Source organism: Prinia subflava, chromosome 17 (genome assembly GCF_021018805.1).
Source record: "Prinia subflava isolate CZ2003 ecotype Zambia chromosome 17, Cam_Psub_1.2, whole genome shotgun sequence".
Lineage (NCBI taxonomy): Eukaryota > Metazoa > Chordata > Aves > Passeriformes > Cisticolidae > Prinia > Prinia subflava.
The window spans coordinates 4,834,663-5,403,346 of record NC_086263.1 but is presented as its reverse complement, the minus strand read 5'-3'; the positions used below and the strand labels follow the sequence as shown (position 1 = coordinate 5,403,346).

General features: G+C 42.8%; 7 protein-coding genes and 1 long non-coding RNA gene across 17 annotated transcripts; 3 read left to right on the top strand and 5 right to left on the bottom strand.

Moving 5' to 3' along the window:
- Positions 1–4,056: 4,056 nt before the first annotated feature.
- On the bottom strand, positions 4,057–15,249 carry LITAFD (LITAF domain containing). The gene is made up of 5 exons (XM_063414022.1): positions 15,037–15,249; positions 8,340–8,457; positions 6,253–6,318; positions 5,006–5,165; positions 4,057–4,537 (listed from the first exon to the last, which is right to left on the bottom strand). Exons 2-5 carry the CDS (start codon positions 8,437–8,439, stop codon positions 4,429–4,431), a joined length of 435 nt encoding a protein of 144 aa, XP_063270092.1. The 5' UTR covers positions 8,440–8,457; positions 15,037–15,249; the 3' UTR covers positions 4,057–4,428.
- A 20,070-nt stretch (positions 15,250–35,319) lies between these two features.
- Positions 35,320–71,954, top strand: CARHSP1 (calcium regulated heat stable protein 1). 3 transcript variants are annotated; one of them, XM_063414017.1, is made up of 4 exons: positions 35,320–35,701; positions 53,111–53,303; positions 57,219–57,341; positions 70,315–71,954. In XM_063414017.1, the coding sequence occupies exons 1-4, from the start codon at positions 35,335–35,337 to the stop codon at positions 70,475–70,477; spliced, it is 846 nt and encodes a 281-aa protein (XP_063270087.1). In that variant the 5' UTR covers positions 35,320–35,334; the 3' UTR covers positions 70,478–71,954. The 3 variants fall into 3 exon arrangements, with proteins under 3 accessions (XP_063270087.1, XP_063270089.1, XP_063270088.1); XM_063414019.1 differs by lacking the exon at positions 35,320–35,701 and adding an exon at positions 36,192–36,216; XM_063414018.1 differs by lacking the exon at positions 35,320–35,701 and adding an exon at positions 40,624–40,702.
- PMM2 (phosphomannomutase 2) lies at positions 70,555–79,465 on the bottom strand. Its single transcript, XM_063414020.1, has 8 exons — positions 79,339–79,465; positions 78,904–79,015; positions 77,911–77,987; positions 77,252–77,343; positions 76,475–76,574; positions 75,952–76,027; positions 74,714–74,829; positions 70,555–73,726 (listed from the first exon to the last, which is right to left on the bottom strand). Exons 1-8 carry the CDS (start codon positions 79,402–79,404, stop codon positions 73,622–73,624), a joined length of 744 nt encoding a protein of 247 aa, XP_063270090.1. The 5' UTR covers positions 79,405–79,465; the 3' UTR covers positions 70,555–73,621.
- TMEM186 (transmembrane protein 186) lies at positions 79,351–81,894 on the top strand. The gene is made up of 2 exons (XM_063414021.1): positions 79,351–79,488; positions 80,084–81,894. The coding sequence occupies exons 1-2, from the start codon at positions 79,480–79,482 to the stop codon at positions 80,816–80,818; spliced, it is 744 nt and encodes a 247-aa protein (XP_063270091.1). The 5' UTR covers positions 79,351–79,479; the 3' UTR covers positions 80,819–81,894.
- A 154-nt stretch (positions 81,895–82,048) lies between these two features.
- ABAT (4-aminobutyrate aminotransferase) lies at positions 82,049–132,221 on the bottom strand. 5 transcript variants are annotated; one of them, XM_063414012.1, is made up of 16 exons: positions 132,086–132,221; positions 109,290–109,418; positions 100,305–100,402; positions 99,475–99,504; positions 98,774–98,891; positions 94,829–94,878; positions 92,099–92,179; positions 91,893–91,985; positions 91,469–91,531; positions 90,893–90,956; positions 90,123–90,271; positions 88,767–88,904; positions 87,445–87,612; positions 86,583–86,729; positions 85,487–85,598; positions 82,049–84,218 (listed from the first exon to the last, which is right to left on the bottom strand). In XM_063414012.1, exons 2-16 carry the CDS (start codon positions 109,357–109,359, stop codon positions 84,097–84,099), a joined length of 1,503 nt encoding a protein of 500 aa, XP_063270082.1. In that variant the 5' UTR covers positions 109,360–109,418; positions 132,086–132,221; the 3' UTR covers positions 82,049–84,096. The 5 variants fall into 5 exon arrangements, with proteins under 5 accessions (XP_063270082.1, XP_063270086.1, XP_063270085.1 ...); XM_063414016.1 differs by lacking the exon at positions 132,086–132,221 and adding an exon at positions 132,021–132,043; XM_063414015.1 differs by lacking the exon at positions 132,086–132,221 and adding an exon at positions 131,553–131,686.
- A 2,014-nt stretch (positions 132,222–134,235) lies between these two features.
- Positions 134,236–145,678, bottom strand: METTL22 (methyltransferase 22, Kin17 lysine). Of its 3 annotated transcripts, none has more exons than XM_063414311.1 (11): positions 145,585–145,678; positions 143,929–144,260; positions 141,240–141,590; positions 140,838–140,878; positions 140,607–140,751; positions 140,071–140,142; positions 139,922–139,975; positions 139,307–139,387; positions 138,241–138,343; positions 137,292–137,460; positions 134,238–136,777 (listed from the first exon to the last, which is right to left on the bottom strand). In XM_063414311.1, the coding sequence occupies exons 2-11, from the start codon at positions 144,137–144,139 to the stop codon at positions 136,742–136,744; spliced, it is 1,263 nt and encodes a 420-aa protein (XP_063270381.1). In that variant the 5' UTR covers positions 144,140–144,260; positions 145,585–145,678; the 3' UTR covers positions 134,238–136,741. The 3 variants fall into 3 exon arrangements, with proteins under 3 accessions (XP_063270383.1, XP_063270381.1, XP_063270382.1); XM_063414312.1 differs by lacking the exon at positions 145,585–145,678 and adding an exon at positions 145,528–145,562; XM_063414313.1 differs by lacking the exon at positions 145,585–145,678 and having other exon boundaries at positions 134,236–136,777; positions 143,929–144,097.
- A 5,116-nt stretch (positions 145,679–150,794) lies between these two features.
- On the top strand, positions 150,795–164,561 carry TMEM114 (transmembrane protein 114). Of its 2 annotated transcripts, XM_063414307.1 has the most exons (4): positions 150,795–151,003; positions 152,305–152,385; positions 160,973–161,110; positions 163,575–164,561. In XM_063414307.1, exons 1-4 carry the CDS (start codon positions 150,820–150,822, stop codon positions 163,805–163,807), a joined length of 636 nt encoding a protein of 211 aa, XP_063270377.1. In that variant the 5' UTR covers positions 150,795–150,819; the 3' UTR covers positions 163,808–164,561. The 2 variants fall into 2 exon arrangements, with proteins under 2 accessions (XP_063270377.1, XP_063270378.1); XM_063414308.1 differs by lacking the exon at positions 160,973–161,110.
- A 52,108-nt stretch (positions 164,562–216,669) lies between these two features.
- Positions 216,670–468,525, bottom strand: LOC134559625 (uncharacterized). The gene is made up of 6 exons (XR_010082559.1): positions 468,375–468,525; positions 465,638–465,756; positions 348,131–348,296; positions 262,744–262,937; positions 261,799–261,908; positions 216,670–224,417 (listed from the first exon to the last, which is right to left on the bottom strand). It is a non-coding gene; the product is annotated as an uncharacterized LOC134559625 (long non-coding RNA).
- Between the last annotated feature and the right edge of the window lie 100,159 nt (positions 468,526–568,684).

Here is a 568,684-nt window from a genome sequence, read left to right as displayed (position 1 = left end):
TTTTCCAGGAAAGGAGCCATGTACAGAAAAAGACAAATGGAAAAATTATTTTCCTAGTTTGTTTGTAAAGCTTGTAGTAGAGTCTTTGTGGTAGACTGGACTCTTCCTGCCTGTACAAAGTTTTGTGGTCCAGATCCTCAAGTTTAATATTATAAATGGTGTAAAGTGAAATCTGGAGTCTCTAAAGGTAAGGTCTCTTCATAGAGTAATAGATTCCCTCTGTAATGTGTTTCCTGTATTCATAACCAAAACAGAAGGTGCAAGTTCTAGATACGTTTGATTCTCTCTTTAGTTTGTATCTTGCAGTGCTTTTAATTCTTATTTCCAGTCAAGGCCAACTAGTTGTTTACTTTTGTTTTTTTGTCTGAGTGTGTAGGTTAGACATAGAGGGAAGTGCTTAACTGGCATGCCTTAAGTGGAGAAAGCTTTCTTTGCTTTGCATTTCCATCAAGCTGGTGAGAATTGTACCATCGCTGGGGTGTTTTTACTTGGATTGTCTCGACAGGTTTTCAGTGTCAGGATTTGTTTCCAAGCTGTTCCTGTGAATCAGAGGCTCTGGTCAGCAGTAGTAAGCCCTAATTATATTTAGCATTGTTTAGATTGATATAAAATTGAGTTTGTATCTGAATGTCACTGAGTTTTCACATTAATTTATGGGATGGTGGCAGCTTTTAGGGACTATCTTAACACAATCTTTCCTATTTCAGAAGAAAAAGCCGCTAACAGTAGGTTTTGGGTGCCTTTTGGGTTTTAGATAACTGGATTTTATGTGCTTCAGTACTTGTGCTATTCACACACTAGTTGGGTGAAGTCCATACCTTGAGGTATTCCATACGCAGTTTTCAATTACTGAAGGATTTTCTGAAAAAAAAGTTTTGGAGCACAAGTAACTTGTTACTCAAATGTGGAAACACCTTTGAAGAGAAGAGGAGGACAGGAGGGTTTCTCAGGTGCAGTATGTTTCTTTAGTTCATTTTAAAAAATTTACAAGAATACAATCTTCAAAACTGCCATGCTTTCCATTTCTTTATTCAGCTTTTGGAATTACCTGGATAATAGGCAGTGAATGCATTAAATTAAGGTGTGATGGTAATGTCAGTGTTAAGCAATAAGGAAGCAATGTCACGGTACACAGCATCGGAGCAACACGTTAATGCCCACCCGAATTCTCCCCATAAGAACAGAGCGATGTTCCTGTAGATTTACATAGTGCCTTTTATCCTAAAGGAGTCCAAAGCATTCTGTGAAATCTGAGCAGATCACACCAGTGATAGCTGCTGACTAGAGAGTGTCAGCCAGCCCCAGCCCCCTTCACCCCGCCGAGGCCGCGCTGCCGCAGGACGCGCCGGGGCCGCAGGACGAGCAGAGCGAGTGCCTCCCGCATCAGGATCTACCTCAGCTGCTGCCCTCCGGAACTCCTGCAGCCTCCCCGAGCCAGCATCCCCAGCCAGCCTCCCCAGCCAGAGCCAGCATCCCCAGGCAGAGCCAGCCTCCCCGACCGGCCTCCGGAGCTGGGACCGCCCGGCCGCGGGCGCTGCGCTGGCCGAGGCGGCAGCGCCCACATCGGAGCCACGCTGGGGGGTTGCTGGTTGATATCCTCTGTGAGAAATCGTTTTCTGTAGGAACTGTACATACTGTAAATAAAATAGCCCAGGGTAAACACTGCAGCGGTGTCTTGGCTCTTCATTTTGGAGAGGAGTGGGAGTGTTACAGCTCTTGGGTCACTCAGAGAGGTTTTGTCTAGATCAAGTAGGTGAAGTTTAGAAGATTCAGCCAAATTGTGTGTAAGGAATGGCATTAATAATGTAAGGTGTGCTGGCCAGAAGGTAAATTCTGCCTTGTACATCAGCTTCCATGATTTGAGCCCTTGTTTTTTCCTGAATTTTGGTATTGAGGTGGAGAGTGTTGCTGTTTGATGTGAGAATAGCAAGTGTCATTTATTGTTGGCAGTTAAACCTGCCTGGTCTTTGGGGTCAGAAAAAGAGGGAAATGTTCACGTGTGATATGCCCTAATCTGGCTCCAAATCTGTATTCTATTTAATTTCTGCCCCAGGTGATGTTGAAGTTAGCTGTATACCAAACACCAGGCTGGAAACCTTTATGTTTTTATTAAATAGTTGTGTAAAACTACCGTACCTACAAACAGTGGTGTAAAAATATGCTAACTACTTCTTTTAAATACCTGTTGCACATCTCAAGTCATATATAATTTCTTTGCTGTGTCTATATTTGTGTGGATTTGGGTTCTGCATCTTTCCTGATTAATGTCACTGACTTGGTGCGTTATTTACCACTAATTAAGAGCAACGCTTGTGGGTTATTTACCACTAATTAAGAGCAACACTTGTGGGTTTACAGATTTTAAAATGGAGAAAAATCTTAACATCCTAAAAAAAATATGTGAATTGGTCAAACCTGCTGTGGTGCCATCTGCCTGGCTGCCTTTAATCCTTGTGGGTTGGTATTCCTTAGGTCACAGTAGGCTGGGTGACCGGGGACAGTCCTGGCCTTGGACAGAGCAGTGAAAGCTGGGGCAGTTCAGGAGGCTGGGGGTGTTGGCTCTGGGTTTCATGTAGGGCTGGGAAAATGCTTAACAGTTTTTACATGGATTGATAGCGTTTTTTCACGTGTCTCAGTCTGAAGACCGGGGTTTCTGTGGTCTAAAGGCTGCAGTGGTGTAGGTGTAGAAGTAAAAATCAGTGCATGTGCCCAGCCTAGCCTAACTAAACTGGCATCAGCTCCGGAGGCGCAGTAGGTGCTGCAGACTGTGACAGCTGGCGTGGGGTGACAGCCAGGCGGGCAGTGCCGCTCCTGGAGCTCAGTGCTACGGCCACCTCCAACCCAGTGTCCAACAGCCGCGACTGCCCTCGCTGTGTCACAGTGCCAGGAGCTGCTGGGGGCTCTGACCTGGGCTCTGCCCGTGTCCCGGCCCCTCCCCGCTGTCCCCGGCCCTGCCCCGCTGTCCCCGGGCGCAGCTCTCAGTGCGCCCCGTGCCCGCCAGGGGGCGCTGCCCCGGGACGGCGGCTGCGGCCACGGTCCGTGAGTGACCGGAGAGCCGGACAGGGACACTGGTCACTGCGGGGATAGGGACACTGGCACTGGTCTCACTGCGGGGACAGGGGCACTGGTCACTGCGGGGATGGGGACACTGGTCACTGCGGGGACACTGGTCACTGCAGGGACAGGGGCACTGGTCACACTGCGGGGACGGGGACACTGGTCACCGCGGGGACAGGGGCATTGGTCACTGCAGGTACAGGGACACTGGTCACACCACAGGGACAGGGACACTGGTCACCGCAGGGACAGGGTTTGGGTTCGGAGCTCTCCGAGTTCTCTCAGTGCCCGCTGGTGCAGCCCCAGTGCTCAGAGCAGGCCTGGGGAGCAGCCCAGTGCTGCTGCCGTGCATCCCCCTGCCCTCAGCAATCCATGTGCCAATATGAAACCATTCATGATGTTATAACACAGAAATACACGAGTTCCTTCTCTTCCTCTGCTCATTTTTCCAGTCAGCAATAACCGGCAGCAGCTGCTGCTACTGTCAGTGGTGAGAAGGGTCTGGGCACCTCCTGGGCACTGTAATTGCAGATATTTGATTTCACAAGATAGGTGACTGTAAAGTTCTGTGTAAAGGTAAAGTCCAGTAAGTCCTGCTTTGGGAGATGATGCACTGCAGGGAGAAGGTCAAGAGGTAAAATAAAGTGGTGACTTTTTCCAAGCTGTGTTTGCTGATTTTTCTTCTTTGTGTGTTTGCCTTTTGGATTGTAGCTTGTTAATATAAAGGGGGTGTCCCAGTGACCTGCATGTCTGCCCCGGGTGCAGTGGGGCATGGCAGCAATGCAGACAGCAGATGTTTTGCCAGTATTGTGAACAATAACAGGTTTATTTTCTTACCTCATACATTACAGAGTAAGACAGTCTCATAACTTAGTGTTTTGTTAATAAATAATCATCTACACTGTACCACCCACAGCCCTGCAGGGGTAGATCCTGCAGGGAGAAGAGCAGAGAGCAATGAAATCCCAGGCAGTCAGTTCCAGTGCAGAGAAGGTAAGAGCTTCTCTGAAACATCCACGTCCAAACCTCGGTTAGTGCTGGGCTGGGAGGTCCAGAGGAGACTGTGTCCCAGCTGGGTGGGAGATCTGAGAGGAGCTGAAGTACTCAGCAGCTGGAAACTTCACAGCACAGGGCAGCGAATCAAATAGAGCATAAATTAAGTGCCACTGCAAATTAGTCTTGAAGGGTTTTTTGTTTTAAAGCCAGTCCAACCATGTGGTGGTAAACTGGAATTACCAGGTGTGTTCACCAGCAAGGGAGTTGCAGAACCTAAGCACAGTCCTGTGGGTTTGCTAGCAGTAGTTTTATGTCAGAATCTTATGCCATTAGGAAACGGAGGCTTTACATCATCTGGTTGCATAAACTTTGTTTCTATAGTCTTTTGTATCTATAAATGTGAAAATGGCAGTATGGGCAGTAATGATCTGCATCCTTGAAGACCTTCACAAAGAGAGGGACGAAGCAGCATCCGAAGCAGCACCTAGAGCCAAAGGGAGATGGACATGCACAGAATCATCCCTGCCTTTCCTGGGCTGCTGCCCACAGCTGGGATTCCCCCTACCCTGTTCCCTCTGCCTTTCCACTGCGTGAATCCACTCCTTTCCCAAGTCTGTTAATGTTTAAAGTATCTTCCAAAAAATTAATCTTCTTTTCTGACATCTTATGCATGAGTCTGTTTCTGAGCCTGATTCTAACTTACAGTTAGGAAGTAGACAACATTGTACTAATTTCTGCTTGTCTTATGAAAAGTGAAACATTCTGGGTTAAATTTAGCAAGTCTGCATCCCCTGTAGCCACGATGACTGTCTCTAGAAAGGACAGGGTGTCTTCTCATCAAGTGGAGAAGGGCAAACTGTCTGTATAAGCACCAGCTAGAACTTTGATTTTTAATTACCCATTTTTAACCTTTCTGCTATGCTGAACCTGCACGGTGCCCATGCAAACTCACCCGACCATGCAGAGGCTGGTGCACAGGAGGTAGGACAGCTTGCCCAGCCTGTAGGTGACCTGGGTGGTGATGTGCTGGCGGCAGGAGGGACAGATTGTGGATGTTGGCTTGCTGGAGAAGATCCCTGCCACGATGATCGGAGGCTGGGGCACCAGATAAACTGAGCTCAGGGGGAGAGGAGAAGCAGCCAGGTTAGAAGCATGGGAAATAGTTTGCCAGTTGTAAAGCTTTAATTGTGAGAATGTGGATTCTTAAGGTGTTCTCAGTGTTGATCTCAGGTGTATTCCTAAGAAGCACTGTGCTGGCTGTTCTGTGTATCCCAATACATTTCACCTAAAACCAGCCAGTGTTACTGGGATAGGGGCACACCCAGGGAATTGTCTATGGGATAATCCCCAGTCAGGCAGTCCCACCACCCTCTGGAGGATGTACTCTGACATTGAGGATTTGTTTAAATATTTTCTGATATTCAAAATATTATGAAAATGCCTGTTCTCCCTGAAGAAGAGATTTGAAGGACGCTGGGGAACTTTCTGGATCGACTTTTCAGTAGTTATGAGAAATTCATCAAAGCAGTTCCTCTTCCACCTAAATGCCATCAAACAGCTGCTGGTGCTGTCCCCAGTTAGTCTCTAGCTCATGTTTTTGCTGTCTAGACTTGACTATCATATTCCCTGAGGGGTACACCCCTTGTAGGTACACGAAGGATATTTTTTTCTGAAATGTTTTCAGTTAAAAAAGCCATTTTAAGCATCCTAAAACATGTTTAGGGTACAACTTCACACTGTAGCCTGAGGCAAAACTTGAGGAGTGGGAAGGTATCTGTTAGACAGATTGGATAGGGCATGTCTGAGTTCAAGTGCCCTGGGGTGTTAGGCATATTTAAACTGTATGTCTCCTTTCCTCCTGTATGAGGTGTTATTGACTGTTCTTCAAAGTTTTCCTCAGCATCTCCTTTGAGCTTCTCCACTTCCATAAATGTGACTAGAACAGGAACACTTGAAATGATTTGCTCTGAAAGCCCTGGCTCCTGGCCTTTTTTAAAATGGGAGCTTTTGTAGAATGGCTAATGCTGGAAAATCAAGCCTGAGTCCTTTGTCTTAGTTTATCTGACATTTCTGTGGAAATTTCCCATCTTACAAGACTGTGGTTGGGTCAGCAAACTCCCCCCTCTGTGCTGGTGTTCAGACTGAACCCTTTCCCTCCTGCAGCAGCAGAAAGTTCCAGGAGCACAGCCCTGGGCTCACCCGGCTCCTCCACGACGGTGGTTTCCCGGTAGGAGTAGGGTGGGGGAGAAGGGTACTCGTAGCCCCCTGTGCAAAGAAAAACAGGAAAAAGTGTGAAAGTGCAGACAGCTGCTGGCTCCCAAAGGGCCCGTGGGGAGAGAGGAGAGGGAGTGCCAAAGCCAGCCCAGGCAGAAACAGCCACTGAGCTGATTCACAGGTTTGCAGAGCCTAAAGAGCCTGCAGTGACTGCCTGGTCTCACTTTTATAACAAAAGCTGAGAAACCAAAGCAATTTTTAGGAAAGGCAGCAACTCCATCATTACAGCATAACACTGACATGATACTCAATTTAAGGACTCCACTGATGAAGAACTACAGTACTTCTACCTTCAGTGGGAACTTTGCTTACCTCTCTTCAGAGCCTTTTTAGTAGATTAAACTTTATCAGCTCTCAACAAAGTAATTTCATCATACTCTTTGTTCTAGAAAAAAAAGGTTAAAATATCTTTTTCCTTTTGTTTTGGGAGAAGGGAGGCTGGTGACTAAGACACCTCAAGCTTTTTCAGTTCTTTTGCTAATCTTCCAAATTAAGAATGCAATCAGCCTACCTGAGGTGAAATAAATGACTGTATTAAAAAAACACATTCATGAATACATTCAAAATAAATCCATGTGAAAAGCTTTACAGCCAGCTAGTGTGGATGTAGTACTCAACAACAGGACTGGTCTGGGACAGGAGGACAGAAATCTTGGTTGGTCAGGTCTGGAAGCACTGGAGAAACCCTCACCCCCAGGCAGAGCAGGGCTGGGAGCCCAGGCTGTGCTCAGGCTTTTCACAAATGATGTGAGTGCAAGCAGGGAATGAGCCCACAGGGAATTCCACCAGTGGAATATAAACCCAGAATTTTCCAGAGTGAGATGAAATACAGAGGCAAAGGTGAAAAACATGTTAGCAATGTTTTCTTTAGTGCCTTGCCAGAAGTGGTAGAGATTTGCAATGGCATTTGGGTTTTGTGGTGGTGGGGTGGTGTTTAGTTTCTGGTTTTGAGGAGTTTTCTGTTTGATTTTTTTATTTGGTATTTAAGGGGTATTATTTCTAGGGGAAAAAATGGTAAAAAAACCAAAATCATTTCCTTCTGACCTAGAACAGGAATGTGCTCAGTACAGGTGAGTTCCCACTCGATGTGTGTTAGTGAAGGATGTGTTTCCTGCACAAGGACACGACCCTGCAGCTCAGTGCTGGGTGTGTGCAGTCCTGGGCCTTGGCTGAGTGGCTCACAAGTGAGACTCCTTCTCCCCAGTCTCCTGCAAGCTCTGCTGAGCTCAGAAAGAGGCCAGAGAGATCTTTGAAGACAAAAATATTTACAGGGATAGCTGATCAGAGTGAAATGCTCTGAAAATGAGTCAGGTTTGGAGGCCCAGGACTGACACATCGAGCCTTATTAGTCACTATTGCATCTCCCATTTGGATTTTTCCTCCAGTCCTGTCCAGCAAATGGCAATTTCCTCAGAGGGAGGAAGGTGGGGAAGGTGCAATCACTGAAGATGGGGATGTTGTGAGGTGCCCGTGTAGCTGTGAGAGCAATGCCTGCTTTCAGAAGGAAAAGCCAGCCCAGGAGAGCAGCAGAGCAGCTCGTGGCACCTCTGGCAGCCCTGGAGCTGAACTGGCAGTGCTTCCTCCGGGCAGGGATTGCCCATCCCTGCAGGAGCCTGCCTGGCTGCAGAGCTCACCTGGGGATGGCAGGGAAAAGGCCAGACCTCTGTAAAACTGGGTGACAGTTTAAGCAGCACATGGCCCATCCATGTACAGAGTGCCGGCTGAACAATTGCACTTTGGGAATATGGAATTATTCCAGTGATACAGCTGCTATAAAGCACGTGTTTTTTGAAGACAAAAATATTAGCTAAACCAACAAAAACAATTTTTGCCATTTTAATGTTTCTATCAGGAGATCCCATCCCAACCCTAGGTTCTATGTGCTGGCACAGATGCTTTCTAAACCCATCACATCCCGGCAGGGCTGGGCCCCAAAGGTGCTGGGTGCTGGGCTGGAAACCAGCCCCAGTGAGGCCCAAACCCTCCCTGGGCTCTTTCCCAGCCCTGCTCACCGTCCTGGCTGAAGCCCGGCGCGAAGGGCTCGGGTCTGTAGCGCTCGTGGGGCTCGTACAGCACGGCCGGCACCTCCCGGCGCTGCTTCTCCGCAGACATCGCTGCCAGGAGGCACAGCTGGGGACAGATGGAACAGGACAGCCTCATTAACATCATCAATAATATAAATATGAGTGCTTGGCAAAAGATTTTGAGGATATGAAACGTATAAGTGAGGTAGAAATGAAAGCGAGTTTGGAGATGTAGGATACCGAACAACAGGAAAATGGTTTGGCCAGCTGAAGGGGAATCCCTCTTGAGTGAACAATTCCCTTGGCAAATAAAGGGATGCCAAGGGTCCAAAGGCCGGGGGGACCCTGCCAATGTGGCAGGGAAGAGAAAAAAATCTAGAAAGTAGCTCTTAAGGTTTAAAATATAAGACAGTATGGTAGTGTAGGACTTCTAATGGTCTGTATGTAGATTCTATAGGATTTGTGTCTTTCACTGGTTGGATGTTGTAAATGAGCATATCCAGAACAGAAAAAGATAGAATGTAACCAGAACTTAGGTGTCTCCCAAACTCAGGCCTTCAGTTGTGACTGGCAGCTTTAAGCTGGCTCTTCTCACCCACGGCCCAAGATTGCTGTAATTTCATCTCTGCAATAAACAGCAGCTTTATTAAGAGCTGCCTGGGAGTCCTGCATCTCTTGTCTAGGCTCTTACACAAAATAAAACTCCTGTACCTGACTCTCCGTGCCCTGCATTTGCTTCTGTAGTTCCCAGTTCTCAAACTGAGGTGCTGCTTAGAGGGAAATCAGCAGTTCTCACACTTCGGGTTTTTTGTAGGATGAAGAGCAGTCACTTCTTGTCACACTTCATAGTGAGGAAGGTGGAGACCAGAAAATACCATCTTAAAATATTTCTTTGTGCTGGGAAGCTAAAAATGTTCCCCCAGAATGCACAATTCAAAGTGTGCTAACTCATGATTTGAAGAGTACCTTTGCACAAGAGTTAACCTATTTTTTTTTCCTGTGGATTATCTAAGCACAAGGAAGGGAAGAGCCCACTTGGGGCACTTGTGAAAAGCCTTCACGTGTGAATAAGTCAGTGCAATCAGCAGCAATTCGCATCTTTCTTCGGGTTATTGTGCAACCTTATCACCACTGTTATCGCGGCCAGTTCTGTCCTGTGAAACCATTGTCTCATGGGTAGGTGACAGGCTTTTGTTGGGAAACATCCTCATTACGGATGACTGCGCTGCCTGGGGCTCTCAGCAAGATGAGGCCACCAAATGTGGGTTCTGCAGGTGTTGGCAGGAGCAGATCCCCAGTGAAGGCGGGAGGAAGAGGATGGAGATGTGTTTGTGTCACTGTCCGCGGAAAGGCGTCGATTATTCCTGGCTGTCCCTTGAACCGGTGTGAACTGCGGGATTTCCAACTCACATTTATTGTAAGAAGCCTCGCAGAAGAGAGGCACAGCCTTTTTGCACAGGCCAGCGAGGACTGAGGGGGAAAGTTTTGGGGGGAAAAGGAGCACAGATGTTCAAACTGCCCCAATGTGTGAGGTCAAAGAAAAGCAGCAGAGGAATTGCTGGGCGAGGCAGGATGGTCTCAACAGGTCTGTTCGAAAGGAGTGTTGGATGGGGAGGACAAAAGAGGGAGGATCAGTAGTGCTGAGATAAAACATCAGCCCCTCAGCGAGAAAAATAAAAGGAATTTGAAGATATCACCAGGGAAGATGTTCTGTAATTTTCACGAATCTGGGTGAACGGCAGATGATACAAAAAATGGTAGCAGAATGAATCACAAAGGGAAGAGGTAGGATGGTGTGGAGAAAAAAATCAGAAATACAGCACTGGCCATGTTAAGGCCAAAGATGCCAAAAGAAATTGCAGATACATGGATGGGAGAGGATGGCTGCAGAGAGGTGCATCTCAGTATAATTGTTATAAGGAGCTAAAACAGGGGATTGGGAATGGCAGAGGTATTTACAGGACATTGTTGAAGAATCATGAGGATCCCACTGAGAAGGAAAAAGGTGAGTCAAGAGAATTTGGGTAGGATGAAGCTGTGAGGATGAAGGGAGAAGGAACAGAGTTTGTCAGCGGTGACTGTGGGCTCAGGAGTGTGGTGATGGATAACGCCTCATTAGCCCGTGTCGGCCAAGAGCTGCTCCCCTGGGACGGGGATTAGTGGGGGAAATTACAGGGAGTCTCCAAGTTTTTGTCTTCTTCCTATCTCGGTACATTAAATACTGGGTGGTGTCCATCGGGGTGACACTTCTGCAGAACCCACCTCGCTGGGAAACAGGAAAAAGAGGAAAGGGATTTTGAATTCCGTGCAGGCCTGTAAGCCCAGGCAGGCCTGCAGGAGGCACAGGGTAGGAGGGAATGATGATGGCTGAGAATTTGTCAGGTTAAAGTGCTGAGTGCAAGCACACACTGACTAATCCTGCCTCCACCCAGGATAACAGCGCCAGGTGGAGGACACGGGGTGCGAGAGAGGATCAGCAGCACAGCAGGGAACAGTGTGGGATGCCAGGTTTGTGTCGGATCTGTTGGAGCTGCCAAGCACAGCCCCGCGGGCTGAGGCTGGAGATAAAGCCCTGAATTCTCTCACTGTTGGGTCCTGTCCGAGCTGTGGGTGCTGGCAGGGCTGCAGGGGCTGGGCTCAGCCCCGGCAGGACCCCCTCAGCCTGTGTGGGACAAACAGGGCTTGGGTCCCCTCTGGCCTGACTGCTGCTCCTCCAGAGGCCAGGAAAGGATTTCCCAGGGCTGCTTGTGCAGCTCTGCAGACCCTTCAATTGGACATAGATGCGCTTGCTCAGCTCTTGGTTCCAGTCAAGGTGTTCAAGGTGCCCCAGAGCCCTGCAGGGCCAGGACTCCAAACCCGGAGGTGTTGTTGCCATAAATCAGAGCAAGTGATTTCCCTCTTTTTCAGATGCTGGAGAGGAAGATTCGGGAGAGAACAGCCCTGAGTGAGCAGCTGCTGTGTGAGCAGCCCCGGAGGAAAAGACTGTAAGGAGAATTGTCAGGGAGCAGTTCCTGGAGAGCAGGGCAATGCCCTATAAACTTGCCTGCAGTGACACCCAGGAGGGGCACAATTAATAGCTTAGGAGTGATGTGAGGTGCCCTCTGTGCCCCCTGAGCACACAGAGCTCTGTGCAAGGGCACAGCAGCCCCTGGGGCTCTCTTGGCTCTGTCCGGAGCTGAGTGACCCAAACCACTGCAAACTGCTCCATTTGCAGGCAGCACTGCAGGGCCACCGACACAATTCCCTGTCCTCTCTCAAGGTTTAGTGTCGTCTACACGTGGATATCAACGGGTTTGCACTGGAAAATAAAGCTGACTTTAAGTCCTGTGGAAATCAATATTTAAAAAATCAGTAAATCACACCCTGAGGCACATGCACAATATCAAGGTTCAAATGACAAAGGCTTTCTGTTCCAGGGAGGAGGGATTCCAGGGGAGCATGGGCATGCAGTTTCCATCATCTTCCTCTGATTTGCTCCAGGTTCTGGTGTTTGGGTGTGAAGAGCAGCCTGGTGCAGGTTAGCAAAGCTGATGGGCTGGGAAATTCCAGGGCTGCAGCTCCCACCGCAGCTCTGCACTCCCTCCTGGATGTCCCTGTTGGCTACAGAACCCCAAGGGTGGGATTGATTCCAAGTGTGCACTGTCATCAGTGCTTGGAAAGGGGTTTCATTTGAAAATCCAAGTTCCCTGCAGTACTAACACTTCTTTCAGGTTCATGCCTGGCTCTCAATGATGGCATCTCAGCAAGCAGTGGCTTTATTAGAAATGTTTAATCTCCACTCCAGTTCATCTGATGTCAGTGTGGGATCTGCCATTCAGTGAGGGTGTGTTCAGAGAAAGAAAAAAGGGAACATGGAATCTGGGAGGAAACTTTAAGATTTGGGTGTTTGAAGAATTAAAAATATCCCTTCAAAAGTTTTGTAGTTTGGAAGATTAACATTAAAACCTAGTAAATGATGTCTACATTTCACAGACACATGGAGGAACAGCACTTTTCTGCTGTTGGCTTGTAGGATACTGGCCCAAAGGCTTTCAGATTGCTGCAATGTGTTCTGGTGCTCCTGTCATCACTAGTTCAACATTTTCCTGGGCATTTAGCCCTTCCAGCTGTGTTTATGAAGCAATTTAAATTTCCGATATTTTAAAGAGTGGTCATAAAATGCCATGGCTGCAATGCAATTACATCTGGGGCTTGAACAATATCAAGAGCCTGTTTCACTTGATTGAAACACTTAATTCCAGTTTTTGGCTAGCAATGAAACACTGAATTCCTCAGTGCAGAGATCTTTTCCCTTTAGTCCTGAGTTGGTCATTTGGGGTAACATTCACCATGTGCTGAGGGTTTTCAGTTGTTCAAGAAGGAATAGTTCCAGCTCTAACACAGACAAACACAACTGGGGAGCAGCACTCAGGTATTTGCCAATTCTCATTCTTAAATAGAAGCTAAAAGAGAGGACTGCTGGCAGCAGAAGTTGGACTTTAGAAAGTATTCATTATATCTGAAGTAGACAACATTTTCAAGGAGATAAAGAACACTCTGCCCATTCTTTACTCATGAAATTAATTTTTTAACATCACAGTTTTTCTGGCTTTTAAGCCTGAATCAGATTATCAGCCTCTTCAAATGGAGAGGATGTAGCTGAGGGGGATTGGCTGAATATGCCCCACATTTCTTGCTGCAAACTCTTCACCTGGTTCCCTTTACTTGCCTGTTGACTGCCTTGACTCCCTCCCAACACGTGCACTCACAAGACTGCTGGAAAGGCAGGCACTGCCTGGATTTTCCAGTCCTGTCCCACATCAGATGTTTATGTTGGGTTAATCCTTCATGAAGGGAGCCCCGGCCTATAATTCAGTGTAATTCAGAACATTTACTGCTCCTGTTGCTCTCACCTTAAAGCAATTCCAAACACTTATAAACTTTCACAAACCTTCCAGCCTGGAATTATTAATAGTAGTTCCTTGCTGTGTGCTATTGTGCCAGAATCATGCTTTTACAAAAAGCCTTCTCCCCTCGAGCCAGCCCAGAGAACATTCCTGTCTTTCCTTCACAGGACTAAGCAAGGTTTGAGTCCTTTTCATTTCTGTGCAGAGGATTCATCCTTCTTGTCCATGACTGTGATCTCTGTCCTCAGCCTATGGAATGGTATGAATGTCATCTTGTATTTAATGGAAAAGTTGTCTGCAGAATAATCCAGCAGCACTTATTTCCTTTTCTCAGCCACCTCATGCTGATGGTTTGTATTTAAGTTGTCATTAACCAGCAGCAGGTCTTTCTCCTCCAATGTCATTCTGTACTAATGAACTCCCAGCTTGCAGCTGGAATTTTTGGTAGTTTTCTAAGTGCACTGCTTTGTGGCACTGTAATGCACACAAACACTGCCACAGCAGGTCTCTAACTTTTCTTATTCTGGGTAATAGATTTTCTGCTTCCATAATTTGTTTCTTAAGTCATACATTTTATTAGCCACTCCTATATTTCTGCCAAGGTTATTAATTAAATACTGAATAAGATCCATCACTGCCTCCTGTGCTAACCTTTGATGCAAACCAGGTTTATCTCTTAAACCTTGTTCCTTTACTGTTTGAAGTATAATCCCCTGTTTCCTTGAGCTGACCAACTTTATTCACATTTAAAGGGCGCTTGCTCTGAAGGGTGAGCAAAGCTGAGCCCTGGGATTGCATTAGAACTTGTCCCTCCCTAATTACCATTCCAAAAATAGAGTAATAAACACTAAAGGGACGTATTGGCCAGTGGTTTGTGCATTAACCTGGGCTGGGGTATACAAAAACAGGCTCAGTTCCTGTTCTGCCACAGTGACATTTAACAATTAATTAATCTTGGTTTTCCTTAGCTCTGTTGTGGACAGAAATACTGTTTTGGGGAGATACTGCATCAATTCTGCTGTGACATGGTCACATTTAGCTATGCCTTAAAACTTGAACAAACAGAAGATAGGAAATGCTGAGTTTAGATTCAGCCTTTGTCCTCTATGAACACAATTTTGTCTTTCACATTCCCCTTTAGCTTTCAAAATTGAGGGCAGCCTTACACAGTTGTTTCCAGCACTTCATAATAGCTTTAAAAATTGATGTTTGCCAACTTTTAATTTAATTCCTTTATAGATGAACATTCCCTCACCAACAGCATTGAATCATGGATTGCCAGCATTTCATTTACACCCTTTTAAAAGTAATGTCCATAACTTGTCCTTCAAATGAAAGCTGATAGAGCAGCTTAAGTAATGTGTCCCACAGCATCTGGAGCTGGTTTAGCAACCCTTACAAAGTTATTATGAATAAATTCACTTGAAGCAAGCAGGTGTGTGCCCTGCTTTTATGTGTGAGCTTTCCTAGGGTGCATTTTTAAATTTCTATTCTTAGTACTGCTCCCATTTCCACCTTCACAGAAAGCTCCTTTTCCTCTCTTCCACCTCTGATCTGTTCTAGGAGAAGGAGAAAAATATCCTGAGAAAAATCTTGGCCTATAGATTTTAGGAACATGAGAGAGGCTTGCAGATTTTCAGAGCTTGACAATTTAATCATGAAAAGTGACCATTGACAAGAGAGAGCCACAGCTGCCACACTCCCCAGCCCCCTGTCTGCTTCAGCCCTGTCACCTCCCTGTCACCTCCCTCCTGAGCAGCAAACACAGAGCTGAGGCCAGGCCTTTGGAAAACTCTTACCTTTCTGGAGTTCTGGCAAATGTGGGGAGGAAAAAAACCCCTTCAGAAGGTGGTCACTTCATCCATGTCTGTGCTGGGGAAGGAGCCCAGGGCTGAGCAGTGACATGGCCCTGCTGCCCCTGACATCGCTGCACGGTGCGACTCAGCCTGCACAGGGTATAATTACCCCACTTTGCCACAGCCCAGCCTGCTGCTCACACCTGCTCTGTCACACAGGAATGTGGTGGGACTGGCTTGCACCAGGGCTTGTTTTTGTTGGTTTGTTTTATTCCCAATATCCCAGGAATTTTCCTCTGTGCTACGCTGAAAGCTAATGGAGAGGAGGAGAGCCAGCCCAGGAATCACTTGAGGGCAGTGGAGAGAAAAGTGTGTGTATCCTCACCCACTGTGCTTCTCCACGAGAAAAGAGTGACAAAAAGCCACAGGCACAGGTGTATCTGGGGCTCTGATATTTCACTGTTGAGATCAGTGCTCACTTTAAATTTCTGCCCAGTTACGTGTGCTTAGATCAGCAAAGATCTCTGTGCAGGCTGATAACCATTGATATTTTAGCTGGGATCTTCTTGGTAAGCAGGTCTGTAGCTGAGCTGGACTCTTATTAAATAAATGCTTTGTCAGATGCTCTTATTCTCCTCTTCAACAGTGAAAATAAGATGGAAATGTTCTTCAAGAGAGTTGAAGTCAGGGAGATCACATACCAGTCACCATCCCAGCTAAACGAGACTTGACTTCAGCTAACTGAATTTATTGCCAATTAAAATATATTTGAAAGGTGAGAAACAGAGACAAAACCACCTCCCTCAGAAGCCACACATTTGGCACCTCCAAGTAAAACAGTGGCTGTGTGACTCTCTCAGTAAGAATTGTTTTTATTCATCTGAGCCAAACTGTTCTGCACAAAGATCTCCACAGCAGGAGCCCGTGCCCAGTGCTTCCCACAAGGATGGAGCACGATGCCCTGGGTTTGCCTGGCAGACCCACAGCACCAGCACAGAGCAGGCTGTTGGCTCAGCTCCTGGGCAAAATCTTATTTAAGGAGGGGCTACAGCAGTGCAAGAAGCCCCTGAGCTTAGAAAGTCAAGACTGCACAATAATTAGCAAAATATTATTTTATATTTCTCAGTACAGCTGGGAAACAGCCATGGCAAAAGGAAGAAGAAAGGGAACTGTGTGCACCCCAAGTTTTCACGCCCCTTTTGTCACCACAACTTGGAAACTGTGAAAACAGAGATTTTTGTTGTTGTTGTTATGTTTTGTTGGATGTTTTGGTGGGTTTGGTGCTGTTGATGGTAACACATCACCTGCCTCTCCCCCAGACGTGAAGGAGCAGGTACAGAGCACTCACTCAGATTTGCTTCATTGCCACAGTGAAGGCTCAGCACTTTGAGCACTGCACACCCCACCAGAGTTCTGCAGACTCACCTCACACGAGTCACATCTCCAGGTTAAACTAAAAATATGACACCATAGCTGGCAGTAACTGGGGCTGATCCCCTTTCTGCCTTTCAAATCTTGGCTCTTTCACAGGTTTCTTATGTGATATTTGGCAAGTTATTCACTCCTTGTGTTGTCTCCATGTAAAGAAAAATAAAAGACTGATCATAATAAATCAATTTTAATAGAAATGTTAAGATGCTGCTTTATTGAAACTCAAATGCTTTGTGGAGAGACTTTATTTTGACAATATTTTCTTATGAAAGTCACTGCATGTTCACACTGCAATGTACTATTCCATAAAGAGGTGCTTTAAGGTCTAGGGAAAACACTCTGGAAAAAAAAAAAGGAGAAGTGTCAAAACAGTAATATCTACAGAAAAATGGATTGATAGAAAAATATAAAATAGTATATGTTTATAAAGAAGAAGAAATATAAATATAAATATAAATATAAATATAAATATAAATATAAATATAAATATAAATATAAATATAAATATAAATATAAATATAAATATAAATATAAATATATAGCTTCAGCCTTTGCTGCAGCTGAGCTGGGGGAGTGCAAACATCCTCCTGTCTCCTGCCAAACTGCTTTTGTCCCTGCCGTGCTCCCCTGCCAGTGATTCCCCAGCCTGTGGGGGAAGTCAGTGGTTTAAATGTTGGTTTACATGCGTATCACTGGCTTTGTTTCCCAATCTTAATTACCCTGCTTGCTCTAGGAGAAACAGTGTGCTACTTGGCAGGAGAGAGATTGTATCAGCCCCTGAGTATCATGTTTGCTATCAGAGACAAGGGTGCAATAATTATGAATTAGCCCATCAAGTGATGATTGCTTTTCCTGTCCTGGTGAAAAATAACCACTTGCTGCATGTAGGAGCTGTTCATCATTACTGCTGCCTTCTTTCCCATCTTTGCTTACAGCAAATGGATTTAAGGTTTTTATGTTTTTGTGGGGTTTTTTTGGTTTTTTGGTTTTTTTTCTCTGTGTGAAGCTGGTGGCCCTGTTTCTGACTATGATGCTGTAACTGTGGAGCTCAGATCAGAGGGATCTGTGTGAGATAAAGACTGTCCATCCTCCCCTGGGCATTTCTGCACTGCTGCACGTGCAGCCCTGTGTGACCCTGGGGGAGGTTTGGAGCCCCCAGAGCAGGGCAGAGCACCCAGCAGTGAGGACAGGTCCTGCTCACCCTCCTGGGCAGCTGCCATGGGGCACACAGGAGATTTTTGTGTCCATTTACTTTAGGGGAGGCCTCAAGTGGCTCATGCTGTGCTCCTGATCTGTAGGTGGGTGAAACTGAGCTTTAATTCTCTCTTTGATCCCATTTAAATAGTTCATATGTTCTTTGAAGTGAGGTTGTCTCTTTCTTGCTCTTTCATATTCAGGTCTAGCCCAGCTGACTGCAACCTGTGTTAAAGCACGACAAAAATAAAGTTGAATTGAGGTCTTATTACAGATAACTCATATTTTGATATAGCTTCTCTGCTACTGGAAAACTAACGATGGGTAAAGCTCCTTTGCTAATAAAGCTTGGAGGAAAATCTGAACTGTTTTTCCAGTTATAGAAAGTAGAAACCTTGTGCAATTCTTTCCATTTACAGCAGCAGGTATTTGTGTGCAGTCAGTGGTACCTGGAGCTGTGTTTTGTAATTCAAGAAATTCAGTGTCTGTGAACATCCCTGCTATTGTCTGCCATAAACACAGTGCAGGGAGAAAGAATTCCTCTCCCAGTTAAAATGCCAGTTTAGTACAGGTGAACACAGCTCCTCTTGGCTGGGAACTCGCCTGTCCTGTTTGGGATCTGAATGCAGCATTTTCTTGGAACACTGATTACACAAGAAGGATAAGAGTGACTCAGGTATGAAACGCCATTCTTCTCAGATAAGATCTAGGGACGAGTTGCTTTGTAAATATTTGGGTGACACGTGGCACACAGCTCAAAGCAGAAACCACTTCTGCTCAATGCTTTCCACATGAAAAATTATCTCCAATATGACAAGCTGGACATTGGCTTTTTCTGGTAATTTGCTTACTGAAATAAGACATAGAAAAAGCACCAATATCATGCAGGAATCTCAAAAATCATTCTACCCTCTGCAACTCCTCTGATCTGAGACCTCAGCCATTAACTAGTTTTGTTAATAGCATAAAAGTCATGGGTTTTCCCTTGTTGGTTTTTGTTTTGGGGTTTTTTTTTTTGTGTTTGTTTGTTTGGGGTTTTGTTTGTTTGTTTCCTTTAAAAATAGCAATTTAAGAACCTCTGAACTTGGTGTCAGAAAGATGGTTATGACATCCATGTAGTCTTACTCATCAATTATGTGAGGCAGAACACACTCAACAGTTTAATTCCAAATTGAATCAAAGCAAAATGAGTGAATGTCCCTCTTGGTTTGCAAGGAATACCTTTATGAAAAGTATTTTGTTATTTTCTTATTCTTTTGGATTTGAAAAAAATCCACAACCCATACCTGGTATTTGAAAATTCTTGAAACAATACATGGGAAAGTCAGTGAGAACACTTCAAAATTTATTCATTTTTTAAAAATTTTTGCTGGTTTTGACCACTGTGGCTGTTAATGGTTTTCAAGAGGAGACTCTTCAGTTAGGTGAGAAGCTTCTGTACTCACAACAAATTCTGCTTTCCTGCAACACCTCCCTGCCAGCAGCAGAAATTCCTGTGCTTTCAGCCTGGAGCACACAGTCTGCCCTGGGCAGGGCTGCAGGGAACCCCTGGGGGCTGCGAGGTCACTGCTGAGCCCTTGGTGCCTTGGAGGGATGGACACAGCCTGGAACCACGGCACAAACCCCCTGCTACAGGAATGGAATTCATCTCCTGCCTGTTATCACACCTGAACAACTGCCAGAGCCAGAACCATGAAGGATTAGACTCACGGGCTGGAAAAAAAAATAGGGAATTGTGAAATTTCACGCAGGGGGAACAAAGCCTGCTGTGCTGACGTGGCTGTGGTGCTGCCAGTGGTGATTACACAGTTGGGCTGTGCTTGGCGTGTCCGAGAGGTGTCACATTTTCTGCCTGAATTTAAGGGCTTTCTGATTTTTCTAACAATGGGGATCAACAGGATTGCCACCTACATGACAAAAACACCTTATAGATCATCATGAAGGTCTGGGAAGGAAGAGAAAGGGACCCTGAACCCTCAGGGTCATTTGGGAAGTTCATTATCCGGATCCAGGTAATTAACTTCAGTGGTGAGGACTGGGATGCTGGAAAGCGCTGATCAGCAGAGCTGGCTTGAGAGTTTGGGATGTTTCTGATGTAAGAAACAGTCTGTGCTCACATGCCTGAATTATTGTCTAATTGCACACTTTGGTGCAGCCAGAAGAGTAAAGGTAGTCCTGTGAGGAGCAGGGAGTTGGATTTGATGATCCTCATAGGTCACTTCCAACCTGCAATATTCTGTTTCAGCTTCTGGACGCAAATAAAATTATCTGAAAATTATGTTGGTGTTTTTTTTCTTTTCTTTTTCTTTCCAAGAGAATTCAATTCAAATCTTGAACACCTGGACCTTCCCTCAATTTCCTCACTTGAAAGAGGCAGCATGTCAGAGCACTGTTTCCACAAGGGAAAGGATGGAAAGAGCTCAGCTGTTAGTTGTGGCAGGTTAATGGCTGAATTACTGACATAATCAAAGATACAGATCCCTAACAATAAATTCCTGGAAATGCAAAGAGTTCTTGGAATTTCTGTGCTGAGATTTTCTTGGAAGAGTGCTTCACCTGCCTGGTAGGTAGAGAATGACATTTTATAAGAGAATATATATTCCTCTTTTATAGTTCATAATCATGTCTTTTTTTACCTCTTTCTCTTGACTGAACTTCTAGAGCACTTAACAATCTTTCAGAAAAGAGGTTCCACTTAGGGAGAGCAGCATTCCCTGTACTATGACTTGCACAAAGGACAAAGCAGCTTTTCTATGTGCTTCATGTCTTGATAAAGATGTTGTTGGCCCAAAAATAATTTATACAAGTTACATGCAAAGCATAACTATATACAACTTCAGTTGTTGAGATTATGACTATGATATGTAGAAAGAAATGTCATAAAGAAAAAAAATAAAATGCACGTTAGTGTTCTGTCAGGAAGTAGAGCCAATATTGTATTAAAATGGAAATCTCTCACTGGAATGGTACAGATAGCCCAGCACTGGGTGTGTGGGGGTGGATCCCAAGCCAGGAGCACACACAGCTCCTGTCCCGGGTGCATTCACCCTGCCGGGCTGGGCTGGAGGCTGCTGCCCTCTGCAGCCTGCACAGCTCCGGGGCTGTGACAGAACCGAGAGACTCTGCCCTGTCTGCTTCTCGCTTCTAGAAACCTCAGGCTAAAATGTATCTGCATTTGATATCCCCAAATATCTGCTTCCAAGGAGTGTTACAGAATAGTTAACAAAATTAGGGAATTACAAAACCAAACAGAAGCAATGAAAAACCTAGAGCCATCTACTTGGATCTTTTATCACATATTCCACCAAAAAATATAACAAGAAATAGTATTGCCTGCTAATGGTCACTCACAAGGTCTGTAATCCAGTATCTCATCTCTTATCTGAAGATTACAGCTTAAAAGCAATGAATCCTTTCCATCACTGAGCTCAAAGTAGGGCACTCAAAGATCTGTGTGGGGACAGGATAATGGGATTTTCTTCTGTAGCTGAAGTTGGGGCCTGAACCTGCAGTCCTCCATAATCCTGTTCCTCACAATCTAGGTACCTTTAAAGTTATTTTTGGACTTGCTCCTGGAGCCCTCTCATATCTGAATGACCCTGCTGCTGAGCCTTGAGGTATCAAGACCTTACTAATTAAAATGATCCCTTCTATTTTATAGGCTGTGCTTTTTTCTTGATGGAAACAAAAGACACAGCAGGAAGTCAGTCTTGTGGCTGGAACAACTCTCTGAAACTTGTCCAGCAATGTCCAAATGTTTATCAGTCTGTGTCTGAAACTATGTCAAGAGGGACTTGCAGAGAGTTAAAGGTGTGCAAAAGTAGTACAGGAGATCAGGGAGGGAATTATCCTGAAATCAGCTGTAAGCAGGATGCTTGTTAAGGTACTTACTGTACTGTGGAACTTGCCTAATGCTCTCCTGTCAGGCTGTGAAACCACATCCTTATGTTGGGGTATGTCCCTTCTAATTTACAAGTCACTTTTGCTCAGTTTAAAACCATTTTCTGCTGTTTCAGGTTTCAGTCCCAAATTACTGCTGGAATTCCACCCTTTTTAATGCAGCCCTTATTCTGCAAGCCCTGTGAGAAAGCAGCCCCATACCCTGCAGATGGTGGTAGTTGTGATCACCGTGGTCAAGGGAAAAGCCTGATCCAGCTTTATTTTTTCTGTCTTGAAGAGACAAAACTCCCTGGCCCTGCACAGTTTACTCTTGGGGACACCCAGAGCTGGGGGTGCCACAGCTGCCTGGGCTGTCGTGTCCTTCACTTGGATGGCAACAGCTCCAGCATGCTGAGAGAGCCATGAGACATCCCTGTACTTGGTGATAAAACAATTCAAAGCCACCCCCAAGGACCAGAGTTAGACACACAGAACTGACCAGGCTGGGTAATCCAACAAGTGCAGGAACTGGGAATTGTCCTGGCTCTGTGTGTGAGCCTGTACAGAAAGAAAAAAGAATAAGACAAAAGAATATGTCAGAGAAAGAGGTTTTGTGCTCTAAACTCCTTGGGTTGTTTTTGTGGAAGGTCCTTAAAATCCTGGCCCAGGAAGATGGAGATAACACCAGCAGAGCACATCCAAAGCTAATTTGTGTGAGTGCTGTCAGGAGGTGCTGTGGAGAGGTGATGATGACTTTGTGCCAGCACAGGGGATCTTGAGCACAAGCCGAGTGTTTCAGTTGTGAGCTCAGCTTAGTTCTGAAGTGTCTGAAGCTCTGTAAGGCCATTTTAAATTTTTAAGTGCCTTTGAGTATGTTAGTCTGAAAAAGAGGATACAGAGAACTCCTTCAGCACAAAACTCTGGCCTGAGTGAGCTGTGTTCTACTGGGCAATGCTTTCAGGAGGATTTCAGAGCTGTACATGAGGTGCTCTGTTTGCTTCTCAGACATTTTGCCAGGCAAAATGCTCAGTCCTTATGTACTGAAAGATCAAGAGACACACTGGTGCTCCCAACCAAACGATTTCACTTTCAGAGCATCAGAAACTCCTGCAAGTGTCAGGTCAGAGAGCAGATTAATTTGAACACAGCGTGCTTCTCTCAAGCCCTCCTTGGAGGGGAAGGGTTTCTTCTCAAAAAGTAATAATTAAACAAGAGTGAGTTAGATTTTGTACCTTTGGATATGCTTTGCACTGCTCTGTCTCTCATTAACTCTTGCAAAATTACTGGTCAGAGAAATATATTATAACTCATCTGTTTCATGGTGCCTCTATCAATTAGCACAATGGCATTATGCATGAAATTAAAAGATGATAAAACCTTTCATGGCTGAGCATAGTCCTTTTCCTTGACCCGTTTTCTCCTGGCATCCATTTCATTTTATTTCTAGGAAAATGGTCAAATCACTGATTAATTGATCAGCCAGTGGCATTGCTGTGAAATACAGGAATTTTTCCGCAGAGCAAATTAAAGTATTTCCCTTGCTGTGCTGCTGGTTGAATGCTGCTCTCAGTGGCTCACAGTAAAAGGGCTCACTGTTTCCTGGAGCAGCCAGACACACCAGTGCATTAAGAAGCTCAGAAATACTGTTTTTCCCCCTTTTTGTCTGTCAGCTGTGACATTTTCCCATCTGCCTTCTCAACCTGTCTCTGGATTGTTGTAACAACATTAATCAGCAGAGTTGGCAAAACCCAAATGACATCAGAGTGACAGCAGAGAAAGACCCAGAGCTGCCTCATCAATGCTTTTGTAGGGGCTGATCAGTCACATTCTGCTCTGCTCTGAAACACTTCTGGGTGTTCCCTGGGCAGCACAGTCACAGAGTTCAGGTCTGGGTTCTCAGAGTCTCATGGGGAGGGGCTGGAACAGGATCTGCTGGCAGGAGTGTCCATGGCCTGTGCTGGCTGCGATGTGCTTTTTGCAGAGGAAAACTGAAAACAAAACTGAAACTAAAGCAGCAAGCACTCAAACACACGAAATTGTGAAAGATTCTATCCCTCCAGCTGATCTGGAAGGATTGGTTATCAGTACCCTGCCCAGCTGGCATCCTCTGGGAGTGAAGTCGCTCCCAGGACAGAGCCAGGAAATGTTGACTGAAGCCTCCTACAGGCACTCCTGACAAAGCCACTCATCAGCACTCACCATGAAACCAGAGCTGAGCAGAAGGAGAATGCAAAGATGGGTTTCCAATTCCTGGGAACCCTGTACCACCACACTGTCCCCCTTCTTAGCCAGCTTGGTGTTCCAGCCTTTCCAGCTTAAATTTATAACCAGATTTAAAATCTTTTGCAGCATTTTTTGAGTAAAATCATAACCCTGTGACTTAAAGTCTGCAGCATCTAATGCTGCCCACCCCTTAAAACCAAGAAGGGTTTTAAGACGTGGAGCTGCAGCATCCTAACCACTGAGGGATGGCTTGTGTCTAGAGCAGACTACACCCAAAGCAAAGCTAAAAGCAACAGGCAGTTTCTAATGATGATTTATGAGAGATAATGTCTTTAGCCCTAATTGTGTTTACTGTAAGTGAGGCCCTTGAGGGAAAACCAATAAAAGCAGTTTCTCAGTCAAGAATGGAGCCACAAGACAGGCACATTGTTTAAAATAAAATCCACTCCCTGCTAGTGAGTTTTAAATCTTTTGGAAGGTGGAACAATAGTTGCAGAGTAAATATTTGCCTGTTAGGGTGACAGAAAGACCTGAAAATTGTGTCAGGATTGGCAGAAGTGGAGACATCCTGGCTTGGCAGCTTCCTGGTTCTTGTGACTGGGAAATAGCTGAGTTTTTGGCCCTGGGACAATGGATTTGGAATAACTGCCAATAGTGTACTTTTCTGTGTTACCATAATACTGCATAGTACCTCAAACAGTCCCACTCCAACACCCCAAATTAAGACATAGTCCGTATTATCCTAGACTGTAAAAGACTGGTGTGGATAGACACACATGGCAAGATGAGAAGCCCCAAAATAATACCAAGATTGCTCCAATCCAAGAGCATTTTTTTGATTCTGTGCAGAGAGTAGTCATGGAGTTAATTAGGGAAAAGGAGAGAGAGGAAACATCAAAGCTGTGAAGCTGCTTTGTCAAAGGGCCATTGCTTCTCTGCTGTCTTTTTCCTCTGACACTTTTACTCTCTGTGCCAAACAAGTGGCTGCCCCCAGATTTCATGCTTGAGAGACAGAGGAGTGTTTAAAGAGCTGAGAATTGTGTGGAGCTCGAGAAGATGGAGAAACTGCACCAGGCTGTGGCTGGGATGGGAGGGGAGGGAGTCTTGTGTGTTCAGCAGGCTGCTGCTCACATCTTCCTCCTGCCCTCTCCCTCAGGATGCTCTGAAAAGCTGGGATGCAGACTGCTTACCTTTGCCAAATTAAGGAAAATTAGGACAGTGAGTGCTGCAGCCCAGAGCATGGAAGGCTTCTGCTGACTCCCAGTTTGAAAAACCAGGGGTGGCTGGGGTATTTGAATGTCAACAAGATGAAATCTCTTTATTTTCGAGTCTGTTCTGTCAGCACATTTTCCTTTGTTATGAAAGCACCTGAGTACATCATTAGGAACTTGAAAATGTAAATAATATCTGGGGGTTTTTTTGGTGTATTTTTTTTAGTTGTTTTTTTGTTTTCTTTTCACATGCATAGATTGTGAATGTCTCAGTCAAAAGGGAGATCTGAGACTGACCAATTTCTTCAAAAGAAAAGCGAGTCTGCAAGTCATCCCTGAACAATTGGGTACCTGGTGGCAGCACAGCGGTGAGGCTGCAGGGCTGCTTCTTCCATTGCATGGCTGAAGTGAAAAATTGAAAGTAATTTCACTCTGAATCAGCTCAAAACAAAACATGGACTGAACTGGAAAATACAGGTTGCATTAAATGGAATATTGTATTTGGCATAAAGTATCCCTGCCATGATGCAGCATTTTAGACATTTACAAAATAATAATAATAATAATAATAATAATAATAATAATAATAATAATAACAGCAACTGTGTAAACCTGTTACTGAGGTGGTATTGCCAGAGGCTGTGGAGTGATGGCACTGGTGGAGCTGCAGCAGATTTAACCTCAGAATGGGGAATCACCTCATTGATCACAGAATTCATTTAGTGAGCACTTGTTTCCAAGTCAGCCTGCAGATTTTATTCCTCTCTTGTCCACTGAAACATTTATGTGTCTAGGTTAACCACTGCACCACGTACAAAAATTCATATGATTAATAAAATCATCCTTTATACAGCAATTTCTAGTCCATCAGTCTGGAATTTGAGACTGCAGGTGGAGGATTAATGGAAAAGTACAAAGTTAGAGGAGAAAATTGTAAAAAGAAACAAAGGGCAGTGCTGCAATACAGCTTATACCTGGAGAAACCCTAAAGAACAAGACCCCTCTTCTTTCTTTAGTGTTTATGATCTGGGATGTTGATTCCTATTTATTCCTACTCACTCCTCTTTATTTCAGCAGAAACTGGAGGCAGTCATGGGATCATCTTAATGTTTAATTGAACCAAACACTGACTTCAATGTCTTTCTGAAAAAATCAGAGCTGTTAAGTGCTTCTGTGCCCAGTGTGCACTCTGTTTTCCCCAGGCTTAAGGATGTGAGACACATCCCAAAGCTGCCACTGACACACACAGAACTGAGCATGCATTGGGGTTGTTGCTCTTGAACATCACTGCACAGGATTGACTTTCCACAGGCTGGCCGTGAAATCTTTTCCAGGGTCAAAAGATAATTAGAGATCAGCAGAAAGGAATTAAACACACACACAGCCATGTGGCTGCAAGTCTGGAGAGAAGGATGAGGTGCAGACTGACCTGATGAACTAGTAGGAAGTGTTATATTGATTTCTTTTTAAAAATATAATTTAATTCAAACAATGTCTCTGGGAATTTTAATATTTTCCAATGATTTGTTTCATCTTGAGGGAACATGGCTGTTGGAAGGAGAGTAGGTACAGAAAATTCCCTGATCAGAGCATTATTCCTTTGGCTTTGTCCTTGTCAGCTGCCATGGTGTTGGCATAAAATAATTTTCAGTATTCCTTAAAAAACCAATGAAGATGTGACATTTCTGCACCCCTGAAGCTCATCATAAGCAGCAAGGACAACCACTTTAAGCTGTCATCTTTGTGTAAACACCTCTTTTATATTTCCAATCTTCCCCTGTTTCCTCCACTAGTGTGATACAAACATAAAATCCTTCTATCCTTGCATTTACCACACAAAGAAGAATTCATTTGTTTAGTGTTGCATTAATGCCTCAATGTTTTCTGAAAAGAGCAAGAAATTGTTGGACTGCAGTAAATTATTTGGTTGTTTTTCTTTTGTTTTGTTCTGTGGTTGTTTTTTGGTTTGGTTTTTTTTTTTTCAAAAATATACAGCCAGTGGTTGACTCTGCTCAAATAACTAATGAAATCAAACACCTGGAACTTTAAAGAGTTTAAAAGAAAATTCTGTGATGCCTGCCCCTGCATGGCCAGTCCCCACTGCCAAAGGATCCCAGGCTGTCACTACAGACAGAACATCCATGAACAGTTTCTCCATGCCATGAGGAACAGCCCTCAGCTGAAAGGAAGGAAAGGTTAGAACTCCAAGAGGCAGATGCTGTGAACCCTCCTGGTTTCATCCTCCTTGTGCTCCTGCCTTTCCCCACCCTGAGGGCAGGAGGAGGGAGAACCCAGGGAGACACTGAAGCTGCCCTGCCAGCGTAACCTGAACTATGACAGAAGCAATTCTCTCAAACACTTCTTTCCCAAAACAGGCAGAGGCAGGAAGCAGTGAAATGGATGGCAAAGGCCTGGGAGCAAGGTAGCTGAGACTTTCCTGTTTGCTTTATGTGAGACAAAGGGGCTGGGAAGCATTTCCTCTTGGTGATGGAGCAGGGTCAGTGCTGGGAAATGTGATGTGTAACATCTCCACAGCAGCCAGAGCTGAGGATACCTCAGCAGCCCTCCCTGCTGCAGTGTTCTGAGGCTCAGTGCTGCTGCACACACAAGGACATGGTGGGATTCAGTCAGCACTGACCTTTGCAGGCAGCAGTGCAAGGTTCTGAGGGTTTCCTGCAGCAGCTGCAGCACCCTCACCCTTGTTCAGCTCCTTCCCCACAATGACTGCAGGGAGCCTCAATACACATCCATCTAATGGGCATGGCACTGCCTGGACATTTTAAATCTTATTTACTTGTTACTTAATACATTTACTCCATTACTCCATCAAATTTGTACACAGGATTTGACCTGTCCTTGACTCCCTCCACACACACACACACACACACACACACTTTTGAGCAATTTTTTTCCAAGATTTGAGCTCCTGATGAAGATTCAAAATTAGATGAACAATTTCTCTCCAGTTTTTTAATTGTCAGGTTCTTTGTCAGTGTTTGGTCTTATGCTGCATTCAGACTTGCAGAGAGTACATTGAATTCCTTGCATCAAGGATTGTTTATGTTTGCCTGTACCACATGTGAATGTTTCTGTCAAGATAAAATACAGAGTGAGCAACATCTCTACACACTCCATGCAGTTCCTGTGCATTCAACTAAATATTGACACACAGGATTAAATGTGGGGTTTTTTTGTATTGGGACCCCCTTTATATGTTTGGAAGGATTTCCTCTGAGGTGGGATGCAGCAGCAGTTTAAATGGAGAAGTGTGCAGTCCTGCAAGAGAATGAGTGAAAATATTCCCATGCATTTTCCATCTCAACATACAAATGACTCTTTTCTTACCACTCATCTGATGTAGAAAAGTACTCTCTGAGAATGTTACAATCATATTTAAACATGTTTACCTTTATCAGCTCATCCTATTGATCTGTTTGCAAGATGCCATCAGTTGTGGCTGTCCTGGACTTAACCCAAAGGACTGTACAATTGTCATTATTGTACAGCCCTTTGAAATAAAGCACAGCTACATTTTTTCCTAATCTCTATTCAGCTGTGCAGTAGAGAAATATGAAGTGCCATTAAAAGAACCCGTGAACATTGTGGAAAGCATAAACAAGCTTCTTTCATAAGAACAAGCTGCAGTTAAAAACCAACAGCACCACTGTTTATTGGGTGGGTTTAACAAGTCAGATCAATCCTGCTGCTCTGTAAGGAGAGGTTTCTATCCTTGCAGACATCATTCCTCTCTTCCTGCAAACCAGAATTCTCACTAAATCTCTTTCAAACCCATTGTTATTTCATTATTTAGACCTGATATTTATGGTGCATCACCATCTAAGCATCAAATGCAGGGTGTGAAACCCTGGGCCCAAAGGAAGGCTGTGCTAAGGGACTCTCACAGTTCAGCTTCTGTCCATGGGGCTGGAAGGGAAATGCCAGGGCAGGGAGCACTATTCACTTTGCTTCATTTGCTTCAGTTTGAGCAAAATAATTTCCTAGGAACTATTGTCTGCAATGCAAGATGTCATAACCTCAGCACTTCGCCAAAGTTGTGGAGGGAGTGGGGTTTAGTCTGTTCTTCTGTGTGAATTGATTGGAGCCTGCATCTGGAATGTGTACTCTTGGGGATCCATGTGGTCTTCAGTCCTGAAGCTCTGTCAGTGCAGTTCTTTTTGCTAAGAACAGTCCAAATTCAATAGTGAAGGAATTACAAGATCATCTACTGGTGAGAGGAATCTTCTGGATGACGAGAATCCAGCACTCAAGCCCCCTCAGATGACTTGTACACTTGGGCCAAGAGACCAGCTGAGACTGGAAAAGTCTTCTCTTCCCTAGGAACTGCCCTTGCTGGAAGTTCCCACATTCACTGGGATGGGTCAGGACACCAAAAAAGGGGGGAAGCACCAATCCCCCTCTGCCTATTGCTCTGCAGGAAGGAATGGGGTAAATATTTGTCTCCTGAAGGGAGAGAGAGTTGGAAAGCCAAATCAGAGAAGGAGGAGCATTTGGCTGAAAGTACCTCAGTTAATCAAAAGATGACTTCAGACACTCTTTCCTGACTATTTGTCAGTTTTATTTCTTATATTCCATCAGCCCCACATGTGCTCCATGGGGTTCTAAAACAAACATTGTGCCCCACTGCCTGGCTGAACCTGACCCACGTCTGTGTTCACATGAACCCACTGCACAGTTCCTCTGCATGTCAGGGGCTCACATCTGTCCACTGCCTTCCAAAAAAGAATTTGCTTTACTTCCACATTGTAAAAGTTTCCATTTCATTTAATTCTAAGTAAAAAATGCCACCAACATGAAGGATGTAAAGAACAGGCTTTGTAAAAGCCAATTTATCTCAAGGCATTCTGCCCCTTTTACAGCTTCGGTGTGCCTCTAATGGAACAGAGAACTCTCCCTACTCTTTTCTCCCCTACTCTTTTCCTACCAAGTGTAGCCATTGACTGTTTGGTGTGAGAAGCCTCTACAGGTCTCCAGCACAGCCTGATTGCACTTTCTGAGACTCTACAGACTCGTATCTAAAAAAAGAATTGATTAGGACAATGAATGCTATGTCTGATCATTAAATATTTAAACCTGGTAGGCTTTCAAGAGTGGCAGGCTTGCCAGTCTCTGAGAACACCCTTGTTTTGCCAGATCTAACTTGCTGTTGTCAGTTTTCAGAAGGCTTGAGGTAATGTGTACATGAGATTTAATATCCAGAGGTTTTTAGGGGAAAAAGAGGACAGAGACTGTGCCTTTAATTGTGTCTTGTAAATTGATGCAATAACCAGACATTAAGAAATGTAGCTGGGAGAATGCATTTCTCCCTCCCTGGTGTGGGAGTGAAAATGCTGATGGGATCGTTGCCCAAAATTAAACAAACACAAATATTCTAACCCATATATCATATTGATCACTCACACAGGAAATAGCATCTTGTTACACGGACTGTGACTGTGGTTTCTGCTCCAAACTTCTGGAAACAGGAGAGCACAGAACCTTCTGGGTGCTGGGACACTGGAGCCTGGTACTGATCTCTCTCCATCGTATTATTTTCCATCTCTGTTTCCTTTCACTTAATAGTTCTAGCACCATGGGAATTTTTAGCTAAGCCTTTTTTCAAGGAAAAAACCCCAGTTGTTGATGATTTTTTTCTTGCTGTGCAGTGTGCTGCATTTACAAGTGTTTTGGAAGAATCTATGTGTCCAGTGAATTCCTATTGCTAATAAGAGCCAGTCTTTCACCAAAAAGAATGAAAAGATATTTCTATCAGTTTAATCACAGTTATGACAAGGTATCAACTGATAATGAACAGAATGTAAAGTTTAAGTGCAGACGTGGCCTCTGCGTGCAGTTGGGGATCTAAAGAGAATACAGTCTGGGAAAAGAGGAGAACAGTGTGTAATCTGAGGCAGTGAGGGAAGAAGAAATGTGGAAATCTCCAGCCTCTGTATGGAGCTCCTGGCAGCTGCAGCTGTCACAGCTCCAAGGGGTGCTGCTGGTTACGTGCTCAGTGTTGGTGGTTTCCCCCAGGCAGTTCCCTTCTCTCAAGGCAGGTCACAGCAACAACCCAACCCACACGTGAGAGAGGATTGTTTTGTAGGATCTTTTCCACCACAAGGATTTTCCTGTGTGTTCATTTGGACAGAGCATAGCTGCTATTTTCTATTTTTTTCCTATAATTAGCTATCAGCATGTCATCATTACAAATTAAGTGATTATCATCATTCTTCATCATTGTGAATTATGAATATTATCATCCAGTGAAACAAAAATATTTAAATGACTGCAGATAACACAACATGATGGGTGCACTTTGGTCAAAAGGTGGCTCAGTCTGACTTACTGGCATCTCTGGATCATGACATCTGTCAGAATTAGTAAAATATCAGTCAGTTTGATCTTTGCTCCTGTTCAAAGCTGGAAACTTATGTGAAGGCCATAGCAAAATGTTTGTTGAGCAGCTGTTTTTATATTTTGTATTCAAAAAAGTTGCTGCCTGATTCAGTGATGAACCCTTGGTAACACTCTGCACGTGGAAAGGAAACCAGCTGTGATGCTGAGTCTTGTCTTCAAATGTTAATGCCCTTTTTATCAGCTCCTGGCCTGGCCCATGCATAATGCAAACCCTGTGGATCTCAGGACAGAATGGAAAGCAAGCTGCTTGGCTCCTGATGTTGGGTTCAAACAGGTCTGATGGTGGGTGCCACGCTGGGCTTGCCAGGGATGGCTGGAAGCACAGGAGAAGCTTTCAGGAAAGGCAGGGATGTCAGTCTGCACAGGACTGAGGAGGGAGGCAGCTGGTGATAAGGACTGAGAGTAAATGCAAACAGGGGGAAGGGGTAGAAGATGGCAGCTGAAGAGGAAAGAGCAGGGGACAGCATTATATTTCTGACAGGCAGTCAATATTAACAAAATAAAAAGCAAATGATGGAGAACAGTTCTTCTTTAGGGCCATGTTTTCCTACTAGAATGGGTTTGGGTTATTTTAAGGAAGCCTATTGCATGTGAAGTAAAAACATCAGAAAGACAAGACATAATGTCTTTAAAGACCCCAATTTCCCTGGAGCTTCCCTTGCTGAGAAGCTCAGCTTTCTGTGTTTCTACTTCAGCACAATCCATAGGTGTTATTTTCCCTGAAGTAAAAAATTTATCCTTTTGACTGTGAAGACAAGCAATCTGAAAAATCAGGTTTCAGAGCTGAAAATTTGGTGACTGTATCAGGACCAACAGAGAGACAGCCTGACTGACCTTAAAATCTTTGGTAGCTGTGTAGCTTCTGACTGATTTCATGCATCAAAGGATTCCTCTGCTCGTGATAGACATAGTTCTTCTTTAGAAGGAGTGGAACCTGAAAAAAAGCTAGCAAAGAGAAAAAATAATCTGCAGCAACAGGATGGATAGTGCCTCCTGCCAAGCTGCTCATTAATGACTTCTGTACTGGTATGGAGTCCCTTGTTTCCTACTAAAGAACCTGGAACTGTTTTAGTTTAAGAAAAGGAAAAAGGAACACAAGAAGATACCCCTGCTCAAGGCAAGCTCGTGCCAGCTCCCACTGTTTCCCTAGCCAAATGAAATAGCCAGCTGGCCAGGGTAGGAGTTAAGCAATACCTGTTTGGTAGGGTTTTGCTACACCTTCCAGGATGACAAAATGGGAGGTGACCTACTTTTTGTCCATGACATTGTGTCCCAGTCTTGGCTGTGGGGCTCAGGAACTAATTTCTCACCCTGCTATTAAGAGTGCTCTGGATTTGATAACTGAGTTTGGGCTCTAAATCATCCCCTGAGGGAAATGTGGAAAGATGTTTGTTAAATTCTTGTTGAGAAGGTTGTGTTAGTGCTACTTTTAGTACACTGTGTTATTGATGACTATATGGCAATTTGGGGCTTAGTTTTTATTGCTTCAAATCTCTGTAAACAATTTGCAAGGTTATTTGTACCTTTAGTTAACATGAATTGAATTTTAATCCTAACCACAGAGGAAGATTTGTTTCTTTGGGAGCATTTTTTCCCTGGGTCCTGCTGCTATGATTTATCTGAGAACAGAAAGACATCCTGAGTTCCTACGCTTTGCAAACTGAACAGAGCTCCTCTGAAGCATGATTCAAAATTACAGATGATTAAGATAGTGAGAGCACACAACAACTTGTCAAATGCCTGATAGGAAAAAAATGATCTGGTAAAATAGAATGAGTGTATCCCATTACATAGTAAACAGCCTTGAGTGAAAGGCAGATCCCACTCTTTGGGGCTGGCACAGTGGTGGGTTCCAGCCAGCCCTGGACTGCATATGAGAATATGCAGTATAGCACTCTGGACTGAAGCATACTTAATATGCCACATATTCAAGGAGTTAAGGGTACTTTTCCTCCCATTATTCTCTATTACAATCTTATTGCTCTAATCTTTAAGAGCCTGTTCCTAATTTCCAGGCACAGTTCATTCACGTCCAGCCTACACTCTGTGCTTGTGCCAACCACAGCTTTTAGACTGAATTGTTCTGAAGTCCAGTCTGGAACAGGAAATCAGGATTGCCTTTGTGATGTGTGGAGCAATCCTGGACCACTTCATGCCTTTTTAATAGAGGTGGGCAGTATTTGCCCTATGTTGACAAGCAGCACCCATCTAATTATTTAAACGTTGTTCAAGCCACCTCATCCTCGCTGCTGCACAGGGACACGTATCACCCACCATTACTAATGAATCACATTACCTGATACATTTTCCCCCTACACACTCATTTCCTTGACTCAAATTGTGTAAGTAATTGCACTTTGAATACTTCAAATGAATGAAAAGGGGTATAATGATGCTATGCTATCAAGAAATCCTTCTGGGTTTTTGTTTTTTTTTTTCCCTGTCAGGACTGTTGAGGGAAGTGCTCACCCGGAGCTTTGTCTGAGTAAGCAGGGGATCATCCAGCAGGAAAGGAGAGAGGCAGAGAGTCCTGAAGCTCCGGGCTGTGAGGTGCCCCTTGCTGGCCCAGCCCAGCACTGGCTGCAGGGAACATCCCCAGCCCTGCCTGCCCCTGCGAAGGAGCTGCCCTGCTGCCGCCACCCCACACCAGGCACAGAAGGAGCAAGGTAGGCACGTGGGCTGGAAATGATGAACTGAAGGTCAGAAATTGTGCTGAGAGAGAGGAGAAGGGGAGGGAGACAAGTCGGAGTTTGGGGGAAGCTGGAACCTCTCCTGTCTCCAGCAGTTGTTGATAAAAAGAGGCAGAAAAAATCTCATTTCCTAGCTGTGGTGGCTGGGGGTACACACACACACACTCACAGGAGGGTCCCTCAAACCCCCCATCTGTTCTGGAATGCCATGGATCTCCCATGGGCTGTACATCTCTGCCTGGGAAGCAGAGGGAGAGAGGGAAGCAAAAGGGATGACTCAGGAGTGCCAAACCTTCGAGGAAAGCACAGCTGTAATCCCAGACTGTATGGCTGGGGGGACTGCTCTGAACAGTGCCTGCTTATGTAGTGCCTTCATCCTCCTCCACCCTGGAAAAAGCAGTTTTGGCACACAAAACAAAGGAGAAAAGATTTCCAGGAATAAATATTTAATTGTAGCTTTAATTAATATTTTAAGCAAAAGAAGTCATCAGTCCTGCAACTGTATCTTAGAAAGAGGTGAGATCTTGTGTGGAACAGAATGGGATGGAGAGGTAAAGTACTTTGGAGGACAGCCATGTAGTTGATATAGGAAGCTGGGTTCTGCATGTTGTGAGACTGTGATCAAACACACTCTGTTGTGGGCTCCTGTCTGCTTTTCCTCATGAAAAAAAAAATTAAATGCCCAGCTAAGATCTGTGTGTGGCAGTTTTATCACAAATGGTTCAGTGCTTTTTCTTGTGTGATTATGGCTGGCTAAAAGAGTGTGTATGTCTGTACCCTGAATCTCACCTTTGTAATGATATGAGGGCATGCTTTGTCTGGTATCTCCACGTGGAAAAGGACTAGAATGGATTCACTTTCTAAGATCTCTTTGTAAAACCATCTTGTAAAATACTGTGTTATTATCAGCTGGGAAAATTACGCACAAATGAAAGCATTGCTAAGCCTGGATGCTGGCTGAAGACAGCGCAATTTGTCCCACGGTCTCGCAGCGTTTTTGTGTTCCCAGTAAGGTCTGTGACCATGAGCCTGCTGTCAGTGCTGCCCTGGACTGTGCCATCGCTTGTCCTGCAGCTGCCAGCCCAGGCCTGTGTGACGGGAGATGCCAGGCACATCCAAATGGTGACGGTACAGAGCACACGCGTGTGCTCTCTGCACGCACAGCACAGCCCCACTCCCCGTCCTCATCGCAGCACTCGGGAGGCTTCACCAGGGTTATTCTCCTGTAACTTCGCCTGTTTCTACCGGGCTCTCCGGCCATGCCATCCTCTCCTGAACACCGTTTCCACTCGACTGCTGTGGTTTCATTTTCGGGCCGGCGTTCTCGGGCCCGCAGACCCCGGACAAGCCGCGGCGCTGTTGGCGAGCCGGGAACCCCCGGCGGGGCGGAGCGGGGCCGGGCGGGGCGGAGAGGAACGGGGCGGAACGGGGCTCCCCGGACCTGCCCTCCCCTCCTCTCCCCGGCCCTCCCCAGCCCGAAGCGGGGCGGAGCGGGGCTCTCCAGCCTTCCCCTCCCCTCCCCGTCCCTCCCCTCCCCGGCACAGCGCCGGGGCCAGCCCGACAGCAGCCCGGGAGCGGGGCCGCCAGCCCGTCCTGCCCAGCCCTGCCCTGCCCAGCCCTGCCCAGGTGAGCGGGGTCTCTCCCGTGGGGCGAGCAGGGAGCATCCCTTGGGAGGTTGGGTGGCCGGGCCGGGGGGAGCGGGCTTGGAGAACCCCCGGGACGTGTGCGGTGCTGCCTTCTCCTCCTTTATCTCCCTTTATTCATTTCGCTTTCTTCATTTCGCTTCAGAGATTAGGGCGAGTTTCCTTTGTTTTGTTTGTTTCGTTTTTTAACTCTTTCGCCTGTTTGTTGCGCTTTGGAACCGGGGATGTGACATTGTTACTGTGAGAACGGCTGGGTTTAGCAATGACGAGCGAGACAAAGAGTGCTCAGAGCTCTCTCGACCATTGGGAAGATAAAGGGCTCGGCACTGGTTGCTCAGAGGGGCACTGCAGAACTCGGAGCCTCGCTGAAGGCTCTGTTGCTGTAGCGTGAACTGCCCTCTCTCACAGTCAGCACTTCTGTTCAGGAAAACAGGCAAAGCAAAAGAAGAATGGGGGAAGTAACCCTTTTTCCGTGTTCCCTTGGCATGATGGATCTGTGTGCGTGTCACTTCTTGCTCTTGTGAAGAAGCCTCTAAGGCTGATTTTTGGATCTGTGCCTCTGAATTTGGCTTCCAAGGAGGGGATTTGTAGCTCTTTTCTGATGCTGTTTTTGCTGGCACTGTGGAGCTACTTCTGAGAAATGTTTGCAAAACCTTTTGTGGTGCTAGATTTGATTTCTTAGAGAGTCTCAGAAAACTTTCAGGCTGCTTTGTCGTGACTCTCTTGGTCGTAATTTTTGTGAGGTTGAAAGTGTTTTTTTGACTGCTGTTCTTAACTTTTACTTTCTGACTATTATCTTATGTTTCGCAAACATAATTTCTTTCCCTCTGTTGATTATTAATAATGGAAGATAGCAAGGCCTGGGAAAGTAGCTGCTGAGGGCTTGGGCTTTCATAAATACATCTTGGTATCTCATTAAATATAAAGAGGCTTCACTAACATATAGCAAAAATGTTAAAAAAAGCCCCAACTCATATGAAGGCTTTGGATGTTTACAGGAAAAAAGTTGTGTGTGCCAAAGAAACTGTAGGAAAGATGAGCCTATTCTCTGACAATGGGTTTATTCTCACATTCCTCGTGGGGGTGTAAAGGAGAGAAAACACGTTTCTTCCAAGTGGCCCTTTGCAGGGGCAGAGCTGAGGCAGGAGCTCATCCCACGGCGCCGTGGGTGCTGTGACACCCACGGGTGACGTATTCCAGTGGGTGGCTGTGCTGCTGCTCTGGGCACCTGCTGCTGGCTCCTGCCCTGCCCTGAGCTCCTGCCACTGTGCTTTGCCCAGGGTTGTAAATATTTTGACCAACACCATCCTCTCCTTTTACTTACATGCATGTAAGCACAGAAATGTTTATCTGCAAGTAATTTGAAATTAGCCAGACAAGGCCAGGTAATTCTGTCTTCTGTGGCTTTTTGGGTAGTGCTGTCCTTTGGGTGAATCCAGGTTTTATACTCAGTGAAAGAATGAAACTCACCATGAACATGAAGGTATCTGCTGCCAGTAGAGCTCCCTTACAACAAACTGCCAGACCCTGTTTGTGCACCAAACCACACCAAATGTGGTTCCTGGGAGGAAATGTGGTGTGTGGGGGTTCTTTCCAGGTGATAGGACAGCAGGATGTGCCAAGGTTGTTCTTGGTGTCAAGCCTGACAGTGACAGAAGTTAATAATTATTTCCCCTGCTTCCATTTCACCCTGAGTGGGCTGTGGGGTGCAGAAGAAGTTGGGATCTCTTTTATTGTGGCTGGGGTCTCTTCAGGGTGAAAGCTGAAGTTACTTATTGCAGCTTTTTGTCTATTTTTTGTCTCAAGTTTATATAAGAAGCCATTTTTGAATCACTGGGCATGGAGTAGACTTGGCAGGGATTGATAGTAACTGCTTGAAACTTGGGAAAAGACTGACGGGGATCAGCATTAGCAAAATTTATTGATGTAACTGTTCAAGTCCAGGCTGATAAATATTCTGGATGTTGATGGTGAGAGCTGTTGGTTAATCTGCCCCTCATCTGGAAGGTTTCTAGCAGAGACTGAGGAGGGGAATTCAGCTTCCCCATCAACATCAAGGGGAAGGATGAGTGGGGATCACATCCCTTCCCTGGGGCTGGCAGCTGCCATCTCCCGGGGGCCGGTAGGCTGGGAACAGCATTGTTCACAGCCGAAGAGTGGCAGTCTTTGAAGAGGAAAAAATAATTTAAAAAAAGGAATTAAATGTTTGCTTTTCTTTCTGCACATCAGTTTTAAAAACTCAAATCCTGCGTTTTTGCAACAGGTTGATGTTGGAAAACCAAACCAAAAAACCGCAGCTGAAACACTGTAAAGAAAGGAGAGATGCAGAGAGCTGATTTGGGTTTGCATGATGTGTTACTCCTCAGCACAGTGCAGATAAAATGAAAAATAGAAAGTGTTCATCTGACTAACTGCTTTGCCTTTCCTCTCAGCAGGAGAGAGGCAATTGTCCTGCTTCCTTGTCTCACTGTGTCTTTTCCTCGTTTTTGAGGCAACTCCCTGGACAGAGCAGTGATCTTTATTTCCTCCCCTCCCGCACTGATTGCTGCTGGTTTCCGCTCCGGATGCTGCGGGGGCTGCGGGGGCTCAGCCCGGCTGCAGCAGCCTCGCCTCGCTCGCTGCTCTCAGGGCTGCGATTGTGCTCCTCTGAGCCAAGCTGAGCTCAGGCAGCGCTTTCAGGGTTTGTCCGTGTGCCTGCTCTCCTTTCGTGCCGTGTGTGGCCGTGGCTGGCGCGGTGGAGCCCGGGGGGGCGCGGGGAGGACGCGGGGCTGGCCCCGAAACCAGCGCTGCCCGCTGCCTCCCCCTCCTGAGGACAAACACATCCCTCGGCTTTGCGAACGAGCCGAAACGAGATCACTCTCTGCCGAGATCCTGCCTTTCCCCCCCTCAGCTAGTGGCTGAGGTGCAGAAGATGCAGAGATGGGATCTCCTGTGACAGGAGGTGACACCTCGGAGCGCCGTCCCCGCCTCGGTGGCAGCCGGGAGAGGAACCAAGCTGACGCTTGCTTTGTCTCTGCCCTGTGCAGGAACACGCTCACTTAGCTTTCGTTTCTGTCATTTTCGGGGCATGTGGAGCACACTAAAGTGGTGTTTCTGTTGTTGGCCCCCCCCGAGGGGAGCTGTAAAATACCATGTGAGTCAAATCTGCCCAGGCTTGGCTGTAGTGCCTGGGGGTAGGTGGGGCGTGGGTGCTGCCCGGGAGCCTGACCTCACCCTAATGGACATCAACAGCCTGGAAACCCCTCCTGCTGCACTGAAATCAGCTTCATCATGTGCTTCCTCCGATGCTACAGTCCTGCTGATTGATTTCAGAGCTTTGCTGGTTCTTTATTTGACGTTGGTTTGCACAGCAGCTTTTTTTTTTTTTTTCATTGGATTGATTTAAAATATAGATAGATATATATATAACAAAGTAACCTATCAAATCTTTAAAAAATAATGATTGTCTTCGGCGTAATGACACTCGCATTGAGGTTCTTGCATTATTAATGCAATTTGGAAACTGAATAGAAGTCTAAGGAAAATAAGCATTAAATTTTTGACCCGTGATATGATTGTTAGGCTCTGCTCACCTTGAATTGTGTATTTCTGCAGGGATGAGCTGGTGATAGGGTCAAGGCCTCAACAGATGTTTAAATACTAGTGTGTTTCAAGGATAGCAATTATGAATTTGGCCTTTGGGTGCTTGCCCAGCTGTTTGGGCAATAATTGGTGGCCTGTGACCACACTTCTTGCCCAGCACTGGGGTCTGGGAAGGTAAACCTGGGCTTGAGCTGCAGCCACCCTGTGATCAGATAGCAGAGGAGTGAAGGCACAGAGAGAACAAAACAGCCTGCAATTAAATCCCTGGGGTGTTGGGAACTGCAAGGAAGGGCTCTCTTACCTTCTCTGGAAAAAGCAAGTAGGCCTGTGTGCACCACGTGTTCCTTACTTACCCCGATGGCTCCGTGCCTGATCTGATCACAGAGCGCTTTGTGCAGGACCCAGGAAAACGGAGAACCTTGACCTGGTAGTTTCTCTGGAATATTAAACCTTGCTGGTCCTCTGCCATGCCTCATGAGCAGCGCATGACTGGGGAAATGGCAGTGTTGAGAGCTAAGGCTGGTCCCGAGGACAGAAGCAAAGTGAGTGCTGGTGTCACTCCGGGTGGGAGCCTGTGGGCCAAGGGGCTGGGGACAGCCTGGGAGCTGGGGGAGAAGCCAGGCTGCATGGGGCACTGCTGGGGCTGCAGCCATGAGGCCACAGAGGGGAGAGGGCAGAGCTCCAACACCACACCACACACTCCCACCTTTGCTGGCAGAGCCTCCAGCAAAGTCTCCATCCTGCTCAGCCACTTGTCACATCAGCCATGGTGTGCTTGTCCCATGGTGGAGGACAGGCTGCCTGCTGCAACTGCAGATCTTGGTGACTGACAGCAAAACCAAAACGTGCATTGCTGAGAACTGGAGTGGGAACCTCTGCTTCCAAAAGACTGTTCATCAGTGGATTGTTTGGATAAGGATGTTTGCTGCCCATTCAGCACCTGGTGTTCACCTTGTCTTCCCAGTGCTGGTTTTGGGCAGGGAGGGAGGGATGGTGAATTCTCTGCCGTGAATCCCACTGAGTTCTTCCAGGCACAACTCTGCATCTTAAAAGTTTTCCAGGAGCACTGCTTCTCCCAAAGTTTCAAATCCTTTGCCACTTGCTATTTAAAAGAATGCCCAGACAAAGAGTAGACTCTGTCCAGGTAATAAACATTTAATCTTGTCTGTCCAGTGGGGGAGGAATTTTTTTATGTCAGTCCTGGTTTAATGTTTGGTTTGTTTACACCGCACAGCCAGTCATGCTGACGGAGGCCCTCTGGCGAAATGGGCTATATTGTTTTCTGAGCTCCTGCCTTCTTTCTCAGTGCTTACTGTCTGCTGGCTTCCTCTTCATGATATGACTTCAGAGGGCTGGTCAAAGGCATTTGCTTGTTTTCAGTTACATCAGTTACTTGATAAAAGTAAGTCATGGTTGTGATTGCAATTTGTTGACAATTACTTGAAAGTGTAAATGAAACTGCCAGAAAGCAACGTCAAAGAATTTCCTGTTTACAAAATTTATACCTTTTACTGGAGTTTAAATACACATTAAATACAAGATTTGGATCTTCTCACCCAGCTCATCAAGGCAGTGCCTGTCTGTGCAGCAGCAGGTCCAGAACAGGAGCTCTGCTGACTGCAGCCAGGAAAGGCAAAATTTACTCAGCTGTGAAGACTGTGACTTTATTTTCTCCAATATTTGAAGAAAATCTAGCAATGAGAATTATGAAATGGGGTGATAGCCTTTTCATGGATCCTCTTTGTGATGGAGACTGATAGGAGGAGTTATTAAAGTTATTTCAAACTATTTAAAGTAGTGTGTTTTTCATTTTACTGGTAGGGGAAACAGTAAATAGAGTGAATATTGATTTTCTGCTATATGATGTTCCAGAAAGTGTGTTTGAATCTTACACAGGTCTCAGTTTCTGAGTAAACATGTTCCTGTTTTTCTATGCAGAAGGGTGGTTTTTCCCTATCCTAGGAACTGTGTCAGCTCTAAAAATTATTTTCACCAATGTTTAGGACACGAGGAGTAGGAAGAGTATTTTAATATATTTTTTGAGTATATTTGAGTATCTTAATATACTTAAATATTTGTGTGGTCCCAACCGTTTTCTGATACATTATTTTTTTACATTGATTTTTTTTCTTTTCTCCCTGTACCAGACTTAGACAATAATGATCTCTGTCCCTGTGGGTGTGTGATACTCTCTGGTGTCTTTTACCCAAGGCAGCAGAGACTTCAGGACAGAAACTCACTGCTGGAACCCAGTCCTGGCTGAATGTGGCAGAGCTGCTGCCCAGGCACTGCCAGCAGCATCCCAGCATCACAATGTCACCATGCTGCTGTCTGCACCATCCCTTTTTCACATGCTCACCTTCCCTTCCATCCCTCAGGCTTCTCAGGTAGACAAACCTCACCTGAAAAACATCCCAGAGGAATAAAATAAGAGACAAAGTTAGTGCAGAGCTGTCTCAGCCCTTCTCACAGCCCCATGGGGACAAAAGTGGTTTTGCTGCACACTCACTAGACTGGTACAGTTAGGGATTCTAAACAAATCTGTTCTTAAACATTTTAGTGTGGCTGCATTGCCTCTTCCCTGGCAGGGATCCTGGGGAGGAACTCTCTGGTGCCTGTGTTGGGGAGCTGTGTAGTCTGGGATCTCCTGGCCACCAGGACCAGGCTGAACCCACAAGATGTGCATGCACACTACCATGACATGGCTTGTTCTGGCCTTGGGGCTTGTTCCTGAGGATGGCAGACCAGAGGATTCTTAGCTGAGCTACACATAAAACATTGCTCTAGATAAAAATAACAAGGGTACTGTTAAATATATTCCTGTCTTTGTGTTTTTTACTGATCTCACCTCTCTCTTGATAGTGGGTCTGACCCAGCTTGGTAAGGTCGTGGAGCTATTAGAATGTGGCTAAACAAGTAAATTGAATCAAAACAATCTTTCACAAAGGGCTTCACTGCTGTTCCTGCGTGCAATGTTTGCTCTGCCTGTGTGTCCCATTCCCTCTGTGATTGCAGTTGAAGTAGATGCAGCTTTTGGGGTAGTGATTGCTCTAACACAACACTTAGTACAGTTTTCTGTTAAACACGTACTTGTATATGGAGGTTTCATTTTATACCTGAGGAATGTAGGTGCCTCAAGGTTAGCGTGCTTGTTTTCAATTCCAACACTTGATTTTTACCTTGCCTGAAAAGCTTGAGCTTTCCCTTGCTGTGGTCTGTGTTGGCTTTTGAGCTCTAACACAGCAGCCACAAATAACAGCAGCAGCGCCTGTGGTTCTGGACAGCTCTGTCCTGTTCAGCACAGCCCCGGGGCCGTGGCTCTGGAAATCACAGCGCAGTAAATAGTTTTGTTGATGTGTAAGTAGGCACGGAATGAGCCCCGCACACGTGCCCATGCTGGCGCTGCGGTTTTCAGGCACCACAGCACAGCGTGACCCCGTGGGCCTGGCTGTGAGCACAGGGTGGATGTGCTGAGCCAGACAGACTGGTTTGTGCACACATGATAATCAGGGAGGGCACTCATGCTCCCCACAGCTCCCTTTGCTCATTAGTGGGCTCTGAACATGTGCTGCCTGCAGTAGGCTGGCTGGACTAGGGGTACTAACACTTAAAAAGAACTTTTTCCCTAGAAGTCTAAAGTGCATCATCAGTGGTGTTTTCCAAGCTGCCGTGTGAGAGGATGTGATGGAGGGTTTGTACCACGTGGAGTTGCCAGATTTGGGGTGGCATTGGGGTGGCAGGTGTCCCTGGAGCAGCTCTGCAGGCTGTGGGGTGTGCTCTGGATGCATCACAGGTCTGATTGCACGTGTAGGGACTGCCTGGCAGTGCAGCAGATCACACAGAGCTCTGGAAAGCAGCAGCTGCCAGTGGGGATAGTTGTGCTGCCAGGATTGAGCAGGTCTGTCAGGTAAAATGCAACATTTTCTGTTCAGCCAAGGAGTTTGGTTATCTAAGTTTGCTTCCATACTCTCTGTTCCATGAGTTGTTTGGTTATGTAAGAAAAACCAGACTTGTGGGACATGTATATTTATGTAGTTCTTATCCTTTAGACTTCAGTTAAATTAAGGCAATTTCAGCCTGAGGGTTAGGAGGTAACCATTAGTTTTACAGTGTTGATGGAGCACTTGCCTCCTGCTGGAGCATGAGGACACTGAGAGGGGTCTAGGGGTCACAAGCACAAACTTGTGCACAGCAGGGTGGGATATACTGGAAATTGTGCTGAGAGAAGAAAAAAACAGAAATGCAATTGTTAATTGGGCTCGTAATCTGTAAAAAAAATTATATATATATATGTATATATCTAGAAGTTTCTCCATTAAAGTGTAGGCCTGTCATCCCATCAGATGCAGAGCATTTTCTTTCTTAATTATTTCAGTCAATTTTGTATCTTTTGGTCATTAATTGATATTGATGTAGGTTCATAATTCTGTCTCAATCACAAACCTTCTGTTTCATTTATTTCTGAGTGATCCATTTGGAATAGACTCCAGATATTAGCCTGAGGTGCTTAAAAACATGCATAGAAAGTGTCAGGCAGTGAGACTGGGACGTGGCCTGTGCATTGGGATAACCAGAAAGTGGAGCCTTGCCTGTCCAAAAGGGCATCTGGGGTCTCTGGGTGCCTCACAGAACTGGTGTGGGGATCAAGTTATTTTTGAGTGGTTTCTGACTCTGTACCCTGCCAACTGCATCTTGCTGGAATGCTGGCAGATGAAATACCCTCAGAGGATTTATTATTTTCTTTGCCAGTACACGTATGCCTCATAAATTTCCATGGTTATAGAACTCTGTAATGTGAACTGTTTTCCCCTATTGAAAATGTTGATTAGGGAGGAAACACAGGGAATAATTGTTCTGAGTAACACTTGAGCCACATAAATATTTCAGGGGATTTCAGTAGCCTTAAAAGGCTCAAAGTTGCACATGAACAAACTTAACCACAATTGTGCCTGGAGTTTTGTGATGTGAGAGGAAGGCTGAAAAGGGGAGAACTTTTCAAAAGTGCCTGGGGATTTACATATGTATAACTTCTTTATAATAGTATGACGCTGTATAACCCATTTGCCTTGTAGATGAGCCTTAAGATACTTAGACACAAGACACATGAGAGATTTTCATGTTTTGGTATAAACATTTTCTGCCAATATGAAACAAATTCTGGAATAAATTCACTGGGGATGCTCCAGCATGGACGCAATGGCAGAGGCAAAGCTTCAGACTTGCAAAAGCACTGAAGCAGGAGCTGGGTTCCAAAGCAGAGAGAGCAAGCACTGGAAGGGACAGAAAGTTCCCTTTTCAGCCATACATTGTATTTTATGCATCAGCTCACTGTGACTGAGCATGTTAACAAGTTTAGGATGAGATCTATGAAACAGAGTTCCCAGCCCTGGCTAATGGAGGAGTGATGAAGGCAGCAGGAACTTGCAGTGACCAGCACAATGGTTCTATGCTGGGGACCATAAAACATTGAATAGATAATATCTGCTTTCTGGCCCAAGCCAGCTAACTTGTTGTCAAAGCTAAATCTGCAGAAATATTTGATACTAGTAGGGTTTATTGTCTAAGAAAGAGTCATGGGAGCCATTCAAGTGACAAATTGAGGAGTGCTTTGTTTTTGAAAGGCATAAGGTTTTTCATTTGTATTTGGAGATTTAAAGGGGGGGCAAGAACACCAGAAACAGCTTTTAACTCTTCTTGCTCTCTACCCTATTACTGTCACTTCTGTTAGAAAATTTAAGGTTTGATTTATGAATGTCTGTACACCCTTTCTTGTGAGCTCCTCCAAGCTAATGTTTTTTCCCATGTGTTTCTTTATATATTCCTTTTCCCTTTCCTTTCCTTTTCTAATTTGCTGTTGCCTTTTGGTCTCACTGTCCTTTCTAATTTCCCTGTAAAAAGGGCGTCTCCTCACTGTCCACTAAAAGGAGTGGTGGCTCTTTTTCATAGACAGTTAACCTGTGGGACTCCTTGCCACAGGATACTGCAGAGGATAAAATATTATATGAGCTCAAGAAGGGCCTGAAAAAATCTCATAGGAGGTTATTAAATACCACAAAGCAACCTTTAGTTTGCCATTTCTTTAAATGAGGATGAGGGAAATGTGTTGAGAGTAAGCACCACTGTGCACTCACCTTATATTTAACTCTGACCTAGGCAGCCACACCTGGCTACCAGTGTTGGACCAAGTAAAGTCATCCTGATGTCCCCTAGTTTTACTGCAAGGGTCCTTTGTGATGTCCCTTTACACTTTCCTGTACCCTTATCACAGCTGTGTGAAGACTGGGGACACCAACACTTGCTCCTGGAGGTGACCTGTTGTGTCCTTGGCTTCAAGGAAGGAGCTGGGCTTTGGGAGTTGGTGTCTGTGTGTCTGCTCTGGGTTCTGGCACTGTGGGGACAGCTGGCAGTGGCTTTGGGAGCAGCTGGGCAGTGCTGTGACACAGTGTCCCTGCTGCCACAGAAACAGCCAGGGCTGGAGCCTGGCACTCACACAGAAAGCAGCCAGCAGACCAAAAGCAAGGCGAGATGCTGGGCGTCTCCTCGCAGGCTGGTGCTGGCTCAGTGCTCTGGATGTGCTGCGGGATCAGCTGCACAGGGCTGGGTGTAACAGTGTCCCACAGGACACTGCCACCTGTCTGTTTGGTGACAGGCTGAGGTGTCCTGCCCAGGTGAGAACCCCCCCCTTTCCTGCTGTCATTTAAAATACCTGCTTACATTAGCCAGTACTAGAGTGCACAGCAACTTAAGTTACTGGGCAACACTTGCACTGAATTACCACCATCATCTTCAACCATCGTCTTCATCCTTAGCTGGGAAGAGCTCCCAGAGCAGGATGCTTGTCTGGGACCTGTCACTGCTTGTCCATACTCACCATGAGCTGGGGAGAGTCTTCCACCTCTTGCAATCTGTTCTTTAAACAAAAGGAGTTGGATAAGTGAGATTTTATAAGCAAACTGAAGGCTTGGACTTTCCCTGTTAGAGAGTGTGAGGGAGGGTGTGCTGGTCTTGGGACAGCTCCGTGCCATTCCCAGCACTGCCCTGAGGAAGTCACCTTGCCACTGCCTGCTGGTGTGTCCTGCTCCCACTGAAGTACTTTTGTCCAAGAGGCAGGATGGAACCTGGTCCTTCCCATGTGGTTGTGCACTCTGAGCAAGCCCAGGTGAACGCTGTCCCCATGGCAGCTGACTACATCTGGTTACTCCTGTACATCTCCTGTGCTCACATACCAGCAGAGGACCCTGGCTAGCTCTGTTCCTGGCAGTTTGGAGCAAAAGGTTTGTGCATCATCAATCATGGCAAATACTGGGTATCCAGCAAGAGAAGATCCTGATTGCTCTGTATTTTTGATAAAATGAGCCACAGGGCATCACCATATATCGTTCAGTATAAGCCTAAACCAGTTGAAACATGTACTTGTTCTGACTAACCACTCCGTTCCTTCACCTAAACTTTTCTTTTTCTTTTTTAAGTGTACCCAGCAGCTTTCATAAACAGTGGAAGATATGGGACTGCAGGAAATCCTGATCTCTATCAATGTGCTGTATAGGCTGCTGATGACCAAATTCCTCCCCATCCCTCTCTGTGGTCTCTGCTGTGCAGGGTGGGTTCGTGCTGCCCAGGCAGCATTTCCTTCAGACACAGACACAGCTCACTGCAGGAGCAGAAGGGCACCCACGGCATTTGGGGACAAATTGTTCAGTGCTGAGATTGCTTGGAAATAGCTGCTGCTGTTTGTAAATGAAACCCTGTTTTAATCCAAATTAATTTGTACACCCAAGGAAGCTATAGGAATTTTCCTTGTTGAGTTTTGCTTACCTTACAACCAGGCTTTTACTGGACCTGACTGGGCAATGTCCTGGTCTCCATGAAGTGACAAACCCCTCCAGTGTGTGGGCACTCCAAGAGCGTCACGTTTACACCGTAATCCTCTGTGACATGTCTCACGCGTGTTGCAACTCCTCTGAGTTTCAGTGCTAATTGAAATACCAGTATTAATTGTGGAAATTTAGTCATGCAAACTAAGCTGGAAGGGGAAGCTCTGGGAAGCCGCTGTTTCGTAACTGTTTGTGTTTTGTAAGTGCTTCACCCTGTGGTGCTGGGACACTCACAGTGTTGGGATCCTTGTGTGCACTTGGGTACCAGGGCCAGAGAGGGCTTTGGGAAGAGCTCCAGGTGGGAGCAGTGCTCTGGCTGGTGCTCAGGCACCTCAGAGAGGGAGCTGGGAGCTGCTGTAGGACTGGGGATACCCTCAGTCCCTCACCTTTATCAGGGCAGGGAGCAGGGAGTTCTGGTGCCTTCACTCTCTCAGTAAATGGGAGCAAGGGGCTGTGGATCTTCTGGCTGAGAAAAGGTTTTCTAAGTGTCAGCAGAAGAGCAGGAGGGGTTTATCTGCACAGCTTCCTTAGAGAAGGAAAGAAATGCAGCTGTGCAAAATAAATTTGGAAACCAGGTTTGAAAGTGAAAATTAAAAAAAGGTAGAAGAATTTCTGGTGTTGTTTCTAAATCCAGGAAAACCCCAGAAAACAATCAAATTTTCAGATGTCTTTTAGACATATTTTTTCAGATTCTTTTTAGAGATTGAAATGGAAGAGAACTTGTAGAACCTGCATCTGAAAACAGCTGCTCTTGGGGAGCTTTGTTCTGTCTTTGAGAAAACCCCTCATTTTCTAGGCAAACATAGCCAGAGCTGTCCTGTTCATGGAGCGTTGTGGTAGTATCTGAAAGCAGCTCCTCCAGACAGGGTCATTTTCAGACTAAGGAGGCTTGAAAAATGCATTTTCTCCATGCTGGAGCACCAAAGGATGCAGAGCAGCATTCCCTGGGGATGAACTCTGTGCCCGTTCACTGGAGATGTTGCAGTCTGTGATGTGACAAAGAAACCATTCCTAGGTGGAGAGATTTCATGGAGTCTGTCACCCTGCCACAGCTGTTTGGACTATTTCCAGGCATTTACATTAATTAAAAGTGAGACAAGATTTCTGTGATAGTGTTGTGCTGGTCAGAATGGATAACTTCCCCAAATGTGTTATTTTTAGGGTATCCCTAGAGATATGGGGCAGACTTTAAGAGAAATAGGATATGTAGCTATGTAGAGAAATTATGATGACATTTATATACTCCCAATCTTACCACTTCAATAGCTGTTAAAGGTGTTTTTTATGGAGAATTTCAGAAATTTCTCCTGCATGTATTGTGCTCTTTGTAGTTCACTTGTTACAGGTGCTTTGTAGGTCACTTGTTACAGATGACATTTTGGGGTCTCTCTGCACACATTGGCCAATTTTTCTAAAAAAGGTTTGGTAAAAAAATCAGATATTTTTGCTTTGAAGTGTTAAATTAGTCTATTGTTGCCATGATGCTACTGTAATTTATTTTATTTATATTCCAGTTCGGTGCATTCCTAAACGCATAACATAAATACAAAAAAACCAAAAAAACAAAACAAAAAAAAATCACATTGGAGAAAGATAAATGATGCATGTTGAAATATGGGGAGATTTCAGGGTAATGTGGCACGTGGCTGGAGTTTCCTAAAGAGCCTGAAAACATCACCACCTTACGTCATGTTACATTCATTCTGTAAATCCCCACAGGCACATGTTTTACTGGCTCAAGCAGCAGAGAGCTCCTGTGTGTGCTGTCCCTGCTCCCTGGGATCTCACTCTGCTGGGCTTTCTGCAGTGCTCTTTGCTGCTGGGGAGTGCTGGCTGCCTTCAGGAGGCTCAGGGGGATGGATGCTCCTGGCAGCTCGGGGTGGGGCACTGGTGCTGCTGTCTGGGCTTTGTGGGATGCTGTCCTTGCCATGGCCAAGTGGAGAGTGGTGGCTGGGCTGGAGGGACAGGGGAAAACCTAATGGAAGTGGGTTGGGAGATGTAGGGTGCTTCTGAGAGTTGTAGGAAAGTGGGTTTGTTCAGCTAGTCACAGAGCCAAAAAGAGAGGAAGAATCTGTGGGTGCTGAGGAAGGGCTGGTAGGCAGCCATCCGTGGGGTGATTCTTGATTTGCAGGGAGTCAGTTCAGCACCGGGGGTAACATCTGGAAAACATCTCTGAAGACTGCTGGTAACTGCCTTAGGAAGGCAAAGCATTTGTGAGGAGGTGGCTGGGAGGGCTGGGGCGTGGGTTTTGTTTTGTTTTGAGTTTTTGCTGTACGCTTCCTATGTCAACACTGTCCGGCCTCTGAGTGCCTCCGGCTGCGCCTGCAAGAGGGGAGGGTGTCTCTGCTCCTGCAGGAGGGCTGCCAAGGGAAATGAGCTAATCCCTGCATGAACAACGTCAAGAAGTGGCCACACCAGCACAGACTGAAATAGCCAAGCTGCACCTTTGTCTTTGTAAACGTCCAGATGAACTGCTCTTCTGCTGAGGGTCGTGGGAGCAGGAGCTGCTGACATCCTGCTGTACGCACACACTAAAACTTGGTTCAGGCTCCGATGCTTCTCACTGCACCTGATTTTTACAATTATCAGAGAGGCCCAAGAGGCAGAGCGATGAGTCAGTGCACTCTGCTATGCAGAGATGCAACATGCTGCCCATACAGACTGAGCTGCAGCACAGGCTTCCCCTGGCTGCTGGCCTGCATCTCCCGTGCCACGGCGTGCCTGTGCTGGGGGTGAGTCAAGTGTAGGTGCTGCTGGCTGCCTCCAGCTGTGTTTGGGTCAGCTCTCCCCCAGCTCTGTTTGGGTCAGCTCTGTGTGTGTTTGGGTCAGCTCTCCCCCAGCTCTGTGTGTGTTTGGGTCAGCTCTCACCCAGCTCTGTGTGTGTTTGGGGCAGCTCTCACCCAGTTCTGTGTGTTTGGGCCAGCTCTCACCCAGCTCTGTGTGTGTTTGGGGCAGCTATCACTGAGCTCTGTGTGTTTGGGTCAGCTCTCACCCAGCTCTGTTTGGGTCAGCTCTGTGTGTGTTTGGGTCAGCTCTGTGTGTGTTTGGGCCAGCTCTCCCCCAGCTCTGTGTGTGTTTGGGCCAGCTCTCCCCCAGCTCTGTGTGTGTTTGGGTCAGCTCTCCCCCAGCTCTGTGTGTTTGGGTCAGCTCTCCCCCAGCTCTGTGTGTTTGGGCCAGCTCTCCCCCAGCTCTGTGTGTTTGGGTCAGCTCTCACCCAGCTCTGTGTGTGTTTGGGTCAGCTCTCACCCAGTTCTGTGTGTTTGGGCCAGCTCTCACCCAGCTCTGTGTGTGTTTGGGTCAGCTCTCACCCAGTTCTGTGTGTTTGGGCCAGCTCTCACCCAGCTCTGTGTGTGTTTGGGTCAGCTCTCACCCAGCTCTGTGTGTGTTTGGGGCAGCTATCACTGAGCTCTGTGTGTTTGGGTCAGCTCTCACCCAGCTCTGTGTGTGTTTGGGGCAGCTATCACTGAGCTCTGTGTGTTTGGGTCAGCTCTCACCCAGCTCTGTGTGTGTTTGGGGCAGCTATCACTGAGCTCTGTGTGTTTGGGTCAGCTCTCACCCAGCTCTGTGTGTGTTTGGGTCAGCTCTCCCCCAGCTCTGTGTGTGTTTGGGGCAGCTATCACTGAGCTCTGTGTGTTTGGGTCAGCTCTCACCCAGCTCTGAGCACAGCACAGAGCTCGTGTAATAGAAGTGATGAGAGTCGAGGCTATTCACCTACCTTTGCCGTGGGCAGAGAACAAAAAGGGTATTTGTACAGCCAAACGGTACTGAATGTTCTACATCACTGTTTTATTTCATGTTTAAGGAGCAGAGGGCACCAAAATAATATAGATGGGAACAATAACACACAGTAGCACACTTCTAAGTCCATTTAGTCTTTTTTATTTGTAAATATTTTTGTGGTTTGTCTGTGTTTTAAAGAAAGGAGGGAAAATTCTCCTGCCTCTCGAGCCTTGTTTGAGGAAGGGAATGGGCAGCACTCTGTGATTGTAATGCAGTAGATGGGTGAATACTCTGCATTTTGCTTGTCACCTGACAAGCTAGTTTGTATTTAGATGAGGAGAGAACGTGTGTGATTCTGAAAGCTGTGTTTTCACTTTTGCAGAGGCCAGCTTGTGTGTGCTGAGTTATCAGAATTAGGTTTTAATTGTTTGCTCATTTTTCCTGTGGCTTAGTCCTGCCGTGTCAGATGCATTCCTTGAAAGCTAGGTGTCCAAAGGAGAGGTCTTTAGAAAACTGAGACTTCCTCTGTACCAGCCAGCACAGCAGGTCTGTTTTGAGGAGGAAGAAGTTTGGCAAATCCCAAGCCTTTGGTGTTATCATCTTGGTCTGAGCTGAGCACTGTGCTGTGACACTGGGCAGGGCATTAGCTCATGGGTGACAGATACCATCCATATTTGAAATGCCATCCCTAAAGCTGGGGTTTTGTTCTCAGCTGAGTTGTTCTTGAGAGCAGTGAGGAAAGCTCAAGCTGGTAGAGGAGGGAGTATGACTGAATATTCACTTCTATCTTCTGAGCACCCTGAGCAATTAAAGACAAAAGCCTTTGTTCCCTGGTGACTTCATTCTTAAGAAGCCTTTTTAATTTTAGTCTTTATTTTCAGGAAGAAATAATATGGGTTTGTCATTGACAAGAAGGCTGCATCTCTCAAATGTCATGTCAGGGATCCACTCCATAATTCATGGGCTGGGGAGTGTGGGTGTCAAGAGGAGGGTGCATAATGGATATAAGAGATTTCAGTTCAGTTAAACTATTGGTCTTAAAGGCAGCTTTTCTTGCCTTCATGATATTTTCTTGATTCAGGTCGCCACATTTTTTGCTAACTCATCCAGATAACCAGATATTTTTAGTCTTTTGAAGTAAGACTGTAGTGGGTTATTGGTTATTTTTGCACATCATCTTCTTTCAGTGTGGATGGCGACTTGTATAGTAATATCAGAGCAGTGCTGATTATTTCCTCTTCCTTTTGCCACTGCTGCTGTAAGCCATGCATTTGTGTGTATGGAAGTGCTGCTGATTCTGATCCTGCTCTTTGCATGGATTCCGGGAGCTCTGCCTGTTGTGTGGTAAGACATGTATTGCTGTTGGTGTGCTGAGAAAGGATCTCCTCTCTCCTCTGCTGTAGGGCCTCAACAAAGCAAACCTGAGGCTGCTGGGGGTCTGAATGAAGGTGTCCTAGTTGCTGGGAGATTGTGGCAGCCTCAGACCTCTCAAAGTGGATTCCTGGGTCTGCCAGATGTCCCCAGGCAGGAGGGGTCACCTCCTCAGGGCTGGCCACTGCCTCCCAGCTTTGTCTGAGCTCCTGTCCCAGGCAGAGTAAATCAGCTGTCTGGCTGGCTCAGACTGAAGGGAATTAAAAAGCACACCTCCGATTCTCTTCTCACAGTCAAGCTGAAGGTGTTATGAGCTGACAGAGCTGTGTTAATAAGTGAGCAGCAGCAGCAATGAAGTTATCATGGTGATCACACAGCAAAACCAACCTGCAGCACTGGAGGTGCAGCTTTATCTCAGCATTTCTTCTTCTTCAAGGACTTCTTTCTTGTAATGTGTGTTTGTGTGCGGATGCAGGAGCTCCTCTGTGCTGCCTGTGGTCAAAGCCCATCAGTCTGGGAGGTGTGTGGGGCACACTGAGAGCTGGGGCTCAGCTGTGCCTCAGAGCCTGCGAGTGAGGCAGCAGTGAGCAAACACATTAGTTATGGAGTCATCTGTTCGCAGCGGAGCTTCCTAGTACGGCTGACAAAAGCTGTGACATTCAAAAATAAATAAACTTTACAAAACATGAACTCACTGATACAGAGCAGGAGCTTATGGTGGAACTGTGTCCGTGTGTACGTCTGCAGGAAGTGAGTCATGTTCTTACAAAATCAGCATTGCAAGTATTTGTGACTTTCATGACAATTCCCACTCTGGGCTAAATCAGATCTCTTCCTCTCTGCAGGCTCTCCTCAGGCCTCAGGAATGTCTTCTGAGCCCGCTTCGTCCTCCTCGCAGCCGTGCCCTGCCTCCCCGCCGTCGCCCAGCTCGCTGCACCTGCCGGAGGGCCGGCGGCCGCGGGAGCGCTCCCCGTCGCCCATGAGGGGGTACCTGATCCCCAGCCCGCTGCCCACCCGCCGCACCCGGACCTTCTCCGCGTGAGTACCGGCAGCCCTGCTGCCTCACAGTGCCGGCCCCTCAGCGCCTGCCCTCAGTTCCTGCCCCTCAGCGCCTGCCCTCAGTGCCTGCCCTCAGTGCCTGCCCCTCAGTGCCTGCCCCTCACCGCTGACCCTCAGTGCCTGCCCTCAGTGCCGGCCCCTCACCGCTGCCCCTCAGTGCCTGCCCTCAGTGCCTGCCCCTCAGTGCCTGCCCCTCAGTGCCTGCCCCTCAGCACCTGCCCCTCAGTGCCTGCCCCTCAGCACCTGCCCCTCAGTGCCTGCCCCTCAGTGCCTGCCCCTCAGTGCCTGCCCCTCACTGCCTGCCCCTCACTGCCTGCCCCTCACCGCTGCCCCTCAGTGCCTGCCCTCAGTGCCTGCCCCTCAGTGCCTGCCCTCAGTGCCTGCCCTCAGTGCCTGCCCCTCAGTGCCTGCCCCTCAGTGCCTGCCCCTCAGCGCCTGCCCTCAGTGCCTGCCCCTCACCATGTGCCCCTCACCGCCTGCCCCTCACCATGTGCCCCTCACCATGTGCCCCTCACCATGTGCCCCTCACCGCTGCCCCTCACCATGTGCCCCTCACCATGTGCCCCTCACCGCTGCCCCTCACCATGTGCCCCTCACCGCCTGCCCCTCACCATGTGCCCCTCACCATGTGCCCCTCACCATGTGCCCCTCACCGCTGCCCCTCACCATGTGCCCCTCAGTGCCTGCCCTCAGTGCCTGCCCTCAGTGCCTGCCCCTCAGTGCCTGCCCCTCAGCGCCTGTCCCTCAGTGCCTGCCCCTCACCATGTGCCCCTCACCATGTGCCCCTCACCGCTGCCCCTCACCGCCGGGGCTGCCCCAGGGAGCCGGGCCCTCAGGGCTGCTCCTAGCCGGAGAGCCTGTGTTACTCTTCTCCTTCAAGTTCTGATGCCTTTAGGCTCTTAGCCCAAAAAGTCCTGTAGTTTTCCGAGGCTCTGTTTTAGCAAAGGGTGTAGGATCGTGGCAGGAAGGAGAAATGCTGCTGCCTTCTGGAAGCATCTCCTTCAGAAGGCACTCTCATCATGCCACAGCCATTCCCAGTCCATGCACACAACACACGCCTCAGCGGAGGAAAGAAAGGAAGGGCCTCCTCTATGATATTTTCCAGCAAGGTTTATTTCAGCATGCCGAAGGGAGCAGGTACAGAAGATGAAGAAACGTGCCCTCCACTGGGGTTAAGTATGGGGTCAGGAACCACTGGTCTGAGGGCACAGGGGTGGTGCAAAGGCAGGGCAAGGGGCAGCGAACCTAAGGGGGATGAGGGAAGGACAACTGGGGAGGGCAGGGTCAAGTGGCCAACGGGGGAAGCAATCCAGGACAGATTTGCAGTATTTCTGCAGGGTACCATGGAGGAAGTCCTCGTTCAGCCTGGACATTCTTCCAGGGCAAGGCCTGGAAGTTTCCCTGAGGGGATTTTTAGGGTTCCCACAAAGGTCTCTTGACACTTTAAGACAAGAGTTTTACAGGGAGGGGAAAATCCACCAAGATTTTTCAGAACAGTGTTCCTTGTCTGAAGCTTTGCTTCACTTCAGACATTGGGTTGTGGCTTTCAGGTCCAGTTCCTGTTGGTTTTTCCTTCTCAGATCCAGAATTTTTTTTAGCATGGTCTCTCACTGCCCCTGAAGCACTGGACCAAACCCACTGGAAGTTTTAGGTTTTTTACTCCTGACACCTGTGCTAATGTCATCAAGGTTACATTTTAGGAATACTCCATCCCTTTTCAGAGAAAAGTGATTCCTTGTTTCCTTTTCTTATTCAGCTTTCATATCTTCATCTTAAGATTGCTCAAATCGACCTGTTAAGGAATATGCTGGTTATCAGGGTGTGACCCCTGATCTCTTTCTCTAAGGTTTTTTGTATGAGGTTTTCCATGAAAGGAGGTAATATTTGTTGTTTTCTGTAGTTATTTGAGGCAGTGATCTTCCAGCAGAGCTGGCTTTCCCTGAGCTTTCCTGTGGCCCCGTGGTGCTGTGCAGGCTCCTGTGAGCCCTGTCCAAAGGGAACTGCTCCCCAGTGCATGAGCAGAGGATGGTGTGGCCAGGTTTGGTCATTGCAGAGAATTCCCAGTGCCTATGAGTGACCTCCCGGTGAGGGGCTGAGCTGAAGAAGGCAGTGTGGGCTGCTTTGTTCATCTCAGAGCCTTTGAATCAGGGTATAGTGTGAGGCTTCTGCCACAGCCTTTTATTTCTGTATGAGGCAGGTCAGGCAGTGCTGAATGAGTGCTGTAGGCAGTAGGATCTCAGCCCCACAGCCAGCCTGTTTTGGGCCACTTGCTCTGGTTGGTGTGCTTTTCCCCTTTTTCTTCTTGCAGTGTTATCCAGCTCTTTTCTTCCAGAGTTATCCATGAGGATTTAAATAATAACAGTCTCACTGATGCCTCATATTATTACTTCTGAATTCAAAATGAGGCAAAAAAGAAGAGGAGCAGAAGAAAAGTTTATATGTTGTCAGTTCCAAAAGCCTTCAAATACCCTGAACTTCCTGATGGAAGTAGATTGCTAAAAGGAACATAATTGACTTAATAATTGGGGTTGCCCTTGAAAAGCATGTCCAAGCTAGCTTGCTTCAGTGCTGTGTTAATAATGAACTCTTTGTAAATCTTCTCAGCTGTTAATCTTAGTTTGGTTCTTGCAAAAAGAAAGAATTTTTTATTTGGCTTCCACAGTTCTTTAATCATTAATTAGTGTAGGAATCTTGCTGTATTTGCTTGCCCTGAAAACCAAAATAGCTCTGAATTTTTTTTGTGTATGTGTCCTCTTTATACAAGAGGAGCTCTAGGTGAGCAGTTGTATAAAGAGATGAATGTGACAGGCAGTGGCTTATTATTCAGTGGAATTATTTAATTTTGATTCACTGGAAGTGGGGAGCCTCATCCCCCACAGTGCCTTATCTCTTTGAAAGATGCAATAGAACTTTAATAGCTTGTTTAGGACAGTGAGTGCTTTTCTGTGTAACAGGCTCTTATGAGGTCAGGTATGTTGACAGCTTTATAGAGCTGGAAATTAAGTGATTTAATGGAGATTTCTTTCTTTAGCACTTCCAACTGCATTTCTTTATGTTAGTTTGATTTAAGGAACAAAGCTGTTACCATTTTTTTTAAACTATTTTATTTAGACTTCAGTAAAATTTAAACATTTGGGACAGTGATGTCCAAGTTGCCATGATGCATATAACCAAATGGCTGCACAGGCATTGTGTTTGAGGAATTGCACCAAAATCCTCTTCCAACATGGACCCTACTGGATACTCCTGGCATGAGGAAGGTTCTGATCTAGCAATGCTCAGAGTAAACCCCATGAGATGTCTAAACCAGTTGGTTTTCATGAGTGGAAGTGTTTCAGTGAGTTTGGATCCCTGGAAGTTGCAGTCAGTGTATTTGATGGAGAAAAGGATTTAAGCACACAGTTTTCAGGACAAGTCATTTCTTTTGATGGCAGTAAGTCACCCTAAAGGTGATTCTGCAAATGTGACTCATTTTCAAATACAGGTGCCATGGCAATGCAGGAGGAGTTCAGACATGAGTCTTGCTGTTAGGCACTACATTTCACACTTCCTGTGAAGTCTCTGAAAGCACAACACTTAGGTGCACACTGGCACTCCCAAACTCATCAAAGGTAGGAGATTCTCACATTTAGGGTGGTGTCTGGAGGAAAACTTGGTGCAGTGGTAGAGCAGTTGAATTCAAGATGGCAACTGATGCATTCTAGTGCTAGCAAGCATCTTCTTCACCTCTGTGTCCCTTCCAAAGGCCTCAGGCAAAACATGTGCAGCGTGTGAAAGGGAGTGCAGAGCAGAGTGCTCCCCGGCAGGGAGTGCTTGGCCCTTCTGCTCTGTGTGCTCTGGTGACAAAGGGGACTGTGCTCAGTGCTGACCTGCTCTTTGTGCTCCCTCCTGCAGCACGGTGAGAGCGTCCGAGGGGCCCATCTACAAAGGGGTCTGCAAGTGCTTCTGCCGCTCTAAGGGCCACGGCTTCATCACCCCCGCCGACGGAGGGCCCGACATCTTCGTGCACATCTCAGAGTGAGTCCTGTGGAGCCCGGGAGGGCTGCGGCTCTGCTTCGCCTTCGTTACCCTGCGCTTTCACAGAGCATTCACAGAATCACTGGGTTGGAAGAGACCTCCAAGACTGAGTCCAACCCATGCCCTAACACCTCAGCTGAACGTGGCACTGAGTGCCACATCCAGTCTTTGTTTAAACACATCCAGGGATGGTGACTCCACCACCTCCCCAGGCAGGCCATTCCAGTACTTTATCACCCTTTCCATAAAAAACTTTTTTCTAATATCCAACCTGTACTTCCCTTGGTGCAGCTTAAGGCTGTGTCCTCTTGTTCTGTCAGTGCTGCCTGGAGACAGAGACCAACCCCACCTGAGCACAGGCACCTTTCAAGGAGTTGTAGAGTGATAAGGTCACCTCTGAGTCTCCTTTTCTCCAGGCTGAACACCCCCAGCTCCCTCAGCCCCTCCTCACAGGGTTTGTGCTCCAAGCCCCTCTCCAGCCTCGCTGCCTCCTCTGGACGTGCTCAAGCTTCTGATGTTTCCAACTCAAGGCTGGTTTTTAATCTGTCACCCCTACCCCTGCAAAGAAGGGTTATGCAGTTGTTACTGGCAGCAATAGATTATGCAGGTCTTTTCCTGTGTTATTATAAATCTGCTAAAGTTCAAAACTAGAAAATTATCCCTAAATCTCTTAGAATAAGCTATGAGTTTTGCCCAGAAACTTGCATTCACCTGAAGCAAATATTCCATGCAGTGTCTAGTTTTAATTTAAAGATTTATAATGCTAAAAAGTCATTACTTTTACTTTGCACTGCTTGTACCATTATTAAACGAAAGGTTAATTGCCTTTACTGTTGGGAAAAGTCACACTTTATTACTTCCTTGAATTTATCTAGCTTAGGTTGTGAGCAGTTTATAGTTAAAGCTTTCTCTGTTGAAGGGTTCATTAGTACCGCAGCCCTTTTTGTCCTGAACACACTGAGAACCACCCCCTCTGAATTTACCTTTTGATAAACTAAGCAGATAAAGCTTTTTAAGTCCCTTGTTGAGAGTTTTTCTCCAGTCTAAGCCAGTCTTTGCAGCATACTTAGAAAAGAGACTGAAGAATTTAAGTGTAATTTTAAGACCATATGCTGTACACACACTTTCAGAGTAAGAAGATAAAATCTCTTCCAGTTCTGCTCTGTTTCTCTCTGTGTACATCCCATAATCACATTAGCCCTTTATCCCCAGTCTTTGCAGAGTTACTTACCTGCTTACCTAAGCATCCTCTGCAGTGTCCAAGTTTGGTGCAGTCCCAGATCCAGCCTGGCATTCCCAGCTGTGTGTGCATTCCTGATTCCTGGATGTGCAGCTCCTGCTTTGGTTGCAGAGCAGCACATCCCACTGGGACAGGCCCTGCAGGAATCCCAGCACACCCCATGCCTGCACTGCCCTTGGTGTTTATGGCTTGGCTAATCTGCAAGGTTTAATGGGCAATTTTAATATTTGTTCCTGGGTTGAGATGTTGACCAGTGTTGGGGCTGTTGGTCTCAGAGGGGGTGTGTGTTAAGACTGCTCGATGTTTATTCTCCTGTAACCTTTCTAGATCTATCACCAGTTTTATTTTACCTATTGTTCCCAGTATTGAGGCTGTATAACCCTTATTTGTTGTTCAGAATGGTTATCCAGTGACAAGTCAACAAAAGCCTTACCAAGCCTGCTTGCATTGCCCCAGCTGTCTTTCCTGGTTGTGTGTGCAGAACGTGTCCTTGGAGAAGGAGCACTTGGCTTTCCTCCAGGTTTCTGGAATGTTACTGCACCACTGGCACTGAGAACCCAAAGCTTTGTTGGGCTCTTGGGTGTAAATATGCTCAGTGGTCTGACTTGTGTTGAACCCAAGGAAGTGTCATTTAATGTCTCTGCTCTCTTTTGTCTAATGCAAATGCATTGTTTTTCCTCATTTCCTCAATAACTTAAAAATAGCATTTCCTATGTCACAATTAAAAAAATTTAACTGTGAACATCTAGTCTGACCTATACAGTTACTGATCAGCAGGGGTTTAGTTACAACAGCCTTCTCACAGAAACATGAATTTTCAGCCTTCTAATGAATTCCTTTTAAAGAACTGTCTATTTTCGGTCCTCTTTTTTTTCCCCTGTACGTTTTCTCTTCCAATTAGTTCAGTAAAATTTTCTTCAGTTATGTGAAATTAATCCTTTTAAAACCTAGAGATTACTTTTTGATTGGGGTTGCTGTCTTGTTTGTCTGTACAAAATGTGAACTGCTCTTTCAGGTTCCTATCCTACAGCCCAACACATCTTTCTGTCTTGGCCCACACCCAGAACTTGATTCACAAGGTGCTCCTGCCCTCATTTCCCCTCCAGCCAGTAGAAACTCCAGGGATGGTTTTTCTGTTTCCCTGTTTAAGACTCCCATATGCCTCCTATGCTGAAGCCCCAAATGACATTACAAAAATAACTTTGTGTGCTGTGATTTTGGGTGCTCTGTGCGAGGCCCTTTGACAGGAGTCTCCCCTCCCGTGGGCTGTGCTCTGGGCTATTGATCCCATCTGCTCTCACACTGCTTTGACTGGGAGCCATCAATAGGCTGTATTTGAGTATTTGAATAACAGTGCTCTCCCCTTCCCTCCACCCGCTCCCTCCACCCTAAAGCACCACTGAAGAGTCACCAAGGCTGTAAAGGTTTATGGCCAGCCACACTTTGGGAGGTGTTTTCAGTGTGTTTGTTTTGCTGATGCAGGAGGCTCTCTGCTCTCTGCCCTCGCACCACCTTTGTGTGGGAAGCTGGAGCACACGAGGGCTGAGAGGGGCAAAGCTGCTCTGTGGGCAGAGGGTGAGAGGCTCTGGCCCCTCAGACTGAGCTCCCAGCCCCCAGTGCCCACCCACGGGACCAGTCTGGCTCTTTGCTCTCGGCCAGTTTCAATCCAGTGCTCACAGCAGGAGCTGGAGGAGGAGGCTCCACGTGCTGTCCTGCAGAGTGCTGTGGTGTCCCTGCAGTGCAGCAGGAGAAGGTTGGAGGAGACCTCCTGTGCCCCATCCACTGCTGGGAGGCACCTGTGCCTTTCAAAGAGGCTTTGCCCAACCCACGCTTGGCAATTCCTGTGCTGAGGATCCACTGCCTCCCTGGGCCATCTCTTCCTGCCACAAACAGACCTGGTTCTGAGCCCTTTCTGGTGTTTAACTGGCTTGGCTTTCAATAAGGACCTTCCCCTCTCCTTCCACCTCCACAGCAGGCCAACCATGCCCTTCTTGTAGAAATTGTGTGTTCAAAGACTCTCTTCCGTGCTCCTTCAGAAACATCTTAGCACGGTTAGTTCATATGGATTTTGTAGGACTGAAGTGTTCTGTGTTTTTACCACTTCCCTAGGTCAATTCTGCTCTCTTGAAGTCAACAGCAGCTTTTCTATTGTACCAGGAGTGGGCCACTGCTTTAAATGTTTCACATGTAGGTACTGTCTCAGAGCTTCAGTTCAAAAATAGCTGATGTTTCTGCCTCAACCTGTTAGTGAGAAGTGCTATTATTGAAGTACTGAAGGTTTCAGCACATTGTGTTCTTTAATTACTTGGAGTATATTTGAGTTGTTGGAAGCAGCTTTTAGTGCTGGAGGGTGATGGTATCACAGTCTTAATTCTGATGCAAGGTAACACTGGAAGGACAAATTAGTAATGCCTTTCATTTCAGTTTATTTCACAGTGAATTTGATAGATTGCTCTTTATTAACTGGAATTGCTTTTTGTGGCAGCATTCTGTAACCAGGCCTGTGGCTCAGGGGACTCCAGTGACTGGTTTGCACAGTGTGAGTTTTGACATCCTCCTCATGTTTATCAAGTTATTCTTTTCTACCTGTTTATTCAGTTAAATCTGAGTGTGAGAGAGATGTTAGTCTGTTCACTCAGTGTGGTATAGGCATCTACTCACGAAATGAAAGCGGATTGTTTCTCCCAAATTCTTCCCAAAAGCTGGGATTTCAGGAACTTGGATAAAATGGTTATGCCAGTTTGGATTTGCCAAGATAGACGGTTCCTCTGTGTTCATCACGAAGCTGTGATGATTAGAGAAGGTTTTAAGCATTGGGACCAGCTGCCTATCTTGTGGATTATTATAATTTCCAACATAAACATTTAATTTGAGGAATTAAATTGTCTTCTTCCCTAAGCTTTGAGGAGCTGTGAGGCTACACTTTAGTGAAAATGTCTTCCATAGGATGGCTTGTCTGTTTCCTGTAAGTTTCTTTATTTTTTGTAAGATAATAACAACACTTAGGTTGGCATTTTCTTTCTATAAGCGAGCATTGGCACAAAAATGAAGTCAAATATATGTGGCATTCAAAAGCTTCACTTGGTGTCAGCAAAATTTTCTGTGTATCTGTGCATGAATGTGGACATCTTTTGAGTGGAACTTGCACCAAAGATGCTTTATTGTGTTGGACTTGTGAGATGTGGGTAGAAATATGGGATCACAGAATTGTTAGGGCTGGAAGGAACCTCTGGAGATCATCTAGTCCAACACCCCTGCCAAGTGAGGGTCACCTAGACCAGGTTACACAGGAACACATCCAGGTGGGTTTGGAATGTCTCCAGACAGGGAGAGTTCATCCCCTCCCTGGGCAGTTCCAGTCACCTGCAACGTAGAAAATTCCTTCCTCATGGTGAAGTGGAGCTTCTTGTGATTTAGTGTCTGGCCATTGCTCCTTGTCCTGTTGCTGGGCACCACTGGAAAGAGTCTGGCACCATCCTCTTGGCATCTACCTTTGAGATAATTAAATCTAATTAAATCTCCTCTCAGTCTTCTCCAAACTAAACGGGCCCAGCTCCTGCAGTTTCTCCTCATAAGAGATGCTGCAGACCCCTCACCACCCTTGTGGCCTCTGCTGGGCCCTCTCTGGTAGCTCCTTGTCATTCTTGTCCTGCAGAGCCCAGACCTCGGCACAGCACTGCAGATGTGCCTCAGCAGGACTGAGCAGAGGGCAGGGTCACCTCCCTGACCTGCTGGCCACACTCTTCCCCATGGATCCCAGGGTCCCATTGGCCCTCCTGGCCCCCAGGACACACTGCTGGCTCATGGTCACCTTGTCACCCCCCAGCACCCCGAGGTCCTTCTCTGCAGAGCTGCTCTGCAGTGGGTCAGCCCCAGCCTGTCCTGGTGCTTGGGGTTATCCCTCCCCAGCTGCAGGACCCTGCACTGGCCTTTGCTGAACCTCTGCTCTCAGCCCAGTTCTCCAGCCTGTCAGGGTCTGACTGAATGGCAGCACAGCTTTTGAAAGGTGCTTTTTCTCTGCCTGGCTTGTTTTAATGAGTAGCTCTGAAGGCTGCAGAGATGATTTGTTTTGGTGTTTGATAACACTTGTGTGGAGCCACTTCTCCTTTTTACCTGATTGGGTGCAAGTGAGTCCTTCTTCCTTTGCTTACTGGAGACAGTTCTCAACTTGGTATAAATAGTTGTGCTAGGGAAATGTCATGGCTCTTTGGTGTGATGAGGTTTTGTTTTTCTCAGATTTCTACTTCACTCCTCTCTAGAACAAACACAAAGTGTGCTTGCTGTAGTGAATATAAACCCCTATCTGGCAAGCATGGAGGCAGAGGAGTTACTGAGGTAGTAATTCCAGATAACATCTCTGGAAAGCAGGAAGCAAAGGCAAATTCATTTGCCTGGAGTGAAACTTTTAAAAAGCCCATAATTACATTTTTAATAGTGATGTACTGTTAATGCTTTCATTTCCACCAGCCTGTAAGATGGTCCATTGTCACCAAATTGATGGTGGTGTTACAGCATCAGGGTGAGAGCTTTATCCTCTTGTATGACACCTCTTTGGCTTGTATTCTATCCTAGGAGTAAGTCAGCTCTCGTAGACACTCCCTGGTGTGGTTGTTGCTGGCACAGTGGCTCTGGTGGCCTCCCTCTCACTCTCTTGCTGTTCCACCTGTAGCTGTGGGATGTTCCCAGAGAGCAGACAGGGGCTCCCTGCAGTGCTGGCTGTTGATGTCCCCTGCCAGGTGCTGCCTATACAGACAGCTCCACATCAGCTTCCCTTCCCAGCTGGGGTGCAGAGGGCTGGGGGAGGTGAGGAACCTGGAGCAGCAGATCAAGTGTTGTGCACTAGAGCACTGCACCCACTCTTCTGCTTCCCTGGTGCATTTGGGAGTGGGCACACGATGGAGCCTGGTTTGTGCTCCAGCCTTTTGCATTTATCTGGGATTTGGCCTGAAGCCTGTGTACCTGCAAGGGCAAGGCAAGGAGGTGGCTCACCAGAGAGCAGTGATGGATGAATGACCACACTCTTGGCTTTTTTATTTTATTTTGCAAAAGCAGCATATATAATGAAAGAGAAAAAAAAAACGTGCAGTGCTTGTGGGTTTTCTGCAGTTTGCCAGCACTTGGCTCTGAAAGGGAGAATGCTGCATTGCAGAGAGGCCTTCAGGCTGTCCTTCAGGCTGGATTCCTGACCCTGTGGGTAGTGATGGCTCTGGAGAATTGATGCTGTGCTTCCCCCAGGGACACTGACACACAGCACCCCTGGGTCCCCAGGGAGATCCTGTGCTTGCTGTGCTTTACTTGCACTTTGTGGTGTGATCTCAGGTTATGCCTCCAGTGTCTGTAATCAGCAGTGCTGAACACTTGAGGGCTCTGGCTGGGCTCCCAGGTGGGGATGGTCCCATTCTGCTGTTGCATTCCAGCTGCTGGCTGTGCTGGAGATGTTCTGTCAGCTGCATTTTCCTGCAGGGAGAACCCAGCTGTGTCCCTGCTGCACCGGGGAGCTGGCTCTGAGCTATTTGTGTCCATGGAGAGATCATCTTTTCACGCTCCTTCCTTTTTTCTGTTTTTCTGCCAGATCACTGTTTGGTGCAAAGCATTAATGTCCATCTCCTGGCTTCTCTGTGGTGCAGTTCCTCTGGTGGAGTGGAACAATATGGGTTGGAAATTACCTGATAATTCTAAATGATCTGAGAGCAGAATCTGAGCTGAGAGAACAAATTTCTCTGGCCTCTCTGGCTTTTCTGTGAACTTCCAGCAAAAAAGTTTCTGCTGAGCTGGTCTGGGGGTGCTGGGAAGCCAAATCTCAGCTTTCTGCTTGCCTTTAAAATACTGGATGACTTACGTGCTTTGTACAGCACACATCCTTCCTGATGCACTCCCTTTCTGATGCTTTGTCACAGGGTGAGGTGTCTGAAATAAGTAGATTATCTGGGGCAGGAAGGAGAGGCAGCAGAATTCCAGTCTTTCTTGAGAGGGGTTTGGAAATGAAGAGAGCATGGATAATCTTTTTCCTAAGGGTTCTCCACCTTCCCAGTTGGCTCAGAAAATTCACTTTGCAGTGGTGCATGCAGGAGAGTCAGGTTGCTGTGGTCATTGTTGCAGCTAAGTCTTCCCAGAATCTTCCCCTAAATTATATGACTGTAATAGGTCAGAGCCAAGGCTGGCACGTTCTCAGCCAGCCCTGTGATACTGGGGTGGGCTGGCAGGATGGCCTGGAGACTCTAGAAGTAAATAAAGGTCAGGCAGATCAGCCTGTGGGTTGGAAAGGTGCCAGGCAGTGGGCACTGCACACAGTGGCTACTCGAGGATGGGGGTTCTTGGTGCCCAGTGAGCACAGCGTGTAGCTGCCCTGGGCTGTGGTTTCCAGGTGCACACAGTAGGTGGGATTGCACACAGTAGGTGGGATTGCACACAGGCCGGGTGTTTGCTGGAACAGGTGCCTTCTTTGTCTTTGAGCCCACACAGGCATCCTTGGAGAGCTCTCTCCTGTTCCTTCCTCAGAGTGTGCTGTGCTGGCTGGGCCTGAGTTAACTGCTGGCAGTAGATATGGAGCCATAACTGCCCCTGAATGGGGACTCAAACACCATGACCCAGAACTGGGCAAGAGGATGGTGCAGCCACTGAACTGGGAGAGAAGGGCAGCTCCTGGGAAGTTTTCTCTGCAACAGCACAGGGACCAGGGCAATCCTGGAGCAGAGATCTTGGACATTAACTGTTGGGATTCTTTGGCATCTGAGCCTCTTTACTCTTGTTTGTCCCAGCCACGAGTGTGACTGGTGGGGAGAGGCAGCCAGGTCCATAAGGTCACTGCTGGCTTTGCTGGGGGGTGCTGGGGCCGTTGGCTTGCACAGGGATTGCATGGGAGGGCATTTGGGATTAGTAACTCACAATGGTTCATTATTCTGTTGTATCTTGCTGTTAAAAACCTCAGGCTTCTTGAGACAAATGTTGAGGTGTTAAATGAACTTTAAGAAGCCCACGAGGCAATAGAGCCCACTGACCCATGGAAATGCTCCATGGTGTCATCCAAGGCAGGGAATTCACTGAAAACTCCTGATCCAAAATGTTTCCATGCGACTTCAGCTTCATCCCAAGAGTTTTAACTAGAGCCCTGGAATATGAATAGCAGCTGTGAGAAGGAAGAACTAGAACATTCCTTATTTAGGTAATTTCCTAATAACCTCCCAGTTCCCTAAAAATAGTGCAGGATAAAATGCTCCACCATACCAGACTGGCGCTGAGCTGGGAAATGGGAGTTGCTGGGTAATCTAAAACTCACTCTATTGTGTCTCTCTCTGACTCTAACATCAGGGAAGCATTTCCTATTTTTAGCTTGAATTTGAAGTTGAAGAGTCTTAAGATTCCTGGATGTGTAGATATTCCTTATTTTGAATTGAAAGTGCACTCAAATATCTCAAATAGCAGTGGAAAGCTCCACATTCTTTTAGATCAACATTTAATATATATGTAGGGTGAAAGTAAAAAATACAGATCTAAAATTATTTAATCAATATGTAACATCAAAAAAGTCCATGTTTAACTTCCTTTACCAAGTTTTCCAGGTAACTTACATTGTTTACAGAATGTCTGTTGTAGGCTGAATCTGTTCCAAGAACTCTGTTTACTCTCTCTGATCTTTTCCCGTTCATTTCCTGCCCAGTACTTAAGGCAGTTGCTCCCTGCTGGAGCATCTTCCCCCAGCCCTGTGCAGGGCTCTGCCTCCAGTGCCACCATCTCATCACCTCTCGAGTGCCATCACATTGTTCTTTCTGGATGCCACCAGAAGCACTGCACCATCTGGATGCTGTTTGTTTCTGCTTCCAAGCATCACATGTAGTGATGGCAGGGCTGGAGTGAGTCTGTCTGTCCCAGAAGCAGCTTTTGGTGGCAAACACTGCCCAGAGGACACTGTTCACTCACAGGCTGCAGACCAGGACCTTTATCCTCTTGCTTTTCGTGTGCACTGGGGGCAATGAGCTAATGATCCCATATTTGTTAGGCACCAGGAATAACTAGTGATCACAAATCCGCAGGAGATAAAAGAGTATCTGATCTGTGGGAGGAAAGTCTAAAGGCCAAAAGCAGAAAATGAAATTGGAGATGTTTGTGTGGCCACAACCTTTATAGACAGCTGTGCTTGGTGGGGCAGGGTCACCTCAACAAGTGAGGAAAAACAAAGTAGGGATCAGATGAAGCTGTGCTGGGGTTGAATGAGGTTTTATCACAAGCTCCAGTCACTTGTAGTGTCAGCTTAGATAAGTAATGAAACCAAGAAGGGATCTGAGGCTGTCAGCATAATGCTCAGCCCTGCAAGAAATGCTCTCTAGCAGAGAAAAGTGCACCTTCCTGCTTAGGGCTCTGCAGACTGGGGATAATCTGATCTGTTCAGTAGAAGGAATATGAGTATTTAACCTCATGATTCAGCATAAGAAATGTGGGTCAACAAATATTTTGAGTTTTTTCTTTTTCCTTGGCAGAGCAGGGGCTACACAGGCAGTTCCCCAAACAGTCACCTGCCAAGGGCTGAGAGATGTGGTGGCTTTCAGTGACAGCTGAGTGTGTCCTGCAGTCTGGGCCTTTGCTTCTCCTCTCCCTGCCTGCAGTGTGTTGTACATTAGGCATGTTCTGTGTGTGTGTGTACTGATCTACTTGGTCTTATTTCTTGGAAAACCAGAATCACTTTGTGTACCTGCAACACACATCTTACCAGAACCTGTCCATATTTCAATTTTAAACATACCCTAGCAAAACACCCATCTTTTTAATGCTCAAGCTGTACTTCTTCCTCACTTGTTTTTGAATATTCAAGTGATACCTAATTTATCTCCATTTTTCAGGAGCTTAAAGCTTTTTTCTATTGGTGCTTCAGGTGACTGCAAATACACTTGCCTTTTGCATTAATCATATTTACCTACTTTTGCAGATTTCAAACGTTTATTTTACTTACTGTGGCTTATCCTGTTTTACATGAGGTTTTAAAAAACAAGTAAGGTTCCTGTTTGTTTTTAAAAAAAGGATGTTTCAGCCAAACCTGAGATCCCTTCCTGGGCGGGACATCCGTTTGGTTTGGTGGCTGTGCAGTGGTGACATGTCCCTGCTCCCTGCAGGGGCCTGGGGCTCTGCAGTGGGTGCCTGGAGCACCAAGGGGTGATGCTGCTTTAGTTTTAGTGGTTTTAGCTCTATAGCAACTTTTTTTTTTTTTTTTTTTGCAATGAAGGATCAAGGTTTCTCAAGACTCAAGAGGTTTAAGTAGGAAAGGTGACGTCATTTTTTTTAAAAATACCATTCCTATTTTCACTTGTGGTTTGACCCTTTCAACCCTTTCCTGTGTCTCTTCTTGGGGCTTTATGTCTCCTCATCAGATTCCAGTACATCCTTGCTGCAAATCTGCTGTTTCAAAGTCAGGGTAAACTTCTGGGTCTCTGATGGCAAATTCCTTTGGCACTAGGAAAGGTAAAGTAGTGTCTGCTCCTGGGTGTGCAATTGCTTCACACCTGAAAGGATCTTAAAGCTGTTGGAACTGGGGGAAGTGGGGCATAAATGGAGGCAGTGACTAGAGAGGAGAGCCACAACAAAGGTCAGATGTGGGAGCTTGAACAGAGCCTGTCCAGTGTGATACAGGGCTGGGCTGACAGGATGGCCTGGAGACTTTGGAATTAAATAAAGGTCAGTCAGATCAGCCTGCGTGGGTTGGAAAGGGCTGTCAGGTCTGATGAAGGAGGCTTTATCTTGATTTTTCTGTAAATATTTCTTCTGCCTTCAATTTACTCCCATTTTCCCAGGCACTGCTCTGAAGGGTTCAGCTTAGGACGTGCTCTCCTGGGTCTGATTGCCACAGTCACAGGCAGCTCTGGAGTGGAGGTATTTCTAGGGAAATAAAGTTTGAAGGACATGCATTTCAAGCCACAGGCCTTGGGAAAGCCTTTAACTCCTCATAGCAGGTTTCAGATTCATATTTAGATACAGGAGCATTTTCAGTATCATGTTGATACAATCAGTTAGCAAACAATTACTTTTCTTTTGAATTTCCTGTGGGAGAAATCTTGATTTATGGTCATTTTCAGCTTTCCTTGCACATGCCTGGTTGCCCTGTCCTGTCCCTGGGTATGGGCTGCTCCTGCTTCACCACAGTCTGGCACCAGCTCCCTGAGCAGCACTTGCAGAGCAGGAGTCAGACAGGAGCCCTCAAAGGGGAAGGGCTGGGGAGAGGCAGTGCTGGAGGTGAAGCTGGAGAAGTTTTGCAGAACTGTCAGAAGAAGCAAACTCTGATGTGAGGTTAGAACTGGCAGTGGGAGCCACTGTATTTACCTCCTATCAGCCTTGCCAGCCTTTCCTGCAATAGAAAAGCCCTAAGAATAACGGGTCACAAATGAGAGTGGATAGAAAGGGCACTGCTAAAATCTGAGATCCCTGCTATTAACAGAAACATGGGGTACAGTTCCTGGGTGGGGTGAGCATACTCCCAGTGTGCTCTCAGGGAAGGCAGATACCAAATTCAATGGTGCACTACAAACTTCTGACCTAGACCACTTTTTTTTTCTCTTCTGGACCCAAATCTTACCTCCAGTGTAACAGGAGTTTACAAGCAAGTCACACCAATTTGGCATCCAGTAGAATTGTTGGTCTGTTCCCAAATACAGATCTACTGCTGAGAAACGCTGAAAACCTTCAATGAGAAATCAGAGCCTTGGCTGTCAGGGCAGGGGAAGCTGAGCATGGGCTCGTGTAGGTATATTTAAAGAAAGGTGAAGTGGCATCTTCTGTACTGTCAGAGCCTCCTGGCAATGCAGGAGGGAGGAATCTCTGCTGCATTCACCAGCACATGCTGGGATTTTTATTGCAAAGCTCTGATTTCAAACACAGCAGAGGAGGGCTCTTACACTTTGCAGTTGTGTTTCATCAGCACCTTGTTCTGAACAGAAGGTGAAGCCCTTTTGGCAGCTCCCACTGACTCCAAGCACAGACTCACGTGCAGTAACAAATGCACAGTGCAGGTCTTCCAGCATCCCCTGGCATCACTCTGGGGGACACCAGCTAGGAGTCTCCTGAAATCTCCCTGAGTGCTGGTGAGTGTTTCTGCAGGCTAACACATCAGGATAGCAGAACTCTCTTTCCTCACAGCGAGTAATTTGAAATATTTGATACTGTATTTCACTTGCGCCGCTTTTCAATTTCATACCACAAACTGTGTTGTGGTGGAATAAACTAAGGGTAAAATCTTGCCATTATGTGGTACAATTCTTTTTAAGAAAAAAAGGAAAAAAACCAACAAAATGAAACTTCAAAAGCTTAAGTGAGAAGAGGGAAAAAAAGACAACCTAAAAGAGATCAATTTTTCTTTAGTTTAAAAACCTTATCCCCAAAGAAAGTGGCAGCCAGTGGCAACCCTGCCCTCTAGTGCTGTTGCAAGTGAGGTGCTGGTGCATTGTCGGTGCAAGCCCGGGTTCACCTGAGTATTCTTTAAGGCAGATTAGAGTGGGGATTTTTGTGGGTTTTATTGGGTTTTATTTTGTACTTCTTGTAATTGCTTGACTTTTTAGGGTGATGGTGGTGTTCATAGTATTTTCATAGTATTTCACTGCAAGACAACCAAAATCAGCCTCAGACTTCGATGAATGACAAGCTCTATAAAATCCCTGAAGTACTTTGAGCACCTAAGATAACAATTACAATAAAAATTGCAGTAAGAGAAGAGTGTTTATGCGATTCATGACTAACTGGGGCTTCCCTCCACAGCATCGAAGGCGAGTACGTTCCCGTGGCCGGCGACGAGGTCACCTACAAGATGTGCACCATCCCCCCCAAGAACGAGAAGCTGCAGGCAGTGGAGGTGGTGATCACTCACCTGGCCCCTGGCACCAAGCACGAGACGTGGTCGGGCCATGTCATCAGCTCCTGAGGTGTCCCCTGAGGGCGGCTGCTGCCAGCATGGTGACAGCTGGCTGCAGGACCTGGCTGAAGAGTATTGTGTGTGAGGAAATACTGCATTGTCAATAAAGAAGAAGCAGGCCAAAATTACCATTTTTTACAGCTGGCCTGATTTAAAAAAAAAAAAAAAAGGCAATTCAAATGCTAATGAAAAAAAATCTAGCCTAATGTGTTTACAAGAAATGTGTTTAAAGAGACCTAGTTTGTGTGCTTGGTGGAGGAGGGGAGGTTTGGGTTTTCTTTTGTCTTGTGAACTGATTCCAGGAAATGCCCAGGGGAAGGGGGAGAGGTTTCCAGGAGAGCTCTTCTGGTGCAGATGGTCAAGCACAACTCAGCCCTGGGTGTTGTGTGAGCCCTGTGCTCCCTTGGGCTGCTCTTCTGGGGCCGCAGTACCTTTATTGCTGATAACAGTGCCTGAATGCCTAGGCTTGACAGACAGAGGTGTTCTTTGCTGATCTGTTTTCCTCATGGAAGGAAGTTCACAAACAGAGCAGCTGCCACAGGGTGGAAAATCTCCACCAGGTGGTTGTGCTCCAGTGCCCATCGGGTGCACCACTGCAAACGGTGTGGCTGCACTGGTGTGGAAACTGTGATGGACTGGTAAAGCTGAGGTTGATTGTGAATTTACTTAGGTGCCTTGATGGTTGATTTTATAGGCCAATATTAAAAAAAAAAAAATCCACCCCAAATTTAAATTTGCTTCAAGGTAAGTGGTAGACAACTGTAGAGTAGTGGATACTTCATAGCCTCTGATTGTGTCTGAATTTTGACAAGGCTGAAGAGTTGCCTTTAGGCTGCGTGCCACTGGGCAGGCAGCACACCTGCACTGCTGCACAGCAGGCTGTGCTGCCCAGCTGCCCGTGTGTAGAATTCTGAGTTACTCAGCAGGCTCAGCTGTCTTGGTGAAGTAGATTCTGTGTCTGTTTCCCTGGCAAACTCGCTTGGTAGGATGTGATAGGGCCACCCTTCCCCAGACTCTTCATGTAGTTGTAGTGCTACTAAGTTGGTTTTGTTCCTATTTGCCTTCCTTTATTTTCAAATGAAGCATTTTTCTCTGTTACGTTCCTAACAGTGGATTTTTATTGACTTTGCAAATAAAAGATAAAAAAAAGGCACAGCTCTTGTTGTACAAAACGGTGCAGCTTCAGTTGTGTATTTGGAGCTTCACCAAGAGGTGCTCGCTGTCAGGACCTGTCCTGAGCCTTTCACAGCAGCTGCTCTGTTCCAGGCGTGATGTGGTGACAGCACAGGGCTGTGGGCTCAGGAACTGCTGTGCTGCCTTGTTGTCCCTTAGCTGTACCTGTGTTACACCATGCTGTAGTGGGGTTTGGGTTTGGTTTTGTTTTTTATGACCCACAAGTCTTGGTCGTGGTGGGTTTATCACTGTGCAGCTTGTTGGAGTATCACCCCTGCTTTCTTTACAATAAATGTAACCATTTCAGTGCGTTCGTGTGTTTCCAGTCTGCTCCCTGGGTGCCTGGTGCTGAAGAGGATCAGCTGTAAAGGAGAATGCAGGAGCCTGCACAGGGACCTGTGTGGTGACAAGTTTGATTTAAGGAAATGTTTTCACATCCAGTGATTGCAGTTACCAGAACAATGAGGAAATAGTAAGGCCAGGACATGTCAGAGGAGGCTCCCAGGACAGAGCAGCAGAAATGTTGTGTTTGGGGCTGAAAACAACCTGGCTTTGGTCCTGCACTGGGTAATTTGCACTGGTAACCTTCTGCCCATACAGCAACCAGCCCTGCAGTAAAATAACCTCAGGTACAGGAGTACACACAGCACAGCAGCTCTTCAAATGTCCCTCCTTGAGCAGCATTCCTACACCAGGGATGGTTCTGGGCCTAAGTCAGCTCCCATTAAAACAGGAATTAGCTAGGGAAGAAGGCTGCTAGAAGACAAAACAGTTTTGGTGCATGAGGTGCATTGCAGCACCCCTTCCTTTTTTTTGTCAGCTCTTTTGGGGATTTCAGGTGCTACACAAAGATTCTATTCTCTGCTTTTTTTACTGTGCAAGTATCTCATACACCTGGAACTGGCACAACTCAAATTACTCATTTCTTTTACAGACAGGCAGCATGCAACAGCTCTGTTTAAGTATTTTATTTACCAAAATGACAAATTGAAACAGTATTTTTTCATGATAAAATCAGATTTTATTCTCCTTTACTAAATCAAACCGTTCATACTTGATTACTTTCCTAATGCCAGATGAGAAAAGTAACATTAACAGTTACACAGAGTGTCAGGCATTGACTTGAATTTTAATAGAAACATAATTTAGGTCATTTTTGTAGTACAATAAATCTCACCTACCCTGAATGCCTTAACCAGCACCTCAGAAAATGATTAGAAAGTGACAGAAATATATTTTGCTAATGTGCTGAAATTATTTTAATTGATTTTTACAAATGATTTTTTAGATTTGGTCTGCAAGGAGTGTAGGTACCATCACCTGACTTGTGCCTTGGCACCACTTCCATCCCAAGGAGGGAACTTTGGCACCAGCTGGTCCAGCATTCCCAGGGGTGGCAGTCAGGGACTTCTGGTTCAGTGCCATCCTCCCAGCCCCAGGAAGAAATAAAACCTTTCCCTTCTGCTCATCTTCCAGTTCTAGACAAGGAAATCCCAACTGTCTTATAATTCATGTTAATTCATGTAGCACAAGGTAAGCATTTTAAAAAAACCAACTGCATCTTTTAAAAAACAGCCTCAAAAACTCCCTAAGGATTAAGCCTTGCAGGCCAATTTTGAGACCATGAATCAACAAGAGGCAGATTATGCCTCTCCTTCCCTCCCTAAAATGTAATTAATTAGTGAAGGAAGTTTACAGGTATCTTAAAAACCCAAAATATAACCCAACCCAAACCCCACAACCAAGCAAAAAGAAAATAATTTATGTGCTTAGAAACTGAAAGGACGGTGCTAAATGAGCACTGCTGTGATCCCCCAGTCAGCAAGGGATCTTCAATTAAAACATTTCCCTTCAGTAATGACTGACCTGCAAAGCACCTGCTATTCATGACCAATTACAAAAAAAACCAATACAGAATGGAGATGTTTCAAGTTCTTTTGCTGTTCTAACCGTCTTGGAAGTGTGAATTCTGCAAGTCTTTTATTTAAAAAACAGCTCTTCACAGATTCTTCTTGTATCCTGTGGGGATGTGACACTGTGGCCCTCTGTTCTGGAGTCTGTGAAAATTTCATAGTCATTCCCTCCCTGAAAGCAGAAGGGTATTTAATTTTATTTAACATAAAGCAGGGACACATGAAGGCAAACAAGGAAAGAGTGCATTTTTCCCAAGGGTCTGCAGTGATTAGGCTCAGTGAGCAACAGCACTGCCCCTGTATGAGCACAGGAACCCAAAATCCACAGCTTCATTTCCAAATTCCTGTTTGCCACACTGCTTTTACCAGGTCAGCATCAGCTCTCAGTACTTCACCTCTCTGGAAACGCTGCACTGCCACTTAGAGGGTTTAAAATGAACTGCCAGAGGGACAGGTGATTACTTTTGCAGATGATGTTGAGGGGAAAAAAACTTTAATTTCAAGCTTGTCTTTTTCTTATAAAACTTCACCTTTTAAAATTTATAAAGTCCTGTGTAACTTATGAGTTTTATAACTGTGAGTTCTTATAAAACTAAGCCTTTTCTTATAAAACTTAGCCTGACACTGTCCCTTGGCCATATTCAGACACCTTTAATTTCAAGCAAGTCCTTGTGCTTGCCTGTGCCCTCACGAGATCTTGTCAGGTCTCTGTTCAGGATTTTTAAAAGCCTCTGACTTGCTGTGCCCCATGATGAGAGACAAAGGACTGTGTTCAGTTCCTCAGGGTGGAGACAGACAGAATAGTGAGCAAAGGCACAGTGTTCAATAGGACAGGAAATAAATATGGTTAATAAACACCAGCCAACAAGAATCAATCTACACTGACCAAGCAGGACAATCAGTTTCACAGTCGTGTCACCTAGGTGTTTAACACAATTACTGAAGTTCAGTTTTAAAACAAGCTCTGCTAAGGCAAGAACCCTGTGTCCACTTCAGGAAACAGAAGGAAAACTTCCCAGCTGCAGCCAGGTGCACATGGACACGTTTATACCCTGACTTCAGCTCTTGTCAGGACTAAGGTTATAAGGTTAGAACCTACAGTCCTTGAGGTTTAATTAACAGCAGCTCTCAAATTAATATATCAAACTAATGTACTCACTGGCATGGTCTTGTCTCCAAAGAAATAAATAGTCTTGTATCCATCCTTGGCAACAATTCCTAAGCAGTACCTCTTATCCCAGCCATCTGGGAACACATCAATGCTTATTTGCCCTCCTAGGAGAGAGAGGAACCAAGACTTGTTTCATTTTCAGAACGTATTTCTGATAGGAGAGGAAGTAAAAACAAACCTAAACTGGCTAAGATTTTAGGCAGAGGGAGCTTTGCAGAAGACACAGAAATGTGAGACCCTGAAGTTAAGTCCTGCAAGTGCAGAAAGTGTTTTATAGGATATCAGTTATTACAGCTGTGATTCAGAGATTATTTATCCATTCCACAAAGTCTGAGCATGTTCCCAAATACTCACTGCTATCCAAATGAACCTTTTAAAAAGAATCACATTTAACCTCTTTACTTTTAGAAAGACAGGACCCATGAACACAGCCACTGATAAATGTACAGCCATAAAATCACAGGCAAAGACGTTCTAAGGCTTTCAGAGCAGGAAAGGAAGAAATCAGCCCCTTCAGCACACCCTGACAGGACAGCAGCTGCTCCAGTTCTGAGCCCTTGGCCTTCAGCAACACCTAAGGGCAGAATTCCCAGCTGAAGAGGTGTCCAAAAGGTATTTAGAAAATAAAGGAGAGAGGGGAACTACACTGCAGTGTACTGAAGCACTTTTGCCTTAGTGCTTCAGTACTAATGCCAACCATACTTTGCAATTCTGAAAAAACAATAGAAGTGTGGTAATATATTAGGAGAGAGGATAAAAAAGAAAAAAATGCATCAAAATTAATTCCCCCTTATTATATTTTTTTCCTTAAGCCTGCACTTGCTTTTGGATTCTTTCCTTCCTCCCACACAAAGCAGGTATAGCTGAAGAACCAAGGGCAGCTGGAACAGCACTGAGGGAGTAGTTCTGATCCAAACTGATTCACAGAAACAACTCTGACTAATCTGAAGCATGCAATATGCTCCAAAATGAGCAGCATCAGTCACACAACTGACATTAAAGGACAATGAACTGATGACAAGAAATGAAGCTCTCTTTGTTGATGGATTTCAATTCAAATGTCCCAATGAAAGCCTGGGAAGATGAAGAGGCTCAGTCTTGCCTGCAACCACCCCCAGAGAGAGCTGTCACACAAATGAGATGGGATGTCACAGACATAAGGAAGTATGACTTAAATGAAATTTAAATTAACTGATGTTTTAAATTACATTATTTTAAAGCATTACCTATAGAAAATGTGAGGCCTTTGCCTGCAAATTCTTTTTGTAGATCAGCTACAAATTTCTCTCTTATATGTTGCTTCTGTTAAGAAAAAAAACCAAAACAAACCCAAACATCAGTTACATGCTGTTGATTTACCAATGAAAAGATAACCCCAAAACACCTGTAAAATAGAATGGTTTTACTGACTAGAATGGACCCAGGCTGGTTACACTATAGAGGACAACAAGAAAGATGGTTTTACCTAGGACAGGGCTTTTTAGAAACCCCATGTGTAGAAGCAGGATGTTCAGTAGATATTGGACTAAAACATGAGCCAAACCCACCCTTCTGCAAGTAATCTTTGCTATTCTAACAGAAAAAAAAATTGCCTATTGCCTGAGGTCTGAATAGTAAATTAGTTAAACCACATGGAAAGGATTAAATTAAAAAAAAATGCACAACTTATAAAAGCTTTTAAAAAATCATAACCTGGCCATAACTGCCTCCTCCAGGAGAGCTGGGTATTTTTCAAGAGCTGTAACTCACTTTATCAAGTTCATAGAACTCAAGTCGTTCTTCCTGGCTGCAGCTTCTCCCAATGGGGGACACATTTAACATCCCATTTCGGAACTCAATGAAAGTGCCTCTGCGAGGGAATTGATTAACAAGGCAGAAAACAGATGAGAAAATCGCTCAAAACACTAAGCACAATAAATTTCCATTTGATTCTAAAGGCAGTGATATCAGCTATCTCATGGTATGCATAAACCCCAAACACACAAATACCTCTGGCACCAATAAGTCTTTTGGACTTTGAATCTGGCAACCTCAGTATCATCCTTACTGACTTTTAAAAGTATGATTTGATTTAACAAGTGTGACTGGAACATCCCATCAACCTCAGAGCCTGACAGGCCAGGCAGTCAGTTTTGGGGTGAAGCTGCAAAATTCCCAGCAATGTGGGCAGTGTTCTGCCCTGCCTCACACATTTCAGTGTCTGGAGCAGCTGCACCTCACACATCCCACAGAGCTGGTCCGGCTGCACTTCTCATCTCTGGAAAACACTACACTGCTGAACTCCAAACATGGCAAGGGAACATTCCTACTTCAAAACTGAATCTCCTTCCCTCTGACATAAAGTGCTGACTCACTATTTCAAAACCTGTGCTCCAGCTGGGATCTTGTATTTTGTATGCATGGATGGAGGGAGCTCGGTTTCACACAGACAGGGCTGTTCCCTAAGCAGAAATGACTCATTTTTCTGCTGGGCTTTATCTCCACCACGGAGAACATAGCCACACTGAGATGTCTGTGTGCACATACCTCTTCTTTGGAAGTTTAATCTTTGCAATGTAACTCAGGCAGTAGTTGATGACATCTTGAAGGATGTCCTCACCCAGGTGGCCCTGAATGCTCTAACAAAACAAACACCATTCAACCAAGCGTCCAGAATCTGAGATTCTAAAAGCAAGTCACACGGAAAACACAAGACATTGGGTAATCAGGCACGGTTAATACCACAGAGACACAAACACGCCTTCTCTTCTATCAGTAACATCAGCTGATGCTCACATGGTGCTAACTACAGGCTCTCATTTGTCTTTTTGTTCACTTTATAACACCAAACTGTCCTTTAATATCATTCCTACTTGTACCTGCTTCAAAAGGAAACTGTGCCACAGCCTTAAACAAAAGCTGCACCTAATGTCTGCTATAGGCAGGCATGAAGAGATGGAGCTTGTTCCTGCAGTAAACTGGAACCACTGGTCAAGGCAGCAAATTCAGCCAGGATCTCTTAAATGTTTACTCTCCATTACTTATGTTAAACATTACATGCCAAATGAATGATCCATTAACAGGACTAACATGAAAGCAGCAGTAATTTTGGTCTTTGGAAGGGTGAATACAGAGGACTACACTGTACAAATAAATCAAAATCTTGATCAGAAAATTCCTTTTACTATTGGAAATTTCACACCTACCTGCTTGCTCAAGAATTTCCCATCTTTGTATGCCACCAGCCCATTTTCTGGGAACACGTAGTCATATTTTTCAATCACTGCAAACAAACAAAAAGACAGTAACTCATCATTTCCCCTATATGCTTAATGCAGAATTGTCTTATATGTTAAATAGGTTAAAATACAGCAAACAATAGCTCCTAAAGCATGAAAGATTCAGCAGCATAGTGTCAAGCACAAGACCAATGCTAGTCCCATTTCTCACTATGATTAACACACAATGAACTCACATGAACTCATTTGTTTGACTTACCTGTGATTTTACTTAAAAGCATATGGCTCTTTGTATTAAATACAAAGAAATGACCAAACACCTCAAATACTGCAAACACCTGCACACGGCCTGGCTAGAGAGCAAGTCAGACAGGGCCCTTTTAGGTTTGTTTCCTCAGTGTCACCAATCTTCAGCAGATGTCTGCGAGTTGTGAGTCTCAGCACAACACGATATGGTTTACTGGAGACCACTTGGAAGGCAAACAAACTCTGAGCTGTCTGGGCACTACAGGAGGCTATCAGTGGCATCAATTAAGTAAAGACCATTAAGAAAAAAGGAATAAGGCAGGAGTCCACCGCTGCATCATAACCCCACAGTGAACAAATCAGGTCCTCGAGGGATGTGCTCACAGCTGAGCAGCCCACACGTGTATGTCACATACCCGGCTCCACTGTGCACAGCAGCGTGAAAAAGCCCTCCCAAGGTTCTGTCAGCAAGGCAGGATTTCACCATTAGTAACAATCTCTTAATCTGATATCGAGACACCTGTACAGTGCAAACAGGCTGCGATTTCCAAATGCCGGTTAGTGGCTCCCCACAGCCTGAGTGCAACACAACATCACCAGGAAGAGAATTCACAGCAAGGGAAGGGAGCGATGAACGGGGTTCAACCTCCACTTAACCTTCGCGGCTTCCCCGCGGGTACTGAGCGGGATTGCATCAGCCCGGCCCTCCCTTACCGTCCTCGCCCAGCTGCTCGCGGATCTTGGCGAAGTCCGAGCCGCCCACCACTCCCACCTTCACCTTCTGCCGCAGCCGCTGCACGAACGCCGCCATCTCCGCCGAGATTTTCTGCGGTCCAAAACAGAGCCGTCAGAATGGCCAGAGCCTCCATCCCGCAACAACCAGCACAAACCCGCGGCACCGCGCGGGTCTTCCAGCAGCGTTAAATGTGCTAAGTGTGCCCGCGGAGCCCGCGGCGTGCGGCACACCCGGGCGGGACGCGGTGTGCCATCCGTGCCATCCGCGCCACCCGCCCCGCAGGACGCGGTGTGCCATCCGCGCCACCGCCCCGCGGGACGCGGTGTGCCATCCGTGCCACCCGCCCCGCAGGACGCGGTGTGCCATCCGTGCCACCCGCCCCGTCCCGCGGCTCGCAGCCCGCCCGCACTCGCCTGCCGCGGCGCCGTCAGGGTGCCATCCACGTCGAACAGGCAGAGCGCTGAGGGCGGCGCCGCCATGGCTGTGGCGGGGGGGCCGCCGCTCCCGGCGGGCCGCGCGCGGGCCGGGCGCAGGCGCGGTGAGGCGGCGCGGCCATGGCGGCGGTGAGCGCCGGGGCAGCCGGGGCTGGCTGTTCCCTATTTCCCTCCTTCTCGCTTTCCCCGTTCCTTTCCCTTTCCCTTTTTCCATCCCTGTCTCCATCCCTGTCCCGTCGCGGGCCGCCCGGCGTCCTTGCACGGACAGGTGCCCGCGCGTGTTGCGGCGTGGCGGGGGCAGCGCGGAACTTCCCTTCCTGCCTTTCCTCCTCAGTTCTGCGCGTTCCCAGCGGCTGCTCCCTCCTTCGGCCTACCCTCTCCTCCCCGTTACCGTGCTTAGTCCGCTTTTCTGTTCCCTAAAGCTGCTGTTTAAGTGGTTATTTAGCGAGTCGCCGATTTCAGCAGCTGGAAGCAGCTCTCACTGGGCTGTGCAGGGTCGGTCACTGAGCTCGCTCACATCGGCTGTGTTAGCAGAGTTTTCCCTCTCCCTGCAGCGAGGGATGCGAGCACAAACAGCAGTTCCCTCTCAGAACACTGGTTTAAAGTTACAGTGAGCTGGGGCTTGTGCTTTGCTGTCTGTAGGCGCCCCAGGGACCAACTCTGAGCCCACTGATTGGGTTTTAAAGGGACTCAAATGATGACCGGTGGGAATCTTACCTTACAGGCTTGGCTCTGCACAGTCAGGACTAAAGTCTGCACAGCACCAGCTTTTGGGAGATGTCTGCAGAAGGAGCTCTGGACGAGGCCATGGAGAAAGGAAGATGCTCGCCTGCCTTGGATTTTTGGTTCGTGGGAGCATTTGCAGTCACAAACCCAGCGAGTTCATGGTGTCAGTGATTGCCTCAGGAGACTGCAGGAGCCGTCTGTGCGTCTGTCCCACTCGGCCCCGGCTGCTGTGGTCCAGCAGAAGGCTGTGGATGGGAGGACTGAAGAGTTCAAACTGGTCTACAGGTTCCCAGGGATAAAATACTGCAGGGTGCTGTCGAGACTGAAGCTGTTGCAGACTGCCACCTCCATGGTCATGCTGCCTCCCATCTGCTACCTCTACCTGCAGGGCCAGGTGTCTCAGAATATCCTCTTCTACACCACTGGCATCGCCGTCTTTGCTGGGGCCATGTTGTATGGCATGAGCTACTTTTTCAGAAGAATTATTGGATTAATCTACCTAAGTGAAAGTGGACAAACTGTCAGAGTGGCCCACTTGACATTTTGGGGACGACGTAATGATATTTACTGTCCCATAGAGACAGTGGTGACTTTGGATGAAATTGGAGATAGCAAGGACGAGCTACTTCACCAGTTCAAACGGTCTAACAGCACAGATACTTTGTATTTTACAATTAAGTATGGCCAGATTGTAGACAGACAGAAATTTAGTCAAATATTTGGAGAACTTTGACACAGCGGCTCATTTCCAGTGAATTTCCATGTTGCATGTCCATTGTTCCATGAGGTTTAAGTAGTCAACCAAACTACACATCTGTCCTTTTCCTGTGCAAAGCCTGCTGTACTGTACCAGTGTAGAAAGTCCCAGTGGTAAAGCACAGCCCTCTGGATTAAAGGCCTTGCAGCTTGTGTATGGTGTGAGGAGTGTCTGTTCCATGTTGGATCCAGTAATGTCACAGCATTCCAAGCCTGAACTGTCCTTGGAATGTGCTGGAGGAGGCCAAATCACTGGGGCTGACCCTGGCTGTTTGTTTCAGTTGGCCTCTATGGTTGTTATGAAAAATCTCTTGAAATGAAATGCAGGAGCTGCTAGAGTATCCTCACTTCAAACTCAGTGCTTCTTTTAGCTAATTTCTGGTTGGCTGGAAAGCCTCTGGAAATTCCAGCTGGTCTGGTACATCCATGGGATGGGTACTGCTGAACGTCAGAGAGGGACGTGCTCATGTATCACTGCAATTGAGGGAACTGGGAAGGTGTCCTGGCCTCAGGAGGCTCCTGGGGCGAACACAAGGGTGTGTGCTGCAAGAGACACTGGCAGCTCAGCTGTAAGTTAAAGGCTGGGACAGTATTTCAGGAGCCCCTTTCAGAAATTGCCATTCTCCATTGGAACAGGAAAAGCAGCACCTGTCTCCATGAAGGATTGTGGTTGTGTTCCATGGTACTGGTATGATTCTCCCTTCCAAAACCTCAGTAGAAATGAGGAATTTAAACCCAAGAAAGAACCAAACCTGTCACCTAGAACATGTAACACATTTTTGAATTTTCAGAAGCAAGGCAACTCCTTACACCCCTCTTCTAACTTCATTTGAAACAGGTGAATAAACTGACTCTCACCAATAATCTGGAGTGTTCTTTCCTTTTTTATTCCTCTTGTGAAGTGAAATTTCTGCTAAGGCAGTTAAGTAAAATTGCCATTCAAGTGCACAGGGTAACTTTGAATTCCTATTTCTCCTGTTGAACTTTTCCTAATGGGGTTCTGTGAGTTTAAATTTTGGCTGACACTGTGTAGCACACCAATATCAAAACACATCCAAATGTTCTTGGCATAAACACCATGGCAGCAAAATACAGTGGTTTGTACAGGTACAGTGTTTTTTGGAGGTTTGTCTTCATCAGAATATATTTAATATGCACTCATGGTTCAGTTTAGGCATGTACTGGGTGTCAAATGAAAAGTCCTGGAGAAGTTCAATTATAAATATTTTATTTAAGAATATTGATTACACATGATTGATGTCATTTGTTATGAATCTGTGTACAGTTACTAGTTACACCATGAAGTGTACTTAAGTATTTGTTTAAACATTTATTTGGCACTGTCCACAGTATGCTGTAAACAATATTAACTTTATATGCTTCAGCTGCAGTGCTTTCTATGTATTCTCTAAGGATTTCATCAACGTTGTACACAATTATACAGTTACTGAGTGTCAGTAAAAATTATAAAAACACCTAGAGTAGTCATAATAAAAGTGAAGATGTGGTAAGACTTCAAATTACTGGACCTTTGCTTCTGTAAAAGTACAAGACTTGCTAGAGACATTCACTAAAACTACTGCACTGATATGTTGAACAAACTAATTCCCAAAATGCTGTCAAATCCAGTTCTTGGTTTGACTTTCCTTTGCTGATAAACGCTTACGAGGACAGCGATGACAATGAAGTTTTGTTGAACACCAATTTTTACCGGTCCTTCCCCCTGATTCCTCTGTTCAAAAACCTGCTCAGGTTCTGCCCAGCTGGCACCAGGATTCTGCTTTCTGCAGAGATTTACAGAAATCCCACTGGGTTTAAGCTGGCAGAAGTGACTGTGCTTGAGTTTCCCAATACCAGTACTTTAAAATGGGAAAACCATGATTAACACTTCTCAAAGCAGGTAAGGAACCTTTTCACATTTTGGTAGCTGTATTAAACATGTAAATCTTTTAACTTCTCTGTCTCTTATTATGTACTTAAAAATTGTGGTCAGGTCCTGAAAGGGCAACTGTAAAAGTCCATTGTGGTCCCTATTTTTTGGTGCACAACAAAAAGTTAAACTTAGTAAACGAAATCCAGATGCTCACCAAGGAAAAGAAAGGCACCAGATCTAGTTCAAGTCAGCCTTCAGCAAACAGTAAAGAGACACCCAAAACAATTCTCTGAAGAGAAACAAATTAATGAACTGTTGACACATTTTTTGATCCTGTGGCTACCTAGAAGATCTCTGAAATATCGATGACTTAGAATATACTATTAGAACAAAAATAGAATTACTTTGCATTATAAATGTGCAGTCAGGACTAGGCCTTCACTGTAGTGGCTCTGATACCAGATAATGGCATTTCTGCTTTCGTTTTACAAAATACCTCAAGTATTTGTGTAGAAGTTATAATAGATAAATTAATGGCTATTGTGTGCTCTGGGGCAAGTGGCAAAATAATCTGGAATCATTCTAGACTGCTGGCAGAAGTGGAAGAATGTGCTTTGCACGGTTCTCTAAGCTTTGTCAGATTACATACTTCAGGGTTGAGTTTTCTCTGTACAAGTCTGCTTGCAAGAGAAGTCAAAAGTTTTAAAACCCATCCATGATGAGACAAAAGGACAGGGCCTGCAGTGCCACTTGCAGCGCTGGAGGTGTGGCTGGGGCACCAGTGCCCCGTGCAGCACTGAGTGCAGCTGGGCAGAGCTGCAGTGCCCTGATGCAGGTGGCGTGGCAGATGCCTGTACTCGAGGGAATAAAGCTGGAAATTACTCTGTGAAATGCTGTGCTTGGCAGTGGTGGAAAGCAGAGCTTTCCTTGAACCACTGATTTCATCCCAGCTGCCATTAGAGGACGGCACTCTGTGTGGCTCTGAGCGTTTGGCCACACTTGCTGCTGCTTCTGGACGCAAATCTACCAGGGTCACCTGTGGAAACAGACTGAACCAGGTCCTGCTCAAGCAGTGGGGACTCAGGGACGTGTCTGTAGGGAGGACTCTGCAGTTAACGTGGCCCAGGCCAGAAGAGGGAGGTTCTAGGGAATGCACCAGGCCACATTTTCTAGGGAATGCACAGTGAGGGACAGCTGCATGTACCTGCTGGTGACCAGTGCCAATGCTCTGCCTGGGGCACGTGTGCAACTTGCCTTGGGCAGGATCACAGACAGAACACAAACCTCAGTTTATGACTTTACACTTATCTTGTAAGTAGAGAAGACATGAATTAATGCAAACTAATTTCATAATCAGCTGCTCAGTGCGAGGGAACTGCTTTTTACTTGAAGTTTGCTAAGATGTCACTGAAAATGTTCAGAAAGAGGTGCGCGTGGTGATCCTTGAAGATCAGGGTCGGACGAAAACGGATGGATCTGTCTCCACAGCCTCCCAGAACAACACCTGAAATGAGAACAGAATAGGCCCTCTAGTCATCTCCATCTTTGCCAAATATCCAGAAAAATTCAGGTCTCTGAATGGGGACACCCCCACTGTGGAGGGCCAGCAGAAGCTCCCCAAATCCTGCTAGCCACACCGTGATACAGCACATTGTGGCGTGAATGAAGAACACTATGGGTGCCTGGAGCTGTTCTATACAACACTTGGAATACTGGGACTAATCCTGACAGCAATGGAAAGAATCCATCCAGCACAGAGCTCAAACAGCACCTGAGATTTCAGAGCTGCAGTACTCCCCTGGTCAAGTATCTTGGTGCCACAACAAGACACAGGAGGTTTCTTTGCCTTGGTTTTTAAACTAATTCGTTTTTAATGACAAGAAGTTAAGATGTCTCAGTGCCTGCAAACCTCTCCCTGCAGTGCTTTAAATGCACTTTTTAGCCCAAAATCAATTCTTAGAAATGTTTGAGCAACAAGAACCCATATTACTAAGGCTTACCCCGCCTCAAAGCAGAGCCTTGGTTTACCATGAAACAAACGCAACACTTGCCTTCTCTTCCTGCTGGCTTAGTTTCCAAGAACAAAAAATTGTGTCTTTTACACTCTAAAATTTTGGTTTCACCACAGCTTAGATGCACCCTGCCTGCTTCTTTCAAGAGATAAGAGTAACAGCAAAAACAGACAGCAGCAAACACAGGGCCCACACAGTTAAATTCAAAGGGAATGTTAGGTGTGGATCCCAAGGTTCCCCCCCTCTTGATACCTGGGCCTGTCTGCAGCTGTGGGAAAAGAGGGATGTCACTGTAGATCTGTGCCCATTTCAGGCACTTGTATTTCACCATTAGGTATTCCTAGGTATAGGAATTAGGTATCTATAAAAGTCATCGTTCTTCTCCCTGTGTTTTCCTGAGTGACACTAACTTTCTTCTAACTTTCCTGTTTCTAGAAGTGAGCCATGTCCATAAGGCACCTAAATTTACTGCAGAGGACTCTGAGGCTGATGTCACAAAAAATCCTGTCCTACACAGATCTCTTCCAGTAACCTCAGACCTGCAGAGTGTGTAAATGTACACACCATGTAACAGACTGCTCTGAGGTCTCTGACAACAAGTATCTCCAGGAAAGTCTAAATCCAACTTTGTCATCTCACTACTTCCCTCTGATACTGAAATATTCACACACAATATGAAAAGGAAAACGTGAAGCATTACCTTCACATGTGAATGCCACTGTTTGTCACGTGAAGCTCATCCACACACAAAGCTTCTTACCTTTGTTTCTGGCTATTGTAATTAACTTGTTTCTAGTTGCATCATTTGGAGTGTCAAACGAACAGAATGTTCCTCTTCCTCTCACTCTGCTGATGAGATGGGGGTAACGAGCCTGCAGAGACAGGAGAGACAAGCACATGGCAGCTGCTGCAACAGAGGGCACCTGGTGCAAAGCAGGCTCTGCCAGGTGGAAACCCTGCTGCCTCCCTGCTCCACTGGAGTGGAGCCTGGCTCACACGGCCTCGTGTCCTGCTCAGCCTGCAGAGCCCAGCACAAAGCAGAGAGGGAGGATGAATCTCACCCATGAGCTGGGTCAAGTGAAATATTCTTTGGAACGAGCACAGCACACCTTATTTACATCTACAGTGGACTGCAGGAAAACCTGAGCATAACTCTAGCACTGGGGCTAGAAACCAGCTCAGTCTTACCCAGCACTGAGACACAGTAGCATCTGCATCACATGCTCTCAGTCACAATCCTCATCTTTTGGATAGGGCTAGTTGTATTCTGGCCCTCCAAAGTATGAGATTACAGTATTTTCTGTTCTCCTGCCTGCTTTGTCTTAGAGGTGTGCAGAGAGCAGGGACTGTGTTTGGGATTATTCTATGCAAAAGGTCTTTGGGAGATGAGCACTCCTGTGCCTGTCTGTAGAGCTCCACAGTAGAAGCTGTTAGGAATTTCCCTTAAACAAGGGAGGGAAAGATACAATTTTCTTATTTCAACAGCTCAGCAGAATTGGAACAAAATATGAAAGCACCTTCCTTTAAAAAGAACTTTAGGACAAGGAAATACCAGCTGCTTACAGTAACAAAACCTTCTAGCAAAGTAATTTAATTAGCTGCAGTACACACCTTCAGATATTTTGGGGATCACTTTCTACATTGGATTAAGCTCTATAAACTCAGCATTTTTAAGTCAGCACAAGAAAGCTTTCTTCAATTCCAAATGGGACACAGTTATTCAGGCCTGTGTTGAAGTTATAATGGTCTAGACCCCAGCTGGAGTTCCTCAGTCCAAGTGTTTGAACTGGATGAGGTCAGATCCTACCTCAGCAGCAAATTTCCCCTTCTTATCTACAGTCCTTCCAGATGTTTACCTGCAAATCCAGCAGCCCAGTCAGCAGTGCTTTCCCAGCGTGGGCTGCATTGTTTAGAAGGTCTTCTGTTTTAATAACCTTAATGACTTCAGCAAGCATAAGGTTCTTGGATGGATCTCCAAGCCAGGTGTTAAAAATCCGGTAGGGCTTGGGAAAGAGTGGAAAAGAGTTGTGGAACATGTTAACAGGCAAATCACTATAAATTAAGAAAAACAAGGCATCACACTGGTAGTGCAAACATGTGGTGTATGAAAAGGCATGCACTAATCTCACCAACCCCCCTTTTTTATGTTGTAAAGCAAAATCACATTGCTGAGCTGAAACACAGGGTGATTACTTCTGTACACTCCACCTTGTTACTCTGACATCTCATTGAAACACAGCTATAGATGACAGCAAATCAGCGTAATCTATAAGGCTTTTACATCAAGCTTTATGTTCTTCCCCTTAATTTGACTTTGTTTTTTCATTTATTACATCTAAAATGTCATCAGTACAAAGAAGAAATCTTGCTGACAGAATCTGTAATGCTGAGATACAAGCTCTGAAACTCCCGAGTTGCCCTACAGGAGAAGGTGTCAGTTTGTGGTTGGATTTTGTACTGAAGGTTTATTCCATTAGGCTTAACCCAGTTCTCCTCTCTCCCCACCAGCTTTATGACCTTGGTGACTGACAACAACTGGAAGAAAAGTGAAGAGGTGATGATAACTATTGTGTGAGCACACAGCAAGGTTCTGTAAAACAGCAGCCCCATCCAGCTGAACCTGCACTGCTGGAGGAAACCTTGTCCCTTCCATGGATCCAGTCACTCCTCAGGGCATTACCAACTAGCACAGAGTTCAAGTTTCATCAAAAATCTTACAGCATTTGGCCTGAACTCTTCTTTGTGGAAAAATCCTCCTGTCATCATCTTCTTGCTGAAGGTTACCACATCAGCTGGGTCATCCAGGCCCCAGTGCTCGTGTGCCCAGAATTTCCCTGTGCAGCCACCTCCTGTCTGCACCTCATCCACCAGGAAAGCACAGCCATGCTGCAGAGACAGAGTGAGGAGAGGGAATGTGAGCCCTCCTTCCCAAAGCACAAACACCTCCCTTAGTGAGCACACCAACACAGCCAGCCACAACCACCCCTCCTTCCTCCCCCTTCACTGCCCCAAGCTCCCCTCCTCAACCCCTCCACCAGGGCCACTCCTGTCAGATTGCACAGTTAAAATTCAGCTGTTTTTCCAGGAAGGCACTAGAAACTTGTTTTCTACCCATACTCATCAAGTACATGTTTTTATACAGTCTTGAGCATTTCTAGAGGATACCTGAAAACATCTGTGAGGAGCAGAGGTGGCATTTTCAAAGCCCCTGAGGGAAGCAGAGTGTCATTTCTAGGGGCTTTGTTTGTTTGAAATATGAAGTCTCTGTCCCCAACTGGAGTTGGGCATTGTGTGGCACAGGGGCAGTGCCAGCAGCATGAGCTGGTCAGTTCAGGGGGCATGAAAAGTCTCTGCCTTTTCAGACAACTCTGCTGAAAGAGCTCTTCATGGGAGCTGGCAGTGTGGGGTCTTTATGGGAAGGACTATTTTGTCTGAACTTTGTGACACGGACAGCAAGCTGTATCATAATACTGTATTTAAAACAATGGGTAAGTACTTCTGGCAGCATCTCTTCAGCACACAGATGTCTTGAGGGTGAAAAAAAGCCAGGAGTAAGTATTACTGAGGGTCATATGGTCTAAATAGGTAACTTTACATTCTAAGGACCAAGACATCTGTCCTTGTCATTGTTTTGTTGGAACATCAGCACTATGACTGGACTCAGCTTGGGTCTCAACTTTTATTTTTGCAATTAAAAATATGTCATTAAAAATTTATACTTTTCACAACCTGCTTCTTGAGAAACAGAACCTTCTCAACCAACTAGCATGATCATAAGAACACACCTGCAAAATTCATAGCTAATGAATCAGAGTAATTTCTCTCTCCCTTTGAAATCAGAAGATAATTTATTGGATTGAGGAAACAATTAGGTGTGAATCAAAAGGAAGGGAGCAGGGGTTGTTTGTGGTATATAACCATCCTGACTGCTGCCAGGGAGGCCTCCCAGAGCCTGGGGCAGGGCAAAGCCTCTGAGGACACCCACAATGTGTAGGTGCATGTTTAACTACCTCTGAGTGCCCAGAGAAATGTTTTATCACCTTTCTGGCAATATCTCGTAGCTTTCTGAAGAAGTCATCTGAAGCATGATTGTCCCCACCCTCGGACTGTATCGGTTCCACAATGATTCCAGCCACAATCTTCTTCTTTTTCCTGTACTTCACAATCAGATCTTCCACCTGGAAATCAAACACTTATGGTACATCCTCCTTGCAGAACATCTGTACATTTCCTCCCAGCTAGATTAAATCTCATCAGAACTTCAACTTTGCATGGACATTCCTGGCTATAAATGGAGCCACGGGAGGCACAAAGGATTAACAAGTGGTTCCTCCATCATTTAACTCTGCCTTCTTGTTCCAGAATGGGTTTAAATCATGTCCTAATCACACTGTAACTAGTTGCACATTTATCTACAGAGTTGTGAAAGCTCTAGCCAGGTTTAGCTTGCAGTGTGCTGAGCACCAGTGCAGCTCACTGTGCCCCTGCTGTCATTGCACCTAAGTGATATGGAAGGGATTTTGTGTCAGAAACTAAAACCCTGCTAATGTATTAGAAAAGGTAATCTGGAAAATTCACTTTTTCCAGTCACCCACTGCAGATATATTAAAATTAGTCAGATGAAATAGTGCAGAAATCCTGCTGTTGTAACAGATTGACAGATAATCAAGTAAGGGGCTGACAGATAATTCTCATTAGTCTCCTAGTGCCAGTTGCTGCAATTAGTGGTGTGTTTGTGCTTGAAATCCCCCTCAAAGCCCTCAGGCCACAGCCCCTGCAGGCTGTGCAAAGCAATGGTTTCCAAAGAGAACCAGTAAACCAAGCACAGACTTGCTAAGAAAACATTTGGCTTTTTGGTTTGTTTGTTTGTTTTTAAAATAATGGCTTCCAGCACTGCATTCTCCCCCCAAGCTCCCCTGGAGCAGCCCCAGGGAAGGCATTTGCTGTGCTCTCTGTGTTCTCTGGAGTGAGGCAGGTCTGGCCAAGGGCACTCACAGGTCCACCCCTGCACAATCACAGCTTTATGCCAGAAGCTGCCATGGAAAAGCTGGAAAGGCTGAAATACTCAGAGAGAGTTAGAGGTTCTCTCTGCAGAGAGGGTTGTCCACACTGTGCTCTCTCAGCCCATGGCCCTTTGGCAAGAGCAGGCAGACGAGTTCACTGGGATACAACAAAGTTGTGAGGGTGAAATTTCACTCTGGGATCACTCATGCAGCTCTGTATTCCCAGTAAGCTGGCAGGGAGAAAGGTCTGACTGCAAACAACAGTGAATGCTGGTCCCATCACAGGCTGTTCCAATCCCTGAAAACATTCTTTTAGTGAAAAGCATTAATCCTACCAACACTATTCATTATTTCAAATCAAAAACAACAGAAAGCTGCCAGGGAATTTTTTACCTCCTCTAAACAACGGGCTTCTTCCTGTTGATTCTCTTTCACAAAGTCTTCCAGGGGATACTTTAGTCTTGGAAATGGAGCAATAGGCCAGTCCAGTGAGGGAATGTCCAGTTTGTGAATTGCTTTAGAGTGGGTTGTAGCTAAGCAACCTAAACCCAGAGAGGGAAAAATTAAAATAATACCCATCTAGGAACAATACAAGAAAAAAGCTACCAAGAGGTGAAAAATGGCCTGCTGTAGAATTCTCTTAACTGCTCTGTGTTTTTACTGTCTTCTGAAATACTGTGTAATTGGATTTAGTGAGGCTTAAATGGATTGCTCTAGATTTTAAGCATCAGTTTCCACATGCACTGTTCCAGAAGAGCAGGAGAACCTCTGTCAGTCTGAACAGGTTGCTCAGACAAGGTGGGTTTCATCCCTCCAAAGACAACTGCTCACAAAGCTCACAGTTACAACACTCTCAGGTAAAACATGCTTAGATCAGAGACTGAGCTGATATAAACCAGTGAAAGCAAGTGACAGCATGTTTGTGGTGATTTTACCCCAGGAGTTAGATTTTCATGAGTACAGACAGGAAACTGCAGATTCAGAACAAAAATAAAAGCCTGCCTGAAAAGAATTTTTCCAAAACTGTAAAATCAATTTCTACTGTCACTCAAACATTCCAGAGCTGGTGGGGCTCCCAAGGCAAACCTGAATGACCCTACAGCTTCCCCACTATGTGCCCAAGCACAGTGAGCTGAGGGTGAGGGGGACAAGGGACAGCTTACCCAGGGTCCTGCCGTGGAAGCCGCCCATGAAGGAGAGCATGGCGTAGTCAGGGCAGCCAGGGGGCTGCAAGCAGAGCACACACCGGGGTCAGCCAGGGCCCACAGCCCCTCACTGCCCCCCGAGCTCCCCTTCCATCAGGCACCACAGACTGTTACAGCCTCCCCCACTTCAGCAAGGGCACTGCCCACCCCTGACCCCGGCCCAGCTCCCAAAGCTGGCACTGACAGTGATGATCCCTGGTGGTTTGTGCTGTGGCCTGACACCACTGCTGAGCTGGGCTCAGGCACGGCTGAGCTGCAGCACAGCCACCCCTCTTTACACAAACACACCACGTGTTTGTGGGCTGGCACTGTGGGGGCTCCGTGAGCAGAGCTGGGGCTCCCCTGTGCTGCACCCCCAGGCATTCCTGGTGACCCCCTGATATTTGCTGGGACCAGTCTGTATTTCACCATTTCCTAAATGGACAAAGCCCAGATTCCACTTCACACACAGCAAACCAAACATTTCCTCCCCATCTTCCCTTCCAAGCCCAAACCAGTGGTACAGCTGTAGGTGTGGTAAAGAACAAATGTTACCTGGTTGATCATGCAAGATTCCAGTTCTTCTTTTGTGACATTATTGTGGCCTCTCTCCTTGTTCTGCAAAAAACCCAAACAACCCAACATGAGTGTTCCTGTAGCTGTAACCAATGCATTTATGGCTGAAGCACAAAGCAGTAATGCTGGTATTCAAGACTGGAGTCAAGAAAGACCCTGACTATGGCTTTCACATGATGACTACAATCTGCATTTTCTTTATTTCCTTTCCTTTATAACTTCTAAAGTTGTGTCAATATAAAGTAAAAGCTTAGACAAAGACATTTTAATAAAGATTTTATACTAGATTGAATATAAAGAACGTCATGAGCAAGACAACCTCCAAGCTTTTTGAAGTAACAATTCTGAGTAAGTACTCATTCCTCCATCTAAAACTACAAAAATATCTTAATGTTTTACTTACTCTGTACCACATGAATATTGCTTTAAAGGCATTTTCATTGGAGCAGGATCCACAAGACATGGTTATCACCTGTGACAAACCCTTAGGAGCCACCTGTCAGCAAAGACAGAAAATTACTCCTGAAATATTGAACACAAGTATAGTGCAAAGTGATCGTAAGAGTGATGACAATAAGAGTGATCAATCCACAGGTATATCAAACTTACTGACAGCAAAGACTCCTTCAGTTTTTCTGTAAAGTTCTCTGGAGGTAAAATCCCTAGGGCAGGTCTGTTGATAAAAGTGCTCTAAAAAGACAAAGGAAGAGGAATTGTTAGGTCTTACTATCACATGGAAAATATGTTGATATCAAAGCAGTTCCATTTTATTCAAATTATAAATATAAGGCAGAACTCTGTATCGTGGCACAAGTAGTTTTAAGCCTGGGATTACTATTCCTGCCTTAGCCTATGTTTTTCTGTCTAATCCTTACTACTTTATTCTTGCAGGACACCTTAGGAAAGGTGCATGCTAACTCACACTGACATTTCCTCTTCAATTTTGCCATTTTAGCTGCTCAATCTCCATTTTCCTTACACACAGGAAATATGCTTTAAAATCTTTCTTACTTGCTTTCAGTTTGAGTAGCTAAATTAAGTTAGGATAGCAGCATTTTCATCCTTGCTGGGCTTCAAGACAGACCATTTTGGAACACTGGGAAGGTGGAGCCAGGCTCCAGGCTCTTCAGGGGAGGATGAGAAGCCATGGGCATGAATCAAAGCATGACAAGTACTGATTTGGGTATAGGGAAAAGGTTTTAGTGAAGAAGTGAAACAGGCTGCTCTTCTGGAGGTCTTCAAGGTCCCAGATAAAGCCCTGAGCACCCTGATCTCACCTCACAGCCACTCATCTTGGAGCAGGAGGTGGCCAGAGACCACCTGAGTTCCCTCCAGCATCAGTGGTGCTGTGAACTGGCCACATCAGCATTCACACCTTTGGGAAAGGGAATTCTGGTGCCAGGGAACAGCAGCCTGCAGCCCACACAGGGCTGTCTAAGGAGCAGCTCTGGAAAAAGCCCCTCAGCTTCCCCAGTCCACTAATGGAGATGAATGTCACATTTATGCAATTAATTTAAATTGTGTCATGGATTAAAATTGATTCATTGTTGCTCTTAGTCTTTGTGGGTAATCTTATTTGATTCATACCGTGCTACTCTTTATTTTAAATTAAATTTTCTCAGAGAAGGACAAGCTCAATAAATTTGCCAACTGCCAAGCAGCTTTATTTGCGCTTTTCTTTCGTTTGTTGTCTTTCTTGTAGAACAAATAATGGCTGAAATTAAAGGCTGAGCTTTGACAAGTTAAGTCTCAATGGGTCTCCAGAGGGGACACACAGCCTCTCCCAAAACACTCATATTTTCAGTGCAGCTCAAGCATGCACATTTATCAGCATCCTTCAGTCCTCCTCTTCAACACAAATATTCATTTCAAGACGTGTGAGGCACAGCAAGAGGTGCAAGTGGTCACACTGCACCTGTAAGGACATTTCATCAGGATTCTCAGGGAAAACCAAGTATCACACAAGCCAGAACACTGGATGAGCTAGGACTCTCTAAATTAGGTATCTTATTTCCAAAACACTGTTTCAACAGACTCAAGCTTGAAAGAAAACCTAAGTAAGGATGTTAATGACAGGTTAACACAACATTTTTGTTTAGTGGCTATGAGAAATATTACTTGACTTTTTATCTCAGTTCAGAAGTAAATTTTCATATCAAGTTGAAAAGATAAGACCACAAATTTGTTGTGAGTTTGATTATGGGTTGTCACAGTCAACTGACAACATTTGCCATATACGCAGAAAAGTGTATTTTTCTTTTGTAGTAAATGAGATACCCAGAAGTGAGACAAATAGAACATTTTTAGACATCAAGCTGCCATGGACTCAAATAAACAGATGCACATTCTGTGCTTATAGCTGGCCATAGAGAGGGCATGTGGAGCATTACACACAAACCAAATAAAAGCTCCCTCCAGCAATCCCTTTGCTAACACTAATCAAAGCTGTGCCACTCGTGTGGGACTTGGGAGGAGTTTGTTCACTGAAGGCTGCCAGGAGTGTCACCCAGTGGGCAAATCAACAACTGCCACCAGCAACAGGGCTTTTTGAATTGCTGATTGGTTTGAGGATTTTTGTTTGCTTGGTTTTTTGTTTGTTTCTTTTTTAAATCTGACTTTGCCTACTGCTGCATTATAGGGAAGATATTGTTCTCAGAAATCATCATTATGAGCTAATATAAGTATTCATAAATATTAGACCTTCCAAAATGTCCAGATCTGCCTTTGATACCTTTGATAACTCCAGCATTTCTAGTACTGTTAATTTTTTTTCCTTGAAGTATTTTAGCTCTGGGAAAAGCAGAATTTCTCACCTGAAGACATGAGTACTCCATAAAGGAAATCAGCTCAGGAAACTCAAATGTCTGCATTTCTTTGCCCTGCTGGAGTGCACTTAGGAGATGGGAATCAGTCACTATCCTCAGCTTCAAAAAAACTAAAAAACCCCCTAAACTTCCCACAGCATTCCAGATGTAGGGTACCATGTCCAAGATACTGTATTCTCTCTCAAGGTTTTGGGCTTGCTTTCAGGCTCAAAAATCTTCAGAAAACATTATTAAAATGGTTAATTTGAGACAGCATGTTTGAACAATGATTTAAATGTGGCTGCAAATATATCAAGTGCTTGCACCACCCAAATGTTTACTTTTCCTAAAACTTCCCAGAGGTTCTGGTGTCTTCTTGAACACTCTTTTCATCTAGTGAGAAGTAAAGCATGCAGATCCTATCATGCATTAAATTGAATCATTAGCATTCACTATCAGTCTAAGAAGAAAAGAGAAAGCCCACAACAAGGAGAGAGAAAACTCCTCCACGTACTTCATGTTCTAATTCACTTACCAGGTTCTGTGGCTGCTGTAAAAGCTTTATCAGAGAGGGATGGCTGTAACCTAATTAAAAAGAACAAAGAAAGAAAGCAGTTTTTATCTGGTTTCAATGAAGTAATGCAAAGCATAATCTAGAGAATAACCATAACTTGCTTGACTGTTTATGTGTAACTTGTATTTTTCAGCTACTAATAATGGGACTTCTTTTGAAGTAGGACAAACCTCTGGGCTTTTTGTCCCTCAGGAGCCTGTCTGTGTGCAGGGCACAGCACAGCACTGCTGCTGGGGGCTGTGGCACAGCCATTTCCTTACTTTGACAAAGTTTTGGTTGGAAAAAGATGCAACCATTTATCCTTCTTACTAAGAAACTAAGCTTCGGTTTTAACAAATGAAGGTGCTTAATTTATACCCATTTTTAAGTCTACAGGATAACTTGCTTGCTTACTGGCAAAACCAATTTATCTGCTGTTAAAAAAACATCTTCGAAGGAGGCCAGAAATTTCATTTCAAGCCTGAAATCTCTAATGTATGAAATGACAACACCAGAGATTAACATCATCTTTTACATTTCCTTGTAGAAACAGTTGGAAACTTCATCTTCCCCAAGGCTCAAGAAGTCAGACCACAGTAATTTTGTTACAAAAGCTTAATGTGCCTCTGAATCCCCATTCCAGAGGAATGACAACAGCCCTGATTATCCTGTTTGAGCAATGGAGCATTAGGTGACTGTGTTAACAAATCCATTATAAATTCAGTTTTGAATAATTTAGCTGAAAACAAGAGAATATCCATATTGTTTTAGCGGCATGTCATGCTGATAAATCTGTTAAAATTATTATGAAGATAATAATAGTGGCTATTTGGGACACAGATGAACTGAATCTGCATGGCATCTGCTGTCATGGGAAGAGCTGCTGTTCAGCCAGAGGGAATGACACATTGAGAGCTGTGTGCTTGAGACCTGCACCTGTGGCTGCCACTGAGAACCCCTTGGAGAGTAAATCAAGCGTTTTAGAAATCTCCAAAGTGCACAGAAATTTGTTATAAACAGCTACCATTGTTTTGAAGGCTCAAGGATTAACTCTGGTGTTGCTTGTGAGGACTTGTAGTGCTGTTGCTAGTGTTACCACACGTGAAAATCTTTGTATCTATACCAGAAACTTCTATTACCCCTGATTTACCCTTTTGCACACCCACACAATCTGTCTCCCATTCTCTTCACTTCAGGCCAAGTGTTCTGGTCCTCCTCCCAACACTCCCTCATCCTGTGCCTCCTCAGAGGGCAGTGAAGGAAGGGAGGCTCCTCAAAGCTCTGCTGTGAAAGAGTCAGGCAGTGTGACAGAAGCTGAGCTGGCATGTGGGTTCACAGTCAGGAACTAACACCAGGAAGAGCTAAATGCTTGGATAATCATTATATAACTGTGGTAGACAAGTCAAACAGCTCCAGGCTGGCATGGCAAACCAACTCATTTCAGTGCCATGGCCAGCACAAGGGTTTGCAGAGTTACAAATCTGCCCTCAGAGGTGACTGAGCTGGCTCTGAGGAAGGGCACCACTCTTGCTGTGTGTCTGGAGCAGTGTGACAGGAACGTACATGTCCTCCAGGCTCATGAATGTGCCTGTCTGCAAAAGGGAAAACAACTAGAGCCTGCTGAAATAATGAGATGGAGAAAGCCCAAAGAATCATTTGAACTGAGCAGCAGGCTGCTGTCAATATCAAACTACACCTCCCTGCATCTCCCCAAACAAAACAGACCTTCCCAGCACTGCCAAACACATTGTCTCATTTGTTATTCCAGGATGTTTGCTGGCAAACATGTCAATAACATCCCTCTTGCATTTGGCTCCATGGGGTTTCTAACTCTATTAGCCAGAATAGATGCAGGTTGAAAGGACTATGCTGTGCTACAACTGCCCATAAAAGTGTGGTAAAAAACTATTTTAATTTCTGTTTTTCAGCAAGAGACAGCCCAAAGCATCTTTGCCTAGAGGTTTTTTATACTTTATTTCTTATCTCTCCACACAGGCACTTATTACCTCTCAACCTCTGCTGATAAATATATTCTAGTGAAACAGATCATTATTAAATCTTGGGGAGTCCTGACAGATTCATGCACGGTTTTATTGGATTTACTTGCAGAGAGATAAGCACAGATGACTAACAAGAACCTTGTGATCTTGTTTTGCTCTCCCAGTCCAGGCCCTACCTCTGCCACCAAGAGGGACATTATTAGTGACCTGGGCAGCTTCAGATAGTCTTGTCATTCAGCACAACTGAAACATGAATTAATGCTGTGTGTTAGACTTAGGTCAGTCTGTAAGTATTAAATTTCCATTTGCTCTTTGTTGCTGCACATCCCGAGCCACCATTACCTGAGAAGGTGCAAGAAGCACTGTGCTGTAGCTCCTTTGGGACTGAGGGATGTGTTCCCTGGGATGAAAACCCAGCTTGTCCTCAGGAAGGCACTGCCTCGTGTGAAGGAGGAACTACATGGCTTAGGGGGGTCAGACAGCACTGCAGTCTTGTCCTATGTCACCAGTTTCAATCAACCAGAGAAAGCAAACTGCAGAGCCCCTGCCCATTAAGAAGATCTTTCCTCCATAATACTTCAATATTTTATACACAAAACTACATTAAAGGAGGTATGCTTGTACCATCCAGCACAAGGTCAGAAAGCCTCAGTCTGTACAATTCCATTCTTTTGGAGTGTGCACTGGCTTTCACACTTTGGAGTGTGCGTTTGACTTCATGACTGAGACTTGTTTCTCCAAATCAATTTCTTGTGTGAAGAATGGGAAGCCATGAACTCTAAATGCATCTCCTTTCCTAGAAACCTGAAATCCAAGCTCATTGACATACAAGCACTGTGCTCCTGTGTCTCACCCCTATTTCCACATGAGCAGTGGCCAAGTTATCTCATTGCAGCCTGAGAGATACAAAGTACTGAGAACTTGTGGTGGGGGAAAATAGCTACAGACATTGGAGGGTTCTGGAATGATTGCACTCATGGAGTGCTATAGGACAGCAAAAACATTGGCTGCAAAGAAGACTGGGAGAAGTGAACACCCAGCACAGTCACAAGGTCTTAGATGCCAAAGGTTTGGTAAAAACCTGAATATCATCAAATTCTGTTTCCTGGGAAAGAAGGGCTGTAGGGATGATTTTGAGTCATCACAGTTTCTATACATAGCACAAAATCTACCTTTGAAATTACCCCAGCACTTCTGCTCTTTTGGCTTCTGCAGAAGTGCATTTTTCAGCAGCTGAGAGGAACCATGAGGAGCAAACAAACTGGACTGAACTCCTACTGCAACCTGCATGCCTTGCAGCTGGGGCTCACATTTCTGCCTTGCCTGTGCTTGAAAGGCTTCACAAGGCAATCAGCTTTGTGACTCTCTTGCCAGGCCCTGTGTCTGTCCCTCAGGCAAAAAGAGCTGCCACCTTTCAATCAGCACCACAGCTCAGTGCTGGGCTCGTTTCATCCTGCTGCAGTCCACATGGCCCACTCCTTTTTTCTTTTTTTTTTTTCCCCACTTATTTTGAGATAGAAATGTTCACTAAAGCATGTAATTTCACGTTAAAATGTCTACATTATGGTTGTTAATGTTTAAAACAGTAACATACTGTTACAGAATCACCAAGTGCTCGAATCCAAGCCAACAAAGGCAACCTGAATTGTGGAATTTGCACATTCAAACTGAGATTAATATTAGAGCTTCTTCCTGGCACCTCTATGCAGTTTAAGTGAGCTTTAGGTACTGAATTTGTAGTTTCTTCAGGTATCCAAACCCACCACTACACAATACAGAGCAGTGGGCTGTCCCTGATCACAACAAAGTGTTCATTATGTCACCTCTGTTTTTTTAAATTAATCACCAATCTTCCCTAGTAGTGCCTGAGACAAGAAAATGACAGGTTGAGGACAAAACAAAACATTTTGGTACAACTGTCTCCTACCTATTGGGATGGAAGAAATCTGGGAGTAGAGATCCAACATACGATTGCCATCTACATCTACGAGGTAGTTCCCTCGGCTCTCCTCATAATTGCAAAAGAAGTGCACAGCTTCTGCATTCTTCAAGGAAAACAAAACAATTAGTGCTTTAAAAAGTGGCAGCATGTAGGAAGGTGAAACAAATGGTTATACAGCAAAATCTGATAAAAATATCTAATGCTAGGATAAAAAGACATTATATTCATTGCATGGGCATAACTGTACAGCTATTTTTATCATGACTGTTAAAAGGGCAAGTCTTTTTCTACAGAAATGAAGCACAGACTTGGAGAAATTGCTCATCTTAGGAAGGCACTCTGTACTCAGGCTGGCATACTTTTAAACTCAAGCCCTAATAAAACTCGTTTTCACTGCCACTCTGTAACAACCCCAAGGTTTTTCTTTAAACACACACAGTTTAACCATTTATGTTGAAAGAAAAACCCCCGATGCTAGCAAAATGATCCTGCAGTATTCAAAATATACTACAAAGTATTTTGTTCAAATGCATATATAAACCACACATAATCAGTTTTCAGTGTGGAAACCTGGAGTCAGAGTTTCACCTTTCTTGGTGGCACAAACATACAAGCCAGGATTTTAAAACAAGTCCTCAAATCAAAGTATTAACACCCCCCAAACCACAGAAAACTTGACAAATTACCTGAATGCCATTCAGCTTCTTCATTAATTCCTGCAGAAAAGCAAATGTCAGAGTCTCAGGTGTGCAATTAGCAAATACTGATGGAGAATGTATGTTTCTTTTTTATGATCCCCTAAATCATATGCAAACTTTGTAGTCCTGTGTGCTCACCAGGCAACTCTATCTGCCACACAAATTTTCATGGTGCATCTTGCAATTACAGTCAAAATGATGACCTGTGGCTTTTAGAGGGGCTGCAAACACAGTTTAACTGTAAATCTCTGAAAAGGGAAAGCTGCCTCTTCTATAGTGACCAACTGAACTGAGAGAACAAGAGAGGAATCAGAAAATTGGAGAAGCCAGAGTCACACAGAAGGGATACTGGTACATTGGTTCTAGAAAGACTGCTCCTTTTTATTAAAAACAACAAAAAACCTCACAAAACCCACCACATGCACAAATGCTGACTCTGCCTGAGCAAAAGAACATCCAGAAAAATTAAAACTCTTGCTTCATTTCAGAACCAAAGCATTATTTCACATCATAAAAAGTTTCTATTTCAGCAGGAGCACAAGTGACCAAGCCTGGTGAGATGTTTTATGAAAATGATGGTTTTTTGCTCTGAATTATTCCATATGGGAACTTGGAAGTTGAGATTCAGATCTGCCTCTCAGCGAGGGGCATTTCATTCATGAGCTTTTCATTCTCAACCTCCTGATAAAAGTGGACATAGTCTTATGGAATCATGTTTGTTCACATCAGATTTAAGGTTTGAAACAAAATCTGTTCTCTAGCAAGACAGACACAGTTAAAGATGCAAAACACCAAGTTATTATACTTTGGAAACTTACTCTTGATCGTGGTCCAGGAACTTCTGTCTTCATCAGAGGTCCATCATAATCAAAATCCACATCAATTTTAGCTGCAGCTTGACTGATACACCTGTGTCCTGTAAGAAATAATGAAAACCTGAGTACAGACGATATTTTCTGTGCTCTCCTCTCAGAAAATACATCCATACCTTGCCTGACTGAGAACACTTGACAGATGAGACCAATTACATTGAACTGTCTGAAATGAACTACATATCTCATCTTTGACCAGTCTTAAAATAAAACCAATATGAGTGAGATGGCTTAAAAAAAAAAAGCAAAAAATTCCAAGGGAAATGACAAAGCAACCCTAGAGAAACAGAGGCAACTCCTGTAAAGCACAGGAGGATTGAGAGCATATCTCTTTCCATCTCTTTTGCTGAGTCTGTCCATTATGCCCTGTGCAAGCCTTTGCCATAAATTCCCCACTCCTACACAGAGGTGGTTGAATTAACCACCAGTAATAACCAAAAAGCCTGATGGAGTCCATAGGAAAAATCCAGTATGATGTTTTTCAATAGCTCAAGGAACAATCTTTGGGGAAGATTTGTCTCAGAAAGGTAAATGGCCTTGTCTCACATGAAACCAGCATTCTCCAGTGCAGCTCTGAAATCTGAGTCCCAATCAGTGCCAAATTCTCTTCTGATCTTGCTGTTTTTATCCACATGTGTAGGGAATCATAATAAACTTGACACCTTAATGAAAACAAAAAGGCAAAAATCTCCTGTGCTTCACTAATAACAAGCTCTGCTTCCCTTTCTGAAATAACTGGTTTAAAACAGAGGCTTTAGGCAAACTTACTACGACAGAGGCAATTCTGGTAAGCATGTATTCCAAATATGTAGTTCCAATATGTATATTCCATTAAGGGGGTCATGGGATAATATGGGGATTGTACATTTGCAAAAACAGGAAATACAGACACCAAAGCTCTACCAAGGTGACCAACCAGAGACTATGAGCTTGCTCTGCATGCTGTGGTTGAACGAAACCAACATTCTTGGCAATTACATTTTTGTCATGGAGCATCTGCAAGCCTTTACCCAGCATGGTATCAACAACAAACTCATCTTAATAACCTTAACTTGGGGGTATCACACTTGGACCTGAAAGAAGAGAGTGTAACTTCTTTTAATATCTGATTAAAGGCATTTTTAAGCTGGAACAATTTGGATGGCCCAAATGAAGGTCCTTAGCTCTCCTTGTCACCAGCTGCAGCTCAGATCCAGGCTCAGCATGGGAACTCAGGCAACACCAGCTCTTGTCCGGGGCACGTGGAGCAGCAGGGTCTGAAGGTACCACTCAGCACATCCTGTGCCAGGGCCATGGTGCCAGGTGCTAAACCAATGAACTGCACCCCAGTTTGGCAGAGGTGCAGGGAGGGAGATGCCTGGGCAGGCAGGCAGAAATAATCCCCCTCTAGCCCCTCCAATGTTCCAATGCTAGCTCAGTCCCTAGAGGGCTTTGGAGGAATATTTCATGGACAGGACAAAGGATTCCAAAAGAGGCTCTGACCCCCAGCTGCAGTTCAAGATGTTTATTCCAGGTGGTGACCGGAGGGTAAAGAGGATGAGTGCAGAAGGAGAGGGTCTTTTCTGAGCTTCTCCCGGGGAGGGGTAATTGGACACAGCCAATAGGGTCAGAAAGGGGAGGAAGGGTTAAACTGCATGGTTACAAGCTCTAGGGCACTCTGAGGGGGGAGAAACCATTCCCCAGGGGAATGTAACAGCAGGCCAGCAGTCAAACACATGGAAATCCCTGGGGTGCAGCACTGCCACCAGAAACCCTGGCACCAGCCTCTCTGCACTTCCATCCATACCCTCCTCTCACTGCCAGAGCTCTGTTCCAGCAATGTACTGAAAATGGTGTGTGTTTGGAAGTAACAGTTGTTCAATAAACCAAATATTTATCAAGGAAAACAGAAGGGATCCTGTGATAGTGCTCGGCAGTGCTCCGAGCACAGCCATTCAGCTCAAATTTCCAACAGTGACTCAAGACATTTGCCTCAGCTTGTGGCAGCCCAAGCTGGGATGTCTCAAGCAAGCCTGATTTCAAGAAACTATCTGGAAAATCACTGCCCTTTGAAAGCATCTCTGAGCACTTAAAATCACTGCTCATCCTGGGAAAACTTTGCCTGCGAAGATGATTATTCTCCCCGGCTTTAATTCAGATGCGTCAGTGCCTCTCTGCAAAGCTATTAATAGGTTTTGTTACTGCTACACCATTTTTGTGTCATTCTGTTTAGCATTCATGGAAATTGGAGACTGCATGGCAACTGCTCCATTTTGGGGGGGGGAAGCTACTGCATATAAAAAATCCAAATCTCGACAATTCATAGGCAATAAGGCTGCAGGTTTAGTAGACACACTCTCAAGTCTAAAAGGAGAAAAGACCAAAATTACCCTTTTGTGCACCCACTCCTTCCCCAGTGGAGATCCCACGAAACAAGCTGCAAACATTTCTGCTTCTCCTCTGTCCCCTTCTCTCCCTCCCCCCAGGCTCTCCTGGCTAAGGACACCTGAACAGCACAGACACAAACTCTCTTACTGCCACACAGCCTAAGACCTTTGCAGCCCGTGGTGCTCAGGGACCTGTCCAAGCCTTGTGGTGACAAAGGCAAAGAAGCCCAGCAGTCTGGAGCAGCTGAGAGCTCCAGCTCAGCTGAAGGCAGCAGTTTTCTGAGCACAGGTATGGCCCCAGCACTGCTGCCCTTCACAGAGCCCAATTCCTGCCAGCCTCACCACTGCCCTTGCTCTGCAGGCCAGCCCAGGCCACTCTCCAAGGACACAGGGGATGTCAGAGCCCTGCCAAAGACAACCTGGGCACCCCTGCCTGGGCACTCCTGGCTTTCTGGCACCCCTCTCTCCACACCCCCTGCAATGCTTTGTTCTCCAGGCCCCAAAGAACAGCAGGACACGGGTGCTGCCTCCTGCTTCCAGTGCCTGTGGCCCTGCTCACAGCACAGCTCCAGGACGTGGCTGGTCTCCTGCAAAGGCTTTTCCAGGCACTTGGACATGGTGATGGATGGCTGCATCAATACCTGCTTTGTTTAGCCTGGAGGAGGATTTCAGGCCATGCTCTGTCTCCCTGGCTTCCCCTCAGCCCCAGCACCAGTACCACAGTCTCCTAATGGTGCAAGGAAATGCAAATAAATCAGGTCACTGGAGTGCTTCATCCCCTGGGGAACTGCAGCAGGCTCTGCCCAGCTGGCATTTCTGTCTTGAAGGTACTCAATCAATGAGCTTAGCAACTCAGCCCAATTTTTTCCTGTTTGACTGTTTCAATATCAACTTACCCTGCAACAGAAACCCTGGAGATACAAGATACAATGTTACTCTGGCTACTCCAACTTGATATTTAGGAGTTTTAGACATTTGCAGGCCAGGTGTGGGCTTTTGCCTCCCAAAAGACAACAGAAATGGGACAGGTAAAAACTGAGATTCTCACTATGACCAAGCAAGGTATTCTCAAGAATTGAGAATCCCAGGTGACTGGTCCTTTGGTGAACTAACAGCATTAACTTTGTAACAAAAGGTAATCCTTTGATTTTCTGTTGACATCTGAACAAACTGCTTTAGAGAAAGGGGAATTAATTTATCTTAAGAACAGGAGCAAATGACATAACCTCAGCTCTCATCTTAAATGTGTGTAGAGCTAATGGGCTCCCATCAAATGCTTCTAAAGAAGCACTACCAAAGCTCTTAAATTACATTTAGCTAACATGACCAAGAACAGCACCCTTTTTTCCCTGGTAAACAAAGCTGTCTCTTTTTATCACGGCCAAAGTCAAAACACAAGCATAGGTACTGTTAATGAACATCATTTCAGAGAGCACATAGGCTGAACAATTTGCACAGAATTTTCTACCCATCCCACTTAAAGTGGGTGGCCACAATAGGTTAAATTCTATTTTTCTTGCAGACTTCTCAAAGCTCTCATCACATATCATCTTTCTGAACACTTGAACAACATCAGAAAATTATCACATCCTTCCTTTCCATCCAACAGGATGTCATCACCTGCTAGCAGGCAGAAAAGCTCATTTCCCAACTTTGCTTCCCTGTGCTGCCCCCACTGCTCACCAGGAGTCCCAGTCAGCAATTTTAACAAAATATCACATTGCTATAGCAACATAATTAATATAAGTGCACCCTGCTAATTTGGTGATGCTGGTAGTCACAAAAAGCTCCACTGTTGGCAGGTCTGTGCTGGGTGCTGATCTCTGATAACAGAGCTACAATTAAGGCAGGGCTAGAAAGAGCTTGAACCTCTCCTGTGTTTGAGCAGAAATAACACTCACATTACCAGAGTTCCTGAGTGCACAGCTGGATATTACCTGGGAGAAATTCCAGTGGAGGCACTGAAAGGACAGTGGTGTAATGAACAGGAGGAACAATTCCAGGGAAAAGGGAAAAGGGAAAAAGGGAAAAAGGGGAAAAGGGGAAAAGGGAAAAAGGGAAAAAGGGAAAAAGGGAAAAAGGGAAAAAGGGAAAAAGGGAAAAAGGGAAAAAGGGAAAAAGGGAAAAAGGGAAAAAGGGAAAAAGGGAAAAAGGGAAAAAGGGAAAAGATGAAAGTCCATGCTGGCACAAGCAGAGCTCTCAAACACAAGTGTCTTGCTGTAAGGGGTGCAGAGGGAAAGCTCTGCAGACCCCAGGGAGGCACATGTGCCTTGTGCCACATCACTGCTGCCCTGTGCAAGTGCAGACAGGCAACCTCCCTTGCTTGCCTCTAACTTCCCTTCCCCAGTGTCGATCAAACCACCTTCCAGACAGAATTTTTAGAGCATGGGGGCCCTGACAGCCAAAAGTAGGAGGACTGTGATTTCCTCCGAGTCCTCTTTTATGTGTTACAAGTAGAATCTGTTACTAACAGATCTTGAAAGGGAATGGCAAAAGGCCAGGCTAGCTAGAGATGTTTGGGAAATGAACATCACTATTGCATAACATTGTGAAAACTGAGATTGCTATTTACAGAGTGCTTATGCTGCAAGATCAGCAGCTCTTCCACATGAGATTGTCTGTGTTTCAGCACTCCCACATACACACTTTGGATTCTCCAAAGATGAAGAAAAAATCTAATACCACACAGGCCATAAAGAAGTGGAAACTCCCATAAGAAAGAACAAGAGAAGTTTCCCTTTGCCATCCCAGCACAATCCCAAATTAGCTTCTCAGGGGAGTTACAGGAGCATCCAACTCCTGTAGTTCTTGTGATCTGAACCAGTCATAACATCCTCCCTCTTCCAACAGCTCAACAGCTACAGAGCTCTGGAGGTGAACAACCAACCACGAGGAACACTCAGGTGGGAAAACAGCCAGCATTGCCACAGCCACCCTTTGTGGCACAGAAGGAACAAGAAAACAAGGAACATCACATTCATTCACTCAAGGAACTGAGAACAGCAGTCCCAGCTTGGACTCAGCCTTGTAACAGAGACTGCTTACAACAACAGGGTTTATGTGGTTATTTTTATATAGCTCAGCTTTTTGTGAAAGTGTTTGATCAGACAGAAAAGTAAAGGTTCCTCAGTCCAGCAGGAGAGGCTGCACTCCAGTTTCCAAGGCTTCAGTTGAAGCTGACCTCAAGCTGATCTCTACAGTCTCAAGAAGGGGATTGTTCTCTGCTTCTGCCACACATCCCTTACACAAATCCAGGCTGTTCGCTCTGATTTCCTTAGGGAGGCTCTTAATGTACAAACCAAATAAAAAAAATAAAAAGTCTTAGCAAGAATCAATACTGGAGACAAAAGTGTGACTGAGAATAAATCATTCTCATGGCTTTCCAGCCTCTTTGTGGTAGCTGTGATGGGGACAAGTCAATAACTAGTATGAACATCTCTCAGACCTTACTGCAGTGCACCTGGGTGCTAAACATTATTATCCTCTCCAGAGAGACAGCAAACAGGCTGAGTTAGGTGAGGTACAGCCTCAACAAGTGCTACTATACTTAGTGCACTGCAGTGGAAGGGCACAGACTCTGGAGGAGAAAAATTGGACCTGCAAGAAGAGATTCAAACAGTATTTGCAGAGAGAAAAGTATGAGGTCTTGGCGGAGACAATAATTATGAAGTTTCTATCACACGTAAAAGGCTAATGTAAAGAAAAAAATAAATATTCCAGCCTCCAGGTCCTTTGAGGCCAGGACAAACAGTAAGGATTGATTATTTTTCCTGTTTTGAAACTTAGGCTAAATATTAGGGAAAAAAGAGTTTTAAAGGTAAAGTCAGTTCAGCAATAAGCAAATTGCCTGGGGAGGCTGCAGAAGCTGCAGAACAGATCAGCATCCTAGAAGGGCATGGGCGTGCACTAATGCAAACTGATGCTACCTTCAGGCAGCAGCCTGACCTCCTGCCATGCTTTCAGTGCAGGATTCAAAGCCAAATTCAACCCATTTGGGTAATCAGCAGGAAACTGAACTACATCTGGGGAGTGCCAGCCTGTCCTCAGAGTATGGTGCTGCCCTGCCAGCCAACAATTAAGTGCCTCCAAAGCATGGAGCCAGGACAGCTTTTCTGCTGCAATGCCCAGCTGCTAAAACCAGAGCTGGCACAAAGGGGAGAAACATTTCCATGAACACTACCAGTGGTGATCAACCTGCAGCACACCAGGCTGACAGGAGCAACAGAACTCAGGTGAGAGGTAACACCAAGATAATCCTCATTTCTCCACCACCAGCTGCCCCTCCTGGCCCTGCCTGGCTGACACCCAGGGACAGCACAATGCAGGAGGCTTTGTAAAAGGATGATTAGGTTAGTTACTCACTCTATTGTCATTCTGCCACCCTTCAAATTCTAGTGAATTTTATCTGTGAGGGCAAACTATCAAGCAGATCAAACAGAGAAGGAAACAAAAGCATACCTGATAAAGGGCTTATTTTCAAGAAGGGCATGATACTAACAGGCTTCACATTTTTGGGTAAGATTGAAGTTGTCTATTGCTTTCATGTGCTTTGCTTAGCTTTTGCATTTTGATTAACTTAAATGATTTCCATTTCTAGTTTGCTTGCCAGGGTTTAGCACTGTGTGAGTAAGAAGAACAGTATACAATGGTTAAGTAATAAAGATTTTCCAACTAGAGAAATAGTCAAGGATGAAAAAATCTCTTTGTGTAAATAAATTCATCACAGATTCAAGATGAACGGGGTGATTTGCCTAATGTACACATACAACTGAAACATGACAGCCTACAGACACAAAGACCTACCAAGAGGCAATCTAATCCCTCCTCCCCACCTCCATCCCCCCCTGGCAACCCTGTCATTTCATTATCCACAAAAAAATAAAAAGCATCAGCCCAAATGGCGCTGCAGGATTTCTGTGGGAGTAATGTACAAGTCTCTTTTTTAGCCTGTAAAGCTCTGAACTTGAGTGCTCAAAAATACCTTGGAGGCATCCAGGGAGCTCCTGGACGTCACCCTCAGCACTCCCCTAAAAGCCACAGAGCCCAGCAGCACTGCAACCTGAGCTGGGCTCAGCAAAGAGGCCTGGAGCTCCAGCTTTGGCTAAGCCATCAGAGCCTCCCTGCCTGTTCTGTGAGGCAGCAGTGTCACAGGACACAGCTCCTCCTGTGACTCTTGTTCCATCTTTGCTGATCTCTGCTCACTCAAAGCGTTCAGACCCAAAGGCCACGGTCTCTTATACAACCTGCAGCCAAGGCTCTCTATTATTTGCTTCAGTATTTTAGCAGGCTTAGAAGTTTCCTGGAAGCAAGGATGGATTCATGGAGTCCAGGGCTGTTTTCCTTTTGAGGATCTACACTCCCTCAGTGATTGTGAGAAAGGAAGAGTTTGTGCACCTGCCCTCCACTGCCCACCTGCAGTGCTGGGGGAGCAGCATGGGATTGTGCAAGACTCTGGGGGGGACAGGGAGCATCAAGTGATGCTGAGGTGACAGATTAGCTCAAAGGACTGACAGCTAACGAGCCCTGCTTGCTGCAAGCACTTTCCACTGGCCACGATCGAGCCAACGATCCCTGCTCCTGCCCAGGGTGGAGCGTCAGTGCGTCACTCCCATAAATAGAAGCGCATCCTGCGCTGAAACACTGACCTCATATTTTCTAATAGTTATAAGACCAGACTTGGTGCTCTTTAGCCAAAGGTCAGTTGCTCCCCAAAGTGTATTATTTCAAAGGAAATCAATGATGTTCAAGTTTCTGAGCAAATGGAAGGGAGTGCTTGGTTTATCCTGGCAGTGGCAGAAGGAGCACAGTGGCACTGCAGAAGGAGGGTGGAAGGACAGGAGAAACACTAAGATTTACTCAGTCACAAAAAAAGCCATTCAGCCATACAGTACTCAGTGTAACAGTACATGGAGCAGTTGATCTTAAGACCCCACACCACTTTGTCCAACACAGCTAACGGGAATTTAGGTTTTATATCTATTTCACAGAGACTGCTGGTTTAATATACATATACACATGCTAAATTTCAAACCAGAGACAAGCCAAAACTTCCATTCACTTAGGAGAAAGTAGTTTGGTGCCATTGGCAGGTTTTATTTCACACTAGAGCTCACTTGAGACAGAAACACAACAACCCCAGTGAAGGTCACATCTTCATGCCAGTCACACAAAACCTCTTCACAAGGGAAGATGGGCAAGGTTTCTTCAAAAGAGAAAACCCAGCTCATTTTGATGGATGACTGTCTCATCTCTGCACCATGTAGTGACAGAGAGTAAAAGCAGAGTTCTAAGGGCTAAACAGCTTTACTTCAGTTAGCATGTCTACAGGGCAAATTATTAACTTCATACATTCTTGTTTGAAGAATGAAAAAAAACCAGATATACTTTGGACTACAATTGTGGTCCACTTTGGACTCCAACTGCATCATTATCTAAGACGCAGAACACCATATTCCTCAGGTTTTGAAAGACTCAACCTCAGCAATGCTCAAATTGGAATTCTGCCCACCAGTGTGAAGTTAACACATACCAAATACAAAGCAGGAGAATGCAAGGAAACACTTACCTAATACCAGCAGTCTGGAGTTTTGCTGCAGGCAACAGGTCAGCTGTCGACTAAGCAACATTGCTGCCATTTTATCCTTTCTTTACTGAAAAAGACTCAATCTTGAGAGATTTCTTTCTGGTTGATGTTCTGGGAAAAAAAAAAGAAAAGCAAACACTTATTCGTGTCCCTGTAGATGCAGCCACTATTACTGTGCTGTTCATTTCAACTCCCCCTTTGATTAATTTCCATCCAAAGACACCGAGAGCGTGGTTTGACAGATTAATGCTGATATTCAGAGCAGTCTCAGGACTGAGCCCCACATCTGATTCTTGGCTTGGTCTTGCTAAGGCAAATGACTTCCAGGCTAAAGCTGTATGTCCCAGCTTCAGCAGGGCCAGAGGTAAAGGTCAGTATCTATTTTCCCTTGCTCTTCCTCTCCACTTTCTATGTATATGTAGACTATGTCAAAATTTTAAAAAACTGTTTCCAATCAGTCTCAAGCCAAAGCTGTTGGTTTTGATCTGACCTAAGTTTAGGAGAAAAATCTAATCTAATACAAAAGACAGCAGGACAACCATTAGGAAATAAAGGAAAATCAATCCCTTGAGAAACCAGTTTTTACCCATTAATCACAACTCTGTGAAGAGAGAATGTGAGAGCTGAGATTGCCCAGCCTGAAGAAGGCTCAGGTTGCATGCCATCAATGTGGAATAAATACCTGATGGGAGGGAGTAAAGAAGGAGGCAGGGGCTTCTCAGAAGTGTCCAGTGATGGGGTAAGTGGCAATGGGCACAAACTGAAATACTCTGAGCTCCACCTAAACACAGGAAAACCCCAGGCAGGCTGCCCAGAGAAGGCATGGAATCACCATGCCTGGAGATATCCACAACCCAACTGGTCCAGAGCAGACTGCTTTAGGTGTCACTGCTTGAGCAGAGGGCTGGACCAGACTCCCTCAGCTCCTTCCCAGCCTCAGCCATTTCATGGTTCTACCTCAGCTGGTTATGTATAAATGACCTTAGAAAGTCAAGCAGCATGAAAGATAACGTCCTCCCTTTTCACTCTGGATCCCTTGTGCAGAAAGCCTGGCTGGAAGTCAGGAATAGATAAAACACATTGAATTATTATCCAGGGCACAGGTTAAACTCAAACTTCACACTTATCAGCACAGCCCCCTGTGTTCTGTGCAGGACACTGGAGCCCTTTCCTGGCATTTGCACCTTGCTGGATGCAGACCATGGAGCAGCAGTGGACCGAGGCTTGCAGTCCAAGTCACAAAGTGTCACTATTATCCATAAACCTGGAAAAAGTTCTATTTAACAAAGACACTCAGAGTAGAGCTGATCTTCCAGCAGAAAGAGATCACAGTTTACAGCTTCCATCAGTCCTATGCCATCAATAAAACATGCCAGCAGATGTTCATGACCAGATGCAGGGAAAAGCAGCTGAACTATTGCTACCATGATAGCAAGTATCTCTTACCCAGAAATTTAGTTTTTGTATTGTCTTTATGCAAAATACTATCTGTTCTTCTTCACGCTTGAGCTTTTTCAAAATATATAAAAGAATACAAAAAACTTCTTGCCTACAGAGATTTATAAATCCATAGAGCTATTAAGACTCAGGAACAAAATCAATTCGCTGTGCCTCCCCAGAGAATTGACATAGCACTTGGTTTCACTTAGTTCAAGTTAAAATTCAAGGTAATTTGCAATGTGCCAAGATGAGCAAACACTTGCATAACACTTGTGCACACACTGGAAAAGCAAGATCAGCTTCCTAAGGCTTTGGGTCACAAGTGCAGAGGGAATTAGTTAACTTTGTTTTCAGAAAAGAGTAACTTCACTTATAAGACAAGATTAATTTAATTCATTCATTATGTTTTCTCTCTCAACTTCTTTCTTTTCTTGTGTTAACTTTTGCATAACCAATGTGTGAAGAAATATCCCAACATCATGGATTTGTTATCTCATGACCATCCTCTAACAAAACCCAAATGCCATTCTAAGTCAGCAGGAAAATACCCAGCACCTCGAGTGATGTCCTCTGCTCTGAGCTGTTTATCTGGTCTATACTTCTCCAATCCCCAATTCCCCCCATAAGTTTGCTCTGCAAAGTATTACTTTTTCAGAGTCTTTAAGAAGTTGTTAAAAGGTGAACTCAGCTTTGCAGGGACTCACAAAAGGAGCAGTACAAACATACTTAACAACCCACCGAGGTTCACTCCTTGTTCTCATGCCGTTCAGCCATCCCTCATGGGGGTTTTGCTGCCAGCTGCCCAACTTTCCTTCTCCACAAGGATGAGATGCCTCTTCAAATCAAATACAAACCAAACACACCTTCCAGTCACACTCCATGGCTGTACCAGTGTCCAGGTTTCTCTTATTCTTCCTTCCCTAGGTGAACCACACCTGCTTCCAGAATGTTATTTATTTCTAATTATATTTACTGTTTATCTCAAGCCCTTTAATAGCTAAACTACAGTATTCATTAGAGGCTGAAAAATATAATTGGAAATGATCCTGGCTTTCTAAACTACTCATAGAAAAAAAATTACAGCATGAGGCTTGAAAGTAAAGTAGCTTAGCCCTAATTTTCCTTGACAGTTCTTATATAAAAAGTTTTACCATTTTCTAGTCCAGAGTCAGAATAAATCATGTAATATCACATGTGAGTATAACTAAACCCAGCGTCTTTCCATCTCCATTATGCACACAGGCTCTCACAGGAGATCACTGATGTGATTGGTATCTTAGTCTAAGCACGCATTATTTGGTTATCACAATAACCAATTGAATTTTGCCTCCATAACCCATCTCCTGATCGATTCCCACGGGCCCAGCCTGATCCAGCACTGCAAGCAGCAGCAGCCGAGTTTGCAATCCTGCAGAAATCAGCTCTCCTGCACATGTCAGAGCCGCAGCAATGCCACGCTCCATCACCGCTGCTGCTCCAGCGCCACTGCAGACACACAGATTCCCAAAATCCAGGCAAAACACAGCCACTAATTTCAGATATCTGACAGGAAAGGGGATGGGAAGGACCATCAGACCACGAAGATGTGACACCCTTCCAGAAAAGTCATAAATCTTCCCCAAAATTTTTTCCTGCATGGGCAGCTGTCGGAGCTGGAGCAGGCCATCGGTGCAGATGACTCCACAGAACTGCTATTCTGAAGTGAATCTCAGTACCTTAATTTTCCAAAGGCATCTGCATAATTTTCTCTGTAATTCTGTATTACATAAACTCTGTTTGCCACTGCATATATTTAAGTCACAGCCACATTCTTCTAGTAAGAAAAATTATCTTCATTTTCAAAGAGGAAGCTCAGTCCAGTTTATCACACATGAAACATAAGGATATGTGGATTTTAAAATGCATGCTGTGAAATTGGATGTATTTTTTTAAACAGCAGCTGCTATATTTCTGTACCAAGAGATTATTTTTGACAGATAATACTAGTTACTAGGGACAACAAAAGTCATCCAGCAGCAGCAGCCTACTGGGAACACAGAAAGAAGCATTGTTTCTATGAGTGAACAAAATTGTGTTTCTTTGGGGGGAAACCCTGGAAAAATTTTTAGAAAGAGGGGTCTTGATCTAGATACATGAGTGAAAATAGACAAACTGCGAGTTGGTGCAGCAATCTCACTCCCTAGCAGAGAAGCTAATGCAGCATGACATCGTGTGCCAGGCTGCAGCTTCCAGGACTGCCCTGGAAAACATCCTCAGGGGAGAGGTGCAAAGGTAAAGGCAAAACCGAGACCCAGCAGCATGGCAGGAGAAGTCAGCTCTGCAAATGTGGGAGAAGTCAGCACTGCAGATTTGTATCTCTTTCTTGCTATTCTGCCAAAGACACAGAAACCTGTTTGAAATTCATGGGGGCACATTCATCTGTCCCTCGGCCGCTCCAAACTCATTTAACCAGGAACAATAAAGTGGTTTAGAAACAGCAGCACAAGCTGCATTGGGCAATTACTTCACAAGGCTTCCAAAAAGTGGATTTGGGGAGCTGGGGAGCAAGCAGGTTCATTCCTTTTTTCACTGTTTTCCTTTGCTTGACTTTTCTAGGCTGCACAGCAAGGGTGTAGTCATGCTAAGTGCTACTTGTGAAATTTGAAGCATCTCTAACTCTTTCTCAGTCCTGTTTGCTTGGCTGCACCTGGATGTGAAGCCAGCACCAGGCTCACACACTGTGAGCTGCCCAGGGGCTGCTGCAGAGGCTGCAGAGCCCTGGCCCTCTCTCTGAGCTCACAGCATCAGCACAGTGCCCGAATGCCAACCCTCCCTCCCCACAGCCAGCCTGCCCTGGCACCCCCAGGTGAGCTGGCACAGACAGGCTGCAAGGAGAGAGTCCCTCCAGGCTCTATTTCACAGCTCGGTGTGCCCTGACACTGCTCTTTCTGCACCTGCCTTTTAACAGCTGAAGGAACTGCAAAGTGAGGAACCAAGTCAGCTGTGGGTCCTGAGACTAAAAAGGACAATGCTGAAAAGTCAGGCAGGAGCCAGGTCCATCTTGGACTTGTTAAAGGGTGCAAATCTCCTGGTCTGTTGTGTTCATGAACAAGCATCTTTAATGACATAGGTGATTTAGCTCAGGTATTTTACTCTATGAACAGCTCAAGGAGATCCCAGAGTCTGGAACAGCCCCATAATTTCACGAAGAAATATAAGTATGGGCAAGGTAGAAGACAGTCAAGGCTGTCATCTGTCAAACATAATCATGTCCTTCCTTAGTCTGCATTTGAGGAAGAATCAGGTAATGTAATATCACCATGGTATCTGCATAAGAAGATCCAAAGAACACATCACTTACTGTTTAAAAATGCACAGCCCCACTCTCCTCTGGGGGTCAACATCCAGCAGACCAAAGCAGAAAACATCTGAATGAGTTCACCAGTTAGTGACAGAGCACAGGGTGATGGCAGAAATCCTGACTTGCTGCTTTAGCCACTTAAATGTAGTAAACAACAATGCAAATAAAGAGGCCTGGCAGAATGTTGATGTATTTAACTGCAGTTCACTTGGTCCCAGGAGCAGATTTAAGAGTTCAGGACAGATTCTGCATTTATGACAGCCTGATACACACAATGAAACACAACTGGTCCTTTTACTTCAGATGGGGTTTTATCCCAGACTATAGTTCTGAAACAAATTTGAATTAGCTTACAACAGCATTTGCAGAAATCTGTAAGAGTAACACCAAGAATTTAGGAATTCAGTCAGAGCTAGGCTAAAGTTATCTCAAATTAAAGAAAATAGAATTGCAAAGTCCTGTTAAGAGAAAGTTGCAAGGAAATTTACATCTACTGTTCACAGAAGGCTGGCATTATTTTTTTTCATTAAGTGTCTATACAAACTCAGCACAAAACAGAGCTGGAACCCTCAGCTTCAAGGAGGGCAGCATCCTCATGACAGGGCACAGTAAAGAAAAGGAAGCTGCTCATCCCCTACCTTGGTCAACCAAAGGCCACAGCCTCGTACTCCAAAAATGAAGGTGGCTACAAGCACCCCACAAGAGGGAGCCCACACAGCAGGGTCAGGACAGAGATGGACACTCCGAAAGAGGTGTGCTGGGTCTGCAGGACCCAGCCAAGAGAGAGCCCTGAGCCAACATTTTGTGGCCCAATTTCATGGGCAGCAGCTGAGAAAGAGCAAAGTGTGGCTGTCCCCAAGGCCTGGAGAGCCTGTGCCTGCAGAGCTCACCAAGGCCATTCCCACCAGGAACAGACCTGCACATGGAAACATGTATCCACCACCTACATGGGTTTTGCCAAAAACCACAGGAGCTGGCAGGCTGTTTATGCCTCTAATAACCTTAATGGCTTTGTGCAGAACAGGATGTAATTGAAAACTCCATGATTGTACTTAAGTTGTCAAGGACACAGTTGTCATAGTTACAAGTAAAGCTCAAGTGTTGGTTATTCAGGGTTGCCTGTTTATTTATTGACACCAACAGCATTGGACAGTCCCGTGAGTCTTCAGAAGAACAGAAATTGAGAGATCAATTTTGTCCTTCAAGTCTTGACATAACAGTAAACACTGCACACAAAAGCATAATAAACTGCTTTTTTTGCACAGCTCTCTTCTCTCCCTCCACATGCAGCTGGTATTCAAGTCAGTCTGCTGTGAGCACTGCAGCGAAAGCACAAACCAAGCTGCACTGCACAAGATGAAACCTCACACTACAGCTTGGCAGTACTGTCCAGTATCCATCAGGACACAGCAATCCCCACCTGCCTCATGGCACCTGCACTCAGGCCAGGGCTGAACCAGCAGCAAAGCCAGAACAGGTTCAGTCCCTCCATCAAGTTTTAAAACTCATTCACAGGCTAAAGTCTCACTACACTCATGCGTCCAGGTTCTCCTCCTCAGGTGCCCTCTAAGCAGGGGTTTAGTGGCTGGATATGTATATATAATTTACTTTTTTCTTAAAATAAAATCCTTCTGCCCTTGTCTCTGTTTACACTCTCTCCAAAAAATATTGGGCCAAGGAAAGGCTCCTGGTCCCTAAACCAATGAATAAGAACAGGTAGGAATGTTGTGATTATGGCACACTAGGATCCAGGTGACCCACTAAACTTCTGAGCAGCTCATTTTTGATCCAAGAACTACTGGCACAGCTAAGGTGGGATGAGATGTGCCTATACCTTCCCTGTGACAGGAGTACATTGTCTCAGGAAAAGAAAAAATGGAATTGAAAGAGCTTCTGACAGAAATCAGGCAAGTTCCAGATGCAAAGCCAATACCTATATAAATGGCATAATGGTACATAAATGCTGATAAAAAAACAAGTACAACTAAACTTACATTAGCTAAAAAATTCTATATTTTTTTAGGACTTTCTTAGTAGTTCTCCCTGAAAAAACCTGCACACTGATATTTCAGTGAACTTTACCAGTGAGGTACATATAAAAACATCTCTTCAAGCATATTTTAAATCCATTATTTTAAATGCAGATGGCAATAACATATCCAAACCATGCCTGTTCATTTCCACACATTTCATTACCACTGTTCTCTTGAAACAGCCCAGCTCACAATGGATTAAACAAATTATGGCACAGCCGTGCTTTTCAGATTAGTTGCTCTACAAGCATTTTGTAGTTTTGAAGAAAATTAAAGTATTGCAAAATACCCTCAAGAGGTATTTCCAAGTAAATTCAGTTATATTCCTTGTAAGATTTTATTCCTTGCATCTTACTGCTGCCTCCTCAGAGATTAGGAAAATAGATGATAAATAGCGTCAAATAAAAGCATAATTTATTTTCCTGTGTTATAAGACATAAAATAGCTCATTTGGAGACAGCTTGCACCAAACCAAGGGAAAGATCTTAAGCCAGGGCGAGAGCTCTGGTTTCTCAAGGTGACCCCCACTCCAGCTGAGGACATGGAAAAGCAGAGCCACGCAGATTTCTTGTACAAGGGCTCCAGAAAACAAACCAGGAGCAGCTATCCCTGCATATCCACGGTATGTAACAACACACAGAGCCCTGCTCAAACAAAATCCCCACGTTCCCCTCTGGGCACAGAGTGTGGCCAGACTCTGTGCCCACCCCACACCACGGGCACTCGGCAAAGGCACTTACAGGACAGATGCAAACTCCAGCTCTCCCGTTGGAAGTGCTGCTCCCGAGATCCCCACAGGCAGCTCCCGGGTTGGAAGTGCTGCTCCCTGCTTCACTGCCTGCTCCCCTTCAGCGCAGGCTGCTGCTGGTTGCGCTGGTGAGGAATGCCATTGCTGCCAGCTCCTTCCAGCAGCCGCGCAGCGGGGACAGGCATCACCCAGAGGAAGCCCTGAGCTGCAGCCCTGCAGCTCGGCTGCGGGGGATGCCCCAGTTAATGAAGGTTAATGGAAGCAGCTCCTGGCAGCTACAGCCTGTGCTCAGCCAAGGCCAGCAGAGAGGAACACCCGACTCGCCTCAGACCCGAGAGCATCTGGAATGCGGGTGTCCGAGTCCATCCGAAAGCCTCCTCGGCAGCTCTCTGAAAACAAATTCTGAGACGCAGAGCCAGACTGCATTAAGGTTTGAAATGGCTCCTTAGTTTCCAACAATTGTGGAAGTTGAAGAACAGGTTTTGTGCCTAAACCCCTTATTTTTACCCCTGTTCGCAAATATCCTGAGGGTGACACCCAGGCACACGAGTGTCACAGAACAACCTTGGTTTGGCTCATTCCCCTCAGGTGGTGAAGGGAACGAGCGGCAGCCAGCACGCATCCCAGCGGCACCTCCCGCTGCACACTGCTCCTGCCGGGAACGGGGGATGTGGACACCCACACAACACCGGCAGCACCCTCCGGGCACGGGGATGCAGGGGGCAGCAGCACGGGGTGCCACGGCCGAGGCTGGGCTGCCAGGTTGCCATGGTGCCAGGGGGCAAGAGGGAAGATGCGCCAGAACGCCGAGAGGCCGCTTCACATTTAAATCCCTGTGACAGCATTTCGGCAGAGCCACTGCACGGTTGCTGTGGCAACCGACGAGCGAAAAATCACAGCGGAAATCTGCGATTATTACAGGAGAGGTGGTGACTTACCCACTTCAGTAATCAGGGCATTAAAATGGCCCGAGCAGAGGAGGGGGAGCCCGTGCCCCCCAACAGGCAGGGCTGCAGTGCAGCAGGGAGCCAGGCACAGATCAGAGCTGGGGCTCCTGCTTAGGCTCTGCAGGCTCCAGCTGTGGGATGCAACCCTTGGGCAGGATGCTTCCTCAGCATTGGGTTCAGACTGACATGTTGCACCCTGTCTGCAAGGGGGGAGATGAGGGAGCAGCCAGAGAGAGCCCCAGACTTGTGCTGCTGCTTCAGCACGAGCAGAGTGGGGCACAAGGAAGGGGCAGAGGCAGGCAGAGGCAAGGACAGATAGCAGCAGCAAGGGACAAAGATGGAAGCTGCAATGCTTACAGGAAGGAGATAATGTCCCTGGCAGGTGAGTGACTCCAGTAGTGTTCTGCTCCTGCAGCATCTCTCTCCCTTCTGCCCCTCACTCGGAGCAGCCACAGCAGCAGCACTGGTTTGGTTGGGGTGGGTGGTGGGATGGTCACAGTGCTAACACAGGAAGAGTGAGGGACAAAGTCCTCCAGGCAGAGCAGACACTCTGCAGTGTCTGCGTTGTACCACCACCTGGCCCAGGTCATTTACACACTGACAGATGCCATGCCTGCATCCACACAAACCATCTGCACCCATTGCAGGAGTACAAGTTTTGAAGTCACCATGTTGTTTTCCAGAGCTTTTCTACACAAAATGGACAATTGATCGGCATCCAGACAAACTGCCAACCAAAATGCCACTAACACCAACAAGGAAGAGAATCCAACGTGGTTAATCCTGTTCTGGTTCCCTTCTCCCTTTTTGGAGACTGTAGCCTGGGATCTCATGTGAGTACTGCGAGCAAGTGCCAAGAAAGGAGCCCAGACTGCAGTTATTTGTAAAACAGATCCCACACCAAGGAGTTGATTTGATCCAAAATAAGAACTGAACCTCATCCCTCACCTTCTTCACATTCAAAATCTGCTCTTAATTACATACACAGACTGTAAATAACAGATTTAAACTGGCCTGTACTGGTTACCAGTCATAAGAACAAACTGATGGCTCTAAACTGAACCTGTTAGCCAGATAATCTACCACAGAAAGTAGATGGTTAATGCAGGTACACATCACAAAGCAGAGGGGAAAGGACTGAGAAAAGCTATAGGTGCTTAGACACACCATATATAAAACAATGAAACCAAGAGCAGTTCATTGTGTCAGTGATTTATTACTACACTTATTCAGTGTAGTAATAATCAAGATTACAGCTCCTAAGGAAGACTGAGGCTCTTGTGCCTCTGCTGAGCGTTGTCTTGGATGATGTGAGGCTAAACTCATTAAACAAGAGATGCTGGATGAAAAGTACTTTGTGCTACAAAGTGCTAACAAGTTATACAGCAACATCACCTAGAGAGTCCAGTCAGCACTGTGCCCCATCGTGCTGAGTCATGTCATGTCCAACTGCTTGGAAACCCATCCTGCAGAGAGACAATTCTGTTGGTACACTTTTATTCGTAGTGGATTTCTTTGGCTTTAACCCTTGCATCAAATGGCTTAAGACCAAACTGCCACTTCCTGCTTAGAGCCTAAATCCTTGCTGTTCTGTACAGCTGCTTTCATCCCTCCATACCCACAAATTACCCTGCCTGGCAGGCTGGAGGCACAAAGAGGATGACAATGACTATTTAAGTCCTGGGAAGAAAACTTAGAAGTCCCATGTCAGTGAATTGAAGCAACTATAACTACTAAAAATTTATTTAAGATGTATTAAAAATGTGCAGTTCACAAAAGTGGGAGCTGTAACAAAACCCCCATGGACTTGCATTTGATTTAATCAGGAGAACAGTGGTAACGAAATCTATTTGAACAGTTTGTCATTGGAAAGGTTGTGGCCAACCACCTGCACTAAGTTCATGTTCTGCTCTGATTTGCAGCTGTCAAGGGAAGACTCACCCATTTTACAATCCTCCACCTCAGTAGAAACAACTGTTAGTGCATTTCTCTGTATCAGTGCTACAAACATCCTTCTGAAATACACGATGATGATACAAGGCAAAATGGGGATCAGATTCTGGCCAGGCTGGTCCACACCACCAAGTAAAAGCACATGGTTAGTATCAAAGATATTTTGTTTTTATGGAAAACATTGGAAGGTTTACTGTGTTACCAGTGCATTTCACTGCAAATGATGGCAGATTCCAGCAGCAACTCCTTATCCCCTGCCTAGAAAGCATGTGCTACACTTTGTTAAGAAAAACAAAACATTAAAAAAATGCAGCTACAACACTTGAGGAGAAATCAGTATTCAGAAAAAGCAGCTCCAGGGTAGAGACAAGATGTCAAAGTCCTAAATGTCATACATGTCTGCAAGAAATGGGAACACAACACATCAGTATCACAAAGCAAAGAGCAATGCATGCAGGATACTCAGCACCAAGTCGTAGTCTTCTTTCAAAAAAGAGAGCTTCAAAAAAGACTCAAAAGCAGGGTCTCAGGCCCCCAAACACGCATGAAGAGGGAAATCAATGCCTCCCTTAAGGATTCCTATTTGGAGAAGGAAGACAGCACAAGCTGGAATGTCATATCAACTTTTAGGTACTGTGAGCAATAATCACTAGGTTCACCTTAAAATATAGGAAGGAAACAAAGACAGACTACATAAATGTTGACCCTAAATTAATGACAAAAATCTGAGCAAACGATTTGCAGACAGTAGGACAAGGATCTTATTTGACCAAAGAGGATTACCATGAAGGGCAAAACAAAATAAAAAGGACAACTGAGATTGCTTATCTTTGTGGGAAAGGCAGCACACTGCAGCCTTCCAGCCTGTGGCTGGCCAGAAGGCTGCTTCCTACCCTAGCACATCCAATAACTTTACACTCCGTGTACAGAGGCAGTTTTTCTTTTATGAAAGAAGTTAAAAGGCTCATGAACAGAGTGGAATTCAGAACAATCAATACCACTAACTGCAGGGATTTCATTTGGTGGGCAGACACTGAGCTTGGAAAAGTCAGAGGTTGCACATGTGCAGGGCACACCTGAACTGCACCAGCACTACTCACTAATCACTAACTGTGTAACTCACACTGACCCAGGGACAGGGGGATCACCCTCCTCTGTTCTTCAAATGCTTTAATTCCCATTAAACATGAGAACTTCACATTCCGAAGGAAAGGGTTATAGGAATTAAGCACAATTACTATGAAATTCTACTATTCAAAAGTCCTATTATTTCCTGTTTATTGAGGCAATAGGTAATAAGGAGTCTTCCTTTTCCTTTAATAGCAGTTGGGGAGTTTTCAAAACAGTTCAGGAAACACAGATATGTACACAGTGTTAAAAAGACTCTGTTACTAAATTCCCTAGTATGTTTAGAACATTATTTTTGGGCTCCAGATGGAGAAAGAAGCTAGTGCCAATCTGATTCAGCAAGATACATGTTTCTCGAGTGGTCCCTTTTACTTCACTGGGCCCATTCACAAAAACTAGAGTTGGCAATGAGCCAAAGAACTCTGCTGAATTAAAGGCAAGGTAGAAAAACTGGGAACTGGAAGATTCTTTTGTGATCAAAACCTGAAAGTTGCCCACTAGGGAAAAATCCACAAGGCTGCTGCACGAACTGTGCTTATTTACTCCTTATATATTGCCTGTTTAACCAAACTAATGAATCTGCTGCATTATCCCACAGGTACTAAATACCTGGATACAAATTTGAGGACATAAATTGGACCTTACTAAGTGTGCCAATGGCTAAACTCACTGGTGAGGGCTCATCGAGGTGCATCTCTACTGCACCCTAAACTCTCATGGTAACACTGACACCCACAAGAAATAGGGCTCTGCTTCTCAGTCTGGCACATTGAAGTGGAGATTTTATGCATCACATTTAGGTAGTTAAAAAGTGTTGACAAGTTTTGGGAAAACTTCCATGAAGGTTTGGACAAATCTTTATAAAGTTCTAATACAAGTCCAGCTCACTCGCTGGGGTAAGAGAAGAGGGACCTGGAATCAAGAAACTGATGAAGGAGGCCTTGTATAACTGTGATGTTAAGAGAGGCTGCTTAAACAGTGGGAAAACAATCCAGGATAACCACTCCAGGATGAGTACAATCAGTATGGAATAACGAGCTAGCAGCTAGGTTAAACAGTTTGTTTATTTATTTAACAAAAACCTTTTGTGAGCGATGTTTATTGTCCTAAGGGTAGCTCATAAAAGTAAGCAGTATTAGCACAATGGGATAGGGACTAATTCCCTTCAGAGTGCTGCCCTTACTGGTATTTAACCTCTCTCAAGAGGGCATTGTCACAGGAGTTCAGGAAACGAACAACAGCAAATTTCCCTTCTCCTTCATAAAATCAGGATTTCATCAAATGGATGCAATTGCATGATTTATCAATAATCAGGTAATTCTTCACAGAAAATACATCACGTGCTTTGTTAGTGTCGGTATCATCTTAAGCTGCTCCTTTTCCCTCTTTGCTGTTAACTAGTGACAATAAATAAAAGATATTCAGAGGCTGGAGTTTTGCAAGAGATGAATGTGGCTGCAAGCCTGCTAATCTTGCTCACCAGCCAGAGCAGAGGATCAGTTATGCAAGGCTGCATGTGGATTTTGACCAGATATAACAAACAGTTCCTTTCTCTTTTCCATTTGGAACAACAAAAGTGAAGCTGTGAGCCATTTCCTATCATTTATCAGATCACTCTGGAAACTCATTTTCTCTGCAGATTTTGTGGGGTAAAAAAAAGATACTTCATGCAAGTGTTGCATCCCAAAATGATGCAACTAGCCTTGGTTGTAATAGCACCTTCTGAGCTTCTTTTCTAAAGTACCCCACTTTGAGCTAGCTTTCCTGCTCCCATCACTCAGTCTCCAATCCACACCAGAGTGATTCCTAATTTGGGGAAGAAAAATCACCAGACCTCTCTTGGTGTCCAGTGGAGTCACAAGTTCAGCCCAGAGCAAACCAGTGGAAGGAAACAACCAGGCAGTGTGAGGAACAAGAAGTCCACCCTGAGGAGCCACCACAGTTGACTCCCTGTTGAAACAACACCCATGGAACCCACGGCCATAGTCAGTCCTACCACACCAAAATCTACAGAGAAGCAAAACAATAAACTCTAAACTGATACACAATCAGGTAATGGTCCACTTTTTATGAATAAATGAACAGCAGGAATCCTACACCCTGCATCAGAAACAAGAGGTGTTCTCCAATCACCTTCTTGGCCAAAGGAAAAAATAAATTACTGATGAGAAATTAGTCAAGCAGTCTCCTGTTACTGCTAAAAGGAAATGACATTTGAATTTCATTATTGAAAGAAGAAAAGCACAAGATTTGTCAGTGACAGTTACTGCCATGCACAGATTGTTGCTACAGCCAGTAAATTCCTTCCCAGTTAAAGGCCCTATAACATGAAAGCAGCCCCAGCACTGTTTGTCATTGTCTCCCCTTGCCTCTACTCCCTCCCTTTGTAACACTAACCAGCTCTTTCCACGTTGTGCTTCAGCTGCTTTTCACAACAGCCAAGGCAGAAGCATCACGTTCCAGCAGCCCCTTCCAACACCCAGTGCCCAAACCACAGAACAAAGAAAGATCTGCTCCCCTGGAGATCCATTACCTGGTAAAACCACCCTGCAAACACGGAATGTGGCGTTCATCCGAGCCCAGCTCATCCTCTGCTTTCCTACCTCCACCAGCACTCTCTGATTGTGTAATCCTATTTCCCTCTCCAGGAAGCTGCATTGCAGCAATAGCTGTGGAGCAAAAAACAAGGCTTGCTTTATACTGGAGCTGAGAGGGGAGAACACGACAGTGAATGGCAGCTCAGTCCACGCAGGTAAATCCATCCCTCACCCCTGCAGCTCAGTCCATACAGGTAAATCCATCCCTCACCCCTGCAGGATGGTCCATACAGGTAAATCCATCCCTCACCCCTGCAGCTCAGTCCATACAGGTAAATCCATCCCTCACCCCTGCAGGATGGTCCATACAGGTAAATCCATCCCTCACACCTGCAGCATGGTCCATACAGGTAAATCCATCCCTCACACCTGCAGCTCAGTCCATACAGGTAAATCCCACCACTCACACCTGCAGTATGGACCATACAGGTAAATCCATCCCTCACCCCTGCAGCTCAGTCCATACAGGTAAATCCCACCCCTCACACCTGCAGCTCAGTCCATACAGGTAAATCCATCCCTCACACCTGCAGCTCAGTCCATGCAGGTAAATCCACCCCTCACCCCTGCAGTATGGTCCATACAGGTAAATCCATCCCTCACACCTGCAGCTCAGTCCATACAGGTCAATCCCACTGCTCACACCTGCAGTATGGTCCATACAGGTAAATCCACCCCTCACACCTACAGCTCAGTCCATGCAGGTAAATCCACCCCTCACACCTGCAGGATGGTCCATACAGGTAAATCCACTGCTCACACCTGCAGTATGGACCATACAGGTAAATCCATCCCTCACACCTGCAGGATGGTCCATACAGGTGAATCCCACCCCTCACACCTGCCCCAGGGGCCCATCAGTGTGTGTGTGCTCAGCTTTGCCTGAGGTGATGGAGCTGCTAAGGATGGAGAAGCCATGGCTCACAGCCTGGCCGCAGCACCCTGTGGCAGGATTACCCTCTGGCCTGTTGCCATAAAGCATCTTACACCTGAAATCTGTCCACAGTAGTTTGGTTTGGTTTCTAACAGCTTTTTTACCTGTCATGCTCTCTAATTCCCACTGAGGCAATCATTTATACAATCAGATATATACAATGAGAGCTGTTAAAAATGCTTCAATACAAACTTACTGCCTGCATTCTGTTCCCAGTGTCCTAAATTTTTTTGTGAACATCACACATCAATATGAAGCAAGAACCTTGCAAAAAAAATGTGTATTCATGATAGATATGGAAGAGAGTTAACAAAGAAGAGCAAGATGGCTGGTTCTCATTATTTGAGAAGGAACCTGACAGACAAACTGGGAGGAAACATAATACAAACAGAAAATATTAGTGCTATTAGGTTACATCAAGTTTATTTAAAATCCTTAATTTTCATATTTATGTTACTTATACACATTTCTGTAGTATTGCCAGACCAATTAAAACATATGAGTTGATTTCAGTTGTGTTTGTTGTCAAGAGTTGCTGCCAAGAACCTCCACACACTTCATCTTTCACTAAAAGAGGAAGCCAAAATTGGCGTGCTGTGGTGATGTTCCAAGTCTTTAATCAAAATTGAGCTTGATGAGTTAAAAATACAAATGAGGGCTATTATTCTTCCTTTTCTCTGCAAAGTAATTTTCTTTTCCTGTTTTCCTCAGTGGTTTCTGAAGCCTGTATTCCTGCACTACCTCATTCAGAAAGGAAAAGGCCTGGAAGGGCAAGAGGTGGTATCTCTCATAAAAATAAAAAAATCTGTAGGGTTGTTCATTTGCTGGGATGAAAGAGGAAGAGGTGGTTTTATATCGAGTACAGGCAACAAAGCCAGCATGAAATCAGCCAGCACTAGGGAAGAAGTTTCCCTGAGGAACTTGCTGCTCTGTGCTTTGCCCAGTGCAACACTCACTGATGGAACCTGGATGCTTTAAAATTGAGCCAAACATCAAAAATAGGACACCACAAAAACATCATCACTAATTTATGTGTTTTCCCAACACCCACCGTTCTGTTCTGTGAGAAACCAGTGATGAAACCAAGGTTACAAGGGGAGGAAAAAAAAAGCCCTGAATAAAATCTAATACCCCAACAAACAACTAGAAAGAAAACCTCGTGCTGACAATCCACACTCTTGGGTAACACTTTTCCACAATTCCTGCAAACATTCCACCCACAAGTAGGCTGTGTACTCCAGGCTGAGCTGTCCACTCACACCACGGGCAGGGCAGCACCTCTCCCACTGCTGCTTCCCTCAGTTCACCCCTGCTGTGGGTTATGTAACAAAAAAAAAAGTGTCTTCTATTTCATCTGTTGAAACCAGTTGGGGAGATTTTTTTCTTTCTCTTTATCTCCTGTAACTCCAGGGGGAGGAGGGCGGATGCCGTCTGATAACAGCCCAGCTGTTAAACCAGGTGGGGCAGTGTTTGTGATCTCTGTCACCACTGCCCACCCTCGGGGATATCTTCTGTTCATGGGCCATTGAGGCTCACAGTGACTGACACATTCCATCATCCATTGGGAGATGGAACACCCAGGGGGGAGGAGCCAACCACTCCTACCAAGATAAAAACTGAGATGTAGGAACACCAGGCAGCCTGTTTGCACTGGATTCCCAGAGGAAGATCAGACCCATCTCGCCACCACTGCACCCTTTTTCTACAGAATCATCTCTACTCCACAGAACAACATCTGTTACTCCAGGAGGACTTACTTGGACTGCTTTCTACACCCTGACAACAACAGGGTGTCAGGTCATATCTCTGACTCTGTCAGGGTTTTCTAGGACTTTTGTTTGCTTGCTTGTTTGTTTGTTGTTGTTGTTGTTTTTTGTGTGTGTGTGTTGGTTTTGTTTTTGTTTTTGTACTTCTGCATTTGTATTTTTAATACTCCTAGTACAGAACTGTTATTCCTATTCCCATATATTTTCCTGAAAGCTCCTAATTGCCAAATTGTAATAATTTGGAGGGAGAGGGCTTTACGTTCTCCATTCCAAGGGAAACTCCAGATTTCCCTGATGGCTACCTGTCTTTCCAAACCAAGACAACCCCGTCCCCCTGCCAGCTTCCCTTTCCACATGAGCAGCTCCTGCACCCAGCAGAACAGTGCATGTGCCTCCTGCAGAGCTATAATGGTCTTCTAGGCAGAAGCATCTGTTTTTAGAGCTGCCCAGGTAGGACTAAGAGCTCTTAAAACAGATCTGACACCATAAACACAAGGGCTGGAAGGCTGTGTGGGAAGAGCAGTGGAAGAGGAGAGCACATCACACTGACACTGCGGGCAGGCTGAAAGGCTCCTGGAGAGGAAACCTGATGCTTGTGACATGCAGATGGCAGAAGAGATAAAAGGAAATGCATGAGAGAAGTTCTGATCCCGATTCCAGGATCATCCATGCTCCCAAACACAGCCCATACAGCTGGGAGAGTGACACAGTCTGTAGGGAACAGAGACTCTGACATGGGAGCCTGAACCCAAACCCCTCCAATGACCCAGCCAAAGCCACCCTAAGGCAGTCAGCACCAAATGCAAATGCACTGTAAACCAGAGGAAGCACCTACAGGTTTCTCCCTCAACAGCAGGCAAAGGAACAGCTTTCTGCTTGGGAGGACATCTCAGGGAGGCACTCCCAGAACAGGCAGCCTCTTATGGGTTCCACCGGCTGCCCACACCTTGGAAAAGGCACAACCCACGCAGGCCAGGGTTAAATTGGGTTAGTTATTCCAGCAGGTGCCAGGTAAGGATTGCCCAATTTCTTTGCTATCCAGCCAATTTTCAAGGTACTTGAACTTGCCAGGCTTCAAACTTCGGGCATTCTGAGGCCATTGCTAAAAAACTTCTAAGTAAACCAGAATTATATATGGGCATAACAGCTGCAAAGCAATGTATTTTCATTTGTAAAATTAAAACTGAACTTTGTTTGGAGACAGCAACGGAAACTCCTGCTGGAATAAGGAATATTTTAAAGTGTTTGAGATAAGGGAAAGCTGGAGATAGAAGTTTTTTTCTACTCTCAGAATTACAGCTACATAGCTAAACAAGTAAATTTGGCACTTCATCCTGTCACCTGGAGTGTATTTGAGACATACTGACTTTTTACATTAATTCTTTAGCAAGCTGCAGAACATCCCCCAGAAACACCAGCAGAACTAGTGGTTAGTGTTTAAACTGCCAGGTTTCCCAGGAGTCACAAGAAGGTAAACACTCCCTGCCAGTGCCAAGTTGCATTTCAGAAAAATCACAAAATCCGAATAGGAAAGTCACCAAGTCTGAAGCTTTCCTGCCTTCAAAGTGCCTTGCACCTTGCCTCAGAAGTTCTAGAGTACACTGCCTTCCAGCCAGAGCCCCAAGGAGTTGATACAATACAAGCACTCACTACACAAATAGTTTATCTCCTGCATAAAAGCTGAGAGAGGTTCACTGAAACAATGGCACAAGACAGGGAATTAAGTGTGAAAAACTTAGTTCACATTTCTTCAAGCTTACAGCATTCACTTAACAAAAGCAGTACTTTTATTTGAGTGACTTTGGTGCTTTCTCACATCAAACAGGACAGCACAGCTTTATCATTTTATAAAAGTTGAGTTCATCACTAGGGCAGACCTGTGTCCTGGACACCTCAGGTGCCCAACCCTAACCCTTCACAAAGGAACTTAATGAGATTGGTTCCTTGCTGGTGCTATAAAATAATCCCATGACTGTCCAGCCTTGCTGGGACATGCATCCATTTCCACAACAGAATTTATGGCCGTAGAAGCTGTCACACACAAAATTCAAAATACTCCAAGTGCAAAACCTAGGAAAAGAGAACCTAAACTTCATGCTGCAAAAAGTGGGATTCATTTTCCCACCCTTCAGAAACATTCTCCCTGCTGCAAGTAAATGTATCTCTACTGGACAGCAAGAGAAACAAGCCTCTTCCACGCAGCCAAGAGTTGCAACACATAAGCAAGGCTCCTCTTCATTCTTCTGCTGAATTACTAGTACTGGCTAAATATGGAAAATGAAGAGTAAAATATTTTGTGAAAGGAAAGATAAACAATCTAATACAAGGATACAATACAGAATCTTACTCCCACAGATCCAAAGAGAGTCTGAAAGCCACAGAAATAGTTTACAACAATATTCTCTGTTTTAGACACTTTGCATGCTTTGGAAAACCCCCAGAATGCTGTTATTTTTGCACAAACACCATATGGCTAAGAAAATATCACTTTCTCTGTTTTCCTGGACCATAGCTGTCATTTCAGGCAACAGGACCATGATCTGATAAAACAGATCAAAACATTCAGAAAACCAAGAGGGGACAGAAGTGGTTTTCAACCACTGTTCTTCCAGCCAGAACAGTGGCTGGAAGAATTATCTACTTTTAGTTGGTAGCAACTCTGACCCCTAAGGCAACCTCTTCTGTACATAAAGAAGAGAAATTTGAAAGCAGATCCATCTGTAAAAAGAATAGAGTGTTTTCACCCTCTGGAAAGATAAAGCTGTTACATAACTTTTAAAGCATATCCATCCTTCCACAGGCGATGGGCCCACAGTGATAATTATCTGTGTGGTGGATTCTCGGTCTTTAAGCATCACTGCTTCTGATGTGTCATTTTTGTGTTACTTACCTGTACTTTCACAGCTCCCTACATGTCAGCACCAGCTGCTTTCCCCCTGATGGAACCCAGCTCTTTCATGTTACTTATTCTTTCAAATACTCACTATTTGATTCAGACTTATCACTATGCCTGAAAAACTTTTAAGAGCTTAAAAAGAACTGCAAAAGAAGCAGGCTACTGGAAAAGCCTGCTTGAACAAAAGTCGTGCACACAGACGAGGTGCAACATACAAGGAGGAATATAAACATACTTGAAAACAATAATGATGAGAAAGGGTCTTAAATGAAATCTGAGAATTACTCAAGATCTATTCCTTTCTCCTTCCTGCTTCTTCTGACAAAGGCAAAGCCAAGAGCAAAGGGGATTCACCCAAGTGCAAAGAGTCCCCAATTGATTTAAAGTTTCTGGTATACAGCCAATCCAGCAGGATTTAAAGACACAACTGGGTTGGATCTTTACAGCAGAGGTGCAACAGTGAGTGCTACCCTGTTCATATAGCACATACACATATTGCCACTCAGCAGCCTTCTTTTCTGAGACACTTCCACAAGCAGTTTTCATTTGGGTAAGAAAGGAAGGGAATTTCATTTGAAACTGAAACAGATAAAACATTTTAACAGTGTTTCTGGAATGGACTCTCAATCCTAGAATTCATGAAACAAAGCTCAGAAGCCAAGAAACAGATCCAATTGGCCACAGAGGAACTGTGAACTCTAATAATCCCTGAATTTATGAGGCTAAGCAGTAGCAGAGGTACATCATGACACCACCTGAGCTGTTTTAATTCAGGCCCAACACTCAGAGCACAAACCCAAAGGAAGACTCTGCACTCCCAGGGCAGGAGTGTTGCCTGTGCACCTGCACACACAGGCAGCTACAGCTGGGCTGCTGCCCAGTGGGCCTGTGGGGACATTGGATAAATTGCTCTCAAACTTGGCTGTTAAGCACCACACCACACAGACAGGGCAAGGGGAACCACCTGGAGACCCCCAAGCTGCTGGCAGGGGCAGCAAGAGCTGGTTGGAATGAACACAGCAGGCAAGAATCTGAATTCCTCCCTGCTTGTGAAAAAATCCAGATCAGGATGTTCTCCTTGCCCAATGACAGCACAGCTGCCAGCAGGACACCTACAGATTTGCTTGGTGTTTATTTGCATGCTGTGCTTGCTTACTGCCTCTGGGCATAAATATCCAATTTTACCCACTTATTTGAGCTGACTTTGTGTCTGGATGCACAAGATACCTCACTGTACAGTACGCCTCTGAGGCTGTCATCCCTCAGAAGATTAAAGGCCTAATGAAAGACTAATAAAACAGTTTTATTGCTTTTTCCCCCAGGTAGTTTACAAGAGGTCAGCTCATTAATAACACCACACACATACTGACTCAGGTCTCCATTTATCTGCAGATCTCTGAATCACTGTCCTCAGCACTCGAGATTGTCCAGGAGGAGCCACACACAGACTACAGACACAGAAGACCTGAACACTGATTCCCAGTCCACAGGGCTACCCAGGATGTAACTTGCAATAACAGCTTTCTTTCCCTGTATCTCTGTCAGCTCCCCTATCTGGACAGTCAGACTGGTGATGTTTGAGGAGTGCTTTAAACACTGAGGATGAGAAACACTACAAAATCCAGGTATTATCCTTCTTTGCATATACTGTGCTTCAGTATGGAGAGCTGTGATCCAGCATTTGAATCACTGACCTCCAAGTCTCCATTTGTAACTCCAGTCAGAGAAGACAAACTGTGCCCCAGACAGAATTTGCCCAATACCCACACTAAAGAAAAGACAATTACAACAAGAAACCAAGGTAACAAGCACTGCAAAACTGCCAATTCAATTTATAACACAATAACCAGATTATAACAGGATTCAATAGGTAATTTCCTTACTGTAGAGCTTCCAGAAGGTAACCTTATATTACCCTCCTTTTACACCAGTTTGCTTTCAACCTTTACCAAATTCTTTGCTTCAAACTGTAAAAGCAAAGACCCTTCAAAGAGCCTATACCCATCACCTGTGCCTTTGAACTGTAGGGCAAAATCCAGTATTTGTAAGTCTGAACATTCATTACTGATTACAAAATTACTTGGAAATCTCCCACAGCAGTTCATTTTCTTTGCAAACCATTTCCTTCTCTGTTTATGTCATAAACAGAGATGGACAATCACACGGGCAAAAAGAGGCTAGGCAGAGGCAAAGCTCTGGCTGAAGAGCCCCGTGCTGCTTTAAGCACTGAAAGGGAAGTGATGCTAAGGATGTATCAAACCAAAGCAAGAAGTATTGGCTTGGGTTTTGCATCACCAGCACCAGCCGGAGATAGGAACCTGAACAGCCCAGCTGAACCTCAGCCGAAGTGCAGCACCAGGCCTCCACTAACACCATTACTCAGCTGCCTGCAACACCTCAGCCAGGGCGCCCTCCACGCCAAGCCAGTGCCGCTCTCCCCACGGTGCGCAGCTGTTTTCTCACGGGTTTTGTGCCCTCGCGTTCCCTTTTCCCCCCGTTCCTCGCCGCAGCTCCGTGCCGGGCCCCAGGCGCCTGTCGGCGGTGCCGCCGCCGGGGCACGGAGCATCCCAAAGCGCCTCCCGGGGCGGCGGAACGCGCGGGGAGCGGCGAACCCTCCTGCGCCCCGCGGTCCCCGGGACGGCGCCGGGCCCCGCCGCGGTCCGGCCCCACGCTGGGATCCGGCAGGGCAGGGCAGGGCCCCCCGAGCGGGCAGGACGGCTCCGGCCCCGTCACCCCCGCCCGCCAGCGGAAGCCCGGCGGTCGCGGATGGCGCCGCCCCGCTCCCCGCAGGGTGCGCCGGGCCGGGGACATCAGCGAGCGGCGGGGGACGCGGGGCTGGCCCGGGGACGCGGGGCTGACCCGGCAAGGCGGCACCGGCGCCTGCGGGGATGGAGGCGGCGGGAGACGGGGGCCCGCGGGGAGTCTCGCTACCGGGAGGGAGCGGCGGGCGGCGAAGGCAGCGGCCCGTCCGCGGCCCCGCGCGGTCGGGCGCTCACCGGGAGGTGCGGGCTGCGCGTCCTGCGGGGCTGCGCGTCCTGCGGCGGCCGCGCCGGGCTGCGCGGGGCTGCGCTGGGCTGGGCCGGCCGCGCTCCCGCCGGCCCCGCCGCCCCCCGGCCCCGCCCTGCAGCGCGGCCAATCAGCGCCGCCGCCCGCGGCCCCGCGCCCGTCGCGACCAATGGGAGAGCGCGGCCGCGGCTCGCCCCCGCCGGGAGGGGCGGGGCGGGGCGCGAGGGGCGGGGCTGGCGGGGACCCTCAGGGGCGGCGGGGCCCCTCAGCGACAGAGAGGCTCAGGGGGACCCTCAGGGATAGAGAGGACGGCGAGGACCCTCAGGGATAGAGAGGCTGGGAGGGACCCTCAGGGATAGAGAGGCCGGCGAGGACCCTCAGGGCCGGCGGGCTCGGAGCGCTGGTGGCCGCTCGGCAAGGGGCTGCCCGCCCTCCTCTCCGCCTGCCCCGATTCCCCCTGCTCCGTGGGCCACCGCGCATCCGCGACAAAGGCAGCGGAGCGGAGCCTATTTCCTAAACGCGATGGGAATCCGTGCCTGCATTGTTAAAGCTCCACAAAGACCCACTGTCCTTATTGCCTCGTATTTACCTGCTGCCACTTGGGACATAATTTAGCAAAGGCGGCTACTGAGAAAGTCTCTTGATCTTCTAACTCTGATTAGAAATTCAAATTAAACCTAGTGTGAGGTTTAACTCCAAATTTAGAACCCAAAGCTTCACCAGCATTTAAGCCTGGCCTAGACAAACCACGTTTTTGTTGTGGGCAGTAGTTGACTGAAGCAGCTCAAATCCCATAATGAGCCCTTCTGCTCAGCCGCTGCTTGGTTCTGCTACAGCAATGTGCTATTTGCATGCCCTGGAAGCTCCAACCCAGTAATAAATATTATTATGTATCTCGTCCACAACAGAACCCATGGCAAGCATGTCGAACCCTACCTGGACTCTCACCTTACAGAATTCCATGTCTCATTCACAGTCTTGGTTTTCTTCAAAACCTAAGACCTGGCTATGAAAGAGCTTCTGAAATGTACACCTCGGTCCCCTCTCCTGTGAGCAGCACACGGGCACCCTCTCCCTGTCCAGGGAACCTCCCAGAACTGGGATTCATAGTGGATGCACACTCGGTCAAAGAGAGGGGAGCTGGCAGACCTTGCTCAGCCCTCAAGCACCTCCACAGAAGGCTCGAGGGAGAATCCCACAGCAGCTATTGTGGCAGAGCAGATGAAGGCCACTAGACAGGAGAGCTGTAGAGGACACAATGCGGGAATAGGCTCTGAGAGGCCAGAGCTGTTCTTTTGTGCTGCAATATCATCAATTTGCAGATGGTGTTACAGGACCTTTCTGTCTCTGCACACACCACTCGAGGCTAGGCCATCTACGCCTCCTCATTTTCACTTACCCTGCCCAGAACCCTTGTGTCTGTCAGTTCATTCCAGTAAGAAAGATTTAATGGTCCAAAATCGCAAGAGAGGCGGCAGTTTAGCCGTTCAGATGGCAGTAAGCCATTTGTATCATAAAGGATAAGGAAGCACTAGAACAGATTACTGAGAGAAGTACAGGATCTCCACGATGAGAGCCTTTGATAACACACTTATCAAGATTCTCAGATGAATATGATTCTGCTTTGAGAGGAATAGAACAGATAATTTCTTGGTGCCCATTCTCATCATCGTAAAATGTAAACCTGCTACTGACATCCCACAGAACAAGAACAGAGCAGTAAACTTTACTTTTCTCATGCTGTCTTCTGTCCAACTCCCTGTCAACTCTCTTGCCTAATTTATTACATTTACTTAACTTTGAGGCAGGAATTATGTAACATCTAATTATTATTAACATCTTACCTATCTTTTTCACTATCTGAGGAGTATCTCTTTTGAATATTTGCTCAAGAAGCTTACAGAATACACTTGCTCGCAAGCCAGGGATGTTCCTTTGCATCTCTTCCCACTCACACCAGTGGGGCTGGTCTGGGCAATGTGTAAATAAACACACACACACATATAGATGTGTGGATATTTTGTAAGTGCCTTTAGGTGCTGGTATTGTTAAAGAAATTCCATGTGCCATCTGCTGGGGGAAACTTTCTCTGAGGCAATGTGCTGTACTGACACAGCTGACTGCACTGCTGGCAGCACAAAGAGGCAGTTATTTCTCAAGAGGAAGCTTTATTCTCTTAATGCACCAACTTCCAGCACAGATGCAAAGGACACACAAAAAGTCAGGGTCAAGATGAGTCTGTAAAAGAACACAAACCTCTGGACCAATATCACAGCATGACAGTCTGGCAGCAAGAAGTAGCAGCTCATTTTCAAATCCTACTTCACTTCACTTGAACCTCCAAAGTGTTCAGGTTACAAATACCATGATCACACTCAGGAGGTGAACTGCATTTTAAAGACAAGCTGCTAAGCATTAAATGAAGAATTCTCAATGTACTTGTAGACTGAAAAATCTCTGCAAGCTTGAGACAGGCTGCTCTGCTTGCCATGCCATAACAAGCAGACAGGAATTCAGCACACACTTTTCAGAAACAGTCTTCACTTCTCTGTACCCAACACTCAGCACCAAAAACTGTCTTTAAAATCAGCAGCAGCATTTGGCTGTCACACTCGTGGCAGTCTGACTCCAGGCAATGTGGTTTCAGGCACAGGACCAAGGAAAATCAGCTTTGCTAATACACCCTGCACTGCCACACTGGGAGCACAGTTACACATAACTCCAAAGTGGACCCAGATATTCACTGCCATCAAAATAGCTGGTCTGCTCTCTCTTTATACTCCCAGCAACAGATCCCCCTGATGGCCCTGAGTGGATCACAGGAGTTGGATTAGGTCTCATTGATCCAGTCCAGAAGTACACTTGCAATTAGGTTTCCTGGGAATCAAAACCATCAGAATTCAGATTGCAAAACCGGTATAACCAACACTATGGAAGGGGAAAATATACAACTGGAACACAAAATATGCTCAGCAAGTAGAAATCTCAGACACACAAAATTATTTCTCTAAGTTTTAAGATGTTGCCTACCAGAATGAAAAAAAAAACCAAGCAAACAAAATAAAACGCAGAAATGCAATTGCCAGGGACAAAGCTCTTATTCCTCTGGTGCAAACAGAAAAGGACTGGAACTAGTGGTGGATGTAGAAGTCCACAAACAGTCGAGTTAATGAACAGACAATCTCATGATAACTATCTTCTATAAAACTTTGAGATCCAGTTTAAGTCCTCATCTTCTAAGGAAAGAGAAGTCCCCACCACACACAAGCACAAAGTATATCCACTTTTTCCTGGAATGTTTCCTGAAAACCTCAAACTACTGGAGACAAAACTAAAGTCAAAAAGAAGGCAATTAAACACCATCTTTTTCAGGATTATTTCCACTGTAACTTCATCTGCAGGTCTAGGTGAGAAGTGCAGAACCACGCACGCCACCTAAACTGTTACTCCAAAATACAATATTGTCAAACTAGAAAGGAACAGGGTGTTGAAGAAACTGTAAAATGTTTTGACTCAAAGTGTTGTACAGCAGATGGAGCTACAAGGATGGCCTGCAAATAGCCACCTACACTTGAGAACACCCAGCAATGACAAATACACAGAATCTATCCCACCAAGGGATGTCTTCAACTCCAGCTCCATCACTGACACTCTCCTGGTGCTGAGGAATGCAGTGGGCACAAGGATTTCCATGGCAGTGTACATATGGCAAAGTGATATAAACACAACAGTCACATAACATTTATAAAAGTATGAGTAGATTTTTGGTTTCATTAATAAACAGGAAAAATTTAATAAATATGTTTTATTTTAATCCAAAAGTAAGATATGGGAGGCCCCCTTTTGTGTGGGTAAGACATCCTTGGCCATTTCCCTACCCCCAGCATCACATGTATATGCTGAGGGTAGAATTGCAAATATTTCAAGAGCTGTAACATCTCCCTTTATGTGGGACCTTCTCACCCTCAACCTGCCTAGGACAGAATAGTTTAAAACTCCTGCAGGACAATATAGGGTTGACCTCCTGTACTCCAAAACCTCTGTGGAGTATTTTTAGAGGCTCAAACAAAATGCATCTTGTCTCCTTTCAATTCAGACAGTGGCCCTAAACTAGAGTGGTTTACATAGGACAAACTGAGAATTAGGGGCCAAGTTTCATAAACAAATTTCTTACATAAAATTTCATTCATGACAAACAAGTCTTGTCCAGAACATTATTTCACAAGTGTCCATAACTACAAATAATGTGTGGAACTGGGATAAGACTGAGAACTGTGTCCATGTTGAGTAAACTAAAAAGGGAAATGCACAACATCTGCAAATCAGCCACATGGAAAAGGTTAAATGCTTTTTTGCCAGACTCTAAAAGTGAAGTCATCAATCCCAAAGAGCAAGTCACCGTGTCACTGCCACTGTCTGGCATCCAGCAGGTGCTCAGAAACATCAAAGAAATCATGTTCAAGCACACAAGTCCAAAAAACAAAGTGCCAAAACCAAAAAAGTAAAGCAAAACTCTATTGCAATACTTTCCAAGAACATAATTCCTCCAGGAAGAGGCTTTTCTTGGGATGAAAATCCTTATCTTAACAAAACATCAAAATAGCCCTTCTCCTTAGGTAAAGATTTTCTCTTTTCTCATCAGCCTGTCACGTTAGGTGTTCAGCCATGATCTTCCACAATTCCTTAGGAGCAGAAAAAATACAGAGATAATTAGATAATCAGAAATATTCTATCTGGCATGTTTCTCAATAACAGAAGTTTACAGCTAATTGACTTTTCATAGATATTACAATATTATTTCCTGAACTCTGAACTGGGAAAGGAATTACTAAAAGTGTGAAATGAAAGCTCTCCTACAAGAAAATAAATGGGAAGAGATATTGGTCCCATTTTGCAGTTCAATCACAAAAATGGCATTTTACAAAGTAGAAGGCTCTTATCCTTTGAGGAACTGAGTGCAATCTCAGCAACTCTACTGCTGCTGATAGAAAATCAACTCTGTCCAGCCCAAACCAGGACATGTCAATCTAGTACAGCTAATGTAAGCACAAACAAGGATCATTTTAAATCAAAAAAGCTAAATGGAAATAAAAGATGTTTATTCTCCTGTTCTTAATCATGTTACATAAACAGCGGATAACTAATTTGAGATGATTAGCCTGACACGTTACATTTATTTTCATGAATGCCACTTACCAACTGCTCAATTCGCTCATAAACAAGGAACTGACAGAAATCAAGCTTAATGGGCTCCACTGTATATTTCATTTTTCCATCTTGAAGGTTCTCCAAATCATTTAGAGTATTTCTAAAGTGGCTGTAGGCTTCACATGTAACATCCATATGTCTTAAAGTGAAGTTCAGCCTGGCAAAAGAGTACTTCATTTAGAACATCTCTCCTATACTGGCATCTTAGGTGGGTGTGTAACTTCCCTCAGCTAATGAAAAAATGGGTCTTGTCAGCATATTAACTCCCTTTGGCAGCCAGAAAAAGGCACAACCCCCCATTCCTGAAAAGCAGAAAATATATTATGTCAGCATCAATACACAGTAACTCCTGGATTAATCTTTCCATTGATTTTAGGGCACTTTGCCACAACAGAATCATTAGCTCGGCTTCCTGAACAAACACCTGGCAACAAAGCACAGGAAGAGTTATTGCTTACATATCTCTGGAGATTTAAGCAAAGCCTCCTTGTGTATCAGCTTTTGAATGGACTCCAAGGCATAGCTACTTAAAAACATTCATTGATTCCTTTAAAGCAAACAAGAGAAACTGTTCTGGAGTTGCTCCAGCTAGGAAATAAATACCCAAGTTCTAAGCCACTTCATTCCACCCTGTGACCTCAAAAATATACAGCAAATGTTGTCAGGCATTATAGAATACATCAATGTAGCCACCTATTAATCCTTATTTGCACAGATGTTATCTCAGGTGAGGCAAAGGTAGGACAACAAAAGGCAAACTATTGTTAAACTCAAATTCTGAACTGATAAAAATTAGGCATGTAGAAAAAAAAGTTTGTCCTGAGCATATACTGCAGACTGTGATCATCTGATACAATGAACCTCAGAAAGTCAACCTTTATTTAAAACACACAAAGTATTTAGTGCTTTTTATATTAAGTTCTTGGTAAATACTCACCTCTTTTCCAGTGCTAAGTAAACTGTGCCAGAATTTCTCAAGTTGTGTGTGATTCTATACAGAGTTCTGAACAAGGCATCTGTCAGGTCATCATCATAGAACACTACAAAAAACAAGATTCAGAGCATATGTATAATTATGGATAGAATTTACTTAAGGGTCCATTATGAAACAACAGGCCTTAGTTTGATTACTCCATTCAAACAAGTCACTCTTTTATCTAAGTACAAAGTACATTTTTAATGGCAACAACTGACCCAGTAAGAGCATTCACTGCTGCTATTTATGCCAGGCTTTAAGTTTTCTCTCATCAGAAGGGGAATCATTTTTCAGACAATTTACAAGCTTTGACAAGAATTCTCTCAGCCTGGAAATAATCTTACTACAAAGCTAAAAACCCAGGATATTAGAGAGTAGAGAGCCTCTTTTCTTACAAAAACCCCCATCAGGCCATAATTAATTTACCATTATAACCAAATCTCCTTTGAAAGCAGTCTTGCAACTCCTTTCAATATCATAACTAAACCCAATTCTCCTTTATCTATAGATCAAAAACAATGGTTTTCCTATATAGATAAACTAGCCTGTAATTTTAAAGTCCTTCACATAAGCAAGAAAAAAAGCAGAAAAGTTATATCCAAGGGCATAGACTCCATGGGGAAGTGCAGCATCTGGAACTGTTATTCACATTATAGAAAATCTTAGTCTAATGACTTATTTATCATTATTTGCACAGAAGTTATGTAATACAAGACAAGGATAGGACAACACAACTCTTCTGATTCCTTGGTTACTTGTGATTATGTTGAGCAATTTATTTAGTCACAAAAACAAAGAAAAGGAAGAGCTAATAGCTGGCAACATCTGTTCTCATAATTGCTAATTCAGAATGTAAATATAAGCCATTAGAAAAGAAAATACAGGCAGGAACACTTGAGGTAGAGCTTTGGCAAATTAGGTAAGGCTATGACCTATTACATTTTTAAAAGCAAACTAGGTATGTTTAAATTATTATTCACAATGGTCAGGTGTTTGATTTAAAAGCTTACTGTTTGTATTTCCCTACCATCAGCTGCCATTATCACAGAACAGTGATCAAGCAGATCAGCAATCTCCTCGTCAGACCAGCTATAAGGAGCTTCAGGATCTGTAAAAAAGAATATGGCTTTGGTGTACATGATTAAATGTCTCCAATGACTGGAGAAAAGGAACTTCTTGGCTCCTGTGGGGAGCTGCTACTCCATAAACAGACCCAACCACTCAGCAGAAATCAAAACCTTCCCTGTTGATTTTCTGAAGTTCCCCCAGTCCTCTACTTTCTCTGTGTTATGTCCAACCATCCCAAGGCTGACTGGCAAGCAAAAGTTCTCTTTCACTTCATAATTCACAATTCCATAGCAAGATCACAGCTTTAAATACATTAAAGCAACGATACCTTTAAACAAAACCCCAGATGTCCTTATACAACTTCTGATTAATCTTCCTATTTTATCATGCTTTAAAAAATTTATCTTCATTAAAAGAATCTTTATTTGAAAGTCTAATAAACATAAAACCTTTTCATCTGGCAGTATCAAATATTATAATTAACCAGAATTGTCTTTGAGGCCAAGGAGAGGATTTTGAATATATAACACCAAAAACCAAGCCCAATGTAAAACAATCCATTATAAGCACCTACCAGTGCAGAATTCATCTTTCATCCAGTCCAGTTCTTTCACTTTAATTTCCCCTCCTGGGGGTGAAGAAAGATGACATCAGTCACAAATGGCCTTTCAGAGAGCACCTGGGCTAAAGTAAAGAGTCAAAATCTGCCCATACAGCACCTACCTCCTGACTCCATCAGGTGTTTGTTTAATGCAACATTTTGCTCACACATGGCCAGAAGATCTTCACCAACATCTGAAAAATAAGTGGTAATGGTATTAAAAACAAGAATATTTTGTATGGGCCATGTATGCCTCTCAGACTAATACTCAAAGTTTCTCTCAAGCCCACAAGATTAAGGAAAATTCAGAGCAACTCCACCCACTGATGGATGAGTGCTTCCTTAGTATCCTTCTTCCTTTTGTCTTTCAGTCCCAAGCTCTGAGCAACCCTTGAAGAAAGAAGCTGGATCCCTACACTACCTATTTTAATCTGAACCCACTATCTTGAGTTCACTGCAACAGATCTTGGTTTTAAACTCTTGAGCTTTCTCAGCCCCTCGAGAAAGTTCCTGCTATTTTTCAGTAAATAACACAAATTGATACATGTTAATAAAAAATGATTAACTATAACTGAACAGATGAGTCTGAAAACACCAGGATGAAAGCACTGCTTTGGGAAGTTTCATGAAAATATTTAAGTGAAAAGAACTACCTTACCTGTGCAATAAACTCTCTTGGCAACTGTTCCCATGATAATGCTGGCAATTCCAGTGCCACCTCCGAGCTCCAGCACAGAGCAACCCCTGAACGTGTCCCTTTTAAAGAGAATGTAATCAGCCAGAAGGAAGGCAGCACGCCAGACCTGGGGGACAAGGGAAGCACTTAAAACTGAGTCAGTGCTGAAGCACAGCCCATGAAAATCAAGATGCTTCAAGGCACAACACGTACTTGTTTACCAACGTCTTCTAAGGGGGTTGCCATGGTGTGTTCTGTGGAAATGAGAGTAGAGCAGAAAATAATCATCTCAAAACTGTTCACATCAAGTTCCACAGTGGCAAGTTTGAAACTAAGGCTATGCTTCAAATATAGAACTAAACACTTCATTCTATAGAATGCTAGGTAATGCCAAACACCCACTCTAAGGAGCACTGAGTTTCCCATGGTATACAACTGCCCAAATCACTTCCAGAGAAGAAAGGTAAATTTTTATTTGCAGTATCACAGTATTGTGTTCATTATTTTCTTTCACTCAACAAACTGCTGTTCCATGTCTAAAGAAAACCTTTTATTCTTTTGTTTTACAGAAACATATTCACCGCATTTCTCCCTGACTGAAAACTTATTATTTACCTATTTTAACAACATCACTGCAAGTGCGCTCCCACTCTTCATCTTCAAAAGCATCTTCTTTCCCTTTCATCAGAATTACAGGGCACACTATATCCCTCAAAAGATCCTCTGCTTGCAAATCAGAGGCTCTGCGAGGTCTTCTGACCACTTCCAAGTCTCCATCATCATCTAGCAGAGCTTCTACTCCTTCACTATTTAATTCTCCTTCTTTTTTTATGTTACTCCTGTCCTTGTCACACAGTTCATCTCCACTTCTGCACTGGTGTTCTCCTCCCGTGGTGATTTCTCTCACGTGTTTCCCAGATGCTAAATCTTCTGTGCTCCAAAGGAGTTTGAAATACGACAGGAATACTGCAAGAACAGTGTGGAGGGTAAAGGTTAAACACCAGATGTGGCAGAATCTGTGCACAACTTCCACATGCATGAGATTTTGGCATGCATTATATGTATTAAAAATCTATAGAGTAAAAGATGATACAGGTAACTTGAAATAGAGTTTTATTTGATATGAAGAAATACTTCTATGATTAAATTCTGTCAGCAGAAATTAATGAAGCACTTTCACAGTCCACCAGCTGACCCAACATCTGCACAGCCACAATGGGCACATTCATCTGATTTATTAATATTTATTTTAATATTGGCAGAGGGGATGTTTTCTTATATCCTCCAAAAGTTCTGTTCACAGAAGTTCAAACTAAGTTGAAAGCAGAATTACTATATGATAAAATTTGTTTCTTTTGGTTAAGATTCCTATCTTGTGATAAAGAAGCATGTTCTAGGAAAATGCAAGTTGAATTTTGGTTTACTGCTTTGAAAGTCTTTAGGAATTCAAGCAACTTGAAGCCTTGAAATTGGCTCAGTATGTAAGAGCAGAAATAAGTGCACGGGAGGCAAAGCTGACACTTCTGTGATTTCTTTTGAAGTGTTCAAACTGATGATTCAAAGAGATTAAATGACTAAAGCTATTCTCAATGACCAGTTAATTAAAAACCTTTTACAACAATCACTCAGTGACATCAGCATCTATTAAAATTTTAAGTTATTGAAACATGGACCTGGCAATTTTAATTACAGGAATCTGTACTGCCTGAATGTCATACATAAGGAAGAACAAACATTTCACAGTCCCTGTATCTATGTTCATTTCCCACAAAAAGAAAGACATAAAGTGCTTGTCACAACTGCTTTCAACAATTTCACAATTTATGGAGTTCTATTCCAGTTTCTTTAGTAGGCAAGATGTTTCCAAGGTGGAAACTGACTGAAACTGAAACTACTGAAATCTGACTGAGGTTCCTCTCTAGTGAGAGCATTTTTAGGTAGATCTAATGAGATCTTCAATACCTGTCCTAGCATGAGAATTTTTTAAAGTCTCCACTGTTTGCATGACAGTCAGATAAAACTAATTGGAGTAGAGGATGCCGTCAGTGAATGAAATGCTTTGTTCTCCAAGTCCATTCTGATCCTCTGCATTTCTACTGCATTCAAAAGGTGGAAAGTCAAACTGACTCCAAGGGGAAGAGACTAAATCCCCACAAACTTCCCCAAAACACAGCAAAGTGGCACTGGTAGATTGTTATGGCATTAAAGGCTGTCATGCTACAATCCAACTCTTGTCTCAGTAAGCAGAGGAATTTCCCAGACAGAGCTCATTCAGAGTAGGTGGAACACACTGTCACTTCCTTCTCTTGAAAGGTTCTTAGCACCAAGCACAATCACATCAAACACATGTCAAACAGCATGAAGACCCGTGCATTAATTACCTGGGTTTTGACCTGAACAGGGTCAAAATTATTATTCACTTCTTTGTCAGGCTTACTTTGATCATTTTTCACATTGCCATACGCCAGTACAGCTGCAGAAGTTACTCTTTTTATGTCACAACTGGGTTTGAAAAAACAATTAACACTTCTGTCACAGCAGGACTTTGGTACAGAACATTTTGCCAGCAGCTTCAAGGTCAGTTCTTTTGACAGCTTTATAGTGACCTACAAGCTGGCAATCAGCCAGTGGCATTTGCCAACTCATTTCTTCTACAGCCTTGACTCCTCAAATTCTATGTCCATTATAGCCATTGCCATTTTGAGTCTTCATGTTGACTTTTTTTTGAAGCAAACATCCCCCCCCCAAAAACCAACCCCACCAAAAAAAACCAAAATGAAAAAAACCCACCACAAAGCCCAAAGAAAGCTGTTATGCTACCCTGCAATAGATCGTAAATCATCATATAAACATTTAATTAAACTTGATAAATTAATTACTGATAGTTTATATTTTAAATTTAAGTTACACTATTTAAAACCCCTGGGTTCTTACCTTTTGTTTGTGTATAAGAAACACCACAACCCTATTTTTCATCAGGATTCCCAAAGTGCTATATTAACCCTATTGCTCAATGAACAAACACATTAAATTAAATCTTCAAGTGAGTAAATATGGTTACTTTTTCTCAGAAATTTAAAGTTTTATTTTTAAGACAGGCTGTCTACAAGTTTTCATTCTGGAGTTAATTTCATGAGGAAAACACAGCTAGTCCTCTTTCTACAGCCTGAGTAGGAGGTGATTCTGCTTATCACTGGAATAAAGTATGTAACTATTAATATCAAGCACTTAGAGGAGGACTCAGCCTTACAAAGATGTGAGTACAGTGGAAATACAGCTCCATCAGTCATCAGACATCCATTACCTGGCTGTCCAACTGCGTTCAGTCGCACCATGAGGTGTCTTTTGCTTGGGCAGTGCAGGTGAACATCAGACAGCACCGTGTCACTTTTAAACGTGGGGTTATCCATCTCCTTCCCTGCTAGATCTACCATGGGGTGCTGGTGAGAGGGAGATCTGCAGTGCTCACAGTCCCTCACGCAGTGCTGCCCCAAAGGGATTCCATTCTCTTCCATTTACAGGTGTCCAGTAAGTTTTGCTCACCAAGGGAACCTCAGGACATCATTTCTGAGAAGGTGTGATCGTGTGAGCTCCACCATGCTCCAAGACAACAAGTTACTCATCAGGATATTCAACCTAAACCCAAACACAGGCAGTGTTTAGTGGTAGCCTGACACTGTCTGAACATTGCTCCAGCAGTATTTCAGAAGATAAAAATCAGATGACACTGCTCAATAAAGTAGCAATGCTCCAATGCTCTCTTTTACAGAATCCTCAAATATTTAACTGTTAGCAGTTCACTGGCAGCCACTGTGTATTTTAGGAAGAGCTACTAATTTGCTTGTGTTGCAAACAACCTCCCCTGAAAAAAAACAGGAGTGCAAGAAGTACAATGCTAAATCAAGGTCTTCAAAGGGACAAGGCCATTTCCTGTGTTGACATTAACATCTTGAATGATTCTGCTAAATTTGCCATTATCCAGTTGTGCTTGAACAAGATCACGGAGTGGTTCAGGCTGGAAGGGACCACAGTGGCTCATCTGGTCCCCCCTCCCTGCTCAGGCAGGGTCATTCTGGAGCACAGGATCGTCCCCAGATGGTTCTGGAGTATCTCCAGTGAGGGAGACTCCATGCTCTCTGGGGACAATCTGTCCCAGTGCTTGGTCCCTGCACAGGGAAGCTCTTCCTCATGTTCAGGTGGAGCTTCCTGGGCATCAGTTCCTGCCCATTGCTCCTGCCCCATTGCTGGGCCCCCGGGAGCAGAGCCTAGTCCGTGCTCTGAGCCCTCCCTTTGATATTAATACACATTAACAAGGTCACCCTCACTCATCTCTTCTCAATTTCAGCCTCTCCCCGTAAGAGAGATGCTCCAGACCCGCGATAAACTTCGTAGCTCCCTGCTGGATCATCAATACTCAAAACACTGCGGGCTTTAGAAGCAATCTCTGTATCTGTAGCTGCGCGGTTCTGTTAAACTTCTGCCAGCCCCAAACCTGCCCTTTCCCTGCGCAGCAGCCAGCGCGGCCCTGCCGGGCAGTGCCCCGGGGGCTCCCGTTCCTGCTGCGGGACAGCCGCAGCCTCCGCGGGCCCGGGGCGGCGTGTCCCGTGTCCCCACGGCAGGACCCGACTGTCCCCCGTCCCCACCATGGGACCCGCCTATCCCGCGAACCCCCGGCAGGACCCGCGACCCCCGGCAGGATCCGCGTCCCCATGGTGGGACCCGCCCGTCCCGCTTTTCCCCTGCTCAGGTCCCGCATCCCCCGGCAGGTCTCGGCTGTCTGGCTTTCCCCCCGTCCCCGTTCCCGTTCAGATCCCACTTCTCCGCTTTCTGCCCGCTCAGGTCTCACCTCTCCCCTTTCCCCCGCTCAGATCCCATCTCTCCCCTTTCCCCGTTCAGATCCCACCTCTTCCCGTTCCCCGTTCAGGTCCCACCTCTCCCCTTTCCCCTGCTCAGATCCCACCTCTCCCGCCTCTCCCGCCGCCCCGGCCGCTGTCGCTGCGGAGGTGGCGGCTCCTTCCGGCTCCTTCCGCTGACGCCGCTGCCCGGCGGCCCCCGCGGGCGCTGCAGGGCGAGCGCCGTGCCCGGGATCGCCGTGCCCGGGGATCGCCGTGCCCGGGATCGCCCGCGTTCGGGAATGACCCAGCACTGACCCCGGTCACAGCCTGCCAGGGGAGACGGGGAGGGCAGCGCCGGCAGCGCAGTTCAGGCTTGCGCGGAAACATCCGCAGGACTTGCTCGGAGTTCCAACACGCGTTTCCTACTCGCGTTCTTTTATTAATTGTTTTTAGCATCACTTGCCCTGTCTCGGTTCATCTGTAATTCCATGCAGAATCTACAAACGGCTTGAAAACGAAGTGGGAATACCTCTGCGGAGGCAGACAGGCGTTTCTTCCTTAGTCCAGATAATATCAGAATTCTAGTACCACTGTAAGATTAGCTGAAGCAACAGCTGTTCACTTGTTTTTGGGATTGGGGACTTAGTTGCTTAATTCTGAAGAGTTTTTAATTACGGATAAACCAGGTGAAATTACCAAGACTGAGTTAAGCATTGAGTGGAAATATCATAACCAGAGTCTTTGGGAGGCTTTAACAACAGAAATTTGTCTAACAGAGTTAGAGCACCAGATTTTAGTATCTGCATTTTGGACCACAGTGTCTTAGGCAGTCGTTTCCCAGCTGAGCTCATCTGCAGCGAGAGCTGCTGTGTGGTCAGTCCAGAGCATGCCGATGGTGTGTGGGCACAGGACACGCTGAGCAGCCCTCTGTGCAAAATCACTGACAGAGGTGCCCTCCAAACTCCCATCTGTGTTCTAGTTCACCTCCTTGGCAGGTCTGCCGGCGCTGTTAAAGTTGTTTTATCTTTTAGCAGGAGGATCTTGGTCAAAAGTGGGCATTTACATATTAATTACTTGTCATATGATGCTACTGTCAATTGCTATAGATGATTGTATTTTTCTTAAGTAGTAGGAAGAATTAGTCAATGCTTAAAAAAAACTTTGAGTATAATTTATAGTCTGTATCTATTTCTAGATGTCTCCTTCTCATCATCTGCCTCCCTCAACAAAGGCTAATAATTATTAAAAGAATTATCAAAAGAATTAAATAATCTTTCCCTATTTTTACAGTCAGAAGTTTTGCATGACAATGAAATGGAAAACACATAAGCCATTCAGATATCTCATTGCAGTTTCTGTGGGGAATTCTATTGGATGAGTATCTGATAAAAATTCTTTGGAGATTTGTCCTCCTTTTATCTGGCTCTTGTGAAAGAGCAGAACGTCATTTTCCTTCCCGTGGTGATGCACTGTCACATAAATTATTACTGCTGTCTCTCTCTGCTGGCATGTTCCTCACTGCTATGGAGTACTAAGCACGAAAAGCAGATTACATTTGTCACAAAATCTCACCAGTCTGCAGCAAGAGGCACTTACTGGTACACAGGCTTAGTAGAATTAGAGGAGTAGCTGAAAAGCTGCACTACATGGGAACTTTTAAACACAAAAGTACATTACGTGAGAAATGGAGCTGCTGCAATTGCTTTTCTAAGAAATAATGATACCTCGTTTCATATATGCATAATATTTGGGCAAAGCAGGAACATCTTGTGGCTGCAGAAGGTCTGTGCCTACAGATGTTATAAACATGGGTGATCATGAGAATTGTTTAGGGAGCTGCAGTTTCTGTACTACACACAGGAGGGCTTGGCAGCAAATTTCTGAGATGTACCTCTTTTTTAAGGGTGCACCTCAGTTACATTTCCTGTCTTCCTCACAGCCATGTGACCTAGGAATTTGTTGAAATTTACCTCACATGCCAGACAACTTTACTGGGGTTTAGCTGCTTGTTTGAAATGATGGATTGAGCCAGTTTCATCCATTGATCAAGTCCCAAGGAGTTGGCTGTGCTGGTTGCTTCAGGTATGTCCCTCCTGTAATCCCCCTTTGAATTCAGTGTCATGTGTTGACACTCCATGGGGGTTTTTTTGACAGATCAGGTAATACTGAGTACGAGTCAGGACACTGTACTGTAGTTTCTCGCCTATGATAGGTTTGACTGGTCAAAATTCATTAAAATTCATTGTAGGTTGTGACTCTTCAAAACTGGATGTGTACTAGTGCATGATGAAAAAATTAAATCTGAGAAGGAATAGCCAAATCTCAGATCAACCAGCCAATAGCTAGTAATTTCCATGGGCAGTGAATCCGAAAATTGTAATTGTGTATATTGTCTAACAGCTTTTCTCCTTTGAACCACAGGGGAAGTAATTGTGGTAAGTTTAAAAGAACAATAAACTGCAGAATCCAATTAGCTTTACTGGAAGGCTGAATGGTAAAACTGCATTTGAATTTAATTCTTCATTCCACTAAAAGAACAACAACAACAAAATAACAGGAGAAAAGATGTGATATTTCCTGGAAAAGGATTGTGAAAGAAATTAGGTGTGTTAATTGTGCTTGTTGCCATGGCAGCGATTAATTACAGTCATTGGTGCACACTTGCACTGATTGGCTTTCCTACGGTCAGGTGGGTAAACATTGTGGGAATCCCTCCCTTCTTCAGTTTACAAATAATCTACTTCTAGTAATGCAGCCACCTCTTCACAAATACAGACAGGGCAGAGGAAATGGAATAAAGAAACACCGGGGAAAACTGAGGAATTCCGTGGGATTCTGCTGCACAGAACAGCACAGGTGCAGAACAGTTGAGAAGGAACTGCCCTAGAGATGCATTTTACCTGGGAAAGGTCCTGGGAAGCAAAGCCAGTGATTCCCAGAGCACAGTGCCCTCTGAATCCTCCAGCAATAACCCTGCAAGCAGAACAGAGAGAGTAAAAGTTACTTACACAAGCTCTGCCATGCTCAGACTGGAAGAAACTAATGATTTTGCTGCATCACCCTCTGGGGGCTAATAATTGAAACTTTGAGAACATGTTCTGAATTATCTTTGTTATTCTGAGCAGCAGATTGATGTTGACAGATGCAACCAACACCTAGTCTATGCAAAACAAAGTTTTCCTTCTCCATAAAGCTGAGCCTAGATTAAAATTTTGAGTCTTTTATGCTAAAGATCCTAGTTCAACATTCAAAGACCTCAGGAAATTGAAACTGAGTCTCTAGAGAAACTAATTTCCACTACTGGCTTTTTCCTTTCATTATAAACATTTCCTCATGAATACATGAAACTATTTTGTTAACTATGTTTTTAGTTTTCTGACTTTGCAGGAATTATTTGTTCCCTAGCATGGGAATGAATGCCTAAAAAAATTATGGTGATGTGGAAATGAAACCTTTATATAGAGTTGATTTACTCTTGATATAAATGTTGGTCATCAGTCTGGTCAAAAGAGGATCTGGTGTTAGCAGGCTCTAACTCAGGTTTACTGTAAAGTTAGCCTAGACAGGGTCTGCAAGGATCTCTGCACATCTTGATGTCTAAAATAGATTATTCAATAATGTTTCTAAACATAAGCACATATACAAACTTTGTGGGGCCCAAGACTAGAACAAAAACTCTCCAAGACAGAGTATAACTGATACGCATCTTGCACAACAGCTGATGAACAGCTTGTGCTCAACTGGGTTAAATGTTCCTTCAGTTTTATACCCTTTGCTTTCCCTTGGATTTAACTGGCAGATGGCAGTGGCAGATCATTGCAGGGGAGTGATGAATCAGAGCTATGAGTGCTTCTGGTTCAGATTTATAAGAGAACTGATAAAACCTCTGTCTAACACATGGTGTTTGTAGAGCTAATAGAAACTTTCAAATAATTCTGCAAATGTAGTTGGAAAAAAGAGACAATCTTGGGATCCCAGTTAAGACTGGTGCCCCAAGGCTTGTTCATTTTGTCTCACTGCATTAGTTAGTCTAACAAAATAATTCACTTTGCTTCATGAACTTTGTATCACCCAAACATTGCAATTACAAGGAGATAGCAGCTGCCTCGTTTGTTGAACTACAGAGGCATTTTCACAGATTACAAATACAACTTGGAGATGTGAGAAATAGATGGCAAGAGCTCAGAATAATGCTATAGCTGCTTAACAATGTATTCCTGAATATAAAGACTGTTATATTCCCAGCCATACACATATTTCAGAAGTTTTGCAGAGCAAAATGTGGTCTGTAGTGTTGATGATTACTGTGATTATTTAAATAATTTAAATTATTACTGTGTTTATTCTCTCTCAAGGAAAATGTTCCTTTCAACTGATCCTACTGCTGAAACCCTACTGGTTCACGAGAGCTTGTTGCCATGGATGGGTAATGATGTCACACATTCTGCCCAGTGTCCATGCCAGAAAAAAAAATGAGAATGACTTTTTTAATTACTCAGAGTTACTTAGCAATTCCCTGGAAGGCCTGAAGTGAATTACAAGGAAGAAAACAAGATGCCCTGTTGACCCTACCTGCACAATATCTTTATGCCAGTGGAGAGACACAGTAAAGCACCAGAGTAAATTCTCTGCAGGTTTGGAAACAAGGTTCTATTGCTGAAATTCACTTTGTTACTCAACAAATTTCAGCGGGCTAAAGATGAACAGGAGGCTGGGTGAAGTGCACCTTTAGGGCTCAAACGTGAATATCTTTGTAACTATAATTTCTGGAAGAGGGAGCTTGTGACTTACTCTCCATCGTGACACTGACAGGAGAGTGATCCTGAGCAGGGTACACATCACTGCACCAGGTAGTAAATGCCACACTACTGCCTTCTCTCACACTCCCTTTCAAATTAGGTTAGACCTGGCCTTTTGGGGTCGGCATCTGGAAGGCACAGAACAAGAGGGAATCTCTTGTAAATATACCAGAAAGGCTGCAGGAACACCAACCCTGCCTCTGCTCCCCAAACCTTGGCTCTGCTCCCTCCTCGCCTCAAGGACAGCGGTGTTTGGGATGCGGGAGCTTTCTCCGGCCCGCGGTGAGCCCATCCCGGCGCTGCCGGAGCCATGGGCATCCCCGTGGCCGTGCTGGTGACGGGCTGTCCCTTTTGAGGCAGCGCTGGCACGCCCGGTCGCTCGGGGCTCCGCGCTCTCTCCGCGCACCGCGCGGGGGCCGCGGGGTCTCTGTGGGGCCGGGCCGGGCCCGGGGGACCGCGGGGTCCCCGGTCCGCCCGCGGGGCGCGGAGCGGCCGGGGCGGGGCTCGGGGCGCGCTACCTGCGCGGCCGCGGGGCCGGGCGGGGCCGGCGGCGGCGGCACCATGAGGGTTAACTTGGGCGCGCTCTCCCTCTTCGTGGCCCTGGTGGGACTTTCGAGCTTCGTCCTCCTCGTGGTGGCCATCGCGACCGACTTCTGGTACATCATCGATGCCTCCAAGCTGGAGGCGTCCCGGAACGGCACGGACGCGCTCAGCTCGCACTCGGGGCTCTGGCGGACCTGCCGCGGTGAGTGCGGGGCGGGCCCGGGGCAGGAGCGCTCCGGCGGCGGCTCCGGCTGCGGGCTCGGGGTGTGGGGATGCGGGCTCCGTCCGCCTACGGGGATGGGGATGCGGGGCTCCGTCCGGCTGCGGGGATGTGGGGATGGGGATGCGGGCTCCGGCTGCGGGCTCGGGGTGCAGGGATGCGGAGCTCCGTCCGGCTGCGGGGATGCGGGGCTCCGTCCGGCTGCGGGGATGCGGGGCTCCGTCCGGCTGCGGGGATGCGGGGCTCCGTCCGGCTGCGGGGATGCGGGGCTCCGTCCGGCTGCGGGGATGCGGAGCTCCGTCCGTCTGCGGGTCAGGCTGCGGGGATGCAGCTGCAGGAGTCTGGGTTCGGGATCCGTCTGCGAGGGTCCGGAGATGCGGGGATGGGGATGCGGGGATGGGGATGAGGAGACAGGGATGCGAGGCTCCTCCCGGCTGCGGGGTTCCGGCTGCGGGGTCCGGCTCGGGGCAGTGCCCGCTGCCCGCGGAGCTCCGGCTCTACGCGGTTCAAGGGACGGGCGCTCCCGGCCGTGCCCTGGAGCCGTGGGCAATGCCTCGTCGATGCCTCCCGTGTCACTTGCCGAAGGAGACATGGGGAGAGAGAATTTTCTGCTACTGTAACCTAATTTTGCATTAACTTTTAATTCAAGATAATCTAATAATCGTTAACCATTTAGAAGGAAGGAGATGTCTTTTCATTTGGTTCAGGAAATTAAGGGGCGAAAGTTCTGGGTTAAAACCATTGAAATGATAAATAATATAACAAATAGAAATAGAAACATTATATAGTGTATTTACATAAAATACAAATAATTTAATTATAAGTATTATTATATATTATAATGTAGGATTATTATAATCATATATATCAATATATAGGATTTTCCCCATGCAGTTTATTGATATTCTAGGCATTTAACTTTTGGCTTTGATTCCACTCTTAAAAGCCAGGAGTAAGTAATGTTTGCCATAGGCAAGAAAGGACTTTGCTTCCAGAGGAGCAGGAGAGGGAGCAGGTTACAGGAATTCTCTCTCTGCTGTGCACTGAACCCCACTGCAATGAGCAGATGTTTCCCTGTTGATTCCAGCGGTCAGGCCCCATGGGAGCAGCTGGTGCTGCATGCTAAAAATCCTCTCATTTACTTCCCTACCTAGGAATGGCTGTTTTAGAAACAGCTAGTATTATATAAATTATATGTACATGCAAGAAACCAAATACATATATAGCAAACAAATATAATAGTGTGATTTTTTTCCTCATTGTTTTTCCCCTTTCTCTAATAGTGAGGAGTGAATGTTACCCTTTGATAAACCCCTTCTGGCATGAGAATGCGAACATCACCGATTCACACAGACAGCTTTTGTGTGAGTAGCGTTTATATTATTTTATATTTCCATCCACCCTTCCCTCCCTGGCCACTTCCAAGGACTCATTTCTGATTCAGAGAGGGAATTCACTGAGGAAGTGTTTTGATTCTGCTTCTGTACAATGTCTGTCACTGCCTGTGGTCTTGAAGTGTGTTTACTGTTGAAACAACCATTTATTTGATGACAAGTTCAGCTAATTTCTTCCACAGGAGCAAGACTTCTCTGACTGGAATGGCACAGGAAGGAACACAATTGTTAAAAATGAAAGGCAAAAGTGTTCACAATCACCTCAAAAGAGTCTGATCACTGAAAATGCTTAAGAACACATTTAGACTAATCTTTAACACAGCTACTTTTCTAACGTTTCAGTGGGATTCCTGGCACTGATAAAAGACTTAAGTATGTGAGTATTTAAGAAAATAAATCAATGACCAAAAGCAGTGTTCAAAATCTTTGAAGAACATCTTGTTCAAAAACATTAAGCTCCTAATATATTTACTTCTTTTTCTTTGGATTCATTTGTCAATGCCAGAATGTTTTCAAAAAGTCCAAACAGAACATTTTAAATACTTACAGGCATCTCCTAGAAGATGATTTACTGTCTTTGCATTGTATATTTGGCACAAGCCTTTCCTCACACACCCTCGTGTGTGGGCTGGCTTTTTACAATTTATTAATTTACTCACCTCTTCTCCCTGACTCTGCAGAATACATGCATTTGTCCTGTTTCTTAACATGGAACTCTTTCCCTCAAAACCAGCCATTCCCTGGGCTCCAGAGAGGCTTAAAGTGTGTTTAATTCCTTGGAGCAGCATCTCGTGGTGCAGCTGCATCTGCAGCACACGAAGGAAGCCTGGGAGGTGCTGGTGCTGCTGGGGCTGTCTCAGGGAGGCACAGGAGCAGTCAGATCCCAGTGAGCTGCTGGAGCAGCCATATAAACACATCAGCAGGTTCAGGACTTACAGCCCGGGGTGTCTCTCTGTGCTTTCAAATAGCGAGTGCCATTTCTTTAATGTGCCATGCTCAGAAGAGAGGGCTGTACTGCTCCGTGGTACTGAAATCAGTGAAGTGATTGTCTGCTGGATCACTCGAGCCTGTCAGGGGTCAGCATTACTGAACCTGCCTGATCATGTTTTAGGTGTCAGCACCTCCTCTCTTATCTTGGTGATAGTCCAACATTTTAGTATGAAACCATTTGCTTTTCAAAAGTTGTCTGCATATTTGCAAAAGGTACGTCTGTTATTTTTCTCAGGTGAGAGATTGCAGCTCTTCAGTTAAATAACAAAATAAAACCAAAAAGCAGTGCTGTTTTGGTTATAAAAATGATGTTGGCTTGGAAACAAAGGATGGCTCTTTGTGAGTCATGAAGTGTGAGAAAATAATGGATATGAATAAAAATTGGATTAATAATTATGTTTACAGACTCTTCAGGGCCTTGGAGTTTTTTTTTCCTCTCACTTTCACATCAAGTACTATTTTTAAGTTCCTGGAAAAAGACTTCAGGTCTGCAAAGACACTTGAATATTTTATTATAAACACGTGTAGTCTGCCAAAAAATGATGAGAGAAGAAATCAAAGATACTTCAATTGAAAGAACCTGCTAGGTTTGATTAAAATGCCCTACTGAGTTAACTTTTTGGGTTTTTTTTTTTGCTCAGCTTCAATGCAGTTTTGGTGTGGTAAGGCTACAGATCCTCAGCAGTAGCAGCTGAACATAGAAAGTACCATGTCAGTACTTCTTCCTTCTAGGAAATACAGATATTTATAAGTGAGATCTAGATTCAACAGGTCCTGAGATAGTACCTCCTACATCAGCCTTACTCTTATCTCTTAAATGTTTCTGACTGTGGCCACTGCATCATATTTAGGCAGATCATGGCAAACCATCTTCATCTACAACACATTTTAGCAAGAATTTGAGAGGGAAATTCTGTGATCATGGATTGCAGTGTAGTTACAGCAGTTTCTTCACCTGCTGCTATATGTGTCAACTAAGCTAATTGCACAGCCTGAATTGGTTACTTCAAAAAAAAAAAAAACCAACATTTTTCTCTGTGTGCCTGTGAGGCACAGTCACATGGGATTAATCTCATTCCATCTAGCTGAACACATGTATTTCTCAATGTTTGATTGGCACTGAATTTCATGAGCTCTGGCAACATCAAACACGTTTCTTTCTGATTATTCCTAAAAAGACTCAAGAGGACTGTCTCCTAAAGTAGGCACTGAAGTAACACACTGGTCACATCCCTCATTTTTTAGAATTTGAATGCACTTTCTGGCATGTCTTAACTAGATACAAGTGCCAAAGAGATTGGAGAAAGTCTGTATGTAAATGCAAAGAGCTGGGCCTAAGTGGGAATAAAAATGCTGGCCACTGCCAGAAAACAAACCCTTCATTAGAGAATTAAAAGCCTTCACGATCCCTTCCCCCACATTTCCAGTATCTCTCCTATTCATCCCAGCAGATTCCTTTTAGGCTTATTATGTGCTTCAAATCGAGCTCCTGGCAAATTAAAATAATTGGGTGCACGAGTTAAAATCCTGTGCTAGCAGCAATATTACCCAGGCAATCAATCTAGGCCTTGTTAAGCCTGGGACTATGACATATTTTCATATACAGGAGCACTCCTGAGCTATCCTCTAATGGATTAGACACGAGCACACTCTCTCCTCTACATCAGCCTTCCATTTCTTCTCCTGACCACTCCCCCCAGCTGAACATGCAGTGTGTACCCTCTCTCCCCCTCAAACCCATGATGGATGACATATTTCCCTCTTACAGATTACATTATGGCCTGGTTATTTATTTGTTTAAAACATCAGCCACTGTCTAAAGAAAAATACCACTTGACTGCCTACCACTACCTTTTCTGAAAGTTCTGCATTAATAATTTTTTTTCCACTGGAGGTGCACACTTTCCTCTGGCCCAAACAGAAATAAAATGAAAGTATCACTTTCTGTAGTTTAGACAGTTATTAGAGTCTCTTGGTGATTGATAGGATTAAAGATAGCCCTCTGAAAATTCCCCTTAGAATTTAAATTTGTCAGCAAAGACACCTCTGGTATTTTGTCTTGCCATGTGTTCTCCTGTGCCAGCTATGGCAGACTAGCTGCAAGAGCAACATTTTTCACAGTGAGCTGAATCTATCTCTCTCTAAATGACAAAATAAGGATATGACTGACTTCAAAGGCAGCTGCATTGATTTCTGAGCAGCTTTGCCATTTTCCAGTAGCAGAAATGTAATGTCCAAAATCACATCTAGATGTTGAGGATCACATACAGAGAGAGGGAAGATGCTGAGTAGAAGGAATGGCAATACTTAATCAGCTGAAACCTTTTCCCCAAGAATTTGAGCTTTTAAAAATAATTTCTTAAAAGAAAAACCCAAACAAGAAACCTCAACCTGTTACACTGGTGAAAAGTTGCTTAGACATTTTTGTCATATAAATATTTTCCATTTACCAAAGCCTATGTTGTTAATAATGAGTAAATACCAGTACTGATTTAGCTGAAGGCAGCGCCAGTGTAATCCCTGCAAAATGAAAAATATCGTAAATATTTCTAATCAAAACCAGACATTTTCTCTTGAATCTCAGCTTTGCACTTGAGCTGCTGCAGAGCTGGGGCTGGAGTTATGAAAAATAATGTGAGAGGAGCTGCTGTTTTTCCTTGCTGTCTGTGTGACACACAAACAGTGGCCATCTGCATTAGGTACCTACAAGGTAAGATTAAGTCTCTGGCAATCCTGATTTTTCATCAGAGACCTGAACAACATGGCTGGGGATTGGTTTCCTTTTACAGGTCCATTTTTAGTGCTCTCCTCTCTTCCTGACCCATCCAGAAATGAGTACTTAATGGATCTGTTTTCCATTCATATTGTTTTTCCTGTTATAAAATCAAGTTGTGCCCATGCACAACTGCTTCAAGTATTGTCCCCAGAGTATTTTTATTTTTTCTTTTTTAGACTTGAATGTAACTGGAACCGTGACACTGCAGACAAGTTTGTGAAACAATCTTTGCAGCACAGGCAGCTCTGATGCCTCAGTTGTTTTAATGTGACAGCTGCCTCGATTTCTTCAACAAAATGAGTTTCATAGCACAGATAAACTTGTCTGGATTTCCTTACAACATGTGGACCCTGTAACAGTCATGCACCAGCTGCTTTCACACTTCACACTGCTCCTTGTGATCCTGATTCATTTTTACTGAGTTGCAGTTTATAATGTTATGAGGAATGCTCTATGTTTTAGCCACCATGACATTTTTTCCTGAGGGATTTACAGTTCTTGGCAAATTTTCTTTTGGTTTTAAGCTACCAGAAGGAAACAGCTGGGGCTGGAGCAAGAGCCATTTCAGAGGCCAAGTGAAATAAACCCCAGATGATGCACACAGAAATTCTGGTTTAATTGGTCTGGTAGGTGTGGACCTGTTTCTGAGCAACAGTGCACTGTTCCTTCTGAGAGGTGCCAGTGAACATCTGCTTCAGTACTTACTGTAGATATTACAGTAAATATGTACAGAAATCTGAGATAACTGCAGCACCACTGCAGCTGAGGCCTAACAAGTGACAAGTTCTGATGAATGTTCTCGTTTTCAGATTCATTGGTGCCACAGCCACAGAATGTGAGCCACGGGGCATGGCTCACATTCATCATTCCTGCTACTGGAGTTTTTTGTCAGTGCCACCTGCTCCAGGTCTAGCATAATTTTATTTCTGCTATCTGCAATTGGTCTTCCCGTTTAGAGATTTCTTGAGAGAAGCATGAAGCCAAAACATGTCACACACAGAGCAGAGCCTGGCTAATCATCCTGGAGACCTCTACCTCTGTGAGCAATCCTCCTCCATCACCTTTTCTCTGTTCTCTGATCCTGGCCTTCCTGTCCCTGTGGCATAAGCCCACAGGACTCACATTTATCCACAGACAAGTTCTTTTCAGTTGTTCCTTGATTTTTCAAGTTGTTTCCTTGCTTTTTTCCTAGCAAGCAGGTTAGTTTTTCCTCTGAGCACTGTTTCTCCCTGGCTTTGCCAAGTCCTTCTGGAGCAGCCCCATTGGTTTTAACAACTGCCAGGAGTCTGTTTCAGCTGGAGGCTTTTGTCTTTCTCACTGCCTGTGCAGTCACTGCTAGGTAAGATAAACAGGACTTAATTAAGCTCTTCTGAGCTGCTGCCATTTGGAGTATTTCTGATGAGGTGATATTACAGATTTCTAGGCACTGTTTGCTGTTATAAGCTGTGCAAACAAATCCAAAGTTAGTTTGAAGCAATTAAGCTCCAGGATGTTAACAGGAGATGATTAACAAAACTGCTGGGCTTGCACTTGGTTACTTCTGACACCGCTCAGCGTTTCTATTTCATGCCAGAGATTTCTCCCACAAACAGCTCCTCAACAACTGTGTTGGGTGGTAATTTAGAAATGCCTGCCAAATTCTGAGATCTGGACACACTCTGCAGATGTCACTCCCACAGATACTTGGCCAGACTTCTAGTAAAAGAACTTTAGTTAACTAATGTGCAACTTCTGTAACTATGACTAAGCAATTTGATTCTTTTTTGCTTCAACAAAAGGGAATGTTTTTTAAAAGTTTATGAGTTTTTTTCAGTATTTCCAGGATTAAACCATTGGATCTTTCATGTTGGACTATCAAGGAACTCAGGTGTTGAGAAATAGATGTGGGAAATTGAATTCTAAGAAAAGGAAGTTTTACAAAGAAAGTGCACGTGCCTCTTCTTGTGTAAAATGCTTAGTGTGGTTTTTTTCCAATACTAGATTAATTTAATCAATATGAAGACAGTTATATGTTTAATACATAATGCATAAATGGGTATTTCAACAGAAACTAAGAATCCACTAAAATGACTGCAAAATTAATGTTTTAACTTCTTTCATAGATGATTATTGAAGACAGAAACACAGTAAAGATATTTTAAGTCATGTTCTTCTATAAACTAATTCTGTTCCTCTAATCAAGGAATATAATGGCATAATATCATATGCCAGATGGCATGAATTCAGATTCCTGAGTGGTTTCCATGGCAGCATTTTAGAATAAGTTTTCCAGGCAGTTGCAGATTTCGTAGTACAAATGAGTATTAGATATTGAACTAGAACATTAGAGATTATAAAAGTACTATTTAACCAAATAGGATTCACTAAATATTTGATTTTAAAAAAGCTGCAGGTGATTAATGAGAAGTGTGATCCCAGCTCTGTGTAGGAAAAGTGGGGCTCTGTCACAGTAGGGTTTGTGGGTTTCAGCTGAGCTATCCCTAAGCCCTATATTTTACTGAAGAGAACACAAAAATCAGAGTTATTCTGGTATTGCAACAGCCACAGATCATTAATGTAATCTAGGACACTCCCAAGGATGCTCTGGGATGGTTTTCCTTTCTCTTTCTTTCACAAAGTTCCATTCAGAGTTATGTTTTTCTCACCCACACATGTCCTGGCTCAGGCTGCAGTAGCTGAAATCACACCATGACAAGAAAAGTCAAAGAAATGGCAAATTAGTGCTGCTGTCCTGAGGTGGAGTTTGTTAGCAGTGACTTGGACGGGTGAGGGACACCTGAAAAATCACAAGGCAGAGAGCCAGCCATGAACTTGTTTATGTTTGTTCTCCCTCAGCAAGGCCAGGTTTGAGGACAGAGTTGCACCATTCTTACATTCATACTTTTCAAATGTTAATTTGAAATGTAAAGCATCCTCCCAAGATTTTATTCTCCCAAGGCTTTTTCACCTTTTACATGCAAGACCAAATCTAAGAGGACAAATGGAAATCAGAATGGTGGGGAATGATCAAAATGAGTCCAAATAACCCTCAGCAAGCTCAAATGTGGCTGAAGACCACGCTGCCTCTCTGGAATATGAGAACTGAATTGGGTGCCCCATCTCTATCCTGTCACATTGAGTTTCATCACATCCTCAGCAACCACTTCTAACCACATAAAACTCCTGACCTAAGTTCCATGGCTATTTCTCATCTTGGAATTCAGCTAAGATTTGCAGGCAGTTTTGACATGCTGGTTTGTTCCAGTGAGCTGAAGATTGATCTGGCTGTTAGCATGGAGAATTGCTTTAGGTCTGTGTTTCTTAGCCAGGAGCAGCAGCCGTGGCCAGTTTTGCTGAAGGAAGGCCCAGGGAGTGTCCTCAGCTTTAGAATCAAAGAGGGAAAGTGCCCCCTTCAATGCAGAATGTTGAATTCATGATTTCTGAGCATCAGCTGGTCCTGAGGTGAGCAACATGTGGGATTGAAGATGAAAATAGAATACCAGTGTAAATAAGCAGGGGAAAAAAATAAAAAGGTCACCTCCCAAAACTTTGTTATTTGCTACATTTTTTTTTCTTTTTTTTTCTGTGAGCATGTTCTGTGCTATACAAAACAAATAATTTTGTCTGGAAACCACATTCTACTCAAGTACAGACATCAACAGTGTCTGCCTTGATGCCATGCAGACCCTTCCTAACCTCCCAGGCTTCTGGAGCTGAGCAGAGACATGAACAATTGTGTCTGACCTTTATAATGCTGCTGTAGAGGATGAGCTGGATCCTTGGCCAGTGGCAGATGCAGTACCTCCAACTCCATGGGCAGTTACAGGGACTTGAAAAGAATTTGATCACACTCCAACTGTGAACTCTTAAGTGATTCCTTTTCCTAAGGTAATGGTATATTTTTCCTCTGTGAAATTAAATGAGATGATGAAGCCTAGACCTCTTCAGAATATGAATTTTACATTTTCTTTTCTCAGTTACTCTGCACTTTACTCTGGTATGAAAGAAATTGATACTGGAATTACTTTTTGTGGTTATTGTTCTGAAAAATGGTTGGGTTGAATGCTGTGGATAGATTGCATCAAAGGGAACAATGACACAATAATGGTTTATGATGGAAATAACTGGGTGATATAAAAAATACATAGCAACCCTCTGTTTATACAGCTATTAAAATGTTATAGAGATCAAGAAAGACTAATGTAAAACATTTAGCATGGGAGGAAGCAAGCAGGATAGGTTAATGCACTTAGTGAAGCTGCTGTAGAATCAGAGCTGGATGGGAAAATTTACCTCTAGTTGATGGTCAGCTGCAACCAAGGAAAAGGTCAACAATTTGCTACATCAGTGCAGCAGAGGACACGTGACAGAACAGAAACCTTAAAGCATGGCTGGATCTCACCTACCAAACAGAACAATGTGATTCACATAACAGGGCTACTTTTTTTTTAAGGTTGCCAGTGCCTACCTAGTGTGCAGTGCATCACCTGATATGCAGCTGACTCAAGAGCTGAGAACAGTTTAACTGCTCCTATATATCTGTGTAACCATGTCCTTTATCTCTGTGCTCTCTGCTTGAAACACGGGCTGTGATCCTGTGAGGGTTTGTTCTGCTTGTTACCTTTTCCTCCATACCCTATGTTTGTCCTGCTGATTTACTCTGAAAACCCAAGGAGTTGTCCAAGTTCTTGTTTGTGCAGCACAGAACAAGGCTTTGACCCTGATCAGAGGATCTGCACTTAATAATTATTGGTACATCCACTGACAACATAATAAAACATTACAGTATTAACACTCTTCATTTTTCCTCAGACATGCATGGGACATTTGTTATCCTGATGCCCCTCAGCCTGATACTGATGGTTTTTGGAGGAATGACTGGATTCATCAGTATTCTTGCCAGGGCCTACCTACTGCTCCTAATGACGGGACTGCTTTTCCTTTTTGGAGGTACTCAATCAATTCCTGGCCTAACTGTTTTAGATAACAAGAGGTTGTATCTGGGAAACATCACTTTGTTTCCCAGGGAATAAAAGGCAAGCAGGAATTTTATCTCAGAGTAATGCTGGTGTTCATTCACCTGGTGTCTGCTGGGGCCCTGATTCTGGAACAGAGCTACTTAGGAAAGGCAAATATCCCTCCTTGGGGAGCGAGTCACCCTTTGAACAATCTGTGTTTTCTGTACCCATTAACACAAAAGACTTAATAACTTCTCAGCATTCTGCACAAATTCTTTACAGACAGGGTAATGGGGTGATGGAAAAGTGACTGTGGAATTACAGCATCGTAAGCTTGCACAGACTTTGCAATGATTAAGAAAATGGATTTTTTTAAAAGGCATTTGCACTGAGTTCCTGAAAAGGGTCTTGTTAGGCATTCCTGGCCTCACTGCTAGTTTTGATCTAGAGTGGTGTCCCCAAACTGTGGGTCATGAAAGGAAACCCCCAGAAGTTATTTTAGTTGGAGTGTAACATTTCAGTTTGAAGCTAGCAAATTGCTTTTACACTTTTCTTTTTTCTTTTTTGCTATATCCAAACCCACCGTGTTTTAGAAAGTAATTTATGAATTAAAAAAACCTAAAAATATTCTGTAAAAGTAGGAAAACTGTATTTCAATCCTCATTTTCTGTTCCAAACGGATTTTCAGTGCTTTTTCACAATGTAACTTAAAACAGAAATTTTTCCCAGAACAGAAAAGGGAATCCTCAGAATTGGCTGTCATCAACTGCTCATATAGTCCTATTTTTAAGAAGAAAATGCTAAGAGATTGCTGGAAGCAAATGCTGCTGTCTCAAAGGCTTGACTGAGCTTTTTTAGTCTGAAATGCTGTGACACAGACCAACCATCCCCCATTATGATTGCCTCCTAAAAAGAAGAGCAAGTTCTCATTCCTCAGAACAGCAGAAAGCCATATTCACTGAAAAGCCTGGTGGAAAACTGCTCCAAATAGTCAGTGAAAAATGAAAAGCTGTGAAGTGCCAAGCATGATTATCCCAGGGGCCTTTCTGAGCCATTTGGGGCTGCAAAGAGGGAAAGGAAACATAGATTCAGTGTCAGGAGAGGGGTGCTTGAGGAGGTTCTGGGCATGCAGCTGGTGCAGTTTCCCAGGAGAGCATGAACAGACTGTGGGGTGGCCTTTGGTTGAGAGCTGCCCCCCGTCCTGCTCTGGCTGGATGCACAGAACAGTTCTGTAGGACACTCAGATTCACAAAGTTGAGTATTAGTTAGCTCTGTCTCAGCAGAAAGAGATATCTGGAGATGCCATTCCAGATATGTGGGGGTTTTAAGCCCCCAGAATTGATATGTTCCACATGTCAGGACATCCTATGTGTTTCCTCATTTTTTAGAAAGTGGAATCACAGAATTCAATACACCTTGTCAACAAATCAGTAATTTCTATTTCTGCTGACAAAAGGTATGAAGTGATTTTTTCCCCTCCTTGCAGAGGGCTAGAATTAGGTACAAGCATCATAGGATGGTTAAAATCAGGAATATGAGTATGAATTTGGTTAACCCAATATTCTTTTGTGTTGGTTTGCCTCTAATCAAACATATATTTCTGGCAAAAAGGCAGACTCATCAAGACTTACTGTAATTTAACTGAAAGCTATACTAAAATTTTCTCCCTCAGTAGCAGATAAGACACTATCTTGTCCTGAAAGCGTTTCAGTATTTGCTTTCCCTGGGCTGCAGTCCTTTTATCCAGGGCCTTGTTACTGGATCTTTTTTACTCCTGATCCAGTAAAGCCATTCTCTACATTTGCCACTTTTTGAACAGTCCTTTCATTCTGAGAACATCTGGCTCCTTGATGGAGAGCCCTTATTAATTTATCTTTAGTCTGCCCCAAAGATGTCTTTGACTCAGGTATCTGGAATTGATGGATAGTTGTGACAGCACAACCCGTGGCAGGAGGTGATAGTGAAGACCAGCAAATTTACATTAAACACTCAAAACTGACAATACTCAGGAAACAGCCTCAATTCAGTGACCTGAAATACAAGAGTCTGGGTTTCTCTGGGCTTTCTTGCATACAGAGAGACAAATGTACCTGGTGCTCAGCAGTGAGGAATCAGGATACATTATAATACAGTACTGGAAACAGAGATGTACATGCATTAAATGTCTGTGAAATATAGGACTCATTTTTATTGTGGGAGGCTTGCTGCCAGACACTGTGATCCAGTCTTTAACAGTGGGAACACGTTATTCTCAGTGGACACAGATAACCCTGCCTTTACTTCCCTCTCAACCTCATTCCCCAAGAAGCCAACCTCAGCTAGATTTCAAAGATAATCTGTCAATCTGGCCTGGCTAGAATAGGAAGGAGTGGCAAAGAGGCCCTAAGACATATCCAGTTGATTGTTTTTAATTTCTTCAGTGGCTGCTAAGTAGCTGAACTTCTTTCTCTTTTCAGCTCTTGTTACCCTTACGGGGATCAGTGTCTATATTGCATATTCAGCTGCTGCCTTCCAAGAAGCTGTTTGCCTGCTGAGGAGCAAGGATCTCCTGGTGGAAATCGATATCAGGTTTGGCTGGTCCCTGGCACTGGTCTGGATCTCCTTTGTGGCAGAAGTGCTCACGGGGGCCGTGTTCCTCCTGGCAGCAAGAGTCGTGGGGCTGAAACGAGAGCGTGAACAGGCTTTATGAACAACAGGTGCTTTGCAACCACGGAGCCCTGCAGAGCCCGATAATTCGGATTACTTGGTCCATCTGGCCACTAGGGGTGATAGGAGTGGCAGGGCTGAGCATCTTGTCAGCTGTTGTAAGCCTTTTTCCTCACAGGTGGCTATAAAACACAAAGATTCTGGTAAATCAGTAAAGCATTCTGGATGTTATCAACTAGATGTGTCCTTAGAAGAAAGTGCATTGCAATGTTTGCATTTCCAGAATAATTTTAGCTGGCAGCTCATCAGATATCTCCATTCACTGCTTAGAACAAGGCAGATCTCTTGCTTTCTTATCTCTTTTTTGCTGTCTCAGCAAAGTGCCTCAGAGTACCTTGCAGGCCAGATTTTGGTTTCTCCTGAGAGTTCTAGGAAGGACGTGGACCTGCTGGAGTGAGTCCAGAGGAGGACATGAAGATTCTCAGAGGACTCAGCACCTCTGCTCTGGAGATGGACTGAGAGAGCTGGGGGGGTTCAGCTTGAGGAAGAGAAGGGAAGACCTTAAAGCCCCTCCCAACACCTAAAGGGGCTCCAGGAGAGCTGGAGAGGGACTTTGGAAAGGGACTTGGTGGCTGGAACTAGATGATATATCACATCCTTTCCCACCCAAACCATCCACCAAATGGTAACGGCTGTGATGATGAAGTTCTTGAGTGCAGTGCAGTGGTGAGTGCACTGCAAGAGAAAGATACAGCTGTTTTCCAGATGTTTTAACTAACTGCTGGAGACAGCCCCAATCTCTCAATGATCAGGCCATATACTTCTCTCCTTCAGCTTATTACTAGCTGCTTTTTCGACTCTGCAATGCAGAAAATGTATCTGATGTATTTCCCAGTTTTTACTTTGCAGTTTTGATGATTTATGCTTCTTTTTCATGAAGTTTGTGCACATGCTTTGCACTAGAATATTTACCTTGTGCTGAAACTGCTGAGTAAACTGAACGTGCAGGACACATGAATTTCATTTTGGGTGCCAAGCATTCTAGTTTTTCCTCTGGGTAGTAGCATCTAAGAGAACGTTTACTTCAGTGCCCACTGAAGTTACTGAAGAAATTTCCCCCTGACTGCTGTGCTGAATAGAGCCTGGAATGTGATAAGAGCTTCACTACATTTCTGTTAGATCACATTTTTCTGGAGGCCCTCAGCACTCTGCAGTGCAGGACTGTGATTCAGGAGCTGTCAGGCACTCTCTGTCATTGGGCAAGTCCCTTGTACATTCTCCAGCAGCACAAAGGGCATCATTCACTACCTCTGTTAAACACCAGAACCATTTTATCAGCGTGTCTTGTGTTTAAGATTGCACATTTACTGAGCTCAGCTCTAATCTTAGTCCCAAAGTACCAATTCTTTTATGAAAAAATAGTGGCAGGGAGCTCCTGAGAGCTGACAATCTTTGGAGATAGAAGAGAGCATTTTAATGCCGTGTTGTGAATGGAGAACTGAGCCAGAGAACTTGCCCAAGGTCACATGAAACCAGAGTTTCTGAATCCTGGGCTAAGACCTTACCTGTCATATCCTGCTTGTTATCAGAATTAAATAAGGCTCAAAATCCTGAATGGACTGAGCAGTAGAAATTCTGTGACTAGCCAGTGTAATTTTGTAATTCTTAGTTGCTCCCACAATGGTTTTCAGGTATTTTCCATGTTGCTGTGTAATTGAATCATTTTACAAGTTAAAGCATACCAAATCAGCTCTATAAGATGTATAGGAAAAAATCCTTTGTAGTCAAAATTCCATGTGCTTAAGTGAATTATGTCAAATGTAATTATCTGTTTTGGTGCTGGTGAAACTATTTATAATGGAATTTGTATGATGTTACTCAGACATTACTGTAATATATAATAGTAAAATTTCAGCTGAGTTATTTTTTGAATATTTGTTACAGATGTAATTTTAAAGTGATTTTGAGTGTTATAAAATTAAATAAAATGACATCTCAGAGTGGAAATTATTTACCAAGACATGAAAGAAATAAGATATTTATTTTTCTTTAACTTTTTCTGCGGATTTATTCTACTGGTTTTTATGATGCTTTTGAAGTTCCCGTGTTAGATGTGGTAGGTATTTAAAAGATATTTACACAGCTACAGTATAAAATACTCAAGTGATCAAATCTAATTAGAAAGCCAATGAATCTGTTATTGAATTAGAGCAATTCTCATTTCCATGGCTCTCCTAAATTTCTCATTCTGGCTTCCTGCAATATCTGGCACAATGGTAATAAAGAGTATCTTCTGCTCCTGAATGTTTGCATAACCCCTGAATTTCTCTGAAATTCCTTCTGAATACAAAGAACAAAAGATGGTTTGGAATAGTCAAATTAGCATTGAGCATTTTGAAAAATTATACTGGGAAGAGGAAACATCCTAGAAAGGGCTTTATGTAATTTGAAACAAATGACCTTATCAGCTTCTTCCTCTGACCGAAATGAATGTTTATTTAATACCATGTTCTTTGCTGTGTTATCCCCAAAATACTTTGCTGAGATGAGGACAGGGACTGCTGCCATTACTTTCTGGTGAATTGCAAACTCATTGGTAATTTGCCACATCCAAAGTGAAGAAAAACAGATGTACAGAGCAGAGCAGCAGTGTCTGAGGGGGCACACAGCTCCTGCCCAACCCCAGGCACTCCTTTAAGGACTTCCTTGAGGGGTGGCAGAGAAAGATAGGGGAGGTCAGAAGAATCCTTGAGGGTGAAATATGTGGAGATACACAAGATATTTAGAGGCCATGCGGGGGAATGTAATGCAGACATGAAAGCACAAGGATTCAGTGTGTGTCTATGCTGTCCCTGAGCTGGCTGTGCAGAGCAGTCTCTGTGTCCCCACCTCTGATGGCCAGGGGGACAGCACTGGTTTGGACACAGCTTCAGCTAAAAGAGCCCCACGCATTTGCTATCAGTGATCCACAGCCAATAGTTCCTGTGGGAATGCCTGGTGCCTGTCAGAGTCACTCTATCACACCCTTCTCAACTGGACAGGGCACAGAAAATCTGCAAAGTTTGGGGCAAGATAAGGGCAGGGAGAGGTCACTCACCAATTACTGTTGTCACGAGCAAAACAGACTCAACTTGAGGAAATTAGTTTAATTTATTAGCAATCAGGGTAGGAAAATGAGAAATAGACCCAAATCTTAGAAGCACCTTCTCCCCACCCCTCTCTTCTTTCCAGGCTGAACTTTATGCAATTCTCTACCTCCTGCCTGCTGAATGGCACAGTGGGACAAAGAATGGGGGTTCAGTCTGGTCCTCACATGTTGCTTGTGAAGCATCTTCCTCCTCAGGGAGTGACCCCTCACACTCTCCCCTGCTTCAGCATGGGGTCCCTCCCAAAGGACACAGTCTTGAATGAACTTCTCCAGTGTGAGTCCTTCCCACGGGCTGCATTTCTTCACAAACTGCTCCAGTGTGGGGCCATTCCAGAGGCTGCAGTGCTTCAGGGACAGGCTGCTGCAGCCTGGCCTCCCTGCTGGGTCACAAACCCTGCCAGTAACCCTGCTCCAGCCTGGCCTCCTCTCTCTGTGCTTCCTGTAATTAAATTTGGCACAAAAGGTCATTTTCACACAACCAAGGATTTCTAATTCTTGGGGTTCAAAAGATGGTTTGGGAAGGTGAGGAACCCCCCAATCCCATGTATCCGCTAGGGTCCAAGGTCCCACCTAGTCGTTCTGGCACATATACCTCGCACAGCTTCATCAATTTCTTTTGGAATTGGCCAAATATTCAGTGGCACATTTAATTCAACAGGTGGAAAGTGTATTTTCTGGGGTTGTACTGGATAAACATATAGTATATTTATAGTATAGCAGCCTGCTTCAGCAGGGGTTTCCCAGGAGATCACAGCCTCCTTGGGCCTGCACTGCTCCAGGGGGGCTCCTCCACAGCCCCAGGGGGATCTCTGCTCCCCAGAGCCCCTCCATGGGCTGCAGTGAGGGAACCTCGGCTCCCCAGAGCCCCTCCATGGGCTGCAGTGAGGGAACCTCGGCTCCCCTGGAGCCCTCCATGGGCTGCAGTGAGGGAACCTCGGCTCCCCAGAGCCCCTCCATGGGCTGCAGTGAGGGAACCTCGGCTCCCCAGAGCCCCTCCATGGGCTGCAGTGAGGGAACCTCGGCTCCCCAGAGCCCCTCCATGGGCTGCAGTGAGGGAACCTCGGCTCCCCAGAGCCCCTCCATGGGCTGCAGTGAGGGAACCTCGGCTCCCCAGTGCCCCTCCATGGGCTGCAGTGAGGGAACCTCGGCTCCCCTGGAGCCCTCCATGGGCTGCAGTGAGGGAACCTCGGCTCCCCTGGAGCCCTCCATGGGCTGCAGTGAGGGAACCTCGGCTCCCCAGAGCCCCTCCATGGGCTGCAGTGAGGGAACCTCGGCTCCTCAGAGCCCCTCCATGGGCTGCAGTGAGGGACCCTCAGCTCCCCTGGAGCCCCTCCTGCCCCGGGCTCTGCAGAGCTGCTCCCCTCACTGCTCCCCTCGCTGCTCCCCTCGCCACTCCCCTCACTGCTCCCCTCACTGCTCCCCTCACTGCTCCCCTCACTGCTCCCCTCGCTGCTCCCCTCACTGCTCCCCTCACTGCTCCCCTCGCTGCTCCCACTCCTCTCCCGGGCTGCAATTTGTCCCCAGTCCCAGCTCTGCCATCCCCGAGGCGCTGCCCTGGCCCTGCTGGGCTCGGCCTTGGCCACGGGCCCGTCCTGGAGCCGCTGGCCTGGGCTCTGCTGGACATGGGGGAGCTTCTGGCAGCTTCTCACAGAAACCACCCCTGCCACCAAAACCTTGCCATGTAATGCAATACACCTTGATTGACCCTCTGCAGACACGAGGGGTTGGGTCATGATTTCCTCCTTCCAAATGGAGAAGCAATCCCTGTTGGAGACCAAACAATTTTATTGCTTGTTTGCATTGTTTGCAAATGAAGTTCAGCAGTCTCAACTATTTAAAGTGGAAAAACAAAACCTGAAGAAATCTGAGCCTGTTTCATAAATAAAGATGTCATTTTCTCTGGTTCCTTTTGTAAATTCCTTGCAGTGAAGCAGTGCCTAGCTAGCCAAGCTATATCAACAAAGAAAACATGTCCCTTGGCCTCCTAACTGTCATTTCCATATTAACAGACTTAATTGCTCAATCTCAGGATGAAAATGGTTAGAATAAATGCTCTGGCTTTGTGTTAGAGAGTCAAACTATCCTGAGAGTTGATACAACCATGCTCAAGAGACCTTCCCTGGTGCTTCTAAGTGGGCACAGCTACTGGCACATAAATGATGGGCTCACTGGAATTTGGTCAGGCATTCTTAAAGTCCAGGTGAAACTAATTTGAAGGCCAGGTTCTGTCCAGAGTTTTAGCTACCCTGGTTTAGATTACAGGTCTTTATTTACTAAATTACACTCTAGTTAAGTTGCAAAAATATGTCTTTTTTTTCCTGTTAGTAAAGCATTATAGTGCTGTTTGCCTGCAGTAGCTTTCTCTGCTTTACACATCAGCTCTCACCCTAATGAGGCCCTCAAACCTCCCCGTCCCTTTTTGGCAGTGTTTGCAGCAGCCATGTCCCTGTACCTCCCAATTTTGGGTGCTGTTTCTCCTGCGGGCTCACATCCCACTTTGGCGTTTGTGCTGGCACTGCTCGGTGTGAATGCCTTCAGCTGAGAGAGCTTTTCTCTTTGGAAGGGTTTGCACAGAACAGTGGTCTGTGCTGACATCTCATGGCTGCACTGAGAGCTTGGCTCTCTCTCAGAGGAACCTGTGCATTTCTGTGCCTGCAGCGCTTGCAGGGCAGCCAGGCAGTGGGGCTTCTTAAAGCTCTGCTCCAACCTAAGCTGTTCTGGGATGCTGTACTAATTTTTGTATGGTTTGAAGAGCAGGGGAGGCTGTCATGCTCACTACAGCCTTTCTCCTGTGTTTTAAATACAGGATGAGAGATTCTCATTTAGGAACTGCCGAATCTCAGTCAGCAACACCTCTGAGCTGCTGGCCATCTGGAGTGAAAATGCCAGGTGTTGGAAAATGTGCTGTTAGCCATCATCTTTTAAAAACAAAATAAACACAAAATGTTTTTAAAGGTTTTTATGCTGCTGTTCTTAGGAAGTATAGCCGTTCCAATGATGGTTATGTTTTGATTTAGATCAACCAGCACAGTTTTTTAATACATTGTGGCATAAATGTTGAAATTATTAGCTGGAGCTAGTCAAGAGGATGCAAACAATAACCGCACTTCCAAAAAACCCTAGCTTTATATCATGGTTTATTTCCATGCTATGACAGACTGTCTAAGAATTGAGCAATTGAACTTGACTTCAGGATTGGTCCAGACAATCTAACAGAAGTTCTGGAGGAAACAACGTGCTACATTTTATTGTGGCTCTTAATTTTTACCCTCTCTCCATAATTTTTTTTTCTAAGAAAGTCAGGAAGCTGTGTTCCCAGTGTGAGCTGAGCAGCACCCCAGCATTACTGAATTTTGAAACTACGCAACAACTGTCAAAGCAAGAGAGACCGAATCTAATCTCTCACATTTATGACATTCAGTCTTCCTTTCCTAGTAACTGTGGCAGCATTATCCACTCCAGAGCTATGAATATATCTTTGCACAGACTCCTCACACACAGCTGTAATTCTCCCAAGCCCAATGACTAGGGTGGAACACCTCCTGAAAAAACATTCTTAGCTGTGGTGCAGCAGTGACTCGCCAGAGCTACATGTTGGACGAGCAGTATTTGGGGATAATTCCTTCACCCCTGGACTGTGGTCCCCAGGTAGATGAACAGCAGTTGGTTTAGAATCTGCAGGTATTAGAGGGAAAGCAAGGGGGAGGCAGTGCCTTACCCCACTGTAACTGAAGTGACATTGACAGATTGAAATCTCCTGTCCTGTGTGACCAAGTTTCTCAGCCTACTGGTGAAGGAAACCCATCCTTGTGACCTTACAGGAACCTTTCAGGTTCCATCAACTCTAAGGACAAGGCACTAAAGTTAGTCCTTGTAAAACTGCCAGAAAGAAAGGGAGATGGGACTTCAGGAAGGCAAGTTTTCATCAGTTAATGAGTTACTGCTTATCAGCCAAGCTGTCACAATTGCATATATTTATGCTCCCAAGTCACGTCCCATCACTCTTGGATGTTAAAATGCATTCATTCAGCACATCATCTCCAGCCTGGTCCTGTTCACACAATGGTTTAAGCCATTTGGTTTAATATTTTATTTGGAGCAGACCAGAGCTGATGAGCAGTGAAGTATTAAAAAGTAGCACTTCAGTGCTGATGGTAATCTGCTTGTTTGCCTCATTTCAAAGGCAGCTCAAAGACACCTTGGTTGGGGATGAAGGGATGAGAGGCAGATCCCTGAAGAGCTTTTGGCTCATAATTTTACCATTTTCATTTTTGCCAAGGACAAAGCAAACACTTGTTGTGGAAGGCTGGGATCCTCTCAGTGTAATGCTCCCTAGGTGTTGAGAGGAATCTCTGTGCCAATAGCTGAAGAGCATTTGCTAATGGCTTGTGCTTCTGGACAACACATCTGGCTGCTAATGGGGCCAACATATTTCTCCATCCAACCTGGCCTTCTCAAATATTTATAAGCTAATGTTCTATGTAATGCCTGTAGCATACAGAGAGGCTGAACTAAATTGCACTGTGGAGGAGTGTCTGTTTTCACAGCCTTTTGGAACTGGCTGCATCAGTGCTGTGAAAATCCTTTGGCATCATAAACCATTTATTGCCACAGCTCCCACTTGACTAGTATTATACAGTGAAACATTTAATTATGCAAAAAAAACCCAACCAAAAAGCCAAACAAAAACACCCACCATAAAAAAGAATTTTATAACTGTTAAGCAATAGCCATAGATGAAACAAACTTTTTAGGACTTGCAATAACAAGTCCTTTGAGTTGTCTGTCTTTCTGTTTTTATGAATGGTATCTTCAGGCATGGCAACAGCTGTAGCCAGCAGACTTGGCAGCTGCATCTCCTTCTTATGTGTGGCAAAATTCATGGTTGACAAGACCTTTATTAGTTCTAAGGCACTTCTGGCAAAATGGAGAAGTTCTACATAAGTCCCTGAGATGCCCAGGTCTGTCTCCTTCAGTGATCAGACAGATAAGGCACCTATTTAATACAGTGTGCAGTGAAAAAGTGTAAATATTTATTTTTCAGAACTCAAGACTAATGTAATATTTAACGAAAACAAAAGAAGAAATGTGTGCTTTCTCAGCCAGTGGAAATCATGTCATTCCCAGCCTTGTCTTTTTGATTCAAACACAGTTATTCATTGTTGAAGCACCTACTAGAATGTGTGCAAATAGCCAAGTGACAGCCCTTCCTGCTGGCAGTTCCATTTTGCTGAAGGTGGCAGGTCCTTCCTTCACTCATCCAGCCCCCTGCCCCACTGGGGTCACCTGGAGGCACCAGCACCTGTAGCAGGCAGGGTTTGGTGCAGCTCCCTGGCTGTCCTGAGGCATCACTGCAAGGACAGCTGCCAGCAGCTGTGGAGGGAGCGCCACCACTGGGGATCACATCCTGGGAGAACTGTCCTGCCTCACTGCTGTGCCTTGCCACGGATGAACCTGGCAGTGGAAGGTGCTGTTACTAACCTAGGTGTTCCACACCTCTGCTGGATGGGCTGACTAGCCAAAAGGGGACAGTGCAGTGTCTTCATGGTCCTGCTTTGGTGACCATTTGCTTGTCACATTAGTGTGCAGAGACACAGGACTGTAAGTTTGTGTGGGGAGCTCTGCTGGGCTGACTTCCCCGAAAACAGGATTTGTTATTCCCCCTCAGAGGTCTCTGTGTGGGTAGGCAGAAACATCAGCAATATAAATGAGAAAAAAGTCCAATTCCCATACAGCTACCCAGTAGGAAAACCACTCTCCTTCTTCCAAGCCTCTGCTGGACACAGATCTGTCCTTCAGAAATTCACTTTCCTGCTCTCCTGTTCACCAGAAAGTCCTTCCACTCCTCCTTGGCGATGACAGCAGTGCATGGGGACCCTCTGTCACCATAACAACTGGGCTATTTGTCTTATAATTCAAACTGCCCTCTCTAACTTCAAGGGCCTCTTCCTACACACCATCCAGAGCTCATCAATCCTTCCCTGAGCAATTCTACATTCTTTATTGGAGTAGTAACTCCCACACCCACTCCTCTAAAGCTGTCTCTGCCATTTTATCTCCAAAAGCCTGATGAACCGTTTACTCACCCATTTGGAAAGAGAACTGAATTGGATACAGAGAAGCCTTAGTTTTTTCAAAGACCAGCTCAGCCTGTGATTAACCCTGCAGTCATGGGTTTGCCTGGGGGAGCAGTGCCCCAAGGAGTCCAGAAAATAACCCCACAGAGAGCAAACCTCTCACATAGTAAATCCCCTCGTAACTGCAGATTCCTCTGGAATCTGAGTGACATGATAAGCATCAAAACACTAAAGACTCTTAGAAAGCAGCATTTCTCTCCAAAGTGACAAGTCCAACCCCAAAATCTTATTCAGCTACTGTTTTTTTGACACAGCACTAATAGAATCCGTTTCTGTGCTTCACCACCTCTAATGGCAGTGTTCCTACTCAACTGCCTCAAGCTGAATATCTGACTTTACTATTGTCCCCAGGTCATTTAAAGATCGAATAATTTCAATCAGATTGTCTTTCATTTATATGGAGACTTCAGCCTGCACTGTCAGCTGCAACCCATACATACACTGCAAGTCAATACAAATATTTTCTACTAATTTGGAAATTAAGTTAAAGCATTATTACCCTCTAAATAGCACTGTTACACGAGAGAGAAGCCTACAGTATAAATTAGTGCTTGAAATGGGGTTTGCAACACACACAACCCTAACTTGGCATTTCACCAGACTCATTTGCGCGCTGTTACCGCGGGGAGGGGAGCGCAGCTCGGCGGAGCGGGTGTGTGTGGATGGCATTTTCCGCGGAGAAATGCCGGTGATGGAGCCAGCTCCGGTGATGGAGCCAGCCCCGGCGATGGAGCCAGCCCCGGTGATGGAGCCAGCCCCGGCGATGGACCCAGCCCCGGTGATGCTGCACTTCGCCCCAGCAGCCGCTGCTCGTCACTGTTGTTCCACACAAGAGCGCCCCGGAGCCTCGGACAGTGCTTGCCTTGCCAGTCAAGGGAGGAAAATGTGCTGCACACCAAGGGATGAAGCCAAGGGGGAGTTTTTTCTCCCCAGACCGGAGGCCATCCATACATGTTGCTCTTCTCTTTTTCTTTTGCCTGTGCAAAAAATCCCCATCCACCTTTTTTTTTTTTCTTTTTTTCTTTCTTTTTTCTTTTTTCTTTTTCTTTTTTCTTTTTTCTTTTTTCTTTTTTCTTTTTTCTTTTTTCTTTTTTCTTTTTTCTTTTTTCTTTTTTCTTTTTTCTTTTTTCTTTTTTCTTTTTTCTTTTTTCTTTTTTTTTCTTTTTTCTTTTTTTCTTTTTTTCTTTTTTCTTTTTTTTCTTTTTTCTTTTTTTTTTCTTTTTTTTTTCTTTTTTTTTGTTTTTTCTTTCTTTTTTTTTCTTTTTTTCCTTAAAGGTATATAAAAAAGAGTGGTCACCAGCTAGGGGTCACAGACCCTGTGGGAATTGCCAGCTCTCCATGGGAAATGTGACAGGGCACTGAAGCTCTTGATGGCCAAGTCCTGCAGCAATGACCCCGTGCCATGCTCATGGTGTTACCGTGGGGCTGAGACCAGAGGCACGACATGCTCAGATATAACTGCAAGAGCTGCATCGTGTTCTTCTTAGATTTGGAGTGTTTATTCCTTTCAGGAAAAAGAGAGATTTTGGAGCGTTATGTTGTGATTTTAGAGTTTGCAAGTGTGGCATAGCTGTAGAACCAGAAGGTTGAAAGGTGTTTTTATAGAAACATGATGTTCCAAGAAAGCTTTGTCACCAGCTATGTCAGGTCACATAAGCTGCATAACACTGAGCACCCCCTGCCAGTACCTGCCACTAAAAGTACAGACATATTTCCAGTTCTTCTAGACTTTTCCCCAGGTTTTCAGCAATTCCCACATTGTCTGAAAATTATTTATCAAGTACAGACCTTCTGTGGCACTCAGCACTCTAAAAACAATTGTTTCCCACCAGTGGGTGTTCATAGTGTGCTTCCAGCCCAGCAGGGACTGCTGCACTGACCAGATCCTCCTGCTGCAGCCTGACTGGACTCTGCTGGCAGGACAATTCCACACGTGGCTGGCAGTCCATGGGCCTGGGATCAGAAGGAGGAAGCCACACTTCATCTGCAGGTGACACCGAGGTGCTGTGTGTGCATTCTCAAGGCAGGTTTACTCATCTAACTCCAGTTCCAGCCCCCCAGCTGAGGGACACATTCAGTGGAGTGGCTGTGCTCCTGCCAGGTTTGTGTGGTGCATGATGACTCCCGTGCCACTGCGCTTTTCCTGGTATTGCTGCCCTGATTTGTGATGATTGCAGTTCTTCCACAGATGCTTTCCCACATCTCCGGTCTGCAGAAGAGATAAAATCTGAGAAAAGCGTTCTGCTCCCCTTCCCTAGGGCCCCACTAAAGGTAGCAGGACTCAGATGCCAACTTTGTAATGTTGAGCCCTGGCAATTCCTATCCTGGGAATGCCTGCACTGACACAGAAATACCTGCACCTCTCGGGCTGTATGAAGAAGCTGAGCCTCCGCGTGCTCAACCTGGAGATCCTGTGCCACAGAAACGAATAAAATTCCAAAAAGAAAATACCCTGCAACCTCAGCCATAATCTTAATCCTTTGAGAGGCCTCAAATCAGGCCAGAATTCCTCATGCAGCACTAGAACGAGGAGTTTTGTTTCTGAGGTTACGAAAACAATGTTTATTTCATAAGCCCAGCTCCACAAACATGAGAGGAGATCATACTGCCAGAGGGAAGGAAACCCTTTCCTGAAGCAAATGGCTGGGCTGCAATGCTGCATCCTGCTGAGACAGGGATGCTCTCTAAAGGAGAAGACACACAGGCTGGGCAATCAAAACCGTTGCCTCAAGATTGCTGAGCTGAGTGAAGGACTGAAAAGGCACAGAAGCATATCAAAGTCCAGAACTGAAGGCAGAGGATTGAAAATGTCCATCCTTCTTCAGGCCTTGGGAGAAAACAGCTTTGCCTTTGCCTGCAGTTTTTGTTGTGCTGTGGTGTGCCCCTCCTGTGCTGCCCAGGGAGGTGTCCTGGCAGAGCTCCTGCTCTCCCTGCTGCTGCACTGCCCCGAGTACTCTTGGCCTGCAGCTGTTTTCTTTCCCACAAATAACAGATGAAAGAAATCTGACAAAAACTACGGGCCAGATTCTCCTCTCAGGCCTTGGCAGAGAAAGCGGGGCCTAGGGGAGCCACAGATGCTGCATAGTAAAGTCCTGATGCCCTCTGGCTCCTGAGCCTGACTGCAGGTCCATCCTGGGCAAGGGAAGAGCTGTGCTTTGCCTTATCCATTGGCTGAGCTGAAAATTAGCATTCAAACCAGTAATACCTGGTTTTACAGGACAAGGATATTTGCAGAGACTTCACTGGTGAAGCTTCTAGCAAGGCAGCTCTGAACAGCTTCAAGTTCTTTGTGTGATTAACAATCTCCTGGGTGGCTGGAGCCGGAGAAGCCAAATCTGGTCTTTACCTGACACCATAAATTGTTGTTGTCTATATAATTGCAAAGTTTAATTTTGTTTTGTTTGCTATAAAAGCCCAAATGGAAGCTTGAGGGTCTCTTTGCAGACCCAGTTACCTAAAGCTCTTCAGCATGCATGCTTGTAGGTCCAGCTTTGTGTTATTTAGAGCTTTTTCTTGTTGTTTTATGTTTAATGTGTTTGCTGTCTTGATGGCTCTGTCAATATATATTCTGTGCTGAAAAAGTTAAGTGTCAATATATGTTTAAAAAGAAAAGGGGGGTGGGGAGGGGAGCCAAAAATACCCATCCAGAGTTTGGAAATGGCAGGCAAATTGCAGGTTTGTCAATAGCGTGTTTGGGAGCCTTTTAAATAGTGAATCACTTGATGCTAGCTATTGTAAATATTGGTTTAAAGGTGCTATGAAATTGATGGTGCACAGTTAAACCTTCCTCCAAATACTGATCTATTTATGCTGCCTCACTTAGCATCAGATCCAATGACCACTGAAGGTAACAGGAGTCTTTACCAAGTCATTCACAAGCACGGTGTAGTTTCAGCAAATTCATAATCCTGGGGTGGAAGCATTTTCTTACAGTTTTTGTTAAATTAGGCAAACTATTCTGCAGAACGTGCCATTTTTAAAAAATTATTTTTTATTTTTTTTAATGTAACAGCAGGAAAAATGGTATAGAGTGACCTTCAGAGAAGGGTATCATTCTCTACCTTAGCTTTTCCTGCTGTAAGGTTAGACCCTGAAAACAGTATTCAATTCCCAGCACAAATCATTGCGAGGGGCTGAGGTCTGAATCCTGAGCAGACCTGGGCTGAACATTATTTTAAGTAGCAACTGGGTGAAGTTGGCTGTGTCTGCAAGTCCTTCATTGAATGCTGGGTCTGATCAAAGTAAAACATTTGAGTTGTGATGCCAAAACTGTGAACCTGAAAAATGATTAATGTAACTTCTAGCCAGGCCAAGTGCCACTCTGCAAAATTTGAGGGAATTCTTCATCTCGCTGACCCTTGTCTCTACAAAATCTAATTTTATCTTCTCAGAGACATGTAACTGTCCCAAAATCTGTACATTAGATTGAATCCTAATTTAGAAATAATGGGTTATTATTGATGCCTAGATTCCACAAAAAGGTTTAACATCATCAGCACAGCCACATTTGCCAAATATTTAATGGATGTGTATGGAAGAGTCTGGCCAGTACTGTCCTAACACTGGCTTCTGGACTTTGTTTTTTGTTTCCATGGAGATACCTAAGTGAAAGAAATGTTTTAATATAAGGTGAGCACCTGAAAACCTGATGAATAAATGGGAATCCAGGGTATACAAAGGTAAATCAGAGTTTTGCTGTTGTTGGCCTGAATGGAACTGGCATATGTAGGTTTGGAGGTCCTTGAATGAAAATCCATTTCTCAGCTTAGCAAAGTCAAGCCTTTAGCTCAGCCCAATCCTTATGACACCACAATGCTTGCCTGGAGTGTGAGTATACCTGAACTCCACATGGAGAAAGGAATTAATGGGGAAGAAAATCCAACAGGAGAGTTACTCATGCTCACTTACTTTTGGTGTAGCTGTCTGTTGTAGCACATCTGCATTTCCACCCTTGTGTCCCCACTTTCCCTCCATCCTTTTCCCAGGGAATAAAGTGAAAGAGTTCTGCTGTAGGCAAGTGTGGAACCTGTCTGGTCCTTCACCTGTGGTTTCCATCAGAGAGCAAGCCGTGATGAAGGTGACAGGGCCCTGGGGAGCCTGGGGCAGGTGAGGTGGCAGCTGGAGAAGGACAGGACAGGTCTCTGGAATTTCCTGCTCTTCTGGAATAGGTGTCAGCACTCGCAGGTCAGGAAATGCCTGAAAGCTCCAGTGCTGCAGGCAGGGCTGGGAGGGGAAGATGCCTTTGCAAAAGGGCATCTTCCCTCAGTTGTGAGTGAATGTGTTGTGCTAAACATCCTTAAATCCCCGTGGTAATGCAGCCTCTGTAACAATAAACAGCAAATGACTGTTGTCTCCCCTGGGACTGCAGCGATCAGGCTTCCAAATAGGAGCCCTCCTGCTCTGTGGTGAGGTGGGAGAGACCACACACCTACCATAAGTTCAGGGGGAAAACACTGGAACACGTATAATTTAACCTGAAATCTTTGATTGAGTCCATTTACACAGTTGTGCATAAAAGCAGTAATGACACTTTCAAAATCCCCAGCAGCCTGCTCCTCCCAGCTATTCCATGTTTAAAAACTCCTGATAGGTAACAATTGCCCGTGTGTTAGGACTGAAAAAACTTACTATTTGTCTGTCTTTCAACTCTACTTCTTGTCCCCTTGTTTCCAGAGACATTCTCATTTAAAATTTCCCCCCAAGTAAAGATACAATTGAAAATCCCTCAGTGTGCTGTTTTTGGGTTTGGTAGGAGTGTAAGAAAGTGGATAGATCAGCTGAGGAGTGAGGAATCTAGCAGATTATGTACATACATTATGTTTTAAAAATGAGTAGCAGCTCGCCCTCTTTGTTTTAAAACGTTCATTTATATTTCTGGAAAAAAGGATAGCAGAACATCTAATAATAGGAAAGGGTTTTGTAAGCCAAGACACTCAGTGTCTGTAAAGAATTTTACAAACATGAGCATAACTATTCCTGATGACTCATCTGTAAGTAGCTATCATTATTTCTTTTCTTCAGATGGGGGAAGTGGTATCCAGAGAGACCAAGAAACTCAAATAAGCAGCATGTGTTAAGACAAAAAAAAGACTAGTAAATGATCTTGTTACCTCAGTTCACTGCCTGAAATTATTGGAATAATAACGCGGCCAAAAATTCCAGGATCATGTTTCACTCTGAAATACACAGAGCAAGAACACCCCAAGGAAAATTAAAATAATTTAATTCAGAGGCTGTAAAGAACAATGAAGTTTTTTGAGATGATCACAAATCTCAGACCAGGCTTAGTTGGAACAAAACCTTTAGCAACCCTCCAAAAGCTGACATGCTTCCCCACTGCAGTGTCCATGCCCAGTTACACGATAGTTTCTTTCATATGTAAACCAGTATTTCTCTCCTAGACCTGGGAACAGAATTCATCAATGTAGATGCTTCCTTGCTGTTTTCCAAATAGATCCTTAAGGCCACAAAGGAGAACATACTGAGTTCCATGGGTTTGAAGCAGACTTTGAGAAAGGCAAAATCTGCTGGATTAATTCCTACATTACTGACCACTGAACTATTGCATACTTTGGAAGGTCCATGAGAAGGCTGCCACCCAGTTGAAAGCTGAATTTTGCAGTGAGTTTGGTGAAGGACAAAACTGGTCTTACAAGAAGATGGTAAAACCTTCTAAGGCCTGAAGAGACCTCACATTAAGCTATTTATCTGCATCTTTCTTCTCAATAAAAATGATTTTGCTCTTGGAGTTTTCAGCTAGAATCTCATCCTACATAGCAGTCCTAGGTAACAGTCACAAACTGTATTGATATAATACAACAATATCAATATCATTGATATAACATATGCAGTAATTACAAATGTATAATCAGGATTTAGCAGCTCCTCAAGGGAAAGACCAAGGCCTACTTTGTATATTTTCCTCTTCCTCAATTACAGAAGTGAAAAATTGTTTTCCTCTGACTAGAGGTCTAGCATGCCCACTGTCATACTCCTCTCAGACAGCCACATAAACCATAGTGGAAGCTTAACAAGGATGTCCTTTCCAATAACTAACTTCACCATTTATGACAGCACTTTTGTCTGTTGTTGTATGGAATCACTGAGCTTTTGCTTCCTCCTCATACTTGCTGTACTGCCATGGTTTCATCTGGGGTCTGTTTCTGATTTCAGTTTGTGGTTAACTCTCTTCATGTTCTTTCAAGTGATTTTGCTCTGCTGTTAGAAAACAAGCAGATGATGCTTGGCCCTGCAGAAATGTTGATGCTGCTCTAACCCCAGCTCAGCCTGCTGGTCCCTGTTATTCCCTGGAGAATGATGCTTCTGTTAGTCAGGTCCTTCCAAGTGCCAGCATTAATCTCCTCCTTTTCAGAGCTGCTGACTAGCAGCCTTTGTTCACTCTCTGGGCTCAGCGCTGCTCTGTAACTTTCCAACATCTGGTTCCATTTCTCCAGCCTGATACTGCTGTTTAACCCAGCTGCTTGGATTTCACTGAGCTGGAACTGAGCTGGTCACTGGCTTATTAACACAGCTGAAAATATGGCAGTGGAAAGGCTGAGAGGCTTCTCCAGCAGTGCACGTGTGCTAGGGATCCCCAGACTTGTTCCCAGCTCCCTATAGCTCAGGAAAGGCTTTTGAGCAGGACTGTGCTTTCCTGTAAGATTTGGGGAGCAGCAGGCAGCAGAGAGGGGCCACAGACTGCACCCAGGGCCTTTTTCTGACCACAGAGGCTGTCAGCTCTGCCTGAATCATCTCAGCCTTCTGAAAACATCTCATTTACAAGGGGCGTGCTGAGAGGCTTCACAGGGGTATTAGCACAGTCAGTTCCATTACAAGAACATGACATCTGTCTTTCCCTCCCATGTCCTCCTTGTCTTTCTGCTGATCACTCAGACTCTGCAGAATCACTTTCTATTTTCAGCTTTTCCCATTATTTTTGCACACATCTTCCACCTCCTGTCCTGTTCTCATCCCGGTTGCTTTCACTTTCTGTGGCATCTTTCCAAACTCCCTTTCACTGCTATGCCTGTGTTTAATTGTTCTTATTATTTCCTTATGAAATCCTAATTCTCCCTTTGCTTCACATTTGCTCTTCTCACTTCTGTTATCATTTATCAGGTTTTGAACTACACAGGTCTTAAAATGATCACAAAAGGGATTAAATTATATCCATATTATGATTAAACTCAGATGAAAACCGAATATGGGAATGTTTGCATGCAAATGGCTCAACAATTGCATTACAAGAGACCAGTTTTATCTCAAAGCACTTTAATCAGTGCTACAGTTTGGAAAGGGTGACCATGCCAAAAGATCATGGGGGTGTTAGTACACATGCACGTGTGCAGATACACACCCAGAAATAAACCCCATGCAGCTGACTGTTAAACTGATGAGTTTAAGACATTTTTCAAAGGTTTCTGGCACACTGAAATATCCACACAGGCAGCTATTCCCATCTGTGTGCTGGCTGGAAGCTGCACTGCTGCTATGTGGGCCTTTGAAAGCAGGAGGTCTGTTATGTGCAAGAGAGGTGATTTTTTATTTTTGTAGTTCTGCTGTGCTTGTCAGAGTTAATTAATTTTAAAATAGGCCAATTTACAATGTTTCAGAATACCACAGCCCATTTTAGAATCGAAACAGGCTTGATTTTCCAGTTAGCTGCAATTACTGGTAAAGGCAAGGCAGAATGCCTCAGAGAATGACCTCCTGTAATTCTTCCCAGGTGCCAAAACACATGGTCAGATGCTAAAACCATTGCAAGAGGAACAACCACGAGTGTTATCCAATGTCTTATTTTAATGGCTAAGAACTGTCCTTTAAAACACGGTGACAACTACTCATTTTCCTTTTATTGTTCACTGAGCATTTGGTTTATTTCAGCCTGCAAAGTGGAGGGTACATTACTGCCAACACAGGGCTGGGCAGATGTGTGCAGCAGTGATCTTCTGAAGGGGTCAAGCCATTGTTTAGCTTCTTGTTTACTGCTGCTTCTCTCTCTTTTGCATATCTCTCAAAATCCCCAGGTTTTGATCCTCCAAAACCAAAGAGAAGCATCCAATCTAATTCCATAAACCTTCACAACTTTCATAAACCCAAAAGCACTTGGATGAAGGGTGGCCAGAAAGGACTTCATTAATTATGTACATGAGGCAAAATAAACTCCACCACTCCTTGTTTACTTTGGCCAGATTCTGACTTCCATAATCATTGGCAGGGACATAATAAGTCTAGATTCTCACCTATTTTCTCCCAAAGAACCTTTCTAGATCTTTCATGTTGATTTCCCCTTATGCATAAGCAGTCATACAGTTGACTTGACTCTAATGTCTATATTAATTTTGGCACATTTTTAATTAGCAGATAGCTAATTAATGTGGTATAAGGTTATCTTGTTAAATGTTAATTGAATATGTAAACATTCTTTACAAGTTAATATTCAGAGGAAAAATATGTAATATGCATTTGTTTCCTGTGTCATTCTGAATTAATTACATGACAACCAGATTTATCCCTTCCCAACTTGAGAACCCTCAATAAGTACTCTTTTAAGAATCAATTGATACTTAATTAATATGTACTGGCTGTCCTATTTAATTTAAATTAGTTTTTTCAACCAGTTACGGCTCTGCTGAAAGACACGGCAGTCCCCGGTGACAGAGCGCACTTTCTGCAGAGAGCACACGAGGGTGCTGTGAGAAAAGGCTTGGAGCTGCAGCCCGATTTCCTGAGGCGCACACAGCCTCCTCCTTCCCTCCCATCAGAAATAAACCTGCCTAACAGAGATGCTGATGGAAGTTTCATGTGTGTGCTCCCGTTCGTGGGGCTGCCCCTGCTCCCACCCGTGCTCAGCACACGAGGAGATGAGGTCAGGACCTCTTCCCCTGCCAGGGTGGGCAGCCAGGACCGCGTTCCTTCACCCCTTTTGTGCTCTTCACGGCCTGCCCTGGTGAGATACACGGACTGAGCTCCTTGTTTCAGGGCATTGATATTCCCAGCCACGGGAGAGCAGCGGGATTGAGCCCCCAGGGGCCGGGTTCAGGATGGATGCATGGCAACAGTGTAATTTATTATGTGCGTGAAATCCTTAACATCAGCAAAATGGTGGCAGAGTTTGCCTTTCCCTTCATCACACAGAGGGGCTGTTCATGGATAGGGAATGTCTCTGCTGCTGCTGTTTAACACGTCCTGTGCCCAGGCAGTGGCCACAGGAACCTGAGTGAACAGCTTTGTATTGCCCTGGCACACATCCCTTCCTCTGCACCTTCACTGCCAATGACTGTGGCTGTCATTTTGGGGTGCTTAAATCTCCAGCCATCCCTGGGCGTTTTATAAATAACCATGAAGTATCAGCACACCCGGGGGATGGAAGTGTTGCAGGTGGGTTGGATGAAAGACAGAGCTAAAGCCTCTTGCCCAAAGCCATAATGTGATATAACAGCAGCTCCCAAGAGCTCTGACTGTCAGCCTCTCCCTGTAAACAGAAGATCACACTTCCCATCTCAGGTAACTGCAATTCCTGACCTCTTTCTGGACAGGTGATCTGTCATAATAAGAAAAATAAACCCCCTGGAATTCAGACTGGACCCTGCAAGTGGGGGCCTGGTCCGGCTCTCTGAGGGCAAAGCAAAAGATTCCTTTTATCCTCCTGTGGTATCAGAATGACAAATGGTGAGGATTAAAGGCTCTGCTTTTCATAGGTGCTTAGACCCAGGGCCTGCTAGTAACTTCAGGAGGGGTTTTAAATCCTTAACCTTTCCAAAGCCACATGTGAAGGCTTGCCCAAGGTCACACAGGCAGCCTTTTGCAGTGCTATGGCAGCAGTAAATTTGGCCAATTGTCTTGTCTCTCAGCTCGCTGCTGTTACTAAATTTTTCTTTAAGGAGGTTTGCCCCATTTGTTGCAGCTGAAAAAGCTGTTCTTACAGCTTGAAGCAGCTGAAAGAATCTGAATACATTGTATTGTAATCATTAAATACCAGTTTTCTACTGGATATAAGCAGAACACCTATTTTTAGTTAAAAAGCTGCTGTTAGGTTACACAATATCTTTTATGGCTGAAGTAATGCAGCAAGCTGGCACAAACCAAATGGTACTTGACTGTTTGCAAATTGAGCATCAACAGGAACAGCAGGTGGTCACTCAGCTCCAGACTTCCATGCTATGACAAGAGCTGCAGTAATAATGCTAAATAAATAGTACCCAGCAACCCACGTGCTTTATCACAGGGGGTTGAATGCTGAAGGCCCACTCTTACAAGTCAGCTCAGACAATTATTGCTGCAGCTTTATTTTTGTCATCACTTTCTCCATTTTTCTATTGTTGAAGGTTAGGATTTGTATCCCTGTAGCCAAGACCTTCAGATCAGATGGATGCTTTCCTGCAGCTCCAGGGTGCCTTCTTATTGTACCTGACTGCTGCACCTGGTTTTGTCTAGAGTATTGTAAACCCTAAAAGTAGGAATACAAGACCCAATTTTAAAGCATCTAGGAATTATAGCAAAAATTTCTAAAATAGGCATGTCTGACAGCAGTATTCTTAGAGCATTTCTCCCAGCTTCACTAAACATTAGCTATCTACTTGGCTTCCCTGTGTCCACCACTCCTGGCAGAAGAACTGAATAGTCACTCAGTGTGGAGCACTTTATGACACTGTGCCTGTGTGGGTACATGTGAGGAATTCAGATTGCCATGTAACAGACAGGAATTTTGAACTGGAAGGCAGAAGTTAGCCTAAGAAAATCTCCAGGTGTCCAGAAATGCTGAAAATTTGCAGATACCCATCACTATTGGCCTACCTTCTTCTTCTTCTATTTCTTATTCCCATCATCACCAACATAATTGTAACAATTATTATCATATACAGCCAAATTTCTATTTTTTGTCCCAATAAAGAGCATTATTGACCATGAGGACTGCAGCGGAAGAAGATTCTTGTCCATACAGAGATAGCCCAACCTGTCCCCAAGTGACTTTTCACAGCTCTCCCTGTTTGGCACTTTGAGTGCTGCTGTATTTACTGTGAGGGGAGTTTGCTTCTCATTCTGTGGTGAGGATGACACTGGTGCAGAATGAAAGATAAATAGCACCTAGGATGTAGAAGGAATAAGAAACAGCTGATAAAGGAAAATTCTGAGAGAGCCTTGTGGGTCTGAAAGAAGAAGTTGAAAGCGAGCATTATAAAAATGAAACCAACAGAGGCTTTATCTCAACAAAGTTTAGTTTCATGTATACAGTATTTAGTATTTAGTATTTATCTTGTGCATAAAAGCCCTCCCAGGGGTGCTACAAGACATACCCAAGAGTAATGCAACACCTAATTATCGCTATTAGAAGACAATGAAAGACAACATTAATGCTGAGCACACAGAGCAGATACAAAGTTTAATTTTTAATAATTTTCAGTGCATTCCCATGAAATTTCAGATCCCCAGAAGCAAGCAATATACAAATGCAGCTTGCAAGTATAACAGAGCAGTTCAGTTCTCCTAGGAGCAGTCCAGCCTTCATCCAAATGTTCCAGTTGCCCCAAATTCTAATTTGAGGGGACTATCTGAGAATTAATGAAAAAAAATTATGACAGGACAAAACCCACTGTATTGAAACCTTCCAATTCTGACTGGACTGTTTGAAACTAGATTTCCGCAATCAACTGAAAATAAGAAGCAACACAGACCAGGCTAATTGATTTCCAGTGACAGAAATCATGTCCTGAGGCACGAGCAATCAGAGCTGAGGTTCCAGAGGCTGGGGACAGGCACATCCTCTGTGACACCCCTGCATTTTCACATACCTGGTTGGTGCCACGGGCACTCAGGGGGCATGGACACTTAAAAACTAGCTGCTCTAAAGCAGGGGAGGCATGGGAAAGATTCAGCAGCACTCGTGCACGTAGGTGCCACTGGATTTCAGATCAGCAGCAGCCCAGAGAAGGAGGCAGGCATTGTGCTCTAACAGGTGTAACACACAGGGAGATTGCTGCACCAGCTCTCAAAGCTCTGCAATTCCCAGAGCTGACAGCCCCAAAGATCATACAAATACTTAAAGTGAAGCATTAAACAGGGCCTTGTCGGCTGAGTGGCATGTCTGTTAAACCTTCTAAAGCAACACAATCAGCTGCTGTCAGAAAATTCAGATTCATATTTGTGTCAACATTTGTGCTCTCCGGTGTCAGCTGAGATATCCTCTTCTCTGCTTGTCTCCTGAAATGATTACTAGACCTTGGGAGAGAGAAAGATATTTTTGTGAGCAGCTGGTTCTGATACTGTAAAATGAATCCACTCTGCATTCCTCTGAAATCTGGTGACAGTGGGAGGCTGATCACAAATGGCTGGCACTTCATGGAGAGGGGGAAAATGTAGGGGCTCTACACGAGTGGCTGCATTTTCCAACGTGTGCTGACTTTGGCTGGGCAGAGTCAGTTTTTTCACAGTAGCTCTGGTGGGCTGTGTTTTGGGTCTGCTCTGAAAGCAGAATTGATGCTGCAGAGATGTTTTTGTCACTGCTGAGCAGGGCTTACACAGCATTGAGGTATTTTCTGTGTCTCACCCCAGCCCAGTGAGGAGGCTGAGGGTGCACAGGAACTTGGGGGGCACACAGGATGGCAGGGATAATTCCAGACTGTGACATCCTGCTCAGTGTACAAAGCTGGGGAAGAAGAGAGGGAAGCAGGGACATTCAGGGGGATGCAGTTTGTCCTCCCAAACCTGTGGCAGAGCCCTGCTTTCCTGGGATGGCTGAACATCTGCCTGCCCATGTGAAATGGGGAACAAATTCCTTGTTTTGCTCTGCTTGCACACGTGGCTTTTGATTTACCTTCTTTTTCTCAACCCATGACCTTTTTCACTTTTACTGCTCCCTTTCTCTACCCAGTCCTGCTGCTGGGGCAGACAGGGAGGGGCTTTGCTGCTGGCTGGGGTGAAATCACAACACAAATGCACCGAAAACTGTGGCAGAGGGGATCCCCAGTGCCCACACACCCCTCACTGATCTGGGGGCTGCTGCAGGAGGTGCCAGATGTGCTTGGATCCCCAGTGCCCACACCCCCCTCACTCTGGTCTGGGGGCTGCTGCAGGGGGTGCCAGATGTGCTGTTTGCCCACCCAGTGCCCACACACCCCTCACTCTGGTCTGGGGGCTGCTGCAGGAGGTGCCAGATGTGCTGTTTGCCCACCCTGGTGCTCACTGCTGTGTTTGGTCCTTGGGCTGGGATGTCCCCTGTGGGTGCAGCCCACGCCTGGGCTCCCCTGCTGCTGCTAATGAGGGAAGAGCCCTGCTCCCTGTGCCTGCTTTACTGCCTGTGACAACACAGAAGCTCTTTAAGTGGAATTAAAAGCCCTCCCTGCCCTTAATATGCGTGAGAACAAAATGACTTTCTTCAGCAAGATACTCTCATTTTGTGAAACTTCAAAGAAAGCTCGAACTCCCTGTTTCTTCAAGAATAACCCAGTTTGAGGAGTATAATACTAATAAATGCATTAGAACTATTTTTAAGTAAGCAAAGAGTGGATGATAGTCATCCAAATTAATGAAGGCTATGAACCTAAAATTGATTATGTAAACTGCATTAAATCCCCGCGCAGATTTAATGATTTAAATTCAAATTTAATTTAGATTTAACTCAAACACTAACTTGAATTAAAACCACTTTAATTCTGAATGAGAGTGCCCAGAATGGGCTTTAGTATAGGTTAAAAAATCTGCTCTGTGCAAAGATTTTCTTAAACTGCGTTATTTTTTCTTAATGCCATTAAGTCAGTAGTCAGTAGATTGAATACAGTGGGCTCTGAAGGAGAGCCTGTGCTTGGAAGTAGAGCATGACTCACCAAAATGCATAAGCAGCCCCCAGCTATAAGTATAGGAGCAAACTCACATTTTTCAGGCTAATTAAATCCCTAAAGAGAGCTGAGTCTTGCACTTTTCAAAAGAAGAGGAATTCCTTTCTCTGATGTCCAGGACAGTGCGCTGGGACCTTGGATCTTCCCCTGTTATCCATGCCCTGTCCCCTAGGAACAGAGCTGGAAGGGAAAGGAAGCCCCACATTACTGACTGCTGTTATTGGAGTCCATAAACCCCCCAAAATCTAAAGGAAAATTTGACTGTTGGAAAGGAGATGGAAGCTCCACACTTGTCCCATGCTGACCTGTGGGTCTCACACGTGTCCATCCCACCCTGGGCCAGGGCAGGTGCCCGAGGAGCCCTTGCTGGGCACAGCAGAATGGGCAGCAGAGCCAGGCTGGGCAGGGCACAGGAGGCAAACAAATTAAATAAACCAACGAGAAGAGAAATGTGGGCCTGATTTTCTGAGGCCTGAGAATTACTAGGTTTCCCAAGGGACTTTTTGGGCAGTTTTCTTCTTTCCCAGGCAGCTTTGTGTAAATAACTTTTCTTCCCATAACATTTCTGGGTATTCAATATTCCTTTCCCATAACAACCCCTCTCCCAGGTGTTGTTTGTGTTACTGAACCAATGGAGAGAGGTGTCCATCCCATGGACCAATACTATCCCTTTTTAGTGCAGCATGTTATAAAAAGGTTGGAATAAATTCTAATAAAGCCTCCTGATGTTCTTCTGCCTGCTGAACTGGAGTCAAGCATCTTTATTTAGTGTCCAACAGTGAGAAGAGAAAGGTTTAGATTTCCCTTCAGCACAGCTCCATCTCCAGTGTCATTTCCTCCTTCCTAAAAGACTGGACACAAGCAGTCAGGGAAGACAAGCTTGTCAGGCCCTAGTACCAAACCAGCCCCCTCATCTGATGCAGGTTTCTGTGGTTTTTTAGATTTGTTACCTGTGCATGGCCAGGTGGCTCTGAAAGTCTGCAGTGAGATCCTAAAGTGAAGGCAGGGAGCTCAGAGGGAATGCACACAGATTTCAGAAAGAGGAGTCATTGCCCTTTTGCCTGGACTGAGGAGTGAAGCTGAGCTCAGTGAGGAAGGGGGCTATGGGGCTGTGTGTGCTTGTTTTTCTTTATTTCTCACAATCCTGCTCTATTTTTACTTGGCAATAAATCAGATTAATCTTTTCCAAGTGAAGACTTTTTTGCCTGTGATGGCAGCTGGGAAGGGACCTCTCTTCTTCATCTTGAGCCATGAACTTTTCTATTTTATTCCCTGTTGAGGAGGGGGGTGTGACAGTGGCTGGCCCTGGCCACTGCTGAGCCTCACCTTGGTCAGGTCAGGGCAGGTCTGAGAAATGCTGTGAAAACTGGTGATGGTTAAACACCCCCACCCCTCACAGAGGCATCGGGCAGGACTCTGGGGGCCATCTGGAACACCCTGGTGAGGCAGCTGGAGGGTTGGGTATCCACACCTCTGTGCCCTGCCCTCCTGCCAGGGGTCACTGGTGCCACCCAGCCCCGATCCAGCACTCATCCCCCTCAGCTGAGTGCAGTCAAAATGGCATTGGCATGAAAGGATGGGGAGGGTCTCTCTGAGTTACAAGTCCTCTTGGGTGGCTGTGGATGGGACAGCTTCCCCTCTTCTGTAGCAGTGAATTTCCACACCCAAGCAGGTGTCTCTGTATAAGGGAGTTTCAGCTTCCCTTGGAACATGTAAGGAAGTCACACTAGAATTTTCTATAGCCTGCTCATTGTACCTGGCTCAGTGCCAGCACAGAGACAGCACTGGGGTTTGGAAGTGCACCTCAAAGCCTGGTGCCAGTCTCATTGGGCAAGGTGCCAAATGGCCCCCCTAAACAATCAAGTACTAAAGGAACAGCACAGAGGTGCTCAGGGCTTTTTTGGACTGCCTTAGCCACTGTAAGAGTGTTTCCTACACTGTGTTTGGCTTATATTTCTTTGTTCTGTAATGTTTATTATTTTTGTTGTTATTAAAACCTTTTATTTTACAAAGCATGCCCAGAGAACTTGTCTCGCTGTTATTAAGCCATTTCTCTGCAAGGCTGGACCCTCAGAGGTATTGGGAACCCCAATACTCTTCCATGCAAAGGATTTTGCTGGAAATAGGGCTTGAATTTCTGAGGCCAGAAGCGAGGCTGGCTGGGGTGCCTTTGCAAGCTGCCTGCCCTGAGCAGGCTGGGTTTCTCTTTAAGAAGGCACACGGTGTGCTCCAGCTTAATGGTACGTGTTAAGCAAGAACATCTGCTTATGAAGAGATAGATATGCTGAAACATTTACTGATGTTTTGCTTCCTCCCCTTGTGTCACCTGAAATCTATCATCTCGCTATGGCATCCCAGCACAGTCCTGCTTGCAAATCTAGGGAAGCAGGGCAGCAGTGCACAGCCTTTAGAAAATGATTAGTGGTCTGTCAGGCTTACGTCTAAACATGGGCACCGACTCAGATGTGTTACCTATAAATCTGTTCATCAGCAGCTGAGGAACATATGTGCCTCCTCTTCCTTAAACATAAAAACATTAATTACATTATATTGTACCACGGTAATGGGCAACATAGTGACAGAAGCTTGCCAGAGCTTTAATTTTAACCATAAATCTGGTGGGTCTGGAATGGTGATTCAAGCTGTGTTAAGAGATGAAGATAAAGCTGAAGTCAGGTGTGTAGGAACAAGTCTTGGTGGGGGTGGAGAGGAAAATTAGCATAGGCTGGCGGAAATACTTGAAAATGAGGTAGTAAAACTGCAGTCCTCCCTGGACAAGGGTCAGGAGAGAACAAATTGCAATTCACTAACAGATCCTCTTCTGGCTTTCTGCAATAGTTGGGGGATAAAAAGTTTCTTCCCTCCTACTGCTGGATCCTGGCTTCCTACTGTTTGGTTTTGCTGTCCCTCTTTTTTTCTTCCCTGGTGTAATCATCTAAGCACAGAGGGAATACTGAACAAGCAGCCCTTGGTGTCCTTTTGCTGGCTGGATTTTCATTTTAAATAGAGCCGATCAGGAGAAAAGATGAGGCACAGCAGGTAGCTTGCACTGTCCTTTGTGTCTGGATAAAAGCAACGAGAAGGAACATCCAGATTATTTATCAACAGAAGCAGGAGGAATATGGAAATCTGTGTGTGCCATTAAACATGAAAGGCACCAGGAATAGGTTCTCCTATTGCTTTAGGTGCTTTACCATCGATTGTTCAAAGGGTTTATCAGCTGGAGCAGTCCTGCTCTTTTGGGAAAGAGCTGAAGGCAGAGCTCCCTGCCCCTGCCTGCCCCACGCCTGCTCCTCCCAGCTCTGCCCCAGTCCTGCCTGCCTGCCCCGGGCAGCTGATGCCCCCAAAATCAAGGCAAAGATGTGCAGGCAGAGAGTTCTGCTGCAGTTGCCCCAGTCTGCCTTGTTACACCCCAAAAGGGCAATGACTCCTCTTTCTGAAATCTGTGTGCATTCCCTCTGAACTCCCTGCCTTCACTTTAGGATCTCACTGCAGGGTTTCAGAGCCACCTGGCCATGCACAGGTAACAAATCTAAAACAACACAGAAACCTGCATCAGGTGAGGGGGCTGGTTTGGTACTAGGGCCTGACAAGCTTGTCTTCCCTGACTGCTTGTGTCCAGTCTTTTAGGAAGGAGGAAATGACACTGGAGATGGGGCTGTGCTGAAGGGAAATCTAAACCTTTCTCTTCTCACTTGTTTATTTAATTTTTTTTCATTTATACCAAATTCACCTCCACAAGAGTTGTAAATAATCTTTTCCATACAGCTTCTTCCTTCTGATGTGAAAAGCTATCAGAAACTCAGTATTTGAGCTGCAGATGTATTTGCCCTGACTGAGCAGTGCTTTAATTCATCTCGGTCCAGCTTCAACAGGCCATGTTATCACTATGATTAAAGAACAAAAAGCTGGACTACCATCTACAAATAATCAGGCCAGAATTTCAGTGGTCCCAGATAATATGTAGTTGTTTAGAAATTCTGAAAGGTCCATGACTTTTTTTGTTGTTTCCCTAGGGAGGAATCCGACGTGGAAAATGCTATTTACCCCTTGGCTAAAGGAGCTTAACTGGCTGCCAGATGTATGAGAAGAGAGAGTAGCAGCAGAATGGCAACAGCTCTGCCACAAAATGCAGGCTGGGGTGCAGGGCAGAGCTGCAGCTGCTGTGGGGGGCGTTTCTGCCCTGTCACAGCAGCACAGGATGTATCTATCACAGAGCAGAACTCTGAATATTCACTGTGCACTGGACAGCAATATTTCATTTCATGCATCATTAAGAACCTGCATTGATTCCAAGTAGTCATATAACCTCGTCCTGCACTTGCTTGAAAGCAAAAGGGGGAGAAAAAAAATTTCCCCTTCCCAAGTCACTGGGTAACTTTAAAACTTGGGTACTTGAAGAAATATTATTTCTTAGTGTTATCTCTGCTGGGGACCAGGATGCTTGTACAGTACCCCATGACCTGGAAACCAGCAAGGACTCCACTGAGGGTTTTGGTTTTCACAGATTTGCTTAGCACACATCCAGTGTGCCTCATCTCCCTGTCAGTGGTTTGATTTGGAGTAACTTTCAGTTCAAATATAATAAAAAGAGAGGAAATAGAAGAGAATAAACTGGCACAGTAGCTGGTGTTGGTCTCTGCAGACAGCTGAGCTGGCTGGGAAGCACATGCTCCTGGGCAGAGCTTTTGGTGCTGTCTGGTACGATCCTGTAAAGCAAAATATCAGCTTAAAATAAAACAACACCTTTGTACATGTTTCAGTTTGAAGCTATTTGGTGGATTTTGCTCAATTTGCTGTTGGTGCCTGGAGCTATGGCTGAATTTGGGTCTGGATTTAGGCTAAGAACTGTGAAAGCACTCAGGGATACTAAGACTGAGTTGTCCAACACTAACCCTTCCCTGCTGGAGAAGGCAGAGTGAAGAGCAGAGAGGTGTTGGACAGTGGAATCTCCCTCGCCAGGCTGGAGCACATCAGCTGGACCATGGCTTTTCCAAGGGTTCTCTCTGGACTGTGATGGGGTTGTTGGCCCCGTTGTGAACTCAGTTTAAGGTGAATCCCAAGCAGGATTATCCAGGAAGACTCAGTCAGATCTGACTGGATCCTTCCAGTGGTCATTGTTAATTTCTAGCCACAGTCCTTGTCAGGTTATTAACATTTTAAACTGATTTTTCCACCAATCACACACACTTCTCATTCTCAAAGGGAGGCTGAAAATGTTTATCAGTCACAGGAAAGAGTCCCTAAGACTGAAGGAGGGCATTCAAGAGGAAAGTTGCTGCTTGCTCATACTAACAGTCCCTCCTCCTCGAGCAAAGGGAAAAAAGATGAAAGTTTACCTGGTGTTAGCACCAGCTGCTCTTCCTGACATCCATCCTCTCAGTAAAAAACTCTTTGAGGGTTTATTGCCTGCCTTCAACAGGAGGAACTGCCTCCTAGCCACTCATCTGTGCATCAGCATGTCCCAGCATGTGGGGTAACACACTACAGAAAATAGTATCAATTTCATATATTATTTGCTTTTTGAATGAGACACAATACCCTCCATAAGGTATATGGACTGTCAGGGACCCTTACCCTCCATGAAAAGGCAATGTTTGTTGTACATGACATAGTCCAGGCTAGAATAATAGCTTTGCAGTCATTTCTGACTGTAATTTAACAAAACCCCTCTTTTTATTGTATTTCAGTCTCTCACTGCCATTGTTTGACATATTTTTATTCTCTCTGTATCTTCAGATCCCACAGCATCTGGTGGCAAATCAAACACGGTAAAATGTTGGTTTTGAGCTTAATAATATTTTCCAAGTCATTTATTTACCAAATGCTCTTGGTGGAAGTGCTTTGTTCTCTATGTTAACAGGTGGAACGTACTCAGTGTGAATGTAGGGGTAATCAAAGCAGAGCAAGTCTCAGGGTGCTGTGCTCACGTTGGACAAGTTCTCAGTGACTTCATGCTTTGATTGTTTGAGTTTCCTGGCCACTCCTCCCAGTGATGGATTTTGCTATCACATTTCTTTAACTGTTATTTGTTTTTCTGTACCTGTTTTATTTACATTGCAGGGCAGTGCTGGCCCTTATCAGGGAGAGCAGTGAATGGGCTTATCCAGTACAAACCTTCAGCTGAAAGGTCAAGATTTGGATAGAAAGTGTCCTCCTCATCTTCAGACCCAAGCCAGACCTTGGCACTCTGAGCTCTCTCCTTGGCAGGCTGAGCTTGTCTTTAGAGCTTGCCAGACGTATCCTGTTCTCCAGGTGTTTACTCACATTCCCCAAAACAGAACAGAAGCAGCAGTAAAACATCCAATTGCTGTTCTGTATGTTGTCATTGGATCAGGTCACAGCCCAGTCTAACATCAGTTACCTAAATTCCATAGGATAAAGTAAATTAATAAAGAAACATTATAAGTAAATAGCCTTTTTTTTTTCCATTTTTTTTTTAGAATTGAAAAACCATATCTTTCTTTCAAAGATTTTTTATCAGATTTATTTTTGTTAGAATTTCTACAGAATTATGCTGTTACCCTTTATCACCTCTGTGGCACCAAAACATAAGGTTGCAACATGATACTATTTATTTAAAAAAGCACTAGAAATATATCTCTGTTAATCAACAAAAGAAAAACCCATTACAACGGTATCACACTGTCTAAAATCATAACCCTTCTAAGGTAAGAGCATTGGGTAAATTCAAACTGCAAACTTAGACATGGAAGCTGTTTGGTTTTTTTTCAATCCACCAAACAACAGGAGCAGATGTAGATTATTTTTTGGATAAGACATCCCTCTTTTGGAATGATTTCACATGCTAACTTTGCTTGGGAACTGCTCCTGTTGGTGACCATGTGTTCAGCACATCTGCTTTGGCTTGTTGTTTTCTCTGAGACTGACAATATTGTGGCAAGGCGTCAGAGTGAATTGAGGTGAAGGAAAAGGAAAAGGAAAATTAACATGAAAGAGCTGCATTGCAAGTTCCAATGAACCCTGAGAGACTTTCCATCCCTTGATCCTCCATGTGTGTAGCAGGGTAGGTGTAGAGGGATTTGGAGAGGTGGGAGGAACTGACAGACTTGAAGTAATACCTGGGCTTGTCTTGTCACAGTCAAAAACTGAGCTCAGTCAGACACACTGGGAGGACATTTCTGATTTTTAGCCCACGGGAGAGGATGCCTTCAAAAAGTTGGGAAAATCCTGCCAATGACTCACCCAGGCTGGTTTCACTGTTCACTGCATAATGCACTCATTCATCAAACCAAAAAGGATTTCAATCAATATTGTCAAACTAAAAAGTTATGTATTATATACACATGCACCCACAAGTGCACTTAGTTATGCATAACCTGTGTGATGGCCATCATCCAATAAATCATAGAGCTGGCTTCCAAACTGAATTTACCAAAAATCCTTCTCTCTGCCTGTCTCTTATTTGCACTGAGATTCACACATAAAATCCAGTGGTTTCTATCTTCTTCGAGCATCTTCCCTTTCCCTTTCCCTTTCCCTTTCCCTTTCCCTTTCCCTTTCCCTTTCCCTTTCCCTTTCCCTTTCCCTTTCCCTTTCCCTTTCCCTTTCCCTTTCCCTTTCCCTTTCCCTTTCCCTTTCCCTTTCCCTTTCCCTTTCCCTTTCCCTTTCCCTTTCCCTTTCCCTTTCCCTTTCCCTTTCCCTTTCCCTTTCCCTTTCCCTTTCCCTTTCCCTTTCCCTTTCCCTTCCTTGCTGACTTCTCCCAGTGTCACTTGGTGGCTCCTGCAGTCTGTGCAGTCATGTCCATGTGGCGTCACTCTCTAGAGGTACACGACAAAAGAGCAGGCTAAGAATGGCTTTTAAAGCACACCAGTGATGCAGATGGGGATTGAGTAAAGAATTTGCCTGTCAGGTTGAAATCTCACTCATATGAAGCATTTTATATGGGAATCACAAAGAATCTATAAAAACATAAAAAGATCTAAGAGTTGAAGGGATTTTTTTTGAATATGCACAAAATGGAGCAGTAAATCATGTAGTAAAAGTTTAATTTGACATGGGATGTGCACTGTAGTGCTCAGTCTAGAAAAGTACTTATATAGAGATTTTAAATATAAGGATGTGAATAGGCTCAGTGGAGTCAATGTCAGAATTCTGTTGCTGTGGGGATGGATGCATCGAGCATTCTTCAGGAAAAATATTCTCCTTTTCCTTATGGATTGAGCTGCATGAGGCAGGCTCAGCTCAGCTTCCCTGCACTCTGTGTGTGCACACTGACTGCTCTGACATCCACGTCTCAGTTTCCTGAATTGCCAACCCAGGCATCTCAACCAGCAGCAACAATTCCTGCCATTAGAGCTGGGCAGGGTTACCAAGTTACTCTGTTGTGGCCACCACAGAATGAGCAAAGTTTTAACTGGGTAATGATTTTAATTGCTCTTACTAAACAGGAGGAAAAAGCCCTGCTCTTTCCTGCAGCTCTGGTCTAAGCCTTGGTTTTTTGCCCATTAATGTAGGTCTGTAGGGACAGTTTCTCTCACATTTCCTCCTACAGCATGTCTTCCTTTTCAGAGCTTGTTCCCATCTCCACTCAGCAATCAAATACCAAATATTGAGACAGCATTTTTCAGATTACAGCCTGGACACTTTGGTAGCCTTTTGGCAAAACCAGAGTGCATTAACACCCACAGGCTTTGGAGCTCTATTTTCTGGAGTATTTAGTGACTAAAAAACCTAATCCTTGCCTGCTTGTTCTACTTTTGAGAGACACAGTCAACATTTCTCTATTAAATGGGTTGAGTACTTTGTAACATCAAAGAATTTGTGTCGGGGTTGACTTTACTGTGACTGGAGTTCCCTCCTTGGTGAAGGTTGAAAGCTGCATGGGCAGGCACAGATGGGAGAGGTTTATTGCAGGTATGGGAACCCAGCTGATGAAGTGCAGTGCTAGGTGAGGTATTTTATTCAGCATTTAGCTTTGCCTTGCATGTCTGCAGCCTATTAATCCATTCCCAGGAGACCTATTGTAATTTTCCAGACACTTGAAAAATTTTCAAGCAGATGTCACTTTAAACAAACCCAAAAAACTTGGAGAGGTATCTGCTGATCCTTTCTGGTGTCTGCAAGCAGTAATTTCTACACTAAAGTTGTTCATTCTTAAAGTAAGAGAGGGACAGGCTGCAATACCTGACTGGCAGCAATATTCTTTTAATTTGAAAATGGAAATGTGGAAAAGATGCCTGTTATGTTGGAGAATGAAAATAATGAGTGAGAACTTGGTTTTAATTCTGGAAAGGTCTGGAATAGTCAGCTTCAAACTGGGATGTGTCTTGATAGGAGAAACCTTTACATAAGCCTTTCTTTGAGCCTCAGTCAGGCAGAAAATGAAATTATCTGGAAGATGAATAGGGAAATACACTTAGGAAAACACCAGTGCCAAAAGCTTTGCTAAGTGACATTTAAGTGGGGAGCCTGTCAGCAGGTGGCTCACACCTGAGGAATTTGAAAGCTTTATTGTCATAGTATGGTCATAGCCTCCCCTTTGCCCAACTCCATACAATGATGTTTGAAACTGGATAATCAATGTATCCCCTTCTTTGCAAGCGAATAGATTTCCAGCACACACCCAGTTTTCTGCACCGATTGAGGGCAGCCACAGAGGTAACAGCATCAAGGTGAGTTCCCAAGGTTTTTGTACCTACACTTAGAGGTGACAGTTGAATACAGTCATTTTTCCAGTTCCCTCACTTGCAGTTGTTTCTGTGGGAGGATGGTGATTGCTCAGTGTGGGGAGAGCTGTTGGGAAGATGAGGTGATGCTGTCCAGCAGCTCTCCTTGTCCTCCTGAGCAACATCAGGGCAGATATGGCAGGGCTGAACAAGAGCACAGCAAACCTGGCAGCTCCAGCTCAGCCACCTTCAGGCTGTGCCATCAAAGCTGCTCAGGAGGGTGTTCCTCCATCCCTTGTGTCAGAAGAAGAGAGGAGCACGAGCAGAACTCATTTTGTGTCTCTCCCCCTCAACAGTTAATAAAACAAGAACACGTGTGAGAGCTGGATGCCCGAGCTGCTCCCTGAGTGCCGAGGTGGTGAAGTATTAAGAACTTTGCTGGCTCAGTCAGGTCACTTCACGAGCATCAGAAAATCAGGCAGTGGACTGTGTTACCCATCTGTCAGGAAAGCTACCAAACAGCTTTCAATTAATTATTTTTAGGAGGAATGTAGACTGTCTTCGCCTGGGACAGGGCAGCTGCAGGCCAGAGTCTGTGCTCCATAAAGCAGCGCTGTTCCAGCACAGCCACTGCAACTTTGGCAGCCTGTGGCAGCTGAGGATACAGCCTGTGCTAATTCTTGTTTAAGCCTTGCACAACAAAATGCTTTAACACATGGTGAGTGTTAGGTTTCTTGGTAGTTCCAGGTAATAATGAGATTCTGCTTGAACTGGGTAACTCTTGCTGTTTGAGTCTTCATCAGCAAACTTGCAACTGTTCCAGCTGAGCAAGTTGTGTATTTAATGCCTTTTTCCTCTGAGCCAGAGGAAACGGTTTGTAATAGTTATAGAAATAAAAGAAAATGGACATAATAGGTTTAATGTGTAAAATCAAACCATGTATCTATGAATATGTGAGAAGACTGAGAGGAAATACTCACTGCACGTGCAAGGCAAGCTTGTGCAATGCCACCTGATTTATGGCAGGAGCTTCCCAAGACAAGAACTCTTCCCCTGCACTGTCATCCTCAACCCCTCCCTTGCACACAGACAGGCCAATTACTGGGAGAGCTCAGAAGTTTCTGTCACAACTCCAGCAGTTTCTCAAAACAAGTATCAGCTTAAAAAAGCATAGGAGGTTGAAACTGAAGAAAGCTACAGGGATATAGCTGGAGGGGGAAGAGGGAGGGAACATCAGTTGTCGACTTCCAAAGCAATTGTGGCTATGGATTGCATGGAAGGCTTCTCATCAGCAGGGAGTCTGACAGGTCTATCAGGGGAGAGTTCATCTACTTCTGTAATAGTAGTTATTTGAACAACTAGAGATCGATATAGTTTCTAGGGGAGATGCTGCTATTTATTGGGAAATAAGAGAGAAAGTTTCCTCTCTGTTTCTACAGTAACCACCATCAGGAGGACTGCGCTTGTGTTTCCTGGCTGGGGTTCAAGCCTGGATGGCTCCAGAGCCGTGGCAGGCTGTGTGTGCCACCCACAGACCCCGTGGCTTTGCCTTGAACTCCTCAGAGCTCAGGGGGGCACACAGTGGGCAGTGGAGGGATGGGCTAGAACCGGAGGAGGACACTTGTGAAATGAAATTCAGCTCTGATTTGCAATAATCTCTGATGGGGTGTTTGGGCAGCCACCCACCCACGGCTGCCTGGGAGTGATTCTTGCAGGCTCTGCTGCTGCCAGGCTGTGTGGGAACAGCCCTGTGTGCAGGGGCAGCGTGCTCAGAGCCCAGGAGGCGCCCTGTGCTCCAGGCCAGCAGCTCATTCCTTTGCAGCAAGCAGAAATATCCTGGCAGGGGGAGGGTGAATCTCCTCCAGCAGGGGAGTCCATCTCATTCACTGCACTGTGTGACACTCCTGGACCTGTCACCCCACAGGAAGGGGGTGTGCAGGCACTGCTGCCCTCCACCACCTCACCCCACAAGCATCCATCACTTTAAAACAACACCCCTAGGATGTGGGCACTTCAGGATCTGATTAAGTCATGATTAGGGAAACAGCAAATGCTTCTGCAAGATGCATCATCAAAGCCAGGCAGGAACACTTCTACTCTGCTAGCAAACATACCTGCAATATCTTTACCTTAAATGAGCTATAAAGTTGTCTGCCTCCCCTTCACTGTTTACTTTGTGTGCCCGTTTTCTGCACATGCTGCAATATTTTGCTCCTTAAGAGGTGTGTGTGATAAGCTCATGAATAACAAATGACGATTTATGTTTGTGGATTGTGAAATGATATTAACGTGACTATTACTTTTAATCTTTGCTTTTGAATGATGTATTGAGCTGCAGGTAATCCCAGAGGGATATTATTAGGGTCTGAGTGCTGAAAATGTCTCCTTCTTTTGTCTTCCCTCCTATTAAGCGTGGAATTGAATGCAGAAAAGTGAAGGAAGTAGGACAAACACAAGCTCTCTGATTTAATGCCTTATTTTATAGTCTTAGACCCCTAGCAGCTGTATCTTCTAAGGGTGGGGGGAGGAGGGAGAAAAAAGATGAGAAATTCTGAAATTCTAAACAAGCAATCTTTTTTGAAAGAACTTACAACAGCCTCTCCATGCTAAATCTTGATCTCCAGTAATGAACACTGAAATTTGCTGTTTCCAAGAAACTTTCATTCACTTAAAACCCCAAATCTTCCTTACTGTTTGGGAAGAAACAAATGAATTTTCTTTGCAGCTTCTGATTTCCAGAACTGGGAAGCGGACTGAATTTTGCAGTCCAGCATTTGCAATAAGAGTAGACAAAAGCAAAGTGCTTGCAATTCTATTGGAAGAAAATTGAAAAGACTGTCTCTTCGAATTTACCTTTTTCAGCTGACTGTGATAGGATGCTATTTCTTTAAGAGGATAGTTGTCTGAAAATGTTCTGCAGGACTGTAAATATGACAGTAAAAATATGATGTCTGGGATGGTTTCATGCAAATACCCCCCCTCCCTGCATACACACTTGTAAGGAAACAGAAGATCCTGCTAGCTCTTCAAGTCTACTGTTCATTTCACAACATCACCAAATGTTGGTTATTATATTTGCATACCAGTAATACTGCTGGTAACTTACATTCCTACATTATTTTTGTACCTTTGATGGTAGAACTGGCTAGACAATAAGGGAAATTTGGGGAGAGAAATACTTGATACTGATTAAATCCTCATTTTTCATTGAGACACACTTCTAATAAACGTATTTCCATGACACCCAGAGCAACCAACTCTGTCCAACCTGCAAGGATGTTTCAAACTTCTTAGGAACTGTACCTGGAGTTTGCACTGCACCTTCTGTAGCAGCAGCAGCAGATGTGCCCCAGGAAGCAGGGCTGCCCCAGAGAAGGACAGGAGAGGGTGGCTGCTCCTGGAGAAGGACAGGAGAGGGTGGCTGCTCCTGGAGAAGGACAGGAGAGGGTGGCTGCTCCTGGAGAAGGACAGGATGGTGGCTGCTCCTGGAGAAGGACAGGAGAGGGTGGCTGTTCCTGGAGAAGGACAGGAGAGGGTGGCTGTTCCTGGAGAAGGACAGGAGGGTGGCTGCTCCCAGAAAAGGACAGGAGAGGGTGGCTGCTCCCAGAGGAGGAAAGGAGAGGGTGGTTGCTCCTGGAGAAGGACAGGATGGTGGCTGCTCCCAGAGAAGGACAGGAGGAGGGTGGCTGCTCCCAGAGAAGGACAGGAGGAGGGTGGCTGCTCTGCTCTGCCCTGCTGGGACTGACACAGGGCTGGGGAGAGCCATCTGCAGAGGAGAACAGAGTGGCCAGTGTGGGTTGAGCCCCATCTCTTCCAGAGGCTGCTGCTGTCCAGTCTGTGTCACAAGGGCAGCCTGTGGGCCTTAGGAGGGGACTTGTCAGGACAACCCCCCTGAGTGCCTGGAAAGTTCATCTCTGGAGATGCTGGGTGCAGGAAAGCCTCCTGCAGGACTGGCCTGACTGGGGTCACCCAGCCACAGCGTGCTGTGTCACCTGCTCTTATCCCCACCGAGGACAGGAATGCAGAGATGTCCCCAGGTACTGCTGGTATCAGCTCCTTGCCTTGCACAGGGTCACAGTGCAAAAGCCACCAAGCACTGCTGGAGGGCTGGGCATGACTCCTACCTCCCCTCCTGAGGGGTCTTCTAGCACAAACACTGTAGGGAGCTCAGCTGAAGGTAATGCAGGGTTACAAAAAATGGGGTGAAAAGCCTACAATGCTTGGGAGGCTTGCAGTGGGTGGGATTTAAATGTGGTCCCTGCTATGGGGCTGAGCAGAAATGAAAAATCTGTGGCCCAAGGCTGCCTGGGGAGGAGCAGGGTGTCCTTCCAGGAGCAGAGTGACTGCAGGTCTGCAGCCCTTGTGCACTCACAGCTCAGGCCAGTCAGGGTGGATAAGGGGTGAAGGTTAGGGCCCTTTTGTCCTTTCTAACCTTTACTCTGTGAGACATTTTAAGTTTCAATGGGAATTCTTATTCTTAAAGCTCAGACAGTGCTGTCCTTGAAAGCTGGTAGACCTAATTATGAGAGGCTTAGAGGGATGGTGAATAGATCATCTTCGCTTCTTGAGTTAATCTTGATATATAATGCATGGCAAATATTGTCTTGTTTCTTTTAAAAAGCGTCAGTGAGAGGAAATTCCAGAGACGGGAAATGCAATCTTTCAAAGGATTAAGAGAGAACTAACTAACATGAACCAGATCATTAGCTTTGTATTTTCTGTTCCACCTTCTGATGCCCATATTTCACTCATGAGGATGAGTTGGAACGGCTCCAAAAACTAAGTGGAAATTAATTTCTCAAAGGCTGATCTGAAAGTTAAAACGCATTTCAGAATCACTTGCTTTACAGATCCCATCCATTTGCCCTGAAGAAAGAAAGAAAGAAAAAAATAAAGCTTTATGTAGCAACACAAAGTACAAGTTGAAATGAGTGTGGGTGAGGCACTGCAGGAGGCTCTGGGGGAGGCAGCCAGCGAGCCAGGGCTGCAGTGAAATGGCACATCAGCCACTGGGAAGGTGTTTAACAGGTTTGAAAGAGATGCTTTAACCAGAAAACTTTTAAAGGAAGCTGGGAAGATGGTGCAAAGAGGATTGTACACACTGTAATTTCCCCTGAAATTTTAATTAGGTTTTTGAGGACACCCCCTATATTATGAAACCTACATTACAGCAAAATCAGAAAAAAAAAATCAAAGGTTTGATTTTGTTTTCAACATTATATTCTCTAATACACAGCATTTAAGAAGCTATTTTCAAATTGAGACTAAAACTGATAAAATGTTAAAATTCTTTTCTTCCTCTAAAGCATGTTTTTTATGATACATAAATTGTAATCTTTCTGAAATAGTAAACCTATGGAAGGTTTAATTACTGCAAGATTTTTTTTTTGTGACAAAAAACTGCTTTGCAGAAGGTTCCAAAGAGCTCTTTTGCAACTGGCTTTTTAACATGAGCAATTTCCATTGCTAACAAAAAAAGAGAGAGGTAATTAATTGGGTGTTCTACTCTGTTAGAAAGATTCTCTTCTGAACATATCTGAGCTCCAAATAAACACAGCACAGCTGGGACTAAAGGAGGGCTGTTGTGAGGTCTGATTCCAGGCTCAGCCTCAAATAATGTCCCTCATTTTAAGGCTAAGAAACAAAGGGTAAAACATGGGTGCTTTGAGTTATGAATGCACTTCAGATCTTTGCTGAACTATGACATGAGACTAACGATGATAAATATTGTGAGAGTGATTAAAGCACGGTTGCACAGAAATGCATTTATATTATTAATATTGGGTAATTACAGCCCTTGCTTTCTTCCCAGCTATTATTACAGATAGGTAAGAGGAATCACAGTGACATTGATCCCTTCATTTCCAGAAGTGCTGCAAACCCTCTTCTGCCACTCTGTTCTGTGTGCCATGATTACATTTAGCATCTCCAGACAGTCACAGGGCAGCAGAACAGTGGCATAAGTCAGCTGGCTTCATATCTATCCTGCAGATCAGTTTGGAAGGGATTTCTCTTGGCATAGCACAGGGAAGAAAGGATCAAGTACTGCAAATAAGGTATGAATCATTTAATCCTGACACTTGGTACTGTGATTCACATTGCAAGTGAAAGTGTGCCTTGGGGTAAATAAAATGCTGACTCTGCAGGAGGAAGTGTCAAAATCAGTGTGGATTTTAATAGCACTGGATGTTAGCACTGACATTTCAGCATGACTGACTTGGGAGATGAGTTACCACGTGCCAATCTAACTGAGAAAAATGCCCACTAAATCAGAGCTAAAGACTGAGTGGGAGTGACTGGTTCCTTCCTGCCCTGGGGAAGCACCAGAGAGCAAGAAGGCAAGCTGGCCAAACTCTCTGGAGAAATTCTTTGCACCAGTGTAGAACTGAGGTTTCCAGAGCTGCTGTGTAAACTTCTTTCTTAACATTTAACCTAATTTGAAAAAATAAAATGCAGCATTCACGAAAAGCTCCCCTTTTTTTTTCCAGTCCTCAAATGGGTATTTTCATCCTGTTCAACCTACTTGCACTGAGTTAAAGCAATAATTGCTAATGCTGCTCTTGGTTCAGTGTTATGCTGGACAAATTATGGCAATTATTTAGATCACAAACATATGTAAAACTCTTTGGTACTCTCTGTAATTGCCCTTGAAGTTCAAATGTCTGGTGTTTAATATGGCCTATCCCATTAAGGATTGTTCCAAGTAAAGTCAATGGCAAAAGTCCCAGTGACCTCAGTGATGAAGGTTCACACCCTTAGATTTGGTTCATCTTAGCTCAGAGGGAGATTTTGTTTTCTTTTAATTCACTAGGTGGTAGCAGTGTACAAATTGTGTTGTGTGGGTTTAGGGATTTTTTTTTTCCTAGTTCTAATCAGACTTGCTTCAGGACCTTCCTTCAATTCCCAACCCATCATTTCCTAGTCTTGCACTGAGTTCTTGAGGGGAAAGGAGACAAAAGGTTTTAAACACCCTTCTGAAGGAATGCCAAAACTTGTGCCATCCTGCAGATGTTTTCTTGTGATGGCAGAAGTCACACTGTGCTGGAAGAGAACAGCTACTGCTGGTCAGAGAATGACATCAACATCTGAGGCTGAGCTTGAACACTTTTATCCAGCCAACACATGCAAAAAGAAAAGCAAGACATTAAATCTCTGCTAGTTCTGTATCTCTTCCACCAGTTTTTACTGAATTCCCTGCAATGTGTCAGGCAACGTGATTAAATGAATGTCCATTATTATTGCAGTCAGTCCTGGGAAAGTCAATGTGTTCAGCAAGGGGCAGTCTAGCTGAAAATAGGCAAGAGGACTTAGGCTTCCAAACTGCTAATCTAGGTAGGGTTCTTGCTGAGTGTAATCCATATTTTTCAGCAGTGGCTGTGCAGATTAATGAGAAGCTGTCATTTGAAACAGATGTCGCTGTTTTGTTCACTTTTATCGTGCCTAATGCACTGCACATTCTGGGATTAACCTCCTGATCTACATGCTGCTACAGGAGCATTAACCATTTCTTGGGACAGAGGAAGGAAGGATTAAACCCCCCATGTGTAGGAACAAGAAATTGTTTTCAGACAGCCAGGTATAACCTGTGACATTTCACTTCCACCACTGCCATGCCCTGTTTTTTCAGTGACAGGGACAGCCCTGGGTGGTGCCCTGAGGGAGTTGGTGACACAAATGTGCCACTGAAAGGGCTCCTTCCTGCCAAGGTGCTCCTCAGCATCTCTCCAGAGAGTCTGTGTCCCCCTGGCTCCTCATCTGCCACCACTCACCCCTTCTTTCAGTTTGTTCTACTGCTCAGGATCGATCTTCTGGGGGCTGGGGTTTGTTACAGCACCAGAGAAGGTGCTGTGTTGTTGTGGATTATCTCTAGTTTGGCACCACAGTTTATCAAGCACACAGGGGGCTCCTCTCCAGGGCTGTCTGGTTCTGCTTCTCTGTGTCTCAGCAACCTTGGTCAAGCAAGGTGAGTGCCTCACCCAGGGCAGCAACTTGAAACTAGACCAGCATTTGAAAAATATATGCAGCTCTACATTTCATCCCTAGTGTTCTACTACAATAGGTCAGGGATGGATGAATGATGGAAATTTGAAGGGGTTATCAGAGAGACATTTTTAGCCTACAAACATGTGATGCTAAGGAAGATGAAGATATTTGTGTACTGATAGATAATGGCCAGAAGTAGCAGAGATATGATGAATACAATCCTCCAGTGAGTAGCAAGAACTAACTGGAGTTATCCAATATCTCTGTCTGATCCTAGTGGGATGCAGATAGGAGCCTTATCAGTAACTAAAACAGAGTCCTGACTGAATCAGACAGGCTGACACTGGCATCACTTTGCAGAAGTTGCTCTATATAAAGCTCGCAGCAAATGTTATTTTCTGGTAGTACAATGAAATAAATCCAGGGGACATTTGCAGGAGAGCTCTCAGAATTCCTCCAGGCAATGACTGTGGGAGAGACACTGTAATATAAGTAGACTCTTGCTTTGTGCAAAGCATGGTGAGACAGGCAGAATTAACGTTGATGGGAGAAGGAACACTCAGGTTTCATCAAGATGGTTAAATATCTGATGCCATTTTGCCAGTTTGAGGTGCTGAGTGGCAGGAATATAATGTGTTTTAACTGTATGTTATTTTTGGCAGCAAATGAGATACTGAATTTTAAAATGCTCATGCAAATGCAGAAAAAAATTAATTGTAAATAGATGCCATACCTTAATGAACTGTCCATTTTCTAAGTCTTTGTATAAATACCTTGAGTAATATGAAACTTTAATAGTCAGGGCCACAAAATAATCCTAAAATGTATGACAGAGATGATGATAAAACAAGACAGACAAGATCAGATTTCCATTTTCTTTTGGTCCTCATTATTTCATAATTGCTAAGAAAACTTTCAGACTAAAGGTTTCAATCTAAAACTTCAGCAAGGAAATGATTCACATCTGCAAAGGAGCAAACAAAACATTCCAGTTCATGTTGCAAATGTGAAGGAGAGGAAAGCAGGGTAAATGCTGATTCTGTCACCCTAATCCTGCAGCTATCACTTAGGAATTAATAAAACATACAAGGCTCTCTTGCAGCTCCATCCCTGCTGGCTGCTGCTCTGGTGATACATTGCAATAATATGCCAGTGATAATATTCCAGTAATAAATGATGGCAATATCCCATCAGATCCTCATCACTCCAGCCATGCACTGTGGCCATACATCAGCAGGCAATGGAGTTCAGGCATTAGTGGGAGAGGCAAATTTCGTTGTACATCCTCTGAACACAGGGTTTGACATAATGCAGCACGTGCATCTGGAATGGGGCAGGGACTGCACAGGGAATGTGTACTGCAGAAAGTCGAATACTTAAAATAAAGGGAATGTGAGTGTGCAAATCATCACAGAATAGAACCACAGGATCATTTAGGCTGGACTCCTGAGACCATGGAGTGATGGAACTGCTTGGGAATCAGCTCTCCAGGTTTTCACCATCCTGCACTGCCATGTGAGGGTGTTGGGTGGTTTCCTCTTTGGAGTACTAATACAGCAAAATGATGTGTAGGGCCCTGTGATAGGTCAGGGTCAGGAGGCTTTCAATTTAATTTGTGACTGCTTTGCAGCCTGTTCCTAAGACAGTGATTACTGCCAGAAGGCTTGTAAACTATTTTGGGAGTGCCAACCAACTCTTCTGCAATAATGTTATGATATTACACCTGATATGCATGCAGATGGACAAGTAATTGAAGGGGAAAATTAGAGATATTTCTCATCCCTAATTATTCTTTATTTCTTTTATTTGGCAGCTGTCTTCTCAGGAAGCTTATACAGATGCAAGTCATCACTACAGTGGCATTTTCTCTGGAGCCTTCTCAGATGACATAATTCATAGATAACTCTCCAGTGAGATTCCCTGAAGAACTGATGCATCCCAGCTACCAAACAGTGATGTGAGTTTGGGAAGTCATGCTGATTCTCCTGCCTACAAGCAGGTTTAAGCAGAAGGGAAGATTTTACTTTGGAATACCAAGCAATACCAAGAGGGTAAGGGAAGAGACTCCATTTTGGTTAGCAAAGTGCAGTTTCAGATGTTCAGTTTTGATGACAACAGACCTGAGAATTAAGCTATGCACTTTAAAGATTTTTCTTAGCCTTTCTGATACTGAATTTCTCCAGAGGAACTCAGTACCAGCCAGCTCTGTGATCAATAAGTATGCTATTGATGGAAAGTGAGGGAAGGACTTACGGAATCATTAAAGGTCAGCTGATTTGTCCCTAAAGCTCATATGCTCAGCATCTGTTTACCTCTTAAGAGTCACAGACTGAGGCTGTGAAGTGCACCCAGGAAAGAGGCTGAATTTTGTATGGCTGGCTGAAATTTGTATCTCCTAGGACTGAAGAATATTAATTTCTTGGGGCTGGTCATGAGGAATCAAATTAGTAATTTCTGTTCCCACTGTTCTTTGATGCAAAACAAGTAAGAGTTCTGTTCTATTTGAGTTCAAATAAAAAACCCCAGCCAAGTAAAGCATCACTCACAAAACTTGGAGAACTACAGTTTCATCACCCAAACTGCTTCTACTGTAAATTTGGTTCAGCTACAAAGATTGCATCTTTTAGTACATTATAAATAAACTTTTCAGGATACTGTTGCAAGAGTCAATGCCACATGCTGTAAAAAAAGCAATTAGAGGAAAAGAAAGTGAGGAGAGGTGAGAATCTCCAAATGGAATATACATGTTGTAACCCTCAGAGCTTCTAGAGCCACAGGGGCAAACTGCAGGTCCTGCTGGGCTTGGAACATTTTGTCTGCTTTATTACCTTCCAGGAGTGACAGGGGAACTATAGCCTGAGATAGAAAAAAATATCCACCACTAATATAAAGATTGCTAGTGATGAAAACTATCCCAACCTTCATCGAATTGTTCCTCTACTTAGGAAGCATCACTGTTAGCAGCCTGAAATACATGTCTGGGACATACAAAATTTAGGTTGCCTGCAGTTGAAGCAATTTTGGTTCTACCACAGATTTCCTTGTTCAGCAGAGGTTTCTGCTTTCTGGTGACTTTTACCTTTCCAGTTATTTACTCTACAGCCAAGTTATTGTGTGCCTTTCTATTCTGTTTGACCTTTAGTACACCTATTGATTTATTTTCTTTTAAACTTCCCAAGCCCATGGTTTTATTTTGTCAGCTGTATAGCAATGTTTTTCTTGGTGTATTTATTAAACGCTCTTCCTAAGTGAACTAGGCTAATAATCTCTCTAAGATTACCTTGAGCAGACATATTTTCCATCCTTGATCAGCATTAACAGTAACATGCACCTTCCAGTCTCTGTTAATTGAATTAAATATGAGCTTTTCCTTTGTTGTCCCATACTGAACTCAGCCTGTCAGGCTCTGTTGTCTCAGCCACCTTGCCCATATTTTTTAATGAACTAACAAGGAACTAGCATTTTTAGAGTTTTCTGGAATTCTTTCCTGTCCATGGGTTACTGAAAAATGAACATTACCTGCCAAAAAAACCTTCTCAGCCAGCTGTGTTAAAATTTCTCAATGCAAATTACCCAGAACTTCTGATTTAAGCATGTCTAACTACAGTAGCTGTTGATTAATATCCTCTTTAGTTACAGTAGGAATAGAAAGTATATTACCATCATCATCTAACAAATACTTCATCTTTTCCTCCAAATACAGAACAGACATCTTTATTGATTTTTTTTGCATTGTAGCTAAATAAAAAAGAAGTATCTCCTGTTTCTGTTTGTTCTGTTTGGGAACAGACCTATCTTTCAAGTGGGTTTTTTTCCATTCCAGAAATGTTTTGCAAAAACTGTTCCCTTATTAATGTTCTCAATGACACATTTTTGTTTTTGTTGTCAATTATCTATCCTCTTTTACTATCGCATTTTTCTTTTTTGTCCTTATTGGTAAGACTTACTTTTATGGCTGCATTCACTTCCTACTGCAGAGGTTTATGATTTATTATGCTGAGTTTATTCAGTTGTGTTTTTACACAGATACAGCCTTCTTTCTCCTGTTAAAATAAGGTACCCTAAAGTTGTTCTTACAAAGCTCTCATACTTTCTGCCTTATTTCCTTCTTCCAGTTGATCTTGTTAATAATTTTTTTGGCTTTATAAGCCAACTTTCTTAAGGCACCACTGTGTTCTGTATTGGTTCAAACTTCATTTTCCTTGCATATAGCAATATTAGTTGAATTATTACCACTCAAATGTCAAGAATGAAGCCAAGATTAGTACTTGGTGTAGGTATTTCCCCTTTACTCAAGACCACATCAAAGCTAGGCCAAAATTACACATAAAACTGATTCATTCACTCCTAACACTGAACTATTCCTTTCTGGGAAAGTTCCTCATCTTTCCTACGGGAAAGACCTGGCTGCAGAGCTGAACCAGGAGAAATGCCAGCCTCACCAGAGGAGTTTTATAGCTCCCTGTGGGATATGGCAAATCACTCCAGCTGGGCCCAGGCACAAATTCCTCCTCCCTCCTCCTTCCCCCATGGCAGGGTTCCCTGGCAGCCCCTGAAATGAGGACAGGCAGCTGTGAGGTGTCCTCTGCCAAGGCAAAGAACATTAACTCTCTTCTGATCACCCGTCTGATGGGGAAGGAATCATTCTCAACCCATGGGTTCTACCCCAAGGTTCCTGGTGTCAAGGGAAAGCTCTCCTCAGTGAATTCTGCACTGGGCTGGCTTCCAGTCTGTGCTAATGGTGGAGGTAAAGGATCAGAGCTTGGCTTTTTAGAAGGCTGCCTTTTGCATGTTTCTTTGCAGTTATTCCCTCAGCTGCTGGCCAAGAGCTTTAAGGATTTGTATCTGTGTAGGGCAGGTTTGGGCTCTCACTCTTTTGAGGGAGGGAAAGGGCTGATGCTTGCGGTTTCCCCCCTCCTATGGCCCAAGATTATGGTCTCAAAACAAAACCCCTGTTCAGTCTGAAGCCCTGGACTGATATATCTCCACACTGTTTTCCTCCCTCACACTTTACCCCTATCTGCTGTAATTGAAGCTGGTTAATGTGCAGTGGCTCTGTTAGGCAGTTAACAGATCCAATTAGGGCCCAGGTCAATATCTGTTCTGTTGCTTTGCAAGGACAAAACTGGCTTACATCTTAACTGATTAGAGAGAGACAAAAAAAATTCTTTCAGCAGCTCTTTCCCAGTGCATCATCTGTCCCTGGAAGTTCATGGATTTAAGTGAGTGTCTTCAGCAGGTGTCTTGGTTTGGACAGACAGGTATCTGTCAGGGAGAGTTGGAGCTCTCCTTGGAATGGAGAGTGTAAACCTTCTCCCTCCAAATTATTATAGTTTTGAAATTAGGGGCTTTCAAGCTAAAATATGGGAATAGGAATAACAGTTCTTTAATAGGAATATTAAAATACAAATGCAGTAGTACAAAAAAACCAAACAAGCAAACAAACAAAAGTCCTAGAAAATCCTGTTGGAGTCAGGAATACAACCTGACACGCTGCTGTCAGGGCGTTGGAAGCAGCCCAAATAAATCCTTCTGGAGTGAGAGGTGTGGTTCTGGGTAGAGATGATCCTTTAGAAAAAAGGTCCAGTGGTGGCAAGATGGGTCTGGTCTTCCTCCAGGAATCCAGTGCAAACAGGCTGCCTGGTGTTCCTACATCTCAGTTTTTATCTGGGTAGGAATGGTTGGCTGCTCCCCACTGGGTGCAGCATCTCCCAATGGATGATGGAATGTGTCAGTCACTGTGAGCCTCAATGGCCCATGAACAGAAGATATCCCCGAGGGTGGGCAGTGGTGACAGAGATCACAAACCCCGCCCCACCTGGTTTAACAGCTGGGCTGTGATCAGAGGGCATCCACCCTCCTCCCCCCTGGAGTTACAAGAGATAAAGAGAGAAAAACAACTCTTCCCCAACTGGTTTCAACAGATGAAATAGAATACACTCCTTTTTGGTTACATAACCCAGGTGAACAGCAAGGCAGACACCCAGAGGGGCTGCTCAGTCCCTTCACTGCGGGACAGTGAGCTCTGCCACTCCCAGGGTCACACCACCAACCCCTTCCAGCCCCTGCTGGGTGAGGGAACACAGGGTTCCTGGCCCTGTGCAGGGGCTCAGTGCTCCCTGGAGCTGCCCCCGAGTCACAGCGTGCCCAGCTCTGCCTTCCCCTCTGTGATGTGGGGTCCTTGTCTGCTCACTCTGCACAGCTGGAACATCCCATCCCACTGAAAGTGTGGAGTCGGGCTGAGCATCCAAATATGTCAAAAATATTACCAAAGCTTCTTCTCTTTCTCCTCTTCAGCCAAAAGAAAAAAATTCTTTCTATTTTGGAGCTTAAGCTCTAGGTTTAAATACTACATATACATGAACTTTCACCATGTGATTCTGTGTTTTATAAAACCACGGCAAAGAAAATATTCTGATTGCTGCCAGGTCCCTTCCCTTCAGTCCTGCTCCTGACACTAGGAGTTTGTTGTAGAGCCAGGAATATTCCATCCCTACAGCTAGGCTTTGACAGTAGCTTCCTTTTGTGATTGCAAGTGAGCCATAAAAGGAAAAAAAAAACCACAGCAAAAACCCAGGAAGAGTTACAGCAAATTAATAAGTCTGTTTTGCTGAATATGTTACTTCTATTAAAATTTTAAAAGAGTTTTAAGTGACAGTAAATGTGGTCTTATTTTAGAATGGTTTCCATAACACTACACAACAGTTGCCAATGGCGCTTATGCCTTGTCGAGCATACACACAGTTATTTAGCTGACAACAGTGCTTAAACTATTAAACAAGATAATATTGCAACTGTTATGCAATGGTAAAGCTCTCACTTGAAAGAAGTATTTGGGGTTTTTAGCTGAAAGTTGACTTTTTTTTTTCATATTCATTTATGTTTGCTTTATTAGAAATGTATAATTTAATGTAATATTCAAGGCCCTTAGGGTATACACTCAGTTACCTATAAAACATTCATGCACATTGAACACTTTTTTGGTGCCAGTTCTTGGCTTTGTACATCTGCTGTACAATACTGAGTATTCTAACTAACAACATGCCACTGCCTTAATTGAGTTTAGGTGTTTGAGTCATTTATTTAAATTTAGTAGTGTGAATAATTTATTTCAATTTACATTTTAATTATTTTACCCACTTTTTTGGGAGTAACCTCATTTTCTAGCTTCTAAAAAAATAATCGGCATATGTTTACTGCAGCAACATTCACACTTACTAAATTCTCTGAGAAATTTGGTTCCAAACTGAGAAATGCCAATGAATTATTCATACCCCAGGCACTAGCTGGTGTTGAATTAGGATGTCCAGATCTAAAGGAGACCTGGCCTTCTAGAACTCAACATTCCCTAAAGCTCCCTAAAATTTCTTTGTCTGCTATGGCAAGCTGGATTTAAGTATGGTAAAATGTGAATATTTCTGCTGTCAATATGGATTTATATATCTATTTTATTATTATTATTATTATTATTATTATTATATGTTATTATTTGTTATCTCTAATTGACCAGTTTATTGGGGCATCATGCATGGCATGGAGTTCCTTGTGCTCTCTCTCCCAACTAACTAACACATAGTAAGGTCTGAGACAGGCATCCCATTCCCAGCTGGTGCTCCCTGTATTTAGGGGGCTCACAGGTGAGGAAAGGGAACACCAGCATCTCATCTGTGTCCCCCTCACACCTTCCCAGCGTGCCCAAGCCCCAGTGGGATTGCTTGTGGGTCTGCTGGGAGAACTGCTAGGAAGCCCAAGCTCCAAGGACTTATGTCATCAGAAAGAAACAGGGAATTTACTGGAGAACCAGCAACAGTTTAGAAAGCATTATTTATTTATTTAGCTAACTGCTCATTCTCTGAAAAATCTGCTTGCTTTAAAGGTGGGCCTGATTTTAGACGAGCTTAGGATCTGCAAACATACCCAGGATCTGAATCCAACTCTTGCAGAACATCTCTCTCACTGGCACCTGCCTCTGCAGGTTTCAAAGTGTTAACAGGACAAACACTGTCCTAATTTTGTAGTTTTATAACCAGAAAAAGATGCCTTCAACAAAGGGCAATGATCACACTTGGCATTAAACAAGTGAGGAGTTTTTCCTTGGTGGCTGAGTCAATTTGCCAGCACTGCTGTGTGCAGACATGCATCTACACGTGCACCTGTGTCTCTCGGGTTGTCTCGTGTTTTAGAATGATCCTTTCCAAATACAATATAAACACAAGCAAAAATGTATGCATTGTTTCCAGCCTGGATGTCTTTACTCCTTGGATTTCTGCATACAGCTATATTTGTGTTATTCAGCACTGTCTCTTTAGACTCATGCATAGATTTTCACACACACAAGTGTGCCCTGAGATGCTACAGTCTCTTTTGCCTGTAGATCTATAGCTATATAAATGTTTCTCTAGGTAATAAATTTCACCACATTTTACTTTAAAATGTAATTTTTTCCAAATTCACTTTTACTGTTAAATACAGTCCATAACAGCCTGTCCATAAATGAACACCTTGAGAATGGAAAAATGTAAGCTGAAAATATTTTTAATAATAAAAATCTTTAGCTACAACAAACCACATGCATATCTTTGTTTTGAATATCAATGGAGATGCTACTCAAAGTAAGTATTTTTTTTTCAGCTGTAAAAGCCCCTTCAGCTGAGCAGAAGTTGGGCAGGGAAGAAGTGACCCAGGTGTGGCTATAGAACATGAAATAAACTACACTGATGCTGTGATTTCTCAGAAGGCAAGAAAGAGAGATTTATTCAAAATGCAATTTCTTTATGTACTATTTACAGAGACCAATATGATTGGATGGCAAAGTTAACACTTCTTTAAATACATTGGTTAATCCAGAAGGCCATGAAGAAGTCCCTCCTCTGAAAGGAATGAATATCAAAGATATAGTTAACAAAACATCTCTTTTTGTTTACAGCAAATCGCCTGGGAAAGAATTTTCACCAACCAAAACATCTCAGCCATGAAATCAGGGCTACACCCAGGGAGTTCTGATTCAGATGTGGTGACAATCATTTCAGCCAAGGCCATGAACTGGAGCTTTCCAGAGTTAAACCCATGATCTGCAACACCAACCAAGGTGGCGCCAGTGCTGCTGAGAGCTGTGCCACAGGGGACTTCCCTGCTGGCCAGGCAGCTGCTCCAGAGAGGACACAAAATCCCAGCTGAACTTGGCAAGTTCTCCGCTGGGAAAGGCCTGATGAGAGCTGCTGTGGGGTGCAGTTTCCCCTGTATCACAGCCTGCACATTGCAGCTGAAGGAACTGATTAGTTCAGCAGATGGTTAAATACCTTGTTGGAGCAGAGCCATCCCCGGCTCTGCACTTGGGGAAGTAACTGGGGGAGTGATGATGGCAGGCACAGGGCTCTGGGCTCCCTGCAAGGGCCACCTGCAGAGCTGTGGGGAGCCCCTGGCTGGGGCTGGGGTGCTGCTGCACCCAGGGGGACACAGGGCTGGGCTGGAACCAACAGGCAGCAGAGCAGGAGCATCCCACCAGAAATGAGCTCCAGGGACCACAAGCTGCTGCAAACCCACGGCATTACAAAATCTAACCCTCAGCCACCTTTAGCTATTCCCTCCTCAGTCTGCAGTCTCACTAACACAAGCAGTTTTCTCATTCAGACCCTTACAAACCCTGTCCTAAAACACAACAGATTTTGTAGTAATGCTGGTGTGCCAGGAAAAGCTACTGGCGAGCTGTGCAATATACAATATGCAATATGCACATTTCACTGTGTTACAAACCTGCACGTGGCCTGGAAGTAATAAAATTAAAATAATTTTTGGACAGCATGACTTCTATTTTGAAGGTGAAGGACCTTCCCAAAAGCTAGATAGAATATTGGCAAAAAGTGGAAAACTAGAATCAGTTATTGAAAAAAAAAAAACAAGTGCATTTATTCCACACAATATATTTATAATTTGTTTTAAAAATGGTTGAAATTTTTAGGTATTTTGTGAGCAACTCTGAGACTATTAGTTCTTTGTCCCGTTGCATTCACTATCCAGTATTGCACATATGCAATAAATTTGCAAAAGGGAAGATTGAGAGTGATGGACATAACTGAAAACAGTTTTGGCCTTGTTTGACTGTGAAAGGCTTTTCAGGGGCAGATTTATTTGAGAAAGGGACTTATTTGATGGCTCTGAACCTACCCCCTCTCCTCACCTTTGTGCTAGAGGCACAGTGGATATGCTGGCAGAAGTCTCATGCCATACTTTCCCCCTAAGCCTCCACTGCTGGAAACAGGATATTAAATGCTTGGCAATAAAGCAGCTTCTGCTTGTTGTTCAGTAACCTTGTAGCCTTCAGCTCTGCTCGAAAATCTTGCAGGAGACGAGTACCCAAGCAGGAATCAATGATTTGTATCAGGGAGGTAGGAGGATATTAAAAATACACCGGAGGAAACAAAAAAGGAGGCCAACCTTGGAGCAGCCAAATGGGTAGAGACCCGTTGGTTCAACTCCTAACCCTCATTACTTGTCCCTTCCCGTTGCTGAATTTAATCTTACATGATTCTTGCCAGCCCCTCCTCTGGCACTGCAGCCTGGCTTTTAACTTGATGAGTGGCTTTTGTGCTCAGGCTCTGCTGGGCAGGGAGTTCTGGCTGGGGAGGGAGACGAGGCAGGTGGGGAAATAGTGCTGATTCTCCATCTGGGCTCCGGTGGGCCCTCTGGCAGGACACCCCTCAGTCACGGGAGAGGGTTGTAAGCACTGACAGAGCTGAGCAAAGCAGAGGTTTCTTGCCACCCCTTTGTTCTTAGTCACCCCCTCATTGAGGGATGCCACCTGCTTGTGAAGTCCAGGAGGAGATGGGCTGCTGATCCTGATGGGAGAGAGGGGGCAGCAGGTGAGGGGTGAGGAGGGAGGCCAGGTGAGCACTGAGCTGCAGGTGAAGGTGTCTGCAGGTCTCTGGGGTGCTGCTGGAGGTGCCAGACAGGGGCAGGGCTTGGCAGGGCTTGCTACTCCTCCCCTCTTGCTCAGCCACTTTTAATGGTCCTCCCCAGCCTTTTCTCTTCGTTCCTTCTGTGAGAGGACGTGCCCAGGTTGTGAGTACAGGAGTCAAAATATGTTTCAAAGTCCCCAGTGAAGGAGACAGTCAGGTTTGGGAGTGCCAGGTGTGCCTGGTGCAGCTGCTTGGGCAGAGGGAGAGCAGCATCTTTTAATAAAAAAAGTTCAGACTTTCGTTAAACCTGTAATACCCAGAGAGCTCTGCAGAATGAGCTCTGCCCCTTGGCCTCTGCTTTTCATTGAGTGGCCAAAGCTGCAGTACAGGCCTGGATGCTGGCCAGGCAGCTCTCATTGTAGATAACATCCCAGTGGGCTGGGGGATCAATCCTCACACAGACAGAACGATTCTCCTTTTCAGGGGTACAGTTTTCTGTAGCTCTTCCTGAGCTGGCTGAGCCTGCTCACACAGGGACTGTCCTTTGAGCAGCCAGGTGAGGTCAGGACTTGGATGCCTGGAGGGTCTGTCAGGTACATTTGGTAAGTGAGGGGGCCCAGGTTGTGAGTACAGGAGTTAAAATACGTTTCAAAGTCCCCAGTGAAGGAGGCAGTCAGGTTTGGGAGTGCCAGGCATGCCTGGTGCAGCTGCTTGGGCAGAGGGAGAGCAGCAGGGCTCAGGCCATGGACACTGCTCTGGTGGCAGGGCTGCACAGAAATTAAATGTTTGTGTGTTTTGCTTTTCCTCTGGAGCACATAACTCATTGAAAATACATCAGGGAGTCTCACTGTTTCCAGATTCTGAGTCAGGGAAGAATTACCTTGGGTTTTTTTATTTTTTTCTGAGTGCAGTAGATCAAGTGAGTCAGATCAGTCTGGTCAGGAGGATATAACACCCATGATGTCTTTCTGGAAGGAAAGAGGAGAACAAGCTGAGAGACTCTAATTCCAAACTAGAAGGAAGAGAAGGTCCAGGACCTCATTCTGGTCTCTGAGAGCTCACAGCAGAGAGCTGTGAGGACACAGAGCCGTGGTGATTTGGGGACCACCATGGTGCAGAACTCTGAAGGGCTGAACCTGGTCCCAGTTACAGCAGTGCAAACCCAGATCAGCCTGTTAATTCTGAGATGAGGTGGAGAACCAGTGGAGCACATCCAGCCTCCACGTGCAGTCACCCTTCCATCTCTCCCTGAATCCACTGGGTGAGGTCTTTCCACACTCCTGCACACACAGAGCTTCCTGCTCTGCACAGATCCCTGCACATGCACATTCCCACCCTTCTGCAGCTGAAGGGAGTCCCTGGAGTGATGGTGGCTCATTCTGCTGTCTGAACAGAGCATCTCTCACCTGGCCTCTCCAAACTGATCTGAAATGACCACTCATTCCTGTGTATCACCATCAAATCCATCTGGAATGCTAGGCTCTTCCCAATTAAATGCCAAGCTTCCAGATTAGTCCAAGAGTAATATAAGGATCATTAACTAATTCTGAGCATCCTCATTCTCCTGGCCGTAGAAGAAGGCTGGGACAGAGGATCAGTGCTGTTAAATCCCTCTGCTGAGCTCTCCTGAGAAATGCAATAGTCCTCAGTCCCATCTTGCATTATTGCCATTGTTGTCCTTTAGGGGTTGATGTTAATGACCACTGAAAGAGCTTAATGAGCATGTGCCTTGAATAAGCTCTTTACACACCTTACAAAATAATTACATTTTATTGAAAATTGCACAGGGCCAAGCTCACAGAAGCAGTCAGGGGTGCCAATTTAATAGGATATGGTACAGTGCTTTACTCAAATAAGGCTGGATCCTTCAGAAGCTCACCTTCATGGCCACAAAGGACAGCAGGGCCTCGCTGAGCACAGGGCTGGGGGATTCCTGCTGTTATCCACCCTGAGACACCCTGGGGAAAGGCCCTTCAGCTTGAGGATCACAAACACCTCTGAAATGGAGCGGTGTTGTAAGGCAAGAGGAACAGGATTTGTGTTCTAACAGCCCGAAGACACCTGGTGATCCCTGATGAAAGGTGGCTTGTCAATAGCCTGTTAAACATCCTTTAAATAGGGATGGTGAGCTCCTTCTCCTGCTCTTGTTCCCATCCAGCACAGATCAAAATTGTTGACCTATTAAGGAAAGAAAGATATTCCCAAAGGAATGCCTTGTGGTGTCTTTTGGGATGCAATGAGGCTTCTGCCTTTAACAACACACAGCAGTGCAAGCTCTTAATGGGGCCATAGAAAGTTCTTAAATAGGAAGGAATGACAAAGATCCTATTGAATCTGGCTAGGGTAAGTTTCTCATCATGTAAGCATTTTATCAGAGGAAGTGGCTGAATGACTCGAAGATAAATTGCTTGTAATACATTTCATTGGAAAATTAGAATTTGTAAATTTATTTTTCATCTGTAGGCAAAATGCTTCCACATCTATCATTGAGGAAATATTCTTTGAGTCTGCACTGAATAAAAGAAAGTAAAAATGGAATACTCCCATAATGTGCTTTGAATGTCATAAAATACATTTTTCTGGAGGAAATTTAAACCCTTGTGAAAACTTTTTCAACCAGTGCCAGTTTTTAAATATTATATTATCTATACTGCAAACATACTTAAGGATCTCATAATTCAAGACCAGGACCTTCAACAGAATGTGTTTTTTTTTTTTTTTTACTAATGGGGACATGAAAACTCTTGAAAATATTCACTAGATGTGGCAAGAGCTGTGTATCAGAAGCTGCAAGGACCAGGGTGTCCGTGAGCATCCTTGCTGCCCGTGGCTCCCAAGGCAGGGAGTCTGCAGCTTCTGATGAGATCTGAGCTGCAGCCTGGACTGAAAAAGCAAGGAAAGCCTTCACCATCCAGACCCCTAACTCCTTTGGTGGCAAAATTCTGAATTTTGTGTTAATACAAAGCCAATGCAGAAAATCAGAGGATGCTTTAGAAATGTGAAAGTCTGGTGTATTTTTTCTCTGTCTTATGGTTTGTGAGTCCTTACAGGAGACTGCTGCCATGTTTTCCAGTTTGTCCTTTGTAACTGTGGAGGTTAACAGTGTATTTTAAAATGTCAGATACCTGAATAATGATCAAATTCCTACTATTCCTGTGACATTTCCAGGCTCCTGTCCATGGCTGCTCCTTCCTACCCAGCCAACCAGAGCTTCTGAACCTGCAGCAGAGGAACACTCCCTCTATAATTGCTTAAGCTCTTCGCACAAGCACAGGGTGGGATGAAAAGCAGGGAATTTTCCACACTGGGTCAACTTCAAGGAGAACAGAGTGGTTTTCAGCCTGTGGAGATGCACTTCTGGAGGTTTCCTCCATCCCTTTTCTGCAGCACGTTATGGGACCATCACAGTTCCCTGCAAGCCTCTCCCCAAACCACAGTGCCGTGGTTGCCAGGAGGAATCCACCCCTGGTGCAGAGAAATGTCCAGCACAGTCACACATTCTGCCCAGAGCAACTGCTAGTTGTGCCTACAAGGTAAAGAAACAGCAGAGAAGGTGCCAAGGAGGTAAAAAGGTGAAAAGAAAGAAGATTAAAAAAAAAAAGAAGCTGTTTGAGCAAAGCAAGGCCCAAGCACTTCCCGTGTTTCACCCCTGACAGAGAGCCAAAATAAAACAGGGGAGGACAGTGAGGATGTCACTTGGTACACAGGGACATCTGCCATGGGCAGCCACTTGTGGAGCACCGAGGTGGAGCTGTGCTCAGGCTCAGTCAGGCTGAGCCAGCCCCTCCAAATGTGTGTGCTCAGTGCCAGGGGTTGCACTCTGCTGTCTGTCTGCAGTTTATAATCCCGAGCTCGATGGAATAATTTCATTAGGCAGGTGTGAGGTGTGAGGTAAATGTACAGCGTAATCCTGTATAACACAATCATCATCACATTTTGATTCCCCTGCCCATCACCTTCCACATTCATCTTCAGAGACCTCTTAATGAAACAGCTGCTTAGATTTAATTAAACAACGGCATTATATAAACAAGTTCTTTTGTTTTCTGTGCTGCACAGGGCATTCATCTTCAAAAGCTTTTCTGCCAGAGCTGGCCTGGCTGACCCTTGACTTGTCTCTACTCCAATTACCACTCCAGTTTAGCTGATTAATTTGTAGCCACTGGCAAACATGCACAGTTGGCAGGACATCATTCCGTTTCAGTGACAAGCACTATAAAAAGATCATTATTTTCATTAGCATAAATAACTGCATGTTGATAGAACTCTGGTTTCTGAAAATAGGTTAAAGTCTTAACTGTCTTTATTCATTACCCAGATATAATTGGAAGTAAAATTATCACATAAGTGAACAATAAGCTATCAGTGTATAATGCTTAATGACTGCACTCAGCCCAGTAATAGTCTGGAATGATTTTTTTTTTCTTAAAATGAGGTATTTTTTGTAAATGCCTGTATAGACACACACTAATTTTTTACAAAACCATACATATTTCATGGTATATAAGAAAAGTCAGTGAAAGAAACAATCATGCACAAATAAACATGTTTTCTCTTGCATTTTCTAGGGCATACAGATATTATTTTTCCAGTCACTGGCCCAGATTGGATGCTTTGAAAGCTTTTCTGGCTGCAATCTACTAGTCAATCATGTTCCTAAAAGTTTTTTCCTTACTGGGCCTTTAAGAGTTGATATTTTATAACATTGTCCTTTGAGAAGAAAGGTTTAGTTTTTTGCCATTCTCTTTTCTCCACCATGATGACACCTGGTACACACCAAGACACCCCCAATAATAAAAGAAAGAAGCAATAATAAGAAGCAGTGTTGGAAACGTAGCACTTTCAATAGGTTTAGTCCCTTAGCCCAGCTCAGCAGCTCTTCAAATGAAAAAGTGTATTAATACACAGGATGTGACCATCTGGGTGGTTTTAACTCACTGTCCTAAAGGGAAGGTTTGAAATGAGGTTTCTGCTTTAAGCTCTTAGGGAGTATTTGGTTTTATTTCACCCAGAAAACTCCACAAATCTAATATATATATATGTGTGTGTATATATATATATATATACACATACATATAAACACACCTGTCTCTTTAGCAATAGTCAAGGATAAACACCAGCAAATGTTGGCCAGACATGAATTTTAGTCACTGTACTGCCCATATGTGTTCCTAATTCTGTCAAGAACAGCCCTTCAAAGGTACCATTGTTCTTTTTTCACTTAATGCACTGCTGATAGCATTAGTGGTAAAATATTTTTTTCTTTGTACTATACAGCAAAACAAAAATTGGGCACTGCATGGAAGAACAAGAGAGGCTTTTTTAAAACTTTTTTTTACCATCAAGAAGCTTTGCCACTGCTTTGAAATGTTGCCCAGAGCATTTTTGTGCCCAGCTTGTCTATGCCTTTGTGTCAGAAGATGACTTTGAAAATTAGCTGGTTTATATAACAGAGAAGAGCCAAGGGTAATAAAAAAAGAGAGCAAATGATTGCCTCAGTATTGAATATTTTCCAGGAAAAAATTGTAGAGGAGTGAAAGTTGAAAACAAGATTTGGACTCCTGACATGCACTGCAACCCCAGAGTTTGTCACAGGTGTCCCCAACCTCCCAGGCAGAGCCTTGCCCTCCTCCTGGGGCTGCATGGGCTGGATGGAGAGAGCTGAAGAACCTCTTATGTTGTCAAAGGATGCTAAAACTGAAAATATCTTGCAAGATGCTGTGTAATATTTGCTGAAATTTCACATCCAGAGTGGGATGCAGGAGAGGAGGGTGGCAGGTCTGACAGCACTGGTGAGCACCCAGGTTGGGAATATATTTGGATGCTAAAATGGATTGTTTGAAGCAGAATTTGAAATCGCTCTTGTGAAATGCTTATTGTGCAACAAATAGCTCATTAACCAACAATAAAGGCACATTGAAATATATTTTGCTTTGTCAAAAACAAGGAAAAAAAAGAAAAAAAGAAAGAAACAAGCAGAAGAACCCTCTGACTTTATCCTATGGAGCATGAAGAAGTCTGGGAAATGCCTCTGAGGAGCAGTGATTTAGGAAGCCACGGTGTTTACTGATGGCAGCAGGAGCCAGAACTGCAGCAACCTGTGGTTACATGTTGGGGAAGGAAGAAGAGGTTAAGGGTTGTTTGCAGTAGACAACGACTTGCAGAGAGGAGCAAACACTTTTGTTTGGTCATTTGAAGTTACTGCAAATCACCCTTGAAGGGTAAATAAATTGTGTGTTGGACCAGAGTATTTGGGGTGCTGCTGAACAGGATGCATTGTATGGCAACAGGAGTCAGACATTAAGGAAGAGTAAGAGCTTGCCTATTACATCTCTAGAGAAAACTGGATATTTAAGATGCAGTGCAAGTGTTGGTAAATTGTGGCCTTTTAGGATAATCCCACTGTATTTCTGAAAAGCTGCCCAGTTCACCTGGGTTGTGTGGGCCCAGGAGAGGAGCTTTGTGCAGAGCATGGTACAGCAGTCAGGGTGCCTGCCTGCCACATCAGCTCTGAATGTGGCCCACCATCCTTTAGGGAAGTGCTGCTTTCCCAGTGGCAGCAAACTGGCAAACAACAGCTTGCCTGAACTTTCTTAATGAAATAAAAAGGCACTCTTTATTTCAGACTGATAGGCACTTCTGAGTTTTGGTAAGCATGAAAATTATTTTACCTGAACTAGCAGTGACAATTGGTTTTAAAATACCAATTACCAGCTAAGAAAAAAAAAAGGAAGAAAGAGACCAGAATATCTTTTCACAAAAAAGAAAAATCATCATCTTGCATTTAATTGACTTCAAGACCATTTACCTGGAATAGGGGCTGCAATGTCTAATTAAACTCCCAGACTGGCCAGTGTGCCCTCAGAGGCACCTGCTCCTTCCACAGGCACAGCTAGAAGCTGGTTTGCAAGCCTCTAGCAAGTGACAGTGGGACTTTGTCCCCTCAAACCCAGGCAAACACAGGTGCTGCTTCAGCCCATGCTTGAGATGTGTTTTTTCCCTTGAATGACTATTTCTGTAACACCATCATTATCGCAGGAATTGTCCCAGAAAACACAACAAAAGCAGGTGCTTTTCCTTGCAAGAATCAGTGTGAGGGCTCATTCTGATGTCCTGGTCCTTTGCTAAGCAGAAAATGTTTGTGCTTGCATTTTCTTCAGCTGTTCCTGTCCTGGCTGCCAACATGGCTAAACTCAGGATGGATCAGACTCAAGATGCTTGCTTGGAGCACACGATCCAAACGCTTTAAGATGCATCCATGCTGTTCTCCAGGTATTGCTGTTGGCTGCCCTCCAGTACCCTTATCTGGCTAATCTAATACTGCAGAAACAAAACTGCAGAGATTAAAGTAAGAAAGCAATGTGTGCTGGCATGTTTGTCTGAAAACACTGACAGGGGAGAACACATTTTTACGTGATGCAGGTGATCTGGAATGTTTTCCATTCCTGTGTCCGTTTCCCTACATGACATGCAGCACATTTAAAAACTTTTTAGCTTTTTGAGCGTGGATTTTTGGGCTGAAGGATCACAATGAAGCTTTATAGCCCTATCTTATGAAGTGTGGCATTTCTGACATTATTTGATGCGCAAGAGCAGCTGCATTAGTCAAAGGCTACGCTTGAATAGTTATCACTTTAAGCCCATGCCCTGGGAGTATTGTATTCGGTTCCCTCATTATTTCCAGCCCTGCAGGTTATACCAAGAGTTGCTATTAGTACATTACAATCATAAAATGAAGGTAGTCACTTTTTATAAGGGTCAAGTTTCCCTCCTAGGTGCAGGCAAAGTTCATTCTGCAGCTCAGGTGGACAGGCAGTGCCCCATTCCGAGTTTTTTTGCTTCCCAGATGCTCTGTGTGTACAGCTTTGGTACAGCTCCACCTTTTGGGTCCAGGACCCACTTGGACAGCTCTAAAACGTTTAACAAAGTCTACAGCATCCACGTGATGCAGCCATCAGCCTGCTCCTCTTACACTGGCCAGAGGAACTGTGGAGTGTTCGGGTCAAAGCCACGGGTATTGCACATTCCTGTAAGAGAAGAGCATTCTGAGCATGAAATGAAATAGAAAACAACAGGGAGCACTCTCCTCATTTAAGCCATGTCTGGGGGAGCTTGGTGGCTGTGCTGCAGCACGTGGCCACATTGCCACACCATGCCTTTCATTTGTTAATCATTTTTTTGCAAAAGCAGTGAGATCACTTGTGCTAAAGGAGCCTTTTATGGGGGTGCCTCACATCTGATCACCATAATCAGTGCAAGGGAAGCCATCAGTTTAGTGAAGATAGGATAAAATCTTAATGCATCTCATTGATGGTGCTTTGCTAAGAGGCACAGAAAAGAAGTTTATTTGGTTGTGTGTGTTGTCTACATTCAATAATGCTTTCAAACCTGGTCTTTAAATGTGGCATCTTCCCTATAAATAATTCCTATTCTTACCTTAATTATAGTCCTAACCAGCACTAGTAAAAGAGTAACATGACAACTGCATCCTGAATAATTTCTTGTCATCTTAAATTGTAACAGAGTTTTGCCAATACATAAAAAAGATTTTAATCAGGTATTTTCTTGGAAGCTTTCTGAGGAAACACCAGGTTCCCAGAAGCCTCAGGTCTATGGCATGAAATCTTAAAACTACAACAGCCTTTCTTTGACCCTGCCTTTTAACCGTAGTCTGTCAAGAAGAAATAAATTTTTCAAATTACAAAATATTCCCCTGCATAAATTTTTTTCTGAAATAAAGTTAAAAAAATAGGATGTGATAATGGGTGTTAACCATGCCATTTGAAGAATTTAAATGCTGTACTGTTAGGCAGCGTATCAGACAATAAATGGAATATCAGGATGATATATTTAACATATTTATTTAGAGATAACTTTCTAAAAGCATATATAGACTACAGATATGTCTAGCACACACAGAGATAGTCAGTGGAGATACCTGAGGCGTTTTCTTTCTAATGTTTAGTGTTTGGTAAAGCTTCTTATTCAAAGCACTGTCAGTTTTTGAGCAGTTAAGGCAAGGCTGCTAACTCTGAGCATTTGCCAAGCTGCTGTTGCAGTGGCCAGCTGGGTCACCAGGCTGTTTTCCCCTGGGCCCATGGTGTGCCTGCTGCTGAGGTGCCTGTCCTGTGTGAAAGGCACATTGTTTATGCTGAGGACATTTCAGCCCCGCTCTGCCCGTGTTGCAGTGCAATCCCTTCCCTGCAGGCTGTAAAGCCCAGGCCTCACAAAGCTGCTCTTCAAAGGGCAGGAATCCCCAAACTGGGGCCTGCATTGATTGGTGCCAACAGCGAGGACGAACGGAGCATCCACAATTTCAATTCTCCTCTGGTGCCGCTGAGGAAATTTTGGGGAGAGGAGCTAAAGCAGCACAGGGCTCTGGCCGTGATCATGGGAGAGGAGAAACCAGAGCAGCCCCGCTGCACAAGGAGCCAGCAGCAGGAACATGATGTATGAGCACTCTGCTCGTTTGCACCAGGCAGCCCTGCAACACTAACTCGTTTCCATGGCAACCCCCAAAAGAATTACGGCTTTAAAACTGACTGAATGGTAGGCCCATGAAAAAGTAAAGGGCAGGCCATATCTTTCTGAAATATAATTTAGTACTAAGTCACCTGAACAGTATTAGCTAAAAGGATTTCAGCACTAGGCTTGGGAAGTGACCCATTTGGGATACGGAGTGTTAGGTTTTTCTAATGGTGTGCCTGAGATCTGAAGGGCCTGGTGGACACACCATGGCATACAGCATAAAAGAAGAGGAAAATATCTTTATGCCTGAAATCTTTTACTAGAAAAACAAGAATTTATAGAGGTGAAGGGGAGTGGAATAATCTGATAGAAAATGTGCACTTTTGTAAAGACATGGGGACAGGTGTGTTGAGCGTCTGGTACAAAAATACATGGGGATGGAAGGAGAAATGTGGTGAAAATTAAATAATCCCTTGGGTGACTTGGGGGAAGCTTCTATATTTAGACTGGACACATGTCCAGTTAGACTATGAGGTCAGAATCTGCCTCTGGCACGATGCATTATCCTGCCCTCTGAACACTACTCAAATCTAATCCTGAAGTCCCCAAACATTTCAGAAAGTTTTTTAACAGAAAAAACTCCCATTAACTGCAGCCAGAGTTGAGAAAAATGCTCAGGATTTGATCATTTCTGTGAAGTCAGGGCTGGGGAAATGGGAAGGGGGCAGTAATTTGTACATGCACAATGACATTTTTTACACAACAACAATTAAAAGAAATAATCAAATTTATTATGGTTGAAAAATTATGGAAAGTAGGAATCTAAATTTATTGTCAGACAGTTTTTTTACAAACAAATAAAAATTAGATCCCAGCAAAATCCCACATACATCAGTCACAGGGAGCACTAACCAACATTTGGAAAATGTGGTTGGAACAGTGCAGAAAGGCAAATCTGGAGCTCTCACAGACTGATGACAACTGCCCTGTTCAGGGTTTGGCCTGTAAAAGTTTATTGCAAATTACAGAAATCAGTATTTTACCAAGAAGTATGGCTAATACAGTATTGAGAAGAGTGTCATGTCATGAAAATAGACTTTCTCTCAGGAGTGGGGGCATTCAGCTCCTCCCAAACGCGACTGTGTGAGTTGTGCTGAAATGTGGATGCCCCTGCTCTCTCTCAGTGGTTTACAAAAAGCATCTGTCTGTAAAAACTCATTAAAAAGTCTTGTTCAAAAAATAAGTACAAGAATTGACCTCAGTTTCTAGAAATGGCCACAAGAAGGAATTATTTCTGTGTTTGGGAAAATGAGACCTTCGATCCACAGCCCTTTTTTCCCTTTTCCCAGCAGAAACCTGCAAAAACCCATTGCTTTGAGTCTTAACAACACCAGTGTCCTGATTCTCAAGAATGATCAACACTGTTAATCCCTTAGGCTCGGATTTTCAAAAGGATCTCAACAGAAAAACCTCAGTGAAAGAAATAAACACTCTTGGCATCCCTGTCTGTGGGCCCCAGCAGGGGAGAAGCCCAAGGCTGGAGCTGAGTCCCCAGTGTGCAGGATACCTTTGCCCTCTTCTGGGAACACTCTCTTAAAACATCCCATTAAGGTATAGGTTGAAACAAATCACGAGTGTGTTTAATAACGTATAAAACAGCTTAGTAAAATTGTCATGAAAATTTAAAAGCTTGGGCAAAAACCCTACACCTCTGCCATTTATACTGATGACAATGATAATGAAAAAAATAATGATGTTTTAACTCACCCATCAAAAAAATTTATTCACCCTGAGAGAGCAGAAATGTGCAAAGCTGGTGGAAAGATATACTTACCTTGAATTTATAAACTGCTCCTCAGATAAAGAAATACAGGATGAGGAGTTGCCTCATTTACATTCATTCATTCACCCTTGGCCATTTTTTCAGCCAAGTGGATGCAAATTCTTTGAAGTCATTAGAGCTGATAAGAGAGAAGCCCTAAACCTGAGCCCACCTCCGGGGCACTGGGGATTCCCTGTGCCCCCCTCCTGCCAGGGACACCCACAGCAGCCTCCAGGCACCCCCTGCAGCCCATGCAGTGCTTGAAGTGTAAGGGAAGGGGTCAGGATCAGAGGTAACAAATATTTCCTTCTGGGAGTGGGATAGCCTGCCTTACCTAAGCCTGCTGAACAAACTTTCTGCTTAATATAAGATGAACAATCTTTCCTTACTTCAGTAGCTAGGTGGAAGATGAAATAGTAGAAATTAGATGATGATTACTAATCTGAGAAGACAATTCCAATGCACATGATTGGTGCTGGTTGATGTCCAGAGAAGTTCTGTATCCTGAACTAGAGCTTTGCCATCAGTTGGGTATAAAACATATAAAAAACCCAACCAAACAAAAAAAGAGATTATTTACTCTTGAATTCACACACTGAAAGACCCTGAAGGAACAAAAGGCAGCAGGGGAATCGAACAATAAGGGTTGTGGTGAGGAGATCAATTTCACAAGGAAGATGTTTCTATTTTGGAATTGTTTCATATCACAGGAGAGGCCCAAACTGGTCAAGCTGCTGGACACAGCAGAGCAGAAGTGATACTTGAGCAGCCCATAAAGAAGAAAGCTTGGCTGGATAGGGCACTTCTCTTTTATAGGGCAAAGCACAGGCATTTGCAATCAAAGCACACACATGGGCATTCAGCCGGAGGTTTACTGAAGACAGTGGTGTAATGAAAAAAGGAGAGAGCACACGCTGAGCTGTGTGTGGCTTTGTTTTGTGGACAGCCACAGCTGAAGGAAATGGAGGTATGAGTGAGGACTTTTGGGAAGGTTGCTGTGCTACAAGACTTATTCCTCCAAGTGTTATGTCTGCCCCTTCCTAGCTGCAGATAGAGGAAAATGAAACTGTTCCTTTAGGACCTTGTCTGGCATTAGCCCCTGACCTCACCTGGGTACCAGAGGTATGCTTCAGTGTAAACAGATGCACATATTTAGCATTTAGCCACTTCAGGTCTAAATTCCAGCTTTTTATCCCTGTGGTATGGTGAACTTAGGCAATTTGCCACTGCAAAGAATGAGAATCCCACCAGCAAATTGCTCCTCGCAGCGCCCAGCAGCAGACCTTGTAAATGGCTATGATTGAATTTGTTCTAAATTAATTCGGAAGCGTGTGGGATTTCAAGACAGAAGAACTGATCACCGTGCAGTTAATTGGGCCTGCCCTCTCAGCCCCATGCCCTGTCAGCCCAGCTAAGCAGCTGTCCCAGCAAAGGGAGCAGGGATGCCAAGGAGGCCAGCAAAAGGCCCTGACAAGAATTTAAATTAAATCAAATTGTCAAATTCTTTGCTCTATTGCCTTTGTTAGGGTTAGGTCTGCAGAGAGCTTGAACGAAATGCCAAACACAAACAGAAGATCAAGCCCAATCTGTGTGGCATTTTCACCTTGCCATCTTGGGATGCTCCTGCTCTGGGGTCTCTGGGCAGCAGCCTGCAGGTGCTCAGCTCTGAGCTGTGGAGTCACTGGCAGGATGTGTCTGCTCTTACCTCTGCTGTGGTCCTCACAACAGCAGGGCTTTGGGGTCTGTTTGTCCTGCTAGGAATGGGGACTGAGCAGAGCAAACCATCCTCAGCATCCTCCTCCTCGCCTGTGCTCTGTGCCTGCTCACCCTCTGCAAGCTGGGGCTGCTGGGTGTTGGGAAAGAGATCCCTAATCACAAATAACTCCTGCAAATCCCACAGGAGTGCTGGGCTGTGACAGGCGGAGCAGCAGCGAGGTGTGCACAGTGGGAAGGCATCAGGCATTTGGGAATGTTGGCTGTCAGACAGGAGTGCAGGGAGGGGAGCCCGGGCATCCCCCAGGGCCCGCAGTGCTTTATGTGCTCTGCGCTCCTGGAGGAGGCTCCCGCTAACGACCTGCCCAGCGGAGCCTTTAAAACAAATTATGGATGATAAAGCAAGAATCCAAGGTAAATTTTCAGAGCTGATGAGTGAAAAACAGCTCACATCTTTATGTGCAGGCTGAGCACATTCAGGGGAGAGCCACAGGGGTGCAATAAGCATGATTCCACACTATGCCACTTTTAAGAGGAAAACTTCATAATCCTTGGCAACTCCTGCATCCTAAAGAGCAGAGTTTGAAAAGTTATCACACACTGAAACACTTCCACCTTCCAGGAGGCCATTTCTGCTCAGGTAACTCCTCCCTTGAGGGGTTTTGGGTGAGGCACACTCACCTGCTGTGACAGTGGAGCTGGGGCTGGGTGGGGAGCAGGAGGAGGGTGAGGTGGGGCTGATGGAATTGGGTCCTGGACCAGCAGGTGCCTGGCAGGGCTTCCACCCCGACTCTGGGCTCCCTGGCACGGGAGGCACCAGAAATGCAGCCCTGTATGAGCCATGCTCACGTGGCTCTCTGCTTCTGATTCCTCAGGCGTGGCATTCACAGGGACTAGGATCAATTAAATATTCTAGAATTCTTAATTTTTAGGCAGCAGCTCATCCTACACTAATTAGTGCAAATGGCGGGGTGGGGAGAGGGTGGAGAAAGCAGAGTTTAAACACTACAGTGACAGATGCATTTTATAGGTTCTAATGATTCATTCTGAGGTGCAATCATCTTTTCAAATACTATTACCAGCTACTGTTCAGGGGCTGCCTGTTTTCAGGGCTGTGCCCATCACAGGGCAGATCCAAACACAATTGGAGATATTGCAAAGACTTAAATGCCTTTGATGTGGGACATAGCTGACATGTAAAGAAATAAATCTAATTATATACTCTGTTACATGGATTATATGTGAATACAGGTGCATAAAATGTTTTGTGAGGTGACTGTGATGTTTGTTCAAACCCAGCTGCCATCTGTGGTTGTTGGTGAGCTACTGGTGAAGTTTCTGCTTAAAAAAACCCGGCAAGATTTACAAATAACCCTTCATGCTTTTGGCTGCCCTGTCCATCCTGGGAGATGTTCCAGCAGCCAGTGTAACAAAGTGTGCTGAAACCCATCTCTTGCACATCAGGACACCATTATAGAGATATTTCAGACATGAACTCAGCTAAAATCATTGAATTATTTTTGAATACTTTAAACACGTTAGAGAAATCTATTATTTTCTTACCCATGTGCCTAGGCTGGGTACGGGTATAAAGTCTCTAAAGATCTTACCACATCTTGATTTCTAAATAGAGTAATTTATTTATACAAAAGCACATATCTGAAGGCAGAGAGTTCTAAGAGCGGCCTTATTCTACAACCAGTTACAAACCTAGGCAAAGAAAGTCTGAACAAGACAATAACTAAAGCATAGAAATCTTAACACATACAACTCAAATGAGACAGCGAACAAAGCATAAGATTCCTAACAAACAGAGCTCTAATAGAACTATAGACAGAGTATATAATTCACAGCCTCAGGGTAAAGCAACCTCTTATTACTGTCTGCATTTTCAATCGCTGGGATCACATTAACAGAGAGGAATCGATCACAAATTTCAGACAGGAATCTCAGCCACAGGGATCGTAGTAACAAAAGGGACCCCGAAATTCCAAACCCACACAGAGCCCTCGGCCACAGGGACGCGGACGCAACGGGAAATCCCGAACCGCACAGAGCTCCCGTCCGGGGGATCGCGAGGGCAGTGGGGGCCCGAGCCACGCAGGGTTCCCGAGGGCAATGGGGGCCCGAGCCAAACAGGGTTCCCGTCCGGGGGACCGCGAGGGCAGATGGAGGGTCCGAGCCGCGCAGGGTTCCCGTCCGCGAGATTGCGAGGGCAGTGGGGCCCCGGGGTCCCTCCCCACACAGAGTCCCCGACTGTCCCAACCGGCGCACCGGTAGCAAGTGCTGCAGGGGAAAAGGGGGGACCCCGGGGCCCAGGTCCCTTAGAGCGGGGACCGCGATGTATAATACCTTAAAGTCCCGTCTCGGCTCTCTGTCAAGGATCGTTCCTCAGGTTGCAGAGAGTGGAGGTTAGATCGATAGATCGAATTGATCAATCAATCGATGCCTCCACCTCTAACCCTGAGGCTTTTTATCCCAAATTGCAAAATGCATATTCATATTTTTTATCTACACACTAACCAATCTAGGTACAATTCTAAAGTTCGTAAAACTACAAAAAACAGTATCAGAACCTACGCACATAACATATCTATTAACGCAAAACACTATCTTGCTAGCCTGAAGTTCTATCTTGTTATTGTAAAAACCTCTATCCTATCATATATGAAAAACTCTGTCTTCCCTACTCTATTTTTGTTATGTCTGTACTCTATCACTAGGCCTGAAGCTGTGTCCTTCTACACTGAACTAGGACTTAGGGCATGTAAAGCTTAAAGCTAAGGGTTAGATTTCTACTTTATGCATTTAAAGCTTTTATATATTCTAATTTTTCTAAAGGCTTTAATTCTATCTCTGTACTTTTCACTCTCTGTGGAGGATCCATGGAAACATGGACTCCGACACCCATGTTTCACATGTGGTTTTTGTAGACTCCAGCAAAGCACTCTTTAGGGAACAAAATCCAGAATCCTCAGAATAGAGCTCTCTTGATCAAACAGAGATTTCAGCTCAGTAACCCAGATCTTCTTCAGTCCAGCTATCATTTTACTTTCTCTGCCTTGCCAGTATTCTTATAACATACTTGCGGGTGTTTAGTGTGCAATAAGAAACAGGCCACAATCAAGTGTGTTTCCCCAAATTACTGCACAGGTGATGTCTCACCCTCTGGGTATCTCAAGCACCACTAGGGCTGTATATCAGAGTCCCTAAAATCCAGAAAGATCATTTAGCCAGCACTTCAATTTAAGTGACAGAAAGTTCATCTCTTTCATTCCATCCTTTATTAACAGGCATTCTTAGGTGGCATCAGACCCCAAATCTACTTAGTCCTTGTTGTCTGCAGGAATAGCGAGCAAGAGGTGAGCAGAAGGGAAAGTAGGAGCCAGAGGCCATGGGTTTAATGTGTCATCACATAACTCTCCTCATAATCTCCAATAAAAAGACAAAGACTTGCTGTGGCCTAGTGGGCCTAGCGGGCCTAGTGGGCCTTCATGTGCCGCGGCAGTCCCTGGCAGAAACGCCTTTATCAAGGCACCCTGTGTGTCAGGAACATGGGCACTCTCGTGTGGGGGAGAGTGATTTCAGCTCCTTGTGAGCATCTGCCAAGGCAGCCGTACTCCAGGGGGAGCCAAGGACACAGGAAGAAACAGCGCACGAGGCAGGTTCTTCTTCTCCTCAGGGTTTTCTTTATTCGAAGGCTCCCAGGGTCCGAGGAACCCCGAATGCCCAGGGAGAGCTAAATTTATACAGGACTCAGAGGGCGGGTATAGAACTGGGACCAATGCGATAGGAGATTAGGTTAACAGACTGGGGAAAGAACCAACCAGGGAACAAGAATTTGCATGGACTCGCAAAGCCTCATGGAGGTGCTCACATTTCTCAGCCTAAATCGCAAGGAGACTCCCTAGGGGTTCTCACTTGACACTTGAAAGCAGTTCCCAAGCTTCAGACTCCCCACAGGAGAGCCGGGTCATCTCTGGTAGCCTTTAGCTGCCACAAACACTCAGGTCAGCTCTGAGGAAAGCTGCTAATCCATGGCTGCAAGCCATTCCACCACAAAAACAAGCATCCTCCCAAGGTGGAAATTCCACATCCAGAGCCTGCCTTGTTTGCCGGGTGGTGCCTGGGCCCAAAACAACCTTTGGCAAACACAACGTAATGCACTTGAGCTGTTCCTCCAATTTCCTCTGCAGTGATAATTAGTGGATGTGACAAGCAGCAGACGCTCCCTCTTTGTGTTTTCTCTGAGTGATTTGCCACACAGAGGGCACAAGACTGCCCAAGCACCTCGCCTACCACTGTGGTGAATATTTATACAGATTTGTCACCATGAGCTAGCATGATGTTGCAGTAATCATTAATCTGCTATCTAGTGTTTAATTGCTCTTATCTGCTGCTGCAGAGAAAAGGAGCAGCTCATTAGGCAGCAGCAGCTCACCGGCAGCATCCCTGCTCTCGCTCTGGCCTGGAGCTGCAGGGTGTCGAACCACACTCTGTCCCTTATGTGGCTCTAGGGATCCACGGTCTGGAGATCACTTGTGCTGGAAATCTGCTGGGTTTTGGGGTGTCTGTGGCATCCCCCAAGCTGAGGTGGGGCTGGACAGGCTGTGGCTCTGGAGGCAGCAGGTTCAGGCAAGTGCAACACTGACCATACACCTCCCGTGCACTCTGGCCAAGCCTTGCCTTTGCCCCAGCCTGCTCAGCCTCATCCCCAGTGTCCCCCAGCCCTGGTTTCCTCCTCAGCCTCATCATGCATCACCCTGACCCCTGAGGACCTGGCTCATGGCAAAACCCAAGCCATGAGGGGCTACGGAACGAGATTGGCTGCCAGCTCCCGCTCTTCACGCTAAGAATGGGATGTGCCTGCCAAAAATAACACAGATACAACCTGGCCATCAGGCAGGAAAAACCCAGCAGCCTCCCAGGGAGAGGTGTGGATCCAGCTCTTCTGGAACAGAAGGAGCAGAGAAATGTGATATCTACATAACTCAGTTTTCTCTGCTGCGTGCTCCAAATGACACCTTTTGCTCAGAGGCCCTCAGGCACAAAGAATCAGGGCTCGGATGCATAAAATAATATGTTTAGTTTTGGAGTAATAATAGGTCTTTCAAATGAGAATGGTCTGTTGCTGCAAGCTTCAGAGAAGCAGCCGGTGCACTTTTTAAAGCCCAAATAGGCATTTTATGATGCAAAGGATAAATCTGTCAGTAAAGATACTCGTAAGTCAAGTAAATGCAGCTGTTCTCTTATGTGAGGAACTAGATATTACTTTTGTGGGGAAAATTCTGCCATTTCTTAATAGTGAGTGAAGAAAGAGGGAAAAACAGGGAGGTAAAAATATGGGGAGTTTTTTTTACTGGAGCAGTGAGCTGTAGCCAGAGGTAGAGTGGCCAGGGATGGACTCTGGCAGCAGGACTTCAGCACCAGCATTTGGGGTGTGTGGTGGGGGAAGAGCATGTGCAAGCTGCCACCCCCCCAAAACACAGGATGCTTGCTCCATATGAAGATCAGCTGGCCTTTCAGCTCCTTTGCAAGTTGCTAATTCCTTAGGTCTGTGGCAAATGGGAAAACACAGGTGTGGTATGAGATTCACCTGTAAGGGACAATGTAACACTGGATTAGCTAAATAATATTCCAACACCAGCCGTGGAGACACAGCTGCATGGTCCCAACCATGATAATTTCCAAAGCTGAGAAGAAAAGAGAGGAAAGGGACTAACATTCAGGCTCTGGAGCTGGGAATAAGCATCCTGAGGGGGTTCATGCTGACAGCAGCACAGAGGAGCCTGTGCTGGAGCAGGTGTGTGGTGGAGGAACAGGCACTCCCATGGTGCAGCACTTTGAACATGGGCATCAGCTGCCCACAGACACAGATCTGTGTGATCCATCACAGAGTGGGAGCTGGCAGGAGCTGGGCAAAGCTGGCATGCACACGCCTGTGGGACTCTGGATGTCTCATGTGCTTTGTAGTTCTGACAAAAAGAAATCAATACTGATATTTTTATGAAGATATTATTTTGTAATTCCAGGTCCCAAATGGGACTCTTGCAATATGATGGATGAGAAATAGAAAACTCCCCAAAATCCCCATACAGGGGCTGAACCCTGTTGTTCCAAGTGGAGAGATGCACAAAAAGCCATACAAAAACCTTCCTGTTCAATACCAGCCTGCAAGATCAGCTATAACACTACAGGATCAAAGGTCTGTCTAGCTCAGCATCCTGCTGCTGCTGTGTGATGCTGAAGGCATCCTGCAAGGGCGGGATGGTCCTGAGCAGTCCCCCTCACGTGCTGTCCCCATTCTAGCAGTGCTCTTCTTCCTCTGTTGGTGTTTCAGCATTTCCTGAGGCAGCAGTTGTCTCCAGCCCACAGTATGCAGCCATACCTGTGCCTTTTATGCCTGTTTAAATTCCATCTGGACCCACAAACAAATGGCAGCCTCAGGGAAGGGGTCCCACACTTTGGTTGTGTGTTATGAGCTAATGAGAGGTGTGGAAGAAACCTGAGGTGCAGTTTCTCCTCTAACCTGTACCAAGGGCCTTCTACATTCCCAATGATTAGTGCTTCAGCTGGGCTTGGAGTCCAGCTGGACCCTTCCAAGAGACCCTGGGAGAACAGGGGAGTGTGCTGGGCTGAGCACTGCTGGCTGCCCCTGCCTACCCAACACCTCCTCCATGAGACAGGAGAGAAACCAAGATGGAAAACTTATGGGTTGGGATAAAGAAAAGAGATCTCTTACCAATTCCATGGGCAAAACAGATTTAACTCGGGGAAAATGAATGTAATTTATTGCCAGTCAAAATAGGGTTGGACAGTGAGAACCAAAGGCATCAACCCCTCTTCCCAGTCTCATCCTCACTCATCCAGGACTGCCTGGGAGCTGTGGCTGGTGAAACCCAGGCCACTGGCTAATGTCCTGAGACAGGGAGCTGAAGGAGCAGGGTTTGGGGTTTCCTGTGCTGGGCATATTCTGCTAATCTCTGAAGGTGTCTAGTGTTTAATGACCTCCTGCCCTTCTCTCTCTGCCCTCTCCCCCAGAGCTGACTTTGGTGAACACCCAGGGTAAACACCAGTCCTTGGGCTGCCACCAGGAGGTTTTGTCAGGAAAAGCCACTTCCTCTGGCACAGCATATAGGGATTTATGTTGGATTGCAAAGGAATGATAAATTGTATCATTGTAATTACAGAAACAGGCTTATTCTGTGGATTTTCCCCTGCTGCCACCATCCCCTCCCAACCAGCTCCAGCTGTCCCTCGTTCTCCCTGGGCAGGCTGGAGCAGACAACCAGGAATGAGGCTTTAGCACAAGTTTATTCAGGATTAGTCCACCTGTAATTGAATGTGCTCCAGTGCTGAAGGGTTTGTTCCTCCAGAACAACTCTGGAATAATTAAATAATACAAGAGAGGAGGAAAAAAAACCTGTGGAGTTAAATGAGCTTTGGATGTGTGCTGGTGTTACAGCTTTTTGCAGCCCCAGTGCTCCCTAAACTGAGGCTGCAGGCAGGACACACTCAGTCCCCACTGCTCCCAGATCTTGTGATGTACTGATGCTTCAAAAGGAAAAGAGGAGACAATGACAAGTCACTTCCATCAGGAAGCAATTCAGTTTGTGTGGTTCTGAATTGTGTCTGCAACAAAGAAATCTCATCACAAAGCATCTTTAAGCACAATGAGCAATGGAGGAGGTAGAGAAATAATGAAAATCAAACCGATCTACTGCAACTCTTTCAAGCGTGCTCTGTTAGGGAGAAGCCCAGGTAATAAATTATAATAATTTTGAAATCTGAAATTGAGCTCTCTTACATATATTTCCTGGTTACAGTTATTGTCAGCAAACAAATAGTAGTTAAAATCTCCAATTCCATTCCCTTCATTTGCTCAGTGGTCTTTCAATTGAACAAATTTGAGCTGAGTTGTACCTCCTGTCTGAAGCTTCCACCCAAATATGATAATTTCTGAAGAGCTTCAGAAAAAATCAGGATAACAGCTTTTGAGTTATGTGAGGGAACAGAAAAAATATGCTTTTCCCATATGTTGTGATTGAAATGTTGCATTTGCATAAGTCAAAACCAGCTGTAGCTATAAAATTTTTAACTTAGCTTGATTTATTGCCCTTCTTGAGGAAGGAAAAACAAAAGATGTCTCAAGAACAATCCGTTCAGTGGATTTTGAGTTAGGACATGAATGGTTACATCTGCCATATGTGTGACTGCAGTATTTTCTAGTGGGGTTTTCTCAAAGCTCTTCAACAAGAAGGTTTTAGCCTGCATGGCACACACAGCTCCAGGACTTCTAGATGAAGATGACAGCCTTAAAGGATACTCAGCATTAGTCTGCTCTTAGAAATAATATTGTTGTCTACAATTGTTTATCAGTAGTGTTTAAATGCTGCACAGTCATTTGGCTTCAGCCTAAGATGCCACTGAAATGGACTTAAAAGTGTCAGTGGGACGTCGCACACCCTGCCTCAAAGATCTGGAGTTGTTAAAGGTAGGTACATGGAAAGATGTGCCAAATAAGGCAGGGATGGCAAACATAAACAGGGAACTCAGCATCTGAATGACACCATTTCCTGTACCAACAAGAACCATTTCTTAATTTCTGTGATAGGAGCATACTTTGCTCTCAGATTTTTTTGGGTTGGGTTTGATTTTTCTTTACCCTAAGAAGAAAAGAGTCTTCCATTTTTTATCGCAGATGCACCTTGGAACTGGAGTTCCTTTCCCCTCCTATCGTACTGCCAGAAGAGTCACCCTGCACATTCTATCTTGTTCCTCTCTCCCTGGCATTGCAGTGAGAGAGGAAATAAAGCTTTACTGCACAGCAGCGGAAATTTGGTCCTGGTGAAGCAGGAGACAGAAATTTCCACGCGTTTTCGTGGGTGAACAAATCACACAGAAATGGCTGAGTCATTTTACTCCTCTCTGGAGTGCTTCGAGTTTCATAAGGAGACAGGTTCATTAGTGCCACATATGCATTTGTTTACCTGTGCACTAAAAAGTTTGCATAACGTTTTTCACCTCTTCCTCTGGCTCTAAGAAAGATCTCATCCCTGCCTACACACGCTGTCCCACCTGTGTCCTTAAGGGGCTGCAGCAAGGTGCCAGTTTGTCATCAGGAGGAGTCAAAGGTGGACACTGGGATAATGCTGAAATGAGGGGTTAAAGAACGATGCAGTCCTTGTCAGCAGGAAGATTATAGAATCACAACCTGAGCAATTTCAGAGAGGGAAGCAGCCCACCACGTGGTTGCTAAAGACAATATTAGGTTAATGCTGAACTGAACGAAGCCACACCGAGCTCCCGAGGCAGAAATGTGGTGCACTTGTCCTTGCGGTGTGTCAGGCTCTGACAGCCCCTGTCACCTTCATGACTCAAAGACTTCTTCTGCAAATAAAATCTTGCTGAGGTCTGAAAAGCGGTTGGGGTCTGCAGGAGAACGTTTGGCTGCCCTCGCTGCAGTGCTCAGGGTACACAAGGCACACATGCCTGGTCCTGGGACTGCAGCAAGTACAACTCTGTCTATCTGGCTTTCTGCTCCCCACCCCATGCTCTGCAGCTTTTGCTTTTGCTGGCAAAAGTTGTTTTCTCAGTGTCAAAAAATGAGCCAAAGTCTACAGTGTAAAATGATTTTTTTCACCTCTCTCACCTTTCCGTGGCGATTGGCAGGATTTGCAGGTTTCACATTACGTGTCAGGCTGCTTCCAGAGGCTCCAAACTCCCAGACTCTTAAAAATCAATGAGCTAGACACAGCGAAAGCTCAGGAATTTCTTGCTTCATCACGTACCACACAGTATATAATGGTTTTTAAAAGAAAGAAACCAACACAGGTATACACAGACCTACTCAGAATTACAGCTTCTCTACATTTTGGAGTGCTGAAATTCTGGGGAACTTGACAATGTGTCTGCCTGCATTAAGGTCAGATCTCATCAGCACAGAGGTTATCAGGTAAGAACTGTATGTGGGGAAGAGCAAATATACTCCTAGTTTTTTTAGCTTTCCTCAACATTTTGGATCTGTGGCTTGAGTGGAAATGTGTGAATATGACAGGAATAAGTGTGGTACCAGCATTGCTTTGTCAGCAGAGAGGACCCACTTGTCCTGGAGAAGAGTTCTGGCGAGGATCCACAATCCAAGTGGGACCAGTGGAGAAAAAAAAATAAAACCAATGAAGTAAATAAACAAAATTTTATAGAAAAAAAATAGAAATAATTAATATAAACTAAAAAATTAAATAACTTATTATGATAACCTGTGAAACAGAGCAGAGTCTACTCTGTTCAAAACAATCTTATGTAGATTTCAAACATGAACTTCATAGTGAAGAAAAGTAAATGAGATTATTTGGGAGCACTGAGCCTGGTCAGACCAAGATCTCCAGGGAGCTGGGATGAGGGAGGGGCAGGTGCCCCCCTGCCTGGAGACCATCCCTCTCTACCCACTGGAGAAGGAACTGGGGAGTTCTTGCCCACCTGCCTCTTCTGATACACTGGGAATGGACAGGATAATCAGCGTGCAAGTGATTTGAAAAAGAACCCCAATGGCAGGCAGGAAAATGCTTATTCATTCACATAAAAAAAGAAAATTCCAGCAACCTCTTTCAACAAAATATGTTTTCCTCTTGGTGTAGTAATGAATCACCATTTACTTACATATGGGAAGTAGCACCTTACAGTAAATGGATGGAAGTGGGGACTAATTTGAAAGTGTCACTTTGTGAAGGGCACTGGTAGCACTTGTGAAACATTCCAGTTTTTGACCATCTGGCAATGTTGAGGGCTAAGCTAATGTATAAACCTTGAGAGACCCCATTTGTAGCAGGAACTGCTTTAGACTTCAAATTTTAATGGAGTGAGATCTCAAATCAATGCCACCCTAATAACGCAGAATGGATTTGGGCCAGGACACAATACTGTTTATACGGGCTTTCTCTGAAAGGCCAGAATTACAAATACAGAGGCTAAATCTTTCTCCCTTAAATTGAAAAAGATCTATTAATCATGATTGTGAGCCAAGAGAAAAATCTAGACCTCTCTAGAGACAAAGGAACTGGCAAATACAACTGGGAGGTTGTTAGCTCAAGCTTTGCAATTGCTGTCCAAAGGGGCTCTCTTTCAAACCTGTCAGGAAATTCTTCCAGCTACTCAAAAAGTGCCTGCTTGGATATTGCAAAAGTCAGAGTCATGCCCAAAGAAAGGACACAGGGGGCAAGACATGAAGCTTAGCAGTGATTCTGAACCCAAGTTTGATGATTTAGCACATAAGGAACGATTTGGGGAGGCAGTTGGCCTCGTGGGTGCTGGGAAGTGTGGGAGGTGAGCCCGGAGCTGAATCGCCGGTGCCAGGGCAGGTCTATGCCCTCGCCTGCCTCAGTTTCTCCGTGGCAAAACAGGAGCAGTGACGGTGACCTTGGGAAGTCTTTCCCTTGACTCCATTGCACACCACAGATGGAAAGTGCTTGCCAAGGGAAAGTGCCTCTATTTCGGGAGGAGGGAGGTGAGGCTCTGAGCAGCTGAGCGACTTATCTGCAGGCACACAGCGAGGCAGAGCGGCGCCAGGAATAGCACACGGGTCTCTGGGCTCAGCAGCAACAGATAATGCTTAATAAAGAATTTAAAACAGCAATTAAGGCCACACTCCTACCAACTCCACATTAAACGAGGAATCCCCTGGCCTCCTTGGGAAGCAAATACAGCTTGGAGTGAATTAGGGGTGCAGACCTGGGACCTGGAGGGCTGCTGTGGATGAACAGTGTCATTTGAAGTGTTTTAGCAAGCAAAAACCAAAGTTGGTGCTGGGGATTAAGATTTGAAAGTAAGCACTGACATACTGAGGTCCTTGGAAATTTTGTCTGTGAGGAAATCTACTGTATAATTAAATTTGCAGTTTCCTTAGTGGGACCATAGTTTCCTTCCATGAACAAAAAGATAAATTTCTTAGATATTCTGTCATGGAGTCCTCTAATGTAACGAGGCTTGACAGACTGAATAAGTAACTCCGCAGCTTTTAAGAATAATCTTTTTGATAGCAGCGATTCCCCGAGATGATAACCTTCCTAAAGACAACTAAGGAGTCTAGCAATGAGCTGAGAAGTGTGGTTTCGCCAGCCACAGAGGAATTGCAGTCATGACCTTGTCCAGCCTCTCTGACAGGATTTTGGCAAGGACTGCAGGAATTGGAGGCTCGAGAGGAAATGCAAACTTCCTGGTCAAAATGCCAGCAGATAAGTAATTCAGCGGGAGTCCCCGGGCTGCACTGGAGGGCTGAGGATGCCAGCACTACATTCAGATGAGATGAGAGCAGTGGTGTCATCAGAAACGTGTCCCACACCTGAGGCAGCCTGAGAAGAAGAGGTTGTTCAGAAAGACCTTCTCTGACATATGGCTGTGACAAAATAGCATAGATAATTTTATTCTTTCTGTGATGCAAGTTAGCCAACAACTTTTAAAAATTAACCTATTTGTAGGTTAGAAGATATCAAAGAATTCTACATTTTCTTCCTCTGGTATCTCCCATTTGTGGCTGCCATTTATATGGACAGGGCTGCTGCCCTTCAAGCACCAAAGCAATGGTTACTGTTTTTACTGTTGGGAAAACGTCACTGGAGCTTTATTTTTTAAATTCTAATTTATTCAGACTGTATAAGCAGCCTTAAGTCTTCGATTAAAAAGGTTTAGCAGTCCAGGTTTTTCTTTTACAAGATTAAATTGTAGAAAAATTCAAACCTGCTCACTGTCTCCACCAAACTAATCACAAATATGAGTCAACAACAGGACAGAAATCCTTTATCAGCAAGTGTAGAGGTATGAGGTTATGAAAATATGGGGCATGGGGTTCCCACACTTTAGTTCATGGCTGCAGAGAGAAACCAAACTGATCTTCTGCCTCTCCTCTCCCTGACTCACTTCAGGGTCACCCCAAGAGGCAAAGCAAGGGGACGAGTGTATCCATGCTCCTCCACACCCAAAGCTTCTGGTGGGAAGTGTTTTTCTGCAAGCACAAACTAGAAGAGTCTATAAAGAAACAAGCTATTAAAAAGTGTCCATTTAAGCCAACTAATGTCCACATTCACACATCCTTTGGTTGTGCTTAGAGAACCCTCCCTGTCTGACTTGGCCTTTGCGCCAATAGGGGCAGGTAGTGCACTCTGGGGCATTTAAATGTGTCTTTGGCAGAAAAGGGCCATTCAGAGCACTGGAAGAATGTCAGGATTTGTCAAATTTGAATGTCCTCGCTGCTGGAAATCATACAGTTTCCTCTAGCTGGAAATTATACTCCTGCCTGCTTTTCAGTCCTACTAGACAGGAAGGCTCTGCTCACTCTAGACAATCTTTTAGGGTGTGGTAGTGAAATATCCCACTGCTGAAATTTGCACTTACAGTTCAGGGAGCAAGGAACCATGCGTGAATGAGACTTTTTTTCCTACTGCATTTCTCTTACTCTGCCTAGCCTAATGAAGATGCAGTTTCCTGCATTGTTATTTCTTTCTCTTTCAGAACAAAATCAACCCTAAATTGGTCTGCACTGAACAATGGAGTACAGCCTGGTCTGTGAACCCTGCATCAGAAATGCTCTGTACTGCTGCTGAGAACAGACTTTCAGGAAGGATGATACCCAGCTCCTCAGCAGGCATTTTACCATCTGTATCCAGCTGACATTAAAAGGAGTCCAGCCCCAGATACATTTTAGAAGCTGGGTCTGAAGTCTTGTAGATCTGTCTGAGTAAAGCAGCTGGATCTTGAGAGAATGGGGAATTCTCTTGTGGAATGAGGCTGGTTTGAGTCTCTACCCAGTTTTTTTAACATCTGAATGGGTGCTGCATGTATGACAAACACTTCCAAAGCTGGTTTTCCCCTTTTGACATCTGGTAGTTTGCATGAAATAAACAATAATTTGTTCTGCTAATTGAGTTCATGTAATAAATTTCAGTTAAAATGGAATTCCTTCAGGGAAATGAATGAAGTTGCCCACACAGTTGAGTCCCTGGAGAAAATACTTTTTACATGTGAATAGCATTTTCTGACAGTCTGCAGTGGTGCATTCTCTTGGCAGAAGTCCTTTCATAAATTACCAACTACAGAGTGTAAAAAAATGAATTTTGGTATGTTACTATGAGATTCCTGGCAAAACTACATGTGAGGGAGTTAATTCATGTGCCTTGGCAGCTACCTAGTGATAAAGAATGAAAGATAGGTTCACAACAAGGGCCCTCAGGAACTTCAGAGGGACAAATGGTACTGTGATCACTGCAAAGCTACTTAGGGATAAGGAAAAAAAATTGTCAGCAAGTTTCTCTAAGTCAGAAATACACTCCAAGAAAATCTGAAACATTTCTGTAACCTCATCCTGCCAGAGTGTGAAGGATTCAGATTTAAGCCTGAATGCCCCAAAACACAGAAGAGTGAATGTGATCTGAAAGCAACTTCAGGGCTGTGGAAAGGGACACACAACATAAGAAATGAAACAATCCTTCCTGCATTCTGCTCATAGTTGGAGAGCAGGAATTATGGTCATCAAACAGAAGGCAAAACATTTCTAACATTCACTGACAAACGTGGTCACTCAACATCTCATTAGACCTCTGGGCCTTTGAGCAGTAAAACACCATAAAAGCCTTTTTTTTTTTTTTTTTGACAATGTATTCAGAGTCATGAATGCAATACATTGTGCAAAATGCATCCACAGTGATATCAAGGGCCTGCAGACCAGCATGCCTCGAAGCATCAAGCACTGTGACACTAATCCTACCTTCCACTGACTGTGAGAACACCTTTTGAGTGGTTGCTGCCTCCCTGTGTCCCAGCCAGAGGCAGAGGGCAGCATTAGAAGGACGTTTCAGACACTCCAAAGGGCTGGCTTTGCCCTCAGGGTGAGCCAAGCCCACCAGATAACCCCATGCACATCATCCCCACAGCTGCAGAGCTGCATGACACGGCCTCCCCTGCCACCAAGGAGCTCCATCCCAGTTAGGGATGAGGGATGTGCTGTTCCTGCAGCCCCCTGGCGTGCCAGATGTGAGTGGCACTGCTGTGGGGGAGGGATGGCAGCACAAGGGCCCCTCTCTGGCTCTGCTGGCAGCTGGCCGCCCAGATGGTGGTGGCACACACCCCATGCTGATGGATGCCCAGCAGATGCTCTTCAAGAGCTAAATAATGCAAAAAGAGGCTGGTGTGAGCAGTAGACAGCCCTCATAGTCCAGGCTCTGCTCACAGCCAGCAAATGCAGTAAATTGGAGAGAGAAGGGGATGCAGTTTTAAAAAAAGGAATAGTCTTAGAAGCTTCAGGCCAGTTCACCTTTCAGTGTATTAAAAAACAGTAGTTCCAGGTGCTGCTGAAGAGAAAGTTTAACTTTATTAACAAGGTTCTGCACCTTCATTAAAGAGAAATTTTTACTTTATTAATAAGGTTCTGTACTTTCATTAAAAATATTTATTTTGAAGACATTTCTTACTCAAAATAAATGAGTCCTTGGCCTTCAGGAATTTGTCTACTTTTATCTGGGACTGTACTAAAGACACCCATACATGTGTGTTCAAAAAATGCTTATAGTCTTCTCTGAAAACTCTGGGTTCCTCAAGACCAGGATCCTCCTCTGGAGTGAATGGAATGTCTCAGTTCATCTGCAGTGCTCAGATGGACAAAGGCTATTAGACAAATAGCCAAACTATTGAATCAATAATAGACAAACTATTGGAATCTGGACCTTCCTAGGACAATACCAGACTTATATTTATTGTCATGGTTAAAGAAAGATAACCTCTCTGCTTGTATCAATACTTTAGAGCCTCTTCAGTGGCAGAAATTAGGTCAGGCATAGCAAAACTGCTGGTAGCTGAGGTGAAAAAAAAGATCAATAAGGTTACCTGATGCGGAGGCAGCATAGCCAGCAGCAATCACAATATTAGCACAATATGCACCAAAATCCGCTTATATGTGGGAGTCACAAGAAATGGAAACAAATACTAAAACCCACGCGCAAGACATAAGCTGTGATTCATGGGATGAGACAGGAATGCAATTTTCAGAAGAAACACCACTGAAAACAAAACAATCCAAAGGAAAATGCATTAGGTATGAGCCCATTTGAAGGGAAAAGGCATCAGAGCTGCCAACATTGCCCTGTACCTCCTCCATTTTGACACCACAAGCAGCTGCAGGGAAATAAAAGTTAGAACTTAATATCCAAGGTCATTAGTGCTCTCAGTAACAGATTACCGCTGAAAACATGTTAAAGAAGAAAATTGTTTTAAATATAAAATTGGAATAAGCCAAAATTAGCCTATAAAGTTGAAATTAAAAAAAAAATCCATGCATTGCTAACACTTGTTAGAAAGAGCAAAAACTGCAAGGGGTTTAATGCTTAATGTGAATTAACTCAGCCGTGTGTATTATACAGCCAAAGCCACAGAAATGGCCATCCAAATTGATTCCTGAGCTGGTAGGCCTGCAGCAGATTCACAAATGATAATGCATATATTAATAGATACTTTCACTAATTTCACTAATGACCAGTTTTAACGAGAAATTTGGATTTGTAGATGAACAGAAACATTCCCATTCCATCATTTGTACACGTGCAAAGAATCCCACATCCCAGGCCAGAGACTGAGCCAGCCACAGCACAGTCATCCCTGCAAACCCAGGGCAGCACCAAGGGTCACTCCCTGCCCTCATGGAGCCAGCTCTCCTCAAGCACCTTCAGGATTTATGTCTAGTAAAATGCTGCTTTGCTGGGGAAAATGCATCCCTGTCAGTTTGTAGGGCTGGGTGACAAATGGTGTGGGCTTGTGGTGCTGCTGGGGAAGAAATCACACACAAACCAAGCTGAGAGCCCAAAGAACAGCCCCTGAGTGACACTCAGGAAGCCATGGGGACACAGCAGTGTCCTGCTCCTCACAGGGACCATCCCTGAGTGTGACACTCAGGAAGCCATGGGGACACAGCAGTGTCCTGCTCCTCACAGGGACCATCCCTGGGTGTGACACTCAGAGAGCTGTGGGACCCAGCAGTGTCCTGCTCCTCACAGGGCCATCCCTGAGTGTGACACTCAGAGAGCTGTGGGACCCAGCAGTGTCCTGCTCCTCACAGGGCCATCCCTGAGTGTGACACTCCAGGGAGCTGTGGGACACAGCAGTGTCCTGCTCCTCACAGGGCCATCCCTGAGTGTGACACTGAGGGAGCCATGGGGACCCAGCAGTGTCCTGCTCCTCACAGGGACCATCCCTGAGTGTGACACTGAGGGAGCCATGGGGACACAGCAGTGTCCTGCTCCTGTCCCCATGCTGGGATGCTGCAGCAGCTGGACTCTGCCTCTCCCCCTTCCTTCCTGGGGGAAGAGGCACCGAGTCCCTGGTGTGGCTGAGCCTGGGTTCCTGAGCTGCAGTGAGGGATGGGCTGTGGCAGGACACAGCTCCTCAGCCCCTGGCTCCACCAGCTGACACTCAGCCCCTTTCATTTACCAGCAGATGGAGACACGCACACCCCTGGCAACCCATCTGGCCATGGGGAAAGCCTTCAGAACTGCTCTGGGGACTTCTGAAAAGAGCCTGGTGCATGGGAACAGAGGGATCCTGCAGGCAGTGCCTTGATTCCTACAAGGCACTGTTAAAAAAACCCAACCAAACCCAGGGTCCAAGCCACTGGCTTTGCCAGTAACCACAGAGCCAGAAAAATATCCTGGCTGTTGTCCTTTATTACCATTTTTAGTCTGGTCTTTCAGCACCGCAAAGTTTCTGTGGGCACCTAACACCTGGGTGAATGGAAAAAATATTTCAACTGCAACATTAACTCTGGAGGCTTAAAGGTTTTGGTTTTTTCCTAAATTTAATTTATCTTGCAACTAGAACAGCTTACCAGTGAACACATGCAGAGACTCATTATCTCTGCCTCTGGCTTCAAAAGGCTCTGGGGGTTCCATGGATCCCTTCAAAACCTCTTCCACTTTCAAGTGCCACCAAACATTATTCACTGATGGTAACAAGAACCTCCAGACACAGTCTGTGTCTGATCTTTGTGGCCACCAAATCGTTATCCTTTTTTCTCACCATCCTCTATTCTGTATTTCTATGTGTTAAGGTGGTTTTTTTTTTTGGTGGTTGATTTTTTTTAATGTCTCTGCTTTCACATTTCTTCTGATGAGGGTGTTTTTATGTCCAGCATAATTTGGTACATATTTGAATAATTGTGCCTTCCTGGGCATTCAATAAACTATCCTTGAAAATGTCCAGTATTTACTCCATTAGTGTGATCTGTCAGGAATCCTGACAACCACAGTAAGCTTTGAGAAAAAAGCAGGTAGAGAAAATTATAGAAGAGTTCATGTTGGAAGGGACAACAAGAGGTCATCTAATCCAACCTTTCACTCAAAACAGGGTCAAAAAGGGGTTAGCAGGCTCATGCTTGGTCTGTGTTCATCAAGGAAAGGTTCAGATGATGAATACCTAGAGCTACAACACTGAGTAACTCCTCTTGTCCCTCCTGAGGAAGTTCAATATTTCTCCTTCCAGTGGAAAGCTATTCTAACTTTAGAAACTAAACATGTAGCATGGCTTGAAATGACACATGGGGAGCTTTCCTCCCCATTCAAGGAGCATCCAGCAGCATGCCTCCCTTCACTGGGTGAAAACTTAACCCAGTGTTGAAGGTTAGATGTGAACAGGAGAAATCTGCTGACAGATCATAATGTCTCGGATATAAAATAACCTGCCATTGCCTTTTGTTAATGTTACACCTATACAAACCCCATTTTGGCATACTTCTTCTGCTCAGGCATCTATCTGCACTTCTGTTTTTCAAATCCCAGTCCACATGCAATTCCTCCAATTATTTAGACACTAGCCTTACCCTACAGATAGCCAAAGCTGTGTTTTCCACATTTCCATTTGTGTTTGAATGTGTCACAGTCTCAGTGTTTAGTTCCAAAGTGCCAGTGAAGCCAGCAGGCTTTCACAGAAATGCAGATCATGGTGCAAGCTTTCAGCATGGAACCACGAGGGAAAGACCTGCTGCAGAGAAGGGATGGGGTCTCCTCTCTGAATTCCTCCCACATCCACCCCTGATATCATTCCTGTGACTGTGAAGCTTAATCTTATAAGTCAGCACTGAATTTAGGCTTGACATCTGTGCCATCTTGTTTTATGTATTACCCTGAGACACTTTCAGCTAATTTCAGTTTTATGAAAAAAAAAGAAAAAGGTCTTTAGAGGCTTCGTGTATTGACCTAGTCACTTACATGCACATTTTCTTTTTGGTAGGCTGTGGTCTTGTTTTTTACCTTCCTCGTGAAACAGGTCAGTAACTAACTTCCTTTTAAGAAGGTGCTAAGGTTTATTTTTTCCAGCCCCCCTGCATGATCCCAGTTTACCCAAGTGGGACAGTGGCACATGCACACAGAGGGTGACTTGGGGACCATCCAAACACTACAGATCAGCTTATGTGCACAAGCACAGGAAAGAAATCTCCCTCTAACGTGATCTTCATCAGTTTTGGGTGCTCTTGGGGTCCCGAGAAACCATCCTGGTGCTTTCTGAGGCTGCTGCCCCCACCACAGCAGGGAAAGAGTCTTGTACCTTGTTCTCAGGCACTGGACATGAACGTGAGGCTGTCTGGGACTGCACCACACTAAAGGTGCTTGTTGATGCTGCAAGGACCTGGGTTCTTTCCTGTTATCTGCGTGGATTACCCATTTTCCCAGACCAGCACCATGACAGAAATTTGATGATAGAGTATCTTTCAGTGCAAGCAATTTCTACAAAGATTAAAGATATTTCTAATAAACTGCTTGAAGAGTAAATATTGAAAATCAGAAGGGATAACAAGCAGAGTCTAGATGCAAGTTTACACATGAGAAAATTCAGGCTGTAGTGGCTCAGGTTGCTGCAAAGTAGACTAGAGGAGATTTAGATAAGAGTAACTCTTCATGGGACCAGTAACAGGGTCAAAGGTGTGTAATAGAAAAGAATATTTTGGCCTAAAAGGCACCACAGAGTCTGCACTCCAAGACTGTTAGGATTGTAACCTGTGAATGATAAAAATGTACTGAAAAATAACGATAACAAATAAAATGAATGAGATCAGAAGAGGTGCTCTGTGCTGGAAGATCTGACAGAATCGGATGGATGCCAAAACCCCCTCTAAAATAATCTATAACAGGAAACCAAGCAGGGTGCAGGTAGCCCTGGAGAGGCTCTAGCAGATGTCTGTTCAATGAATTCTGTTGCACAGATGTTCCTTTGTAGTTCTCAGAAACCTTTAAGGCTCCTGGTCAGTAAGGAAGTTTGGAAAAGATTCAAACTTCAGCTCTGCAGTGTCAGCATAAATTCCTGTCTGTACTAACTAAAGCACAGCGCTAGCAAAAAAAGCAATTCTGTAAAACAATGGCATGAAATCCCACCTTCACTCTTCCTGTATGATTTCCAGATCAAACACTTCATCCCCTCCCCAAAAGTTTCCTCTTGTAAGTGTCCCTTGCTGGTGCCAGTGCAGATTGCCCAGGAGCCTGGGGGCTGCACTGGAGACCCAAAGCTTGATTCGTGAAAGGAATGGAAACTTTCAAGTGAAAAATACTCTTAAGAAGGGTGAAGAGAGGACAAGGATTGAATGATTAGCTATGAGGAGTCTTTAGTTGTGGAGAGACCTTAAAGCCCAGACTGTCCTTTGCAGCTGTCTGACTCGATGGGATACAACATTTGCACCAAGGTCTGGCTGCTTGGCTCGGCTCATTTAAACCAGACTGGAAAGGAGAGCTGAAATCTTGCTGCGTGCTTGCTCAGGGGAGGCTGGTAGTGTCTGCACAAAAAATTAAACTTGGTTTAAAAAACAAACAAATCCAGACCTCCAAATCGCCGGCAACATTAGAACTATGACTGCACCTTGTCATTCCTGCTGCAAATTCTTTGATTTAGGATATTACCATGTATTTGTCCAACCAAATGCTGTCCTTGGCTACACATACAATTTTCATTTGCTTTTGTGTAAGTGAAATTTGTATGTCTGAGTCATTGTTTCCCAGCTGAGGACTACATCAGAGCTAAAAAATGACACCCTGAAATGGGTGGGAACCCTTAGTGCCTTATCACCTCAGTCCCGTCCCAAAGGACAGCAAGACCACCTTGTGGGGACAGAGGCATGTGAATAACATCACATCTTGCCACTGAGGAGTAATCATCAGGCCACACACAATGCAAGTCCACATAGTGGTGCATCTTCACATGAATTCACACTGTACTGTAAGATTCATTAAAAAAAGGAGCCAGTTAGCAGTAATGTATAATCTGCATTATGAAATCATGAGCCCTGACCACCTCCAGAATGTGCTACCTTGGCTTAAGCAAACTGAATTACAGGTAAAATTAATGCACCTGCAAAGAAAGTGAATATTCAAACACAGACAGCAAAGACAAACTGTCTGAGAGAGGAAAAGCTCAGAGGGATGCCTATGATGGCAATAAAAATCAGATAAAATTTGCAAACCCAAAACACGATCCGCCCTCCTTTCCCAACCAAATTCTTCTTGAAGACATTTTATATAAATAACTTGCAAGCCTTTCCAACAGATACAAGAACAGTCTTCAGGACATTTTATGGTCTTTTATAATCTTAATCTGTTTTTCACTTCACAGACGCCAAATAGTGTTTACCAGCATATAGTTACCTAACAATTGCCATACCTTATGAGTAAATCAATACAACATCTAATTGCAAGTTTTGCTTATATTACAACTAGTTATCAGAAACTGTTTGAAAAAGGTAAAAACGCATCCAGAAATGCATACAAAGCAGAGGTATTCAGCAGGCCTGGAAGAGGAGATCAGACATGCAAGAAGAGGGCAGACATTTGAAGTCAGAGATTTATATTGGATCAATTATTCCCAACTCCCTTTGACTATCTCAAATGGCAGAGGAATACAGCCAAGTAATGGACAAAGGTTTCTTAAAATACAAAGTCAGTCTCGATTTGTGTCTTATTCAGAATTTCTATATCCCAGCACAATCCCTGTTATGTTGCAAGACTTCACAATTAGCAGCTTGCAAATGGAGATAAGTCCTCTCTCCATCAATGTGCACATGTGCTGGTGTGGTGTGGGGAGTGAGACAGTATTTTAGTTGAGTTCTTTGCTTTATGAAAATCCAAACTGTTGTGAAATAGCAAAGCAGAATGAAATGGTACCGATTTCTGGACTCCCACTGCACACAGCAAGCATTGGAGGCCAAGAGGTTACCACGGTTTGGAGAGCTGGGAATGCAGCAAACAGAATTTCTACTGTCTTCACAAGAAGCACTAGTCAAGTGGGGTTTAGAGTTAATTTGATTTCCACCCATTAAAATTATATGTTCCACACAGAAGAGTCATAAAGCGCCCATAAAAAGTAAGAGCACTTGCACACTGAATAACTTTGGCAGTGGGGCTGGCTCAGGGGTGAGGAGCAGCAGGCACAAGGGCAGCCCAGGGAGCGCTCCCAACCTGTGGCACGAGGGCTGTGGGGTGTGCAGGCCCCCCAAAAGTCACCCTTGCTCCATTGTTTCACATGAGCCGAGCAAAGCAACAGGACACAAACCATCCCAAAGAGCCAGGCTGCCTGCCCTTGTCCCCCACAGGTGCCTGGTGACAGCAGGCCAGGGTGGGTGGCAGGGTGGGACGTGCTGTCAGAGGCACGCTGAGTGCCACGCTCCTGAGAAGCAGCTGCTCCAGCACGCCGAGAGCGCGGCTTCAGATGATGTAAATCTGCTCAGCCGCACTGAGCCGTGGTAATTTACACCAGCTGAGGGATGGACCAGAGGCATTTATTAAGGCTGCAGTGTATTTAAGAACAATCAAAGATCAATAGTCCAACAAATATTCATTTCACATCACTGCTTTTCAGAAGAGAGGTCAAATGGATCCTTATACATTTTTTTTTCTTTCTCTAAAATTTCAAGCGGAGAGCAGAGAAAGTTGGTAATTAAATCCCCTTTGAAGGAAGCACTGGCAATGAGGAACAGGCAAGAGCTGGTACTGCACAGAAGCTGCAGTTCTGGCTCTCAGGTGGCATTAAGGGCTCTGAGAGAGCATGACTTATCCCTTGAACTGTCTTCTGGGAAGCCTGGTATCTCATCAGTGGCAGGCCACTTGGAATGAGTGTAACAAATGAACAGCTCAGCATGTGGGTCCCAAAATAAAGCAAATTGAACTCTGGACATGTAGAAATCAGTACCTTTCCCTGGTTATTTTTCATTTTAATGTACATGAATTCAGTGAGCTTTGTATTGGTATTGCTCTCTGCCTGGCTATAAGGAAGAAATATAAGTGGCATCACAGGGAAAAATATTCTCACGAGATTTCCATCCTAATTATGCAAACCTAAGACAACGTTAAGATTTTAATGAAACTTCCAAGTGTATTGACATTTTCAAATACAACATGACAAGCCTGGCTTTGGAAAGGGATGCAGTGATTCCTGAGGAGAGAGTACACACAGCCTACAACTGAGCAATCATGCCAGACCTTGGGACAATTTATATCAACAATGTGCCTCATCCGAATGACACGAGGAGTTATATCATCAAAATGCCTCCCTTGGTGAAGGAGAAAGAGAAGAAGGAACACCATATGTTGGGTAGTAGAAATCAGAGATGTCTGTGATGGTAATTTCCTGAAGCTATAATGAACCTGTAAATGAAAATTTTAGGTTAGGCTGCATTCTAATATATGGAAAATTATTTGTCTTGCAGGTTAATTTAAAATTCATATCACCACATCACCACCAGACTGCTTTGGTTTACTGTGTTGATCTGTTCTCTCCATCCTCTTCAGAGCAGAGCTCAGGCAGCTCTACTCACAGTTTACAGCAGGAAAAAAAAAGCCATAGGGCTTTAAATTTTTAAGGTGGTGTTTTGAAAATACTGCTGTATGTATTAGGCTTCTCCTGTTTCAGAGGCCCTTTCCTGGAGAGTCTTCCAACAGGAATATCATTTACATCAGCTAGGCTTTTTGGCAGTTTTTCTTTTTTTCCTTTTTATAACCATGTTGCAGTGAGACATCAGTTTAGGCAGCCAGCTCTGCAATAAAACTGACAACAGGTTTATTCTCCTGCTCCTCATGGGACCGATAGGAATTTTAGAAAAGAAAGCAGGAGGGAAGGAACAGCAAAAACATGTGCGTATGATCTGCTCTGTCCCAGCACGCCAATTCTGCTGTTTCCAGAGTGATTCTCATTTGAAAATACAATGTTTTTCTTATGTTTCATTAGATATTTATCCATTTGAATTACTCTGCAAAGGCAATACATCCAGAGCAGAAGTATATGAGGAGGTCCTATCAACTTCAGAGCTGCCAGGATTTCACCTTTGGGGTCAAACTGCCCATTGTCCTCCTCTTGTCAAAGGCATGGAAACCACTGCCCTGGAACACTTCTGCCAGAGGGAATGCCCCAAAAAGCATGGAAAAGACTTTGAAATGAAAAGCAAATGAAACCCAAGCTCTTCAGATCATTGTGGAAGAAACTATGATCTCTGAAGGAAGTTCCTGAACTTCCCTGGCTGCTGTGCCTGAAGTCACACAAGTTCAGTTCCTGCTCCTCTCCTGGGAGGCACTGGGAGCAAAGACTTATTCTTTTTTTGCACTGGGTGAACAAAGGGTAATTTTTTTGATGACAGAAGGGTAGTCTTCCCTTCTTCACCATCAGATAAATGACTGAAACTCCTGAGCATGCAAGGATGGTTTGGGCTCCCGTTTAACCCTAATTTAACCCCATAAGAGTCTCCAACAGAAAGTGGTGAAAAGAGCAGTGAGCACAACACCCAAGAGGCACGGAGCTGAACCAGCAGTCTGGCAAGGTCTCATGGCCTGGAGCCAGGGGGTTGCATCTCACAGATGAGCTGCCTGTGGTGCACACCAGCATGCCTGGAATAGACATGCTGATAGATTAGAAATTCCATCTTGATTTAATGGATTTAGTCCCAACAGTCTGGGACATAATTAAATCTTTAAGAAAGGATTAATCCATCTTTACTACCTAGTATTTATCATCTCTAAACACTCACAGACAGTGTGTGTGTGTGTTGGGGGGGTACAGACGCATTTATTTATTTAGAGAAAAATGCTGTTTTATTAGCAGGAACCATTTGCAGATTTGCCGAGGCTCCAAAGTTGGTACCTCTGAGTCGACTCCATTAATTCCAGTTGCAAACAGAGGCTGTGCCCAGATGATGGCGCCTGCAAATCACGGATCCCTTGGAAATAATCATTAGGTAACTCATTCTGGTGGGTTACACACTGTGGGCTTTAGGGTTTATTGCAGAGGAAAATAGAAGTCTTATTGTATTGCAACCCCTCAACCACCAAACCCCCAAACATTGCAACCCCTGCCTTGCTGTCCCCAGAAACCGTGGACTGTGTTATGGTGTTGTGTTAAATTAGCTTTTACAGCTACCTTCCATTTGGGGAGTTACAGCACCAGAATAAGATATAAGAAAATACAAAGGGTTTAGACTAAAGATTCTTCACCCCATGGGAAATGCATAATTCAAGGTATTTGTAAATGTGTTTGTGATGTGCTGAAAAGCTGAACTGGAACAAAACAAATAAAGCCAAGCAACCAGACCTGAGAATCCCAATCCTTGATGGAAATCAGACAGGCAGGTTTAGATGTGTTTTTGAGGGGATTGTAGGATTTGGGTCAGCTCACAGAAAGGCTGCCCTGGTCAGCAATAGCCTTGCACCAGAATGAAGCTCTGAGTGCTTTGTGCCAGGCAGGGACTGCTTTTTATATAGGAGAGCTTTTGTTCATTTTGGGAGGGGTGAGAGGAGAGGGAAATAAAGCTATTGAGAAAACAGCAGTGTGGAGGAACAAGATTAATTCTAAGTGAATCACACATGTTTCAGGGATTCAGGGTCTGCACACAGAGCAAAAATATAAAGCTCCAGACCTAGTGGCTGAAAATCAGCTCTGCAAAGCATTTGAGTTTGGTTGTTTATCTGGGACTGGTGTTTACAGAAACCAGGGTTTTCTCTGAACATTACCTCAAATAGTTGGGGAAACCAGAACAGTCAGCGTGCAACAAATTGGTGAGAAAATCCTGTTTCCTAATATGAAAATGTTTTATTTGAATTTTGTGATCATTGCTAATAGAGGTTCAGATTTAACACACTATTTCCTCTAAATGTATGTGTTCAGATACATAAATGTTAATTCTGACCTTTGTCTACTAAGTACATCTAATTTTCGTCACATATTTCAGTCACCTATAACAAATTACCCATCCCTTCCAATTCTCTGTGTTCAATGTCCTTCTAAAGATGCCCTGAAGAGGGAAAAAAAAAACCCCAAAAAAAGCTGAGGAGCAAAGATACACCAAATTGATTTCAGATTTGGAAGCAATGCTACATTTTCTAGATTGTTCCTTCAGAAAAAAAAATCTCCAAACAGGAAAATGATAAAACACTCCAAAACCAAACTTTTGACCTTTTTTTTTTTTTTGGGCAGGGAGGACTTTTCCAGAAGCTTTCAGTTTGCCATTTGCTGGCCCACAGAAGTACCACTTTTTCTAGGTCTTGCTCAGCATTGAGAAGTCACTAAATCCTACAAAGCTCAAGCATTCCAAGTATTCAACTTGAAGCTTCGACCAGCAGTTAACAATTAATAACACCTTGGCAATGGCTGAAGCTCAGACCTCCTGCCAGAGCTGAGAAAGCAGAACTCTGCAGGGCTCCAGGTCCCTTCTCCTGCTCTCCTTCTGTGCCTCTCTCTGTGGGGTGGTTGGATCCTGGGCTGTCTCCCTTGGGAGGACACTCCTTGCCTTCCTTTGGGATGGTGCTGGGGGCTTTGCTGCTCCCAGCTCAACATTCTTCCCGTGGCTGAGCTCTGGCAGCTCTGGGAGCATCTCCTCAGCTCCTCAGGGGCCACCCAGCCATGGTAACACTCCACAAGAGAAGTTAATTCTCGTGGGCTTGTCCTCAGGTGATTTCCAGTCTAAATTCTAAAGAATCTCTTTTCTTTCTGTGGCTGTTAGGGCTTTGCTCAGGCTGGGAGCAGAGCAAGCATTTCCCAGCTTTCCTGGTTGGGGTGCAAAGAGCATTCATGCTAAATATGAGTTTGGCTTCAAAATTTGGAGAGTTTTGAGAGTTTTCTTCACATGCTTAGAATCAAGATTCTCAGCATATATGATGGCAATTGATTTAAGGATTTCAGGTTGATTTCAGAAATCATGAACAATGAGAGACAGCACAGATGGAATCATTAGGAGTGACAAAACCAGGAGCATTTCCAGCTACCTTGTGTAATGTTTGATTAATAATTACAGACAATTCTTAAACTTTGGTTAAAGAAAACCTGTGTTTAAAGATTAACATATTTTTATCCTAACATATTTTTACCTATACATGTGAATGCCAATTGTTTGGAATGGAGCTTGTGTTTTCTGACCCATCCCCTACAAACTGAGCACCCAGAGAACCAAGGGGGCTCTCCTGACTCTTGGTGTTCCCAGAGCCATTTCAAGTGCCAAAATATTATTGTGAGGGTTTAAAGATAAAAACAAAAAGCTTTGAGGAATGTAGAGCTTAAAGCCACAATCCTGTAAATGTCTTACTGTGATTCTCTTTTACTAACACAGATGATAGATCTATTAAATAATTTCCTCCTTGTAAATGCTAAGAATAGTTTAGTCCCAAAATGGCATCTTTGACTTATTTAAACATTTCTCTCTTTCTGTCTAAGTGCTGGGGATGTATATTTCCTGAAGGAAAAAAGAAAAAAAAAAAAGAAAGAAAATTCAGTCTATTTCAGCAACTAGAAAAATGATTTTGTGAGTTTAAAATTAACTCTGAAAGACAAATTTAACCAAAGTGACTTAAGAGGTAGAACCAGAGATGTGTTTGAAAGCCCATGATGAATGTCTGAGAGTTGTGCCAAAGACTGCTTTCCATCAGCTCAGTGTGGATCCAGATCCCTTGGGCACTCCAGAAGAGAAATGGCCTGTTCCATCAGCAAAAGCAAGGGAGAAACCCTGCTTGTTATTTGTTGGTGTCTCTTGAATGACCTTTTAAATAAAAAAAGCCCTGTCAACTAAATCACACTGAGGTTTTAACTGTCATAAAATTCATTAGGCTGGGGAGGATATGAGGGGATCATTAAGTCTATGCCAAAGCAGAGTTCAGAAGTTATTAAAACTATTACTGGGAATAGTCCAACATTAGTCTCTTGCATCTATTTTCAGGAAAATACAGGACTTTAATTATCTTTTCTTTAGGACCTCTAAACTGTGACAGACTGAGTTTAAGTCTGTCAGTAGGCTCAGAAATTTCTAGTGGAGGAAAACACACACACACACCGAGTAATCTATAGAAAGTAAGTAAGGATTCCTACAGAAAACCAGACTGTAAAACTCCCAGTATTTGTCAGAAGCTGTCAGACATTTTTTAAGAGTGAACCAAAAGGTTCTTAAAAGATTTCCAAAGGCTCAGGTCCCAGTATTTGGCAATAGGCTTCTTTAGTCCTGTCCCAAATCCCATGTCACCGAGAACAGGAATGCCACCAGGAGAGCTGAGCACTGCCTGTGGGTAATGCACTGTACCCCTGCTGCCAGCAGTGCTGGGGAGGGCACAAGCAAGGCAAGACCAGGAAACACAGCTCTAAATATAAATATCTGCATTAATAGAGCGAGTTAACTTCTTTCTGTTCTGCCTGGACAGAAAATCAGCATTACTGGACTCTGCAAGGCAGTCAGGTATTGCAGGAAATGCACTGTACTGCCTTGCAGCACACAAAGACTTGGAACCCTGTTCCTGGGCACAAAGCCATGACACAGCTTAACATCCCTTGGCTGGAATAATGCTGAAATTAAAATAGGTGATGTGAGTGAGATATTTAATTTTTCAAAAGCTCTGGAATGCCTCAAATTAATGAAACACCCCTCGGGTTTGGCTAAGGTAAATACAGAATCAAACACAGCCATCAGGGTTAGCAAAGCAGAAATATCTGACTCCCAGCACATGCTGCAACAGAGTACACATTTATTCATACCCTGTTAGAGGCTCAAGCAGGAGACTCAGATTTTCTGGAACTCGTGATTTATTTCTGAACGGAAGGCTGATATATTCTTTAGAATAAAGAAAAAAAAGTCTCCAACTCCCTCAAGGTTTTATTTGCTTTTCAGCAACCCTGGTCTTACCAATCAGTGTGTTCAAGCCAACTTAAAATATCTCCCAGACAAACAAACCGCAAAGCAGCACTCCTCCAGCTGGACCAGCAATCTTTCCCTATTTTTTTAAATTTGACAATAAACCCATCATCAACTGCAATGGATACTGTGAGAAAGCAGGTGAAGGACCAGGCACAGAAATTCTGTTATTAGCTTTCTCAGCTGTAAGACCTAAGAGGGACAACTGATATATTTTAGCTCCAGATGGTTCCTCAGAAATCTGGGAATCCAGAAACTAAGAACAAAATGATGAAATAGAAGGAAAAGAGCCTCACAATCTAAGCCAGTAAAATACAAATAGACTACTAGAAAAGAGATGTATAGAAAGGAGAGAGAAATCTGTAGGATGTCCTGTAAAGAGGTGAAAATCTCAGTGTTGCAGGTACATAAAGCTGGACCTGGATGAGACAATGCCCCTGAAATTCTCGCTGTAGGAAAGGCTCATGCTTGGTTTTTCTCAGCTGTGTTAGTGCCACTCGAGGAGGGTGCCACACAGGCAAGGAGGATTCAGGTCCACAAGAACTGAAATAACAGTCCTCACATTTGAATGGTGAAAATGCTAAAGCCTCAAGATCTCTCTTGTTCAGAAAACTCTCATTATTATTGGTAATGAAGCATGAGCCAGAAAAAGCACAGCTTGACAAGGAGAGACCAAGCTGAGCTTGTGGATAGGCAGGGAAATCCCCCCTCCTTACACTCAAACCAACAAAAAACATCCCCACTAAAAATTTCTGGGAGAAATGAAACTGTGGTGAGGAATGGCACTTTTTGAACACCCCTTTTCCTCGGGGAGCTGTGTTTGAGCAGCCCAGCAGCAGCAGGAGCTCAGCAATGCTCCTGAGCAGCTGCAGCCCCTTGCCCAGCTGGAGGGACCGGCCTCGAGGCTGGGGCTGGTGGGTGTGCAGGGTGCCCAGCCCTGCCCTGCCACAGCTGCTGCAGCATTCCCAGTGCACCCAGCTATCCCAAAGGGCAGCTCTGCAGGCACCAGGACCCAGGGAAACCCGCTGGAGAGGCTGTGCTGCTCCCCTAAGGCACCTCCATGGCTGTGGCAGCATCCCGCTGCAGGACACAACCACGCCAGAGTGAAATGGATGGGGAAATAGGAGGAGAATTAGCTAAATTTGCAGCAATGGGCTGACTCTTTATATGAAAGGAGTTTCTTACCTGGTAATAAAAGTTGCTCCTACAGAATTCCGCTATTTTAAAATTATTTATTTATTTTTTAAAAATTTCCAGTACAGCTACTGCTTCTTAATGGGGTGACAGTCTCTGCTCTCTGTATTAGTCAGCAGTGGAGCTGAGAGTGGCTTTGCCTGGTGATGCCAAGCCTCAGTGTAATTTCTGCAGACATCCTCGTCTGAAAACACCTCGGGTGACAGTTTGGCAGACACGCTGGCATTTCCAGCTGAGGCCCTGCTCCTCCTCATTGAACTTCAGCACTGCCTCAAGCCACTAAATGAGACAGAAACCCCTCCACAGGAGGAAGGGTAAAAACTATGTGAGGACTACTCTGTGTCTCTATGCCTTGATAAAGCAAATAAATGAAGTGTGGGAGGGGAAAAGGAGGAAAAGGAGATACAGAGAGTGTGACCATCTCAGGTCCTCGGCAGGACAGAACTTTCTGGCACCCTCTGGCCGGGACTGAAGGGATGCTGGAGTTGGAGCTGCTCTCCCAGCCCTGCATGTGTGGCACCCACACCCTGAGGGTGACATCTGTGTTGGGCTGAGCCCTTGCCTCCCTCTGGTTGCTCACTGCACCTGCTGCACTCACAGGTGAGAAAACACTGTTCTCAGACACTTCTAGGAGCGTGTGTGTTCTCACACACTTCCAGGACTGCTGCATTTTTGGCCCCACCAAGCGTGGATTTTGCTTTAGAGACCTGAAAGCCCAAATCAGGTCCCTCTCTAATCTTCCTATTCCCCTTGAAAAGCAAATGCATTTCTTTCTTTAGAGACCACAGAGGGCACTCACTCCAGCCTCTTGGTTCTCCTTGCTGCAGACACTTTGAAAGACTAACTCCTGTTAATTAGAAAAAGATAAAAATAATCAGACCGCACTACACCTTGCAAGTGCAGGTCTTGCCCTGGCCACTTCCAAAGGGAGAGAGGCTTTGCAAGTTGATTTCCCAAACACATTCCCTAACTGTCACTTGAGTCAAACCAGACCCCATTTATTTTCCTTGCCTTCTGCAAGCCACGTTTCCAGTGAAAAGAAAGGAACATATTGATAACAGCAGGCTCTGTCACAGGGGAGGATCGAGAATCACCCACGCGTTGCCTTGAAAACAAACAAGCCCCAAACAATTGATCAGTCACTGCTAGTACAGAGGCAGTCTATTATGGATAAAAATACAGGTGGAAAAAATTCATCAGGGATGTGCAAATACCTTTATTTAAATTCAAGCACAGTAAAGCAAGCTTTGCTCCTATAAACAGAAGTAGTGGATTATGGATGCATTTCTCTCAAGTCCTGGCAGAGAGGGAATGCATTTCCAGGCTAGGGGAGCCAGAAACCCGAGTGATTTCCCTGTTGAGGCTCTGATTTCTGAGATGGCTTAACCTGCCTGCCAGGAAAGGTGGAGGTGCATCACAAACTGCTGTATAAATTGCTGCTCTGGCTCCCTGTGTGTAATGTGAACACAGCCCCCAGGTGAGCTCTGTGCCCCACAGCCCAGCAGTGCTGCAGGGCCCCTGCCCAAACCTCAGCACCCCTGGGGAAGCTCTGCTGCTCAGTGCCAACTGCAAACAAGCCATGCTCAGCCTGAGCAGCTCTCACTGGACATCTGAAGTGTTAAATTAATTTAAAAACCCAAACTTAACAGAGCAGCCAATGGAGAAGACACAAGGAAGGATATGAAAGACATCTGTGCATATATATGTGTGAAAAAGAAAGGGTGAGAGCAAGACCACTTCAGCTCCTCCCCTCAGTTATCACTGCCAGTTCCTTCCCCACCTTTTGCAGTAGGTGCCCATGTGTGTGATGCCCTTCTCAAAGGAAAGGCTGACTCTTTTGTTGATACACTAAACCTGACTCAGTATTGTCCTAGAAGCAAGCAGACCTTGTCCTGAATATTAGCCAGACTTTTAAATCCAGAGCTAAGACAAGAGAGTGCCAACAGTGCCTTTTGGTTTCTGATTTTAACTTCCCTTTCCAGCTGTGGGCACATAATACAATGTCCAATTTTAATTTAGTCTCTGCACTTAATTAGTCACTGCTTACCTTGATTGTCTCATCATTGCTTTGGGAATCCTTAAGGCTCTCTCAGAGAATTATAGACTTTGAATGCCATGTAGGTGTAGAGCCCTGCCAATTTCTCCAGACATTTCTGCCTAGGAGAGAAAACACCACAAAGTATCTCAAATAGAAAGGAATCATGACAAGAATTCACTCATTTCCTTGCAAGAGAAAAGGGGGACAAAGAGAACTTGAATTTCAAAAACTCAGGTAAACAATAACTAAGAGCACTTAATATTATTCAAACCTCAACTCAAAAAAGTGAAAGAAATGTCAGCATTTTGACTTTTCCTCTCACTCATGACCATGCAGAGTTCCCCATCTGTGCTGGCTGACCTTGGCCAGTTCCCAGCCATCCACCCAGCTGCTCTCCTACTGCCCCTCCTCAACGGGAGCTTTGGGAGCCCAGCTCTGCAACAAGCAGCTTAGACAGCTTGCAGGGCTTAGCAGTACCCAAACTACAAACTGTGTGAAAGGCTCTCATGCAGTGGCAGAAGAGGAGGGTTACCATAAAGCATCATCTGTACACACACAGTCAAAGCCCCTCCCTGTGCCATTGCTGGGGCTATAACCCTGAACTCTGCACAAGGGATTCCTCTGGGGGTGGTCTTGCATTGGAGGCTGAGTTTGAAGCAGAGTTAGCTCATACAAGGGAGAAGGTATAATCCATCTCAAAGTGTAGCTGGTTTCAGTATATATAAAATCTATGTAGATAGAAGTTATGGAAGTAACAGAGAGAGAGAGAACATCCTCAGCATGGAGAATGAGAAGAGAGTTTATAGTTTGCTACTCAGGAGGCATTGGCAGAAGACAGTGGGTTTTGTTGTAGCCCTAAATTATTTGGACTTGATTTTTTTTTTTATTTTAAGAAGAGCAAATCAATATAAAACAAGACCATGCCTATAAATGGAACCCAAAGAAATTTATCACCTTTTATTCAATCAGGAAAGGAAGCACACAGTCTGCCAATTTTTTTTATCCTTACTATTTTCAGTCCTAGACACATTTCCGGCAATATCAACGTCATCAAGCAATGTATGACATCAGCTGGTGACTGCTCATACGTTGATGCAGGCAGATGATATATCTCGACTTTCCTTCCTTGAACTCCATTCCATCTCTCTCTGCAATATCACAAACAGAAAAGTACAAAAAGTTATTGCAGTAGAAGTTAATATAGGGACAAAGCAGGTTATTTGCTTTAGCTGAGAGAATGGGGTCCCTGATGAGTAATCACAGAAAGTCAGAAAATTCTGGGATGGCTTCCAAAGGCACAGAGAGGTGCTGGGGCTCATAACCATGGAAAGCCAAAGGTAGTCAATAGCTTGATTGCACCAGTCCTTAAGGAGTGACAGTCCCACTGAGCTGAATTGCTGCTCAGGCTGGAGAGCCTGGGAGCCATTTCCCTCTCCAGTGTCTCTAACACCATCTCTTTCCTCAGATACACAAATCCTGGACACAGGATACCTGCTCCTGGTGATGCAGAGCAGGGTAGGGAGGTGCTGCAGGCAGTGTGGGCTGCAGTCCCTGTGCTGGGTCAGAGCCAGCCTGGAGCAGGCTCACCAGGAATGCAGGACAGGGACACTCTGAGCCATCAACACCTCGGGTCTGTCCACTCAGGACACACAGGGACTGTAAGGATTTGCTTGCACTCCTTAGTCATGGCATGCCTGATACAGGGGCATCATTTGGTGCCTTTTGTCCTTGGTGGAGAGCTTTTTGTGACATCTCCTCGTAAAATTAATTGTTTGAAAACAGGATTTTTAAACCAAAATAAAACCACCATGAGAAAAATAGCAAAATCTCCCTTCTCCCTGCCAAATCAGCCTTGCCTGGCTCACAGTGAGGTCATTCTTTGTTTTGGTTCAGACAATTTCTTTTCTGAAAGCTATGCTTTACACAGAGAGACTTCATTCACATATGCAATTAAACATTGCTTTCCTGAACAGAAGTGGCCACACAGAGCATGCTGTCAACACATCCCTGCAAGATTTCTCCAAGAGTTCAGCAGAATAATTAGCTTTGGTACCGTTGCACAGTAGTTTTTATCTATCAGAGTTTTATCTTGCCTTCTCTCAGTGGTGAGTCTGAGAGAAATTCTGAACGTTTGCCTCATGGGTCTAATCATCTTATTGATGCTCAAAGCGTTTAAATGTGATCTGCAGCCCCTTCACTCTTTGACATTCCAGTTCTTAAAAAAAAGTCAGATATTTTGGCAGGTGCTTAGCTCAGACTTGTTCTTTAGGCTATAAGGCTTTTGCCTGTCTAATTAGCTGTGGCAAAAAGCTGAGAATGTTGACAATCTGGGGATGTGAGGTAATAAAAAATAGATTATTTACCAGCAGCAAATTAAGCTCTCTAAGAACCAGTGTGATGAGTTGTGCCCCTCTGACAATTCCCTGTAGCAGATAGATACCACTGTCTCCATCTGTCTATCTTGTGCACAGCGTACCTGACGGCATGTTTCTAATCTATTTTCCCATGCACAAGAATTGATCCACCAAAGCCTTCAGAGACTAAAGAAAGTAACCTTTCTGGTGACAGCAAGCAAAATCTGTCTGCTTCCAAAGATGATTTTTTCCCAGTTTCCTTTGGGGCAGTGCAAATAATTGGCCAGAGTTGCCAAACGCTGTTCGGGGCTGGAGAAGCAGGGTGGTTGTGCTTGTGGTTTGGGCTGGCAGAAACAGTGTGGAGGAAAAGGCAACTGTGGGTGACGGATGAGGTGTGGCTCCTCAGGAGCAGGGAGGAGCAGCAGTCAGGATGTTCCTGCTCTGCTCCGTGCAGTGTCTGCCTGGCCCTGGCTCTGAGGGAGCCCCTGCTGCTGTGGGGCCAGCGGGACAAACAGCAGCCCAGACCTGGGGACAGAAAAACCCAGATGACAAAAGTTAGCAGTGGAGGTGACACGACTCTTGCCTAAGCACACGGTCAGCAAGGCAGGAGAGTGTGCAGGTGCTGCAGAGACTTTTTCCCACTTTTAAAACCAGTCTCAGAAGGCTGTTAAACACAGTGGCTCTTTAGAATAGCCACTTTTATTTCTGCCAGTTTACTCCAAATGACAATCTGCCTTGTCTTTACTCCTTTTTTTACAGCACACTACTTTTCTAATCCCTCTCCTAGAATATATTTTAAGGAATGGGATTCTGGAATGCTTTTTGTTTCACTCAAACCAGAATATACACATATGGGAGGATAGTATATGCCACATATACTATCCTCTCATCCACATTTCTTTAGGAATGGAGTAGCCACATTTCCTGTATATTTTCCCCACTACCCTGTTAGCACAGGCATTAGACAACCCTTCATGTCCTGTAAGCCAGTGCAAGAGTCTGATGTCAAAAGAATGGCAGTAAAACCTCTGCAGGTAACACTTGCTGTTATGGTATCCCTTACTCCAGAAAATGCTGGATCCATCTTTGGATCCAGTGACTGATCACAGATTTCAGGTTATGTGCTGCAAGGAGTCCCAGAAGTCCAATTCTTTGTCGATGAGCTGTTATTGTAAGAGTGTTATTCTGCATCTTAGGGAATTTGTTAATCAATATGGGTAGAGTACATGATGCTGTAAAGCTTGTGCACTTCATTTCTTCAGGAAGCAGAGGTGACACCAGACCTTCCCTTTGGATGGGCACACCAAGGTAAATGCAGCACCTCGTAAAGGAGATATGGATATGGATATTTTGCCTTCTGAGCAGAGACTGCAAATTGTGCAGCATTTTCAGCTGTACCAATTCCCTCACGTTTTGGCTTGTCTCATCATCCTCAAAAGCTAAATACGATGCCAAGGTTTATTGAGAAGATCACAAAGCAGTTTGCATTTCCTAACAGCTGGGGATGTCTGAACGAGTTCAACAAACTGACACAGACAAGTTAAAACCCCGTTCACACATCTATGTTAAATTCCAACAGAATTTACTCTGAGGTTTGGTCTGAAAGTTATGCAGCTAAATCCTTACAGAGATGGACAAGAAAGCAAAGTGCAGTTTCTCCCATCCAGGCAAAAGGCTGGAAGTATCAGGAATCTCGTGAGTGTGATTACTGCCGAGACGCTGTCGGTTCAATTTTAGAGATCAAAGATGATACAGAAACGTTCTGTAGCTCTGTTCTGTAAGCAGTGTGCAAGAACAGGTACCTACCTAAATAAAATAATTTATTTTAGCAGATTTCAGACAGGGATTGAATATTTTGGTGGAACAGAAAATCTGCAGTAACAAATAAGACTGCTTATGAAATGCCCTGGAGTGGACTGTGGGCACAATGCTCACAAAAATCAGTGCAAGGTTTTCTATTGGCTTCTGTAGGCTTGGGCTGGATGCTAATGGGTATTAATTAAGATGAAGACTTCTCTAAGACAAGTTATCCATAATTTTCTGCTATTAAGGTTGTTACACCCCAAACCACTTTGTCCTTTATAGCAAAGGACCTGAGGACAGACAAATTTTAATATTTGGATATTTTGTGCAGAAACCCTCTATATTCTATTTAATAATATATGGTATTTTTTAGATATTTACTGGAATAAATTTCACTGACTCTGCTGTCTCCCTGGTGATCACAGTTGGTAGAAACCATTACAAGCACAGAGAACATGTGAGCATACAAACTCCTATTTGATTTTTATATTTCTCTTCCTGAAAATACTAGAAAAGACTGAAAAAACCTAACTTGCCTTTATTACAATTAATGTGAAAGGAACTTAAGGATCTATCACTGTTTTGTAAGGCTTTTAAAATAGATACTGACAATAAACTTGGCAGATTTTTAGAAAGCTTCAATATAATGAAAGAAAAAAAATAAATTAAAAGAAGCCTGTGCAGTTTAGAAAGAGAAAGAAAGTGTATTCCATTATATCTCTTTCTCCTTCCAATCTCCAACACCACGTTACACTGCACTGCAGAAGCTGAATGCTGAAGCAAATTACCTGTCAGGGGGATTTTATCAACAAATGCTTGAATTCAGCCTTCAAGGAGGGCCAAGGCTGGTGCATTTCCCCTACAACTGCACCAGTGCCTTGTTCTGTGCACTGTAACTGCACCTGCAGCACAAAACCTCCTTCAGGGAGGCAAAGACCTGGGTCAAGGAGCAGAGAGAAAAAAATGTGTTTTTATTCTGACTTCTTGAAGTTATATCCATGCATGTTCATCTGTTCCTGGTACCCTCTGAGCCCACTGACTGATCTGATCCACGCTCACGAGGGGCAGGGCTATCAAATCCTCTCAATCTCCAGCACAGGAAACCTCACTGAGGAAAGAGATCTTGCTAAGGGGCAAACCACAGCCTGACACTCCATTTGTCAGGCACAAAGAGCTCCTGCACAGGGGGAGAAGGTGGGCAGAAATGAGAGAGTGCAATACAAGCTTGGGAAGGAGCCAGCGTGGCCCTGGACACCAGGGAATCCAATCAATGGGATAAAAATCTATTGAAAAGCAGGTTGCATTAGTTGCACTGCACATGTTTACAATTTGGGAGGAAACAGTCTGAAACTGAAACATCACAGCACAAAAATGGGCTTTAAAGCATGGTTTATAATGGGTTCATAAAAAATTACAGCTTCTTAAAGGTCCTGGGTACGATTAGAGCCATCATGCCCTCAGTGCAGCAGGAATTCACTGATCAGGATGCACAGAGCCACCACACTGAGGGGTACTTTGGTTTAAATTGCAGCAGAGTGGTCACGTTTTGCCTGTGGGGAAAACCTGTCAGGAGGGCACTGCCTGGGAAGGGGCAGCACAGATGGTTCTGAGAAACTCAGCCCAGTGTCTGGAGAGGCACAGGCAGGGCTGTGCTCCTGTTGAGGCAGGGAACTCAACTCCAGTGGGAATAACTCCATCATCAGGGCTCTTATTTCATTTAGGCAAGTTTTAAATAGTTTTGCCTGACTCAGATAAGCTGCCTCAGCATTTCCAGCTGTGCCTTTCCCAGGTGCTTTACAAAAAGCAGAGTAAAACAGTAGCTCCTGAAGAGTTATTTGTGACTCAACAGGATGTAAAATGTTGTCTCTATAAAAAGCTTGTGCTGTCCCTTCAGCAGAACAGTACCTGCCCAGACAAACCACCAGGTTCCAGATTACAGTGGGGATTCTTCATATATCAAAAAGTGAAACCCACTGGGGGAGCTTTTGGGGTGTGATGCACTGGAAGAGCCATTAATTCCTGCTGATCTTGTGCTATTGGCACATCACTACTCCTTTTTAGTTATTTTTTCTAATTTTATAATTCCCTGGTAGCTGTTTAATCTGTTGGCCATTTTTTCATTTAGCATAAAGAGTTTTGGACAGAACTTTTCAAGCTGGTGTGAGCACTTGTGGACTGGAGCCACACACACAATAATTGTACTCACATTCCTGTTTTCCTGGAGGTGTTTTCCTGTCTCTTTGCCAAGGGTGGGCTGTGCTGGCACTATAGGTGTGACACTGTGGAAACAAATCCTCTGAACCTAAAGGAAGACAAAATTCTCCAGACTAAGTTTTCAGCTAGTCTCAGATATCCACTGCAGCAGAATGTATTAATTTTTAAAGTGTTTGGTTTTAATATATATAATATATCTTAAACCGAGTTGGACTCTGACATAATTAACATTAAAATTTATGTAGAATTGAAATACTAATGGTTACAACAACAGCAAAAATCAGAAAGAAAGAAAAAAAATGAAACCTAATTTTTAAGGCTGTGTCAAGTCTCAAGTTCTATGGCAAAATTATTAGCAAATGTAAAATATTTTCTTTTGTGTGCAGGTTTTTTGCAAATGGTTTCTGTAGAGTCTCTTTAGCTCTTAATACGTGCCAGTGTCACAACGACAATCTCTGAACCCAACAGGCCATGGTATCATGTAGCAAGGCCACTCTGACCTAAGAAAATCTGGATTTCCAATGGCACACAGCTCACCTCGAGTCATCTCTCACAAGTCAAACATTTGCCACAAATTCCCCCTACAGCCAGTTCTGGTGCAGAGGACAGCTCTCCATTATTCATTTTCAGGAGTTTGTGTTGTGCAGGCATAGAAGAAAGCAAGGATCATGTGGGAGAGCAGTGCCTCATTTATTGCCTGGGACCATTTCAGGCAGGAAGGGGGTGAGGCAATGGGCAGAAGAACAATTGATAATGACAGTGGCTAAATCAGGCAGCAGCAGAGGAAGCTGCCACCTTAAGTCCTGACAAGTTTTTTACTCTCTCACATACTTGGCTGCTGGGGAACACCTGAAGTCAGTGTCACATGGGGCACAGGGGATTTTAAAGCACTGTGTTGCAGCACTGCTCAGCCACTGAGATGCTGCAGACAGCAAATGCAAGGCACAGCATTCCCATTCTCCCACTCCTTTTCCTCTTTGCCCTTTTGGGGAACATTAAGTAGCAGCACAAAGAATTTCTATGTGACTGAAGTGAAGCACTGCTTAAAGAACAGCTACACAAACACCAAGACATAGTGATGAAAAGGATTTTGAAAGAAAGATCCTTAATTTGAATGGAAAATGTCTCTAAATCCTTTAAGCTGCTTTGAAAATCTCAGCCTCCATGATATGGTTTAAATCTAAGATAAGCGTGCTAGTCTGAAATTAGACAGAACATAACCCTACCTAAAAGGAAGAGGGATAGAAAAAGCCAAATTTCCCTTGAAGTTTCCTTGTTTGTGCTATTTTATTGTTAAAGACTTGATTTATTTCGAGGGTAACCTGAAAATCTGAGCCTGTTATTTCAGTATGGGAAGCACTTTGGAGCAGCAGCATCGGGCCAGAGGCAGTACTCAGATAAGCACCACAACAAAGGGGCTGTTCTTGGGGAGCAGAGCTCAGAGCAGAGCTTTAAGCTGGCCTCAAAGGAGTGGTTGGGAGAGCTTGAAGCACCTGCAACTACATAGGAGGCTCTGGATTTGGAAAGAAACTTTACTGTCAGAAGATTATGTCACTGCCTAAAACAATTTAAAATGAACTAAGTGCTGCAGCAGGGATTCAAATGCTAAAAAGGAAATCAAGTGATTTTATTTCTACAGATGCCTGCTGCACTGGCACTGTGAGGCAGAGTGCTCTCACATCACTCACTGGAATGTAGCACACAGATATAGACATCTACAAAATGCTCTTTGCATTTTAGACTCTGCTTATTTATATACCTAACTCTGCTGGCAAGAAAAGTTCACCTTAAAATTCATTATTCTTTAAAAAAAGGGGTCAAAAAGAAAGGTGGCTAAGTGTAATACAGAGGGCGAGGATGAAGATGTATTTAAAATAATGTGGAGTGTGAAATAACCAGGGTGGTAAGTATTAAAGCTTCTTAGAGAGGATAGAGAAGAGTACAAAGAGAAATTTAAGCTTCACTTGTGTTGGAGGATTTATTAGTTCTTGAAAAGGAGGATTTCAAAGAAACTGGTAATAAATGAGGGAGTAATTACATACTGAGTTTGCAGAGAATAAACTAATTATAAAAATATGGTGTGTTGTAGGCCATCTGCCCCCCAAAAAAGAACTGAATTGTCAAATTACTGAGCCAGAGATGACACATTATAATTATACTGTTACTATGCAAGATTTAATACAAAAATCTAACAACATTTCCCAATAAGCACCATTTCTCTTTCTTGTGTGAAAATGAGAGTCATTATATGTTATCATGAGATTTGATGCTGCTTGTCAGCATCCCAATGTGTTGGGAGAACTGCATTACCCATCTTTCAGGGAAAACCTAGTGAAAGCAAGAATCTGCTTAATTTTTCCTTTTGCTCACCAGTGACTAAAAATGGTGATTTCTATTTCTAGAGATGCATCTTTAGCAACAATCAAAATCAGTCACAAAAGAAAAAACTCACAAATACTGGAAAGAGTTTCTGGTGACGTTTTCAATTCCTGACATACTAAAGTACAAGAAATAATAAAAAAATCTCAATTCATGCATAAGGTCTTAATATATTAAAAAACCACCCGTAAACACACAAACCACAACACAAGTCAGAAGGGAAAGAGGGTGGGGGGGAAAGGATAGCATTCAAAGTTTTTGGATTTTTGTCGCAGTGCCCCTGAGCCCTCAGAAGTCCCAGCAGGATTTTGGGTTCCTCTTTGCCCAGAAGGGTGCAGGTGAAGGTTCAGTGCTCCAGCAGCAGCTCCTGTGCTCCGGGTGAGCAGAGTGTGGGCTCAGCCCCACACAGCCACTGACACTGCAGCTTCTGTGCACCTTTCCTGTCATCTTGGAGACATCAGGAGCTGAGTCTGCATCAATTCATACAGGTAATGCTCGCTCACATTAAAAGTGCTTCAGCATGTGATTAAAGTTTGCAGTTTAATAAGTAATTACAGCGTTCCTGCCGTCCAGCCTGCTGCACTTTTCTGCCTACAGCACTGACCTGAATACAAAACCAGTGAGTCTGTTCATGCTGATGTCTTCACTGTGTGCTCTGCTCTTATTTGCACACCCCCAAATTAAACATTTAAGAGGCAGTTAATAGAACTAACAGTTAGACGTGACACATTAAATAGAATTTCTGAAGAATGTATTAAAATTTAGGATTACGATAATTATAAACCAAGTTACATTTTCTTCCACTTATTTTGGTTACAATAAATTTTTACAGTGCCCTAGTATTTAGCTAAATCTGAAATAATAACTGTATTTCCAGTGCAACGAATTAAATTGGCACATTCCTGGTCACATATTCACATAAAGATGTGAAGCTGCCACTGGCTTCCAAGAGAGAAAATTCCCCAGGAGTTGAAGGCTTTCAGGCTGGCCTTGCTCATTCAGCTCCTCTGCCAGGTAGGAAAGTAGACTACGTCTGAACAGATGAAAAGAATTTAAAAATAATAAAATAAATAATAATAATAATAAATTATGCTGTATATCCAGCTTATTAAAATTAATTTTTACTAATAAGGTTTCCCTCACCACCAATATATATGTAGCCCTGTGCATGCCAGTTCCCCAAGACACATTCTTTTCAGTTGTCACTGTGGTTCCTGAGTTAGATGCACTCAGGCAACAATTTTATTTTAAAACTGCTTAAGTTTTTCACACAACAGTATTTTTTTCACCATCAGGTGAACAGAATTTTAAAATGAGCATCCCACAGCACAGTTACATGTTTGTTTTTGGAGCTGGTGTCAAGCCCAGCTGCAGGACAGTTCTCCCTGTGCTGCACCTCCTGCCCTCAGCACGTTCTGCACTGAGCACAGCCAGGCTGCAACGCTGCACAAGCCAGAGCAAACCAATGTCACCAACCCAGCACAGCCCTCCCTGAGATTAACTGAAAAACAAACAACCAACCAGAAAAACCCTGAAGAGAGATTTTCCTCATCTCAGTATATTAGAAGAGGGATTACTCCTGACAGCAACTTGAGAGAAGAAGAAATAAAGGACAGAGAAGGGGGAAGTAGTTTGCAGCATTCAATCAGTATGCAGCATCAGACTCTTAATTTGCAAAAGCTCTGCTGTAGAGACATTCCAGCATCGCTGATGGCCACTTTGCTTCCAATGGCTGTAGCTACTGCAGATGAAGCCTAATGACTTCTGTAGTTGTGGAAAGATTTCCCCAAGTGAAAGTACTTGTTAAAACTTTGTTTCCCTGCTCGGTCAGACAGAGCACACACAAAGGGGAATCCATTTCTGTGATTTTTGCCAGGGCATGTCCTCTTGGTTAGTGTACAGCACATGTCCAGATTGCTTTGATTAGCTTTCCCTCTTGGTGTTTGCAGGAAAGGCACAGTGACTTCAGTCGTGTCATTAGCTCCATCTCAGAGCAGCTCCCTGTGAAACACCTGAGAGGTTCCATGACTCACACATAACCCTTTTTCCTCATTACTCCAGCCCCAGTAGCAGGAGTGCAATATTGCCTCCCACTGATCTGTATTAGCTGAAGCTTGGTAGGGAGGGAGGTTTGTATGGGATCAAAGCTCCAGCCTCCACTTGTCCACCTGCTCCTGGTCATAAAAAGAGGTCACCTGGCTGTACTTTTAAAATAAACTCAGTATCTAGTTAGCCTGTGGTAGCCCAGGGAATATTTTAATTTCCTTTCACAGAAACAGAGTAGATACTGCTGACCTCCAGGAAAAAAAACCCAAAAAACCCAATACAACTATATTAACGCAGTTTAAAGTCATCTTCTGAATTTCCAGTAAGGCAATATAAAGGAAGGTTAAAAGTCTCTCAACTAGTTTACTCAATACAGACTCAATTACAGAACTACTAAAAATGACCAAGTCCTGAAATCCTCTGCTGTAAAAGAGGAGCTGAAACAGGCAGTGCATGCCACCCACTGCAGCTGACAGTGGGTACCACTACAGAGTTAATAATAAACAGACACAGTACATGCCCAGCCCTGTGCTCTGCACCTTCCCTGCACGTGGTGAATGCACTGTGGCACCAGCTGAACCCCAGGTCACCAGGCTCCTCTCTGCTGTTCTGCCCCGATGGGTTTAACAAGTCTTTTCTTTGTTGTTAATGCCAGGGAACTGCTACCAGTATCACTTCAACCTTGATATGTCTGCTTAAAATGCTGCTCTTCCTCCAAGTAAAACCATTTTGATCAGATTCTGTCCTCTGCGCTTCTCATCTCTCCCCTAAACTGAAATGTGAAGCATTTAAAACAATAAAAATCACTGTACTGGAAAGCTGCACTGTTTATTTTTCGCACACTGCACGCAAGTGTACAGCAGACCTTTAAGAGTTCTAAATTCATTCTGACCTTCTTCATCGGTTATTTACTTTGAGCCTTGAGGAAATGCTTAGCTTAAATGGCCTTTTTCCCTTTCAGAAATCTAATCTTCCAGAAAAATTCCACTGGACAGCAGGTTTTGTAATGGAATTACTGTAGTTAATTCCTATCACAGCAGTTCCTTAATGAAAGGCTGGAAGAAAGTCAACAGGTACTGTATTCTGTAAAAGGTGCTGTAAATATGAGTGTCATAGTTCAGAAAGGTGTGTCATCTCCCCATCAAGATAATTTATGGTCTCTCGACTCAGACAATTAAAGGTTGCAATAATAATCTATAAGATCTCTCCCTTTGTTTCCCAATTAAAACTTTTCAGACTAATTAAAACCATGCTTGTGTCATGCAGTGTGGTGGTTTCCAACCGGGGCAATAAAATAATGGGTCTCAGCCAGAGAAGATAAATGCCTGAAAAAAAATTACCCATTTAAGCACCATCTTATGTCAACATTGATCTATGAAGCTTTGCTTCACATAGTGGAGGAAACCATCTTCTCTTTAAGGTAACCTGCAGTCATTTTCATAAAAGCTGAGAGCCTGGACTTTTATTAGTTCTCTTCAGGGAAACCTTTATCCATTAAAGTCCTGTAACCAAGAGCCAAGTGCCTGGGTTCCACAGAACAAATGAGCCCAATGTAATGTCAATTATACAAAAAAGAGAGATGGATTAATTAAAACTCTTCAGAAGTCTCTTCAATATCATTGTCTGATATGCTTGCTATCAGCAGAGCATGTCTTCCATCTGGCAGCTTCAACAATATAACACTTTGAGGCTGTTCTTAAGGTAATTATATCAAATACACTGAATGGGATAGGAAGCAATTGGTATTAGTTTCAGATTAATCTCTGTATATTCTGGCATTCCAGTTCTGTCCTCAAAGACTGAACTTACTTTCACTATGATGAAAGCAAACTGATGGTCAAGAGGACATTCCCCTTTCAGGCTGGGTTTTTGTTGTGTTAGCTGGGATTATTTGGGAATTCCATGTTACAGCACTGCTGGGGCAATCCCAAAGGAATCAACGGGGCAGGACGCTGTGACCTGGTCTCTGAGATGAGGCTAAAAAGGACAGACTCCATTATCTACACCTTCAAAGATGTCCTGTAGCCTTTTCTGGCATTAGTATAATAATTTTTAGACTTAAACTCCTCATTGCCCACTGCAGAGATCTGGGGATTTATCGTTCTTGTGGAACATCAGTGGAGTACAGCAAAATCACATCACTCAGCAGTTGTACCCTGAATGACTTCTGTCTCCATTTCTATCCCTGATCTCACTACTTAATTAGTGGTAGCTAATTACTGTGAATAGCCTTGCATCTTTAACTAAATGAATGTGTGTAATCCTCTCTGGTTTTCTATTAGGAAAAGGGAGGGGGTTGGTGGTATCACATGGATAAATATGCTGTGTGGGAATACCTACCAGGCAGATTGCAGGAAATTTGTGCCCATCTTTGCTGTTCTCCATCTTCTGGAGACATGGGGCAGAACTCTGGGACCATGGTGGTCAGGAGCTCTGGGACCATGGTGGTCAGGAGCTCTGGGACCATGGTGGTCAGGAGCTCTGGGACCATGGTGGTCAGAAGCTCTGGGACCATGGTGGTCAGGAGCTCTGGGACCATGGTGGTGCTGAGATGAGAGCTCGAGGGGGTGCAGTGAGGTGATGGGGCTGGTGGCTGCTGGGTGACACTGAGGACAAACAGCTTGTTCCCATCTGTGTGTGCCACAGTGCATCAGGACAGTCCAGCAGGAGAGCTCTGAACCTGCTGGGAAAATCCTCTCCCCCCAGGACCATAAGAAGCCATGAGAGGACTCCTGCATTTTCATGCCACCAACAATGAAACATCATCATTCCATGTGTCGATGCTTGTGTCATTCACTCCAACCAGGTTACATTTCACTGAACAGTGGCAAACTTTGCATGGTTTACAATAAAAACTCCAGCTTTGTCTCTGTCAAAGATTTCTTATTCCCTGTCCCCTCTGCAGATCACCTGTGCTCCTCAGCCAAGGGTGTTTGGGGCAGTCCCCAGTGTAGGACTGATGATCTCAGCCACTGCTACTCCTCTTCTCACAAAACCCCTCTGCTCATAAGTCTACCAGGCATTTGTCAGGCTTCCTGAATTTAATTTTACTATGAAGACAATTTCTAGTACAATTGGAGATTTGCATCAATGCTGCTATAAAACAAACAAACAAACAAAAAAGCATCAAAGCTGGACAGAATTTTCCTGAGTCAGATTTGCCAGGAGATGCCGTTATTGCCATGAATTTAATTAATTCAATATATAAAAATGCATTTGTTCTTGCTCCAGAAATATGGTCTTCATAAAGGGATCTTAGAATTATACATCTGATTCACAGTTTGGGGGTTTGTGTAGGTACAGCACCAAGTCTCTGAGCCACTCTGAGTTAAACCAGGTTTTTGTTATCAGTGATATGAAGCAGGACCAGTTACTATCAATTGCAGTTGTATGGGGAAATTCATCCTACCCTCCTTTTATTTTCCAGCACTATGCAAACAACACTTGTCCTCTTGTAGAAATTAAAAATGAAAACTGGGAGACTTGAGAGAAGGCAACTCACTGTCTTTTTTGGAGAGGCCAGGCATTTCTTTTAATTGAGGGCTATAGGAGATCAAAGAGACAAACTTCAGCCAAAGGTAAAGTCTTTCACACCTGAACTATGTTTATATGTAATTTCATTGCTGAACCTATGAACAAGAATGAGGTTCTCTTCCAACATTTGATTCTACATGAGAAAGCTGTGAGCCTACTAGCTTGATCAATTATTTCTATCAGATGTTGCTTCTAATACATTGATGAGATCCTTGGCAAATCAGGCATTTCTTAAAATTCAGAGAGCTGAGTCTAACAGCTGCACTGACATTATGAGGACTGGATGAATCTTAAGGTCTTGGAGGACAAACAAGCCAAGTTTGTCCACTGCAGTGATTGTTTACATGAACTCAGGTATACATTGCTGCAGGTGTCAGTTCTGTTCCTGATTTTTGTTCCTGTAGCCTAAAGAGTTTAATTCTATGGTTAGAGAAAACCTGAGATCCTGAATGAGAAGCTTCCCCCAGAGAAGTTACCTTGGCTATATCCACATCTCCAGTGAACCTCCCTAGTGCTGATCAATCACCAAACTGAAAGCTGAGGAGAGAGCCTGAGTATCTGAATCTTTAACTCTGTATGCAGTTCTGGTCCCTGTCTCAGATGCTAAAAAGATCAAGTTTTCTGTTTATACAACATACATCATTAAGGGATCTGAGGGGGTAACTATGTGCACACACAGTTGATAAGACAGACACTTGTATCTGAGCCCTGTAAGGCTCTGGCAAAGCAGAGACCTCAGAAAGATCTGCACAACTCAAAGTCCCATGCAGGAAAGCAGACACAAAGGAACAAGGAGGTCAAGATGCTCTGTTAAGGAGGAGTTTCACCTTCTGCCAGTCCCCATGTGAGAAAAGCCTGGTTTGGGGAGGCAGAGCAGCAGGAAACCTGCACACACCACACAGACCTGCAATGCTGTGGTCAGCCACGGATTTTTTTAAAGCAGTGAGATGATAAGGGAGCAGGACAACCTGTTTTGAACACCAGACTCTCCTGGGATTGAGTGTCATAACTTTTTTATTTCCCTCCTAAAATGTTAATTCAAATGTGCAACTAAGTAAGTGCCAAAACAACTTGTAAAACTTTTAGTAACCCCACACTGACAGAAAAGTAGTATTGCAGAATGTGCTCCACTCCCTTTGATCTATGATTTATTGATGCACACTATGAAATATTCATTAAAACAGACTGCTGTTTCCCGTTGATTTGTCATGTTTTTAATTCATATTTTAACACATTAATAAAACTGACACTATTAATTATTTTTTGAAATACCAAATATATTTGAGATGTAAAACTGGCATGGGTTATGTTTGATATTAAAGTATCAGGAGGAATTAGTTCAAGCAAAATATGATCTGCAAGTGCTTGTAATGATCCTGTATATTCTATCGCCCCAAACAACTCCCTAGTTCCCTTCTCTGCTTTGAAACAAGTTTAAATTACAAATGCAAACTGCACTTACAAGCAGTTCTAACATTAAGCTCATGCTGCTTCTGCATTTCATACAAATACATGTATTCATCAGTCTCTGCTATAGAGGTAACACAGAAATATATTGGAGTGGCACAGGAACCTGTTTTTCTGATATGATTACTGATCTTGGTCTTCAGTGGTGTTTTTTTCCCAGCAACGGGTTGGTTTAACAATCCACAAGGCAGCTCTGTTCTGCCACTCCATCTGCTGTGTAGCAATAATAGGGAGGCTTATGCATTTTTAAGGGAAATATAGTCTGTCTTATAACAGGCAGACTCATAATTACAGCTTCCAGCTTGGAGGAGGACATGTTGAAATGTGCCTATGAAAAATTAAAGTTCATACTGGTCAGAAAAACACCACTGAGCTACCTTCATTTATGTCACCCAATTATTTGGCCCTCAGAGATGAATTATAAAGTATTGCTCAAAATCAGAATGACCACCTTGTAGGACTGTATTATTAGGCAGGTGGCACTTGAGATCTGGCCATTTCTGCTTATGAAGATCTTATTTTCTAAAACTCAAAGAGATTTATTAATTTGCTCATTTAAAAAAAATTAAAATTCCAAATAAATAAAACTATTTTAAGTAGCACATCATATGAACACTCAGAGATAAGCTCTCATTTCTCAGTTAATGTTTTCAAGAGCTTACAGCTAGAGAGAAAAGCAGAAAAGTGTGACTGACCCAAGACCAGTCAAATGCCTCGAGCATATTCCACCCTTCTTATTGCCAAAATGATGCAATTAAAAGAATTACAACTTTTCAGCTTTCACTAGAGCCAGACTTCCATGGGTTTTTTTGTGTCGGTTCTGAAATCTGAGATGGGCATAGCTGTGCATAAAATATTAAGAGTTTAGAAGTTATCTTTAGCTCCATGAGACAAATCACCAAATCTTAGATTTGATCAGCCTCTAAATTCTGCCCAAACCTGAGGGGTCCCAGTGAGACAGCAGGTTCTAGGGGTGGGGAAAATGCCACCATTGAGCAGGAGCTGGGAGCCCAGAGGGTGTGACAGGGGGTGGCTGGCTGTCCCTGTGTGTGCCCAAGGAGTAAAGCCACCCACTGCTGGTGGTGTTACCAGAGAGGAGCAGAGCCTTGGGGTGAGCAGAGCTCACCAGGGCCCGCTGAACCCCAACAATCTGAGCTACTTTCTCTGGTTTGCAGGGAGGGTTTAAAAAGAACAGGTCCAGCACAGTTTAAGGGTTTGGAAACTTGCCTAGGAATCACTAAAAATGTGTAAATGTGTCATTAGCAGCTTCCTCACACAGCAGAAAGGCAACAAACAAGAGAGCTGGCCTGGAGATTTGAGAATGCTTACACCTCCTGCACTGGAACATGCTGTGTGTGGAGTTGCAAAGGCAGCTGCTGCAATTCTCTGACCTAATGGTCAAAGGGACCTTTATCTGTTATATACCAGCTCAGGCCTCCCTGTAACACTGACTGCCATGTGGGAAGAGCTGTCCTTGAGGCCTCATGGAGCTCTAGCTTTGGCAAAGAAAGGAAGAACTCTTGTCCACTCATTACACCCATACATAATCTCCCAGTCTCCAATCCATGTGTTTTCTACTGGCAATGTGGAAGTTCACATTTTTCAACCTTTATTTTGTGTGTGTGTGTGTGTATTGATTTGTTTTATAGCAAATCAGCATTTCATCTGACCTTTAAAATTGAAGTGTCCATGGTTCAGCAGCTCCCAAAGCCTTTGCCATCACATAATTATGGAACTGTGATTCAGGTCTGTTTAACAGCCAACCTCAGGCAGGAAGTTCAGCAAATATATTGTAGCTGCTTCTTTATTAATTATCAGCAACTTTGGCTGATATTTCAAAAGACACCAGCATTCCAAAGAACCATGAAGTGCTGACTGAAAATAAGAAAGAAACAATACAGCAAAAAGCCAGAGTCCTGCAGACCATTCTACAAGGGTGTGCCTATGTGATTCCTGTTGTCTGCAACCTCAGGGCCAACCTAAAAAAGAGACTGCCCAAATGCCACTTTCTGAGTGGTATTGACACTGGAAGGCACTCACTGATCTAGAATAAGCATCTCCTTCTCTACTGTATTGTGGAGAAGGCTTCAAATGCAAGTAAGTTCAGACTTTATATTGGGATGGAAGAGGTGCTGGTGAATTATCCTGTCAACTATAATTTTCTCTTTACTAGAACTGAATAAATATATAACAGAAAACCCCTCAAGATTCATGTACAGCTTGATGTTTGAAATGCCAGTGCAGATGGAGCACAACCATTGCTCCAGTAATGGTTTGTAGCTGTATGCCCACAGCTTCTGCTGTGCTGTGGTGTGAGGGTACCCGAACACCTCCCATCAAAAACTGCAGCAAGATCTGGGGCACAGAAGGGATAGGTCAGTAAGAAATACATCCAGCTGCAGTTGTGCTGTAGCTGGGTTTTGGGGCTGGTCCTGGGGGCACACCAGGTGCCATCACCAGGGATCCTCTGAGTGACCCGGGCAGGCTCTGCACAGATGGGGTGAGGGACAACGGGCCAGCTGGAGAGGACGTGACTGATGAACCTGCACAATTAAATGTTGGCATTGCTGTCGTAGGAGCTCTCTGGGACGGAATTTTGGGCACTTGCAGAAGTTGCCCCAGGCAGCTCCTGCTGTGTTTAGCCCGGTCTGAATGCCTAAATGTGTTAGTTAACAAACTGGGTGGAGAATGCAGCCTTGCCCTCCAGAGACTCCCCGTGGTGATTTCTGCTGTGGAAGGGATCAAGCTGTGCATCACTATTTGTGAACAGTTAATAGAAATTGTTGCTATGTGGGAAGTCATTTGGATGTAGTTAAGCTATTTAAGAGGTGTTTTGTCTTTAGCTAAGGTATACCAATGGCAATGAATTAAACATGCTGGACCAGTCCCCTAGGACCACCGGCCAGCTGAGTGACAGCAGTCTGGGGTCTCACCTAAAGCAGCTGAAGGCACTTCTGCCAGGACACCTACAACAGAAAGTCCCACCTCTACCCAGGAAACAACCACCCATCCTTTTTGGGAGACTGGGTTCCCCATGTGAGCATTACCTTATGCAGAGACCCCCCAAATCACCTCCCTGTTACAAACCCTGTCTGGGAGTGCCTGTGCAACACAATCCAACCACAAATGTTGGTTTGTCCTGGAAGGACAGAGGCCCAGGGGGACAGACTTATTCTGCCTTCAGTACACAAAAAACTACTCATAAAGCTTGTTTAGATAGCACCAATGCCCTCAGCACGTGCACATCCCACAGGAGCTGTGTTGGGCACTGGACAGAGCCAGGGAGGTCCAGCTGACCCTGCAGGAGTTATTGGGCTATTTGCTGTGCGTGTGCCTCAGTTTCCATCCCTGTAAAAGGGGGTAATTTACAGCACTAGGAATTTATGGATGATTTAGGAGCTACACATTTATTATTAGTTTTCTCGTCTGTTTTTGACGACTAACGATATCAGGTCAAAAGCAAAGCAAGTTTTCATTAATGAAACATGAATCCTTCCCTAATACAGTGGGACTGAGCAGTCTGCAGGATGATTTTGTTGTCTGCTATCGTTACCCTTTATGATCTCATATTTTATGGTAGTTAATGCCATTGGAGGAAAACATGATTAGAGCAGAAAGCAGCTTCAAAGCAGCCATTGCTGAGTGCATTCATCACACTTGCTGCAGAGCTGGATTTTTCCTCTCTACAAATATAATCAATCAGTGCAGGTAAAGAGTTAGCTGCGAATAGAAGCCCTTTAGGTGAACTAGTGTGTATCCTGTTTTTATCAGTGTTCTGGGAAGTGTAGTTAGACTGGGATAAGTTATGTGGTGTGGGCTTAGGCATTAATGAATATGAGAAACTAAATTATTGAATTTTGCAATGCAAATTATTTTTTGAGCACAAATTCTTCACTTTTGAATGTTAAGGGCTCATAAAAAATGTCAATGGTTTATGAATTAGGCCATTAGCATGCAATTTGTGATTCAAACAGTACCACAGCCTCATGTAATAAGTGACTGAATAAAGAGCAGCATTCCTCTCTGCACTTGCAAAATAGTTTGTCAGGAAGGCAAATGCAGGGAGATGTCACACGAGGGACTCATTCCCTCCCTCTGGAGATGCACAGTTACACAGCAGAGGGGTCCTGTGTCTATCCCTGACTGTGGGGGCTGGAAATGCTGTAAGTGTGTGATCCATGATCCAGGCAGAGACCTGAGTGTGTGACACGGGCCCAGAGCCCTGCAGCCCCTGGCAGCCCCTGGGGTGAGTGTGCCACAGAGGTGCTGCCACCTCAGCCTGGCCAGAGGCGCCAACGAGTTCACCTGGCTTGAGACATCAATGGAAATAAAATCCATTCATGGTGGGAGAACTCTGAACGGTTTTGGGTACATACATGCATCTTGAGTGAAAACAAAATTGTCTGAGAGGTGGGGAACCCTGCACAAGGCAAGCTGAAGGTGTCCCAAACACAAAGATGAGCTCAGAGTGCAGGGAGAGGTCCTGGTGGCAAATTCCCTGTTCAAACAGCAGTGCTTACAAAGGTAACCAAAAATGTAAAACTATTATGGATATAAAAATTCCTACTTGCCCAAGATGAGAAAAATTTTGCAGAGAAAGCAGTGATTATGAGAATATGTGACAGGTTGAATATTGCTGTTATCTAAAAGATCTCTGCAGCTGTTCACTGTTTCAGAATCTGTGCTGGGGTAGAAAAATTGCTCGGAAAGGAGGCAGAGCAATGGATTGAAAAAGGATGTTAAATGTTTTTGATAAATAACATACATTCTTAAAATAGTATATATTCATTACAAGTGATACAATGGTACTGAAACTGCCAGTTTGAAAATGCAATTGTCTAATTTGTGCCTGTGTCATCACTGCCCTCCCTTTCTCCACCTGCAGGTTGGTGGCAGGGAGGCTGAAGTTTGCTGCACTCCGGAGGCTGACCTTTGGGATGGTCTCTAGGGAGGCAGAGGTCTCAATTCCAGGGACCTGGGGAGGGGATGTGCCCTTCTTGCAGCTCCTCACAGCGAGCAGCATTCATCTCAGTGCTCGTGGCTAAAGTGGAGAGGGGCTGAGCAGCTGGGGCAAAAAAGAGGCATGCAGAGAAACCTTTGATTCTGAATCAGAAAGTACAAGAGGTTTTGGCTGCCCCTGCTGCTGGCTGTGGTCAGTACTTAAAGGCAGTGCACATTCTCTGTGTGCCTCCCCCAGCTGTGTAATTGGCCTTGCCATGGGCCATACCCCAGAGCCTCTGACCTGGCTGTCAAGGCTGGATCAGCTCATGTCCTGGATGTGTTTCTCTCTCCTTTCTTGCAGCTGAACACACACAGATATACTCTGTGTTTGCATGTACTAACCAGGCACGTGGTGGCTGTGTTTGAAAGACTGAGATCAGGCCAGTTTCAAATTTCAGAACACCACCAGATTAACATTCACTTACCAATATAGGTTAATTATTAGTCTTCATGAACAATTAGCATTACAGATGCAATTAACTTAGCCCTTAAGAATCTTACTCTAAATTAGCTGTGAATGTACAGCTACTGTGAGGTGGTGCAAGTAGTTAATGCTGATTCAGGGTGGCCAAGCTTATGAGCTCTTCCCTATCTCTCTTTCCTTATCATTCCTGTGGTTCTGCTCATACCTCAGCTCTCAAAAGCAGCTCCAGTCTGCTTCTGGTCATTTATTATTTTCAGGGGGATGGGGGCTTGTTCTGTTTGCACCAGACATCTTGTTTGCTTGTTCTGTGTGGTGTATACACACACAATATAAATACGTACATAAAACATATATATTTCTTTTTTTCCCCATACAACTTTCCCATCCTTTTATATCCTCTTTTCTTGTAGATTTTACCATATGCACATTTTACCAAATACACAATACTTTTCCAATTCTTTCATTTGTGCAAGCATACAATTCCTGAATGGTTGATTTGCTGATACACATTATTTCTACATTTCTGCTTAGATTTGATGTTCGTTGCTTATTTAATTAGTGGTGTTACATCATGACATACACACGATCACCAGATATGCTATTTTAGCATGCTTATGTCCAGGTTAATAATATCTTCCTTGATATGCTTTCACTCCATAATGCAACAGACCCTGCTTTGTCTACACTCTTTCATGTTCAGTGGATTTATTTTGCTGTCTTTTCTTAAAGAAAGTGTAGTTGCTCCTAAAACTGTACTTCAGATGCTTTTCTCTCTGCTTGCTTTGCCACCTGATGGGACATTTGCCCTGTCAAGAGTACTCACAGACTGTTGCCAACCTCTTCCCTCCATAGTTATGATGTTACTGGCCGTATGAGTGGTCACTGTTTCTTTTAAAGCAAAATTTAAGCAGGTATCCCTCCCCTCTCATGCTTTAATGGGCTTCTTGTCATCCTCACAAAGCAGATTATCTGCGCTGATGGTCAGCAGCTGAAATCAGTGGTGTATAAAACATGTTAAACCCCAGGAATGCTGATTTATGGCTGTCTCCTGTTACCTGACCATACCCACAGGAGTTCAGTGTCACAGGAGGCCGTGCACCTGCCAGGACCTGCAGCTCCCATGAGCAATGCCAGCACCAGGGCACCCCAAGGACCTGCTTTTACACATCACCACAACATCAGAAGCCAATACAGACCACATCCCTCACTGCTGGCAGCAAGCAGGGACCCAGGAGGCTCAGGTCTCTCAAGTGTGAGATGTCAGCACTCAGTACCTCAAGCACTGTCAGGCTGCCCTGTGGAGAGGCACCTCTCTTCCGGCTGGCTCTTGAAGCCCAAGTATTGCAAAGGTAAGAAATCATTAAAGAAAACCTTAGAGGGGATGTTCAGGAGTTTGAATTACCAAAATAAGTGAAGACTGATCATTGTCAGATGTTACTGTGCCACCACCCGATCTCTGGGAGTAGTTAACAAAAGCTGATAGCCAACCCCTGTGCTGCACACAAACACAGGTGAGTCCAGACCCCTGTGCTGCACACACACAGGTGAGTCCAGACCCCTGTGCTGCACACACACAGGTGAGTCCAGACCCCTGTGCTGCACACACACACAGGTGGGTCCAGACCCCTGTGCTGCACACACACACAGGTGAGTCCAGACCCCTGTGCTGCACACACACACAGGTGGGTCCAGACCCCTGTGCTGCACACAAACACAGGTGGGTCCAGACCCCTGTGCTGCACACAAACACAGGTGGGTCCAGACCCCTGTGCTGCACACACACACAGGTGGGTCCAGACCCCTGTGCTGCACACACACAGGTGAGTCCAGACCCCTGTGCTGCACACACACAGGTGAGTCCAGACCCCTGTGCTGCACACACACAGGTGGGTCCAGACCTGCTGCAGAGCAGCCCCTTGTCTGCAGGAATGGTCAAACTCCGAGCATGCAGCCCATGGTGCTCCCTGAAGAGTGACCAAGGTCGCGCTCTCCAGTGCTTCACACGCAGTGTCCAGAGCACTGAGCCAGCAGAGCCCCATCCCCTGACTGGGAGAGGGAATCCTGCCAGGACAGTGCTGGGCTGCTCTGGGTCAGCCTGGGGTGGCTGCCCAGGGAGGGGGTTCCAGTGGATGGGCTGAGATGGGGCCCAAAGCACAGGAGTGACAGCCTGAAAAATGAGAACGTGGGGGTGTTTGTGCTGTAACTAACCACAGAGGCACAGAGTTATATTCTACCAATACTATCTCAAATTTAGGTCAATACCAGGCTTTAAACTAATAAATTGTGGGGGAAAGGTTGCTTTTTCAATAAAAGACAAAGAAATAAAACCTAACCTATGGGCCTTTTCATGATTAATCCTGTTCCATGGGCTGTGCTCAAGCTCTAGTTGACCAGAACACGTTTGATTCAGTGCAGCTCAGTGGATTTACATGACTCATGGAGATGTGGCAGTCATTTTTAAATTATCCTGGGGGCTCTGGATTTTAGTGTCATGACCAGGTTTGCATAGCTGCCAGTCACCTCTTAACATGGCAGGCAGGCATTTTATTTCTTATTGCAGTGTCACACCATAATGTAGAATATGTTACAGTCAAATTACTATTTATGGATAAAGAGGACACTCATCATTTTGCATGTTTTTGAACTGACCACCAGTGAATTGTTTACAGCTGCTGTGTCTCCAGTGTCAATTCTGTACCCAATCTCCTATATTCCATGTTTTTCACCCCTCCCTGCTGCATCCTGCACCTCCTTCTCATCCCTGCTGTCATGCCGAGCCTGTATTTCTCTACACTGCATTATTCTGCTGGAGTCATAAATATCCCATTCTACCCAGAACACCTGCTTGTTACTGCTGTCTGTGTAAGAGAGCAGATCTCCATCACAGACAAACAAAAGTAAACCAGAGACAGACTCCTGATCAATTATAGAAATTGCCATCCCAGCTAAACCAAGTAAAGCAAAGGCAGACCAAGAAGAGATCAGACAAGGTCGGCCTGACAGGCCTCGGTCCCAGGGTCTGGCAAACTCAGGACAAAGTTTGTGCCCTATTATCCACAAAGGCAATTCTGTGTTTCTTCACTGCTACAAAAAGGGAACTATTTGCTTTTTTGTTCTGCTGTGTTTGCTTATTTTTGACTGGGAAGGAGTTGCCTGCAAAGCTCAGTAGAGCTGTGCTGTCCTGCTCTGCTCTGGGTGGGCAGCTGCAGTCACAATGAACCATGTGGAAAACCTGTACCCGACCTTGAAAACCTATATTTCCAACTAGATCAGCTTCTAATTTATGAGACTGAATTTGTAATCATAAGGAAAAAAAAGGAACTAAAAAATAATAGTAAAAAAAATCATAACCAGGGTGTGCACATAGAAAGGAAATCTGAAAAACTGGTCTGAATGTCAGAAGCTCTTTCTCAGAAGGCCCAAGTCTGAGAGTGTTGTTGAGGTGATTAGTCACTAAATACAGTGCCAGAACTCCTTCCCTCCAATACCAACCATCCCAGCAGCCTGGCCTTTCAAAACAGCAGTCACATACCCTTCCCTAGCAGTGAATGATGGTTGCCTTGTGTAATAAAATATTCAACTTCACAACAACGCTCTATAAAGAAGGAGGTTCATGAATTTTTAAAATTATTTTGTAAATCACTCTGAGAGCTGACAATGAAGGCTAACACCTCTGCTGGTGTACAACTGCCAAGTTATCCTGGTATTCAGCCTGACACTGGGATTTGTGGGAACCTGCCCCTCTGATGTGTCAGAAACCCTCTTGTGAGTGGAGTGTGAAAGGCATTGCCCCCACTCTCAGCGTAGCAACCCAACCCACGCTCCCAGAGCTGCTCAGGCACTCGGGGCAATTCTGTCAGGAGGAGATGGTTTGAGGGTTACCTGATGGGATGTGTCTGTCAATGCTGCAGGGCTGTGGGAAGCACGGTAGCAAAGCTGCTTCCTGGCATTCCCCAGACACCAAACAGGCAGTTTGAAGTGTATCTGTTTTGCAGTACTGATGACTACTTCTCTTGGAAACAAACAGGTGGGTGACTTAGCTTTTGTCTATAGCCATTAGCAGCAGTGTCCAGATGAGTTTTTGTGGAATCAGAGCAATCCCCAGCACCAATGACTGCAGGAAACTCCCCTCTGTAAGACAGCAATCTCTGTAAAGCACTACAGACAGAACTGTGCATGTGGGAGGAAGGGAAATGCCTTTCACACTGCCTTTCTCAGTACTTTCTGTGCAGCTGCCTGTTCTCAGGCAGCCTGGTGATGGCTGTTCAACAGTGCAGCCAGAAGGAGAAGTTACCCATCAGCAAAGCTAAAAGCATTCATGAAGGTGAGCAACAGCACCTGCAGGAAGGTGGGAAACATTCACACATCATCAACTCAATAGACATCAACATTTTTAGAAAAAAGAAATTAGTTACCATGGTTGCACCTGTGGAAGGAGAAACCCATTCCTGCTAAATGTCAGGAAACGATTGGCTGGAGAGATGTTTTGCTGTGAGTGTACAAGAAAACAAACTGGCCACATTTTTATTGCACGGTGCAGCTTAGGTGAGAAACTCCTCCCTGGCCGTCCCCAGCAGGGGTGAGAGCAGGTTTGCTGTGCATGGCCCTCCCTGGTGCTGCAGGAGGGGCTGAGAGCCCCCCGTGCCTGCAGCAGGGCACGCTCTGGGTTCAAACCCTGCTGGTGACCCAGATGGAGGAGTTGTTATACAACGTTCTTTAATTGGCAATTTTCTGCTCTGTTCTCTTCTGCATCTGTTATTTATGTATCACAGCTTTCCTGCATGCTGGTAGACAACAAGGAACTACAGCAGTGGTATCCCCTCATATTTAAAACATTTAGACAGACAAAACCCCAAAATTCACATAACAGAATGGTTCATTACACTCAGAGGAAATTTTGTTGCTTTACAAAACATTTCTCTGAGATGATAAAGCCCACATGGCTCCTGCACAACAACTACTGAGCAACAGAGGAAGAACAAAGAATAAACCAAACAGTGAGGTGCTTCAGCAAAGATGCTGACCCAATACAGCAGCTTCCAACACGCAGAGCTGCAACCACAGCACCACCTTGGAGTTAAGTGCCGATGAGCTTGGTGTTATGCCAACAAAATCATCAAGAAGCTGGATCTCTCCTTGTTATTAAATTGGGCAAGCAAACGAATGAAAGGAATCAAAGCAATAACAAAGGGCAGATAACCCCTGGGCTATCTCGTAAGCAGTGGCTGACAGATGTGGATTACTGAAAAAGTAAAGAGCTTGCCACTTGTATGTAATAAAGCCACAGGGATTTCAACAATACCCTTTTTGTTTTAAAGAAAAGCAAAGGCATATATTGTCAAAACCATAAAGCTTGCCACAGTGCACTGCTGCACTATATAAAGACATCACAGGCTTACGGTTTTGAAAGGAGTGACAGCTATTACATGCTGAAATTTTTCAGTGAGGCACTGCATGGAATAACCAAGGATCATGCAGGGAAGCATCATCTATTTGTTCCTTGACAAGAACACCTGGATGACCCCTCTGGATTGGTCAGTTGGACTTGGTAACCTGGACATTTATCACTGCTGCTGTTTTTTGTTGTGGGTTTTACTTTTTTCAAACAAACTCTAAGAAAGCAGCATTTTGGTTACATAAAGAACCCAGAGGAAGAAACAAAGGTTGTCATGCTTGTTTTAAGTCCTTGTACTAACCAGGTATAATTTGTCATCTGAAGTTGTGAGCTGCCATTTGAACTGGGACTAGGGTGAATTTTGGCACAATTTCTAGTAGAGCTGTAAAGCCTCACCTGTCACCATTTTCACTGCCATGTCACCTTACAATGCCAAGGAAGCACTAAAGGTGTCTGTACTCAGCACTGGTGAGGCTGCACCTTAAATCCTGGTGTCATTTTTGGGCTTCTCATGACATGACAGAGATTGCAAGGCTGGAGCATGTCCAGAGAAGGGAAAGGATCTGGGGAAGGGTCTGGGGTGCAACTCTGAGCAGCAGCTGAGAGAAGTGGAGGTGTTTAGCCTGAAGAAAAGGAGGTTCAGAGGAGACTATACCTGTCTATAATTGCCAGACAGGAGGTTGTAGCCAAACTGGGGTTGGTCTCTTTAGGGATAAGACAAGAGGAAACAGCCTCAAGCTGAACCAGGCAGGTTCAGAGTGGGTTATCAAGCGTTGGCACAGGCTGCCCAGAGCAGTGGTGGAGTCCCCATCCCTGGAGGGAATTAAAAACCACACAGATGTGGCCCTTGGGGACTTGGTTAGTGTGGCCTTGGCAGTGCTGGACCAATAATTGTAGAGGTCTTTTCCAACCTGACCAATTCTACAATTCAGTGCAAGATCCTGCCTTTGTTACTGTTGTAACAGTCTTTAAGCCCTTCCCTGTCAAATTCAAACACACACTGTACTCTTCTAAGACTAATTCTTGTCTTAATAAATGCCTCATTTCAGTTTGTAACTGTTATTTTTCTGCCAGTGAAAAACTAAATGCATTGCATGTAGCAGCATAACAGGTAACCTTTTCATACAACATATATGCAGGCATTTGATATACACACAATCAATGTAACACAGAGAAACTTACCTGATGAAAAATATGCTCCTCTGTTCATCTATATTTCCATTACATCTCCCTCTAAAAGCTTCAATGAAAAATATGGGAATATCATCTTTAACAACCTGACACATCTTAACTTCCCATATGGCACAGAGCAGATTTCTCTCTGTTCCTTCCCAGTATTGTTGTTCAGCCTTTTATATCACAAGCCCTTGGTGTTACCACGGGGAATTTTCAACAGGGCTGGTTCCCAATGATGTGATGCATGAAAAGTGATTCTGGCCCTGAGAAATCCCGTGGTGTCCAGCTCAGCATCTCCCCATGGACAGCTTTGACTCTCCTGCTGTGATGATCTGCAGGACACATTAAACTACAGCAATGTAATGTGCAGCTTCAAAGTCTCTGAGTTTGCTTTTACCTGATGTAAATCATAACCCCACAGCTACACACAGGGTCCTACTGCATCACAGCCAGAGAACATGGAAAACATGTATTTAAAGGTTTAATTGCTTCTAAACCACATTTCTCTTGTCTTAGTGTGCCTATGGCCCACGGAGTTTCTTTGGACTTATTTGGGCAAACAGCGTACAAAAAATTGCCAGAATGGGTCAGTCTGTCAAAAGTGACTGTTGATTTTTAGATAAAGGCTGAAGGATTTCAGAGAAAGGAAGAAAAGCAGGTTCTGGATATTCTCTGTAAGTATTATCAATATTCAAAATCCAGATCAGCCCAATTTTAAACCAAACAGCAATTATATTTTAATAAACCTCCCATTTCAACTCCCACTTTTTCTTGTATGTCATGCCTAAGTGGAACCATGAGATGCCATTTCTGCACTGGAAAATGAATGAACAGCAATTCAGTTCTAATAAGATCAGGCAGAACAGGTCCTGCTAATAACAAGCTAAAGGAATAGAATTAAAACATTATGAAGTAGAAATCAAAGAATGATTTTCTACTATATTTATAAAGATTTTTCAAAATATGACAGAAAAAAAAAAACCAAATAACAAAGGAAATAAGAATATAGCAAGCCATGGAGTAATTTTAATACATAAAGAAAAATGCTACAACATAACTTATAGAACCTCTGAGTAAAATATGTGAATAGTGAAATAGATAGAGAGAAAACCAGACTGTTTTAATAATTTTAAAATAAATTTACAGCAACTATCTATAAAAATTGGTTCTTGGGAAAAGAATGACTCCACTGGAAAATACTGACATTAACTAACTTTAAAATATCTGAAATTATCAAATAAAAAAAGTATTACAACCAATTTAATGGGCAAAGTCTCCTGTTTCCTCCAGCCATCACATGATAAATCTCAGCCCACACATCAATTTGTTAGAAGGCAAGTCAGAACAATAACAAAGACAAACAGCCATTAGTGGACAAGACAGTTTCATCAAGCAAGATCTTACAAATAATATATCGTTGTTTGTCATCAAGGCACTTTTAATACACCAGAGTCCTTTCCAAAAGCACCTATAATCAATTCCTTCTAATTTACAAACTCAGAAAGACTAAGAGAGTGATGGTAATTTCATATTTTACACACCCACAGAGGTTACGACAATTGATTCAGTTCAGCAAAGAACCGTAATGACTTTGAATGCACTTGAAAGATTTTTGCATTTGTTTTCTAGAGCTGTAAAAAAAGTAATTCAAACTCTGCCACATGGGCACAATTTGTAAAGGTTGTACATGAAAAGTATGGATTCAGCTCTGACAAAGACAGCTCTCGTCTTATTATAACCCATCTGCAAGGCATGCTGGGCACTGCACTAAACACTTGGCTCCCCTTTGTGTGGACTTTATGCAATCTGAATAGATTTCAGAATTTCTACAGTAAAAAAAGAGGGGCAGTGAAAAATGGGTGACACTTTAAACCACTTTAGAACAACTGGGTTTTAGTCAATTCTTTTCATCAATGCTTAAAGTAAGGATATGCAACCTCTGCCCTTAGATTAACAACCCCCATAAAGATGAAAGCAATCAGAGCCCTCCACAGCTCAATGCAAGGTTTCCAGCTATAAAACAAGACAAATGGCCATGTGGCCTGCCTTTCACTAGCCAAAAGTAACCAGCTTTGCTATTTCTGCCCTCAGAATAATATGAAACAGCTCAATTTACAAGATCATCACATAAGTGTGTTGTGTTTTTTTCCTGTTGGCACTTTTAGAAAAGGTTTAGTGACCAGAGTCATTGTCTCTGATGGGCTATGGCATCAGAGCAAAGAGACCTCAGTGGCTCCAGTCTGCAAGAGGAATCAAGAGTTGACTAGAAATACGTTTTTATTGTTTTTTCAGCCCTTTAGATGAGCCTTGCCACATCCCAGCTAAGCAGACACGGCAAGAGCAAAGAAACTCCATCTGGTACTAGTGCCAAAGAAAGGACTTGGTCTATCAGTGCTTGTTAGAGAAGAAAGGAAAGAAAAAAGATACTCAGACATCATAACACTGCAATGTGAGACTTGAAATAGCACTTTTAACAAATTGGGGAATCTCCTGGGTGCCAAGTCCTACTTTAGGAACCATCTCTGAGTGTTTCTTCTCTCCATCACAGAGAAAGATCAGTAGATCTGCAAACATGGACTTCTCCCACTTGGTGCTTCCAGCAGCAGAAGCCTTCACAGGATTCTCTGGCCATCAAAGAGATTTTTCTTTACGTGTGCATTCATTCTCCTTTGGTGCTTTATGAGATGTTGTAAGCTTTACTGTGGGGACAGAAGTCATTATTATTATTTTCAGTGCTTGCTGTGGGATCACTGGGTGCACATTTGAGTGAGTTCTGCTTCACGGTCAGCCTTCCTTTGGACATACTCCATCCTCCCCAGGGCCAGGAGGGAGGACACTCCCTGCAGTGCCCCACACTTCTGGAGGGAAGGGAGCCCTGGCAGCACCTGAGCAGTTCCACTGTGAAATGAAAGGATGTACACGGCACATATATTCAGCTAAAATAATTCTTTGTTAGTTCCTTGATGTCTAAGGAGCTGTGCCTGGTATGCTGAAGAACTGATTCATAATTTCAAATGGAACTTTTTCATTCATATTTAAGGCAGTTTTGACTTTAAGATCTCACTCAAGAGCTCTGTGTTGTTAGGAAGGCACGCAGCAGGAGCTGGAAAGCAGTAACACAGCAATACTTGTTTAATACTCCTTGGCAGTCTGTCTTACTCATCTGAAAGATCTTTTGGGTGGGTCCTTAAAACTGATACTGAGAAATGCCAGTATGGAATGGGATCTCATTGGAGGATTTTATGCTAAAAATGGATTCTACAAGAAAGTTGTAAGAAAAGACACCCCACCCTATTTAGATTAATGCTTTAAAATATGAAATCTTGTGTTCAGAGAAGGCTATGGCAATTCTGCATCGTATTCAGCAGATCTAGAATTTCAAGTACAGTGTTTTGGGGTTTAAAAGCTTGCCTGGTTAGACAGCTGATGAAGTGAGAAGCAGAAATTGCTGCTTTCCTCCAGACCAAGGGAATCAGTGTCATGGAAGACAGTGTAGTAGCAAAGAGATGGTGCTGGTGAAGTAACACACTTGAATGATTTTATGATTTATATTCTCCTCCTTATCTGTGACAATATCCATTCTCTGAAGATGAAACAGGAAACACACAGCTGCTGCATATATATTTATTTTCATTGTGTTCTAGCTTTCAGAACAGTGCCAAGGTCCATGAAAATAATAACCTAAGGCTGCAAGAAGAAAAAGACAGGGCTGCACTGAACCTGGCCTGTGCTCCCCTCGCAGCTCTGTCAGTGCTGAGCAGGGGTGCCTCATTGCTGCCAGCCACTTGTGCAGCTCCAGTGCAAGGACAGCTTCCCTTGTGCAATACAATGTGCCATTCATTCACTGTTTGCTCTTTGACCTTATTGATCATGCATTGGTCTTGCATCTTTTCATCCTTACCTTCTACAGTTTGCTAAGAACCGCTGCTGAAAAAGCAAAATTGCCTGCCTGGAGTCTCTGATGAAAGAGGATAAAGCCTCGTGGTAAACCTAACAAAATTAGGAAACAATTTTAGGAGCCTAAATAATTTCTTCCTGTTGGAGAAGAGCTACTTTATCCTTTCTGAGGGCGAGGCTTGGGCTCCTGTGCAGTTTGGGTACTTTAACAGAGGTGCAGCCAGGCCCAAGGAACCAAGTCAGCACCCTGGTTAGTCCAAAGCATTGACCCCTGTTTAACATACAGACTTCAATCAATCTAAGGTTGCTGATGCCAAATTTAATTGACAATACAATTCCCAAATCATTATTATTCTTTTTTGTATAGTTAGATTGAAAATTAAAATAATTACAATCTATGATTAGACAGACAACATATGACCTTGCTTTGAAACCAGGGTAAATCATTCATTTTCCCCCAAAATTCCTACAAGCAAGTACATTAGTGCAATGTTGGTCTATGTGGATCTCAATACAGAATCTCAAGTCTGAAAAAAAATTCTGAGAATATTGTAACTTTTTTCCTTCTTTCCTCAAGACACATGTGATACTCACAAGGCTGTGTTAAACCTTTCTATCTTGGAAACTATCAGAAATACTTTGATAAATGAAGAACTTCAGATATTTCTTGAAGATCATGATATACTCACAGAGTGAGTTCCAAGTCTAGTTTTAGTCCCAAAGATATTGCACTGGCTGGAAAGTGGTAAATGATTTTTTATTAGCCATAGACAAAAATCTAATTTGTGCCTCAATCTCCATCAATCTTAGTAAGACTCTGATGCAGTGATACTGTTTTATTGGCTAGACTAATGAACACTGGAGTCAGTTCCTTTGTCCTCAGTTGGTTAAAAAAGTTATTCAGGTCCTATCCTCAGTATTTCGAAGCTAATGGTCTGATTTCTGCCACCACATTGATTCCTGAGAGAACTCCACTAATGTTTTCTTCCTTATTCTTTAGTTACAGGTTTTCTTTGCACACAACACAGGTGAATGAATTGCTCAATTTTCCCTATTGCAGCACAGTTCAGCCCAGTTTTGCTAAACCTGAGCGTGCATCATTTTGCTGTTTTGTGATTCTGTCTTGTGGAACTCAGCTTGGGGCTGGGACTTACAAGAAACAATAACAGCCAAGGGAGGAAAATTGCTGCCCTCAGCCTCCTCCAACATGAGCACTGAAGGGGGTGTGCATGAACCTGCTTTAATTCATAAAGGAGCAGGTGCTGGTCCACCATCAGTCACTGAAATTCATGGGAAGAGGAGTATCTTCAAGCAAATGGCAACTTAGCTGATGTGACTCAGGCCCTTTACTTAAAGATCATATGTTCCTCACAAAATGAGGCTCTTGCCACAATGGGGGTCCCATATCCCAGACTGGATATATTTGCAGGCTGTTTCAGAATAGGAATGTAAATGATGTTGTGATATTTCTCCCCATGGGCCCTGCTCCACCCAGGAGCCCTGCTCCTGCCTCCTGAGGCTGTGCCCTGGGCTCTAAGTGTTCCTGCAGCTTTGGGTTCTATAGCCTGCTGTGTTTCCAGCATCAGGCTCTTGTTTTGCTTTGTTCAGGGTGGTGCCAAACAAAATCCAGAGTCCTGCATTGTTATTTCTGATCACTTCAGAGATAGATCCTACATCCTTCTTTGCAGTAATTTATGTGCCAATTCTTTACCAGCACTTAAATCACTACTAACTACTTCTAACCAACCATTTTTTTGCCTTGAGATGTTTAATTATTACAGGATAAATGGTACTAGTGAGGGATTCATGGGGAAACAGTAATTAGCAGTTCCATCTATCTCAATAAAAGAAAATATTATTATTAATTAATATCCATACAAGGGAGCAGAAGGAGTTTTTAAAAATCTACAATAGAGATATCTACAGGGGCCACATTTGCTCATAGTGTCTCTTTGACAGGTGCCCATTTATTATTTTAACAAGCTGAGATTGTCTGCATCTTCAATCACAGGAGGTCAATCCTTCATTCCTGTCAAATCTTTGATAACTAAAGTGTCTGTATTAATAACTAAAAACTGGAGAGAACAAGCTCAGATAGCTCCAGTAGGGGGTCACATTGCTTGAAATTACCAAATGCCAGTTGCTTTGAAAAAGGAAAGAGTTTATCAAAGTATGCTGTGTGGTGATTAGTTTACATTAGTTTTGGCACAGCTTGACTGCCAAGCAGCCCTTTATGCCCAAGCAACCTCTTTTCTACCACAGCATTTTACTTGTGCAGAAGAAGCTGTCACTGAATCTATGAAGGGAAGGGAAAAGGGTTTTTAAAATACCCAGATAACACCTGACCTACTGTAAATATTTGATGTGTGGAAAATAATCACACATCAGGCACCTTATACAAGCAATATAATAACCAAAAATTACAGGCTCTCCTGAAGGAACAAGTGAATGTTCTACCCAGATTGTTAGGTTATTAAATTGTGTCCCAAGGGACAGTTTGCAACTGCCCCAGGAGGACTAAAGAATGGCAAATATGTAGATTTACTCTGTCCTTGGTGAGAATTTTTCTTACTTTTAAGAAAATGGCATGTGAGTTTCCTATGGCCTGGTTTTGGAGCTAATATCTTTGAAAGAAAATTTCTGAATGACTATGGTAGATCAGAAGTTTGTCACAGACAGAGCTGAGGACCAAACCTGAGGCTATGAGCACTGGAAGAACTTTGTGTACTCACAGGTTCCTCAGACAGACTCGTCACACCCATCAACCTCTCAACATCACTGGTGCATCTAAAAACTCAAGATATGTCAGAAAAAGAGACCAGACCCTGGTGCTTCCCATTTATAGAATACAGCCCGAACAACTTGCTCACACAGAACTCCTCTCCTCCTCTCGTGACACAAACCCATGGTGACAAAAATGATCTCAACTCATCCTCTCAGACTGCATCCAACCTTACAAATTAATTTGATTCTCCAACTTGACTTTCAGAGACTTTCCTAAACCCTGCAGATTCTTTCTGCTGTTCCCCTCTTCATCTTTACAAGCACCACATTTCTCTCATCCTTAGAACAAAATACAAAAGCCACTGGGTTTTCAGACCCTCCCTGGATGGCTGCCCTCAGGGACGGGCTGTACAAATGCAGCTCATTAAGCTCAGCCCAGGCACAGCTACAGCTGCTGGCAGTGGACCCCCAGCCTCACTGCTCTCTCAGCTGCTCAGCAGTACTGGTGAGTACCAGCACAAAAATAACCTGATGTCCAACACAGCATTGGAATAGGAGGAAGCTCAGTGTTTTATGTGAACCAGGTTATGACGTCCTCTAGGCTTTGACCTTCTAGGAATGCAGAGTTTAATAGTGGTGGAGACTTTTTATTGCCCCATTAGTCATCGGCTGGACGGAGTTTAGCAGTGGGTGCACCGGCAAAGGTGATGTTCGTGCTGCAGAGCTTAAGGACAGAAACACAGCACAGCTGTAGAGGTACAAATGTGGTCAGAATTAGAAGTGAACTTGAAAAATGTTGGACTTGTCTACACAGCTGAAGCCTCAGGTTTTGTTCCTGACTTGTCTTGCTGAGCCAAGTAATTTTGATTTCCTCCTTTGCTCCCTAGAGCAGTGGTAACAATGCTGATCTCTCCTGCCAGGCTTTACTGGACTGGCTGTTTCCAATGTGGTTCCAAGGATGCTGCTTGTACCACAACTACAGATTCCTTTTTAATGGTATCAAAATGTGATAAGTATTGTACGCACACACAGACAGATACAGTCCTAAACCTGAATTAATAAACTGGCAATCTGATGAAGAGGGAACATTTATTCTTAAATATGTCTCAGAAGAGGAAAAGGATGAATCTGTGTTCAAGAGGGTGGGTAAGTTTGTGCAATCACCACTGTTTCCTTATCTTACTGGTTTGATTTGGAAATCTGAAAGAAAATCTCCCAGTGTTTGACAAAATTTCCTAATTTTTCCATATGCATAAGTTTTAATTAAAAAGTGAATCTGAATTTAACATGGAACATCAACTTCTATTGCAGAGGGAAGAAGACAGAAGGAAATTGTCCTTGTTCTTATGCTGCTCAGAGAGATTTTGTCCTTCTCATGTCTCTCACATTACCTGCTCTTCTCATTTCCATATTTTTGTTTTCTCCTCCGTTTCGCTCCACGGCAGCAAATAATGCTGAATACCGATGTAGTTGTATTCATTCATTTACAGATCATTTCTCTGAGCACCACACACAAGCACTCAGCTTTTCCAAATACAAATCAAGGCTGGTTACCTTAATTACTCATGGATTTCTGCAGTGCACAGGTGAGATGGGCTTTCATTACCCTGCCTGTGTTAAAAGAAGCAGCTAAATCTACATATTCTTTCAATGACTGCTCAATGTTCACTACTGGTACAGATGAATCCTTGTCAGGAATAATTCAGTTTGCCTGAACAAGGAGTTTCAGGGAATGACATTACTTTTAAGTCAGGAGATGAATAATAATCCAACCGATTGCTTTGGGAGGAACATTATAAAAGAAAATCCAGTGACTTTTTCACCCAATTTACTGTTTCTGGGAGTATCAAAACAAAATTTAGACATGCCATCATAAAAAAGAAAAATTTAGACATGTTATCCGTAAAAAGACACTTTGGCTTCTCTTTCAAGCAAATTGGTAGCAGAGTATTAACAAAAAAAATTCACCAAGCAAAATAGAAATGCTAGCAATGCAGCAGTGCTTAAATTTTATGAGAGTTAGATTATCACTAGGTACATAAAAATGAGCGGGAAATCTGCAGTCGACAAGAGCTTGGTGCATAATTACTTTTCCTCTCTCACCAAATGGCTCCAGGTCGGAACACTTCATTTAAACACAAAGACAGTGACAAAAGTGCTGACTTGTGGTAAATGTGTGCAACACAAGCAGATTTAACACTGCTAAAGAAGTTAAAAGAAATGTGAGATTGTAGGGGTGGTTTTTTTTTTTTTTTTTAAAGTTTCTCCACATAATCATTTTGGTCAGAAGGGACTGCCGTGGGTCAAAGCAGGGTAGGTAGGGTGGGCTGAGCACAGAGAAGTTTGGGATGGTTCCCAGGACTTTTGCTGATCACCCATACGGGAGAAAGCTCTAACTTATGCCTGGATAGTCTTTCCAAGTCCACCTTGTGCTTCCACCTCCTGAGGCTCCCTGGGCATCCTGAGCAGGGCCTGCTCCACCCCGGGCAGGGCAGAACCGCTCTGGGCTCTCCTGTGCTCCAGGCCGAGCCATCCCCTCAGCCTCTCCCGGCCCCTGGGTGACCCTGCCGGGTGGCAGCCAGCCCTGCATGTTATAAACATAGATGGTTAATTCATGTTCTTATGATAAATTAGAAATTTATAAAGTCATATAAAGTGATGTCAGGTAGAAGTTTATGTTTTAAGAGATCTTGCAGCAGACGGCGAAACTGACAGCCCTGAGAATGCTGACGCCTCCATTCATAAGAGAACAAATGGATTTTCCGGGAAAGCCCGCAGCTGCCCAAGCACCAGGGAGAGGATCCCGAGATAAGCTGGCACCAGCAACTCACACCTTGGGTGCCAGCTTTGCGGACCATCGAGTCACATCTCCGATGTCCCGACCACTCGTCAACTATAAGGATCTATTGAAATTGGACATTAACATTTGAACTGGGAAAAAGAACTCTTTTTGCTTGGTCGAGGCAACTCCCAGATTTGTATAGTTGGTGGGGAAACAATGGGAAATATGGGGAAATGTTGCCGGGGACTGAATAAAGTGTATAAAACCCAAGCCCCGGACCCGGCTAATTTGTGAACCGTTGGGGGGATAGCAGGCTGCCAGACCCATCTCATGGTTCACCCTTGACATTTCCCAGGAAAACTCTGTCAAGTTTCTCCGCTGTTGGTGGGTTATCGAAATTATATGATTTGTTTTGCTATTAATAAACCAAATTATTATTTAAAATTGGAATATCTGATTGGCATTTATAACACTGCACACATGGTGCAGCTGCTCTGTCGGCACTGCCAGAGGAGAGGGGAGGGATCACTTCCCTCACCTGCTGCCTCACACCGCTTGGGAAGATGCCGGCCTGCCCTGCTGCGGGAGCGCGCCGCTGCCGCGCGTCCTGCCTGGCCCTCGGCTCCTCTGACAATACTGCAGCTTAATTAAAAAGAACTGCCGTTGTCAAAAAGGGAAGCACACTGATGAGCATTCCAGCTCAAACGACTGGCTCGCTGCTCCCTTCATCCAAGACTGGTTTGCTGTTCCCTGCTCTGAGACCTCCAAAGAGCAGCGCACACTTTGTGGGGTTGCACCGTCCATTTTGCTGTTTGTGTAAAACGCGCTTGTCTGAGAAACAAACTAGATTCTCTCTCATACTTCTTTTCCAGACAGAAACGAAACACTGTAATTTCCATCACTCTGAATAGAACAGTATTTTAAGTTCCAAATAAACAACTGCCTCCAGTGCACCTCAGTGTAAGCAGGTGCTTAAGTCTAGTCTGATTCAGCAAAGCTTTAAGCATGTATCTAAGTGTCATTGCCTTCAGAATGAAAGTTAAGTGTGTGCTGCTATGCTTTGCTGAATTTTGGCCTCATGCTATAAGAAAGGGATAATTTGGCTCATTATATTTTGTGAATGACACAATGCCCCTGAACATTAAAGTTTATATCTATTTGCATATATATGTGCAGCATTAGGTTTGGCTTTCAGCTCTGTAGAGATCAAAGTACACAGGGATCCTTAGAGACTATCAGACAGCAATTACACTGCAAAATAAATTATAGGCAGTCTCCCTTTACATCTCACTATGTCCAGCTGCACATTTCCTTGGGTTCCTTTACTGCCCTTGAATGAGTTTTAGTTTTAGTTATTGCATAAGATCCTCTTAGATGAGAGCTTACGAAACAACCACTTCACTCCCAGTGGTGAAACAAAGCTCAGTTTTAACAAGAATATTTTCTCAAAGTTGAAAAAGTGAAAAAAAGGAGAAAATTATTTTCTCATGTTTTGTGCCCAGCTGTTTCCAGAGGTCTTGTTAAGTCTTTTAAATAACTTTCTGCAGAGGACAAACAGAGACTGGGGGGCGGTCTCTGAACAAAGCACAGCTTCCCATATCTGGGCAGATTCAATGACTTTTTGCTGTTCCCCATTTCTGTGAGTGTTAATTTATTTTGAAGCTGTCTGTGTTAGTGCTGAAAGCATTTCTGTCATGGACACAGCACGCACTGGGGGCAGGGTTCCACTCTCACTCACAGAAAATGCTTGTGACTGAAGTGTGAGAAAGTCAAATCCGAGTTACTCCACCACAATGCCTAATTGAGGAATGTCTCTGCGTAAGGACTCTTGTCTGGCACACTGATGGGCTCTGACATTCTTTTTCTTTATCAATGTCAAGTGCTTATTTGTGACTTTAATGATAAATTACCAGTATTGGCATCGTGATTATATCTGACTGCACTTGGGATGGAGATTTAAGAACAGATTGAGGAACAGAGATGTTCAGCTCCTTTCATCCATCTTTATGAGGTGAAAGCATACAGAATCTGAAAACTCTGAGCTCAACTGGTCACAATGTTCAGCTGATTTTTTGGTGGTTTTTTAAGCAAATTGTTTGCCTGCTATTGTGATCCCAAAAAACTGAAATTGTCTTTTCAGCTGCTGAAACATATTGATCAGGAAAGTAATGGCCCCCTTCCCCAATCCCATATGTGCATACCAGATCCAGAATAACAGGCAATGGCAGCTGAGAACTGTGCAGATTTTGACCCACCTGGAAAGGCAGTCCACAAAAATACTGTTTTTCCCAGCACTTTGAACACTTTCCCCAACTCACCCAGCTCACGCCACGCAGGCACTGAGATGCCAGACCTTCACTGGGACTCCCGACCTTGGAATTTTCCAGCTGGCAGTCAGTGCTTGCTGTAGGCACAGCAGAATAAGGTGGCAAAGCAGCCATGGTAATTTGCTTATTTTGCCCAGGTGAGAGCCCTGGAAATCCTGAGCCCTCAGCAGAGAAGTCCAGGGTGTGGTACAGGCTGTGACAGGGATTAAGAGCCTTTATTGCAGCAGAGCAGTCACCAACCCTGTCCCTCGTCCTGCAGTGGCAGCAGGGGCAGCAAACCCTGCTCTCCATCCCAGCTCCATCCCCTGTCCTGGGACATGACACCCAAATCAGGAGCCAGTTCCTGCTTAGGAAACTCTGACATCTGACCTCTTATTAAACCTTGTAATCCTCTGCAGCTGGGTACAGGTGTTGGAAATTTGGCCAAACCAGGCCAGCCCTGCATTAACACAATTCCATCAAACAAAGGCTGGAAAGGTGTCATGGGTGATGCTTGTTGTTGCCACCAATATCAAAAAAATCTCTTCTATCTTAACATCTCAGCTTCTGCCCAAGGAAGTTTAGCACCAGTTGTCTTGCCTTCCAACAATTCACCAAGTGAATTTCCAAATATTCCTTAGAATGAGGAGCAAGCACACAAACCACACAAATCCCACTGTAGCCTGTTGGTGTCCTGATACCACTGCATCTCTCCTACTACTTAGATTTTTTTTTCTTGCTCTCCTCTATTTCTCCCTTGAGATGCTAATTTGAAATTCTTTGAGACAGGAATATTTTTTCCCCTTTTAATGTGCAATGCCTTGCCAAATCGTGTGCTGGTGTTTGATTAGGGCTTTAAGCTCTATAACAATAGAAATAAATGAGACTAAAAGTATGCAGTTCAATATTTTACAGCAATGGTAATTTTTGAATTGTGCAATCAAAGTTTAACCCAATCTCTGTGTAGAGAGAAGCTCTGTGAGGCTGTGGTATCTAGAGGTACCTGGAAGCCCACATGATTTGTGACCCTTTACTTCAGTTTCCTGAGCTTTCAAACTTGAACAGTGTGAATTCTTTCTAAGGACAAATATCAAAAGATGAACAGGAACGGGGTGATTTGTGATGAATAAATCTCGAAAAGTTGAGAAGCTATGCTCTAATGGGATATGCACCACAGATTTTGAAAAGCTATCTAAAACTGAAGGAAAATTCGTATTTTGTAAAGCAGAGTTTAGGGGATCACAGTCTTTCTTGCCCAAGGTGAATTTAGTTGTGTCATTCCACAGAAAGCATATCATAATTTAGATTAATGCTCATGACTGAGACAAAAACATTAGGTAATAGTAGGAAAATAAGAAAAGTGAATCTTGCAATCTAAAATAAGATTTCAATTTTCAGTAAAAGCTACAGATAATAGAAGGAATATTCACGTGCCTTATTACTTTATTCAGTTTCCCGTCTAGCCCTGAAAAGGATTTTTCTTAATTTAAGAGAGAAAGTGAAAGAGCTTTGGATAGAACTGCATAACCAGTGAACCAGACAATCCCAAACTGCTCAAGCATATCCGACATCTGCTGGAAGAACTCGATTGCAAATAGCAGGAGAGAGTTTCCATTACAGTACACACAGAGCTGGGCTGGGAGAAGCAACATTAGAAAGTGTGATTCCCATTTAGTAATTATGCCTTGATTGTTGTTTATATGTTTGCTCTACTGTAACTTGCCTGCCTTATGGTGGCACTACTGCTAGAGAAAACACAAAAGTAATTTAGTTTTAAAGGGGAAATGAAAGTTTTAAAGCAGTTTAACATTTCTGTGAAACTGTAATGGTTGGAGATGACTGGATTGAGTCGATAAAGAGTACTAATTTCAATAGTAACTCACGCCTTAATTCTCCTCACAGCAACAAACCTCCCTCCCTCCTTTCTGGCACACAATATAAATACTCTTTACACCGCAATCAATAGAACCTGGGAGAGAAAAAATATTCATTTTTATTCCTCAGAGGCTTCATAAAGACCAAGTTTCCCCTAAGCTCTTATTTACTTCTATGTAAATGGCATTGGTTTTGCAATGAGGTGTAATCACCAGCACATCACTCATGTTCCCTTCTTCTCTTCTAGATTTACCTCCTAGTTTCTCCACTGGTGCCTGGGATCTCAGAGTCAGGAAGTGGTGATAAGTCTGCTGCAGGCAATGCCCTGATACCAGTGATTACATTGAAAAAGTCAGTATTTCCAAGACACAACCCTGCAGAGGACAGTCAGGGACACCTGGTGGGAACAACGCTGTGACATCAGCTGTTCCTGCATCCCTAGAGAAATGCAGAGGCTGAGTGGAAGCCTCCTGAAGGTCTCCACACTTCCCTGCACGTCTCACAAACCCTTGAGCACGGTGTGGTGGGTGTAGCACTGACCATGCCTGCTGGGTAGCTGCCATTCCTCACTCTGTTTTGGTCCAGCTAATGGGCATTTGCTCAGTTCCACGTGTTCCGGCGCTTAGCACTTGGCCCCAGAGAATATCGTGTGATTAATGCATCAAAAGGCTTGTCTTAAAATCCTCCTCCCCTCGCTTTCCAGCGTTTTATTCTCTCAGTTACATTTTCTCTTTGTTCCTTTCTGCAAACCCTAGTGTAAATGTTTTTTGAGTAATTAATGTGTCAAATACCAGACCTGAATTTTCATGGGCAATTAGTGGGCTGAGTAAAGCCAGCAAAACGCATTTCAGTTTTAATAGTGAATTGTGGCTCATTTGCTGTTTTGCAGAAATATATCCTGGAATACTGAGAGCTTCACAAGCCTGTATATTTTTTATTTCTGTTTCATCTACCAAAGCTCCCTCTCCTTTTCTATTTTTCACCACATACAAGATGCTGCTTGTAGTCTATTACAATTTGCATATTGTCCTTCTGCCTCATCGATAATTGATCAGGTTAACATCTGCTTTCTGCTGGTGCCAGGAGAGTTTTGTTTGTTTCTGCAGGACTCTGTAATTCCTCAGGGCCCTGCAGGATTGCACTTCCCAAAAGAGAGGTGCCATGTTCTCCCCACAGCAGCACAAGGCACACAGCCTGCCCACGTGGAGCTCAGGAGAGGCGCCAGGGCTGTGTGGGGCCTCACCAGCTGAATGACACATGGTGGCACAGCAAAGCTGGCTTTTGTAGGCAATGCAGGAACGTTATAAACAGGATTACACAGGAACCTCACACGTCTCAAAGCTCTGCTGAAAGCATGAGACACCCATTGTGAGAAGAGCAGACAAAGGCTCAAAAAACTGCCTAGAGAGAAGCACTACTGTGCAGCTTTACCAATGGGACGTGTCCTTCCAACCAATTTATAAGTGTGGAAACTACATTGCTTTGATATTGCAGGGCTATTAGAAAGACTTTCATTCTCTCCACGGTTTCTGGGGATTCAGCTGTCTGATTCGAAAAATACCAGAATCTGAATCAGTTCAGCTTAGAGACAAGCAGTGAAAATTATTAGCAAGGCAAGGAGCTGGTTGAGTCTCAAGGACATAGCATAGTAGTCTGACTGGCACAATCCATCACAGGTTGGATGTACCATAATTGTACACCACAGATTTGTAAATAATCTCTTTCTTGGTGTCTGTGTTGACAAGGAATAATATGTGTGAGAGCTCCCTTGGTAGGTTACCTTCTGTCTAAACACACTATCCTGACACTTAAGTGTACCCAGTGCATCTTCAGGGGGTTCCTGAGGAGCATCAGAGGAGGATGAGATTGAACAAGACGGTGTAGCAGAGACACGTCATGACCTGGAGGGCAGGCTGACCTTCCCACCCAAAACAACTGCCTTTCTTGGGCACAGATAAAAGGGTTAAGATTAGGCCAGAAGTATCCACCAAGCCTTTCAGTGTTCTGCTCTATTTTCTTGAACACACTCTGCCTTAGAAGGAGTAGATGTGCTTTCATTAAAAAGGTTGCCACTCTCATTGGAATGTACAATTTCAAGCATATCTAGATAAACCCCTACTAGCACCAAAATACAGATTATCAGTGCTGCACAGAAATGAATGCAATGTCCAAAGTGCCACAGGCAGAGTGAGGGAGGGCTGTCACACAAGGAGTGCATGGGAGGGACAAATGTGCAGGTCATGTTCTGGTCATCCATAACAAAGAACAAAGATCAAATGTACAGTTACTGAGGAGAACAGAATGAGAGATAATTTGCCAGCCATCATTACACAATGCCACATGGGACGACAATTTCTAAATGCAGTTGGTAGCTTTGGGTGAACAGTTTGAGGAAAAATGCAGCTTCTGTACTGCTTTGGAAGATACCAAGCACCCTCCTCAAAGAGTAAAGCCCTCTGCAGGTACCTCTACTTCAACCTGCCTGACTTTGTATCACCAGCCCAGGGTCCTCCTGTGCAGGACACTGTAACTGGACCCTTTGCTCACCTGGATGAATTTGTTCCTGTCAATTCCCTGCTGCTGCAGTATTATAAAACTCCTGTGTCATATACAGAGGGATTCTAAGGATGCATTTCCACATTTCACCTACTCTGTGCATGGCAGTACAGCCGTTTTTATTGATACTCATATTAAAAACCCAGAAATTCATTCCAGCAAGATCTTTCACCTTGCTTCAGATATATGATTCACAACCCACTCCTTCCTCCCCAAGACCTATACTGTAGGCAGTAGAACGTCTAATAAGCTTAAGGGAAAATGAAATATATCAAGGAGGATAAAGCAGAGTTGCAGCAGTCAAACCCCACACCAGACACACAGGCGGGTCCCAGCTATGAAGCCAAGAAAGAGACAAAGAAAAATGAGTTGTCAAGGAGATGATTCTACTGAAGAGACTCCTCCTGGAGCTGGACATCTGGGTGCTTCACATGCCAAATTTAAATAATCAGTCAGCTGGCTGGGGGGGGTTGAGGGGTGCAAAACAGGAGCAAATGTTCATTGCCAGAGCTGGGAAGGGGCTGCTGCAGCTGCTGGCTCCCCTCTTCCAAAGTCTGCTCATCCTGAGGGGATGGGGCCAGAGCAGCACCCCGGAACTCTGCTTGTTCCAAAAGCCTTTCCAGCTGCTTTTGCAGATCCAAGTTTCATTTTAAGGCTATAACTTTTGAGTGTTTCCCCACCACGACAGCAGGTCTTGTTTTCTGTATGAATTGCACAGACCCAAAGTAAAGCTCATTTGTATGGATTACAGGAAAACAATGATCTCTGCTCCAAATACAAACTCACATCCTGAGACAGGCAGGCCTCCTAAAGGAGAGCTCCAGACCAGGTACTCAACCTTACATCCTTCCATTTTCCAAATTATTCTGACTTTCAGAGCTTTTTCAATGCAGTGCTCTTTAAGGACAGCATATTTCTAGATAATTAAGACAGCCAACTGTATGTACAGACTTTCTGTAAAGAAACTGTCTTATTAGCCCACCTTTTTCACCTACAAGATAAATTTTGAATGCCTGGTTACATGTAAACCTGTATGCAAGAAGCTTCTGATCATCACATGGGTATCAGCAATGCATGAATTTCTGTGTAACCATACTGGAGTCCCAGCCTTACACTCCCAAAGCCAGCATTAGAAGGAACAATAAAACAGAAAAGCTATAACATTAAAACATTAAGCAAAATGAAAATGCATGGTCTACAAGGGTCTGGAAATCCATGCAAGAGTTTAAATATCTTGATAACTGCAACTGGGGAAGAAAAAAATCTATAGGAGGGAAAAGATATAATGGTTAGCATTTGAGCTTTAAGTGAAGTTTGCAATTCTTTCTAGGATGGCAGGATATGGATGTCATTCATCTTCAGTTTCAGCAATAAGCCTGAATTTGCTCTGGTTTCAAGCTTTGTTCATCACGTGCACCATGCTCAGAGCTTGTGTTTTTCTTTAGTTTACTGATAGTCTTATTATATCCTTATTCAGGAGAGAAACACTTTATTGCCCTGGTATTAAAATTGCCTCCTGTGCAAAGGGAAGAGGTTCTGAAGTGAGGTATAATTTACAGCTTCAGAATACTGGAATAACTTTGGGTATAAATCTGCAGCATTCATGAGTTTTCTACCTGAAGACAGGGAGACTTACAACCAGCAAAAAAAGAAAGTCCCAGTTAAGCTCTCACTTCCACGAGGGAAGAGTGACAAGTACACAAGAGGCAGAGCACTACTGGACATGAAATATGAGTTAAAGATGAATTAATGAGAGGGGCTTGGAATGACTGGGGTTGTCTACCTCAATTTCATGGTTCTCTCAAACCCAGCAGTATCAGTTTCCCACCATATCTATCTGTTGATCAGGTCTCAGGTCAAGAGTTCTGAATGCTTCTATTTGAAAGGAAGGGTGTCTACAAAAAATAACATGGGAGTCAAATACACATTGTCTACCTCAATGTCCATTGTCTGACTAATGCAAGAACAAATATGAAGTTTCTAAGGTGATCCTTCAAGCCAAGAAATTCGTGCTAGCTCCTTAATACTATTATAATATTTAGCATAGTCCTTAGCTAATGTTTCCAGTGAAAACAACAGGATGCTCCCTTTGTTCCAATCCATGACCATAACCTGATCCTCTGTCTACTGAACCCCATTAGAAAGAGTCTGAAATTGGTATTATTAATATTAATATTAAATTGGTCTGCCAAAACAGAGCCAGTCCCCATTGCTAGGACAGGACACTCAAACCATTAGTTTCTGCCCATGAGGTTATCAGCTGTGTTTCCATGGACTTTGTTTCATGGGTTTTCATAACATTTGAGTTTCATTTTTGTTTGAACTCAGACCTTTCAGGCTTTTGGTCAGCTCCGGAACCCTTGTAGTTACCAGCACCTCATCCCAGTGACAAAAACCTCTTGGGACTTACAAGAACATATCAGGAAAAAAATAGCAAAATTGCAGCCCACTGAAAAATATTTCCTCTACCTGTACAGAAAGAGAAAAACACCAGACTCTGATAAAAAAAGTTCAAAGACATAAATCAGACTTAACCCTCACTTGCACCTTCTATTAAGGCTTAAACCTGAAACTGTATGCTATTACCTTGGGTTTTGGTTTAAAAATGAGCTAGCAATGGCACTAGTAACCAAGCAACAGTAATTGCTTCTCTCAGATTAAACCACAACATGACATTAAAGCTCTGCTACTGAACTTCCCTACAAAGGTGCAAAATTTTTGCAGGCAGAAGTTAATTATGTAGAAGGGCAATTTCAATTTAAGTTGCAAGAGTCTCTGAGCTGTATGAAGGCAGGAAACAATGAGGTCAAGAGTTCAGCCTACCTGAGTTTTAAATCTAGAGGAGGATTATTGTAGTTTCCAATTTATAATTGATGCATCCAGCCTCTCAAAATAATTTCAAGTAAATCAAAATAAATGACCTTTAAATAACTGCTATCCAGTAATAAGATTGGACTCCACAGATTTTGCCATGGCTGTAGTTGTTAGAGTTTCACTTCTGAAGTGACAATACTACCATGAATAAGAACTAGAGGGCATTGTGTATCTTATAACTAAACTTGAAAGTTCAAGCTACTCTTTATGAACATTCGAACCTATTTCCAGATAACTAGCATGGCCCTTTGTGTTTACAGATATGAAATGATTCCTTTGAACTAATTATCTCAACCTGAGAGTACCATCACTTTACAAATTATATCTATCTTTTCTATTAACATATTTGGATCCTTTTATTTTTTTAATATAAATTAATTAAAAATTAAGAGTTGAGCAGCTTTCTTATTTGACTGTTATTCAAGTAATGTGAATTTTAGGTATGAAATATTTAAAGCCATATCTAGGTTCTAGGATAATTTTCTGAGGATAGCTGGAGAAACAATAGTGGCATTTTGCAATCCACAATAGGTTTTGGTCTGATATAGGGGGATGGAGCAGAGCAAATATCATTTGGACCATCAGCTGAGTGTAGAGGAAGTGAGAAGAGGAAGGTGAAAGGAAACACTGAAGGCAGACTAGAATCCTGGAATGGGTAACAGCTTATGAAACTTGGACCTACTTTGCCATGGTTTTCCTGCAGGAGCTCTGACAAGTCTGTCAGGTCTTTTTATGCTTCTGTTCTCCATCTGAAAAATGAGAATACCACTTCTCACTTCTCTCCCTCAGAGAGCAGGTGAAGATGAACCTTTCAGAAAATGCCATGGCCATGAAATCTAAAGCTCCTGAGACAAGCTGGACAGAGAGGTAAGACCAGGCTCAAGAGATCTTGAAGGACAGACATGTCTCAGAAATGAGGGAGTGGCCGATGGCTTCAACACGGCAGCAAACTGATGCCACTCTGGCACTTTCACATCAGTGCTGGGTGTGGGGTTCTGCAGACTGAGGTTATTGTGGATGGACTCCACACCTTTGCCATGGCTGAGGTCATCCTGCTCTCCACTGAGGACACCACCAGTTTCCCCCTGGTGGCAAATATTCCAGATATTTCTCACAGCTGAGAGTGCAGGAGTGGCTCCTACAGCACATTGAACCTTGCCAAGAGTCTGTTGCTTAAACAGTTTCCTCACACCAGAAGGCACAGAGGCATTTTTGTCACTTGCACAGCAGTTGCCATTAGGAAGTCAATGTTTGCCAACATACCAGCCCAGTAGGCTGCAATTGTTCCATATGCTTAGAATATGGAATTTCTGCGGTAACCGTCAAATGTCCAAGTGCTAATAGTGACTGTTCTCCAAATATCATTATTTTAGCTCCTTTCTCAGAGCCAAGAAGGAAATGGACTTCTCACCCAACTGCTTTTCACACCCCCTGGGTTCCCAGTAAAATTCTCTTCTATTTTCTTTAACAGGGTTAATGATACAACAATTCTATCTTTCCCTGTTATCACAGTTCCTTTCATGTCCACTTTTAACAAGACAATAATCACTTTGCTTCTGGAGTATGGGGGAAGAAATCAATGTGTGTTTTCCCTGATACTCAAGGGACAATGTGTGATGAACAGATGAGACCTAAAACGCTTGGCTTTGCCAGGAAAGAGCACATTATGTCAAAAGCAAAGCAAGTATCCAACATTTCCCAGCTGAATATAGAAGATTATAGTGTTTAGTTTTATAGAGATGAAACATCTGGAACAGGTATCCAATTCATAGCTCCAGTTCCCACATACTAAGCTCTGACACACTAATATTAGTATTCCAGTATCAAAGCTCATTTGAGGATTACTGTTTTGAGAGAGTTTGACTTAGAAAGAAACCTAACATCAATAAAATTATATTGTTGAAGGCAGCATGGCCTCGTGGTCTGCCAGGGAAGACTGAAGGAAGTCAGTGTCTCAGAGGTGTGTGTCTGCTCACAGGTATTTGCTTTTCAGGAGCTTGGAACAGAAGTGAAATCAAACTGAGCTCAGATGAGTTCCTCACCAGTACTCTGCACAGATGTGAACTGGTCCCTCACTGGCAGAACTATGGTCAGAGGCTGAACTCACAACATTTCCTGTTCTACAAAATGACCAGAACCTTCTTACTGATATTAAACCACCAAATTTTAATTCTGTTTTCTTGCATGTTTCCCTTACTGTCTGTGTATCAGCTTTGTTGAGTTTTGTGTTTGCCCTCCTTCTTCCCAGAGGTAAACTGTTCAACTTAAATTTTGAGCACAGATTGCAAAAACGTTCCCACTGGACTTACAGACAAGTAATGCTCTTAATTAGAGACAAGCAAACTGATCCAAACTAAACGCTAACCAGCCCACACTTCAGAGCAAAGTTGGAAGGGAATTTCTTTATTATCAAAGAACATAATTTGCTGCCCAGACTCTCTCCTTTTTGTTTGTCCTCTCTGACCTCGCACTTACTTTTGGAATGCTTTCTCTATCTGACACGCTGTAGACAGAACACCCAACTACTTTGTTCAATAATGTCTTAAAAAGGTAATAATTGTGATGTAAAGTTAGATGTTTCCTGGGTCACTGGTTAGCAGTCACTGTCAAGAGCATCCCGGACATTTAAATTTCTCTGAAGTTATGTTTACTCCATACATTCTTGATATTTATCTAAATGTCCAATCTTGTGCTGACTCATACTCCTGGCCCTATCACAAATTATTTAAGTGATAATAATGGGTAAAACAACTCCCTTCTATAAAGCTGTTTGTTTTTAGTGTCACATCAAATGCTGAAAAAGCTCCTGACACTGACTCTCACTTCTCTGGAGCTTGAGATCTGCAAGAGAAGATGCAGGATTTAAATACAGGAACTAATATGTACCATGTAAAACATGCCAGGCCTTTTTAGAAATGGGGTAATTGAATGAAGCCATTTTAATAAGCATACAGAGACCAAAGGAATAAAACATTTTGGAATCATTTTTCCCTTTCTGGCCTGGTAAAATAATATTAAATGGCTTGGGATGGTGGCAGGGAAAGCTGGAATTGTGCATCACAACAGCACAGCACAATGGATGGCAAAACCTTGCACAGAGCTTCCACCCTCTGCTCACTGTTTGACCTTGAGAGTCTCCCTGCCTCCTTCCCCTTGCAGAAAGACTTTCACTGTCTTTTCTAAGCCACTTCAAGATCTGCATGGGAAAATGGTTATTATGTAATTCCCATTCATTGAAATATAAGCAAAATCAAAATAACCATCAATGTCAGATTATAGTTTTATAGCATGACAACTCAAATAATGTTTGCACTCTCTGTAACACAAACCCATAAATCCTCAGTGGATTAACCTTTCAGAAACCCTTGCCAACTGTTCCTGCCACTACAGCACAATTCAAAATCTCAAGCTGCCAAAGAGCTCTGTTGCTGTTTTCAGAATGCTGCAATCAATCATGTTAAGGAAGGGAAGATGAGAGAGGAGATTAAGCAGAGGCAGAAATGTTAACTTTAGAAGTAAGCTTCTAACTTTAGTTTTTACTGGAAAGAACCAAACATAACTCAGAAAACTGAGAAGCTCCCCCAATTTCTCCCGCTTGAGTGGAGGATCATTTCAGCTTCATTGAACTCTTCAGCTCATCACACAAATGGATCTGCCCTACAGCACCACTTTTGCTTTGAAGGTGTGAGACCAGCACAAAACCCAAATGCCACAGAGGAGAAGAGCCCCTGCAAAAGCTCCAGCTCCTGGAAGGACCAGAAGTATAAACTCCTTTGGAAGGGCTCACATTCTGGAATGCTCTGATCAGTGCCTGTTGATGCTACATCTGAACCTGTGTTTAAATTAGTGAGCCAGCAAGGTAATTGTGCCCCAACAGCTCAGTGTGAGCTGCACTGCCTGCCCAAGAGCTGCAGAAATGCCCCAGCTGGGCATTCTTGTGTCATGAAGGGGCCTTCCTTCATGGAGGAATTTCCTGCAATCTTCTTGTGTTTTAGTTTTAGTAATCTACTAATTTTCCTCTGTGTTTCATGGCTCCCTAGGGCAAGAAGGATTACAGCCCAAATCTCTGCATGTGCAAGTGTATCCTTTGTATTATTTATGCTGTACATAAAATCTGTGCAATGAGTGCACACACACCAATTCTAGAGTTTAGATTCCTAATTTTTACATAGAGAAAATCTGCATATACCTGTTAATCTACCTGTTAATCTACACACACAGGCCTGTTAGACAGGGCTCTGTGAACATCAATATAAGGTAATTACTCTTAGGGAATGATATCCCTTTAACTGAAGGTATTTTCTTTTTCAGCTATAAATACAGTATTTTCTTGTTTAAAGTACACATAGGCTCTCCACAGTTTCATCAAATTTTTATTTTCCTTTTCTCCCTAGGGCAGAATGCATGAATGCCACTGTCATAAAAATTAATGGAAAGGAAAAAGAAAACAAACCAAACCTAAATCCAGCCTGGTCAGACTAATGATGTGCGTGATATTAAATGAAACCAGAGGAGTGAGCATGCAAAGGTGAGCAGCCCTAAAATGAAATCCTAGCTCCCAAACCCCTGGTATAAGGCTTTTACCAGAGTTTCACTACAGATCCATTCCCAAAATGGGCTGAGGGGTGACACCAGTGCCGAGGCTCATGACAATGGCACAGCCTGAGTGCCACTGACACAACCTCCTCTGACAGCTTTCAATATCTAACTTCTAGGCTATGTGCAAGGGGGAAATTGCATATATTTACTTGTCTCATGGAGGGATAACACACTAATTTCATTAAAGCTCCCCCAAAGCTTCAAAATTTGGAGCAAATACTGTGTAAAAAGCGACTATTGGGACTTACAGGTATGAGAGTATGATGAAAGGAAGAGAAGGCAGAAGACTGATAGCACCTTCTGAATTTCAAATCTGCTCAGATAATTTGTTCAGCTTATACATGAACATCCTATTACATCCTTTCTGGAAAAAAAACCAAAAACACCAAAAAACAAAAAACCAACAAAACCACACCATGACAATTACAATCTATGAATTAGAGACGTGAAAACTACATCATGCATAATAAACTTTCACCTAGAAGCATCCAAAGTTTGCAGTCTCTTATTTGGTCCATTTTAACACCAAGTCATGGACTTGCAGGGAGTCACAGGTTGTGTAGATCCTGCTTTAGCAACCCATTTACACACAGAGCTGGTCCCAATGAACTCATTCCTCCTGGCACCTCCAGACCCTGAGCCACGCTGCCTGGAGCCATGGGTGATGCCCAGACCTGGGGGGCTCAGCCTTCAGCAGAAGCTTGTGCCTGTGCATCCCCTGGAGACCACAGTCCCCTCCCATACCAGATCTACTGGATGTTATTCATTGCTGTTATCCTGTGTCACTGCAGAATACACAAGAAATAAACCCAGCTTGGTGTAACCAGTAAACAGCCAGATAACCCTCAAGGTTTATATAAATCATGTGTATCTGCCTGAAAAGTCTCCTGAGCTCAAAGAAATAGCAGAGATACTATCTAGCAATCTTCATGTGTTTGCTGTTTTCAGTGTCCTAATGACAATCCCTGCATCTGTGGATGCAAGACTTCTCACAAAATTGTTTCCTTGTATTACCAATCCATGCTTTAGCCTCTGCCTGTGTTTCCCATCTGCTCTGGGAGCATCTGGAGGCTGTGGATGGACTTTGGGAAGGGCTCTGCCTTGTCAGGATGCAAACAGCAGGTTCAAATACCCGTCACAGCTGCACACACCACGAGGAGCTGTGGCAGGGATGACTCGATGCATTAGTAGTCAAGAGGAGTAACCTTTGCATTCCAGTACCTAGCACTTATTGTTGCTGTCAGGCATCCCTGTACTGATTTACAGGCACTCAGCTTTGATGGGAGTGCAGGAATTTGTTTTTCTCCCAGTCAGACAGAGAGTAAGCGTGAACTTACAAACATTGATCCAAAACACACTCACAAAAGGCACAGGAGAAAGACAAAGTACCAATTCAAGCTACATGCCTTGCTAGGAAATTAGTTTTTAAGGCTAAAAGAAAAACAAACCTCCACAATCTTACAAAAAAATGGGAAAAACAGCAACATGCCTGCTCACATGGAACTGGAGCTGTGATGCAAACAGTGGGAATTTCATGTTAAACATGAAAAGATAATTGTAATTTGTACTTCTAGAACTGAAGAAAAGTATGCTTTCTTTTTTGATGTTTATGCAGCACAAGATTTACCAGCTCAAAAATTAAAAATAATAATAATAAAGGTATTTCCAAGCTGAAAAACAGAACAGGAGCTAAATCTGCTCACAGCCAAATGGCTGCCCTAGGACTGCAGTGGTTTGGACTGAGGGGCCCAGAGAACCACCTGCAGAAATTCATGTTGGGAGGCTTGAGGAGGAGGAAATTAATTTAGGGAAACAACTTTGTATTTGGTGGAAATAAATCATCTGGAGCTGATTTGAAAGACCAAACCTCCCTGCTGGCTGATGGAACGGGAGTGGGGATTCCAGTGGGGAGCACAGAGCTGCCACAGGAAATGGAGAATTCAGGTCACACTTATGGATTACTGTAATTATAAGTTTCAAATAGTCTGTCAGGAGCTTCAGGTGTAATTTCACCGTTTCAGTGGTTTAAGAGGCAGGTAAGGAACACTCAGGGACAGACTCTGTGTCACCCCCTCCTCAGTGGTTCTCTCTCCTCTTTAGAGCTTTATACTCTTTATAAGCTAATTTCCACAACCAAATTTTAACTGGTCAAATTACTTTTGAAACTATCTTCTATGAAGACAGAAATATGCTATCATTTCTATAAAATTAAAACTGTTCTTAGCAAACCTGAATATCTTTATTTCCCAACTGTGCAGTCGCAGAATTACTCCATGCAAGATCTTCCTCCCAAAAACCCCACTCTGATTTCCACCACCTTACTATTCACAGTGTAGTTGTTGGCAATGATTCTTTACCTTTATACTCCCATGCAATCCTAATATCTGTAAGCATGAATGTGAGTTAGACCCACAAGGATTTATTTTGAGTGCACAGAAGACAAAGCAGGCAAATATGGAGCTCTCTAAAAGAGCCCTTGACCCACCTGTGCAGTGGCAATGCAGGAAGGTCCCTGTGTGCACTGCTGCACAGCCAGCTCTGCAAAGTGCTGCCATCCTTTTGGCACACCACAAACACCACCCTGGCTCTCCAGGTATGTCTCCTTTTCTTCCCTCTAATTCGGGGCACATCAGTGAGGATTTATTTTCACTGCCTGCACTGTTTCTTTTGTAAGTTACCCAGGGCAGACTGAGACAGGTGCCAAATCCAAATTTGATAAGTACAACTGGAGAAAAAAACGAAACCAACCAACAGACCAACCAACCAACTAATCAACCCCTCCCCCCAGAAAACAAAACAAAAAAACCCACAAATAAACAAACAAAACACAAAACAAAACCAAAACCAACCAAACAAAAAAACACAACAAAACCAACAACAAACCCCCCCCAAAATAGCAAAAAATCCAGCCCCCCAAAGAAAACATCTTCTTGGACAAATGAGCATAAATTAAAATAAAGGACAGAATTACTGGATAAATGAATGAGTATGACTATTTGGTGAAGTCAATACAGCTTTTGCCATGACCCTCAAAACTACTGCTGCTCAAAGCTCCTTGGTAAGAGCTCTTTGAAGAAACCAACAAGCACAGGGGTAAGGGAGTTTGAGCTGATATAGTCTATTTGTAGTTCCAAAAGATATCTGACAAGGTCCCTCATCAAAGCCTTTTAAAGGAGCTGTGCTGTCATGGGACGTGAGGGATTGTTCTGTCACAGATAAAGGGGGAGTTGAAAGATAGGGGCCAGCAGCAGGGCACCTTTCCCAGTGCAGGACATCACTGGGGGATCCCCAGGTACCCAGACCAAGCCTGCCCAAAACTGAGCTCGCAGAGGGCACCAAAAGTGAGCAATTACCTGACAAAGTCTTCTCAGGATACCAAGTTTTCCAAGGTAAAACTATTTTTCCCAGGGAACTTGAAAGCCACCTGTGGAGAGGTGCAGGAGGCTCTTGTGATACTGAAAGGCAAATCAATTCCTCTCCTGATACACATAACACAATGCATATAGGAAAAACTGCCCAGGTTTGCACAGAAATAGGTTCTGAACTGTTCTTTGCTGAGAAACTGGTTTGGGGAAAGTGGCAGCCTAGTTCTCAGTCACATCCCAAAGAGAATGCAGTAAAAACAGAGAATGTACCAAATGTTTTCAAAAGTACAGCTGCCACACAAAGAACTGTCAGTCACACAGCCTGACTGCCACCATCCTGCAGAAGGGGTGCATGAGGGGATATGACAGAAGTCTATAAAATCATGACTAGCACAGAGAAAGAGCTAACAAAGGAAGCCAACAGCTGCTCCATCTCTATTCTGCTGCAGGAGTGAGGGGCAGCAATAAAAAAGGTAAGATTTAGAAAAGCAAAAGGAGGTATTACTCTCCAGAATATGTAAATCTTCTGGGACAGAGATAAAATATATAAGTTTGACTATCAGCTAGAAAAAATACTGGAAGAAAAAGTGGTAACAATTTGTAAAATTAAAGGAAAACATTAAGCCAGAAGTAAGCAGGAGAATATTCCAGGATGTGTTTGTCTTGTTTCTGACTTTTCCTCTGGCACTGAGCTGGAATTCCAGCCTGCCCTCCTACAGCCTGTTCTATAAGGCTTCAGTGGGGTATGTTTCACTGAGAACTTAGATACTAGAGAAGAACATAAAGTTTTCTGACAGCATTTGCAGTTGTAGGAGGAATGAATCTGACTGCAAGAGTGATGACAGCAAGATCTGGCTCCTTTTTCACCCTTAGCCCTCTCCCTCTGCATTTGCTCAGGGTGCTGGTTTTAGTGCCAGGGCTGGAATGGAGCATCAAGGTCCCTCCTTGCCCACACCTCTGAAATCAGTGGGGTTCTGTGTTTGGAACAGAGGCTGAATTGGGGGTCAATGCTCCTCTGAAAAATTATTTGGATAATTTATTAGTTTTAGTAGCAGCATGATGTACACAGCTCAGCTCCTTAACTTTTGGAATTGTGCTGTTCTGTAATGTTGAGATCAGAACATAAAAGGAACACTTAGCAGTTTAATTCACCATAAAGAAAGAACTTTATTGTCATGAAATGTTCTTGTTGGAAATGTTGTTTCTTCTTCATTTAGCAAAAATAACAATACCCCAAGGGGAATGTAGAGTTGTGAGAATATAAGCTTCAGACTTAAATAAATAATCCAAACCAAAAATAGTTCTTTACACTGATAGCTCAACTCCACAATGTAAAGGTGTTATTTTTAATACTGATTTTTAGGCCAAATCTGGATGATAACTCAGTGGCTCTTAAGAGTTCACATAAAACCAGATAATTGACATCCACAGGGTATCTCACTGGTCTTTATCCAGTTTCATTTTTTTGGCTATGCAGTAATGCCTGTTTTCCCTATCAGAAGGAAGTCTGATCAAGAAAAAATAGACTTACAGAACCTGGAAGACTGGATTCATACACGTCTCAACTATGGTTTGTTGTTGAAGATTTCTCAGCACATGAATTGGGCCAATAATTTTATCAGCATTATCCTAAGGTTCATCTGGGAGTCAAGTCTCTCTTGTGTGAAGCCATGGACACCAACAGAATCCATAGTACAGTGCAAGCACTTAAAATCAGAGTATGATCTCAGTATGCTCGCGTCTGGATATCTCTGTTCAATTATAATGAAAAATATTTCAGTGGTGTTTTTCTAGAATGTACCTGAAAAAATGCACTTGGTGTTATTTAAAGCTGTATATTTTTTCATTTTTTCCCTCTTGAATTATCAAATGCCTGAAAAAGTCTGTGCTGTGCTATTGGTTTTTTATATCACAGCAGTGTTTTTGCTACTGACCAGCAAAACAGTTATTCTCCATATTAAAGTATTTCTTTTCAAAAGACAAAGGAAGATGTTGTCTGCTTCCATTATGAGCAAATTAAGAGTAATGGCAAATGCTCAGCTTCATATGCTTATAGAAATTCATTGTTCTCCTCTTATAACTGAGCCTTTTATTTTATAACAAACAAGGACAGTCATTGGTATTCCAGCACTGTGGTTGCCTACCTTCTTAACTTCCACAGCATTCTTCTTAATTTATGTGAAGCCTTCTGATAATCCTTGAAGGCCAAAATTAATTGCTGTCTGTTTTTCCAAACTCTTTTAGGGTCCAGATTCATAGCACTGTGATAAAGATTCCTTGCCCTTCTTCTTGACTGAAATATATCTATATTAGTCTGCAGGTTGACACTTAAGTAAATCATTTACATGCAAGGCTGAATATGCTAATTGTAGAATAATTTTGAGACTCTTTCTCCTCTGCAAGATAATTATTTCAGTGTGTTTAAAAATATTTTAAAACAGAATTTCATGTGGAATTCCTATCCACCCTCAAAATTGTCTTTTAAAATAGTATAATTTGACAGCTCCTGAATGGATAAAGATGTGGGGGCTTTAGCACAAGATAAACAGAATTTAACACATTACATCCCAGATAAACAGAATTCAAAAATATTTTTGTGGAGCAGTTTTTATCTTTTGGGTCATCCTGGTCTTTCCACGAAACAATTGCAGTTCTTCAAAATCATGAACCATCTCCCAGATGGATTTCCCCAGTTAAAAGGAATCCTCAAAGAACAAATCAGCTCAACAACAGTGGTTTGTTTTAAAAGATATTTCTTTGCAGTTTCCATTCCCTATACTACAAATAATCCCATGGAAGTCACAACCCTTTAGCAGAGAAATCTCTAGATGCTCTAACAGGAAGAGGAGGATGTGTCAAGCAAAGATGAGTCCCAAGAGTTAGAGGTGCTATAAACAACACATTGTGGGCCTTATTGCTGCATTTTTGTGATAGCCAGAATTTTGTGATTGCAGGATGCAGGGGTTTATGGCATGGGAACAGGACTGGATCCTAAACTTATGGATTTAAATCAGGGAAGAAAAAAAGGTATTGTAAGTGGCTAGTTAAGAAATCCTTTGTTCCCCTAGATGTTCATCATTATAATAAGGATGTTGAACAAAGCAACATTTGGGGCCATAAAGAATTGGAATCCATAAAACAAAAAATAATTCTGACTTCTGGCTCTAGGCAGATGCCCCTGGTTAACAGTGGTACTCAACTTGTTACTACATGGCCATGGTCCTGGCTTCAGGTGTCATCAGTATTAACAGATGTGCACTACACAGACCTTAAATCCCAAGTTATCTTCACTGCATTGCAACAAAACCAGAGAAGGATGTTCCATTCCCATAAAGCTTCACAAAGCTCTCATTTCCTGTGAGACAGATTTCATTGTTCTCTCTTTTTCAGTAGCTTAAATTTTTCCAGTTTTCAGCAAGTGAAATGCTTCGTCATCTGTCATGACCACATTTCATTTTAATGCATTTTTCCATGAGTTTTTTTCCAAATGGCCACGCTGGTCATATTTGTTGTCCTTCAATAGATTAAAATTACTTTATGATCAGGAGAAAATATGCTCCCAAGGAAATTTTAGGATGCAAAGTTAATGGAGTGTCCCAAAAGCCTCCAAGTGTCCTGTAGAGTATCCATCAAGCAAACCCCAAAGGTTTTGTGCAGTTTTACTTCCAAAATGATAAACAACTCCCTTGCCTCACAACTTTCTGCCTCGGAGTTCTAAAACTTGTGCTGATTACAGACGCATTTTTCATCAGCTTCACATTGTCTTTCCAAAGTTCTTCAATTTTTTTTTTCCTCCTGTTCTAAGCAATATGAATATTCATCTTGGTACTCGCAGCAAGGCTGGATATCTTTGAAGCAGCAGTCATTTACGACTGGCAGTGACAGGTATTACAACATTAAAATGGAAACACGATCGGTTTGATCTTTGCCAACTTTGTTCTTTCCTTTGTAGGAGTCAGTGTGGACGTGCATCACTCCATTGTACTCAACATTATCTCTTCTTGCTGCTTCCACAGCACAAAATGTCTGCCCTGTCAGTACAGTAACAATAAGTTGATTATGTTCATTGTCACTCATTTAATTAACATCAGGTCTTGCTTTCATCTTGAAATTTTCTCTGTGTGTTGTTTTCCTTTATATCAAGTCTTGTTACAAACAGCAGCCACTTTCTGCACACAGAGTTTTCTTTGTTTTCTCTTCTTTTTTCTCCTGTCTTTGCACTGCAATAGCACAGAGGAAAACTGATCTGTGGCTTGGCTCCAAGATACTCTCATGTTACAAACAATGACCATGTATGGAGAGCTGAAATCTGTCCCTACATGTAGTGGTTCTCTTTTAGAGGCATAGGACAAGACTTTGATTTATTTAAATATTTCCCAACAATGTACAAGATTGAAATTTCCAGAAGCAATCAGTTTGGCTTAACTGCATCCCCATCAAAGATCCCCATCAAATCCAACAGTGGGTATATTAGATATAAACCAAGAATAAACTGAAAATGTTATTCACTGATGCTATAAAGGAGTGAATTTCCTCAAAATTATATCCAATTTCATTCTTCTCAAGATGAGAAAATTATGATTTATCAATGTTGTATAGAAAAAACCCTCAAGCCTTACCACCATATATCTCAATCCTGTTTCTTAAAGCCAAGTCTCCCAGCTAATTGAATTAAAATAGAAATGGAATCTCTATTTTTCAATTTTTACTAAATCTTACAATTTTTTTCCTAAGAATGCATATAACACATGTTGCATGGCTTGAATTAAGGAACCATAAAAGGGTAATTACATGTCATACAAATCTATTCAAAAATGCATGTCAAAACACTTCCCAGTGTATTTGATCACACACTATCATTTAAAAAATATGCCTTTCCAGTTTAAAAAGAAAAGGAAATGTCCATCTGGAGTATTCTTTTTTAACCTTTTCTAGATTCTGGATTCAGGAAAAACTTTTCAAACAAGCACTGAAATTTGCTTTGCAAGTTCACAAACCTTATGGAGTACTTCAAACTCACCTTGACTAGAAGAAATTAAGCATAGTGAGCACTGGAACAAGTTCTTTTTTTACTTTTCCTATAGTTAGCCAAGACATGGTTAGAACTAATGCTGCCTTAACTCAAGTGGACTTTGTTTTTCTCTAACTTTGAAGAGTAAGGAAGATCACCAAAACTCTGAGGAATCCAATACAAGTTCTTTTGCTACAGCTGTAGGGATTTCATATGCAGAATTAAACAAAGAAAACAAACTAAAAATAAAAATTAAAGAAGCCAGTATCGTATCTAAAGTACTTGATTTTTCAAGGCTCTTAAAAAAATAATGAAGAAAAGTCAGGGCAATAAAAGGAAGATCAAATGGAAAAAAATATTAATTTCCACAGACATTAATATTCAGTGTGTATTTATAGAAAATGAGATAAACCCAAAGTACATTTATAGTAGGACAATATCTTGGACTCGCTCTGTTCAACACTGGAAAAAGAGCAGGCAGCAAGAGGGGCCAGAAGAAAAGAGACATTAGTTTGACACATTTCAAAAGCTTTAGAGGTCTGAGCTGTAGCTCTGCTTTCAGATTCAAGGAGAAAGCTCTGGACGTTGTCTTCCATATCAACTGCCCATTACACTGTGAAATCTAAATATAGGCCCCATGTGACAAATAGATTTGACTCTAAAGAGAGTCAGGAGAAAATATCTATCAATCAATATGTTTTAAATGTAGTGCTTATACAGGTTCCAAAGCAATGAATATACACAGGACAGTGAGGCTGTCCTGGAAAAATGAACTTTTTTTTTTTCTTTTTTTTTTTTCAGAAAAAGTGTAGCATAAATTGTCTTCTGATATTTCATGTCATTCTACTTATTGATTGCATACCAAGTCTCATGAGCAAGCACAAAATTTTAATCAACTTCTGGACTCAATCCTGCCACCACAGACTTCAGTGGAAATTGGATCAATCCCATTATCTACCATATGACTCCACAGGGCTTCCACAGGGAGAACCTCATTTCTAGCTCCAGCCCGCAGGGCCCCCAAGGCTACATTTAAAGCAGTGAGCAATGTGAATACCAACTAGCCTAAAATAGCATTAAATGTGTTTAAATAGGCCAAGATAATTTGGACAGCTACAAAAGCTTAATCCGCGCTGAAAGCCCACCAATATTTCCCACACGTTTGTTACAGAAAATAAGCTGCAAAGCCCAGATGTGTTAAAAATATATCACATCTCCTCCTCCTGGTCAGGAGCACATCAGTGGCTGAAAAGAAATTCTTGCTGATTTACTCAGGATGAAATTCAGCCTCTCCTTGTCCCAGGAGTACAGACAGCACAAGCTAGAGAACACCGTATTCGGCGAGGAGAGGTTCTGCCTGTCTTGTTCTGCCGTGGTGCCATGACTGGCATTGCTAATCAGAGCAGGGAACCTGCTGCAGCACATGGTTACATCCTCAGCTGGAGCAAACTAAGAAAACATCCTCTCTGTCCCAGCTTTCCAGAGGATTTTGGAACATGGGAAGCCACGGTGTTGAGATGGGCTCAGCATAACAAGAACAGGGCTGGCTTCCAGCTGAAGGCTCTGCTCTGACATCAGCTGGGCTGGGCTGGAGGGGGCACTTGCTGGAACCTTCTCTGCCCAGCCCCAAAGGCCTCTGGCAACAGCTCCAGTGCTGGCAGTGGAGAGAAGGGGAGCCCCAGCACATGGTCTCCCACATTCCCAAATGCTTGGAGAGCAACGTGGTGTTTGGGAAAAGGTTTGGAGCTGCATGCAGGAGAATGCAGTGTTTAGTACCCAGTCTGCTTGGTGACTACAGGAACATACACATGCTTTTTCCCTCAATAAGTCCCTCCCAAAACAGCAGATACCTGGTTAGTAAACATCAAACTGAGACACAAAGTACCTTGACTGATCATTACATGACAGTGGAAAAAAACCATTATGAACAAACCCAAAATCCAATGTTCCGAGTGGTTTCCTAAGCACTTAGTGACAGTGCCACAAGAATAGCTTACAAGCCTAAGAGCTACTGCCAGGTTTAGACCCTTCTGGAAATTAAATGCTTTTGACAATTTTATTTCTTGTTCCCGTTTCCTGTAAGACAAAGTATGTAAAAGAACTGGAAATTTCAAGTTCTGGGACTATATGAACACCCAGAAGTGAAATGTAGTCCATGGGATGATTTGGACTAGGCTGCCTCCACTGTCCTTGAGAGAAAAAGTTTTGGCAGCTGTTTTGGCAGCTCCCAGCTCCCTGACAGCCAGATGTTCCCCACAGAGCCCCAGCTCAACACCTGGGACATGCAGAACTGCTGCCACCTTGACACAGAGAAAATGGGCTGGAGTGGCACAACATCCCCACCTCAGTGACACCAGGCAGGCCTCAGGAGCTGCACAGAAAAATCCTCCTGATGCCAGGTACAGCATCCCAAACCCTGCATGATGGGAAAGGGTCCATGCTCAGCAGCTACTGCTCATTACTCCAGATAATGGCTAGAATTAGCTGAAACATTTTTGTAATACTCTTCAGGAACCTCATTCAATTTACCAATCCCTAGAAATTAATGGTATGAACTTGCATTAAATCAGTCTGTCATTAGCTTGGCTTTCTTTATGGCAACTCATTACAAGGCACTTCCTGCCAGCCAGAAGCCAAGAGAACGTCTGCAGACACAAGTGAAAAAGCTCCATGGTGCATTAGCTCTCTGCAGAGCTCAGCTGCATCCCACAGCACGTGACAGTCCCCAGGATTGAACACAGGGTGACAGACTGGGGACACCATGGCTGTGGACCAGCAATAATCAGGATTTGCCCCACTTCAATTCATTCCCTTGGGATTTTGGAATGGGAAAATGTGGCCGTGTGTTCACTGTTCCTGCAGCTCATGGGGACCAGGGAACCACCTGAAACAGGCATCAGCCAGTAGGGGTGTATTCCTCAACATGCAGGTCAGTGGGATGAGAATCCCAGTATTTCTCAGCATTGTAGAGAGCCAAGGAAAGCTCTGTGTCTGCTGGGAGCCCCACTGCCTTCAGCTGGGACACAGCCTGCACTGGTGGTGAAACCACTCAGAGGATTTGGGGACTGCAGATCAAGGCTGTTGTTATTTGCAAGGAAAACTGCTCTAGAGAAACAGTCTGGGACTGAGTTCTAGAGAAACTGCTCTAGGAACAGTCCAGTTCCCGAGGAGAGCTCTGCATTGTGAACGTCAGGTCAGACAAGACCATGGAAAGCAACTGAGATTCACCGGCTTTGACTTCCACAGCTCTGTGTGTGTATCTGTGCACACCTACATAAACAAAGTTATTGTTCTAAAGAGGTATTTGCAAGACGTCCTAGAAAAAAGGAAAAAAGAACTAAAAATAAGTAAAAGAACTAATTTATGAGCTCCATACAGCAGGAGATGTGGGTTCTTCCTCTGCCTTCTATGAGAGCATACAAAGAGAGTTGGACAGATCCACCAGCCCTCAGTCACCAGCTTACAGCACAAATCAAATTGTTCAGATTTTCTTTTGAGACTTGTAATTTTATTATTTATTATACACAGTGAAACTTCACTTGCCCTAATGTCTTATCTAAAAAAACCACACTTGTTTGAAATGAGGTCGTGTCCCTTGACATACTTTAAGTGATGTGGAAAGCCCCCATTTATCCTAATGCCCATTTATCCATTTTAATACCATTTGAATAAAGGAAGTTTCCCAATATGTCAGTTCTTTTTTTTTTTTTTTTAACAAAACTCAAAGTTAATTAAACCAAACTCTACAATATTTATGACTTTTTTTTGTAGCTCAATGTGGTTTAGAAAGGTGATGTTAATATTGACATTAATTAACGTCAATCTTAATGTACTATTACATTAATAGGCTGGCATATCATTCAGCCTAAGGCAATGTACTGTGCTGCTCAAGCTATTTATAACAAAGTATTTTAAACAGCTTTGCCCCCCACTAAAAAAAAAAAAAAAAAATCAATTTATACTAAATGTTGTTGCAGAATCAGATTCATCACCCTGGGGATTAAGAAAAAACGAAAGACCAATTTAATGACAGGATTTAGTTCATTATTTATCTTCTAGCATGTAAATTATAGATTGCCATGAATTTTTCATCCTTTTGGTGCCCACTACCTAATTCATGCGAAAAACATAAGTCTGTGTTACAAAGAGCGAGCTCCCCAGCTCTGTGTACCAGGAACATCTCCTCTGCCTTTTGACAGACGATAATCTGTCAAAATGAAAAATTAATGGAGGCTCCCTTAATTCATCATCTTCTGCCTCTCTTCTATTAATGGATTTTTTTTTCCCCCCTCTATAACTCTGCTTGCACAGAATAGAGCTGGTGGGTGGGGGGAGAAGATAAACAGGTCAGCTGACTGCTTCAGCTTGTGCAGGGCACGGTAATTCAGCTGATGGATGGATGACGTGGTATTTATTGAATGCATTGAGGAATCCTGTGGTTTCCAGCACAGTCTGCGAGCACGCTGAGATAAAACTCGTACCAAATGTCTCACCACCCTCAGCTTGGTCACAAAGACAATTACATGGTACAAATGATCATAAAGGAGTGGCGTGAACTAAGCGTGCTGTACTGCACACAGCTCAAGGCATCCATGGAGCAGTCAATGAGAAGAATAATTAGGATTCAGTTTGATTATAAAATGCATGTGAAAACAAATCAATCCCTCTCTCAAATTACCTTTGATGAAATAGTTTGTGTTGTTGAATACTTCACTCCTCCCAGGGTCTTAAAGCACAAAAAACCATTTGTCCAGTGCACAAATATGCCATTCTAAATACTCTTCCTAATTTCCCTAATCACTGAAATCTAAAATCAGAAAGCTGCACCAAAGGTTTTCTGCTTTTCACAACTCATCTGCTTTCTCATGTCTGATGCTTTGCTATGGTTGTGACAGGATAAAGCCCAGGAAAAGCATGCCTCATCACAGCCAGGGCTCTCTGACAGCCACATGACGTGATTGCTAAGGACAGAGGAGCTTTATGGAAATGGATCAGCCTACAAGTGAAATGAATATTTGCTAGGGAGAGCAGAGGGAATTATAATAACAGAAAAGCATTTCCTTTTATAAAGTACATGCAGTGCATACCCATACATGCTTTGATAGAATCATTTTATGCTATGGAAATCCCTACTCAAGCATCCATTTTGAACACTACTGTAACATTGTGGTAACTCCAGAGCTGCTTCTCAGAAAATAAAACCCCCTGTAGCCTGTGTCAAGCTGAGTGGTACTTTCAGAATTAATTTCTGAACTAGTAACCTGCAAAGCCCAGAATTAACAACCTCTCACATATTCATTTTAACCTGCAGCCAAACAGGTCCATTCTCATTGAGAACTCTCTGTTCCTCACGGAGCAGTATAAATATTGCAAACAAATCCATTTATCACAATTGGTAGGATATGATCACGGCACTGCAGCCTGGCCAGGTCCCCCCAGTGCTGATGGAAAGGTGTCCAAGGAATGCATGAGCAAGCCAGCCTTGACCCACATTCTGCGGCTTGCTCAAACCAAAATTGCTTCACTTAGGTAGAGCCAGTTTGAAACAAAAGAGACTTACCCTGGCATAATGGCCAGCCTGACAATCCCCATTACTGAACCATGCTTACTACAGCTACAGCTCCATGCCTTAGGCACTAAATATGATGAAATAATATCTGCTTCCCCTGGGATGGGGAAAGTAAATACAGTACTTTACCAGTTTTTCAAAATAATTCCATTTGTTTGTAAAATGTCTTGGTTAAATATGGTAACTTTTGTTGACCTTTCCCACCTCCCAAAATAAAATCATAAAAAAAATCTCAAAAATATTTAAGGAATTAGGAGCTCCCTTAATGGAAACAAGACTAATTTATCATTATCAACAGTTTTGCAAATTAATTGACTCTGCACAATCAAAAATGGTTGCAAAACAAGACATCTTCACAAGAGTGGCAGGATAATGGATCTGATACAAGAAATCTCTAGGCTCAAAATTCATCAAGACCTGAAAGATGCTCTGGTAGCCTCCATAGGCTCCATAGGTGACCATCTACTTAATGCAGCATGTTGCAGAGATCACCATTAAACAAACAAACAAACAAACAGAAGTTGTTCCACTTTCTTTTCAAGTCACAAAAAACACCCAACAGCTTTGAAGCCTGGAATATTATAACTTGCTAAAAAGAGCTCTCTCTCACCAAATGCAAGGAGATGAAATTTTTATTGCTGCTCTCCATGCTGTACTTGGCTTGGAAACCAAACACCTTTCTCCAAAAAAAGCTTACCTGCTATTCACCTAAGCTGGTTATTATTTCTTAATAAAGCCCCGCTGTACAGGTAAGATTGCACCCATGCAGCACAGCTATTTGCCTTTAAATTCTTGATGATGGAGGATAATGCAAAGGGGAACAACAGAATCGTATCCTTACCTGCCATGGGTCATAAAAGGAGCCCCCAACAACTTCTCCAGTGATCAAGTATTAAATCCTTCAGATACCTAAAAATTATTATGCTGATATGGCTGTTAAGGTCAAGGTTTAAAGTATAATGTGGATCTTAGAAGAAATTCTAGTGATTGATGTAACACATCAGACACTTACCTTGAAAAAGGTATTATTCAGCTGCCTCCACAAGAAGATTAAAAGTGGGGGGAAAAGAAGTTGAAGAACTGGTTAAATGACGAGTGGTTGTTCTCAGTGGTCAATGTTGCAATGAAATTACTGTAAAAAATAGCTACTGATATTGAAACTTGCCTGCAACATCTTCTGATCTCTCTAATACATGTCCTCCAGGCAGCAGTTCTCTCCTCACCTCAGTAACCTTGTTACACCAGCTGGTTTCAAATATTAGCAATTTTCAAAATCATGACTGAAAGATGTTTTCTGTAAACTCTGCATGCGAAGTTCTGAAACTTTCTGACAATGAATCAGACTCCGTTTTGATTTGCTTGGCGCTCAAGTTACCTGCACCGAAATTGTTCCTTTTTGTTTTCTGAAATTGTGTCTCATTATTTTTAATGGTTGCAGAGAGCTTGTGACCACCAAGATTTTAAACAGCATTAAGATAATGACAACAGAGAGAAGTGGGCAGAGTTTTGAAGAACATACAAAAGTTATGGGGATGTGGGATGAACCATGCTTTGCTGAAATGTTAGTTCACTACTGGGGAGTAACAGCCTGGGGTTTCTCCACAGCCTGTGCTTAGTAACTTATATCAATTTACATCAAAGCTCCACTGCTTTATCAATAGCCCATCTCTACTTAGGGCAACGTTATATCTGTTATAAAAGCACCTTCATCCTCAAGCCCGTTACACAACACTGACGTTGTACTGATGATTTACCCTGATTCCAGAGTTACATTTCAGAACATTATCACTTCCACTGTGGAACAGAACAGAATAACAAGGAAAGACCATAGAATCTCCACAACTGATATTGCTCTGGTGTGACCCTGGGCTCAGAATGGCAGCAGGAGAATCTGTTCCTCCTCCTCAGCAGCCTCCTCTGTCACATTTATGCCCACAGAAGCAGGAGGGACAACAGAAACATCTGCTCCTTGCTGCTTGTTTGCTCTTAGACACAATCAACTAAAACAAAACCATAACAAAAAAAGAATAAATAAGGGAAAAAAAGTCTTCAATTCGTATGGAAAAATATTATTCGACTGGAAAAATTCAGTTTCAGTTGCATAAATTTAAGCGAATGAGGCACTGCAAATGAGTCCCTAGACAATGTGCTTTTCAGCAGAAAGTTCACCTTTTCCAGGTGGACTCCACTGGATGGAGTTGGAAAGAATGAACTTGAAATTAAGCGGGAGAAGCTGGGGAAAAGCAAGAGCTTTGGTATCCATAGGAAACCTGACTCAAGGTGGCATCAGTTTAAGTTTTGGCTGCTCTAACACCACAGAATTACCAGACACATTGTCCCACAGTAATATTTAGGGTCCTTTACACCACTTTTGCTACAAAGTGACATAAATGCAGCTCTTGAAGCCCCTTGAGGCCTGTTTCATCCAGGTTACCTTTGCCCATAGCTGCCTGTGCCCTCACTGGAGTTAATCCTGAATTACAGCTGTGTCAGTGGGAGCAGGATCAGGCCCTCGCCAGAATCAGAATATAACCATGTTGTAGCCACAAGATGTGTTTATGACCGAGATTAGCTTCATTAAAACACAAACTCACAGAAATAAAAATATGAGGCACCTGATTTTAGAATAAATTACCTTCATGAAATTATGGTCTTTTCTTCACACTGTAATATTCACAGGAAATTAATGAGGTTGTCAGATGAATTCTATGAAGATTTATGTGCTGATTAGGTGACATGTCTTAAAACAAAATAAAATAATAAAGAACCTCTCCCATTAAAAAATCAGCACATTTAATTTGAATTCAATCTTTTATCAGATTACTTCTGTTTAGTGGCAAATAGTTCCTTTGTTTAAAAACCCTTCACAAAGACAAAGCCTCAGGAAAACATTTTGTAAAAGTATTCTGAAAGTCAAAGTCATTTTGACAGAAATCAAACCAGAAATAATTTCTCCCTGAAGGAATCCTGCTTTATTTTAATGATGTCTGGATTGTTTCCATTTAAATAGAGTAATGGGAATTTTGTTAAAAAATTTGATTCAAACTGTCCATTTTTAACAATGATCTTTCTTGTAAGCTTAGCCAGTAATTTGTCATATACATTTTGTTCAAGTGGAGAAAACAAATATTAAAGGAAAACAATTTGACTAAAAACATCTTCCCTTCATTAAGGAGCTTTATGTTCTAATGTCTGAAAGTGAAAGTCTGCTTTAATGGCTGCTGGGAGCTGGGGATCTCTCTGTCAGACACTTACCAAGGCTTGCTTTCTGGGTAATAGAGGCTATTTATGGGGCTTTTCATGACCTTTCTTCTTGGTACTACCAACAGAGGAATACTGGAGGCATCTCTTTTGCATCCACATATCTGCTTGCTCACGGATTATTGTCTCGATTGTTTTCTTCATTTTGAAGAAAAATGTTGCATGTAATTAAGGGAAGATCAGAGCACAGTGCTGTGTGTTCTATCACACATCTCCCAGCCCCTGCAGTCATTACACACACTAACGTGCATTACACTGTGGAGACAGGGAGATTGGAATTGAACTTCTGGCTTTATCACCCCGTGCAGCATGAAGCCTGTCCCACATTCTGGAAGGTACTTCTGTAGGAAAAGCTCTGCCTGGCTTTGAATAGTACAAGACAGCTGTTCTTTTAAAAGAAAAAAAGGGGCCCACCCTGTAATGGTTTACCCAAATCGCAGGGTCTTCTCAAGTTAAACTGGAAGCCTATTTAAGTAATCCATTTTATTTACCTTTGTGAGAACCAGACATATTCTGATTCAGAACTGAGTTCCAGAAATCCCCTCCGCATAAACACTTGGTCCTGAAAACTCCTTGTCTGAGCTTTAAATAGAACCATTTTGGGTGGCTCTAGAAAAAAAATAATATTGCTAATTTTGGTGATTTCTAACCCAACAGCAGTAAACCTTTAGAGTGCCCCATCCATCAGCTATACAGACACATGCTCTATTGCCAGCTTCCAGACTCCCAAGGGGTCAAATTCCTGCATGTCACACCAGCACCAGTCAGCTCAACATTTCGGCAGCATTCTCAGCATGATTTCCTTTTACAGAAAGGATTTGTACAAGGATGTGCAGTGATTTACAAAGTTTGGTTTAGGTTTTCAAGTTTAAGAAGAAAATAGATATAGTTTGTTCCACTCCTAATCCACTGGTAGCACACTTTGGGTAAAAAAACTTATACATTGCTATTCTGTCACAATTGCTGTTAATTAATAGTTCTTTGTCTAATGATAATAAATTTGGGTCCAAATACTGAACGTCTGAACTGGCCCCAGATGCCCAAGGCCATGCTAAAAATGGGCCAGGGGTTCACCAAGTGTCAGCACCAAGCACTTGGATTTGGAAAAGGTGTTTTTGCATAACAGCACAACCAAAGGTTGGAAAAACAAACTTCCAATGTAGCACCAGGGAGCACAACCTTCACTAAAACAAAACCTGGTTATCTAAGCTATCAGAGCTGAGCAGCACTGGAGGTAATTGCCACTATGTCCTACTGCCCAGGTTTCCCCTATGGCTCCAATTTGATACAAAAGTTGAGAGCTATATGAGGTTCTGAAAAATAAATAATTCAGAAGGTCATTAAGGTTGTACAGTTCAGTGTGCAAAACTTTGGAGGCACCAGGTAGCTGGTTCCTTTTCCAACCTGAGAGAGGCTGTTTGTGCATACATCCGTAATGAGAAAATAGTCTTGAATTTCAAGAAATAACTGATCACAGGATTCTATCAAGCGAGAAGGACTCCTCAAGCTGGAGTCTCAGAGACCTGGGTACACAGCACAGACTTCTACCTCTGGCTGTGATGAGACGTCTGGCAACAATAAGCAGACTGTTATCATCACAAGGGATCAAGTGCTCCAAGCGGGGAGGGTTTCACTGTCTCCCTGTGCTCTGGTTCAGTGCTTAACACCATAATTGTCTCTGCATTTGCTTCCTCCAGCTGCCAGGCTAAGTCCTGCGCAGTCCCTGCAGTCTGGTGATGCAGCAGGCTCAACACAGACACTTCCTGGACTGAATCCAGAGAGCTTTTATTTTATTTTCAACATTAGAATAACCAGATGAGCATGGTTAGGCTTAACACCACTGCAAGTGCTTGTCTGCATATCCCTGCTCTGTCGTCTCCAGAGCCAAGTTAATGCCAAGAGACTTCACCCCAACCAAAGATGCTACTGCCATTTGCTTGCAGAGTGTTGGTCAGCTATGTCAGAGGGGTAACAGCCAAATTATAAATGGATTGGGCATTTCTAAAATAATTTTAAATTTTCTTTTCCTCTCTATATAAATAAAATATCAACTGCTGATTTATGCAGTATGACACTCCTGGCTCCCAGTTTAAGACCCAGAGCAAACCCTGGCAATCAGCTGGAGCTCAGGGCTAACTTGCAAACCTGGCACGAGCACAGCTCAGCCCCCTGGGCAGTGCTGATAACCACAGTGCTCACTCCCATCACGGGAGCTCAGGCTGGAGTAAAGAAGGAGCAGCTCTGGCCCTGTGGATATCTGTGAGGCACACAGGGAGCAGGGGTGCATGACTGTGGTCTCCTTGAGCTGCCCATGCAGATTAAACAGATGCTGGATGCCATGGCCATGCACAGTCCCCCAGAGGCCAAGAGCAGGAGCTCCCTGGGTTCCTGGGACTGTCCCAAAGCACAGCCAGCGCACGGTCAGGTCGAGGCTTTTTGGACACTTGGATTGTCGAGGAGCTGAAGAAGACAGATCTCTGATATAACAGCAAATCTCTCTGCCAATTTTTAAACAAAGAGAAGACAAACCTTTCTAATTAAATCACTTAAGTATTTTGTTTATCATGAGGAAAAGCTAATTTCCTCCTTTCCTCGGATTTCTGTACTCTTGGATGCAGATGAACTATTTTTTCCTGAAAGTTCTCTAAAATATTTAGCCTGAAGCAAATATTTGCATAAAAACTTTTAGTTTGAATAATTAAAACCTGGCAAGTGAAAATGCCAAATGCTGGACTACCTTAAGAGTAAGCAGTGTTACCAACTCCATCTGCAACAGACACTTGCATAACATTTTATGAAACCCTTTAGGGCAGGAAAAACTGCACTTTCTCTGCTGACATAATAATAATTTTGTATATGAAAGTGCTACAAATCTTCTAAGTTAGAGATGTCACTGGTAAAAAGCAAACAAGGACCAGAAATGATCACAGCTCTACTTCCCAAACATCATGATATAGCTGCTGCACAAAATCTGTGTGTGAAATGCCTCTGAGAAAAGCAGAAGAGCAGCCTGGTGTTCAGACAGCAATCTACAAAATAGAGAGAAATTTCTTTGCTTTTATTAAAAAAAAAGGAAAAAAAAACCAACCCAATTTTGAATAAAAAGTCTTTAACTTAAAAAGACTTTTCTTTTTATTTGAGCACTGATTTTATTAAATGTGGATATGACTTGAATTGCAAGTGAACAATTAAATGCTATATGCATGAGATGGATGGGAATGGTACATATACAGACAGCACTTAATACACCACTGAATGTTACCAGAATGTTATCATAGAAGATAACATTGCCTAAGTTTGTTACTAAAGAACTCTGAGCCACTGACTAATCATTTATAAGGTTACATTTATAGGAATACATAACTTATAGGCAATGAATTAAAGTATTTTTTCTACCACCTGCAACCAAATATTTGATGGATGAAATGAGTCAAAAAACCCCCTCCACAAAACAGCCAAACCAAAAAAGGAGCTGTATAGGAGGACAGGATAAAGGACAGGGTTTATAACCCAGGCCTCTCCCCAGAATTACAGGTTCTCTTTAAAGATGGGTTAGATAAATAACTTTCATGAAAAGCTTAAATGTCTAGCTGATCCTGCCTTCGGATAGGGGAGGATTAGCCAACCCCCTTGAGGTTGCCTTTCATCAGAACTGTCTATAATGCTATGTTTGTAAAATGTTAGGGATTATCTTGGCAATAAGACTGTCTCCTGTTAGAACAAGATCTTAAAGAGACGAATTAATGACTCTGACTAATTGGATAATACAGCAAAGGATGGGTCACGTGCTGCATGGAGGTCGAGCCCTGGTCCTGTTTGGGCTGAGCAAGCTGGCACAGCACTGCACTACAGCTGGCTGTGGGCTGCACAGATTGAGGAGCTGTGGCCAGCGCTGGTGTTTGGGAGGCTGAGGCTGCAAAGGTCATTTCCTAACACGATAAATGCTGTGGCGGGGACGGGCCCTGCCCGCGGCCTGCTGCGCGCAGCCCTGTCCGGAGATAAGCACGGCAGACTCCTGCACGTGTGGGCTGGAAACATCAGCTGGCTGTTTGATGTGCTGTGACAGTGTGGGAGGTGACCTTTCCCCTCGCCTGCTCCTCTCATCATCTGCTACTGATGGAGCAGCAGGCGAGTGCAGGCTGAGAAGGGAGCAGCACTTGTGTGCTGTGAGAGCAGCTGCCCGGCTGCTCCCTCACTGACCACTGACCACAGGGATGCCACAGCAGCCACAGCCAGAGCTCTGTTCTGCTGCCATTCCCTAGGACAGCGTGTGCTTTAAGCAGCCCTGACCTGGCCCCAGTGAGAGCAGCAGCCCAGGATATTCCCCACGCCACACGGGGACAGGGCCGTGCCCGTCTCAGGCTGCCCGTCACCAAGGGTGCAATTAGCACCCAAATGACTGCAGGGCAGACTCTCTGCTGCTCTCATCCTCTCAAAGCCTCAGTGCAAAACTCTCTTTTCTCTCTTCAAGTCCCAGCTCAACCAGCCTGAGCAGAGCCTGGCCTTGAGCATCCTTGAACAATTCAATATATTTCCCAGTTAGTCACAGACAACACCATGGCGCTTAACTCATCACCTCAAGGTCCTTTCCAGAGTGAGGCAGGCTTTTTTTCCAAAGAGATCTATTAACATTTGACAGACTGAGCCTTATAGCAAATGTTCTGGATGGACCTCAGCAGGTGATCAAAGGATTCCTCTCTCCCACTGCAAGCTCTGCTGGCCTTACAAACACTTAGCTAAGGACCCCAAATCTTTCCTTCTGTGCCATTATTTCTCCTGTTTTCAATAAACCAGGGCCTCAGTGGGGCTTTTTATTTCTTACAGGCACTTGATTGCATTTAGCCTTTTACCGCTTTAGTGAACTAATTTTCAATCAACTTAAAAATGAACTCCAAATGCAGGGCCCATAATTAAAAAGAAACAGTTAATCCTTTGTGACAATCTGAGTCCAAAATTATGCTTCTAAATTATTTGGACAATCATTTAGGGGGGGCAAAAAATCTCTTTCCCAAGTCTGATTACATCAATGCTCCAAAGAAACATTTCTTCCTTAGGTCTGATTTCCCTGGTGGTTGTGATATAAACCCTGAACTTCTTAAATGTCACTTAATTTATATGATTTTTCTGTTTACCCTTTTAAAATGACAAGTTGTTCTCTAGTATTTATGTCTGTTTGAAAATTAGATATCATGGGCAATCCAGTGCTGCAGTTGCATTTCTGGTAGCTTAAGCTTAGTAAGCACTTACCATAAAAAGAGAAAATAAAAATATGCCTACTCTTACTTTTTCAGTCTTTTTTTGCTGCAACGTCCACCAATTTCAAGCAAACTACTCAAGTAACTTTTTTATGGTTTGATTCTTAACAGGGTAAGGATTTAAACTGGTTACGCCTTTGCCTTTGTTGAGTGATTGAAGGAGTTATGGGCCTGCTTTTAACTCTCCATTGCTGCCAAGGGTTAATTAATTTCACTCCAGCCTGTGGTCCCCACTGAACTCTCCTCCTGTGGCATCACCTTGCGGTGGGCAGTGGCTTGCAAACATTATAATCTTTCCAGAAGACCTTTCGACAGTAATGAAATTAAATTGACCTGTGTTGCATCTGGTCTCTGAATTAAGATGGCGAGATTTGTAGGCATCAATTTGGACTGGAGAAGCATAGCCCAACTCCCCAGATCATACTGAATTTAAAACAATCTCTTTTACCCATAATAATTTTACAGTGTTTTCAAGAGGCCATCCCTCTTAACACAGGAAAGGCAAAAGAAGTTTATCATGCTAAACAGGCACATATGGATTACCTCTGTGTTTATAACTTGTGCTTGTAGTTATTTTATATCAGTGAAAAGAACATGAGTTAATCTTGAAATTGACCTATATGGCAAAATAGTTTTGGAAAATTGTAGAGAATGCACACATTCTAGTTTGAGTCTGGGAAGATATATCAGTCAGGAAGAGAATTTATTACAACAAAATGTAAAAAGGTCTTGTTATTCTTAACTAAGGAGGTAAGTCTTGTTTTACTGCACTGACTGTATGCCTTTAATAACTTCTGAGACTAAAAAAGTTCCTTTTCTAAGTTTATAGGATGGGATAGATCTCTGGGCATTCCCAAAGATTTGGTAAAGAAGGGACTAAATATCAGAAAGATCATGCATGTAGTTCTCCCTCTGGTCAGTGATCACTATTATTGAATCTCAGACTAAAAGAAAATAGGTTCTTCCTCATTTCTACATGCAATTTAAGTTTCAAACTAACAGAAATTCCCACCAGTGTCAACCACTTAATTCTACCTGATTACCTGCTATATTAATATGATGATTTGCTCATTTGAACCCATTGATCTGTTGATTCAGTTTTAATTGCAACCTTGATTTGATCACTGTGTTGCTCCACTCTTAATTACCTCAGAGATACTACCTAAGATTGGCTCAGTTATATGCTGTTTTAATTTCATAGCTCCTTGCTTACTCTAAGTTTTCAATCCTGAAGTGAGACACCAGGCTGCAACACAGCTCATGAACACAGAGGAAAACTATTTGCAAGCCCCTGGTGATACTGCCAAATGAGCAGCCAAGTTACTCTCATAGCTCTAGAAACCATTGGAAGCTCCTTCTATTTCATTTTTACATAGGGAACCTAAAAGATCTGTCTGAACCTGCCATCTTTGGGAAAGTATTTGAAAATGAGATTTCCACTTTGGGATTCAAAGGTAATCCAGATTTTAGGCAAAGATTTCTGAGTTCCATGAGTAGTAATCCAAAGATTATTATTCCCTAAGAAATAATAAATAAATTTGAAAATCACTTGATATAATTTTTTACTCATACTGAATTTTTACATAACCCTCCCTTAAGACAAAATTAAAATTTCTGCTGGAACACAGAGAAAAAGGACATGAAGTCTGATAGAGCACACTTGTTGAATAAAAACCTTAAGGTCACTTTTTTTGTGTAGATGCATATGAAGAGTCAAACCCCCCAAGGGGCCTTACAGGAGTCATAATTAACTTTCATTGTCTCAAAGCCCAGGGCAGAAAGAAATTGAACCAAGGGTGAGAAAAGAAAGGTCAGAGATAAAGCGTTGCATGAAATGTCACACGCTACGCAGGAATGGCATGCCGACGTATTTGCCAGTTTAGTGAAAAGGCACAAATGCTCATTTTTCACCTGCTGAACACAAGGGCAAGGAGGGGGAGAACAGTGCAGGACAGAGCAATGAGAACAAAGGGGCTCTGAGAGGTCAGGGTGCCATCCAGTGTGCTTCCTCACCTAAAAACCAGCAGCTTCAGAAGGTGAAGCTTCAGAAGTTGAGACTTGCCACCTTCCATGAGCACCACGCTATTTTGGGAACCACCAAGGAAGAAACTCTTATAAATTTTAAGGCAAGAGCTTCAGCACTGTTACTTTTTTGTGCAGCTGTGGGAGGTCCAGGCCACACACACCTCCTTTTGTACTTCCTTCTGTGAATAATTCAGTGCCCTGGTCTGCTGGAAAACCAAAGCAACTGGAGTATCTGAGGCAGTGTGCTGACATGTATGTACCAGTGTGGTGGAAAAATGGAATAAACCAACACTTATTTACTTCACTAAAACTAACTGTGTGACTTTGTCTTGCTCTCAGTTTGGGAAGAAGAGCCTATTTTTCAGTAAAATGCTCAGTTCTGGCCATTATTTACCTCCAAGGGTTAGTACTTCTGGAACCTTCACAGATTCAACATTCTTGAACTAGAATTACATAGCCATTACATTATATAAATGACATCCAGGTGTGTTAAATTCTAGAACTTCTTTTGTGAGAAAATATTTAGTATTTGGTAAAAACCTACTAATTTTTTACTCTAGAATTGGCACATTCCTCTTTGGCTGAATTAGTGTGGAATGGGGAAGGGATTTTATTAAAATTGGAGTTATCATCTGGTAATGACACTGTTGGTTTTGAGTGAGCTTCTCCCTCTCTTTAGGTGATCGTGGTTCTGACACAAAGCATTTAATTCTCTATTGCAGGATTTATTCAGATGAGGTTTTTTTAATGAGAAATAATAAAATGAGAGGGGGGCATGGAAATAAAATGCTCTCTAGAAACCAAATATTGTCCATATACAGAACTTTCTTAATGTTTTAATTTTGCTGGTAAACTTTTGTGGGATTTTTCACCTCTTGAGAATATCTGGTGTGGATTTCTCCTCTGAGCTAAAACAGAGTAATGGAATCTTGGGACCTGGGGTGAAACCAGGGTCCAGGGCCATTGTTCCATTCCAGGAGGTGAGATCTGAGCTATCACAGCTTGTACAGGGGCTTAACACAACATTTCTCAGCCTTCCTCAGTGGGAGTTGCTTTTGTCTGTTCCAAGACGGGCTGTGCTGCAGGAGGCTGAGCTCGGCTCCCCCTGAGCGAGGCAGCCCTGCTCCTGCTCCTGCTGGATCCTGCAGCAGGGGATGTGTCCTGGGCTGCCCCCAGCTCACAGAGCAGCCCCCACGTGCACTGGGTGTGGAGAATGAAATCTGGGTTCCAATGTTAAGGAATGTTCCTTCAGTTAATCATTGTTCTGATGTTAATGTTGTTAGTGTTCCTGAATCCCTTATTTGTTAATTTTTGATATCCCTAGCTGCTTATCCCCAACCTGTTGAAATTTTAATTGTTGATTGTCACCCACCTAGTGCCTGTATCCCTCTCTGCATCAGGTATTGCCTCCACTGCTCCCCAAGGTGGTGCACAATATGCAAATGAAGGGACACTGGGTACTACTTAGAGAAAAAGAACCCCTAAGACAATGAGCCAGTGCAAAATCCAAGACTAAAAATACTCCCAGACCAACTGCAGTGGAGATCAGACCACCAACCAAAGCAGCTCCACCTTGTCACCGTGACCCAGCAGCTCTCCATCTGCCAGACACCCTCAGACAACGAGCTTAGAGTGTCTTCCTGAGGACTCTCTCGAGGATGGAAGCCCCAGCTCTGCTGTGCAGCAAAGCTGAACATCTCCTCCTCCTCCTCCTCCTCCTCCTCCTCCTCCTCCTCCTCTGCATTGCTCAGGGGAGCAGGGGTGCTGTGCGCGACCCCGCGGGTTCCCCACCAGAGCTGTCTTTAATAAAGGGCTTTCAAAGGGAGTTTGTCTCCTGGCCCATTTTATAACACTGGGAATGCTCAGGCTCTTCAAAAGGCACAAAATCTGCCCCCACATTTCCTCTGCCAGGTCTGTCTCTCCCTCTGTTTGTACCTGCCTGGCATAATGGGGTCTCCAGGCGCTGCACTGCTAATAATAACTTCAAAGTACCTTTTTAAAGTTTAAGAGTTGAGCTTGAAAACAACTCCTACACATGACATCTTTTAAAGATAGCAGTCAGTGGACTAGAGAGTATTGACAATTGCAGTACTAGGATAAGTAAACAAGTCTCTGTGGATTTGATAGCCCAATAAATATCCATTATTGCTTGTTGCCAGGCTGTGTGCCTGAAAATGAAAATGAGGATAGAACAGTTCTTAATGGCTGATAGCAAAAATAATCGAGTCTTATCTAAATCAAACTTTATTGGCCTGGATGAATTATTTTTGGCCTCCTGTAATCAAAGCTGAAAATTCACCTGTCAGGCACAGTATGGTAAAACTCATTAGAGCCTCACCATGTGCTGTTATGAAATTGCTCCATATGGCAGTGCATGATTGTTTATTTACTAGATTCAAATATAGGCAGGTTTCAGAAATATAAAAAAATAAATTATTATTTTCAAATTCCTTCAAGGTAAAAGTGTATATGCTGAAGTTCCAGACTTCTGTAATGGAAATATTTTACTTGTAGAAGGAATTTTGCCTTGTGCTGCAGTCAAGCTATTGATCAGGCAATTGGCAATCCTCAAGTGTGAGGACTCATTAAAGCAAAGGTATATGAATCATTTTTTAATGACATCTCTTTGCTTTCAGCAGCTTAGCATGTGTCCTGGTTTCAATGGATGCACTGTAATTTAGGCAAGCTGTCTACAGACTTCAGCCATTACTCTTACCATATGTTTTCCTCAAAAATTACCATGCACTGGGGCCTGCTCGCTGCAGTCGTGGAGAGAGGTGCACTCTCTCTGCTGTATCAGCACGCTAACATTACTTGAAAAAGCAAGAGTAATGTGCTTATAAAAAGAAATTCCCAATTAGCAAGTTTAGTGCATGTGTGTTAACTTGGATTAAATACATTCCAATTATGGGCAGCTCATTATTAAAACTACAGCCAGCTGTTTGCCAGAAATGTGAGATCTGGTAAACAAGTCTTTCCCTATTTCCCTGCAAAAGATCCCAGGTTATTTTCCCTTCTCATTGGTTCCCAAAGAAAGACAAAACTGCAGCACAAAAACTGCAGCTCTGCCACACCGTGTATACATTTCAAAGCAGAAGAATTCCAGGAAGTGTGGTAATTTGGTTAAAATACATGGAAAGTCAGATTTTAAAGGCCAGCAGAGCTTGCAGGCTGAGGCACGATTTGGGAAACAGGCTGTTAGCAGCTTCCCTTACTAAAAGCATGGAAAAAAATTGTATTGAAACAAGGAGGATTTAATTTTTCTAGTTCTATGTATTTTAATGGCCTCAGGTTCAATGGCTCATGTGCATGTCTTGGCTTTATTGTGCTTAACAGTTACACCCTTCAGGTGTCCCAGTTTCTGGGGCATTTCAGAGTGGGCTCAGATTAAAAAGAAGTGTGCATTTGTCTTAACCCTTAAATATTAAATGTTTTAATAAATGGACACAAAACCAAACAGAAAAAGTGAAGGATACAAGGCATGTTATATCCTTAACTTCACTGAGTCACCTAAAAAATATCTGTTTAAAAATACAAGCCAGATTTTCAACTTGTTCCATGATCCAGTTATTTTAATGGAAGTTAATTACTGAAGTAGGATTTAAATGCTTCTGAACTGCAAAATATCCTTGGAAGTTTCAAAATATGACTGGTGTAGAACAAGAGGATTTTTCCTCAGCACCTTGTTTTTAGGCATACATTTTTGGGAGAATGGTGTCGTGCCAGGAGGCCACCAATAACACTGACTTTTGTACTGCTGTATTTACAGGAAAACAGGAATACAGCTCTCAGAGAGCACCAGCAGTCTGAGAGGGGTGGAATCTGTTAAATTCGACTTTTGTTCTGGCATCAATCAGAGGAATGACAAAATCCAGGATCTGTTCCCCACTGCTGATACAACAGAAGCAGAAAACCAAGGACCCTCTCTCAGTGTGGAGATGGAAGAGCTGGTGGCTGCAGGGAAATATCACAAACAGCAGCAACAACGCTTCCTTTTGATGCCTGTGCTCACCCAAAGCCCAGCTAAACCCAAACTTTAGTTTGTAGAAAAAGGATTTATTTCTCAGCCCTCTGCACAAGCAGCACAGCCAGGGCTGAGCCAAGCTGAGCTGTGCCAGGAAACTGCTGCTGTCTGTTCACAGGCCTTTTAGGTCTGTGATATTTCAATTATACTAGTACAGTGCCAAAAATCTAACAAAAGAAAGGGAGTAGATGCCATTAAATAGAAGAAAAATATAAAAATTGCTCATATAGCATATTTCATTCAGATGCTGCTTTAAGCAGAGTCAGGGACAGAGGACACATGTGGCCAGCTCAGGTGGAGGTTCAGTGTGGAGCTCAGGTGACCTGCAACCATCACACCAGTCCAGAAGTCCCAGAAAAAAAGCAGGAAGATTCTTCTTCACTATTTAAACACAGCAAAAAATTATGATTATATTCCTGGGTTCTGCCCTTAACATCCTGTAGTTGTTCTGTGTGGCTTCCTTGTTGAGAGTAGCATTGAAAGAGGAATTTAACACATCAAAGAAACACATGGAAAATGGATGGACCTCTGTCCTGAAATTTTAGGACACAGATAATCATGGGAATTTTTAAATCTTGCATGAGGAGGCAGCAACTTCAGCTGTCCCCAGGTGTAATTTTGGTCTGATAAAAATACTCTTATTTCCAAGAGTAGATGGGTTAAACAGCGTGTGGGTGAAACAGATGCAGAATCTGTCTTGAATTATGGAATACCAGTTCCTTGTGTTACTTGAACAAAATCCCCACAGGCAACCAACATTTTTTCAATGAAAAAAAACCCAGTCCAAGCTAGTGATAACTGAAACAGAAGATACATCTGAAGGACACCTCTATGTCTTCTATGAATCTCTCTCTGTTTTTAAGCCAGAAGAAATAGGATAATTAAGAATCTCAAGGAAATACCACTCATAAAACCACAGCACTTGGGGCCTTATAAAAGAGGAGAAAAATACTTGTATCAAACCTGGACCAAACACAGAGCACTGGAGGGTTAGGGAGAACAATTCCACTGTAGGCAGTCACACACTTTCACACTGTCATTAGGAAGTTCTGTTTAGTAGACGAAGAGTTTAGTGGCTCAAGGGATACTGCTGTAAAGGTTTTCAGCATTGTTTGTGCATAATCTACGAATAACATTCAACTTGGGAATGAGATATGATGTAGAAAATTGCTTTTGCAGTCCTTGAAGCCAATAATTTAGCTCTGCAACCTTAATTTATAAGGGAAAAAGGAAGGTAGTTGGAACATGAATTTGGATCACCGTCAGATTTAGGAATGAAAGTAATTAATGCTTCTGTGAAACTCCCCTGATAGTTATTTTTGGATTCAAAATCTTTAAAGAAAAGTTTTAATTTAGGGGCAGAAGCTCATTATATTCTCAAAAGAATCCTGCTGTACTAAATCATTCTGTCTCCAATTCATAGCCCCACATTCCCTCTGTACATACAGCTCCTTCACTGATAAAGCAGCAAATTATTTCCCACCTCAACTACTGAAACTTTGGCTCTCTGAGCTCTTCTAATTGAGGCTGCTTGCCCTCATATTCCAGGCCCTTGATATCACCATGGAATGATGGTGACCAAAGTCTTTCCCCTCCAGTTCAACATTCCCTGCTGGCTGCCACACCCCCATCTCTTGAGTTTCCTATCATCTTTCCAAGCAGCTCCCTTGGAAATACCCTGCTCTACACCACTCCTTGACTCCCCAAAGCATTGCTAACTGTTTTTCCCCTCTGTGGTGCTCCCAAGACATCATAGGATTGTCAAAAAAACTACTGAGGTGACATCTTCATGTGATTGACAGCTGTGAATTTCACCTCTCTGCTTTCTCCAGCTCCCTGCTGCATCAGTTTGTAATTTTATCTGACATTTTTCACTTGTGGATTGTATGTTGCTCCAAACTGTTCAGGCCATATTTGGTGATATTCTGATATATTAGTAATAAAGGACAATGGAATTGTACTCCTGGGGAAGGGAGAGTCAAGGACATGAGTGACTTTTAGGCTGTGAGTTTGTTCTTTTATTTTAACCTGCTCTTTAATGCCCTCTGTGACTCAGTCCTGGGTGATACCAACCAGGCAGAAATTAATATTTAATCCTACTCCAAATTCCTGAATCCTTCAGGTCTATCAGTTCTGTAGGAGTCTTCATTTGCACTTAGGGCTGCAGTTCCAGGGGTCAGCCCAGGTTCTGCTGAAGCCAATGGAAAGATTCTGGTTGGCTCCAAGTGGCACTGAAAGGGGGACTCAGACAACTAAACAGAGCTGTGAGTTGAGGAAAGGTTTAATTTATTTGCTTATTCCCCCTTATACAAAAATCACCTTTCATCTTTGGTTATTTACATTCTCCAAAGCATGTACTTATGACAGACAGCTGCAAACAAAACCCAAAGGTTTTGGAGCTGAAAAGCAAGCAGCTGTGCTCTGCCACTTCTATTGGCATGGGGACGCATTTTCAGATTCCCAGTGAAGCCTACAAGTGCTGTTCAAGGTTCACACAGGGATAACACAGTTTGCAAACTTCCAAAAGGCCAGCACAAACACTGGGGCCTTATCCTTGCTTTCAGGCCAAGGGGACTCTTTATGTGAACAAATTTAAGCACTGAGCAGGCTTTCACAGGTTTGTGCACTGATATTATAATCACACACATGAGCAGAATTGTTAATTGTCCTAATTCCTTGGCTATTTTAGTAAGAATAATGAAAGGAAAATCATATGCATACTTCAGTATTAGCTTTGTCCCTCTTCTGCTGCCACTGATAGCTTTTTTGACTTAGAAATAGTAACCAATGTTTGCTGAAAAGGATGGCCACACCATTTTCTTGTTAGTCCTTGGAGAACATATTACTTCAAAAAAATCTTATTTCTAAGATTTGGGTTTTGAAAAATGTCTCTCTTGGAGAAATGCCACGAAGCATTTCATTCTGCCTTTTTTTTTTTTTTTAAGGTAAGATTTTCCACCCCTGTTTTAATAGGCTGTTATAGCCTTTAACATGCCATGAAATTAAATGCCTCCATTGGGGATCCATAACTTATCATAACAATGGTATTTCTAGCACTTGTTGGAACTATGAAGAAAGTTGGAAGGTGGTATAATAATAAGTGTAGCATTTTAAAGGACTACAGAATTGTCACTATACATTACTGAGCTCCCATAGTTAACATCCATGAATTAAAAGCATATAAAAGTGATAATAGCTGGGTTTCTAAAGAAATGACTGACACTTGGTGAGATTATCTCTTTGCTGGAATTAACCTGTGATCCGCTGGGAGCCATAAACCCCACAAAAAATGTGGAAGCATATTAATTTGATAACTGACCCTGCTTGAAGCAGGAGGTTGGAGCAGCTGACCTCCTGAGGTTCCTTCCAACCCAAATTATCCTATGATTCTAATCACTTCTACTAATTTTTCCTAGGTACCTGTAATGATACATATATTAGGTACATAGCAAGAACAGATCACTTTCTTCTTGCTTGCATAACTTTACAAAATCTCCAGTGTAAAATTAATTAGAAATTGAAGGCCAAATTATGCCAGATGTAAATGGCCTTTTAAATAAGGAGAACTGATACGTGCACCCCTCTCTGGCACTGAAGAGATGCACATTGTCTAATTTATAGAGGTTCCAAGCATTTACTGTCTCCAAGCAAATTTTTCTTTCAAGAAAGGAGGGAAATTCTTCAACAAAGCAATCTCCATCTCCCAGGAAAGGAAAACTGTAAGAGCACTGTGTGCTTCAGTATCTTGCCCAGAACCAAAGCTTGGCTCAGTGTTCAATACCTCAAGGCTCCAGCAAATAAATGCTCAACATAGAATCATTGAGGTTGGAAAAGAGCTCCAACACCATCAAGTCCAACATATAACCCAGAACTGCCAAGTCCACCCCTAACCCATGTCCCAAGTGCCACATCCACACATCTTTTAAATCCCTCCAGGGATGGTGAGTCCACCAGTCCTCCAGGCTGGCTGTCCCAGTGCTTGACAACACTTTCCTGAGCCACTTTGTTGTGCTGGTTTATTCAGGATCACATCAAGCCCTCCTCGAGCTGTGCACACTCCTGTATTTTTGCTAGTTTGAAAGGTCTTAAAGAACAGGCTGTCACTGATTGCCCTTGAACACCTTTCTAGTTTTCAGCACTATGGACATTTTGGACTGTTTGTTTCCTATCACAAGAGAATTTCACAACTCCTTTTGAAAGAGTTAGGAAGACACTTACACCTCCTCAAGGAAAACGAGGGACACATGGCACAAAACCATTTTCACAATGACCAGAGTTTGGCAGAGACAAAATCTGCCAAGCTATAAATTTAAGTAAGGCACTTGCAGGAGTAATATTACTTTAAAAAAAATCATGGACAGTGATTATTTAGCTAGATTCTGAGAGGGAACAGAACCATCACATAGGGTACTTCCACCAGCTTTTAAATGTCCTAAAGAGAACAGAATTTACTTTGACACAAATATCAAAAAGAGAGTAATTGAGGGTAGCCGCAAGAGAGATCAAAAATCTTCCTAAAGAGTCCAGGGCAAATCTATTTTTGCTAGAGGGAAACCTGAATGCTCATTAATTAACATTGCCAAAGACCTATCAACACTACTAGAAAGACACATTCATTTTCTTGATCTAAAGGATGAAGCTAGGTGCAAAGGAGTTTTTCTGTAGTGATGGAAATTTGGATTAGCACCAGTGATTTAATCTGAGCCTTTCCACATTGGAACCCTGAATACACAGAAATTGAGACCACACCTCAGAAAATGTTAGTTTAGGGTATGGACACTCCTTCCATTGATGGCTGAAGAGGCAACAACAGGAAATCATATAAGAAATATTTGCACAGTCAATTGTCACTGAAAGTTTGCTTGGTATCACTTAGAGCAGCATGAGGAGGGTAAAAAAATTCACCCATTCCACCACACACAGGCACCACTCCAATATAATGCCTGAAGTTTTCAGGTCATCTAAGGATTTGCCCATCACCAGGCAAGGCTGATGGCTCCACAAAATGACAGCTAGGACTTGTCAGGATGAAAAATAAGTAAGGAATAATAATGAAATATTAATGTACACCCTGTTTAATTAAATGACAATATCATTTTCTTGTAATTCTTCTCTTACTCTGCTGGAAGAGTACAGTGTTGACATGATAATTTTATAAACTTCCTTGACAGTTCACGTTAAACCATCCTTCATTAGCACAGATTGATAATTGGCACTTACAAAGGAAATGAAATGTCTGAAAAATTCATTAAACATGCCAAATATCTGAGGAGACCCAGTGCAATGGCAAAGTTATCTAAATCACTGTGTAAGCAGCTAAAGGGCTGTTTTCCAATATCAATTCTCAAAAAAATTAGGATAAAGTCATGACTTCCTATTATATTTTTAATGCAATGGAAGTGAAGCAGTTTCTTCTAGTCAGATTCCAGTCTTCCTTCCATCAGGTGGTTTTGGCAGCTATTTCAATTAAGTCAATATAGTTACAGTATTTGGCTTTAGGTGTTCTCTCCTCTCCTTTAATCTTCCTCCAGGAAATAGAAAAAGGAGATAAATCCTTATTTCTGCAGCTATTCCCTTAATAATCTATTACAAGAGAGTCTTGTCAGAAAGCCTTATTTGGATATTTCCAAGTGATCTATTTCCACTGTACTGGTCATTTCATCCCTCACAGTCTATGCAGACCCATCCAACAAACTGCAGACACCCTTCCCTCTAATGTACTTTGGCATTTAAACTCCCCATGGCTGCTCTATCTGTGCAGCTTAAACTGCTTGAAAAAGCAAGAACATTGTTTAATTACAGAAAGCTGCTAAATATTTGAGCAAAAGAAGTTCTTGAGGATATGCCAAATATCTTGGCCTATCCCTCAACCCAGGCCAGGCTCAGGAAAAATTAAGAAGAAACTAATAAGGAGTAAAATTTCCTTTGTCAAAATTACTCTTGCTTGGCTTTTCACTGCTTAATGGAGATAGAAAAAACACTTATAAAAATCATACTTTTTGCTAGCTACACAGAATCATAATAATTTTCCAAAGTCATATAAGAGGGACAGAAGGCAGAGACAGCTGAGCATCAGAACTGCCAGCTTGGTTTGAACATGGCCTGGCCACTGAAACCCCGTGACTGGATCATCCCCTGGCCACAACAACTCACTGAAATTCTGGACACAAGAGTGGCCAAGGTACAAGACAAAGTTGCCAACTGTCTGATACTTTTGATCCCATTACAGCCATTTATTCTAATGAGAAATCACAGCTACTTAAACAAGCAAAACCATCTACCTTTACATGCAAATGAAATGGCAGAACCACAAATTTTCAACTTTAACATGACTGAAATTTTCTGTTTCTCTTTCTCTAAAATGATAAAAAAGAATTACCTAAGTTAATTATCTTATCTACACAGGAACATTTTATGAAGCTTACTTGTTTCTTTTGATTGAAGATGGATATCTGGTGTATCAAACAATTCAGAAATGAATCAGAGATGAATTTCTGCTGTCACTTCCACGCTCCACATCTCAGAAGCTTCATTTTCTGGACAAGTTGCAAGACCTTTAGCATAATTGACTTTAAAATGGCATCCTGACCCCTGAAAGCAAAAAAGAAAAAAAAAATTACATTTCCCAATGTAGTTAATTATTTTCCCAACCTGTTTAATTGCTCTAATGAAGCAGAGAAGGACAAACCATTACTAATATATATAATAGGATGAAAGTTTGATTTTTTTTTTTTTGAGACTATATAAATAGACTTCTGAAAATAGGGGTAAAAGGAAGACCAGTATGGTAGATATAGATAACAAAACAATTCTGCCACAATTGTCTTTCCCTCTAATTAACCATCAGCTCTTCTCATTGATAACAGGAATGTGAGGTACCAAACACATCCCTCAGGAACTGGACTGACTTCCACAGACTTTGGGAAGTTCTATAAAAGGCTTTATTAGCCCGGGCCTCAAGGTTTATGAGACAATAAAGCCAAGGCTTTACTGAGAGCTGCAGTCCATGGTGTGTTCTAGGGCTCTGGAAATCCTCAGCACGACCCTGGTGAGTGGCAGCAGCCACCCCCATGCCCAGCTCTCACAGCTCCAGGACAAACTCCTGGGAAAGAGGCAGTCAAAGTGGCAGCTCCACACAATACCCATGTGAGGCACTGTGAATTTATATTTTAAGGTGTTCTAGGAGGATCTTGTAAAACCACAGAATAAATTATTTCCATATTTCAGCTCTGACCTTACCGTAAAACTTCTGCTCTATGAATAATCCCATTTCATTATTGCAAGGTTGCATTTCTGAAGGTTGGTTGTAAATTATATCCATAAATAATTTCCCAAGTTACTGTTTGCAAGTTGCTTGTAACTTTTATCTTTAGGAAGGCCTGTCCTTAGACCACCTCAATTCTGGTCCTTCATCTTTGCTATTAAGCTGAAAATCCAAAATATATAGTGATGGCTACTTGAGTTTGTGTCCATGCTGTGAATTACCATTTAAATTTGTTCCCTAATGACAGCAGAAGTTGCCTAGACAATCTAAACTATTTAGCTACTGCTCTGGACATCGTATTTTTTACTTCAGTCTTTCTTTTCTCACAGTGTGTTCTCTGACCATCAAACACTCAAAGGAACAGGAAAGTTGAGGGTGGGTCAGACAATTGGATTCTAATTTTTTGTCGCCCCATAAAAAGATCTAATCAGCTCCTTTGTGACTTGCCCAAATTCCATGGAAATCAATGTAAAGACTCACATTGATTTGACAGAGTATCTTTGCCAGGTCTTTAATGTTTCTAAAGCAAAATTTAATAGGATGCCTAATTAAAGACTTAATTAATGCCTGGATGATGTGTTCTGAAAAAGAACTGAAATTAATGCTCATGGTATTCACAATTCTCCACACCAGCCTCCTGATTCTATGCTGATTAAAATCTCCTGAATGTATTATATATTTAGAATTACAGAAATCAATAATTAAAAAAAAAATCAACAGAGCTTATTCATTAGGAGAAGGAAGAGGATCCATCTCCTTTCTCTACCTTGTAGGTGCTAAGAGCTTACTATAACCACTAAAGCCCAGAGAAATTTATGTTTTTATTTACAAAAGGCTGAATGCTATCAAAGATGCAGAGTTCTCTTCTTTCTTGTTCCTTTTTTTTTTACCCTTGTAATAAAGCTGATGATTTTTTTCTTGCTTTAGCCTGAAACAAAATAGCTGATTCTCAGGTGGAAAAATAATTAGTAACATGGGAAGCCGAATGAATTTTGAGATATTGAGGAAAATGTACTTTGAACTGTCAGGTTTACTCACTTACCCACAGGAACTACAAAGCAGCAAAGAAATAAAACCCTCTTAGAACCTGAAGCTTTCATCAACCTATTCCCTCTGGCTGATCTTTTTCCCCAAAACTCTCTTTTCCCAGTGGTTCCTATTAGAAACACAAATAGTTTGCCTCACTGCATAGTGACAAATGTCACAGTTCTTTTAAAAATACTATTAAATTATTATTACCTTTTAATATGAGGATAGAGCCACTATGCAACCTGTGCAGTCAAATACGCTTCACAGGAGCACTTGCACTGCCCGATTGCCAAAGGCAATGGGAGTTATCAGCAGTTCAGGTATCACTGGTTATTAGTTCAAAGGGAGCTGCCCTCTCTTTGGCACGCCCAACAAATACAGGGTAGGGCCTGCCAAAACCAGCAGGAAAAGATCTTTGCATGGATTGGCACAGAGGATCCTTGCAGCTTCTCCCATACTCTACTGTGAAAAATTCATGGATAGGAATTGATTCTTGATATTACAAAAGGATAAGAAAGATCAGCACGCAGTGCCTCAGCAGGCCTCTGAGTCTTTTGTTGTTTGTGATGTTTTGCACATTTTATTCTTTGTTTGTTTGTTTGTTTTTTTGTTTGCCCTCTTCAAAGTCAAGAGCCCCTCTGCATCAATGACAGGGCTCAAACAGGGGAGGCTGGAGCTCCACACCTGGTCTGAGCTGTGTGTTGTCGTAGGGATCTCAGGAACTTGTTAGGAAAACTTGAGAGACTGGAAGGCCACAATGGATGGCTACAAACTCCTTTGTGAACACAGGAAGGGAAGAAGAAGAGGTGAAGTTGCATTTTATGTGACAGAAAACTCCAAATGTATGAAGGAGAGCAGAGACCACAAGAAGTCTCTTGATGCCTCAGATCAGTGGGGTCATCCCCGAGGGGAGTTTAGGTTTGGTGCCTGTTACTGACCACCTAATCAGAATGGTGAGGCCGATGAAACCTTTCCTTGGCTGCTGAAGGAACCCTTGGACCCACGGAACCTGGTCCTCAGGGGTGACTTCAACTACCCAGGCCCTTGTGAGAGCAGCCCAGCCTGGCAGGACCAGCCCCGGCTGTGGGCTCTGACACTCCCCCTCTCCCAGTTCCAGCTCCAGGGATGGCAGTGATGGGGATCATCCCTCTCAGTGTCTGCTCCTTTGCTCTGGTGCCTACACTCTCACCAAAATTTCTGCTTTGAGCCTGTTTCCCCATGCCAGCAGCAGTGGTACAGTGCCTCCCTCTGCCAGCAGCCTCTGGCCTCTTGCCTGCTCCTCCAGCCACAGCGGGGTTTGCACCCTGTTGTGTCCTAGAGCTCAGTGCCCCAAGCAAGAACAGCTTCTGCTGCTCTCTGTGAAGGGCTTCTCCTCTCTCTATGTTTTGTTCCCTTCAGCTGACCTGCACTGTTCCTGAGGCACTGCCTGCATCAAGACACGCTCAGGGAAGCACAGAGAGAGCCCCCATGAGGAGCTGCAGGATGCTTTTCACAGAGACAACAAACTACACCAGATTCCTTAGTAAGAACCACTAACCTGTAAACTTTGAATTCATTCTTAAAGGGAAAGAAATTGCTGCAAGCCAGGGCACACTGAAAAGCACAGGAGATTCTCCAGATTGAAGAATTTGCTATTTATTTTGTAACAACTCCTCTCTTAACCTCCCCCTCAGAAGAATTTAGGTGCCCCAATTCCTTGTTAAGCCATGTCCACGAGAAGCACCAATTTCTTTGTGCATTTGCACTTGTGACTTGTAGCTGAGCCCCTCTCCTCCTTCACTCCACCCTGCTTTTCCAGGGGGTGGAAGTGGCTCTGGCTGCAAATTCCACAGCACTGGGAGCCCGCAAGGCTCAGGGCTGTACCCAGGCCCTGCCAGGCTGGGCATGGAGGCCCAGAGCAATGCCAGCCTAAAACAGGAGACAAGAGTGGTACTGGCACACAAGGCAGAACTGTGTCTCTGGTTTTCTCTTACAAGTCAGTATTTTGTTGGCGCTGTTGCTTGTGTCAATCGTATTTAGGAATTCCCATTCATATGTGTGCTTTTCATTAAACACTAAGGTCATGGTCCTTCACAAAGAAAAAGTGAATTAAAATGCTGTGTATTAGAAAGAAGAATGGGATGATTTCACTCAATAAAATCTCACCTGCTTCAGCCAAAGAGATGAAAAGCACATGGAGAAGTGCAAGCTACAACCTTCCACTGAAAGATGCTGTTTGTATGGAACATTAGTGAGCAGGGAAATGGCTGCATGGATTTGGAAAGTCTTCATCTCCACTGCCCAGGTGCTGAAAAGTAAAGAAATCAAAAGCTCCAAAAAGTGGAAGGATGAGAAGGAAACTTGTCATGGAGAGATTGCAGATAAAATGTTGGGGAAGTAATTATAGAGAAATCCAGGTCCTGGCAGATAGCAGAACAGTTAAGGGAAAGTCATCAGGGAACTTCCCAGCACCATGATAAACATCAATCCTTTCCAGGGCACCATGAAAAGTGGGAAGTGTAAATGATGTTCCCTGATTACTTCTGTACTAAAAGACATTGTTAGAGGGTGAAGAGGCCATGGAAGGCATCAAGGCAAACCAGTAGTGATCCAGAGTGCAAATTCGATACTGGGCACGGAGGAGAAAGAGGGGGGAACACATTTAAGAACAACTTATTCAATGGCTATTAAAACAGCCAATCACTCTTAAATTGTGTAGAGGAGGAAATATGCCCTGGAGGGAGTGCAAAGCAGAAGATTGACTTCAAATTCACAGCCGTGGTGGAGCAATCCAATAGTCCTATGGCAGCTTTCCCCTCAGAGACAAGACAACCTGGGGCCACATGACCTCAGCCTTTGATACACACAAGGAAAATTTAATGAGAGGCTTGCTGCAGAACCTGGTGCCTAGAAGTGACAAACTGCAAGCTTTGCTGACCCCTCGTGAAGGCAAAGTTTCAAACTTTCATCAGCAAAATTGAGCAACTGAGACAAGCTTGGAAACTGAGACATGCAAGGAAAGGAAAACTGACTCTAACCAGAAACAGGTTGATAAAAGCAGCTTAATTCCACATTCTTGCTAGCTAAAAGTGAGATGGCCATGGAGGAACACAAAATATACCATAAGAGCATCAACACATGATTGAAAAGTCATCATTGGCTGAGAAAATTGATTTTCTTCCCCCCAAATCAACACTGCTTGAGAAGAGGTGCTCTGGTGATTAAGTCATTGCTAAAATCAGGTAGAACCAGGAAGGACCCAAGTGTTCACAATCACAAGAAAATAAATTAGATTAAACTCTCCCAAGCTGTCACAGCTTCCAAAAAGGCTTACTTTGGATTTTGGGTGCAGGATAAAGCACAGGCACAGCACAAAACAGAAGGCTTATCTTTAAGAACTTGCATCTTTGTAATTGCCAGAATGTTAACTGTAGGAGATTGCAGCACTGAAAACAAGTCAGTTAATATTTCCAAGTGCCAGAGATTTTACCCAGATTTCTGACACCATATCTCATGCAGTTAATAAGTTTAATGCTGATTATTAAACTGAACAATACAGAATATCATGCTGTTGGCAAAAATCCCCATTATCATTAATAAGATTAGATATTTGCCTCCAAAAAGGAAGAAACAGCTCAAAGCAATTGATCTGTGCCTCCAGAAGACTAATATTGTGAAAAAGCAAGTGATTTGTCAGTCTCTGTTCTAGCTCCTATTCTAGCAGCAAAGGAACACTTCTGACAATTAAAAATCTCTACAGATGGAGCAAATGTTAACTTTTAGAAGTTTGTTTGCTAGATCAGAGCACAATACCTGAAACACTGTCCCTTACAGCCATCATCATTGACAGCTTCAGAACAGAAAGTAACAGAGAGTCAAACCCAATGATTTGGGGGGTTCTGCTGGAGGCAGAGCTTTTCTAAACAAGCTGAATATGTGTCTGCCAAGAACTGAGCCTCTCCGGAATGTCAAGTTAGGTACCTGAAGGCAGAGAGACCCAAAGTCACTAGTAAAGCTTAAAAAGCGTAGGCATAATTCCCAACACCCACACAATCTCCCTCTCTCTCTCAAAAAAGCCTACACTGGCAAATTGAGAATAAATCACTCCTCACAGAAAGTCTTAAATGACAGGATTTGGCTGCAGTGCCTACAATTCTTCACTGAAATGTTACATCATGTCACTTTTTATTGTCCTGTGTGCATGCAAATGTGTACAAGATTAGTGCTGCTGCTGCAGATGAGGAGATGAACAACTGCTCCTCCTAAGCTTGAATCCCCTAAAAAAATCATTGATATAATGAAATCTAATTAAGAACAAGCTTCGTGTCTGTCCTTTTTTCCTTTTTTATTTTAGGAAAAGTGGAAGAAGCAAAACTCAGAGAAATCGTGTGCCAAAATGAAAAAAAACACCTAGAAAAATAACCTCTTTTGAGCATCATCATAGCAATAAAGTTTAAGAAAGGAAAACATAGCAGCAGTAGAATGTTTTAAAAGATCTCACAGTAAAATCCAGAAACAAAAACCTAGAGGAAAAGCGGATTTAAAGGTTCTGAGCACACTCTCAAATTGAGACCAACCAAACTGAGGGTTAACAATCAATAGTCTTTAGGCACGTTAAAGCTTCACCTTCTAGCTATAACAAAATCCAATGGTGGCTCCTATATTTGTATGTGGAATTTTGACAGCAGAGCAGATATATCTTCATCAGCACTTTGTGTCTGCCTGCCCCCTCACTTCAGTTCTTATTGTCATTTTGCAATATATTAATGATCCAAATCATCGAGTGATTCCAGTTCGGCTGCAAGAGGTTCTCTGAAGTAGGCAGCGCTCCTTATAATGATAGATTGCAGGAATAATGGCCTCTTTACTGAAAGCAAAACATCAGAAAACTGCCTTAAAAATGGTAGAAGGGGAGGGACTGAAGATAGCAAGTGCTTCATTAGCAAAAATGGAATCAACTGTTTTAGAGGGCAGCATCATTTTATATTCATTTCTGCAAGGCTTACCTGTGTATTAATGATCATGCTGGCATTAAGCATCTAGGCATTAGGAATGTAAAGTGTTAAGTAAAGATTATTAAGGAAGAGATGGACTTAAATAATCTTAAAACGTAACTCTTAAGAGTTTTTCTGTACACCAGAAAAATATGCAGTGCTTTTCTTTCATTGTAACTCCTAAACAGAAACACCTAAATTTAATAACTTAATTCTATGGACTCTGGAGACAAGAGAAAAATTGTATAGGTACTGAAGAGATTTCTTGAGCATGATCTGGACTGGAGCAACCCCCTGTGAGGCTGTCAATGGAAAAATTCCATTGGTTTGGCACACCTTAAACAGTCTGAAACTTGAAATGTTAAATAAAAACAGCATAATTCACAGGGCAATTAAAATCAACAGTGCTTTTCTCCCTTCCTCTCCCATTCTCCCTCCCTTTTATTCCATTGGATTTGCTGCAGAACTGACCAAATCTCATCCCTTTCAACTGCCCTGAAAAGCTCTTTAATTGCTTTCTGCTACTGCAATTAGTAAATGCAACATGGAGGCCATTATTATATTTCCAGGTGCTCTACAGATTTTCTGACAATAAACTAGACTGATGAAAACCATGAATGCACAAACAATCTGTAAAGTTTAATGCTTCCATTCATTAGGCTACCCGAGTAAGAAAACCAGCATTAATATGGATAAGTCCTTCAACTTCCCCCATTAATAGCTGGTCTTAATTCACAGGTGCCTTTTTAATCTCTCCTGAATTCCTCTAGAACCTAATGAATACATGCAATAATAACATCAATTCAGAATTTAATCCTGATTCTAGTCTGTCTCAAATTAGACCTCAGTCATTACGAGATTACAGGATAGTGAATGATAGTTAATCAATGTGTTTAATTTGGTCCCATTATTTATTTGATACAGTTTCTCTCATAGTGACTATAAATCTTTTTCTCCCCAAGCTTGGCCACCAGAAGCAATCCTGAAAGCGAAAAAATATTAGATTTGATGATCCTCTTAAGTGCAGGTTAAACTATAATTAATCTCTCTGCGTGTGCTCAAACCTTTCAGACCAATCCATATATGCACATATGTAATTCATACATAGCAAACACTTCAGGTAAGATTTATTGTGCTTCATTTTTTTTGTCTCTGTTAACTCTTAGCCCTATCAGTCAAGACTTCCCAGCACTTACCACAGCATTAGCCCTAAGCATCAGGAAATCACATTTCTTGGTGCCAGGGGTTTAAAAAGATTCTAATTCAGCTATTAAACTGGAGGCAGCGTGTGCCAGCCCCACAGCGCATTCACCCATTAATTCTGTCCCCTGGAAAAAACGTCTGCCTCTTGCACCAGGCTGATAAAATGAGGAAACACGCTGATTATGTCTGTGGCAGCTATTCTTGACCCAACCAACAGTGACAGTCATCAAACCGCAGCACCTAGAGCGCTGCAAGCTGTGTGAGCTAACCCAAGACATCATTAATTCTAAACACCAGAGCTCTCGTCCAGAGCCTGGAGTTCAGAGAAGCTTAAAAACAAATCCCTTCGGTGGGTGGAAATTCTGTGTGCTGCTCATAATCACTTCACTGGCAGCATTTGGAAGTTATTTCTCTAGCTGGACAGGTCAGACACGAGAAGCAAAGTGCCAGTGTCTTTCACTGGGTTGCTCAAAATTGGACCCTGGATTCAATTAATAATGTTAGATGGACAGAGATCAAATGGATTGAGAGACTGGCTGGTTTTTAAGGGTATTTTTATCACTTTCAGCACGACAGGATGGAGGAAACAAAGTGTCTGTGAATGCTGTAGACTGAGTGATTTGTCCAGCCAGGATCTGAAGGTATCCACGTGTTCAGTACAGGAAAAATACAGGAGGAAAAAGTATTAAAAGAGCCCTTGCAACCTAATCCTACCAAGTCTTTGGGAAGACCCTAACTATTCAAAGGGGTCTTGGGACTTGAATTTCTTGGGAGTTAATGCATGAGATAGGATCAAGGAGGTGTCCCATGGGATTATTGCACATTATACTTCCATTATAGCTTAATGAAGGATTTGTTCCCTCAGAGAGGTGATGTACTTCATGCTGGTGTGTGCACTGTGTGATTTAGTCTTAGCTGGAAAATCACAGCTTACCACATTGTCATGAGGCTGCAAAAGGCCCTCTCCAGGCCTGGGAGGTGCAGTTCTGACATCAGGGGCAGGAAAAGATGGAGCAGAACCAGCCCAAAGCCTGTGGCTGTCTTCTCCTCTGTGTCAGAGAGGTAAGGATTTGGCTTTATCTTTATGACATAGTTGACACCAAAGCCTTACCTTGAGGAAAAAAAAAAGGGTTCAGCACATTTTTATGTTCTCTTCTCATGTAGGTTCATTATGATTATTTCCATCACCAGGTTTGATTATAGATCCAAAGCATTCATAAGACAGAAAGTCTCTATAGCCCGCCCAGGAGCCAAGAGTATTTTGGAAACAAAATGTGGTTTTTTTGTTAAGTGCTACCATAAATTTTCTCATTTGCACCTCTCTACTCATCTGCAAAAAAACCCCTCAAAAAACAATCCCCAGGCAGACACACATGCATTTTTTCATGGAGGGGAGTAACCAAATTGTATCTCAGGAATTATTTGGGTTATGAACACAATACCATGTACAAAAGACCATGGAAGTGCACTACACAGTCTTCCAATTTGTGTTTGTAAAGACAAAGAGTCCTGCACAAAGGAAAACCATAAAATGTTCATGAGTAATTTCACATCTTCATCTTTCTTTTCAGGTATAAAGAACATAATCAGAACTTCAGTAGAGCTCAGGATATTTCAGAGCCACAGTATTCTGTCAGACAGTCCTGAAGTACTGGTAATAAACACCAGTTAAACAGCACTAAGCTCCCACAGTAATATTTCAGTCCATTCAGAGCCCACTGGGTACCCCATCAGTTCAATCTCTGACTTTTTATTTCAATAAATACATTCTGAACTCCTTCGAAAAGATGGCTGATTGGAATGGGAATAGAATCAACAATTCAGTACAGAAACATCTGGTTTGAATTTGTAATAATTAAATTACATTTATTATCCTTTAACCAAAATTTTGGGGTGCTGCTTTCCAGTAGCAAGCATTTCCATTTTGGGTAGTCTTGAAATGTTATTCAGATTTTTTGTTTATTTTTTTTCAAAATGGAAGAACTTGTGTTCCCTTAGCAATATAATTTCATGCTGTGTTATTTTCACAATTTCTGCACTCTTATTTATTTGTCCACAGCAGCAGAGCTAAGAAATTTTTGCTTGTTCATCCTCCTTTTGAGAAATTTTACTAGTTAATAAATAAGGCTTAGCCTTGTTGCAGGGGTCCGTCCCTCAATAGTTACTATTCTCTTTCTGACTCAAAGACCAGCTGCAATGAAAACAATGCCCTCTCCTTCCTCCCAGCACTTAAAAAGGTTTATAGATCTCCAGCCTCCTACAACTCAGCAGAAAACTGCTCGCACTTGACAGTCTTCAGAAATCAGCATTGTTTCCACCCTCACTAAACCTGTCAGGCACACAAGGTCAGGAAATGAGGAGAGCTGATGTCACCTGAATCATTACTCCCTCTGCTTAGACCTCTCACCACACTCCTCTCTTCCAGAGAAAGCCACTATACCCAAGAGTAAAGACTTTGAAGTCTTTTAAAACTGTCATAAAATAGTTTCTGGAAACTGTTTGGAGAACTACAAAGAACTCCAGTGCTTCAAATCCGTAAACTCATGAATACTTTCTTGCCGGAGTTGTCAAACTGCAACAGTGTTTTGCAGGGGGCTCATGAATATGAGCACCTCTGCAGTAGCCTCTAATAGGTGTTTTTATTTTCTGGATGTGATTCTACAAGGACAGCAATAATGAATTTTTCAAAACTACCTAGACTCTACCTACTAGTCCTGCTAACTAAAAATCACTGTGTAAGTCTGTGAGACAGCTCAGAGAAGGCAGTTTGCTCTCTGAATAAATGGTGTGTGTTCCTAAAAACAATGTCCATAGGAAAGAGGAAGATTAATTCCATCATATGCCTTTGAGACAGAAACATTGTTTCTGTTCTGTTTTAAAAACCATAGGAGCTGCTCATGACAGAATAGAAGCAAAAGGCTTTTAGTGAACCGAGGTATTTTCTCTGGTGCCTGTAGGAACCTGAGATGACCTCATGGACAGTAATCATGGTTCCAAGATAATGAAGCAGTTCTAATTAAAGAGGAGCATGCATGCTGCGTGCCACTGACTGCCACAACTGTACAAAATGCAGGTCATATCTCTAAAATCAGACACGAATATATGAAGTATGTATTACCTGGTCCCCATCTCACAGCAGCATCTTTATTCACCTCAAATCCTGAGCTTTTCCCCACTAAGCCTTCCCACCCACAGCCTGTGTCACTGAGACATTGCCTTTCCTTCCCCAGCCAGATGTAGCATGGCTGCTGGCACAGGCTGAGCCCTGCACAGCAAACACAGCCACAGCAGAGGCTGCTGAGAGCCCCTGTGCCTGCACTGCCCAGCCCTGTGCTGTGGAGAGCCCCTGTGCTGCTCTCAGCCCCTGTGCCTGCACTGCTCAGTCCTGTGCTGCTCCTCTGAGCCCCTGTGCCTGCACTGCTCAGTCCTGTGCTGCTCCTCTGAGCCCCTGTGCCTGCACTGCCCAGCCCTGTGCCTGCACTGCCCAGCCCTGTGCCTGCACTGCTCAGCCCTGTGCCTGCACTGCTCAGCCCTGTGCCTGCACTGCTCAGCCCTGTGCCTGCACTGCCCAGCCCTGTGCCTGCAGTGCCCAGCCCTGTGCCTGCACTGCTCAGCCCTGTGCCTGCACTGCTCAGCCCTGTGCCTGCACTGCTCAGCCCTGTGCCTGCACTGCCCAGCCCTGTGCCTGCAGTGCCCAGCCCTGTGCCTGCACTGCTCAGCCCTGTGCCTGCACTGCTCAGCCCTGTGCCTGCACTGCTCAGTCCTGTGCTGCTGAGAGCCCCTGTGCCTGCACTGCCCAGCCCTGTGCCTGCACTGCCCAGCCCTGTGCCTGCAGTGCCCAGCCCTGTGCCTGCACTGCTCAGCCCTGTGCCTGCACTGCTCAGCCCTGTGCCTGCACTGCTCAGTCCTGTGCTGCTGAGAGCCCCTGTGCCTGCACTGCCCAGCCCTGTGCCTGCACTGCCCAGCCCTGTGCTGCTGAGAGCCCCTGTGCCTGCACTGCCCAGCCCTGTGCCTGCACTGCTCAGCCCTGTGCCTGCACTGCTCAACCCTGTGCCTGCACTGCTCAGCCCTGTGCTGCTGAGAGCCCCTGTGCCTGCACTGCCCAGCCCTGTGCTCCTCTGAGCTCCTGTGCTGCTCTGAGCCCCTGTGCCTGCACTGCCCAGCCCTGTGCTCCTCTGAGCTCCTGTGCTGCTCTGAGCCCCTGTGCCTGCACTGCCCAGCCCTGTGCTCCTCTGAGCTCCTGTGCTGCTCTGAGCCCCTGTGCCTGCACTGCCCAGCCCTGTGCTGCTCTGAGCCCCTGTGCCTGCACTGCTCAGCCCTGTGCTCCTCTGAGCCCCTGTGCTGCTCTGAGCCCTGTGCCTGCACTGCCCAGCCCTGTGCAGCCAGAGGCAGCTCCCTCTGCCCGAGTTCCAAGCCAGCTCTAAACAGGAGCCATTTGGTTGTGGATTGTGGTGCCAAGCCCAGGCCTGGTGGGTTGAGTTTAGCATCATGCCCAGAACGTGTATCAAACACCAGCTCTGGCCTGGCATCCCTGAAATCTGCTCAACTTTCCTTTTAACTTTACTTTGCCAAATCAAATCCATATTGATTAAAATTCTCCCTTTGTTCAACAGGAGTTTTGAGCTGATTTCAGCTGTGATAAGTTTAGAAACCCTGTGTACTTTCTTTGGCCAGATACAGCACTCCCTACTCTAAGCAGACCACTTTATAATGCTGCATTCACCCTTTTGTTAATGATAACGTTAAAAAAAAAATCAATGGCTCAATTAACAATCAGGAATGGAGCTTCCAGGCAACAAGCCTCATGATCAATAACTTATGTTCAGTGAAATTAAAGGTACTTGTTAAGTCAAGTGTTAAAAGCTGCACACACTTAATATGGGAATATCAGTCACGAACACTTTGGCAGTTTAACTTGAGAAAATCAGTGAGTACAAAGTTCCCATACTTTGTTCCACACCAATGAGTGACTAATGAAGCATAAATATTCCCACAAATTCATTTATGTAATAAATTCTCTAATCCCCCAATACACAGCAGTAGTGCTGAGTCCACACAAGCTTTCACTTTTGTTATGAGTTACACTTTTAAAATATGAATCCAAAATGAAGTTGGCAAAACCAAATTCCCAGCTTGCCCAAAGGTAGCTCCCAGTGGTTTGAAGCAACATCAGTGCACGATGGCCTGCCTGCTGCCAGTGACAAAATTTTCCATCAGTATAAAGGAACGTGCTAAGGTTTCTTCCAATAAATTTCTCTGAAGCCACCAAAACATGATCAAATGAAATAAAATGCATTCATCTTATGGGACAGGTGAAAGCAAAGATTGGCAGGATAAGTGACATGAAAATGTTTGAGCCCTTTGGAAGAGTTATGAACGTGCACTGCGATATTGAAATCAAGAAACCTGGACAGACGTAATCTGATTTATCCTGTTACTAAATTCCTACCACATTCTGTAAGGTGGTGGTTTAGGGGAAGATTTTTCAAAGGCATGAAGGACAGTGAAATGCTCAACTCTCAGTGGAAGCCTGGGTAAATCAGATGTCTCATTCTCATTTATGCAATCTAAAATCTCCCGCTTAACTTTTATACATCTGCTCTCAGTAGAGCTTTCTTTGAGAAGAGAACATTTAGAGCAATGTCAAAACTGACTCCTACATCAAGCTTGTGACAAAATTCATCTCATGGTCAATAGCCTTGTTTTTAGAGCTCCACTGATAACAGATGATTTAGCAGAACACTCCTACTCTGGGAATAGCCAAATTGAAGGCTGCTCGTCCGATTACACTGAACTGCTTCTCCTCAAAGCAGGGAATATTCAGAGGATAATTTATCCTTGTTCAGAACTTTTAAAAATAAATAAAATAAATGAAGAGAAATCTTTGCATGGCTCATTTTGCATATCAAGGACTCTCTCTAACTGCAACCTGGTGTATACTGTACCCTTTTCCAAAGAGCACAGAGGCCTCGAGAGGCTTGAATTCCTGAAGCAGTAACAGAGAATATGGGGATGGGGGTGTGATGGGGTGGCAGGGTGATTCTCTTCATTTAATGAGTTGCCCCTTTCTTCAGTGTCTTAAGTACATATCCTAGGCACTGCTGACTGCACTTTGATGGGTACCTAATCAAAGAAAATCAATCATCTGAAATTGCACAGGCAGCATTTCATCTCCATCAAAAATCATCTTCCTACGGAGCTCCATTAATCTCTTCATCATTGTTTAGCTCAAAAAGAAACTTGTGTTCTAAGAGATATCAGCCTTTGGTTTTAAATTAGAATTAAAGCTGTGCAGTGTTCTCTTTGCAGGAAGCTGCTGAGGCTATGGCAAGTATTTGGTTTTTCAGGGTAATTTTCCCATGCAGAATCAACCAATGCACCTTGACTACACGCAGAGGGATGAGCAACTGATAAATTTGAGTGTGAATAACCCTATTTGCTAATAGAAAAACACCTCACCCTTTGATCTTGCTCAAGGAGCACATTCTCAGCCCTCATGAACAAACCTCCACCTCGAAGGAATCAGAAGCCCAACCCCAGCTGTTCCCAGGCCAGGCTGGGAGGGATATCCATGGCAGATGGGTGGGAAGTTTTTCCACAAGCTACAGATAACTGTTAGGGTAGGAAGCAAAGAGTCCTGTTTCTGAAAGTACAGGTCCTTCACACCTGCCTCCCCAGCAGGTCCTTACAGCGCAGCCTCAGCACCCCATAAACTTTTGGCTCAACCTGTTTTACAGGAACACTTCGAGCCCTTATTGCACCCTGTTCTATTGCCCTGGTCATTTTACTCCAAACCCCACTAATCCTCCCACTCACCCTCCTCCCCAGAATCAGGCAGGCTGCAAAGGGCATTTCCTAGAGTGGGTGTAGTGTGTTAATCCCTAAACAGGGTGAAAGAGGCACAGTGGGTGCTAAGAAATGCATCTCTGCTGGCTGGGGTGTTGGGGGTGCCTGCTCTGGAGAGAAGGGTGACACTGATGTCCTGAGGATACCCTGGTATGCTCAAACAGAGAAGGTGTTTGGAAAGCAGGTAGTAAGAGACCCAGAAAATGGCATATCTAGGTCAGTAGAAAAGACTGGGAGAGCAGCAGGAAACCTGCTGGCAGCAGGGAATAAAACCTCAGCTGATGCTGTCATACTCCAGCAGGAATCCTTGCTCTGCCCAGTGCCTGCTGCCCTGTGGCCTCTCAGCACAGCTGCCCTCCCTTTTCACTGTGCACAGGTTGTCCTGCACAGCATGGGGAACTGCCCAGACAAAAAAAAAAATCCTCAAAAAATTAGGATTCCATAACTAACCTAGTGGAGAGAGGCACTTGCTGCTTCTCCACTCCAGATCAACACACCTCAGAAATGTTGCCTGCAGTTAAGATTTACTGTGGTATGGGCTATCACCCACAGGGCCAGTTCTGACTGCAGCAGCTCTGCAAAGACAGTATATCACACAGAAGGAAAAAAACAGCCTTGTGACACAAAGCCAGCAGTGAGTTCAGCTGTTGTTTGCACTGGGAGCAGCACTGATTCTTCTTCTCATGCCTCTTCTGCTAACAAAGAAATGCAGCAGGAGTTATTACCTGCTTGCCCTTTTTTCAGAAGCATGGGACAATCTGTGAGCTGCATAACTCTCCACACTAAATATTTAAAACAAAGCTAAGCCACTGAACAAACAAACAATAACACTGCAAAAGAAGTGAAACCTAATTCACAGTAACTGGATCTAACAATTTCCTCTGTCCTCAACTCCTTCACTTTCTTTCTGAACATGGAACCAATACAGGGATGTTGCACATTAGTACATCTAAAGGTGAGTTAAAAAGAAAAAAAAATAAAGCCAAGGATCATTGCTGTTTTGGGAAACAAAGAACTGTCTTGAGTGAATCCTGGTTTAATCTTCTTGGTATCATCCAACCACAACTGGAAACAGAATTAATTTCAGCCAGGTTCTATACCCAGGACTATATAGGTTAGGATCACTACAACAGCCTTTTCTAAGCTGAAGACATCTAATCAACACAGGACAGAGTTTAGAAACACTTGGGAGCAAACAACAACCTGCCTTTGTCAGTCCTCTACCACCATGATCAACCAAGTTAAGCTAGACACAGATTTTGTGTACCAGGGTAACCACAGGATCTTTTTGTCAGAGCTATACACATCTTTGACTTTGACAGCACATGTCAGTACTCAGTGTTTGCTGATGTACACTGTAATACTTGCTCCACAATTGTTCATGTCTGATAAACTTCCTAAACAAATCTCTCAAATGTGCCCTTCCATGGAGGCAAGGGAGAGGTCATTTCATACTCAGGTCATTTTAAGCTCCTCCTAATTGTAATTTTAAAAGATTACTCACAATTGTCACTGCTTAACTTTCAATTTCTTGGGAAACCAGGGTACCCTTCTCCTCCTATCCCTGTGGACCTAGTGAAGGTGTTTTATGTATTCATGTCCATGTTTCTCACAGGAAATCTGAGGGAAGGCCAGCAGATGTAATTTGAACAGTATCCAACCTTTGTACAGTCTGTTTTTCTGCCTGCCTTGCAAAGAGCAAACAGCAGAAGCAGTTTTCAAAATCACAGCTGCTCTTTGGGCTTGTCAACACAAGATGGCATATACTTTACACACATCTGACAAGCATGATGGATACTGGAAAGCAAGAAGGTTTTTGTGTATTGGTTTCATGCTGCCCCCTTACAGAACAGTCTTACTGTGTTGTGTAATTTGTGCTCTCTTAGAAACTGGAAAACCAGATTACCAAAATGCATTTAAAACAGAGAAGTCCCAGGCTCAAACAGGTTATATTTTACCAGGGCCTTTTCCCAGCCCTGTGCAGGACAGTCCCAGGCTGTTGGCATAACAACCTCCTTCAGGTACCTTGAGAGTGAGCAAACATCATTCCTGGCAAACCTCTAATGTCACAGAAACAAATCAGGATGTCAGTGCAGAAAATTGGGACCCAAGTGCAGGAGCCATAAATCTGTTCCATCCTGATTGAATGAGTTGTGCCCTGAAGGATTGCAGAGTGCTGAATGGCTTTTCCCTGTCAGCTCTCCAATGCAGGCTGAGGGGGAGCAGAGTTATGGAGAGAGGGTAGGGGTGAGCCCTCTTAAGGACCCAGTGGAGAGAGGAGATGAAAACTCTGAGTCTGGACCAGACTAGCTGAGGAGAGAAATCAAACAATTGATCTGACTGGTATATTATTCAATATGAAATACTCCGAGTTGGGTTTTTTTAAAACACTTAAAGATGTAAATGCATTATGGAAAAGCCTAAAGAAGGAAAAGAGAATAATTTACTTCCCAGCAGAGTTAAGCAGAACTGGCTGAACGGTGAAGTCTCCAGAAAGACTGTGTGGCAATGCAGCTGTGAGTTAAAACAACAGCTTCATTTTTTACTATGGAAGAGGTATTGCTTATTTTAAGCTACTGTTCAGTAACTGATGGTTCACAGAATGACAAAACTGCTTAATAACAAAGAGCTTCTAGGATATCTCCTGAAATATTTAGTGAGGAATGCACGTAGAGTGCAACTATCTGTTCTGGCGTGGGTAGTCAGAGCTGATCATTTATTTATTTAGAGAGAAGAGTGGGAAAAGCAATTTGGATTCATAAGAGAGAATGAGACTTAGGCTTGAAAATTCTTGAATCACTTTGGAAAATAAGGCTTAAGTATCTAAGTCACATAAGGCAAAGCCAGACACACTCGTGCAGCCCTGGCATTTCCACAGCTGATGGCAACTGCCTGCCTGAACACTCCCAGTGTCATCCAGGGCAAAGCCAGGCACTTTATTTTAAACTTTTTTCTTAACTGGCTCAACCTAATCCAGTCTGACAATCTGTTATGGTGGCATAGCTAATAGGGATTGTAACAAACAGCAGGGGGTTGTAACATCTTAAGCAAATGCATCTGTTCCCAAACTGTATTTGCATGTGATATTATTATGTTGAAAAATTGATCTTACAGTCTTACTTTGTGCAGGTTGTGAGTTTCAGGGTTGATATTTTGTGCTTCATGTAGCCTGAGTGATGCTGGGCTCCTCAGATTCTTCTTTTCCCACAAAAATATGGAAGAAGAATCCAGGAGATATTATTTTTGTAAGTTTAAGAAGGTTACTGCTCTTGCAACTTGAAGCATTAAGTAGAACATCACAAGTTGGTATTATTTAAAATATTCCTAGAGGGAAATAACTCTGGAACCATCAAAAACTCAAGCTTGTTTTCATTATAAATGACAGAAATTTTGCCATTGACTTAACTGGGAAAAGGAGGTAGATTCTAGTAAGAAAAAAGGGATGTCATTTGGCCAGGTATTCCAGCTGCTGTGTGGTAACTTGAATATGTCTAATGGAGAGCAGAACTGGTTGGGGGGACACCTCTGAAAGATCAGAGAGGTTATATCACATTTATTGTCTCTCCAAAAGTGAAACAATTCTTGGGAGCTACTGAATTTTCACCAGTGCCACTGAAGTTCACAGTTTTTTTTCCTACCAGCTCACTCACTGCATGGCTCCTCTCCCAGACACATCTTCTGTGCAGAATAAATCCAAGCTGGGCACCCCTTGGGCTCCCAGGAATTGAATTTCTTCAGTTTCAGAGAGGCAGGTGTTCTTGAAATCAGCTATAGGTATCTCCAGTATGGCTTCCTGTATAGAGAAGCACAGGAGTGTGGGATCTTGCTCTCCAAGGAGTGTGGGATCTTGCTCTCCAAGGAGTGTGGGATCTTGTTCTCCAAGGAGTGTGGGATCTTGCTCTCCAAGCAGTGTGGGATCTTGTTCTCCAAGGAGTGTGAAATCTTCTTCTCCAAGGATTTTAAGGACTCTGAGGAGCAGTCTGGGCAGTCTAAGGTACCTGAGCAAAGCATGACTGGTATAGTACCTGAATGCCAAGTTAGGATGGCTGTGCTTCGACATGAACAACACAGGTTAACACTCAGATGACACTGCACACATCCTCCAGCTGCAATATCCCTGTCAGGCTCCTCTCACCAACACAAACCCTTTCCTGTGGGCTGAGCACAGCTGCAGAGCTCCAGCTGCAGCCCCACCAGGGATGTCCTGCTGCAGCCACTGCAGGATGAATGGGAATGGGTTTTACCAGCATCTTGTGAAAACCCATTGGGCTGCACAGACTCTTTTCCTGGGTTGAAAAGAATTAATTGTCTTGAATCATTGTGCATTAACAAGGTTGATTTACTCAACACAAGCCAATTACTGGGGATAGTAGCAACAGTTCTGCAGTCAGCCCAGTGCCTGGTTTTCTGCTCTTGTTTCAGTGATTCTTATTTCCTCATACACATGACTGCTACAATAAGATGAAAATTGGAAAGCAAAGCCTGGGTTTTGGAAGGACAACGTGCAGAAGCATCTTTGTGCAGTTTCTGCCTTGCTGATGGAGGCCAAAGCCTTGCAAGGTACCTACCCCTGTGAAGGTGGGGCTGGGAAAAGTTCAACAGAGCTGAGCACAAAAACATTTGACATGAAAAGATGATCTTCTCTACTGTGGCAGCTTTTCTGTTTTTACCTTCTTCTTTACTTTTCTTCAGCCAAAGATACTGAAAGTTATTTCAGATATGCATTTCTAGTTATTTTATTATCAAAAAGACACTGAATGAATTCTTGTTTACTCTCATACATTTTTAACTTGACATATATGCAATTTTCTTGTTTTGAATGGTGGAACATAAGAAAAGACCTGAAGTGATGAGTGTGCACACAAGGGAAAAAGAATGGACAGACAGGAAGATCCCTCAAGGCCAAAGGACTCTTCCACTGAGAGATATTATCTTTGAAAAGCAGGTCTTACACCAAGATATTTTTATGTCACTTTGGCAGCATAAAGGGCCCTCAACACAAAGAATTGGACTCCTGAGAACAAATCCTACAAGAAGAGTGTCAGTAATTGATGAAACAATGTCTGAAGTCTCCTCCAGCTTTACAGCCAGTACAGGAGTTGGATTAAAATGAAATCTGAATGCACTGAGCTAATGGCTTTTCTTCTTCCCTGGTAGCAACCAGATGACAGGCACTGAGACATCAGAGAAAAGAAAAGCCTTTGTGTTTTTCCCACCTCCAAGTTGAAATCCCAGCACAGCATTTGGGTTTGCATTTGCTCTTTGGCCACAGCACCCCACCACTGCTCAGGAACCTGGAGCACAGAAAGGCCAACCCCACTCCAGCCCCACTCCAGCTGCAGCTCTGGCCCTGCCCTCTCCAAAGAAACTAAAATTCTGCAATGCCCTGCCTACAGAAAATATTCATCAGTGTGACACAAAGGGACCTCATAAATTCCCCAGACACTCTCCCTGTATGCGGACCCTGCAGCAGTGTGGACAAAGAACACAGGAGAGGCAAAAGAAGAACTTGCAATACCAGCAAAATGATTAAAGTTTAGAAGAATATTTCTGGAATTATTTTCTTTAAAAGCATCCAGGAAACACAACAGATGCACATAACAACCTTTAGAGAACTGCATTTTCTCAGTTTTATTTCTGCTTATTCCTTTTAAAGAACAACACACATGTTCTACAAGATCTTTTTTTCCTCTTTAATTTTCTAGCAAATCAGAATAAACTGCTTCCCTTCCATTAGCTTCAATTGACCAAGAAAAAAAATACATATATATGTAAGGAAAGTTGGATTAAAGGATTCTGCCTTGACTTTTAGAAGCTTAATTCACAACAAGTACCCAGCAAATCCAAAGTGCTTTTCTGCCTCAACTAACCTCAATTAGTTACTGCTCAATTCTGATATAAATATATGATGAGAGAGGAGCTTGAAGGTTAAAGTACACTCACCCCAACCTAGATACAGCCACGAGTCTGAATGAAAGAAAAGCTTCCTTCAGTATGGAAGTTACAACGTAAAACAACAAAACTGTGGATGTTTCTTTGATCGTTTTCTGTCATGATCTAATTATTAAAACACATTCCTGTCTTAGTTACACTGATTCATACCAGCAGTGGCACCACTTGTTTTAAATCAAGACCTGAAGGATGTTCCGTAGTTCTTTTCAGAATCACTGCATTTTTGTGTTTGGAAGGCATGCTGGATATTTTACTGTGACCTATAATTGGAGCAAAACATCAGTTTTTATGACACTGCAGCTTTAGAAGAGATTCTAAGACCCTCAAAGGTTTTATGTGTCATTGTATGGAGCTGTGCATGAGATGAGCAGTCCTGCATGGAACAGGAAAAACCACTGAGGGTTGGTGGCCATGAGAACACAGCTCTCACTCGTAATTTGGTAATTGTTTTTCTCCCTGTCATAGAGTTCCTACAAGATGAAAGGTTTTTCTTGGTGGTCACCAAGGATATATTCCTCTTTTTTTTTGTTTTTGGAGAAGCTGAAGTCTGTAGGGGCTATGCTCTGAATACAAGCACAAAGAAAGATATTCCCTGAGAAATCAGCCCCAAAGATCTCCAGCTGGGAACACGGAGTTGGTTGTTCAGTTTTGTCTGATTTCAAAGCACATTTGCTGCCTATGCGTAGTGTCTCTGCCACCTACTCTCAGTCGTCTCCTTCAAACATGAGAGTGAAACAAATGCCCAAAATGTGCCTCATCTTCACATGCAGCCCCTTCCCAGCTGCTGTCCCAGCAGGCACCAGAGATGTTTATGTCAGATGATGACAATTTTCAGAGCCATGGCTGTGGTGACCATCTCAGCTCCGTTTGCAGTGCCTTGATCTCAGAACAGTTGACCATCTATCTCAGAACAGGTGTTTTCCTGTGCTTTGTTTCCTTACTTTCTCCTGGAAAAAGTAGTTTGTGTGTCTGTGGGCAGGTAGAGGCAGTGAGTGACTCCCAAGGATTTTTGGTTAATTTTTTGTTTATTTTTTTTAAGATTCTAAAGCAGGGCTTTTGCATTTTAAAACAATCTTTTTTGTTAACTTCTGTAAGATGTGAAGGCAGCATTACAAGCTCTTCAACAACTTTCCTCTTCCTAAAATGTCTCTGTGTTATTTCCTCTACATCAGAGTTACATCAAAACTTTCCCTGAGCCTCTCCAGAGCACTTTACTCAGAAAAGCAGCTATCAGATCAAAAAGGACTTCTGTTTATTAGTTCAATCTCCTTCATTAGATTCCCTCTATCATGTGTTTTCCCACACAAACAGTGATAAAAAAGTCTGCTAAAATCCACTGACAGCTGTGGCTGTGATAGACTTTTCCTTAATCCGATTAGCTGCCGCCTCCCTGTTCGCACCCGTTCCTGGAGCTGTTACCATATTACACTGCAATCTGCTGATTTCATCTGCACTGGCATCAGGCAGCATTCAAAGAAAGTCTGGCCTCATAATAACAGGCTTTGAGAGCCAGGAATCTCCTCTCCACACGTATGCACAAGCTGCTGTCTCTCAAATTGTAAAAATCTGAGTGATGCAGGAATCCGGCTCCGAATGAGCAGGGCATTCCCACAAACAGCCACCTGAAACTGCTGTCACCCAAACAATCCTCTGCTCAGGCTTGTCTTTTTTTCAGCTCTTACATTGTGATGCTTAAATTTGCTGAGGTGCTGAAAGAAAACTCATCCTCCCTCATTCTTCTTGTGGGAAAAAAAAAAAAAAAAAAGGGAAGAGTTTCTTCAGATTGGAAGGGGAAAAAGCAGCTTATGTTTGAACACAGAAATCTTGTTCATGGCTGCTCAGCTCCTCACTGGTGAGTGCTTGCACTCACATTTCTTGCTCCCAGCAGCCCAAAGGGATGCACTGAGTGCTCCTTCCCTGCACGAGTGCACCACAAAGGAAGGGCAGGTTTTCAGATTCCTTCCTCCCTCGCAGCCAGATTCTGGGGGAAGAGGTCATAAAACAGTCGAGAAGAGGGCTTGAACAGACCTGACTCTGCATAGGCTAGGGGGACATCTGGAGAGATCCAAGTTTAAATAGAACTTATAAATTTAGAGGTGGAACTTGAAAGAAAATTCCTGTCTTCTGATGATAATGATTTTATCCTTCTGGCCTTCAGCTGAAAGTCACAGAGGTAGCTCCCCAAAAACTGCTACCTAATTTCCTTTCTCCACCTACAAATTTTGCAAGCTTTTCTTTTTTTTTTTTTTTCCCGTTTTAATTTTCTTGCTTAAAAACAGAAAAGAAGATGGCTGAGCACCAAGTCACAGAGGGAGTTTTGGAAGAGATATGGAAATGAAGGCTCATAATACTCATAATACAGTATATAAATGCTGCAAGATGCCAGTTTAATGGTTAGGAAATAGGCAGCAGACTCATTCCAGGGAAAAGGCAATGTAGTCATTGTTCCTGAATAGTGTAACAAAGATTTTTCATCCTGTACATGCCCTTGGTCTCTGAGCAAGTATTTTCCTTCTGAATCCAAGGAGCATGGCTCTATCAATGATCCTGACATTACAACATTTTATCTGTCTGGGTTTTTAACCCAAACCAGCAAAACAACAATAGGTACAACAAAAAGAACCAAACCCATTTGACCTTCAGCACTGTCTGCTTACAAGAACCTTCAGCACTGTCTGCTTACAAGAACCTTTGGCTTTGCAAGTTTGAGCTTTTGAAATTTTCCCAAAATTACCAAAGGAAAAGCTCCAGTGAGGATGCTCCACATTGGCCAATTCCAATGCAAGAAACACCGGGATGCATTTATTGATTCTGGGCAATGCCTTGGCCCCCAACCTGCCCAGGAGCTCAGCTGTGGCAGTGCAGTGAGGAAACTCTTTACAACTTCACTTTCAGGACAAGAATAAGCACTAGAGCAAGAAGGTACAACTGTACTCAGAGGATCATTTAACAGCAACAGTTAAAGTTTCTTCTTTGCCACTTGCCACTTCTTCCAAAGTAGCTCTAAAGAGATTACAACCTCAAAATTCAGGTCTAAGTATTACATGCTATCAAGCAGGATGGTTTAACAGTGTCAGCATTTCCCTTGTCCTAGTTTTTTTGCAGATGGAGAATTTAAGCACATTTGATAACTTAACTACCATTTTAGCTCTGAGAGAAAGACAAACTCCAGCAGAAATGGCCCTACCAAAGTTTTTTCCAGCTTGGTCCTAGCTGGCAGTTTAAGAGCCTTAAAAGAAATATATAATGAAGCTGAAATCCCTTATTATGATTATATACTAATAATAATATAATACACATCATTATAATATTATATATAATATAGAGTATTATAATATACATTATTATAAGATTATAATAATGTATCATTATTATAATAATGCCTTATTTACAGTAGGGAAATGCATATAATGTACCACCATAACTCACCAAAAATGTTTTGACTAATAAACAGATTTAGACTTTACATTGAGAATCAAGAATAAAAAAAAGAAATTGAAAATTTCAGTTACATGATCTGTTGTTCTTGGAAAAAGAAACTCTCTTATGAGCTTGGTTTTTGCTCAGGATCTAAACAGAGTCATTGAAACAACACCAAACATGTACTGGAGTTATTGTGAGGGCAAAAAGTAGAAAATTGGATACTTATTCCCCATGGGAACATGGCAAACAAATGAGAAACTCAGAAATAAAAAGATATGATTACAAAAACTAAGCACTAAAATGAAATGCTCTGACAATGCAAGGTTTCAAAATCATTTGTTACTTTTTTAATTCCATAAAACAAATTTGTATTTGAGAAATGAGATTCTCTGAATAATCCAAACAAGTCTTTCACTGTAGCAATGATTATTATCCTATTTAAATAAGAGACCTATGTTTCTGTAGTAATTATCATACCATATCCCTAATTAATTATTACTCAAAATATCTGTTAAAATTCTTGCCAACCATTTAGAAACAGGCACAAATTATTCCCTTTGATCAGACTTGCATTGCTAAAGGCACATTAAAAATACAGAGAGAGTCTGGAAAAGCCTTAAAAAATTGTCCATAAAGCCAGAATTATGTTAACTACTGCAGCAGCCCTTACTCTGCATATTCACAATTTGATTGCATATGAAGACAATTACTGGTTTTGGACAAGAGGTCAACCCACACCCTCAACATTAACTTGTGTACAGTTCAAAAAGAACATAATTGCCCTCTAATTTGAATACACGAGCAAAGAAATTAAGGAGAAAAAACCCCACAAGATTTGTGAGCCTCGAATGATGTTACAGTTAAATAGGCAATAACAACTGCCCCATTCTGCAAGGCTGAACGCCACCTCTGGATGCTCAGCACGCTGCCAAGCAGCTAATGAAGAGAAAATCCTGGCCAGAGAATGTGATGCTCTGCTCCTGGTCCTCTGAAAAACTCTATGGATCTTTAATTCCCATGAACAGAATCTCATTTTTGAAATGATTCCTGTGAAAGGCCCATGACAGCGAAGATAGATGCTTTTCACAATTCAAATTTGTGATGCTCCTGGACTCGGGCTTCAAATCTCTGATGTTTCTTTCACTAAACCTCCTCTGGAGTTGCAATTTCTGTGTCAGGATGCTCATTTCTAAAAGAAATACAGGTATACTCTCTGTGCATGTTTTCACTAAAGCTTTGAAACCAGTTTCAGAAGGTACTAAACCCACAGATGAAATTGGTACTGTATGAGAACCCAGTGGCATCAGCCTGTCACCAACTCAACACCCTTTTTGCAAAATTATTTTGCCAATTTGCCAGACAGTCCCAGGTTATTAAATAATTTCTGATACTCTCTTAAGTGAGCACAAGCAGACTAAATTGAAACATGAAGCATGCAAGGGATGTGTTGATATCAGAGAGCAGTTGCATCTGCCTGGGTCAGACTCATTTCATCTTGGAACTTAAGAAAAGTTGAAGGCATTGGAGAAGTTTTCCTGCCTCTGAATAAAGCAGCTTGTGAAAATCCAGGAAAATATAATTTAAATCTTATGTCATCCTATTCACAAGAAACAAATAATTTTTTTCCCCTCCATTTAGCACAGTTAATGGAAAATATCCTCAGAATCTCTCAGGTTAGATAACACTAAAAAACATCCAAAAGTGTGAAGAGCACTGAGCCACAATGGTGCCCCTCATTCACTTTTATATATTCAGATCAAAAATTCCCCACTCATGAAAATATAACCTATGGAAAATTCCAGGGAGATGCAATCCAAGCAACAAAGTACTTTCCTTTAGTTTATTAGGCCAACTTTTGAACTCAGCAGAAAGAACTCTGCCTTGTATCTAGTTCAACCAAACAAAGCCAGGACACCTCCAAGGCTCTCTGGAGGTCCTGCTTAATTATGCAGATATTTCAGGCTCTGTACTTGAACTGCACAGAAGAGCTGCAATGGACAGATCCCTATTTTAAACCTTGAAAGAAGATGTTACCACAAAAGAATGTTTTAATCAGCTGCTAAAAAAGTGGTTGAGAGCCTGAACTCTAAAAATAACCAAGTACAAATTTTAGAAGGAGTATTTTCCCCTAACAACCGTTGCAGTGCAATAATGAAGCCATGAGATTTGTTTCAATATAGTAATCCATATGAATCAGTCTAGAAGCAGGTAGGACTGCCCTAAAAAACCCAAACAGAAAAACACACCCCAGGTCTAACAGGGTTTCTCCCTCCACACCCCAGTTTGAAACATGTGATGCTAATGGGAGTTTTGTGCACTTCAAGAAAAGCATAAAAAGTAATTCCCATATGCTGCAGTTGCCAAAGGGAATTTGTTACATTCACTGATGTTAAATTAGGCCATTGTGTATACACTTCAGAAACAGAGGCAGGCCATAAAAACTCCTACATGTTATTACTTGAGCATTCATTCCTCAGATTGTCTCTTTGCTGATATTAAAGTCTGAATGTTGTTCATCAGAGAGTGACTGATAATAAAGAAGTGATTGACAAACTTATTACTTGGCTTTAAAAATAAGTTCTCACAATTCAAAAGATTCTTCTCAAGTCCAGGGAGATGTGGCTTGTTCTTTGTAGCAGAAGGCTGTAATTGGAAAAAAAGTATACACAGAGGGGAAAAAATAGACTTGGTTTGTATTTAAACTGCATAAATAGCTGGATACATGGTTTTTAGTTGAACATATGGCTTAGAGAGAGTGGTAGGAGCTGGGGTTGGGGGGTTCTTTTCCCTACTGCAGCATCAGTGTGGCCAGTCTGAGCAAGTGGGGTCACTCCACGGCAAACTCTCACTTTACACTGCTGCAGTAAAGTCAAACTGTGCAGCAGCACAGTGGGATGGTCCTTCCTTGTCATCCAGGCATCCCCTGGAGCCCACAGCCCCTGTGCACATCCATTTAAACCCACCATGACAAAAGCCACGACCCACTCTTCCCTCCCAGTCCTCTTGCTTGCTCCCAGCCCCTTTTTGCTGCCTGCAGAAGGGGAGCTGGGTGGGCTCCCTGGTGAAGGGCTGAGCACGAGGGTGTGCTCAGGTCCATGCCTGAATAATGTGACTCCATCTGTGCCTTGGGGACACTTCCCCAGCCCTGTGTGCAGCCTAAAGGTCTCTCCTGGTCACCATTTTCTGCCTTTGGGTGAGGACAGGACCCTGCCAGCACAAAACAATTCCCTGGTTGAACTAGACTTATTCTACTGCCTTTTCAGCTCTCTGAGCATCTATTGCAAGGTCAGAGAAGCAACAGTGCTGCCACAAGGAAGAGGCAGGGGCAGAGAGGCACCTGCGTGAGCTGCAGAGCAGCCACGTCTTGCTTGGAGCAGTCACACAGCCCCGACTGCAGAGGTGCCAATAATCCTTCAGTGCCAAGGGCCTGATTGAGGACTGCTTCTTGATTCACTGGGCTCCAAATTAAGGGCAGACCTGCTCATTTGTTTACTTTCAATGAACTTTCATCCTCAGGTACCGAGCAGCAAACGCTCCAGATGTCAAGCACAGAAACTTCACTTCAGCAGCTCCTTCTCTCGATCAGCAGACACTGCTGCAACAAGGTCACTGAGACTCAGGCAGAAGATGGAGAGTCTGGCTGGCAAAGTCCACAGCCAGAAAGTGCAGCATGTGCATAGGTGTTTGCAAAAGCACAGGCAGTCTTCAGGTTTCCTGACCTTGGGATATTTTTCCTGGAATTTGCCTCTTTAAAATTGTATGCACTTAAAAACAAAACCAGCTGGGAACAAAACCATATTAAAAGTTGTGTGATGGGAAAACGCCAGCTCATTTCACGAGCTAGGTTCTATGCTTTCATTCAAAATAACCGAGCAAACAATCTTCCTCAGGTCTCTTCCCCACCTCCTGTTTTCTTTTAATTCTGGGCCAAGCCCAAATCCCCTGTCAGCCGTGTGCAGCTAACCTTCAATTCCTGTCAGCATGGTTTACCATCAGCCTGAAATCCTCAATCATGAACCCACACACCGTTACCTGAAGCAGCTGCTTTTTTTTCTAGTTAACCTTTTAAACTATCAAAGCTCATTTTTTAGTCAGGGTCATCTTTCCTCTGCTTCCCCTTCCCTGATCCTTTTTTCTCCCTCACTCAATTACTCACACGTGAGCTTACAAGCATGTTAAATGGATTTATTTGGCTCACCCTCTTTGACTCACTGGCCTTTAAATAAGCAGTAAATGTTTTCTTATTTAAGATAAACCATTGCCTTTCTGCATCTATTTGTCTACTTGTACAGCTGCACTTTGTTTTCAGTTTGGATTATAATTTACAACTTGGAACTTGGTTGCATAGCCAGAACTGAATCCATCTTCCTGTTTGCTCAGGATTCTGAAGGAGTGTTGCCAATGGCTTTTCAACAGTGTCCTGCCACATACATACACAAAAATATAAAGCACCTAATATTACCTCAGAGTGCAACAACAGCAAAACTATTTCTAGAAAAGCCTACAACAATGCATTGCTGTCTAGGACTCCAAAATCACAGCCACATCTCAGCAGCACACGTTAGATTTTCTTCATTAAAGAAGAGTCAGGCCACTGCAATGGCACAATGCAGCTTTTATCACTACAGGTGTGGTGTGAACAGGGTTTCTGACAACCAATCAGTTAGCCCTGGAAAAGAGTTTAGTTTTGGGTTGAAAACCAGCACAGATGAGTATTTTCCTTTAATATAGGTTAAATAAAAATTTATATATTTTGAAAGAAGTGGAGCCCTTGTGCTCTTACTCAGAAAGGAAAAACAGTGGGCTTGTTTTGCTTGAACTCCTGCCCAACCTCTGACTTGTCTTTAGGTGACTTTTATTACTCACAGTAATAAAAAGACCATTATCTTGAAACTCAGGTACACAATTGAGATATTTCCAGGTAGTTCAATGACATTCAAAATAAGTGGAAAAATATGCATATTGATTTTCCTTTTTGACAGCATTAAGATTTATTTACTCTTGATGTTGCAGTGACCTCTAGTTTGTCTTGGTCAATACATACCTCAAGGGTTGATAAACCTTAATATTCACCTCCATGAGAGTCAATATCCACTTTATAATATAAAAGCTATCCCATGGGACAAACATTAATATTGTGGAATAGATTCAGTTCCTCACCTCTTTCTTCTCTTAATGTGAAAAATGACCGAGCTTGAATCGTTGGCAAAATTGAGGGGAAGGAAAAAAAAATGGCAATGAATTCTGACAAACTAAAGGATGTGCAAAATGTGTAATTGACCTTTATCTAAAAGGACTCTGGATGAAATAATCATCCATATTTGGGTATTAGAGAAGAGTCAGGCTGGTTTTTACAGGATAACTGCAAACTTGTTCTTGTAGAAATTTGCCTACAGCTCAAAACTCGAGATACTACTTGTCTATTTCTAACTGAATGTCTTCTGGTGATGCTCTCCCCAAAAGACACCAACAGATGGGACATTGATTTCCTTCCCAGAAGACAACAATTGGATGGGATGTTGTTTTTCTAGTACCAGTGTTAACTTCTGGTTGGTTGTGCAGCTCCCAAATTTTCATTCTGGCTATCATGAGTTATAATTACCAGAGCATGTTTGGGAATGTCCTACAGAGACAACCACAGTCCAGAATAAAATACAGGAATTTTGTAATTGCCTCTCTCTTTTAACCATTCAGGTTGGCTGCCTTACTGCTGAGGGTATCTTAGGCCCTCTGGACTGTGCTCATTCCTGTCAAGGAACTTAACCAAGGGACAGAGTAAGTTTCCACATAATACAGAAGAGTGTGAAGCCAGTTTTGACTGACTGCTATTGCCATTAAAATATCAGGATTTTTTCTGAAGTTTACTATAATAAACGTCTGGGAATTCTTCTATTGAGGTAGCAGATACCGTGAGATGATTTTTTTTTTTGGTTTTATTTACAGAACTGCTGTCTGCCTCTGTGAGGGATGACCTGGCACTGGGCCAGGCTGACACACGTCTGGGTGTGCATCTTCTAAGCTGAAGAGAGCTATCAATGCAACCCAACTTTCTGATGATTAATTCTCACTTTCAATTTTTTTTTTTCTGGTGGGAAGAAAATCCCTGCAACAGCTGCTGCAGCTCAGAAAGGATCCACTGCAAGAATGTGGACAAGGGGGAAATGTGTCTTGGTGTCCGAGAGACTTGCATTGCCCCAAGAGCTCCAAGGAATTTAAGAGATGATTTATATTAGGATGGTTGTAACTTGTATTGGAAACTGGACCAGCGCCCAGGGCAGGGCGAAGTGTCATGAAAACCTTTGTATATCCTGCCATACATTTCACTGTATAATCATAAACTGCTACATTCATGTTGAAAAATGCAAGATTTTTAATAAAACACATGGTGTAGAACCATTTTCAGTGCTGCTCCACCACTAAAAGTCCTAGGTAGTACATTTTTTATCAAATAGTCTTGCACATTATTTGGGGTATTTCCAGATCTACTTTTACCATACATATTAAATTAGATAATTTATTTCCCAGACAAATTAAAGAACTAATGAAGTTTTCAGGAGGTCTATTTTAGTTGCATTCTTACTCTTAACTTCCATTAATAATACAGTGCAGGAAAGTCTCCAGTTCACCTTTATGCTGATTATGGCATTTTGTATTCAATGGGTACCTTCTGGTCAGCAATAATGAACACATAACAATAGAAGTGAAATAAAATTCAGTGAGTATTTTCAGGTATGCATTCTTCACTTGTAATTAAAGCTCCACTAATCTCTTTTAGAAGAGCATTACCTGCAATATTGCTAGTACCTTACCTAAGTAGAAGAGCTGTAAATCAGATAGTGAAGCAAATCTCATTTTAAAACTGCTTGATTCCATGTAAAGCTATTCACTAAACTTTAATACTTACATTGATTCTTCAGAGCAAGAAGGAAAATAATCAGATTTGAACTGCAGTTTAACGATAAGTCCCACTGGACACAGCTGAAGCAAAGTCTTGCCTGTGAAAATTGCCAAGCCAATGCACAACATTTTTTATTGCCAAAAGCTGGGGTTCTGCTCCACTATGGTCCCTGACTGAAGCTCTTCCAAAACTATCCTTGTGATTAGGAAACCTCTGCTAATCTCCAATCTAAAATTCCTGATAACCAGTTCTGATTTACTGATTTTTGTTATCAGCATTACTTGGTGCAAATCCTTCTCTCCTGGAACAGACCCTCAACAGTTCTGCAGGGTTATTTCCCTCATTGCCTTAATGTCTTTACTCTGCACCACATCGGATTTTCTGTGTCAGAAAGAGAGGCCATTCATCCCTTCTTTCTTTTAACAGCACCTTGGGCACCTCCTCCAGTTTCTTTACTTGAGGGAGTACTCAAGTAAAGTACTCTTTACTGAGTCCCTGGGAGAATTCCTGCTGGATCCTCCTCCTTGACTTCAGTTTTCATCAGCAGGCTTCCAAAAGTGAGGGTTAATTTCTGTCCCTGTGCCACAGCAGCATCTGAACTCTAACATGAACTTTCCATCCATGTGCTCCCCTCCTCTCAAAGCACACCTTGGAATTCTCTGTATATGTTCATTTTCCACTGCTGCTAAAGGTGATGCCACTTTTCAGTTGAAAACCAGGAGTGTTTTTGCTGTTTCAATGGTGTGCCATTGGGCTGGGCTTCTCACATGAACAAACTTTCAGAAATTAATGAATCTTCTCCTAAAGTTCAAAATAACTACCTGCTTTTCCCTGGAGAAATCAGCACGTTTGCCTCAAATACAGACTTTAATTTTGTGTTGCTTTGGAAATCACCAGGTTGTACCATAACAAAACCAAGAATTTTCTGTGAAGTTAGGCTTGTCTCAAATATTCTGCACCTCAAGAAGAGGTGATATCTGGTGATTTGACTCCTTTTTGATACACAGAAAACTGAGGTTCAAGGGTTTACACTAAAACAGAGTGAGAATATTTGTAAAGTACAATATTTTTCACAGGATAAGATGTCATTTCCTGCCCAGATCCACTTCCACATTCTCTTTTTGGCACAAGAATATAGGAGTCTGAAGAAACACTTGTAGTTATTTTTTGTGATGTGTATTTCTGAACACAAGCTGTGACATTAATCTAATGTATGTCTCTCTGCATTAACCAATCAACACATTCTTGAAATATTGCATTCCCAAAACTGAGTGCTGGAGGTTAGAACGTACCTAAAATGTCTGCTGATAATTTGTTTCTGTTCTTTCGCTTGAGTGGGTAAATTCTAAATATTTACACTATTTGGTACATAAATTGTATTGTACTTGGAATCATTCTGAAGTTCTGCAGCCCAGATTTTTCTAAAAAGTCATGACAGTCAAAAAAGTTTTGAGTCAAACATTAAAACAAACAAACAAACCCCAGTATATATAGATACAGTGTAGATTTTGGTTGTTGAATGCTGGCCAAAATGTAAGAAAAAGCATAAATAGAGATATCATTTTTTTTCCAGATCCCTTTAACAAAGAGGCTGGAGGAGTTTAGAAACTCAGTAGTCCAGAAATCTGCTGCCTGTGTAACTGGTTTCCCTACAGATCTGCTGCAGTCTGCTTGTTCTCCCAGAGCAATTCTTAGGGATCCAATAAATCCAAACAGCACTGAGAGCAGCCTCTAACCTCAGACTGAAGTCAGGACTGATGCAAGGAGAAGCAGGTTAACAGAAGGCAAAGGCTGCACAAAACCTTTGCACTCCCATGCAGTATCTCTGTCACAGTGTAAAAAATCAGGAAATGGAGCCAAAACTCCACAACAAAACAAAGCACACACTCTCACTCGCAGGTATCATTTACATTAGATAATTAACAAAATAAATGTTAATCCAGAGCTTTTGGAGCATTCACATGTGGCTTTCCATGGTGTCTCCTTAGAAAGAAAGGTTTCCAAGGCTTCCATCTCCAGTGTCCAGGGCTTTAGAGCACAGGGAGCACAGAAGGACAGAATTTCAGTTCCCCATCACACTGGTGTGGAGTGAGGCTCTCCCAGGAGCTAAATTCCATGGAGGGATAAAGATGGCAAGAATTACCTTGTCACCCAAACTTCCAGACTTTGTGCAGTCCCTTCATGGCTAAAGACTCCCAGCAGGGTTTGGAGGATGCACTCCTGCCCAGCAGAGAGCTGGGGGAGTCCTTCCACAGCAAATCCCAACCCCAGGAATTCAGGGCAGGAAATGCAGTACTCTGTGGGGCACAGTGCTGTGGGAAGCTCTGCCTGCACCACAACCCACAGGCAGGCCAAAGACTGGATTTTTTTAAAGCAAACTCCCAGAAATCTGCATTTATGCCATGGACCCAAATCTTTGATACTAAAAAGTACAAAGGTAGCTCCAAGACACTAAACCACTTTTGATTAATCTCCTGGAGATGTGACACAGACCAGATTAAAATGCCTACAATTTCCTTTAGAGGACTTTCTAAGACACCAAACAACAAAGCAAAGTAGCTGACACTGAAAAAAACCCCAAGAAAACCCAACACAACAAACAAAGAGAAAACCTCCCAAACATCCTCTGGAACAAACTGGAAGAAAAATATTTAGAATCCTACCCAGTACAGCAGGCTGAGTTCATGCTGGCACCAGCTCTGCTGATGAATTATAAACCTCTCAGAAACCAAGGCTATAATTACAGCTGGGTGACACTTGAACTTTCCATGGCCAAACATTTCACAGGACATAATTCCTGCATGAGATTTCATGGCACATTGTAAAGCCCTGAACTTCTTCCATCGTAGTGGAATTTTGTGATCCTCTTTTACCAAGGCATAAATGAATAATTATTGCCAAGTTATGATAAAAATTAATTACATTCCTTTTTAGGAGTGGGATCAGTAGGAAAGCTCTCTGTGTTGTTGGTGCTGAGGCAAAGGCTAGAGGAGAGTGGCCAGCAGTGTTATCTGCAATGTTCTGTTACAGTCAGTGATAGCTCCTGCTTTAGAGGAGAGGGCATTTCATCTCTTCTTTTGCTTTCAATCACATCTTTTCATTAGTGATGACTGAACCTCAAACCCAGCTGGAGATGGTGCAGGTGAGCACTTATAAGCTTGGATGGTTATCTGGAGCTTATCTGAACAACTTTTATCAGCTGCATTGCAATGGAATTTCACAAGAACAGTTTTTCTGGTTCTTCCTTTTCCTGATTAGGCACTGCAAGACCAAGCCTGGTGCCTGGCTGCAGTCAGGATGGGAATAAAACCACTTCATTTCATCTCATTTCCCAAGTGTCTGAGGGGATGCAAAATTAACACTGAGGCAGCAGCACAGCAAATATATCTATTCTTAATTTCCAGACAAAAATCAGAAAGATAAAAAGGCTCACAAACTATAATCATGTTGTTCTATCTTTCCTTTCCCTTTTTTCTTTTCTCCTCCTCCCCTCTCCCTTTTTATGTCATAAAACCAGGAAAAAGCAAATTCAGATCAGGTATGGGAAACAGCTGCTAAGATATAGCACAACTGGATTGAAAAAGAGAGGAAAATGAAAGCCTGCTTATTTGGGTCAATGGAAATTGGACAAAGCAAATTAGTGGAAAGCAGAATATAGAGAGAACAATTTTGAACTGGCTGGAGGGTAAATGCAATGACTGATGCAAGCATCCATTTCCAGTGTGTTGAACTCCCCTGCACAGCAAACAGCTTTTACCAGCATCAGTGGGGACAACTGGAAAATCAGGTGCCCAGTTCATGCTGGTTTCCCTTCCCATGGCTCTGCCCACCAGAAGCAGCTCCATCCATTCGTGGGTGCTGCCAGCTGGCCCAGGTTTCTCAGAGGGAGGAGGGCGTGAGCTCAGCGTGTCCCTGCCAGGGACCAGGCTCCTGCCACTGCCACCCCTGGCTCAGAGCAGAACCCCAGGGGCTGCTCTGACCCATTTCATCCCACTCCTAAAGTCAGCACAAAATGGATCACGCCTCTGACAAACCATGACAATAAAATTGTTTACTTAAATACTTTTAAACAGGTTTAGGTCACCTAATATATTTAGAAATTAAACACCTTGCAGTACTTCCCATCCTTTTAATTATTTTTTTCTTCTGTTTTGTAGTGGGTCGGGTTTTTTTGAGGAAACACATCAATTAACAGATATTGCCGAAGGCAGACTTTTTGCTCAACAGCTGTTCTCTCACTCTAAAAAAGCAGCAGAATACATTGCAGGCAGAAAAAGTCTTCCTCGCTCTAGGTTGAAGTTAGATAACAGAGACCAAAAAAAAGTTCCAAGACTGATCAGCCTGATACTCATTTTGTACAAGTTCTTTTCCCTTTACATTGATTTTTCTCCTCTGAAATGTGAAATGTAGTTCAAAATATCCCATGTGGCATGTCAACTTCATTTACCCACTGCATTTCTAATATGTTTTCTCCATACTCTTCTATCCCATCACAGCAATTGCTGTATGCCACAGCATGCTATCATGTTTTATGCAGAATTTCACAGTGACTGCAATGGTGACTAATGCTTAAAAAGAGCTGCCACAACATGGTCCTACCTTTTATTATAAAAGCACCTACCCAGGGTGTGAGATCTGGCTCTCAGAGAGGGGCAGTCCCCTCATTTCCACCATTCACTTCCAAGTGTGGGAGGAGGCCCACAGCAGAACTCAGTTCCAAGTACCCATCAAAGAGTCGCATCCAGATCTGAATTTAAATTTAGGATTTAGAACAACCTCTTACTTTTAAGCCATACAGAACCAAAAGGCTGCATCCAGCCCTACACCCACACCTGCAGGACAGGTTCCCACCATGAAACAACGTCAGCCCCTCTGACATCCTGGATGACAAACCCCACTCCAGTGGGAGAGGTTGTGTTACTCCCCTGAGTAGAGCAGGAGCTGCCAATCTGTGTGTGCTGGTTTTATCTGCATCCCACTAAAATCTGAGCAGTCGTAATTAAACTCCATTGACACGGCCCAGCCAATATCAGACGCTGCAAACGGCATAATCCCAGTTTATAAAAATATTAAAGCTATTAAGAGAACAAACATTTTAATCACGTCCAGCAAGACTAGCAGTAGGGTTTTGCAATGCAATAAATATTCAGGAGCTGGGAACTGGCCATGTTACCAGCTTTGCAAACACTGCTCTTCAGAAAAGTCCTCTCGAATGGGATGTAGGTGGCAGTGTCTTGTCTTCGTTGGCTGTGAGGGAGTACAAACAATTAGCTCAGTTGGGGATGAATCATCCTTAATGCTTCCAAACAGGAATTTGCCAAATTATATACAACATTGATTATGTTTCCCAGTGCAAGAAGATACAGTTTTAATTATATGACAATTTTTCATTCTTATTGCACAAAATTGTTGCTCCAGACAAAGAATGTCAACTGCTATTGTGACATTCCCTAATTCTTGCCTCTTATCTCATATTAGCAAAGACCCCTGAATAAAAGGGAGAGTGACTATTTTGACTTTTATTTCAGTGCAGCAGTATTTAAATAACAGGTAAAATTTAATGCTGGGTGAATTTGAACAGTCTCAGCAGGTTCATAGCAGTCAGTCTCTCCTCAGAGTGGTGGGAACACTGAATGTATGAACACTGAACCTTTCTACACCAAATTTTAATCTCAGGATCAAATGTGGTTCCTGCCTTGTCATCTTTCTCTTTCCCCCCAGTTTGACAAAACACAAACAAAGTTGAAGCTACATTATTTTGTCGACATCTATTCTGGATGAGTGCGGGGAGGCAGGAGCAAAACTTATAAGCTACTCATACATTTTTATGTCTCTAAGATTTTGGAATCAGTTGCTCTGCATGGAAAATAACAGCTTTGACAATAGTTCACTTTGTTGGCAGGTGAATTGCATTGTTTGAGTCTGTAAGGTCAGGAGAGGCTGATCTTCTGGGCATCAGAGAGGGAGAGTGGTGGCCACTGTGAGTAACTGTTTGTAGTAAAAAGAGAAAGGAGGCACTGTCTGCATTCTACAAATGCAGATTCCAGGGTAGAGAACTGCCACTGGCATCTGAAGATGCAGCAAAATGAAGCCACAAAGAAATGGAAATTCAGAAAGAATGCTACTCAAGGAAGAAGAAATAATTTGGTCAAAGAGATAGAGGATTGAAAAACCCAGAACTGAACAAGAATGTAGGCAGCAGGAAGATGGGATCCAGTTCTATTTTGGGCTGTGTGCTGTCTGCTGCTTTTATTCAAACAAAAAGTGAATTTACTGAAATTTTCCCTTGCAGTTGGATCAGAAACAAGGAATTACTGTATCAGACATAGCCACCCCTTCTCAAACTTTTCAGATGGGCTCAGATTGACCTTGTAGTGTCAAAAGCCACAAGGTACATATTACTGGCATTCCTGCATGGAGGTGAAAACACGTGTAGGTGACATTCATCATGCCTTGTTAACTGCATTTGTAGTCTCCCCATGTGACATCAATGTCTGAACTCCCACAGAGTTTGATGGGAGCAAGATCAGGTCTGCTATCTGTCACTTCAGTAATTGCTACATGCATTAAAAATTAACAATCTAATTTGAAGGAGTGGCTTGTGAACTGAAGCTTTATTGGGTTAAAAGCAACACTTCCAGCAAGAAACATGGTTTATCTACTGCTAAATCCACTGCTTCCCATTACTGTTCAAATGAGAGCTCTCTCTCCCATCTGCAATATATAATCTACAAAGTCCCTGATCCAATGATATACCCTTAGAATTGAAAGTTTAGACTGATGTTTTGCTTGAAATATTACACAGCTTTCTATTCCCATCAGTAGAAATTCATGCCCTGTCAACACAAAATTGACTGTTAATGTACTCAAATAATTTAGTTGGGAGAAAAGACAACTAATGCAATTATCCCTGAATGGTTTGGATATTAATGTCTCTGGAGCATACTAAGTGCCCCAAAAGCCAATTGTAGCTTCTTACAAGTAAACCTTTAATCCTCTGCACCCCTCTATAAGAAAGAAAATCCACCTGGGAGCTTAAAAGGAGAGAAGAAGCCAATTTTTTATCCACATTACTAGAGAAGAGCTTACTTTACACAAGCTATTATTTTATTCTTTTTTTCTGAAACTCAGCAACCCACTCAGAGGTAACAAAATGCACTGACCTTTTCTAAGACATTTTACAGCTCCATGATCATGCCATTCATACACGTAGATTACTAGTCTCTAATTAATATTCCCAAACCAAAACCAACATAATTATGACCTAATTTTTTTTATCCCCTTTCTCTGGAATCTCTTTATGTTGCTGTATTAAAAGCAGAATCTTGGGATCAGAGCAGAAGCTGGAGTGAAAAAGGATGCAAATTAAAGAGGTCTTTAGGTTGCTGGTACCCTTAATCATGCATTTTACATCTATGTGTGCACCCCCATGTGCTCTCACGTGCACTTGGGCAGCACTGGCAGCTGCGCAGATATTCGAAATACAAGCTCCCAGAGAAAGCAGCATACTTCTTAATTTGCAGTAGGCAAAACAAGGTGGAAGCAGGCTATGAGCAGGTGGTTTGATTGAATCAGCTGCTAAAACTCCCAGCCAGTTCCCAAACTGTCTACTTAACACTGCCTCCAACCAGCCCTGCTGTCCCCAGTGCCGTGCCATCTGTGCCTGCTCAGTGTGCAGCCTCTCCTCCTCCTCTCCACACGCTTCGATTGTACCCCAAAGCCTGGATTTCCTGGCCCTCCTCCCAGGGTAGCTTCTTGTTACAGTGGCAGCACACAGGAACAGGATAAAGGCATGTCAGCCTTGTACCCAAAACACAATTTCTGCAATGAAAATGTTTCTTCAGGCAATTCCCTGCTCTTAGCTGCTCTGCTAGGTTTTAGGATTGCTGTTTTAAGTTGTGGTATATTAAACTGTCACTTAAAAAAATCCTAATGAAAAATGAAACAGTTGAAATTGATGAGCAGTAATAAGAGCTCATCACTGTGGAGATTAAAAAAAGTCAGTGGTAACACTGGGCTGTGTGGAGAATATTCCAGCAATTCTGTGTGCTTGATTCCCAGTGCTGTAGGTGAGGGGAGAGGAACTCCAGGATCTGATCAGCTCCTGAAGTGAGGCAGCCAAAGGGGTGAGGATTTCTTCCTATGGAGTTTTTACCACCCCAGAAACACAGGCTCACCTCCCCACTCCCTGCATGTCATGCAGGGTGGTTTCCCAAAGACACAGACATTCATGCAGTCCTTATGCTTCTACCTTTAAGAATTTTGGAGACATTGTCCCATTCCAAACAAAATCGAGAGAGCTCCAAATGTGGATACAGAAATCTGAGCAGAGAATGGAGACCTAGCAGGGAGAACCTCTGCAGAGTATGTCCACGCCTCACTGACTCTGGAAAAATCTGCAGCTTCAGGCAGAGCTTACCCAAGCCACAATTCAGCCCCAAGGCAGAATTCCACAGGAAACACATTTCTGTCACTGCATGGCTTGAGGCTGTGGCCCACTGGAAAACAAGTGTCTCCATGGATCAAGTCTGGCCTCTGAAATTCCCAGAGTACCTCATTTAGGAAAAAGGAGAGGTCCATGGGATCCAAAAGAATGAAGGTTCAAATTCTATCATATTTTTCAAGTATAATTTCTCTCTGTGTGCAATGCTCCTGTGGCTTCTTGAAAAAAATGTTTCAGTTGACCGTAGATAGTAAGGAAATTGTATCTCTGAACTAATGTTGGGCTCTTCGTTCCCTTACAGTTTCCCACTTTTCCACCAGCAACATTCCCCTGATTACTAAACACCCTCTAAAACTTATTACTCAACAGCAGCAGGAACTTTATCATTTTACAGAACTTACACTGAGGAAGTGCAGGCTTCTCAAAAAGGCTAAATAGAATATCAAAACAGATAAAGGCTATTCTGTACTGCAATAACTGTAATGATTCACATTCCTAAGTAATGCCAGGTATTAAATTCAGGTAAGCAGAATTCTGAAATAGTCAAGTGAATGCCTCTGGACAGGTTTAATCAAACAAAAATGAAGTATAAGGAGAAAACCACATGCCTGGAAGACATTTGATTATTCTATAAAACTTGTTAGTAAAGTTGTCCATGAATTAAACTTTAGCATGTTTCAGGAGCGGTAACTTAAAACTGATCACTTATTGAGCAAAGTGTTTATCCTTAAAATCAACAGTGGACACTCGTTTCAGTCAAGGAAAACAGACTGGGGTTAACAATGAATATTCCTGGGTTCTTTGTGTGTGGATTATTACTTGGCTGAATAAAAATAAAAATGTATGGGGCCATTATTTGTTCTAAGTATACTGAGAGTTTTGGTGGCAGTATGAACAAAACAAAATAAATTTGTTGCTGAGACAGCTGACAAAATCTTGAAAAACAAGAGTTTAAGCCTCCAGTTCATGTGAGGGGCAGAGCAAGCAATCTCTTATGTCCGTACCTGCAGAACCAGGGATAATAATGTTTGTATCCTCCTGTTTTCTGTCTCTCTTGTCTATTTACACTGTAAAGTTCCAAGATAAGACCTATTTCTTTTGGATGGTAGAATGAAACAGATAAAGGTTATACTGTTAGAGTAAACATCTTTTTAAATGCTTTAAGTTGAAGATGTATTTAGAAAGTTCAGTTGTACTAAATCAAACAGGTTTCTAAAATTGTTCTGGATTCATTCTGAGAGTAGATTTACCTCAGAATTAAGTAATTGCTACTTTTGGTCTTGGTGTGCCAGGTTTATAATCTCTACACATAATCCCTAGGATTCCATGTCTCCTTTATAGACTCTGGAGAAGATCAAGTAGAATTAAAAAGTTGGAACAATTTTCAAAACCTCAGTTTGCACACTGTCAAATCTCATAACCTACCCAAACTCCCATCAAGCACTTTCTCTCTAAATTTTTCGTCTTAGAGGAGCTAAAATTTATTGATAGCTCAATGACTTTGACTTGGGCAAACTTAAATAAAGGTGGTAGGATGCTAAAAGAAAGTGTCATATCCCAACCCCCAAAAAGGGACACAAATTGAACTTTTAATCACACAGTCTTTAGAAGTAAAACAAATGCTCCAGCTGGGTGGGGGCCAGACACTAATGCTAAAGGGATGAAGCAAAATGTTCAGATTGTGTGAAATTCAGCAGAGGAAGTCACAGATCTGAAATTTTCTCTTAGTAAAAATGTAAAGGAAAGCAGAGAAAAAGAAACTATATAGAGCCAAAAAACTCACTGTACCTCACAGCAAGATATCCTGACTTGGCAGGATATAAAAAACACAAGTAATTCTGTGCCCTGCCTTAACATAATCCATGTTGTGGTTAACTTTATCTTGCTAGGGTTGCTACTAAGAGAATGCATTAAAGCCTGATGGCATTTCCATGTAACTTCATGCACGCTCGGCTTGAACAACATGGTAGTTAAGTTATTCTTCTTTAATGCTATTTGTGGTGTTGTGGGGCAAAAGAAAATTCTTCTGAACTCTCCAGCTAAACCTAAAAAGAGAGGAGTTCTGAGACTTTTGCTACATTAAGGACAGCAGATAACCCTGCTCGAGGAGGTCACTGTCTGATTCATTCCCCAGCTCCATTACAAATCAGTTATATGAAGAATGAGGTATTGAAAGCAGATTTTAGATCTAATTGAGCATAAAAGGTTTGCCAATTTCCAAGACTGAGCTGAATCATATGAAATTCAACACCCACTAAATATTATTTCTCTGAACAGGCTGCAGGAAAGAGTTTTAATGATTTTACTTCTTAGACAGAGCCAGCAGATACTCAGAAAAGATCAGTACAATTGTTATTCCTAATTTAACATATTTTAAATTATTTCAAGTATTAAAATGCCTTTCACATTGACAACCAGAGGATACAGGGCAGAGGGAAGTCAAAAAACAAGATCCCCTTTGTGAACACAGGTCCTGATTCTCTTCGCCCCTGGTTCTGGGATGTCAAAGGGGAAAAGCTCTGGCCAGCATCACTGAGGCCAGTAACTAAATACTGGTCACCTAAAGACAGGAATCTGGGGATTTTCAGGTTTACCTCTGCTATCTAATGGTTGGCAGAAGGGAAGTTGGTAAGAATTGTGCAAGTTCTGTCCAGGGCTATTAAGGCTTTAGAAACTCCCAGTTACTGGGAGCCAGCTCTGTGGTTTGCTCAGGGCTGCCCCAGGCAGCACAGGATGCATGAAGTCCTTGTCCATAATCTTTTCTGGGAGCCTGGAGCCAAAGAGGCTGAATTCCCTTGGAATAAGACTTCAGTCCACCAGGAAATCGTGCCAGTCACGCTGTTTGTATGAGGGCAGGTTTTAATTAACCGACAAATCCAAGATTCAAGATGTTCTGATTTTTGAGTCACTTCTGCTTGTAACTCAATGCATCAGCTTGATAACATTAATACTTAATAAGCAATATGCTTATCATACTGGGCAGAGTGAAAACGGGCAGTATTCTGAATTTCTGCTGCCTATTGTACATGGGAAATATATGAGAACTCATCTTTTTGCTTATGGCTCTGGAATTGTATACTCTGCTCGGCACTCAGTATTTCACTTAGCAAAGGACAGCACTTTATAACTATTAAATGCACTGCCTTAGGGATGTGGTAACCCATTGACTTGACAAGTCTTTTAAAAAATGCTATAGTCAAACAGCAAGGCAGGATACATAGGATTTATCTGATAAGCTGAAAAGTCCCTAATGACCCCAAACACTTCAGGCAACACTAAGTATAAAAGTCATTTTGATGAACCTGCAAATCACATATAAATCAGGAGAGAATTTTTGTGTCCAAATATTTTTAAAGGCATATATTTCCACTGCGTCTTCTTTTTCGCCCTCTACAATTCCCTTGACATGAAAATATAAGAAATCATTTTGTTAACTGATCTGAATTAAACATTTCTGCCACTTTGGCTCCCTACCTCCTTTTTTTATGGCTTCCATGGGAAAATGGCAGCCTTCACTCATTTTCCTTTTTGATGCCTTTCAGCGGGACATGTTTTTCTGGGTTAATTTAAATTTACAAAGGGGTAGGAAAAATGATGCTTTCCCACATGACCATGTGGATGCTGTGCTAGTCCTGAGGATAATTTTAGCTGTATGGTACATGCAGAATTGACAGGAATGAGCGACACGCTCCGTTCAGGGTGCCAGTACTGCCAGTCTGCTATTCCAACAATATTCTGTAATTAATGTTGAGTGAGCAATAAAGAAAGACCCAAGAGAAAGGCAAATCTGCTTGTTTTCTTTTCATTATGGATGACTATGCAAGAGGAAACCAGGAATATTCTGACAGTGCAGCTAAGATCTGGAAACTGTACATCTGTTTTGATCATTTGGATCCCAGCATTCATAAAGATGAGCAGTTTATTATGCTCGGTGCCATTTGTCAATACATCTTTCCCTATTTGTCCCTGCTGAGATTATGGCTGCTACAAACTTAACAGCTGGCACTAGCACTGACAGCCCAGGGCCAATTTATGGAGCTCAGCTGGTGAGGCACTGACCACTTGTGACACTAAAGGATGTCCCTGTCCCAGCCACGCAGCTCTCTGCCCTTCTGCTGCCTCCCCTGCTCCTTTTGGCCGGGCTGCTGCAGGGAATGGCTCCTGCCAGCCCTCCCAGCAGCTCGGAGGCTCTGTGCCACTCACCCCTCCCAGTTCTCCTTCTGGCAGCTGGGCTGCTGCAGCTCAGCTGAGCTTGGTGCCCTGACTGCACTGCCCTGACACCCAAACTGCCCGCTTGGAACGTGGTCAGCTGGACTGTGCTGGGAGCAAACATCCTCCTCAAGAACTGCATTTAAGTATGCAGGCTTTGCCTCCTAAAGGAGCCTGCCTTAGACTTGAAAAAGGACTATTGTGTTTCAGAAATGTCTTTTTTTCTCACCTGAGCAAGTCTAAAACTACTGACAGGCTCCCTCCACTTTCCCCTCAGTGTCCCTATGATTGGAATTTCACTGAGGCTTTGTGTTATGGGTGAAAAGATCATCCATGTGACAACTGGCACTGCTGGGAGGGTGATGCAACTCATTTGTGGCCAAGAGGACAGCTTGCCATAGAGAGCTCTCCAGATCTGTGTGCTGGGGGGATTTTATGGTGGCACGCAACAGACAGAGCCCCAGTTGTGCCTGCCTTGGTCCTTCCACCCTTCCTGTGTAAAATTGTACCAGGAGTCACCTGCTATGCTCCACCTTCTGTGTTCTTGTTTTGTGCATCAGCATCTTGTGCTTCCAGATCCCCAACTCATCCTGTGCTGGCACACAAATACACCACATGCCCCTGGCTGGCACAGTTTGTGTTTTCTGTCCCCTCATTCCAGCTGGGGCTGTGTGTATTAACAAACCAAATCCCAGCATTAGTCAAAGTCTACAGGCTGGATTTTTGTGATTTAAAGCCTACAGCTTTCTTATTAGGTGAAATCTTGCTCCAAGTGAAGTAAACCAGAACAATTCCAGTTAAAAGCTAGGAGACACTTGTGGGACCCATGCCTGGCATGGTGCTATTTCATCTCTCCTTGGGATGGAATGTTTCCTGTTCTTATCACTGCCAATGTTTCCTGTTCTTATCACTGCCAATGTTTCTTGTTCTTATTGCTGCCAAGGCAAAAAAAGGACACAATTAAGTACACATGAATTCACAAGTCAAGCTCTCAGGCCCTTTCTGCCAGTGCCTTCTCCTCGGTGCCCCTCTGAGTAAACAGGGCACAAAGAGACACAGCTCCTCTCATCACAGAGATGTTTTATATTTACACTTCACCTCAGTAGATAAAGCTTTCTGTAAGGCAAGAGAAAATGGCATTGTTTTGTGTAGCATGTTTCTGTTGCTGGTCTCCCTCCCAGGGAAGGAAAGTGCTCTCACAAGGCTGCTGGGACCTGAATGCTCCTGTTTGCTCCTGGAGGATCCTGGTTCTGTGAAGACTTTTCAGTGGAATTGTGCCTGTGACAGCTTTGGAGCTTTTGGGAAGGTTTCACAAGCTCAACTGTTCAATAAATAATCTGTTGGAGCCACAACAGTGTTCAGAAAGGCTTTACAAGTTGGCAACTTGTATGTAGTGCAGCCACTCTGAATAGATTTCAGAAGCTGAAGGTCTTGCTTGGGCAGATAAAAGTGTCCTTTTACTGAAAAATGGTGTAAATCATAGGGATAAGATACAAATTTCCCTAAACCACCAATTTTTAATGTGGCTAAGTCCATCAAATGCTTCCAAGTGGGGATATTTCAGTTATTTAGCACCTAAACTCAGTAACACCAAGAAGGATTTACTTTGTTTACTTTGCCCCAATGAGGTACATTACAAACAAACTCTCACTACCCTCACAGAAAAAACTGAGAAATGAAGTTAGGCTAATTTGTCCCACTAATAGTTTGAATTTAAGGCTTTACAGAAAAAAAAAAAAAAGTAAAACATAGCAATATCAGAATAATAATCACCAACCCAGACTCAAAGTTTCTAACCATGTCCAAGCAGCATCTATAACTCACAGTTCCTACCAAAGACACCTAAAGTTTATTTTACACAGATGCTGTAAAAATTTATGAAACTTGTGTGAAGTTAAGCCTGTTGGAACCTTAAAATAGACTTCCAAAAGTGAGCAATCAGATCACAGAGTAAATGTGTATGCAAATCTCAGGCAAAATATGACAGCCCTGCTTTCTGGGCTTCACAGAAAGATCAGTCCATCAGTGATAATTAGCTGGGGTTAATTCCACTAGCACTTGGATTGTAAGAGAAAGCAAATCACTAATTGAAAGATGAAACTGGATATAGGCATCAGCAGAGCAGTCCTTCTGAGTGCCTGCTGAAGAAGAGAATGAAGTAATGTGTTAATCTGTGTGAAAACAAAAGACACCTTCATTAGTGTTCATTTCAGGAGTCACTGCAGGACCCTGCTGTTGCATATGAATGACTGAATAAAGCTGCTAAAACCAGATTCTGCCCCTGTAAACTAATTCTAATCTCAAGCCCAACAGCCTAGAAGTTGGTTATTTTACACCTTTCATTATTTATTGCCATACAAGTGATAAAAAGTAAATGTTGGACATTTTTTATTCCAACATTTTAAAAACTGCTAAAAAAATATTCAGAGTTTCCCTCACCATTGCTGCTCATCTGCTGCCTTTGGCTTATGAACTGCCAGCAGAAGGTTTGGCAATGCAAATTTTTAGTGGCATGCAGCTGCACCACAGGTAGCTACAGAAACAAACAGGTAGAGCTCTTTTCACAGCAGCATTTCTGAAATTATTGAGATAAAAATATAACAACACAAGGACTCAGGCCCAGAACCCAAACAGCCTGTTCCTCATTAGGGCTGTTATTCACAGGAGCAGTCCTGCAGCCAGCCAGGAGAGCTCCCCAGTATCCAGGATGCCCAGGAGCCCTTGGATCTCTGTTGGAATGAGAGTACAGGGGGCAGAGGGGCCCAAAGAGAGCCCCCAGCTCTCCCCAGTGCTAAACAACCCCTCTGCCTCCCCCAGCAAACCCTTGGCAGAGCTGTACGTGTGAGGCATGGCATTGTACCTGCAATTTGCTGTTGGGAGGAGAGGACAAACCCTTGGTGACAGATGGGAGAGGAGCTGCCCAGTGCAGCCCTGGAAGAGACTCAGGCACACACAGGGTGCAGTGACAAACAGCACACAGACCTGCACAGGGCAGGAGAGGCAGTCAGCTTAGAACCTGAAGCATTTCCTCTGAAACTGTCTTGTTCTACCAGAGACATTTATTAAAGGCAGAAACATTGTCCACACTGAGCCCTAGAAAAGGAGTTGGCAATTTAGAGGGGAAAAAAAAAAAAAAAAGGAATTGTGTCACATACTTCCTAGGCAGAAGTGTACAGGCAGCCTTCAGATTTGTCATGCTGCTTTACACTCCTGATACATCTCCCGAGCTATTTTTTAAATGTATGTACATCTTAAGGTCTAAGATCTAACATGAATAATAACTGAAATGATACATAATTAAACATTTTGCACATCAATGTGTGATATTGATGGTTTAAATATTTCATGACTAATATGTTCAGTTAGGTTTAAGCCAAGCTACTGAGTTATTTCTCCCTCACCTCCACTGCCCTACATCAGAGAGTATTGATATAGTTTTCACCACAAGTTGAAAAGATTTCAAATCTACTTCCTGGAAGGGTAGTTAAATAATTACTGTCATGCTAAAAAAAGAAACCTTTGGACAAAAAAGAGTAAGGGAAACGCATCTTTTTCTACCAACATGCAATCCTCAGCCGCTCTCTCGTGCTCAGTTTTTATCAATATGAGTGCTGGTGATGGAGCTCTTCATTTCCAGGACTAGCAGCCCAAGGTAGCAGCCCCCAGACCCCTGGACCCACATCCTGTATCCCATAAAACACGGTGCCTGCTGTAATGCCAGCATCTCTTTGAACCCATTTGCTGCACTGGGTTGGCAATGTCAGGATCAAGGCCTCCAGCCTGAATAAATCACTGGAGCAGCCCGTTCCCTCTCTCTGGAGCTGGCTGGTGCTGAGTTACTAGAGAGAGAATTGCTCCTCAGGCTCAGCCAGCGAGATCTTTATTTTTAGTGTTGGGGACGAGAGGATCTGTCCTTGCTGATGACTCATGTCTGAAGGTTGTTACATTTGCAGCCTGTCAGAGGATGTGCTACACATGAGGAGCAGGGGAAAAAAAGTCCAGTGGCAGCAAAACTCCTCTTCAGGCTGCCTGACATTTTTAGTCCTGTTCAATGGAACTGTTCCTAGCATTTCCTTCTAACTTTTCCCCCCTCTCATGTTGCATTTTCCTTATCTTTAAACTTGCAGTGCACTTTGAGGCATCTCACTTTTGAACTATCATGTTTATTATACATCACTACATCCAAAGCACTCTTCTTTAACTCACAGATGGAGGCATTTCCCTTCCTTTTTTGTCTTTTCCTAGTTTTCTCCTATAAAAATATCAGCCTCAAAAACATACACAAGAGCTTCTCACACTGTCCCATAAAGTACAGCAAGATGTACAATACAAATAATATATATAATAATATATAAATATATAAATTATATATAAATAATATACATATTTATATTATATAAATAATATATATATTTATATTATATAATATAAATATATATACCCCTGTTCCAGGCCAAACCTCAGCATTCCTTGCACCTCTACAACCCTTTTCAGAACCTCAGCATAAAGCAGACTGTTAGGAAGGTAGAAGTTATACCCTGAGAGAAAGCAACAAAAGTCAAAAAGAACACTAACATCACAGTTCTGCTAAAGTTTATATTCAAGACTTTATATTCTTAGTCAAACTGTTAATCCCAGGGTTCTAAAGGCATCTGAAGGAGGGAGGCACCTAAATTCTTTGGGCAATAGGATTGAGGCACTTAGACCCCATGTCAATGCTTTTATGTCACCTGAAACACCCACAGGTACAGTCCAATAAACAAGGAAAACCACACCAGAGAGCCATTCTTAGCACTAGTTAGGGAGATATATAAATTCCAGAGGGATTAACAAGTCTGTGATCTGCTGCCAGAGCTGGTATCATACACACTGCATACTGTGCTGAGTGTGCTGTCCGTGGGTGACCATAAATATCTGTTGTAATAAGGGAGATACAGTCAGTTATAGAGCTGGTATAGCAACAGAAGGGCACACTCACAGAAAAAAAATCAATTTTAATTAGGAAGACAATTATATTTTCTCCCAAAGGTTGCCTGGGTCTCAAGATTTATCTTTAAGGTGATGGAGAAGTAATCTTTTGCCATTCTATATCTCCTGGGTAGCACTGAACTGTGGAACTATTTTAGGTCCAAGGAAAGACCACGAGGTCCCTCAAGGTCTTATAAGGAAAGGCAATAAAAATCACTGGCACATCATTAGCCCGTCCCTGCAGTGGCAGCTTGTGATTACATCCTTTGATTTCTCCTGGCAAAAGTTTATTCAGGTGATTCCCAAACTCTGTGGCAGTGACTGGGCCCACATTGCTGCCTTCACTCCTATGGAGGGCTGAGCTTTGTGCAGGTTGGTGGCTCTAGGTTAGTGACCACCTTCCCCAAAACAGGGACAAACCACACAAACTCTCAGATGGAGACAGCTGCCTGGCCACTGGGGGTTTCCTTGGGACTTTTATTAAGGAAATTTGTTCTAGTAGAGGAGAAAAGAAGTTATCCAGATATTTCTGAAGAAGCAGGAGCCAATCACTGCCAAGCCTTTCCAGAGTAATGAGGGAAAACTCAGCAGCTGAAAGGCACAGAAGGTACTTGATCAATGTTTGTAGATGTCAATGCTTGCCTTTTCTCTACCGACACTTCCTTGCTTTCTCTGCTCTAAGTTTCCTCTCTGCTCCTCCATGATCCCTCACTTTGCTTCCTGGACAAAATATCAACAGCCACTACAGCCTTGTGCCTCTTCACATCCTTCCCTCACCCCTCACCTCTGCCAGGGTAAGCCCCTGCAATTGCTCTGTCAGATTAATGAGGTAGCCTGCAAATAGCAGCCAGGCTCAATTTCCCTTCTTCTTGACTACTTGCAAGTAAAATACCCAGTGTGTAACTACCAAACGTGGACCCATGAGCTCAGGATCACCTGACTTGTCCTTGACCCTTTGCCAGCTAAGGTTTTGCTCTGTGGCATTGCCAGGCCAGATTTTTCTCTATTTTCTGTGTGTACCCAGTACTCCACAGCCTGGGTGCAAGGTACTTTTTGCATTATTACCCCCAAATTCCTGGCAAACTACTGAAAAATCACCCTTGGATACAGACACTTCAATCTTCTTTGTTGAGCACCACCATCTGCAATAAAAAAGATGAGCACTGGATCCTCCCAAGCACTACTGGAAAAAAGATCTGTCAAACCACTGCCAATGTTCTCATCTTCCTCTTCTCTCTACAGTGGATTTCTATTACAGACTTCAAACATGCTCTGCTCTGGAAACAGCCCCATTGATGCCAAGATGTCTTCAGCATATAAAACAAGTGCAGGGTACAAAAGAGAAGGTTCAGCATGGCTCTGGAGTTTTGCATATTCTTGCAGCAGTGTTCTACTTTTTGAGATGCTGGAATTGCCTGTGAGTGGCCCAAAGCTGCAGGACCTTCCAGGGTGATCAGTCTGTAATTTCTACATGTCTTATTTTCTCTCTGAAATATATCCCATTACATATTGCCATGGTGATACTGCTGTGGTTTTGTTTCACATCCTAGTCAAATCAAAGAGGAATGCTCCAGAAGCAATAAAATATTCCCGTGGCTTTTTAACACCACAGCAATTTTAAGCTGTGCAATGCACACTCTGCTATTCACTCATCTCCCAAAACAGTGAAAACCTTCCTGTCCAGCTGTCACAAATTTGATCCTGAATGTGCAAACCATTAGCAGTTCAGGAGGGCTGAAAACTCCTTGCTGACACTGACACAGCAGCAGAGGCTCAACACCCCAGAACGTGGGATTTGTGTTTATCAAAGCCAAAGGTCCAGCCCTGAGCAGCATCACTGTGAACAGCACCTTGGAGTAGTTTCAAACCTAACAGTCCTCTGTAAGTGTAGTGCAGCCACTGGAATAATTGCAGAACATCACTATATTGATAAAACATGTACAAGGAATTAATATCAGTCTGAGTTTTAATATGTAACGAAATAAAGCTCAGGACTGAGACTAAAAATGCAGGAATTTTGTTTTTCTCCATCTTGGTGATCTTGGAGTGTCCAAAGGGGTGTGAAAGCTGTGGAGGTAAATCCGTGGAAGGAACTCAGACTTCAAAGGGGCATTTAAAGATTAATTTCAGTTGTAAATAAGAAACTTGCTTATTCTTCTCTGTAGAACACTAGAACAAGCCTTTTTAAAATAGTGTCTTATCACTATAAATTCTGGAAGGCTTTCTGATTAAATGCAATTGCACTCAGGGATGTTTTTATTATGCGATTTCAACAAACAAACTTGAGAGTAAAACTCAATTTAATTTCAGGAAGCAATGAGACAGGGTAAATTTAATAGGAACATATTGTTCCAGGCATGCTCTATGTCAGGCTGCAGACCCTGAGCAAAGCCAGCCATCTGAGAGCAGCAGGGGAGAGAATGAGAGAGACAGAGGGAGGTAAAGAATGAGGAGGAGGGGGAGGACAGCACACAAAGAGACAGATAAGAGAGGAAAGTTCCTGTCAGACTTTGCTGTGATGAGAGAGAGAGGAGTTGAACACTGTGGGAGAAAGAGATATGAGGGAGACTCTGAGCTGACTGTGTATAAAATAAAAACAGTACATGCAGCACAAGCCCAAGACGCTTCCCAACTTTCACAAAGTCAATGGAAAGACTCCTCTAATTCATCTGGTGGCATTGCTCAAGCTGCCAGTAAATAAAAGCCAGTGCCTGTCCCTGTCTTCTCCCTGTCTTCACAGCAGGAAGGGGCTGTGGAGCACAGAATGGCACTGCCTGATCCTCCCAATCAAAGCCATCAGCTGACAGGGAGGGAGTTCCCCTGGAATTAAACAGGAACAGTTTTATCCAGGTGTGCTCCCCATGCCCTGCTGGCACACCCCAGAGAAGCTGTGGAACAGGAGGCAGAAGGGCACTTCTAGAGCAGGCTGTAAGATTTCAAGGTCTTCAAACATCACATTCTCTATCAAGAGCTTTTTAGCAAGTTCTAGTGAAAAGTAGAAAACAAAAGCACCCCTAAGCCCTTTTAGGGGAAACACCAGCTTGTGAAAAGTGCTCCAGTGCATCAGCTGACACACTTGGTGCTGTTTTTTGTTCTTCCTTCCTTCAGCTCCTGTCTCCTGATCACTTTGTTTATTGAACCAGGTTGTAAGAACTCTGGTGCAGACCCTGTGACATTGTATTTAAAACGTGCCACATGTGTGTTTGGTTTGAGCCACACTGCTAATGAGAATGCTGAGCAAAGACTGCACCCTGATGATCCTCCAAAGGTAGCTGAAATCCCTGGGAGGGAGCAGGTTCAGCCTGATGTACAGACACAGGATGAGAATGACTTTTACCAGCTGAGCACCTGAGAATATCAGGTGCTGTGGCAATATCTACATTGAATTCCTCAGCACAGAGGGCTCTGTGCTGTGTGGAGCAGTTTGTGTCTGTACAGCAGTGCTGGGCTGCCTGCTGGGACCATTGGGAGTCAGGATCCCTTCACATCAAGTCTTAGCTCTCACAACCTCTGCATAGGCAAATAACTTAGGCAAATGCTTTCAGATATGCTGTTTCTATTCCTACTATTATTTATTATTCCAGTTGTCCTAACCAAACACTTAGCCAGGTTATAGAGCCCTGTCTTGCTCAGAAATTGTTTTGGTAAAAGGTTTGTAAGAAAATCCATTTTCTCCTCAGGATGGTGAAGATCAATAAACTTTTATGACTAAAGTAGCACATTTCTAAATAACATAACTCTTTAACTTTATGGTGATTTAACTGGAAGGACATTTGAGGCAGTTTTAGATCCTTTTGGAAATCCCTGCTTCAAGCAAGGAAAGTTTCAGTGCAGAGCTGGTTCCCTATTAAGACATTCTCAGTTGCTGCGTGGTTATCCCACGATGTACAATGATTTATGAACACAGATGGGATTAACTCTGACCTTGTGAAAACCAGCAACTTCCCTCTTCCTTTTCTCCTCACCTGAATAACTTACTGGACCCCTTAAACAAATTAAAGAAATAAGTAAGAGTGACTGGAAACACTGCTGGACTATTTAAGTAAGGCTTAGAGAACTCCACTGGATAATTTATTCTTGTGAGAAACATAATGATCACCCAACAAGTTTGGTTAGGAAGGTGGTTTATCAGGCCACCTTGATATACTAGGGCAAAAAAATACACAGAACACCTCCTGATGATGGATTGCAAGATATATTAATACAGAAAAGGATTGAGATTTACTTTCAATAGTAGATTAAGGTGCTCCAATGCAGCTGAGACTAGTTCTTTTAAAACAACAGGGACTGAATTTCTTCTAGATAAGGACTTAATTTTTATTGAAAACCTACCACCTTCAAACTGCTCGAAAGTTGAGGCACTATAAAACTGTCAAATAACACCATTATTAAAAGCTTTATTTGACAAATCTTCCACTGCTGGGATAACTTGTGTGTTTGCCTTCTCTCTCACATGAAATAAAATCATTCACTTATGCAAACTGCTGACAGGAACGGAAACAAATGGGGTTCTCAGCACAGGGTGAAACACACTATCCCCCTTCTGCAGCTTAATGGAAACCAGAGTTATTCATAAATCATAAGGCACTCAGACCAGAGAGCTGCTCTACTGCTGCTTGCAGAGTACTTGGGGAAGTGTTTGGGATGGACTCAGGACGCTCTGTGTGGTGTTCTGGAGGGGCTGTGACTCTTCAGGAGCAGCATCTGCACAAAACTGCCCAAGAGGAGCTAAAGAACAATATCTGACAACCAACTGTGGGATTTATTTTAACCTCATACCAAAAAGGTGTGAGCAGCTCTGCTGGATGGTCTGCTAGTCGGCCTTTTGTCTGTGCCCAGTGACCTTTTGCTAGCACTTGCTATCGATTCATAGATTTTTAAGGCAAATAAGGACCTTTACACTTTTCTAGGCTGACCTCCAAATTAACATGAGCTTGTGTGAGCTCTCTTGTGAGCACCACCTTGGAGCAGCCTGGTGTGAGCAGCTGATGGATGAAAACCTAACAACACACTGGCCATGCAGGAGGGATTGAGCTGCAAGTGGGTCACCAGCATTTGAGATGATTTACCAGCTTCAAGCACCTATGAAATATTCCCAAATATCAGGAATCTTTGCATCTGGAAATGCCTGGGGAGGTGTCTTTCTGCTACCCTTTTCAAATTAGGTATATCTGAAGGGTTTTTTACCCTTCAGATTCCTAGCCAAACCTCCAGAAAAACTGCAGGATGTGTCCTATTAGGCAAGCAGGTAAATTCCTTCCTTGGGAGACCCCCAAACACCACATTTTCCAGCACATATTTTGCCATGGCCAAGAGAGTGCCCCCCTCAGGGACTGATCTCATCACACGTTGGGATTTTGTATTGGGGCAGCCCTGATGTGATGTGGAAAACCCTGGGGATTCCTGAGTAGCCCTGGCTAAATTTCCTGTGGTGCATAAATGTGGGGCAGTGAGAAACAAGGCACCCCCTGGGCTCTGGGGAGTCTCCAGCCTTTCACAGGCAAAGGCAGAGTGAGGTCAGGGGAAATAAGGATGTCCTCAGATCAGGCTGTATTTTAAATAGGATTTAATAGAGAATTTGAACTAGCAAGGTTAGAGAAACTAAACAAAATTCATTTTCTCTGTTGCCACATAAAGGCAAGGAAAAAAATTCCCAATAAAGGGTAGAGGGGGATCTGAGTTCAATCACACTCAGAGGAGTGAGGCTGGGAGTCCAGCTGAGCCACTGCAACAGCACCAGAACTCTAACACACCTTCTGTAATGAATTCTGTCAATCAGAGCAGAAAGTCCCACTTGAAGTTAATGTTCCCTGAATATTTTCCCCATCTATTTTAAACTATGAGGCCTGGACCACTCCTTGGAGATCTGGGAAACATTCTACCTATCAAAAACATTATTGGGCACAAGTGATAAAACACTGGCAATAATAAAATTACATTTTCAGGACCCCATTTCACAAACCTTTGCCATATTCTACTGCTGCATCACATACACAGTCATTCTTATTGTTTAATACCTTGAGTTTTCAAATTTATCATTTACTTTCTTACCAAATAATAAGTACATATATATATTTTTTTTCTTCTATCCTTTTGACAGGCCATTCTGCTGCTGGCTGTACAGGATTAGCTGCAATTCCTATCAGTAACTGGTAATCTAGATTTTATTTCTGCTCTGCACTGCATCTCTAAATAAAAACTGAATTGCCTTCCATTGCACTAGATCCAGTAAGTCCTGCAGTTTTGATAACATAAATTAAAACTCAGCCCAGAAGATATTTTTGGGTTTGATTAGCAGAGAAATATGTACATGCTCTTAAACACTCTCTGTCCATGAAAGCAGGAGAGCTTGTGGGCTCTAAAAGGGTGATCACAAAGGTTAATGCATGGTTATGGGCAGATAAAAACACCCTGCTCTGCAGCACGTCAGGAAACAACCCACAGCCTGCTTTTCTCCTTTCTCTGCTTCCCCTAAGCTTCAATTCTCTTCCCAAAAATTTACCAACACAACTTCGGCTCCAGGAACAGAGTCCATGCAATACAAGTGATTACTTCCCTTTTAATGTTGTTTATTAAGGATATAAAGGGGCTGGTTATGGGATGGACTCTCTGATTTGAAAGACTGACTGAAAAAAGGGGAACATCACTAAAGTAAAAACTTGCAAGGTCCATTACTCACCCTAACAAAACATATAATAATCTGATTTTTAGAATTAAAATGACATTTGGAAGTACCAGTTGAAATCAAGCAGTGTATGGGAGGTCTCACAAATGGTGCACAAGGTACAGGAGAAAATACAGAGGGAAAACTGAGTTGGAAAGGGAGGAAGGAAGGAAAACTGAGATGCAAAGGGTTGAAACAACTCATCAAAGACAAGGATAATAAACCAGAGAGATCACAGATGTCCTGAGCTTCACCACTATGAGTCATCCTTTTTCACACACCATTGAATGAGTTGATGAAATTAATGGACTTTTAAAAAGATATTGAATTTGTTGGCATAATATTCTCCAAACATTGCTTAGGAGAGAGTATTTTGCCTCATATTATACCAATCATTTTATATCTCTTCTGGAATGATTGCAACCAGATTATTTTTCCTTTGAAGCAGAGCTACCTCTTTTTGTCTTCTTTACTCCCTTGCCACATTTTCACCTCAAGGAGCCCCTCAAATATCACTTGTTTATTGGCTGTATTTCACTTTTCACTGCAAGTCTGAAAGGACTTAATTTTTCTGTAAGTCAGCAATGCCTTCTCTGAAAAACACTAAGAGTGGTGTCATCTACTCAGTGAGTAGTGGGTAGATGAATTGTGGCATCCTCAGGATCCCTGCTCTGGTGGGTGATCTTGCTCAGTGCTCTGGGTGGATTCTTCTGAAATACATGTGTGTGTATGTGTGAGAGAGAGGTGGAGGGAGGGAAAGGGAAAGAAGTAATTAAAAACATATTCAAACATTAAACTCCATTGTTTTAATGGAACTTTTCACCTGCTCTAAAGTTTCAGATGAAAATAAACAATGATGATGGAGCAAATGAATGAGAGAGGGAGAAACAGTGTGCAATGAAATGTTCTTCATAGGAAGTCTTACTGTGACAACTGAATATTTTGTTTTTTTCATTTATTGCAGACCCACGGGGCCCAAACTCCTGTGGAACTTCAGGTGGATTTTCTGCTCTTTGACTTTAATTGAGCTCATCCAGAAGGTTCATGCTGAGTCCACTGGGCTGAGTCCACAGAAACCTCCTCTCTCCACCCTGGGAACGTTCAGAGGGACCTCAGCAGGGCCTGAGGCTTTTGCCCCAGGATGTGAGGCCAGGAATTTCCCCTCAGCCTGGCAGGCTCCTGTCTGTAAGGAGGCAACACACCCTGAGAACGTCCAGCTCTCTGCTGGAGCACCACAAGGGAGGAGGCTGCCTGGGGAACCAGCTCCTTGGGGGGTTTTGCCTGTGGTACTCTGTAGCCCTGATTTCATGCCTGAGATGTTTTGGTTTGTGAAATTGCTTTCCCAGGCGATTTGCTGTAAACAAAAAGAGCTGTTTTCTTAACTATATCTTTGTTATTAATTCCTTTTAGAGGAGGGACTTCTTGATGGCCCACTGGTTTGACCAATGTGGCTGAAGAGGTGATAACTTTGTCATCCAATCATATTGGTCTCTGTAAATAGTATATAAAGAATTCACACTTTGAATAAACCTCTCTTTCTTGCCTTCTGATGATTCATGGAGTCTGTGTGTTTTATTTCATGTCCTATAGCAAAAGTACTCCATTGCTTATTCCTAGTGCTGTCAAGCTTGCAGAGAATATAGATTTTCTCAGCCTGGTAACAGAGATGGAATGGTAATAGGTAGTAGGAGATGAGAAAGTGTTAGAGGAGAAGCATTTTCAAGAAGTGCAAACTTAGCACGATTTACTACGGTGTTTCATGATGACTGACTGAAAATTCTTACTCAGATATAATGCCACGTCAAAAGAAAAGCTTGTAACAGCTACAGCATTTCTGGAATCCCTCTGCCAGGTTTTGTCAGAGGCTGAATAACTTTGATTTGAAAAACAGGAAGGAAGATTTACAGGTAATCAGTGTTGCCAAAAATAGTGGACTACAAGAGCTGAAATACTGGAGCAGAAATTCCAGACAAATCTTTGTCTCACAAATAACATCACAACTGGTACCTCGAAACAAAGTGAATATTGTTCAATACGTGGAGAGCAGTGTGTGTGAAACAATAAAAAATTATTGTAAAAAAGCAAAAGGAATGGGTGTTTTTCTGCTGGACCTGCATTCAGCACAGCTTCTGAACATCTTTGAAGATTCACTCAACTTCCACTGCAGCCTTGCATCCAGAGTGCTCTGTGGGTCTAACAGAACCTGGCTCAACACGTCTGCATAATCACACATTAATATACAATGAGTGTTTTAGCACTAATAGCTTATGAGACAGCTCGAGTGACAATTCTGAAGTGACAGCTTCTCACCTGGGTGGGTCTGGCAAAATGCATATCCCTGGCATGTCAAAAACATCTCCACTTGTGCTGAGGGTGCCCCTGCACCCAGCTGAAAGGAGACAGTTCCCAGCTATCAAAGGCTGGTACCTGCACCCAAAGCGAGAGACCTGGCCTCTGGTGGGAAAGGATCGTTCTCTGAACAGGGATCTTGCAAAGCCATCCTTGTCATGCTGCTGCTCTGCAACACCCTCTGAAAGGATGACAAAGCAGGGCCTGATGTTGCAGAAAAATCCCTTTAGCACACTCCCATCTCTTTGGTGCAGACTGCAGCACAGCTGATACTGAACTGTGCTCTCTGAGCCAGGCTTTGCCCCAGTACAGAACACAGAATCCCAATGCAAAGGAATAGCAAGCACAACTAAGGGAAAGAGAAAAAAGTGTATATACATATCGCTCTGAGATTCCTATTTTCTGGGGTGAAGAAGGTAGAACTTGTCAGTCATATTCCAATATCTATCTCTGACTTAAAAACAGACAATATCTATTGATGCAAAGGTCTTATAAATATTTCTTTCTGTCAGCAGACAGACAATGTTGGTGTTTCCTTTTCTTCTTATCTGCTAAGTGCATGAATGCTGTTTGCCTGTAATTTGCCTCTCAGCAGAAAATGAAAGCAGCACCCACCTACCAAAGAGCTGATAACACAAACTCACCCTTCTGTGTAAATGTATTTACACAGACACATGTTTGTACACACTGAGCATCACAGACATCTCTAGGAATTCCAAAAGATTCTGTATTTAGCACATTATTTTTCTTCCTTTGGAAGACACCAAAATGGAATGTCTTTCCCCTGAATCCCACTCTTTCTCCAGTCAGGATTGCATTCTGTCATACAGAGACTAACAACTGGAGAATGGGAATGTTCAAACCATTCCTGCACCAGCCCAGTGCTCGTTTGGCTCTCGTGCTCTCAGTGACACAGGCAGCTCCATGGGTGAAAAACACTTGCAGGTGCCACATTTTTTGCCCCATGTCACCTACATTTATTCCCAGCAGGCTGAATTGATGTGGTTCTGCAACACAGCTCTGAGGGCTCCTCTCACTGCTGCTGCCACTGAAACTGCCATACTTCTGTCAAGGATAAGAGTTTTGAGGACATGCCCAGAATTTCACCAGCTTGGTAAAGCGTTAGTGAAGGTTTTCAGCCCTTGTGTCCCCCCACACTGATTTTGAGGAGGAATGTCAGCTGTTCATGTTCAGTGCTGCACACGAGGATTTGAACCTGAGAACACTCCAGCCTTTGTGCTTGGACTGCTAAAATGCTACCCAAAGAACAAAGAAAATGAATATGATGGAGATACTCAGCAGGTCAGCAATATCTTTGAAGAGAGGGATTTAACTTAGACATTAATCAGTTTATAATTGCTTACGTAGCATGCCTTTCTTCACTATTAATGATTTAACATGATGATTTACCAAGGCATTGAGAGAATGCCTGGATGGAGAGAGAAAAAGCACAGAAATATAGCCTGTGGTATTCCCTGCCAGAGAATGAATCTAGCCATGCAGGAGTGTCAAATTGATAATGAAAGATAAAATGTATGGGGAGCCCAAGAGGGTACTTTACATATTGCAGTGAATAATGCTGCTGCTCTCTCTGCTGCTGCCCATTACACTGGATCAGCTCCTTGCAGATACAGGAAAAAAAAAAAAAAAAAAAAAAATCCCATTTCATTCACAGGAATTGTTTTTAGTCAGGACACAGTTTCCAAAGAGCAATTCCTTATCTAGACTAGTGCTAGTGAAAAAAAGCAAAATCAAATAAAATATCTGCTGTGAATAAGATGTGAGTGCACCAAGATTTCCTCTTTTAATATTAAGATCGGGCCCATAACTATTTGCCATTCTAGAAATTGCTCTGTTTCTGGTTTACCTGGATGATCTGATGAAAGAAACTTCCCATTTAAAAAGGAAATTTTTATCCGTTGAGACGATTTCAACCCATAACAGTGGTTTTCAGGTGGTTTACTCTTGGGTAGCTGAGGATTATTTGTAAGTAATCCATAAAAGCAAACTAAGAAACCCAAGTTTACTGTCAATAGGTTTAAATTTCCTTACAGGAGTTTGGATCGCCAGACTACAAAGTTCTTAAAAAGCATATACCAAAAATGCTTGAAAAAAATCTTTGATCTAGGAAAATACTATATACAAAATATGCTGTTAAATCTGCTGGTAACTTAGCAGTGGGATAGTTTGCTGCCTTCTGGGATTAAGGCATATGAACTGAAAATTAGTATCCCAAAATTCTGTAGAAAAACTTAAAAATATTTAATGAAAGCTGTGAGAAGAGAAACATTTTTAGGATTTCTCATTTGGATCACCACAAAGTTAAAAATCTTTGAAAATTTGCCCTCATTTGATATTAGATTTATATTGAAAATAACAATGTTCAGCATCAGCTTGAATTTTTCTGTCACAAGTACCATGACATCCATTTCTAGAAAGGGGAACAGGAGAAACAACAGTAATGTTGAATAACATTGTGACTGATTGAAACAGAATTCATTTTATGTTATATCTGAGTAGAATTAAATGTAATTGTATTGGTTATAAACTCTGTGCTCCCATAACCCATCAAAATTAATTTTAGGATCAAGCACACACTTTGTGATTCACATCCTCAAAAAAACCCCAACCCACAAAAAACCAACAAAAAACCAACAAAAAACCACACACACCAAAAACCCCCACCAAAACAAAAAAAAACCACCAAACCCAAAACCAATGCAAAACAAACAAAAAAACCCCCACTAAACTACCGTGTACCATCCAAAACATTGTTCAGCTTTAGCCCCAAGTACAACTATACAGGTATCTTATGTGAAAATACAATTCTACTGTTTATAAAATTTTAGTCTCTACCATCGCATCAAAACAGTGGCATGAAGAAAAAAAGTCACTATTTCCAAGCTCCTGCATTTGCAAAATTTGCATTCTGTTTGCATTTATGGATTAAGAACCACAAAATTCTAAAGTAAATGGGGCAAAATTGTTTATAATGAACTAAGCTGTTGTAACATCCTCCTGTAGGATGTTACTGGAGGAATTAATGGATCCAAAAATTGTGAGCATGAGGCAGTAGGTGTTTCACACCATCTCAATTATCCATGGTCCAGCTTCTGATCAGTGGAGTGGTACAAACTGTGTGGGCTATTTTCTTCAAAGCCAATTAGCTTTTAGTTCCTAACACTGGAATTATTCTAAGTGCTTGCCACTGTGTTTATTGAGTAGAGTCTCAAATCCCTGCTAAAAGCATTCCAGTTGGGACTGGTGGAGTGGCCAGAAGAGCCTGCAGTGCTGCTCTGACCCTCTGAGAGAGGCTGTGCTGCCAGGGGGTGGGAGGTCCTCTGGAATGCTGTGGTGGCACAAACATTCCACTGGGGAGATCCACGGGCACCAGAAGTGTGGAGCTCGAATTGGGACAGTTAGCTGGAGAAAGCTGAGCTGAAGGGACCCCTGTCTATGAACCTGTCTGGTCTGAAACCTGTCCTCTCAGCAATCCAGTCTGCTGTTCATGCCTCAATTTTTAGCTTTCATATTTTCCAGATTCTGTGCTGCATTGATATGTAACTCTGAACTTCATATAAAGCGTTAGCAATTTCTCCTCACAGTGCAGTTAGGCAAAACACTCCTTTTCCAGCCTGAGAACCAAGGACACCGTTGCAGCTTGAGGCCCATAAAAAGTATAAACAACAAGGAATTGAGGAGAGCAAACTGGGAGGATGGGACTTCACAACCTGAAGCTCTAATTGAACAATTAACCCCAACATGTAAATGGACCAAAACTTATAAAAGTGTGAAAACTCATGACTTGGAATCCATCTGGAGTCCATCTTGGGTAGAGCCACATCCAGGCTCTTGTATTGCCCAAGGTGTATCTTTTAAAGGCCTTTTAATAAATACCTATTTTATTCCTTTAACTCTGTCTAGCCTCTGTTCTAGGTAGCCTCATAAGGCATCACTGTATCACAGGGGGATTTTCCTGTGGGCTGAGCCTCTTCCCAGACAAGCTGATAAGGAATGAAAGGGGATATGGACTCTCTCCCACAAAGCTGGAACAGAGCACAGCAAATGCAGCACCTAATGTTGGGCTCCACAGGTTGCCTGAGCACTGGGGCTAAACCCCTGTTTACAGTCAGCCCAACCTGCACAAGATCTGCTCTCCAAACCCCCTGCAATCACAGACACAAGGCCAGGGTTCGTGTCTGGGTGCTGTGAGTCTCTCCCCAGGGACTGGAAGAAGCCAGCTGCTGAAGGGAACAGACCAGAACCTTTCCAGAGGGTGTGGATGGCATCACGGGGAGCTTGCACTGTTCCCTTACACAGGGATTTGCACCTCACAAAGCAAAGTACAACTCTCGCCTGTGCAAACGGTGGTGCTGATCCTACTCTGCTTTCACTGATAAATTCAGTGAAATTTCACAGCTCAGCCAAAGTCAACCAGACTGGGCTAATAAATAAGAAGCCCACATGGCCTGGGAGAGGTTCAGGGATTATGGGCTTTGCTGGCAAGATGGAGCTGATGAGTTTAGCTCTAGGTAAGAAATTACAGTGCTGGAAGTCAGCCCCCACCACCTGAGAATGCTTGAACTACAAGAGCATCTGACAGTTAACTCTGGAAAAGACATGACACAGTGAATAAAAGCATCTGGCCAAGACATGGCCCCTGGTGGCCTCTTCCTCTGCCAGACTTTAGTCTCAGAGATATGGAGGAAATGGAGAGGGAGAGAAAAATGGATATAAAACTGCTGACACTTCAGAGATTATATTTCTAACTTATGAAATACTAAAGCTCCTTTCTGCTAATACACTCTGCAGTGGTTAGCATTAGATCCACTTGGGACAATGGACAAAAAAGAATTAACAGAGCTGCTTCTTATTCCATCCACACAATCTGTTTCCATTTTAAAAGCAATTTTGTAAATTTCTCACACTCCTTTTATTTAATCAATTCTGATGTAGGGTATTAATTTCTAAATTGCATGAATCTTAAGTATTTGAATACCCCTGTGGTCCTAAACCCTCTACATCGGTCCTGTGCATTTATCTTTGTTAGTAAATGACACAGTGCATGAAGAGTACAGTTAAAGAGTAGAAAGATCACAGCTGCTGTCGTATTAATATTTAGAGAGTAGATTTAATAAATACCATATCTCACTCTATGTTATTATCTGCATTAGTGCTATCAGGTTTTAAGGGAATTCAGGAGATGGTTTCTTATCCATCAGGTTGTCAGAAGCAGACAAGAGGAAAATCAAATGTTCATTTACTCACATCTGGTGTTCCACAGGGATCCATGTTTAGACCCCTACTGTGTTTATCTGTATAAATGGTTTCTATCTATCATCTAAATCAGAAGAGTTTATGTGTAGAGCAAACAACACCAGATAAATATCCTTATCCACTAACTTGGTATAAAAGTACAAACCAAATGTACACAGCACATTGTAATTTCTGCTATTTACTGAGGTTATAAAACCCTCTTCCCTCTTCCACTTTTATTTTTGCTCGAGGTTCATAACTTGATTTGCAACCAATTATTACTTTCCCCTTTTCCTCGTGCCTTTTATCATTACACTGATACATGGCTCCTCTTTCTCTTGTACCGTATCAAGGAGCTGGAAAATCGTTTTTAAAACGTGTTATAAATAGGTAACACTGAATAGCACATGAAAGAAAAGCAGATGTAGCCCTGGAAATGAAATATTCAAACCAAGAGATATATTGCATCTTGCTGCAGGGAACCTGCCGGGGGGACAGAGGGGCCGTGGCAGAGGCAGGGGGTTGTGCAGGGCTCTTTGCTAATGCTGCCATTATTATTCTCCCCTCTCTACCTGATCTTTTTACCACGTCAGCTTCCTTCCCCAAGGAGGAGCCAGGAGATTTTTATTTTTATGGGAAGAAAGGAGCAGAGAGAGACCATAAACGATTGGATCTTTGATATCAACAGCCATTTTGGTATTCTTTTTTTTTTTTTTTTTTTTTATGTCAGTTACCTAAATTGTTTTACTTTTATGCAAATCTGGGTAATTAATGCATAAATATTGAGCCCATGAACACCTGTGATTTCAGTTCCCATCACAAACAGCTCTGGAGCTGCTGCTGCTCTCTTCCCTTCAGGCAGCTATAGGAGGTGCATATCAGAGCCACATCCTCCTGCACAGACAACTGTGTGAAGGACATTCAGGTACTGTCCTGTTTGAAAATACCTCCCCACAGCACAATGAGTCTTGCCCAGCATTAATGCAAGACCCAGCTTTATTGGGGAAGAGTTCTAGGTATCCTCTATCCTCCAACGTTTTAATCAAGACAAATAACAGCAAAAAATCCCTTGTTTATTAAAGAAATCCCAAACCCCTCACCTCCAACACCACCTGACCAAGCTCTCCTTCTCTCAGCCCTCTGATTTCTACACATCAGACTCATCCCATGAGCAGCAGTAACACAAGACCCTGGATTTGGATTTAAGCAGCACAGCAGACACCAACCTGCTCTCTAAATAAGAGTTCCCTGCTGATGGTATCATATCAGTTAAAATAATAAATGCATGATTCATTGTTTTCTGCAATCCTGGAACACAGTCATACATTTGTTTTAACATTCAATTATTAACAGGAGTGCTATTTGGAATGTCTCCTATGCCTTATTTAAACAGAAAATAATTATTAATCTCCCCCAATAAAATACATATACATTAATAAGCAGTCTGTGGCTTTCTTGAATTTTATTTCAAGAAGGATGTAGTTTGAAATAATTAAAAAGCAATACATTTTAAGACTGCTATAGGTAAGAGCTCCACATCTGTACATATTTTACCCTGAATAGTTCTGTGCAAATCTGAGCAACTCCTCAACACTGGAGTTATTCTTATGTTTTCCAAAGAGATACATAAAATTATTTGACCATCTATGGGCAAAGACCTTTCAATTCACACACTGTCAGTAACATTTTGCTACACATCCTTTTGATTATTATCCCGTTGGAAAGCATTACAAAATGAACAAACAAAATATAGAGCACAATAATTAACAGGCAGAGGATGCAGAAAGAGAAAACGCTGTTAATACGACTTTCTCTCTGCAGAGAGAATGAATTAGAAAAAGTGTTTATCTCAGCAGGAGGATGGGTGAATGAATTAAAGAACAACATATGGGTGAGGATACTACCTGCAGCAAATAGAAAGGTGAAGACCCTGTGAAGGATGATGCAGGGGAAACAGAGCCCACATCACAAATCTGTGCTAGGGAGACAGAATTTTATATACTTGTGCTCTAAGATGGCCTTAACAATTGAAAATGTATTTTGCAAACATGCTTTACAGGTTTTGTTGGCCAAGCTAACACTCCAAACCCCAAAGTGATGTGCATTGCCATGGGCTAACATACTCATGATTTTACAGGGAGAACTAAATAAATTAATGACATTATTTCAGGGAAAGATATAAACTGTTCTATTGTTAATTAAGATAACCCTGCCTTTATTCTACCATTGCACCATTCAAAGTTTAGGACAGAATTTCAAAAATCAAGTTTTGAGCTTCATTTATCTTCACAATCCACATCTGTGAAGCCAAGCAATGTCACCAGCTCCTTTAAAGCCAGCAACAGAGGCTCAGCAATGTAAACTACATGACCAAGAGACTTACAGGAAAATTCAGTGCAGAAACCAGTCTCCAACACGTCAAACTTACAGCTGGACTTGACTGCCCTGTTCTACCAAATTCCCTTTTTTCCTCCATGGCCATAAAGCTCCAGGGAACTTTCCAGGGAGGTGTCATGTGTGTTGTAACTTGACTCAGGCACAGGCAAATAGCAGGAACGCTCCAAAAAACATCAAGGCTAAGGCAAGCCTCTCCTTTATGTGCATCCATACAAGCACACACAAAGGTTCCTTCTAAATGTACAGAATCCTCAAAAGCAACATCGTTCCAACAGAATATTTTGTCAGCTGAGATATTTTCCAATTCAAAGTTATACCACACAGTCCACATATTCTTCCTCTCTGATAGAGTTGAAAAGCCAGTTCTCGTTTAAAAGCAATGCACAGATGGTTTCTTTAGGTGTGTAGTCTCAGAAATTACCAAACTTAATAAAATAAAATAAGAAACATATAACAAGTACTTTCTGCACACAATAATTTTTACTAGACAGTAAAAAAATCCATTTTCTCCACACTATTTGGCTTTTGAGAGTGGGCATCTGTGCTGTACTGACGTCCCTTCTCAAGTGAGGCGTTTCTCACTGGTGTTTAGCTGGCCACCCCTTCTGCTCTTAACACTCATACAAAAGTACAATGAAAACGAGTCTAGATTTTCTCATTTACAATACGCCTTCCCCAAAATTCAGGAAAATTTCTGTTTTCCTTCCGAATCAGTGGCACCAACAATTTCAATGATATTGCAACAACAGTTAAAATAAATATGTGTAAAGGACTAACCAGAGAAAAGGATCTGAGATTTAAAAAAAATTAAGATGACACTTAGCATCAAATTAAATGCAAAATATAGTGAGGGTGCTTTAAGAATTGAGAAGGATTTTAACACAGTAAAACACACAAATCTAAAGTGTTATTTAAAAGCAGAGCATAGTAATGACTCTAGTTACAAATGGTTAGGTTTTATGCTATATATTTGATTGAACCTGTGTTTAGTGAGGTATGGATCATTGCTTTTATACAAGTTGCAAATTTCACTTATTTTTTGGAGCTGAATCCATCTTTTGGACTCAGATGTACTTTACTACTGTTTTTTCATGTTATGAAAAATTGTGCTAAACTTTGCACTTTACAGCTTACACAGGAGGTGTGGGACTAGCCCTGTAGTCAGGTGTATCTGGCACAATGTCCCTGCACACAAAACTTCTGAAGCAAACATTTCCACTGGCAGAAAGGAAATTGATGCCTGTATTTCAGTTCACTCTGTGCACCTCAACCAGCTCACTAAGGTCTGTCTGTGCAGAGCACACATTTTGAATTCCACGGCAGTTTGCAGAAATGGCAGACTGCAAGTGTCACCTCTCCCCTTTCTCAGCCAGTGCTTGGGCCAGGCTTTAAGCAGTGCCCAGACAAAGTGGGTACAACTTTGCTGAGGGCACAAACCAATCCTCCTCATGTTTCCACTGCCTGACTAGACATTTGCAGATATTAGCCACGTAACCAAGAGGAGGTACAGAATTTTTTGAGGTGGGAGCCAGGTTACATCAATTTTGAGCGCCTCTGGAGCTTCCCCCCATGGTGATTGCTCATCTGGAACACTCAGCAGCAGCAACAGCAAAGCAGTTTCATTTCCTCCCCCCTGATTCACGTGGGATCTGTCACCAAAAGCAATTCTGACAAGGGCTGGGGAGGAGCTGCAGGAGTCTGAACCAGCAACTCTCACTTAATGATAGCCCCTGCTTAAATTCACACCGGGGACACCAAAGTGAGCTGTTGCTCCTGAGGGAGAAGCTGCATCCAGGGGATCTTCTTCCAGGGACACTTAATCCACTCCTCCTTGAGAGCCTTAAAATAAAGTTTTCTTCAGGGGCACATCAAATCATACATCAAGGAGGCAAGCTGGCTTTGCAGCCTTGCAGTAATCAAAAGTGAGGCTCGATGGTGAGCACCACCTCTCACGCACTGATAAATTACTTTCTCTCCTGTTTTCATTATGCACTGCTGGAGTTATGTTCATTGAAGTTAATGGGAGTATTTCCATGGACTTTGGTGTGTAGTAGGTCATATAATAAGTTCCTCCATACGTTGTAGTCTGAGGGCCAGAGCAGCACTTACTCATTTTAAGCACTATTTTAAGATTTGATGGATGACTTAGCTATGTTTTCCCAGTTTTCCAAGGACGCAAGGCAAAAAACAAAGCTAAATACAAAATACTTCATGGCATCCTCCTTTTTTTTCTTGGTTGGTTGTGCTGCTGTTGGGGGGAAAATGAGCATTTTGTACAGCTGATAAATCATTTTGTCACCTTAATCTTTTATTGATCTCAATAAAAATTGTATTTTGTTTCTTAACAAAAATTCTCCAAGAAGGACATCACATCCAGAGGTGTGTATAATGTAGGAAGTGCTCATCATTTAACATTCTTATTTATGGGACAAGATATGGATTTTTGTGGAAAAATCTTCAACTGTTTTTGTAAGGTGATGCATCATATTTTTAAAGATGTGCTTGACTAAAGGGCAGGTAGTTTACCAACTGCACTAAGGAGTCATATATTTTTGTGAGGTTTTATATAAAGAGATTATAAAAGCACTTTTTCTGAAACACTAAATGGGAGAGAGTAGAGAGCTCTTCTCCACTAAGTCTGTCCTGTCACTTGACGTTGGGACATCACAGTCGTTTCATCTGGTTTCAGATGATCACACTGGGAAATCTTAGGAGAAAAAAAAAAAAAAAAAAAAAAAAAAAAAAAAAAAAAAAAAAGGAAAAGTGATTGCTAAGGGAGCCCTACAGTGCCCGATGAGGATCAGGGTGACACCACACTGCCCTGAACACAGGGGAAACCCAACTCCTCGGCTGGGTCCCATGCTGGTGCTGGCTTTCTGACCTTCTCTGGGAACACAAACCCCGTGCTGGAGCAGCAGTCTGGGCTCCCATCAGAAGCTCTGCTAGAGCAGGATTTGTCTCCAGCCCAGCACAGGATGCACTCCAGAGCCATGGAAAGGGGGATCTGTGATTTTACACAATCACACACCAAGTTACTGACTACAGACACGAGCCCCACCAGTCTGACTTTCCTGTTCTCACCAGAGATAAGCTGTGATTAAGTCCAATTATTCTTCACCAAAATTGTTTGAAAAATCTTCAGGCCCTTCTCCTGTCTACAGTCTGGCAGCACCTTTAATGAAGGCTTTAGTGCACCATAACTCTGTAACCAGAATTAATATTGTGCTTGCAATAATTGCTTAATAAAGGTTTCACTATAGAGTCACCTAAATGAGGGCCAGAATCTTTCCCATTTCATTTTCATAACCTACAGGACTACACCCAAAACTGGCTCCAAGGACTGACTTGCACAGTCTGCAATATATCCTGGCTGCCTCCCTGCCAAGAAAGCACAGGGGAAGGCCTCTGCAATCCCTCTTTGCAACGGAATTAAAAAATGCACTCTGAAAAGTCGCCAGCACTCTTGGGCCTGAGATTTCTATCCATCAAATCAAGACAGAGTCTGCACCAAGAGTCCCCTTGGTCTCTTACAGAAGGAAATTGCGTGGTCAGATAAGCATGTCCTCAACATCAAAGATTCATTGCTCATAAAATTATCATCAGAACCATCTCTCACGTGAGACAATCCATTCTGCACAGCAATAGCTACACCTTTGATTTCCTCCAATTATGGGTACAGGCTGGTTTGGGAGGGTTTCAAATCCAATATCTCAGACCACAGCACCAGGCTTCCTCAGCATGTACTGCCTGCATAAAGGATATTTTTCTTTTCATTTTAATGCTAGTCCCTAAACCATTTCTGTATCATACTGTCATTGTCAAAAGATTAACCTTAAGCTGAAACAAGGACTATTTCTTTTTTATCAGACTCTTGAAATTCTCCAAATATTCATCTAGATTTAGAGATGAAGATAGAAAATCCTCATGTTTTTCATGTTCTGCTATCCAGTCTTTGCTTGTTCATAGTCTGGTCACATACTGTTTTAGACTTTAGTGAAAAAGAAAGTTCCACCACTGCCCACAATAAACCAGAAGGCACTTATTCCCTGCTCATTCCTATAAGAAGTGAAGCTGAAGAAACACTTTCTCTGTTCTTTATTTGTTTTTCAGGGTCAGAAATTCAAGGCACATTGCACAGACTTCTTATACCATGGCTAGAGGTCAAATCTCGTAATACATGACTTGTCAGTATCTTTTAGCACAATTGATAGGAGTGTGCTGCTGACTCTTGCATTCCAGACTGAGAAGAAAATGTCCAGAGCGACTGAGGTTATATGATAGATTTTGTAAAATATCACCAAGTCTCAGCAAGAAAGATGGTGTTGGAGGCGAAGGAAAAGGGCTGCACATCAACCTTACAAAATGCCAGAGTTTTGATCGATGTTCAAAACTGGTCATTAACAGCAGTGGCTCCTGCCAGCCACAAAAATCTCTACCTACTTCAGGAGGAATTCATATACACAGCAGAAGCATTGACAGGCAGATGCCCCATCCCAACTCAAAGGAAAAACAGAGAAAAGAAGAAAAAAACCAACCAAACAAACACTGCTCCTTTGTTATAGTTTTTAAACATGTAGAAAATATGAAGGTGAAATTCTGGCCATCTTGGAGTAAATGGAGAAATTCTGCTTCTGCAGCACACAACTGTACAAAATGCTGTTTATGAGGGGGCAGGAAGAGCCCAAAATGAGTCCAAGTTTTCATAAGTAAAAGGAACTGATATGTTCTCTGTTAGCATGGAGAATTGGCTTCCAGTAACTTGCCATTGATCCACTCTCTGTTAATGTCATGTGCAGAAGTGTTTCCAGCAGGTCTTGGGAAAGGGAGGGTCAATGCAATCAGCAGACCTGGCTGCAGTCAGGAACAGGGACTGGGGAGGGAACCTGGGATTCAGTGCTAGGAAAAATGACAGCCATTGTTTCTTGGTTTGAACTCAGCCTCAATCAGCTAATGATAATAAAATCTTTTTAGGATTCGGAAAGCTTACTAAGGACATATGAATACCCCAAAGCAGGTGTTCTTCCATTACCTGCTCCATCTATTTCCCTAGCAATCAGTGATGTAAATAAATCTCTCTCACACACACACTTCAATAAAATTCTCCCCTCACCTGCTTTTTTTCCAGTTCTGGTCAGGTTAGAGCACATGGGAGGATGGTAAATAATTATCAGGGAAAGGTGAAGCCACATACACACTTTTTTTTCTATACACACACACAACCACAAAAAGTTTTTAGAAAATTATGAGCAAAATACCAAGTAAAATACACATGGCTATGGAGGATCAGGCTCTTCCCTTTATCCTACTGGAATCCTGGATTACCTTCACTTGCATCAGGACAGCACAATATTGATTGACAGGAAAGGAGAAAAAACTAGTCAGCCAGTCAGCAGGGAGTGTTCTTTAATGTACCCTACTTAGTTTCAAAAAAAAAAAAATCTTTTGGGTGTAAGACAAAGTTTACTGTGATATTTGATTACAGATTGGTATTAGCATTTCCTTTGTCCACATACCTACAAATTCCAGCAGGGAAGGTTAATTTTCATTTCTGCAACGTTCCTTTTACTGTAATTCCCATTTAACACAACTTTTCAAGAAATTACATTTTCAGCCTTCCATTATAATTCAAGGACTCTAAATTCTCTTATAGATTGCATTATCAAATATTATCACAGTGATATCACTTCCTGTCAGCATAAACAGATGAATGTAAGGAGATTTTACTTGATATAGCAACATTTTATATTAGATGAACTTAAAAAAAAAATCCCAGACATAGAATAGAGACTACCTTTCCAGTATATATACAGTAGAAAAAGATTATAAATAAAAAATATCTTTAAAAGTTCCTACATTTATATTTGAAAAGAAAGATGTGCGGAACAATTCCTAATTTCACAAAAAAAGTTATATTGCAACTTTTGTCACATGACTTCAGTGCAGTTTTCAACAAGCTAAATGTGAAATGGGAGCAATGGAAAACAGGGTGAAATCCTACAGCCAACTCAGATCCCTGTCAAGCAGTCAACAAACTCACACTACATGGCAGAAGCTGTTAAAACACCAAACTTAGGAAAATATCAAGGTCCAAAAAGCATCTGTTGTGCCACCTGATTGTGGTGTACATCCACTAGCTCCACTTTTACCAAAAATTATGGGTACAAAGCTTGCAAAGATCAATCCTTGGGTGGTTCTTTATGTTATGAAAAAAAAAAAAAATCTCATATTAATTGCTTTATTACAGCCTTCCAACACCAGAAACCTCCACATTTCAAAGCCAAGTTCTTGTGCTTAGGCAATTAGGAGGAAATACATATAATGCCTTTTTATAAGAACACAATTAAAGAGCAATCACACTTTTGTCATGGCTGACAATTAGCAGCCCTCCTCCCCCAGAGACATAATAGAGCTATGTCATTATCATTACCTAAACCTTAGGCCCACTGAGGGAGTATTAGATCTATGCAGAGAAACAGGCTGGGACAAATCCTGGCTCCACGGAAAACAATGGAAAAACTCCCCTTTTCCCAGCTCTAATTAGCTATGGTTAAATTACAGTGAACATATAGTGAACTCAGAGCTGATGAGAGAAGAAATGCAGATCTTAATAGTCAATGATCCCTCCTGAGCAATGACTCCAAAGAAAGAAGTTCAGAACATTTTTTTTGAGGCAGCAATCCTAAATCTTCCCTTGTCTCCTCCTGGAGGTCTGTTGGCTTAAATCCCCTGACAAAAACCACAGAACCAAGGAACTGAGAGGGAAACAATTTCACAACCAGGCAACACACCAACATGGGCTCATAGCACTTTTATCATGTGCATTTTTACCCTCTAGCATCACATATCTTGTATTACCCTCTCCTTCACAAGCCAGGCACTCCAAAAGCACAGCAGCCCTCCTCTGCTCTATCTTTCTGACCGATAAAGGAGGAGGCATCAGGCTGGGTTAAAGGACACAGTCCAGCTTACTCCAGATTTCACCTTTCCTGTTTCCTGATATTGCTTGAAAAGCATTAGTCCACTGTTGGTGCACATTAAGAGAGTGGGACCACATCTCAGCATCATAAATACCTTGATAATGCTGGTACTTTACACTTACAATATGCACTCTCCTAGTAGAAAAACCAGAAAGTAAAATCAGAATGTCATCATATCATTGTGCTGCTCCTCTCCAGAAGAGGAAGAGACAAAGTTGTTGAGATATGCAGAGGAAACAAACGATATTCACCTGAACAGGCACTGACATGAGACCTCCAGAGCATATGGAGGGAGCAGAATGGAAACCAGCATTGGGTATCATGATAACAAAGACCACAGCAAGAGAGGTGAGAGTTCTGACAACTTTCCTTCATGACATAACTCTCAGCTCTTCAGCGTTAGAAGGTTTTATTGAGTTTACATTTTTATAGTTAATTTTTCACATGCTCAAAACACCAGATTGGAGACGTTTCTCATCTGTAACTGAGATTTCTGCTCCTCATAGCCCGCAAGAAAAAGATGCTGTGTTCATCCATCATTTTTTTTTGATAGAGATACACGCTGAGAAGATTTGATTATTCATCTCCCTGTTTTTAAATACATCAGCTAGTTAGCATGGCCCACTGGTCTATCCAGCTGCAAGTCTGATATGTTCTGGCACAGAAAGAGAAAATGTTTGGGCCCAGCAGGAGCTCCTAAAGAGGCTGCTGTCTTGTCTGCCCTTTGGGGAGGGGAGTGACCTGGTCAGAGGCTCAGACTGCACATACAGCACCCTATCGAACTGGAGAAATGCCACTTTGTGGAAATATGTTCAGCCAGTCCTCAAATATTCCGTTCTGTGTTGTCCAAGCAGATTTGGGTGGTTGCCAAAAGACAGAGGCGCAAATTTTGGCAAGAAGCCAAAAGACAAGAGGCAATTGACCCAGCACTTTTCTGTTCTTTCCTGGGAATTGCAGAGCTACAACATGCCACAATTGCTTACAAATGTTAGGATTGTTTTCTCTACCTGTGCATTGTGTAAAGAGACTAATGTGCTTTGACCTGCAATTTGCAAAGGGGTTATAACTACCATGGGAGAAGGAAAGCGTAGTGCATGGGTTCAGAAGTGTTCAGGTGGAAGAAATGGAAACAGCTGAGTTATATTGCAGCCTGCAAGGGATCTGATGCTCCTAAATCTTTACTTGTACATAGACCCAACCAAGGCTAGCAGTATAAAAAATCTTGGACTGATTAATGCACAACCTCACACAAAAACCCTCAGAGCACTGGACTCTGCTTCCAAACGGGGCTGTGTTTGTGTGACACCTGAAAGCCTTTGTGCTTTCTCTGAGCAGGTTCTTTTGAGCTGTGACACAAAGGGACTGGGGAAAAAGGGGTGTCCAAGCCCCCTGCTCTGAGCACAGGGATTTGGGTGGCTGCACCAGGCACACAGGCAGCTCAGGCTGTTGCTAAAAGGAGCACAGCAGGGCAGAGAACACTGAACCTGTGCAAGCAGCCTTGTAGCTGCACAGACAAAATGCTGGCCCCAGCTATTTACCTTCAAGGACTTTTATCCATTTCATTCTGCCCTCAGCTGTGTCGGTATGTGGGTGCAGCTTCACTGCCACTTGTCCCAGCACTGTGCTGGGGAGTGGCTGTCATTTGGGCTGGTGAAGAGCTCACACATACCGAGTGCAGGGCTAGGGTGTCTCACACAGAGTTAACAGCCAGCACAAGGCTTTCTCAAACCATTTGATTTTGTTGCCCTTTTATAAAATGCAAATTAAAAAAATTATGAAACAGTAGGCAATAAAACCTGAATTTTTAATACCAAGCAATCACTGAACCTTTGCACGTGAGTATGAAGGACTAAATAATCCCATTCTTTCTCACAGCACAGACCCAGGAGAATTTCTTTCTCTATATTGCTTTTATAACAGCTATCTATCTTAGTCTGGTCTTGTTGATATATTTTAAGGCTTTTAATTTGGAGACTGTTATTTGCTCAGATGTAATCTTCAGCATATTAAGTACAGTAAGCTTCCACCAAGTCATACACTGGGCTTTTGAGCTGGGGCAGAATTTCTGGCTTAAATACCCATGTACAACGGCAGAAAAAATAACTAAAGAACACCTTCAAGGCCTCCAAGCACCTAGTAACAAAATCACTCTAACCTTACAATAATGCTCTGCTTACAGTCCTCCCAAAATGCAAGTCATTTGCTGGATCCCAAATGATATTTGGTTGATGGATTGCTGGTGATTTCTACATCAGAGCACCTTGGAGCCCTAGTGCTAAACCCCTGACAGCGTTAGCATAAAAGATTTACATTTATGTTATGAGGGCCACACAAGAATAATAATTTTAAAATACATTGCCTTGGCTGCTGGTGCACCATGGGAAATCTAAGAGCAGCAGGCAGCATTCCTGCACTGTAATTACAAAATGGCAGCACGGGAGAGGCTTTGGAGACAAGGAACCAGAGACTGCAGCCATCTGCATGCCTTGGCGAATTGAAATTACAGTAATATATGAAGACATTACCTGAAAAGCCCAGCACCATTTAAATGATTTACTATTACGCCCCAGCAAGCTTTAATTTAAGGATAAAGTCATTCAGCAAGCTAATCTGATATAGGAAGCATTATTTCACACAGTTAAGTTAATTTACACTAGCTGATTGTTGTTGTTGCAGTTGGCATTATTATCTGCACAAACAGCCGATCGGCCCTGACAGAAGCAATATACTGTTTAATACAGCGTCTTAATTCAGCAGGCCAGCTATCTGTGATAAAGGTTTGTTTATAAGCAATAATGGGGAGGAAAGTCATTTTGAGGCTAAGCTGATAACGCTGATGAGAACTATGTGGGGTTTTTTCTGGTAAGAAAGCAAGCAGGAGCCATCCACTCATTTGTCCACCTGTCTCATAACACGAGCGTCCCGACAGATTTCTCTCCCATGGGTTTTGCTCTCCCACCCTAACTGCAGAGTGGATCTTTGGCAGTGTTTTCTGCATGTGTTTCCTTTGACAAACAGCCATCACCATCCCAGCACTGTGTGATCACCAGCACAGCTCCTCTTCCCCAGTGAAATACAGGCTTCAGGAAGGCCTCCACAGCTAAACTCTGCCGTGTGAGCTGGCTCTAAAAGCTCCTGATACATCACAGAAAAGGCAAAACACACATGACATGTTGCATAGCTTTGTCTGGCTTATCTCCAACAGCTAATGGTGAAAGGCACTGTGATACTCGTGGCTGAATAAGATAATCCTGTGTTATAAAAAAATCTGATGTGAAGGGATGCCAGAGACAGCCTGGACCAGGGATGGCTTTGTGCCTCCTTTAGAGCAGGGCTGGGATCAGGTTGGCCTGATCCCCGTAGGGATTTGTAAGCACCTATATTCATTAAGGGGTGTAAAAGTCCTTACACATTGTTTTCCCAACAGAAAACAATCAACAAATAAGGAGCTGTAAGAGAATTGCTTCCTGTAGCTCTCCCTTCCCCACCTGGTGAAGCCATCTACTGAATCATAGACACCAAAAGTTGCTTGAGGGAATTCTTTCAAGTCAGCTGTCCTCCTCCACACAATTTTTAAAGCTCCAGGAACATGCTTCTTGAACGTGCCCTCCTCCCCAAAAACCTGTTACCCAATAAAAATATTTCTCTGTTCATGAAGTCAGATTGAATTTAATGCCAGCATGACCACAAAAAGAAAAAAACGATCAGCCTGCTCTGAATTTACAAGCAGACTTTCTTCATCTTTCAACAAATGTATGATATAATATTCTGTAACACTGACAGTGACAACAAAAGAATGTTTGGAGACTTCAGCATAAAATTTATCTTAAAACCAGATCATCAAAAGCAGTTAGAGGGCTCTGGACCATTTACAGGTCAAACTCCATTGAGTGAAAATCCTAAATACTTCTGAAGCTTCAACTGTTCAGATATTTCTGAAAAAAACCCATCTTTTTCACAAAAAAGCTTAATCATAAGTTTACACAAGCTGCTCTAGCAGCACTAAATCCCAACACTGTGCTCAGCTTTCCTGCTGGCCTAACAGCACCCTCTGAATGTCTGAGTGCCGTGGGGGATCAGCAGCTTGCACCTTCCATGAACACTGCAGCACCCAGCCAGACCCTTGGGGAGCTGTCCTGGCAGCTGAGGGGATGGAAGCTGCTCCTTGCTGCAGCTTCTCTGGGGCACCACCAGAGCTTCCAGATGTCACTGCAGAGCTGTTCACCCCTGACACCCCTCCCAGCACTCCGAGCCCAGTGCTGAGGTTGTCAAACAAGCCCTGCCCAGCTGTAATCTGGAGCACACCCCCTTTGACCTCTGCACTGCACTCACATTTAAAGTTCTGCTGAGCCTCTGTCTCACCAGCCCCTGGATGGAGTCACAAAATGCAGCCACGCTGCCCTGGGAGCCAGCAGCCCCAGGGAGCTCCAGGAGGGAACGCCTGCACATCTCACACCGCCTGCTTCTCCTGGGGTTTTGTTACTGACACAGGAACAAGTGCTGGAGAAACTCTTTTTGATTGCCTAGTCTTAGATGCTCTGTGTTTTGCAAGCTTTCATTATGGAGCTTTATTTAACATTATTTAACATCTTCTGGCAGAACCTGCACTCAATTTCAGCCACTCCTCAATAGTTCTAATCACAAATTGGTGGAATGCAGCGTGAGAGCACACAAAAATAATACATAGCAAAGAACAGTTCAAGAGATATTTTTCCCATGTTTTATAGTAATAACATGATTTTAATTTAAATACATACTTTCTTCTATTAATTTGATTTCTTCATTGCTGTTTTTCACCCATATTTGTTTATGAAAGTATGTAAATAGTGTAAAATAATAATGAATACAAGATGTTTAAAAACATTCAGTTAGAGCCAAGTTGTTACTATGTTATAGTCTTTTCTAATTATATTTTAAAAAGCCTAAGGTAGAGCCTTAGCTGGTGTAAAAAGAGAATCATACCTAAAGATTACTTTCCATTCCAACACAATAAAGGCAGCTGAGTGTGTGTGAGCCATTAGAGCACCTTAACCAAGGAGCAAGATTTGACTCCTGTGTAGGTTTATGTTTGAGTATCAGGGCTCTAATGCAGAAATTTTTAAGAAAGGGATTATAATGGGAAAAAAAAGAGGGAGAAGAAAAAATGTCCATTTTTGTGGTTTTATTTTGAACAGCACAAATGCATTCAGACATGCAGAAAATAAAGAGAAGTAATGCAAATTAATTTCAAATTATTTGGATGAATTAGGCTTATGGTAAAATAACTGAATTATGCAGTTACATGTGCATAACATAGCCCAATGTAGAGGAATCTGAGGCAATGAAACTAAAAGCCAAAACATATTCAGATATTAAAGAATAAAAGGAAGGAAATGCACATTCACAGATCATTTGGGGTAAATTCAGGATAAGATGATAAAACAGTTGAAATGTTGCAAAAGGAAAACAGATATTAAGAATACAAGCTGAATAAATTATTCATAATTAACTCAGGTATGTGTTTTCCTATTTACAATACTCCTTACAGGGGAAAAAATTCTTCCTTTTGTAATATTAATTTAAAACAGGGACTAATTTTATAAATCACTGCAATTCTATGACAAAAACATGGCTCCAGCCCTGCAGAGTTAGAGTGAGCTCATGTCCAAACTACTCTTAAGTGCTTTTTTCTATGACTTGACTCTTGCTACTCATTTTTACTCCACTGTGTCTGGGTAAATTGCTCACTGTCTTTACTCCTAAAATGAATGGCCTGTCAAGGATGAATTTCACCCACATGAAGGCTGAATCTAAGAAAATATTCTGGGGTTCTTGCATGTCTCATGCAATTTCTATTTAAATATTAAAGTCCAAATATAGAGAGAGTACATGGAGGCACTATACACACACACACACAACTGGGAGTATTTCTAATTTCATTACTTGTTCTATGGTCAAGGAGGAATGTCATTAAACTATTTTATTTTACCTAATAAAATTAGTAACATTTATTAACTGGGAGAGAAACACTAATTGATTTTGTCTCCTGGACACCCATACCTCCTAGCCATGTTTAACTGCCTGGGTAATTGTATAAAAATGTAGTGTACAGGTAGATAATGCATGGCATATGAAATTAATGGTTGAATTCCTCACGCTTGATCCATATTTAGTAGGAAGCATCAACCCAGCCCCTGCTCCCTTCGATTCCAAGCTGGAACCCTGTTGATGCATGGCAATAAATGTTACAAGTAAAGGCACTGGAGAGGAGAAATGGCAAAAATCCCTCAGTCAGTTCAGGGATTCAGTGTTTCTGCTGAAGAAGGGCAAAGAATAGGATAAGACAAAATTTGTTTAGTACAGTCCATCAATTTGTGACTTTATTTCCTGCTTTATTCCTCTTGATAGAGAGAGGACTAAAAGGAAGAGGTAATGGCAGAGGTTGTACATTATTATAATAGCTAAGAGTGGACTTCCATATTTAAACAAAGCAGGATGGCTTTTGGATTGGACTACAAGACTAGGACACAAAAGACACAGCTCTCAAAATTCAGTTTCCTGGAATAAACCCTGTGTGAAAAATGGAGCAATGTCAGGCTGGGAGGTGGGGACTGCTCGTGCCTGGTTCCAGGCACCCACCCAGCCACATTTCACTGCCCTTCTCGGTGGGACCAGGGGACAAAACACCACGGCAAAACTCATGGGTCAGGAAACAGCCAGGGACACTGGTTACCAGTTACCACCATGAGCAAAATAGGCTCAGCCAGTGTGAGAAATTAATCTGCTGCCAATTAAAATAGCTTTAGGTAGTGAGAAACAGCAATAAAAAATAAAATAAAATAAAATTTTCCCACCTTTGGCTGTGATTTAACTTCACTTTCTCAGTCTGGACTCCTCCACCTCGTGTCCCCAGAGGAGCAGAGGGATGGACAAGTGCTGTGGGTCAGTCCATCCCAGCCTCTCTGCTGCTGCTTCCTCCTCACCCTTCCCCTCTCGCTGGGGGCTCCCAGGGCTGGGGTCACCCTGTTCCCTCACTCCTGGGTGGATTCTGTCCTTTCTGGACACATCAGGGACTGGCTTTGCCCAGCACGGGGCACCCCAGGCTCCCCTCACAGAGCCCTGGGCACTGCTCTGACACCTCCCTCAGGCCTGAGTTTAAGGTTTTTCTTCTCACTTTTGGTCAGTCTTTTTATTGTTAATGCCATTGTTTTAAAAAACCACTTGCATGTCTTGTACTATCTCACCTTCTTCCATTTTATATTTAAAGACTTGTTCTAAAACTACTTTTAAAGAGAAAAAACACTAAGAAGGAAACACAAAATAGGTCCTATATTACTAGATTAAGACATTCTTAGTCATACACAAGGTCTTTTTAAAATGCTGCAAGTTACATACAATTTTTCTATCAATCATGCAGGATACTCAGCTATGTTACTTCTATGAGAGAGCACAGGAAAAACCTTAGAGAAACTGCATCATAGTCTGAACAGAATGAACAAAAGATAGAAAAGACCTGTATTCACTGCAAAAAGTAGACATGTGTTAGACCAGAAGTAACTATATGAGATTTATCCCACAGATTGAGTTTTTTAAAAACAAAAACTAGGAGGGGATTCCTATTGAAAGTATACAAAGAAATGTCTCCAAAGCAAGCCTCAGCAGGACAAAAATATTCCTATCACCAAAGATGATGAGGTTGTACTTAGATCAAAGGCTTTAAACACTGCAGAAAAATCTACAAGTGCTTATTAATAACCATTGGTCTCTTAATAAATTATATTCAGGTTTTTGGGGTTTTTTTGAGAAGGTTCAAACTGCTGTAAAGGCTCAGACCACAGTCATGGCTAATGCAGAAGCAGTCTACAATAAACTAAACAAGAAAACAAAACATCTAAGGCTTTGCCATGGACTGGAGTGGATTGGCTTCCACTGGCTGCAAAGAGCCTCAGGTGATGGCACCTCCTAGGTGCAGCCACGAGGGTACCAGGCCACCCTCCATCAGCACAGGACAAAGGTTTGTCACCTCTCCAGAACTCCGGGTGAACCACTCAATGTCCCTGTAAACCTGGCACACTCAGCTCTGAGTCACACATTCCCCCCCAGCAGGTCATGGGTAAATCGGCACTAAAGGGTTATTCAGGGTTTTACAAGCAGAAAAAACAATCCATTTACTTCAATTTATGCCTTCAGTGTGAGAACAAATTACACTTTGGAAGATTGTTTCTGCAAACAGCACCTGAAGCTTGCAGCCTGGCAAAGTGCAGACAGGTAGGGAGCGAAGCACCCAGACAGCCCAGAGTGGTGTGGTTGGAGAAGATAAGTTCTGCCAATTAAAAAAGGAGTTCAGTACACTGCTTCTGATCATCCCAGCCATTTCCTTCGGGGTCTAACACAGAGCAACTGGGAAGCAGCAGCACTTCTCAAGATTCCGTAAAGAATCATCAATATGAGCAAGAATTTCTGCTATTGCCATTTCTCTCACCATCCTGGAAAGACTTTTAATGCAAAATTCTATGAAATAATGTACAATGATGAGTTTTTAGTTAAATGCTTAAGTATTTAATTCATTTTTGTTAATTTTTTTTTCGTATTGCTAGTAAATAACACACAGAGATGAACCCCCTTCACCTCTGAGCATGGATAGGAATGAGGCAGGGTTTGTGGGTAATATTACTTATTAGATCAATGGAAATAGCAAGGAAAGGACAGGCATGCTGTCAGGAGCACAGGCAAGTCACATCAGTCAGGCTAATAAAAGACACTGCCTCTCCCCACAAACTCCATCTCACATTCTTAAACCTCTCTGTTTACAAGAACAATATGGTGCACATAAAAGAGCACTGCTGCTTGGATCAATCAGGCAAGAACCTTGCCAACAAAATAACTTCTTCATTAAAACAGAGCACATTTAAAATTGGATTCTGGTCTTATATGTTTCTTTAGGGCCTCTCTGACTGTATCACCAAGTAATGAATTCTAATTGGAAATATGGATTCACACTCCTAATTTGTGGCACATTAGAGGTTTGATTCTGTTTTCACTGATTTTTTTTGTGCAACAGTGAATCATCTTCAAACTATACAGATATTTCTGGTTCACAAAGATCAGAATTGAATAAATATGTTTTTGTTGGACAGTCAATACACATTGGAGATAGTCAACATGGGATATTAAAGGCCTTGCCCTGGCTTCTGCATCATTTCGACTCTTTAACACACTACCTAGCACACAGACATAAATATTTGAATTAAATCACTCACACACTGTGCAGGCCCTCATAATAAGACAACTTTGTTGTCTTTCTGTATTCTAAATCACATGCATCAAATCTTCACTCCTTCTCTTACATTTAATATGCAGCTCTGGAACTGCAGTTATACATCATTTTCATTTGTTGAAGAGTGATATATAATCTGGACTGAAATTAAATAATGTCATCCCGTGTTTAGTATTTATTGATACAAATTTAGTCTGCTCATATTTCAACCTCCAATCTTCCACAGAATAATCTGTATTTAATTATGCATTCCACCTCTCTATTGACCTTTGAAAATACCCCTCATGACTACCAATCAAAAGTGATATAAATTAGAAATTCTTTCGAGTCCTTTTACACTATTTATCATTCCACTGCCCAAATTAGTCAGCACTTCAAGCTCATTCTCAAAACCTGCCCACAAATCCTAAAAAACTCCAAACCCCCAAGCCCTTCAGGTTTCCCACAATTCCAGCTAATTATTAACATATCACTATCTATTTGACAAAGAGAAGATTAATGAACACATGAAACAATCCCAAGTTAGGTAATGGCTAAAAGCAAGGAACATTTGGGGCATACCATTCTAACCACTGTCAAGTAAGTTTGTCTTAGAAAAAACTACAGCTGTACTTTTTGATATTCAAGTACAACTTACTAGAAACATTTATTATTTCATCAAAGAATCAACTAAAAAAGACACAAGGAGATAATAAAGTGGGCAGAATGAGTAAATTTATTTACTCATTCTTACAAGTTGGGTAAATAAGCTGCCATTTGAGCTGCAAAGGGATGTCTGTTATAGATATGTGGCTTTTAATTTACTACACAGTACATGAGAGTTCAGACTTAGAATCAGTTCACAAAATAGCAACTTAAAATGTTTTTAGCATGCAGAAAAGAGCAACTGCTTTGATAACTAATTTCTATGGTCTTACCATGAAATTCACTTTACCCTCCTGAAGCCTGAGTATCCTGACTGTTCTCAGAGACAAAAGGTGTGGAGGGAGTGAAACCCATCTCACACTGACTTTGGCCTCTCACATATCCCCAAGAGCAGATTCATAGCTCAGTCATCAGCTCCAGGACACACAGGACTTCTATTCCTCTTTTACATGGCAGCAGGAGTAAAATATCTCTGCATGACTGCAACATCTATATTGCAAATAATCAAAAGCTTCAGAGCTTCAGTGTGCCACAAAGAAAAGGAAAAAGCACAACCTGTGTCATATTTCACCTAAAAAGTTCTGGGCATGTAAAGTAGCTTAAGGATGTAATCAATGATTTACACACAGTGGCAAAACACCACCAGTGGTCCCAGCAAAACAGAGTGCAGTTACCAGTAGCTGGATTAATTCTATCATACAAGCAGAAAAGTGTAGGTATGTACCTCAGAAATTCCTCAGAATTGCTTTAAAGCTCAGAGTCTGACACACTAACAGCAGACAACTTCTGGTGCTCCTGAGATTACGCCCACTCCAGCTATATTAAGCCAAAGATAAAGGAAATTTTCAGCCTTTAAGAGAAATTTGGCAATAACTCTGCTGTTTGGACTAATAACAGTGCTTGAAAAGAGGGCAAATACACTGAAAACACATCCCTGCATTTTACACTGGCCAGAAAATATCAGACTTGTTTCTGTGCTGCATTATGTTCTAACAGCTCTCAAGCTTCATTTTTGGGATTGTTAGCAAACTTGGCCATTTAAAATATGATATTGTACTGGTATTTCCAAGTTGGTACTAGCTTTTATGCTTGTCATGCTCATAAAGGAATAATCACACTCACATACAGTTCTCCTTTGGCTGAGTGAAACAGAGTTCTTTCAGTCTCATCACCCCAAATAACCTGAAGATGTCTCTAGCCCTTGGCAGAGGGGTTGGAATAAATAAACTTTAAAGGTCCCTTCCCACATAAACAACTTCATGATTTTATACTATAAATCAGCTTCTCCATTCCTCTGGTCAGGCTCTCGGCCTTAAAGGCATTCTTTCATTTTAGCCTTGATCTTTTCCCAGTACAGGGTACAAGTAGCTGTCCAATATTTTGCCCATCTTCACAGCAACATCTTTCTAAGGATATTATTTCTGCTTCTTCAGTTGACATGCAGAATTCTAGAGCTCCATTAACTGTAGCCTGTGCCTTCACATTAGCTCACAGATCTTTCCTCAGCTCAGTCCATGGCCCACTGATGGGGCTGGAAATCTTTATTTTGTGCACATAAATGCAGCTGTCTGTAGATCAGCCCTAATCCTGAACAGATTCCCTGCTGTAGGTTCCCTTTGCTGGACTCCCATTTGTTTTGGACAAGGATAATTGCTGGAATAAACCACTTTGTGGAACAGGACTGTTTTTTGTGACCCTGTGACCAAACTTTCCATCTTTCCTCCAGGACTTTGAGGGTGATCTCTGCCACTGCAGGTGAAATCTGCCCATGACACCCTGAGGTCCTCAGAAGCACAGGCTGCTGGTTTCAGGGTAATGCACATAGCAGAAGTAGTTAATTAATATTGCTAATATACTGAATATGCTATCCCCTTGGTGAAAAATGAATGCTGTGGGGGAAAAAAACCAACAAAGCATAGTAGGAGTTATATAGGCAAAAGTTTTGATTTGGTTTATCTTTTGAGACAGTTTGATTAGATAGATTAAGTTTCTGTGCATCTCTCTAAAGACCACAGTAATAACCAGTGTCATGACTTTCAAATCCTTTGAACTGCAGAGGGGAATCAAACACAGTTGTCTTTTTATCCCAGCTTTTACTCTTTAGAATTCTAAAAGCTTGCTTTGCTCATCTGTCAAAGGGATGGCATTAAGGGGATCACTGTTGACAAGTGATAGTACAAATTATGCAACACAAATGACATTTCACTACCTCTCCTCTGATCTGCAATTCCCACTCTCAATCATTCCCTATTCTATGAAAATATTAAACCACAGATCCAACTGCAGAAAAAGTGATAGTGTAGGTGTCTCTTGATATCTTGCTACTGAACAAAAATATGTGCTGAAGCCCACACCTATAATTATGTTTGTGAGAGTGGGTTCCATTTAAAGTCCCCTGGTTCCTGTGGGGATCTTGAAATATAAGTATATAGATGGCATGCCAGGATCAGGGCTATAAGGTCTTTTCTAAGTAAATGTTAACAGTTCTGAAAGGTCTTGCATTAAATTCAATGTAAACCATCAGGCAAAATCATTAGGCTGTACTTCATCTGAGGTTTCTCCTTAGGCAAGGAGAAGCTGAAAAATTTATGAGTCCTTCCAGTTTGCCCTGTGACAAAGCCGTATCTCAGAGCCATTCAACATCAGCTCCTGGGCAGAGCTCTCATATTCTTCCATGGTTTAGGAGAGAACTCCAGTGGCAAGAGGATTCTGAGAAACCAGAACTGCAGCATTCCAGCCACGCAGGCCAGAGCAAGAGCAAGCAACCCAAGAGCCAGGAGTGTGTGAGCAGTGGTGGAGGGGAGGAGGGAGCAATTCCAGCGGCAAGGACACAGCCACAACCAGCACCACACAATCCACACACTGTGGCTGCATTCCATGAAATTGAGCAAAAACCAGGTTTTTAAGTTTTAGCACTGCACTGAGACAATTTAGTCCTTAGACATTACAAATCAGACCAACAGAAGGCTGGAAGTAAACAAGTTTTCAGACTGCCTCAGAGGAGGAGGACCTTTTTCCTGTTAGTGATATTATTCCTGCCTCATTGACACATGTTGATGCTCATGGAAACTGGAGCAATACAGAGGACAAAATAATTTTAAGAGTCACCTGAAGAGACTGCATGGGCACTACAAATGATATTGTTGCCAAGGAAGCCTCTGCACACAGACTTTGCAAGGATTTTTGATTATTCTGAGAGTCAGCAGCACAGAGGAGGTTCATCTTCAATAGCTTCCCATTTGGAACAAAAATATTGAATGAAAACAACGCACAAGTGTTTTCAGAAGTGGACAATTGACTCGTTTTGCACCTGACCTCAAGACACTGCCAAAACACAAACCCAAGGATTGCATCACTCAAGAGAAAGAGAAATGGGATTAGAGACAGAAATTTTGCCACAAGGCTGAATTTAGACTGAAAAAAGCCCAAAAGAACAAATAAAATTACAATAATCTATTTTTGCCCAAAGCTGTAAAAAGCTCTTGTGTCAAAACCCATTTCCTCTGAGTTACACTTGGTATGCCAGCTATATATTATATTAACTGCTTTTTATTAGCAGTCTTATTACTCTCGATATGCACAAGGAGAGAGCAGTTTGCAAATGAACAGGATTGGACTGCAAAGAGTACAAAACCATGGGCAAGGCTATAAGTTATTTACTGGCTTGGTATAAATCTAGATGCATATAGATTCTATAAATCTAATGAATATAGATTGAAGATAAAGCACCTCCAGGTGAGCCCCAGCAGGCTTGGTTAGGAGGGCACCTGGAAGCTTTGTGTGCACACAATGGGCTCCTGCAAATGGAAGGGCAGAGTTCAATGTGTCAAACGTATTTAGGCATCTCTGTTTATTTGGGAATTATGGTGTTGTATGTCTTGGAAGAAAAGGAAATAGAGACCTTGGCTTACTGCTACAGAGTAAGCCACTGGAGTTCTTTGTGAGGAAGGATTACACTGAGTTTAAGGATAAAAATCCCATATTCTAATGCGATTTAGGACACGCAACTCCCTGTGCAACTTTTCCCAACCTTGATCACTTTTTAAAAGCTGATTTTAGTTCTGCCGGGTAAATTATCCAAGAATCAGTCAGATTAGGGGGATAAAATGGAACTAGAGGGAAGGATGGATGCGTTAAGAGCATTAGAACTTAAAATCTTCAGTATAACTCCCAGTTCAGCTGAATGCTACTCCTTTTTGAAATTGATGGTATAGCCTCTAAGGATGCCTTCCCACCTGCTGATGGAAACCACAGGGACTGCAAGGGAAATGAAGGACACTTCTATTTATTGTGTATAGCACAGTCACTTAAACTCACTTTCTTTTATGTGTGGAAGAGTTTTCACTCAGCAAAAGGAGAATAGTTGGAGGTAAGTTAAAACTTATTCAAAACCATGGCTCTAATTTATGCCTTTATTCAAGTAAAACCTGGGCACTAAGAGGACAAACCAGGACCATGATTTTTGCAAGTTAGATTGTTATATAGTAAGCAAATTTCTTGGACTCAAGCAAAATTCCTTAATTAAGATAGGAATGTTCTATGGTTACATGAAAGAGCACAGTCAGCCCCAATACATTTGATTTTTGCTATCTGTTGTACGATCTATTTAAGACCACTTCTGTTAAATATTTGCATCTCTAAATGAGAAGACAGTGTTTCTCAGGGAGGTATATTAAAATAAGTCCTCAGCTTCATCTGATCACTGAATTATTATTATTCCTGGGAGTTCTACTGTTAGTGTCACACCTAATGTAATCTCAAGCTGTGTTAATTACTGTAATTTTAGAGTGGCCTCCCCATATTGCTCCTTTTCTCTCTCTTCATCCTGTCCCTTGTGTCCTTTTGTCACCATGTTCAGCATGGATAAAATTGTCCTGTGGAATATAAGGCTTGACAAAATCAACCTTTTATGTCTTGGACTGTCTTTTAGCTGGGGCAGCTCGCCCATAAGGGAATTATTCCTTACCAGCACTGTCATTAAGGATTCTGAGCCCTCCACAAGTCCAAAGTAGGTGAACTTAGGAAAGTCAATAAGCCTCTGAGGGGACCTTAAGCTGTGATATGAGTATTTAATCCTCTGTTTCTTTTGGAACCTTTACACAAAGTGCTCAGCAGTTGAATTCTGATAAAATGAAAAGGTAAAGTCTAATTAGAACAATGCGGTTCAGGCTTTTACATTAAGGTTGCCACAGCACTTTCAATATGAAAATCAATGTGTGAAGGCTTACAGCTTGGACATGAAAAGGTTTCATGAACCTCACTGGGCTGGCAAAGGTCCCTCCCACATTGTAAAGCTCATTTTGAGAAGGTTTCACACAGAAATAAGTCTCATTAAACAAAAGGGTACAGGTGATACTGTATTGGCATGAGAACTTGCCCAACCTAGCAGCTTTGGAACCATTGATTATTTCCAGCTAAGACACCCAACCAAAGTGCAGTGAGGATTACTTTGCTGTGGATGTAGTTGTTGGGCAGAGGAGGTGCACACCCAAACACAGAAAAGCTGCAGTACAGAAGTCACTCCCTGGTCCAACAGCCAGGGTCCACTGAGGCTCAGAATGCACAAATGCAGAAAGGCCTTCATCACAGAGGCATTGGTTTCAGATAAACTTGTTTGTAGAGAAAAATCCCAACAAAACTGAGGGAGGCTTGTAGTGGCTTTGACTGTTTGGTGATATCTTAAAAAAGCTTCCTTTACCAGGCAGACAACCTGCTCACAGTGAGGACAGGACTGCACTCTCAATTCCAGTCTCCCTTAGACACTTACTTTCTGCTCCTTACTTGTGAAATAAGATTTTGGCAAAGTTCATTGCCCTAAAAAACAAAGATCATTTATCAAGGTGGGTTTTTTTTGGTTTTTTTGGTCAGTTGTGGACATGTGGCTATTAACATATGAAAGAAATTATATAAAAATTAAATGCACTAAGACTTTTACACTTCCCTTAGAGTCAAGGGTCACACTTTTGCTTAAGGTATCTGGAGCTCTGAGACAGGACATGTGTGAAAATGAGACTCCTTTGTGCTGAGTCTATACAAAGTTAACATTCCAAGGTGTGAAGCTACTCAATAATACACGAAACACATCCAGAACAAAGGTAAATTGCTTCCTGGCAATGCTTTTCATCTCAAGCCTAATTACAATGTCCCAAAAATCTTCTGCTGGAACTCACTGAAATTAATTCCTTCCTAAATGTATTTCCCTTTAGGACTAACTGCTAATACACTTTTCTAGGACTTTCCAAGCAAAGAACAGCTTTATCAGCAGAAATAAAAAAAAAAAGCAAATTAAGGTCTAGATCCTTCCTGCTTTTCCATGTAGCTCTAGAGCTCTGACAGCCCCCCTTTTTCTAATGTATACTTTATATAATACTGTGCCATTACAGTTCTATAATTCAGTCTCCTGGGTAATTTGCTTTTCTTGTTTTGAACATGCAGTGAAAAATTAAAGAAATATCAAATCACTGATAATTACCCCTAAGACCTGAGATATGAGTGATTTGAGGACAAGTATAAAAGAAAACAGGCTTGGTGTAAAACTCTCAGTGAAAGAATTCTTAAAAGAAAAAAAAAGATAATTGGAGAGTAACAGCAAGGTTTTGGGCAAAAGAGGAAGCAAAACAGATTAACTTTAGTACTGTTTTAGATCACATGACATAAAAGTGAAGCATCACCCTGGAAAAGTTACCCTGGAAACATTAGGCCATTAAATTCTGCCTTGTTTCATCCTGACTCCTGTTGTCCTCTGGCTGTTCAACTATGTTAAATAAAATACTTCAAAGGAAAGTCTCAAGAGTTCAACAGCTGATTTTGCTCCCAAAGGTGCTGAACTGACAAAAGTGGAAACATGTGGAGGAAATATAACTAAGCAGAAAGGAAGGATGGGCTACCAGAGCATTTCAGAAAAGGGAAATAAAATAGTAATGAATAGGCCTGGAAGAAGGAGATGAGCATGAACCAGGGTTCATTAGGAAGGCAAGGAATGGCAGGGATAACAAATCTGAGCTTCCTAACACATATCTGATTTGTGCAGATAAAATTATATTCCTGTTCATAAAAGGACAGAACACCTTCCTTCTGCCTCTGGGTGTGAACAGGGTGTCAGGTCACTCAGAATGGGATTTCCAGGGTGATAAAGGCTGGGTAAGGAGTTCTGCACAGACCTGCACAGCCCAGACACTGGTTTCTTGTGGGGTTAAGGATTTAGGTACCTGAATATCTGGGATAAATCAGAAATAGAGTCATCCACCATTAATATGGTGTAATCCACCATTGCTATAATCCACTTCCTGCAGAAAGAGTCATCCCTGCTCCTCAATCACACAAAAAAACACCAACCCAGGCCAGATCCAATAACTGTGAGAGGAAACACAAGCACAATCCTTTGGGCTGAATATTGCCCTGCAGAAAAGACCAGATCTCCAGGCAGAACTGGTGACACATATTCCCACCCTATCAAAAGTTCAAGTGGGAAAAGCGATTTATTCACACCCCACATTTCAGTGGATACACATAAGATCATTACACATTTCTGTTGCAAAACACTGTTGACAGAGTGTCACAGAGTATTAGATTTGCTGTATCTTATTTATTATACAAGTCCACATATTGTGATAATTGGGTTGAATAATATTTCATGCAGGCTAATATGAAAATCATTTTTGCTGAATATAAAATTACTTATTTTGATTCTGCAGGGGTTTGTTTTGTCAAAACTCATGTAGCACTTAGGAAACTAATAATTGCTCAATTGTGGAGCAGAAGTGTAAAATTATCTTAACAGAAGTGCAGAGAATGAAAAGAACAATGGATCTGACCTCATTTGTTTGATTATTAATGGTGTTTCATCTAATTTACAAGGTCTAACCTTATGTAATGCAAATGTAGAGTGGAAATGTATCTTTTTATCTCACAGTCACTAATTAGTTATGCTATATATCAACCTGGTTTTGCTCTAGTTCAGCAATGGGACAGAAATCAGAAGAACCACCGAGAATTATGTCTAGAAAACACCATTAGATTAGACAGACTGAAAGATCTGTGAAGATTATTTAATATACTTTATAACTTGGTACAGCTCTCACTCCTCAGCAAAGAAAAACAAAATCACTAAATATTAGAAGTGAAACCTTTCTGGCAATGCTGTGATTTTCTCAGAGGTCTCCTGTTTCTCTTCCTCAGACCTCACAGAGCTACCAGCCACTGGCAGAAAATGTCCCTGTGTTCCATCAGACTCCACACTGACAATGACATTGCTTTTTGCATTTCAGAGAAAATCACCTTTTCTAAAGACCAGAACAATTAGATTTCAGAGATGAGAACAGCAAAAACGGTGAAACAATGCAGAATATGCACCCATTTCCTCTAACTTCCATACAAAGCACACAGATGGATTTGCTGGGAGATGTGAACAGGAGCCACAAACCCTGAGCTATGTGGGTTATGTGCACAGCGAGGAGTCAGGGAGAGGCTGTTGGTTCCTCCCCCTGCCCCAGATTTTGCTGCTTCTGACTTCAGATGTCTTTCACGAGTTTGGTTTCTCTGGAAGTTTTGTAAAGAAAAAAATCCACCCTTGCTCAGCTGATGGATTTTATTCCTCCTGTAGTTAAATTACCACAACAGAGGAGGGCACATGTTGGGATCAGGCCAACAGCCTCAGTTTGGGTGGTTTCTGTGAGGCATTGGCAGATCAGCAGAAGAGAAAACGTATCTCCACAAAACAATTATGTAAAAATTAGAAGGTGATAAAATGGAAAATTAGTGTACTTAGATAGAATTTAGGGCTGAAGCGTCTCTCCTTCCCATTAATTCAGTGATGGATTACACCACTGTGTCCTCAATACATTTGTTTTAATTAAACAAAACTGAAGGATGGTCCGTGCTCATTCAATATTTTAGGTCAGCACCACTACAGAATTCTGTGCAAGTATATATCCCACCTATTGCTTTCCTTATACTCTAATGAGGTCATATATCAGTGTAAAGCTCCAAATCTTTAGTTTGCAAACTGGTTTTTTTTTCCCCTTTTAGAGTTTTCCTTCTGAAAAGACTGCCCACCCTTGCCCCCACCAACAACAAAGTCATCTCCTCTCTTTTCACTCCTGTCTGACACCACCCAAAGGATCTAACAATGACAAGAGGAGACTAACCAAGATTCTTTCTGCTCCTTATCTATTTGATTTTATCTTTGTTTGATGCTTCTGAAGTTCCTAGCACCACAGGATGCTGGCCCATGACAGCAACTCTGAGACACAACCATAATACAAATAAATAAGTCATGGTTAAGAATGCCTTCTTTTCAAGGAAAACTAAAAGGCTCCAAACTAACATTAAAGTTTTACACTTCTATAGTCGCTAAGTTAATTTTTCTTGTTCTCTGGCAATTAGCTGTCTCCTCAGTCCTCAAGTCTGTCTGGGTTACTGAGCTGCTCTTTGTGGCCTCTGTACAAAGGGACATGTCAGTGCCACTAATGCCACTGAGGAGAAAAACACTCTTGTTGGTTACACACAAATAACCTCAAGAACCTGCTTCTAACACACTGTAACACCTACTGCGTTCTGCAAAGTCATTTTTGGGTAGCTGTCTTTACTCCTATTGCTTTCATTAAGTTTGTGCTTCATTTATTTCCCTTTGCACCATGCCATCATCAGTTATTTACACGATGCCACAGACTTTCACTGCACACAAAAAATGAGGGTTTTGAAGACACTGAACTAAGCAGAGCTCTCAAGAGTACATCAGAGTTGGGAGGGTAAGAGGGAGTGCAGCATAATGCAAAGGTGAGCCACAGTCTGAAATCCTACACCCAGAACACAAAACACCAGTAAAGAATCACAGCACAGAGGTTTCTTCACAGGGAATAATGCAAAAAAATGAGAGGGTTTTCAAGAGTAAGGTATCTGTGGAAAAAGCCCACAAAAGCACTAACACCACCCAGCCTGAAGAAAAAAACCTCAAACAACCAAACCAAAAAGACTCCAATAAAATCAGAAAATGTCCTTTGTATCACGTTCTCTGGCACTGTGGGATATTCCCTGGCAAAGGACTTCCATAGCTGCTTAGAATTTTCCTCACTGTAACAAGGACAGCCTTCAGCCTGCAGGGAACTAAATCTTGCAATATCAGCAGATCAATACTTTGGTATTCAGCAAAATTCTATTTCACTTTTTTCCCTTTTCTATTCCATCTCTGTTGGCCAGCATGTTAAAGCTTCTCTCTTCCTGGCCAGAAATCCACAGCATTCTCTATTCTGAAGCCTGATTTCTTTTTTTTCATACACCCAAGAGCCTCCTTCACCTTCATATTACAAATGCAGAGTACAAGATTATTTATTTTTGATCACTTTGAGCACAGAACCATTTGCCTTGCCAATTATTTCATTCATGTCCTGGCAGGCGTGCTCTCTCTGGCTCTTTCTCAGCCCAGCTCACTCCTCTCAATGAACAGGTTATCAGTGCAATTTTTATCTTCTCATCCATGAGGGTGATCCTTTTCCTTTGAAGAAAACAATTCTCTTTTCCTCTCTAAGGGCCCCCCACACACTGACCACACCAACCCACCCAATGACCCCTGAGTTCAGGAGAGTGAGGATAACACACAGCTCCATAACACAGCTCAGCAGGAGCTTGGTTTCCCTTCTGCCTCTGAAACACTCACCTTGCATCTGCCCTTCACTAAAGGACGTGTGTGGATTTGTTTTATTTTACCCATCTGTTCAGATACTCCATGATCCAGGCAGAATTTCTTAGGATCATACAATATACCCTCACATGACTGGATGCTTTGTAATAATTCTGACTAGAATTTTCTCAGTGCTGCTACTCTTGGATAGTTTAGCCACTGAGCTTCATTTTGCTCACCCTTCACAGAAAAACACACAACAGGAATAGGAAAAGTTCAGAAGATAAAAGGAAAGTAATCAGAATAACAGCTACTTATGAGACTGGGCTTCCAGAGACATTTCCAACAAGCAGCAGCATTGGAAAGTTGGCAGAATATACTCACTTATCTTATAATATTATGGAAGAGGTTAAAAATTCCACAGGAGCAAAATATCAATAATGAATGAAGAATCTTTTGTTCATCGTTGTCTAAATTGTTTCCAGCATTTGATCAAAATAACGTAAATAAATTAAACCTCAGGGAAAAAAAAAAAAGACCTAAGGAAAGGAGATGTTCAGTTAATTCTGACAGGCTGTTTAGTCACAATGGTGCTGATATTCAGAAAGCTCTGCTTATAATGGTGCACATTTCCAAACAACAGCCCTTCAGACCTGGGGTTTTGGAGCACTCTGCTGTGGTATCCTGGCTCGCCATTAGTTCTTCATTTTAAAGCTTAGATAAAGATTCTGTTTGTTTTGTTGTTTGGTTGTTTTTTGGCTGTTGTGGGGTTTTTTTTGTTGTTGTTGTTTGTTTGTTTGTTTTGGTTTTTTATTTTTTTATTTTATTTCAAGGTCTTTGCTAAAATACCTGTGTAACACAGTGTTGCCCAGTCACATTTATTTGTTCTTATTATCTTAATTATTTTTTCCAGAAAGCCTGACAATGATGCATTTGCAGATGCAGTAGATCAAAACCCCCTGAACACTCTGGTGTTTGCTCTGGGCTTATTACTCCCTGATACTTCTGCTATCAGTAGAATTTGCTTGTTTACCATGGCTATCTCTATTTAGATCATTTATTTGGATGAGAAACAGTGAGGAGCTGCACTGCTGACACCTGGGAGGCCTCATTTGTTATCTTCTCCTAAATGAACAGAGGCTACTTTACTACTGTTTGCTATTTTAAGGCAAAGCTCCACTCACACCTCTGTTCTCACTAACACTTGGCACAGATCTGAGTTAAAAAGAGATAAAACTATGCTGGCTCCACATTCAGCTAAGGGGTAAAAGGTTTCCAGAGGAAACAGGCATGTTAAATTCTGGGCCAGTGAGAAGGAGAAGCATTTGGCTTTTACAAGATGGAAGAGGGGTCATTATATTGCTAGAAAAGACGTGGGGGAGGCAAAAAGGAAAAAAATAAAAAAAAATCAGCTTAGGAATTTTGCTGTGAAACTTCTCTAGCAGAGAAGACAAGTCATCCTCAGCAGAGAAACAAATGTAAAGCACCAAAGTAATTTCATTTGGAGTCCAGGTACAGTTTCAGGGAAATGAGTATTCTTTACCTCTAATTTTTCAGTGTCTTTTCAGAGATCGTCTTTGTTTCTCTTTAGAGGAAGTAGTTGAGTGCACAGGAGAGTTAATAAAGCTAGATTCATAGAGATTTCTATTTTGTGATGGGGTTTGACTGAAATTTATTACAGTGTAAACTCTGAAACTTTGGTGGAAAACTTGCTGTGGGGAAGGGAAGGAGAAGGGGAACTCATTCTTAATTCTAGCTGCTATTTTCAAGTAAGCATGTTTATTAATCCTCCATCAGACTTGGCTGAAATAGGCTGATGCACTCAGAATGGAACATCATCATAATAGATAAAAATCATGATTAGATGAGACAGTTCCTAAAGAAACAAGCTCTTTGAAATTAAAAGAATTAAGCAGCAATTCCACAAAGCACTGTGAAATTGAAGGTACAGCTTTGGTAATGTGTCAACCCACCCTCTCAAGCAGCTTAAGGTTTGTTTTTTCATGCTAACTGGATTAACCCACCTCAGCTGAGGACATCCTACCCAGACCTAGCTTTAAAATCTGCAGCTGAAGCCCCAAAGCTTCAGTGTGGCCTCTGGGCTCTTGGCGTTTTCTCATGATGCACATAATTCTACCCATCCATCAACGGGTTTTAAACTCAAACTCACCACCTTGTGTTCATCAGGCTCGTAGGAATTATATTCACCTTGTCTTTAGAAAATCACATTATCCTGACTACTGTTTTCAAAGTATATGCTACCATCAATATGAGGATTTCATGGTGGATCAGGGAAGGACAAGTAATTTACTTTTTACTATTTTTTGTAGTTAGCAATTTCAGATCAACCCATTTATTCCATTTATGCTTAGTATGGCCAGGTATAAAGAGGGTTTTGTTTGTTTATTTGTTTTAGCAACACAAAATCCTAATATTGAATTTCCCACTTCTGAATTTGTGATTTTAGAGAGCGAGCAGAAAAGGACTGGACTTATTTTACCCTTCATTGAAACAGCTTCAGGTAAATTATTGAGGTAATTAAGCACTGCACTTTTTTGATTGCCACATGGACTCAGGTGTGCAGTGAGCTGGCAAGCACAGCAGCCTCCAGAACAGCTTAAGGAGATTGCCCACAATCAACATTCAGGATTTTTCAGCCACATCCCCAAGGGTCTCTGCCAAAGAGGCAGATCCTGGCTCACATGGCCTCTGCTGTGCCTGTGAACGTGGTCGATTTTTGCCTTCATTACAAGAGAAGTAACACAAAATCTGGCACAAACAGCTGAAAAGAAAGCACTCATGGCCAGCTTGGCCTCCACCTCCAGGGCAAGAAAGCAATTTGCTTTTCTGCTCTCAAATACATTACCTTGTATTGACCCAACTCCTGTCACAAGAACTCTATTTTGCCATTGTGGAAAACATATTAAATGGTTCTTCTTATTTGGGATGATTTTGTAGGAAAGTATATATCTCACCATGAGCACTAATGCTACACAGAATGTCCTGCATGCAAAAATGCTGCCTTTTCCTTTGCACAGCTCTTCTCAGCATTTACATTTTTAATATCAAGTATTATCTCAACCCTCTGTATTTTTATGAAACAACATTACATTGAAACAACGATAATGTAGACATACAACATTCCTTCTCTTCTGTGCCATTGCTTAATTGCACCAAATACCTGCACAAAGTTCTTTCAAAAGTATTTCAAAAGACCTTTCAAAAAGTATTTCAGCAACCCAAACAACTGGGATCTTGTTCACAAGACCATATAAGTAGCTGACAGTAGTTCCCAAGACTTTTAAAGCACACTGAACTTAAGAGACTCAATATCTCCTGCCAACCAGAAGCACTGTAAATATTATGAACCACTAAATAGTGCTTGGGCTACAAAGAGTGTAAAATTTAAATCCTCAGACCATATGTCCCTGGTGCTCCTTACGGATGCTTTCCAACTTTGCTGTGTTTGGAGAAGTGCAGCTCAACTGTAGGGCATTAGCATTAAAATACATCCAGATTTTCTACTCTGATCTTTGTTCAAAGACCTCCTCAGTGTAGCATGCTGTATGTCAAGGACAACATTTGAACTCAAATATGAAAACTCCCTCTTTTCCAAAAATCTTTAGAATATTGTAGGAAAATGCAGTGGGGTGTCCCTGAGAGCAGCAATTGTCCTTAAGCTATGGGTTGACAAATCTCAGTGAGAGGTGAAATTAAAGTGATAACTCTATCCAAAGAAGCACATGTACTGTGGTTAAGACTTCTTTTGCTTTTTTGCTCTGTGGATAAAGCAGACAAAGGGATGCATGGCCTGCATTGGCAGGCTACAAAGCTTGCAGGCAGCAAGTCACTGGAACGAGGAGAAAAGGCTCTGCCTCAAACTTCCTGGAGCAAGAAGGAGCACTCCAGGCTGACTGCAGAGCTTTCCCCAGCATATCAGGGCTGACTCGAAATCATTACTGAAAGCCAGGCCACTGCCATCGACTTTGCAATTACTGCGTGTCTCAGCGTGGGCGCGGTGGCGGCCGGCATCGACAGAGAGCTGCTAAAACTGGCTCTGGGCTTTTCTATCTATTGGTCTTTGTTAATTGCATTTCTACTTTCTTTATCACATTTGCTTCTCAAGGCTCAGCAGCGCAGAGGATGCTGACAGGGCAAGTAAGTTTTGTCCTAAGTTCACACAGCAGCCTCTACAAATCGGGCTCCAGGCGCGGCATCACGCAGCTCCGCTCGCCGTGGAGGCAGGAAAGCAAAGCAGTGCAAGTCCTGGCAACCAGCCTAAGTGTGCAGGAAGGAGAACAACAAATGCCTCCAGGGACACACTGATACAGGGAGTTAAGCAGCACTTGAGCAGCCCCACGCCTGTGATCGTCCCACTGCTGCAAACAGCGCTGTGTTGGCTCGGTGTGTCAGTCACACGGGGATCCAGCTCACCTGAGTGCCCACAGAGCAGACACTGACACCCCAGCTCGTTATCCTGGTAGAACCATGGGAGACAGCTGACACTTCTACTGCAGCATGGATCAGCTTGTCCAAAGAGGCACACCTAAAATAGGTCAGAGGGGTCACAGCCTGGGAGCAATGACTTCTCTGTTTTTCTAAAGAACTCTGGATGAGAAGATGCCTTGAGAGGTGTAGAGGGTTTTCAGACAATGGAGTCGAAAATGAAACTCAAGATGTCAAGCCTATTTATGTCAATAAATAAATTAGTCTATTTTCCATTCAGCACGGGGTATGGAATGGCAAAATCACATATGACTTTCTTTATCGTGTTATCTCAGCTTGTCATTCTGCAATTTCTTTGTGACACACAAACACACCAGCCCTGAACTCACCTGTCATGGAGCAGAGCACTGCTGCTTCACACTGTTAGCTCAGGGAAAAAGAAAAAAGCTCCATTCCATATCTCTCTCCTTTTTCACACTGCTGTTCATACATAGCTACAATAACTGCCCATGTGTAAAAGAATATGGGAAAGCTGCTCTTACAGATCACAAAGCCTGACTGCCAAGAATAGAGTACATCTGTGACTACTTTGAGGCTGATGCATGCTTCTATTTCTCAACATTTTATCAAACAAAAGTGTTTCACAAAAGCACAGCTCCTGTCTTTTAGCAGGAATTCAAAGTTTCAGCCTCCCCTGCCCTACCCTCGGAGTGGTTGTTCCCCCTTGTGCTGACCACGAGGCATCTTCTCACCTGCACTGCTGGACACAAGCACCTGAGCTGGCAGAGGCAGCGTCCCTCAGGAGCCACCAGGGCTCTGAAATTGTATTTCAATCTGTATTGTTTCCTCTAAATTGGATCAAATTTGTTTCTGCTGAACAGTGCATCACTTCCTAACTGGCCTGACACCTGAGCAGACTGCCCAATAAAGTCTCACCAGTGGAGCCCTCACGGAGTCAGACAACAGCTTTTTGGAGGGACTAGTTGCTCTCTAGCTCACCAGGTTCATAAGAGTCACATAAAAGTTAACATTTAATCTCTTAATAAAGCTGTCAGAGGTAAACAATGCTTTACTACTTTCCTCTTAAGGACACTAGAGACACCCTCTGAGGGAGAGATATAGATTTAAATGAAGTCATCTCTTAAACTACTCTCCATCTTCCATAAGAATAAATCTCCTTCAAAGGGCTCTGACAATATGACTGGTTTGGGGATTGGGGCAGGAGGGAGGATGAGAAGGGGAGAACTAAACAAGATCATCCCCCCAAAACAAACAAGCTTTCATTCCTGACCTCAGACACTGAGAATACAAGATTCTCTGTGTTGCTTCCAAGCATTTTCCTATCCTATCAGCTGTTCTGTTCCCAACCATGGCTGATTTTTGTTGCTTCAGAATAATGCAGGAAAACAAACAGGATACAGCCAAGTACATGCTGGAGGGGAAAAAAAATCCTTTTAATGCAGTATGAGACTAAGGTAAAAACATGGAGTACAGAATCTTAGCCTGAGTCTCAACAGCTTTGTATAAGGTACTATACAAATGAAAAATGAGTTTAAAACAGCCCTGCTATTTTGAATAGACAGAACAGTTTACAGGTCAGAGCACTGGTACTTATTTTGGTACACAAGACACAGGTGATTCAAAATCTGGCTAGCCCAACACATGTTTCCTTTTCAAACCTGGAGCAATTGTTTCTTCCCATGACAACTTCTAAATCTTCAGCTTTTTGTGATTCACCTCTGGAGCCATCAGCTGTCTCTTCCTGCTGCTCATTTGCTAAGCTATGACCTTCTGAGCAAATGCCCAAACTGCACCTCCACCAGTGCAGCAGAGAACAGAGCCAGGGTGGCACAGATGTGTGCAGGACACACAGAACACAGCCAGGGTGACACACAGAACACAGCCAGGCTGGCACACAGAACACAGCCGGGCTGGCACACAGAACACAGCCGGGCTGGCACACAGAACACAGCCAGGCTGGCACACAGAACACAGCCAGGCTGGCACAGATGTGTGCAGGACACACAGAACACAGCCAGGCTGGCACACAGAACACAGCCAGGCTGGCACACAGAACACAGCCAGGCTGGCACAGATGTGTGCAGGACACACAGAACACAGCCAGGCTGGCACACAGAACACAGCCAGGCTGGCACACAGAACACAGCCAGGCTGGCACAGATGTGTGCAGGACACAGAGAACACAGCCAGAGTGGCACACAGAACACAGCCAGGCTGGCACAGATGTGTGCAGGACACACAGAACACAGCCAGGGGTGTCACAGATGTGTGCAGGACACACAGAACACAGCCAGGGGTGTCACAGATGTGTGCAGGACACACAGAACACAGCCAGGGGTGTCACAGATGTGTGCAGGACACACAGAACACAGCCAGACTGGCACACAGATGTGTGCAGGACACAGAGAATGTGACACTGCCATCAGGGGCCAGCAGGGAACGTGCACAGCAGCTCCTGTCTGCACACATTAACATCCAAGTCACCCAGCCTCTTCTCCTGTGCCTCTGAGTCACCTCAATTGCTATGGATTGCCACCCCTCAGGAGATTCAGGATGGCATTCCCATTATCCACTTAGCTACATGCTTTTACTATATCATCTGCTTAACTTGAGCTGATCCTACCCACTGCCATTACTTTGTGTTATCAATGCTGGGGTTGACAGACATCAGCCTGCCATTGCCTCTTCCAGGGTATGTGAAATCTGGAAGTGTTGCAACACTCAGCACAGGGCTTATGAAACACTCTGAAATGGCAAAACCTAAGCTTTGGAACAGGTTAGCTATAACTTTAGTTCTTTGGCTATCAGTAGGTAAGAATTACTTGTTTCGGTACTGAAATGTCAAATTCTCCACAAAATAAATACTTGTTGTAAATCTAAACCAGACTAGGAGAATCAGACCCGTTCCTGTCTCTCCAGTATTTTGTCCAGTGAGTGACAGCACTCAGTTTCCACAGCTTTCCCACCCATGTGTGCAATGTGCCAGTCAGTACAACAAAATTATGAGTCACAAAAACAGTAGTCTGCATTTAAAAAAACGGCAGGTATAATATCTACATTATTATCAAAATCTATTTTGTTAGAAACAGATCAAATGATTAACAGAGTACATAGAGTCAGAGACCATGAGTCACAGTGCAAGACATTCTGAACTCAGTTCTATAATGTTATTCCAGTTTCAAGACAAGCCTGGTTTTAAAATGACCTACTAAGTGACACTACCCCATTAGGTTTTCCATAAAAATCACCTTATTCCCTTCAAATACCACTTACTTCCTAATGTCATAACTCCTAGACTGAATACCTCTCAAGAAAAGAAAGTTATTCACTATTTCAAAATTGTAACTGTTAATATTACCTCCATGGAAAATTTGACAAAGTTGATAAAGTCTTCATCACAAGTGTTAGAATGGCCTAAGGAGGTACAAAATAACAGCCAAACTGTTCCAGGAACTGTCTGAGAAGGCAGAAGGACCACAGCCTGAAGAGTTTTAATTTCTGGAGGAAAAAAACGCCACAAAACAACACATTTGAGAGATACATGCAACACACAAACAGAATGAAAAAACCCCTCATAATTCAACAGCTTTTAGGAGCAAAAAAGTAGCTGAGAGGGCACAAGGTGCTGGGGGAGGGCTGGGAGATGAGGACATGGCAGGAAAAGTGCAAAACTGGGGGGGATACTATAAAGAGCAAGGAAACTCTGGGACCTCGTGTGCTGAGCAGAGCCAAGACTACAAAACCCTCTGTATAAATTAGGTATTTACTGAGAGGGAGGAGCAGTTTCATTCTGGGGGAACACAGCCCTTCCTCCTCCTTCCTGTGGCCTCTGTTGCCACTCAGTGCCCTGTGCAGTGCAGTGTCCCCCTGGGCTGCTGGGCCCAGCTGTTCCAGCTGTGTCTCCTCTCCCCTCCTCCTGCACCTGCAGCCCCCTCGCTGCTGGGACAGGGTGAGAATCAGAACAGGCCTCGAGGCTGTAAAAGCACTGCTCAGGTTCTACTGGACTAAAACGTGTCTGTTAACAGTGCTTTCATCACTCATTCAAAACCCAGCACCACACAAGCTGCTACAAAGAAAATCAACTGCACCCAGCCCAAGCCAGTACAAAGGTCTCTGCAGGACAGCAGTGTCCATGCTGATCCCACAGACAAACCCTGAAAGAAGCAATGGGCAGAATCAGAACTATTGTCCTGTCATAGTCCAACACTGCATGCTAGTCCTGCAACCTGTTTGATACAATTAACAGGAAGAGGATGCAATCCCTCTTGTCCTCAGGGGTTTGCTTTGAAATCACAGACACTGCCACCAGCAAGGCTGGAAGCTGCAGAGTGTTTTGCAGGATGGTTCCTGGGCTCTCTATATGTATTTCTCTGTCTGTAGTACTACTAGTCATTAAAAAGTCTATTCCCTTCTCAAGTGAAAAAATGTTTAGTTTCTCTGGCTTATGACAGTCTTTGTAAAGAGCAGTGCTATATTGATTCTTTCCTCAGTGTGTACACAAACTCATTTATAATGTTGTGACCTGAACTGTAGAGCACAAATTTAAAATGACCTGTACATATTACTTGGTAACATTTGGATTGCAAGTTAAATACTCCCTGATTAAACACGAATGCTTTTCCCTGGGAGTACGAGATATCTTATCAGAAAAGCCTTCTTATCAAATTCACCATCCTGGAGGCAAACACATTCTCTTGCAGTGCTGGGAGTTTATAATGATAAAATTAACAATGTTGTATTTCCCAGTGAAGTCAGCAGTAGTGCACTGCATCCTACCATTAATCATTAGAGCCAGCTCTCATAACAGAGCCACTTGCTGGCCCTCAGGCACCTGCATCACTCCCCAAGCAATTCCAGTCCCCAGCAATAACTTATCACAGAAGCCAGGGATCAAGATTAAAAACCCAGTGAATAATGGGAGACTCTGTGCACCTCTATTCCTCTGGTAGATACAAGCAAGCTAATAACCTCCTTAAAGGGGAAGCAAATCATTCCATATTTTTCACTTTATAGACAAGCCAGGAAAGACTGGTATCTACGTCTCAGTAAAATTTATTGTACTGTTTAAGTTACTTGTTTCTGCCTTGTGCAAGGCATCAGCATGCATAAAACATTGGTGGGGGAGGGCCCTCTGTGCAGCACTGCTCCAAGTACGCTGCATTCTGCTTACAATAAAAACTGCAGGGAAAGGAGATTTTCATCTAAATCAGGAAATCAGAAATATTACCCATTTTGTAAAACATCTGGGCAAGCAGCATAATCAGAGGCCAGATTTCCAGTAGGCAAAAAATGGCTTGAATAGACATTTGTGCCACAGAGGTGATGAAAGAGTCCCTGAAAATGCATTTCAGCCATGGCCTCTCCCCATCTCTCCTTCCCAGTCACTAAAATACTGAGTGTTCTGCTGCTGAGATCAGTGCAGTGCTCTGGGAAAGAGGCTGCTGAGCCCATGCAGCTCACAGCTTGCTGAGCATGCAAGAGAGACAGGCAGGTCTGGAAGTACAAAAGGAACCTTCGTGGGGACCTCACTTCAGTGTCCCTGCTGGGAGGGCAAAATGCATGCATACACACACCTGTACAGCTATTTACAGAGAGCTTTTTGTCTCCTTCAATTCAGCATCAAACATCATTCCATCATTGAGACCATGCTCAGAGGTCATCCCACATATTCCTATTTTTACCTACAAACCATATGAAACTTTACAATAATTATTATTGCACTGCTTATTCAAAGATGAATCTGGAAAGTTAGTGCTGCAGTACTTTGAAAGGAAGGATAGGCAGCAAGGTCTGATCAAAGAGGCTGGGACACTGTGCTGCTCTTTAGTGCTCGCAAGAATTTCATATCAAGTTTTCACTTTTTTTGGAGGTTACTACAGAGGGAGTGCTTGAATTCCTGAGATAAAAACAATAATTACTATACTTAGAATAATTAATACTTGCTACAGATTCTGTATGAGGTGAGCAGAGAAAGAATTTCAAGTGTGGCATTGGCAAGAAGGAGAACACAAGGAATTTAAGAAAAGCAAATGCAGAACTGCTGTGTTAAAAGTATCCAGGTTACACAGGCACACCTATACTTGATGCCTCAGTCAACAGCAATTTCAGACAACACTGAGCTGAACCAGCCCAACACATCACTGCTGGAGAATAATGTGTGAAGGAAACATCACTGAGGCACCGTTGGGCTGATTCCATAATGAAAACCACACGGACACAGAGGAGAACTCTCTGTCACTTTGGATCCCATCTGCCATTTAGTCTACATGAAATGTTAAGAAACTGCAAATTAATCTTTAGAAGCCGAAACATAAAATTCTGGGAGAGAAAGGAATGAATATCAAACATGAGCACAAAAAACTGTCAAGTGATATTAATCATTGAGCCTGGTTATAAATTCTTAGTGTTATAAATTCCCAAGAGTTTTCATGAAACATTTATTTTTGATTGTCAGGTCTCAGGAATTCTGCCTGATTTTCCCATCTGCTAAGAATGTAAGTTCAGCATAGTTATAAAAGCTTGATGCCCCACAAAAGCTTCCCAAGCATACAGTCAAACGAGATAAAGTCATTACATCTTACTGATATATCTGTAAACCTACATAAAAATCACATTATGCTTAATGATTTAGAAATAAATAACAATGCTTTAATGCAATGGATGCATTTCTGAATGGCTGCATCTCTGAATACCATGAGATATAGTGGAGTGTCAAATGATTCAAGCCAAGTGCTACTGCCATCACTTCAAGAGGTTATTGGAAACAGGGACAATGTTTGATTCTGATACGTGTTGAGATCAGTCCAAAACATGAAGTAAACAAAAAGAAAAATTGCAGACACTTGTTTCCACCCAATAATCTCATAAGATATGATTATTCTCTGTTTCAGTTTGTGCCCAGGGTGGGAAACACCTGGAAGAATTCCAATTAATGATTTTTCCTGATTAACTCTGACAATAACTCATATTCCACAAAACTTCAGTCCTTCCTGATTTGATCTTTATTTTGATAAAAGAATTAAATCCCTAGAATTATAAATTAAGTTTTAGCAAAATATCTCTATTGACCCTATCTTGGAATCCTGTGATTCTTATTCATATTACAGAAGTGTGTTGTACAGAGAAGAATAGAGAATACTGCAAGGCATAAAATTGCTGGGATTTTAAAATACACACATGAATGCATGTCAATCACTTTACAAACATCAGAACTGGTGTCAACTGGAGGCTTTAGAGGCATCATGCTGTTAGCAGCTTCTCCTCAAGTTTTTGAAGGTGGGAGGATCAATGAGAGGATGCTTCAAAAGCTGGGTACAAGTGATGTGCATGGTTCTGATGGGAACAGCAGAGGAGCTTTGGGCATGTCTCAAGGAAGAAAAGTGACAGTCTCATAAAAGGAATTCTACAGGATTATGCTTCAGAGAACACAGTCCCCACATGGATGAAGAAAGCAGTATAGCAAACCATTTTTACAAGTTTGTGGGTTAGGCTGGTAGCAAAGGGTTTTATTTAATGAAAAGGATTGGCTTTCTAGCTGTGTCCCCTGGGGGAATGGGGGTTTGTAAATCAAATCTTTACATCTGGTCAAATAATTCATTAAGGACACAGCCTCACAGTGGGATCTGTTTTCCGTTCCTGAGCTGATCTTTGCCATGCAGAACTCAAGTGCCAGAAAGCCTTGTACCTTTCATTTCAATGTTTATTTTGCACTACTTTAGTTGGCCTCTGCCCACTTGTCAGCTTGAAGACCTGTCCTTTTGTTGACTTTAATGATAAATAATCAATAACCCCCTTGTACTGTCACTACCCACTCATTCACATGCAGTGAGGACTAAGCCAGAGGGAACTCGCTGCTGTCCAGTGCAAGAGATGGCAAGCACAAACCAAAATACAAGATAACCTATTTAAACATCACAAAAAGCTTTTTTCCTCAGCAGTGACTGAACACTGGAACATGTTGCCCAGACAGTCTGTGAGTTTTTTTCCATTCTTGAAGCTACTCAACACTCATCTGGCCAGCGTCCTACACAACCCGCCCTATGTGACCCTGCTTTGGGCAGGAGAGTTGGACCCGAGGGTTTCCAGACATTGCTACCAACCTCAACCATTGGGTCATTTTGTGGTTCTATAAAAAGGCTTTGTTAGCCCACAGCTGGTGGCTCACCCTGCTCCCGTGCCTTTGACTGCAATCTGACAGATGCCTGTGCTTACAATCAAAGTGTGCAACTCCACCTTCCCTGGAGTGTTCCCTCTCCGCACACACCCCTGGCTCCCACCCAAAACAGACCCTCCTGCCTGCCAGCAGAGCTCCACAGAGGCACACCTGTGATCCTGGCACAGCTGGAGCAGCTGGCACAGCTGGCACAGCTGCTCTCCACAGCAGCTCCAAGCGTGGGAAGGGCAGCTGAAGCCAGGCTTAGGCACTGATCCACTCACAAAGTGTGGGAGACACCCCTGGCACATCGCTGCTGCTGGGGACAGAAACGTGCAGCCTGCCCTGGCCATAGAACAGACACCTTCATGAGCTCCAGAAATGAGAAAATGAAGCTGACTTAAAGACACAGGACAAGCAGCAGCTAGACCTGACTTAAGACTGGAAAGACCTAAATTTTGGATTAGGGAAACAACTGACAACACACCAAGCTCAATTCTCTTTCTACAAACATACAAGAAGGGAGTTAAATTTAAGGTCTTGCTCAAGGTGGTGTTATAATTGTCTTCTCCAAGAGAGATTCTAAGTCAGCATTGCAGAAAGAGAGAAAAAAGCACCAGGGGAGACAAGGAGAAGCTCTACTGTCACAGTCAAGACTTCCAACACTTCTGAAATTTAGAGGAGGAGAGGAAGAGAGGAAGAGGCAGGATGCATGTTACATTGTGGAGAGAGTATTGGATTTGAGGAGATGGACAACAGACCAGAGGAAATCTGATTGTGACTACTCTTACAAAAGATGTAAAATCAGAGACTTTTTTCCCTCCTTTCTAAGACAAAGTTTTTAATCCCATAGCTTCTAGTCCAATACAATTCATTTTCACTCCCTTGTTTCTATGAAAACTGTAATTTTCTTAAGACCAGGTACTGAATGACTGTGTTTACGAGCTAAAATTCAGATTCCTTAGACTGTTAGAAAAGTTTCCCTAATTGGGTCATTTTTTTCTCCAAATTGGTCTAAACATATCAAAAATCTTTAGTACTGTTGTGGCACTGCTCATGGAGATTTAAATAAAACAAAAGTAAATAAAATGCTGCAGTAAAGTAAACTGAAGAAATACATAACATTTGATTTTTCATGAGGAAGCAAGAAGTGGGAATTATTCTACTAGGTTTGACTGAGTATAAAAAAAAACCAATAAAACCCCAAACCAATATAGGCACTATAAGAATGAAAACAATGGTTTAAACCCAAAAATACTTCTGCACATGCATAATTAAAATACTCTAGAGTAGAATTATTCCTGCTCTGGAATTCATGCACCAGTATCAGGATGCAAAAAACCAAAAGTTATCATTTCATACTGAAAATTACAGTTTTATTCTGTCTATTTAAGCTTCCTCAAATTCCTGCTGATTGCAATGAGGAGTTTGCAGGAGAAGTTGATCAGTGCATGATGATGCCATTCAAATCCTGCCTGTTTTGGTTATGGAATCCATATTTGTTAGAATATCTGCACCTTATCAAGTCCCACCTTGTATTTAGGTACATCCAAACGCAAAACACTCAGGGCTAAAAGATTATGTTTCATCTGCTAATGCTTTCCTTGAAACTGCTTAGACTAAAAACACCTCTAAAGGAAGCAGAATAAGACATTTCAATAAAGCCTTTTTTTTTTTTTTTTTTTTTTTTTGCAATAGTCCCTAAACAATGCATGCAAAAGATCAAGCTGCTGAGCACAAGCATCTCTTTGTGAAGGCCCTCAGATGTGTGAGGAGTTCTCATGAAAGGAAAAACACAGACATCAGAGGAGCACAACCAGCCCTTAACCTCAAATAAAAATACTTTCATTCTAGAAGAATTGCTCTGGTACAAAATGTCATTCAACTCTTTTTCCTCTTTCAGGTGGCTTAATTTTACAGAAACTTTCTTTTCAATGTAGAATGTGATGTGCCTTTAAAGAGAGGAGGGATTTGGGATTTTTCAGCCATGAAGAGTCAAACATTTTGCTGAGTTAAGGTGATTCACTGCATTGCCCTGCTTAAGCTCAATATCTATTTCTGTGTTGCCTATTTTAATCTTAGTTGCAAGTTAAACTGACATTGCTGAAGCTCTTTCCTAAGGGTTTCCAACACATAAGCTAAATTGCAGTGCCTTGTAAATGGGGTTTTGTCTGCTCAGCAGATGGATAGCCATTGATTAAGCTTCACTGACTTGTCTATGGATATGAATTCTTAAAGACACTGATCTGCAAAATCAAAAACCCAGGGGTAAGTTACATTGGTAAATACTCCAGCACGGTGTTCCTGAAATTAGTGAAAGTTGTGTGTGAGACAGAAGGGCTGATCCAGCACTCTGTGCTCATGCAGGCCAACAATTTTACACTCTTTAATATTCCACCATTTAGAAGAATGGGAATACATCAACTAATCTGGTTTCTAATGTTTAAAGCACTTCAATCTCCAGAAAGTCAGATACTTCAGCAAAGCATTTGTAACTTTAAGGAGTTGTAGCACTAATGACAAAGAATCCTTCTGAGATGATTTAAGGAACTGAGGAATGAGTTTACTGAACCCCACAACCGGAATGGCTGATGAAAGGTGATGGCAGAGAAAGGTGTGCTAGGAATTGCTTTGCAATGCTCAGGAGCTGTGATTCCACTCAATATTTTAAAAAGAAAAGTATATTTCAGAGTTGAGCCAATTTTTAATGTAAATTCAGACTCCATCCTTCCAAGACTATTATCCTTATGAATACACCCTGGAGTACATTGGGTTTTTTTCTCTTCTCAGCAGCAAACTTTGATACAAACAGCTTGTGAATCAATAAGCAACTTGTTTTGTGGCCTCCCTGTGCATTGATTCACAAACCATTTGTCTCCTTGTAAACACTGTAATAAAACAATTATCACTTAATAATGCACCATTACATCATAAGTAGCCAATCAGAATGCTGAGGAATTACAATTTTCTTCTCCCTGTATATTACCTGTACATTGTAGCTCATTCAATTTCATAATAAATCAATACATATATCTTTCCATGGCTTGGGTGTTTTGGGAGCACTTATATAATTTTTCCCTAAATAAACAAAAGAGTGCCTGAGAAAATGAGGTAAATCTAGGTTTTAATAATCTGGAAATAAAGGAAAGAAGGTAGATTTTAAAAGAAAAGTATTGATTAATTTAGCATAAAACTTCTATTGCAACTGGTATTCTAATTTTTAGAGAGAAACCTGCTCTGAATAAATTTAAGGAGCCAGCATTGGCAGCTGTTCACTGAAATTTATCAGGGCCTGTGTTGTGAGACCTAAATGAAAATGCAGGGTTACAGACACCGCTTATGACTGCTGTAAGTAGAGGGGAATAATCTCATCTCTTGTGTGGGAGTTGGCCAAGCTGAAGCAACCCCAAACCTAAGGCTGTGGGAAACCCCTCTGTGGTTGTGGTGAGCAGTAAAGGCTCGTGGGAGTTTGCATGTTAATGAAATTGTTCCATATAAGGTTATGTTTTTATGATTGGTCAGTTGTGTTGTACAAATACGGTTCTGTTCCCAGTTTGAGTTTCTGGTGTGACCCTTGCCCTCAGACCTCCCCTGTATGTTGTCATGTTTTCCTCAGTTCCAGCTCTTTGGTTGGTTACCCTCATGGAGGTCTCCTGGGTACTGTGCACCGTTTTGGGGCACCATCCCTATTTTCTTTTATCCGTTATTAAAGTGTTCTTTCTCTAGAGCCAACCATTGTTCCTGCTCCTAATTATTTTCTTGCCACCCTCTGCCCTGAAGTCAGGGGACCTAAAGGTTTGTCACAGCCACCCTCATGTGACACTCTTGATCTCCTGATACCCCAGACCATGGCACCACCACCCCTCCTGGCTGCCCAGACACTGCTGGCATCTGCTCAGTTTGGGGACACCAAGGCATCCTGACCCCTTCCTGCTGCGTTTTTCTTAGGGCTTCCTCCCTGACATGTGGGTGGGTGAGGTTTTTCCCCTTTGGATTTTGGGGGGCTTTGGTCAGCTCAGTCCCCCAGCCCATGCAGGTCCCTGGGGATGGCTGCCCTGCCCTGGCTCTATCAGCTGCTGCCTCCAGTTCCCTGTGAGGCTGATCTGAGCAATCCCTCACCTGTAACACTGCTAACACTGAGGTTAAACAGGAGGGCTTTAAACCCACACCCTGCAGAGCTCCCCTGTGAGCAGCTCCAGACAGAGCATGATCCCTCACCTCTACCCTGTGACCACAACCACAAAAACAGTTTTAACCCATCTGATTGTCCATCCATCCAGACCAGAAGATCCTAACTTGGATACAACACTGCCATGAAAAGCAGAGTCAAATGCCTTGCTGATGTCAGGACAAATGATCTCTCTGCTCTCCCCTCATCCATAATGCAGCCATTTTTCACAGAAATCAATCAGGGTGGCCAGGAATGCTTTACCTGGTAAGTTCACATAACTGCTCCCACTCATAATGGTTTCTTGCATGTGTATCAGAAAGATCAGAGTGGAGCTGACTGACCTGTAGCTCCCAAAATTGTAATTTTGGCTGGTTTAAACATGGGTGTTAAGCAAACCTGGAAAATATACATATATAACATGTGATATTCTGCATATAAACCCTCACATCTGTTAATCACCTGTTGTAAATAATCACCTCTCAAATTTACATTCACGTGTGATGCCTGTGGCTTACATCTAAAATGCCTTTTGGTTTTCTGTTCCCGAAATTATTATGATTTATGTACCAATATTTTTTTTCCTCTCCAGAAAAGAAATTGTTGTGTGGTTTTTTTGGTTTTTTGTTTTTTTGTTTTTTTGTTTTTTTTTTTCTCTAAAGAGATAGTCCTAAGTCTTGAACATTCTGATTTATTTTTAACAAATTGCCAATTTGTTCACATGTGTCCCCTATTTTTTACTAGCAATGTAAGGTTAAGAGATGATGACAAAATTAAATGTAACATTTAAAACTATCTATTTATGGGGAAAAAAAAAACCCTGTATGTTTCATCTTCTTCAATGAACCCAACATTTTGTAGGACTCTGGAGTAAAAATACCTATCACTATCTATCAGTAGTATTTTTCTCAAGAGTTATTGATAAATCCTCTCAGTCTAAAATAAACTTGTTGCATGTTGCAGAAACCCACAGGTGTACTATGTCGACAGTAAAAGCACTCATTTGGTCATTTTTAGAGCAGATTGCCAGGTATGACTGAAATATCTCCAAATGGGACCTTTTGAGGTCATTAAATCAAACCTCCCACTGATGTATCTAAATCTAACCTAGGAAAAGCCTCATAATTTACTTTAAAAAGTGTAGACATTACATTAACAAATTAAAAACCAAAAAATACACCCTTGCAAGTCTCTCATCCTTTACCTAAACCTGTAAAAATCTACCTGTGTTTTATCACCTCTATTCTGATTATCTGTGGCTTTTTGGAGACATTGAATCCTCCCTCCCTTGATCCTTCAGAACAAGCACTGTGGTGGACAGGCAGATAAATGGAGAAAGGTCATAAAGGGAACTCCCTGACACAGAAAAGTCAATAAAGGTCAACAAGCAGATGTGAGCCTGGCACAGCATCAAGAGCTGTGTCTTTATATACACACATGGAATGGGTCATCCCCTGCGGTTTTTGGATTGCACTGGGACCACAAATTACAGCAATTTTTGGTTGATGCTCCAACTGCTACACAAGCCTTTGGACTGAATATTATATCCTGGGAAGACAGGCTAAGCCAGCCTTGCAAAAAACCAGAGCACCTAGGCTGTTGGAAAGCATGTGCTTGCCATGTCTTTATTTGAGTATAACTTTAACAGGACTTTACAGCACACATCTCAGAATTATTTCTTCATGCTATCACTGTGTTGGTCAACTACCCTGCTTTTTTGGTATCTTTAAGGAGTTAATTTCAGTGGGCAAGGAAGCAGCTTCTGTAGTGATACAGACTCAGACTGTCAGAGCACACTGCACAATCCCTTTTCTGAGCATAATTCCTCCCCAAGACAAATAAAACTCTGTCTCAGCCTTGGTCTGTCACAATCCTGCTACTGCTGCATCCATTCAGGGAACTGCACTGCCTGCTCTCACTGCTGCAGCTGAAGAAATTCCTGTTTCCACCTCCAGTCACAGCTGCTGCTGCCTCAGAAGTCAAAGTTTAACTCCTTACAGAGAAAAATATGTGGTCAGAAGAACAAAGCAGAGCACTGACCACAGAGTCATCCCCAAAACTGTGATTTTTGCACACAGTTCTTGGTTTTCAAGCACCTGGAAGGTTCCACCACCACCAAGGTGACAGGAGAGCTTAGCTGGTGCCAACAGTGCAGTGAATTTGAATATTCCTAAAGAACAGAGGTCCCTGGAGGCTGCAGGGGTGCTCCAGCAAAGCCAACACAGACCTTCCCATCCTGCATGACCACACAGCATCCTGTTGTAATTCCAACATTTTATTACATCTAATGACATTTCAAGCCCACTCCTTTCCTTGGAGAGTTTTTCCTGCAGCACTGGGGGTGATCAGAGGCCCACAGAGTGCACAGGGTGTGAGGAAAGAGAGAAACTGTCCTGGGTTCAGCTCCTCACGTGCTGCATCCCCCAAACCCTGCTGCAGGTGCCTGCTCCGTTTCTCTTTATAGCCTCAGGCCCATCTGCTGTTTCTGCTTCTTCCACCCTGGGGACAAGGCCACAGCACTGGATTTTTTGGTGTTGGTTTTTTCTTGTTTGTTTGGTTGTTGTTTTCTGGGTTTTTTTTAGGTTTTTTAACTTCTCAGGGATAATATTTAGGAAAACAAATTTTCCCAAAGCTAGCAAGGCCCAGCTCTGTGATGGCAGGGACACAGGAGCTCCTCACCACTGAGGCTCTCCATGTTTCCTATAACAATTACTCAGATTATAGTCACTGTACTTTTTCCAAGTTAATAAATATTATTCTCTTAAACTGCAGTATCTGCTAATTGCTGTATGGTTGTTGAATTGCATAAGTTTTTAAAATCCTCTGTCACATTGAGAAAAGGCTGTGCTTGTGAAGCCAGAATTCACAGTGCATGGTAAAAGCAAAATGAGATTAATTTTGGCCATTACAAACCTGACTCATGGGAGGTTCACCCTGTTCCAGGAACTGCACAGGGTGCACCAGTGATCTGAGGCAGGGGAATTCAAACAGTTTCACATGGTTTGGACTCACTTACAGGAGAAATCAAACCCATGTAGAAATTCTGCCTTGAAATAAAGTCACAAAACTGTTTGCTAATCATGTACATCTCAGCACACGGGCACAGTAGATGTTGACCATCAACACTTACGTGCAAAAGACAACATTAAATTCAGACTTTAAAATACCACACAAAGATCTGTTTGCATAGAAACTGTCCAGAAAATTATGAGTTACAGAACCACAACATCAGCAGTTCAGATGCAACTATGCAACAATATGCTTTTATGTTTCTAATACTGTATTTTTCTCTGTTTGGACTAGTGAATGATTATTATTTTGGTTGGCTCTATGGCAGACTTTTTGTGAATGTAAGAAAATAACCTCCCTAAATACATAGCAATGAGTGTTAAATTCAGCTGGCCCAGAAAAAATGGCATCTGCTTCAGCTTTGATAATTGGCTCACATGGTGTTTCCCAGTTTTTGTGTCAAACATAGGATTCTATCTTCACATTTTATTTTTACCAATGATGCTACCAAAACAATTAAAATATCTTTTAAGATACAACATGGGAAATGTCATGATGATTCCTTTCATTCTTTACAGAAGACCCAGTGCAAAAAACTAAGCTCAGTTAATTACAAATACTTGGAATCACCTAATGTATCTTGCCATGTATGTCATCTTCATTTGCTCTGATTCAGCCATACAAAGTTCCCATCTCCTCATCAAAGAAACTCATGAAAAAGAAAATTGCCAGTTAATTTAAAGATTTTTATGGGGACTATGTGAATCCCTGAGATATCGAAAAGAGAAACTCATTCATCAAGCTGTTGGTTTCTCCAGAAGAGCCAGAGACTCTGTGCTGCAGTTTGAGTTGACAGAGCACATTGGCAAGACACAAGGAGCAATCCTGAACCTGGCCCTAGATGAAAATCAGGCATGGCACAGAACAGCAGGACAGGTTAATGGAAGTTTGTTGACATTATTTGTAATGAGGGGATGAACTTGCCTCAATTTCCATAATGCCTAAGAATTCTGATTTATGATTTGTTTTGTTTTTTTTTTTTTATTCCCCCTCCCTGTCTTTTGTTGAGGAAGAAGCTCACTGGTGAATCTGCATACCTTTGCAAAGGAGGAGGGAGGGCTCTTTATGGCACTCTCTCTCATGCAATCAAACCTAATTTCCTTCTCAATTTGCTGAGCCACTATCTCCAGTAATTGCAATTGGACTGTCAAAACTGTTGGCATCTTGAAATAATGGAATACTACCTAGTATCAATCTCATTTCACATTCCTGACAGAAAGCATGATTTCCCTTTGTCTGTCCCATTTGCAGTAACAAACGGCATGATTTCCATTTGCACTAATAATTTCAACACACACAGTTGGCTGGCCAGCATTTCCGATCTATTCCTTTATTCTTACATTGATATAAATGTTATTTAATATCTGAAAAAGTACTTAAGGCCTCCAACACTTTTATTTTGCTTTTAAAATAAAAGACCAGAATTTATTTCATTGGCCTGGATCAGTATGGAAAAAGAATTGCTGAAAGCTTGAGGAATCAAGTTTTATCTTATGTTGGGTAAAATCCAAATGAGACATAACTGAGAATAACTTTTTTTCATTTTATTTATAACTAAACATTCACAAGTGTTGGTTCCAAATAGCCAAGAATTCTTTTCTGTGTACTTGAGATGGAAATATCTTTTCAATCATGGTCTCAGATATCTATTTTGGAGCTATTTCCCTATTGCCCACATGCCAAAAACTTTTGGTCTTTCACATTTAAATCTCACAGTTTCAAAAAGGGAGGCTTCATGTTTCAAATGAGGAGAAAATGTTAGGTCACATCGATCAATGTAATGTTTGGAAAGAATATTTTTTAAAGTGGATTATGACTGATTTATCCAAGAAGAAAACTCCAGAGAAGGGCTATAAATGTAAAGTCACCTTTAACTGTTCTCAGAGGAGCCTCTTTCCCCTGGCTTCTCTCCCTTCCAGCCCCTGGACTACTTGGGGCCCATCTCAGCTTGGATCCAGTCTATCAAAATCTTTTACTGGAGGTCCAAAACTGTTCACAGCATCACAAATCTGAGTTTAGAGTGTCAGATAAAGGGAAATATCTGTGTCTTATGGTCTACTCCCGTCTAACTACATGGTCCAGTCCACTTGTGTACACCAGAGAGCACTTTCTCTTCCATTTAATACTCATGCTGTTTTAAAATTGTGTTTTCAGAACAAAATATGTATTTCAAGCACTACTTTATGCTCCTGTTCTCATCATCTCCCGGAAGCCAATTTTTTTCCAGTTACTCACTTTCCCACAGCAGATAGACTATGTCCTAAAAATGACCAACAAATGGAATCTTTTAAGCATGACTAGAATATTAGATATTGTTGTATACAATAAGAGAATTGATTAATTAAGAAAACATTTCCTTATTTCCAGTTTTGTAAAAAAACAATCAAATTCCTATCTGACAGCAACCTCTACTTTGGCTGAGCAAATGTTGGTTTTAAATATATTAAAACATCTATTAAAGCAGATAACCACACAGTCTGTAATTGGGGAAAAAAGAAAATCTTGAACGACCTATGAGACCTTTTTTTTAGCATTAAGATCATTTCCTCCTGCAAAGGAACCTGTTTCTACTACATCATGTTATTCCCCTTTGTTACAGTAACTGTCACAGCAGTCTCCCAGGCCTGACTTTTGGAGGGTTTACAGAGAATACCCCCTGACTCCTCACTGAGCTAAAAACATTTGTGTGATCAAAACCACCTAATCAGGTTGCTACTCTGACTCAGATGACCCTGCCTGTTCCTCTCAGAAACGCCACGGCTGCTGCAGCGTGTTACACAGAGAGAGCTGAGAAAAATTCAGACCCTGCTGCACTCTTTGAATAATCATACAGTGGCTCATGGACTGGAGTTCAGCCTGAGAGACCCTGCCAGAGAAAAATGCTCACCAGTGTGAAAAGGAGTTGTTGGCATCCCCACATTTGAAAGTACTGTGAGTATGAGAATATCCCAATACTCTCCATTTTAATGACTGCATGAATTAATGCAAACAGTTCTGGCACTGGTTTTGTTCCTCGTCTGAGTACAAAATACTGCTAAAGAGTGATTGCCAAGCAGTATTTTTCATTACGTCCAATGGACAAAATTATCTCTCTCCAAATGCCAAGCTTCAGAGGATTTCATGAGACCTCGTATTTGCCCCGTTTTCTGCAGTATGAGATCCACCCCTCCCTTTTTCACGCCGTGATGGCTGAATCCCTGAAACAGCACTGAGCAGCACATCTTGGGAGGAAAGCCATGGGATATTTTGGGAATATTGAGCTGTCCCAGGAGGGCCTGCACTAGAGTTCAATGTCTTCCCCAGAAGAGTAGAGTTTTTGGCCTCCCCTGGCACGCTGTGTGCTGTAGCTGCCCAGTATCTCAGCAGCTCTCAGCTGGCCCCTGCAGTGGGTCACTGCTGCCTTGTCCCACAGCCCCACACCAGATGTGCTCCCTGAGGGTGTGGCAGGGGACAGGGCCACTGCCCTGGACCTGCTGGCTGCACTCCTGCTAGCCCAGGGTGTCCTTGGCAGTGCTGCCGTCCCTCTGACTCAGCTTCAGAGCTGCTAAAATGCAATCTGATAAGAGTCCACACTCCTCTCCCAGCACAGGAAGGATTTCAGCACATGTTCAGCCTGACCTGAGCTCATTCCAGCTTTTGAGTTTAAGAACCCAACTTTTGAGGGGGCCCTGTGGCTCTGGCAATGCTTTAGCACTCTCATGTTAAGTACAGTGGCAGAACACTTTTAATTTGTTTTTTCTTCCCCCTACATACACATACTGTTCCCACTGTCTGTGCCAAGCAGCAGGAGCAAATTATAGCAGACACCCCAGAACCAAATACTGAAGATCTGCATATCAGATCTTCCCATCTCTAAGCCTGATCTCTATTACAGACACAGGGACCTCAGGGAAAATATTCTATTTCTCTGTGTTCAGTTTTCCATCTGTAGAATTAATATTAAAGTATCTTCTTCTTTCTTAATTTTTGTCTCATGTATTTAAATTACAAAATTCAGTCTTGCATTTATTTCTAACCTGTGACTTTACAAGTCCTGTGAAATATGAGAATTAGAACAATACCTACTTGAGGCAAACCATGCAAAGAAGGAATTAGCCCTACACTGACATTTATAAAGTTTTAGCAGATACCACACTGTGCTGGCTCTGGTTTTTATTGGGCAGCATACTTGCTTATGTTCCTTTTGAAGAGTCTTTACTGAAGCAAACGTGTACATTTTTTCCCCATGTATTTCCATTGCCTTGTGTGGAATTTTGGTGGAATGTCCTTTCTCAGAAAGGACAAATTTACCTCCATTCATCGAGAATTCGACATGGGAAATTTCCATAAGTGCAAAATGAATCTGTTTGACCTCAAAGTCCCTCACACAATAAGTTTTGAGTCTGAAGATATAGAATTAAGAGAACTGGGCAAGCAAATCTCATTCCATCTCACTTCCTGACATTAAAATACAGATAGGTATTTTGATATGTTTCTTGTGATAACTGTTCATATTTATACACACACACACACACTGAATTTGCAAGTGCATCTTTTGTGGGGAGACAACTTTTGTTTTGGTGACTAATATCACAAGGAACCTTGAAAAAACATCTTCTGCCAAAAAATCAAAAGTTTAAACCAGACATCCAACAAGAACATCAGAAAAACTTTGGTCATATTTCACCACAGCTTTCTCAATGAATCATGGAATAAGACTGACCTACCTGCTGCATCACTTGCTGTAGGACCAAGGTTAAAAGCGCTTGGAGTTTGCCAGCCCCAGGGTAAATGTCTTTGTGGTTTGGAAAGTTCACCTCATCTTTATCTTTCTTAGTTTCCTCACCTGAAAAAGAAAAATGAAAAGGCTTCCTCAGCAAAAGTGGTTAAGTAATACAGTTCAGCAAGACATTACATGAGCAACAGAAGCACAAACCCAGTAAAAGAAGGTGTTGATGATCCTAATAATTTAGGGGAAATAATAACATGCTCTGTCTAAGGATCTACAGAGCCAGCTTTCAAAATGTTTGATATTGACTGCAAATTCAATAATTATCTTAGCAGTTATGACACTACACAGAACAAGACCTGCATCTCTTAAAACAAAAATAGTTTGCCTTCTTTTTTAGGCATGCAGAAGGTTTTGCCCTTACAGCAGTGGCAGGGCAGCCGTGGGGTGGACACTGAGTGTCCAGCAGTGCATCCACTGCTGCTGGAGTCTCCCAGCTCAAATGTTTGAGCACACCTCCCTCTGTCACAAACACCATTTTAGTTATGCCCATATCAAATAGAATTTAATTACACCTGCAAGCATGCAACTACAAAAAATTATAAATAACCCTGGCTTTATGGCTGACTGACAATGAACATGAAAATCTGCATCAAAGAGCTTCGTGTGCTCCTGGCCAGGAAGGGTGATGTGCCTGCTTGCCAGGGGCTGCACAGGGCAACCCATGGACTTAGAGCCAAACACCTAACGAGACAATTATGCCCTCACAGGGTCTCTGCCTTTGATCTCATTCAACGAGAGGTGGGGATGCATTTTGTGCTGTTACGGAGTGAAATGTTCTTTCCTGCTTTCCCTTCTTTCTTGCATGACAGCACCATCTGTTTATAAATACATCACTGGAATGACAGTGCTCTGATGATGTACTAATATAATACATCATCAAAGTGCCATCAGTGATGATCTAATGATGTATTAGAAAGCTGTTTATCAAAACCCTGTTGCTCTGATGATGTATAGGTGCAATACATCACCAGAATGTCTTGCACCGGTGGCACTGCACTGATATAGACCTTGTGGGGAAAAATGGGTCCTGCAAGGATTCAAAATGCAGATTAAAAAGGACAGAGAAGGAAATGCACAGTCACACGTGTAAATGAATTAGGTTCAGGAAGGAACAAAGTGAGGAAAAAGAGACAGAGGTTTTGGACAACTGAGTTTCTAATGAAATTGGATTCATCAGCTGCAGAGACAGAGATCTGGTCACATTATAAGTGGAACAGAATGAGAAAGAACACCAAATAAGGCCCAGATTATTTATAATCTGTTTCACAGCTCAAATCCCAATTCTCTCCCAGCCTTTCCTCTAATTCTTTTCTGCAAGAAGGCTTAAAAAATAAACAACTGGGTTTCAGGCACGATGTAGAATAAAAGTAATTGACCCAGAAAGTCCCATGTGCCTCACAAATCGAGTTTTAGGACACTTAAAGACTCTTCACTGTTCAATTTTTGTGTTGTTATTGTTTCATTGTTTTTTGGGGGGTTGCTTCTGTTTTTTCCTCTTTCTCCCCACCTGATCCTGCATTTCCAACTGCATCCTCCTAGTGCAGCACCTTGCACTTGTGCCCAAAACAGTGCTGATAAGACACAAACTGATAAAACAGAGGAGCTGAGGATGACACCATAAAGTGCCAATCAAAGCTCACCGCCTTTCTCTCTCCAGTTTATTGCTAAGCATGAGGTTAAATGAATCACAGCACACATAGTTTATGATTTTATTAATCAGTGCAAAACAATTCTCTTTAGCCCCCACCTCTCATTTAAATAAGTGAATGTATTCTGCTTGATTTTTTAATGGGCGTCCTTAAAAAGAGGACCCATATCAGAAATAACTTTAATGCTGAGAAAAGGAAAGGACTGAAGCATGAAGAATGCAATGGCTGCTCCAGCTGAGAAGTTCCCACACCTTTGCACTTAAACAGTGTTAAATTTCTGGGGCTTGTTGGGTTGTTTGGATTTTTTTTTACAAAGGACATTTTTCTTGCAGACAGGCAGGAGGCAGCTGCGTTTGTTTTGCTGGTACAAAGTGGGTCTCATAAATTTTCAACAGCAATCATAGTAACAAGCTCATTTTATTTTTTTTCTAACCTCATCATTATGCATTTCAGAGGTTCTTCACAGGCTCACAAAGCATTTTTCAATCACTGGAGGAAAAACATCTTCAAGTGACCACCAAAGGAAAAAATGACCAAATTTGGAACATGATTAACTACCTTACTGTTGCTATTTTCACACTTCTAAGCCTTTGAGGAACATGTCAAAGGTACAAAGCTGTCAGAAATCAGTTTGGTAAGTTTACCAACTCAGGACAATCAACACTTTTCCACATTAAACAAAAGCAAAGAAAATGTTTCAACAGATCTCATCATTTTCTGTTCATGAATACTCTTGAAAAACAGCCTTTCCTGACTTTGTCACTCAAAATTACCTGTTCTTTCTCCAAAGCAAATTATTCTCTCTCCATGGACTGCTTAGTTACGAAGTGCAAGTAAATTACACAATTCTCTCTGTAATGTATTTGAATAGAATATATCATTTAGCATGTGCATATTTGAAGTTCTTTGTGTGACAGCAAAGCACAGAGATCATGCAATCAAAAAAAGAAAGAAGAAAACTGCCAAATTTTATGTGCCCAAAATACATTTTTACAGCAAAGTACACAATCCTAACTTACTCACAGATCACTCCGTTTCAGGAAAGATTGATTGTTTCAGGCTCAAGTTTCCCAGAGTGTTGCAGGCCTTTAAGAGAACCTGATTTTCTGAGGCAAAGTCAGTTCTCTTCCACAACTTGGGACCTGAGAATTTGGACATAAAAACCAGAATATTGACTATGAAAACTTGGGCTTGATGCTCAGAGAAATGGAACAGAAATACATCGTGAGCTTTGGAAAAGTGAAATGTAAGCACACACCCACAAATGTAACAATTAAGTCATTTAAATCCTTACCACCTGTTTCCTCAAGCCTATTTCCAATAACTTCATGTATCCGTGACAGAACAACCCTTAGTGTTCATAAGCCTAGAGAAAGGTAATATCTTCTGTTAGGTCAGTTGATTTAAGGAAAGAAAGAAGAAAAACTGAAGTTCTGAGCCTCTCCCTGAAGTTTGAAGTTTATCAGGTAGTTGGTATTTCAAATGTTAATTCTCCCACTCTACGGGCTGTATTATTGCACAGACTGACCCAGCTACAGAAGTTACTTGGAGAGCCCTGGACTACTGCAGTTGGATGCTAGAAAAAGGTTTGGTTTTCATGTCTGATGCCCATGAAAAATTTTCCCAAGACAGACAGGAGCATTTGTTTCAATTCCACTTAAAGGTACCAGTTTGAGACTTTGGGGCTGTCACAATTCATAGGAATACTCTCACTCCTGTGGCTGCCGACCCTAAAGAAGTCTTTAAATGTCATGAAAGTGAGGATTGTACAGAACTATTGTGTCTTTATTCTAAGGGCAGGAAAAGAGCAATTACCTGGATGGAATGATTTGTGTGATCTGTTGGAGGCCACTGAGCAGCTCTGAGCTAAACTGGAAGACAGAGAACTGAGCCAGCTGCAATAACAATCTTGTTAGGACTCACACTTTTCTTACAATGATTTTCACCTGGGGCCACTGCAAAGATGAAGAGCATGATCACTTTTCAGGGAGGAAGTAGGTGTTTCTTGATTTAACTTCTTGGTCCTTTGACAGAATGTTTGATTTAAGAGATGTTTTGAAGACATGGATTCCAGCAACACACACAAATTTGAAGGTTGGAGGGGAATTCCTAAAGAGTTATGGCAACTTGCCCAGAGAAACTATCAGTCACCCAAAGAGATGTCATACTGCCTTTTCCTGTCAGTGTCACCTGCTGTAACTGGATCCTGTGCATTATCTTTCAAGTGCTGAAACTGAAGCATTTAACAGTAGATATCTGAGGAAATAGGTACAGAGACAGTTATTTAGCCTGGGCCTTAAGAATTTTCTTCTGCCATGCTATGCCTCACCTGAAATTCTGATCACCATGCAGCCTAAAGGTTTCAGCACAAAAAATACAAATAGAATTGTGTGGATTTTCTATTTTAGTGCTCCTCCTGAATAGACAAAGCATGAGCAAAGCCACAGACACTTCTTGACACCAGACCCACACCACCATGCCCTTATTAAAAGCCCTTAAGAGCCCAATACCACAGCACCCAGCTTGCAGGGAGGCCCAGAGGCTGAGGTGGTTTGAGAAGCAGCCCTGCAGGGAGATGAGCAGCCTGAAAACAGGGCCAAAGTGCCAGTGCTGCATCAAACTGCAACAGCAAATGGCAGCATCAACTGGGATCATTGCAAGGGCAGCAACACACTGATGGGCTAATCACAAATCAACATCTGCCAGATGCTGTAAAATTGAAAATCTGATGGTTCTAAAGCAGCCAGAATCCTTGGAAAAGTGGGGACAGTTATATGGCAGACTCTAAGAGATTTCTGGAATAGCAGCAAGTGCCAGCATAACAAGGGCACGAGACAAGCAATGCTGCAGCAGTTTGAGCTGCCTGACCATTGAACTAAGCCTTGCTGAGAGTGCTTAAGTTTCTGTCATTAATTACCAAGAGAGCAGAATTTAAGGCAGGATTGAGGCTTTAGTTAAATAAATGGAAAATAGCCAAGCAGAAGGCACCACTTGTAGAACGGCTTTGTAAGGTTTTTTTTTTCCTTTTGGAAAAATCCAGAGGCATACGACAACTTCACATACAACAGAATCAATGATTTACCACCTCATTTCATTTTTAATTTAATGGTTCTGTTCATTCATAAAATAGAAATACTACAAGGTGAAACATGGACTGAAATTTAAACACCTCATTAGAGTTACATATTATTTTGTCTACCAAATATATTGCTTTGTCAATGAAACATGCTGGTTTATGCAAGATCTCTACCAGGCTGTTGCTTTACAGTTATTTGTTTGGGTTTGTTATTACTCTGCAGTTCCCTGATCTACATGTATATAATTTGGTTTATGTGTAGCACACTCAATGATATTATAATGATTTGTAAGGTATTTGTATTGACTTCACTTTACAAAAAAGTCTAAATGCAATTAATCATCGCAAAAAAAAAATCATACTGCAATCTTTGGAGTTCTCTCCATAGAAAAACTTATTGAAAAGAGATGGAATCCAGAAAAACATATCAGTTTGCACATTTCAGTTTAGCTTGAAAAAATTTGATTGCTGAAAATATTTGATCAATGCTTGTCACTTCTGATTTGTCATTTCATAATAGTTGCAGATAAAATTCTTTGTAACACAGAACTGAAGACTACCAAGATAATTAAGTGGATGTATCTAATCCATACAAGTCCTATAAACAAAATGAATTCTCGGGTTTCTAACCCTTTGAAGATAGAAATTACAGTATTGAAACAAATCTGAATCTAATGAATGCAGAAAACAGTTTGACTTCTATGAAATTGCTCTTTTGTTCAAACTATTTTTCCTTCAAAACTTTTCAGCAACTTCCCACCTAAGCCAAACACCTTGAAAAATCGTGGCAAACTGGAATTCTACATAGGAAAAAACCCTGATGAATGTGCCAATAAGCCTCCATTTAATAATAAATGAGATCTCTAATAGGTCTGCTAAATAACCACCTGGTTTATATAGCTCAGGCACTGGCACTTATTGCAGTGCTGGGGAAGATGCAGGCACTGCAGACAGAGCAGGAAGCCAAAGGGTTCAGCAAAAATCAGAAAAGTGGTAAAAATCAACACCAATCATAGACGTGTTGCCCCTCTATTTAACAGATTCAGTGCTCAGGAATTCACATTTGGCATCAACGTGGCTCTGCCAAATGTCCCTGCCTTGTCTGCCTGGGTGGGTTTTTCCTCAGACAATGGGAGCTGTTGTCAGACAGTTTCTTGTTCTTTTGAGCTGCATTTGCAAAGGGTGTAGAGGAACAAACTTGTCTCCAGAGCAGCACATGTGCTGGGGAAGAGTACAGTGCAAACGAGGCAGGGTGAAGATTAAGGTAGCATTTGTTAGCAAGAGATGACAGGTTAAATTTTAGTGAAAATAATATTGGTCAAACCAAAATCCACAAATGAAGGAACAGCAAACAGAAGCCAGGACTTTTCCCAGGATTTATATCGTTATGATGCCAGCCAGAACCAGGTCAAATGAATCCCTTGAATAGGTGGTTGTCAGCTCACAGGAGTTTCAAGCTGTGCCAGGGAACAAGCCAGATGAGCTGTTTTGCACCCATGCCCTCCTCCCTGAAATTCCCGTGCTCTCCAGCTCTTCTCAGTCTTCTCCAAGACTTTCTCTGAAGGGTGAGCAGCACCTGAGACCAGCCCCAGGGTCTGGTTTATCAGGCCAGGTTTATCAAAGGGAGGATCTGCAGAAGCTGCATTCCTCTTCACTGTCCTTGACCCGGCCTCTCCCCTGGGCTTGCCCTGTCCCTATGGAAAAACCTTCAAGAACTTGAACCCACACCATCAGCAGAGTCAGACACTCTATATTATATTATATACATTATTATTATATTATTATATCTCACTGTCTCCATAAAAGATCCGTATAACTGAACAGAACTGAGGTACGTTTTCAAAAATTACGTGTAAACTGCCTTTCCAAAGCTCAATTTTAGCTTTTTTTCTGTTTAATGGAGAATTGCCAAGCTTTTCAACAGCTTTCTCCAGGCTGCCAGGAAACTGAAATATCAGTAGCTGAAACCCCAAAAGTGGTTTAGCTAGTTAGGACTGTGCAATAACAAGGTCACGTTAAATTGGTTTTGCTAGGAGCATTTATTTTACTGAAAAATAATAGAGACAGTATTTGCAACTATAATAAAAGCAGTAATAATGGTGACAAGTTCCACCTGTTCCACCTCTCATAAACTGGAGCTCGTGTAAGCCTATCAGAATAAAACTGGATTCTATTTTGTGACATTTTCATAAAAGCAATACAATTAACAGCCAAATTAGTAAATGAGAGATAATCAACTATTTTCTTTTTAATACAAAACCCAATGTAAACCAGTATTACTGGCATGCACTGCAGAGCAGCACTTTTTGGCACATAAAAACCAACAGAAATCTAAAGTGCCCTACAAATTAATCCACATATTTATGCAGCATGAGTAACCTGCACTGAAAATATATTTAACAGAAACCAATAGAACTCTCTGACACAACAGTATGTTACACCTATAAATCAATGTACCTTCTATACTGTATAATTTTATAGCATCAAACAATGAGGTTTTTAAGCAAAAACAAGTTATACCCCTTAAGCTGATCTATGGCAAGCAAACATTGATCTCTCCAGAAAACCATCAGGTACCAACATGGACAGCACTGAACACGTGTTAGAATCTGCTGTACAGAAGAAGAAATGGAGCCCTGCACACGGTGGGTGCCTGATTCCTGGTCACCTTTGGTACCTTCTGCAGTCCTACACATTATTTTGGCATTCAGATGCCCTTTGGGTTAGCCATCCTCTGAACTCCTCTGGTAACTGACTTTCCATTCTGCTGGAAGTGATACAGATACAAAAGTGCTGCAGCTGAAGTCATCACAAAAAGCAACCCCAAACTAAAAGAGTGTTCATTTCTCACAGTTAAAAAGCTTTAGTAACAGAGTCTCTTCCAAGGAGAATAACTGCAAGCAGAAAGTTTTCAAATGTGTAAATTGAGACATAGGAAACTAAGTTAACTTTGGCAAGATCTCAGTGAGCCCCTGGGAGCCTTGTGCTTTCCCCAAACCAGAATCTAAACCAGTTTTCAGGGTTTAGTTCAGGACAAGAACAACAATGAAAAAATATTTTAAGAAGTCTGTTTAAGACTCAACCAAAAATACAGGACCTCATCCTTCTATAAGTTTGGGATTATCCCTGATATTTTCTAAACCAATTCATAGATTTCACCTTATCATCCTTGAATTATGGTTTCAAAATTGTTAACCTAAGTAATGAAGCAGTGAAATAATAATAAAGAAGTTATCCTTGCCAGAGCAAACATCTAAGCCCAATTATTAATATTAGTTTTCAGCGACATCAAAATGATATTCTGATTTCTAGCAGCAATCTAGTGGGTGAGTGGTGGGGACAATTTATCATGGAACAACGAAAAATGGCACATGCTGTCACATCATGTATCATAGAAGTATCAAAATTGCTATGGAAACTGTGCACTTCTTATAGAGCAGGCACATAAAATTCACATAATATGTCAGAGAATAAGTTATTACTGTCCTGAGGCAGTAATAAGATCTACACCCTTATTAGTGAAAAGATTTGACAGATTTTGTTTATAATGAATACTTGTAGCCAATGAGTTTGAGTCAAAGTCACCCTATTTTGACCCATTCACTTGCTTTCAGGTTTCTGTCTCCCTTAGATACAGGGAGAGTGCAGAGTAATATAATTTCCAATGGTTATTAGATTCCATTATAGTCACTTGTGATACGACAGGGAAATCATCCATATTCAAAATTAGTAGGAGGAAATACCATATTAGTCTTGGAGTTTATTCTTGCATTATACAGACCTATTCTTAGCATTTATCTGTGTTGTTTACAATTTGCTGTCGAAGAGACAGAGCAGATAATTTAGGGTTCATTTGATAAGACTGCAAATAGAAAAATCCAGGTTTTAGCACAAAAATGGTTTAAAGCATTTCCTGTGAAGAACCTAAATGCTGGAGCCCTCTGCCACCCTGATCTCTGTGTGACAGGTTTCTCCTTGATTGACAGCATCTCTGATGGGTTAGGTTGGAGAAAAATGAGCTTGTTTAGGAGAGCAGAAGATACTACAATTAGGTTTTTGCAGTCCAGCGAAACAGTGACTGCTAAAAGAAGGGAAAGTGGAGAAAAATGGTTGCACGTGTAACACCCTGGAGGGCAAGGGTACATTTATCACCTTGTTTTATATGACACACTGGGTGAATGTTGATGAAGACTGTCAGCATCAATGTCAGGGAAAGCAACTCCACGAATAAAGGAGTTTGTGTTAAAAGACTCTCCACTAGGAGGAAATTCACATTATTGCTTTAATAAATAAACAACCTACAAAATGGAGCAAAGCAGATAACAGCAGATAAAGATAATTTTTCTATTTTTTATTTTAAATGTACTTTCCTCTTTGCTGAAGACAGTGCTCTTGTGGTAGGCAGAGAGATACTGGACTGAAACCTTGGAAAATAAGAAAGGCTTTTAAAAAGCCTCTGAGCACACTACAGCAGCAAGGAAAAGTTCAGGAGTACACTACATGTAAATGTTATGTTTACATTGTTTATATATTCTGTTGATGTGTAAATGGATACGTTACACTGTTCTAGAGTAGTCCATTGCCATTAAATCACACCTTATCAACTAACAAAAAATTTAATTCATATATGGCATCCTCAAATGATATAGGAAACGCCTCTTACAAGCCTCAATTTTTGAAATCATTACTGAGTCTACTAATAACCCAGCATTACTCATTAAAACAATAAAAACAAGCTTCATTCGGCAATTAAAAAACCCCAGACAACAGAAAATCCAAATCAAATCAGAAAAAAGCAAACAAAAAAGACACAAATAAATAAAAGAGGATTACCTGCTGTAGTCCCAAATTTCTTGGGTAGAAAACCCACTCAAACACCAAGTTTTTGAACACATTCTGGGGTGAAGGTGGACCCACCCAACCACTGCCATGCCCTTGTCGAGCAATGCTCTGTCTGTGCTCATCTTTGGCCAGGGCCCCACAGACCTCACCCGTGCAAGGAGAGTTCCTTCACATCCCTCCTCCTGTTGTCATCGTGTGCTGCATCTTCCCCTCTTCCCTGCCTCCTCCCCCTTGCAGGGCATGACAAGGGTTGGGTGTTTTGCCTGAAGGGGCCTCCACAACGTGACAATAAAATGAAATTAGACTCCCAGAACGGTTTCTCCCAAAGTTACAGCATGATCCAAAGAATGGCCCAGCTCTGCCCCAAGCCTATTTGACCCCTCCACCTTCCAGTCCCCAAACATCCCCCATTAATGTGGGTATTTCCATGGGCTGGCAGAGGGTCTGACCCCAGGGCTCACACACGTATCCACACAACTCCAATTTTCAGAACTTGGAGCTTCCCCTCCAACCTGCAACAGCCCCCTTGGAAGGGACAACCTCTGGGGAAGGTCAGCTCTCCATTAATGAGGAAAAATTGGTTTGTTTTGAATGTGCAATCACTGAAACTTCCATGGGGTGAGGGTATCAGGAGGATGAAACCAGGGATTTAATTTTGCAACAAACTTTTGCTATTAAATTCTGAAAACTTAGCCTATTTTCAACTAGCTGTGGAAAGACAAACTTTGAGACAAACTGCTTCACTGAAACTTCATTTTAAGGATTTTAATTTTTATGGATGTCATACTTGCATGTATCTATACCCTCTATTAAATGCACAGCATACACTTTTCAACATATTTAAGGATATTTAATGAGTTTAATAAACTTAAAGGGATGTTATATCTATTCACTCCATAGAGATTGTTTATTTCAGGAAATAAACCATTCTGAAATGAGTAATATGACTTTTAGAGTTATGACTATCTCATTCAATTAGTTTCTGTAATTACTGTCATTCCACACTGTATATGCAGTACTAAAGGAGAAAATACATTTTGAGGAATTATGGTGTAGGTGTACAACAGTTATTGTTAATGAGCCATAAACTTTAGTCTCCTGCTCTGTAAATTCATGCCAGTGTAAAGTAATTTGGCAAAATAAGTCGACAGTTACAGTTGGACAAATACTGTTGTATTTTAATATTTTCTCAGATTATTATCCTCTAGCACATTTCATACCACTTACTTTTCCTCTATATTTTAAAACACCATCCTACTTCTGAAAAATACATTGTGAGAGATGCAAGCAAGATCTGAACAGTACTGAATTCTCCCTGCTCAGTTGCACATTACCTGGACTAAAACAGAGTTTATAAGACACTTTCACCTCTGCCCAGTTTTTGCCTTATCTCAGTTTCAGAGATATTAAAGAACTAATTAAACACAATCCTAGTTTTTCACAACTCATGGATTTAGACTTTGTTTACCTGGGCAAGTGGGAGGTCAGCAGGAGCAGAGCTAAGGAAGCAGTGCTGAGGCCCAAACAAAAAATAACTGGAAAACTGATAATTTTGATGAATAATTTTTCACTTGGAGTTCATGTTACCCAGTGTCTTGCAAGAATACTTCCCACTGCACAAGGTAAAGGTTGTTACATTTTCCTGACAGACTCATGTAGGAAATACTTGTGTCTGCCAGGTTGTGGAGGAGGAATTTCATACCAAAAAAGTGGAAAAAAATCAACATTTGCATTCTGCCCATAAAGTTGGTAAAAAAAAAATGTTCCTCCTGCAGCAGAGGTTTGGAATTTTCTGGCATCTACAGAACCAGGCACTGAACAGACAGACTCACTACACTGATGAATGTTAACAGATTACTCTGTTACACACAGATCATGATAAAATATTCATCATCATATATATATATATATATAAAATCAGTGCTGCCATGTCACTCAAAGGAAAATCTTTGATCAGTATTTTCTTTGTTTCAAGTTCAGGGAATCACTACTGACAGATTAAAATTAGTAAAGAACAACAACCAGATTCTCTACATTGATATACAAATTCAAGTTGTGTTTTTCCATCACTATTCCTATACACGTAGAATACCCAAGGATCAAATCCAATAAGAGAAAACTTTGAGAGGATCTTTTACCCTGTGCTACTGCAATAGCAACAAATGTGGGTAGCACTGTAGGGCCATACTCTGTCACATTGAAGTTTCCCTGAAAATCCCAAAGTTTCCAGCAGCTGGTTGGTTCCTCACCACAAACTGTTCATTCTCTCTTCAGACTGGGAAAAGGCAGGATAAAGGCCTTTAAAAGACTTTTCCAACATGGGAAATGCATTTTGCCTGCTCTCTAAAGAAACAAGGGCACAGTCCCTAGCAGGAATATTGCAGAACAGGCTAAGATAGGCAAAGAAGGATTATCAGATGTAAACAACTGATTTAGAAGGACTCATCTCTTGTGTTCATGCTGTAGGTCACATCCTGAACTTCTGAGGATGGATACCTGGCTGTCTTTGCTAATCAACCTACCATAAATGTGATAATGAATAAGAAAAACACCTGTCACCTTTGAAAACCTTAGTCACAATGTGCAAGTTTATGTGATATCATAATTTAACTGAATCCACTTGCTCTCCTGGCTTTTATGAGATTGCTCTCTTGGCATCAGAAGTTACCAAAAGAGCTGGGATAAGGCAGAGACACTGTATCAAACAATTTAGATGGCTACAATTTTGTGGCTGCTCAGGGTTTCAAAATCTAAGACTTTGGGCTTTGTTTAAATTGGATGATTGACAGTAAAATTAAATTTCCATGCATTTAGAATTCATTAGAAAAAGAGAAGGTGATCTGGAACATTTTTCCTTTATCATGGTTTAGATAGTGACTTTAATGGAATAACCCAGCTTTCTCCAGATGCTAGAGAATTTCAAAACAATACCTTTTTAATGTATATATTACTGGCCTTAGGGCAATTGTTACATCATTCAGTAGCTTTATCTAGAAGGACAAAAGATCAAGTTAGAGCTTGAGATAATCTGCCTACAGAAAAAGGACCTGGCTTTTCTTTGTTTTATGCAAAATTAAGATGCCATTCAGGAAGGTCCTAATAAGCATGTGCGAGGGGATGGATAAGAAAAGGTAAGAGATATTTCTTGGATGATTTTGAAACTATTTTGTGATCATAAACAAACCTCAGCATCTCAGTCATCAGAACACAGCTGATAAAAGCACATTTAAATTTGTTTGTGATTATATGAGAATATTAATTCATATTCCTTTGATCCTGTTCACACAAAGTAGAGACTATCCAGCTGATCTGCATGTCTGGGAGACCTGGGCTTTACTCACCTTGTGGGTACAACTGCATTTCTTTTCTCTGTCCAAACTACCTATTACTGCAGCGTTTAGCACTGGTAACCCTTTGCACATAGGCTACAACTAGAGGGACTAATTCCTTTTACATAGTGCAGTGGTACAGGAGAGATGCTTTTAGTTAATTATCTATATAGGCATTGGCCAGGAGAAGCCAACTATCTCAGAGTTCACTCAGTTGCCAGTAAAAGTTCAGTATCACAGTGAGCATCCAAGATCACCACACACCAAGAAAGAGAAACAAGAGAAAAATCCAGAGAATTTCCATTCTGACTATTTTAATTACTTTAATAATCTCTTTAATTGCACAGCTAGCGTACAGAGAAGCAATAATGCAAACAGCACATTGCTCGGTTTTTCTTACTTTGCACATCAAAAATGCATATTCAACCTTACAAAATGCAGGATTCACAGCATCAGCGTTGGTGCTTTGCAAGCAGCATTCCAACCATAGCAAGCAGTAAGCACACAGCCAGCAGCTCACAGGCCACCATCTAATTCAGATTATCCTTCTCCATCAATGCACCTCCCTCCCTCAAAATGTATTTCTTGGCTCATGTGGATTTTAACTTGAGTACATTCCAGAGAAGTCTCCTTCAGAATATCTGTTCTCTTTAAGTTTTACTTTCCTAGGAAATAATTGTTGTGCTATAGGCTACACAAACAAATATATCTCAATTGTTACTTAAAAAAGAGACCACAAATCAAAACAACTCAATCACAGCAGAAGCAGACTACTCAACATTTTCTGGGTACTTATGTACCACATGCACTCTTTCTCCAGGTCCTTCCCCATTTCCCTGCTGCAGGCTCTCAGAGATAACAAATGACTCGTTGAGAGGATGATTGAACATTCCCCAAACGTTCAGAATGGCAGAGCCCACAGTTGCTCAGCACAGCTGGCACAGAAATTGAGATGCTCTGGAAGCTCCTGGGTGCTCCCTGGCCTCACCCTTCCACTGCAGGGCTGTTTCTGCCGGACCAGGAGAGCACAAGGCTTTGTTTGGGCGTTCTCTCCCCTCACTATGACACCACCATCGAGGGAGAGGGATCTCCCACTGCAGGAACCCCCAGGCACCCTCCACGGGGCTCACTGATGGCACAGAGTCCTGTTTATCAGCTGGGCTCATTTCCCTGCTCCCCACCAGAGCCCTGAGGCTGATCAGCTCTGCTCCAAGTACCAAGAAAAGTTTGCCAAACATCTCGGAAGAGCAGCCAGCTGAGCTCATGTATTGAAACACTCTTCCACTCCTTCCCCCACCTCCCTTTCTTTTCAGACACCTCACAAGCAAAGGAAACCAGGTGTGGCTCTGGCAGGTTACACCTGCCCCTGCTTCGCCACTGAAGGGCCACCCCAGCCCCAGGCAGCCAGAAAGTGACAGCAGAGAGCTTTGGGATCTGCATTTACACCGCTCCTGTAACCCCCCACGTGTCACATATGGTGGGGCAGGGAAGGGTGGCAGATGTTCCTGTGAACCACAGGCTGAAGTGGCAGCTGCTGAGGGGCTCTGCTGCACCCAGGGGCCAAAGACTTCTCTCCAAGCCTCTTTCCTGCCTTGCTTTCATGCCCCACTCTTGGAATAAAAAAAAAAATGTGAGCAGCAGTTGAAAGCAAGCTTCAGCAGCTTTGGAGCAAGTAAAAGAAATAAAGACTTGGCATATTGTATCTATAACACAGTTAGGGTAAAAATTCCCAGTTTGTGATTTGTCCGTTCATTAAGCTATAATTCAATAAATCAATTAAAGTACAATTCAGTAAACAGTGTAACTGAAATGCACCAGTACTGCTTTTCAGTGACAGCTGCTGTTCTTTATGGATTCAGAGCTGAAACTCCACTATTTGCATTAAACAGAGCAAAAATGGGAGCTCCTCTCTCTGACATATCAGAAATCTTCATATGCAATCATTTTTGTTATTTGCTGAGGATGAGTTTTCAGTCACTCACTCTGGCAGCAGAGAAACTGCAGGGAGGGCAGTGAATTAATACAAACACGTGGATCATGTCCTGCATGCCTGAAGGACTGAGCTCCTAAAACCAACTTCCCTTTCATCTAACAAAGATAACTTCTGATATTTTACCATAAGATCATGCTCACTCCAACCTCTACCCCCCTGTGCTTTGTCTTCTCATATCACAGATCTCTTACAAGTTCTACACTAAATCTCTACCATACATCCATACAAAAGAAGGAATAAACAATGTTAAATACAAGTGTCTCAACAAACAGAAGCTCTTGTCAGATAAAGCTGCATCTATGCATAAAGATATTCACAAAGGAATTTTGTAGCATCTGGGAACCTAGATTAAAAATAAAGAGATTACAAAAACTGGCCCCACTGAATCATAAGCAACACAGAAATTCAAGTCCTCCTTCACACTCAGCTGGCTTTTGAGAGGGTTTGGGTGAGCCCAGGTACAGCTTTGGAGCAGAGAGCTGGGCTGGTTGAGAGTTTTGTGCACACCCAGGGAGTTCCAGGCAGCAGCATGCCAATACACAGAATTATCAGCACATCAAAGGCATTATATTTATCAAACCCTGCCACAGCACATTTACTAGCTCTATGATGGATGTTGTTGTAGCAAGCAAGGAACACTTTGATGTACATGGCCTTCTTTGATTAATGAGGGCTCTTGCTGAGAAGCTGCATATGGAGTAAATTACTCTTTTCAAAAATGGCTGATTTGCACTATTGTACTAATTATGTCACAAGCTCAGAGTCGGCTCCAGACTCAGTCACCCAAAATAAAGAAATAAAAATTCACATATACAGGTCATGATTTTGTCACACACATGCATCAGCTCAAAATCCTCAAGTCCTAATTAAATTAACTTGGAGTTTCTTTTTTCTACAGAGAGCACCAGTAAGCATTTTGTTCCTCCACTGAAAGCTTCTACAGTCTAGTATACTGGTAGATAATTTCCCTCTCAGAGATGAATGCAATGCTATAGAAAATTCCACTGTCCTTATAAGAACATTATAAGAACTCTGAAAACATTGAAGTTTTTCACAAAACCCCCACAACACAACTGGCCCCAAAAGCAAACCTAAAAGCCCCAAAGCCGAGGAAACCAAAATGCACAAAGCTTGTCTCCTAAAAGCTTTTTCTAAATTAATTCTACCAGCTAGAGAAACACTACAAAACTGAAGTTGTTCCATTAGCCTTGAGTCTAAGCATGTGGTGCCTTAAGCAATTTATCCACTTAGTTGCAACAACAAAAGTATTTCTTTGAGAGCATTAAAGCAGTGTTAATTTCCTTAAAATTTTGAACAGTAAATATTTTATCATGTTAATTAAGTATATTTGCAGTCTCCAATTTGTTATTATAGGTGGCAGAACCATTACTTTGCCACGAGCACATGGAGTGCACAGATCAAATTTATTTGGACATATAAGCAAGATGAAAGGAAGCACAAAATCAGTGTTCAAGCCTGTGGGGTGACACTCCAGTGGGAACAATATGATTCCTTAAGTGCACTTTCTGCCAGAAAACTCAGATTTAATCCAACCTGGGCTTCATAATTCAACAGTTTTACACAACAATTTTTGCTGCATTTGCATGGCAGCACTACATGAACTACAAAAAAGAACCAAAAAAACCCAAAACAAACAAAACAAAACAACAACAACAAACAAACAACAAAAAACCAAACCACCCAGTAGCCCACCTTAACCCTATAGCCTGGGCACTAAGACACCCTATCAGGCCACACAAGGTATAGTTTAAAAAGCCTTGTCAGATTTGCATAGAATCACAGAATGTTCTGGGTTGGAGAGCATCTTGAAGGTGATTTTGTTCTACCTCTGCCCTGAGCAGAGATACCTTCCACTATCCCAGGCTGCTCCAGACCTGTCAGCCTCCCCTTGGACACTGCCAGGGATCCAGGGGCAGCCACAGTTTCCCTGTGCTGGGGCCTCCCCACCCTCCCCGGGAAGAATTCCTTCCAAATATCCCCTCTAACTCTGCCCCTGTCAGGTTGCAGCCCTTGCCCCTTGTCCTGGCAATCTGCAACGTTCAGGTGAGGGATGGTTTCATGTCAGTTGAACAGAGATTTGTGTCTGTGACACTCTGAGTTTCACATTTCTAGAGCACCTTTGAGGTTCCCATGGGCTCCAGTGAGCCAGCTCGCACAGATCTGAACCAGAGTGGATGGGTGCAAGGTGCTTAAATAGAAATAACTTCCTGTACAAAGTTAAATGTTTAGGAAATGATAATCACAAGTACATAGTGCATAGCATGTGCACACACATTCTGAGACAAGTCAGCCACACTGCCCTTCTGCTCTAGAGATTCCTACACCTATTGCTGAATCACTGCCAGAACAGAAAGTGAAAAACAGATTCTATGAAAGGCATGGCCCCCACATCAACATCATTTTCCATTTTTTTCCACAGCAGTCTTTCCACAAAAGCAGTTCTCCAGGTATATAAATTTATATTAGGCCTCTTAAAATCATAACTCAGAATACCTGCAGTGTCAATAAAATATCCAGTTAGGTGTTTCCAGGTTACTTGGAAGGTAGCAACTCACAACTGTCAAGTCTTCCCTGAAGAGACTTTGGTCATAGAGCAAAAGCTGGAAAAGTGTTTTCCAAAGCCATATTGGATTTGTTAGTAGTAATCAGAAAGGGAAATAATGAGAGGAAGGACCTAAGGAAGAAGGACATTCAGATCTTTGCAGGTCTCCCTGGACATGCTTCTGGAAGGTCAGGAGCTCACTGTGGGGAGCTGAACAGCAAAACACAGCCCTGTCACCAGGCAGCCCAGGAGGGGTTCCATGGACTGCCTTAAAATTTATGTAAAATATCACCTATCAGCACCAAGATCATTGTAGGCCTGCTCACAAAGCAGATCAGGCAGGTGGAGCTGTAGGAGCCCTGCCAAGGAGAATACAAGGGAAGGGTCTGCCTCGAGCTGCTGGCTGAGAGGCCAACAGCAGCAAGGCCTTTGGTACTGCTGGTGCAGAAGGGAAACGTGAAAAACAATAACTTTGTGTCATACAAAACTGTTCTTGGCTCTCGTTTTGGTGCAGTTTCACTATCTGCTTCTCCCACTCCTGAATTTCTTTAGGAATACATTAATTTTTTATGGATTTAAAACATTAGGAGTTAACTAGCATATACAGAGCATATTATATCTTAGCTACCCATTTTAAACAGCATACCACATCTGGGTGTGCTGATGGTTCTTTGGAACACTCTGAGGTTTGTTCCATTCCTCCTCCCCAAAACAGCTGAGACAACTCAGGCTCCAGCTTCCAGGACAGCCCAGAGCCTGGCTCTTGCAAGCTCTCCAGGAGAGAGAACAACTCAACTTATTACAAATAATAATATTATAATGTGTCCTTAGGTCTGCTTTAAAAAAGCATTTGGAATGTTTACAGGTTTGGTTTAAATCCAGAAACTGAACTAAAATTAAGTCAGGAACTCTCAATATGCCATTATACTATAAAGACCTTTACTTCTGGTCAGTCATACTGAGAAATTTTGTCTCGAGTAGTTTGGTCTTGACAAACAAACAGATTAAAAGGTTCTATTAAATCCCATTTAAATTTCAAAAGAAGGTGAGACTATTTCTAACTGACCATAACTGATATTTTCATTCCTGATTTTCTGACTTCCTTCCAGCCTTTGAGGCCATAGGCAATGTAGATGACACTGTCTGCTGTAGATGACAATTCCACCCTCCAAGAATATTCCAGACAAAATGTTTTTGTCCAAAACTTTGTCCAAAGTTTAATATTTCATCTGTTTCTTATTCCTGAGCCAAGAACATCTGCCCATGAAAACTTTCCTATTCCTTTATATAATGAAACCACAGGATGCCAATCCTTTTACTGTTTCCCAAAAAAACCCACCATTTATTTCCCACACTAGGTAAACTAGGAAATTAGTTTTTCCAACTCAAAATTGGAAATACTACAGAGGTGTATTCTCAGATGATAATATTCTGTTGTAGAGAGATGTCCAACCTGATTTTTGTATTACAAACTGCGTAAAATAAAATAAATGAAGAGTACAAGTTCTTTAGAGGACAGCTACAACTTGTAGTGAGCCCAAAAAGACTGAGGATATATAAAATGCAGTAGACAGAAGGATCTAATGCTGAACTCATATTAGCTGCAAACTGCTGGATCAGCCTGCTCCCTCCAAAGTCACTCATTTGGCTTCAGGGCATTTTAAATAAACTTTTTATGCGGGAATTGCTACTGTATAGCTGGAGAACAGCAAAAGCTGACTTTAAAAACAAAAGAATAAAAGCAAATTTGGCAATTGCAAGCTGGTAAATCCAACAATGGAACAAGTTCTGAAGAGAGAAAAATTAATGGTTTAGGGGGTGGTCCCTAAACTGGGACAAGAAAGCTGAAAACCCTGAGAAGGGAAATATTGACATGTGAAGGCACTTAGGGCATGTCAAGTATGTGTAGATTAGCCAGATGTTCATGCCAATTATTAGAAAGGGATTTTAGCAATTGGAGATGAAACAGTCTGAAATAACTTTATGATTGGCAAAAAAGAAACATGACACTAAAAAAACCCCACAAAACCCCCCATTAACAAATTCCTGCCATCTTGCTGGGACAGAGGGCACTACAGACAGTGACTCTGGGATGCACCAGCAGAGCTCCAGACCCAGGAGGCCTCTCCAGCCACGAGTTCCAGGTTATCTGTAATTTATCTCACTACCAGGAATCAGGTCTGTGGCTGCCTACCCAAGCAGAAAAGAATGAAATCCTGGCTTTCATAAGGAGTGTGGTTTTTTGACAAAATGGTATTTTGTAGTTGTCAGGTATTTGGTTCTGAGGAGTAATTAATATGACAGGAGGCATAGATGTTAATTTATCTTTAGTAAGACAGAATTTTAGCAATCATACTCAGTATTTACTGGCATCTGACCTGAAGGAAAAATAAAGAGAAGGGAGGGGAGAAGCTAACAAAAAGGAGGAAAATCAGCATCCCACCCAATGATCTTTGCAGATCCTAGAGCTGACCTGACCCAGGAATGAGCCTGGGCACTGTTTATTTCCCCTGGACCTGCCAGTGAAGCTGTGCCAATGCTGTGGCTGCAGAACTGGAATGAGCAGAGCAGGGGGGAGCCCATGAGCCAAAGGCAGCACAGGGCACAGGGCTGCCCCTTGCGCTGGCACTGGCACCGAGCCCAGCCAAGCACAGCAGTGCAAGCACCTGGTTTTACCAGGAACTCTGACCCTGATAAATGGGTAAGCCAAAGGTTGAAACCCTGATTAACTAACATATTTTCCAAATATTCCCGTCTTCCATCACTTTGTTCTGCCAGGAGAGGCCCCACAGCCTGGTTTGCTGTGATGAGAAGTGTAAGGGGGCTCCTGCAGCTCCTGGGACTGAGCCTAGCACAGACTTGGGCTTCATTTCAGCACTGCAAGGAAGTTAATAAGGCCACTTACGGTTTACAAACTACCTCCACTTGCATTGACCATTGTAAGCCTCAAGCAAAGCTGTCATGAGGCTTTTGTAGGGGAAACCTTAAGGGCTTTGGCTAAGGCTTGCTGTCAGAAAACTGCTTGAAATGAATTCAAATCACCAGGCTCCCTAACTGAAGGTCAAATACAACATTTGCAGCTGGAATTGCCAACACAATAGCAACATGAAGGGAAAAATAAAGGCTACCTGAGAGGAAGATGCTCTGTTAGTGCTTTACTGGCATTTGGGGAAGAGCAAAATGGGAGGGGGCAGCAGGGCCACAGAGCCTGTCAGAAAGGTGAAAGTGTCAAAGCTCCTTCAAAGCAGAAGTTAGCCCAAATGTCTGAATTTCTTTAAAGGCTGACTCAGCCCATGCCAGTGCTGCAGGGGGAACCAGGCCTGACCATCTCCCTGTCCTCACAGCAGGCAGGTTGTCTCCAGGGAAAGGGAAATCTCCCCATCCAGCAGGATAAAGAGCCCTGAGAGCTCCTGGCAGGCAGCCAGAGCCCTTCCACAGCCCCCATCCAACAGCCCCCACCAGCCCTCCCTCAGCAGAAAGCAAAACCCACCCCAAACGTGGCTGTGGGTGTCCTGGGGAGCAGGACATCCCAGGGGGAGTGCTGTGCTGGATGGCAAAAGGGTCACATTGAGGACATGGCATGTTTTCCCTCTTGCTTGTCCCGTGACACACTGCCTGGCACAGCAGTGACTTCCAGAGGGCTCTGGTTCCCTTCTGTTGGGTCTCATCTCCTTACAGAGATTGGCAATGCTGAGAAGGCTTCAGCACTCAGCAAACATTTACTGTGAGGATGTTCCCTAAGCAAAGCTCAGCTCACAGAGAGCCCAACTCAGAGAGGAGGGTGACCCGGCCATGCCCTCTCTGCCCAGCGTGGGCAGAGCTGGGGGCTCTGCTGTCCCCAAACCCAGCCCAGAGCCAGGCTCTGCTCTATCCCCAAACCCAGCCCAGAGCCAGGCTCTGCTCTAGCCCCAAACCCAGCCCAGAGCCAGGCTCTGCTCTAGCCCCAAACCCACCCCAGAGCCAGGCTCTGCTCTGCCTGGGCAGGAGCAGCAAGGGCAGGGCAGAGCAGCCACAGTGTGGCCCCAGAGCCCCAGGCAGGGCTGGCCCCAGGCTCCCCCCTCTACTGCCCAGGCTGGGCTGGGCATCACTGGGGCTGCTGGGCAGGAGCAGAGGGTGTTCCAGCCCAGGGATGCTGTTCTGGGCCAGTCAGACCCCTCAGAGCCCTCACCTCATCACTCTGACAGCGTTCTTTAACTTCACTATGAGTGCAGAATTAAAAAAAAAAAAAAATCTACCACATTTAGTGGAACCCATCACCTCACTTTCTTTCTTAAATAATTCATCTTTTAGGCTCAGCGCTGGCTAAAGCCCCAGATTCAGATCATTTTTCCATTTTCCTGATCCAAATAATTCAGTTGTAAAGAAAAAAAGCACTAGGAAAGATATGGCCAATTTTGTCCACTCAAAAGTTCAGTGCATATATTTTTTGGTCCTCTTTCTAAAAAAGCTGTCTTGAACCTTTATCTGCATTAGTATTAAAAAGTCAGATCCCTGTTTGCAGTGAGCCAAGCTTCAAACCTCACAGAGCACCAGATGTGTGCAAGGCAGAGCAGCAAGGCCAGCACCTGTGAGTGCTGAGTCAGCAAGCTGCTCCCACCCCCACCAGTGAACAAGAATAATAAGATTGGCCCCTGGGACCAGAATCAATCTATTAACCAATATGATCTGGAGACCTTGGGTCCTCTCTCATATTTTCTACAAATTGTATTGCTTCTTGTTGAAAGCAAAATCCTTATGGTGCTGCTATCTCAGGATCACAGCAGCATTTTTCATACTATCTTGCTGCATGATAAGAAACTAAAAAATATTAAAATGAAACCAGATACCAGTTCATAAGAGGGAGGACAAGAAAAAAGACCTATGATCAAAGTTAAAAAAGTATTTTGGCAGATTTTTTTCTCCTTTTAAAAAAGTCCCAGGCCCTTTTTAGAGTATGTTAAAAAAAGATACAAGGAAAAGTTACATAGGCATTAGCAGTTACACTGAAAAATCCACGTGCTTCAGAGAAATTATAGGTTAACACATGAAATTTGTACACATGGAAGGGTGGAAGCTGACAAGGATCCAGCTCAGTGTTGTTATCTCACAAGCATCACATAATTCAGCTGGCAAGCCCACCCTCATGGGTCTGGGTAGTTGTCAGCCACCCCACAACTCCAGAAGCTCCTGTTTAGAATTTAAAGGCTACATTTAAAGGGGCTAGAAAGAAGATGGAGAGAAGAGTCAGCTTGAAAAGACTAAAGTTAGTTCTGAACTTGAAAAGCCTGGAGGAAAAATCTTACATGAATGGTAACAGCTTCTGCCCTTCCAGTGAATGATGCCAACTGATTGTGACCCTGAACATGAGCACTTAAGATGCTCAGAATAATAGAAAATGCCACAAAGAATGCACAAAGCAAACACTTTTGATGAGAAATCACTATGGCCCTCTAGCCTGAAATAGCTGCTTAGAAAATCAGGTTAGCTGCAGCCAGGGTCCCTCTCAGAATAACTTCCCAAATAAAACAGTGTATTTGCCCTCATGATGAAATCTGCTTCCCTACCTCCTCATTAAAAAAAAAAAATAAAAGTTTATCCCACTTGAAGTGTTTTGGGAACAGAATATTGAATGTTTGATCTCTTACATAATCCTCTTTACCCATTTTAAAACTGACCATTATTATTAGCAATACTGATACCAGCAATAAAATATTAGAAGATGAAATTAACATCTTATTCTCCCATAATAGTTTCAATCTCAATTATTTTACTGTATTTTATTTTTTCAGAAAACACCACAGCAAACATTCCCTTGAAAGAATGATCTGCATGTCCTCCTTTTTTTTTTTTTTTGGGAATATAACAAAAAGGAAGCCAGGTCAAACAGGAATTTTGAAAGACTGCAGCTTAAAGAGAAGGAAGCTTGGGCCCAGCCCACTCCCAGGGCAGTGCACACACACAGAGCTTCCACTGGTCCAAATTCATCTGAGCACCAGCAAGAGCAGAATTAGCTGACATTATTCCTCGAAATAAGAAGGGTTGATCCAATAGATAAAGGATAAAGATAGGATAGATAAAGCCAGGATTTTGGAAAATGATCATTTTATTGAACCTGGCAGCCACCTCACCCACCAGCAATCATTGGCTTTCTTGTTGATTCTCAGGGACTGCGAGACTATCTAGGAAAACATTTTTTTTTATCTTTTCTTTCTGTAAAGATTCCTGGCTAGAATCTCCATGCATAAAATCTGAAAACCAGGAAAGTGCCTTTATTTTACTTGTTAAAGTAGCCACAGGTTGCCTTGAAACCAGCGAACCTTGCTGTAACACTGCATTTGTTTTCTTTTAATAGGAACCAAAGCCTAAATATCACATTTGGCTATGCTGCCCTTTTGCAAATAAACCCTGAAGGAATATGAGGAACAGATACTGCAGTTAAGGGCTCTGCAATGCCTGCAGTAGCACCAGCCTGTGCATCTCACTGAACCATGGCATTTAGCAAAGGGCACAGAGAGGAACAGACAAGTTAAAAAAACCCCTCATGCTACACCCAAGCTTAATTAAAAATAATAATGATTTTTTAAAGAATTAAATATTCAAGACACACAACTAAAGACACACATTTTCCCCTTGTTGTTGTTTTATTTTTAGTCCCCTTTTAGCCACTGTGTGGTTGCCATCAGCTTAGTTGTTCAACTCAATTTTTAAATCTCATGAATAAAATACAAATCATGTTCAAGGAACACTTTATGAAGTAAAAAAAGTAGACTTCATGTATTAAATCCCACAATCCTTTTTCCCTCACAGGTGGCCTGAAAGCAGCTTGAAAGCACATCTCCCTGTCCCACCAGGCTGCTTCTCATGCCAACTGTGTGGGTGTCCCACCATGGAGAATTTGTCCTAGGAGGCATCAGGGTCCTGCCTCTGATACCTTCATTTGTTACAGAGAGCACGTCACACCAACAATGGCACACTGGAAAAGGTAAAACTACTAAAAAATCATAAAGGACCAAAATGATGCCTTTTCCAGGACTTTAGACAGCAACTGATTTATGAGAAAAGAAAAACCTGAGGAGCAGAGAAAAACTGCATTCTTGGTTTGTTCTTCTCATAGTACCCAACATTCAATTTTTGTAATAAAATACTTTTAAACTTTCTGAGAAAATAAAACTGTAATTACATTAACAATTACTTTAAAATAAAGGAACACACAGCTCTGGGGTTAGCATCAGAAACCAGAGATCTCATACATCCCTCTGTGGTCATACACATACTGCCCAACCCCTGCAACAGAGACTCATTGAAGTGAATCTCAACCTTTAAATCCATACAATAAGCCCAATTATTGAGTCTGTCATTTGACAGTGAACTTCTCAGGGAGCTCTTTTTTTTTATAGCAGACACTTTGAAACAGTTTAACTTTGGGCTATAATTTTCCTAGAATTTTGCATCATTCTGGTATCTTTTGTGGCACAGACTCTGTGGCCCAGCTTCCATTTTCAAGAGGAAAAAAAGACAAAAGTAGTAATTGGCAGTGATATCTGCTGGTTACCCCTCCTGGAGCTGCAGGGCTTCAGAGGGGCACAGCCACCCACAGCTGCTGGGAGAGCCAGGTCAGCCACCTCCTGTAACAGCACTCTAATTAATCCTGGCTCTCTAATCCAATTAAAATGTCCAGCCCAAACCTTGCCAGCACCGTGTGCCCCCAGCTGGCAGCTCTGTCCCCCCTGTCCCCAGGGTCCCCCCTGTCCCCAGGAGCACCCCAGGGCCCCTCTGCAGAGGCCACTGCATGTCCCTGGGTACACCCACACATGTGCTGTCCCTCTGCTTCCCAGGGGACAGGCAACCCTTAGAAACACCTTGCCACCTTTTCCCAGCCTGCAGACAGGTCAGGGGAAATAAAACCATCCAGCTCTGCCTGATCCTGTGCTGTTTGCCAGGAAAACCTTGGGAGGAGTCTCCCATCCCTGAGCTGTCCCTTGGGTGGGTGCACAGCTGTTCTGCAGACTCTGCACCACGGTTCCTCCCTCCTCTGCTGCCTTTTCCCTCCTTCCTTGCACGAGTTACCTCCGGTGCCAGGAGAGCTCCCTCACAGAATTTATTGTAGCGGTCTTAATTAAATTAATATTCCTGAGTGCACGGCTGCTGGGATCTGAGGCTGGTATGAGGTTCATCGACTTTCACTTAGAGGGTAAAGTTTCCAGTTTTCACTCTCACGAGGCAATATGAAAAATTTATGACAGAAGCAGGAGAACTCTTGCTGGAGGCAATGACATCCCTGTGCAATTAAAACACTTTCAAGTGTCTTTTTTTCCCTCCATTCTCCTTCCACTCATCTTAGACAACAATATACAGAGCAACTTTATTCTGCACTGTACATTTTTAACTTAAAGATCTGGAGGCAGTTGACAAATTATAACCAGATCATAAAAATTTTCTTACAGTTTGAAATGTAACATATTGTACAAGGTTATGGCCAGATGGTAAGGAGCTTTTTTCTTCTCTCTCTCTGGGTTTTTTCTTATTCTTTTTTTTTTTTTTTTTTTTGGTAAGACAAACAGTTTAAAGCTTTCAAGTGACAGAAACTCCCTCCACAAATAGCAACAGAGACCCTGTCTGCACTCTTTGGAGATCACAGATTTTCCTGAAGCCCTCAATGAGCAGTTGGAAAGGGCAGGGCTGGGTTGGAGGGTCAGGCTGTGGTGTGCAACCACACCATGCAGCTCCATCCTGCTGCAATTCCTGCAAAACCCCCTCAGAGGGACAAACTCAGAGCAGCAGGGAGAGCCCATGCCCTCAGACAAACCCATCAGATCTGAAGGCCACGATTTTGACTCCGAGCAGCTCTGGGATAGGATGCCTTTGAAAAAAACTTGCTTTATTCTCTCATTTTGCAGAGCTGAGCAAGGGAGAGCTTTGGGGCAGTCAGCTTCTTTGTAAACCAACATTCAACTATTGCTGTGACTGCAAACTATGGGGAATAAAGCAACAATAAATACTTAATAACCAAGACAATGCAATGGTTCTTTCTTACCTCACCAGAGGACATTTTTTTTTTGCACAATGCATTGCAGAGCACACTGCAGTAACCAGAGCTAACTCTGAAACTTGGGAACAACAGAGACTAGTCTTTCAATGACCATGTAAAATTCCCCTTATCAGCATAGGCCCTGAGAGAAAAATTTACTTTAATATCCCATGCTCAGTTATGAACATGCGAATCCTTGTTATCTCTGGATAGTTAACATCGCTGCAATGCAGTGATCTATAAAAGAAAATACTAGATATCAATGCTGAAATGAGAAATAATGGAAAAGGAAACTTATAATTTCTTAAATTCACTCCAGAACTTAGACCTGAGTGGTGCAAAAAATATAAATATAACCAATACCCACCAGCTGATCTAAGCAGCAGAGCTACATTGTGTTAAATGCTGTCTTACCCTGATCATAATGGCAGTAATATAAATAGGGTGTGAATTACAGTTGCAGAAAGTTGCACATGGTGAAAGATCATGAGTCTAAATTCACTTTCTTTTTAGGATAAATCTACTGTTTTGTCTTTGGAAAGCTTTAAAGAACCCCTTATTCTATCCTCATATTGACTCCATCTGTCTCTGCCCTGGCCCTGCTCCCCTCTCCCACTGTGAATTCAGCCCCTCTTTGGGCAGCATTTCAGGGCTGGGCTGGTGCACACTTCCTTCTCAGGGCCCCAGAGCCATCACCAGCACAAAGGAACCACCAGCCCAGGCCTCCATTCTCAGTCACAGGTGCCACAGACCCAGGGGGACACAGCAGAGCCCCTCTGGAGCCAGCTGGCACCGGGCAGGCTCTGCCCTGCAAGCACAGAGCATCGCCTGCACCCAGACTGTGCCCAGGCTCAGGGCAGCACCCCGGTGTTGAGGCAGCACTGAAGGCTCATCCAGCCCTCCTGTGAGCACCCCGGCGTGGGGCAGAGAGCTCGGGCAGCTCCTGAACTGAGACTGCACGTCTTGGTGTGAGCTAGATGAACAGCACCGCAAAGGCAAGATGTTGTTTATCACACCCAGCAGAAGGGTCTCTCTGCTGCCTCTCCCTGCTGCCAGGGACTGCCACCCATCTGCTACCTCTCACCACACACTTGGATCGTTTGCTCCTGCAGCAGTGGTCCTCCATAATTTTCTCTGCCACACAGGCCCTTTTCGCATTCCCAGCTGCATTCTTAAGGTTCAACCACTCTGTCAATAGTAAAGAACAACAGCAAGCAGAGGTTTCTTACCTTAAAGAGGCTTTTTCAGGCTTTGTGGCACACACACAAGAACAGCTCAGCACCAATGCTGACAACTACCACCTCCTAAGCTGGAACTGCTCTCTAAGAGACCTTCTTGTTGATCTCCCACAGCTGCATTGAATAATGAATAAAACTGAATAAAACCCAGCTTCAGGTGTGGAAGGCTTTCAGGTGTTACATGGGACTCTAATGAAGGGCAGTAGTTTTCAAGTGAGACATGTAAGAGGACATAAGGATAGCCCTTCAAGCCAGAGCTAAAGGAATATAAAGTATATTTCAGTATCAGCAGGGACATCATGTGAGGGAAACATGGGCTGTTCTCCAGGATGGGACCCAAAACCAGATAGTGGCTGGACTCCTCATTAAGATATTTTGTAATCAGTTTTTAAGGCAGCAGGAGAATGGCCTCAAACAGAACTTGCAGCTCCTGGGAGAGAGAAGAGGGAACACAGCTTTCTGAATGCCATTTTAACAGCTGAAGCAGAGTGAAACACAATCATCAAATGTGACAAAGAGGAAAGCAAGCAAAGTGCTGTCTTTGGGCAGAGCTCTGAGAAGGACTGACTCCACGCCATGTACAACACTCCTCTCACTCAGAGCTTGAGTTTAAACATATGCAAAAGAAGTAATGCTTGATATATTGATAAGGTAGTTGAAATTTCCATTCACTGGACAAGGAAGAGAATATATTTGATAATGCCTTTTTTGAATGCACCAAGGTATTAGACTTCCCATCTGAAGTAACCTTGAACCTGTTCTAACCATACTGCCAAGAGACTCACTCCTACAGCAGAAACACAGAGATACACAGAGATATCAGCTCAAAGATGAATTTGGAAGAAAAGGATAACCACTGGATACAGAAGCTCATTAATGTGTAGGTGGTGATGACAACACCAAACACAAAGAAGTAGGACCTCCTTTGCTGTCTCCAAAATATCCCAGCTAACAGTTTGTGTTCCTGAGTAGTGAGAAGTGCTTTGCTTAGCACAAAATCAAGAAAACTGTCATTTCTTTCCCCCAAAAAGAATTCATATAACCAAACTGTGAATGTTTTAACATCTTCCTCTCTCTGATAAAGACAAAGATGGGGTTTCAAACCCACACACGAGCCCCACCTCCCCTCTGCAATGCCCTCACCTGGGAGTTGCCATCCCCACAGCTGGAGGCAGTCAGGGCTGTCACCTTCAGTTAAGGGGCAAATTAAGATCTGTTCAACAAGCTCTGTATTAACTTCAGCTGAACACAGGCACAAAGCAGAAATGTCCTGGAGTATTTCAGTTGCTTTTACAGTGAATGCATATTCCTGTCCTAAATTAGAAAAATACGAAAGTAGAGCCCCAGATTGGTTGAAAGTCTGGGCTCTCGTACCTCTGTCATGAATGTGATGGAAAATCTATCAAACCATGCAACTTGAGCATGCTTCAGTGTTTTTGTGTAAATGAGGAATACAGGGCTGCTTCACACAGAGTAAGGGATTTGTGAGGGGAACAGCTTTAGAGCACACAAACACCTCAAATAACCCTGCAGTCAGGAACTACACCAAATAAATAAAGGATAAATTGGGCAAAGCCTGAGACAGGCATCTTCACTTCTTCTGACACTCTTTCCCCAGCCAGTGGACAGATTAACTTCAGCAGTTGCTGCAGCCTAGTTAACGAAGGCAGGAATTCAGGGCACCAAGGGCAATTGATACTGCATTATATATTTTGCCAATTTAGCCTCAGTGAAGAAATCTATACTCCCCATCTGCACAGGGTTTTGCTAACACAGCACAAGACAAATAGTAACCACCAGCTGTAATAAGTGAAGTGAGGGATGAAGGAATTCGTGTTCAGGATAGTTTCCCAAAGGTCAGAAGCTCACATCACCAAAACAGTTCTGGGGGAGATCTGGGACTTCCCTGAGAGAGCAAATACAAGCCCAAATGGAAGAATTCTTTGTGAGAGACTGTATTGTAATTGGTGTCATGGAAAAAACCCTCTCTTTTCAAGGCAGAAGAAACAGACAAGATGATGGAGGTTATAAAAAGCATCTTGCACTGTAACTGACCTTGAAACCCTTGTTTTCTCTCAGCCTGATTAAGGGAAAAATACTTAGTTAGACACTCTCTTTGTCCTCCTCATGGATAAGCCCAAGAAATAGAAAGAAGAAAAAAAAAAGAGGAGGAGAAGAGGAAGAGAAAATCAATACAAGCTGTCTTCAGTTTAACCAGAATGTTACAGTGAATAGGTTTATGAAACCTCCAGTAAAGTGGAGCACAATTGCTCCCACTACAGCAGAAGCTGCTAAATTTTAGTGTAGTGTAACTTGCTAAGGTGTCATATAACAAAAAGAAAATGCAGGTGTTCTTACTGTCCAAGGACAGTACTTGTATTAGAGTGTATGAATTACTAACCTGGAATTAACTCATCTGATCTGATGCAGGGGTTGTGACAGCAATCACTACTCTGTGCTACACAAGAAAATAAAAAACCTGCCTCACACATGGGAAGAATAAATAGAGATAATAGGAAGTAGCTCTTCCCATCTCTCTCAGCAAAAAGATTTATGCTTTGAAAGAGGAGTTTACACCCTATCAAGCTTTTTGGTTAAAGTATATGGATTTAAACTAAACAAAACCATAATTGTCTACATTTTCTTGATAAGCAGCCTGGTCAGCTTAATGAGCACTGGTAAATTCCTGTCCTTGCTGGTGTCTTGTAGCTGTCAGTCCCACAGGAAAATTCTGAGTCGTATGAAAACAGAATCCTGCTCCTGATTTCTCTCTCTCTTCTCTTTCTTCCTTACAGAGATACATATATATTCTCACTACATGATCCTGCCTGACACAAACCAGACAGACACCACGGTACAGAAACAGGGGCTGTGCAAAATAAGCAGATGGCCTTTCTTTACTCTGCAGGTGCTGTTCAGCAGTTTTTCCCGCCAGCGAGGCCGCTGCATTTTGCAGAGTGTTCTCCCAATTCACCAGACAATCAGGAGCAGCACAGCAGAGCGCTGTGCTCTGCGGCGGGGTGCTGAGGCAGCGGGTTATCGGCGCCTCTGGAGCCTGCTGACACCTGACAGGAATTCCTGGCACGCCGGCTTCTTAAAAATCGATGGGGACAGACCTCGGAGTAACAGAAATAGCTGTGAAGTTTAACACTGCTGGAGATGTTTGGGCTTGATTGGCTGGTGAACATGGAAGGTCAGAAAGAGGAGCACTGGATCCTCATCAGTAGGAACAGAAGCAGATTATTATAGGAAAAAAAAAAAAAAATAGCCCTGAAGTTTCATAGGTTGCTGTTCCTGTGAAATAGCCGAGATCAGGAGATGCATAATGTGCAGCAGACCTCTTCTTTATTAATACAACCTTAAGTTAAGGATGAAAAATGTCTATTGGCATACAGAAAGGCTCAATGGAGTATTATAAAGCCATTGCTTGACCTCCGTTTTTGATAATTTTAGAGCAGTTTCTAAAAACTTTTTTAAAAGGAAACACTTTAGCTATAGAAGATTGTTGATGGTAATTAGACTTCACTCTTTGGAGTGGAAGTGGGGAGGCAACTGTTAAGCTCCAGGATAAAGGTATCTATAAATTTAAGTTTTACTTAAAACATGGATGTAGCCTCTTTGCCTTCTTAATAAAGCAAGTATCTCTTCAATCTAGATCAAATTACACCCTAAAAACTGCAAATCACCTGCCTACAGAACTGATGAAGCACAATTCCTCATTCATCTTGATCATTTATATGTGCTAAGAAGGCTCACAGAGAGAGAAACACCAGTTGAGTCAATGGAAATATAAAAGAGAGTCAGCAAACCTCTTTGTAAGGCTTTGGGAAATTTTTTAAAAAAATTATATTGTAATTTTCCTTTCTAAACACAAATAGGAGTGGGAACTGGATGATAGAAATTGCTGACAGAAGAGGGTGAAAATATTTTCACTACTATTTTTCAAAAGGATCTTGTACTTATAGGTTAAAAAGGCCTCATGCTTTAGAACACAAGTAGTTTAGTAATCATAATAATACATTTTATTGAAACTTAGTAAAAGGACATTGTCAAGTGCTTTTATGCAGTTTCTAATGGAGGTGGTTCACTCTCCATTGATTGTATAATAACCTCTCAACAATTTGAAAATATCATCTTTCTCTGTTCCCCTCGTTGGTAGACATGGTTTCTGCAGTTATGGACCATGAGCCAGGATGGTAATGGACTTCTAAATTCAGGAACACTCAAAAATGTATCAGTAACAACTGAAGTCACAAATCAGTGTTCCTTGAACTTCAACCTCTGTATTCACATGTTTGTGCTGGTGTACTAACATTATTTATCTCTTCAGTTACAGTAATATTTTTTATACATTGCATAATGTGCCATGTCTGCAAGTGAAATTCTGCATTGAATACTGGCACCATGGCATGCAAGATGCCCATTTTGGCAGGGAGTAGGGGTTCCTACAGTTCCACAGTAGGGGTGCCACAGTCCAACTCTTCCTGGTTTTGAGCAGCCAAGAGAGAGACCCTCCAAGAGCCACATGCTTACAAGTTTTCCAGCAGCTCCTTCATAAAAAGCAGGCCTGTTGCCAGCTGTTGGATGCACATTTTTCTGCCCTCTGAGAGAGGGACCTCCCTTCTGTGTGGACTCTGTCCTTTCCCTGTCTCACTGCCTCCCAGCTGCTGAAGGGTTCTGCTCTTCACGAGCTGATCTGTGGGGGAACAATCTGCTGCCCTTCCCTAAAGTGTGTTGGAAAATGGCACCACCCTCACCCCATCCCAGGAGAGGCTTGGAGAGGCCTTTCTGATCTCTCTGCAGAGTGAGGCCTCTTGTTATGGATGGCCAAGGAGACCAAAGTGCTGCTCAAACCTTGGGCATGGCATCTCTACTTCCCTTGCCATGTAAAACTGCATGGCCACCGTGGAATACCTGCACAATGGCACTGCCAGATGCACCCAGAGGGGTTATTCCACTCTCCCAGCAAATTCTCTTCACCCATTCCATGCATTTGCTGTTTAAATGCCTGATGATTGGAGATTCAGTGTGCTGAAATTACCTTATCTAAAAATATCCTTAGTAAGGAGGTGCCCCATTTATTTACTCTCAGAGAAGTTTCTTTTGAACATTATTTTGTTCAATACTATTAAGCTAAAGCATTTAAAAGTGAAAATCAAAACATACAGAAACATGATGCTAATGATTTGCTACACAGCAGAGAGGCCTTTGAGTGATTTCCAAACTTATAGGAAAGCAACTTTCTCCTTTGAAGTGCAACAAGATTTTCAGGTCAGTCCATCCAACTCAGGCTTGCACCAAGTCACTCCTGTTGGAGTTTTCCTCTCACTCAGCTGCCTTCTGGACTCACTCCAGTGGTTCCCCAGAGCTGTGGGAGGAAAGTTTTCTGTAGATCCAAAGCCCAAAGACTTCAAAAGCCTGAAGCTCTTCAGTGGACACACTATTAATTGCCAACTGACCACTTGGTGAGAACCATTTTTTAAGGTATTTGTACACAACTTAGTTCAGGGTTTATTTTTAGACTACCGGGTTCTAGAAGGTTTGAGATGCAACACATCAAGAATATGAAACCAATCCCAGATAGCAAAAATCAAAATCAAATCAAATGTGACTGAGCACAACAATAATAAAGATTGTATATTGCATGGTGATGGGTCAGAACATACAATACCCTGGGCAGTATCTTCCTAGATTTTTTTTAAAGAACAAGTCATTCCGTTTGAATAGAACATTCAATACATTCCCTGCAAAATTTGTGGGATTTGTGGGTTATGTCCTACACCTCCAAAGTGCCTGCAGAGCCTCTTGATTCCTCCTTGGCTGTTGTTTATGGTTGAATCCCTAGGGCCAGACACTCCAGCTAATCTGAGCATTACTTCCTAACATGCCTATTTCTGGAAATCAGAACAATTCTCTGCCTCTGAAATGCCAAGCTCCTCTCTCAGATGTTATGCCTCCTACTAAAACAAACAGAGATATTTATGGCAGACATCACTGAAATATAGCACACACAACAAAAACCAGAGATTTGAAAACACAATTTAAAACTGAAATCCATTTTGGGAAGACAAAGCAACACAATGTAAGGGTCCTTTTCTTTTTTCTGCTTTTTTTTTAGTACAGTAGATGCCATACATAATACAGATTTTTAGTTCTATGCTGTTGGCAGCATTTAAGAAAACAAAAAACTCAGGAAACCAAGAAATTCTTTAGATGTGAAATTCTGGGAAACCCACCAGATGGATGCATTAGTGTGTGAGAGAAATATTCTGACTATCAATGTCATCATTTGAGAGTTGCCTCAAATCGAAAGTTCAGAAGCAACTGAATCCCCCTGCTTCTCTCTCCCAGTCTATGCTTCTGCAAAATAAACAAGGACTTATCAGTCCCTGTGATTCCAAGGACAGTGGATTATTTCAAGAGTGGTGAATGCCTAGAGGCATAAACTCTTTTATTGTCAAGTGACTTATAATACCTGGCAATGAATAAACCCAGCAAAGATCTCGATTGAGCAAGAACAGATTCCCTTACAAGATAAAGGCCAATATTCACTAAAAAATGTGAGAGAGTAAGATTCTCAGCTAGCAACAAAGAATTTGAAAGTGAGAGTGTGTAGGAGCAGTCTCAAGTCCAGAGTCACAGGCATGGCTTGGTTGCTGTGTAACCTCAGGCTGGGGTTTTGGAAGTGTACGTGGCAAGGGATGCAATATTCCTTGTCCTGACAAAAGTGCAAAACTTAAAATTCTTCAGCTCAGCTCCCAGCAGATTTCTCAAAAATCAGTCAGAGCAAGCAATGCCCAAGTTCCAGGGCAGGCTGGATGCTGACAGCAGCTGCAGAGGAGCTGCAGGGAGCATGGGGACACCAGGGAGGGTGAACGTGCCTCACACAGGACACCAGGAGCATCCAGGAGCATCCAGGACAGTGCTGGAGGCCCTCCTGCTCCCCAGAGCACTCTGAAACCAGGAGTGAGAAGAGGCAGTTCAGAGATACAGAACCCTCTCTTCCACTGGGCTGTCAGTCCTTGCAGCCCAGGACAGAGCCAGGCCTCTTCCCCTCACAGTTCAGTGCTCAATTCATGGCTCTCTCCAGACAAACAGTTTAGCAAGTCATTCTTGCAACTTCTAAATAGATCTAAAGGAACCTAGACCATAAAGTCTGAAAATTAATAAGTGAGTTCAGGCAAAATCACTTTTTTAGTAGTTAAACCTGAGCAAGGAGGTAAAATTAAATGTGTCCCATGTACTTATTATTTTAAAACCTCATTGGCCTGTTGTGTTGAAATATCCCTCTCTGTCTTTGATTTGATTATTTAATTATCATTCCACTGTTACCTAACACAAATAGGCAATGAGTGCATCTTTGTAATCCAGGCCCTTGCTCCAAGTATTCTGTAAAGTGAACAACACCTCAGAGCACAGTAAGATCCTTGATTTTCATTTCAGAGAGTCAAAGTTCTATATTTGGATTTAATAGTAGTTAACTATTACAGATAACAATGTAGCTTTTTAACAGTCATGAATTAATTTACTTTAATAGACAAAAAAAATCAATTACCCAGAAAATGACTGTTGAGGTGGTAGTTTGTCGTGGTTTAACCTGACTGAAACCTCTTTGAAGCTCAGCACCCATCACAGATTAGGTACAGCACATCCAGCAGCTCAGCCCACCCAGGTCCCAGCAGTGTCAGAGCAGGATGAGAGCTGAGGCTCTGCTCCTACTCACTGTTCAATAAAGGCTCTCTGTACTCCAGCTCCCCATCTCTCAGGCAGGAGAACACAGCGAGGAGATCTGGGGAGCTCAGTGACTGTGGAAAACACGAGAACAGAAACGCCACTGACACTGAGGACAACCTCTGATCTCAGAAACCCGGGACCTCTGTCCACGGGCTGAGTGTTGTGTTAAGAGAAACCTCTCTCTAAAAGAAAGCAAAAGCACTGTCCTTTACTGGCCCCTTTGATTTTATCACCTGTCACAGCATCAAGTGCTCCTTTCAAAATCTGTGAGACTTGAAATATTATGGCCACACAACACCAGACTAAGAAAATGACCTTTTATCTTTTTTTTTTCCCCCTCAGGTAAGCAGGATATCAGGAGCAAAAAAAGTATCACATTTGTAAAATCCTTATCAACATTAATTCTGAGGACAGAGATACTACAAGGAAAAAGCATTTGTCTCTGCTGATTTGTTATGTTTTTGACACTGCTTCATTCTCTCTGAAGCTGATTTTAGGTATTGAATACACCAAATGTCAGCCTGCTGTCTTTTCAGGACTCTAAATCTGCTATTGACTTGAAAAAAGAATTATGGAGTTCCCATTAAGTTTCTATTAAGAGCCCATACTTGAAGGAACAAAGACTAAGAATTAAAGCAGTGATAATATTAGGTTTTGCTTTATACCTTTCCACTTATAAGCACTAGGCTTTTCACAAGACTATCCAAGGGTATGTAAGAATAATTTTTAGATCTATCTAATGCAATATCTGTCTCTACAGAACTGCAAAGGGAATTATGAGAAAAAGTTACTAGATCTGGGGTTGTGCAGTCAGCCTTCTTTAGGATTTATGAAAAAGCAGTGACATTTCTCTATGGACATTTTTGAAGACTGCTCATTTGCAGGGAAAACTTGCTTGTGGATCAGAATTCTGCAGCGCCAAGCACAGAACAAAAGACAGCCACATCCCATCACCCCAAAGACAGGCTGGGCTCCCCCTGGACCCGAGCTGCTTGTCCTGAAACATATTTCAAATAAGGACTGGCTATCTGGAACTGTCTGAATGGGAGACAGAAAACACAGATGCAGTAAAACACACAAACAAAAAAAATGCAGTGAAAGAAGCCCAGACACAGAGGAAGGCTTTGTTGTGAGAATATGAAAGAACTCGACGGGAATTTTGGCCAAAGCACTGCCTGGAAGGGTGCTCAGCTGTGGATACAGTCAAGACATAAACCTCAGAGAAGGTTTCATCAATAAACAGGGTACCTGTATCCTGTGCAATAAACATATTAGGGGCAACCTGGATGGTTTTCAGTTTTTCCACCAAGGAAAAGGAACTCAGAACACCTCATGTTTCATCTTAAATTTGAGGACAAAAGATTTGTTGGTGGAACAAATCACACTTGGACAAAACCACACTCAGTCCATCTCAAGTGCTGCATAAAGCAGAACTCCTGTCTTCTAAGAAGCTGTTTTCTATTTAAAATATATACATATATATATTTATATACATTTATAAATATGATGAGAACAAAAACTGCCATCCCAATGGGACTACTGGCAATCCAGAAGTATCAGTATGTTCAGGAAGGATGTCTCCATAAGCACAATGCTTGTTATTTTATTAGCATTTTGAAGGCTTAAAGTCACATCACAAGACCACATACTCACATTAGAAAGATGCTTCTGTTTCTAAGTTAAAATAAAATGATTCACCTGATAGATCTCCAAGCCTTTTGCAGCACTGAAATTCAGTTTTCTTAATGAGAATCAGTAATTGTAGATTCAAAGACTGCCCAAACCAGTCAGCAGGAGATAATATGTAATATGTAACCACAGGAAAAGCAAACTGGAAAAAGAAAGACCACTGGCTTTCATAAATCATTTTTTGACAGGAAGGTTATTTATCATGGGAAATAAGCTTAATCAATAATAGAGTGAAACAACCTTAATAAAAAAGGGAATCAAGCTCTGTTCTGTTAGAGCATTATAATTAATGTGGGTAGGGGGAGCGAGAAGAGGCAGAAAGAATTGTTACAGAGAATTGTTATTATCCTGACAAATGGATTCTGGATTGTTTCTAAAAGTTCATTTTCATCTAGCAGCTTTGAATGAGAAAGGATCAAGGATTGCATTTTGTTTTCTTAGAAGTAATGAGAAATTTTGAGGGAGGTGCCCAATGAAGGAAGAGTTATTTAGGGGATGAATATATTTTTATTTGATCTCAAGGGAATGATGCAACCAATTGTGACTATATTAAAAATCAGCTTCCTTAAAAGATGTGGGGAGACCGTGTTTTTCTCAATTTATTTTTATATACAAACCAAGTGTTAGTTTTTCAAAAAGTCATCTTTCTTGTTCTGGGTTGATTAATTTTACAAATATGAAAGGAAAGGAAAAGCACTCTAGAGAAATTTCAGAAGCTTGATGAAAAGAAGTGTTTTCACCTACATTAAAACACAAACACTTGTGTATAATAGTTATTGTTTTGTTCAGCCACTTCTCATTTATCCTTCCAACTATTTTTACAGATAGATGATCATTCCATCAGATTTTGAAAACATTTAGCAAATTTTCTGAAAAATATTGCACAACTTCCCCTGCAAAAGGAGAAACCTACATGTATGTATAGTGTTCACAGGCATCCCAAAGGGAATATATATCCCCAAAATACAATGTTTTTCTCAACCCACTTGGCCACATCATCAATATAAATACAAAGGAATAGTGTTCTTAATGCTTGATAAAAAAATTAATACAACATTTCTACTTGAAGCAAAGTCAAAAAGTGAAATACCAGTCCCTAAAGGAAGTAAACAAAGAAGTCACAATTTTCTGTGTAGGAGATATAGTTACATTAAATCCAAAAACACATTCATAGGGAGAAAGAAAATACGTGTAAAGGTAAAAAAGGTGAAAATGGGAATGGAGGAATAAACAACAAAATTGCTGGAGTAACTCAGATTCTGTATTTCAGTTAAAGTGTCCAAAATTCCTGAGACCTGGAGGTAGCTGCCTACCAAAAAAACACCCCAACCCTCCAAAGGTTTTAATAATTTAATATTCAATGTAATTATTAGCATGTCTAGCCTAAAGTTTTGAATTTCAGGGGAGTGGCTCTTTTGCCTCTACAGCAGAGATTCTGTTGCTGTTCCCAAACCCTTCTGAGCTCCACTCAATATTCCACTGACTGTTCACACACAATCTCCAGACAAGGCACAGGTCAGGACAAGCAGAGCAGCAAAATAATTCTTATCCAGGAGATCATTTGAAAGCCTCTTAAAGTGTTCCCAGACAATTTGTGAAGGGAGAGAAAAAGATTATGAGGTATCCTACCTATTCCTGTTACAAATTATTCAGCAGCTCAGAAAATCACTCATTTTTAGAAGACAGTTGTTGGAAACAACAGAATTTTAAATTATTTATTGTGTAATTCTTAACTTTTTATTTTATCTCCAGGTCAAAAAAAAAAGTTTTCAGGTAACTTTTTACACAAGCCCCACTCTGTACTAATTTCAGTTTTTATTTTGCTTGGTCCTAGCGGAATTAAACTGGTAATGTTCCTGACAACACTGAAGAAGCTGGATCAGGACCTCTGTTCTTCAGGAACTCGATATTCTTCCACTCCCACTTTATGTCAATAAGGTATCTCCAAACTGAAGTAACTTAGCCATAAAGTGGCAGGAAGGAAGCATAAATATTAGGTTTTCAAAGTGTAGGACCCTACGCTCAATTCTTCTTCAGGTTCCACTGGGAAGAGTTTCAATAACCCAATGTAAGAAACCAGCCCAGAATTCAGCCTGCTCTGCCTTCTCCATCCAGCATTGCCACCCTGTTGCTTTCACCTGAAATTAAATGCTCAGCATTTCTTCCTTTTGTTCTGTTCTAGTGCACAGCAGCAGTGATGGAGAGCTGGGCCACTGCTAATTTAATTACATGGGAGAATGGAGAAGGGATCACGTTGCTCCAGTGCTATTGATAGCCAGCAGCAGCACCTACTGGTCCCCTCATCCATTCCCCCTGGGGAATAGAGCACTTTAATCATGCACACTGCAAATGTGCTCCCTGCCCTTTTTACAGCACCACATTTAGATGTTTTCTCTCTATCTCTTCCAGAAATGCATGGTTTGCTCTCCTCATTGTAAATGTGGACCACACAAAAGTGGAACCCAGTCCTATATTTTTACAGAAGTCATTAGAGCTGCAGAAGAGGAATCCTTTTTCTGCCGGGAAAGACATGGCAATAGTGATTGGCCATTTTTTTCCTGGCTTGCTTGCAATGAAACATTTATTCATAATACATGTTTAGTGCTGCAGGTGGCATTGTTACTGTTCAAAGAACCCTACTCAGCACATAATGTGGTTGGCACTTCATCTTCCTGGAAATGAATCTTGAAAACTTCTTGAATTATATATCTCCTCCTGCTTTTCAGTAGATCCATAATTTTCTTCAGAAGATGGATTGTGGATAGCAGCACTGATGAGAATTAAACTAGCAAGGTTCATGTTAAGAACATAGTCAGTAAATCAAAAACTGAAAGTAATGTCACAGATTCAAAATTGTAGAGTGACAGTATCCTGAGATGCTGCTTATGATGGGGTCTGGTGATGAAGCCATGAGGTTAAACAGCAGCCTTTCACAGACACCCACCTGTTCAAGTGCCAGAAACCTGCACTCCCCTCCTAGGAGCTGAGAAAAAATCACTCTTGCTGCTTATATGGAGGAGAAGGATGCCTCAGTCTACTAATTCTAAAAGGAAGAGCCTGTATGCAGCCAAAGCCATAGAGCTGTCCCTCCAAAGGCCAATAGTTAATGCCAATAACCACAAAGAGCTTTAGGGAGTTACCACTGGGGTATTCTCCAGCATCACAAAGCTACGTGTTCAACCAATGGAAAAAAAAAACCCTCCTTATCTTTAGATTTTTTTTTAAACCCCCTAAAAACTGTCACTCCAAAGCCATCATATTCACCCTTAAGAGTAATCATATTGATGCTGTTAAACTGAAATCATTCATTAGTGATGCTTGGCACCCATGTCATTTTACTGGATAAACATTTTCCTAACCCCTTCTGTTTTGCTGGTGAGCAACCCTGCCAAAATGAGTTCCATACCAATCCCTCCAGCTATCGATGTGAATCAGATATTCTGCTCCAGTGGTTGTTTCCTTATCATATCTGTAGGACAGTAAAGATCTCCAAGAGAGGTAGAAAAGAGGATTCACATCCCATACATTTTATATTTTGAGTTCAGTTACATGACCATGCCTTTCCTTGTGTCATAAACTGTTCTACTTCTCTGTTCACAAACAATTTGCTGAGGAGGACCCTGCATGGGGCAAATACTTGTTTCAGTAATCAGGGATCTGGCTGTTAATGGTCATGGGGGCTTGCAGCTCTGTCTCAGTGCATGCACAGACTCCTCACCTCTGTGCAGGGCTTTAGGCTTTCAGGAATGCCAGGATCAGGAAATGGAGGGGCTGTGCATCCACACCCCTCTCTGGGATTGAAGTGCACAAGCCAACATGTGGCAGGATAAGACACCATCCTTAGTTTGTGGAGGTAACTGTGTTAGCTCATGAAATGCTCAGCACTAGAAAGCTCACATCTACATGCAGCAATTTTCCTTTTTTTAAATGTGGTGTTTGTATTTTCACATGAATTTAGTCCTTGTGGAAACAGCTCTAAACATCCCATTTCTCGTTTATCTACAGAAGTGACACAGGACAAATGGAAGCAGCATGGCTGTCCTCCACAGAGCTCACCAAAACCTCTCAGCCTTGGCCAGGATAAGAGGGCAATTCAAACTTCATGTCAATAAAATCATCACAGGCTCACTGAAGTTTCCCAGTGCAATGGTGAATTCTGGGGCATATCAAATAGGGGCTAAATCAAATCCAGCAATTTTCCACTGCTCTGATACATGCTTCCAAAAGAGGAAGAATTTAACAAACCAGAGCTTCAGTTGATATAAATCAGCACCATTCCACTGAAGCTAATGCAGCTGCATTGATTCACAGCCACTGAAGTCTTGGACCCTGGTCTCAGAAATATGATAGAAAGTTCCATTTGCTAATGTAAATGTATATTGATGGTTTATCACGTAAATTTGTTCAGGAAAATGCATGAATCAGTGCTGCCTTTTTAGTAATAAATCGCTATAACAGGTAGGAATAAGTTTTGAGCTTTTAAAGAACCTGATATATGTACTTCAGTCACGCAGTAATTCTGCAAGTACGCTCTTGCTTTGAAAAACACCTTTTTCCTTAGTGCCCCTCTCTTGATGCAAGCCCAGAAATTGCACCACCACTCCTATGACTGTAGACAACAAATTTAAAATACCCTTAATTGGAAGCTGAAAAAACTAAGTGTGCTGCACAATGGCTGAGACACAAGACTTATGGTTGTTTACTGTAACACTAAGACAGTCCCATTAACAAGAATGATGGGAAACTGCATCCTGGCATTATTCTTAGCAAAAGACTTGACAAATATGTTTTGTAAATGAAGGAACTACAACAGAGAAAACATATAATACACTTTTCCCCCCTTTTTTTTCCCAGCGAAACGGTTGCATGTTTAATGCTTTATACATTATTCAAGGCTCCATTTTCCAGGGTTCATCAATACCCTAGTCTGCAGCAGCTAGAAGCTTGTAACAACTGACAAATGTAGACAAACATGCTGCTTAACCCAAGAACAGTGGGTCAGAGAACAAACAGGAAAATTTATTGTCTTTGCTATATTACTGTTGGAATGGAGAAGTAAATGAATACCATATGTTATAGCTTATCACTTACAGTATGAGTGTATCATGAACAGCCCAGCATGTCCTACTTAAATAATACTGATGGATAACATGCAGGCAGCTTTTGTTCACTGCTGAGGTTTTGTCTTGTCTACATGTTGTTTAGACTTATTTAGGGCTGGAGGAAGAGACAAAGGAATAGCAAAAGCCATGTTAGAGGCTCATACAATCCCCTTCCTCCACGTAGCCATAATGAATCCAGGCTGTGCCGACCACGGAAGCTATTGCAGAGAGATATAGAAGCCTTCTTGGGGTAAAAAGAAGATTCCACAATATATCCTTAGACCAGACATTATATTATTTCCCAGCTGCACTTGTGAGCAGCTCTGCAGAGGACAAAGGAGAAAAAAGGAGGGGAAAAAAGGTGGTGGAGGGGAGGAATATCAACCTGAGTTTTATTGCCTCTGCCTGCTGGAGAACTGTAGGGAGATTAGCAATAATTTTTATATTCAGCACTGTACCTCTGAAGGTGACTCAAGAACTTGTGTGAACTAGAATTCTGGTATAGTATAAGCAACCTCCCAAACCTGTGCTGCTGTTTCTCTCCTGCCCTCAGCCTGTTGTTTGGCCAGACCATTCCAGCTGTGCAAGGCAGGCCCTGTGCACCTCTGGATTTCTGCATTAACATCTGCAGCACGATTGCTCAGGTGTCTGGTGTGAGGGGATCAGTGCCTGAGGATCTCATCCTGCGCTGCCATCACTCCATTTCAGACTTTGTGCTGGCACTGTGTGAATGGCAAATAGGGAGGAAAAGGCACAGCACACTTGAAAAATGGAATTCAGAGCCATTTGATATTCACCCTGCTATTGTGCCACAGAAACTGCAGGGCAATGTAGAATCAAGCCCCACATGCAGAAATAATTTAACATCAGGGATCTTTTAAAATTATGATTAAGTTTTTGTCTATTCAATGGAAAAAGTAGAAATCAAGCACACCTCCATTTCCCTCATTTCCACCCCCCACCCCAAAATAAAGTAATTTTTCCTGAATAATTGAAGATAGTTGTGACCGAAGGGTTAGATTTATAATTTTTGGTAATTTAAGTCACTTATATTAACCACAGGAATTAATTTGGTCTGACACCTTTGCAAGCAGGTTTTTACCAATAGAAAAAAGATATTCCCAGCACAACATGAATTAAGGAGTGCTTGTCTACTCACAAAACTGTATCATTTTAATTAAGATTTTGCAGTCACCACTTATTAATTTAAACCTGACCTATATCTCAGTAAGGGAATTTAAACTAACAAGTCAGGTTCCAATAGATTGGAGCTCCTTACACAAATCACAGGGATTTTAATGAAGCAGCTCGATATTCCATCTGTATTTACTCTGGCATGATTTTGTGATGCACAACAAGCCTCCCGTGAAAAGGATTTTAAAAAGGAACCCTGCTTGAAAAAGGAAACAAGATGGGATGAGTTCCAAATGGGATTCAGGTCTCCAGTTCTCAGTGGTCCATATCTCATACTGGTCAAGATGAGCCTACTCAGCAAAATATCACATGGTAATGATTTCTGTGTGAGAGTAAATCCGCTCTTTAATACCTACTGCTCATTTTATTTAGTTGATTTATGCTTGCTATAAATGAAGAATGCAGATATTTACTCAGATACAGGAAAAATAAACAGCTAAGAACCCCAATCAAAACCAAAACAATCCAGTTCTTGGAGCTTGTTTACTTAGTAGACTTTTTCTTTCCCACTATTCATTTTCATCTCAGAAATCTGTGGTTCCTTAAGGCTGTCATTTGCCTTTGCAGACCATGGTAAAATTCAGGAGCTGTTCTGGGATGTACTCAACCTGGCTGAAAGTGGTTTTCCTTTTCAATATAAAAACTGAATTAGCAGGGTTGGCCAACAGGGTTCTATGGAATGACAGGAGGAAACTGAGGCTATTTGGTGACCAGCATGGAGAAATGGTATTGGTGCTAAAAATCTTAGTTTACTCTGCTGTAAACTGAGAATAGGAACTACCAAAACTGTTTCCTAATATTGGGCTGCAGATCCAACTGAATGAAAATCTCCAGAAGAGACTCTTAATCCAAAACCTGCTTCCCGAACATTGGTAGATTTGTTTGGGCATCTTAAATATACTTTCTACATGAGATTTGTACACCTGGTACCTAATGTGGCATTTGCCTTTGCCTCCACTGCAGCTCTCTCAGTGCAGTGCGTCCTATTAGGCTGACTATGCAAAACTCTAACACCAGATTTGCATTCCAGAAAGTCACCAGACAGCAATCTCGGGATATGACTGCTAATCAAGAGGCTGGTGACATCTGTAGCACAGCAGATGGTGACGTTCCACAAGTCCTGCTGCAGGGGCTCTCAGTTTTCAAGGCAGTTCTTGTAAATTTAGGAACCTTGATCTATGGTCTTTGCACTTGGGAAGATGACGTAGACAACGAAGCACAAACAAGGACCTTCAAGCACAAAGGGCGTGGAATAATCCCTGCAAAAGGACCATGTGATAAACCCCACACCATGCCCTAACATGACCATTGCCCCTGGCTGTGGCCACTGTGGCCAGCTGAGGTTGGCTCTGCTGTGTTTTCTTGCCTCTAGTTAAAGGTTATCAGGTTTATCCCATCTTTGCTGTACTAAACATGTCCCTCCTCCTGCATACACAGCTCATGTACCCCAGGCCCCCAGAGTTATCCATCTGGACAACCCTCCTCAGGACCCTGTCCAGTCTCTCAGCATCCCCCTAGAGCAGTCTAGCTGGGTAAAAGCCTGCAGTCACAGCCTGCACCCTGATCCCTGCAGTCACAGTCTGCAAATCAATCCCTGCAGTCACAGGCTGCACACCAATCCCTGCAGTCACACTCTGCACCCTGATCCCTGCAGTCACAGTCTGCACACCAATCCCTGCAGTCACAGGCTGCACACCAATCCCTGCAGTCACAATCCGGCTCGGTAAAAGCTGCAGGCACAGCCTGCACACTGATCCCTGCAGTCAGAGTTCAGCCGGAAATAATCTGCAGTCAGAGGCTGCAAGGGAAACCCACAGTAGGAGCTTGCTGCAGCCAGAGTCAGTGAATTGTTGGGGTTAAGATGACCAAGCCATGAATTGGAGTAAACCAGGACCCTTTTCGTGCTGTGTTTAACAAGTCTGTGCCTCAGCTCATTTTTGCCCTCTAATAAGAGGGCAAGACTTTGCCACACTCCAAATATGCCAAAAACGTGGTTTGAAGCCAAATCTGACTCTCCAGCTGGCAGTGTCAGACCTTACAGGTTTACATGGATACATTATCTTCAGGTATTAAATACTGCTCATGTTTCCCCCATGATGTGCAGCCACTGTCAGTGCACCTCATCTATTTGCAAGTTCCATCTAACTCAGTACTAGGAGAACCAAAATAGCAGCTCAAAAATAAACTAGCATCAGTTTGGTTCAAAGAACTGGCAAGCTTGACAGTGACCCAGGTAAATTCCCTTCTGCCCCTTATGACATTCTGATACTACCTCTGGCTTCTGCAATTCATTTGCCTCCTACTTGGAAGCATTTACTGAGAAATAACCTTGATCTTGACTTCTCACCATTCCCCAGGCAAATTATTATGTTTTCTTACTGTTCCTTCACCCCACAGTATTTAACAATTTTGGTTTCTTGCCTGGGTTCATTCAAAGCTTCGAAGAGCAAAACAAAAATAACCCCAGAAATGTGCAAGTAATGTAATAATTTTTCAAATATCTCCTATGTGAAATCCAGCTGGAGCAGGGTAGAGGAGGGAAAATTGAGAATGACATAAAACAGACAATGCTAAATGTAAAATAATAGTAAGGATATAGCTTTGCTTTATACAATAATTCTCAGTCATTGAAAAACATGATTAATATACAGAGTTAAACACATTTTCAGTTTAGAGGTTCTGAGGCTCAGAAATATCTGCAACACATAACCTTGCACAGATAAAGAACTAGAAGACTGAGAGCACAGGGAGATTCTGCTTTCTTGCTGGAATTCCTTTTTAAAGGGAAGTTCCTGCTCAGGATTGGGAGTCTGTTCTACATGGTGTTTGTGCCACACAAGAACCATTCTTTTGTTCATTAGATATCTAAAGGAGACGCAGAAAACTTTTGACTGTATCACACACAACTGGTCAACAGGAAATCTCAAATTATTTTTATGAAAAGGATAGCTACCTGAAAAAGTGGGTGGGGGAAATGACAGGTGGGTGATGGACACCAAAACCCCACACAATATCTGCTTACTGGCCAAGAGGAAAGTAATAGCCAATCTCTTGCAGAACTGTAATGTTTCCTCTGACCCCATTTCTCAAAGACAAGGGATAAATTGGAGGGAAAAGTCTTTAAAATGAAACTGCTTGTTGGCTGAAAACCACAGCCAGATTCGGACAGTCACTGCTATGGAGACACTTAATGAAACACCTATTTTACATTAATTGCTGGTTTAAAGTTAAGTATTTAATTATTTTGGCTCTTACTAATTTATTTGCTGTGATGTATGTCTGGACAATTTCAGAAGTAGGGAAAAAACAGAAGTATAACCTTAAGTTGCCTGAAGTTATGATTCACTATATTTTTTGCCTCACTTTTTTATTGCACATAAGTGCAGCCTTACTGTTGCTCATAAACAGATGTGAATCTGTCCCTACTATCACACCTAACTGTGTCAGGGAAAATAACAGAACCTCTGTAACAGCAGCTGCAGTGACACATCATTTTTTCAGTCTACCGAGTCCTGAGTCCGTTCAAGGGCTGCTAGGGACAAAGCTAAAAACACTGAAATTTGCACCACAGGATACCCTAGCCAGATAACAACTTGAATCCACATTCATTTACCCCTCTAGTTATATATTAACAGAGGTGCCAGTTGTTGTTTCAAAAAGCAGCACTGTCTTCTCCTGTTTGTTCTTACATGATCCAAAAGCCCACCAGATGTTTTTGCCTGTTTCCTGTGGCTCTCCAATACTTCTGACAACTCTTCAATGCTCTCAGAGTCTCTCAAAACCCCTCCTCTGGACCTGCAGTCTGTGACTTCCTTTACCTCTTAACTAATTCTGAAACCTTAACAGTCACCCCAAGTACCCAAGGCTTGGTACCTTGCTAAGGCAGCCCCATCAAGCTGGAACAAGTTCATGTGTCCTGAGGTGAAGAAAGCACTGAAACATGGCCATGCTGCTCTCCCTCACCCTTAGGAAGCTGACAGGTGATGCCTGAATGCGAGCCTTTGACCAATATTCTCTTAAAAAAATAAAATATGAAAGAGCATAAATCACTAATTAATTTTTCAGTAGAAGGCATTCTCTTGTGCCTTCAAATCAAATGAAATTCTTAAAAACAGGAAACTGTAGCCTAATTTTTCTGTTTGCCTGCCCTCATGACCTTTCCAGGCAGTGCCCACTGGAGGTGCTCTATGAGCACCTGGTGGTTGCCTGGTCTCTCCTTGAGGAACCTCAGGCTGCTGCTGTCTCCAGACCTTGCCCAGAGCTCAGAGGAAAGTCAACAGCAGACCTGGTTTAGATATGTGAACATCAAAAATCAGAGGTCTGAGGGTTGAAAAACACTCATTACCCTTTTGGTCATGAGACTCTGCCAGTTTGATATCTGAAACTAATTTTTCTGGGACCTTATCATGCTTTTGCCAGGCCTCCAGATGACATTATGCAAGGATGAAAATAAACTTACTTTCTGCTAAGACAATGCAGGGTCTTTGGCTGTACACAGTGTTTTTTGTCACTTTAGTACTTTAACAGCCTGAACCTACCTGACTTTGCTGGTCCCAAAGCAACAGCCTTCCTTCATTTCCAAATATTCTGCTGCCTATGTTCACACACACATGTACCCCTGGGAGCCTGGCCAGCTCCAGGGTCAGATCCAGATCCAGTAACAAAAGGCTAAATGAAGAAGGAATCCATGGAATTACTGCACTGCCTGTTTAGGATTACTCTAAGTAACTCTAGCATGATTCAGTTCAAAAGTGGTTTAATAAATACCAAAAGATCCCACAAAAAAGGAAAGATTATATGAGATGACTCGGGAGGTGTGCAGAGCTAGCTGTGGTATTAGCATGGGTGCATATGGCACACAGAGGTGTTTACCTTCATTAGCAAGAATCCTATCCCCAGCTTTGATTAGTTTTGTTATTATCTAAATGAAACATTCATTTTCCAAATTAATCTTCTGCAAAGACAAGGGGCAGAACAGAAGCATTGTTTGTCTGAGAACTCCACTGAAGGATATAGGAAGGAACAAACTGATGAATATTTTGTTAGGAAAAAAAAAGAAAAAGAAAAATGAACTTGAATCAGAAAAAAAATCCACCCCCAAAATCACAGGGTAAACTCTTCATATCACAAGCTAAAATTCTACTCTTGCTCTTCATGGCTGCTGTTTTTATTATTAAAGGTTTTGTTGAGAGTCTACATTTTGATGTTAACATATGAAAATATGTTGACTGGCACAGAAAAACAAACTCATAAATTTTAACTTTAAGTATCTGTTTTAATGTATTATTGTACTTTATTGGCAATATTCCACCAGCAAATGCCTTTTTATTATTGTATCCCTTCTTTGCAATAAAGAGGGATTGGGAAATATGAAATCATTGTTTCTTGCTAGCTGTGGGCAAGAAGTAGTTTTGAAACCATGCTAAAGTTGCAAAAGTGTGCTCACAAGAAATATATAGCAAGAATATGTTAGTACCTTTCATAAATTTTCAATACAGGGATATAGCAAGATCATTTCCAAGCATAAACAGACCCAGCAAAGAAAATATATTATCTTAAATCAGGTATCATTCCCCAGTACGACAAAAGATGGGTTGTTTAACAGCATAAAACAAGCAGACTTCAGCCTAGTAGGATATGATAGCTTAGAAAGTTTTAATATTTTACATAAGTAGCCAACCATCTCTGGCTAAATCTTTTATCCCTAACTGAAACAAAAGGCACATTGTCTTTTGAGAAGTCTTTGCCTGTCTGCAGGGGAGGTTGTTGAATTAATTCAAAACTTTCTCAGTAGCTGACAAAAAAAGTTGAAGGGGGAATTAATACATTTATCCTAAACTGCATAAACAGGACCCAGTTGTGAAGCCTACAGTCTTTGTGGGAGAAAGGAAGCAAGAAAACCCAGCACAGCCTCAGAAACTCGTGTCATCCATGCAGGTGGCAGCAGAGCTTGGGGCACACAGCACCAAGGGCAGCCAAGGGCAGCACCCTTTTCCTTTTCCCTTTCCTTTTCCCCTTTCCCTTCCTTTCCCCCTTCCCCTTTCCTTTCCTTTCCTTTCCTTTCCTTTCCTTTCCTTTCCTTTCCTTTCCTTTCCTTTCCTTTCCTTTCCTTTCCTTTCCTTTCCTTTCCTTTCCTTTCCTTTCCTTTCCTTTCCTTTCCTTTCCTTTCCTTTCCTTTCCTTTCCTTTCCTTTCCTTTCCTTTCCCAGCCCTGCCTTGTATCTCACCAAGTGAACCAATGAATGAAAAAGCTCTTCAGAGAAATTCTGTCATCCTGGGCAATAGCATCATTACCGCAGGTGAGCACACTCACTGTCACAGGACACAACCTGCTGTCACACAGGTGTTTGTGAGCCAGTCCCCTGCACCAGCACATCACACCTGCCCCGTGTTCCTGGGGGACACAACCTGCAGAAACCCACCCTTGAGCAAAGGAAAGGCCAAGCACTGAATTCTGGCACAAAATCAGACCTTAAGCAAGGCAATAATCCAGGGCCCCCTGGTAAACAAGGTTTTACCTGGTGAGGTGCAGTCCTGCAGTCAGTCTGCATATACGTCCTCAAACTCACATTTTCCTTGGGCGGTGAAAAACACAACATGAGCCCACAACCAACGAGTTAGCAGTCCTACTGCTACAGAAACTCAGTAAATAGGTGGTTGAAACGCAGTAATTTCAGACATTTTTGCCTTCTTCTGGCTGGTACTAAGGTCTGTGATGGAACTGTGTTAATATTTCATATACACGTCCAAGTTAAAACCTAGAATCCTTTATAGGTAATATTTGCATCATTTTTAAGGTAGTCCCTTTAATTTTTCATATGCAGTGGTTGGTATGAATAATTTAATTACATCCAGTGATCCACTATAAAGCCCAATGATTTATTGACATATTGAAAATTGATTGTAGAAGGTGGCACTGTTCTACTCTAAGCAACAATTGATGGTTTCAGTCTGTTCTGTCTACTCTAAGCAACAATTGATGGTTTCAGTCTGTTCTGTCTACTCTAAGCAACAGTTGATGGTTTCAGTCTGTTCTGTCCAGTGGATTTGGGTCAATTGTGCCATAATCTTTGACACCACCTGGTGAGCCTCAAGGTTTGGTTATGACAGGCACCTGTGAGGGAATTTGATTTTTCTGGTGTTATACTTGCTCTGTGGTCAGATAAAAATCTACCTTTTGGAGGCTTGTGAATCAATGAAAGTTGAACAGATCCCTAAATTCAGACATAAACTTAGAGATGTGGCTGCAGAGATGAACTGGTTCCAATTAGCTGTATTTATTCCTGCAGCAGTCATTCTTTGGGTTTTTTGAGTATAAGACTTTGCCTGCAATTCAGGTCCTGATCCAAAGTCTGTGAAAATAATTGGAGGCATCCAATGGATGTGAGCAGATATAGGTATTGCCCATATAAAACATGTGGCATATTACTTTTTTGACACCTGCTTCAAAAATAGTTCCTCTTAAGCCTCCAGTGATACCATAATCATGAATAATAGAATAAGACGGTTGTATCCAAAACAGGAATGAACTTTATATTCAACTTTTTTTAAAGGCATACATGTGTTCTAACACACATCTAAGATATAACATTCAGTAATAAATTTGTGTGTATACATGTGCGTGCGCACAAATAAATTCTTAGCAAATACAATCTTACTGCAGAAGAGCTCCTTGATTCACAAGAATTAGATCTAACAAGGAATTAAGGTCTAAAAATACAGTCTTTTAAAAATATGAGAGCAGTAGGCAAATTCTGAGCCAATCTTAATGTATGTGTCTTGATTTCAGCCATTTCAGAACCTAATGCTGTAATTCTAAGGAAATATAGACACAACATTCAATTTTGCAACACACATTTTTGGCACACTTGTAAAGTTTCAATTTTATCTACAATCTCAATAACAAGTATTTTTATAATGCCAGCTGAAACCAAGAGAGAGCTTTGGGGAGCTCCCACAGTGGTCATTTATTACCTGCTTTACACAAGCACCTTATCTGCAACTCCCATGGTCTGGGATTTCTAACAAGCAATGTGACAGTACTTACAGGAGATGCAGTATTTGACAAAATTATAATTTCAATATTGTCTCAGGGAGTAGATGAAGCCTAAAAATCTGCTTACAAAAACCACTGGCAGATATTTAGAACAAAATGGAATCACACATATAAACATCAAGGACTAAGGAGAGGGATATTTGTTTAGGCACTGGGTTAGTGTGAGAAGTGCTCCACACCTTTGCCCTTTTCAATTAACAGGTCCTGTCCCAGGTTGTGATCCTGAAAAAAACCCTGTAACTCCATTCTGGGATCTCCCTTCTCGCCCTAGCCCAACATCTAATTGCACAATAGGAAACAATCAATACATCCATACCACATTTTTATGCAGCTCCTTTTCTTACTGACTGACTTTTCTTACTGACTTTCTGAGGAGCACACCTCCAGTCTGCCTTACCTATATGTGTTATTCATCAGCAAGAAGTAAAAAGCCCTTGTTGTTATTCTTCCATTTGCATTCAATGTGAACATCAATATGACTGCTCAGAGCCATCATTATTTTGTTTTAACTCTAGCCTGTAATAAAAATCTAATTACAGTACTACCATGCAAACACGTAAAAAAAGCCCTCATACGGTCCTTACTCCCTAAAACCTCACAGTCCAAACCTGGAACTGCAATAAAACATAAATAACCAAGTCTTGATCAGAGGCAGCCCTGAATTGTAGCTTCAGTGGGAATAGATAATAATGAATACATGGTAAGTGCCTCAAGAAAATTTACATCTCCACCTAACATTAGCATAAGAGGTACAGCTGAAAAGACATGGCAAACTCACAGCTCCTTGCTTTTTTTTTTTTTTTTTTTTTTTTTTTTTTTTTTTTTTTTTTTTTTTTGTAAATCTGGAATTTAAAGAATCAGATTTGTCCTGACTTCTGAGGCATCCCTCCTTTCTGAATGGAAGGTCCCATCAGCTAACTCTGGGTCTGAGAGTCATGAAATTCCTGCTCCCCACTCTCTCTCAGTTACATCCATCACTCCCCACCACCTCTAAAGTTTTCTGAACCCAGGTTCAATCCTGATAATTTCAGCTTAATCACATTATTTCCCTGCTATTCATTTTCCCAGTATTTCCAACACTCCAAGAGCCCCCATGTGACCACTGGGGAAAAAAGCAGTTGCTTACTTGCTTGAGACCCATTTGGAAACGTGGTTCTGCTTAACAGTAAGAAGTGATCTACTTGTTAAGGGTTGGAACTGTGGATGGGTTTAGCTTGCCTGGTGGGCTTCTCTTCCTGGCATTAATGAGAGACTCCTCCAGGCAAACCTCTTCTCCTCACAAACAAAGTAAAATACCCTGTCCTTGGCTAGAATGTGCTATTTTCTGTCTGTGAGGGCTGAATGCACAATGACCTGCCTATATGGAAAAAAGGCTCAGACAAGTTTGCTCAAGTCTGGTCACTCAAAGGCTTCACCTTGAACTAACCTTGTCCACACAAATTAAGATTACAGATTTTTTTTTTTCCTTTCTATGTCCTTGTTACAAAGGAGGAAGACAAGGTCATATTAAAAAATAAATAAGTGAAACATCACACATAAATCCCACCTGAATTAGATTTGCAAAAAGCCAAATTTTCATGTGGACAGTGGCTGAAAAGATAAGCAGTTAATCCTTTAGGTACTTTTAGTTTCATTAGAATTACTTTAAGAGTAAGGACTAAGGTGGAGGCAAAAACTTAAATGTTGAACAAAATACAGACTTCTCCCTTTCTGATCTGGCACATTCCACTGACTACTAGATAAAGGAACAATTTTGGTGAAACCTTTTGCATGGTTAGATTCGGTGTTTGTTCTCTCCAGCACTTTGGTTTTTCACAGACAGATGAATGGGATGACTTCACTTGATTCATTGGCATTGTAAAGCCCTGACTTCTTTAACAGCAATCATAAATGCTTTCGAGATACGAAACAAGTGTTGCAGCATGGTCCATTGAGCAGAATGGAGAGCAGTGCCTTCCCCAGTGTCACTGCACATGATATATTTAATGATTGCTGCCCTATGTTTGCATCAAAAGTGCTCTTAGTCATCTACGACATGGGATTCCATCTTGTTCCTACTTTCTGAAAAAGATGCAAAGACAGTCGTAATTTGATTTTCCGCATTCAAAACTCTGAAATGCTGTTTTATACATCAAGTTTTCTTAGCTCCTTTAATTTTCCTTTTAACATATCTGTACAAATATATGATAATAATAAAGTGCAATGCTTAAGCATTAAAAAATGTTAATTATTGGCTGGAAAAGAACATTGAGTCTGCAACAATTTAAGTTTACTATCGCTATAAATGCATTACACCACCATTCTGCTTGCAGCTGTTCATGAAAGCCACAATATTCTACTGTCGTTCTCAATATCTTGAAACATTTTTCAACAAGCAGCATTTAGAGCTGATAAAGAAAAATGGACTTTTGTTTACCAGAACATTTCAAAATTTTGGTTTCGTTTCTTCCAAGATGAAAACCAGTATTTTTTAAATTCCTAGAAAAATAGTTTTAATAAATATTTACTTGTTTGGAGTGTTGCATTTGACTATGTGGTAACATTTTCAAAGAATATAATCAATTCTGAAAATGTTAAGTACTTCAATACTGTATCAAGCAGATATTTATCTAAATTAATAAATTAATTTGTAGAAGTATTACAGTATCATGGTGTTTTCCTTGAGCAAATTGTTAGACTTTTTTTTGCTTTAATATCTTTATTGGGCTAATGTAGCTAACCAAACCTCAAAGTTTAAAATAGCAGTGAGATTTTAAATGTAATCTATGCCCACTAAAGAATGTTAGGATAATTTCTCATCTGCAGAAAATAGTATCTTGCCCAACATTCTGAGGGCTTCTTCAAAGAAATTCAGTAAGTAATTGATAGGATGAGAGGACAAGAGAAAGCAGCCTCAGTTACATCAGGGAGGGTCTAGAGTGGATATTCAGAAAAAAGTTCTTTACCCAAAGGGCCATCCAGCAGTGGCACAGCTGCCCAGGGACATGGTGGAGTCCCCATTCCTAGAGAGACATGAAAGTGTAGAAGTGGCATTTGGGAACGTGGTTTAATGCTTAATCAATGGTTGGACTTGATGGTAATAGAGGGTTTTTCCACCTAAATGGTTCTATAACTTAATAGAATAATTGAAAACTGACCAACAGGCAACAGCGTGGGGTAAAGGTCTCTAACAGTGACCAAGAACTGACCAAGGGCTCTCCCTGTGCTGTCCATCTCCCTAAACCTCACTGAGTTCTCTCTGCTGCTGCTCCTGCACACCTGGGGCACAGCCACAGAAATAACCCAACCACCTCCCTCCTCTGTTTCCAGCTCCTGGACTGTGCCTTGCAGGGAGGAGTTCAGGGCTGCCAGAATCAGCTACCAAACCATTGGGATTTCAAAGTATAAATACAACCCTGACCAGCCTCACCACTGGGTGACACAAGGTGCCTCTCTGAACCCCTGGGGAGAAGTTAAAAGTGGGTTGATTTTAAAATTTTAAAACAGGGACCAACTTTTACAGAGCCACTTGACACCTGGAACTGCGTGGATTCCAAATCAAGCACCTTTCTCAGAGTTCTGTGTTCAACACAGGGTATAATCCACAGTCTCACTCTCTTGGAACAGATAATGATCCAGCTTTAGTCCCCTCCTCTGAGCAGCCATTTCCACACTATTTCATGACTTTTAGAAAAAGGTTCCTCATTCCAAGAGAAGCAGATCAGTTATCCCTGAATGATGGTTTCTGTTCCCAGATTATGTACTGTACCCTTAATTGTGCAGTTTGATAAAGGTAGTTGATATCCTCAGGATTGCTCTAACCTTTATTTTAGCACACTCCAGGATAGTAACACTAATCAATTACAGCATGCTGATGGCACATGGGGAGCCCTAAATCTCCTATTGACAGCTCATCAGGGAAGTCAGCACTTTTTTGTAATTTTCCATTTACACAATTCCTTGGTCCAAAGCCATCTCAAAGACTTCACACTGTTTGTTCACTGTCCCACGATCCTAACATGGAGGATACAGAATCTGATATAATTTTATGCTTTATTTATGTATCTTTAGCTTGCTTGGTTCAAAACTTTTAGGTGTTTTGACTTCACAGAGATGCACAAGCTCATTTTTAGATATGAAAAATACTTGAAAAAAAGGTAAAGGGGAATAGTTTTTTATTCTGCTCTTTGGTTTTGTACTATATTCTCCATGTTCAGGGAACTGATGGGAAACACAATTTACTCGTTTAAAAGAATTTCATTTCACGGGATGCAACCTATAGCAGCAATTCATACACAGCTATACTACATGAATTCAGCCAACAATCCATTTCGGTGACCAAATTAATGATATTTAAGCTTTCCAAATCATTAGATAGTACCTGAGAAACTGGTTACATGACTACAGCAAATGTCAAATGAATTAGTTAAAGAAAAAAAATAATTCAGCAAAATTTAAATTATCAAAACCGCAAGCAAGGCACATTAACATAAGAAAAATAGCTGTGAAAGTTCATCCCAAATGCTGAACAGCATTGTGCAGAACATAGATTTACCCCTATGAGAAAACCCCATCTCTGTGTATCAGATATACTCAGAAATAACAAATGCTGTTGTACTGGATATTTATTACAAAGTACTGTATAGAGAAAGAAAAGAAAGGTGAAGCCTTTTATTAGCTAAGATTCACTTTCCATGCAACTGTAGAGCTGTGACATTTGCAACAAAGCATAAGAACACAATAAATGTGATATACTGAGAGAACTTTCAGACATACCTTTTCTATCCTTGAACTCTAAACAAGGATTTCTGCCTCCCTCTCTCCCATACAGAAACCCTTTAAGTATTAAAATACAGCAATTTCAGATGGATTTAGATCATTGTGCAACTATGAATTGGTATTCTTTGGAAATAGCTATACTTATTTCAGAGTGAGCAATGTGAACTATCAATCCTGAGCATCTGCTGAACCTCATGTAAAGGTCACTCAGTCCTGTTGTAAATGCAAACATTCTACATGGTACCTAAGCTTCCTTTGACTGAAAATAACACTTTGGGCAGCCAAGGAGGTTTCATTAAGTAAGAAAAGGAAGGAACCATTACAAAGAGTACTGATATAGCAAGTGCTCTTTAAGACAGAAAAAGTCATTACAAAATCATACAAATGCTGAGTCCTTATTTCTTGTCTCCTTATGTCCAATGAAGTCTATAAACAGTCAGACTTTTGAGGTAAAAATGGTAGCTTCTTAAAATAGCTCCTCCAACGTTCTCTTTTTCATATAGAGACTTAAACTGAATAAGATCTTGATTTCAGAATAGCCAATAGCTATGAGTGAAACAATTAAGGTGGAAATTGTACCAAGAGACAAAAATTGACCCAAATAAAGAAATCATCTGACATCCCTAAGGCTTTCACAGATTGGCTCTGTTTGATTTTTTTACATCCAAAGCTACAAATTCCAGCCACTTCTGTAAAATTGGATGTTTGAAACAATCCTCCCTTTCTTCTGGTGTATTTGTAGCACTTTTATCTGCTTCTGGTGCACAAAAAGGTAAAAGTGAGGAGACATTTATGGATTGGGGCCAGCTCAGTGCATCTCAAATTCACTGTTGCCCGTAATATTGATTAGTCAGGACATATCTCAGTTCAATTTGGGGCAATTTCATTCACAGGAGACTTCCAGGATGATCATGTGTGAGTTCTTAGTCAACGACTCTGCTGTTACTATGGGTAAAACACCTTGGAGAAGGAGCAGTCCCAGTGATCCCACAGAGTCAGGATGCAAACCCGTGGATACAGAACTGCCACAGGAGTGCTGGCACAGCTGGTACCAACACCACCCTACAAACTTTATTTTAAATCTCTAAGATATTCCAAAGCTGTTCCAAATGTCCTTGCTACTCAGATATCCAAAAATACCTTTTCCGGGAGCTCTGAACATTATTTTAAGAGTTTGACCAACTCTTAATCTTAAACAAGATCTGCTGTCTTAATCATCATACAGTATTTTCTGCCTCAAAATAGCTGTGCCAAATCTCTTGATCAAAACACAAAAATTGTTACTGACTTCTTCACTATCAGGTATTTGTGTTTTACCTTAAAAATGTTGCCTAAAATTATTTACACAGCACTATCTGACACAAACAAGATTCTATCTGTGGAGCATACATTTTACCATGTGAAAATCCATTATAGCAATTTTTCAGAGAACAGTTTAAATATACTGTTCCCAAGGTAAACTTCTTTGCTGTAACATAAATATGAGTTTGTAAAAGCTCCTTAGCAATGATTTACTACCTAGCAAGGCTGGCTTGGTACACAGTTGTGCAGTAGTTCCAGCTGAAACACATGTAATTCCAAACCTACATAACGACATTATCAATAATCTTTGTCCTTAGCTCATGACCTCAGCTTCTGAGGACAAGCTTGCCAAATTCCTGTTACCTATTCAGCTGACTGGAAGGAAAAGTAGCATGGAAAAAAGAAATATCTAGACATATATACTGACAAGGTACTAATGAAAGCAACATGGGTTCTTTGGGGTTCTGAACTGAGGGATCCACAAGCTGTTCATCTGTTGTGAGCAGGAAAACCTCAGCCAGCTTCTGGAGGTATTTTGGAAAACAAATGAGGGAGGAAGGTTCATAAGGAAGTGCATGCTAAAAAGCAGAGAGGCAAACAAAGATAGTTTTCTAAAATACTGTGGAATTTAACTCATGATTTCTCAGTTTCTGGAGCTCAGCAGGATGGGCTGCTTTGGTAGGGAAGGGAGAAGGAACAGGGCAAACCTCTCCAAGCCCAGTCTCAGGAGGGTCAGCACAGACACCCTGCACACACAGCTCCCCCAGGCAGAGAACTGCTCCCTGCTCCTTGATTCATTCCCCAGCTCCTCCCTGCAGCACATCAGGAGCTCTCAGACCCCTGTGGCCACTGAGCCCTGCTCTGTGCCACTAAAGTGCTTGTTTTCATCTTTCCACCATGTTTTGTTTAGCAAAAGGAGGAGACTGTTCACAGAGATGTCTGCTCCAGATTAGTGTCGTAAATAAGAATAAAAACTTGTTCCTTTTCTCTCTGGTCTGCAGGAAGCTGAACTGATAGAATACATTTGCTGAGTTTCTCTGCAGAAATCACAACATGAGCAAACACACCAGTTCTTTGAAAACTGCAACCACCTTTGATGGTGGAAGCAGTAAATAACAAAGAATTCCCAGTCTCCTAATTAACATGAGAAATGTTTGCCTTTCTTCAGATCTGCTATTGCAACGTGACTCACAAAATCAGGAGAGGAAGACTGAATGGTTGAATATTCTGACAGTTTAATGGGAATTTATTACGAGAAAGTACTGCTGCATCATCCAGAGAATTCATCACAGACTGAAAACATGAAAGTTCCCAAGTTCTAAGTGTATTCCAAGAGCAGTTCATTTCTCTATTCTTTTCTTCCTGCAAATAGAAGTAATACTTACAGCAGCTACTTTCAGCACAGATTAACCTGTATATTTGTCTATCAATTTTGCAGCACTGTGTTCACACAAACAATAACAGTCCTTGTGTAGCCAGGGGTTCCTAATCATCATCAGGTAAGTTCTGCACAACACTTCTATGTGAATACAAATTATTAAAGACTGACCACTGTACGTGAGTAAAAGCTTGACAAAAACAACAACAACAAATCTATATAATCTATTTAATACTATAACCTCATAGGGATAGAGAAATTTTATCTTGAGGCAAAAACATAGGTTTGTTTTTTGTTTTAATTATAAGAAACTGTATTCCTAGACCAATTCTGAGATGGAAACATTCAGTCTTTTTGATCACTGGAAATAACAGTCTTAGCAACAATATCAGATGAACAACAGCAAACTAAATTTTAACAACATTCTGACTTGCAGATTTTTTAAAATTGTAACCTAGTACTCCTAACACCGTGGAGGAAGGGCAGTCCATGCAGCAGTGCCTCTTCGTGTTTTTGCCACTGTAGTAACATCTTAACTCAACAAATTAATTCCCTGAAATGCATCTTAAAACCTTACTGCAAAACACAAGTAAGGGTGATGACAGAGGAATATTTCTGACACAGGAGGAGATACCCTTCAGATCTCTGGGATGTTGGACCTGGGCTCCAAATCCAAATCAAGCTCCAGAGCTCAGGCCACAAGCCAAGTAAATTTGTCTCACAAAAAAAAGTCTAAACAAACAACCCAAACTGTTCTCTTTTATACTTGGGATGTGTTTTGATCCTGTTTATAATTCTTTTATAATCTGCCTGGTATTTCCCCCCTTTTTATGAGGGATGGGACAGCAAAAGCTTCTCCTTTCATGAATTACACGTAATAATCTTTCCACAGGCAGAACTGAGAGTGAAGCACAGTTTTAGACTCTAAAGAATATTAAGGATGTCCAAACAGGGTCACTCAGCTCATCAGTCACTCAGGCCCAAACAGCATTAGGGAAGTGCATTCTGTTAATTTGGTTAAGTAGCTTGAGCTGCAGGACACAGAATTCACACTATTGAGCCACTGGCATTAATGTGATAAAAGAGGTAAAGGCAGGCATGGTAGAAAGAGAGAAAGCAAAGCTTATAAACCTCATTTAATGGATAAAAGAAATCCATCTTGAACATTCCAGTTGTCTTTGCTTCATTGTAATGATTAAAAAAGGACAAGATTTTGACTTGAAGTCTCTGATGACAAAAATAAATGCTGAGCTCTCAAAAGATTTTCAGGAAAAAGCTTCTATGTGAGAGAGGTGTAAGACATCCTAAGTTTGACAACAGCTTTGTCATTACTTAAAAGTCAGTGAAATTTTTCATTTGGATTGGCTTCTTTATTGTTTTATCAGCTAATTTGCAATAAGGATTAAATGCCAGGCCAAGTTCTAAGAAAATTTCAATGATTAAAAACCCCCAACAAACCTTTTTTTTTTTTTTTTTTTTTTCCCCCCTGGGTTATTGAAGGTATTCTCAAATTTCTTTAAACTTCATAAAGATCATAGACATAACTTTCAACCAAGCTGCAGTTATATCTCCTTCCTCACTGTAACCACAGAGGATCACTGCTGCCACACCTCTGCCTTTGTATTACAGTTTTTAAATACCTTCATGTACTGTTTATTTTAAATTTTTTTCTTATTTTTTCTCTCTTTCACTCACACATAAAACTCACATCCATTTAAATAAATGTGGTTAGGAAGTTCAGCCACCCAAGGCAGGACCCTCAGACTTCAGCTGGGTCAAAATTTTACCCAGTGATTTTCCAAGCAGGAGTGGACTTATGCAGGTTAAATGTGTATTTAAACATTTTGCTGAAGAGGAACCATTAAACAAGAAAGGAAGGAGTAAGGACTACAGTAAGCCTTCAAAATTATAGTTTATCAAGGTCTCCCACCCTAATAATGTACATAAAATTATACGAAATAATGAAATTTTAAAAATATAGGCTACCCTCAGAAACACCTCAGAATTAATTCGTATGATATTCAACATTTTTTTTTTTAAGCAGACGAGAAATGGAGTTTGATTTAAAGGTGCAAGGCCCCCTTTGCACATCCATCCTGCTCCCCAAAGAAGCTGACAAGGGATGCTGCATCCAGGCAGGGCTGAGACAGCAAACACCCAGCACAGCAGAGGAGGAAGGGCTGAGAGAAAAACCCATCCAAGCTGCCCCGGCCATGGGGATGAAGCACCCGGGGACAACACTGAGGAAAAGGATTTGTCTGGGTGTCATGGGTTCCAAAGGCTTTTTTGAGGAGGAGCTGTCACATCTCCAGAGAGGAATCCATTTTCCTCATCACAGAGGGCAGGGGACAGCATCCCACTCTTATCTCAATAAAATCAGTGCCATTTATGACGTGGAGCACCACTCAGTATTTCAGCTTAGAAGCTTTTTAGTACTATGAACCCAAGAGGCTTCTGACAACACTTAAAACATGAGTTTATCACTAGTGTGTGGTTAAAAATGCAGTCACAAACAGATTTTAACTCTGAATATATGAATATATAATGGTATATTATTAATATATGAACATGTGATGGTATAAGGTGATTAAGGATTAGCTTGCTAGATACTGTCCAAGTCTTAGAGATCACTCTTGATGACCATTGTCACATTCAAATGATTCACAATTTTAAATTACCTACATGAAACTTCCCTTAAAAACCTCAGCACCAAGCTAGCCTGGTTTAAACCTGTTCACTAAATAAGAACTCTCTTCCTATTTTAAAATTAGGCCTAGTAACTGGAACATTATTTTTCCTGGTGGAAAGGGTAATGTCTTCTTCATTTCTCACTTTCCCAAGCTTGCCTTGCTACCTTTCCACACTTTATTTCTGTGTAATGTTCTTAGAGGAGGAAATGCTCAGATTGCTTAAAGGCTTTGAACTTAGTACACTTTCCTCCCTCTTTAGGGATAAAGAAATACATACCAGGGTGGCAGCTGTTAAAGGAGGTACCAGGTGCATAAATCAAACAGACAGAACCCAGAGGGAAAAGACCTCCAATGATAAATAATTACCAATTCTACAGATCTTGATTACTGCAGAAGTAATGGCTGAGTAAAAGAGATCAGGGTTAAGGCAGAGACCTGAGCCAAGCGCCTGAGTGACACTGGGCCTGGAGGGCTCACCCTGCTCAGTGGAGACACAAACCCACCCCTGAGCTGCCCTGGGCACCCTTTGCCATCAGGGACCTGCTTTGGTCAGCTGGGTGCTTCAGCAAAGGTCTGGAATGTTCAAGTTTTATGGTGTCAATTATTTAGTGGATTTCTGCACACCCCCCTTTATTGCTCTACTCCAAAAACTCTCTTCACAAACATGCTGAGAGGCCCAACATTGAACATACTCATGGCTCAGGCTCTGTGGGTCTATACTAACTCTTAAAACTAAAAAAACTCATAAAAACTCATAAAAAAACTCTTAAAACTTTTCCGAGGTGTGTTACTAAGCTGTTATTTTGTAGGGTTTTTTCCTTCCTCCTTTTCATTCCCTGTTAAAAAAGGTAATTTTACAATAAATACTTCTATAGGTAAAATTGTTTTCTACTCCATGATTTAATGGGAAAACTTATTCTGGTAAGTTCTTCAGCATTTTAAACTTACCCAAGTGAAAATTTACTGTAATTGCTCAGAGTTAAATCAGAGGAAGTCTTTCTAAGTACAACATTTTTATAACTATCAGAAGCTCAATATTTCAGTTTTCAAGAAATTAATCTGTAGTCTTCAACTTCATTTGGCTTTTCCAACAGTGAACCAATAAAGTAAAATTATGAGACTATGTATTTTTGGTCAAGAAGGGTTCTGGATAACTTAGATGTGTTTTAAGACAAAAAAGAGTTGGGTGAAAGGCTGAATGGAATTGCTGATCTTAAAAAAAAAGGATAACACAATTCAAGAACATGATCTAGAAACTTTGGCTACTAAATAAGATTTTCAACGAAACTCAATACGAAAAAAAGAAAATAGTCAAAAGCTTCTTCATGATCAGCTTTTTCACTTCAGACTACTTATTGACGTTTTCTAATCCAATCTTTAGTTATTATGTTCTTGACCAAAACTCCAGGGAAAGATGGCAAGGGACAGCTGATGAAGCTTAACATATCAGTTCACACAAGGATGCATAATTAACCCAAATTAATGTTATTGAAGATAATCATACAGACATGGACTGTGAACTTTATGTCAATGTTTAGAAAAAAAAAACCAGTGTGTTGATTTTCATGCCCACGTTGCCATAGCTGTAGGAGCGAGACAGAATCACATATTTTGAACTTGAAAAAGTCATACAAAACCTCCCAAGCCTGCAGATAAGTTTGAACTATGCTTAATCAAACAAGAGATTGAAGTTCAGCACAATATTTCAGGCAGGGATATGGGGAAAAAAATACCCCAAAGCAGAGAATTGTGGAAGGGCTCCTGAGCTGCCACGGGCAAATGAATGGATTGTTACAAGAGCCATGTCCAAGGGTCTGATACCCACACCAGACAAACCCCAGCCTGCTGTCATGAAAAACAAGACTGTTCTACAGAAGGAAAAGAAAAATGCTGAAAGCCAAATAAATATTTAACGAGCCTACCTTCCCCTACATCTGAAATTTTCACCCCATTTATTTGCAGAGCTCCCTGGCCTCAAGGAATCTGGTGTGGAGGTTCTTGGGGAAGGCTGCCTACAGCCTGGCCCAAACATTCTGCTCCCCAGCTGGAAAAAATCTATTTGCAGGAACGTCGTGGCTGCATCTTTCTGCTCCTAAATGCATGCCCAACACCAATACAGGGGCATTACAGACATCCCAGCAGCCCTCTTGCCTGTAAATGCAGACTTTTTTACTAGTGTCTTTATAGATATTTGAGTATCCAACATAAAATATTCCATTACAAAGGGGAAGGCTAATAAGAAGCTATAACACAGCACGGCAAGGGCAGTGATCGGGCAAACGGGGAGAATTATGAAAGATATATAAATAAATTTGCTTTTTCACTCTGAAAGGTTACAGCACATACATGCAGACCATCTATAATTCTCCCATTTGCAGCACTGACTGCAGCATTTACTGATGTGTGTTACTGCTGCACTCGTTTTAGGGAAGATGAGCTAAACTCATCCCTATTACGGATAAAGCATAGTCTGTGTGCCAAAGATCCAGAGACTTGTCATCTATTTTGATACTGTTATGTTAATGCTGGACTGGCAGAGTTTTTACTTCATAGGAATGGGTTCCAGTGAAGCTCCTTCCTGTGATGCTTTGCCTGGAGTCTCAGCAGAATGGAAATCTTTATAACCCCATAAGGATTTTATGAGAGATGCCTACAGGAATCTGCACTCCTATACAGTGTGAGCTAAAGCAAAGCAGCCTCACCGTACCTTCAAATCCTGATCAGGTTTAAATGCTAACATATTCTTGGATGTTAAAAAAGCAGACAGAAAAAAAATATGCTCTCAGAATTAGCTGATGTATTTCTAAAATTTCTTAACAACAAAATTAGATATCTTTGTTCAGCGCAACCATACTTTGTCAATAATATTCCATGGTAGGAAAACTCAAAAAAAAACCCCAAAACAAGCAAACAAACAAACACAAAACAAAAAACCAAACCAAAAACAACAAAAAACCAAACCAAAAACAACAAAAAACCAAACCAAAAACAACAAAAAAACCAAACAAAAACAACAAAAAACCAAACAAAAACAACAAAAAACCAAACAAACAAAAAAAAACCCACCAAAAAGCCCAGCATTTATAGAGAATCATGGAGTAGTTGGGAACCAGTGTGCACCCTTATGCTGGAATTTATCATGGGAACATCACTGGGTTGGTAAAGATAGCTCCACTTTAGAGGGGTACTAAAATTGCCTTCAGCTCCTCTTCAGTACGTTTTCATCCCAAATGCCACCAGACTGACTTGCACAAAAGGACACACGGGACAAAACTTCTTCTTCTGTACTATAATAAAACAAACAGCTGCAATGGTTCCATAAAACAGAGAAGCAAAACAACAGGAAAGGGAGCACCAAATTCTCCAGAGGTGCAGAAATCCAAATTCTTCCAGAGTCAGAGTTACACCCAAAGGTAATTTGGTCAAAATCAGCGTTCTGAGGTTCAGGGGTAATTCCCACTAAATTTTTAATTAAAATGAAACCCAAGCAAGCCCAATCTGTGAGCACAAAGCGAAATGAATCTGTTAATTTACAGCACAACTAAACTCAGTAGCCACATTATCCTGAGGCAGGCTGCCGACTCAGGAAGGGTCGGAAGTAAATAAATCATCTCTGACTGTGATAAATGATCAGTGCAGGAGGTGTCAGAGTGCAGGCCTGATCAGCCATCGTGCTGAAATGCTCTCATACCACAGGAGCTTTGGGGGCCTGCAAATATGAAATAGGCTCTTGTTAGTGTCAGAGCTGGGCAAATGATTTGCCATGAATTAATACAAAAGCAGAGCTTAGCCCTCTTCACATTTCTGAGCAGTGAAAAAGCAGGTAGTGTTTTTTAATAATGTGCTTGCAGTGGTTGTTCCACTTTCTTTCCCCAGAATTGTAAATTCTGGTATTTTTTTTCTCACGGTTATCTATTAACAATATGTCATGAATGGTTTAACTCAAGACACATCATTTATCCTCAAAATCCCAATGCTTCATGCCAGTGTTAACAAAAATTCATGCTGAAAATGTTCTCAATCCAAAATAAAACATCATTAAGATGCCTATATGTCACAAAGAGCTATTAACCAGGGGAACAGATCCCATTCCTTTTACATTCCCAAGCTCGGTAATGATTGTGTCACATTTTGGTTCTTTGTCACCTATTGTGTAGCCCTGACAGGTGCAGAGACATATGACACTCAATTCCATGCTTGGAGGCATGTGCAGGAAAATGTTTTGCTTTGTTTTGGTATTTTTAATTAAAAAGAGATTAACAAAGAAAAAACGGTCAAACCAGAAAAAAAAAAAATAGCATCAATATGAACACTGAAAAACCCCAAACAGGTGACATTTCAAAAAAATCCCACAAACATCAATAACAGAAGTAGATTGTGGACTGCATTTATCTCAGCAAATCCCAGGACAGCAGCACTGGCACTGGGCAGAGCTCAGCAGCCTCCCAGGGTTGTGCTGCTGCAGGAACTGCTCTGTGCCACCCTCCCAGGGCTGTGACAGCCCCTGCTGCAGGTGACACAAGATCCAGAGGCTGTGAGAGGTGTCTGAGCTTCTGAGGGGGTCAGACTTCCCAGGACAACCTCCCCAAGGCTGTGCACAGAACACAACAGCAGCTCTCAAGGAACCTTGGCAAGATCAGCCTCTCCCTAAGGATCCTTTTCCCCCTCTCTGAAGCCCTCATGAACGCCACACCTAATGGCAATGCCAGGCAGAAAAGCCTGTCCAGGACTAACTCTGCTGCTCCTGTGGGGTTCGCACTGATCCTTTCCAGAACCATGATTTGGAGAAAGATCACATATTCAGGAGCACAAACCCAATCCCCTAACACAGAGGGTCAAAGCTGTTATGATTTGTGGCTTTTCTTTCACCTGTAGTTATGCAGTTAGGTGGTGTCCAACGCTAAGGCTGTACAGTGGATATTTCTGGGAGTAACTCACACTTGACTACTCTGAATATCTCTGAAGCCCCTTTCTTTTTACAGCACTGCTCTGAGCCTTGAGCCCAGCTGGGGTCTGGGCTGAGCCACCCCTGCCTGCAGTGCTCTCAGCGAGGGATCACACAGACACCTGGCAGCCCCTCTCTGCCTGTGTGATTCTGCTTCCTCCTCAAACTCCAAATCTCACTCCAGGGTGAGACAACAGCCACGGCACTTCCCAGAGCCTGAAGTTAATTGTTTCACAGAGTGGCCTGGCTGCATTTTGCTTCCCTGCAGCAGCACCTCCTGTTCCCTGCTCTCGGTGTGCACCTGAGGTTCATGTCCTCAGAAGCCTCGCTCTGCCCTCGTCCCCAGGCACAGCCTGAGCCCCAGGCCAGCAGCAGAAGCTGTTCCATCAGCTCTGGGTGACAGCCCCACTGGGAGCTGTCACACTGCCCTGCCAGCCCCACTGGGAGCTGTCACACTGCCCTGCCAGCCCCCCTGCTCCTCTGGGCCCTGGGTCACGGCTGCTCAGCACCTCCACTGGCTCTGCTCCCTCTTGTTCTCTGTACCTGGCACCTCCTTGGGACTCTGGAAGAACCAGCTCTGGTTTGGATTTGAATACATCCATAATACCTTATTCCAAGATAACAGCTGGAGCATGATGTGTTTTTTATTTTTAATGATGTGAAAAAACACAATTTCTCTTAAAATCCCTCCTTCAATCAGCCTTTTTCAGGGTACCAGACGAAAACCCACAAATAAATCAATTAATGTTTCCTCTTGACTAATAATGACTTAGACTAAAGGTTTCTTTACAGTTTGTCAAACTTACTCTTATCATTTGATGGTAAATTTCTCCCTTCTCTTTGATATTATTGGCACAATGAAAAAGTTAGGGCCACAAAATTAATTAAGATCTCATTTATGTGGCATCTTCCTTGCATTCTGCAGTTATATAAAGCATAAGTTATCATAATTCCATAAAAAAAGAAAGAAAACAAGACCAAGAGAGAAACACCAAGCAAATGATGGGAAAAGATAAAGGATTTGATTTTTATGTTAGATATGTGGGCACACAGAGCTGTATATCTTGTAGAATCAGCTAATGTAAATGCATTACCAATTTGACAAGACATGGCATAAAGAAAAGGTATGAATCCATTTGTCTTAGATGCCATAACTGATCCTGGGCTGTTTTTATGTATCCCTGAAGTTCCAAATTATTTAGACCTGGGATACTGAAATGTATGAAATATATCAGTGCAAACAACATCCCCAACCTTTCCTTCTAAGTTAATATGAAAGAGGTTTTTGTAATCCTTTTGGGAACAGAGCAGTCAAAACACATCAGAATATTTTTTCTATTTCTCACCTGGGCAAAAAATTGAAAATGCTACAACAAATAGTTTTGCCATCTCTTGTGACCAAACTGAAAGTCTCATTACTCTTGTTGCTGGCTAAAACTATCATTTTCAGATGCTAGTGATAACATGAGAACCTCAGTTTTCATTATTAGAAAATAAAAACTTTCCCAGCTGTCATATCGAGTACAGATCCATGATAATATGATCAATGGCTAAGAGATAATGAGAAAGATAATTATTTAAAATAAAATTGTGACTTTGATGAAGAATATTAATATAAAATGGTTATTAAGTACTGCTTAAGAACATTGAACTAAGCCCTCAATGCAGTATCTAATATTCAACAAATAGCAACAGAATAGTTAAAACTGCATAGAAATAATAAAATATCAAAGGATGGAGGTAGGAACAAAGCTATCCTCAGGGTTTTAGGTTCCTGTAACAGCAGGGGATTTGTTAGGCAAAATTTCCAGTTAATGTCCTATTGCACCCCTTTTTCCTAGAAGAATAAAAAAACCCCTGCAGCTGCTCTGAAGGAGGGAAAATTCCTGTGCATCTCATGTGCAGGTGTAAGCTTGAGCTCTTCATCTACACCCTGCAAATGGAGAGCAAATTACACATTTTCCTGACCCTAATTTGTCTTTTGTTACAGTGTTTGGCATTTCAGAGTTGATGGAGAGGGACAAAATACTGAGCCCCAGAACTCTGAGAGGCAAACCAGCTTGTTACTCATTTGTTCAAGTGGACTAAGCCTCAAAAGCTTAGTGCAATATATGTGGTGCAGACAAATGTCATTTTATTTAACCCCCACGGGAGACACCAGCCTGCTGAGTGCCCAAAGATTCCTGTTCCACCCTCGATTTTCTCCTTCCAAAATCATACATTTTGTGCTGTATAATCCTTTCCATACACTTGCCAAAATGACTGTGGGATGAAACACCACAGCACATCACCAAGGCAGTGGCAAGGTGAGATGCTGTTTGTTTTTCTGTCACATCAAACTGACCAGGAAAACAATGAGAAAAGTGACAAAACAAAAATTAAAGGGAACAGCTTACTGACAATTAAGGAAACATGTTCAGCTGTCATTTTGAGCAATATTAATGCACAAAGAGCAGATCTGGGGGACTGCAAGGCAGCAGTGCCCTGAGCCCCGGTCACCTGCTCACAGCTCACCCTGCTCTGAACCGTGGTGGGTTCACAGGCCACTGACCAATATTCAGCTAAGAGGCTTTAGTAATGTAGATTAATGTTTCATGCTCTAGGGAACAAGCTTATCACAGACTGTGTTGAGAAACTCTCTTTTCCCCTCCAGGGAATGGAATTACATAATCTGTTAAGTACATCATGGCTTCTTAGCTCTTTCTAAGCCTTGGTCCAGGCAAGCAGCAAAAGCTTCTGCTGGGCTAGGTGGGCAAAGAAAGGGTCTCTGTTCTAATGCCCACCACCCACCAGAATGGTACAAAATAAATACATCAGCAGCATTCCAGCCATGCCACTCTTACTCTGTTTAATTTCAGCCATTAAAACACAGCCCCTGTTTGCTGTCTGTGCTCCTTGGCAATTGGCAAATGACCATGAAGCAGCCCATGTGTGCAATCACAGCCCAGTGCTCCCCCAAACAACCAACAAACCTGAGAGTAAAGGCGTGTTTGTGGGCTCCTGCCAGCACCCTCTCTCACACAGGGGTGGAAAGCAGAAAGAGAATTAGGTTCCAAAGCAACATTCATTATTAAGGTCATGTCTTACAGCAGGCATGGCTACTGCAGTCAAGTCTTGCTGCAACTTAAACTGAACGTGCAGCCATGTGATAAGAGATATAATGAGATTTTTAACACAGGGCTGCCTCTGAGTGTTTGACAAAAAAAGATTCATCTGGGGTACAATGAACTGTTATTTATTTCCATTTGAGTTTAGCAAAGGTTGTCCTACACTACTGTGAAACAATTTTACACTTTTTAAATGTATTAGCTTTGAACTGAAACAGTAAATAAACTATTTATTTGGATTTTTTTAGTATCTCCAAATGGATTAAGAAGGGTGTGTAGAGAGTATAACCACCACAGAGAACAATTTTTTGATGGCAGGCTAATGGGATTGCAAAGGGTTATTTTGCTGGAGAGGAGATTTTCAGATGCTTTCTCTCTAATGAAGGTTTTCTTCCTTGCTTACAAAGTGGTTTTTGCCTTTCTTTTTTCACCCTTTTTCTTCTTCTTCTTTTAAACAAGTCAGAGAAAGGTGAATTGCCTTGGAGAACCGTGTTGTCATTGGACTAAATTAAACCTTAAAAGATCAAAGCTTTCAAAATCATGCTGAGATCAAACTGGAATCTTTGGAAGATTTAGAGGGAAGGAAAAACACTGATCTTTATGGTTTGTCTGAAAACATATTGCTCTTCAGCTTCTCAAAAGATGCAGGAGAAACTATTCTGTGTTCAAAACCCCCAATCTTAGTGATAGTATTGCAGCTTTTAGATAAATCAGTCCTTCCTGAGAGCAGGTGAAATTCACCTCTGTTCCAAGAGTCCATAGGTCCTTTCCTGGCCGTGTTCATTTAACTTTCTAATGGCTCAGTGCTTTTGCTATATATTTTCTCTCATGTGGCCTTCTAAATCTCATCCTCCCACCAAAGACTGCTGAAGACAAAATAATGTTTAAATAAATTAAAATATATATAGAGAGAAATCTTCCACAGCAGCAGAAAAAAAATAAGTTGGATACCTGCTCTCTTTCTCCCTAGAAAGCTCTAGGGACTAAAATGGCCTTTAATATCCATGGGGATATAATTTTTCTGAAGTTTCTGAGCTGCTCCTGGTGTTCCTGTCAGTAGGGGCTGCCCCAGGCTGGCAGCAGCCAGGGCTTGGCAGTGCTCAGGGCTCTGGGGTGCAGGGCAGAGGGGCACACGCCTGCTGGACAGATGATTTATACATCAAAAGCAGCAGCTGCAGGGGTCACCTGTTTGGGATTTACTCACAGGGCTGTTTTGGGGCTAGATTATCTTTTCCCTGGTGCCAGAGAAGGGCACTGACACAGTGTCAGAGCTGGTTCCACCTACAGCCATTTCTCACATGCCTGACAAACCAAGAGCTGCTGTGTCCTGTGGCACAGCTGTGATGGTTCAAACCAACCTCTAAAAGCTCATTCCCTCTCACCAAGGTCCCAAGGACTCCCCCTGCCACAGGCTTGTCTCAAACTTGCCACCCCAACAACTGCAAACCCATTCCTCCTTCAGAGGGCCAGCAGCAGTCCTTGAGGGAACTGGGACCCTGCCCAGGCCCTGCTCTCCACACAGCCTCAATGTCTGCAAACAGCTGGGAGAAAACAGCTGGAAAACAGCTGCAAAATGTAAAGGCACGAGATGTAGGTAAGAGTAAACTGTTTGGTTTTCCAAATGAAAGAGAGCCAAATGAATCAGATTTCAATATCCTACAGATGCACAATTAGCACTGAGCCAAATTTAAATGTTTGCCTTTACCATATCCATCAGAATTTTCCCTCAAAAAACATTTATTCGTAGAATTAATGTTCCTGGGTGAACATTCAAACACCATTTTCTCTGGGGTTTCCTTTAAAAAACGAATGATGCCCATATTCCTGGAAAAAGTCAATTCTGAGGAGAAAGAAGAGGAACATGAAATGCATTCATTTATGTTCTCAACTTCTGACTGTTAGTACTCACAATCACTTTAAACCATTTACAAATGATTATTTAGACTTTAAGATAACAAAGATCAATCTGACAGTTTATACCAGAAAAAATATCTACATCAAATTATTTCAGCAATATCCTCAGTGGATTTAAATTGCCACGAAATTCAATACAGGGTATGGAATGATCACATTTTACAACACTGCAGCATATATTTTAAAAGGAATTCAGAGTTTTAGCAGTATCAATAAAGAATTAAAAGTCTACATGGTATTTTAAAGAGCAATTTACTTATCTATGTTAAGAATAGGACAGCAGTTACACATTTATTCTATTTCAAAAGGCATAATCTGTAATATTGACTAGACTGAATCACATCTTAATTCAAACTAATTGTGTCAGATGGGGTTACACCACACAGCCACACTGTGTTTCATTTCTAGAAACTTTTCATGTCTCTTATAAAACATTTTAGCTCAGTACTCTCCCTAGATAAAATGGAAATCCACATTACTTCTGGCAGATTATGAGGGGGCAGACAGGGGGACAACTGGACCAACTGAGTATTTCTGAGACTTCAGCAGCCAGGTTTTCTGCTTCCAGAAGTATCAAAGCTGTATTACGCTTTATTATAATGAATTTACAAATGAGTCTAACAGAAGGATAAATCCAAGTATCCTTCATGCACAAACACTACTGTGAAACAGGATGAGAAATCATTTGACATACAAAATAGATGAAGATATAAAAAATAAGTTTACTGTGTGATTTTCTCACAGTCCACCTGAACCATTGGGCAGGCAGCAAGGCGAAGATGACCAAAAGCATCCTAGAAGGTGCTAAGAAATATTTGGCCTGTTCTTTAGCATAAACAGAGATGCACCATTGTTAATAGCAAAGAAAGCACAGCTTACACACTCCCAAATCCTGATTTATCAAACTAGAAAAGTAGAAGAGAATTTCCCTCATTGTGATTTTCAAGAAAATTTGCTTTGCTTCAAAATGTACACCTCATTCAGAGTTTCCATCCATCTCCTGAAGTATCCAACAGATGATGTTTTTCTTTCACCACCTTTAAAAAAAATGGCCCAATTTTTGCAGCAAAACATGTAACAGAGTTCTCTTGTGCAGTATCACCTCCTTTCTAGGGCATATTGCCAAATTCAACTCACAAATGAGACCCATTCTGTATTTTACCCAAGGTTTCTGAATTCCCTGAGAAACTTTCATTTATGTTGAGAAGTGTGATTTGAAACACAGCAACCCCCTTTGGGAAAAGTCCAACTAAGCTTCTAAACACATGCATGGTGCATTTTATGTGGACATGAACATCTCCACCAATGCCATCAACCCTTCAGCAGCCTTAAAATTAAATATGGGCTTACAGCATTTTCTGGATTAGGCCCTCTTTCCTTTCTTTATTAAAATAGGACAGTGGCTATAAGCCAGAAGGAACTCTAGTGATAAAGTAGAAGACATAAAGTTGGAGAGAGATGTGATAAAATTCACTTCTATACATGAGGAAATGACTTCCATAACTCATTTCAGGCTTTACTTCTTGTAAATAGCCTGGCCCTGTAAAAAAGGCTCCTTGATATCATTTCTGGATGCACACTACACTGATTGCTGACTAGCTCTGATTCCACAGAGCTGGGGGATCACCATTCTGAAAAGCTTTTTGCCTTTTGTTTCATTATCTTTACTGGATTTGTTTTTCCTCCCTTTGGATTAAAGAAGTGGATATAGAAAGGCAAAAAAAAAAAAAAAAGTATCAGAAGGAAGACAGATCTACTGAAGAGGCAAAATTCACATTGCAATTTCTCTTCTGTTCCACAGGCTGGATGGATGATCTACCTTTCTTTTAACTTGCCTTTGCTGCAGGCAAGAATAGTGACAGTATGTTATAGGGCTAGCCAAGGTGCAGAGCAGCTGGATTCCCCAGCCTTCTATAAAAAGCCCAACAGGATGAATTTTGGTAAGGTCTGAAACTATCAATTACCTTTACCTAGCTCTTACAACACTGACTGCTGAGATATATAATCTGGAGAAAGTTCTGCTGGCCAAACACACGTTCTCCATTTTACTGTATCGTGTAGCTGTCAAAGAAGTATCTATCCAAATCTTTGAAATACAAAGCTGTGAATGGATTTTTATAGGGTGCACAAAATCCCAAGGCCACAGTGATTTCTGTTAGTTTGGGGTCATTAATTATCTGTCATCCCCTCATATCAGACACTGCTCAAACAGAGAAAAAACAACTCCTAGCTTAAAGCATCAAGTCTTTAGTGACAAAAAAGGCACAGAAGATAACAGGAACAAATTTATTTCTGCAATAAAAGAAGTTAGGGAGCTTACATTTAAAAGTGGGATGCTCTGAAAATAAATCTTTAAAAAAATAAGAAAACTACACAACAACAAAGTAGTGTGTTTACAGAAAAGTCTCCTAAAGCAGATTTTACGTTGTTGAACAATAGGAATGCACAGGCTGCTGTGCCCACTACAGTATTATAATATACTTTCAGCCTTGGTCATTTGTTAGGAGTATAAAATTTATATTCCCTGCACGTAAATAGATAAGAAAAGCAAGCAAATCAGACACTACACAACACTTTGGTTTGAACTTGGCTCTTGCAATTATTGCAACTCAGTAGAAACTCCCTCACCTCATTATCAGTCTATCCCATAAAGATTCAGGATAGAGGAGCTTGGAGTGCATCCAGCTTGGCCGAGAAAATATAAAGATACTGTGAGATACAAAAATTCCCAGTGTCCCTGGGGGATCTTGTAATGCCACAAAGCCTGAAGGTTGTCCCCAGGAGACGCCTCCACATTTGCTGTGGAGGGCAAGTCTGAGAAATGCTCTGGTCCAAGTGCTCCTGGCTGGACGTGCCTGCCCCATAAAGTGAAATACTACGGAAGAAAAAAACCCCACTGGCAGTCAGACAGCAACTCAGAATGAGCAGGATTGAGTGGAACTTAAATAATTTGAATCCTCTGCTAGTTAGCATGAAAATTCTCAGTTTGTACTTCAGTCAGATCTTCTGCAGGAAGCACTGCCTGAACAGCAAGGAGAGACAGAAATTACAGCCCAGGGCTGAGGGACCAGCAGCCTTTTCCACATCCACACTTTGATATTTGGGTGATGCACAGGTCAAATTTACCTGAATTTACACCAGCACTGGATTGGTAATAGCTGGGTACAGATCTTTTTGTCAGTTTAATGTTAATGCAGGATTATAGATAGAAAGCACCTTGATATTTTTTAATATTTTTTAATATTTTTTAATAATTTTTTAGTAATTTTCTTTTAAACATTGTAGACTATGTATACAGTCACACTAACAAAACCTTACAGAATCTAAGAAATTTCTTGGTATTTATCCAGACAAAGCCTCTTGAATTTGTCTACTAATATATAATCAGAATTATCACACTTCTTTTAACATCAGAGTTCACTATAAATTTTTAAGAGAGATACTCCCAGCAAATCCCAGCTCTCTTCCTTCTCCTAGGCACCATTATTAAACTAAAAGGGAAAAATCATGAGAAAGAATTTGCATCTTCAGAACTGAATCACTGACATAGAAAGTTTTCTATTTTCAGGATATTACCCAGTGGAACACTTGAATTTCTACTTGAATTCAAGTAGAAATTGTCTTGTTGATTTTTATTTTTACATTTTAGGATTTTCTTAACTATCTTGTCCTGATTTCAGACATGAGAGGCTTTTCTCTCATTCTACAGAATGCTGGTGACTCTGATGAGTTCAGTACATGCTTCTGTTAATCTACCTGAAAAGACAAATAAATACCTGTTCCAAAATGAAGACTCACCCTAGGAGACCAACACTTGTCATGAAGAATGCTTTCTGAGACAGTATTTGGTCTTGGAGTTTCTTATGAGGGCCAGTGAACGTACTGCTACTTAAGCAAAACCCCAGACAATGTTAACAATAATTAATTGCTTTAAATATTATAATTTTATTGTACATTTGCCTGGCTAAAGGTGACCTCACAGAGTGAACCAGCTGAGGAACTGTAGCAGCCATAGATTCAGATACTGCTTCTTAAGAAAGAAAAAAGGAGAAATTTAGATAGATAAACCTACCTTGTAGACAGATGGCAAAGCTGCTCTTTGATAGCCAGAATTTACTTTGAAAATAGATGGACTGAATCCATCTTCACTACCAAAGAGCAGCCCTTTGCCAAAGAGCTGAAGTCACAGCCTGATGGAGTGGCTGCACCAGGAATGCAAAAAAATTATGGATAATGTGACACTTCTGAGAGGGAGGAGATGGAGAGAGGATTCTGTTGTACACACGCTGCAATTACTCACAGTAACAGGAAAAAGGTCTGCCCTGACCTCTAGGCCAGCACAGCCCTGCAGGCAGTGACACTGCAGACAAACCTAACCCTGGTTTAGCCAGACCAAAACCCCAGCTGGAGATGGGACACACAGCAGCACTTCCATCCTGTGCCTCACCACTAACGAGTCTGGGAAGAAAAGTTCCTTTGTGGATGCACACAAATCACCAAAAGCACACACAATGGAAATGAAATCCAGACATAACAGCCTATTTTCTGTTAATGAAAATTTCATGTATAATTACTTGCATAATCAAAATCCCATTGGTTTTAATGGAGTCTCTGAATAAGTGAATGCCCTCTAATCACCTGCAAGGTATATATAAGAAAACACACTTTATCAGAATTTCAGTGTGGGTATAAAGACAATCCTCAATGTCAGTTGTGGGTTTTGTGGATTTAGTTGGCTATCAGATAATGGTATTATTATTATTATCATCCAGCTGGGCTCCCTCACAACAATAAAAATCATTATCAATAAAAAATATTTCTTCCTGTCAACAATGAAAGTGAGGAGTTGAGTCAATGTACATGGGACAAACTGATTGCCTGAAACCTTTGCCATGTTTGTGAAAACATGGAAGTTGATGTTCGTCATAGGCTCTTTTAATGAGCCCATCTTATAAGAATTTGTTTTTAAAAAAACATCTTTTCAGTCTTGGCCTTGATATTTCACTACAGTCTGTATCAGTTCCAACAAGAGTATGAGTTTCTTTTTCTGATTAATGTTCCTTACATCTGACAGTCTTTACTATTCATCTTAAGAACTCCTTTTGGCATTTGGTGGAGCCAGTTGTGCCTGCCAGAGCATTTTTAATTCAATAATAAAACCATGTGCTCAGGCAGTCAATTGACAGCTGTTAATATTCAGTTCTTGTTCTTGATTTCTGCATTTTTAAACGGCTCTGAAATGAATATGAGTGCAGCTCCAAGGGGGCAGGTTCTGTCACCTGCAGACATCAGAAACAACTTTCTATTAAAGCATTAATTGAACAAAATGTAACTCTGAGGTGTTTACTCCTACTGAAAATGCCAGCTCCTCAAACCATGGCACACCAACTCATTCACTTGGATCTCCAGAGCTGGTGGAACAAGCTGGACACTGCTCCAGAGGGAGGATGCTGCCATGGAGGTGGTGGGGGCTCAGGGAGTGAGGCCTCCACCATCAAAAAACCTCAAGAACAGTAGTTTAATCTTCAACTTTTAAACCCAAACGTATCAGTAGAACATTTAAGCACTCAAGTTTTAGGCACTTTTCTCTATAGCAAGACTTAAGCCCAAGTGTTTTAGGATTAGAAATGGACTTAGAGGTGTCCTCAGAAGTCTGAATAAATAAAAGCCTTGACACAGATATGTATATATATATGTATAAAGTAATTATCTCTATATATGAGTTTTTCATCACAGCCTCACAATAGATTTCAGAATAAACTTGAGAATTCCTCTCCTTTTGCATTTGTTGTCGTGAGTCTGGTCACACTGCAGAAAGACTGATTTTAAGGGTAATCAACACGCTGAAGCTACCACCTCAACATCCAAACTAACAACTGCTAACATCTTTTTGGTTTCCCACAGGACATTTTGGAAGCACCCAGTAGCTGTAATAAGGATTTTTTTGAATCTGACTAAAGTTTCCAGATTGCTTCTGGCCAAGTCTGGAGTGGCAGCCCCTGTCACTCCCCACGCTCCACAGAGCAGCACAGAGCTGATGCAGGACATGCATCAGCTGAATTCTCTGAGGCTGCCTTAACACTGTCCATGGTGAGAATATCCTCAGACAAAAACATGGGGGAAAAGTGTATTTATGAGAAGGAAATGAGCCTTGCACCACAGCACCGCGGAAAGGAGAGTTTAGGCCCAGAGCTGCCAGAGACTGCCAAAGGTAAAAGACATGAAACTCATGAAACTTCTGCCTGAAAAAGTATCCAAGAGGCCTCCTGCATTGGAGAAGCTTCCCACAGATCAGAAACTTGAATACGACTGAGTATCCAGAATACACAACTCAATTCCCACATTTATGATAAATTATATGATGCTGCATTAATAAAAAGTCTCCAGAACACACAGCCAATGGTGTTTCCCTCCCTGGATCCCAGGCAACTTTGCCTTTCCTTGTCTCAGTCCACCATCCTGGGGTTCCCTTTCCCTGCTGACAGGAGCTGGGATGAGCTGCTGGCTCTCCAGAAGGAGCTGGTACCTTTCTGAATTGTCCCCCACGCTGCTTGGCTCTCTGTTGGCATAAACAGCCACCAGAATAAATAACTTTCCTAATGTCTCTTGAAGCTCCAACTTGACCTGCCTTTTTTTATCAGTTCAACCTCCTCTGTTACAGGGAAGAATTGGCCTGAATGATTAGATAAAAGACTGCTGAGCAGTGATAATGCATAGTGATTTTTCTATTTAAATTACAGGGGCAGTGAATAACAGAAACATTTGTGGTTCTCTTTAAATCCCAGCAGGCAAGGAATGAAGCCCTCAACTTATACCTAGGGGATACAAAGGAGCCAGAAACTGCTTTCATGACAACAAATATCTGCATTGCCTTGTAGTTCTGCTGCATTTGGAATTGATTTCAGTTGCACTTGAAAAAGTCTGAATTTGAATCAATTTGCATACTTCCTAATAAAGCACAGACGAGCATAATTTCATTAAAAATAAAAGTGAGTGTGGCAGTCCTCAGCGTTTGCCTGACATTCTCAACTATTCTGTCCACCACATAGATATGTATAATCTAAATGTTATTACATTTGTAGAGTTTCACTCAGAGGACTCTGGAGACATTTGTTATTTTGGATTATTTTTTGTGAGGGCGAGCAGGGGAGATACTTTGGGGTTTTTTTCTCTTTCCTTTTCAATAATGGAAATCCATTAAGATGAGTAATCATTAAGAAAAATATGAGTTTTGTTCCAAAACAGTACAGATAGGGCAAATCTGACAGAACTTCACCTGAGACAAGGAAAAAAAAAAAAAAAAGCACATTTGTAGAACACAAAGCAAGCAACCCCCCAGGTCTCCAGACATGCCCAAATGCAGTTCTTCACACTGCTATTTACATTTCGTTGGTAGAATCACTTGGTTCCTCTGTTTTTCTGAGCCTGCCCCTACTCAGATTTTTTGGTTGGGTTTGACACATCCCTTGGGGGGGCCCAGTGAGCAGATCCTCCCCAGGAAAGCCAAAGCTCCAGAGTCTCTGTGCAGTGACAAACCCCTCCAGGCCTGAAGGCAGCACCAGCAGGTGCCTGGTTCAAGGACAGAGTGGCAATGGAACAGGAAAGTTTTCTCTTTGCATTTTCCCATCCATCCAATCCTCTGACTGCTACCACATCTTCTTAGCCACACAAGCAAAGCTGCAGTTTGCCCTTCTCCTGTCATTTTGCCACGTGGCTGACAGGACACTGCCACTCTGAGAACCTCAGCACACTCAATAAAAGGGTCTCATACCCCTCTCCTCCCACCCAATTTCTTTTCCCTTTTCAAACAGAAGGACAGTTTGTGAAGCTTAGCAAAATACTCTAGCACAGCTAGTGGGTAAGGGGTTTTTTCCTATATTTCTGATTAATAATTAAATCCTTTTACTAACAGGACTAAATCACAACCAGACCAGCTAATTAAGAGAATCATACAAGAGCTCTGGAATATCATGACTGTACTTTTTGGAAACAAGTTAGAGTTTCTTATCTGAAAGCTTGATGCAAATTCCAGCCCAAATACAGGAAAAATGGGTTTATTTTAAGGGCCTGGAAACCAGGGAAATGTTTCATGCAGCATACTTCAATAAGAAAAACTGTTATTTTCACACTGCCTTTTTGCTGATATTTCAGAATACTCAGAAACTAATATCCAGCTTTGGGCTGTCAGGCAGATCCAGAGAAAATTCAATGAGAAGTACTGTTAATCCAGAAGAAAACTTGACAGTTATGTAGATGTGGCATTCATTATTAGGTTATTAATATTTGATTAATCTTGTAACAGGAAGTAATCAGTAGTGCAGGAGCAAATGTCTAGAGCAGCACAGACCAATTCGATTTTGGTAATATTTGAGCTGGGGTGTTTTTGTGGTTTTTTATCTAGAAAGAAAACCCAAAAAATATTAACTTAAGAAAGAATGTGAAAGATTTTTGTGGTCCAAAGCCGTAGCAAAAGGAAAGAGTACTAATTACAATTAGAGAACCTATGGGATAATTGTTAGCATTCACTCTCTGTAACAATGTGTGCACCTTTACCACATCAAATATCCACACAGTGCTGGCAGCAATCCTAAAACAAATTCAGTGCCCATAGTTTTCTAATTATTAAATTATTAGCAATGTTAGGATCTAAATGATCTGTAAAATCTGAGATACAAAAAAAATCTGAGATACAAAAGGAATAATTTGTGACTTCAAAGCATCAAAACTGAAATGCTGTGTTATGAAATTTTCATCTTTCCCTGACTCACAGGTTTGTGCTTTCCTCACAAGCTTTAAGAAGCCTCTTACAATATTTAGCTGCCCAGAGGTGGAGCTGCACTTTTCTGATACTTCCACATGGTTAATACTAAAATCACAAGAATATTAGAAACAGCACAGAAAAGCTACTGGCTAACTTATACAGGAGGCCCAATGTTTCCTGAGATGTTTTATTACAAAGTCTTGCATTCTCTTCCAAGGCATTTTATAGGAAGCACTGCAGGGGAAGAAAAAGATTAAAAGACAATATACTATGGACTATTAATTAAATAAATAAATAACATGATCAATTTGGCAACAAACTAATGCTGTGCCTGAAACTATCAAGACAAGAAGTTATATCAGCATCTGTTACTAGCAGCAGGGTTTAAATGAAAATCAGGAAAAAAATGAGAGGATATGATGGAGAAGCAAAGGCTTTGTCTAAACAACTGTCTTTTCAATTTATTACAAAGGATACAGAGGGCAAACAGAGCCCTTTAATGAGATTTTCAAAACTTCCTTGGAAATTACACATTCATAGATTTTCAGGGCTGACAGAGGCCACCACAACCATAACTTCCTGTTCAACAAGCCAAAATTCACACATCCCACAAATCTTTTGGTGCTCTTGAAAGTTTTTCAGTCTTCCCTTCCTGTTTATTTCCCAATCCACTTTAATAAAATCTTGCAAATGCATAAGTGTGTGAGCCAGCTCTGCCACCTGTACCTGCATCCTCTGAGTGTCAAACACCTGGTTTGACAACCTCCTTACAGTTTTCCAATCTCCTCCAGGCACCAGTTGCCTGTGCCTTAGTTGTTTTTTGGGTGTTTCACATTTGTGTGTGTGTTTCCCCTTTCCCTCGGGGTTTTCTCTCTCCTGCACTGCAGCACGTGCTCTCACCAACCCCTGCATCATGGAAGTTGCACGTGACTTTCAGAAGTTATTTAATCTATTCCTCTTTTTCCAAGTCACGGTAACCTGTATCCTTGTTTTAAAAACACCCAAATCAGGGAAGAGCCATACCCTTCCTGTACCTGCTGGCATCCTGCTGTGCCAAAGTAAATCTCTGTAGGTGCAGTTTCAAATCCTATGTCTTGCTTGTTCTGTATGGCTTGCTGTGCTTTGTTTTCCAGCTCTCTGATCCCTCTCATCACTCTGCTCCAACCTCTCCACAGAAAGCCAGCTCCTCCTCCAGCTGATCACCCCAGGAAAGCCTGGTGACACTTTCACCCCACACCCACTGGGGCTGATCTTCCACCACTTGAACTCATTAGTGAGAATTCCACACCACACAAACCAACCCCACAGATAGATCACCATCAGCGATGTTGACGGCATTTAGAATTTCTTCAAAAGCCCATCACACAGTCTAACACAATCTGTTTGTCATAAAGCTGCTCTGACCCACTTTACCACCTTCAATTCCATATTTATCGGGCCTTGTATGATTTATATAATTATTAAATTTGCAGTCAACATTCCAGACAAGTGCCTGTGTTGTTCTGGCCACCATGGCTGTAGAGCCTGGCTGGGACACCCAGGGAATTCCAGCTCCAACACAGTGACCTTCCCAGCAAAGAGCACAGGACAAGCAGGGACAGACCCTGCCACAGTCTGAGATATCCTCAGCAAGGAGGGGACAGCAGTCATGGAGGCTGCTCCACACACCCCATGCTTTTTGAGAATTCACCCAGGCCAAGTTCACCTGAAACGAGTGCATGACAAACAGCAGCCTCTGAATTAATTTCTTTGGGTAGTATCTTGAGCAGCATCTCATAAATCTTTCAATGAGCAGCTTATTTTGCTATGCTGATAGTGGGTAGTCTTTTATTAAATTTTGGTATAGATTTTTATATGATTTAGTCCATTTAGTCCAAATTTCAGCTTTCTCCTTGTAAGAATAGAATTAAAACTCTGGCTGAAACTGCCTCTGGCTTTCACAGCAAGTTTTTAATGTGCAGATGCAAACTGTCCAAGAAAGGTGGCAGGTTGAACTCTTTTATTATTTTGTCAATGAGGGTGACTATATCCCCCATGAAATTCTTCCATAGCAAACCAGAGTTCCTCTGCATGAAGCAATAAAAATGAAAAGTTTCTAAAGCTGGACATGCAAGATCCTTTTCCTGTCATGTTGGCAATTTACATTTCAATTCAAAATGAGAATTCCTTGGGAGCTTTTCCCCTGCCCCGGATACTGTACTCTGAGATACAATACTAAATTCCACTGATTCATTATTCCTATTAAAACAAACAATAACCTCCAATTGCTTAGCAAACCAAAAAATTGCAAACAGTAAATTTAAACAGTAAAATAGGGAGCACATTGGGTAAATGTTATTTCCCTGAACAAGGAAAGCTTTTGGCAAAGTGCTTAACTTGAATACAACAAAAGGCAATTTAATTTAGTAATACAGCTGGATGAAAAATGGAAACCTCAAGTTTAATAAGAAGGGGGAAAAAAGACAAGCATATATCATCCAAAAGGATAATTATGAGAAACTATTTTGTATGATCCAGCTAAATCAAAGCTTTTAATGCTTTCTTACTCCTGTCAAAGGAGAGAGATTTAGTGCTTTAAAAATGGGGATTTTGCAGACTCCACTGCCCAGAAAAAATGATTTGTCCCTTGATAAATTACTATTGGGTTTTCTACTTGAAAAAAAAATACACTTACATTGAAATAAATGCCAAGGAATGGCTAGAGAATTTATATTATTCACTCCTATCTGTCACTGGATTGGTTGAAAAGCGACAGTGCTATTAAAAATGTCTTGCCTCTCGACAGACTGGCACAGAGGGGCCATGCCAGCATTTCCTGAATGGAAAGGAAATGCAGACCGTAGTAAGAGTAAGCAAATTTTTATTCCCCTCCACCATCCTCACACACCAGACTCCAAAGAGTGACTCTGGGTGTCCCTGTGTGCATTTTATGTTTAGAAGCTGCCAATTCCAATGAAAAGCCCCCTCCCACTGGGATGGAAATTGCTCATTCATTTTCCTAAGGATTTTCAAGGGCTCTTAAATAAATCCTAGAAAATTTTTTCTCTCTTCTGACAGAGGGGAAGAACATACGTGCATATATGAGGATAGCTGAGGAGCTGCAGCGCAGTAAAAGCAATTTTTCCCCAAAGAAACCTCTCTGAGGGTCTGCTCCTTTACCCCAGTGCTTGGACAAGAACTGCAGGTGGCAGAAAGGTCTTCAGGCAGCAGAAACCCTGGGCAGTGACAGCCACTGGGAAGGAGTGGGACACTCACTGGGGAGCAGAGGTCTCTGGTGGCAGCTTCCCCAGGGGCTGTGTGGGGAGCAAGGGGATTGTTCCTGTGCTGGGTTTGGGGACTACCTAAAACAGAGGTCAGAGAACTTTAAGGGAGTATAAAGCAGTTCTATTTTTGAAGGGGCTTCAGGTACATTTTGAGCAGACAAAGTCCCCCAAGGGCTACACCCTAAATGGACCATGAGTCACGGGTTTTCCCTCTTTTATAAGTTTGATCCCTTTGCATGTTGGGGGTTAATCCTCCAATTACAGCTTCAGGTAATGAAGTCATTTACCCCAGGTTTGCTCCCCCCAACTCACTTTTGTTCCCATCTCTCAGGCCCTGAGGCAGTGAGGTGTTTTTGATTCCCAGGCCTGGAGAGGAATTTTTGTGTCTGACCAAATGGGAAAGCAGCAGCTCACACTGTGTGTGGAGTTTAGAGTTAGACACTAAAGAACTGCAGGAGTACAAATATATGAAAATATAAAAGCCAAAATCCTAAGGCATCACCTGCAGGCATTAGTGCCTGGTAGTGGCTCAAGGTGCCAAGAAACACCTTTGTTCTCTGGGGCATGGCTGGGGACAGTCCTGAAGCACCTGAGCTCCTGCCTGTCAGAATTCAAGAGCTGAGGTGGCTGTCACCAAGGCTGCCTGTGTGCCACCAGGGCCAAAGGCAGAGCTTAAAGAGTGTGTGCAGATGGCAAAAAAAAAAAAAACAACCCCAAAACCAGTGATGGAACTGGGGTGCCCTGGGCAAGGTTCATGGAGCCACACAGGTTTGCAGGGCTGATTTTAGCTGTGTTGAGAGCTCATTGATTAGTGCTCATTTCACACAGACTTTTCAGTACAGTCTGAGAGGCTCCTAAAAATTGCTTCATTCATTTCTGAGTTTGATGTGATCTCGACAGACTTTGTTATTCTGCTCCATCTATAAGATTTCTTCTTCTTTTTTTAAATTAATTTTAACATCAAGTTTCTAGCACATGCAAGAAATCTTTTGCATATTTAATCACTGACTGACACTGACATTTATCTGTCTCCTGAGAGTAGTAACAGCTACATGTTTTAATGTTTCTTTGGGCCCTGGACAACTTTTATGCCTGCTAATGAAATGAGTGTCAGTGGGAGAGCTCTGAATGCACAACAACAATCAAGAAGCAAGAATAAAACTTTCCTGTACATGCACAGAGTTATATTTCTTTGCAATCATTCAGTGTTGAAATGCAGAGCAGAGAACAAGCTGGAGTGAAATAAGAGAGGAGTTTGACTTAAATGCCACAGTTTTTCATGTAGAGTGCTTAGTCTATAAAATCTTTGCAACAGAAACAAACTTCTTTCTCCTTCACTCCCAGGAACCTGCCATCCCTGGCCCTGACTCATGAGCCCACCATTTAGAAACTGCCAGAACATGAAGACAACAGCAAAAAATGAAACTCTAACTTTAAAAGACAGCTTAGAACATTTTCATCTGAGCAAGGAAATCAGTCTCTGGAAACCATCACTACAAATTAGCCAAAGTTAGAGGGATTTTATGCAGTAATTTCAAAACCATCTGGCTTACGGTCCTAAAGTGTCTACTGTTCAAAACCATATGGGGCAATGCCACCAAACCTGACCTCCAGATCCTTAAGTGTATTTTATATGGTTCAGGTATGAGGGTACTAGAATTCACATTTCTACATCTATCAAAATCCCAAGATGATTTCACTGGAAAGTTGCTATTTGCTCCAGGGTTGTCTCACTTTTAAATGCAGGAATAAGCGTTTGATTTTATTTTTGTTTTACTTCAGAAAATGCAGTTCAGTTTTGCAGTTCAGCAAATGCAGCATTTGTTAAAATCTAGGGATTTAAAAAGAATATCCAAGGCTCTTTTGGTAAGAAAATAATAAAAATAATTCAAATCATTGAAAATCGCAGAAAGTATGAATCACTGTCATGCTGATATCTCAATCCTTTTTTTATATGGATTATGCTAACAAAGCAAAAAAACCTCAATCTATATCTTTCTTTTGACAAGGTCTTCTCACAGAATTCATAATTATATCATCTCTAGCCATTTATCTTAAGTTAATAATTCCACTGCCCTTCTAGAACTGGCATTTTGCAAACACGCTAGAGAACCTACTTGAGGCAGTAATTTATTTTCAAATAACATCTTTATGTTATCCTCTGGCATGTAGGCTTAAGTAGATTGCTTATCCATAAAAAAATGAATGTATTAGAAGGTGTACCTCTCAAAATAAGTTTTGTGAGAAAAAAACAAATTTCTTCCTAAAAAATTCTGTTCTAATCACTAATTAGCATGCAAATAGGAATACTACATGGAGAAACAAAAGAATAAATAGGGATTGTAGCAGAATAATCCTTCCAGAGTTTTTTCTTGTCTATTGTTTTCATGTTCTTAAATCTTTCAAGAATTAAAGAATAAGGCAAGTGATTGTGTTTGTGTCTTTTGCAGGTGCTCCCTTACAGTAGTTACTCCTTAGAACTGTTCCAAAGAAATATCCATCAGTAATTCAGGACTCCCTTCAGCCTGGCACATCCAGCTTTGGTGGAGGGCTCTTTAATAGGATACATCACAATGAGATCCAGTTGGTGAAAGCCGATGAGCAAAACAAACTATTTTGAGTTCTTAACATTATTAACCTCTGGAAATTGTTTAAGATTGGGGCAGAGCCTCTGTCCTGCAGTGTCTTTAACAAGCAAAGATAAAAGAGCAGACAACAAGGCCTCAGTAGGAATTGTGAGCTATGGTTGTTTAGTCCTTGTCACTGCAGACTGTGGAGTTATGGAACTTTAGGAAAGGCACCTTTAAGTCCCTTTAGGTCCCTTAAGACCCCTTAGTCCCAGCTGTCCTGTCAGGGACACCCAACACTAGACCAGGCTGCTTAAGGGCTAATGCAGCTGTGTCCCATTCATGCACCCTCCTGGCTACACCCAGCACCAGATCCAGGTCCTTGGCAGCCCTTCCTGCAGCCATGGGGATGAGAGCAGTGGGATTCACCACCAGGCTCCTGTGGGCAGGGAGCTCTGTGCCCCTGGGACCTGACAGCAGCCCCAGGAGCCTCAGCAAGGCTGGGCCAGGCTCCCCAGGAACCCAGGATGGGATCCCTGACAGGGCTCCATCCCTTTGGTGGAAGGACAGAGCTCCCAGCACTTGCAAGGTTTCGATCAGTGCATCATTAATACAAATCAGCTGATGATTGCACTCCCGATTCAGTGATCACCGCTGGAATTTATGGGGCTGCAGGACATTTTCAGTTCAAAGACATTTAGTCTTCAAATCTCTTCCCCTTTGATCTTAAACTGCTATGTCTTCTGACAGCCAGGACAAAGGATAAATCCACAAAATCAAAATGGTTTTCTAAAGCTATCTTTGTCAAAGGAGTTAAGAACAGAGGACACTGTCAGAGTTTCTCTCTTGCAATCCAAGATCAATTCTGCAGGCCAAATCCTCAGCCAGCATAAATCAGTGCAACTTCATTCAGATAAAGTTGACAGGATTTTTTACTACCTGTGGAACTGGTATTGAGAGTTCCACAATTTTGTGAGCCTGTGCAATGTCTGCAAAGGCCCTTAATGAAAGAAATAGCCAATAAACAAATGCTAATAATCTAGCCTGATATGCATGCAAACAAGTAATCAGGTAAAGCAGGCTAGAATTACAGTTTTACAAGATACTGTAAGCCCAAGCAGAGACAGAAGATAGAAAATGCATTCACAGGTCTACCACTTGCCTTATTTTTGTTTTAAATTATAGCCTTGTAAATTTTTCTGGACTGTTTATTCAACATGCAAAAAAGGCAGCCTGTGCACAGAGTAGCCATTGTGAATCTCCTCATTTCTATACCCATTAGCTGAGAGTATACAGCCAATTCTCAGCCTTGTATTTTAGGTCATAAATCTGCTCCCTCTGTTCCATGGGCAAATTAAAAGCTATATATCTTTTGTCAAAATCTTTCTGACACAGAGCTCCTACCTTCACAGCCTGAGGCTAGCTGTGTGTCTGGGAAAATTATATACAATAGGCACTGACAGCCATGGAGTCCAGCATTTAGGCATTAGTCAACATATTTTTATACATGTAAAAATCATTCTACCTTATAACCTGAGCACAATCTATACATATCTAAAAGGATTACAGGGGTATGAAATAAGAAAAATGCTTTCAAAAGCATAAGAAGGTGGTCTGAATTCGATACCCCAGCAATCTTTAAAACTGTTCTGCATTAAGCATGTGCATTAGTCCCTGCACTGCACTGCCACAGCCATAACCTTTTTCCTTGTGCTCTAGCCACTGCCATCCTTCATTTTCTGATGAATGTGTGGGCACCACTTTTGATTTCAGCCCCACATGCAAACAGTATATGTATTTTAATTAAATGCATACAAAATTATGTTGTTTGGGAATGCCAGCTTTGTCATGTGTCACGGCAATGGCTTGTCTCGTTATACTGGAGTTTTTATGGCCTTGAAATGAGACATTGCAAAATGGCAGCAGTTGAGAAGCCCCACATGAATTTTGGCATTGTGGAAAATTTTCTAGACGATGGGCTCCTGCACATCTTTTAAAACCTGCAAGAAGCTCACAAAGAAGTAATTTTTACTGTAAGACAGGGAAATATTTATAAGAAACTAAGGGTTTCATCTACTTATTTGTTCAACAGTTCTACCCCTCTGCCCAAGGCAGCAGCTCTTCAGTGTCTCATTCTCCTTACACTGCAAGTAACCCTTGTTTCACACTTCTGTCTGAAACACTGCTGGCCCTCCTTGGACCTTTTTAGTTTATAGCTGCCATTTTCACCATGTCATATCTCTTGCACTGTGATCAGAGATGTTCATCTTTATCCCTTCCTGAGTGATATTGTTGTCACATAATTTACTTCCTCAGTTATCCTTTCTGGAAAACCTGGAAGGCCTGTCTTCCTTCCATGTAACACACAGCCACAATGTCAGTGGAGCTGGTAGATTTGATCTGCAGTTTCCATTTATTGCTCATTCTGAAACAAACACAAAACAGTGCTACTACCCAAGAATACCTCTTACTCCTATTTTTGAATATGTGGTTTATATTCCTTAGGAGAACAGTTCACTTTCCAACTGCCATCTTCTGTCCTAAAGCAACCAGCTTTAGGGTGCTTTTATGGACCATGCAATTTTTCCTCCTCAGTGCTGATGATGGTAGTTAAATTTGAGGATATGATGTTGTTGTCATCTCATTTCATGCAGCACCACAGGAAGGGAAGTCATATCTCACTTCAGAACAAAAGCCATTTACAGAGTAAAAAGTGATAGAGAACAGCATTAGAACTATTTGCAGAGTCTTGTAGCTATGTTCCTCTGACTTCCCATGCTAGTTAAATACTTGCCCAAGCCTTGCCAGTCTTGAACTACTTACAGACTTGTATTGTGTATTTCACACCGATTCAATTTCAAATCCCTAATTCTGATTTAATTAGAAAGGCAACAAAATCTGGGAAAGCAACCAGGGCTCTAGAACTGCTGCACTCTGTAAGTGAGGTGGATGATGTTTATTGGGCTCTCAGAACACACAAACTCCTCAGCATCGCTGGGACTCCCAAACTGACAGCAGCTTCTAATGGATCAAACAGCACACTTTTAATTGTGTCTCCAATAAATGAGGCTTCCCTGGGCCAAATCCACAGCTGGCAAAGCTGTGTCCAAGTCATTCCCACACAAGGAATGACAAGGAATCCCCACTCAAGGGCGTGGGAGGGCTCACACAGGCAGAGCAGCTCTTGAACAAATCAGTGTCTGCAGTGAGGATGGACAAGTCCACAGCTCCCCCCAGAAAACATGTTAGAAGGCATTGTACTGCCAAGGCTTCATCCTGAAATCCATCTCTGTACAAACAGATGGAAGAATTAACCTGCTTCACAAAACTTGGTTATTTTATACTCATGCATCTCATACTACACTGGTGGAATTTTATACGTTTCTTGTGAAAGTGGCATTTTACAATAAATGTGTTTCTGATTGCATTGTTTAGTGACCTGACATTGCTAATGAGCCTTTAGAGTGCTGGCCCTGAGACTTTACTTGTCTGACCCCCACTTTGTGTCTTCAGAAAACATATTGATCTGGAACATTTAAGTAATAAACCACTGCTCCATGTGAGGAGGACTGTCAGATGGCAATCCCAAGCAAATAGGAATTCTTCTCTTTCTAAGCTGCTTGAAATGAAAAACACCACAACACTGGCATATCTGTTTGCATTGTTATTTTAAATTATATACACACAGCATCTTAATAGAAAAAATTATATGCTCCCTGGTTGATGCATTTCACAGTTAGAAATAGATGTTAAATTGTTTTCAAATAGCAAATTGACAATCTTAGTCCTGCTTTCCATGTGTGTACATTCCTTAACACCACAACCAGAAGGGGGAGTAAAAAATTTGATTTATAACCCACTGCTTACAGAATTTGCAGTAGTTCCTTTTTTTCTTAATCACTCCATTGAGAGAAATGTTTTTTCCAATTTTCTTTTAAACTTTTGTTAAAGGTCACAAAACCAAAGATAGGAAACTACAATAAATTCACAGAAGATGTTTATGCATTTTAACTGCATTTAAAAAAAAGCCCCCCAAACCCTGAACATTTAAATGCTTCTAAATAGCTTCTTAATTTCAAAATGTTTCTTTTTACCTAAAAGATTGCACTACACATTCACACACACAGAGTGCAAGTCTGCAGTATAACTTAAAAATCTCCAAGTGTTAAAGGCTGTCCCATATAGTAACACAAAACACTAGGTCAGGAGCAATCTTTGTGGAATAATTTCAGCTTAATACTGGAAAAGGAGTAAATAAAGCTCGGAGGAAGTGCAGTATACCAAATATCTTCCAAAGGGAGTGAAGAAACGCTCACAAAGAGTGAGGTGAAGTGGCTGAGGAATCGTGCAATACGAGATGTGGTCCTACTTATTTTTGTTTCCATCTGTTCATACCTGGGACATTCTCCCTCTGTCAAGAATGGAACATTTTCTTCCATTGCTATTTTCAGAAAATACTATCCTGGTTTTTCTACCACAGCCCCACTGCACACTCACAGGAGGGACAGAGCCTCCTCCACCTGCAATGTTAAAGTGGTAAAAAATCGACTCCTTTTGCAACACCATGGGAATTATCTCTGTCCTGACACCAGCCATTTACATGGAACCCTGGTATGCTTCAGTGCCATTAATAATTTTGTTCATATTTAGGAACTATCAACAACCCTCAGCTCATGCCTTGGCCAAAACTGTGCCAGCCACTGCGTATCACCCACAGCCTATCATAGAGCTGAATTAAACAGAAGAGCTTTGTTAAAACAAGATTAATCTTCCCTTCCTCATGTCTCAAAGATCAATACACGTTCAAATACTCAACAGCCATGGTTAATCAGTGAGGAAAAAACAGATTCAGGTTGCATGATGTCAGGAACAGAAATGCAATTCTTCCTCATGTACTCATAGGCACTATCCACTACTCCTGTCAGCCATATTTGGATCTGATATAACACCACATACTGAACTATAAAATTATGATTTCCTCTACAAATTCTGCACAGAAATACTCCAGGAAGAAAGCAGCAATGCTCCTGAATCATAATTCTTGTTACAAGAAGGAAGGAAGGAAATGAAAACAGAACTGGAGTAACTTCTCTTATCTCCAGTCTGAGGAGCTCAGACCTGTTCAAAGAACAAATAATAGCAAAATTTCCTCTGTCTTGCAGAAGTCCAGAAAAGAACAGCAGAGAAGGCAATTAGTTTAGGGAGCAATTATCTTCCCTGAATGTCTTTACAGGACGGAACTGTGAGACAAGGCTTGGAAAAAAATCAGACTTTGATAAAGGTCAGTGGCATATAACCTATTTTGGCAATTACTTGTCAAATATAAGAATGGTTTAAAATACATTGAAGCAACTCAGGAAATCTGGTGACAGGACTGCTTTAAGCAATGTACTCGCTATTCTTCAAAGGCAGCTCTGAATTTAACACTGGCAATACTGATAGAAAATTGGGTGTGGGGGAACAAGGAAAGGAGGAATCTGCCATCCCCCTGAGTCTGAGGAGTTCGTGGCACAGCTGTGGTGTGAGCTCTAATCCCATTTGGGTGGTTGTGCCATCAGCCACTCCAGGCTCTGTTGTTCATCCTTCTCTCCTCTCAGACACGAGTCAGGCATCAGTGACCTGCTGGCACATGAGGGGAGCTGACCCCTCATGTGTTCCAGGACAGCTGGAAAGCTTTCAGGAGTTCTGCAGCACACTCAACACCCCACTGCCAAGCATCCTTATTATTTTCCGCATTGAATCACAATTCTCTCCCCTGGAGAGTCACCCCCCTAGGTCCCCATGCAAAGATGGGGGATGTTTGGGGTCAGATTTGAAATGTTTGACTCACCTGCTGTTCCAAAGCTACACAGGCTGCCTTCCCCCACCAGTTCTGACACTGTCTGATTTCATCTGTGCCAGTGGTGGAGGCTGATTGAACATCAGGAGGGAGAGAGAACATTCCATAAAACTGCAGGCGGAAAAGGTTTGCCAATTATTTTTCTTCTCATGACTTTTAGGATGCACAGATTCCTTTTGGCAGTTCCCCTTGTTTTGTGCCCATAAAATAAGTTTAATAGCTGAATTTTCCTTAAGATAATCAGAGGCTGTATAATTTATGCATCTGAATAGCATTGTAGCCAGATGTAATTTTGCTTGAAGTTTCAACATTACAGTTAGTAATGACTCTGCTGGCTGTGTTTTGTAGAATTTGCAATTTATTTAACAGTTGACTGAGCACTGACCCCATATAATATCACCATAATCAAAATGTGGCAAAAATTAAAAATTAAAATCTAAAAAGAAATCTGTGCCTTCTGGGAAACAGGCAGCCACCAAGTGGACAGGGTATTGAAGCAACCTCTAAAATGACAGGTGACTAACATGGTCTTTAAAATTTATAGCAGAGACAAACTAGCCAATCAAAGATTGAGCTGAATTAAGGTTTGAAACATTCTCTAAGTAATAGTTATGGCTTGAGGCATTTGTGTTGTCAGCCTTTCTGCCATTCAAGTCCCTCTCCCTGATTTGCAAGAGTTGGTTATTCAGTGATCAGACCCAGGAAATATCAGAGGGCATCCTTTGCTTTCAGAGAGCAGGGGAGTTAAAATTCAATTCCTCTCTGTTTCTGCTATGGCTTCCAAAGAGCAGCAGAGCAGTGCCAGGTGGGGAGCTGGCACTTTCTGAAGGACACTGCACACAGCAAGGAACCCCCTTGTTTTGCAGAGCAGCTCCTCCCTACCCTGCTGGGCTGTCCCAGCCCTCCCTGGGTGCTGTCCCACCCCACAGAACCCTTCCTTGCAGTGCCAGGCACTGACCATGTCCTGCTCACCTCTCCCCACACCAGATCAACCAGTCTGTCCAGATCAGTACTTTGTTTTGGCCCTGTTTATAATAAGGTTTGCAGTTAATCCACCTTTTAGGCCACCCACTGGGTGACATTTAATAAATTGTATTCTTCATTAACATTTCCTTCTCAAGCATTATAGATGATTAATGGTGATAGAGAAATACAGTGTCATCAGCATAAAACAATGATTTATGGTGATAAAGAAAACAGCATCATCAGCATAAAAAAATATTAAGTTATTTGAAGAACTAAAGTTAAGATGGGAAGAAGCAGATTCAGAATCTGTGGCGAGTTCAGCCTAGCTCTGCTGCACTCATGCTGCATCCCTGGTTTGTGCTGTGGAAATAAGTGTGGCTGGCACTTTTCTGTGTCCCCAGCACGGGTGGCAGAGCCTGTTGGGAGAGTCTGCACTGCAGCCACAGCACAGGAATGGAGCTTTTCTCAGAATTTCTGTGAGTCCTCACTGCACCCCTAAACCAATTTAAATCACAGGCCACTATCACACACCACTTGCAGCAGGCTGCGCTACAACTCGTGTGCCGTGTGGGATACAAAGAGCCGTGAAAGATTTCCTTTCAAAGCACTCAAAAGGCTGAAAAGATCTCCCAGCCGGTTGCCATTTACACTAATAATCCAATTGGAGTGAGAGTGTTTCTAACAAAGTTAAGAAGTGGCAGCACAATCGAAGACAGAGGCCCAAGAGAGGAATAGCACTTAAAAAATGGAAAAATAAGTGAAAGAAATTTTTGCCTCATGGTTCACAGACACAGGACACTTGATCCAGTGTGGAACACGCATTCAAGACTACAAAGATTTAAACCTCAAACAGCTTCCCAGAGTTTCTTGCAGCAATGATTTTTTTCCCCCACAAAAACAAAAAACAAAACAAAAAAGAAAAAACAAAACAAAAAAAAACCCCAAAAACCTACACACAGAAAAAAAAAAAAACCCACAAAAAAGAACACCCAAAAAACCACCAAAAAAAAAAAAAAAAAAAACCCACTAAAAAAACAAACTAATGACAGCACGACAGAAAAAGACAACTGTGCTACAAAGTCATTAATTTGATAGTCCATTAGGAATGGGCATCTGACCCTCAGGATTCTCTGAAACAGGGATGGGCTGCACAGCATGATAGCTGGTTACATCTAAGCCACAAAAAAACCTACTACCAACAAGATGCATTTAAAAAAATCACCAAAATCTTTATACTCTTCTCTAAGTGTCACTCGTTCATAATACAATAAACAACTAAAACAACAAAATAATCTAACACTTTAATACTTGGGGGGAATAGGGTGGTAGGGGAGCTGAATGGAAAGATAATCTACTCCCATTTTCATTCTCCAGTCACATTCACTGCAGCTGCAGAATCAGGTATGCCAGTAGTCAGAGCAGTTACCTACTTGATAGCATTGCTCCTAATTATTTGCTGTTCCTTCCCATTAATTTTCAAACTTGATTATCTTGATTTCAACACTACTAAAAGAGTCATTTAGAGAAATAATGGAAAAGAATGGTTCCAGTGCCAATTCCTGCTGTCCTCTTCCATAAATCGCTCTCCAACTTTAAACACTTCCATTTATAGCTACGATATTTTTGACCTTTATGGGGTTTCCAAGCCTCTTTAACCATCAGCAGCAGACTGACTACTGTGAGATTTCTTCCTCCTGCACAGTCTGAGTGTCCATATAGAAGAGCCACTGGCAGAGGAAATAAATCTGAAACAATTCTCCCCTATCACAAAGCGAAAACCTCATGATTATGTCTTTAGCATTAACATGGCAAATTTAAGCAAATTTAAGCAAATTTAAGCAAATTTAGCTAAAGCTGAACTTAAAGTATGTTGCACTTACACAAAACCATGCAAATCTGAGGCCAAAGAAGCAGGGATCCTGCTGTCCCCTCTGCTCAGGTACCAGCCCACAGGGAAGAGCCTCTCTGAGAGGAGGAGAAGTAAACTGGGAGCAATGACCACCACACACATCGACCCCTACTTGCAGATGCACCTCTCCATAGTGCCAGCAAACTGATTTTAAACAGAAATGTCTCCTAGAGGTTTTCTATGTGTGTCACAAAGACAAGATTTTCTCTCCTGACACGAATTACAAAACTCTCCAAGTCAGGCAGCAGCCAGGGTCTCTCTACCAAGATGAGGAAATCTCCCTGAAGAGACTGGATGAATTTAAGAGAGTCATCAATAACCAAAGGGGAAGGGTGGTAAGAGCTGCCAACTATTTTCTATACATTTGTATTTAAATATTTGAAACAACTTACTTTGATCAAGTTCATAATGTTTAAACTATAATATTAATGAGAGCAGAGAATTGTAAATGAATTATGTAAATTATCAAAGTCATTCACTCCAAGAGTACATGATTATACAGAATATACAGACTTGGGGTAAAGAAACGTTTCCAGTTTCTTCGGCATACACCAAAATGAACCAAGTTTCCAGATCAGGAACTGGCTTACAGAATTGCTTTGAACAACAAATTAAGCTCCATTCTCTGCTTCACTGCTGTGTGGACTGCCTTAAGTGATCTGATTTAACTATTTTTTTGGTAAGTTAAAATATATTGCTGCCAAATCCAAAGTTTTTACAGGTAATGTGAAAACGAAAAAAAACTAGAGGCTGAAAAAAACTTATTTGTTATTCAGCTGGGAAAGGCAGAATTGTTTTACTCTGCCTATCTCACTTGCTGGTTGTTTTCTTTTTCACCTGTGAAAGAAGTTACTGTAATAGCAATTCAGTTCTTGTTCCTCAGCCTATGTAGAGATTTGTTTGGGCTTGGATAAATGCCCAAAATATACTCCTAACTATTGCAGTTCTACCGAGTCTCTGAAAAAGCACTACATGTATCTTTGCAGAATTTAGGTCTTTTTATTTCAGTCTCAGATGAAAGCACAAAAAGCTAAACAAGGGGAAAGGGAGGAAAGTGATCTGAACTACACAGAGATAAAGAATGGCTCATTTAGAGCCTGGCTGGAGTTCTGGATGAATGACCATCTTCACTTTTGCCTTATTCCAACAATTCTTCTGACTGTATTTTAACCCTGGGTAACTGAAATTCTAACTTTTGCCAAGTAGAAGTGGATTATGATGATACTTCATTTTAAGGTAGAAGAGATGCATGCAAAACTGTTATTTTTTTCATTAAAAGTCAACAGCAACCTATTAACAACAGTGCCACGAGAGATGGGAGCAGTCATATTAAACAGAAGAGTTTTCATCTTGAACTTGGTGTAAAACTTAAACCATTATAACACAATTCAAACTTTTTAAAATAAGAAATCTCTCATCAGCTAACATTCTAAAACACCAATAAGATTTGTTTTTCCTTCATGGGGCATTTCTCACTAGAGATATTTGTAGGTGATCTGGGCTATCCCCAGTGCCAGGCTGTCTGTGAATGCAAGGCAAATGTCACAGGAGTCAGCAGGTGAAGCAGTACATCATGGTCACAAACAATCACTCCACCATCAGTCATCCTTCAAACAGGAGGAAAAAATACCTTGTTCTCATTAATAAACATAAGTTTGTTTTCAATCCCCCACCCTTATTGCCCCAAAACAGCTTTCTAGGAGCCCCAGATTGCTGTTTGGGTCAGCAGGGATTTCCTGGCTGCAGAACAGAGAGGTCTGCATTGTGGCTGCTTGCATTTGACACAGCTGAACAGCAAAAGAGAGCAGGCTTCAAATATTCACTCACTGATAATGTTCATTCATGCTTTAAAAAGTTCAGCTTGTTCTTTTACATCTTTCAGACTCTCTTTTCACAAAATATCAGAATGGTCATTTTTTCCTGGCTTTTAAATTATCTCCTCCTGCTGAGCAGGAGGCCCACAAAACCCTTACTCTGCATTTACGTGTTTCTACAATAACACTCCAGAGGAGGAGAGGCCTATCTCCCAAGATACTTGTGATGGGAATGGAATAAAATACTCTGCTGTAGCAAAGGCTGGGTTTGAAAAATGCCTCTTCCACTTGAAGCAATTAAAGCAAGCCAAGTATGGGTTCCACCGTATCATTTTCCAGAAGTAGCAAATCAAACAAAATTTGAATAGACACTAGAAATCAGCAAGTGGAGTAATAATGCATGTTTTGCACCTCATACACTGTCCAGAAATCATAGGAGGAAGTGAAGAATTGTAAAGCTGCTGAAAGATATTTCTGAGTAAGTCAGCCACGTGCTGTACACCTCTACCACATGCAATCACCAGGCACAGGAATCCACTCAACTGTGCTGAGACATCTGAAGCAAACATTTGACTTGTGTCATGCTTATATGGGGAATGTGTCTGAGAACGGACCCTGAAATGTTGTTTTTTATATCCTTGGTCATCCCAAAGCTGCTTTGTCTGGCCCTAGCCCTTGGCAGCACAGTCATGAGCTACAGGAGCCACCCAGCCCTTTTCTTTCTTGCAGAAGCCACAGCTTTGCTGTTGGAAAACCTGGCAATTTTAAAAGGCCTGTGAGATGAGATGAGATATTCACCTTTCTCCCTCAAGTCCCTGCTTGATGGAGGAAGTACTACTAACCCTGAGGAAGGCTCCAAGCATCAGCACCTTGTTATCTAAAAGTTTTTCATACCTTTTCTCTGTAGCCTCCCATGGGCAGCTCCACACAGCTCTGGCTCTTTCTCTCCTGCTCTCTTCCTTCAGCAGTTCCAGCTGGCTCCTTGCTGTCCCCAGCACAGCCACCTAACCCTGTCTGTCCCTTGTACAATGTCTCACCCTGTCTGTCCTTGACACACCCTCCTGTCTGTCCCTCCCTCCTCACAGAGAGGACCCAAACTGAGCCCTCCCAGCTCACTCACTTTTATCACACCCTGGGAGGGCAGGGCTGGTCCCTCTTTGATTTAACACAGCTGCAGCATATCAGGGTATGATTGCCCTCAGCACCGTCCCCACCTGTGTCCCCACACCTGCTGTCCTCTCTCTGAGAGCATCCAGCCATGGCAAGGCCATGCTCACCTCTGCAGCCCAAAGTGACTCCAGTACCCTCGGGTGTTTTGGCTGGGCTCTGCTGTACCAGAAGGTCCCATAACCTCCAGCACAGTCACACTGGGTTTTTTTTAGGTTGACACCAAGTTCAAGGTGTCCATAAGCTCTCCAGCCAATTTTGCCATATGCCCTTCCCTGCCAGTCCCCCTCTCAGGATCTTTTACAGGAGCTCTCACAGGGCTTGGATAAAGAGTGTTTTTTGCTCTATATGGAACAGTCCATACCTTCAACTAACACAGACAACCAGGAGCTGTCCCAGCTTCATTTGTAAGAGCACTCAGTACGAAAGAGAGTCCATCAGCTGTACAAATAGGAGGGAAAACCCAGAGCAACTCTGACTGTTGCCTTGCTAATAGCTGGCAAATTCCAGTGTAACACAGTCCTCCAGGTGGTGTTCCAGGAGCTAAATTTGAGAAGTTGCAACCAGAAATGTATTTACTGCTAATTCTGACTCCTGCCAAGGTACCAAAGGCTGAGCAGAGACCGCAGGGAAGCAGTGTAACCTTTGTTTCAAGTGCTGTGGGTGTATTACAAGTCACTGAATGGGTGCCAAGGAGAGGAAGGTTCTCAGGCAAAATGACAGGAAATCCCAACAGCTTTAGGTGTTTGGTTGATTTGGAAAATTAGATCATTAAAAGCTCGAGTGGTTTGATGCTTTAAATATTAACAGAAGAGAGGAAGAAATGAAATGCAACAGGAAACAAGTGCAATGACAGATACTGGAAAGGAGCAAGGAGAAGCAGATGCAATAGTTCAAAATCACACAAAAAGAGAAACAGGAACAGATGGATTTCCATAAAGAATAAAAAAATCTCTATGTTTATTTTCATTTGAAGCCAATGGAAGAAAAAAGTCCCAAAGGCATTGGAATAGTTTGATTTTCAGAGCTGGGCTGGTTGACATTTTCTTTTGAACACTAGATTAAATAACACAACTCAGCTAACAGCATCTTTCCTATAAATGCTATGGGGCTAAAGACCAGATAAGCTTCAGCATTTAAAGCCTTTTTCCCTATGCAAATAAGTGCTGGTAAATACTATCAACATCCACATATTTTGAGTTAGGTGAAAATAAAAAAAATGTTGACTGCTCAAGTCCCAATCCTGAGGCCAACACCTGACATACATCAGCCTGAGACTTATGAGATGCTGATTCCAAAGATGTCCTAAAAGAGACAAATAGCAACCTTTTAACACAGTTAACTAACTATGTGCCATTTAACTAGCTACATTTAACTAACTACATGCCATTACTCATTACTTGCAGTAGTGTTTGAATTTCTGAGTTAGGATCCCTTAACATGAAACCTGAACACACTGACACAACCATCAGGATACTTGAATTTCTTCACCTGAAACACCCATTCTCAAAGGCAACAAATTGACAAGAATATCAGTTCCCATATTAAGGTTACACTACAGGCCTCAAAGTAATGCACAAAATTTTCAGAAAATACTCCAAAATTCAAGGCTCCTCAATTCTTCACGGGGAAGCATCAAACACTGAAAATTTAGATGCATATATCAACATTTAAATGTTTTTTATCATTTTAAATTACTTAAAGTTGCATTATTTTAACTTTTGAACTTTGCAGTAATATAAAAGTGTGTTCATTGAACAATATTTTAGGATTCAAACAAGAAGTAAAACATTAAGAAAAAAGGGACCAACAAAATCAATCAACCAACAAAAACAGTAAAAAAAGAGTGAGGGCTGAAAGAGATTTTGGGAATGTCAAGCAGGATGCCACAGCAGCACTGAGGTCACCCCTTTGGGTGCAGCTGTGCTGTACATTTGCAGCCTGGAAGCAGAATACATCCAGCACCACACATCTGATATAGGCCTGGACAGTAATGAAGCCCTGAAGAAGCTGGTGGATATTCCACTGGGGAAACAGGTCCGTAAAGAGCCAGTTCCATGGAGAGGATCTCAATTTTATTACCATTTTTGAGTCCAGACAAGTTTTATACTCTAATATGTCTGCAATAACGTCTGATGTATCTGACTTAAAGGACAGAATCGTAATAAAGTTAGAAGCGTACAAAATTGCAGAAAGGACAATTTAAACTGAAGCTCTCAACATTAACATCCAGGTTTTGAGCATTCAAAAGTGAGCTATGAAACACCAGAAAATTGAGGCCTTTGCTAAATGTCAACCAGGGGAAATGTGACTTAGATTATTAGAGAGTCAAAGAATATAATCCACAGTAGATCACTTCAGCCCTGGCTAATTACTAAAGGCACCAGTTCATTACACTGCTCTAAGTGTATGTAATTCAGTTTGCTCTGCAGTTCATCTATTATGTCTTTTTTATGTGTTCCTGCACTGGCTGTTGCCGTGTACAACCTGCTCTGAAGGTGCTTCTCAACTCCTGCCTTTTCTACTCAGTAAATCCAGAAACCGTGGCTGAGGTTTGCTCAGTTTCAAGCTGATTTCTCATCAGCAAAAACAAGAAGAGAGGAAAAAAAATACTAAAAAAACAGCGTAGGTGAGGGACAAACTCATGTTTAAAAATCAGGACCACAGTTGAGACATTTTCTGTAATAAGTTAAGCAACTGGAGTTGGTTAATAGGAAACCATTGTCAGATGCAAATTTGAAATTCAAAAGAACAAAGCTATTTAACCTATGATCAGACCATTTAAAAGATACATTTCATTATAAAGAGCTACTGAAATTTATTCCCATGAGATTCTGTTGGTGCTGAAATTTTACATGGATTTAAGACTTAACTATATTCATATATTCAGAGGGAGAAAAAAAATCTCATTCAGGGTTAATGACTACAAATATCCAAAAATTTGTAAGTCACAGGTGATTGGGGACATATCTTAAAAGGTCTTTTTTTACTCATGTATTTTTCGTGTTGTCTGCCCTGGACACCTTTTATTGACCAGTGCTGCTTAGCTGAACCTTTGATATGGCTTAACATGATATTTCAAGTAAACTCCTACCCCGTCCATCACTTAGCAAATGTTCTGAACAAAAACTGTTTCAGTTTTTGCACAATTTGTACTTTTCACAGAGTAAGCACACGGCAGTAACAGCTACACACACCTCACAAACCTCTACAGCATTTAAAAATACTTTAAGGACTTCAGAGCAGCAGCAAAACACTTATTAGCAGGAAGAAATATTTTAAGTTGGGAAATGTGAAGTGTCAGTTCATGAAAATCTGTACTCCATATCAAAGAATATTTACTATCCATATCTGACTTTCCAGTAGTTCATAATAATAAAAACAATTTTTTAAGTGACCATAACAGATTTCTTTTACACAGAGCATGCCAGTCTTGTCACTTTTATGGCTTGGAAATACAGCAACATAATGGATATTAAAACTGACGTACTCCCATATTTTAAATAGTTCTCATCTGCTCATATTTTTGTTTAATAGGGTTCTCAAAAGTCATTCACAGCTAATTGATATTAGTTTTAATTGAGTTTTGTGTAGGTATTAGAAGGAAAACTAAAAAACCAGCTTGCAGTAATTTCCTATACAATGAATCAAAAAATGCAGTATGTGTAAAGACAGTGTATAAATTAAAAATGACTGAAAGGCATAAGAAACTGTCAGATAAATGTGACCTGTGAGTGAAACGGGACCAGTTTTCTTCTGTTTGTGCAGTGGGTGGACAGTCCAGCTCTCCCTAGCACAGATGAACAAGACAATCAAGCAGCTCAAACCCACCCTTGCAACAAAAAGAAAAGCCCAGGCTGCTCTGGAGTCATGCTGGCCATGCTGGGAGGGAGCAGCTGCTGAAGACAGCTTCAGAAACTTGCCTGAAATCCAAGTTACCTGCAGCTGCCTGTTCATGACTTTGGCCTGGTACTCAGTTAACCTTCAGCACTAAATCACCAAAAATAATGTTTCCTAAACCCACAAGCTGTCAATAACACAACCTGTTTCCAGCAGAGCTCTTATCACATCAGTTGCAAACACGTTCACAATTCCCAGTACAGTTTTTAAACACCTGGATTACGGAGAGCAGTCAGAGCCCCTAACCTAGACAAGCCCTGGACAGAACCTTCCCTCCAAAGCCAGCTCTGTGACTTGTTCTGGCTTCACCAGAGCTTCTGAGGCACATTTCCAGTGGGATGCTTTGCCCCTGCTGGCAGGGCCTGGTGTGAGGTGTGGTGGTGGCTCCCTGGCTCTGCACTCCCCAGATCTGCACGTTGTCTGCTGAGAAGTGAGGACAGCACTTTCAGGAATGTGAGGCAGTGACTGACCAAGCTATGACTTGTGCAAGGACATTAACAGGTCCCCTGAGCTGCTTGAAACCCACAGGTGTCTACACAGCTGATGCTCCTGCTTTTGTGTTTTTTCTCCTTTTTGATCTCTATCAGCTAAAGGAGGACAAGTGACGTGTGCCCACTGGCTCTTCAGTTGCTCCTTTACCCAACACACCATAGACACATCTCTGTGCAGCAGAAAATACATCAGGCCTTCTTGTGCCTCAGAGCCTCTTAATCCAAAGGAGAGATAAAAAACCTGAAAAACCTACTGCATGATACAGAGCAATGCAGCAGAGTATTGGGTGTTATCACCTCCTCTCTCACTAGAGCTGACTTTCATGTCTGTGATCACTTTGCCTTCCTTTAAGCCTCAAACCTTCACACTAAAGGAGATAAGGAACCAAGGAACATGGAAAAAAAAAAAAAAAAAAAAAAAAAAAAAAGGCATTTTATAGCCTTATTCTAGACCTTCTGCACTACTTGCAAGACAAATGCAATTGTTGGTACCTGTGCTGGAAACCAAACCCCAACAGCAGCAGGCTCCTCTCCTCCCCTATCTCCATCCCCTGGCCCAGCAAAACCACACCTCACAGAGGCAGCCACTGGTGTGCCCCCAGCACCACAAGTCTGGCCTCCAAGAGTCCCCTTTCCTGTCCCAAAATCAGCCCACAAGGCCCCAGCACTCAGATTGCTTCCTGAGGGGGATGTCCCTGGAAATACTTCTGCATCTGACATCTGGAAAAAGCTGCATGGTT

Bases quoted from the DNA above. Each gene is read 5' to 3' on its own strand.
- LITAFD (XM_063414022.1), bottom strand. From the start codon at position 8,439: ATGTCTGCGGAGAAGCAGCGCCGGGAGGTGCCGGCCGTGCTGTACGAG. The intron at 6,319-8,339 runs GTGAGCAGGGCT...TTCTTTGCACAG, and splicing joins GCCGGGCTTCAGCCAGGACG to GGGGCTACGAGTACCCTTCT. The intron at 4,538-5,005 runs GTGAGTTTGCAT...CTTTGGCTCTAG, and splicing joins ACCAGCCTCTGCATGGTCGG to GTGCTGCTTCGGATGCTGCT.
- CARHSP1 (XM_063414017.1), top strand. From the start codon at position 35,335: ATGCCATCCTCTCCTGAACACCGTTTCCACTCGACTGCTGTGGTTTCA. The intron at 35,702-53,110 runs GTGAGCGGGGTC...TCCTCTCTGCAG, and splicing joins CCCTGCCCAGCCCTGCCCAG to GCTCTCCTCAGGCCTCAGGA. The intron at 53,304-57,218 runs GTGAGTACCGGC...TCCCTCCTGCAG, and splicing joins CGCACCCGGACCTTCTCCGC to CACGGTGAGAGCGTCCGAGG.
- PMM2 (XM_063414020.1), bottom strand. From the start codon at position 79,404: ATGGCGGCGCCGCCCTCAGCGCTCTGCCTGTTCGACGTGGATGGCACC. The intron at 77,344-77,910 runs GTAGGTGTGAAA...TTGTTTTGTTAG, and splicing joins GGAAATTCTTGAGCAAGCAG to AGCATTCAGGGCCACCTGGG. The intron at 76,575-77,251 runs GTATGTGCACAC...ATTCCCTCGCAG, and splicing joins ATTAAACTTCCAAAGAAGAG to AGGCACTTTCATTGAGTTCC.
- ABAT (XM_063414012.1), bottom strand. From the start codon at position 109,359: ATGGCAGCAATGTTGCTTAGTCGACAGCTGACCTGTTGCCTGCAGCAA. The intron at 90,272-90,892 runs GTAAGCTGTCCC...CTCTGGGTTTAG, and splicing joins CTTCCACGGCAGGACCCTGG to GTTGCTTAGCTACAACCCAC. The intron at 85,599-86,582 runs GTAAACATCTGG...CTGTCTCTGCAG, and splicing joins CTGGGCTGCTGGATTTGCAG to GCTCGTTACCCCCATCTCAT.
- METTL22 (XM_063414311.1), bottom strand. From the start codon at position 144,139: ATGGAAGAGAATGGAATCCCTTTGGGGCAGCACTGCGTGAGGGACTGT. The intron at 140,879-141,239 runs GTAAATAATAAG...TCATTTCCACAG, and splicing joins CAGTGATGTTGTTAAAATAG to AACACACCATGGCAACCCCC. The intron at 139,976-140,070 runs GTAGGTGCTGTA...CTTCACCCCCAG, and splicing joins ACACCTGATGGAGTCAGGAG to GAGGGGAAATTAAAGTGAAA.
- TMEM114 (XM_063414307.1), top strand. From the start codon at position 150,820: ATGAGGGTTAACTTGGGCGCGCTCTCCCTCTTCGTGGCCCTGGTGGGA. The intron at 152,386-160,972 runs GTGAGTAGCGTT...ATTTTTCCTCAG, and splicing joins TTCACACAGACAGCTTTTGT to ACATGCATGGGACATTTGTT. The intron at 161,111-163,574 runs GTACTCAATCAA...TTCTCTTTTCAG, and splicing joins ACTGCTTTTCCTTTTTGGAG to CTCTTGTTACCCTTACGGGG.